This window comes from Lonchura striata, chromosome 2 (assembly GCF_050655825.1).
Source record: "Lonchura striata isolate lonStrDom1 chromosome 2, ASM5065582v1, whole genome shotgun sequence".
NCBI lineage: Eukaryota > Metazoa > Chordata > Aves > Passeriformes > Estrildidae > Lonchura > Lonchura striata.
In genome coordinates, this window is record NC_140704.1 from 123,517,049 (window position 1) to 124,093,764 (window position 576,716).

Consider the following 576,716-nt stretch of genomic DNA (forward strand, 5'->3'; position numbering starts at 1 on the left):
AAACTAGTGGAACAGAGCAGCTTTACATTCCATCCACTTTTGCTAAGGCTGGGAACAGCTGGCTCAAGAGCTTTGTTCATCATCTAATTTGGGGCACTACAAAAAGGAAAACTTCACACAGACACAGGCTTTCCAGACCTCCCTCATAACATGGAATTTTCTCTGTTGTGCCTTCAAACCCTATGTCCTGTATAAAAAGCACACAGGAGATAATTTTTTCCATATTTTCCTTGTTTGTCTCCTATCTATTCTTTCCCAGGCTGTGGCTCTGAGAAATAAGCATTCATAGTAGCAGAGAGAGGGAAAGAGGTTTTCAACGTTCCGATTTTAATACTTCAAACCTGGCATTCTTATGCAGCTATTTTCCATATTTTACCCTATCTATACATTACAGTTCAAGTATGCAAGGAGACATTTAAGAACAAAAAAAGATGACCTCTACAATTAAAGGTAAAATTTTATATCAGCCTATCAGGCTTCTTGTAACTTTAACAAAGACTTTTCTAGTGATTCACTGCTGTTTAAAAAAAAAAAAAAAAAAACCAAAAAAAAAAAACCAAAAAAAACCCACAAAACACCTCTGCTTGCTCTGATGTAAGCAGTTATCTGAGAAAGTCCCAGGTGTATTCATTCCTTGAGATGCTGCACTGAAGTAAGACCTTGATTGTTCTTTTGCTGTTATAGTATCAGGATTTTTGGTCCAAGGGAGAAGTACAGGTCATGAATTAGTGGTCCATGACATTTAAATGCTTATCATTTCTTGCTTCCTTAAGGAGCTGAGATAGTTCAGTGTATTAAATAAACTGGGACTGGGTGGAGTAAGTAGGAACATCTGCATGTCTTATGTTATGACTCCCCTAGCAGTCATCTGTAGTGCTGTATGGTTCCAGAAAGTCTCTCAAGCATATAGATGGTGGTGTTCCAACAAGCTGGAGCTGCTGGCTGCAGCTGATGTTTCAGCAAGTTACTTTATCTGCAGCTGTCTTCATCTGTTGCTAGATTTAGGGAAGAATATCCTTAGATTTTGTATGCTGAAGGAGGAGGGAAAAAAAGTAAAAATACAGAAATCAAAAAAGTAAAGAAGGGATACCAAGAGAAGTCTAAGACTCTGAAGATGCAAGGAAGTTTTAGAAGAGGTTATGAGAATGGTTCCTTTTAAGTACATGGTATGATTATGCTAGTAGGATGAGCTCCTCCAGTTCAGTCACTATGACAAAATGCACTACTGTTGAGGATGGGTTTACATGATCATGCAATCCCAGTAAATAAGCCTAATTCTTACAGAGAAATCCATAGTGATATTATTGATGAACAAAGCACAAATATTTGAAGAAAAATCATGTTATCACCTTTCCTCAGGACTATGAACATCTATTGTTAACTTCAACATCTAATAGTTAACTTCAACTCAATTTCTTTTTTGTGTGTGTATTTTTAGTTTATATGCCATGAAAATACATTGCCTCACAAGAGGAAATAGCTCACAAGTTCCAGCAACCACAATAGCAGCTGTCAATTTGCTCAGTTTATGGTTACTTTCTCAGTAGATTGATCAGATAAAAAGGTTCTAACTGCACAATTCTATTTTATTTGCAAAACTGAACAAAATAATAAAAATATGTTAGAAAGGGTTTGCAAGTTAAATAGCACATCTCAGCATCATTTAGCTGCCATTTCCCCTACTGCCATTCTCATTCTACTCTCTTTTCCTCCCTGGCTCAGCCCAGTTAATGGTGTTTCCCCTCCCTGTTGTCCCTCTGCTTCTTCATTCTCTCAGTTCTATTATAACTGAATAATAGTTCATTCTGAACTGAGCTTTCAAGAACATTCTTGCTAGCTCATAAATGGAAACTGAATAAGTTGGATTTAAATTAAGATCCTTGGGGTTTTATTTGCTTTAATTGATTTGTGGGACAAGGTGATTTGTATGTTCAATTGCATCTTTACTGGAAATGAGCTGTCTTCCTCCTTTCATAATTTAATGCATAATGGAGGGGAAAGAAAGAACATTATGTATTTCTACTTGTCAGGTTGCAGACAGCTGTGAAGGTACATGGCTCATTCAAGAGAAATGCCTTTTACTCAGAAATGTTGAATGCTGATAAAGATCAGAAATTCTGCAAAGAGAAAAGAATCCCTAAGCAACAAGCCCTAAAGCCATAACTGAGATTTAAAAAGAGATTTAGATTTAGGAACGGATATCATTGTGTGTCTTGAAGATGGGGATAGTCATGAGGTAAATTTTACTGGGTTTTCCATTCCCAGTAGTATTCCTAATCATATTGAGTCTAGGAAAATGAAATTTTTCCTCTCTAAGAGCCCGTCACAATTTGAAATCCTGATGTTAGTAAAAGTCACAACTGTGAAGATCTGAGAAATAAGCCTGCTTGGTCCACATTTCTATTTATGAAGCAAGGTTTTCTAAGAAGGAATATTGCATGTTAAACCAGCTGAAATTGCAAGAAAAATGAAAAATTAAGCAAAGTACTGTCACGCTACATAAATTTTACTTTATAATTAAGCACATTTTCTGCAAGTAGATTTTCCTTGCTAGCGAGAGTGAGAGATGATAACTTCCTAGAGGAAAAATTAATTTATAATGGCCAAGATTCACTCAAGATGTTGCTATTATTACTTAGGGTGTTGGTGTTATTATTTATTGCTTTACTTGCATTCAGAACATGAGTTTGTAGTTCATACCTCAAAAGAGAAAAACACTAACTTAAGCACAGCACAGGGCTTTTCTGTCCTAGTTTTTGTCTGATGTACTGGGCTTTTGAACCCAAGTTTCTTTGTTTTTAGCTGTGTTATTACAGTGCAAACCTGGGCATTAGCCCTAGAAGCTGTTTCTCACTTTCTGCTTGTGTTACTCTCTAGCAAAACTGATGTGGGAATTGGATGCCTGAACTATTCTAGAAGTATGAACCCAAGCTGAATGCAATAGCTGTGTCTTTCCTGCTAAACTCAGATGATCACTTTATTTCAAAGGATGACAGCTGTATCCATTAACCTTATGAAAGGTTTCCTAGAGACAACCTGAAGCTACAACATAAGTCATGCATTTGCTCTGTAATGCTCTGGTTCAAAGTGCAAGCAAATAGTTTGGGGTGTGGTATTTTTACTGTTCATAGCAACGTTGTTAATCATTGCTTCTTGCTCTGGACTAGACAAACTGCCAGAAGAGGTTCAGTTCTATTTCACAGTTAATTTCACACTGATATTGCCCAATAGGCACAAAGATCTATTCTGGCAGCTGGATATAGCTGGAGCATAGAGATACTCCAGCCAGGCTTTAGAAAGGGGAAGTTCCCAGCAAGTCAGTTAAGCTAAATCTGCCCCATGAACTTGTCTACAGAACTTCCAAAACTTTTCAGGTCCAATAGAGCATACATCCCTATTCCCAAATCAGGTCTTTCATTCCTAGTGGTAATTGAAAAAAGCCCTGCACCATGATTTTGAAATCAATTGATTCTGTTCTCAGCCAAACCAACTCTAGTCCTTTAAGTTGATGATAACCATTTCCTTAGGAAGCTGTGCTCTGCTCAGTGCTATCTTCCTGCCTCCTTTACCAAGTTCTCCTCTATGGCATGAGCCCTGTCTGAAAACTGAGGAAAATTCAGAGAAACTACTACATTAAGTAGTATTTTAAGCATATAATATTGGATGGGGGAGAGCATGGAATAATGTCATCCTTTTCCTAATTCAGTCAATAGACATAGACTGCAGCAGTGGCTTCAAATTTCTAGCACATGATGCTTCAGCCTGCAAAACCCACAGTTTTTGAGCACTACCTAAGACTAAGAATCTTTAATGACTGCTACAGAGGTTGCTGTGCTGTCTTCCCAAAACTCCTGGTAAAAATAGATGAGGAGTGTTCTCCAAATCTGTATAATTATAATGGAATTGTGTTAGTAGATATGTGTACACGGAACCCAAATCAAATGCAGGAGTACCTCAAAATATTTTTTCTGTAGTTTGTCTCCAGAGGGGTAGATTTTATCCTAATTAAATTTTTCTCAGTGGCAAGTAAAGCACTTAAAAAACCTATTCACCAAGTTATTCACACATAAAAGGACTTTGGAGCCAGAAAGAAGAAAAGCAATTCTAATTACAAATCAAGGGGATTCCATCAACTTCAGAGAAGCTGGAGTGAAAGCCAGGATGAGAGAAGCTGCATGTTGTGGAGGAATTAAGCCCAGGAAAAGGACACTGAGAGGATCCTATCCCATCTGTTGCCCAAAAGTGGTCAGGAGAGGGTGATGAGGTGTTTCTTGTTTTGTCCATGCCTCTGTCTTATTCTGCTTGAAGACTATTGTATTGGCCTGAGTAAAGTTTTGCTGTTTTATGGTTTTTGAAAGTGTACAAAGTCTGTTTGTAGGCCTTGAATAAATGCCTCTTGATAAGGTAGTTGTAAATTAAAACACTAACAAGATAGGAGCTATTAAAAATAACAACTTGAACTGGTGGGTAGTTTCAACAGAGAATTCTAGTGTGAAATTCTTCTCATGAAAATGCTTCATTTGAAGCATACTGAAGCAGTATCAGGATTGAGAAAAAATGTGCTATAATCCAGTTTCTGATAATTGAATGGCTAACCAAAGGATCTTAAATAATCTGTGCTACACAGAAATCACAATGATTGTATAATTTTAATTGTGTGTATGGGGGCTGATTTTCTTAAATGTTCCTAAATGCAAAGATGTGGACTTCCAGAAAGCTATATATGGAATAACCAGAAATTTGAAGTGACTTAGGACAAATGGAAATTTTTTTACTATTCTTCATTTTATTTTCATGTTTATTACTTTCCTTTTGCCCTCCTCCCTCATAAGTTCTTAATCAGTGATTTACCCTTCCTTAGCAATTTTCCTGAGAAAACTTCCAGTAGATGACATACTTTAAAATTTGAAAAAAACTCTGAAGGTCCTTGAACTAGTTTGTTTTGTTCTCATTATTTTTACACATATGCGTCTTTCTTTATGTGGCTGTCACTTAGCAGCATAATTGTTCCAAGCCAGTTTAACAAAGTAAAGCTCCTTTTAGCACATAGATAAAGACACATTTGTATCCTTTCAGTTTTCTCCAGAAAGTTGATGGCACTTGATGGTGGTTGAATATAATAATATCTATCTCTGGGTAGATTTAACATCAAAATAAAGCTAAATAGTGTGAACATCTGATTAACATATGGAAAGATTTTTTAAATAAGGCTTTCTTTTCAAGTGCTGAAAGTTTGACAGTCTTTTATACTGTTTTATGATGCTGTGGTAGCAATTCCATGGTTATAGCTATAATCTGCTTTAAGACTTGATTTTGAAAGCCCAAACTCTTCAGTATATCAGTGTTGAGAAAAAAACAGTATTTAGTATGGCATTTTTCATGTGTGGTCTTCAACGAGAGAGAGCACATATTTATGGGAAACAATCAGATGATACACACAGAAATTAGAAAGTTTGAATAACCAACCATTTCATCTTATGTAAAAGTTTCCAAACCCATCATGAGCACAGAGCACTTTACATGCATGTATAGAATATGAGCTCATATAACAAGGTAGTATGTCACTACTAAAACAAGTATGGGAGAGGATCATACTCCAGTGAAATGTTATGGTTATATTTAGAAAACTTTTAGTGCAGGCTGTACAGTTTTAGGTTTTAGAATTAAATTCCATGTTTTAAGTATAAATGCTCTTGTTTTTAGTCATGCATTGTTGATTCAAGTGAGCAAAACGATTTATAATCTTGGTTTTCCTGAGATGGTCAATTTAATCTGAACTTGGATGATTCTGAAATACTTTTAGATGCTTACTTACTGAATAGCGATGTCCAGTTGCCAAAATAATGGAAAAAATGTATTAAAGATATGACAGAAAAAAGTGTGAAAAGGAATGAAGTAAAGAAAGAAAAAATGTCATGCAATAAAATACTCTATAGGAAATATTTGAAATATGTCTCTAATAAGTCCTCTTTTGTGACAGCTCAATAATCTGTTTCTTATAAGGCTGTTCAGTAACCTTTCTGTTTTCCTGGCTCTCTTTAGCAGAATTTCTGGAATCAGGATTCCACTGCTAATTAAACAGAACAATAACAATATTTCTTTTATCATTTCCCTAACTGGTAGGATTGAGAAAGTCATGTGCATTCACCAGTTATACACATTATTTCCTGTCTGAAGCATGTCTGGCACTGGGCCCACAGCAAACTTTTGCGTGGAGGAGGAGCTCCAGTTTCTCCTGAGTGCAGTCAGTGGCATCTCCCTCTGCTCTGTGACAAACCCTGTGCCTGGTGTCTTTCCTGGTAGCTGCAGCCCAGTTGTAGCTGCCCTTGAGAATACATTTGCCCAGAGGTCAGCGTTGGTGTCATCCTCTACTAGGACACTGGAAAATGTGAGTTTGTGGAACCGGCTCTTGCACACAAGAAAATTTTCCTCAGTCCACTCCTCTATTGGACATGTTCAGATGTTAAGAGCATGTTCTCTTCTTTCACATACCCTACAAATCATTTTTAATCTCAGTGGCAGGTACACTCTGAAGAAACTTTGAGTAAATTTTATACTACATTTGTAGCAATGTAATACTACATAAAAAATAGCTGAGGACAAATAATATTAAGGACTATGCTTTTAATTTTTTAAAGGATACTTGAAAAGGAAGTCCTTTCAGATGACTTGAAAATATTTTTTCACAGTATTCCATATTAAATACTTAAGATGTGTTCTAAGTGGATATATTCAATTGTAATTTGCAAAATGAAAGAGCACATGAGCCAGTCCCAAAACCCATGGGGATATTTTCCTCATTCCAGACAGGGAGCTCATAGGATGCACAAGTTTACACAAGACTGTGGTATGTGCTCCTAAGAAGCTTAGTATTAGGAGCTTCTGGTGGGGCTTGAAAGTTCCAGAGAAAAAATGTATAGATATAATAACATCCATTATTGTATGTAACTCTTGCCTTCACCACAAAGAGGGCTCAGTTAATTGATTAGAAATCTCACACATGAGCCCAGCTTTGGGTAGGAGAGTACAACAGGTTTAAGATTGGAATGTAGGAATAAAGATGGCCAGGATAAAGGGAAATGTGTGAGTGCTAGACAGAGAAGAAAGAGAAGCCAATTCACCTGAAACACACTACAGCTCTCAAGGAGTGCCCAGATTTTCAAGTGCATGTGGGTTCTGCATTTGGGTGGTTTGTGACAAACTTGCTCTTCATATTGAAAAGTTTCCTTTCCCTTTTAATAGTGAATGAAAAGAAACATTTGAGATTCACTTCACCTTGAGTTTTTTTTATTGAAGACTGAGATACAGAGCTCTGATTGTATGCCATCTAGGAGTGTTACAGGGAAAAAGTACTTTTGGGGACTTCTGAATCAAGACCACAGGGATTCACAACAATGTGACTATTTTGAATAAGCATTTTGGGTTAGTTACCACACCACCAAAACTTTCCATTTGAGCTAATATAAAAACCAGAAGCAAAAGTGACAAGGAAGGCATGTTAATGGGGTCTCTGGCCAAGAGAAATGTTTGTTATTACAGGACTGGAGGAATAGAAGGATAACAGCTTCCTGTCTGGCTTGTTACCTAATTATTAGAGTAGAATAGAGGAGCAGGTATACTGGGTTGAGCTTTGCAGCAAAATACCTGGGGGGACATGGGATCTGGTTGGTAATTGGGATGGAGCATAATTTACCAATATTAAAAACATCACAGTAGTAAATTACTATCTGGAGAAAAACAGCCATTCTATTCTTCAAATATCTGCTTCAGGTAAAGTGAAATATGCATCATAGAATAAAGCTTTACTGTATGGTTTATCCAGAGTTAGTCTAGCATCAAATCTATAAGCGGTTCATAACAACTCTATAGGTATTTGTCCTGCTAATTATTGTTTATTTTATTATTTGTAATTTTTCTTCTATTTTTGTAAAAAAAAAAAAAAGGTTTAAGATGTTAAATATCAGGGATTGTTCTGCAAGATTTTTTTTAACTTTATAGGGTATTTAGCATTTAGACTCCCTCTGTACAGAGCAATATCCTTCTTATTTTAGAGCCTTTGGGACAAAATGAATTGCCCTCTGGAATTACCTACATCACTTGAGAACAACTGAGGGGCCCAGATTACTTTTCAGAATAAATAGGAGAGAACTAAAATGCAATTCATCCTGGATAAATCAATACTTGTTCTGTCCCAAGACAACAAATGTAATCTTCAACTCTGTAATAAACTCCACACAGGTGAAACACATGCCAGATTACATCCCCTCTGGATATTGTTGTGAGTCTTATGGTATGCTGAGGTTTTTTTTTTTTTCAGTTATGCTTCAGGGTACCTGCTGTAACTTTTCTACTTTTCTCTATATTGTCTCTTACTGAACTATTATAGCAATTGGTAGTATTTTCCAGTATGTGTTTTATAGCCCAGCAAGGAGGAAGAGGGGAGTTCAGCCAGGGGCAGGGTAGGACCAGACCCTTTGCTTATGACTGACAGAGCAACAGAACAAAGTGCTTTTTCAGATTGTATATGAAAGGATAAAAAATGAAATTATGTTCTTTTCCCTTATCTGCAAGTAAAGTATTAGAAGTGATTGTTTATATTGCAATAGACAGTTAATGAACTGTGTTCATACATTAAATGGAATAATTACTTCAAGAGCAGTTCTTCATATTTTTGTTATATTTTCAGGGTGGTTGGCATAAGATTCATGTGGCACAAAAAACTAATGATGGGCCTCAATTCTGCTTCAGAAACAAAAGAAGACTTAACTTTCTGCTATTTGAAAATTGCTAGGAAGACAGCATTCTTAGAGATGGATTTGGAAGGACTTATTCCTCTATTTGTTTACCATGGAAACTCTATTAACCTGGCAGGTCCTGTGGCAATCCTCCTTTAACCATGATATAAACCTCAGTTTTTCAAAGAGATAAAATTTCTTCCCTATCCCATCATTCTTATTGTTACTTCTGCTTTGTCTTCTTCTGGAATGGTCAATTGCAACTGGTAGCACCAGATTGGTTAGCCAGCTCTCTTCCCTGATTTTCTTGTCATCTTACTTCCTGCCTCATTGCCTTTTATAAAAGGATTAAGTTTCCCCAAATTATTTTTCCTTGCAGGTGGGTTTCAGGACTTGTCAATTTTGGCATACAGCTTTATGTTCTATGCAATCCAGATCAGGAGGGCTTAGTATAAAGTCTCATTCTTTTTCATCATTCTCCATATGCTGTACATTCTCCATTGGCTGTAGCCCAGAATTGCTGCATCACCTCTTCTCCAACCTCATCTACCCCTCTTACCTCTTCAGATTATAATGGTCCCTTTTTTGGATGTGCAGCCACTTGTTTGAAGAATGCCAGGCATTGTGTAGCAAAACCTCAAATGTTCCATAACTTCTGTTTCATTAATGGGTTAAATACGAAAAAGAACCTGGTAGGTTTTTACACAGCCTGTGGGCAAATGATAAGAAAGGCATGTTGTGGCTACACAGAGCCATAAAAAGTCTGTGGTGTGAGGCAAAATGCTGGAAACCTGTCTTCCATTTGGCAAGCACAACCTGCATTCAGTTGTGTTCATACACAAAACACTGAGGAAAAAGATAAAATAAAGAATGTTTTCAGCAGGGATTGTAATTTATTTGCTTAAGCTCATTAATATTTAAACTGTCACCTAAGAATTGCATGTATATTAATGAGCATAGTCCATCCATTGGATTATGCATCCAGAATTCTACAAGGAATGTCTCAAGTCCACATCAAGTTTTCACATATGCTATATTTTCTTTTAGGTGAAAACTATATATCACACATTGCCAGACAACTTCCTGCTAACTAATGATGAGTCTTATTTGTTCAGTCCTCTATCGAGATTAATGTAGAATTGGTGAATTAACTTCAGATGTTCATAATTTGTGAAAGTAGGATGGGGAAAGCTGCAAATAAACAGGACAACATCACACTTGTAGTTGAGTGGTATCTCAGTGTTCTTTCAGCAGTGCCCAAATCTACTGTAAAAATTCAGACGGAAAAAGAATTAATCAGCAAACAAATAATTTCAGAAGTCTGTGTCTGTGTATATGTAATTATGTGTGAGCATGTGTATGTACATCAACATATATGGTTCTGTATCCAGATTATCAGTATGGAAGCTGAATGAGTACTAGATAATATAGAGTGTAATTCATAGTTATTTTGTACTATTTTGATCTTATTCATTAGTTTTCAATCAGGTTTTGAAGAATACATATAAGAAAAATACAGAGATCTTTGTGAAGACTATAGATAACATTATTATGGCAACTATAAAAATTATCTAATTTGATTTTCAAGCTTAGGTGCAGCTCTTGTAAGGTTAAAATCCAACAACAAAGTAAAAATTATGACATTTATTTATTAATTTGATTTTTTTAAAGCTACTATATAGACTGCAATTGTTCTTTTCATGTTGTCTTGCTTCTTTCCTTGCTGCCTCTTATAAAATGACCAAAATATCCCTAAATTTAGATCTGGGGAAGAAAAAAAATATCATGTTCTTTATAAAATGAAATATACTTTTAAAAAATTGTCTTTTTAAGGTTTTATAAAGTTCTCAAATTAACTTAATCATATCTAATCTGTTCAAAGTTTCTAGACTAATTTGAACTATCATTGGAATACCAATTGCATTATTTACCTTCGTTCTTATATAAAACTGCTTGGGAATTTAAGTGAAAACTTCAACAAATGAAAATTTTTTTAGTTATTGGTATGGATCAAGAAATTAAAATTTACTGTCATGGATAATTAGAATTTAACAGAATTTTCAGATCAAATTTGTTATTGCTGCAAAATTGCTGCACTATGAAAGCAACTGTATATCAAATACTTTATACCTTTGGAGTAAGTGAAAACTTAATACTCGATTTAAACTAAACAGGTAATTTCTAGAAGATTTTAAAGAAGAATCATCAATCATCCAGAACTCCAATCAGTCCACTTACTGGAGCTGAAAGAAATCATTAACATGGGCTTTTGTTTTTTTATGCTGCACCCCTGTGCTGAATATAACTTTCACAGCTTTGCAGGCAGTTTCTGGACAATCTCATTTGTTATGGAGTTGTCTGCTGCATAGTTAAAAGGTGCCTGTTTATTTTGGCAGTGCACTTGGTAACTGATTTGCAGGATTTTTAGATTTCAATGTTCTGCTCAGTTATGTAGTCCTGAGCGAAATAAAGGATTTATACTTCAGGCAAAAAACATGCATTACCTTGGACATTGGGAACTTGGGTCACACTGCAACCTCAGGCTCTTGTAGACATACTTTCCTTCATCATCATTATTGATACTGGTATAGTAAATACATTCCTTATACTTGAAAATGTAAATTAGTTTTCTTCCCTCAGAAACAATTTTCTTCTAATAGCATATGTAACTCTTCTGTCCTCAGGAATGAGTAATAATATTGAACATATAGAAAAGTTTAAAGTTAAGGGAGAATATGCTAACACACTTCTCAAAGCCAGCAAATTGTGGCCTTATGTTTGAAGACTCAGAGGCCTGATGAGAGCACCCCTGCAACCACAATGTGTCATCTCCAGGTCCTCCAATGATGCTGCATCCTGATTAGAACTTTAACATTCAAAAGTCACTGACAAGTCTATTAGTGGCAGGAATAAAAAGAAGTTTCCCCCAAATATCTGAAGAACCACTATTAAGAAACTGAATTGGAGGTAAGTGGAGTACACTACATGTGTTCAATGGCTCTGGATTTTTGTGTGATTTTCTAGGGCTGTGAATACTGGAATAGCTGATGCCCAAGAGCAAACCCCAAAGTTTTGGCAGAGTAGCGTTTCATTTAGGTCTAACTTCAGCACCACAGGAACTAGGAATTGTAATGCAGGGACATTTAAACTGCTGTTTAGAAGCCAAGATTCCAGAGAGTAGCTAAACTATGTGAAGTTTATCTAAGATAAGAAGCGGATCAGTGGTTCACACAAAAATTTACAGAACTCTCATCTATTCTGTTTGCTGAACTTTCTCATGCCTCAAACGTGACAGGTAATCATAAGAAAGATCTATCAGGTATCTATAAGAAAGATAACAAAATAAAAACTCAGCAATGCCTTTTGACTTTGACAGGTAGATTGGACCTAATTACTCATAAGAGAAAAGATGATCATAGCTTGAGTGTCCATTGAAGGATCTGTGACACTTCTATACTTGACCACTGAAAATCACTATAAATCTAAAATAATTTTCCCCTCAAAAATTCTAAAAATTCATATCAAAATTGTCCAATATGAAGCATATCTTGTGACCTTAAGGGTCTAGACAGGAATTTAGATTCTTCCTACAGATAAAATTCTGGCCTCATAGGAGACAAAAACACATCTAGTCAAGAATGATAGTTTCAGGAGTTGAGGCAAGTTAAATACAGAACTGAAATACTAAGACAAGGGGCCAGAAACAATCTGTTCAAAGTCTAGAGCCTGGAACAAACTGGACACTTTTCAGACCTTACTGGAACAATGGCATGAAGCACTCATCCAGTATCTATTCAAATGCAGGAAACTAAGGAGATTGTCAAATCTGTAAGATTTCTCATGGTCGTACTCATATTTCCAGTGCTAGGCTTACATGGCCTGTATCATATAAGCTTTGCAGCCTTCAGTGAGGCAATCTGTGAGTGTATGGGGGAGATTAGCACACTCACAGGACATAGCCTTGGTCATTTAGATCAAACAGAACTCAGTTTCACAGGATTCTATTTATATCTTCAAAAACTAATTGGCCAAATAATCCTCTCTTCTTCTTTGTTCAACATTTATATTATATATATAATTCAACAATTATATTTGTAGACTTAAAATTAATAACTTAAACATTATAGAAAATAACTTTAAATTAACTTAAAATTAACTTAAAAATAACTTTAAAATAACTTAAAATTATAGAAAAGTCATTGTGGAATGAATAATCAGTTATATCCATAATTATTTGCCTGTTCAGCATATAGATGTTCAATGTAAACAGAGCTGACTCCCAGATGTTCTAATGCTTGATTGGGATCAACACTTGCATAAAGAACATATGGGTGATAGTAATTTTGGTATGATTTAGGTGATGTTGATAGAAAGAATGAAATGAATACAAAGTTATTCCCTGCAGCATCCTCTCTGTAAGAGCACATCCTCCTTGCGAAAATGCATTTGGACACACTTCTGCTTCTTGAACGTTTGAATCACCAAAAGTGTGTGTAAGAATCCCTTTGTTCAGCCATAGGCTTGCTGACTAACCATCATTCTAGGATGAAATCATAGCAATTATCTTTTATTACATATGCAATCTCTAAAAATACCTTAACCAAACATTCCTTTATAGGCTCCATGATTGGTGAAAAGCACAACAGCCATGTTGTTATCTAATGTTAACAGTGTTTCCAAAATGTGACCAAAGTCCCTCGTTTGGAGTGAAACAATCACCCATAAATGGCTGGATGGAATTAATGCATTTTCTAAGAAGGAGTGATGCTTGTTAAACCAGCCAAACTTAAAAAAAGTATTCCCACTCTACATAAACTTTGCTTTATAATTAAATGGTTGAAGTAATCAAGGGCACTCTTCTTAAATTCTCTTAAACACAAAAGTTTTAAGGACACACAGTGAGCTGAAGAGCTCCTGATAAATTGCTGGCACAAAGCTTGTCCTAGTGGACCAAGTAGCTAAGACCCTAATGTCATTCAATACAATCTTACATCATTGCTAGGGGTAGGGGAAAGGGACTCTCCCTCACTTCCCAGAAGAAAGGTAATCCCTTTTCCAGTTGGGAAAATGTCTGTCGTCTAGTTGGGTTGGGTTTTAAATGTGGATCATTCATTTGTTATTGGTTTTGTTGCTGTTATTGTTAGTTTTCTTGTTTAATTGCTGTTTCCAGTAAATTGTTTAGCTCAACCTAAAATTTTCACCTTTTTGTGCCTCCAATTCTCAGCTCCATCCCTGGAGTGAGAAGGAAAGGTGTGGGGCAGGAGCAAACGAGCATCTGTGGATGGGCGAGTTTCAGAGTGGGACACTAAACTGGGGAGTACCATTCCTAAACCATGACTAAGGTTTACACTAGTGTCCTCACAGGACTGTCAGAGAACCAAAATGCAAAATACCATCTGTTCTTCAGTCATAAAACATGTTAGACCCCTAATATCCATAGTAAAAGTGCAAAGTTTAATCTCTAAAGATTATAAAGAATAAGAAAGAAATATATATTGTGTTACCTTGTAACATTCAGAGATACAATAATTATCACATAAAAACTGGAATAGGCTGAAGGATGACATTATAAAAGAACATATTATAGGCAAGTACTTGAAAGTGTATTTCAAACCACTATTTTAAAATTACCTGTACGTAGGAGCAGAAATAAACCCTTGGAATCAATAGTAATCTTTTAATGTGTTTGTATTTAAATAATAATTTTTATTATGCTTGTTTTTGCTTGATTATTAAAGCAAGGAAAAAATATCCAAAGTTATTATAACTACTTTTCAAAACATGTTTAAACAAATCACTTCTACCAGGCTTATTTAAGGCATACAATACAAAGGTACATACTTTCTGTTCTGTACTAGCAAGGCATCCGATCATAGCCAATTTGCAGCAGTGAAAAGGAGAGCTGAAATTCCAAATTGATTCAAAATCTACATTTTCCTCCCTCTAATTTATTAAATGTTAATTATGTCTTTTTTCTTAGAGAATTTTTTTTTAATTAATTGTGCATGAGAAGAAACAGTTGTTTGGTTTTAATGTTTTTCTTCAATATATTCTAAAATGCCTTAATCATGTTTTTGAAATCATAATCCCTATCTGTTGATTAGGAATGATTTAGCACCATAATGAAATAGTTAGAAAGAGCTCCATAAGGACCACATATGGGAATTTACATCAAAAGGCAAAATATGGAATTCATAATGTATATAAAAATATATGTATTAGATCAAATAGACTCTTTTCCATGAAGCTTTTACTCTACCACTTAGAGTGAATAGATAATATTGAAAGACTCATTAAGTATTTGATCCTTGAGCATCAGAAAGAATATTTTAAGCAGAAGATAAAGGCATTTGACATTCCTACAATGCAGCAGGTATGAAATCATTCCTCATAAAAAAAAGTTTAGTGGTCATCAAACTTAGGAATGCATTAGAAGAAGGGTCTATTTGTTCTATTATCTGTTGTGGGGTTTTTGACATGATTGGTACTTCTGTTTCAGCAAAGAAAAATTACCTGTAGTGTTATCTTGTTGCATTCAGTCTATCAGTGACTCATTGACCTCTACTTCTAATGGCTTAAACCCAGCATAACTGTTGCTTCTTTTGATCAGAGTAGATATAACCAACACCTCAAAAGAGATGGCAGAACCTTGTTAGTCAGCCTCAGAGATTACTGGAGAAATTATACCTGCTAATGGGGATCCTTGTTGTTAAACATAACCTTGAGATTCTATTTTCCTTTTATGAAACTGTTCTAACGGCAATCAACGGTTTCAATAAATATATCATTTTACCTTAAAATCTTTACAGAATTCATGGATCTCATGTACTAGGCATCCAATTCCATTGGGTATGGAGAATCCATGATTCCAGGGAGGACAAGTCAAACTACACTCCAGCACTGAGCTGTGAGTTCCTAAAAATTTCTTTTTCAACTCATACCTGAACACTTACAGGATGCTCATAGCATCCTGTAAGGACTTTGGGGTCTCCATGAACTCCCTTCTGACATTCCTCTTTGCATGGTCCTGTTTCTTTGCACTACTCTTTTACATCTTCAAGAATATTTAGTGTTCCTCTATGACCTCCAGCTTTTTAGCTCTGTTCTGTTCTGTAAGACTCATCTTTTTCTGTTAGACTTGCTTCCCTCTGTCATTACTATATTATATTCCTCATTTTTTTTGTCTTATTTGTTTGCTGAGTCCAGTCTCAGCTGAGCAATAGTTTTTGGTGCAGGAACTTATCAGTGTATCATTTTAATGTATCCACAAATCTTTTGTATTTTTTTCACTGTAATAGATTTGTGGGGATATAAACTTTCTAAACTACCTGCTTTTCATAATTAAAAGATACTTTAAAGGTAGCTTTTGATTATAAATTAAAATTTTAAAGGAATGGAGTTTGTGCAATAGCAGTCCAGACACTTTATTTTCATAGTCATCTGTTCCTTCACATGGCTATGTTGATAAGAATGTGTTTTCGATTTGGTTTTTTATCTTTGCTATTTTATGAGTATTAATAATTCACAATAACTCACTCTTGATATATATCAAATTATTTTACTTTATATTATTTATCACTACAAGTCTGAAAACACAATATCCTCAATAATGAAAGATAGAAGAAGAAAGATAGAATTACAGAGAAGCAGCATTCCATATACTCCTGATTATAAATATATTCAAAGTCCTTTCAAATATGGAAACACTTTTGAGTGAGTCAAAATTGAGTCAAACTCATCCATTTTGAGTGAATAATTGCTTTTGTCACAGATTTTAAGTTCATTGCCTTCATAAAAAAGAGCATTATTCTGAATAATACTGCTGTCTTGGCTTTTAAAACCTCTAAACATAGGCATTTCTTTCTGGAAAAAAAAATGCTTAGCTTCTATATAAACTGCCAGTGAAATCATGTCCACCTTTTAGTTACAGTAGCCTGTATTCACCTAGATATTCTCCAGATTTGTTGTCCCAGTTGAAATGGTAGTACTTCAAGTTTGGAAGGGTTAATTTCTATACCCCATCCCTCTGGGGACACTCCATTAAACTGAGCCAGAAAAAGCATGAAGCTCATTCTTCAATTCAGCAGCTAATCTATATTAGGAAATTAAATGCTTGCAGGCTCTTTTTTCCCAGCCTGGATCGTTGGCACATTCTGGCCATGATCATGTTGTGTAATGCCACTCTGGTAAGGAATGGACCATTGCCAGCTGACGGTACTTCTAGGACTGCATATTCCCAAACTCTATTTGGGAAATATTTTGGTTGGTAAAAGATGATGCAGGTAAAAAGAATAGCAGCAGCCACTCTAGAAATATAATCATTTAGCCTATCAGTACCCTGAGAGTGTTTAATTTTCCTATTTGGATATAGCCATCATGGCTGAAGTTTATGGATACATTGGAACCAACTGCATAAACTCGAGGGAATTGAGCAGAGCTGAGATGACAACCCTTGTGATCAAATCTTTACCACAAATTTAAGTGAGCTCTTTACATGTTAGAATGAAAAACAATGTTTAGTTCAAGCCTAATTGATTAGCTAAAGGGGACTTTTCTAACTACTTTATCTGTATCAGAAGAAAGCAAACCCTCAGAATTTAAGTACATTGCTGTTCTTCTGTGACGTGTCCATCCTCCATTGTCCTCAATCCCAGGTCGCATTTAGGAGAGTCTGTTCCTTCAGTAGGAGTCCTTTCATTCTTCCTGTGGAACCATATTGCTTTCCTTGGAGTCTCTCTTTACATCTCTCATTCATCTGCCTTTCATCTGTATGTCTCTTCAGATACAGTTTTCAAAATCCCAACTGTGGTTTTCTTCCTTATTGCACTTTATAAATGGTTCAGCTGCAGCCATTTCAGAGTTTTGCTATAATGTCATTCAAGGAACGGCACTTTCTTTATGTGACTTTTATCACAACTAACTGTTTATTCAAAATCAGAAAGTAGTACTAGAATGAAAGACAACTCCATCCACAGCATTTGCTGAGTGACAGTTCAGCTTTATACTGGCAGGCAGGGAGGCCCAGAGGAGTGGGTTAACAGAATGCAGTGAGGCTGAGGAGCTAAAGATACTACTATATAAGATTTGGGTATTCATTTTTTTTTTTGATAGTGTTAGTCTGGTCACGTATATTCAGTGGTCATTTGTGGCTGGAACAAATTACTCCTAGTCTTCAGCTTAATTTTATGCAAAACTGTTCAAAATGCACACTCCAAGATGACTCAGTGATGACATATGGGGACAACTGGGACATCAGTTTCGAATACACCTTGTTCAAACTCTACTTCATCCCTAACTTTTTTATTTGTGTCAGGAAGAGATCTGAGGTTATCAGAAGAAATTTTATATGAAGGTTTAGCAAATATTGTTAAAAAATGTAGACAATACTAAAAATCAACCAAAAGGCTGTAATATTTACCAGAATATTTCAAGTGAACAACCACTGTCATATTGAAACACCTTTACATAGCAAGAGGTGGAATAAAAAGAGTGAGAAAGAAAGAGTAAAAACCAAAACAAAACACAAAACAAAACAAAACAAAAAAAACACTAGGCATTGATTAGTAAAAATGCAAAACAGTAAAGAAACATAGAAGTGAACCTCAGGAACTCATACTTAAAGACACACATCTAGTCTGTGCTAAATTACAGATCTGAGACAATAAAGTTTCAATTAATTTTCAATAAACTCTTTCTTAAGGTAACTGAATTTAGATTCATATTAAGACTTTACTGTCTATATATAGCACAGCACACTATAAATAGCACACATAAAGCAACAAAAAAAAGTCATTAGCAGCTGTAGCTCCCTTGATCCACTTAATTAGGAAATATCTGTGGTGCAGTCAGTGGTCTTTTCCATAATTGCTTAATATGGAACAGGATGATATGAAAGCAAAATATGTGTTTGGGAGATTGTAGCTCACCAATTTACCATGCATATGTTTTAAATGCTTCTAAAAAGTACATTTTCATCATAGAAAGAAATAATACATCATGGAAGCCACTAAGTTATAAGATGTCAACTGTTTCCAACTTCAAAAGCCAGACTCTTATCTTGATCAGTGGGTGGTGGAAGTTAATATTTTTTTAAGTGAAAGTTAAGGAATGGGGTACATAGACAAAAGTTGGAATTCATTTAAATAAATAAGAGTTGCTATTTCTTTCTTAGGAATATTCTGCACTTTAGTCTTGTAACACATATGATTTTTAAATCTCCTGAATTGGCAAAGGCCTCTGAGAAAGTGACAAGACTGTAGATTAAGAGCACTCAAAAGTAAATCTGAATTCCTTTTTTTTTTTTTCTGTTGAAACATGAACAGTATTCATTTCTAAATGCACTTTTCTACCATGCATTTTTTATACCTAGTAAAATAAAACTAAATCTATATACTGCTAGTTAGTAATATTCAGTGTCAAAAAAAATTAAAATTTAGTGCATTTTTCTCCCACTTGTAAAAAAGATAAAAGGAAATGGAAGAGAAAACTTATTTATAAAGAAAAAAATGTAGAGAATGAATTTACCTGTGAGTGTCTGGGCTTGGTAGAAAAATGCCATGTCAGAAACAAGTCTTTAAACACTGACTTTGTTCCTCCCAAAACAACAATAGTTGCCACCCTTAGCAAAAGCTGTTGTTTCATTTACGCTTCTGTGTTCTTTAAAAATCTTTACAGAAATTAATTGTGCACTTTTGAGCTAAGATACCTGTAAATCACGGCATGTCAACTTCATGACAACAATCTTTTAGGATTTGAATTAATAATTTTGGTTGCCTGATAATTTCTTTGGTTTTGTACTTTTTTTTTCAGTAGACAAAATACGTAGGTTAAGCAGAGTGGTAACCTTTTAGAAGGGAGGGACTGTGAGAATGAGCTTTTATTGCTCTTGTCTTTCTCTTGTTTTCTTATGGACTGGTCTCAAATATTACCTCCCATCAGTTTTTGATCTGTGGACAAAATAATCTTGATCAAGAGTGTTGTTTCTTTTCTCATTTATTTGTATTCACATGATTCTGTCACTGAACTGTTGAAAAGCCCCCAGAAAAAGTGCAGGATGGTGGCAAGGGGAGGCACTGGGAAGACTGGAGTCAGGAAAGAGGTAAGGAGTCAGTCAACACAGAGCCTGTAAATTTTGAGATAGCTGTCTGACTGGCTTTGTTTTGGGAGTATAGACTTTCTCACTCTTAAGTGACCAAATTATTTTTCTTTTTGTCCGCACTAGACTGTGGAATGATGAGGGCCCCTAGAAGAATAAATTGGAATTTGATGGCTGTGGTAACAGAGGGGCTGAAAAGTCAATGTGGTTGTTAAAACAAGCCTTTCCTCCCATGTGTTGCCATACATGCCAGCATCAAGTGTTCCTGACAGGAGTGAGAAAATAAGTGAGATAAAATCCCAATTGGCTCAGCTTAATTCAGTGATGAAGGTGATGTTGTAAACACCAAGAGAAAGGAGAGAGACCAAATACCAAAGGTGCTATTAGATAAACTCCAAGTATAATACATGGACAACAACATTTAAAAATCTTTTATTTTTTTACTTTCCTCTTTGCTCACGAGGAGCTTTTTTTTTTACCGACATGTTTTGAATTCACAGTCCCCTCAGATTTTTCAAAGGCATTCAGATGGTGTCAGAATTAATGCTTAGAGACTGACAGCTTCTTGTAAATACAATTAAAAGTCACTACAGGATGAGTAAAGTATTGTGAAGTTAACTACTACAGAGTCAGAGGAATTTTGAAAAATTGTATAGGTAAATAACAAAAAGTAATAATTATTGAAGATTTTAATTCAAATTGTCTTAAATAATCCCTCAATTAAGAAGTGTGTCAACTTAAAAAAATGGAGGGTGGCAAAAATTAAAAATATTATTGGGCAGATCTTTCAGCAGTATCTTAGGGCTAGCTCCACCCTCTGCCAAAATCCAGTTTTCGTTATTAAGAACTAAAAAGGACATGAAGAGTTTTCTAATGCAAGTTTTATTCTGTGTTTGTAGAAGACAATACCTGTCCCATAGTCATGGTCCTAAAACTTTTCACAGGCTAAGGGCTTATCTGAGACAAATTTAGACAGTGTAAATATTTTATGAAGGTATTCGTTTGATAGAAAGGCACATTAGTATGTAATAAGGACAGTTTTCAGGCTTCCTCTAATTAGGTATGAGCCTTCAGCACATATGTAAAGAAAAAACCAGAAGAACTTGTGGGCTTTGTTTTACCTTGTGCCTAAGGACAGAGATTTTAAAAAGTCTTCTAAAAAGATAAAAATAAGAAAATAGCCCTCTCTATTGAATATTTTTTGCCCATTATTTATATTTTGTATTAATCCAAGACTTCAGACTCTTCCTTGATCTGCAGCAGGAGTCAAGATGTTACGCTCTTGCTTTGTAAAGAAGAGAGAACAAATGGAAGCAGCAGTAGCTAATCACCTTTTATGGATTCAGCTATACCTTTTATAATCAGCTTTTAGAGACTCAGAAACTTGTCATACTTTGAGCATGTTGCATGGGGCAAGGTCATTCCTTAATAATATTAAAAATCTCATGGAGTCCAGCAGCACTCTGGAAAACTACATTCTTTCCCACTGAGGGGTCCTTTGGGGTTGTCAGTGGTTTTGTTTTCTCCTGCTGTTTCCCTGCAGCATAAAACAGCTTTGAAATTTTTTTTCTAGATTGTAAGTCTTCAGCTATCAGACACTAGGAAGCAGTATTTGGTGCAGAAATGTTTCAAACCTTTTTTTTATTAGGTTTTTGCTTGTGGTTATAAAAATTTTAACTTTTTTATTCCAATGGGCCAGGTGTGGGTTACTAGCTATGTTTCTAAGAGCTTTTGATCAATTTTCAATAAGAACAGTGATGCTGAATATGGAACAGAAGCATGATAGCAGTGGGAATGTAGAAAAGGAAATGATAACTGCAGTGGAAACCAAAAGTCAAGCAACTTAATGTACTCATGTTGGGGGAAATAGATAGTCTCCCTGTAGTACTACAAAAACTCACACATGAAGGTGCAGATCAGGCAGCTTTTAAATAAATCTCTTAAATCAGGAAAGGTAAAACTAAAAAACAGTCAATGTAGTATATATATATACCAAATAGAAAATAAATAATGGCATACATGAATGTTAGTTATGTACAAGACTTTAGAACACTCAAAAAATGTAGAGGTAAATAAAAATGAAATGGAGCATAGATTTACCCAACTCACATTTTACCAAAGCAATATAATGTCTTTTTTAGATGAGTGATTCTTAAAGACAGGGATATGAAAATCAGTCTAACTTCTTAGAAATCCAGTAAATAATTTTATGTGACTTCATGTAAAGAATGTATTTAGTTACAATAGAGACAATTAAATTAAGAGTTGCCAGACTTTTCTGAATCAAAATATCTTTATCAAAAAAATGGAGTGGTTCCACTAGTGACCTTGACACAAAAAAGTAGGCATATGTAATGATTTTTATTAACAAAGATATAAAATGTTATTAATAAAGAGAAGGGCGGGAATATCTTATGAAGGGCTGAATAATTCTAAGTACACAAAAATTCTACACATGTAATGCATACACTAGTACAACAGTGGCAAACTGAGTAGTATTTAATTAAATGCAATTTCTGCTGTTAAGATGAAATGACTGAAACAAATGAGAAGCTGCTTAATCTTGGAGAACTAATTGATCATGAGATGAAAATGTGCTTGTATCATGAAGTATTCTGAAACTAGAAAATTTAATGAAATATTTGTAATCTTATGTGGGAGCTTATGTGGAAATATTTCTAGGAGGTTTGTCATAGTTATGAGAGGCCTTTTAAAAAGGGGGAATTTCAGAAGAGTTTCCCAGTCTGACATGTTTGTGCAGTATAGAGAGAAAAGCTAAGTGAACTGAAGGATGTAGCTGGTATTAAGTTGAGGGGAGAGTAAAATGGCTGGTAATTTATGTAGGATGGAAACCCTTAATCATGAGAAGATTTCTAGCTCAGTCTTATATTATCAGTGGGTGCTAAAGGCATCCCTGTGGTTTCAAGATGGAACTTGGTAAATGTATTAAATAAAATAATATGTGGTTATGTATGTATTATGACTTATTTACTGCCTGGAAAGCGGAATCCACTGTTCACCCATCAGTCCTCTATTAAAAAACTGGCTAAATCATAAGCTCTTTAACTTAAAAAAATCTATTTTCAGCCAAGCCTTCCAACAGTTGAGGGCTACAATCCCATTTATTTTCTGATAAAATTCTCATTTCTAAAATCATAACCGTACTCCAAGGTCTAAGAATTAGAATTCTGGGTTATAACACCCCAAACCCAGTTCTAGATGGCCAGAAGAGCCAAGAGGCTTCAGTCAGGCTGACACCTTATGATGACAAGGAACAGACAACTTATAGGGGTTTTTTATACCTCTCCACAAATCTCTGATGCACACACATTTTGGACACTGGTGTGCCATCCTCTTTCCTCTTCCCCATGTCAAGAAGGAATAGTGTAGCAATAAGTAAATATCTGGGGAAGGATGCCCAGGAATTTGAAAAGGCATCCTCCATGAGGGAAACAATAAATTAGAATAGGACCCTTCAGCCTGGCAAGAGATTAATAAGGAAGAATATTCACACACGTGTGAATAAAATGTGTGTGAAATATAAGAAAAGTTGGTATGTATGCTTCCACCAGTTAAAAAAATGATAATAATATTATATGAAGCTAGAATGGGACAGATTCTTCACACAAATGAAGGTAGCTTGTTTGCCAGTAGCTTGCAATCAAGATATGTCATTCCTTCCCTCAGGATGCTGCCACACCTGGCTCAGAAAATCTCTGAGCTGCCTGCTGCTGGGGGTAAGCCAGTATCCTGGAGAAGCATTGTTAAAGCTTGACTTGATCTTACACTTTTCCAGCCTTTGCTACTGCCAGCATCAGCTGTGCAGGATGGAGTTTTGTTTTGACCTGACACAGTCTCTTTTCAAAATAATTTTGATAAATTCAGGAATTAGTCAAGACAATATTGCTGGACATTTCAACAAGGTCTGGAGCAATGACCAACAAAGAATTCATCCTATCTCCAATATGCTACAATTTTTTTTTAAATCCTTTGCAAACATGTACACTGGTCTTGGCTGCTTCCTCCCTCATCAGAAACAGTTCTAACTCTTGCTTTTCCTATTTCTCAAATCCCACAAAACCAAGTTAGGAGGGAGCTGCACTGCAGCTAATTGGAAGGAAATTAAGGAGGTTCAATTTGTCCTCCTATTTCATTGCAAATAGAATTGTTCCAGTCAGCATCTCACATGCAATGCTGGTGAATACATGTGACAGAGCAGGCTGAGCCTTTAACTACTGATTATTCACAAGAAATGGGAGACTTGGCTTGCATTTCAGAGGGCAGGCTGTGCTTCCAGTTTTTTGTAGGAAGAGAAGAAAATTATGTTTACCTGCAAGATGAACATACTTTATGTGGAGATTGTGAGGAGATAATCAGTGTGAAATCTTATGCCATGATTTTCAGAATAAAGCCACAAAATAAATTAGCAAGGAGAAAGTTGGCTGTACCTTTGCCTTACCCTCTTTAATGACAATACTTTTACTGTTTTCTCAGTATTTTCAAACTGTAGGATTTATTATGCACTCAGGTTTGGTTTTGTTTAATTTTAGCGGTTTTTGACATTACATAAGCAGGAAGTTTTGATCTTTATCTCCTTTTTCTTTTAAACTTTTCTGTCTAGCAAGCAATATAAAACTGTGACTCAGTGTGTTTATGACGTGTCACCTGATAGGTCCAATAAATGTAGTATCAATGTTAGTTGACAATTTTGACTTTGAAGATGGCTATTATCTCCAAGAAGTGGAGATATTTTAAGTTCCTTTGAAAAATTTCAGAGGAAGATGCAAGCTTTACTTACTTAATTTTGTGTTCAAATACCAGATGCAAATTGCTACCCCTTGACTTAAAGTCATAATTTATAATTAATGCAGAACAATTCCTTTTTTTTAGTCATAGCATTTGTTGGTGCCAAGATGTACACCTGTTAGTTTGCTTGATCCTTGGAGCATACTACTTGATTTCTCATGCATGTTTAAAAATTTATCAACTTGAAGACCAAAACTAATCAAGTAACTCCTTTGGTTCCAGTGTACCAATCTTTCATGGCTCTCTGTTATACAAGCAGCTTTATCCAGGACATTTATCCAGCATGGAAACTGGGAGCTACTGTAAAACTCTTCTATCAGTAGTGATGTTTGAAATATGTGCCTTGGTCCCCCGCAGTTAAAGCATTGCAAATTGTCAAATTATATGTGACAGACTGATTGTGATTTGTCTTTTTCATGACAGGAAAAAGTGTTTTCCTAATCCTGGGGGAAAAAAAACCCCAAAACATTCAGCTACACTGAGAGATTATTCGGATCCCATTTAGCTGTTATTTTGTGAAAGGTTCGGGGATTTTTTAACAGGCAAATACAATTTTCTCCCAGGATAGTATTTTATAATTCGTGTTTTTCTTTCCCATATTAATAGTGCTGTATAAATTTCACAAAAATTCTGTGATCGCACAACCTACTGATGACTTGTAGTCATGAAACCATTAGTCTATTCGGCTACAGGAAAATTAAAATATTTTATGCTTATTGCTGGTGTTGTACAAAGAGAAAGTCATTCACTGAGAGCTACACAATATGTCACTTCCTCTGCAAAGGAACAACTGTAGTTGCCTTTGGTGGAAAATACTTGTGGTGTCAACAGTGGATGAAGTCAGGCAGTGCATTCCAGTGTGAACGTACTGAACACCAGGGATGACTCTGCTGGAGTCACACTTGGGTGCTGTAGTTGCATAACTGCCCCAGAAACTTCACTTCTTAGCCAAGATTTTTCTTCACATAATAACTGTGTTATAGCTGACAGAAAATATTCTCCTCTTTTCATCACAGGGTAGGATAGACAACATAGACAACATCTGTTAAAAAAACCCTAAAATAGAGCTGGTGTGAGATATAAAGCTCTTCTAAAAAATAAATGGGAAGAAAGGAACTACCATTTTTCAGAAAAAATTAAGTACTTTATTTTTGTTTATTGGTTAGTTAATGGAAACAATATATAGTGGTACAATGAAAAAAAATATCAAATATTCATTACCCAATGTTGCTGGCACATAGCACAAAAACTAGCAAGTAAGCTGGAACAATCTTAAAAGTAAGTCCTTCAAATTTTTGTTAAAACACTCCTGTGCAGGAGTTAAATAACTAATTGAATTAGTTAAGTCTAGTATTTGTTGATGTCTTAATTAGATAATTATATGTTAAATATTCGCTGTCTATAATCTACATCTATCTGTAACTGAAATTCAGCAATTGTGACTAATTGAACAGTCTGTAATGATTCTGGAGTCCAAACTGACTCAAGCGTAATTTGCAACATGACTATGAATGCAACACTGCATTCACAACTTTTCTGGGCAACGTGTTCCAGTACTTCATCACCCTTAAATTTCTTCCTAATATTTCACCTAAACCTACTTTTGGTTTAAAACTTACCTTTTGTCCTGTCAAACTAAAAATACAGTATGATAATTATACATAACAATTTGGGAATTCAGATCTAGTATTAGCTCTGCTTAGACTATTCTAGGCACAGCTTTTTATATTCATTACCCAGTAATTTGTAATCTGCTCTCCTCAGGTTTCCACTATGGCTTATTTTTTTTTTTTTTAATCTCGTTGTGTCAATGAGCTTCCTTTTACAATTTTGGAAGTCTGAAATCTGCTATTTGTCATATCTCTGATGTCAACATCCTTGATGTGCTCATTAAAGCATTGTAGCATGCAGCATACTGAGCCCCACTTGACTCGAGTCAAATGTGGCATCACATCTCTCTGTGACTGAGAGAGGAGCCTCCTCAAATGAGCCACAGACTGCCAGGCAGCAGTACATCCATAGAACAGAGAGAAGCTTAGAAAACTGGCTGTCGTCTTCCTCATCTTGATATTTGGTCTACCCCTTGGAAGGAGGATTTGATGAGGCAATGTGGAGACAGTTTTGTGAAACCAAACCAGCCCACTGGGGAGGCGCTCTGAGATGCTGATGCATTTCTGACACTGCATCCACTGGTTATCCACAGAGGAATGCTTCACTTGGCTGGGCTCAGCCCAACCACACATAACCAGAACTGCTTTCAGCTGCTGTCATTTGAACCTCTGCTTGTTAAGCCCTTATCAAGGGACAGTGCTAAAAAATAATAGAACTGTTGCTAGAGACATAGCATATTTTACACAGAAAATTCATTTCACCAAGTTTGAAGTGAAACCACTTTAAAATTAAAATGCATATGACCTTTTAATAGTTTCTTCTCAACAGCATTTACAACTGATCCATTATGTAAAAAGTAACTAACTGCACTAAATTCATATTCTCTTACCAGTGCTTGCCCTTCTTGTCAAGAGTGCAGAATGCATCTCTAATAAGATGGTTCAGGTCCTCACCTGCTGTGAAAGGCCTGTCAAGTAGAGACTGAGTTTTACATTAACTAGACTGTTCTCTTTTGGAAAAATACCCCTGATACCTGTTTGGGATGATTTCAAGCGTCCTTCAAGTCACCATTATGGCTCAGAGTGCAGTTTGATTTAGAGAAAGAGTAATACCAAAAGCCTATAAATTTAAAAATATACTTCATGTAAACTCAGGTGAGAGAAGTTCTCAGCTGATAGGGAAAAAAGTCCTCTTCAAATGGAAAATGTTGTTTGTTCTTTTTCAAGGCAGGTGGTAGGCAATGCTCTTGAGGAGATAAAAATGACTTTTATTTCCTTTCCCCATGCAGAAGATCAAAAGAAAAGTAGGCAACTGCCAGACTTAATGAGCCATGCTGAAGGGCTGCATCCTGACAGAATTAATGCATCATTTATAAAGTACTTCGTAGGAAAATGATTTAGTGAATCACGTATGACTTTGATGTCTTGTAAGGCTACTGCATTTTAATATTCATGCAAATAATTTAGCAGTTACAAATGACAAAATCATGCATACCAATAGCTGGAAGAACATGTTGTGGGATCATTGGTGTGGAATGGTTACAGTTAGGAGAGTTGGGATGAATCAGTGCACACTATAAGTTTTGGGACCTGCATATGAGTCCTTGACTTGCACCCAAATAAATGTCACTCAGTGTGGTGGAAAGATATAAATGGTCTCTGGCAGGCTGTATGCTGCCTTTGAATGGTCCTGCTCTGCTCATTCCAGTTGGGACTAAAAGTCTCTGAGTGGAGAGCTGGCAATCCTGCTCTTGCCCAAAGCACAGGGCACTGCAATGCATATCTGCTGTAGAAGGAAATGAAGAACTAAATTATGTCTGTGCTACAGACCTCTGTGAAGGATACTGAGTACTCCCAGATCACCCCTGCATGCAGCTGCACAGGTCCTGTTTCCAAACTCAGTGTTTTCTTCTGTTGATCAGAGGAATGGAGCACCTCTCTCTCCTATGAGGAAAAGCAGAGAGAAATGGGATTGTTCAGCCTGCAAAATAGCAGGCTTCAGAGTGACCTAATTGTGGACTTCCAGTATTTGAAGGGCCCTACAAGAAAAATGGAGAGAGAATTTTTTACAAGATCATGTAGTGCTAGAACAAGGGGGAATGGATTCAAACTGAAAGAGAGTAGATTAGGATTTGATATTAGGGAAAAAGTAGTTTTTACTGTCAGGTTGGTGAGGCATTGGACTAGGTTGTCCTGAGAAGTTGTGGATGTAATTTCCTCTAATTGTATATGGCCAGGTATATGTATATGGATGGAGCTTTGAGTCACCTGGTCTAGTGGAATGGGCCCCGTCCATGGCAGGGGGATAGGAACTAGATGATCTTTAATGTCTCTTCCAATCCAAGCCATTCTATGATTTTATTATAATCTACCAATTTTTATTTTTTTTTAGTAAGGATTCTGCCACCTTTTTTTCAGTAATAAGGTCTGTAGGATACTAAACAGAACAGTACTTTTCAAATTTTTCCTTGAGACACAGGACTCCAAAATACCCAGACTATCCCACAGGTTTCTCAGATCTTGCAGTGGCTCAGATATTTTCCTCTGATTTCTATCCCACTCTAGGTACTCTGGCCTCTAGCTTAAACATCTTCAAACATAGTTTGGCAAGCAAGAAATGAATATAGCCTTATACAAATTCTTAACCCTAGTCACTTTGCTCTGAAAAGGCACAGATAGAGGGCTCTGGAAGAACATGCAAATCCTAAGGCAGAGCTTTGCTTAACCTATTCTTCATCTTTCTGCAGTGAACACCTCAGCCTAGGTGAAGTTCCCGTGTTCCCTTGTCTACCCTGGCAAATTCTTATTAAGCAGCAGCACACCTAAAGTAGCACCTTCTAATGTGGTCTCACTCCTGTGCCTCCTTTTTCCATAAATCCAGCCTAAGGATAAGTAGTTATAACATGCAAATTATATTGTTTGATCCAGCAATTGGGAATACAAGTTCCCAATGTCTCTGTATGGTTTTGCCATTCACTTTAGCTCTAAATCATTCTTTCTGTGCAAAACAACTGTCTGAAGTATTTCACAGCATGTTTCTTTGTCTTCAAATAGACAGGATTCCAGCATATTGCAAAAAGAAGTGGAATTCCTACTTGGAGCCAGAAATATCCTAGCTTATCAGAGAGGAAATTGGGCACTGGGTTTTGTCTGGATTCAAGGTGCATCCCTGACATTTGTTCCTGAACCTGTAACTCTGCCAATATACTCAGTTTTATGTAAAATTTATCTAGAACTAAATGTACTGGCAATCCTGATGTGAGAAGTTCCAAAACTCAGTCTTGGGATTGCTGCATGATTTCACTGCATCAAGAATGGCTTAGGAGGGACTCTTCTCTCATTGCTTTTGCACTTTGCCCTGGGGATAAAAAAGTATTACCTTTCTCCTCCTCCTTCAGTGAATATGGGGATTTATATCTTCCTTGGAATTGTCTAGCTGATGCTGGAGACAGCTTAATGAATATTTTTTCATTTCCTGTGGTCTGCACTACATTCTCTAGGAAAAGGCAGAAAGCTCTCAAACAAAAAACTATAATTTGTTCACTACAAAACCAGAGCAAAATTATTCTTTTGACCCCCTCTGGCAGCCTGCTTTTTACTGATTGTGCCATTTCTATGCCTCTGAAAAAACTGTCCTTTTAACAAGTTAAAAGCTTACTTAGTTTACCTGAACACTCTAATGGAAAGATAAATATGACTTCTCTTTTTCCTCAGTATGTAGCATGAAAATAGACAAGATCATTGGGATTTATGTGGAAAAATGTGGCTGGCTTCTAGTATTGGATTATGAAATGCAATTTAGGATCACTAAGAGCAAACATATATTTTGAAAACCTGATTAAGTACTTATTTTGGAAGGTCAAATATGGCAAGTAATTTTTTAAATTATTTTTAATGGTTCTTTTTAAGTTAAAACTTTTGCCATTTTGGAGGAAATCACATTCAACTCTATTTTGGCAGATAGTAGTGCAGAAAAAGTATTTTTTCATGTCCATAGTTGGTTGAGGAATACCATTATTTAATGGGTTTTAGAGAAAAATAACTGTATTTAGATGAGGGCTTTTCTTATAACTGCATTTCAGCAACATCAGAATTAACATAGTTCATTCAGAATGTCTTCATTATGTAATACGTCCTAGAAGACTGAATAAAGAAATAAAAACATCTTGCTGTATAATACAGAAGTTTAACCTTTTATGATATGACTACATGGAGAAGTATTTTGAGAACTTAATTTCAGGTACTCACTGTTTAGCAATTTATTAAAATCTCTTCACACTTCAGTAAACTTTATGTATTGTGGCTTTCATTCATTTCCTCCCTGACAGGTTGAATGAAAATATAAAATACAGCTCTTGTATATTCATCTTTATTCTCTGTGGTTGTTTTCCCTTAAATGAACAAGTATTATTGGCTTTTATTCAGGCTTATAAGTGAAAAAAATCCCTATAGTACAATTCAGGCAGCACAGGAGGACGTCACATATCTCTGAATACATTTGGAGATAAAGAACTTAAAATTGAGAACTATTTTAAAATCTGCTTCTGTTAACAACCATATCTCTAGACCACACTCATTCATATAATACACCCAATGTATTACCTCTGAGTAGCAAAATTGTTCTTCATTCACAGAAATACATCATAGTATGGCATTTCTCAAACTTCAATTTTTCTATTGCTGAAATTGTTCTTACTTTAAAAAAAGTTCCCTCAAAATAGTAGATAGGTTTATACTGATAAAAGTTGATAAATGAAAATACACATAGCTGAGAAGCACTTTTACATTCTCTGTAAAACGAAACTGTGTTTTTCCATTTCCCTAAAATAGTATATTATTTTGGTTTTGAGTTTTCAGCAGACTGGTGTCTTTCAAACAAAAATTTTACTGATCATTTTTAGAGAGCTTGTTTAATTTTATAGAGTAATTGTTGCATTTGCAATTCTACTCAGTAAATAATGCATGCAATTCACGTTTGTTCTGAGGTGTTAGAAGAGCTCCTGATGATAAAAATATTTCTGTGAGAGCATAAAATTTTAAATCTAGTTTGTCTGGGTTTCACCTAACAAATGGTGGGATGCATCTATTTCTTTGTCACCTTAGCTGATATGTAAGCAGAATGGATACAACCAAATAGAGGTGTACCTGTTCATTCATGAGAAATAAGTTTAATTTTACTCACACCTTTTCTCCAGCTCCTGTTTTGTAAGTCAATGGAAAACATCCAAAGTGAGAATCCTAGAAGATTATCTATCTTCACAAGTTCATTTGTGGTTCTGACATTACTTTTTTAAGGGCAAAATGAAACTTTTCCGATATTATTTAAGCTTTTTACTTAATTACCAAGCAGGTAATCATGTTACCTGACACCAAGAAATGGAGCTGTTTGTGAGGTAAATTACTTTTCCAAATGAAGTAAATACTGGGGAGATTAAGTGCAAAACAGGTGTCATATCTGGGACCAAATTCAGAGACAGTATCACTTGGTGAAAACCGTGCTTCACTAAATGCACAGGCAATGTCTTATACTGATTAAATCTTATCCCCAAAAAGAAGAATTAAGAACATTATGAAGAAGCATAAATTGAAGGGCGCAGGTTTTTTTCCTCATTTACTCTTAAATCTTCTAAAATCTGTTTGCCAAGTAAATTAAGTGTAAAGGCAAACTGAAGTATACACCCAAGATTTTTCCTTATGACTTTCTCACCCAGGATGACTGCAAGAGGCTGCAGCAGACTGAGGCACAGCCACATGGGTGTGTGACCAGACTGGCCTCTGCTTGTAAAGGACCCATGAGGAACAGAGCATGAAGCCAAGCAACTCTGAGGATATCGCTGTTTTTACTAGAGGCAGAGTAGCCTGACAAGACAGATCAAACTGTGGCCATTCGTTACTTCTCTGACATCCTTTTTATCTAGTCGTACATGCATAATTTCAACTTTCCATCTCACGGGCTGGTTTACAGTCTTCTGGGATTCATAAGAAGGTCCTTCAGTGTGCAATCTTATTCTTCCTTATGACCAGGCCCTAATTCCACAGTAACTGTAAGCCATGTTCTTGTTTCACAAAATAGCTTCCTTGAGGAAATTACTTGAACTTTAGGCATTTTATAGCTCCTGTGGATTTTTCTGACCATTTAGAGACATGAAAATATCTGGGCTTCAGATATTTTCTTCTCCTTCATTGCTGGAAGATAGAAACAATGAAAGACAGGAATGGCACACCTTTTCTATCCAGGTAAGTTTTTTGCATTTTGGATGAGACCTTCAGTTTCACTGCAGTGCAGAGAATTGTTACTCCAAGACATTTTGCTGTAAACATACAGGGAAGGACTTGACTGTAAGTTCCATTCCAATGTCATCCCTAAATAAACTGTCAAAAACCTTCTCTTTAGATCACCAGCTAAGGTTATCTGAGAGAATTTCAGCATCTTGGTGGCAGAGTGGGATGAAGTCTGTGTCTCTTTGATGTGCGGCTCTCATGGAATCTTCTGCCACATGAGTCTATATCCTTTTGAGGTAACTTTCTGGGAAACTTGAAGGTCAGTAATTGTTCACAGTCACACAGAGCTGCCTTTTCAAGAAAACACTTGGTTTTAAACTAGAAGGCTTTGTATTTCTATTCTTCAAAGCAGAGTAAACATCAAGTCAAATGTGCATATTTGTCACCTGGTGCTGTTTTCTTCTTTCTCACAAGGCAGTCATCTCACAGCCTCCTTTTGGGAGGCTGGCTTAGTGCTTGTCTCAAAACTCTCCTGGCTTCAGTGTTTCCTCTGCTGCACCTACTGCCAGATCAAGGTCTACTCAAAACTTTCTTCCCTTGTTTTCACTTGCAGTCACGTTAACTCAACATGAGCTGTGCTTTCTGGTGTAGAGAAGAAAATTGTGCTGGTCCATCAGCTCTCAAGCTGTGAGGTTCAGTTGATGGCTGCCCAGCCACAGGGACAGCCATGAGAGTGTGATTACTGCTTGTTCTTTGTGTTGCTTCCTTCTTTTACTATGAATGAAAAAAAAAAAAAAGAAAGCCTTCAATTCAGTTAGATGATCATGTAGAAGCACATGGGGGAAAGCAGAGTTATATTTTGTGTATGTTTTTCTGTGTATAGTTATGTGCATTATATAATATATATTTATAACTGTAAAGATTTACCTTATACAATGCAAATAGTTATGTTCTTTGTGGACCTATTTCTGTCGCAGAAACTACATCATTCCCATAGTGTGCTCCCAGCATAATCCTGCTCTCCAGTTGAGGTGAGAATCAATTAGCCTTTGCTGTCTCCTCTGTCACTTCTTGTGACAATCCTCTTGGGTTACTCTTTAGTATGGATCTATCTACTGCCAATTCTAGCTATCTCAATGCTAAACAGATGTCATTTTTTGCTTTGTAACATGACCACATCTCTCTCACACCAAGTGACAGCATTTCCAATGAACTTCTAAGCAGAAGTTTAGTGATACAGTATCTCTACTGGTAAAGGACAGAAGAGGCTCCGAAGGGATTTTTTGTCTCACTAGGGTTCCAAACCAACAGATTATTTGAATATATATGAAACAGCAAAAAATAAGAATAAAATTAATTCTCTTTCTAGACTGAATTCTTCTCAGAGTATTTTTCACAATTTTGGAGCTGATGCTAACTACTTCAAACTTCTTAATCATTTTAAATACAAGTGTTTGTGGGCATACATTGTGGTCTGTCATTCTAAATATTTATTTATAATTAAGGTGCAGCATAAATCATGGACAAACATGAAAAGTCATTTATCCTAGAGATAAAAAAATTCAAATAGAAATTTCCTTTTAAATTTGGCATACAATTCATGCTTAAGAATAAATGTGATTATGATACAGATATTCTGAGAAAAACAATATATGTAAAATCTATACTGTTGATACTTTTTAAGTAGTCATATTTTATTTTAAATAATTTATTCTTTTGAACCTGAGGTGCAAAAATAACTTTAGATCTAAGAGGCATGAGCATAGTCACAAAAAGGACAATCTAAATAGACATATGTTGCAGTCCTGAAGTAATGTCTTCTATCCTTCCCCATAGTTCCACTTTTATTCAGTATCAAACTGTACACAGACTTTCCTCCACAAGATAGTGAGTACAATGATTGTGTTAAGTAAATGACCACGCAGATTATTGACCAATGATGGTGTAAAAAGGCTTTTGGTAGCTTATGGTGCTGTGGAGTCTTACAGAATTACAGTGATACCAACCAAGGTAGTATCTTCTTGTGTCCCTGCTCCCTTTGGGCAGCTGTGCACACATCTGTATTCCAATCAGATTAAAGTTATTGACCAAATATTGTCTAATAAGAAGGAATTTACTAACTTTATCTCATCAAGTTCTACACAGCCAAGTTTTGAGTGTATTTTATCTTGGAAAGCTTGTTTTGTAATAAACTTGGGGATCATTAGAGTAATAGAATCATATAATATGCTGAGTAGGAAGGGACTCACAAGTACCATCAAGTTGAACTGTCAGCTAATTTTACCAAGCTTTAACATTTTCTCTCACTAGGCCAAAAAAAAATACATTTAAACAGTCTCACTTGGATACTCTAATTCAAATAAATCCAAGATACTGCAATATTTTACTTATACAGAAATTCAAAACCATTTTGAAAAGCAAAAATAAGGAATTGCATGTTTCAATTCCTAGAAAGGAACCATTAATGATACACATACTATAACTAAATAACGTGTAAATCATGGAATATCAATAATTCTATTCCTAAATAGCCAAGGAAGCAATTTCTCTTCAAAGGGAAAATAGGTAACTCAGGTTAGTTGATGTTCTGTATCCAGAGGGAACATCACTGTTGATGTTTTTTGTTCTACACTGTGGCCTAGTGCCATCTCTAAATCAAAATTCATTTATCTTTTTTTTTCAAATAGAAGAGTTTTCTTTCATTTGTTTAGATGAAGCTAGTGATTTTCCTTCCTGACTCTCACTGGCAATCTGTCTGTCCTTATGGAATGCATGAAACACAAGACAGATATATTCTTTTTCCTAACACAGCAAAATTTCTATATAGCAATTCTGTCCATTATCATGAAGCATTTTCATCAAAACATCTAAACAGAGATTTGGTTTTAATTTTGCCTACATTATAATGAATTCTAAGACTTGGGATTTTATAATGCTACCAGATAGAACCTCCAAGGAGAACATCTTGTTTTTCCAGGGCCATCTTTCTTGATGTATTACAACTCCTGTTGATATGAAAAGTACCCTCCCATTCCTATTGAGAACACATTCCTAGCAAAAGATAATTAAGAAAAGCAAACACCTACTTTTAAAATACTTGCCTTTTATGACTACATCAAAAGCTGAATGACTGCTAAAGACTGAAGAAAAAAAAAAATATACTGTTTTCTTAAAGCTGAAGCATTACCAATTCTTTTCAATAACTCAGAAAAAAAAAGGTTCAGGGAACTCTAGCAAGTACCAAATTTCTGAAACTTCAGCAAGTTATTTTAAACAGGTCTCTCAGTTTCCTTCACTTTGCTGAGTATTGGGATATTTGAATCACTTAACTTCTTGAACTGAATTATTTTGTGCACCACAAGCCAGATTTTGCAATATCAACAGCTCATCATGAAACAGAGCCAATGCAGCACCAGGAAATAGCTAAAGCAAGAGAAGAAACAGATTTGTTTAATTTTGCACAAATATTCATTAGAAATCAGTGTTCAAGGTAAAGAAAATCCAGAACACGTATAAAGTTTTCCTAAAAAATGTTTGGATAAAATTAATTTCATATTTGTGAAGTTTTCCACAGACTACTGAAGACTGAGTAACAACTGTTGCCAAAACTTTAATCTCTGTCAGTTTTATGGCCCTTGCCTTATTCCTAAAAGTATTTTTTTCAAAGAAGAGTTTTAGAAGACAGTCAACAGTCAAGCTTTTAAAGTAGCAGGAATCTTTAAGAAAATATTTTTTAATGCTATTTGAGATTATTTTTTTTCTTTCCTTAGAAATACAGTTAACATCCATGCTTAATTTCTTAATGATGAGTACTGAGTGTACATGTATTTGTTGTCTACCTGTGTATCAAATTCTATAAGAACAAATAGTTTTTCCTGAAAAATGCTTTCTGCAAGAGTTAGGGGGAAAAAGTACAATCCAGACAGCTTTCCCATGGCAGAGTTTCACACAATTTCATAATTCTATATAGTCATATTTGTAAGGGTGTATGGATAAGAGACAATTTTCCCATTTGACAGTTTCCAACTATATAAAATCCACTACAAGAGACATGAGAAAGATAACATACATAACATCTATGTGAGGTTCTTTTCACTCTTTTTATCTGTTAGTACCAAGGATTGTCACATTTGGAATATCTAATTATTTAATCTGGGAAAAAAAAGTGATTTGACAATTTCCCACATTTATGGAAATGTCATCTTTGCATGATTTCTCTCACCTTCTGGAGCCTGTTTATTTTATGTGTGTATATCATAACTGCAGTCCATGTACCCCATGGCTAGCACTATATTAAAAGAAGCTTTCTTCAGTTTAAAGTGAAATAAAACCAGAGAGATATGTGCTCTGGAGTAATAAGGAAAACACAAAGATTTAAAAGTACTTAACATTACTTACTGCCGTGTTTGCAAATGTCAAAGACCATTCACAGATGGAGGGGTTTTTCCTGGGTTTAAAGTCTTTATTGTCCACAAGAAAGACAAGAAATTGTTTCATGAAGATGTCAAGGGATACCACAATGGTCATTAATACTGGTGTACTGAATGGGAAAGAGAAAAGGCAGAGTCAGGAATGCTTGTAACGCTGCAATGCAAACATGACCTGCAGCACAGAGCCCAACAGCAACAGGGAATACAGCAGAAACGGGGCCCATGAGTCAACTCCTTTTCTGTCACCATGGTCTCATCCCTTTAAAGTGCCTTTTGGCACTGTCCAGCTGAGAGAAGCCAGAATTTCAACAGTAAAAACACGATCTCAGATATCATAGTCGTAGAAAGAGAAAGAAATGCTAAATGTCTGGTTTCCTAGCCATCAGACTGAGGGCACACCTGCCCCCACCTCTTTTATAGAACTTCCCTAAACACCAGAGATTTTAAAGGAGCAGGGAGATTTACCAACACTTTTTTACACAGTGTTGTAGCGCTAAAGGCAGGCGCAGTCAAGTAGAGTTTAGTTTTTACTGCTAAACATAGGGAATGTTTCAGAAACATAATCTCCAGGGAAGTTGAACAGCCCAAGATTCAACTCCAAAACATCTTCAAGGCCTACTGCTTTTTATGGGAAACAGAAGGTCAGAAAGTCTTTAGACTAAATAAAAGCAGTTACTTCATCAAAGAGTTCTGTTTGATAGATACACTAAAACACAGAACAGCATTATCTAAAGAGTAACAAAGAGGAGTATCAAAAAGGAAGGGGCAGGTGAGCAGGTTTTAGAGTCATAGATCATTTAGATTGGAAAAGACCTTTAAGGTCAAGTCCAACAGTTGCTGTAGTGCTGACAAGTCCACCACTAAACCATATCCATAAGTTCCACATCTAAGCTTCTCCAGGGATGGTGACTCACCCACTTCCATGGGCAGCCTGTTGCATTGCATTGCTTGAAAACCCTTTCTTTGAAGAATTTTTTCTTGATATCCAATCTAAAATTCCTCTGATGTAATTTGAGGCCCTTTTCTCTTGTCCTACTACTTGTTACCTTGGGGAGAGGAGACCAACACCCACCTTACTGCAGCCTGCTTTCAGATGGTTGTAGAGAGCAATAAGGTCTCTCTTGAGTCCTTTTCTCCCAAGCAACACCAGCTCCCTCAGATGCTCCTCATGAGACTTGTACTCCAGACCCTTCCCCAGCTCTGTTGCCCTTCTCTGGACATGTTCCAGCAGCTCAGTGTCCTTGCAGTGAGAGGCCCAGAACTGAGCACAAGATTCAAGGTCAGCCTCACCAGTGCTGAGGACAGGGGGACAATCACTGCCCTGGTCCTGCTGGCCACACTATTCCTGATACAAGCCAGGTGCCATTGTCTGCCTTGGCCAGCTGAGCACATGCTGCTCATGTTCAACTGCTGTCAAACAGCACCCCAGGTCTTTTTCCAATGGGCAACCACTTTCCACTATACAGCCACTCTGCCCCAAATCTGTAGCAGGGCATGGCGTGGTTGTGACCCAAGTCCAGGATTCAGTAGTTCATCTTACTAAACCTCATAAAACTGACCTTGGTCCATCAATACAGGGTGTCCAGACTCATCTGCAGAGCTTCCTGCCCTCCAGCAGACCAATGCTCCCATATATAGGCCATGTCATGACACTCAAGATAATTGGTTCCACATTGTGCTGGTTTTCACCTTCTCTTAAAAACAGAAAGACTTGATAAGTTCAAGTTCTAATGTTAGAAGTCCATTTTGAAGGGATGGATAATCAGTTGCTTGGATGTATACCACCTTTTCATTATCAGAGAAGTATTTCTTGCTGAGACCTTTATATGGGTTACATTGCCCTTTCATTAGCATGGTTTCTCAGTGCCTGACAGTAATACTCTGGGGGACAAAGAGTGGCACCTGCCACATGAGATTTTTATCTTCCTATCCTCTTCCCAAACAGAAATTTCTCAATAAGTGAAATATTTTTCCCTGGTAGGTTTTACTTTGTCATATGTACATGCAGCAAAGTGCTTGTTTTAAATATAGCTAGGTCAAAGAAATTATGATTTCTAGTTCCTGTGGAAGTTCATTTCACAGTCTTGCTCTGAAGATCTCTTGTCTGGTTCAAAGACTCTTATCCTTGAGGAAAATAGTTGAATTGCAATTGAGGGTCATCAACTTGAATGGGAGCCAGCAGCTTTTAATTTAATGACTTAATTAATCCCTGTTCTTCAATTAAAGATCAATCATTTCTTTCCTTTTTTTCCTCCCATTTTTTAACAGAAGATATTCTGTGAGGTTTTTCTCCTTTTTGATAAAAGCATCTGAATGATTTGGTATGATGTGATGAAATTTTACAACTATTAGTCCTGTTCTGCAGAGCTGTTGATCTGCCAGTTCACAGTACTTTTTGTTTTAAAAATGTGACATTTCATTTTGGTTTCCTCTCTACTCTTTAACAGGAGAGAAATATATCTCCTAAACTAAAAAGTTAGAAAGAATTAGGGAAGGAAAGAGTTTCAAGGTTCTGAAAAGATACAGCTGATTACAAGATGAAAAAGATAATTGAGTAAATACTTATACTTTTAATACACATTTGTCATGCGTTTTGCACTGCTTTTTATCCTGAGCATTATTTTTCTTCTACTAGTTTGCTTGTGGCTCCGCTCAAATAAAGTAGATTAACTTTCAGCATGATTTATTGCAATCAGTAAAGATTGATATCATATGCTATTAAGTCACTTGTATAGAGATGTCAAACAATTAATTAATCAAATCACTGAAATCCAAAGTGTAATAACAGAGCAAATATTTTTATTTGAGCCAAAGTACTGCAACTGTGAAGAAATATTGGGACAGAAGGCCATTAGGGTCACCTTTCAGAAAATGAAATTAAAACAAGTCCCAAAAAAAAAAAAAAATTGTTTGACTGAAAAAATACAACTTAATCTAAAGGATTCTGAGTTCACAGCAAAACAGCAAAATGGAAGCAGAATGTGCACAGTTAATTCTCTCCTGAACATTCTAACTTTACCAAAAGCAAAATTCCAGCCTCCTGAATGTATGCAGTACACTGGGTTAGGGAACCTTTATCTAAATGAAGCCATGTTCCTGTATCAGCTCTGCTTCCTTCCTTATCTTGTTCTCAGGTTGGCTAAGAAAGTTAAACACTGCTGTCTTCAGTGTGAGCCCTGTTTAGGAAGAACTTCCACAGTCAAAACACATATGGATCAGGTCTAAATATATTATACAAAACCCCTCACACTATATGTGAAAAGTTAGACAGAAGAATCAGATTTACTTAGAAAAGGCAGAAAACATGGTGAGACTGTGTGATATACCTTAAAATATACTTTGTACAGAACCAAGACCAGCAGGTCAAAAGAGATAATCCTTCCTGTCTTCTACTCCACCGTTCTGAAATCCACCTGGAGTACAATATCCAGATCAGGGACCTCAGCACAGGAAAACATGGACCTGCTCCAGCAAGCCCAGAGAAGGGCCATGAAGATGCTCAGAAGCCTGGAGCACCGCTCCTGTGAAGGCAGGCTGAGGGATCTGAGGGATCAGCCTGGAGAAGAAAAGTGTCTGAGGAAATTTTATAGCACCCTCCAGTACTTAAAGGGGCTACAAGAGAGCTGAAGAGGGATTTTGTACAAGGGCACATAAGTAATAGGACAAGGACTGATGGCTTTAAACTGAAAGGTTTGGGTAGGTTTGGGTTCAATATGGGGAAGAAATTTTTCTCTGTGAGGGTGCTGAGACACAGGAACAGGCTTCCCAGAGAAGCCATGAGTGTTCCATCCCTGGAAATGTTCAAGGCCAGATTGAGTGGATCTCTGAGTAACCTGCTCTAGTGGAAGGTGTCCATGACCAGGGCACAGAGATTGGAAAAAAGTTATCTTTAAAGTCCCTTCTGATCCAAACCATCCTATAATTCTGTGAATCACTCCAGCATTGTACACATCTATAATAACAGATTAGTAGTGCATCTCCTGGATGGACTCCAGTCTTACTTAGAGAAGATGTTCTTATGCCTATTCTAGAGAAAGGAATTATGCATTTCCCTTCCTATATCTCTGAAGACATAACTTTGAACAGTGAAATAGAAATATTTTAACTTGTAAAATTGTTCTAAAAGTCTGCTTTTCTTCCAAATATTTCAGTGATTTATGGATTTATACTAATCACACTCCTTTAAACTTTGTGATATGTAATTTTGCGTAAATGCCAGTATTTTAATCCCACTGTCTATTAAGAGTTTTGGTACTGTTTACTTTAATGTAAGACCTAGGGAAAATTAAGTATCAAAAACTTCATGTTTTCTAGGACTTTAGACTGTGTATATATATGTGTGTGTGTGTGTGTGTGTGCACATATATGCATTTCTATGTATAAAATGGTAGCTGTAGTATTGCTATGGTTGAAATCAGACCAAAAAGAGGCACCTACCCTCATTTCAGTTATATGTAAGAAGTGATACACCTGTCAAAATCCCAAGTCATACAGGCATATTGTCAGTGTGCTCAGGAGAGAAAAGTAATTGGGCAGAGACATTTTCTGGCTGATGTTCTGCATATGTAAGAGAGGAGGAAGATGAGAATAAGAGAGATGAGAGAAAAAAGACAAAAAATCTGCAAGCCACAGTAAATATCTTTACGTTGTGTTTTGAGAGATGTCCAGATAGTGAACATGGAAACATAGCTTTGTGTCTTGCTTCCCTGACAAGATGAGACACCACCTCTTAGGCACAGTTAGAGGTTTATGTGCTGTTGATGTGCTATTAGCTCAGTGTGGGGCACTTTGGGTGCTCTCAGGCACACCTCCATTCTGTATCTGCAGGCTGCCTGCAAGCATTTCTGCAATCACTCGCACTGCTGCCCAGGAGTTGTCTGTATATAGTGAAGGCAAGCAGACCTGGAAATAAGCCATGTTTCTGGCTTCTTCAAGGCTCTACTTTAAGACTCCTATCGACAAAGCCAAAGACTGGTAACATGATCCTGAAAAAACTCCAAACCCCCTACTGAAAGTATTTGTGTCAAATGTTGTTTGCCAGAGATTTGGATTAAATTATGAGCAATTTTCGAAAGTAAAAATATATGGACAAAATAACCTGAAATTAAAGAAAATCTTCCTTAAAGACAAATTGATGTGAAGATAAGAGAAAGAAAAGGTGTGTAAATACCAGTAAGAGTGGCATATGTTTTGAGATACAGTGAACACTTCTTAATGCCATCTCTCAAAACCAGTGAACAGTAATACTGTTTAAATGACATAAATAAAAGCTGTACCTATCTTATAATATTCATATAGTGCAAATCTGTCTACAGCTCTGTGGAAAGAGAGCTGCATCCTCAGCAGAGCTGTGCACCTTCAGAGACATGCAAGGCCTACAGCCAGGCAGGCAAGACATGTCTTGTCTTTCTCCAGAAGACAAAGGGGGATAGCATTTTCTGCCCTGTGATTTTAAGGCATGTAATTAACCTGCTTCTATTTACTGGATACACGAATGCTCCTGGGAGAGTGAACTCTTCTTCTTTGAGGAGTGTAACAAATAAACAAAATGGACTGGCTGTTTAATCAAGTAATTGCCCTAACGATGCCCTCCTAGGCACAAACACTGGTGGATTTGGGAGAGAGCTTGAGTGTTGTTGACTTTTGGTCATGTTACAAAGGCCATTTATTTACTCAGATTTCTCCTCAGAGAAGAGCTAAATGGGCAGAGTTATTTCCTCTAATCACAGAGGACGCTTTTTAACATTCTGGTTAATTTGGTTATATTTTACCACTCTCTAGTTTTTATTTTATTAGCTTTTTTAAAAAAATAATATTTTGGAGATGTATTCCAGCTTACTAATAAAATAAAACAATTTTAAGATGAATGTACATATTTTCCAGGTTTAAGAATTAAATTTATGAATGAAATTAAAAAGAAGTATTAAACTTTAATTCAATTGCCTAATTTCAGATCAATATTGAGTTTGGAGGGCCATATTTATAGGGAATTCACAGACCCAACATAAATCCATGGCCAGTTGTATTGAAAGGCAGAAGTTAAATACTTCCAAAAATATAAAAAAATAAAAAGAACAACTTGCGTTTAATTATTAAATTATTTTCATACTCTATTTCTTTCCAAACTTTGGTCATCCCTGACAATTTTTTAAACAGCTATAATTGTAAAGTAGCAGTCCTCAGCAGATACTCATCAATAGCATTGCTCCAGGAGTATAATAAATCCAGAGAAATTCCTTACACCAGCAGAATAAACAACATGCTCCTACATCTCCTTCAAATCTGAATACAAACTGGTTTTTCATAGCATAGAACTAGAAACTAGTGGAAAGGTTGAGAAAGGACAAACTGATATGGCTAATGTGGGAAGGGGCAGCTTAACAAGACAGCCCCCAAACTGTGCTCCCACAGGAGCTGCAACAGGCTGCTGAATTGTCATCTACATCTGGAAGAAAGGAGATTCAACATCTCCTTCTGCAAAGCCTATTAATCCTCTCACACTTTCTTTCTTTCAAAGGTGTCTTTCTTGTACACCTTTGTCTGCACTTGCTTTCTGTAGTTACAACAAATAGCTCCTAATGAACAAATAATCATACCCACTGATCCTTCCCCAACTCATGAAAGAAACTGCTACTTGACTTTAGATAAGAACAATGAGATGAACAATCATCTTATGCCCAAAATTGCTTCTCCTCAGTCATTGTCATTTTCCTCTCGTTTGGTTGAAGTATGTCACATCTTTTCTTCCTCCATCAGGCTTTAGGACTGTTAATCATGCACACTTTGCATGCTCGAAGTGGGCAGCTGTGACTGGCTGGGGGAAGTGGTCTCTCTGTCAACAAGACCAGAACCTACAACACTACCAGCTTCTTGTCAGTTTTAATAATTTAATTTCTAAGCCCTGGAACGCGGTACTAATGTGTTACCCTGTCATCATTTTTAATCCCATTGCACCTGGTCTGTGCTCACTCTTAAATGCCACTGTAGTGTTTTTCAAATTGTAGCTAGTTGTGTCTCCTCTGGCAAAGTGATGTCTGTAATTTAGAGCTGTGTGACGAATCTGCCTCCCTGGTTTAGCTAATGGTTCATCCAATCAGCCGGACACAGACGCAGCTAGCATGGCAGAGGCAGGAAAATGTGTGGGAGTTTCTTTAATAATGTGGTCATTTATTAATGATACTGCTTGCATTTGGGACTTTTGTAACTCATCAGGGAATCCTACTATTCACAAGTATATAAAAGGGGGATAAAAATATATTTTGTCCTTCAATCCAGACTGAGGACAACTCACAGTAGACTGCCCCAAAACTTGATCTCATCAACATTTTTGTGAGATAATGTGATACAAATTAAAAAAAAAAAACACTCAAACCATCTCCTTGCCATTGTTTGCAACAGTTTAAAGCAAATTTCAAAAAAATGTATAAAAACTTCCTGTAGCTTTTGTAAGTGAAGATTTTTCCTGAGCATACTGACACAAAGTAGTGGTTTGTATTAGGGCAACAGTCACCAGCATAAGGATTGAAGTTATAATTTCTTATGCTTATCTTTGCTGGCTGTCCAGCAGGTCATAAACTGGGAATTTGTCCTGCACGTTTGCTAAGTTTCTGGATGCAGTCCAGTGGCTCTCCTGACATTCCCTCTCTTACTGAAACATGTTGTAATGGCTAAGGTTGTGCATAACCTGCTAATGAGGTCATATAACAGTTGCTCTGTTACTCTCAGTTGTTACAGGAACCACAGTTCATTCTTTCTGGCCTTTTTGTAAGGCATTTTGTGATAGTTTAACAGTGAAGAAACTGTGTCTGACCAAATTTCATGCAGACATGGGAGAGTTGTGAAGAATATACACACTATGTGTAGCAGAAAAACACAATACAGTGTTCTTTGGGCATAGTATCCTTTCTTTCAGGGAGACCACAAGTCTAATTGGTAGTTATTTCATGATCCCTGTTTTCCTTAATTTATTTGTATATCTTTATGTTAGTGTGTGTTGACTGTTCTACTCCAGAAGGAACACTTAAATGAAAATATTGAATTCAAGTATATTAAAGTGCTCACATGAGATGACGTCTTTGTTGGTATTACTGAGGGAGGTGCTAAAGAAATGGGTGATCTTTAATGCTTATAATGGGCACCACTCTAGAGAATCAGAGGATGTACAAGGTTTTATTTTATTTTATTTCACAATTTTTTTCCATAAAGGGGATAGCTAACCACTTTTATAAACCTACTGCCTTGTTCAACAGTTTGGCACAAACTTCAAGGGGCTATTCCAGCTGCATCTGATCGATCCTTGACACAATGAATAGAGATTAAATAGACCTTCTGGTATTATGAGTGTTTGTCTTCTTTTATTCCTACTGGACTACAAAAACTGCCCTTCACACTGGCCAGTTTTCAAACATGAGGATACAAACTGGGGATTAAACTAAGAGGGAAGTGCTTTTTATTTGATCTAAATGGTTTTTTTGCTATACAAGCAGAACACAAAGATCTAGAAAGAAAAATAAACACATTTTCTTAATTTATCTTGCCATGAGAATTCAGTGTATCCAAGAGAAACTTTGTTTACTTCCTTTTCCAAACACATTCCTTTGAAGTCAGAAAAACTAAAGGTATTTGATTTGTGTCCAATATTCTCAGGATCATATGCCCAGTTGCAGTAATCTTTTTTTACATATTTTATTTTAAGATGAGCTAATGAGTCACATTCACTGCACTCATTTATGTTTTATGATGGCATTTCAAAAGTCATGTTGTACAGTTACATACTCAGGCTCACACTTATGCAGAGGCAGTGCAAATTGGCACCACAATTATGTTGCCAGGAAAAGGCACATTTTCAGAGCATACATAAATTTATCTATAGTCAACAAAGTAATACAGTGAGAGGTGTCCACCGAGTTGAGCAAGACACTTGAAAAATACTTTTACACAATGAAAGGAAAATTCTGAAAGGCAGAAGTTCATTTGCACAGGACATAAGGTGAAAAATTGTGCTACTGTCTTAATTAAATCCATTTCAGTACTGGAGATTCAAGATGTCCTGAAGGCAAATTCAGAAATTTGGCTTAATTCTGACAGCTCCCCATGGCAGCTCTGAGACCCGAATAACAGAGAAGGGGCCTGCGGGTATCAGGATATTTCAGACACAAGTGTTCTCCACTCTCTTTACTTCAATAATTGTTCAGCTGCCCATGCCTCCCACATCACTACCCTCTTCTCACAGCAGTCCTAGCTTTCCCTTATTGGCCCATGCATGCTTCCTTCAATGTACTCATGTCTTTCCAGTGTCAGGTCCCCACTGAGTCTACCATGATCTAGTAAACCCATATTTTTGTATCTCCTAAGATTAGTTAAATTGTGTTGGCAGCATTAGAAATTGTACAATGCCAAAATGTCCTTTTTTCACATAGATTTCAATTACCTCTACTCATAGATTAAAGTGAGTGAGAATAGATACAGGGATTTAGTTTTTCATAAGGAGCATTTAGCAAAGATGGCAGAAAGCCTTCTAGACAAGATGAAGAGTTTTTTTGTATTGTTTATTACCAGATTTGCAGGTCCAAGCTAAACCTAGCTTAAACAAAAGGGAGTTCATTCATTAAATTCACAGGTTTAGGATCAGACTCTAAACATAATCTTTTTTTACAGTCTACTAGCCTATTGAATTGGAACAGTACAAAAACCAAATCAACATGAGGCGTTGGTTCAGAGATATATGAATCTAAGATTTAAGAAATCTAGAAAAGTCTAAATGTCTTGTGTTAGCAATATTTTCATCTTTACAATCAAAGCATGGTCAACATTCTTAAAAGTTTAATTTATTCTATGAAAAAGTGTTATGCAGGTCCAATAACTTTTGATGTGTCACAGATAGCAGTAAAACATCTGACATGGATTTTTTGTGAACTTATTGCTCCTTAAAATTACTGTAGACCACTTACCACAAAATGAGAAAATAGGTGCTGTACGATTTACTGTAGAAGGGAAGATAATTAACTCTAATTAATTCATTACATCTCAGATTACTTAATGACATCAAAACCCTACTACTAAAGATAACACTAAAAATTTCCTACTAACTAAAAATTTCCTTTTCATCAAGTTACCAAATATTATTTATCCAATGTTCCTGATGCACTAATTTTTCTCAGATGTTTTCTCTGACTCTGGGGTAAGAACCAGTTTCTGGAGGGTGCCCTGCATTTTTCTGGACAATCAAGTTGTGTGTTAAGAGCTTCAAGACTGGCCTTGGTACACAGCCATTGTGAGGAAATGACAGTGTATACAGTCCAATACTGAGAAATAAAAGTTTCTCAATCACTGATTTATGACTGCTCACACCAGAGTCACTGACAGTTAAAGGAACTAATTACATCTAGCTTAACTGGAAAGTATGATTATTCTTGTTTCGATATTACTAGTGTTGGTTGTTGTTGTCTAGCTGCTATTTATAACACATAATTTTTGGTTTTGTGTTCTGGTAAACTGTATCTTCTTCCTGACAAAACCAGAATGTTTTGTTTCTGAGGCAAGCATTGAGATTAAAAATCGAAACTGAAGGAAAATTCTAAAATAAATTAATTCTTTAACTAAAAAAAAAAAAAAAAAAAAAAGATAAATTACAATATAAACCAGTGAGATAGGATTCAATTATTAAATTTATATTACTTCACTGCAGAAATATACTGGGACAATGTAATAAAACATTTCAGGTTAAACTAATTCATATTTCTTGAAAATAATATAATATAATAACAAAATAATTTTGGCAAAGATTTTGACCCAGTTCTGCAAGGAATCCTTTCTGAATCAGCACAAAATAAGTCATTGAGACCAGAAATTCATTATCCTAAATGACCACAGTTTGAAGGAAAAAGTTAACCTTTACAAGTGGGTCCTTGATAACTTAAATTTATAAAAAGATGCTCCAGTTGTGCCTATTCATAATTGGAAATATAATGCATATCAGATTATATGAAGCTTTTTAATCTATTTTGCTTAAGAATAGACTGTAGGCAGGTGTCAGAAAGGAACATCACAGCTTGGTGTAAGATGCCAGGCTGCAATTTGTGACAATAAGAAATATAAATCAAGGGGGACTGAATCCCAGAAGACACTGACATTGTGGTACTTCTTCATCTCTGCAAATAAAAATCTTTACAAAAGGCCCTTTGACAAACTCCTAATTGTCTGTTGTTTAGTGCAAAGTTCCTTCAAACAGAGATGCTCCCTTCTAAAAGCACACAGAGGCAGCCTGCATTAACAGCCTTTGGGTCAGCTTTGAAACACTTGCATGAAACTGCATGTGGAGTCTTGTACTGTCCCAGTTCCTTGGATAATGCAATATTTCAGCCCCTAAGCCTCTTAAGTTTGCATATTTCGTGAATTGTATATGGAATTTGAGAAAAGTATGAGAAATAGAAACTTTCAGGCAATAAAATCCTATGATTCAAATATTTCTTGAAAACATGTCTCTCTGATCACTTAATTTTTTACTTTAAACTGTGTAAGTACTTTGAAAATTGTTAGTTTTTATGCACTGGGGTAATTTCAAATAAACTTATTTCCTCTATTAATTCTAAAGAAAAACACATTGGCACAAAAATAAAAGTTGCTGACACTTACAAAAAAAAAAAAAGTGAGTAGTTTTTTGAAGTAATGATCAAGTAATTATATGTAAAAGGCTTGTGCTGCCATTTCAGTAATTTTCCATGTTTTACTCTCCAATAGAGCAATTACGATGAGGATGTTTCAGACATTTAGATTGTATTACTGTGTTCACTAGTTACCCTGGAGAAGTGAGCTCTTTGCCTCTTCTCCAAAGTCATCTATCACTAAACCTTAAACACTTGAACATTTTCTAAGGAGATTAGCACTAGAGTCCTAAAGCCCCACTTAAAAAGATGGGAACATTTAAGGTGTGACAGGGAAAATACGGGAAGCATGAATGATCTGAGATTTCCTGATGCTACTAGATTACAAATGACAAAAAGCACAATTTGTAGAAAACTACAGGTAGATTGTCCTTAACTGTCCCTTCTTTGTTAAAATCCAAGACTTTCCTTCCTCATAGTATTTCACTTTAAGTAACGTGCTTGACATGTATCATATCAAATAAGCTCCTTGAGAACTGACATTTTTCTATGCATTTACAAAGCAGCTGTTAAAATTATTTTAATTCCTTGTATTACTTTTAAAATCCAACTTCACTAAGACTGAACACTACAGCAGCACAACCTAACCAACTACTCGCTTTTATCATTGTGAAGTTATGTAGTGATACAAGCTAAAAACCCCATAAAATTAATTTCTACTTGCATTCCTGTAGTGTTGAATTCTAACACCTATCCATCTGCCAAGAAAGCATTCATCTGCAGCTTTAAACAAAGTCCTTCCCAGTTCTCTCTTTGTTTTTGGTGTTTTGTTTTGGCATTTTTTTGTTGTTTTCTTTTCTTTCTTTCTTTTTTTTTTAAATTTATTTTACAGCATTTTGATTAGCAAACAATATCTGGTTCTTCTTCATCATTTACCTCTTCCAGAAAACTTGGGGATAAAAACTACAATTCCTAAAGCAATCAATGAGTCCTAGCAGTCTTTTTGTATTTTATATGTCAAAGATGAAAGAAATGGATCAGATGTTACAACACTGCAAAATTCCACCATGATGTCTCAGGTACTCAAATCCAATAAAATATATTGTTCTTGTGCTAACCCATACTGACTGGCACCCCAAGGGGATTTTTCTTTTACTTCTCCAAGTCTTCTCCAAAACATACAGTGTTGCAGTACACAAAATAACATTTGGATGTTGATTCTTTAACTTCCAGGAATTCTATCTTGGACAATTCGACATTTTCACATTTTTCAGTGCAGATTAAAACATACTTGCGTACACTGTCCTGCTAGATGACAGTCACTTCATGAACATAAAAGTGGTATTTGAAAAGACTGGGTGAGTTACTGGATGCATTTTAGAGGTTTCTTTGGAGAGATGGATCTTGATGAATGTCACCTCTTTTTCTTGTGTGCTTTTCTTTCTGGGTGGGTTTTTGGCTTTTTGGGGTGGCAGTGGGTGTGGGTTGTTTTTGCTTTACAAGACCTTACAACATTTTGTGTTTTTCTTCCAGTCATAACTAATAGTTGAAGCCAGGGGAAAAAATTAGAAAATATGTGGTAATTAATTTCTATCTAAACAGTAGATATGTTAATTTATATTTCCCTCTGGGGGGAAGGTGTGTTTTCACAACCATCACAAATATCATCCTGTGGCCAACTTGCAGTTCCAGAGTTCAAATGATCCAGATTTCATGGGATAATGCAGAAGGTATTTCAGAAAAGCTTAAATTGTTCTTTTATAAATACTTTGCTCTTTTAAATTTTGCTGATTATGTGGGTTTGCTAGCATATAGAAAGCAAACTGAAAAACAAATAAATTTCATGAGAATAGCTTATTGTCTGAATGGTAAATTGTTGAGCTTTCTGTACTTTTTATAAGTCAATCAAAAAGGTTTTCTCTTGTAGAGAATGTATTGCTCATACTCTTTTACTGCTGCCTCACTGATATCAAGCAGAATGGAATTATACAGAGTCATACAAAGTGTTGTTAAGAAGTGAGAGACAAGGATTTATTAGGTAACTATGTATGATAAACAGGAAATTATATGTTTTCATAAATATCTGAGATTTTGTTCCCTGACTGGAACACTTTCTGAAATTTGCTTTCTTGGTTCTCATCCACTCTTGCACCTAGTGATCAGCTGAAACAAACCTTGAACAATATTCCTGCCAAACACTTTTATCTTGTATTTTCCATTCTGTTTGAAAATATTTCTTTGATCTATCATGCTCTAAATTTACAAAAAAATTTCTAACGCTGATTTTCAGATGATAAACATAAATTTTAGTATCCATAAAATTAAATAGATGTCCTTATTATTGTGCAATCAGTCATAGAGCATAAAAATAAACAGGAACTCAAAGTCCACATTTCATTTGAAGTTGTGAACAGTTTCCTATGGGTAATTTTTTGGAAAGAATCTTAATTTTTTGTAAACATCTTGGGCTTGGCTCTGTGCAGCTCATAGAGTTGCACACACACACAAAACTCCCTATACATAGTAGGGTGCAGCTCCTCAGTTTTGTTTTATTTCATTCCATCTGTTATTTCTCACCTGAACAAGAAGGGATAGGAATATCACTTTCTTTTCTTCCTGTTGGTTTATGGATATCCAATATAGTTCTAGTTTAATCCTCTGGACTTCAGCAAAAAACAATACCTAAAAACATCCCACCCCCCACACACTCATTAGTGAGGCATTTAATTTGTTTTATTTAGCAAGGTGTTGACATTCTGATCTTGTGCAAAAAGTTCCACACTGCAGCTGATTTGGGGGAGCAAGAAAAAGAGAAAAAGACTTACTGTTTTTAAAACGATGTCTGAATTATAGGTCAAGCAATGTTTAGTACAATATTTGTCCTTTAGACTGAGGCATGCCAGAAATGGTAGTTTCAAGTTTTGATTAGGAAGGAAGAGAAATAGAGGAGACAAGTAGGAGCAAAGAAGTTTCCTGTGAGCAATGGAAAGACTGTAAAGGAAACAGGCACATTTAAAAGATAGAAGACTCATTGAGATGAAATTACAGCTGGCCAAAGCAACCATCAAAAAAACCAGTTTCCATATCTTAGAACTGTCCATCCCTTTCCCAACACAAGATGTGCTGAGTAATTTCCAGGGAAAAAAGTATTAGAAGTATTTCCTGAATTATAAAATCTAATTCATCTTCCTGTGAGGTGCAACACAAGCAAGGTTTAACAGTGGTCCATTGAGCAAGACTCTTGTTTCTAGCTCTAGCTAATGTCAAATGCTGTCTGAAGCAGAGGACCTTGTGGTAGATAGACAGTACCAAATAACATAATTTTAGGAAAAAAATCTTCTTGTTAACATTACTCTTAAATCTAGTGTCTGTTTCCAATCAGAAGTTTTTTTTTCCTAGTGGGTAGGCTTGTTTTCTTCCCATTCTTCTGCAATTTAGTCAGGAAGCCTTTTGTCTCTATTTCTCTTTTGAATTCTCCCAAGGTTTTAAACTTAATAGTACCTTGTAGTGACAAGCTTTAGTCATTGTCAATTTGACTTCTAGAAATGTAATTGTTTTTACTGGTTTGGAGTTTTCTCTATCTTTCAAATAATAGCCTCTTCTTTCATGGAAATGGGAAGTCTCTTGTTTCTATTTGCCTTCATTTAGCCATTTATTATTATTCTCTTCAACTGAGCCTCTCCTGTTTCTCTCCTTTCTAAATAAAGAAGTCACAGACAGTTTCAATCACTCTTCATGTGGAATGTTTCCTGCACCCATGACATCTCTTATCAGGCACTTCTATTAATAGAAATTAAGGAATTGGAAATTCAAACTTGCACTAGATTTTGTGCTTGGGTTCTTGCTTGTAAAATAAGGCAAAATAATGCTAACTTGATCACATACTTATTACAAATATGTGTGCCAATTCTGTTGTTTGCACTTTCATTGCATATTTTGCCATTTTTGTTTTGAATCCAACAGCATCTGCTGCCTCCATTTCCACGCACAGTCCACCTTTGGGCAGAAGATATACCGTGATAAAAACTCATCTCAGGGTATGAAATTTGTCTTCCCTTTTGTAATTTATTTCTGCCATAGCATCATCAGTATTTGATAGATGACACTGGTTTTGTTTTGCTCTGTCACAAATATCACCTGAGAGGTCTGTACAGTCATTTCTGCTTCTCCTTTCTACCCCTACTGGCAGTGTGCTCAGCAGGGATGTAATCAGGAGATAGCTGTTAGAGGATGCATTTCCAAATGGGATGAGTATGGTCTGCAATTCCTATAAGATTTCCATATCCATATCTCCTATTTCAGTCTTCGTTCATCCTTCTCATGAGCACTTTAAAACAAATGCATTTACCATTAGGCCCTAATATATCACTGTTTATTAAGATTGTACATGACCAACAAAAGAAATAAATCACAGAAATTAGACATAATCTCAATACACAATCCATGACTGAGTGAGCTTTTCTAAAATCCTAAGCAGTTTTTTTTTAACATAGTTGCCTCATGGATCCAGCCAGCAATGCTAACTCAGTACCACCCAGAACATCTCAGCACCGCAAGTTCCTAAGTTCAACTAGCAATTTTCTTCAACACAAGTGACAGGGATGGGATTCTTGCAGCAAAGTAAAGGGGGACATATTTCAAGGCACAGCCATAATTTTAATTTTTTCCCCTGATATCTGACAAGTCATTCAAAATAAAAGGAGGCTGTTGGCAAGACTTCAAAAGGAGGCTTGTGGATGAAGTACTATATGCACTACTTTACCTGGCTAAGCTCTTGGAGACCAACAAAGATAAAACACATAACTTTTGGGTCAGCCAGGAACCTCTTTGCAAAACTACAGATGGAAAGTTGCCTGGTCATTGTAAAGTAACAAGGTATTCAAAGATTACAAAACAGTACATTGCCCTTTCATTGTGGATATTAATTTCTGCAAGACATAAATCAAGTATATGCTTTAGAGATGAGAAATATCATAAACGTGAAGCAGAATGTAACTCTACATGGCTATTTTCTTGGTAAAACTGCTAGTTAACAATTTGCATTTTCTTCAAACTATAATTATCCTAAAGTATTAAAAGGTTCTAGCATAAAAAAGCAAATATTTACATAACAGACAGCAGAACTGGCCAGATTCTTTTCCTCGGTGCAAAATTTTGATATTTGATTGCATTCTAAATTGAACTAAAAAGGCATCTCTGAGTGCTTTGAGCAAAGCTGAGTCACTAATGGACTAAATATGTTCCCAGGGAGGTATGGCGATAAAATATCAACTGGATCTGGTGGAGTATAACCATATCCTATAACCATGAAGAAGGAGGAAAATAATGAAGACTAAAAAAAAAAAAAAATATAGCATTCCAGCTTCAGTAATGGCATAGGATAGGGCATGGAAGAGTTACTGACAGAAGGAACAGTGTTAGAAGAGCACAAAAATCCTCAGGCCTTCATAAGGGCCACATCAAGAAAACCATGAAAATGAAGCTAAAACTTACATTTGCTTGGCATTTCTACCTATGTAGAGAGAACTAGCAAAATAAATCAAAGGAAAATGTTTTGAAGAAGCAAGCAACAGGTAAAGTTGCTGCTAGCTGCTGGCTGCCTTAGGACAGCTGAAGGGAAGCTCTAAGACCAGAGAAGCTGCAGTAGCAATGTGCAGATTCCAACCTATGCATGCATACTGCAAACATATACACACACCTACATGTGTGTGTGTGTGTGTGTGTGCGTGTGCGCGCGCATTGTTTTTTTTCTTTATTGCCTCTTCTGGTCATTCCAATAACATTGCCAGCTTAATAATGAAGAGCATCCTGTTACAAAGTCTGGAAATTCAGCCATCTGTACTTGATTTCTTCTAGATAGTATTTCTGTGAAAGGATGACAAGGCTATAAGAAAATGACAATCTATAAAAGAATAACAAGCTATAAAAGCAGAATTTCTAATCTTGTTTAGAAATTCTGCTGTGTCATACCTGTAATGTGCAAAATCAACCCACAAGTGGATTGCAATGAAGTAACAGATTATTTTCCCATCATAAATTATTTTAACCTGATGCAACAGCAAGCACATTTTAAAATCTGCTTCATTCTTATAAAGAACTTTGTCTTTCATTGTGGTATGGCTACATAGCCTAAACCCACTTGGATAAAACATATTCAGTATTTCCACTAGCATTTTCCCCTGTCAAATGTTCCATAATTACAGTTAAAAGTTAGAATTAAATAAAACTCGTTTTAATCTCATAACCTATTTTATGGCAGGTAGGTAGGGAAAGGGAGTTGAAGAGCACCCTCTTAATAATGAGGCAGGAGAGACTGTCATATATTTGCCATGTCTCTCAAATGCAATAAGTAAGGATTGTGAAATACTGTCTTAAGCTTGTGACCATACTAAATGTGGTCTGTCATATTCAGCAGATTGGCAACAGCATTAAAGTAAATTTAGTAACAAATTGTTGCATTTTTTGACTAGTTACTCTGAGGGAAAAAAAGAAGGCATGGTGAAAAATAACCAAGCAGCACTTTTTATTTTATAACCTTGCTTATAGGGAATTTTAGCACCACATCAATCCAGCAGTTCCATAGCATTATGTGACAGTGTGAGTGTGAGAAGATGGCCAGGCTGGTACTGAAAAATAAAACCACAAGATTTATGGAAGGAAAAGCTGTCATCAGTAGAGATCTGTACATGTCCTTGACTAGTTGCAGAGGATAAAGTGTGTCAAGATATTTTGCATCTTTCCAGCCAGGCAGGTCTGTTTCATTCAGTTATTCCTCAGCTCCTCCTTCTGCCCAGCCCTACTGGCTCCAGTGGCATAGCTGAAATACAAGACGAGTCATCTCCTGGGGACATTGCCTTGGGGGTATTTTACGCTCCCTTAAATAGAGATCAAGCACATGGACTCCGAATTCTTTGCAATGAGAATGGAAAACTCTTCATCTCTTAGTATTTCTTTCAAGGGTGTCTTTTCCAGGATTGAGAGAAGGGAGAGGGTTTCAAAAGCAATGTGGCCTTCTGCCAACAGCAGAGATGTGTTTCAGAGTCACTGGATGACCTGTTATGATACAGGGAAGTATTTGATCAAGCTGACAGGGCTGTACTAGAGCAGATGCCTTGGTTGGTGGACAAGTGTGACAGACAAGAGTTTTTGCACATGTGAGCCAAAGTGGAACTGGAGAGTTACTGTTATTCATCACCAGTCTGTCAATGCTGAGGTGGAAAAAAAGGAGTCATACAAACTATTTTCACCCAACAGTGTGGGATGTCCTCTGGAGTGTTTTTCAAACGGCTCAAAATTCATATAATACTGCCACAATTATATGATTAACTTCTAGCCAAAAACATCCACAGAAAACCTTAAAGATGAAAGTCTGAATTTACATCTTCAGAATGAAAGACTTTCACAGACCAAGGACAGATGCTTTGCACATACGGATGATAATTTATTATGCCTTAATCACCATTATCTTATGTTTACTAGAAAAGTCATATAAATATGTCTGAAAGGCTTTAAAAAATGTTTGTCCTCTAGTTTTAGAAAGTGAGGAAGGTTTAAAATTACTTTGATGAAGCAGGAGATTAAAAAGTCTAAGGGTGGCTTGGATCCTTTGAAATGGCTCCCTTTCTATCCATGCTGAAATTTTTACAAAACATTTCTATGATCACATATTCACGATGGGGATGATTGTTCATGCTGTCAATATCTCTATTGTTCATATTCTAAATATCTCTAGTCTTTTTCTGTGTCCTCTGCCCAAAATTAAGGGGCTCGCTGAAGTACAGCAGTGTTAGACTGACATAGATGTATATGTGAATAAATGTATTTCAGAAAGGTTTAGCTCACTGAAGGACAATGGTCCCTCCAAAATCCTGCAAGTCAGGAAGTAGCTGTAGCTCAGCTTCCCTCTCAAGGTATCAAAGGAAAAATCATATTTGTGGGAGCTGGAGAAGGAGACTATTTCTTTGTTTTACAGCCAGTGTTTGCTGAGGTATATTGGTCCCCAGTTCAGGGAAATTTTTCTGTCTTGTTTTTGCACAGCAATAATTTATTTTGCTGTTATAACAGTCCAACCTTCATAAAAGAGATATTGCTCAGTACTTCTAGTAACAACTCTACTAATGAGCCTGATACAGGCAAAAGTTTTCAGTGAGAGAGTAACGACTGAAACTTTGATCTCCACTGGAGACTCCAAAAACGAACTCCTCAGGTTTCAAATTTACTAGCAGTCTGACACATCACTGCCATAAACACTAGGACAAAGGGAAAATATTTTTTTATATTCTGCATATAGAAGGATATTAATTATGAGTTGTGACTGCCTGCAGAGCAGCTGTGGTTCTTTTAATGAATAGTCTTCCAATGTCTAAAATAAAATTCCAAGACTGGTGGAGATTTGCAATTGGAAAAGCTATATAAGCTATTTATATGAGAAAATCAACTATAAAAAAATACTTGCTAAACGTTTCTGGCTTCTGTATTGCAGCTGTACACTGAACTCCTTAGTCAAATGTATGTCCTCATCACTGGTATAACCTCCCAGAAGTAACTTGGTTTAGAGGTCATTTAGATTAGAGTTCTCTCTCCTGAAGCTGGATAATAAGTTTATCTTTTCTATAAAATTATCCCCAAAAGTATCAACCATGCTGATATTTTCTAAGAGATTCATCAAACATTGGTAGGACTTGTACTTTACCAAGGGACTTTCTAAAGGGATTTTCCTCAGGGTGATAGGAAGTATCAGGACAAAATAGCTTTATAAACCAAATATGTTTAAATATTCTAAAATTTCCCTGAGACTAACCCAACTCATATTAAATGGCATCCTTTTAGGCAAATTGGCATAGCTCTGCAAAATTGCGGCAAGGTGCACCCTGGTGCCTTATCAATGAAAGAGCAAAGCAGCGTGACCTTGGCAGCGCCGCGGCGGCGGGGCCGGGCGGGCCGGGCCGGGCGCTCCGGGCACCCGCCGAGCGCTCAGCGCTCAGCCCGCCCGGCCCCGCCGCGCTCCGGGCACCCGCCGAGCGCTCAGCCCGCCCGGCCCGGCCGCGCTCCGGGCACCGCCGAGCGCTCAGCGCTCAGCCCGCCCGGCCGCGCTCCGGGCACCCGCCGAGCGCTCAGCCCGCCCGGCCCCGCCGCGCTCCGGGCACCCGCCGAGCGCTCAGCCCGCCCGGCCCCGCCGCGCTCCGGGCACCCGCCGAGCGCTCAGCGTTCAGCCCGCCCGGCCCGGCCCAGCTCCGGGCACCCGCCGAGCGCTCAGCGCTCAGCCCGCCCGGCCCCGCCGCGCTCCGGGCACCCGCCGAGCGCTCAGCCGCGCTCCGGGCACCGCCGAGCGCTCAGCCCGCCCGGCCCCGCCGCGCTCCGGGCACCGCCGAGCGCTCAGCCCGCCCGGCCCCGCCGCGCTCCGGGCACCCGCCGAGCGCTCAGCCCGCCCGGCCCCGCCGCTGCCCCGCTCTGCGCCCCCGCTCCCCGCCTCTCTGCCCGACCGCAGCCTCCGCCTCCCGCCCGCCGCCAGGTGAGTCCGCCGCTCCTTCCTCATCCTCCCCGCCGCCCCCGGGATGCGCCCCTCTGCCGCAGCCCCCCGGCTGTTTGCGAGCACCACGGGACCCCGCGCGGAGGGAAGCTGTTAAACGGTTCCTAAGGATTTTCCCACGTAAAATACGCCAGAAAACTCCACAAACAAGCAAATAATAAAACCCCCAATTACGTTAGCTTGTCTTTATTTATTGCCCAGTTGAAAATGAGGTTCAAATGACATGTTATGGAGACAAGACAGGGTTTGGGAAGGACAGTGAGCACTGAGGGACTTTTAAAGAGCTGGAGAAATTCATCTTCATTGTGGAGGAAATTAAACGTTTCTGGTGGTTTGTTGTTTTTGTCTTTTTGTGTTGTAATGGTTTGGGGTTGGGGTTTTTTTTGGTTTGTTTATTTGTTCATTTCCCAGTAAGTCACCAACAGACGTTTTATGAAGTTAGCCACAGCTCAACACTCTGTTGGAAAATATTTTTGTTTCAGAGTGGATAAAGCATCAGGAGTGCAGTAAACATTTTAAACTTAGAACTGCAACAGATACAGTAAATCACATGTTGTTTGCGTGTTGGAGCAGGAATCCCTGGAGCTGCAGCTAGTTCAGTCCCTACAGCAAGTTCACCCTGGGACAGTTCCCAGAGCATTTTTGGCTTTTGCAAGGCACTTTTTATGGTTCATTGTATCTTCCCTATGGCACATAGATCTCAGTAGTGGCTGATTGATAAAGCTGGCCACATTTTAGGCCCCTGACTCATGCCAAATGCAGGAGGTGAGAAAAACTAAGGTGCATGGCTGAGTTCCTTCTGGTGGATGGAAACAACAGATAAATTCAAGTGAGATTCTTTCTGTCCAGATCTAGTTCTGGAGGTGGTTTGCCCTCTCTGATGGTAACACAGGGAGCTAGCACCCTAGCACAGATGCTGCAGTTGTATGTCCTCACTCAGGTGACATCTAGCTCAGCTGTCATCATGCTATGTCCTTGTCTTCCGCAGACCGTGATTACTGATGGTGCACAAAGTTCCTCCTGATCTGACAGCTGTCAAAGAGAGGACACCTGTCAGCTGGAGAGAGTTGTAGCTGTCTCATTTCTAGACAGCAAATAGAATGAAAAGAAATTAAAACCTTCAATTCTGGTCTGGTTTTTCTTTTTATTATTATTATTATTTTTCTTTTTACTTCCCCACTGAGTTAATAATATTGTAGCTGTTACAGAAATATTAGCTGGTTACGGGTGGGATGGGAGGTGGCCCTCAGTCTGTATGGGAGGGATGTGGTCTCATTTAAGATGTGGTTCACAAAATGGAAAAGTTTGTGTAAAGGGAGTTGCCTCTGTTCCGCTCTTTTTTGAACAGGTGCCCACATTACAAACACCACCACAGCCTGCAGTATTAGCAGAGAGGTTAACAAATTGGCTGATCCCAGTTATTCTTTCCAAATATCCTTGTACTCTGAAATGTAACAGTCCAGCTCAGTGAGAGTAAATCAGTAAGATGGTGGCCTGCCTGCACTGCCACATCTTCTGTGTGTAAAAGAGTTTTATTTTTTGCTTCATTTTATGTATTAGAAGCCTTTATTTATGTTAGAAAATTTCTTCTTCCTTAAACTCCTTTCACAGCTTTTTGCATAATTAAGGCATAGAGAGAGGCATGCCATCATCAAGTTTTTAAGGACCTATTCAAGTTTGCCTGTAAATTAAGATTGTGTCACAGCAAGGGGACGGAGGAAGAGAGAACAGTTCTGTGACAAAGCCAATTTCATACGGCCATATCTATGTAAAGCAGAGACTGGCAGGAGTAAGCGCCTCAGAGTCTAAGCTTGTTAGTTAATTAAGTTATTAGCAAACTTTATAAGTAAGCTGTACTCTCAGGAAATGAAATCACTGTAAAAAATAGCATGATAGTAATCTTGCTTCTTTACATATTTTAAGAAACTATAGAAGCTATTTAAACTATAGAAACTATTTAAAGAAACTTTCACTGATGTACACACAGTGCAACTGGAAATTTTCTTCCAGTTTACTTTCAATGTGGGTCTTTTTTGGCATTAATTATAGCCTAGAATTGCTTTCTTCATTAATTTTATTATAGTCGTTGTGCAATTTTATTATTTATATGCATAAGATGATACTAGTTTAAGGGTACTATTCAGTGTTTTAGAAAATGGAAAAAAAAGTATTAATCTAAAACTTTTCCAAACAGCTGATCACAAATATAATATTTTTTGTTTGTTCTGAGTGCATCCTCTGATAATCTAATATATTTACACATGCCATACACATACTGCTTTTCTTGTTTCCTTTCCAGACAAACATGTCGGAAATATGAGGGCCATTTATGAACACATTTTCCTCTCTCCAGCTAAATTCTGTTCCACTTGGTCTAATTCCGAACCTGTTATGGACATTGATAAGACAAAATGCGATCCAGTGATGCTTTGAGGTTGTGATGTCCTTCTTTGTATTTTCTTCAGCAAACACAATCAGTGGTATGGCATAGATGACATTGCAGCTAAAAAGAGATGAGCAAGGGGAGTGGAAGAGCTGCTGGTTCAAAGCCACTTGTATGATATTATCTAAAGAGGAATGAACAGATGGGGATTTTCCAGGTGTGGGTTCTAGGTGCTGTTGCAGGTATCTGCTCTCGTGCTTTTTAGACGGCACCCAGAAACATGCTGGACAGTAATAGTAGTAACAATGGTAGATGTCTTCTCTGTTTTCCTAAAGACCAGGTACCACTCCATTTTCTAGACAGAAATATATTTATCCTCAGATTGAATTACTGCAAATTATTCTGTCACAGTTAGGAGAAGTAAAGCCAAGCAATTAAGTATGGAAGTTAGACCTAGTTCAAATGAACACTCCCATGGCAATATTTCCCTTTCTATTGCTTCCCTAAGCAATACTTTCATTGCTTGTGTACATTTCATAAGTGTTACCAAGTGTGCATGGTATTAAAACTCTCTGGTAAATGGAGACAAGATATTAGACATAAACACGGAGGTCACACAGCTCCGGAAAGAACCACCAGGCACAACTCTAGCTAGAGGAAGGAACCAGCTGATACTGAAACCAACTGCTGCAATCAGTATCTATCTATATATATTTCAAGCATGAGTAGCATTCAGAGTCATGTGAAAGAAGGTGATGTGATATTTTGGAGAAAAGTACACCAAGGGCATATTAAAGGCACTTCAGAGAATTTAATGCAACAATTATTTTCCCTTTTATTTTAAAAATATTTTTCAATTAGGCTTAGATCAGAATAAATCAACATCTTTGACAGCGTCAGGAGAGATTGAATGGACTAGACTTCCAAAATACAGTTCTGGAGGCCAGTAGGTGCCAAGAAGGGACACAAGAAAACATAAAATTATATGACTGCAAAAAAGATGCCAACACACCTAGGGAGGTCATAATTTAAGCTGTCTGGTTTCCAAAAATACACTTTTGAGTAGCACATGGTTTCTTGTTTCAAGACAGGCATCAAAGCAGCAGTCCTGATATATTAGCAGACAGGCAGACTGAGGATGTCAATAAATGCAGCAGTCTTTGATGAGATGCTTTTCTCAAATGTGGCAAGTTGATTAATCTGCTAATTAAAAGTGAATGTATGGAGCGGCAATGATCCCAGTCTTGTCTACCCCGCAGCTCCGCCATTGCTGTCACTGGCAGAGCACCCCGCAGCACACACACTGTTCAAACTGACAGAAGGAGTTTTTCTGGCATAGTTATACCACCTCCCTAAGTGATGTAAGTTGAGCCAATATAAGCTCTCTCCTTCTGGCAAAGTTATGTCCACACCAGGAGTTCTGCAAACATAGCAATATCTGCTGGGGACGTGAATTTTTAACACCGGCAACTGCCATAGCTATGTTGGCAAAACATAATTTGGAACAGGCAGGAAAAAATGCATTTATCACCCCATCCTCAGCCATTTGCAAAGCATTAAAGAGTCCTTAATACATAAATTTCTCTTAATGGTTATACTTTGCAGACAGAAATTCTTATTTCAGTGAGAGGGACTCTATGTTGTTGTATTTATTAAAAATGCACTGCTTCTGCTTCCTAATTCTTAGTGATTTCTATCACTGGGGTGTCTCTTGATGGCATCTAGAGTATTTATAAAATATGAAAATAACTTGATACAGTTTGAGTGTTCTACAGAAGCATAACACTTCCAGACTGAGTCTTCTGTTTGGCTGAAGTCTTGGTCTCCCATCCTCATTCTGGATAGGCTGGAAGTATACAACATGCACAACCATGGCACCTGGCACTGCACCACCAAACTCCATGTGTGTCCTCCTTTTCAGAGTTATGGACAGCATCTGTAGTGGACAAAACATGAAAATTTTTTTCAGAAGAAAGCAATTTTACTGTAAGCAATCTTATCAAAGTAGGTGAAGAAGCAAGTTGTTTATGCAACACAAACCAGAGTGACTTTTGTGCAAAGTTCAGGTAGGCACCTTCAGTCTGGAAAAAATGCAGCTGTCTCCTTGCAATCTCTAATTGTCTCATCACTAGTCGTTCCCAGTTTCCACAGAACACCAGGAGCAGGGGGAGAATTGTGAATGCTTGCATTGGCATTTCCCTTTCTGCTGCATCAAAGGTCACCACCACCTTGCTGGGGGTTACCATCTCTCCCCTGGGCTAGATGAGATGGAGCTGGAAGGATTGTCTAGCCCATGTCAGCCAGAAAGAGATGGGTAAGCAATAATTCACTGTTTAAACAGGCTTTAAGTAAGTTGGCTCATTTTAAGCAGCAATTCTAGCAATAGTTTAGCCAGAAAATCAGGAGTGGGAGGGCGTGCATAACCTCTAGGAAGAGGGTGGTGACAAGTAGCTGGCTGAGGGCTGCATATGAAAACCACTGCTAGTGGCACAGCAGCAGCCAAAGAAGTATGACTATACTGACTGTTAGCACTGCTGGCAGCTTGCTACTGGCTTTATCTGGATGGAAATCATCTAGATTCCTCACTCAAAAAATGCCTATCACTGTAAAAATGGGGAAGGGAGTGGAATTTCTAGTATTCATGGGATATCTTGTATCTATCACACAAAAAAAAAAAAAAAAGAATAAAGGAGAAGGAAAGAAACTTTCATAATCAAAAGGAATAAAGTAAGGGCAAATGTAGGCAGAAGATCAAAAGGCATCTCTGCCAGTGAAATCCATTAGCCTTGAAGTAATCTCCTAAGGGAACTGAAGACATTCCCATTGCTTGAGATATTTAAAACTAGGTTAGACAAAACACTAGGAAGTGTACAATGGAGGACAATCCATAATCAGCAGGGAAAGGGCTTAAATAGTCTTAATAAGCCTTTAACATATATTCTGTGATTTCAGTGCCAAGACTTCACATGTCCCTCTTCTCTGTCTCCTCCCTGCAGCTGCCATAATGGGAGATTATGAAATCACTGTAAATGTGAGCAATTAACTATTGTAATAGAATTTGATAATGCAATGGTGCTGCGTTTTTATTCCTCTTAGTCTCAACTAAGAATCCTTTTACAGTGGATTTAAGCTGACTTTTTAGTAGACCTATTGCAATCTTCCGGTACAGAGATTTAGAGTGGTGATTCTAATTGCTTCGGGTTTCAGGCAGTGATTTTATTTTTAGTTAAATCTATCCATTTTTCCTCCTAAATTTCAAAATTCCTAAGTAGTTAATCTAAAAAATCCCATCTTTTATTTCTATGTTTAGTCACTCACCATTATTATCCCACATCCTTCAGTCTTTTGAGAGCACAGAAGTGCCAAGAGGTTCTTCTTAGTAAATCAACAGGTAAAAGATGTGCTTTGTGGCATAAAGATGAATTAGTATTTATATCTCTGTTCTGTAAGTCACTGTAGAAGTATTCAGATCAACAGTGTATGTTAATATACACTGTCTAAGAAGAATTTATTGCTTCACAAATGCCACTACTTGCTATGATCTCTGAAATTTTTCATGTTTCCTGTTGTGATGGTTTGAGACTGTGTCCTTAGGTCCAGATGACTGCTTGAATCATGTTCACACTGGAACATGGGGTATTTTGTTTAGGATCACCAAGGGAGAGGCCAGCACTGTGGTTTAAAGAGGTCCTACTAGTGGAGACAGCTCAGTGAAATCAAGTTTCATGCTTAAGGTAAAATGAGTTGCAATGACTTTCAATTGGCAACTTTTTAAGTCCTTTTAGTTTACGCTCTGATGAAGAATTGCTTTGTATGTACACATCCAAAAAGTCAAAGTCATATCCCAAATGAATTAAATTTAAATAACATGTGGTTTCTTTGTGTAATTTTGCATGAGCATTATTGCACCCATAAATCAGTGCTAGTCAGTTTTGGTCTTTTACATATTTAACAAATTTCTGTAAGTAATACATGACATTCAACTTGGGTATAAAACTGTCTTCAGACAGCTGGGAATTCATAGCTAGAATAGGAATCTTATGGAAAAAAAAGTTGTTTAAATCAGAAAAATGGTGATTTATAAATGGCTTTGTAGCAGAGAGGTTATTACTGTTCTCTGGAGTTACAGCTGGTAACATCAATGATAGATGTGGCAGTGGGGAAGGAATATGATGATTGAAAAGTAGGCTCCGTTTTCTTTTTCACATCCAAGTGGCACTTACAGCAGCAGATTCTCTTTTGTGTCATCATTTTCAGCGGGATTGAGCAAATGGTTACCTGCAAAACCTTGAAGTGGTACACACATAAATCTAGAAGAAGCCCTGACCATAATTTCAAGATCCAGATTGAATTTTCTCTACATAACATCATTAGGAAGAAAGCTTTGTGCTAGGTAATTGATTTTTTTAATGTCTTGAGAATTAATTTTCACCAGGAAAAATTATGGTAGCTTTTTTACAAGTGAAGTAAACAACTATATTACACTGTGGGAGGTGGACCCTGACATACCTATTCATCTTAAGACAATTCATTCTTCTCAAACCACTTCAATTCTAGCCTAACTTTTGATGACGAAGTATTGCTCAAAGGTTGTGAGGAACTTATTATATGTTACTTGCCAATATTTTATTATTATTGATCTAAAATAGAAAAAAAGGTCAGTGAATTTAGAACAAGGATGAATATGGCTTTTAAGCTGCATCTATAACAATATGATTAGTAGCTATTTTTCCCTTGCACCTTAAAACTCAGCATAGATTGATATATTGGCAGTTGTTTTTAATTTTCCTCATCCTATTCTTTTGACAATGAGAAAAGGAACACGTGGCTTATACGTACTCTAGTAAATTTAAAAGTACCAGCAAATGCTCTATGGCATTGAAAAGCCTGGCATGGAACATTCCACATATACACAATTACATTATTTTCTGAATAATGACCGCCTGCAAACTGGTTTTTTCTGTACTGTGACGGCTCCCAGACTCTGCCCAAACCATGACACCTCCTCACCAGGAAAGATGATGCTGCTCAAAGACCTTTTCCACACCTGAAAACTGCCCTCACTTATATTACTGTTGTGCCATTTCAGTGGTATAATAATTTACTTAGAAGTCAAATACTTTTGTGGTTCAAGTCAGGATCGTTTATAAAATGCCTCATTGTGTTTAAAAAAATGTAGTGGTGATAACTTTAAAAAGTTTTCCAAATAGCTTGTTGAGTATTATTTTAAGTAAATGTAGTTAAACATCTAGCCATTTGACATTGTTGTTGTCAATGTGATAATATTTCAAGCTTAAATCTGTGCTATCTAGGCTAGACTTTTCTCTGAGTTTTAAGACAAAGAATAAAGCAAGAGCAGACACAGCTTGTGTGACTTCTGGAGAAGAGCCCCTAGCATTGGCATAGCTGTATGAATACTTGGGAGTTGCCATAAGTTCAGGTGGCTCCAGGGTACAATGAAGAACCTGTCCAGACATACATTTATTGCAGCTGGATGGTTTTGCTTATAGAGCTGGGATCCCAAAACATCCATCTGGAAAGCATACTGAAAGCTTAAGGAAGCATAAGCAGCGTTCCTGATGATTTTAGGAAAAACTGTCTAAGGAAATTTGGTAAGACTCCAACTCACGTTTACATTTCTTTAACCCCTTTGGCTTAAAATCCTACCTGGTTGACTAAGCCAGAAGGAAAATTAGCTGGGGTACATTCAGACATTTCCCAGCTATTTCATCTGGGTCACTCAACCCCACAGCAAGCCAATGAACTCATCATAAGATAAGAATAAGAGTTAAATAACACTGTAAGTGCAGTTAGAAGTGAGGTAATATGACAGCGAGGTGCTGTCAGCACCCTACACTGCAGGAAACTTTCAGCTTGAAGTCACCTGTGGTGCCCAAATGAGTAATGCTACTTTTGGAATTGTATCCTTCCTGTTGATATGACATAGCCAGCTGCATGAGGATTTTAGTATGATGGGACAGATTAGATCTGTCTTGATAGGGCATCCTGAAAAGGATGGACCCAATCGGAGGGACTGGAAGGGTGCTCTGGGCTTCTTCTATCCTTGTGTCCCTGACTGACCTTTGCTGCGTGGCTGTTCCATTTAAACACAAAGGATATTTTTGTCCTGGCAGTCCTGCAAGTCTTCTCTGGGAGTAAAGAATCAACCCACTACATCTTGTGCTCTGTATTTTTATGAGTGATCATTCTTCAGCCTGCACTCTAATCAGAGTTATCCTCAATAGGATTTATATAGATGCCTCTTTTAAAAATGTGACCTTCAAGTAGAGTAACAATAAAAGACATATGAGAAGATGCTAAACATATTGTTTTATTTTAGCTGTGCTGGCTGTAGAATTAATGGAAATATTTAAAATGTTTTTCTCTCCTGTTAAAAACATAGAGATTTGAATGCCTTAAGAACACAATCCTAATGGGAAAAGTGTTCTTTTCATATAACCTATTATTGGAGTAAGCATAATTTCAAACAAGCAAATTATCAGTTTTATTTTATTTTTGGTAAAAACTCCGTTCATACAAGATAATTGAAGGTATAATTTTAGACTTTTTATATTTTAGCATGATAAAATGTGGTAAAAGATAGGAAAAATAGTCTGATTATTCCATTTACTGGAATAATATTACTTTAAATACAGGTAATGAAACTCTTTGTTTCACTGAAATCAATGGGAAATCAGTGGGAAAATGCCAATGGCTTTTAAACTGAGCTGTGGCTTAGTTCTTCTTTCTGCTCTGCTTGTTTTTTAAATTTGATTTCTAGGATTTACATTTGAGAGGGCTCTTAATATTTTCCAGTTGAGCATGTATACATACAAATTTATACATTTATGTGTGTGTGTTTGTAAAGAAATGGACTTGAAGAGAGTTATCTGTTTGCTTTTTTTGGAGAGAGCCATTACAATGGCAGCATTTGTCAGGGTATACCACAATTATCTCTGATTTCAGCAGTTGGAGACAGATGAGCATTGTAACTCCTGGTAAACAAATACTGAGTTGACAGGACACCTTCCAGGTCAGAAACCATGCTAGATGGCTAAATAATCTAAAAACCCACCTGTGCCATTCAGGAAAAAGACTTGGGGTGTGAAAGGGTGAGGTTTTTGGTAGCATCACACTGGTTTGCCTCCAACCCCACCGAGTTGATAGGAGCACTGCCCATCTTCAGAAGAAGCTTCAGAAGAGCAGGGCTCAGCAGTACTGCTCACAGGAGTCACATCACACCATTTGCTCTTTCTACTTATTCCAAAAAGAAAAAATGTCTTGACCTATGCCTAACTTTGTTGCGCTTAATTTGCCAGCTGGTGAGTGTCACATGTTTAATTTGGGCAATGTAAATAACAATCTCTTCAGTAGCTGAGATTTTCACTGACAACACAGTTGCTGAGCTTAGACAGCTGATTGCTGCTGCTGTAGAGCTAAGTCCTTAAATATTATCAAACTAATACCCTTGTATGGTCACACTGGATACAGATTAGTGAAAGCCATAATCCTATTTAATTTAACACAGTCCCAGGGATTTTCCTCTACAAAGAACTTGGTCACATGCATACTGCATAATTTGCATAGTTCTTAAATATATGGACCCTCTCTAGGAGCAGGGCTGTCTGCTAATTTAATGGCAGTTATTAAATCCCATTGTACTTTGTACCACAATCCAGATGCAGGTATATGCTAGAAAAAGCTCATGGTTCATTAGAATTTGTTATGGCTCTGAGCTATGCCACAGCTGGTTCTCTCAGGTCATCTGTTTCAGCCTCAGAGGAGGGTGTTAACCCTCAGCAAAGGTAATAAGACAAAGGACTGCAATTAATTTTAACCACAGTGCAGCCCAGCCAAGATCCAGCTGTCCAAGGACTCAGACATAAAAACTGACTGTGCTTGTACTGTCACAGATTCTGGGGTTTGTGGTTAAGCAACTCATATCTCAGTCATAGGAAAGGTCTGATTTTTATGTGCTGAGCACAGTTAAGTTAATTTGCCTTCAACAACATGTGATATCTTTGACACTACAGCAGATTAGACTTGGAGAATTAGGGCTACCCTTTTTTGTTTCTGGGATTTTTTTTTTCTTTTCTTTTTTGGTTGTCTTCTTTTTTCTCCCTCCATGCAGAACTATTGTCTGAATGGAAAAAGGAGACACTTTCCCCCTGTCAAGGTCTCTTAGCTAACATCATTGCTTATCACAGGCCAGCTGCAGATTGCTAGGACCGTGTTCTAGCTTGGCAGTCACAGACACACTGCAGACCTCACAGGGCACAGATGGTACAGCTCTGTTGGGTGACCCTGGGCAGAAGTATGAGAGTCTAGAGGAAAGGAGATGTGCTGAAAGCTGTAAGCTATGTGGTCAGCTCTGTGTTCAAACACATATTGAATCCCAGCAGGCTGAAACCACAGGATGCTCTGCCACCTAGTCAGGAGCTTCCTTTCCAAGCACAGCATCAGTCCAGCTAATCTTGCAACTGTCTTAGTTCAATTTTTTTTTTTTTTTCCTGTTACACAATGTTTGCAGCCTTTTATAGGCTTTAGGTATTTATTGTAGGGAAATGATGGTGAAATTTTGATCAACAGATTTCAGGGTAGTCAAGCAGCTCCAGACACAGGGAGCAATCTTCCACCTTTATTTTCCTGGCAATTTCCAAGCATGTTGCGACAAATATGTGGCCTGGCTGATTTCCATGTGAAAGAGTGTCCCTGCTCTCTTTTAGAAGGCTTGGTATATAAAAGCAGCTCAGGCAGAAAAACTTCTTCACCCACTATAGCACCATGCTGGAGGTAGAAGCTTTCCCCTCCGGGAAGCAGAGAGAGTGGTTTGAGCTGATTAGGTTTCCAGATTATTTTCAACAACTTAGGCACCAGCTGAATGGCTGTTGGCTTAAAGAACAGAGTAATTATTAATATTATTACTACTATTAGCATTAGTAATAAAGTAATGCTTCTTCCAAAAGTGCCTAAGGAGCAAGTTGAGCTTAAACTTCACCTTGCTAGGTGCCCCACAGTTTTGGGCTGTCATTCAAGAACACAGTAGATGCTGCTTCAGGGTTCCCACTACTGGATCAAAAGCACCAGAGCCACAGGAGCCAACATGCTGATGCTTTATGAAATAATGCCTTCCCCAGCCATCCACTGTGGTACCAAACCAACTGCAGCCTGTTTACTCAGCACTGGCAGAGTCAGCATAAACCCCAGATCAGGTTCTCCCAAAGCTCAGTTGTGTGACCTCCTCTGGGTCAAAACCACACTGAACATCTACTGCTAGCTTTCATGGAAACATGGTCTCAGAAGACACAGTGATTTTCTTGTGAAGAGCTTGCCAACTACACAGACAACCTCAGAATAGAGGTTTAATGGCAAAGTGAAAGGAATAGAAAGATGGTGTTTGGAGGCGTAGTGAGGGAATGAAAGACTGTGAGGAGAATACACCAATGGAAAGGTGAGGGAGGGTAAGGACACAGAAAAGCAAGGAGAAATAAGAAAACAGATGGATGAAGAAGCTGTTAAAATACCTAGCTGAGAAAGAAGAGACAGAAGAAAGAGACAATACAAAGGGAACTGGAAAGCCTGGGCATAAGTCTGGGAAGTTGCTGTGCTGTGCATTACCCTAGCTGGGTTTCCCCCAATATCTTCCTGGGAGAAAAACCCAAAAGGCATTTGTCTTGCTCACAGGTAGCAGAAACCTCACTGAAACTCAGAAACCAACCTCTACCACATCCAGAGCTATAGTTTCTCCTTTTACCTACTCTTCTTGCTGGTGTTTGCTGTTCTTACAAACACTTCTTTAGTCTGGCAGAGATGAATAAGGCATAAAGGACAGCGGCCGCCTCCAGAGTTTGCTCATCACAAAAGGATAAGCTACTCTGTCTTCTAAAACTGACACCTTATCAGAAAAGCAGAACCTGATGACATTTAGCTCTCATTACAAATATTTACATGTATAGTTGAGATTTGTCAGTTTTACTGCTCTCAGTCATGCATAGCAGAGTTTGCCTTATTTGCAGTATGTTTTCACATGTTGTACATCTTTAATCAGGCTGGAGTGTGGACTGGTTTATTTTTTTTCCATTGATGGCTCCTGCGTGTAGACTAGAGGAATTGTTATAGCTTTGGCTTTTCTAGTGTCACATCCTGAAGCAATTATAGGAAGTAACAATTAATTTTATGCCTTCTAGCTCCTTCAATTTGATTATAAATTTGGATTAGTTACATATGTATTGGCTGCTGCATCAAGATCCAATATTAGACTTCTTTTTTTTCATAATTTCATGTGAAAAGTAGAAGACAGCAATATGTATGCATCTCTAAGATGAAAACTCTTATCATAAGTAAAGTGATCCTAAAATGGTATGGTATTATCTGATATTGAGATTAGTAGGCACCATGATACAGTTCTTTCACTGCAATACTCATCTTTTCTCTGTTCTGGATTTCCCCTCCCCTACCTTCTGTCCTCATCTTCTGTCCCTGAATGGGGACAGTGCTGCCCCACAGTTGTTGAAAACTAGAGCTTCTATGAATGTGTATGTTGCAAAGGCAACGTTTGAATGCCACAGTGCCACCTTGCTTTCTTTAAAACAAGGTGGCACTGTGATATTACTGGGAATGTCTGTGTGGGAAAAGATTAAAACACTGTAGTCTGCATCTTCTAAAGACCAGAATTTCCTGTATACCTTTTCTTATCCTGCTGACCTGCTGATTTTTGTATAACTTCTAATGAGTTTAGGCCTGCTATCCCTGTTTCCAAGAAACAAACAAACAAACAAACAAAAAGCTAGTGGTAGCTTACCTGGCATCTTTTATTCTCTAAAATGTGTATAACCACAAAATGCTGAGGTGATACACATTGCCCAAGGAAAACGTGACTCCTGAATTATCCTGGTGAGCAAGCTGAGTAATTGGCTTGTGAAGAGAAGAGAAGGAGAGAGGGGATCTGGCAAAAAATCCACTGTATGTCTACCACAGTTGAAATATCTTTGATTTATTAAAAAGAAGGAGAAGGTAGCAATCTAATTTAGAAAAGCTTTTTGTAAGATTGTGTAATTGTAAAAATCTGAAGTAAGTAAAGCCAAAGAAAAATGCTTTATTAAGTAAATAATAAGTAATTTATTACGCTTGTTAAAAAACATGCAGAATATTACACTGCAAATAATATCTTCTAAATCTGTGAACTAGTAACAAGATCACTGGTCATAGTCTTTGTTTCCTCTCTGTTTTTGAAAATGCCTCAGTATATAATAATTACTTTATAATAAAGAAGTATCTGATTTACTGGAAACAGTAATGAAATATTAGTTGCTATTAATGTCAGCTGAATGTTCCACAATTTTATTATTTCTGCACACTGAAGTAAACTGTGAAATTCTATTCCTTGAAATATATACAGATTATTTTGTATTATTATCCAAATTTATTTTACAATCTTTCTTCTATTGGAAATGCAACTATACTGCAAAAGTTTGAAAACAAAAGGGATGGGCACATTAAAAATAAACTCAGGAAAAACTACGGTGTTCAGTTGATCTGTCATTGTGAGATATGTATTTATATATACACATATGTATTCCTGTCCTGAAGTTTTACGTGGCTCTATGAAAATTCTTAACCCTTTCTCCTTCCAGTTTTTGAGGAGCTTGTTTTATGTGGTGGCCCTTTACCTTCCCTGAGCTCTGGTGTGAGTTTTCAGAGAAGTGGACCAGAATTTGCAATTCTGTGGGCTTCCTCCCTTCACCTCCCTCCTTCCCACAGGGACTTTCCCATTTTTCTCCTAGAAAGCCTATTTTATTAAATAAATCAAGCTTAGATTCAAAAGCATATCGAACGTGCTCACAGAGCTGGGAGCACTAATTAAGGAGCCCGTGGGGGTGTGGGGCAGCGCTGGAGCTCTCTGAGAGGAGCACAGGATCAGCTCCACATCCCACTCTGCTGAGTGCACCACTGCTGCTGAGGGAGAGCGTGGGGGGAGGAAGGCAAAGGGCTCCCTTCAGCCTCTTCAGCTTGTGCTACAAAGCCTGAGAAAACATCTGGTCTTTACAGATTCGAAAGGAAAAACTTTTACATAAGAATACAAATTGAGAAACATATTTCTTCACAAGCCCTTGAAAATGAGTGTCACCCACGACATATATTATGTCCACCACATACATTATGTCCCTGAACTGAGCTAAATTGAAGCCAGACATATATTTCTCTTTGATGACTCCATCAAGGTATGTTTTAACTCCTCTCCCTAGTTCTTCAGTCTCTCAAAAGATACATGTGTAGATAAGGGAACAGCCTCAAATCCATGCACAGGAACAGCAGCCAAACAAATGGCTTTCAAAAGAAAAATCCAGCTTTGTAGATCTCTCTTCCTGCAAACAATTTCCTTTTCCAGTTATATGTTTCAGTTCCTAAAAAGAAACTTCCCTGGAAGAGGCAGAGGAGACAGGGAAATAAGAGTTCGAGTAATACTACGTATTTTGAAACTGGAGAAATCTGACTCAAAATTTCCAGCCATCCCTCAGGTAAATAGATACAAAGATGCTTTAATTTGCATGTTTGTATGCCCTAGTTAGTAACTCAGACATTTTTGGCGTCTACACATACTTATCAAAAATAAGTTATATTCAACAGGCTTGCTCTGCAGGGAGTTTGAGTAGGGTACAATTGTTTGATAGCATGGTTGGTGTTAATGAGATTACTGTAACTTGAAAAATGCATCTTATTTTCTATTACCTCTTACTGAGTGTCAAAACCAGTCTACAAGCTTATATATATTTAGCAGACACTGTCAGGTCTAAGAACCAAATCTTGTTGTGAACTATATTTTGAAATGCTGGGCCTGGTGAAAATAAGCCAGACATCCTTATTTGAGGTGAAACTTAAACCCTGCTTTCAAAAGGCTTCATCTTTTTTTTTTTTTTTTTTTTTTTTTTTTGAGAGAGATAAATGGCCATAATGGCCCCTTATAAAATCAGGAAGACAGGATGAATCAGGACAAAATGCACTTCCTCACCAATTCCCATCTCCATAGAAACTCCTCATCTCTGCTATGCCTTCTGCCTATACAGATTAGGCAACCCTGTCTTCCAATAACAGACAGTGAATTCTGACGCTTGCATTGTCTAACAGAGGGGTATCTTGAAGAGCAGAAGCTAAGTATAAAAAGAGAATTTTGCCAAGAATTTAGTCTTGCATTTCCCAGCTTTCAAATTCTTCCTGTTGCTTTTAAGGTTCATAAGAAAATGTCTCATGAGAAGCATCAGTATTTGCTGCCAGGGTACCCACAAGTCTGATAACACTTTTCTCAAACTATTTTTGCTTCAAAGGATGTGGTGCCATTAAAAGACTAGTCCACACTACCCAGTATTGCAATTCATATCACTTATGGGGAAGACAGGGAATCATCAGAATCAGACTGTGGGATGCTAATTTAAACATAAAGCTTTATTTTCACATTAATTTAATAGTTTATGCATGAATGGATATGCTTTTCCAGTGGTTCAGATAAGCAGACAAAGAGAATGGTGTTTTAATGAAGTGAAATATATGAGAAAATGTATTCATTGATTATTAGGAAAAGAAGAAGTTATTAAACCTCAGTAGATAAGCATCAGCTCGCAAAGTTCCTTTGTTAATAAGAATAAATTGATAGATTTATAGACTTTAAATTTGGTGAGATCATTTGATTGTCTCATCAGACCTGTAAATCAAAGACACTAAATTTCACAGTATTACCTCTGAGCTGAATAGAGCTAGACAAAACATGTTGGTAAAGCAGTACATGAAACAAAAGATGCAATTCAGCTTCACAGAAGCCTTATAGCTTTGGGTCAAATCTACCTTCATTAAGTTTCAAAAATAAAGAAAACTTCTAAAATTGAAGTGCTGCTTTCCACAGTTTTTCAGCTTTGACTTAGCATACCTATTGTGTGTTGATTTACCTATGAAAATGGCATTTCTCTTTTCCTTGTTCTAGACTTAGTCCATAACACACACATGCACACAAAGAGCAAAATCATATCCCTCTGAAAAACATGAGGATTTCAAACAGCAAAAGTTTCAAAATTTCTGTTGTTTCAAAGGCTGATCACTCCTTTTGTGTGAAAAGCTGAAGTGCATAATTTCTTATATAAATATGTCCAGCTTTAGCATTTAACTTTTATGATATCTTCTTGACTGCTGAAGGACCCTCTATTTTCTTCTTATAACTCTACTGTATTCAAGTGTCTCTCAGTTTTATTTTTAATGGACTAAATCTGTTGAAGTATTTAAGTCTCTCCCAATAAGGTATTTTCTATGGCTTTTGAATTAGTCTGTGACTCTACTTTTAAAAGTGCAATTTTTTTCCAATATATCTTCCTTTCTAATGAATTCATCTTTGCTAGAGAGAAAAATGAAGATGTCACCCATTTTCTCTACATTTATACATCCATGGATTATATTAGCCCTTTTGTCATAACCTTGTAGTGAACACTTATGCTTTACTGCTTACCTACTTTGACACTAAATTATTTCAGAAAGATTGCTTTTCAAGATACTATTCTAACTTGATTTCAGAATGCCATTTTAACAAATGTCCTAGCTTTATATGTCTGCAGTAGCCAAAACTTACAGAAATATTGTCTTTTGAAAGGATTGTTTATGTGTTCTGTCTTCATTAATATATGATAATGTTGGTGTTATGTGCAGATTTGTATTTGCAAGTTATTAATTGAAACAGTAAGAGGATTTAAGTTTCATGCTAACATGACCAGAAACATGCCCATTCAGTGCATATTTTTTATTAATAAATTTTGGGAACAAGGAAGTTACATATTTTGATTTCTTTACCCGTGTGTATTTAATCCCAATACAACTGCTCCTCATCTACATCCTGGTCTCCAACAGTTCTTGTGCCTCCATGAGATGTGTTCCCTAGCCCACACTCTCTGATCCATTGCTCATGTTATCCTCAGGTTCTTGTCTTAGTCACAAGATCTTCATTACATTTTCAACAAAAATTCTTTTACTTCTTTTCTCTTAATGGTTATTTTTTTTTTCTCTTGATGGAGATGCCTTTCTTTGCCTATCATTTACATGGCTGAAAGTACCATGTAGAAATAATTTCTGGGATGAAAGATGAAAAGTTGTGCACTGATCTCATGCTTCACCTATGAAGATTTTCCCCTCAGACCAGAGCACCAGTGCTTGGGCAATTTACACTGTATTGATTCCAAGGAGGAAAAATTACTGTCTGACAGCTACACCACATCCTTTATTAGCATCCAAAGTAGAGCTGGCATTTAGCTAATGAAGCTTAACTATCTCCTTTTGCAGCTGCTGGAAGAAGTAGTCATTTTGGAGGTGCAATTAATATTCAGGGTTATGTCCTTTTGTCACACTTAAACACCTGAAGCACATTGTCCTTGGTGAATCTGGGCCCTTGCCTGAACACCACAAGGGCAGAATTGTAATGATTTCTCTGTCTTCATTTTGTCATTGTTTAAAGTTATTAAAAATATGGAAAGAGAGAGGACTTTAGAGTTTAGAATAAATTAACTGTTATTTTTGCCTTTGTGTAAAGGATTTTCTGCACTTTCATAAAAAGCTAATTATCTATGGTACCTACACCTGTATTAGTCAGAGATATCATTAAACTGGCCCTTGCTATATTCAGTATACTCAAATCAAAAGGCATTTCTAGTTGTTTCCAGCAGCAGCCATAGAACCCTGCTCTGTGCTTACACATCTGATAAGAGTTTCTTTCTGAGTGATCATATAGCATAGGACAATGTGACAAAATTTCTTTCTATGTTGTTTATGAACAGTACATGATAGAAAGTATTACAAGACTAATTGGAGTTATTACAACAGTGTGCTTGGCTCCCTTCTCCCTTCTCTTGACTAATTAGCCTTTTAACATTACAAAATGGCTCTGGCATGAGCTGTCAGAAAGCACTGCTCCAGAGTCACTACTACACATGAAGCTGTCTGCATACATTCATAAGGAATTTGCCACTGCTGTTAGAAATCCTTGTTCTCATTATTTTCTTTTCTTTTGCCTATTTAGGATGTTCTGGGTCACTAGATGTTATCACTTGTACCTTCTCATTCTTTGCTCTGTCTCTCTGCATGCTTAGGGAATTCACGTGAACACCAGCTTCGTTATTTCTCTTGGGTCAGTTGTGGCACTCCTTGCAACCAGGAAAAATCATCACTTCTATATTAAAATACTGAGTTAGATACAGAACCATGAGCCTGCATTAGAAAATAGTATTTTTTCAATTAGTCTCATCACAAACTGCAGCTTAGTGTTTGTTTTTGCATTCCACTCTTTCTCTTAATTCCCTGATTTACTCCATCAAGGAATACTGAGTTCTATTGTTTTAGGAAGTACTCCTAGTAATCAGGGCCCCTTTATCCCTACCATGGTCCTGCATAAATATAGTGCCAGATTATCTCTTGAATAGTTTTTTTAAGAAGTAAAGAACAAACCAAACTGCAAAGTAAGTTGGAAGGAGCTGTTGGCACAGAGCTGGAACTTTCTCCTTCCTGAGAGCAGGGGACAAAATGAGAGAATTGACAGGCTGAGAGAGATGGTGTTGCTCAGTCTGAAGACAGACTGAAAGACATGAGATCCTAGAAAGCCAGAGAGATACTAGAGCATCTTCCTGCACCTAAAGGGATCCTACAAGTAGACTAGACATGGACTTTTCAGAAGGGCATGTAACAGTAGTACACGGGCGAATGGCTTTAAGCTGAAGAGGGCAGGTTTAGATTGGATATTAGCAAGAAAACCTTCCTGTGGGGGTGGTAAAACACTGGAAGAGGTTGCCCAGGGAAGCTGTGGTTACCCTATCCTTTCTCCTTTAGACTGTACTCAATTGATTCTCCATCCTCTCTGGTGTTGCTGGGGAGTGCTCCAAATACATAAGCAGCACCTTGCTCTTGACCTTGTTAAACTTCATGAGGTTCTCACAGGAGCATCTCTCAAGCCTGCCGTGGTCCCTCAAGGAAAAGAATTTTATTGTGCACTGCTGTACCACTCTGTAAAAATTGCACTCTGCTTTCTTTTTTTCCACAAGTGTTCTTTTTCTTGACTTCACCAGTGAAAATTCAAACTGTCTTCTTTCCAATTTACGATGCTTTCAAATGGTTTTTAGCCTCTAGAGAGCATTCAAACAGCAACTGTATATTGGTCTTTCCTCAGCTGATGCTTATCACTGCCCCTTCCTCATAATGCTACGCCTGTGCTCTCCAGGCCAGCTTTTTAACTTAATACCTAGAGGAGGCAGTTACCAGAAGAGTTCCTCTAGGGGAACCTAAACTGCAGTAGCTCAGATGCTTTGCTAAGAAAGCTTTTCTCAGGTATCCTTTCAAGTACTTAAAAAGAAGAAAGATTTGTCTGGAAATTGCATTTTCCCTATTTTTCTTTTAGCTAGCTTCAAATTCTTCTTTGGAGAAAACCATAATTATGAACTCTCAGATACATAAATTATTATTATTTTTCCCAAAAAAACTCATTTAGCATTGAGTCAGTTATGTCTCATTAAATATGTATCTTGAAAACACCTGCAATGCAAAACCAGAATTTGTTCTGAATATTTTTCAAAAATAGTTTTGTTTCTTTCCATGGGCAATTGAAATGGAAATCTTTCTATTGATTGGTCAGGCATTTACAAAATGTGTTAATGATTTTCTTAAGGGACACATTGGTGGCATTGGTTTATAGATGAGGAAAGGAAAAGGTTCATTATTGTGTTTAAATACAAGTGCCAAAAAGATGACTGTTAAAAGTACCAGGGATTGGCTAAACACAGACCCTTCGTGACAACGTTTCTTGTATGGTACTTCTCCCAGAAAGTCAAACTAAATGCTATATGCTCAATGTCCCATGTTTTCATTCACCATGATAACTAGCTAAATGTGACCTTGATTTTTAAATCCATGTGTTACTATCTGTAGTAAAAGAGAACTAAAAATGAAAAATTCCATAGCATTTTTTCTCCCAAAGGAAACATAGGGTTACTTGATTACTTGATTTTTCTTCTTTACTTTCAGAAAATGTGATAGAAAAATTTTGAATATAAGACAGAAAGAAAAGTGGTGCATTTGTGTTTAAGGCAGGAAAACTCAAATTCAATGTTAAGGCATATTTTATTAGGGTAGTTATTAGGATTGGTCAAACACTTTCCATTGGTTCTGTTTTCCCATAGGAAATAGTTTTTTAACAAATTATTTTGTGGCTGCAATATTTGTTTTTAATAAAACTTTCTCCACTCCTTCTTTCTTAAGATTCTCAAGTATTGAGTTAGAATAATTTTTCCAAATCAGGTTCATTGCAATTGCTGCCAAAGATTTTTTTGTCCCATGTGAACCAGGTTTGCACCTAGATGCCGCCTGCTATGGGAAATCATAGGCACCCCTAACATTCAAATTGTCCTTGAAGAGAGGAAAAAGGGTAGAAAATACCTTTGGGATTTGGACTGCAGGTAACCCCAAAAAAAGTTTTTTTTCCTCACTAGCATTTAATTGGAGGAAACCAATGGAGGGGAATTTTAAGCATGTTAAGCAAGGTTGGTAACCTGCCTTTTTTTTCCAGAGAGCCTACCAGTTAAGTCTTTCTTCCAAAACTGGACACCTGAAATCAACATTCTCCTCCTCCAGAGGATTTAAACATGTATGTCCCATATTCTCAAATAATGTCTCAGCCATCAAACATTAGAGATGGGATGTTCTTCAGCTAAGAGTTCTCTAGCTTGCTACAGCAGTGATGTTCTCATATAGGGTATCCTGAGATAAACGCTCCTCAGTTGCCCATATGAAAGAATCCCGTCCTGTATAATAGAAAACAATGCACGTTTCTGACACAAAGTGAAGTGACTCAGGCCAGCCTTGTTTCAAAAGAGGGCTCTGCTATTCTGTTGCCCAAATCCAGCCAATAGTTAAGCCTTTTAAAAATGTAGTTTGAAAGCTCTCAGTTGAAAATTTTTAAGCTTTTGGTAACTCTGTTTCCAAAGAATATTTTTGCACTTCAGTTGGGTATGTAATTGAAATAGACTGTTTGGGACTGTGTAGGCTATCAAATCCATTTAACCATGTCCGTAAGGATTTCCTGTCAGATCCCAGCAACATGGAAAAAGAAGGTGTTGTATTTGAATGAAATGTAAAAAAGGCTTGTACAGCTGAGCAGCAATGAAAATACTAGAAAGAGATAGCAATAGGAATTAAAGAGGGAAAGAAATTGGCTGCAAAATAATACTGCATGAGGAATTGGGATGGGCAGGAGATTTGGACCTAAGGTAACTGGGCCTGCATGGGATGCAGGATAGATAAGATAAGGGAGTAGACAGAGATCTATGTGTACCTCATCACACTATTCCCTGGAGGATAAGAAAAAAAATCACAGTACTTTTGTGTCCCGCTTGTCTGCAGGCAGGACACAGCTCTTGCACACCACATCAGAGCTGCCCATGGTGGATATGCTCTGGCTGGTGCAGACCCCATAGCAGCAAGCAATTTTCCACACCACAAATATATTGGTACTTACTGTGATGGCACTAAGCTTGGGGACGTCCAGCACAGGTTTTGATAGGAAAACAGAAGGGAATTAAATTCTCAAAGTATTTTCTATTTTAAATACCAGCTTGGAAGACTATAATGTTGTAAAGCTAAGCCAAGAATGATGCCAGAAGGCAATTTGCCTGCAAAATTTCTTTTTCTCAGGTACCACCAACTGGCACTTTGGGTACACAAGCCCATCCTCCTCCAGTTCACTGGGCTCATAGGGGCATCCAGGGGAAGTCACACTGAGTGACACCAGCCCTCCACCCCACTGAGGTGTTCAGAATTTCCCTTTGGAGGCAACTTACCTCTCTTCCTTCACTATGCAGGAGTTTGTAAGATAGGTGCTAAGTGTAAAGGCATTCAGATGGTCTTGATTCTACTGTTATCCCACAGGACATCTATCATCTGCACTATACAGAGAACCTACACTTTTTCTGAGATATAATCAAAAGTATTTAGCAAAAACACTGCTGTTTGTGGGACTTCTCAGTTTGATAAGGGCAAGAAGGAAATGGCAAGAAGGGGAAATGAACCTTGTTAAATTTTGGGTTCCTCTAGGACTTGTAACCATTTAATGAAGAAAAGAAGTTTCAGATGGTCACTTATCTTTAGCATGCCTTTCTGGAGAAATGTGGGCAGATTTATAGAGAAAAAAAATACTCCCTCTTGGAGATGCAGTAAACAAAGCAACTCATTCTTCAAACAGATAAAGCTCTTCTTAATGTGGAGGACTCTCAAAAATATCAGGTCCTGCTTCTTTAAATTATATGGCCAAAATCCTTTTGGCCTTTTGACCTAAAGTTCCCCCCTAATGAAAGGATGATAGCACTTTCCTGTTGCAATGTGTCCCTGTCCTCAGAAACATGCTGTAAAAATAAATTCATCATGTTCACAAAACCTTTAGATACAATATTGTGAGTAGAGCCATGAAAATGTTCATGGGGAATTTAATAACTCCATCTTCAGAGCAGGATATGAATTGCGTATAGTAAATAAGGCCTCTGGGCACAAACATTGTGTAGCTGCTCATTGTTTGAACTCTGCCAATCCTAAGAATTGAATGAAAAGAGAGGAATGGTAAAAGAGCTGATTTTACCTTTTCTATTTCCCTTTACTTAGAAAATTTTACTTTTGATACTTCTTGACTTCTGAAAGTTTTCCTTGCCAGCTCTTGCAAACTTTTAAGATATATTTAGCATGCAATTAAAAGATTTTTCTTCAAATCAGCAGGAGGTTTGCTTTGCATGTAGCTCCCAAATTGCTCCTGGCTACATCCATGTTTTGATTCAGATCAGATTCTAGGCAGCTGAAAAGGGTCCATAAATATATTTGTTCTTCGGAGCAGGCCTTTTCACTGCTCCCTCATCTTGATGTAAAGGAACCTCAGCTGACTTCAGTAAGAAAACTTGTGCTAATAAGAAAACTTATTATATTTTTTGGCACTGAAAACGCACTTCCTCATACAACTGACTGCAGAAATCAACATAAATCAAAATTTTGAAGAACCTTGGTTTATTCAAAATAATTTTTTATTTTTGTTTTTAAAGTTTTTATATTCCGTCTGAAGTTTAACTGACAGGTTTTTGCTTGGAGTGTCCTCTTGTCTCTGAGCTATTGTTGCTATTGTCCTGAAAACAGTACTGTTCATGGTGCAAACTCTCACAAGGAATAGACAACCTACTGTTCCTAAAGGATATCCAGAAATGAAAGAAATACACAGAATGATTCTTTTAAAGACAGAACTATAACAAGGTGAAATTTTATTTCATGTCACTTCCTTCTATGTTCTATTTAGACAGAAATCTTTGCAGTCTCCATATATCTGTCAAACAGAAAATACTGATGAATGAGCTTGGGTATAGTATACTTTCACTGGTCTTGTTTGTTTTCCATCTTTTTTTTTTTTTTACATAAGAGTCAAAGATATAGTTTTGCTTGGTCCCTGAAAAGGTCAGAAGCAGTCTGCAGGAATAACTAACTGATATGATGAGGTGAATTATCTGCCTACCAGAAGACAGCCAGCGTGACTGGGACTGAGCCCTGCCCTGGCTGGTGCAGAACAACAGAAAAGTCAGGTTTTACGTGTTCAATTTTGAAAAGATAGCCTCCTGTACAAGTTCTTATCTGGGGTATTCAAGTCAATGATTGCATGTCATGCATCATCACACATGCACCTCTCTACTGAAAATGGAGGAATTTCTGTTAAACCTAAACCCCTTCTTATTATATACTAAACCTACTAAAGCCAAAGAATATCTTCCTCCCAAAATCCCTTTTTCCCAGTTAGCCATTTCAGACATCTTCAGAAATAACCATCTGTAGTACAGATGCTAGAAGTTAAAGATCAAGTGGTAGACTTAATGCTGAATTTCACTTTTATGTTTAGACTTGTATGACCAGGTCTCATTCTCTAGTGGATTTATATGATTCTATTTTCCTTTTAAAAATATATGAGAGAAATGCTCATAGGCCCTTAAATGCAGCAGTATGAATACAACACTATAATTAATGCCCTGGTCTACTCCCTCTTTTTCTTTTTTTTATTTTCAGCGTACAAGTCCTGTGGAGTTTGCAGATTGATTCAATTGCAAAGTTAGATTCCCACTGTGATAGCCGTTTTCAAACCACTGGGCTATTCTGCCTGTCCTGCCAGCCAGGGAACAATGGGTGCTAATTAAAACCCTGCTTAAAAGGTTCCCCTTTACTTCAGCATTGAGGCTTTCAGGGGGCAGACGGGGGAAGGATGCCTTGTTCTGTTTATGCATATGCAAGCACTTAGTGAGCTGGGTGGCTGACTGTGGGTCGAGAAAACACTACAAAAGCCTGGTGCTTATAGGAAAGGGCTGGATTTCAACCTGATAAGGTTAGTTAACAGACTAGACTGAAGAGGGCCCAGCTGTATTTTCTTTCCAAAATTTGAGGCACATTTCAAAATAGAGATCGAGGCTTTTATCATTTGCTTTTACTGAGATACTCAGGTCTCTGTCTTCTTGTATTGGAGTGAGCATTTTTCCTAAAGTATAAGGATAAGGAGTGAGTTTATTTTATTTTTACTAATGAGATTAAATATTTTAAACAACTGGCTTTCAAGCAAACTGCTTGTGCCAAAATGTATATATGGAGTAAAATTTCTTTCTTACATCAAGGGTTTGTTTCTTGAGCCAACTTTTTAATAAAACTTTAAGAGCTCTCATTAGATACTTTTGTTGCTCAGTGGTATAACTGAGTTCTAAGAAGTATATCAACCTCTACCATTTTCAAGGTGGAAAAATGAGAAATGACCTATACCTTAGAGCTTCATTTGTAAATTAATATATAAAACTGCTCAGTTCCAAAATATGGCAGATAAAGAATCAGTTTCATTATGTCAAGCAATTCAATATGCTTTGGTTTTCAGCGAGAGCTGAAAAAGAAAACACAACACTGCAAATAAACTCATCAATAAGCCACACAGGTTTTTGTTTGATGTCATTTGTAACTGACAACTTGATCAATCTTGCATTGAATAGTCCCTTAGAAATACAAGAGTAATAGGAGCAGAATCTGTCTCATTTCTTTTGTTGAATAGCAGTTCACTTGGTGGCATTCACAAACCTGTCCTAGCCTTCTTCAGCTGTTTTTCTTGTATAAAACTATCTCATCCATTGAGGTAGTAGAAAATATTTAAGGGGACAAATTGCATGTCATTGATAGTGAATGGCTGAAATGAAAAATTCACAGATAACCTCATAGTTTGACAGGTATTATTCTAAATCTTCCTGCTTGTTTCAATCTCTATGAAGAATGAGTGCTTGTGAAGAAATCAGGAGTGCCTTTCAAATTAGTCACCCACCAAAAAGACTATTAATTTTTTTTTTTTACTGTCTGCAAACACTGAATAAATTGTTAGCTGTATAGCTATTTTAATTAAAGTCCTGATAAGATATTTCTCATTTTTATCTTTACAGCCATATGCTGTAATAATTAATATTGCTTAATAGAGCTACTTGCATGCTGAAGACTGCTTAAAAGACTAAAGATGTCTAGGATTGGGGCATATGGCCTTTGTTGTGAGCCCCATGCACTGAGGAATAAAGACAGTGAAGCCCAACCTCCTACTCTCACTTTGTCACTCCGTGGCTGTTCACACTGTGATTCCTGCTGTGAGGAGAAGGCAACTGCTTTTTCTTCTAATTTTTCCTTTTTTTTTCCTCTTTATTTTCTTTTTCCTTCTTTTTTTTTTTTTTTTTTTTTTTCTTGGATTGTTGTTGTTTCCCATAGGAGTGGAGAGGGGAATGAGACTTTGGGATAAACCTGTCTCTGCCCTTGCATTTGCCTTTTCCATTTACTCTGCTGGGCATGCAGAGAACAGTGAAGGTTCTGAGCAAAGGGGACAGGACCTGAGTCAGTGTGCCAGCCCAGCCACCCTTCTCATGAGCACAGCGAAATTCATATCAATGGAGAAGCAAGGTGCTTATGACAAAACTGTAGTCCCAAGCCAGATGCACACATTTGTTCACAGATAGGCAGGAGCTTTGCTAAGGTGATGCCCTACACAGATACTCAGTTCGGAAAGAGCTGCCATGCAGTCTCCAAGGTCTGATCCTGTAGCCCACGTACCACTGCCTCACCAGGATGAGGAGATGGGAACCACCTGAAGAGCCTCTCTCTACAACACAAACCTACAGCCAGTGCCAAGCACCAGGTCTGTAAGGGTATTTGAAGACCTCTTGAACAGGCACTTCAGAGGGTGAAGATAATTTTAGGAACACCTCAGCAAGGATGTTACTTCTTTATTCACTGGAGCTTTTTCAGGGATTACTCAACAGTACAAACTGAAATAATCAAATCATAAAAGCTGTTGCCCAGACCCTCACTAACAAAGAGCGTTTTCCCTGGTCACAGGAAAAACGGTGTTGCTGTGGCTACAGGCAAGAATCCAAAAAAGATTAACAAAACCCTGTTAGTGGATAATCCCTGGAAAGGTAGTCTAACACCAGATTTCTCTGTTTTCTGCCAGCATCACCCAATATTACCTAGCTTCCAGCATTGACAGTTAAACCTCAAGGAGTGAAGTTCAGCTAGACAGCTGGCCAGCGTCACACAAGCTTGCTGAATGGAAATGTAAAATCCAGGACTAGGTGCCTTTTGATCTCATCTTCTCAGTTGCTCATCTTCATATCTGCTCCTGCCTGTGCCACCATGGTTGATGCCAGCTCAGGTAAATAGATAAGAATTTTCTAATTTGCCTCAGCCCATCTATGTCCGTTTTCCTAAAGGATCGTACCATCTGTTCCTCAGCTGGATGCTGAGGATAGCCAGGAGCAGGTAAGATTTTCTCAGAACACACTGGTGATTGCTCCTGGGAAACAAAGTCAGGGATTCCTGGGAGACTGACAAACTATGCCCCACTGTGGTAATGGAAAACTGAACACTGCATCTCTTCTGTCCTGTGGCCTTCACAAGGATACTGTGTGAGATGGTAGCAAGAGAAGGGTTTCCACCATTTTCACTCTTGGGCTGTGGGTCCCAGTTGCCAGGGGCATAACTTTGTGTGTTCAAAAGCTGATCTAACTAACACTCCTTCACTGCTCTCTGCCAGGTATGAACAGGCCCAGTGTAAACCTGAGCAATCAACTTCTGGAACCAACCTACAGTTGGAATAAAGTGGGAAGGGAAAAAATATTTCTGATTTTAGGGACACATTTAGTGTGCACATTAAGGCGCTTAGTTTTTTGGGTGTAGATAATTAATCTGATGACCCAGGAACTCACTTCTCAAGACACTTGTAATATATACATTTTTTGATTAAGGAAAAGAAACTATTACCCTTGAATAAATCTAGTCTGATCTAAAGGGGATGCTTGAACTTTTGCTGCATGATTGGCAGGGTATTTTATTAAAATGCTGTGCACAGGCTTTAATATATTGAATTCTCACCTTTTTATAGCATTCTCTAACAAATGTTATTGTGTCTCTGATAAGTACATCTGTTTGAATCAGTAGATTCAAGGCTGGTCACCAAATTCTTTTATTTTCAACAGCTAATTTACACAGCTGCTGAGCTTCAATCTTGAATGAAATACACCGGTTCCATGATTAACATAATTCTGTGTCAATCCATTTCTTCTTATCCCCCATCCTATCCATTGTGACTGAACTTTAATGCCACCTGTGAGACTGGCAGGTGGGTCACATCCAGTCTTGCACAGAACTTGTGCTGTGCAAAGATGAGTTAGGAAGGATCCTGCAGGATCTTTCATCCCAATTTCTCCTGGCTCTGTGTATCAGTGTGAGTGCTGAGAAAGTTCAAGAAGATATGGAGCCTGCAAGAAGGTATAGGCAGCTCTGCAAGAATTTGTACACCAGTTCTGACAATGCACATGCTTTAATGTGTGCTCAGGCATAAGCCTTACCCTGGACTAATGAGCTAAAAACTTGTGATTATTGTAGTGCATGTTCTAACCTAGATATCTCTAATTCAGGCAGGTGTTTAGATAACATGTAATTTAACCCAAGCTTTTTCTCTGATGGAAAAAGAGCTCCTCTTACCAGGACCTAGATTCACTGGATATTATTTGAAATTGGCTTATATATGTCCTGAACATAATCAAAGGCAATCTTACAAGCCTTATTCTGTAGTCCACAAGAAAGATGAACTGCCCCTAGAGTTTCCATACTCTCTCTTCTCAGAGGATCTAAAAGAATTCTTAAGGGTCTATATAGCAATGGAAAGTACTTATCATCATTTCACTTTTGGTTGTCAATTTTTGCCTGTTGCCAGGGTATCTGTAAATATTAGCGGCCAGTGTCTTGGTGGGTGATGGTGATGTGCTATGTTTGTTTCTGTTTCTGATGGCCATTGGAAGCCTATGTCTTAGTGATTTTAAGAACCCAAGAGCAATTCTAATTTATTCTACAGATTGGTGCAATAATTCAGAAGAAAGCTTTTGCACTGGGATAAAAGCTGATATTATTTTGTGGGTTTAAATGCTTTTCTCAAGGTATATGTGGATAAAACTTCCAACAAGAAGTGACAGTATGTGGCTAGATATTGATCAAACAGGTGAATAATTTCAATAAATTTAGGCTTACTACATCAATTATAAGCATTATCCTTTCCGTATGCTATGGACAAAATATATTCAGATACTGTGATACCTAAATGAAATGTGATTTAAATACAGTAAATTAGATCCTATTGGTTAGTAACAAAATGCAGGTGATGTGCACAAAAAAAAAAGCACAGTGAAATTGTGCAGCTTGCTGAGAGTGGAGATTTCACATACCCCTACCTTATTCTGAATTGTATTGTTTCCTGCTCTGGGAAGCCGCAGAAATTGTATCATAGAGTATTTTGATAGTTCAAATGCATTTATACATAATGATGAGACAAGTGCCATGCCTGTAATGTCTGCAGAGGTTTGCATACTGGAAGTTTGCTCAAAAATTACATAAGATTTTACTAAAATATAGAAACCTGCTGTCTCAAACCAGTAGCAAGTGCTCAGTCTGAAACAAAGCTAACCAGAAAATAACAAAAATGCTGCTTTCTGTTCCCTGCTAGTGCCAAGGGCCTTAACACTGTGCACATAGTATATAAATAAACCACTGTGATCAACACCTGAGAGCTTATAAATGTCTGAAATGTATGGTGACAATTTGCAGAACTTCTGCATTGCTCCCTCATGCCCACTTATGAACTATTTGGATAATCTGGAACCTGTTAGGCAGTACCATACACCATTGTTTGCTGGTCTGCTCTAGGCCTGCGCAGTGCAATAGTAAACACTGCTAGGAATGCTTCAGTTTGTACTGGGGAGGGCAGAGACGTGCAGCTCTCCCTCGCTGTTTGCAATGCAAGTGTGCGTGGCAAAATGAGTTGCAACTGGACCACCTTAGCCAGCTGGTAAAACCATGTCTGCTCTCAGCTACCAGTCTTACATCTTAGTGTTCCTCTGTTTTCACCCAGGTTTGCATTATTCTTTATCCTGTGTGTCTCACTGTGTGTGCCTCTGTGCTTTTATCACCGTGCTTTTATCAGCTGTGGAAAACTAGGTCTGGAAACCTGTATGTGTTGGGCTCAGTTCACCTCTACTATAACACTGTGGGTTCAAGAATACTTGGTGGCCAAATTCCCGTGTAGGTCTTTGTGGCAAGCAGATGGAAATTCCACAGAGGTCTCTGGATCTCGTTCAGAACTGGCCTGAATGATTCTTACTCATCATGTGTGACTGATCATTAAAAGGCTTTTAAGTGTTTCCAAGCTGTTCCCCAATTTATCATACGGTTTGGATGCAGAGGAAAAAAATATATGTATTCAAGTTCCAATTGAAGAAAATTAACAACAAATAGAACAGAGAAAGTCCTATTCACGTTCTACACTCCTGTCTTCTTGCTTCTTTCCTGCTCTTTTACACTTCTGTGCTGTTTCACATCCATCTGCCCTTCACATTCCTGCACCCCCGCCCCCCCCCAATCACTAATTCCTATGCTGTCTAAAATGCCTTTGAGTCCTATTTCAGTTCTGGTGTTCAATAGATGTGAGTCCCATTGATTTATGCCAAGACTGAATTTTGTCCCCATAGCATACCAAATTGCTTCTGCACACACAGGGAATGCCAAATCAGTGTACAGACATACTACTTGGTAACTACTTTATTACTCATCTACACTTGGCATGGAATTCATGCCCTCATTTATGACATTGCTGAGTCTGGTTTGTTATATGAATTTGATCCTATACAAAGCTGACTGGCTTAGAGCACTGGCAGTGGATACAACACCCACCCCTTGTAAATTATCAGCTCAAATTCTAATCAAGTCATTAAATCAAACCAACCAAAAGCTCTTTCAGTGCAATGCTGTTATAAAAATGAAGTTGGTCTCCTCCTGGTTCCCAGTACATGTGTATCAACACCACAGTTGACTCTAGCACCCTTGCTGGATACGAAAGCTCCCGAGCCCAGGATTTAAGCAGGCAGGGAGACTGAACTCTTTGTCCTGGCCTCAGGTCATGGCAGGTTGATGAACAAGCAAGTCCTACTTCTGCCTCAGCTATAGCTGCCTTCTATTTTCTGGGACTGACAGCCTGGCACCTTCTACAAACATCTTGTTTTCATTAAAAATATTCTACTCTAGTCTGATTGCATAATATATGTATATTCTCTCTTTTTAAGAGAAGTGTTAGAGCTAACAGGCGTTTGGTTTGAGTAGGAATTGCAGGACTGTGACCCCTCTGGGATCTTTGTCCTAGATTTCAGCCTTGGCAGGTGGAGCATTCTGTAACCAGTTGACATTTAGTGGCAAGTTTGTGAGTCAAATATCTTGTTTTATTTTTTCCTTTTTGGTTTGGATGAGTTTGTATGAGTTTCTAAAGTATTTGGGAAAGGCATGAGTTTTGTGGTGCCACTGCACCTTCATCGAGCCAGAGAAGTTGCTTTCCTCATTGAGAAATCTCACTTCAAAAGAAGTTGCGATGTTTTCTAAATTACTGTTTCAGCTGGCTTTTATTTCCAAATGTCTGCATCACTCAGAAAATCTGAGTTTGTCCTGGTTTGTGGTATTTCTGATTTATTTTCCTTTTTAGAGGGAATCTTTTTTTTTTACATATGTCCAGTTTTTTCACACAAAACATGCGCGTGCACACACACACACACACGCACAAAAAGAAAAGAGAATTTGGAATGACCTCTGTTCTTATTGCAGTTTGAGGAAAGAAAATAAGAATGTAGAAAAATTCTGGATCTCGGCCATTACAATGAAAAACATCTGTTGAAGCCTTTGTAAGCATAAATTTATCTTACCATGGGCATGATTATTGATTAAAATCCACATTCTTTTTTCTAATAAATTTAATTCTTATAATTTTTCTATTAAATTTTTTCCTAATAAATTATTTCAGCTTTATTTTGCTCCTCAATAAAGAAAGGTAGAAACTTGTTGCATGTTAGTGCTTCTGTAAAGCAGAGGTGGCCAAAGTTTATTCTAGGCACAACCTGATGGTGGTCCAGAGTGCTGGATGATCCCACAGTGCTGGCTCCTTTCCTCTCTTTCTCACTGTTAAATTACATAAAATAGTTTCCTACTGTTGTGTTTCCATGTAAGCAACCAAACAAAGTCCTGTGGAGGTATGTGTAACTCTGAAATCTGAGTGGTTTCTCTGACTGAATGTGAAGAGCAGCATGAGGCAAATCCATAAAATTCCTGTTTCAAGAGATCTATCAAATCTAAGGGCTGCAGTGTCTCCAGACTTGCAGGGACAACTAATTATGTCCAAGGTTGTCTGGTTATGAATGAGTATTACACAGTCTTGCTGGGATACGGATCTGTTTTGGGATCTGTGTCAGAGTTAGGACATGCCCATGCCTGAGTCATAGCAGCACACCCGGAGAATCGGAAGAGGCCAGACCTGGATGGGTTCCAGTTCCCCTCCTGGACTGGGCAGGGAGTCCTTGGGAGACTCAGAGGTCTGCTTGCCACAGAGGTGTCTGTGCTCTCTCCCAAAGGAATTTTGGTGAAGAAACATGAAAACACTCTTTCTCACTATATATTCCATCGCACAACTTTCTTCAATGTGAAATTTTTATTTAATTACACTGATAAAACTCCTCCCTGTGATTTATTTTCTGGAACCTCTGCAGGTTTAAGAAGGAAAGTGCTCTGTACATTTCTGTTCAAACTAAAAATATATCTTCTACAGAAAATGTCCATTTCATGCCCTTGTGTGGTTTTATTTAATCTTCCAAACCCATATCTAATCTAAAGGCATAAATCACTTTCCAAGACTCAGTAAATTCAATGGGTGTGTTAGGCTGCCTCAGAAAGTTAGCTAATGAATTGGGTCATGGACTTAGCAATGTTTGAGAGAAATTGTAAATGATGCTTGTTTTTATTGGAGTGAAGTAACATTTAAGCATAGGTAATACACATGATAAACTTGCAACACTAGCAAACTGAAAAACACATGGGACCCATGCGTGTGCCAATTCAAATATAACTTTATTAAATGCACCTGATTTTAAGCTACCTTTTAGTATTCCATTTAGCAGTTTAATGAGAACCAGTTATAACATACTTGGGGTTTTTTTTCTGTGTTCAGAATTCAGCAAGCTACACAGCTAACATGCATATCCATTCAGGCAGGCAGAATCAGAAAAATACAATGAAGGCCTTTACTGTATGTAAATGTAGGACATCAGTGTGACCCTTTAAACCAACACATCCCTTACACACTCTGCAGAGAACATCTGAAGCAGAAGCTATCAGTGTTTCCTTAAGACATTTGAGCAAAAAGACTGTATCATGAATTAAAGAGCTCAAGCTGTTGACTACAAGGAGTCCGGCATTAGCAGAGAATGGTACCGAGCAGTGTCCATTCTTGCACAAACATCTGCAGCCATTGAAATGGCCACTTGCTCCTGAAGGCAGGGGAGCAGTCTATTATGGACATGTTACAGAGTTCTCTTTCAGCTGCTGTTTGCCTGAAGTGCCAGGTGCAAAAGATGTGCTATAAAAGAGAAGAGGGTAATGGTCACATCGATTACAAATTGATAATTGCTCACTCACTATTTCCCTGGTGTTCAGCTGACTGGCTGTTTCAGCAATTATTTTCTTGTTCTTTATTTCTATTAATGGTGTGCCCAATATTGGGGACTTTCCTTCTTTTGTAGCTCTAACCCGCTATTGAAGTCCTGGAAGTGTAATGTATAGCATTAGCTTTAGTGTGTCTGATTAATGTAATCACAAGCTTAGTTCTGGAAGGAATCCACCCTGTAGTTTACATTAGCTGTTAGATGACCTAAAATTCTCCTCTCTCCCCCATCCATGTGCAAAGTACTGCTTACATGTTTTTCCTTTTCTTTTTGTTTATTCTTACAATTTTGCTAAGTCTGGTGAAAGAGCTGACTGCCTGCCATTTTCCACATTCTCAGTAACCTTATAGTTCTGAGTTCTGTTTTCAGATGCACAGGGATGATGAGGGTCACAGAGTAACATACGCCTTTGTTAATTTAGCTGCTGCATCTGTGGCTGCTGATTTATATGGGTTAGAAACTGTTCAGAAAGATAGCCACAAAAGCCTGCAAGCATCTCTTTTTTCTCTTTTCCCCCCTCTTTTTTCTTCTTCTTTCTTTTTTTTTTTTTTTTAATGACAATACTTTATCTTTTTTTCCAGCTGAGATATTATGGGGAGTGACATCCTTTGTATAAATTAATCAAACCATTGATTTTTAAAGATATGAAAATTAAAGCCTTTCAGTTTCTTCACTTAGTATTTATTTTCTCAAGTAAGAAATCTTGGCTTGCATAAGGATTTCAAGATCAAATGCAAGTTGTCTATATTTTATTCGGACTCCAGAAATGTCAATTCTGGATTGGGTTTTGTTTTGTGGTGTTTAAGTTACATAGAATTAAACTCCATGGCAGCATATACAAGATAGTAAAAGAGGGTGAAAGAAACAAAACCTGCATTTCCCTTTCTCTGTGAAGAAAATAGTAAACTATTTGAAGAGGCCAATTATGTAAGTTGAGATCAATATAGCATTAAAAATCACTTAGGATGAAATGCCAGACGATGACAGATTATCATATGAATTAGATCTGTGCTTGCAGGAACAATTATGATGGTACCTGTTAGAAGCTTACTGTTGTTATTTCAGTACAGCAGGTCTCCTCCTATCAATGAACAAAAACTTCAATAATATTGATTGTTTTGAAAATTCTGGCAGATTCTCTACCTGGTAAAGGCATCAGGGAGCTGTGTAACAGATAAAGTGCCCAGTAAAATCTGGGAGTTTGCAGGTGGGGAGCTGTAGATGAAAGTGATCAAATTATTTTTAATAGAATTCTCTAGAATATGAGGCTTCTTAGAGTGATCCACAAAGCTGGTGATATTCATGAGCCCAGATTGGTTTTCTTGATAGCTGCAAGAAGGCTTTGAGTGGCAGCAGCTATGTACTACCATGCAAAGTTTTGAGATAAGGATTAGATTAATCCAGTGAATTGTGATACTATACAAATCTCTGACAGTAACTGAAATCAAAAATTATTTCCTCACAAACAGACTAAGAAGAAATAAAAGGCAAGGGTTCTGGGGTTATTGTTTGTGCTGCTGGAAGTGGGAAATGTAGAAACTCAGGAATATACAGAATGTATGCTCTGGCCTCCATTGCTGCCAATGTATGTTAATTCTTTTATTTCTAACTCAGAACATCTAGGCTAGCAAATCTGGCATAATTAATTGTCTAATTCTGTGTTTCAGTGTCATTTAGTCACAAGCAAAATTTGCTGCATGAAATAATTTGTTATTTTGGATGAGCATTATTAAATCTACTCTGGCTGTGTCAGATAAAGGATGAGACCACTACAAGCAAAGTAAAAGTGGATCCCTTTTCCACTATAAGCCATCTCAAGTACCTGCTGGCTTTGCAGGCAGGCATCTCCCTGCCTTGCTGGGACACTGCTTGCTGTGGCTGAGACGCTGGTACTCACTCCTTCCATTTTAAATTGTTGCTTTCTGATGGCAGCTCCTCACAAGCCTGTGAGAAACCACTTGTCCTTCCACATTCTTTCCATATGGTGCTGTACAGAAATTGCCATGTGTGCTTCCCTGTGAGGAGGAGAGTGTTTACAGGAAACAAGTGTGAATCAAAATAAGTATAAATTTTCTGGTGGTTTTTGCACCCAAGCGCAGAGCCGGTGCACAGTCCTTACCTTGGAGCTGCCAGCGGAGCCTGTGCTGTGGAGCTGGGCTGCATGGCAATGCCACGGCCGGGCCAGCGCTTTGTGCAAGTGCCCTAATTGGGAATGCCGGGTCTCATCCATCCAGCAAAGCGTGCTGAAAGCACAGTAGCCTGCCTGGGCTCAGCACTGTCCTACCCCATTATGGCTCAGAACTGAACTGCAACCACAGCCAGACAGTTTAGGGGACTGCTTGTGGTGCGTACTGTATGTGGCAATAGTTTCAGTTAATGCATAGGATGTTGTTCTGTGTTCTCTCTCTTTCCTGAACTTTTAACCTCATCCCACCTCTACCCATGCTTGAAATGACAGCCACTGAAAAGGGGGGTGGGGGAATGCTTTCCATTCCTTTCTCTGTTTAAATATGCAAATATACAAATATGCTTAAGCTGATCATAGGCTTTGGTACTGCTTTCACTCCCCCTCAGTGACTCCATCTTCCCAGTCAAAGTGGTGGTCCCCATGAGTAAAAGGGAGATTACTTCAAGGTAAGGTACTTTATTTCAGGACAGATGCCAAAAGAATGCAAGAAAGCACTTAGACACTTTTAATGGACAATGGTTTTACTGATGCTCTCAACTTTGAGCTCATATATGGGATATTATGAGCTAAGTCGTCCAAATATATATATTCACATTTCAAAAAAAGCAAACATCTTAGGGAGTATAACACTTTCATGTTGCTGGAGAAGACTATTCACTTTCCAGTTCACTTCTTGCTGGTGTGTAGATGTTAAAAATGAAAACTTAAAAATAATTCTTAACTTTGGCAGTGAGATCAACATCAGTGCATATCTGTCAGTGCTACTCACTTAGCCTGTGGTCCCTCTGCATAACTTGACAGAGGGTCAAAGCCATTCTGACAGCTCCACAATGGAAGAAAGATGTGGTGACAGGCAATGTTGAAGAGCCATAGATGTCAACAGGATCTCCAAATATCCAAAGTCCTTGAAAACCAAAACTCTGAGCTGCAGAAAGGCAGTAAGTTTGTCAAACGTAGGAAAGGCAATCTAGCATGAGATGGGCCCTTTAGACAGAATCAGAGGATACCTGGAGATACTGAGGTGACTAAACATTTATGAATCCTATTTATGGACTGCCAGATACATGGAAAGGACTGAAGTCACTTTGCAGCCAACTATCAAACTTTAACCCATCATATTTTTATAGGGAGTTGTTAAGTTGAAGTAATTTACACTTCTCTAATAAACCCCATTGCAAAAGATTTCTAAACTAATTTTCCTCCCTTTGGAGCTTTGTCCCAAGTATCTGTAAGTATCTAAGGCCATATGTGGTGCATTTCAGATGGAATAAAATTATTTCATTTAGCTCACTACTTTTTATTTTTTTCCCAAAGTAGCTCATAGTTTTCCAAGTAAATAACAAAAAGGACAATCATTTTTATTTTATAATTTGCAAGAGCATGGGCTACTCTGGTTTAGGCTTGGAATGTATTAATAGATGCTAATCTGGTGTAATAGGTGTGATCTGGTGTCTGCATTTTTGATGTCTGTGTAGTTAAATATGCAATCAGGATTTTAGATAACAATGGACTTAGATTTTCTGCCTTAACACAGATGTGATTAATCACTTAACTATGCACTGACTTTACAAATGATATTCAACAATGATGGGGATCATTCAGAATTTTCAGAGTTAAAAATGGGAGGTGCTGGTAGGTTCATCACATGCCTTGTCATGACTTCACATGTCTTGTCATGCTTATGGCTCTGTTAAGTGGTACTGGCAGCTGAAAGAAAAGCAGCTAGAGAGGCTTGGCATGTTGAGGAAACTTAGAAGCAAAGGGTGAGATAATTGCTCTCAGGTGTGCACTGAAAAAACTGGTGTTTTATCTAGATACTATTAGTACTCCATGGAGCCACAGTGAAATACTAATAGCTCTGCAGGGAACATTGAAAAAAAGATGCTGCTGCTTCCTGAATACTCAGGCAGTATCTTCAGTTTGCAGCTCCTTGTTGAAACTGAGACCTTGTCATGGTTAAAGAATTGGAGCAGAAAGTGTGTAAAATCCAGTGAGGACATGATTCCATCCTCATTGCTGCTTCTGATGGTTGACAGACCTGAAGGAAGTGGAGTCAGGCACAACATTCCTTAACACTACCAAGGGGGAAGACCCTGCTTCCCTTTCACAAATCTCCTTCCTTGCCTCCTCTCTGCCACATTCTCCCATCCCTTCAATTTGGCAGCATTTTGGCTGACACAGCTCAGTTTCCCAGGCTGACAAGACAGCAAAAACACAGGCATTTCTCTCCCATTTTTGGTGACCTAAATCTCTCAGATAATGGACTCTGACACAAGGCAAGTGTGGGAGAAAGGTGAGAGATGAAGATGGAAAGAGGAAGAGGGTCAGACTGCAAAGGAAGAGAGCAAAAGAGAACATTTGGGAAGTGATGCCAGCTTGGGACTTGAAACAAGAGCAGGAATGTGTTCTGGAGGCAGGGAAGGTCCACCACATTTGCTCAGCTTCAGTGGCCTGAAAAAAGAGCCTCTTAGGAAATCTGCCACTGTGTTTGGAACATATACTTAAATTATAACTTTTCTTTTTCCTCAAAAAAAGATGAGTAATTTGGATCTGGGACAAAAAAAAAAAGGAAATTTTGGCTTATCCTACAAACAGGATATGGGTGTTTATTTGAGTCAGGGATATTTCTGTTTAAAAGAACGGTATGATGTGTTGCTTCTTGCTATGCTATGGACTAAAGAAGCTATTCCTAAACTCTTTTTGAAGAGACCATATTCTCCTTTTCACCTCTGACTTAAAGATGGTCTCTGAAAGAGACTTCAAGGGAAAACTTATGAATTGCATACAGAAAAATGTCCGTGTCCAGCTGACCCTCCACAAGTGTGATGCAGATGTTTCAAATCACACGTATGTTCCACTAATGCATATTGGATAAGTGCAAAATCCTTATTGCCTAGTCAACAAATCTTAAAAATACATGCTGGTATTTCAGTTGTTACTAAAAATGCTTTACTTCTGTTATTATACCATCAGTGATACACAAAGTAATTGTGTGGTAGTTCTTGCTGGGCCCTGATTTTTAGCTATTGACAAGCCTTACATGCAGAGTTAAAATACTGTGATATCCTATGAGTTAAATTTGACAGCTTAAGGTAAATTAGCCTAAAGATCCTTCTCCACAGATCTAGTAGGTGTAAAATCTGACTCTTGCTAGGTTTGCTTTCCCTACAGAGATATTCAAAGAGCAATAAACTTCTGCTGAACAAGTCTCAGGTCCTGACATACAGTTACTGACCATGTTGCAATCACAGGTGTGTACCTATATGAGAGCTGGAGTTGGTCTTCTCTACTGATAATGGTGAAGTATTTCTTGCAGCAATCAAGTAGACCAGGTTCTGGTGTCTCATTGCTACAGTAAGCACCATCCCCCCTCTTAGCAGCAATTTTAAACTTATTTGGCATTCTGTAGCAGCTGCCAGCTGTAGTGCAGGTGTAGCCTCTGATGGGCCTGTTTAAAGTCCTGCTCTCACTGTCCTAGTAACTTTTCCTGGAGGTAGTTTGCACTGCAGTAGTATCCAAAGCAAGATAACACCCCCAGCATTTATCTGGATGCCTTTCAGATGGCAATATGTTGGGAAACCTGAGTGACACGAGTGTTTCTGTAACATCTCAGCCCTAAAACTGAGTGAAGGGTTGGTGCAGACACAGCCTTGAGAAGTCATCTCTTGCTCTCTGCAACAGATATTAAATGCAATTTAGAGCTTTAGGAAAGCATTAGGAGTGCCTTCTACCTTTTCCCATTCTCCTGATTTTGCCTTTCTGGTTTAGCCAAAGAAAACAACTTGGAGGCAGAAGGAAAGAGGAGTCTGAGCAGCTGTTACTGAGACCATGGTATTTTGCTGATTCAGCAAAGAAAAGAACAAGATACATTTACTTACATTTTATTGTGGTTGAATACCATTTACAGGATTGTAACATTAGGTTGCATGACCAATATATGGAAAAGAAACCACAGCTGAGATGAAGCTTTGAGGTCAGAGACAAGAGAAACTTCTACAACAGTGGGGTGAGAGTACTGCCATGGGAGGTGGTCCTAGCTAAAACTTCTCAGTTGTTCAACAGCCTCACCCCAGTCAGCTGCTCCCTGTCAGCAAGGGCTGGCACTGCTCTTTGCCCACTCCTCACTCCAGTCATGAACCTATAAAGCAGAAACAGTCTTACGGGTTTCAGAGTAATGAATTTTGTGCATTAAGGTAAGCATAATTGCTTCATTAATTCTTGGTACACCTTAAAAAATCTATGCATTCTAGTGGGGACTTGCCAAGGCACAAAAATTCAGCAACAGGAAAGAGTTAAACTCCAGATTTTCACAAACACCTATGGCTCCAAGCCTCATTTGGAAGTGAGTAGGACTGCAGTGCTCTGTTCAAGCACATGTCCATCAGCCAAACTACCAGAAGCAGGGAAGTCAGCATTTGCAAAAAATATGCCTGATTTTTCTGGGACATGGGATTTACATGCTCCTCTGTAAGTTTTCAATTATTTGGAACGTCCAACTACTTCTTTCTGTGAGAAATGTTTTCTGACAAGAACATTGCTGACTCATCCATCAGCAGCTAGCAGTACTTTGTGTGGCTCCTGTTATGATATATGGAATAGCTTATAATACTCCTGTATGCAGTGATCTTTTACTGAGCAGCATGATCCTGGGAAGAGTCACATAATTCCTCTGATCCAAGAACCTAATTCACTTTGACATTAAATCAGAAATCCTAAATGAATATACTGACTAACCTGTATGAATGCTCTGCCAAGGATGGATGGCCACTTGGTCTAATAATACTTCATTAACTGTATGGTAGCAAAACCAACTATAGCTAGATTACTTAAAATTTAAAGGGTCCAGTATTTCCCAGACACTTTTTTTTCCCCTGTGCATGGGTCCTCACTAATTAAGGAAGTCCAGCTTTATAGGTGAAGCAATACCAAAAAAGCACCAATAAAATTTTTAAAGCTCTCTAAAACATTTTAATACCTTATTTCATGTGGCATATACAGAGTTATGATGGTTCATATGGTATAAAGTTTTTTATTAGCGGTCCACTGGGGAGACTGCATAACTCAATCACTCTTTTGCAACTCATTTAATGCACATCACCACAGCATTTGACTAGCATACTTAGCACAAATTGAAGTCAGTAAAATATTTGACTCAGCAGCCCATTACATATTTACACAAAGAGAGAGTTAACTGGAAACTAATTTAGGGAATTAGTGGTTGGTTACAAAACACAGTATAAACAGACCAACTTTTTCTCCAGATAAGGCTACCTTCTTCCCAAAAACCTGTAGGTCTTGCACTGTTTTTCCCAAAAAATGTGTGGTATAAAAATTGCAAAATCAAGTGTCTTGTGCTTTAACATCTTTTTATGAAACAAATGATAAAACTGATATGGGAGGTATAGGATTCATTTTCTCCCTCTCCCTTCTTCTCCTTTTCCCTTTCCCAATGTTTAGAGAGATTCACTTCAAACAGGATAAGCAGGATTGTAAGGTTCTTCTTCCAAAATCCTACTTCTTTCCATGTTTGACAACATCTGACACACCCAAATGTAAGAGCTCAGTCAGCCAGTCTCCAAAGTGCACAGGGATGGTGACACCACACATAGTGCAGTCACTTTTTAGGTGACCATCACTCTTGATTTCCCTACAGCAGTAGCTAGCAGAGCATCAGAGATGGCACCTATCCAAAAGAGAATAGAGACTGGTCATCCTCTGTTATTTTGTATGTCATCAGCATCAGGAGATTAATTGTGTTTTCAACTGAGAATTTCCTTTGAATTACAAAAATGTTGGTTAAAACCCTCCTGTTTATCATAGTACAAACACAGATGGCTATAGTATACCATTTTCTTGTCTTATGATATGGCATACTGACCCTCTATAAAGAACTTGAAGCTTGTTGTGTGAAGCAGTAGAAAAGAGGAAAAAAAGCACTCAGCAGGAGCAGATTAAAGACCCACATACACAAGTGTTTGAGAGACAGGAAATTTAATTTAGATCTTCAGACATTTCAGAGTAAATGTTTGATTCTTCTGTTAAGGTGAAAAGAGTTATTTCAGTCTGTTTCTACTAATATTAACCTGTACTTGTTGCATTTATATAGTATACTTTTCACAGTGACATGTGGCCAAGAAATGAAAATTTCCCTGGTTGACATTAGAACAAACAAATGATCTCCTGGAATTGTTTTCATAGATTTCTGAGAAAAGCCTGCTGGTTACATCATTTACCTGAAATCTTCTACACCAGCTTAAAAAGTGCCATGCAGTGCAACTTGAAGCAGAGATATGAGCAATAGACCAGAGAAATGTTATGACCATTGGGTCTAAAAAACAGTTTTGCTTTGGCTTCAATGTTTAATTATTTATACAAAACAATATTCCAAATAAGAGACTAAACTTGGCAACAAGGAATAAAAATGTTTTATTCCTCTACATCCTTTTGAAAATCTATCTACAACTGGCTGAGGTATATATATATATATATATGTATCAGAACTGCAAAAAATTCCACTGCATGTTGTTCCATCCACATACAGCTCTGACATGTCAGCTGGGTTGATTGTGTACCTTCCCACAACTGCAGGGGAGGTGCAGATCTCCCCTGACATTACTTGATATTTACTAGACTTTAAAAATGATTGTGCATTAATTTAACACATTGTCTGTCACAATCCTGAAGAAGAAGGAATAAACAATCTAATAACTAATACAGAAAGCTGCAGATATTGAATAAGGCAGGAAAAAACATGCAACACAGACAAAATTAATGAATGGGATTGATAAGAGTCAAAAAACACTGGGATAGCTTATAAATAGAAAAGTGTTTTTTAAAGTGCAATAGCTGTGAACTACACTTCACTTAGCTGTGAACATCCCACTGCTAAGAAATAAATAGCTATTGTAGTAGATTCCTCTTCTCTAACCCTTAGTAGCTGCTCTACAAACATAATCTTGTTTATTTATAAACAATTATAAAATTACTGAATTTAGTTATAAAATTACTGATTTTGTTTAAGAGGCAGGGAATCCAGTCTTTTAATAAATGCTATGGACTTTTTCTGAGGAACATCAAGGTCTTGTCAGTTTTTCAATATTCCTTTTTTTTTAAATATGTGTATAAAGCCAGATAGATGGTGCTAAAACTGTTAAAACCCCATAAAATCTCAGACAAATTACTTCAACCAGAATGATGATAATCTGGGAAACTTCAAAATTCTCCCCAACTATATTCTTGTAAATTTGTATGTGACCCATGCCTTATTAAATGATCCTTAATTTGAGAACTTCTAAGTGCCTTTAATACTTGATCATTGAATCTAAATGTTCTTTTAAATTCTTTTAATTTCCTCCTTAAAAAACCATCAAAGTAAAAACGATATTTCAAAGAGCTAATCCTTTATCAGCAGTTAATAGCTCGGTTCTGCTGTGCATACACCAGCAAAATCCTCATTGAAATCAATGTCTAAGTTCAGAGACTTCTTTTTCACTGGATGCCTTTAAAGAAGTATGGAATTTCTGTCCCAGAAAAGATATGGCTCAAATTAAATTTCTGCAGCAGTTAGATTCAGGGCTACAGGCCAGGGATGGGTGGTATATACAACAGGGTAGGTCCATCAAAGACATATGGTCTGGTAAGCTTAAGAAAATCAGGGTAGATATAGAAGAAAATTGGTGGCAAAGCAGGTAGCCTGGGTGCCATCATGGTGATTTAAAAGCAGAGCAAAAATAGCCCTTAAGAGTTACAGCAAACTTCTCATTGTGAAGAAGCAACAGCACGTAATACATGCTCTGCTTTGGCCTGACACCATATGGAAATTCCTAATGAAAGGGGATTGCAACTCCAGCAGGGAAAGTGTTTCCATTTGCTTAGCACAGATTAAGAAGGAATCTCATCCTATGGCCAGCTTTTGGCCCTGAAGATTGACAGGGTCTCATGTCTCTAACTAAAGGTACCAAGAAGTGCCTAGAAAGGGGCAAAATAAATTTGCATGCCATCTTTTATATTTACTAGATAGTGACACTAACACAAATGCCCATGTTATAACATAATATATAATACATATCTTTATTTTTTTGAATCTTGTGTTTATTGCATAACTTTCCCCAAATTATTCCATTTGGAAACCTTGCTTTCATAAAGACCACATCTCACTTTAATTTCTGTAATGATTAAGCTAAAGGACTACTTGGGAAGGTAGTAACCACTTGCAGCAAGATAGATTAATTGGTATCCTAACTGTAACCTTGTGCTCTACAGTAGCAAACTCTGAGGAAACTTGTACATGTTAGCAACAATATCAGCTATGAATTAGTAAAACAGGTACTTCCAAAGCCCCTTTATTAGTTTGTTACATGTTTCTCCTTTTGACTAATATCTATTTGATTGCTTGCCAAAGGTAACTGCGGATAGTGAACAATATGGAACTACTACACTTCTTCCCTCTGAGAAAACACACAAGTCCTACCCCACTCTATGTACAGCTTCCTGAGTTTGAGCATGTGTTTTCAGGCATGGAAATGGCTGTCCTTGCCTTATTAAGTTATACTATTATCTCTGGTACTGACAACAGCAATCAAAAAGTCACATAAACAATGAAAGACTGTGGAAGAAGCCAAAGTTTTGGATATACATATATATATACAGGCAAAGAATAGTTCCTATTAAAAGATTCCATGGTACATTCTATATTTACCAAGACAGGACCTTATTTTTTTTTTTTTTAAGCTTGCATCTGAATGACCCAAACACACTAATCATGGATGCGTGTAATTTTTTTCCCCCTCCTTCTGCTCGATCCTAAATTTAAATCATAATGCTGAACTTGTGACGTCACTCTCAATCATTTCCACATGGCTTCACTTGTAGGATCAAAAAGAAGGTGAAGTTCTCTTGTGTCAGCAAAAAGCTGATTTGGGGGATGGAAGATAATTCAGTGAAATTTCTAGTAATGACAAGAAGACTTCAAAGAAACCTGCAGATAAAGTACTATTCTTTTTCAGTAAATAGTTGCTCTGCCTCAATTTTAACACTATTAATAGAGGTTCAGTTTTAAAAGGGACTCTGCTCCTAAGGAGATCCTGAGTCTTCAGATACTTCAGTTCATTTAGAAAATCTTTCATGGATTTAAAATCAACAGGTGTATTCCAGAAAATAAACCTCAGTGGAAACAGGTTAAGATAACAGCATGGTGGGCAGCCTAGCTTCATATTTCCATTTTCTCTGGTACGTTAGTTTTCTAAAGATGGCATTTTGGCTCTGATCAAATGGAAGGGCAAAGGTTACCGAATGTGAGGCTGTGGCTGCTGGAAGAGAGAACCAGTACAATGGTGGGGGAAAGCAGGCCACCAGCATTAAGCATGGAGAGATGTGGGAAACTCGCAGAAAGGAAGAGGATGTCATTTTCTGAGAAACCAGGAAATGAGCTCTGTGTTCAAGTATTTCTATTTATGGAATAAGAATTGTAAATATCACAGGAGATATTTGATACTGAGACAAGGAAATACGTGTCAGGCCTTTTAGTTTTAAGCCTTTGTCTTTGCATGGGCTGCTTTTGTTCAAGGAAGGAGCAATGAAAAAGGAGGGATTTGGGAAAAAAAGCTTTCTGCTGCAGCATTTCCCAAACTATTTTTCCTGCGCCCCTCTCCCAAGTGAGTTCTACCGTTCATGACCCTTCTCTCCCCTTTCCTCCCCAGCTCATTCAGCATCCAGCATTCAGGATTACAGCCACTCATCTCAGTTTGCAGCCCTGACATTATCTCTCATACCCCCCCTCCTTCTTTCCCAGAGAGAGGGTGAGTCCTAGTTTGGGAACTGCTGTTTCCACTGGATTCCAGTTCCTGGCAACCTATCTGTAAAATACTTTGACCAAAAGGGAGCTGTTCCCCAGAGACTGTGATGCTAATTCTGCTGTGTAGTTATGGTGTGATTTCAGAGCAATCTCCTGGCTGCACACCAGTGGGCTTGTCCCTAAATGAGAACCTCTACAATGCATTTTTTAAGCATATCACCTCACAGCCTTTGAGGTTAGCTGCACAGTTTGGTTTGAAAAGTGTCTCTGTGCTCATTTCTATTCAACTTGGAGCCCAAAAATGTTCTCCCTCTTCTGCCAATAACCTTTATTAATTTAGATAATTTTCCTTTAGGTTTCATTTGTTCTATGTTTTTAAGGCAAAATCAAGCATTACAGAAAAGGAGGATGGGACACACCACTGTTTCTACTGCTAATTTTTAAAATGTAGGCAGAAAGTATGTGACTCTTCTATTCCAGGGTCTTTCCCAGAGCTAACTCTCATTCCCATTGTATTTATATTCACCAGAACCACTGACTTGTTTGCCTGAGTGAGTGGCTGCTCAATTCCTGGAGGCCATTTACTTATCATTTACAAGATGGAGACAACAGCAGTGCTCAGCACTATCTGTTTATCTACCCAAATATGGATTTTAAAGACTCATTACAGTTATTTGACTTTGAAACCTCTCAGCCCTGAATACCAGGTAAATAAAACAAATAGGCCATTTGGTAGAATTCCTGCTATTTTGTTTAAAGGTTTCCAAGACACTCAATCACCTTATCTCTAAAATAGTGTATCCTTCTCCCACTGTTTGTTTATTTTTTTCAAATGTAAAGCATTGCATCTGAAATCCAGGAAGCAATAGTGACATGCTTTGGGGAGAGTGTGGAAGTGAAGGCAAATTATTTGAAGTTATGACCTCTGTAGCAACCTTAGATGTGAGGTACTTGCCTGGCCCATGCTCATGAACCCTGAGGAGGACACACCAGCATGTCAGGCACCCCATTCTTCATGCCACCCTTCTTCTGACACATATTTAACTTCCTTGCCATGTGCCAAAGTTAGGAGAAGTTGCTAGATGTCATCATGGCTCTTGTTATCTGTGGTACCCTGCATGCTTCCTCTTCATGGCAGTAGGCAAATTAGGTTTATATAGGAGATACATTCTTTTGCCTGAAACTAAAGTCACTGGGGATAAGTCTATCATGAACAAAATACATCTCTGTTCCAACCCTATGCACTTGAGAGGTTTTTCTGCCTGTCTTTCCCGCAGTAGCTTTGCTGTGAGTGGTGTCCCCACACTCATCCCATGCCGGCTGCTGCTGTGTGCCAGGGCAGCCATCTCTGCCTGCCAGAGGATGCAAAGCAGCTCCACAGGGACTGTAGGGAACATATCCAGTCCATCCCGGCTCCTGTCAGGCCAGCATTTGTACTTGTGTGAGATGTAGGTGATTGCTAAAATTGTTTCTGAGACTGCTTGTTATATAAAAAAAGACAGTGACAGAATTGTATGGAAATGCAATCTGATGTAAAACCACAGTGCTATTTTACTTTTCAGAAAGGCTTTGTAATGTGTTTGAATTGGCTACCTGGCTATCTTTGGCTGTGACTGCTAATCCTTCAGTATCCTTGAAGGTGTCCTTGATACTCTAAATGAGCTGATATTTTTAGAATATTTCAATTTTTATTATCAGTTATGCAATGGACATATCACTGAGTATTTTTCTGTCAGTGCAATTAAAACGCTTAATCCCCTCAGAGAAAATTACAATGACAGAAACCATGGATAAAAATCAGCTCTAAGTATAAGGAGAGCAAGAAGTCAATAAATTTATCAGGCAACAATTTTTCCAAAAGCTTTGTTCAGTCTCCTAAAACATTGGGACAGTTCTTTTGCAGAGGCAAACTCAATAAGAGTACTGTATGGATACAGAGGATGTGTTCTGCACTTGAAAAACTGGGGTGCCCCAGAAGTGGGGCCCAAGACCAACTCAGAATTTCTAAGGAGCTGAAGGGACTGTGACAGCAAAGCAGTGGTGTGCCCTGGCACTGAGCTGGGAACAGTTGAGAACCAAATCTGTGTGTTTAGCAAGAATCAGAATGGTCCAGATCTCACCCTATGGACAAGAGACAAGGCTTAATTTTGAATGGGAGGCATTCTCTGCAGTGACCCTTGCTTTGCCAAAATGATCCAAATTCATCTCCAATGAAAGAGTCTTCAGAAAACATGGTACATGAAAGGCCTTTCCTGGGACATCTGCAACGTCATTCTGCTTGTGGAAATAAAGAACCTCAGAAAATACAATCTTTACATAAGAAAAAATTATGTGCCCTAATTAACACATCTTGTTCATAAAGAGGTACCTTCTATCAAACAGTATATCAACTTTTTTCTATATTTTTTCAATATGTTCCTGACTTTGCAACAATCAATGTGCAGGGGAACTTATGTGTGTTCATATCTTGATCTAACAACTATTAAAGCTATACTCGTAAAACACTTCTGATTTTGCTAGGTGAGGCTGAAATGTCAGCCTGTTTTTCAAAAGCATCCTTGATACCACTTCCTTTTAATATGCACTGTATGCACATAAATAATGCTTATCAAGAAGACCTTCCAGGGAATTTCTATAATCTAAATAAATGTCTTTGAGATTACTAATATTCAAAATATAAAAAGTACTCTCTTCTTTTAGCTTAAGTTTTTACTCTCTGGAAAGAGAAACTGGAATTTCAGAACTACAAAGGGTTTTCAAGGATATACGGGTGAGATTTCTCCTTGGAAAGGCACAGATAGCTAGTCTCAAATCCAAGGGGCCCATGAAGAGTGTCTGGGTTTCTGGAATGAATTGCTAAGTTGTACGTACAGGTGCTAAGTGTGATTACGTCAAAGTGTAAGTGCAGGAAATGAGATCACCCAAAGGTACCACAGGCACTGCAGTATTAAGAACTGGGTATTGCAACTGTATTTATCTCCAGGTTTTAAATCCCCCCTGTTGAACCCCTTATTAACGATTTTGTTAAAAGCTGTGAAGGAGACCAGGCTGGGGTAGAGGGATACAAAGAATTCAGAGTGAGTTTTCAATTAAAATCCACAGTCTGTTCTGTTTATGATAATCTCTAAATTCTTTTGAAGAATTGATCATTATAACTCTGTCTAATCTGTTTTCAAAACAGATTCTGAAATAGCCATTGTGTCCGCACCTTCTGTTTTTATAACTTATGTACTTTGATATTGTAATTGATCCAAGTGGGTGCAATTAAATCTTTATTTGGAAACTTGCACCAAAGCAAGTCATTCAGTAAAAAAAAAAAAACACCAATGTGCTTTGACTCTAGATTCTCACACATATTTGCACTTACAATCAAAGCTTTTGTTCTGTTAAACTAACAAGGGCTGTTTAGCATAAGAAAGAGTTAACACAGGCTGCCTTACTTTGTGCTAATTTTGGGAATAACAGTTGAATGGAAAAAAATTTGCAGGAAACTATGCTGTCCCGGTAAAAATCACCAATTTTTATTTTAATAAGTAACTCACCACAAGTGGAGAGGTTTAAAAAAGACCTGATGATATGCCAATGATTACTGTCACTCAGTGATAAAATACTTCTCTCGTTTTTCCTAAGAAAGATCACAAGAGAGCAGATCAGATCTCTAGCTCAAAATTGCTTCTAAACTAGGCAGTGAATTCCACTCCACCACTTTCACTTGGGGGGATTTCACATCAGCACAAGTCAGGCAGGGATCAAGATCTGCAATTAGTCGTTTGTTGGCATATCTTTATTTATTAGTTCTGTGACACAGTTATTGATCAGCCATCACATTGCTACTTATAATTCAGGCACTGCTGTCTTAAAACTTAGCTGTGGATTGGATTCTGTGAAAGGAATTTTTGTAGAAGGGTAAGCATGATTTATTTCAGTGAAATGATCTGTCTGCTTGGTCCCACTGCAGGGAGAGGCTGTAAAAGCACAGAGCTTAGTCAGGCTGTCAGCTGCTTCTGGAAAAACAACAGGTTAAAAGTTTTTTTTCATTCACGCAGAGACTCTCAACTAATAGGAAAAATCTTAAATGCAATAAAACATGGTGTGTATATGTACATGCGTATATTTACATTTATATAAAATATAGTTCCTTTTTCTTCTGAGAAAGCTCAGGTAGACCACTTTACCACCTATGAAGCAAAATCATGAAAGCACACAGAGGGTGTAATCAGGTTTAAAAACCCTTACAAGTGGGTATAAAAACCTCTATATTCATTTATCTGGAAAATACCATCTTGGCCTTCTTGAGAGCCAAAGATGATGTCCTCAAAAGGGCACTCTTTGGCAGAATACACCTCCAGCAAAAGCAAGGTTATTTATGGAGCTCCTGTGTCAAGCTACCTTCCTGACAGGAAAGGTCAGCCTCCTTGTGTCTCCAACAAGCATGGCAGAGACTCTAACCTCAGTCTATCATAATTATGAGGAAATCAAGTTCAACTCCACTGAAACTTTTTTATTGTTGATTAGACTGGCCTGAATAGCATCAGGGCTAAAACCTAAAAATAATACTTTTTATCTGAAGATTGCCTCTCGATATAATTCAGCATCTCAGGGACAGGTCTCATATCCTGTAGTAGGACAACTGCACATTAGTAGAACACTTTCTGTCCTTTGTACCATCCGAGAAGAGGTGGCCCTTGTAAAGTTTCTCCAGTTTGACTTGTCCTGAGTTTGTGTGAGTTCTAAAATTTGATTTTAAGATCAACTTAAGCCCATTTAAGATGAGATTGTCTCTGAAGGAAGATGAATCTTATTTTTTCTCTCCCTTGGCTCTGTGCCTTTTCTTGTGTCAGCCCTATAATTTTCATAGCTTTGTGGTCTGATTAAACCTGAGTAAAATTTAGCCACTCAAAAAACCACCAAAGTGGTCAGTTAATGTTTACACAAAGAAGTCAGCAAGAACAAGAAACATGTGAGCAGAGCAAGAGGAAACAATGGATTGTTTCTGCCAGAGGTTTTTGCTGGATGTGAACCTGTCCTTGGAAGCTGTATCACCTGCAGTTGGAGTAGAGCTCATAGCCACCTTAGTGGAGCCATTTGTTGGACTGCACATCAAACAACAGCCCTTACTACAGTTCTTTTGCAAATTCTGATTTTTCAGTGACTCTCTGATAGCATCCAGTTTGAAGAAAATGTTAGAAAGGCCTTGGATTTATTAAAGTGCAGATTAAAAACAAGTTTCGAAACTAGTTGCAAAATGGCATTTCTGTCCTGTTTTTAGAACTATGTGTACAGCCTTGGGAAGAGAATGAGCCAACTATAAAAAATATTCTGAATCCCTTAGGACAGTACAGAAGAAAGAATAGCTCTGCCTTTTACATTAATCTAACCAACCAGGTTCTACCTTCCTACTCATCGATACCAGAATGAGGAGGAAAAATATTTTCCCTCCCTTCAACCGAATATGGAATTCAAATAAAAACAAAGTAAAGCAGCCAGGCAAATAGTACAACTTCCTGCTCCAGTCCCTCTAAAATTCAATTTTACTGACATAAGCTTGGAAAAGATTCAGTGCCCCAAATTACCACTGAGAGTAAATAATAATTACTTTTGTCATGACAGGAGATTTTGGGTAAGTGTCAGCCTAAGGACAGCAGATGAGACTCTCTGTTGGGAGCTTTCCTTTGCTGCTGTGGAAGGTTTTTTGTGGACAGGGAGAGACAAAGGAGACCTGAAGGGGTACTTAGGCCCATGGTGGCATCAGAAGCAGAAAGTGCTTTTCCAGACAGAATTCCATTCTGTCTCTTTCAGTCCTGACCCTTCCCTCTCCCCTGTGTCCCTTGCCCTTTAGTACTCACAGTCTGGGAAGTGCCACAGGACTGTCTAAGGAGAGAGAGGGAATGTGGCTGCTGTACTAAAGGGCAGTGGAGGAGAGTGAAAACGGAAAGCCATGAGGATGAAGAATCAGATCCTCCTGTGTCACAGTTGAAGAGAAAGTACAGAGAGGAGCAAAGAGACCAGCAAAACAGGCAGGAATTTCTCTTCTGACCCACAGCCTTTCGGAAATGCCATGTCCAGAACACTCCGCAGCCCAATGTTGTTTTTTTCCAATTCTGACTTTCATGAAAACCTCCTTTAGGTAGATCAAGGATGGATGTTCCCCTAGGACCTTTTCCTAACCCGTCCAAATCTTTACTCCTTCTTTGAAGACCTCTCAATGCCATGCCAATCATCTTGAATGCCCTCAGCCTCTTTTACTTTCTGAGATTGACTAGTACCTTCTTGTTCTGCAAAGTACTATGCCTTTTTCCTTCCTTCCTCCCCCAAATCCTTCTGCCACTGCTACGATATTGAATTTTGCCTAGCCTTTGGAGAGCACAATTACAGCTAGTCAATACAGTTGAACTATTTGCTGTGCATTGGGACCCTTAGATGGTGACACTTACTCTGCCCAAACTAGTTCTGCCTGGAAAGAAATGGGAACTCTCTTTCCATTACCACTGAACATCCTCAGCAATACCAATACAGGACCTACACCTGCTACTGGGATTTTTATGCATCTTCAATGATTGTTCTGACCTGCAAAGTAATCAAAATATCTTCCAGCAGCTCACAACCCCACATCAGCTCTTCTCTCTTGGGCTTTCTCAATATTACATTTCAGTTTTCAGTCTGCCCTCACTTTTTCAGTTTTCTTTACAATTACAATTAATTTCTTTTTTTTGTTGTTTTTTCACTGACACAGGATGTGAGGCATAGATGTTTCCAGGAGGTGAATTAGAGGTTTTGGCAGTGGAGTGAGGAACATATGGGATTTTGGCACCTACAAAAAGAATGGCAAGTGGGTTGGTGGGATAGGGATGGTAACTTTCCTTCTTTTTTCCTTCTTTTTCCTTTTTTTTAGAGTAACTACATTTGAATTGTTATCTATACATCATGTTTCTAAATATACTGCATTATTATGGCTTTATTTTGCTTTCAATCTATGATATCCCTAATTTAGGCCCAGTAACAAGAATTTAAATATAGAATTATATACACATGTAAATATATATGTGTTTTACATACATATATATTTAATTCTACTAATAAACATTACCTATACACATCTACACATACTTTTTTAGAGATGGGTATTGACATTTAAGTCATTCCCCTGGGCAGGAGAAGGTAATAGTTACACCCAAGACAATTCTAAGAATACTTTTGCTGGAGTCAAGTTTTCTCCATGCAATGAATACTGTTTTATCATTCTTTTGGTGACATAAAACTCTATTATGTCTTTAGTTGTGCTTACCTTAGGTGTTGTGACTATGTCATGATTTATGATCAGGAGGGCCTTGAATGAGATTGCCAGCTGTTATGGCTGCATTGCCCTACCTGTTTATTTGTATGTCCTTACATGAGATGCCAGTTTTTTTGAGGTTAATTGTCTTAGCAGGTGTAACTGTAAAGTTAATTATATGTGAGGCAAGGTAAGCATATTAGCTTCTTTTCTCAGTGAGACTGAAAGGTCCCTGCTACTATACAAAAATTTCTGTACACAGAGGTATAGCTGGTCCTGCAATGTGTCTGCTCTTTCTGTCCCCAAATATTTTCATCATTGTGTCTGAGATCACAAAAGGGTTAAATGAAATGTTTTCCTAAATTGTTATGGGATTTGCTGATACTTTGTTGTTATAAAACTAAAAGGGCTACAGGGGCTGTTGCTTCCTTGACTCTCTAGGAAAAAAATGAATCTGTATGTTAAACTGTGTGTATTCCCACGCTCTGTCCAGAAGAACATCATGAACATAGTTGGTTTTTTTTAGGCAAGCGGTACCTTGATTATGTGCAATAGTAGAAGCATGCTCAAAGGGGAAGGAGTAATATTAAACATTCACAATTACACTTTTCCTGATTTTGGTGAGTTTAACATGGAGTCATCAAAATCCTTCATTCTTTGTTATTGCAATTTTTTCAGGCTGAAAGATTTGAGTAGGAGCAAAGATGATAATTATGTAAGAGGGAGGGACTTAAAGATGTCCACTGGTCATCACTTTACTAATGCTTAACATTAAAAGCTATGAGACATTCTGGCTTCTAAATTTTTGGCATTTTTTCAATTTTTGTTAAGTATTGGATGGTTTACCTCAAATTTCTTTCAGTAATGAAATTGAACTCTGTCCAAAAATGTGAAGTCAGCACAAGTTCTGAGAGCATGTTGCTCTCTGAGTTCTCACACTTTTAAAGCCTTATAGATTCCATATATATTCTCTCCTTGATGTGCTCCCTACTGCTGAGAATGGGATCACCTACCTTGTGCAGACTGGTTAAATCTGTTGATTTTCCTGCCTATATTTGCCCCTATTTTCCAGCTGTCTGGTGTGTTGAGCTCTTCCCAGACGCAATGATCACTTGTTTACTGCACTGGAGTTGAAACTCTTGTCCAGCTGGCAGCTGAGAAGGGAAGAACCACAGCTTCTTGGTGCATTAAGTAGTCATATTAGGCTCTAGCTTGGAAAAACTTTTGCTGGCTTTGTTTTCTTTTTCCCTAACAATGACATGACAAATATGCTGCGTTTTCATTTGCTGAGTTCTTTTGGTCTTCTTTATTTAATTCTGGGATACTAAAAAAAAAAAAAAAGCACCTATGACAAATTTAATCAGCTCTTCTGCTAGGCTAAGACATGTGCCTTTTTATTGCAGTGATCTCGTTTGGTAGTAAATTGCTATGCAACCACTAATGAGGGAGTTACCTTAGAAGAAATGGTAACCAAAAAGAATCAGTGTTTTGAGAGTGGGTGTAAGTGAAGAAACACGAATTCGAGACTGACAATTATTTCAGCTATTAATCTTCTTCTGGAGGCAAGTGATAGTGATGACAACAACCTGACAAATTGTAAAGCCCTGTGATGAATTGAGTCAATTATGATCTTTTGTCTGTCTCACCTGCACTCTATCCTCTGTTCTGGTTACCCCTCAGGGGAACTGTTTTTAGTATTGTAGTCCTAAAACAGGTTGTAGCTGGGTATAACTTCCATACCATCTGATTCCATTGCAGGGAAAATGGAGCAGGGCAGAAGAGCTTCCTTAAAAAATTGAAGTCTATATCCTTCCATCCCACAAGAGCTATGCACAGGCAGGTAATCCTGATTCTGGAACTATGCCCTTAATGCATTTCTAAAGCAATCCTTTTGTAGCTAGCACATGTATGGTTTCATACTAAGAGAGTACATGTATAGGCCTATGCACATTTCCTCAGAAAATATGGGAATTGTTCTGGGATGCCTGGATTAACATCCACACTTTTAGGGTACAGAATTCTGCATGTGTGCTATATGTAACTCACCAAATTTCTCAATATTTTTTGTACATTAAGCCTATTGTGTTTTTACACAGAATAATCACTGTTAGAATATTTTTTTTCAGGTGAATAGGTTTGAGCAGGGGCAGTGAGAAGAAAGCTATCCAGCAGGCATTTGGTTGCATGTCCTCAAAGTTATTTATTTCTTCTTCCTCTGGCCAAGTTTTTGATCTTTAGCTATACCACTTAAATGTCTCCATGTTTGGTAGAAGAGTTCTGAGAGCCCCTGAAGCAATTTAGATGACTGTAGTGAAGGGATGCCTGACTCCTGAGTCTTGCACAGCACTGGGGTCTCTGCATGGAGGAAACGCTTCTAAAAGACCATGTGTTTCTGAAATTTAGGTGACTCCAGGTTAAGAAATAGTTGAGTGGACTTTTGAACAAAATATAGTTTAGGATTTAGCTCAAAAATTTTACATGAGCCTATGTCTGACTTTGGAATGCCCACATATGGAGAAAACAAAAATTAAATGCTGGCATACAGCAGCTGCTGTATATTCAATACTTTTGATCAGACCTTTTTTACTAAGACTCCTGAACATGGATTTATGAGCCAATCTCTAAAAATCTTGGCTGAAGTTCTTAAAAGGAATTTATCTCTCTTATACTACCCACCATGAGGCCCCAAAATTGCCAAATTCTTTAAGAAAGAAAAAGCAGCTGTGCCACACTAAGTCATAGATATACTAAGGCTTGGCACCCTCCAGTAGTGGAAAATAGTGGATGGTTGGGGCAAAGCGTAAGAATAGTAGAAGCACAGAATATTTGTCCAGGATCCACTCCAGGTGATTCAGGGATTCCCTGTACCAGAAGCTATATATTTGTATTTAATTGCAGTAATTTTTTTCTCCATGAACTTGTCCAAACACTTGAATATATGTCATTTTATCCTCGCTGCATCCTGCAGCAAGTGGCTCCAAGGTTTCACTGTGCTCCACATCAACATATCTTCCTGTGCTTCTTGGAACCTGCTGTTTGCTGGGATCTTTAGAAAGACACATTGGGTTTTAATTATTTAGCTTTTCTTTGCAGTTCAGGATTTCAAAGGCTTTTTTATTACATCTCATTTTCTACGCGATATCATTGAAACTCAACAGGAGCATGAGCGTGCTATTCATGCATGAGCATGCATTTCAAGATATCATTAACAGTAAACTTTTCTGTAGATTTATAGCCATGTTCTAGAACCTCTTCTGTTCCTATATAAACTCTTCAAAAATAATTGAATCCGGGGTAGACATAAAATGATTCAAGGAAATAAAAAGTCATCTTCCATTCATACTGGCAGGAAAGATAGACTGAGGTTGCTGCAGGAATAATGAAAAATCCCCTTTAATTATTTTTGAGAGCTGAAAATGCCAGAGTTGAGAATTACATGAGATTCCTGAGCAGAGGTGCATGTGTGTGATTATGTGGATATGTTCCACACTGGCACACAAAATTGCCAAGGCCATATGTGCTGGAGAAAAGGTGGTGAGTTAAAATCTAGGCAACACAGAGAGAACCTCAGTGCCCTGCCTTAAAGCTGCTGTTGGCTACCATGGAAACCAATTGGAACCACTATGTGAGGGACATGTTATCTGTGGGAACAAAACAGGAGTGACTATTTCTCAATATTAAAATTACCTACAATTAATCTTGCATATTAGGATGTCCTGAGTTATTTGCATAAAGCATTATTCACTTTGTTACCAGCCTTATGTGAGTGGGGGCAGCCTGACCTTAGCAAGAGTTCAAGGATTTGACAGTCAACTTGAGAACCTGTTTTATGATGCATAATTTTAACAGCATCTTGGGTATGGCTCTTCAGTGCAGCTTTCATTTCAGCCTTAAAACCTAAACTCTTTGCAGATGGCAGTGTGCATAGAGGAGAAGTGGTGGTAAAGTCTGTTATAAGCTGTCATAGCAAACTAAATCTGGCTATAGTCACACAAGTAGCAGTTAAATTATCCCGCAACATCAGCAGTAGCTTTTAAGTGAAAACATGATCACGCGTGATGTTTGAAGGCTATTAGTAACACTAGTAATAGAGATGAAAATTTGTATTTCAAGTCATGGCAGAGTCTTTGAAGAGAAATGTGGGGTGTGTGTCTCTGTATACAAAACACTAAATTAGGGGACATTTTAAACATGTCAATTTTACAATATTGTGACTTGATAGGCATCAGCAGAGGCATCCCTGGCTTACACAGGCATAAAAACCAACAGATCTGGGCCTGTGCATCACACAAATGCTCAGTAACTTGTTTATGTATATTTATACTCAGATATAATAAACAACATTGAATAAGCATATACCACATCAAAACATAAAATAATCGTATGCACATAACTGTCATTCATGTTGGTTAGAGATTGAACCCTGCTGAATTTGCCTCTCATCTGACCAATAAAACAGAGCATCTGTGAGATAGGCTGCATTTTAGAAAATGAGTCAGTACACAAGATGATGCAGCAGAATTTGACGGGCTTTTTTGATATTGCACACCTTTGATCACTATAGATTTTTAATGCAGTTACTGTACAATACTGGTAAGAAGTACAGCTACAGAAAATGCAGATGAGCTCAATAAAGTCTCCAGGGCTTTTTAAGGATGTAAGGTTATCCAGCCTGTTTACAGATCACAGTCTGCTAGAATGAAACAAAATCAAACCGAACCCTTGCCCTGAAGATATAATTGACAACATTAAGAATCTTACAATACCTCAGGGACAGTAGTTGCATCTCTACTTCACCACATATTATTGCTGAAAGTATTATTCAGCTGTTTATTTATCTGGAATTTGCAGATTAGGGAGTAGTGTTTTAGTGGATACCAAACAACTGTGATAGCAGATTCAGAGTAATAGGCTGAAACAGACACTGTATCATCACTTTGGGGAAGAATTTAGACAAATACAGTTGTGACTAGATTTTCTTCTTTTTCCTTTCTTTTCCAGGTCAGCTTTGCTAACAGCTATCTGGGCTCAGACCCCAGCTCTTGAATCTCACATTTTATTAAGTATTCACTTTGCCACTAGTCTTTCAGAAACAGCCTCATGTAAGGTATTAAAGAAGGAGTAAGCCAAATCAACATTTCAAGACTCTCATATGGCTTTCATATATCTGGGCAGAGTGTGTCTTTTCACAATTGCAAACCTTTCTTCAGGTTGGATGTTAACACTTTCAGAGTAACTTTTAATGCCAAAACAACGTCCTTCCCTTTCAGTTCAAAGAAAACAACATCTGTCATAATGTGAAATGTAGATTTAATACAAGTGTCAAGTCAGGCACTTGGTAATGAGGTAAAAACCCTTGAGATTTTAAGTCTCTCTTCCACGCTATCCTATTACAGGGAGGGGAAAGGAAAGAACTGTTTCTCTGGCACTTAGCAGCTTTTCTGTGTCCCTTATCTATCTTTCCCGGACATCTTCTGTAAATTAGTGGCTTTTTCCTGGCAGTGTCCCTGAGAGGAAGGAAGGTGTGATAATATTTGCTTTGTGGCAGAAGGCAACTGAGGTACAGACTAGACACAGTCCAGACTTGCCGCGGCACTGCCCGGAGCCCCCCAGCCCCGACTGGGGCGCTGACGGGTCCCGGGGGAAGGGCAGCGCTCCCGAAACTGCGGCCGCATCCCGCAGGACACTGCGGGGCGGCGCGGCGGTGGCGGAAGCGGGTGGGAAGGGGGGAAGCAACAGGCTGGTGGCAGCTTCCCGGCCGGGGGCGGCAGCCGGGGCCGCGGAGCGGGGCCGGAGCTGTCACAGCAGCGCCGCGGGCGCGGAGCGGCCGCTGCACAGCCGGGGCGGGCGGGCAGCGTGCGCCGCCGAGCCGCCGGGAGAGCAGGGGCGGCCGGCCCGCGCCCCGGGAAGCGCGGGCTCGGGGGAAGGACTCGCAGATGTCTGAGTGCAGAAGCAGAAATATTTGCTCTTCGGATATCCCCTCTTCTCCCCGCCTCGGCCCCCACCCCGGTTTTCCTCTAGCCTCTCTCCACCGTTCTCCCAGGAAGGCTGGAAGCAGCCACGGGGTAACCGCGGCACGGTAAGGAGTCGGGATTTTGGGATGCAGATGTCACATCGCCGTGCAAACGACTCCCGCAGTAGCACTTTATCAGGATTTCAAACGGCACCATTTATCTCTTTTAGAATAGCGTCTCTCGGAGGAGATTGCCCTCAAAAGACCCGCCACAAAACATTTTAGTGTTGCTCTTGTGCTTCTGTGCATCCCACTGCGAAGGGGTCCCAGTGGTCCCTTGGGAATACAAGGAGTTGTGAGAAGTTACACAACTGGCCACCAGACTAATCCACTCCCTCTACCTTCCCGCGAGTACCTCCCCCTTCTGCTCTTTTTTTCAATAGCAGCCCTTTCTCAAAATCTCAGGTTACTTTGCTAAAGAGTTCTCAGCCTTATAGTTTCTGCCCTTGTCTCTGCCTCCAGCTCCTTAAGAGCCACCCAACCCCAGCGATTGGATTGGGCAGCCCGTCTTGACACACCACTGTGCTGAGTGCTTGAGGACGTGTTTCAACAGATGGTTGGGGTTAGTGTGTGTCATCACACTCGAGTGGGGATTAGGGGAGAGAGGCAGCCTTGCTGGAGCTGTGTGGTCTTCCCCAAGTGTGAGCTGCAAGCAAAAGAAGAAATACCTAGCTCTGGGGAAGAAACGGGAAGAGTCGTTTCCAGCAGTTCAGAGGGAAAAATAAAACCGCACATTTTGTTCAGGTAAAGTAAAAGGTACCTCATGCCTCTCTCAATCTCTCTCTCTCTCTCTCTGTCTCTCTCTCTCTTTTTTTTTTTTTTTCTTCACGGTTTTCAGAGGAATGCTAGCGCAGCACACTTGTCAAAGCCAGTTGCTGCTGCCTTATCAATGCTGCTATTGTACGGCTGACAGATAACAGCGAGCACAGCCTGATGCTTGGCTGTCTTCACAGAGCTAACACTCTTAACGCCGCTAAGGTCACGCTTTCCGAGGTGTAGATTGGGAAATCTCCCCTGGAGCGGTGTATCCCAGCCCTGCGGGAGCCTCCTCCGCTGCCCCCGCAGGCACCGCTCTCCGCTGGGCGCACACGTGTGTGTGTGCCCGGAGCGGCGCGGGGACGCGGCGGGGGCGCGGGCGGCGCTGGCTCTGCGAGCGCCGCCGTGCTCCATCCAGCACAGCCGTGGAAACGGCGTGGTCGGGCGGGAGGGAGAAGGGACCGCGGCAGAGCATTTCCTAGGTTTTGAGCAGGATGCTTCAGCAGCGCGCAGCCTGCCTGGGGCTCAGCTGGGAGGCAAACCAGACTGTTTTGAAAGTGCGTTTGAGATGTCTGTAAAGTTTGAAGACTCATTTTAGAGACCTGCCTGGGCTCCTGAAAATCGGCATCGAGACGGTTTGGCTTACACATGGGCATAAAGTTAAGAGAAAATCAGGAAAGCAGGGAAAGTCAGGGTACAAAGTAATGGTGCTCTTGCAGCTGCAGCAGAGCAGATGGATGTAATTCATTTGCAGATCTGTTTGTGAAAGTTTTACAAGTCATTGAAAACGAAGTAGCATCACTATAATGGATCATTAAAGACGCGCTATATTTATCGATTCTAAACTAGCGATTTGAAGTGTTAATTAGAAGTAGGCAAAAATTTATGTTTAGGAAGGAAGAGGGGCAGAAATATAATTAGAAATTAGTTATGGAAGTACTCTGCTATAATTTTCATTTAATTCCGCTATTAAGTTCATTGATGTCTGGAGCGTGGGAAGCCCAGCAAATGAACTAAATCAGAAATGTTATCGCTAATTACAGTATGTTAGCTTATCAGAAAAGATGTTTTCATTGTTTAATTCTAAATTATCTACATAGAGAAATTAGAGGATGGATTATTTTTCCTTTTATTTGGTTTGGAGTTGTTTAGTTTAAAATTTGCTGTATATATACATATATATATATATATATATATATATGCTGTTTTCCTGTGCAGAGTAAAAAAATAATTTGATTATTTGCTTCTTTTGCACCTTAACAGTTCCTCACAGTAACTGTCACATACCTCTGGTGCTTATGAATTATTGGCCTCCTACTTGTGAAAGAAATCTAACACTGTCCTCACCACTTACAGGTGAGATGTTCTATATATAATACTGTATATAGTGTGCTCTGAAATAAGATCTGTTTAGTAGGCTGAGCAAGGGGATTTATAGCTGGTGCTTTGTGATTTTGGTATTCAACTGTGTAATGATGCCCGTAAACCCATGTTTCATTTTGCACATATATTTTTGCCTCAAACCAACTATTATGTTTGCTTTTTTGCCTTGAACAGACTATTTGGCCTCTTTACAGGCTGTTCTCAGCTTGTATTTTCAAGCACACTCTTAAGTATGAATGTGTCCTCAGAAGTCATCCACAGCAATTTGAAACAGAGAATTAGCTAAATCCCAAAAATCACTGTACAACCAGACCAAGATTTATGTGAATAAATTTGACCATTTTGGGTTTTTCTCTCAGTCTACACTTTCTCATTGTAAAAAGTGATGGAAACTTTTACAAGCTTAAAATGAAAAACAAAACCAAAGGAAAACCTCATTATAACTCCACATATAAGTCTTGTATATTGGATTTCTCCTCTTTCTCCCAGTATGTCCTGTGAGAAGCTCAATACGCCAGCTTCAGCACACAGAGGTTCAGACTTCCAGCAAAGCTGAGGTGCAGCACTGCAAGCTGCAGAGCCTGATGCTGTCACTGCCTAACTGAAACCTTTCCATCTTTGTGGGTATCACTGGATCACAGATCAGCTGACCTACAAGAAACCATATTTTTTGAAGAAAGTGCATAACTAATTACACATGCCCAACTTGTTATTGTTTTACTAGGGAAAAAAAAAAACAAGCTAGTTTCTCTAGCACTGCCAGAAAATTTTGTTGAGAAACTAAGAACAGCAAATCATGTTTTTCCTTCCTTCATAATGATGGGGCTGTTTAAAAGACAATGCCCACGGGGCAGTCCAGCTTCTTGTCAAAATGTAATCTACTGTTCCAGATGGTAAACATTCAAAGACATATTTATGGTGACTTCTACATACCTTCCTTTGACATTGGCTTTTTTTTTTCCTGAGAGCACTTGTGCTGGGTACTCACATGAAGTTCCCATTAGCATCCTAGCAGCTGTAAAAGTGTTCAGAGCTCACAAAGATGTTCCTCACAGTGAGATAAAAATAATCTTATAAAAAGATCTGAGACAGTAAAAGTTCCATGATATGCTCAAGGTAAAAAATTCCAGAGGTACAAAAAAAATCCATAAACTGCTGCATGAAAGCTGTAACACATTTTTGTTGCGGCTAATTCATCTTTGCTTGATATGGAATGCTGAACATACCAGGCATGTCTGTACTATCAACTCTGTTTCTGATGTGAGGCAACTTGCACTGCACAAAAGCTGGTGCATTTCTTTTTCCCCCAGCTAATGAAAATTAGGTGGGATACTTATTGTCTTCACAGAGTTTTCAAAGTGTCACCCTGTTTTTTTGGTTTTGGTTTTGGTTTTTTTTCTCTCAGTGCTCTGAGCAGTTAGGTAGAGCACATGAAAATGTTTTACAGCCAGAATGTATTCTGCCTTGAATTGTCTTAATTATGTGTCATTTTATTGCTTGTCAGGGGCTTCCTCTTCTTAGCACTTTAAACTTGAGGTGGGTGAGCTCATTACGTCACAATATACAACTTCAGTTTTTGCTTCTTGGCACGTCTCCTTGGCCTTTCATTGATTTTTGTTTCTATTTCAGAGGGAAAAAAAATATGATTGGTGTAATTTACATTGAAAAAACCCCCTTGGTGAATTTCCAAATGGCATGTAAATGCACCTTCAAAAAGTAGGTTAAATTAGACATTGTTAGGGAAAAAAATGCATGTAGAAATCCAGAAGTATCCTAGAGATTACAAGTAACAGTGTGAAAATTATTTTAACCACTTTTATTCCAGTCAGGAACTGATAAAATCAGTTTATTTAAAATGTTGTGATGCTGGTGACAGTGCTCCTAAATGTCATGAAATGACATGAATGAAATGAAAGCCATTATAAGACCCACACTGAGTGGATGTTAAACAGCTAAGGAAAAGAATATTCTGAAATATTTGCAAATTCTGTTCTGGCTATAAACACTTTACTGCAGACTATTTTGACAGTTTTCAGGTTTTTTATCTAGCTTTGTTTAACTTACATCCTGCACTTGATAACATATATATGTATATGTATATGTATATATATATATATATATATATGTATATATTGATATATGACTGAATGTTCATGCAGGATCAGGAGTTTGAGCCTTGTGTAATGTCAGGGCCCATTCTCACACTGATGAGGCAGGACACTTTGTTGCAGATGTCATGGGAGTCATGGGTTCCATGATTTCCTTAGCTTTAGAAAGAGCTTTGGGGGATTTGTGTTTGAGTGGGAAGGCAGACTGATGTGATAACAATTGAGAAAGCTCCTTTCTGAGTGCCTTGTGAGCTGCAGTGTTCAACAGAGAACGAGGGTCCCGTGACAACTCTGCGGTGACATAGAAAGAATCCAATTAGTGGCCACTCCTGTTGTTGATACAAGATCTCTCCTAAAACATTTCCACCATTACCACCCCCACTGTAATCCCATCCACGACACTGATAATGGGATCAAGAGTGTCTTTTCAGAATGCCTGTTTAAATTTTAACTGCCATCTTTGGAGATTTTGAAGATATTAAATCAGAAGACACTGAATAACACAGCTCTCAAGAGAGCTTTGTGACACCATAAGACCCAGTCGTCTTCCTCATACTACAACTTCCTAATGCCTCCATCACAGGTAGAGCTGCATCAAGTGGGCTACAGGTGAAGTAGGAGGGGCTGTATGTACATAGTGAATATTCCATTGAGTTGTGTCTGTCCTTGCACTGCAGTTACCTGTAGACTTTGTCCCTGAGCAGTTACATGTGTAAAAAACAGCAGTCGAAGGCAGTGGGAGGGGGTACAGTCCCCTGTGCTGTGCCCTAGCAGTGGCAGCAAGTCATCCTGCTTCTCCCTTTAACAAGCCTGAAGTCATTGCTCTGCCTTTCCAGCTGAATCAGCAGCATAATATTCTCTCCTGCCCCCCTCAAATTTTTTTTTTGTCTTTCACTTGCTCCAACGCTAATTCATCATTTCCATATCATCAGAGTGCAGTAACTCCATTGTTATTCTTACCAAGAGGGGCAAGTTCAATGCTGTCATGTGCTTGGAGAGGACGCTGTAAAGTGGAAAGGCTCAAGGCTCTAAGCAGTGCCACCTCAGAATGCAGCACAGTAATTATTAAATTAATAGCCAAACCAGACTCTTTTTTAGCTGAATTATTTTAGCACATTTCAGTTATGTCAGTAGACTGCTTTTGAGGACCCCTGCAAGATCTTTGTTTAACATTGCTTGTTCATACTCAAAAGCTGTTAACTCATGACAGTAATTCCATTTTAATTTCATGTGTCTTAAGAATTTTATTTTCTGAGGAAACTAATACTTGTTTCATCCTATGGTTTATGCAGATTTAGTGTCAGTGATTTTCCCAGAACTTTAGTACCCACTTTCAGAATCTGCTGAAAAGGTTGGTGAGCCTTTGTTACTGTGTGCTCTATTAATCCTGGAGTTCTGAACCTTCCCAGTCATAACCACCATCAGTGGTTTGGCTACACTGAAACATTTTTTGTAAAGGTTGACCTTTACACTCAAAATTTTATAATTATTTCCTTTTTTATATAATTACTTCTTTTGCAGCAAAAATTAACTTACAATTAAATATAAGCTTGCATTATAGTATTTATATCTGCAAATTTGGTAGTATTGCTGGAATATATACTGGAAGATTTCTAGATGTGGTACTGTGCTGTAGAATTCCAGGCTGTAGATCAGTATTAGACTATCCATAGAACACTTCATGAAGTTTCTATATAGAAGCAAAAGACTAGAAAGTCCATGATGTTGTATTCAAAAAAAAAAAAAAAAAAAAAATCCTATGCTGGTTTGAATGTAATTGTGGCACTGCATGCTGCCATTTCTCTGTGATGTGACTCTAACCCATCTTAGCAAGGAGAGGAGCTGCTTGACAGCAGCTGTATTTTTGTGGTGCTTCACAGGAGGTGAACTCTGTTTGGAAAGCCCACAGAGAAGATGGGGAAGCTTTTGGCACTAGAGTTCTGGAGAATAAATGTAACAGGGAGCTGAACACAGGGGATTGTTTTTCTCAAAAGCATCTATTAAAACTGAATAGTGGTCTGTTCCAGTATTGTAATTGCAATGTGCCAAGATGTTCGTTATTCTACCATGTGCACTGTTTTGTCTGTTTTCACTTAAAAACAAAAAAATATGTTGCCAAGCCTGTAAATGCCTGCAAAACTGCCAACTCTCCTGACTTTTATCAGTAGTCTGAAGATATTTAGCCTTTTTTTGTAAAGCTTCAAGTGTAAGAGTCAAGATATAACGTGAGAAGTTCAGATCTCTGGTTTCTGATTTTTAAACCTAATCCTCCTGGTTACTGAGACAGCTGGCTTGCATGCAGCTCCAGAAACATGAAGGAAACTAACAGAAATCCAAAATCTGCCTATGTAAATGCACACAGGCTGTGTGAACAAGGTGGGTTTGTGCATGTCATGCCTGGCAATTAAAGCAACCCAACTTTTTTTCATGAGGTTTACTGTAATCAGCTCCCCCTGAAATTTCTGATCGGTTGTCTGATAACTCCCATTTTGTTAAAGAGGTTTTATTGCAACAGAGGGTGAGGTTTCTTGTCTCCTCTCAGACAGCAGAATAGCTTGCTGCCCTGGAGAAACCCATCCTTGATCTTCCATCCTCTGCCTGCAGCAGTGTTCTTCCTCGTGCCAGGCTCTTGGCTCACCTCCTGGAGTGCTGAATGAACTCATCAGGGCACTCTGATGGCTGATGGGACACTCTGTTGGCTGCCTGCCTACTGCGTTGGTTCATCTCAGCAAGTGGACAGAGGGTCCACAAAGAACAGTGAAAGTGGTTGGAGCTGGTGGCTTGGGGTGAGGAGGGGAAACATGGCCAACAGTGAGCTGTAAGATATTCAGGTACCTGGTGACACTTTCTCAACCCACACACTGGGGCACTGTGTGTGTCTACAGTAGAAGTGTGGTAACAGATGTGTGTGACTGTGCCAGCATCACCATGAGCATGAGGCTAAATGTGCACTTTTAATGAAAGCTTATCCCTTTTTATTTAGAGAATCACTGCAGTGTCACTCAGGATATAGAAAGTCCTCCATTACCACTTCTGACTCTAATCCAACAACTAGGCTTTGAAGAGAAGCTAGTAAGTGGTGTGGAGACAAAAGAGGAAAGAAACAATAGTGCCTGCTCATGTGCTGCTTTAAAAAGGTGAATGAGATTGTGAGGGTGGGATCCAGCCTGTGTAGCCAAGGCGCCCCTTGGGTCTTAAATACTTATGTAGCAGCTACCTAAAGGTGTCTTCTCTCTCTGATCAATGAAGAGAGTCCCCCTGAAGACCTCCAGGCACTGCAGTTAGGAAAGCAGGATTTCCTTTTGTAAATCTTCAAAGGCACCTGCCTCTTTCCATATGTAGGGATGAAGCTCGATTGCTTTGCAAAGATTGCTAAAGAGGTTAACCTGGAAGAACTAGATATCATCTTGAGTTTCTTGATCAGCCCATAGATGAGCAATGCCATGGATAAACATTGTATTTGAACAGCTGGGATGTAATTCCTACACAGGTCTTTAAGGTGTTTCCTATACTTTCCACTGAAGAATGTATGAAGCAGGTCTTTCATTTGAACCCTGGAGCTATGATCCACTTGAAGAGACTAGGATACTTAGATTAATGTAGTTTTGGTGCTAACTGTAGAAATAGAACTCTGTACTCCTCCAAAGTGTCACCTGTTTTATTGCTGGGTTATGCTGAGCAAAAAATGTAGATGTAAATTATACAGGTTACAGCAAAAGGTTTTAAAAATCACTCAGTGTTGTTAATTAAGGAATGTTTCAAAGGCCAGTGTGGTAGATAAATCTTATGGGAATCAGAGATGGTGGTGGTGGTGCCCACAAGGAGCAAAATCACAATGACGAATAATGGATGATCTTAGAGGAATAGGATGTTGAACAAAGAATGGAAGAAAGAGGGTAAAGTAAAATATTCAGGACCCATGTTTCTGGATCTACCTATGCTAAATCTTTTGAGGATTATTTCCCTGTGACTTGACTGCCTAGGAGTATGCCAGTCACAAATTAGAGAACAGTAGTGCAATAATAAACTGAACATCCTGTAAAGAACCAGCAAAGGATGTCTTTTAACTATCACTTTATTTTTCCATGAAGACTGCAAAAATGCTAAGAATAATAGATTTTAGAATAATATTAGGGTTTTGGTAACTTTGTGACAATAAAGAATTCTGCATTAATCCAATCTTTGTAGAAATATTGAGCAAAGGTTCCTTTGATGTCATTCCCCGCTATTTTATTTTAGCTATAACATGTGAAATCTTGAATGTGTGTTTAGTAAAGCACATGTGAATTTAACTTGTTATCTGTTATACATCTAGGGCAAATTTATGAACTGAGACTGTAACACTATCTGCTTGGCCACCAGGAGGTGGTAGGATTTAGGGAGACAACTACCATAGTTAGACCAATAAAAATGTTCTGAAGTAAACACAAGTAACTGTCAGGAATTCCAGTAGTTTCTTTTATTTCTATAACAGTAAGACATTGGTATTTTTTTATCCCACTGTAAACTTCCTTCCATTGCCAATATATAGGCTTACAGAGGAAGGCTTCCTGAGCTCTACTGCTCTGCAATTCAACTCCTAAGTGAAAAAAGCCACTGAATTTGGGTTTTGTTTTCCTTCTGCTTGGTATGGAGCATTCCTCTAAAACAGAGATCCTCTGAAGTGAGGAAGGACAAAAAGAAGAGACTTTGAGGTATGAATAGTCAGAAATCACCAGAGTCCTCAAAAGAATACAGTTCAACATAGGTAGATGTGCAGCTATAGAGAGGTATTGAAATAAGTACACCATTTTTTCACATTTTCCCCATCCTTTGCAGCTCACGTCCCATTTTGTCTTTTAATAAATTGCTCTGCAAACATCTCCTCTTCATAAATTTTGCACAATTTTGCACATCATCTATTTGTAAAGTGTTTGAGATGTTATAAACCATGTCTCAAGAAATAGGTCTGTGTTGCAGTTATTTGTTTTGGTCTTGAGTACCATGGATATCTATAGCACAAAGACAACCTCTATCAAATCCTGTGAAACCTTTAGAGAGGATAATAGTTGCCAACGTGCAAAGTGGTCTGCAAAATCCAGATAAAACAAGGACATGGCTAAGTATATCTGACGTATGTGCTGTCTTGGACAAGTGACATTGTGAAATTCTATCTTGATGTTGTGTGTTTTGATGACCCTGTCTATCTTGTATGTAAGGATGGAGAATTTACTGCTCTTTCTGGTAGCTGCAGAGCATTTGCAGTGTAAGAATATCATGTGTACTTTGTGTATTCCTCCTTTTATATGCTGTGTAAGAATCCTTAGCTGTTGTTAAGAATTCCAGAGGGTTATTAGAGAGGATCAGTTGCTGAGGAGTTTGAATCTGTGTTGAGGGAGTTCTGCAATGATATTCATATGCCTATCACACTGCTGTTGGGTGCTGGTTCAAGGCTGCTTTGAATAAAGCTGTTTCCTACATACTGTGTACAGTTTAATGAAGTCATCAATATGGGCATCAGCAGCTCAAGTTCAGATGAGTGATGCTGCTGCTGTGACCTGTCTGCTTCACTCCTCTGATGGAGATTACTCATGTACACACCTTGGAAACCCCAGGGCAACATACAGTGCAGAGCAAATTTTCATTTCCTACAGGAATTATTTGCCCTTCAGTCACAGACCATTCCGATAACAACAGTAATTAACCATTCTGTATTTGCTGCAGGATCACAGCTCAGTATGAAGCCCGAACTGTGACACTAGTGCTGCCATGACAGTGGAAGAGGGACACAGACATGTGGAGTACCAGAGTGTTGAATCTGGTAGCTATTTGAACTATTCACTAGTTTGTTTTAGTCTCCAGCCACTAGTGACTGCCAGAGTTGCTATTTCCCTGCCTACAGTAGAAGAATATGCTGGCCTTTTCAGTTCAGAATTGATCTTAGTAATGCATGTATTTATGAGTCTGGGTTTTTGAAGTCATACCCAACTGTCAAAAAATTCATCTCTAAAAAAAGTGTTGCAGTTATTTTGGATGAGAGCCTAACACAGGGAGATAGAGCAGGTTTCCTAGAATGCCTCACCCATCTCTTCCAGACACCTTGCTGAGTCACATCTGGTATGAAAAGAGGAGTCCATGTCTCAGTCCTTATCTTCAAATCTCTGTGTGGGCCACTCTCATTGTTTGAAGAAGCTTTTTGCCCCACTTCATGAATTGTCAACATATACAGTTATAGGAAAAATGATACTGAACAATGAAGGATGAAAATTGAGGTGGGCAAGAAAGCACCCTGCTGACACTATAGGGCAAGAGACATCACATATTAGACTGAGAGACTAGGAAACTTCTAAAATAGATGGAGTAGGAGTCTGAATCATGACAGATGGATATCCCAAAGGAAGGTAGACTAGATTTGGTGAGTGGAGAAAGGAATGAAAATATATTATTTTTCTCTCTCAGTAGCATTTCTGAGTGCTTGTTACACATATCTCTTGATCCATTCATGTATCTGTCTGCTCAAAGTTATACTTATCTGTTCTTCCAGGAGAAATCCTGAGTGTGACATTTACCATATATTATATTCTGTTGCCCAGAAACCATAGTTGTGTTATGGACATGAGGAGGTGAGAGTGTCAAAGCAGAGCTATTTTGTTTTCTAAGCAGCTTGGAAATTACATACCTGTAGACATTAATTTTCATCTCTTTTGTAGTGCTTGAAGAAAATATTTTCTTCCTTAGAAGCTTCATATAAAAAAAAAATTCACTTTGGTAAAGCCACATATGCCTTGGTAACTGTTCAGCTTAGAGTACCTGTACATGGAAGTACACAGGGTGGATGATTACCTTGCATACCACCGTTTAAACAATTTGCTAAGGCTAAAGGTATTATTCTCTTTTCTCTTTCTTATGCATCCTTCATACTTTTCCCTGTTTTGTGTACAGTACACAAATTATTTTCTATTTACACTTTTCTCTTTTGACAAAAGATGCTTTAGATCTTGTCTCCAATGCTGTCAGGAAACTGCTTTAAATGAAAGTGTGGAGTGATGTGGAATAGTTTTAATGAAGACCAAAAGAATGTGAATTTCATCTTTTTCATAGGAAGTTTTGTTCTGTTCCATCCTGTGCCCTGCTTAAATACATTGGCCTTTTTTGACCTTTTTCTTGATGAAGGTTAAGTGGGAAATATCTTGGCTGAAGCCTTTCCAGCTTAACCAGAAAGACTTTTCACAGTTCATGTTTACTTTCCCTGTTATGGTCATTCATCTTTTCTGAATGAAAATTGTTACCCTGGATTTTCAGAGGGAAATTAATAGCTTGTAACATTGATGATGAAGTGTCAAGCATTCTTCTTTCATGTCTCCAGCTCTATTTTGCTAGTGATGATTTTGTCAGTTCTCTTGCTAGAGATTACCAAATCTGGGGAAAAAAATCTGTTTGGTTAATGGTTGCCTTCCAAGCATCTTCTTTATTGTCATTAAGAACAAATGAACAGAATTGCTGCATTTGCAATTTATTGAGTGCATTGCTTCTGCAAAAATCTAGAAATATTGCTATGTTTTCATTTCTGTCTGGGCATCATTTCTACTACTGCCACACACAGAGTGAGACAGAATGCTTTTGGCTAGATAGGGGGTCTCAGTCCATGGTGTGCTCACTCCAAAAGTATTTTTCAGTCATCTTGTAAAAAAGTTTCAGAGACAGCAGGAACCATGTCCTCAGAGCATGCTGCTTTAATGGAAAGGCAGTCGTGTTATTCAGGTACCCACTCTTGAGAGGAGAAAAGCTTGGTCTGAAGCTCTCTTCTGCTCTCAGTCTCAGTAGTAACCATCGCTGAATTTTGAAGTTTGGGATGTCTCCATTTGTTATACCACATCGAATTGTGTTCCATGGAGCTTTGTTACAAGACACAGAATAATGTGCAGTAATAGTGGTAGGTACTGTGTAGTGCAGGGAAAGAACCGGCCAATCTTCACACTGAAATTTCTTTTTGGTTTAGTTCTCAATGTAAGTTTTACCCTCACAAAGCTCAATTGTGTGAGTAGCACTGTGTTCATCCATAAATATTCTGAATGGAGATGGTCAAGTCAATTCTTTATCCCTCTGTCAAGAATAAGGAACATCAACCTTTCCTGTGAAGACACTCTCAACCAGGCCCTTCACAAATATATCAAATATTTCATATACTCACACACTGGAACATTCAGTCTGGAAAGGACTCGGGAGGTCTCAGGTGGTGCTAAAACTAGACTATAAGATCAGGGCCTGTTGTTCAGGACTTTATTCAGGTGCATCTTGAAAATCCCTTGAAGATATTAAGTGCACAGTGTCTTGGGCAACTTGTTCTGCTATCTGACTTTGTTTCAGAGAAGAAGTTTGATTTATATCCAGTCTGACTTGTTTCAGCTTATGCCCCTTATCTCTTGTATTCCTGCCATGCACTGCTGACTCCTGACAGAGCCTGACACTCTCCCTTTATAACCTAATTACAGGCACTGGGCAGCTGCTCTGAAGACCCTCGCCATGTCCAGCTAATCTCCAGGAGGAACAACCCCAGGTTCTCATTGCAGGGCAAATGCTCCATCCCTAAAACATCTTGCTAGACCTCCACTGGTCTTGCTGCAGTTCATCACAGCTAGTTTTGTACTGTAGGTCCAAAAACTGAGCATAAGTGCCACTTAATGAGCTCTGAGCAGAGGGACTTCATGTATGTCCTTGCTGATTTCCATTAGGATCCTGATGGCCTATTGTTCCAGCCCACCTAGGTCCTTCTGTCAGTCCTGTCTTGAGGAGATCCATTGCTACCTCCAATTCAGTGTCATTATGTAACTTAATAACTGTTACTTGCTTCAAACACTTGCCCTCAACTTGTTTTCAATATCTTACTTTAAATTAAATTTTATACTCAATTTTCATCCTGACTTCTCAGTTCCTTTGAGTAAACTGGATATTTATAAAAAGCAGTATATAAAGCAATTACTTCCAGCTTATAGTTTGCCTATGATATGTGCAGTTGTTCTTAGCTCACATTTAAATAGATCTTCCAGTCACAGTGAACTGCAGGAGAAATATTTCTCAAAATACATTCAAATGAGAAGATGCTCTTCCTGTGTTTGGCTAGGTCTGTCACATAAGGTATTCTTCAAATAGTATCTCAAATTCAGTTGTTTACTGTGCAGTCCAACTAAATAGTGTTGAGGACTACTACTTAAAACATATAAACTAAAACTATGCAAGATTTTTTACTTTGAGTTTAGCTTTTATTTTCAGCATGGATTTTTATTGCCTTCAACAGAAGTTTAGGAAGACTTTGAATTAACTTTTTGAGTCCTAAAATAAATGCATTTCAAACAACAGCATCCCACAGCCTGGAACTGTTATTAACATTGACATTAGTGGTATTATTTCCCCTGAATATCTTGCTGCTTTACAGCAATGCTGCATTTCCTCATCTTCATGTTGCTGGAACTACTTCCCATAATTTATTGTCGATTCTCCATAGTGGTGCTTCTTATATGTCTCTATAACTTTAGAACTGACAATTATAACAATCTAATTTTAGTCCAATATACATATATCCTATTGATGGATGTATTGTCCTTATGAAGTTATTTTAAAATTCTGTTTGTAGCCAGATAAAGAATTTACCACTAGAATTGAAATTTATCAACTTAAAACATGCAAAGTCTAAAGCCACCCTAGTTTAGAGAATATTTTGTGTTAATTTTAGCCTGATTTCTACCTGAGTTTGCTCATACCTGCCCCCTTCAAAAGCCTCCTGCTCTCTGAGCTTAGCTACTTTGTGACTAGCAGTGAACATTCAATTCATTCAATGCCAGGCATTTAATTAGGAACACTACTAACCTCTGGTAGTATTCTAGGAAACACAAGTTTAATTTCTCCTGTTACAGGTATAAGAAAAAATATCTGAACCACTTTTTTATTAAGAATTTTGTTTGGCATGTAAGAGAAGATCAGCTGTTGACTCATCCATTATGCAAGTGATGTGACCACCTGCACCAGTCATCCAAGTCTTGAACATCTACACATGAATACAGGTTTTCTGAAGCTCAGTCCACACCTGAGCAATCTTTGTCAGAGTTTCACAGTATGAGGAAAGTGAAAGGAAACTCCATGGTTTTGTATAGGGTTGTGGTAAGGGAGAATACTTATTTATGAGACTTTTTTATAAGGTTTAGCATTAAAAATACTCAAAACAACCTAAACTTGAGCAACACTTACATCCTAAAACCTGGCTTTTTTCTCTATGCTTTTCCATGATCCATTCCTTTGTAATTGGTCATAGGTAACCATAATGTAATAGCAGTCATCACCACAAATCAGTAAGTGTCTCTGAAACTCACAGCTTGTCTAGAGTGGCATTTATTGACATTTTGGAGCAGTGCAAACTCGCTTTTGATGTTTTGAAACTGGCTCAGCATTCCTCAAATGTGACAGTGGAGCCCCACAGGCATGTGGTAAAGGTACTCCCTGTAGCAAAGAGATCTGTGACCACTCTCATCTGAAGGCTGTTTCTAATTTTTTTACCAGTATTCTTTGCACCACAAGATCTTGACCCTACAAGGGTTGAGCTCCTCCTATAAATTCCTGAAGAGAATAAGTTGTCTATTCCTGAGCAGGATAATTTAGACATACAAATTCTGACAAGGCAAAAGTGTCCTCCTTCTCACCAGCCTGCTAGATCTACTCTTTGCTCAGCAAGATGATGGGTCTGAAATACTGTCTTAAGATTTCTCACTTGTAGCTTGGAGCCTCAACACAGATCTTTATTCTGCACTGATCCTTGATTTCTGATGCCTCAGGGAGATTTTGGAATCTGTCCTCCTGGCTCTTGCTCCTGTAATCTCCTGAAAATTAGAAGTCCTGTTGCAAACAAAGATGAATGTCCTCCATAGAATCTCCTCAGCTACTCTGTATCTTGATGCACATTGAAGTATTTTTAAATGGTATTTTATATGCCAAGATATGAACAAGAAGCACTGGGGAGCTCTCCCATCAGGATAGACCTCCTATTCTGCTGATTTAGAGGGTTAGTAAATTTGTCCAAAGATAGGACTATAGAAAATGGAATAATTGGAAGAACTAATTTATTCATTTAATAGCATATAAAATTGTACATCAGGGCCTTGAGTTTCACTGGTGAATTGATATTGTATGCCATGATATTAAGGGGAGAAATGCTGATACCAATTTTCTCACTGTAGATTTCAGGAAAATATAACAATATACAATAGAAGAGATGGATGAAAGAAAGTAGACATGAATTTTTAAGATCTAAAATAGCTTTCATAACCAAGAGTTTTCACAGTCCTTTATATCGCTGGAAAAATTCAAAAGATACATAGATGCTAAAAAAACCCTTCTCCTTGGAAGAGGAGACAATGTGGCTGAAGCTTGACTATAATCAAATTTAGATTTTGTGAGTAGGATGTGGAAAAAATGGTCTTAGTAAGAACTAGTTCCACCATCATGTTTTAATAAGGAAAGTGAATGTTTTTTTCTGTGGGCACGTGTGTGGGAGGCAAAACAACAGAAGTAAATCCCTGTATCTCTAGCATTAGAATACTTAATGTAGCTTTCACTGTTTTGGACATACTTTTCTTCAGGATTTTTCCATTTTTAAGTTCAATATAAGGACATAAAAATAAACAAATTGCACAGACACAAGAGAGGCAGTGCAAGCTATACTTCTCAGCCAATCCATGAGTTTTTTGCCTCCATCTTTAATCCACCTTTGTTAATATAGCAACATAAGATTTCAACAAGAGTGTTTTTTTTTTTTTCCTGAAGAGCAACATTTGCTATCACTCTTTATTATGTAATGTATTGAGAACGCAAAATGTCTGGATAAACTGATAAGTCACCTTTTTGACTTATAAAAATATATTCACACTGATTACTACAGCAGTGTTGCTTAAGGCTAATTGTATAATAGATACAAATTCATCCCATAATTCTTTTAATCTCGGCAAATATATTGCAAATGTTTAGTGTCTATTGCGGCAACATAAAGCAAAAGTCATAATTAACCCAAACAAAACAAATCAAAGGAGACAAACACAAAACAAAGGAGAGTTTTCAAGTGTGTTTCCAATTTCAGAAAAAAAAAAACCCTCATAGATTTTTCTTTTTTTTCTTTTTTCACATCTTGAATCAGACATCAGCAAATGTGTTTGTATGTGTGCATTTTCCCCAAAGCACTTAGAAGAATGTCATGTGAGAATTATCTTTTCCATTCACAGTCATGCTGCTATTTGGTCACATTTCAATCCACTGAAAGAAAAAAAGAAGGTGGGGGGAATTGAAAGCCCAAAAGAACCGCTTAAATTATTTCAAACTTCAATGGTGCTGCAGCCCTTAACAGAAGGCAGAGCTCAGTTGTGTCCATGGAACGGTTCCACATTTCTTAAAAAAAAAGCTAATAAAAATTTTAAAAAGCACAGACATTAACAAGCTAACACAAAAGATTTATCACTTACATTTATTTTCTTTTCTATCTGTTTCTAGTAAACTTCTGCATTCCCAAATAACAGAGGCAAATTTCCAGCAAGTAAACTTCTTTCTCTCCTTCCTCACCTTCATGTTTCATTTTCCTCAATTGCTCCTTAAATTTTTTAATTAAGCTCATCTTGCTTTTTGATCAATGGATTGTAGTGACATTGTTCTTTACGTTCAGAAGGCGACAAAGAGTTGTAAAATTTCAAGTCACACTGACTTTGTTATTATAAGTACCGAAATACAGGAAAACCTGTTTTATTATAAGACTCCTGAGATATTTTTCTGTCTGAAACAACCTTGTCAGTAGGTTGTGTTTCTTGCTAAACAAAAAGCTGTATTTTGCTGCTGAATAATCTGCCAGAACAGTAAGGCAGAGGAATATGTTCGTATTTTATCAACCAAGAAAGTACACATATAATTGAGAGGTCATTAACGCTCAAGTCACATCTAAGAAATTCCCGTTTCATGTATTTTGAGTGTTAGTTAATATTTTAAGTCTATTTTGTGGCTGCCATGTCTTTCAAACACCCAACTAAGATGGACATCCCTTCAAATACAAATTAATACTTTTCTCCCTTCATGATTCCATACTAGAAACATGGGAATGCTTTACATCCTGAAAAATTATAGTGGTTGTATAGAAGACTATGTCAAGGAGATTCTGTTGCCTTTCTGGTGTTTCTAAGATGGCACATATCTTTTGCCCGTTTCCTTAGTTATTGATGCTCTTGGAATGATGGTAACAGGAATATCCATCCCCAGAGTCTTTATTTATATTCAGAATTAGTACACTTGCCAAATAAAACCAATCATAGATGCATAGAATCATAGAATGGTTTGGGTTAGAAGGGACCTTATAGATTGTCTAGTTCCAAACTCTGCCACGTGCAGAGGCACCTTCCACAAGACTAGGCTGCCCAAGGCCCATCCAACCTGGCATTAAACACTTCCAGGGATGGGGCATCCACAGCTTCTTTGGCAACCTCTTCCAGGGCTTCACCACCCTCACACTACAGAATTTCTTTCTAATATCTTATCTAAACCTACTCTCTCAGTTTGAAGCCATTACTCCTTGTCCGGCCCCTACATGGCCTTGTAAAATGTTCCTTGCCAGATTTTGGTAGGGCCCTCTTTGGTACTGAATGGCTTCTCTAAGGTCCTTTTAGAACCTTCTCTTCTGCAGGCTGAACAACCCCAGCTCTTCTCCTCTGAAGACAGGCTTCAGAGGAGAGGTGTTCCAGACCTCTAACCTTGGTGGCCATTCCCTGGGTGTATTCCAACAGTTCAACATGCTTCTTGTGTTGGGGGTCCAAGACTTGATGGACCACTCCAGGTGGGGTCTCATGAGAGAGTAGAGGGGAAGTAGAGGGGAAGAATCACTACCTCTGACCTGCTGGACACATTTCTTTTGATGCAGCCCAGGACACAGGCTTTCTGGCCTTCAGGCACATATTGCTGGATCATGTTGAGCTTCTTGTCAGCCAACACCCCCAATTCCTTCTACCCAGGCTGCACTCAACTCATTCTCTGCCCAGCTTGTGCTTGTGCACAGGACTAACTCAATGGAGATGCAGCCCTCCGTACCTGGCCTCATTGAACTTCATGATTTTTTCATGGACCCACATCTCAAGCCTGTCATGGTCCCACTGGGTGGCATCCCCACTTCCAGGGTGTCAACTGCACCACACAGCTTGGTGTGTTAGGCAAGCTGTGCCAGTCTCCATACAAAACCCTGAGCACTTTTCACTGCTCTTCTCTTGGACATTGAGCCACTGACCCCAACCTTTTGAGTGTGACCACCCAGGCAATTCTTTATCCAACAAGTTTTCAGTCTATCAAATCCACACATTTCCAGTTCATAGACAAGGAGACATTGTCAAATGTTTTACACAAATTCAGGTAGATGACATCGGTTGCTCTTCCAATGCCATAACCCCTCTGGTTATATCAAGGAAGAAAAATCACAAGTTCTATATAAAGTAATAAAGTTATATTGAATTTCGTATTTTTCTATTATTGTCGAGTGTTTACTATATTTCTATTGCCTACTATGTTGACTTTATTGTATTTCTGCTTTAGTACTCTTAATGTTCAAACTTTTGGCTTTGCTTTCTACATTTATGTTATAAAGCAGAATTTTCCCCTTTGTTCTTTTGAAGTTAAGAATTATGCCTAGTTTGTCACCAACTAGCTAGCAATACACTGGGAAGCAGACTTGAATCCTGTATCAGCATTTTTTCACAGTGTAGCAAAATAGATTCCTGCATCAGGCTAGCATCTTTTTCAAACATTCAACTGCTACTGTTATTTTTAGTTGTATCTACTAAAATAATGAAAAAATAAATTATTGAAGTAATTTGTTTCAGGAGAAAAAGTATTTATGTAGCTTAATTTTATTTCATTTGAGTGTGTTGCTCATGACTGCTAAAAGCAGTATTTGCTCTCAAAAAGGTGACCTCAAGTAGTTTTCTTCTGTACCTTCTTACCAAGAAATGGGCGTCAGGGGTCATTTAATAACTGATGCTGAATTGCTCCTTGTATATCCAGTATATTGGTAGCAAGCCATCTTCAGCTGCAAGTGATCAAAAATGCTTATAAATTAGTCTGAGATAATCCTACTGAGTTATGACTATCTAAAAGCATATGAGATTAGTTATAACTGTGCTGTTTGGAATACAGAAATAGATGTATTGATCTTCGTAGGCTGATCCTTTTTTTTTTTAAATAGATGTTTCCATTGTGATGGCAGTAGTGCTGAATGAGTGCTGAAGTCATTAAGGTTCATAAGTTGCTGACATTTGGTGCCTTTTAAATACTCTATCTTCTCAATCTATTATGAGCAATGCTAGATGGCCAAATAACAGTGCCAGACAGTGTGAGAATTCTGTGTACACTGAAGATCCCTTATATGTCAATAGTGGAGTGCAGTTCTGAGTAATACTAAGTTATATCCTTATCCAGAAATACCTCCTACTGCCTACTGAAGTCAATGAGAAAGACAAAGCCAGAAGAAAATTCAATGCTTGCATAAATTGTGGTTCCTCAGGCTGCTTTGCAATCATTGTTGTTGGTAGTCCAGCAAAAAATAATATTGGGCACCTGGATTTGGATTCTGCTGTCCATTTATTGGCAATTGTGAAGTCTGCCACCAAAATATTTTCCAGGGCATTCTGTTTTCAGTGAGTTACATCTGCAATCATGTTGCTCTTCTAACTTATATATAGAATATTTATACATATGGAAATGCACACAGAAATCACCAAATTGTCCACTGAAATAAAGTTGTTTCTGAGTGAAATGGGAAACTGCTGCATGAGGTCATTGTACGTCATAGGTTTGATGAAGAAAGGAACATGTCTTGGGCTGAGTCTGTAGGAAGAGGTAGGTGTGGTATTTTCCTGTTTTCTGAAAGACCTCCCTTCTGGCATGAAACTGAGTGTATAAATTTAGGTCTGTCTGAGATGAAATGAATCACACACAACACTCCCAGCAGTCCCTCAGGTCTTCCTTGGAGGCTTTGTGACAGTGTTTCTTTTGTCAAATTAAATAAGATGACTGCAGCCCCAGGAGATTGTTACCACCATGTATTACCACTTCTGGAATGATTTGGAAAACTTTTTATCACCAATATGTCTCAGGTATGGGAAAAGTCCTGCACACAGTAAACTCTCCTATGTTTTATGGCTTATCTATGTTATACAGGGAGATTTATTTCAGTGTCACATATGCATTTACATTCCCCCAAATTCCCAAACAATATGCCATCTGGCAGTATCTAAACTCCTGCTGCTCAAAGGCAGAAGCAATAAATAATCATTTTATGTATTACAGTGTGCTGTAAGCCTTTCTCATCATGGGATGCCACGTTTCCATCTGTACCGCAGTTTGGAAATGCATTGTGACAAAGTTACTGGCTGTATTAAGAATTTATACTAAGAATTTTGGTAGTAAATGATGCACAGAAACCCAAGGAATAAAAATAAGAAAATAAAAATTAAAATTCTAATGCAATTTCTTTAAACACAGGAGTATTTAAAGCAAAAAATTAATCCTTTTTCCATAAAATCAAATTATGATATAACCTCCTCTCAAAAGTTAAGTCATAACAAACTCTTTTGTACACCTACAGGAAAACATTGTAATTTCATATGTTCATGAATGTGGAAAACAGGGATCTGGAAACTTTGACAATGGTAGTTACCATCTCCATATGTAGTTTTCTGCTCTGTATGGACTTGATCACACCTCCTTAGGTAAATGGAAGGATTCTTGTTGATTCCAGTGTTGTTTGACTTCAGTATGTCATTCAAGGGCTTATTTCATCATTACTCTGTTTCATCATCTGATATTATTCTTTTGTATGTATAGATAAAGAGATTCCTAAAGCCAGTGTTTCACCCCAGATGGTGCAATTAGGTAATTCTTGATTTTGTCTTATCATGTCCTTGAAATTAATATCTTCTGTTTGCAGTGAGCAAAAAAAAAAAAGTATATTTAGAAAATCATCTCTCTCTCAGTGATAGAGGAAGATATTTTTACAAATGAAAAAAAGATATTTTCTTGTCCACATGCAGTCAGCTTACTGACTGTGAACATGAATGATGTAAAGATGTTTTTTTAAACATCTTCTTTCTGTTTAACTTGGTATTCTAGCCATTGTTTTCTTCATTAGCTTAGTAATCTTAATAATTTGTTTTATTTTCTTTGCTATTACATTCTTGGCCATTAGAAAGCCCTTCCCTTCCAAAAAATTCTTTGCCCAATTTGTTTCCCATAACAACAACAATAATAGGGAAAAAATACTCATTTTAATAGCAATTTAAGGGCCAAAATTCATCCTTTGGTACTTCAACGCAGTCATCCTTTCTGTGGGATTTGCACTCAGATTACTAAAGCTAAACATCTGGCCTGATGCATCACAGCCCACCTCTCCCATGTAGCTACAACAAGCAACAGTTACAAAACAGAGTAAGACATCATTAACGTTTTAAAACTGAAGGAATAATATGCTTAATCATCTTGAAGTATTTGCATGCCTATCCTTCCTTCACATCCCCTTGTACTTTAGCCGATGGCTGATATTTCCTCACACCATGAGGCTTGGTCTAGCTAACACAGAAAGTGGAAAAAACATGTCTTTTTTGACTTCTTGGCCTTTCATTATATCACAGATTTTGCTGTGAGAAAAAAGAACTGGTTGAACGCCTGTTCATTCAACCAGCTCCTGTGGGAAGGGGCCTGATGCACTCACCCATCCCTAGTGCTGGTCACCAAAGAGTTATGGCACTCAGAAGGTTGGCAGAGCATTGCTGGCTCCTCTGATGTGGTCAAAGGAGAGCTTGTGTGGCCACTGGGACAGACAAGCTGTGTTGAGGGTCATCGACTGTGAGAGTGCCTTTTTTTAATTCCTAACCTCTTGCTCCAAGCAATATACATGCCCAAGGGTGCTGAGGGTATCTGGAGAGAAAGCCAAGTCTTCATTAGTTGCCCATAACTTCATATGACATCAACGGTGAGCAAAAAGGTTCAATAGTAGCTAGTGATAATATCAAAGAAACCCTTCAGTCTAATTATCCGAGCAATTACTACCCTGCTAAAAAATTGGAACCCAAACAACAAAAATAATTCATTACTAAAAGCTGGACAAACTAATCTTTCAAATAAAGAGATACAAAGCCACATATTATGTAAAACAATAATAATATTAATTTTCACTTCTGTAGTTCTTTCATACCTGTGTATTTTTTAAACACTAAGAGTGTTCAGCACGGATTATGAGCTTAAATTTTCAAGGTGAAATTGCAGAAGACCTACTGGTTTTCAAAGCCACTACCAAACTGAAAATCTAACATCACATTTGTTTGTATTTTGATTTATTAGGAAGCAGGCTTAACTGAACTTACTGGCTGGAATCTAGATAAGTCTTGCTGGATTTCTGCTTTGCACCTGCAGAAGCAGTTTTAGAGAGCTGTTGCCTTCTGTAGATACTGTATGCTGCCTGCATAATCTTATCAAGAAAATAATTAAATAAGAAAAATAATTGTTTATAAAAGCAAAAAATTGCAGTACCAATGTATTTTGCTGTAACTGCTCCTTGCTGAAATTTGAAACCATGGTCCTAGTGAAGTTTATGGGACAGCTCAAAAAACATTCATGTATGCAATGTTTTTCTTACTGTGCTGGGATTTACTCCTAGAAGTAAAGTGATAGGTATAGTGATTTTTTTGTTGTTTTTTTTTTTTCCTTCCAAAATATTATTAAGTTTATGGCTTAGAAATGGCTATAATTTCTATTGGTTTATTTATTGCAGAAAAAAAAAATACTGAACTGGGAGTGGAAAAATAATGACAATATTTCTTTCTTGCATAAGAAAAAGGTAAGATTTAGAGGACCATAATACTGCAGGTACTTATTTATGGCATACTAATAACTATGAGGTAATTTGTTAAGTTCCCAAATACTGGCAGCTTTTGATTTAAACTTATTCAGACCTTCACAATCCTGGCTGCCTAAAAACTGATGATTTAAAATTCACAATCCTTTCCAATTAACCGAGACAATGAGTCTACTGTTTATGCCACTGTATTAACCTGTTCTGCATTAGAAAAGAAAAGGTTACATTTCATTTTGTAGCAGCATATTAGCCTTGTATGTATTTCAGGTTCCTCAGTTTTGATTTATACTATCTCCAGTTTGGGTTTATTGAAGGGAGAGGTCATTCTTTCATCCTTTCTTTTTTTTCCTCCCACTCCATTCCCTGGGAGCTATAAATGCCCCAGTTATCCTGGGATTTTTTTTTTTTTTTTGTCCCAGGTACCCAGCTGTGACTGAAATAATGCTCCCCATCTGTGTTCATTGTTTGCATTGATGGTGTCTGTGCAAGTCACCAGAGCTTTCCTAATAAGGTTCAGTTTGACCTTTCAGAAGTTCTAAAATGAAGAATCTAACTGCGCTCACCAGCCTCAAAAGAGATAGACTTCTCTGCCACTGCCCTTACAAACAGCTGTAAAAAACAGTAAAGAACCAAAACCAAAGTCAGCCCTCTAGGTTGTTCAAGAGTGCTCAAGCACTGGACAACCAGGGGCTGGCTGCTCTTCCCAGAATGGTGGTGCACCAGATGGAGAGAGATCCTGGAGAAGGGGAGCAGACAGACTGACAAAGAGACTTCACAACAGAGGATGAGAAAGTCTACAAAGATGCCCTTTTAACTGACAGGCTGATTTTTAGGCAGGGAAGCACTGTCTGGTGGTTTCAGTGCCCATGTGTTCAAGGCAAGGGCTTCAAGCTGCACATGCTGACTTCTGATGTGGTGATCCCCTGGTTCTCCTCCTTTTTCTGAGAGCACTGGAACTGGTGTGACAACACAGGGAGCCAAGTGAAAGGGCTGAACCATCTAAGAAATAATCTTGTTTGCTAGTTTGCTCTAATGACTTTGGCAGGTTATGGTTAGTATTTGGACAGATTTGTTCTCTCACCTGGCTCCCCTCAGCCCAGAAGCATTTGTGCTGACCTATCCAGGGGAGACTCGCTGCCAGGATGGTGGGGGAAGGTGGTGTCTCTTCTGTCAGAAGCTTGTGCTGAGTTGAGGCTGAAACTATGGCTCACGTCAACAAAATATTTCCTGTGTTCATGAAAACAAATGAAGCAAAGCTCTTTTTTTCTGTCAGGGAAACCTTCTGACTGAATTTGCCTTTGATATCTGGAGTCTTAATGAACCTTGGTTCAGAAGCAAGAAAGTTGATATTTACCAGTTGGTTTTTATCAAAGGAAGAAAAAGAGCAAGGAATTCAGATAAACAAAGCAGATACTGGTAGCTACCTCTCAATGCCTAAAGACAAAATGGAATAGTTTGTGCTAATTTATATATGATTTCAGTATTATCTAATTTTAGTAAAGGACAGCTGAAAAATTATGAATTAGACAAGTATCTCCAAAACAGAAGTTTCAATTAAAATATTACAAATATTGTCAGAAAATATCCTGTCAAGTTATAGAACTGAGTGCTGGACATCTAGATATTTGAACTGTTCATTAGAATCTGGGTATATTAAGGCTCTCAGTTTCAATTACTTTAACTATAGCAACATGCTGACTTGCAAGCAAGGTAATTATATGTGGATAAACTTGATTCTACAGAGTGATACAGCTAAGTAAATAGGAATTCATAAGTTAAAGTTTACAAACAAATTCTAAACCCGGTATGAACAGAGATTGTGTTACAACTGTGTGGTTCTTAGTAGTTATAAGTATTAATGTGTTCTCCCCTTTTTGCAGGTTTTGCCCATAATAAATTCACTGAGCAAGACATACGGACTTCTATCCAATGCTATGAAAGTTAACCAAGGCACATTAACTTCAGGAAATTTTCAAAGGTAAAAAATATGTGTATTCAGTAATTAATTAAACCAAATAAGCCATCAGCTTATGCTACATAGTTTAAGTATTATGTCAGGTCAATAATTAAGCTGTAGTAAATCTGGAAGTTCTATTCTGCCAAACTTTAAAGGCTCAAGACTAACCCAAGGACCCTTCACATTTTAGTAACCCAGTGAATGATTACACAGATAGCTTTTCAATCCAACGTTTGCTACTATTAACTTTATTTTTTAAGACATCCAGGAATTCTATGTTCTGTGGTTATTTAATAATATCCTGTGAAAAACTGTATGCCTGTCTTGAATTTATGAAAAGGAATATTTAATAGGCTTCAGTTATGTCAAGATAAAAGTGCAGTTTTCCTGTAGGAAAAGATATACATTAAGCAAAAATAATGATTTGGAATTTTCCCTTGTTTATGTGAACATGACAATTATGAAAACTTGAACCTAATATCACTGTATGCAGCTGGTCATGGTAAAGAAAAAGTATTTTGCAAGCTGTCTTATGCGACTCTGCCAAAGCAATTCCAAAATATCTGTGGTAGTACTGTGCTTTCAAGGTCTGGCTGACTTTTAGGTGGAACTCTTACCAAGTTGTGTGGTGACCTCGTGATGTGGGAATTATGGCAATAGACTCGGTATCAAATCATACATCTCAGCATAGCAAATAAAAATATAAAGCCACATGATGGAACACAGAGCAGGAAGTTTGAAATGCTCTGAGATTCATTTTTTCCCCTCAGCGATATTATTTTCTGTCACCTCATTTACATAAAATATTTCTGGTTAAACAATTTACAAATTCATGTGATTTAATAGCAGGTATATGTGTGGCAGAGGTAAATTTGGACTTAAAATTAAGACATTGCTAGCAGTGAAAGACAGCTGGTATACATCAAGTTTATTTCACATGCAAGTCTTTGTATGGGATTTTCTTGGAACCAGTAACTTTCTGACATGTTAGCTCATAGTTTATTTTAATTACAAAATATCTAAATTTCCAGATCTTCAGATAATGTTTCATAATTACTAGAATTAACATAAGATTATTCAATCTGCTTTATTTTCCCTCCAGATGTGTGGCTGCATAATGGTCCCATATAAAGCAGATATTATTTTCTTGCATGCAGCATATCAGAATATCCAGGCTTTCCTATACCAGTGATCTAGTAATTAACTTACTTTCCAATTTAATTTTCTCTCCCAGCTTTATCTAAATTTTACTATGTTTACCTATAGGTTTATCTATAATTTTCCTATGTTGCTCTGAAAGAGGTTAACCAGACTAAGGCCAAGAAAATACTACAGATTTCCACAGAAGTTGAAGTTATGAATAATATGATATAGATGAGTGCTCTTGATTTTGATGGAGAGAATGGATCGGATTATTATTTCCATACCTTTCAGTCCTACTCAATGAAATGACAAGTGATCATTTTGGTCATGTTCCCAGTCTACCAAAGGCAGGAAGCCCAAATAATCTTAAGAAGGATGTTATATTGGAAGAATTCCAAGCCATTTTTGCTGATCCAAAGGTTAATTTTTTTTTGAAGCTTGAACATTTTTTTGTCTAACATGAAATTTCAGTGATTCACTCTTCATTGACTACATTATCTGCTGTTCTAGAGAAATTTTACAAGTTTATAAGCATACCTTTTCTCTACAGATTTAGGACCATAATGTCTTATACTATGTACCTATAACTGTGAATGTACATAAATATAATACATATTTATCAGTATTAGGAATGCCTTTAGAATATTTATTATTAAATAAAGTGTAATCACTTGCACCCTGGATAAAATAGTTGGAAAGTTCCAAGAAAAATGTAAAGTCAACTTTTTGACCTGAAGCTTAAAAATCATGTCTCTTATGTAAATAATCTATTAATGACACACTCAGTGCAAAGAATTTTCTGGCACATTATCCACTGACATTCCAGGATCCAACTTCAGTTAAGTTGAATTCTACTGAACCCTGGGGGTCAGTTTTTTTAGAAATGCAGTTTCATTGCTGCCTGCACATGTATCCCAGTTCCAGCTCCAAATGTATACATAGGATTCCCAGTTTATTTTTGGGAAGTGAAAGAGCTTGAAATACCCATTTCAGTCCATCTGAAATGAGCATGATCCTGAAATGAGAGCTGGAGAAACTTGCATGTTACAGGACTTAAGAAAGTGAGTATGTATGAGGTCAAGAGAACAGGGCTGACCAGCAGTGTCTCCAAGAGAAACCTGGGTAGATGGTCAGATGGGTCTCACAGAATAATTCAGAAAAATCTCAAGTCAGCAGTTTGCTAGGAGAGGTTAGGAAGCTGAGGAACAGACACAGAGTATTAGAGCATGTAATATTTTCTTGCAGTTCAGTGCATCACCCTTCATTTTACTGTGTTTGCACTACGGGCCCATCAACAAGGTATTGCTGAGAGTCCTGTTTGCAGATGTACAGCAGAGCTCCTGCCTTTTTGTAGAGTTCCTTTTTCTGTGCTGTGATACTTCATTGTTATTATTTGTCTACACAGAATGCAGCCAAGTTGGGCTGAATCTGTAATAAGCTTTTCTCTAGCTAGAATCTTGTCAATTGTTCTTCTTGTTTAGAGGCTTTTTCTTTCTCTCCTGCTAAAAGGTCACAAGGAAATACCCACCAAAAATAGGGAGATTCTTTAGGAAAAGTCCTCTAACCCATACAGAGAAGTGCATCTCTGTATTGCGTGCCTATACAAGTTCAGACATGCACCCACAGAAAGATTATCTGCCGACAAGCCTGACAAGAAGCTAGTCACTTCTGCATACCCCCTGCGTGATCTCTATCATCAGTGACTTCAGTTCTCTGAGTAGCATATTCCACTTTTGCCAACAAAACTGACTCTTTTTCCTCTCATATTGCCAAGTTTCTCAGTTAGGAAAAGTGTATTATGTAGAAGGGGATTATTAGCTGAAAGATAAGGTGGGGTGGGGGTATAAATGATTTCTAACTACAATAGTTATAGCTGGAAAAATGAGATATTAGAAAAATACACAAATTTGCCCCTTCTTTTCCTCTCCATTTTGTGACTTTCTTGCCTACATCATATTTCTGATCTGACCTGGTAAACAAGACCCTTTTCCATTTCCATTCTTTCCCATCACACTCTCACACATAAGCCTTTCCCATGTTTCTCTATATACACTGTTGATTAAGATCTAGAGGGAGTTTTTTTACAGACTGTCAATACAGTAGAAAGTCTGTGATCTCAGAGTTTTCCCTTTAGAAGCTGTGAAAATGAAGATTCTTGGCTTCGTTTTTAGTATATCTGTAACCTACCACATGTCACTTAACTTGTTTGCCTTTGTGGCTGCTCATCCCTATTAAATTAGTTCACACCAGTAGAGCTGCAAAGAGAAAGGATGAGGTTTTTCTCCTTCGTTTCCTCCTGCTACTTAGTGGGAAGGGGTTCTCAGCTGCCGATTATGTTGCTTCACTGGTTTTCTTACTGGCGTGTTTCTCTGCACCACATGCCTTAATGAGGAACAGGCGGTCAGCAGTTTGGTGGGCAGTGTGCTCAGAGTGTGCTCGGGAAAAGAGACAAGGGCAAGAGTAAAAGAGATCCAAATAGCTTCCTTTCCAACCTGCACCAAAATGAAGGCAGGAACTTTTTTTCTAAGTTTACTCTTAGGATTTCAAGTTCAGCTGTCAAATTGCTAGTCTCTGGAAGTATTTATAAGCCTTTTCTAACATTCAGGTGGCAGGGTTTTTTTTTTCCTGTAAGAGCCAAGTCACTTCCTTCCTGTCCAGTATCAGTCATTACTTGCTGAAGAAATATAACCATGCAAGGACACCAAAATAAAACATGCATAGGCCGATAAAATACTTCCAGTATTTCATGTAAGAAATGTTTTTAAGGTGGATTTTGTAGAAGAATTGTATGTGTCATTATTTCCCCTACCTCCTCCCAAATATTTCCCATCAAATGAACATTTAAGAATTGTGATTTTTTTTTTTAAACCATACACTTCTACACTTCATGCCAGTAATTTGATTCAAAATTATCTCAACATTTTTCTTGCAAAAATGCAAAGTTGCCCTATAAAATAATTCGGGTTCTAATTATTATAGAATAATAGCCATAGAATGATTTGTATTGGAAGACACCTTAAAGATCCTCATGGAGAAGAATTTCTTCCTAATATCTAACCTAAATTGATCCTTTTGTCTTTTAAAGACATTCCCCCTTGTCCTATCCCTACATAGCCTTGTAAAATGTCCCCCTCCTGCTCTTCAGTACTAAAAGGCCCTAAGGCCTCTCTGGAGCATTTTCTTCTCCAGGTTGAAGAATCCCAACTGTTTTAGCCTGTCTTCAGAGGAGAGGTGCTCCAGCCTTCTCATCATCTTAATGGCTCTCCTGTGGACATGCTTCAACAATTCCATGTCCTTCTTGTGTTGAAAACCCCAAGAGCTGGATGCAGCGCTCCAGGTGGGGGTCTCACAAGACTGGAGTAGAGGGGTGAAATCACTTCCGTCGACATGCTGGCGGCCACTCTCTTTTTGATGTAGCCCAGGGCACAGTTGGCTTTCTGGGATGAAAGTGCACATTGCTGGGTTATGCTGAACTTGTCAACCAACACACCAAGTCTTTACCTCAGGGCTGCTCTCAGTCCTTTCTCTGCCCAGTCCATGCTTGTCCTTGATCCACATGCAGGACCTTGCACTTGGCCTTGTTTATCTTTATGAGGTGCATGTGGGAACAAGATCACAGATATAGTCTGGGAAAGGAAGAAAAGAATGCTAGAAAGGAAACTCTTTTGTGACTTTACATATTAAGCGAAAAATGTCAGAAGAAAACTGTTAAAGCAAAACCATGTGAACAGGGAGAACTGCCTAATGTCACATAAGTGGTGAGATAAAGCAATAGTAAAACTGTAAATGCTTTTTGAGTGAGGTATATGGGTATATGGGTAACATTTTTTTCACAGAGGACTTTTTTGGACATCCAGAAAAAAAACTATGTATCTGCAACTGCTTAAATCTACTTGCAGTGAGAAAAGTATTTGGACATGTGTTTATGTATGTGCTATTGACATAGCAATGAAGCAGCTTACTGACTCAGGGCCAAGAAACACTAATGGTAAAACTTTCCAGCATTTGTAGTTGCCTTGATGTTTTACATAAGACATCATTTCTTATTGTCACCTCAATTTGTAATCATTTTCCCTATTGCCTCCTTACTTCTGGGGAAGAATTCAACCATGTTTCACACTTTATTCCTCATGTGGAAGAAAAATTCATGGGTTTCCAGCCAGTTTTGTGGTTCCTAATATATAGGAGTATGTACAGAGGAGAGAGGTGTATGTATGAGACTCTCTATGAAAGATATCCCCTTCTCAGCTTCTTTGGTGCTACATTGCAGTGAGAAAACTGGTGCCCTAGTTAGTTGGATAAGCTAGTATTTAGAGTAATCTAGTCCCACCTTCTTGCTCTGGCAAGACTTCCTGTGTGACAGTGCTACAGCCAATGCCACAGGGAAAACATTGCTTCACCACCTCACAGAACAGATACATTCAAGATTGTGAAGTGCTTGGGTAATGCAGTGGGATGCTCATAAATGCCCCAGAGAAATCCCAGGCTTCATGGCTCGACAGCTACATATCACACAGGGAGAATATTTATCTCCAGGAACTGATCCTGGAAGGTGCAAGCCACAACAGTTCCCATTGAAGGTGTTCTCAGACCCCTCAGTGCTCAGAGATTCTATGGCATTTTGAAATTCTGTGACATGTGAGTTAAGATGACTAAGGCAATAAAATATAAACACTGATTAACAAAGCAGGTCTTTATACCCATTAAATTTATATTTATAAATAGCCAAAGACATGACTGAGTGACAATGTTCAACCATGCAACAAACTGAAAGCAAATAAAGATATGATGACACAGTAATTGTAACTGAAATGAAAACATTCTTTACCAGCATTTTTAGATTCTTATAGACACATTAACTTTTTCTTTTAGGTAGCAGGCCTTCCCCACTTCATAGTTTAAATGGTACCCGATTAAACCATCATGTACACTGTGTGTTCCTGAATATTTAAAACTCTGCGTAACTATTGAAATAATCCAGAATAAGACAAAAAAAGAAAACAGTTTTTCTGTGAAAACTTAAACTTTGTATTTCATTTGTGATTTAGATAAATTCATAACTATCCCCATGGCCATGATGCCATGGAAGGGGTGAAATGTGCTTGCACAGTCCAATGCTAAAGTACACTTAAAAGTCCAGAAGAATTATATTCTCTCATGTTCAGAACATCGTGGATGTATTTTATGCCTCAAAGCACTCATCGGGATCATGATGAATTTTTAACCATATAAAAGAAGATATGCATTTTAAGAATATTTTGGGGTGGAAGTGGTGATTTTTATTTTTCTTTCTATCTATTTCTAACTGCTGTTGTACCAACTTCAGAATGCATTATCTGATTCTCAGATGCATGGCAATTTTCTGCTGAGTCTGTTGAGAAAAGTCTCTGTTGAAACTTTTCTTCCCATCTGAATATTGTATCTCATACACAAATAGGCCGGGTATTAAAATAAAAAGAGGTTAAGGTGAAGCATGATGCTGAAATACGGGATTAACAAAGATCTAACTATTCACTCAAAAGCTATTAACTAGAATAGACAAAACAGCAATACTAATAGGTGGAGAAATTGTGGTAAGAGAGAGCTGAGGGGATCTGTCTCATTCCAGGAATATATGAATGGTAGAACAGCTCTACTGTTCTACTGACTTCTAAAAAATTTGTGTGATATTCATGAATGTGCAACTCTGTCATATGACTAGTGTCATAAAAGTTCCACGTCTTCCGTGGTTCATGGTGGTTACAGTGATCCTGTTAAAGCTATCAGCTTCTTCAAGCAAGTTTACAAATATAATTTCTATCTTAGAAATCACTGTTACTAAAGGTAGATGGGCTACATTAGATACATTTGAGTAGAAAAAGTTTTCTGCCTCCAAGTTTTAGATGTCCTATGTAGACTTATTTATTAGACTATCACCATTATAACAGCTAAACGAGACATCTGTCTTTGGAAGACATCTCTTCTGGTTCTGCTCTTGCATTAGTCCTATATCTGTTATTCACCAAGCAAACATTGCTGAATAAGAAAGCATCACTTTTTAAGTTGAATTTTCAGTGTAGGGTAATGCTAAATGTGCATTCTTGATCTGCATATTGAATAGCGGCAAAGTAGTTTTATTTGCATTTTAAAATGCAAACTTGAAATGCGTGCACTTTCTGTCTAAAAACAGCATTAGAGATTTTTAGCTCTGAAGTTTCACTGTCTGGATTTTCTTGGTTGGTCGATTGGCTGAGTTGTTTTTTTTTTTTTTTTTTTTTTTTTTTTGTAGACAGGTCCTTTCTGTAAGTATAAATAAAGTAAAACATTTTCATGTTGCATTGTTACTTCACTATATGAAGAAAACAAGGGATCATTTCACCCTTCATTGAAATGCAGCCATTTCAATGATGTATAATTTTATGGATGCTAGCAAACTAAACAAGGGATTAATGTAAACAAACTAAACAAGGGACTAAAGTAGAATAATGTATGCTGCTAAAACTGCAGAGAAAACTAAAAAAACTGTTTCGATAAAGGGAGATGTTTGACTTGCTTCAAGCTATAAAAGAAAATTTGTGATTCTCCTAAGTCCACAATCCCTAGATTAATGTTAGTGTCAAATTGACTCTGTGTTAAGCTCATTTGATGTACCTCTGGGCTATAAGATGTTACTTTGCCAGCAGCAAAGGTCACATGTTTTTAGGTACTGACAGTGCAAGTAATGACAAGTTTCTGTGTTTGGGTGGATCAGGGTCTTTTTAGCTTTCATTCAGTGAATTTGGCAAAGTGTAGCCTCTGCCCAAGAGGGCCCTGTGCCTTTGAGCATGCAGCTGAGGGAATTGTCAAACCTCCAGCTCGAAATCTATAGCTTCATTTAGCTCAGACCTCCCAAAGGAATGTTTATGCCCTTAGCTAAATAGCAAACAATTTTTACATGGGTGGAAAATTTTTTCTTCTTCAGAAAAAGAGAAAGAATCATTTATATATTTAGCCCTAAGAATATTTTTTTAAAATATGTTTAGGTATGGTAGATCAAACTAGACTTACAGTTATGAAAAACAACAGCTTTTGTGAAACTTTGCAAGCACTGGTCTTAAGGAAGGAAGCCTGTTCAAATAGCTAAAACTCAGGAGCAGAGCTGAAGTGCTGCTTTCCTGGCTCCTTCCTGGGTTGTTGAGTGACAAAATAAGTCGTGTAACAATACCAAGATTTACACAACGTTGTGAGTCATCTCTAACAGGTAATCAGAAAATACATTAAGCCACTCAGATGGGAGCCTGAAACTTCCCAAACAATCACAGAGTACACATGACTTCTCCTGTGCATTGGAGTGATGAAGAGTGCTTTGAGAAAAGTTTTGTTCTCTAAGGCAAAAGGCAATAAAGGGAGTTTAGGTCAGAATGCTCTGGGAACAGAATTTGCTAAGTATTATCTGACACCTACAATCTGTTGGGTAGGTTTCTTTCCTCCCAGCATGAGATCTGAGTAAGGGGAAATGATAACAGCTTATAGTGGATGACAAGGGGATGGATACCCCAGACAGCTGTCTCTTGCACAAACACAGACACAGTCAGTCTTCTCTGAGAAACAGATGCTTGAAACCTGAAGTCATGCCCTCAGTCTCAGTGCTTGCTCTTAGGCTCTTCCTAATTATTCTGAAATTTTTGTTTGATAAGAAGCAGAAATGTGTCAAGAATGCCAGCAACCCATCACCACGTCAAGAGATCTAACCTGCAGAACTAAGGCACCCCACCCCACACCCCGCTCCCCAGCATATGGATCTTACATGATCCAGCTTCCTAGAAGAGCTGTATTTAAACTCTTGTCACCATTGCCTGGTGACTGAGGAACACTCCTGGGACTGGAGCTGGAGCTCCAGATGTCTTCATGATGAGGAACCCTTGAAATTGAGACTTCCAGTTTCTGATGGATCCCCAACATCCCATGAATTTTCCATGAATAGTATGTGCCTCACAAATTGGAGTCCTTTGGAGAATTATGCCTGTTTTGCATCTCCCAAGCAGCTTTAGCTAAAAGGCAGGATCTCAAGCAATTAGTGCAACACAGACAGGGTGACAACTGAGTAGACCCAGAAGCCCAGCATTAGGTCTCCAAAGAACTTGAGGTATCTTAAGCTGTGCAGCACGATAGGTATGGATTATTTTAATTGCTCTTGTGATGTTAAGCCCCCAAGTTTCTCTGAAAGGGCACTGACGTGATTTGTTGTGTACTTGCTGAAAAGCACAGTGGTTCATGCTATAGTGACCCAAGTACTGACAGAGATTGTTAATTTGTTTGTATATGTGTCACAGTTCCTAGAAGTGCCTATGCAAGGATTTAACTGAACCTGATTAGCTTAATCAGCTCAGATCTGTATATGGACATGCCTTTTTCACTTCTGTGTTATTTGTTTCACTGCCTCCTTTCTCTTTTTCCTTTAGTCACATTTTTTCTTAATGAAGTTTACATAACTTTAAAGTCCATAAACTTTTCTCTGAGTCTTTTCCTTTTTATTCTCTTCTTAGTTGCATTTTTAACTCTGTAGGAAGTTGTAAAAGGCGTAAAACTGGCAAAAAGAAATATAAGTAGCAAAAAGATGAGACTGAATACAACCTGAAAATGCAATATAGTTTGCCCTCAAGCTTTTAATAGCAAATTTGGGATCTGGACATCTCCCTGAGCCTTCTAGCACAGCTGAGCAGAGAAAGGGGAAAGGACCACCATCGAGTATGTTGATGCATTAGGCTTCAGAAAAAAGCAAAAAAAATATTAGAGGACAAAACTGGCCATGCTTTCCTTCACAGTAGCATTGGGTACTCAGGCATAACTTCCCTAAAGCATAAGGAAAAGCAGTAAATAAATATTTTTAGTACTGCAAGTGTAATCTTATGTCAGTGTCACTCCTCCAAAGGCAACAGCATTTTATTTGCTTGTATTGAGGGTTGCAATTTTTGCTTATGAATACAAGCCTGTATTTTTCATATGAACTGCAGATTGCAAAACATTAATATGTTTTCTCTCCTTTTATGAGAAAATAAGTGTACTAAGTTTTAAATGCATGCATAAGAAAATAATGTGTATGTGCACCTGTAAGTAGCTATCAGTGAAGACATAGGTGTCACTTCTAGCCTTGTGACAATCACTGCTTCCCCAGACACAAGCTGGGAAATTATGAAAATGTATTAATCTGTCCTCAGTGTGGCTATTTAATCTTCTTCCTCTTATTCTGTCACTTTTGTACTTGTGTAATAATTGTATCTTTGCATACAACTTGAAGGAGCATCACCAGGGAGATTTTTTTTTATGTATGTATGGTAGGTTGATTATATCCTAAAACTTTCAATTTTTCACTTTTCAATATCTTTTCTGTAAAAAGGGTAAGGCAATAGCTCACATAAGGGCACTAATTATCTCATCTACTGGGTTGGATCAAGACACCTAGACACTAGGATGTGAATATCTGGACTCCCAGTATAGGCAATAGCATTTGAGTCAATACAGCCAGTGGAGCTTGGAGAGCTGCACCTGGACAGTGAAATAATTTCCAGGTTCCCCTAACTGTACAGGCTAGATTGTCCTCTGACTGTCATAAGAACTTAAACTCCTACCAACATTTTGATAATTAAATCTTGATGTCTGTGGTGCAGAGGTGAATCCTATCCTGTGAAATCATTTAAGAAGATGCAGATGTATGTGTGAAGTAGACAGTGATTGAATTTAAACTGTTGTGATCGTAACATGAATAAATTCCTATTCTGTTATGTAGCCATCGGGTGTAATTAAAATCCAGTGTATGGTTAACTTATTTACCTATCACAGGAGAGATATATATGTTGTATTCGTAAGGCAAGTAACTCTAGATTATTTTTTCATATTTAATATATTCAGGGTGGTCAGTAAACATTTAGTAATGCTAACTCCCATTAAGCATTACATAAGTCAATTACACTTACTCATTTCCAATGAAAATATTAAAACCAGAAGTCAGAGAGCTAGTCCTGTAGAATTTGAACAATTCCAAATAATGATTAGTACCACACTTGTTTAGCGCTAAGTAGGATGGAGGCCTCAGGGCTGTGTTCATACCACGAGAGAGGCTGATCCCAAGACCCATGGAGCACTGCCAAGTGGTCAAAACAGACCTGAAGTGATTCATAAATTTTCATGCTTGATTCCATGCACAGAGGTGAATCTGACTCTCTGACCTTCCTTTAAGTAACAAGATTCATTCTTGTTTTTCTGTGCAAAACAAGTTGCTGACAGCCTAGGAATAAAGAAGGGTTTTAATTTCTTTTCAGCTCAGAGCTCTTAAATTTTTCTGTCCCAGCACTGCCTCACTAGGTGTGTTGGTTGTGCACCCATTCAGAAGCAGGATACAGTCAGCACTTAATTATCCATGTGTTGCAGATTATTCATGCCACAGGTATCAGCTGAAGCAGAGAGATGCATGAATGTTTTTAAAGTCCTTCCAGGAGCATCTCAAGTCTATAATTGGTACAGCAGCTTTTGAGTTACACAGAACTGAAGATCATAAGCCCATATAAATCTTATCTGGCTCCACAGTAAGCCAGCTCCCTGGGAAACACAGAGGCTTGTGGTGTCAACCTGTATCCAGCTGGAGTTTATTAATTTTGGCTCAATGCTGCTCTGCCAAACCCATAGTGGAGCTGGCTTTGGTGGCAATCCATCTGACAGGTGACAAAGGGTGGAGGGAGTGAATCAGCTGCTTCTGAGCCATGGTCCATTTTTCTAGAAGAAGAGTTTGCAATTTATTAGAGGAGGCACTGTGCTTAGCACTGAGCACTGTACTAAGACAGTTTGGTCCTGTTTTAAAAATATTTTTTTAAATTTTTTTAAATTATTTTATTTTATTTTAATATTTTAATTTCAACTAGCATGTATTTTTGGTGTGACTGGAAGAGTTGCATGGACTTGTGTTCAATCATAAAAGTAAATTCTAGATAGCTGTAGATTGAGGGGATTTTAGTTCTTATTTTCATAGGATAGAGGTTTCTAGGCTGCCAAAAAGTAATCAATTTTAAAGATGTCTATTCATCTTTAAAATGTGCTTCACATCAAGAGACTTCATTGCATCAATCCTACGCTGACACTGACCTGAACTGCTCTTGAAAGCCTATGGAATAGCACTACAGCACTAATTTTTCAATTTCTCCAAACTTTTAACACTCATTCATATGTAGTTTCTTTACAGGACAGTGAGACACATATGTTTTAGAGTAAACTTGAAAGCCTAGCCTCAGACTTTGTAAAGTCTTAGAGGTTTATGGTGGCTGTGAAATTTGTTAAGTTTAAAGCATGATGCTTCCACATCTGATGGAGGCACTTCCAACAAAGTTATTCCTAGAGGCCCTTGGTTTTATTTTGTCAAGAGCAGAGAATTCTGATCAATAAACTTTTGGATAATTCAATAAGATTCTTTATGACTTTTATTTCTGTATTTTTACTTTTCCCTTCAAAGGTCCTATTTCAAGCAGCAGAGGTCCTAAAACTGTAATGTCATCTTGTGTATAAATAACACCAGAAACCTCAAACATTCTGTTAGACAATGGAAAAGAAAATACATGGACAAGACAGAGACATAACTAGAGAAAATGTAACAAGAAAAATATCTTAATTGTGCTGAAGAAAACATTTCTATGGCCTGTAAATAGTTTTGATTTCTATAGCAATCATCAATAACTTTCTAAAAAGATTAATTAATTGAGTCTCACAATTTGAAAGGTGAATAAGAGTTATATTGGGATGGTTCTGTTTTTCACTGGAGTATAGTCTGATCCACTTGTGATTGATATTTGACAAAATACAATGCTGTTGACCCAGATGGTAACAATCACATACAGAAAGTATTTCTAGATCATAACTGTAGTGAAGATTTTGATGCAAACTTCCTAGCATTTAATGTAAGCAGTGGCAGAACTAAGACACCACTTAACCTGAGAAGGGAATTACTGTCAGTATTGTCTGTTAAATGCATTGGGACCTGCCATAAATACAGGTAGTTCCAACCATGCTTTGCTAATTGCCTGGGTAAGTCCCTCAATCTTCTCTTATCAAAATAAGGACCAAAGACACACCATGTGGAACAGATTCTGAAAGCTCTGTGAAGCCAGCAAAATATGTTCCCTCTGACCCCAGAGAAAACTTCACATTTGGTAAGACTTCAGTTTGATTGTATTTCTTTGAGCCTTTCTGCTACAAGGTTTAATAATTTGAATTATGTCAATAATTGCCCAAGTTTGCCTACATGAGCTAAGTCATTTAAGAAATTACTTAGGAAAGTAATGAATTTGATGAGAGTATAAGTTAAACTAATTAATCATCAGTTAGTCACAGTCTTGTCTCTAGACAAGCAACAGTCTTGCAATATGCAGTAACTGGGGAAAACAAGTAAAAATACTGTATTTCACATGAGCTTTTATTTCACTGTGATTGTGGTAGTGTATAGACACACTATAACATGATTAAAATGCAAAACCCAATGTACTTTGTCCTTACAGTGTCCTTACTGTTTGCCCTTACAGTGATGTAATCCAGATACTGTATTCTTCAATTTAATTTCCTCAGCCTGTTGGAAAAAGAAAGCCTCTTTCATGAGAACACATCTTTTCCTAAAGCTTCAGAAGTTTTAAATGTATGTATGTAACTAACAAACTAATCTGTCTTCATGTTACCCCTGTTGTAGAACTGTAGAATTCTGATAATTCAGAAAACAGAGTGTTTTCTGTACAATGTTCAGAATCATCTCTTTATAGACAAAATTCAGTGCTTATCACAGCATCTAGAACAGCTTTGGTTAGCAAATCCTTTCTGTCTGTAAGTCTCCTGGAGCTAAATGTTCTGCAGTAGCTTCAGAGCCTCAGTGTGTTTCTAACACCACATAGCTACCTGTGATACAGTGCTGCAGCTGAGCTTTGATGGGACAAGGGTTTTTATCCAAGAGGAATCATGTCTCTGCTTTAACAGCAGAAACTTTTTTAAAAGGCCTTTGTGGTTTCAGCTGTCATTTTCAACTTTAAGGATCTAACTTAAGGGCAGTTTAGCATATTTAGCATTCGCTTGACAGACCCTTGGTGTGTTCCTTATCTCTATCCAGTGGTTTCCTTTCAGCTCACCTGAGTGAACTTTCAGTCCACTGGATTGAAACTTTCAGCTGCTTCTGCAGCTTCTTTTTACTCTGTCAAATCTGTCTGAACTGTACCAAACTGAGCAGAACTAAAAACAGAGCAATAACTAGGAATTAAGAAGCTAATACTAGTGTGACCAAATGTACTAATCATGAAACAAAACAATAAAATTTCACTGCTTCAATAAAAGCTTGCTTGCTATACTATATGAATTCCTTTATTTTACATGCTGAGTGGAAGATGCAAGAAATGTGTCTTTCTTATGGGATGATTTAGTTCATTCATACCATAGCCATAGGCAAAATTCCTCAGCACACTATATTTTGCTCTGAAAATATTCGTGTTCTGAAGTCTAGTTCAAATGTTTAGTCACTTAGATATTTGAACAAACCAAATGTTTAACATTTCATGTCAATTTTTAACAAAGTCCATTTTATATACAAAAAACAGTTCCTAGCTAAATCTTGAGTTTACTTTTGCCAACTGCAGTGCCAACCTCACTGAATCCTTAAATACCTGAGGACCAGGTGCAGTAATACAAAAGCACAGTAAAAACAAATTACTATATTCACCTTAAGTATATTAATTGTAGAGGAAGCCCTGCGTTAGCAAGGTGTCCAAAGAATTTAAGGCAATTATGTGATGTGAAGCTGTAGTGCAATACCATTATTCCCAGCCTTGCCAGCACACAGTTGGACAGCAGTTTTCTTTTGTCTGGAGAATAAACAATTATTCTGCCTGTTTCCCACTTCTGCCCTACCAAAATGAGTAAAAGGACAGGATCCTCACCAAAACAGTTTAACGAAAAGGGAACGCTCTCATGCAGGAGGTACATACCAGCTCATATCTTGATAAGATGGCTGCAAAGCAGAGAAGGGCTGAAATTTCAGAATCATATCATTCTGTGGCTTCTTTTGTGACATCCCACTTTCTTAGATGGGAAATTACTTTTATTTTAAAGTAAAGACACATGGAATTAAAACTTTTTACTTCTATCCAAGTGAAAACCACGCTTCAGAATCATACAGCTGGTTTGGCCTGGGACATGGGAGTGTTCCTTCTGATTCTCTGTCATTAATGGAGGCACTGAGGAGCATGGATTAAATTTTTTATTTAAACCAACTACTTAATTACATTAAAAAAGTAAGTTGGATAAAATTATTCAGATTTTCTTGACAATATCTTAAAAACAATTCCCTGCACAGCTTCACATATAAAGTAGAAAAGACTTACCTAAAGTGACTTGACCACAGGATTTGTACCAAGAATCAGAGGCAGAAAAAGTAGTCAGAAAGAAATGATACTTCAAACAAAGTGGAGCAATATTTCCTGACATTTTTGTTGATTGATTTTTTTTAGAATTTATTTTTATTATTTTTTAAGCACTGAATGATACTTTGTTTTAGTGGAGGTAAGTTGCCCAAGCTAGCAGGCTACATGACAGTGAAGTCATGTTTTGATTAGCATCGAGACTCCTGCTGACCTAAATCAATTCACTGTGCAAACAAATGAGAGTCCAAAAAAGTAATACTCAGAATTAATGATGTTTGGTTATCCATTCTCCAGTGAGGTTTAAAACACAGATGAATGTGGTGCCCTTCCCATTGTGTGTCATCAGATCCATCTTCCACGGTCCTAAAGAAAGCATATTTTTAGCACTGCTAGCTCATTCTCCTTTATCAGACATCTCAATTTTTGGCATCATATGATTCTAGGAAAACTTATCTCTAATTTGAAAGAAAGAAATAAACACATTTTAGTACCTAGGATTGCCAAAAATAGTTTCAAAATGCACAATCTTAGGGGCTAGGAAGCCAAAAATAACATGAACACAGAATTTATTAATTTTTAAAAGAGTATTATTTTGAAAATAGTTTCTTGATTTATCTTGGGCATTTGACTGACATATTTATTTAACACTTGCTGTTGGCAGGAGTAAAATCTTCATTTCTTGGTGGTTCTTCTGATTACTGCTGTGCAGTAAAGTGAACATCTCTGTCATTTTCATCCAGATGGACCATTTTCTTTCTTTAGTGCTGCTGTTGCTATTGAAGTAAGCAAAAGTGTTGCAAATAATTTCAGAACAGATCTTAACAAAAATATATTTTGGGAAATCTAAGCAGAGTCTTTCAGACCATGTCAGACTGGACCTCTTCTGCAGCATGGTTAAATCATCATTGTTATTATTTTATTCCCTCTGTATAAATATGACATCAGTATAAAAATCTTTTTGATGTCTAGGATAGTGTATGGCATCACAGGAAAACTAAAGAGGTCTTCTAAGCTGATTAAATAAAACCAACAAGAGTCACAGGAGGGAAAGGAGGAGGGAAAACGCTTGCCTGACCTAAGATGTTTGCAAAAGCTGCAGCAATTCTCCACCAGTTAAGGATTGAAGTTTCCCTGGTGGACTGATGACCTTTGATGTGATAATTGCTGGTTTTCCTGAAACTCCCAAAAGAGAACATGTATAGTAGGGTTAGAATAAAAAGGGATAAATATTAATGAAGCATTGCATTTTCATTCAAAAACAGCAGGAGCCAAGCAGTTAAACGCTCCTTTTCATCCCATGAAACAGGATATAAACTAAGATCCCTATAATATTTGCCACACAACTTACAAACCCTAATCTCTGAGTAGTTTTACAGTGTCATGTATCTCTGTGGGTATGAGCTTATTCTGTTGTTGAAAAGTTCATTAATTATCTTAGATTTTTCTTCTTTTGAAATTGTAATGTAAATTAAAGTTTAATTTTTTGAAGTATTAAGTTTTTGCCTCCAATGTAACACATACATAAGTGTTAGGGTATTAATTTTTCATTATGGTGACCTTAGAAATTTTATTCTTCAGGTGAGGCTGGAGAAAGTGCCCCTAGGATAGGAAAATGGTGAAAGTATTATCCTTTCCTTGTTGTGGTTCACATGAAAGTTTTTATCCTTTACCTGCATCCAAGTTGATCCTAAGTTACTACTTTTCAGCATCCACTTGCACACAATTCACTGTCATGTGATTGATCACAGAAAATAAGAGGGATATGTGCTATAATTAGTATGCAGTTTGCTTGCTATCTCACAAGCTGGGTGAAAAAAAATATTTGCAGAATAAAAAGTGACACTATAAGCCCATTGCTTACCACAAGAACTTTTTTGAGTTGTTTGGGAGTTTCCTTGGGTTTTTGTTTGGGTTTGGTTTGCTTCTTTGGTGTTTTTTTTTCTTCTCTTTTTTTTTTGTTTTTTTCTGTTTTTTTTTGTAATAGAGACAGAGAGTTTTATTTATCTGGTGAAGCTACTTTCCTCTGCAGCTAGCTGTTGCTTTAGTTAGCAGGTGAAAATTACTTAAGAGTTTGTCAAAAGGCTTACAATCTCTATTTAGATTTAATTTACATGTCTGTAATGGCTTGGAAAAGATTGAGTATTAGCCTGTCCTCTAGCATGTCAGTCATATTATGCTGTTATCTTGAAGTATTTTAAAGACAAATAAAATTGAGATTTTCAGACTGATTAGGTGGTGTGACTGCAAAGGCATTTTTGCATTGAAGAAATGTCTTTGTTATAGCAGCCATCATATCTGACCTGCTCCCTAGGTCAATAAAGATGAAGGGCTCTTGGTCTGCTGCAGAAGAAACTCATTGTGGCTCATGACTGGCCCTGCTTTCACATGCATACACTTACTGCCAGCCTAGCAACATGCACCTTCTCTCCAAATGATTAATATAGCATCAAATGAGACATACTGTTTCACTGGAAAACATCCTTGTGAGGCTGGCTGAAATGGGAGGTTAAATATCAAAGGGCTAACACAAAGAAAGGGACTGATCAAACAACTAGACTATTCTGTGATTTACATGGGTTATTTTGCTGATGATTAGGTAAAGAAAAGCCTGCTGAGATGAAGAGTAAGCAATTACATATTGAGGAAACTCTCATACTTATTACCTTATTAGTAGTATTCATAGACTGAGAGACCCTCCACAGGGTGATCCCCAGCTAATTCCTTATCGACAAGGGCTTTGATGTGCATACATTATGTGGTTTTCTTGGAGGAAAAGGCAGGAATTATTCATTGAATACATAACCATCTAGCATCCGAAGAAAATTGCAGAATTGAGGAACCCTTTGTAAATAAAGAAGGCTGCATGTTAACTAATACGTGTATCCCATCTTCAGCTGTCAATGTAATTTCCTAGGTTAATAAAAAGAATAAGAAAAGTAATAAGAATCATAACCACTGATTAGTTCAAGACAGAATAATTCCTAAATTGTGAGGGAGACACTACACTGTCAGCACAGATGACAACATCAGTAATAGTTGTCTGTGGAACTAGAGAAAACTTTGATCACTTGATCCCAAAAGTTTCCTTTTACTGAACTTTTGGTGTGTTACATGCACAGATAAGACTTGGAAAAATTATACTTGACAAACTTTTTCACTAGAATGGCCATACCTGGTTCTTTCCATGTGAGATACTGCTTTCTCTCTGGTAAGGAGCCCTGCCTCTATGCTGATGGTCATTTCAAACTCCTTTCCTGCTCCAGGGCAAGGGAAAGATGATTGAGAAAAATTAGGTTCAGATGTGAGTTGATATTGTTAGATAGACTCAAATACAATGGTGAGAAAGAAGAGGATGTCCTACTGCCTGTGCCAGTAATGAACCAAAAACCCCAACAGATGGTAACTACTGTTCAAATGCTGGGAAGCATTTCTCATAAAGGTACAAGCCTGTTGTGAGGACTTTGTGGCAGCTTGGAGTCTACCTGTGAATAAAGCAGCTAAGTAATACCAATAACCTGGCTATGGGATCAGCAATTCATCTGGCCTAACTGTGCTAACTTACAGTTGTTCAAGATGTGCTGCATTTGCTGCAACAGGTGATGCTCTTATTTAACATCATGTAACCACCAAGATAGCCCACAACACTGCAGGAAGCATATTTTGGTCCTCACTGTTACTTTCATTACTGAAGTCTGAATGCCCTATAGATCATGCAATTTAAAACCACTTTGTCTTCAAAGAGAGTGTTGAGGATTTAAGCGTAGAAGGATGGCTGCATAGTTCTATATGGCAGAGAACCACATCACAGCTGAAGACTGCAAAATGAAAATTTCATATTAATAGATAGGTAAATATCAGTAAATCTTTTCAAGTCCCCTTATTTAGCTCCTAAGGTAATGCACACTTTACATTACTGAAGATCATGATTTGAGCCCTGACAGTTCCTAAGCACCATGGAGCTGCTTGCTCACTTACACCCATCAGAATGGGGGAGAGAATAGGAACAGTAAAATTGAGAAAACCTGTGTTTTGAGATAAAGAGAGTTAATGACTCTGTAAAGAAGGATAATAATACTACTAACACTCATACTAATAGAATTAGAATACACAAAACAAGTGATGGACAATTAATTGCTCACCGCTTGGTGACCAGTATCCAGCCAGTTACCAAGCAGCAGCTTCCAGCCAGCTTTCCCCCCAGTTTATATACTGAGCATGATGCCGTGTGTTATAGAATATCCCTTGGATCAGCTGGGGTCAGCTGTCCAGGCTGTGTCCCCTCCCAACTTCTTGTGCCCCTCCAGCCTTCTCACTGTCATCAGCATGAGAAGCTGAAAAGCCCTTGACTTCGTACAAACATTACTTGGCACCAACTGAAAACATGCAGTGCGCTATCAACATTGTTCTGGTACTAATCCCAAGACATGACACTATGCCAGCTACTAGGAAGAAAACTATCCCAGAAGAAACCAGGACACACAGTCTGTCTCACATTACTGCTGTACAGATCAGTAAGTGAAATTATGGTTTTACTTTGAACATTGACTCTAGTATGGCATTGTAAGGTTATAATTTCTCTTAATTTCTGCATAGTGTGTGCTCATTTTACAAGTAAAGAGATTAATTAAGTGTAAGACAGTATTAGCTTAAATGCAAGGTTGATGAATGTGAGTTGTGGAATATATCAGCAAGAAGTCTTACCTGAATGATCATGAAGGATCCAAGTTCATGGTCCTGTCTAGCTTGACATGTCATCATCCAAAATAAATTAATGAATGGTGTTGGTTTAGAAAGCGCTGTCTGGTATAACATCCTCAGTCATAATATCATTGGGTTTTAAGTCAGGCCTTGTACTTATGAGTCCTGTAATTTAATATTATAGGGATGTATGAGCTGCATTATATCTTTCATTAAGAGTAAAGATGGCCAGAGGATCACAGTTTAGCTTTCAAGGATTCTTTTTATTTTTTCATTTCACAGTGCAATGGAAACAAAAGACTTCCAGTGTTTTGGTTTTTTTTTCTTTCTATAGCATGAAATTGTGTTGAAATTTATTTTCAGATTGAAAAGTAAAGGTTTTCCATCTGAGTCTCACACTTCAGAGTAAGCAAAAAGCTTAGTCCGAAGTCAGAGTACTCAAGCTGATCCTTCTTCATTTTAGTTTCAGTGCTACTGTGTTAATACCAGTGATAATCAATTAACTAATTCTTTGCATGGTAAATCATGAACTTTTATGAAGTTTCTTACATAACTTTTATGAACATTATGTAAGAAAACATTAAAAAATACTGGAAGTGTTATATTCCATGTATCATTTACAGACACAGAGAATGACAGATTAAAAATTTGTCCAAAAGTCCTATTCAACAGGATATTTCCATAACAGATGGCATGAGGAGTAGTTTTTCAAGCCTAAGGCAGGTATTAGATGCTAACTTGTGACATTCATCACACAGTCTAGGAGATCCATCTGATTCACACTAGTCAATCAGCTGCCTTGGTTTTAAGCAATTTCATGCTAAAAAGAAAATGTATTAGCAATAGCTCTTTGCTATTTGGTTACAGCTATTTGCTTCCTAAAATTGCCTTCCCACTGTGTCCTCACCTGTAAGCTAAAACCTCTATAATTTTGCATAGTTGCTGAACCGAATGTTAAACCATAGAAGATATGGTAATTTATAATAAATAGGCTCCTCTTTATCATGCTGGTAAAGGTGATTTGTGACATTCTACTGTATCACAGGTCTTGGTTGTTGTTGTTTACACTGCTGCACACACATTAGCTGATTCTGTGGTTTTACCTGTCACAATTTCCTGGTGAAATACAACTTTTAGGGAAACTTTCCTGAAGTTACAGACACCAGTTTTGATTCTCATTCAGCCATATAGGTCCTTGTTCAGGCACTTACAACTGATCCTGTTGCTGGCTGTGTGTGTCACAGCCATGAGGCACTGCTGGTCCCTGCCCACCCTCCAGCACCTTCAGCTCCCTGCCTATGCCCAGGACTCCTTTTCAGCCCTCCAGGGCTTCCTACATCTGCCCACAGTACAGGACTCTGTTCCAGCCCTGAAATGGAGTCCTGTAGGCTCCTAGACTCCTCCCAGGCATTTCCCAGCATGGCCTGTGCCTGTCCTCATGCCCAGGGAGCTGGGGCTGCCGCTGTGCCATCTTCACACCCCACTGTTGGCTGTGGGCTAGGGTGGGACAGGCTGCCAAAATCCTGCCCAGCTGCTCCTGGCCATGACCCACAGGGCCCATGCAGTATCCTGAAAATGTGCTCATAGGTGTTGTTGGAAACACAGGAGGATTTCATTTGCACATACATAAAAATTGCATTAGCAGGTGTAGAAAACAGATGCCAACGCTCAGACATTTTGTCATATCTCTTTCCTGGCTCTACCCTGTGAAAAGTGGAATATGTAACTCAATATTGTAATAAAGGCCTATTTTGGTAAGGAAAATCAAGCGAGGAAATGTGCAAGAGTTTAACAAATCATTGCAGTGTTAACATAAATGCCTCTGACAGGTCAACAGAACTTTTTAAATGTAGGAGATAATGGAAACATAAGCTGGTGCCATACGATACTTTAGCACAATGCATTTTTCATTTCAGATTCTTTCTCCTTCTTCATACCCTGAAATGTTTGATATATTTTTGACCAAATTTAAACATGTCTATAATCTGACCATATTATACCAGGCTGGGGAAAAGATAAGTTTCTAGGAGCTTTCAACAGGGGACAAAGTGTGGATTATGCTTTGTGCTCTGTGGGTGCTGTCACCCACATCCTCAAAGTTGGGAGGGGATTTAGGGTGTGTTTTGTGTTCAAAACCACCTTGATTTTAAAGGAGGTGAGAAGAGCCACGAATATTATAAAAACACTTTATAAACTTGAATAAAAGAACAAATACATGAAGATGCTGTATTATTAGGGCATCATCTTTCCTGCAATGTGGAATTCTTTTGTGGTGCCTCTCTGCATACCACCACCACCACCACAGTAAGTGGTTTCCCAAACAGTGTTGATTTTCTTTATGTGCAAATTGCCATCTCCAGATATGCATCAGGACACTAAACACTAATTACGGCATGGTTTCAGTCCTGAAATTTTTCTGTGTTTATGTTCAGTTCTGAATTCTTCTGCCACAAAGGAAAATGTTTTTGCAGCAAACAGTGGGGATTATGCCATGGCTTCCATGTAGACTTTTTCTGAAGCTTCTGCTCAATAGGCGTTATTTGCTCTTCACTGCAAGCCATGGAAAGCACCTTTAATTTTGGATGGAATTTATTTGGAGTCTGTATAAATATAAGAAACCTGTGATCCTGAGTCTCAGACTATCTACTGGTAGGATCTTATGATCAGAGCTTGCCTCCATGAGTAACCTGTACTTTTGGGAAGATTCTATGAGAACAAATGCAAATTAATAACTTCATTTCTAGGGTAGAAAAACTCTGGGAAACACATTAAATATTGTGTGGTTAACAGATCATAATGACATCTCACAAAAAATAGTACATTTTTGATAGATTTTAAGAAAAAATATAAAAATTATTTGTTAAATTTAATGCATGCAGAGCTTGTTATGATTTTACTCCTTTTTTAGGAGACTTCCTATAAAACTGCTTTATTATAGTTACAAATTTTACATAGAAATTTCTTAAATTAAATCTAGAAATAAACATATCTTGCAAATGCAATGCAATAGAGACTTTGGGAAATTGTCATGATTCACCATCTGCAGCCCTGTGTTTAGTGTTTTGCAGTCTTCCAAGAAATGAATAAGCAGTCCAAATGATATTTTAAGGAACAATTGGAACTTGTTGACAGTGTTAAAAATTGAAATTTCATATTTTAAAGCAATATCTGTTTCACATAGTGAGACAGAAAATGTAGCATTTAAGCTGCCTTCATTTAGACTTTAAAATCAGTCATGGGACACAAGGGGTCCCTCTGGAAAACTATTCATTTAACTCAATAAATTACTCATTTTTGCTTGTTTATTTTAAAGGACAACATATACAGGAATGTATTCATGGCAGATGAATTAGCTCCTGTATTATGAGTGTGCAGTGTGGTTAGTATGAAACATTTACACCACCCAGCTCATCAGAAACAAGTGAGATCATTTGTTTCATTCCAACTGTGCTCTTTGCGTTTACATGGGGCCTGGGTATTTCAAATCTCTCTTTTCTCATACATAAAGTTGTACTTTCTTTCCAAGTCCCAACTGCTTTAATTTTTTATTAAGAAGAGAAAAAACCCCAAAAGTATTTTTAAATCAGGTTTCATTTCTGTTGAAGAAATGACCACTGAAATAACTGGAAGACTTCCCCATTTCAAAGGACAAGGATAAAATCTGAAATTCTGGCTAGTTCTTTTGACTGAGAAACCAAATTTAGCCTTCAGCATTTAAGAATTCTAAATAGGGGGACAAATCTCAGTAATTTCTTATAAACTGTGTACAGTGATGAAATGGGTGGAACAGAAGGCCAATAGAAAGGGTCTCAGACTTGTGGGCAATGACAGACGCAGATGTTGTTCTTTGATGCTACTATATCCTAAATTCTAGGATTGTCTGAAATAGTCTGTCCAGCTCTAGGTTGCATTATGGGAATGTGTAAACTGGAGAGTATCTGTTGGCAGATAGCCATCAAGATGCTGGGGTGCTGCAGTTCTTGTCCCAAATGAAGGAGTTAGAGGAGAAGGGTTGTTTGGCCTGGAGAAGGAGCAGCTCTGGAGGGTCTAACTAGACAGACGTCACTGATAAGAGAGAGCCTCATTCTTAACAGTCATCCATGGTAGGAGGACAGGGCAAGAAGGCAACGGACATAACTTGAAATATAAGACATTCAGACTGGGTCTAAAGAAAAACAAATTTCACTTTCAGAACAGCTGAGCAGTGGAATAGGGCCTCAGAGTATCTGGGCAGTGTCCACCCTTGGGGTTTTCAAACATGACCTGGTAAAGCCCTGAGCAGCCTGATCTGACCTCACAGCTGAGCCTGCTAAGGACAGAGAAGCGGATTCTCTATTGGTCTAAACATTCCTGAATTAGGTCATTGACCGTTTATGAGACACCTTTCATGTAAGAACAGTTTATCTGAATGTAGGGAAAAAAAACCCAACCATCCAGTAAAGCAAACATTGATGTTTGATAATCACTGTAAAATGAGATGCCTCTCAAATTCCTTCCTACACAAAATGAAGAAAAACGCTATGGTCCTGATCTTTGCCTTTCTAACTCCTCTCAATTTTCTGGGGCCAACTTCCTATACATCCTAATCCTTGATATTCCTGATCCATGTTGCATTATTCAGAAGCTTCTGCCTAATGATTACCAATTTCCATTCCGTCTTCCCTTCTCTCTGCATAATGCACAGTCCAGTGTAGCAACATAAGATGGACTGCCTGCTCCACCACTCCTAGAAAATATAATTCAGTATGTGCTGAGCACCTGAGTAGAATCTGGGCTCATGAGCAGGCTTACAATTAATCATATATAAAGATATACAGTTATCTATATTTATAAAAAATAAAGATGATATAAAATCATGCCTCTTCATTGCTAAATAGAAACTTTGCTTAATAAGAAGGGCATTGGAAACAAAAAAATGTTTGCCTCAATATAGTCAGCTTCATCTTCCATGCTTTAGACTCTTCTCTCATCTACAGAAGCCAGTACGGTGAAATTGAAATACCTGTATGTGTACTTGAAAGATGAAGAAAGTGTTTCCCCAAGCGTTTTCACTAGGAAAATGAAGGTGCATTTATATGTGCTATCCCTTCAAAATGTTTTCTGAGATAAAGTTGTTCACAGAATAATTTCAGGAAGTCATTCCTGAGTTTTTTAGATCTCAGACTGAAGAGCATTTTCAAACAGCCCTTTGAGAATGGTTTTTCAGAATTCAAGTTGGAATAATTGGTGTTCCTCAGACAAAAAAGCTGTATATGGTATATTCTGTCCTTGAATCGGGAAATGTGACTCTAATTTCAGGCTTTTTTGACATGACTTTTCAGATGAAAGCCAATATTATGATGCTTTGTACATTTTGGCCTTTCTTCATGTACTATTGATGCTTAGATGTTTTCTGAAATAAAGATACCATAGATCTTAAAATATTGTTGCACCAGGAATGAAGAGCCTGCAGGAAGTTGTTTTAAGGAGCTGAGCAGTCCTGTTGAATACAAGGCTTATTTCATTTGCACAGCAGGACATATATCAGAGGTTAACTAAGTCTTAGACACCTGGTTTGGCAGTAAAAGCCGTCAGTTGTACTCCTTGCTCATATTTGCTGCCATTCCTGTACTAAACTGAGTTTTCCCATGGTGAATCAGTTACAGGTCACTCTGCAAATCTCCCTGAGCAGACTCAGGTGTGTTCTTGAGTGGGGATGGTGGAACAGAGAGGTGAGGGGAGGCGAGGGGACTGGGAGGATCTCTGTGATAGCAGACACTAGTCCCCCATGCTCCTGGTAGCTGGGGTTCTACCTTGTGTACCACCAGAAAATGGAGCTTGGGAACTCCAAGGGCTTCCTGATTACAAAGGAGATTAATAGTAAGGTTGAGATTAAAAGTAAGGGTGATGTTGTTCCAAGCAGTGCCTCAAGTCAATGCATCTTCCTTGCTGACTAGTCTTTATGGAACAGGATATGAAGCATGGTTTGTTTTTGGTTTTTTGTTTTTGTAACAAATTGTTATGTTTGGTCTGTCTGTTTACTATTAATAGTAGGCTGGTTTTTCTATACTACAGGTTTGTCAGGGAGGAGTTTATTTGAAAAACACATTTCTTGGCCTGTCAAGGAGATTTTACATGTATATCAGTGAAGGCAGAATTTATACTGTGCCAGGACTGGAAAAACTGCTTGACAAGAAGTAGCATAGTAGGAGAGATCTTGCTTTAAAAACAGAACTCAGGACCTGAGGCATTGGTGCATATCTTAGCAGGCCAATTATGTTCAGTTTGAACTTATTGAAAGTAAAACTCATTAGAATATAATGGGATTATATTTAAAAATTTTATTAGGCTAGGAGTCCAGACCTGAAAGTGAAAGAAAAAGTCAACAGACACCACATACAACGTGTAGTGGACCTAGGTACACAAGAACATGTTCACTGTATTTAAGCACACAAAGTTCTGGCACTAAAAATAAATTTACTTTCTGCACTGTAGTATAATAAAAGAAGTTTTCCAAAAGCACTTAGAACTGCCTGACTCCCCTGGCTATCCAGGGCACCTGTCTAAAGTCCTACAGTTTTCTGAGTAGTCCATCTTCTGTCAATACAACTAAAAATGTATTTGAGCTCCTCTCCTAGAAATACAGGTGACATATTCTGTTTCCATACGCGCACTTGTGTAGATTCATACAGGCAATTCCTCCCCCTTCAATCCTTACATCAACTCCTCTGATGCCCATGAGCTGTTGCTGCTTCCCCTGGGCAGCCAGCAAGGAGAGTGGCCAGGGCAGCCATGGGTTAGGCTCATCTTCCTCTCAAGACCACCCACCCCCATGGCAGCACCACCTACCCTATCACCTCCCTGTGACAGCAGACATTTGGGGGCAAGTAAACACATCTAGAAAGAGAACTTTTTAAATTAAGGGTTTTCTCTCCAGAGGGGATGTGGAAAGCTATGGTCTTGCACAGTTTCTAAAGCCAGTAAACTTAAAAACAGGGATTTAAAGACACATGCAAATGTGTTGCTGTTGTTCACTAAGGAAAAATACCACGCTCCAGCACGGTGTGGATGAATGGAGGCAGAGATCTCTGAGGTTTGCTCTTGGGGAAAGAGGTTTATTGGGGGTGCAGGAGGGTCCTGCCTCGTGCTCCCAGACGCAGCACGTGGCCGGGCCTGAGAGCGTGGGGGAGAGGAGAGACAAAAGGATGCTCTAGGAGAGGGGAAGCTCCAAGGGAGGGGATGAGGTTCCAGGAGGGGAGGAAGTTCCAAGAGGGGGGAAGAGGTTCCAAGAGACCGCGTGGCCCCTCAAAGCCTCCTTATCAGGGGCTCCTAGGTGGGTTGGGATGAGGCATATCCAATGGGGTTACAGACTCTGATGTTTTAGGGGAGGGTACAGAGGTGTGGGATGAGCCATACATCTTGTGGGGGATGGGATGGAACAGCCCATTTCACCCCAGGACTCATCCGAAGGCAGGGGTGTCATCCGGCCAACTGGGAGAACTGTTCTCATCCTAGCTGTATTATTTATGAACAATCATATTTATCTATCATCTGCAACAGTTCACCTCTGTGATATGATCTCCCGTTGCAAGGCTACTTACTGAATTGTCAGTGTGTTATTGTGTAGTATATTTTCATAATGCCCCACACTGCTAAAGTGGCAAGTGAGGCATTATGCTATTCATAGCAAAAATATGTGGATTTAAAATAGTATTTTAAAATTACCTGAGATTCCCTCATATACAAAATTTAGTTTTTATATTTGAAAAATATTTGGAGTCTTTTAGTAATTATATTACCTTCTAGCTGGAAAGCTACTTCCTTTAAAGATGAAAAAAATCTGATATCAGAAGACTGCTTGGAGCCTAGCATGCATCTAATTATCTCGCTCAGTCTTAATTATTTAGCAAGTGCTAATAAACTGCACGTATCATGACACTCATGTGTAATAAGCATATAAATTTAATTTATTTTTTTCCCTCTCTTTGAAGACTAACAGACATGGAATTCAATGACAAGGCAATGGCATTATAGCCTCCAATATAACATGAGGTTTTAATAAGCCTCCTGTTTGCTGCACACATGTGCTTAAGACTGCCTGGAAACCAAATCAGTAGAAAAAAGGGATTACTTTAGATTACTTTGAAATGTGCATTGTTTGAAATGGCCTCTGGTGACCAGCTTTCATGAATGGCTGATTTTACTTGTGGGGCACATCATCTGGCTCAATTATACCACGCTCTTTTGTATGACAAGTGCACTCCTTGGCTGTGTTGAAATATGAAAATCTAAAACAAAGTAAATCAGATAGTGAGAAATAAATTTAGATAACATCACATGATTAGAAGTTCGTAACTTAAGAGTGGGCATTCTTCTTAAAAAAAATATGTGGGAATTTTGTTTTGAAACTTCCACAGATTTGAAGTTAATATAAAAAACATTAATTTTTATTTTCTTTAATGTTTTGTTCAGCTGTATTAGCAGCATCAAAATGAAATACATGTTTTTCTTTTCTCAGATAATTTTGCCTTCTCTTGTATATTTTTAAAATGTTATTGTAGTTTGTTGTTTCACCCAATCAGAAGAAATGTTGGAAACTTCTACCTACTAAGAATATCCCCTAACTTGTACAAAGTCATAAAAGTGGGTTAGCAAGCCTGCATTACACTTTCAAGTCACTGCAAGCTTTTTCCTTTCCTGTCAGTAACTGTTTGCGAAATTACAATGTAAAAACGTAATATAAGGTTATGATTCTCCCTACCTGCAATTACTTTAAATTATAGTTACTTTAAATTAATCTAGCCTGAGGCACTGAGGATCCATCCATTAGAATACACAGATTACATTTGAAAGGGGAGAAGATATCTGATTAGCTAAGTGTGTTGGAAATCCAATAGATAATGATTAGATTAGACCCAGATAGGAACTACATTCTTTGTGTTCACTGTAAATCCTGTACTTTACAACCTAGATTAGGGGATTAACCTTTAAAACAAAGTGGTAAATCTTGCTTTTTCCTGACTTCTGCTGTACTGTAAATGTGTTTCCCATGGCTGCAGGCTTAATATTCCCACAGGAAACTGACCTGCAGATTTACGCAGCATGCTTGGTAGTCTGAGATTGTAGTGTTTGCCTTTAAATATGAGATAGAAGAGTAAGATGTGAGAAGAGCTTTAACATTGCTAAACTTAAAACAGTCATCTGTCAACAGCTTTTTCCACTGAAGTGCTTCACTGTATTAGTGAAAGTGAGAGTTGCTGTTGTGGTTGTAGGGTGTTACAACCCTCTAGTTGTCAAGGCAATATGATTTAAGGGAGAGATTTAAGACCTATGAACTACTGGGTTGCTCGGTGCAGTGAACATCTCACCTCCCTGACCTTTTATTATGTAGTTTCGATCTGTCTGCACAATCTTCATGCAATTACTAATCTTATGAAGTTGCTAAATTTGTTGAGTCTCAAACCATACACTTGTTATGATTCACAATATAGACCATGTGAGACTTGGAGAGGTCCATCCACCCTGTGACACAAACATCAAGGATTCACAGAATCTGTATGTGTGTGGCTCGGGAAGCCCCTTTCACCTTCTTTCACCCTGGAGTTTCCATGTATGCAAAGTGTTCTCAAAAACAGCAGCAATGTCAGGTGGACTCATCTCAATTTAAAGCATACAATGGTAGTTATAATAGTAGTTGTAAACCCTGAATCTGACATTTGTAGGGTCATGATGGATGAAGCCACCTCCAGTTTACATGATGCCACTGACAGTGGTTTCTGGCACTACAGGCAGACTGGCAGGTTTTTGAAATTATGCTGAGCTGGTGCCCAGCAAAGTGACCAATCTCCAAGGTCACATTGGAAATTAAAAAACACTGACAAGAGCAGAATCCCAACTCTGAATCAAGAGAGCTTTTCTATTTGTCCTTTTCCTTTCTCTTTTTCTTATTGAAAGTCAGATTTTAAGGAAACAGAGAATGCTGGGATCATATTCCTGTAAAAAAAGCTCATTAAAGCCAAAACTGTCAAGTCAGCAGGTCAGAGGTAACATACATAGGAAGATGCTCTTCTGCTTGACGTGAGCAAATCTAGTTTTCTTGTGGTGATTGATATCCAAGGATTTGTTTCTTTGAGAGGTTTTATCCATTTATTTATCAGAGAAACCTATAAGAAAAAAATTATCCAAGATTATAATTTACATAAAGCAAACTATGCAACTGAACACTTGCAATGACAAGGTCTTCTGCTTCTTTTCTATGTATTTAATATATTTTTGTGCAATTTCCTTACACTTGTCAGAGAATTTTAAAAATGTCCTAAGTTGCAACACATTTGTTTGTGAACTATATCTTAATTACATACAACTATGTCAGTTTATGGAGGCGGAGAAATCTAATTGCAGAGATCAAATCTGTAGGATGGTGGATAGTAAAGAAGAGCACAACACAAAAAGGTGCTGCATTAGAAGTTTATTGATTTAAGAACCCTGTGATACCTTACATTCTCAATTCACTGGACATATTTACTAGTAATATCTGGGAAACAGAAGCCAGAATTCTCATCCTCATGTTTGCTGATGGTACAAAACTGGGGGTAATGACTGATACACCTGTGTGCTGCCATGGCAGGAGGTTTGGACTTGATGATTTCCAGAGTTCCCTACCAACCCTAATAATTCTGTGATTCTTAAGCTCTGCAGTTACAGTGTCATTATTTCTAGTATTATTATTTTATTACTACTGTTTCCTTTATTCTCTGATCCATTCTTGTTTCAAAGGAAAGGCCACTAGGACAGTGGGCCTTAATCTGTGACTTTGGATAATATAATGCCTCAATGTTCATGCTCAAAAGAAAACAATGCAGAGATGACAAAGTTTTTTGCCCTTTGTTACCCCTTGGTTGTGAATTACTTATATGGGGCATTGGATAGCACATAGTACTGGAGATGTCCAGTATCATTACTCCTCTCCCCACATCTGAAAATGTGTTTATATAAGACAAATTCCCTGTGCAATGATATGTGGAAAACACATTTTTAGATTATTAAATATGAATAAGTTCCTATATCTTTAAAATTTATAATGGCATATTCATGTGCATACTCAGTACTCTGTTTCATAAACAAAGTGCATGACTCTGGACAGTTTTTATTGGCCAAACACAAAATGGCATTTTAAATTAATCAAGTGAAAATGTGGACATAAGAACAAAGTGGCAAATGCTCCTTTTTTGAATACTGTTCCAAACTAAGCACTTTCAGTCAATGCCATGAAAAATCTTGAACAGTTCTGGATGAAAATGAGTAACAAGTCTACAGACTTTCAAAAGATACTGTTCTGCCTTTTGTTTTTCTGCTAAATCACTGAAAGATACTCTCTTATGAGACCTTGAAATAAAGTCCTCATAGCTTTTTATGCCACACCACACAAAGTGGCACTGTAGCCTTTCTTTGCAGTGCTCTGCCAGTGTAAATCAAGTTTCATGGATAATTAATTCTCCATGCCAATAAAACCCTGAACTGCATGTTATAATACTAACTGCATAGAAACAACTAAAGATGCAAGTTTTCAGATTTTATTCCTTGAAAAGTGATAGCAAACTATGTATTTCTGCCTCTGTGGAAAAAAAAAATAGTTTCCTTGGATTCTTCTGGTTTCATTAATTTACTAACTAAAATTTGGTTATGATAGGTATCTTCTATAAGAAAAATATACTCTAAAATTCCCATATAGAAGTTAGATCAGCACTTGTTTATTTGGCTAGAAAAAAGTATTTTGCAGTACCATCTTGATTTCCTAACACAAAAAAATTACTATTTGCTTCCCCATGTGACTTTGAAAAGTTCTTTTTTAGAATTTCTCCTATTTTTGTCTGTTTCTTAAGACAAATTGCAGTATCTGCAGGGGCACTTATATGCTACCAGCCAGTATCCAACACAAATATTTCAGCCTTGTCTTCCCTATTAACCTTGTATTTTGACAGTTTTCTTTACTTCATTTCCTTCTAGGACCGGGAAACAGTCTGTAAAAAGACAAGTTGTCAAAGATCACCTTTTAATAAAGATTTGCCATATGCAAAACTGAAAGATGAGCAATAAAACATGGCATTGCTGTACTCTTGTATAAGAACCATTCAATGAAACTTGAATAATTAATTTTATATGTATAAATCTGTCCTGGTATTTTCCTTTATCCATCAAGAATAAAAATGTTAAGAGTGGGAAGAGAATGTTTCATACTCTTATTTCTAGCAAAGACCTAAGGTGCCTCAAACATGCTAGAGGAAAGGGATTTTTTTTAAATACTAATACGGAGCAGACAGGTTGAAATGAAGAATACTTGTTAATGGCCATTTGGATTAGTGTAAATTTTATTAGCACTGAGGTGTAATTGTCAGGAACTTGCAGTTTCGTGTGGTGGGGGATTATTTAAACACATTGGTGCCAATGTTTGCTCAGCACAGTCAGGATGACTGCACTTTCGGGTCAACATTGTCTGAAAAAGTTTGCTGTACAACAGAGGTAAGAAACTAAACATTGAGTTTCACTTCCTATAGCCTTTTGTGCTTTGTTATGTGAGTCAAAGTTTTGCTATTTAAAGATCAGACATCTAGAGACATTGTATTTCTGCTTTTACACCAAGAGCATGTATCTGGTGTCTGTCAGAAGAAAGCTGACTTCTCTGGTCACCCTGGTCTTCGGGGCTCTTGTCCGATTTTATGTGACTTAAGAACATATACATGAAAATGGAACTATTTTTAAAAGTCCATCCAGGCTAATTACAGACTTCCAGTGACTTATCTGAATATTGTGTAGTCACTGAAATAGCATTTGCTTTTCGATGGCGATCCCCTGTATTGACTTTGCAGTGCTGTAATGTTAGCAGAAGGCTGGAGTGTTGGTTGGTGCAGAGACAATGAAAGACAAGATTTCTCTGCCACGGATGCTTGGATTTTCCTTTTAAAGACGTTCACACTCTTCTGGTGTAATTACAGCCTGCCAGAGTGAGGAGCATGAAACTGTTTAGCTTGCGAAGCTTAAAATAAAAGGTGTATGTGGAAACAAGAACACGATCCTTTTTCTAGCAGTCCAGCACCAAGTCCCATCCCCTCCCTCTGCTGTGGCTTCTTCCCCTGAAATTTAGAGCATCTCCTTATTAACGCATTTTTAGGTGAGTGATTGGAGGCCCCTTTTGTCTTCTGTGTTGCTCTCATTATTTCTGTTTATTAATCTGTTTGTGGCTCATGTTGCATGTCTGAAGTCTCAGGTGTGGGTGCACAGATCTCGTGATTTATGCTCCAGTCTAATTATATAAGGCACACCCCAGTTCCCATGCAGTTTTCCCCTTGGGCAAACTTCTTGATTGTTCTTGGGCTTGGGTGGTTTTGTGAGTTTTTTTAATTGACCGATATCACCGTGCTTTTATCCACAGTCTCAGAATAAAACCAGAAGAAATCTATGCAGCAGGTCAATACCCTGGAGGGAACAGGCATGACTCCGTGGTTTCTTTCCCACCCCCTTCCTTTTTGCCCCTAGATATTCCCTCCCTTCCCTTGTATTACAGACAGGTTTCGCAGAGCTTCAGTCAGTAATGCCAAAAATGTTAAAGTGTAAGTGGCTACCCCTTCCTCTCCAGACCAATCAGTCATTTTCAGTCACTGGTTTAAATGTGCCGCAGCAAAGCCAAGCCTCTGTGCTTGCAGCAGGTCTTACAAAAGCAAGGCTGTTTGACTGACAGGCACGGAGAGGGGGCTCTGATAAGGCACTGAGACAAGTCTGGAAGCGGAGTGTCAAGGACGAGGCTGTGGCAGAGGTACTGTGCATTATGGATGAGGCGCTCAGCTCTTCGCTGATTGATTGAGGGATGGTTGTGCTCTTTCACAACGCTGGGTAAGATCATATGGACCGTCATTTAATATGAGCTTTCTTGTCAGTGGGAAGATGACTTTTCACACAGTGATCCCATGCAGTTTGTAAATGACATCCATGCTCTCCCCTCTGCTTTTTAAGGGATTAGTCTCTCATGCAGGTGGGTTAACCCAAAACGGTGTTAGTGCTTGCCAGGTGTCATATGCTGGAATTAATGCTTGTTCTCAGAATCTCACTATAAATCTGACTATGAATATTGGAAAAGCACCTGTGTCTGATGATATGAGATACATGCCCTTTATCTCTAGCAGCCAAGATGCCATCCAACCCCTGCATAGGTATGGTATTAAATTAGGTAGGGGAGCTATGGAGAATGCAATTTTTTCACTCTTTTCTTTCAGGACAGAGAAAGAAGCTGTAACAAACAGTTCTGGAGACTTTGAAGCACAGCCACAGTACTGAGGGCTCTGACTCACAAGACTTCTGCTTTCTTCTTCTCACAGGGCTCCTCCTACAGATGTTCTGAACACGTCTGCATCCCGGCAATTTTTTACTGTGCCCAGGTACTGAATGTAAGGAGCCAAGCTTCATAAAAAGAAGCGTGGGGTGTAGGAGAAGGAGCACTGTGAGGAATTTACCAGAAGTCATGTCTATACAAAATGCAGGCATGACTTCAAGCAAAAATTACTTGAGAGAGCATAGTTGCAGAATGACCAAGTTTATTCTTAGAAAATGACAGAATAAAGCTCTCATTCAACAATATGGCTTATAATCATGTTAAATGGTATGTGTCAGGCTTGACTTCCCTAAGTGCCATCCTTTCAATGCATGACTGGAAGTTTATTTATTGCTTGAACAGAATCTCTTTTCCTCCTTTTACAGTCTTGAAAACTAGAGTTCAGGGACTTCTGGATCAGTCTTTTCATTGAAATACTGGAACTACTATGAAGCCTTCTTGGTTTGCACTCATGTTGGCAGTGCTCAGTACTGAAATGCTAACAAGTCACTGTTCCACCATCAAGTCCCCAAGGTTCAGAGGACGTGTGCAGCAGGAGCGAAAAAATATCAGGCCAAATATCATCCTTGTACTCACAGATGATCAAGATGTGGAACTAGGTGAGAAATAATTGTTGTTTGCTACTACATTTTTTCATGTGTCTTTCAGTAGTTTATGTCAAGCCAAAAGAACTTTAGATTCAGGGAAGTTGCTGGTCCTGGAATAGTAACAGAATGTGGGACAAGTTTGGAAAATGAATTAACAGTATTATTTAATGGCATTCACCACATTTAATTACAGACTTTAGGAAATACATGATTAGCAAAATCCACCATGGGAAATTTTAATCAGCACAACAAAATGATTTAATAATGTATGCAAGGACGTACATGTAAAAAACTTGCATCAAAAATCTTTTCTCACTCTATGACTTTTTGTAGCATTTAGAAATAGGAGGCTTGTGAGGCCAGCATTTCCCTCAATACGTATAGGTGTCTGTATCTCCACATATTTGTCACAGGGATGTATGTCATCTGACATACTTATCCACACAGACAAACTGGTCTAGTTACAGGATTTAGTAATCTTAATATTTACCTGAATTACTGAAGTGTTTAAAATCCATCTGCTTTAAGAACTATGCTGTATGTATAAAAGCATGGTAGTTTTGCGTTCACAAGTATAGTAAATATCTGAGCACATACCAGTTAGAAGTGATTTTCGCATATTTTTCTTAGGGTGGAAAAAGTTAAAACACTTAGATGATGTTCCAGGAGGCCTTTGAATGTTTTCCATTAAGTAAGTTAGAAAGATATTAATGGTAGTTATGCATATAACTGATTTTTTGGTTCACTGCCCAAAATGAAAAATCAAGGAGAGAAAAAGGATCATTTTAGGTTACCCCCAAGCAAATATTTTGGGTTGTGAGATCAAAAAGGTGAAAAAATGGCAAATTAAGTTGAAATGAAATCTTACATTCTTAGCTTTTTTTTATGAGAGACATATTTTTAATGGAAGTATAGTGAATTTCTAGACAAAATGCCATATGACATTGAAAAATAAATGCTTCATTCAAGAAAACTTCATTTGTTCTAAAATCGCATACTTTCAGACAGAAGATTGCAGACAAAATATGGTCTGTATCTAAATGCAGTTCTTTGGTTGCTAGCATTTTTGTATTTGCCATGATGCAATAATAATTCCACAGTTCTTCAGGGTTCTGAAAAGATAATTAATAAACTATATTTCATGACTGAGGATTGGCACTTTTATGCAGCGGAGCTCCAAACACAGGCCTTTAGATCTGAGTGATTCTTATCTTTTTTCTTTTTCACTCTTTCAAATCTCTGCTCTGTTTAGCCATGCTGCATAATGAATAGCTGTTCCCAGTGCTATTTTTGGTCTAAAATACAGGTCTTACAATGGGAGTACATTTCTTCTTGATGGAGTCTTTCTGAAAAAATTTGTTAAAAGGGTCAAGTCAAGTCTTCCTTTCCGTGGTCTGAAAGAGCTACTCTCTCCAGGGCACTCAGGGCACTGGGGAAGGTAGGTCAGCAGACACACATCTCTGAACACAGTGTTACCAACTTGCTGTCCTCAGTCTTGCAAGAAGGTTTGCGAGCAGTGAAAAAGGAGGAAGGATGTGGCGAGTCACTTTGTTCATACTGTGGAGCTCTTCTCTTTGAAAGCTACTCTGAATGTTCACAGGGCACTCTGGCTCCTATTAGCAGGCAGCTGAGCAATAGCCTGGGTGTGTGTGCATTCCCACTGCCTTGAATGAACACACAGGTTTCCCCTTTTCATAGATCATTTCACAGGAAACAGCATTCAGCCCAAAGATTTACTGTGCTGCATTATTCGCACTTCTGCTAATAAATCATTCTGCTTATTTGAAAAATAAAGCCAAACTGTTTTCCATGTGTGAATTTTCCTCTTGCTCTTCATTGATTCCTGAGAAATGTCTTAAATTTCTCAAAAGTCAGTGGGAAGTAACACTTTCTGCCACAAACAGAATAAAACTTAGGCATTGGTATCCAAAAATTACAAGACTGAAAGTTGCTGAACATGGATTATTTGCTATTGTATTCCCAGCATGAACATTTCTAAAAGCTATTCTAAATGAATTCTTTAACATAAAAGCATATAAGGTGCATTATAGACTTCAATAAGGAAGAATTTGTCTCCAGAGCTTGTATAATCATTGAACAAAAATATTCATCTGACTGAGTGCAACTGATATATAGAGGAGTCATCCAAATTAAATTTGCAAGAGGCAGGGCATTTGCATTTAGTTAGTGCTCAAGCCATAGGGGTATGCACATCTTCCTATTGATCTGCACCATCCCCCTGAGTTTTGCATTCTGAGTGCAAAGAAATTCAGCAGAGTTGTGTCTCATTCGCTCTATTAGATAAAACCAACAAATTGACCCACAGTTTGTGGGGATCAGCTAAATCAGCTAGTGGATTTCAGCTTAAGCTGTGTGAAGTAGCCTGGCCCACAGCTCTTGAAGTAATTCAGCAAATACTTGGGCTCAAATGGTATTTTACTTCTTAAATCATGCCACTGTGCGCTGTCTTTCCCCTACCAAGATCCTGAGGGTAGAGGACTCACTGCCCAATGAATGCATCTTGCTCAAGGCAAAGCTCCCAGAACCCAGAACTTCTTCCCTCTTGCAGACAGCATGCTGTGGTGCTTCAGGCCAGTGGCCCCAGCTCCCACTGGGGTCAGGTCCATATTCTCTTCTGTCCAACATTTTGTTTGCCTTTTGATCTCTTCCCCTGTCCTCCCAATTCTCTATTATTTGCACACATTAGTACCTCAGTATATGACACCCCAATCTCACTATAAAAAATATCTTGCATAATGTCACATAGAAGTAAAAACTATTGAGTATGTTGGTAATTACAGTGGTTTTAACCCTTTTTTACAGCCTAATGCACCATCGAGTGAAATCTACATAAACCAGCTACTGCATAGAGCACTGGGTGAAGAGATCATAGCATCATCTACATGCATCAAAGGCATAATTTGCCTGGTGTGCTTTCCATCTTCCCTAGAACTAGTGCACTAAAAAACATAACCCAAAAAAATGGGGATATGTGCTGATCTGAAAAAGTCCATTACCTTCCTGGGCCCTTGCATACACCCCTATAAAGACAGGGTGGATCCTAGACATCCCTTTGTAGAGATGCCCACCCCATAGCAATTTTAAAGACTTGGTACTTTGGTTACCAAACATATTTCTTGAAGTATGAGAATAGACTGAGAAGTGACACTGAACTTCTTGTCTGACAAAACTCACTAACTTCTGTGTCCAAAGTGGCCATTCCCAGTTATCTGGTTGCCCTCAGGTGCTCCCCAGCCCGTCATGTAGAGCGCGAGTGTCCTGCTGACAGACAGCGCCTGAGCACGTGTGCCCTGAAGACTGTGGGCCAGATGGTAAAAAACACAAGCTGTGAGGAGACTCACAGACAGCAAAGGATTATAACTTATATCAGCAACTTTTATCTCCTGCTTGTGTTTTGTTTTCCAAATGAGGACGTCTCACCTGCTTTGAAGTGCCTGTTCCAGAATTTCCAGAGGGGCTTAATCTATTATCAGTGTCAGTAAGTGCATACCTGGAGGGAAAACTTAGTCATAAACAGCAGGTTTGCAAGAGCAGAGGGCTGACCAGCTGGAGGAATGAGGAAGCACTCTAACAGCTACTCATTTATAATACATGGAGGCAGGAAAGTGAAGATGAGCTCTGCTGCAGTTACTGTGCATTAGGGTGCCTGAATAGCCCACTTTCTATCAGAGCACCTCAAAGCACTTTACAGCCAAGTTCTCAGGAAAAAAATGTGACCTTTCAAAAATGGGAAAGCTCTGGTGAAATCAGAACAGAACAAAACAAAGCAAAAACTAAAAAGTCAGCCTAAGGTCCAAGATAAAAGCATGTAGAATGAGGATGATCTCTCATTTGTCTTTTACTTAACAATTCAGTTAAATGCTCCTACTCATGTAAATGGAGACCTTTTGTGTTCAGGGACCTCTCAGTTACTCTTCTTCTTTCTTGTATCCCTAGCACATGGGATTCAGGAAAGCACAAATGCAGGTGTTCTGCATTTAGAAAATAAGGGCAATGAAAATTGAGTCCAAAGTGATGGTGACTTTCATACACAGTATTAAATGTATCCTTAAGGACAGAGACCCTGGCATTTTAAATGAAATGCAGAAGAACCTACTGCCTCTTCCCTTTTTTTAACAATATTTTTGCACAAAAGTCTTCATATTCAGCACTGACTCATTAGCCTAAAACCAAAACAGAGTATGCTTAACTTTAACTAGTAAGATAATTTTTAAGATTTTACTGCTAACATCTAAAGTTGAGTCTCCTTAGGAGTTTTATGGTTTTACAGGCAGGTTTGCAATTGTTTTAGAACATTTTTAGTTTAATTTTCAGTCAACATAAACAAAACCATCAAGAAAAATTGTTGCATCAGAAGAATCAACAGATTTAAATGTAAAGGACAGTCAGACGCAAAAAAAAAAAAAAAAAATATAATTCCAGAAACTCTTTTTTATCACCAACATTGTGCAAGTACTACAATTCACAGATTTGTTTCCTAGGCACATACTGACATATCTACAATTCACCCCCACCCTTCAATATCTGCTCTGTTGGATAACATAAAGAACAAACTTTGACAGCTGTCAGCAAATACTGACAGGCTCTATCCAAGGCTGCTCAGCCTTTTTGCAATCAGAAATCTGCAAGCCCTGCCTGTCTCACCTTGCAGTTCATGAAGATGCTTTGAAGGATGCAAAAAATGTCTTTGTTCTTTCAACAGTATCAATGCAATTTCTTGAGAAAGGTGCTGCATTTTGCCTTTTTTTTTGCAAACTGATTTGAGCACAGTGCTTTAGTATCAGAACCAGACATGCTGATCTTGTGTCCACAGAAACTTTCCTTTAGAATAATTGCTACTGAATTCTCTCCTTCCTTCTTCTGTCTCTCACTCCCTCCTTTACTCCCTTCCTCTCTCTATTCTCTCTTTCTTGTGTTATCTGATAAAATGGAAAGAGTATTAACATTTTAATTGATAATCTCAGTATTTTACATATTTTACTGGCATATTGACATACTCAGTCTGTGTAGCATACTGCTTTTCTACAGCTGCATTTGAAGAACTATTGACCTATAAATTTGATACAGCTTTGACACTGTTTCTAGATTAGTCCATATTTTAACTTTGTTTTGAAGTCTGAGGGAAAATAAAATCATCTTTCTGGAATCCTTAAAAGTATTTTTGTTGGTATAGTAAAAATGTGATCTTTTCTCCTAAAATTACCAAAGCTACAGAGTCAAGCACACTGATGTTCAGAGGCAAGATAATCACTGACACTTTACTTTTAACAGCAAAATAACAGCCAATATATTCAAACTATCTTTTACGGCACAGTGGTGATCAGTACCTCTTATTGCAGGTTCTTTGCAAGTGATGAATAAAACCAGGAGGATTATGGAGAATGGAGGAGCCTCTTTCATCAATGCCTTTGTAACTACCCCCATGTGCTGCCCATCTCGTTCCTCGATGCTGACTGGGAAGTATGTGCACAACCACAACATTTACACCAACAACGAAAACTGCTCTTCTCCCTCATGGCAGGCTACTCATGAGCCTCGTACCTTTGCAGTGTATCTCAATAACACTGGGTACAGAACAGGTAAGAGATGAAGCACAGCTCTTGGTTTAAAGTGAAAATGACATATTCAGCAATTGCTCTTAAGTCACTGCTTGAAATGAAACTACTCTTGGCTGTGATGGAGTTCATTACCTTCCTAGGAGATGCTGTAGTGTTGTGTATTTGATTTAGCATGAGAATGATCTCGATAGCAGAACAAAGCTTTTAGTTTCTGCTAAGTAGTGCATATACTAAGTCAAAAGCTTTTAGTGTCTCATGCTGAGAAGAAAGAAAGCTGGAAGGGCACAAAAATTTGGGAGGAGACACAGCTGGAACAACTGATCTAAACCAACCAGTGGGATATTCCATAGCATAAGGCATCATGTTCAGTACACAAACTGGAGAAAAGCTTGCCAGAGGATGCTGCTTAGAAACTGGTTGGATGAGAAACTTGGTAAATGAGTGATGAACAGTTCTATTTTGTATTACCTGGGGGTTTGGGAGTTTTTTGTGGTGTTTATTTCTCTCTCCCTTTTTGTTGTTTCCCAAAATATTATTATTACTATTACTATTGCTATTGCTATTGCTATTGCTATTGCTATTGCTATTAGTATTACATCTATTTAAATTGTTAAACTGTTCTTTTCTCGAGCCATGAATTTTACCTTCTTTCTTGTTCTCCTCCCCATCCCACTGTGGCAGGGGGTGAGGAGTGAGAAAGCAACTTACTGGTACTTAGTTGCTGACTGGGGTTAAACCACAGCAGAAGCAACTGTTGTCCCAAACTTGCTGTGCAGGGCAGAGGTTGAATATTATGGAGAGTAGGGCAGTACTGCCTGCTGGTCCACATCTGCAGTAACAGCCAGGTAAAGAAACCCACTGGTAGTGAAGCAGCATATTTTCACATTTGCATGTCCCAGGTGGGAAATAAGCTGCTGGGCAGTTACACCTACAGTGAAAGAGGTGCATTTTAGTGGCATTGTGGGTCTGAACTGGCAGGTCCAGGCGTGATTATGGTCAGTATTGCGTCCTGTTTGTGGACAGCTGTTAGCAGTTATGGAAGAAGATGTCAGGGCCAGGCTGGGAACTGGTGCCAAGGACCTCACAGGAGTGGAGGGACTGTCATGGGAGCAAAACAAGGTGAATAGTATAATTTAAACTTTGCTGTGGGGTGATATTTCATTTGCATTTTCTGAAAAGGAATAGAAACATGCCTTTAAGAAGGATTGTTCTACTGTGCACCAATAAGATTTGATAGTTTTCTTGTAAATTCCTGGTGGTTTTCTGTAGTCAGGAGATCCCTTTCCTGTCTACAAAGAACTCTTCTTATTCCTCTCGTCTGTGCTTCAGCTTGATGTAAAACTCAATTCATTTCTCCATCACCTATCCCCAAAAATTGAATCTGTAGACACATTAGGCTCCAGCCTGACTTCCCTTCCTCAAGGTACCAGAGTTGTGCGAGGTTGTCAGAGTGCAATTTGTCCAGAAGTGTCATTCAGCTACACAGACTCCCCTTTACAGAGCAAGGAGGCACAGATCTCCTGCCAACTGCCTTCCTTACAATGTAACTGGCAGCAAAGAAACTTGTTTCTATCCGCAGCTCAGGCACAAAAAGGGATTGCTTTCAAAACACAGAGCTGGCAAATGTCTCCGTGCTGTCTGCTAGTCTTAAATATCTTAAAGCTACTACCTCCAATGCCTCAAGTTTATCTCCCTCTGTGCTATCTTTTGTTCACCACAGACAGTTCTCTCTTTTTTCTGTCTCTCTGCATCTCTAGTTCTGGAGAACTTCTGCTTCTTGTATTGAAAACAAAACCAGACATATCTTTAACTTTTTTGGGCTCTGACATATGAGCTGAATAGTACTTCAGTCACTATGAAGCTGGTCTCAATGAAGTTGCCATCTGAGTACAGCATTGCTAAGCCTGAGTAGGGGTCAGCATCAAGGCTTTGGAGGAAAAAAGGAAGGAAGAGTGAATTGACCAACACTGTTAGAAAAGGTGCTGAATTTGACCTAAAATATAAGCTTTATCTCATGACTTACATCTCAGAAATCCTTTCTGCTTGATGTATGGCTGCTTCATGTGGGACCTGGCTTTAGTGCTCTTAAAAAATCAGCATCCTATTGGTTTGTCATCTATGTTTTGCACAACTAAATGCTTCACACATAAGCAGAACAGCTTCTGTCACTAGTCTTTTTTGCCCCTCTGAGGGTAAACACAGCTTAGAGCATACCTTCTGCACTGCCTTGTGTTATGAAGACATGTGGAGATGCTTACTAAATGCAGACTTGACCCTATTACATAGAAAGGAAAAAGGGGTCAAAAGGAAAGGAACAGGAAAAAAGTACTTTTTCAAAGGCAGGCAAACAGAACATCAGTCCTAAAACTGTCAGGATAGGTGAGTTTTAACAAAGGGCAGAAAAGAGTAGAAAATGGAAACAAATGGAAATACCTGCATGAATCTCCAATTCTGACTGAGGTACCTTGTTCAATCCTACAATACTATGGCTGCAAAGATTTATCTTTTTACTCCTTGTAAGATAACCCTATCTTCTAATTAAGCCACAATTATTTTTTGAGGTGGTAGCTTAATTAACAGCAGATCTTATAATACATTTCTCAAGGATAGTGTTGCCTTATTAAAAAGTCACCAAAAGTCTGCTAGCCAAGTGATAATCGACATTTCACAGCTAGAAAGTTTAGTAAAATTATAATCACTCAAAAATACCTGGGAGACAAGAATAATTGGGAGTGAAAATGAGGAAACTGTGGAGAGAGGTTGCAGATGTTATAGATACTTACCCTGTGCATTTCTACATGTTTTGACAGTAAATCAGTAACCTCCTCAATGGGAAACTGAGACACATAAAGAGAAGTGAATGACCCAGGCCAGTCACAGTTTAGTGGCAGTCCTGATAAGACACCTGACCAGAGAGCTTCAGTCTGGATGAGACGATGTACAGTACCTCCAGTCTGGTAGAATTTATGCATTTTTTGCATAGGATCAAATTAATACATGTCAATGGCAATATACGGGGGGAGGGGGGGGGGGGGGGAAAGTGTTTCTATAATGCCCTCACTTCTGTTTGCTCCATTTCTCAATATCTATAAAGCATCCATTGTCTAAACGTGCAGCAGCCTTTACTAAGGCCCCTCTATTGCAATTGATCACATGTGGGCAGACTGTTATGAGGGGAGTTGTGCTGAAGCCATGAGGACTCCACACAAGCACAGCAGGCCCTTTAAAGTGAGGTCTGAAACGTGCTCTAATAAACTGTGATTATAATTAGAGCCCACTGGGGAAACCTGGCAAAGGACAGAATGTTTTTTTCTTTCCTTTTTCTGTTTTATTCTTCTACTCTGATGTGATCTAAGGGCAAGGTTGCATTTCATGGAAACATCCCTTTTTGAAGTTTGTATGTCAGTGCTAAATCATAGGCAGACACTGTGCTGGACACTAGCAAGGCAGGCAGCATACAGAAAAAATACTGGGCAGTAGCAGGGCAGACAATATTCAGAAATAACAGTGACAAACTGAAATCACTTTTGCTTCTAATTATAATTTTCCAAAACTATTAAGGATGTTTCAATGTTTACAGTTTACCTTATTCACAAGCTGTATATCAATGCAGCAATGAACCAATTGCACAGCTTCTTGATTGTCCACAAAACTGGTAATATTAAATTTGAATTTGTAGGACATAGCAGGGAAGGCACACAGTAAAGAGGTAGAAAGAGAAAACAAAGCAGCTCTGGAGAGTTTCAGTGATGACATTTGTTTTAATTACATAGGATCCAGGCAGCCACACTAGAGAGGAGAAAGAGTCCCTCACTTTCAAATTTTTTGAAATTAAGAGAAATGCTTGAGAAGTTTTCTTTCATCTCATAGTTTTTTTATGTCAATAGATATTCCTTCAGATATTTAGATTTAGAAGTTTAATTCATAAATTTACTAACTGCAGGAGTTAGAGATTTTGCTTTGTACTTTCCAAAGTATTGGCTGGTCATTTGCTGTTCTTTCAGTCTCATAATTTCTTCATCTCCTACTGCTCTGTTCCAGTCCTACAGCACATAGTCTTGCCTCTCAGATGTGCCCTTTGCTGTTGCTAGTTCCCCCTGTCATTCACCTACACAAACACAAAGGAAAATCCCAGAAGTGAAACTTTGGCTTCATTAGTAGGAAAGGGGAATTGTGCTACATTTTAATATTTGAGCAGCACCCAAGGATAATCTTGGTATTTTAGAAGACAAACCATCACATAAGAACAGCCAACATTCAGAAGATATAAATAAAATAAACACTTTATTTTTGAGTAGTGGGTCATACCTTACATACTGCAGGATTTTACATTTTTACCAGCTGAAGTTTCATCCCTTTGCACGTATGAAAAGAAGTATAAGTTTTAAATTCTTATCCTGACTTAACACACCTACGCACTCTAAACCCTCTCTGCTTAATGTTACCTTGTAGAATTACTACTCTCTAATCCTCTCTCCTCTTAGCCCTTCACAGCCAGTGTAATTGTGCAGGAGGGAGCAGGACTCTGCCTTGGCTCAGCAGCTGCTGACAGTCTCACAGCACCATGCCAAACTTCATGGAATCCCACCTGAAAGAACAAGGACCACCAAATTAGGCAATTATTTGCTTGTACTTTTTGGAATTGTTTTTGGGAAGATGTATTTCCCAGTATTTTATTTCTTGCTCAGATGTATCAACTGATTAGAATAACACTCAAGATTCATGCATGGGAGTGTTCTGATGCCATTTGTGGGACAAAAATGGTAACATGCAAAGTTAAGCAGCTCAAATGTTAATTCCTGAATTCCTTCATTTGTAAGATTCCAAACTCAAGAAGTGACACCAAGATGCCCCTATGTGGCATGTTTTGACATTAGTCACAGACTTCTGTGCAGTGATGAGCAGAAATGGTCACTTAGTTGACAACTGGCTAATGTGTTCAACAGCACATATCAGTGTGCCCATTGACATCTGTCACTTATGGGTACATTTCTTCGTGTAATGAACAAGGAACTGATAAAGCACTGAGATGACAGGAAGCTGAAAGTTAAGGAGTATTTAAACTGTGCACCATTCCCTTCTGACACACAGGGACATGTTAATCTTTCATAAAGAGAGCAAAAGCTATGCCTCCTGAAGGTGTAGGCAGACAATAAATTTCCTCTGGAGGCAAAGCCAGTATGTTTCCTGTTCACAGTCTTGCAGTACAAATCACTGCCAGCACTTGCTATTTTTAATCTGCATCATTTCAGTGACCTAATTTGTATCCTACCTCATGCACCCTTTCAAAGCAGAGAGGGTGGCACAATATGATACAGAGGTGGGAATGAGCGAGCAGAGAATAAATCCTGGTTTTCAGATTATTTCTAAAGTGAAAAGAAGGAAAGAGAGAACTCTGAGTTTTCAGGCTCTTTCTTAATTGGTATGAAATATTCTGGGAAGCATCAAACATAATTTAATCTGCAAATATTTTAAATAATTAAAAATATGTCTAGGTTTTCAGAATAATTTGCACTTTCTGTCTATGAAAAAATGTATAAATGAAAGTGCAATGTGGTGAATGTATGCACATAGTCCACAGAAAGTGAAATGTAGAAGAAGAAAAAGGCCAAAAGAATAACATGCAGGATTTTCTAGTTCTATGGTATCATGTGAAGTGAAACTTTTTTGGTTTCTGTCCAGGACTTCATCAAATACCACAGTATATCTGCCTACTTATGCTTAAAGCAGAATTCTATGCTATCAAATATCACACAGAAAACCATACACTAAAAGACTTTTAACAAGTTTATATATTCAAGTGCTTAATTTAGGAAAATCTGGGTAGAACATTTTCTATGCAACCATTTCATCTCTTGTTCACATGGCCAAATTATAGTCCTTGACTACATAACAGCATACCACTTTATGGAGGATGATATTTCCTCCATTTGAAAAGATAGACTAGTTCTATCAAAGGACACAGTGCTGGCCTCCACATCAGCAAGGATCAGGGTTTCATATTCCATCTTCCCCATGCCACTGCTCACTTGCTGAGAAACTAAGCAAAGTGGGGTTTTATAACATACATAGGGCTGGGCACGCTGCTGTACGTTTCTAGATGTCTTATGAAAGGCAGGAGCCAGTAAGACTCAAGAGTCCTTTCAGACATTACTGTGTCCTCCACTCTGACCAAAAGGACTTCTGACTCCCTCCATCCTACCCACCTTAGGCAGTGCAGTGTCCACTCCTCAGTTTTCTTGCCCTGCAAGACATCACTTTGGCCTCTGCTCTGAGCTTTGTCCCTATGCTTCTCTGTCCTCAAGTCATTCCCTCCCTCCCTCTCTCCCTCTCTTCCTCCCTCCTCTCTCAAGTCCAGTCAGTTCTTGACAGACATGTCCTGTTCCCACTGCTTACCATTAACGATCTCCTTTTCCAGCCTGATCAGCAAATCTGTTTCTCCCACCCGGCTTGTCAATCAGCTTCTTTCTCCTTTCTGCACTCATTGTCCCAGTTCTTGGTTGACATTCCCAGTCCTGGGGCCCCAAGCCCCCACTGCTTCTTCCCCCGCCCCATTCCTTTGCTGGATTTCCTGCCATTCCCCAGACTGCTTGTCCTTATCGGGTCACCTCCTGCCCTCTGCATTTCAATCAACTTTCTCCCTCCTACTGACACCATTCACAGGTGGACAGGGAATAAATGTCCTGAGGTGTCCAGATCTCCAGCACATGCAAATTACAGGGTTTTATTCAAAGGATTCTAATAGATGCCTCCTTGGCAGAGAGACCATCATGTCTTTCACAGAGCTCCTGCTCTCAGTGCAGAGCATGTAAGTACTATCAAATGAAATCTTACATAATTTTTTTCAGATGTTAAGCCTAATTTCTTTTCCATTGCTGTGGTTCTCAAAGATGGCTACTGTTTGGGCTAAAAAGTTTCAAAAAATTCAGCCTGAGGCAGACATCCAGTGTGGAAAATTTAAGTCCAAGTATAAGAGAGTTAGAAGCAGCTGAAAACAGGGTCTTATAATGAGAAGTGTCAGACAACATCAATATTGGAAAGTGCTACCAGCTTGGCCCATAATACAGGCTTTGTTAAAGACATCACGCAGGCTAACAATTGCTATATCAAGTTATAGGCTAATGCCTTTTGCAACTGCAAAAAGTTACAAAATCCTTGATGATCTTTTTGGTTGCAGTGGTAAACCTGGCAGCAACTGGGAAAGACCCACAAAGCTGGAGAAAAAGTAAAAAACCTGGGGTTTTCTACCATGTTTGAGTTACAAGACTGGGAACCGTGTAATCTGAATTATATTCTTGGCAATGCCACAGGCTTCCTGCATGACTTGGGTGTAGCTGAGGTTAACCTCTTAGTGCCTCAGTTTCCTCATCATATTTTTTGGGACAATGCTTATTTCATTTCCTAGGCAGTGCTGGCATACTGAGCTGGCTTTCTACACTCCAGTGATGTGATACACTAATCCTCTGCAATTTTTCAACAAAGAGGAAAAATCAAACTTCCAGGGTTTGAATCTATGGCTGGCATAATGGGAAGAAAGCAAGGAGGAATTTACTGGAATGATTCAGAAGCTGAAATTATATTGGGTTCTGTCCACAGAAGCATAGAATCACTGTGTTTGAGTCCTGAAATGTCATATAAACAGTGCCTTGCAACTCCTGTAAATGGTTTCCTGACTTTGTTAAAGGAAGTGGCTGTCTACTTAAAGCTCTTGTCTGGGTTACAGTGACTAAACCTTTTTGCAGTGTGGGTTTTTAAAGGTTTGCATTTGTTTTAACTTGGAAACATTCCCATAAGTCTCAACAAATAACAAGGGTGTAGAACATGATATATGTCCTTTGATCCATGGAAGTGCAGAGATGTCTCACTAGTAGATGTAGCCCAGCTCACCTGTGCACTAATCCACTAATGCTGACAGGAGTCAGAGGACTAACTCTATTGTGTAACACTGTAAACATTAGTCATAATTGCTAGAAAAAAGTGCTAGAAAAAGAAGTCCTGGGAATTATGAGAATTTGAATCACAGTCAGCTGTAAGTATTAGAGAGCTCCTGGATAAAATTATATTTGTCTTGCACCCTTTGCAACCCTCTGAATTTCTCAGTCCCGTACAGAAATCATTAGCTAACTGTAAAAGGGAAAACAAAACTGTCTTAAGGCATCTGTTCATGTCAGGTACCAGACATATATATTCTTCAGCCCCTCCAGAGACACACAGATGTCTGTAAAACTGTCCACCATGCCATGTGTTGTTGTTTACATAAACATAATTGAACATACTAATACAGAATACAATTATTCTGATATTCAAAGCTACACTACATGTGATTAGAAAATAACAATGTGTCCTGGGAATAGTTAGCAAAACTGCCAGAATGCAGATAAAAATTGTCTTATTAAAATGCAAAAGTAAGCATTTATCTTTGCTGCTATCCCTATGGGGGCCATTACACATAATAATGAAAAGATGTCCCTTGAAATGGCATTACTTTTTAATGAGGCTTTTACCCACTGAGTCATAATCTCCATTTTACTAATTGCAAGCAGAAATGGCTTCCTAAACCCTTCCTAAATCTAAACTGCTGAGTACAAGCGGCTTCTGAAGCTGAGGCTTCCCAGTCAGTTCTCAGACTTGGGCAATTCAGCAAGTGTTGGGCTACAGCTAAGTTGAAGATGGGGGTTGACTCTACAAGCCAAGCATATGAAGACCCAGCAAAAACATCTGCACATCACAATGTCAGTTCCTGGGCAGTTCTTAGACATACTCCATAGTGCTTTACTTGTTAACAATCCTCTGGTTAAACAAAAAACAACTAGGATACCCATGGTGATTACTTAGTGATTGTAATTAGTCCCAGGGACACTCCTGTGCTTTCCTTTTACACTGGCACTTTTCTTCATTCAGAGCCTGAAGGGCCAGACACTTAACTGCTGGTACTGGGCCCCAGTTCTGACTCACTGGCCCTGTCCTATTCTCAGTAGTACTCAAAATACCACATGGTGCAAAGACTGAACGCTTCTGTTTCAGTAAAAGCCTGGCTTTTCCCTTCATCTGTCTAATTACTCATATCCTCTTGAGCTTATGACCAATAAACCATTTTTGGTTAAAGCATTTTGGCAAATATGATCCATTGTCACAGCCACCGTTTCTTCTAGTATTCAGGTCTTTGCTACACATTTGACATGGGAATTGCTTTACACAGCAACATGGAGAAACATCTATTTCTGCAAACTGTCACTCAGGGAGCTGCTTAAAATTTGACAGCACTGAGATTATTTTTATGATAAAATACTGAATCATTGCAAACACAAAGGTGAATGGTTCAGGCTGTCAGTCTGAGGTCTCATAATATGAACTGAAATATGGGGTTCAGTGGGCCAAAAGGTATCCCGCAAAACATTATTAAAGTTAGAAAATTAAGTAATTTAAAGCAAGGAAACTCCAAGATTAATTGGCCCTCCCCAGCTCCAAGCTATCCTTTATTTTCAAATTCAGTTTATCTATTCTCATCCTTATGCCCCAGGTCATTTCATCTCTTCATTTTATGCTGGTGGCTTTCTCTCAGGTAATGAATATCAAAAAAGAGTCAGGAGTAAGGGAAACTGATGGCTTTTTGTTTTAATGCCAAAAATTAAATTTGGGGAACGTTCTCAAATCCATAAAGGAGCACTCCATTGTGATGTTAAAGTGAGAAGGTGGAGTAATCATCTGTGTGCTACAGTTTTTCTGAGCTTGGTCATTTTGAGACAGATTTTCATAGTCACCTCTGTTGTTTATAAAGGTCCTACATCAAATCCTACATCAAGACACTAGAACTTCTTATAGAAAAGTTTGACAATTATTTTTAAATGAGTGAACCCATTTCTTTTTCCCAGTCTTTTTCTTGGAAATTACTGAACTGTTTGGCTAAAAGGTTCCATACAGCCTGAGTCAGATAGCATGGAAACTATCACCACTAATGATTAAAGTCTGGCAAGACTGTAAATAGCAGAGTCCAGGTCTCCAAGTGAGTCAATTTTATAATACATGGGGAGTTCAAACCATCCTATATGATAAATTGTTATAGCTTCCATTTCACAATTTGAAAACCTCTATTTGTGACAGACAGGTTGGTAATAGAGCCCTTTACTCATGAGCACAGGACACAAAGGTTCCCCAAAATCGTACAGCAGCTGCTGGTAGACCTGGGATGGCACTCAGAAGGGCTGACCTCAGATTTCCCCTGTAACCACAGACTGCCCTTAGTTTTGCTCGGCTCTCTCTGTTACATCACTTTCCCATATTTTTCTTCACTGTTGTCTCTCTCTGTCTTCTCTTCCCCTTCTCCTTTTTCCTTGGTTTCCCTTCTCACTGAATTTCACCCTTTACCCATATACTTTCCAATGATATCTGGCTGAGAGTTTAAACCAGTTTGGCTGCCTTAGATGAGAGGTATGGTTTCCAGTCCAGGAGACAACAGTGCTGGGCACGCATTCCCTGCCCACTGTCACTCTCTTCACCTCACAGTTCTTGATTTCTGGTAGGCCTCAGGATAAAAAAGGAGACAGGTTGGATTGCTTTCTTGGTGGCTGTGGGAAGAAGAGCTGGAAGCCCCGTCTAATGTCTGTAGGACTTGTTTATATGTCACATTCCACGTGGTATAGGAAAGTAACATTATATATATGACTGTAATCTCTGGTTACATTTGGCATTTGGCAGTTCCCTGATTGAATTGCATCATATTTATATTGCCTCAGACAAGTCTTAATTATTAACATTTTGATTTTTCCACCAGTTTTCCCAAGATGTTCACCATGCCCACATCAATCAGATCTGAATTATTTGAGCCTTCCACAAATGTGCTTTTTTTGGTTAGATTGCATGTGTCTAGGTTGCATGTGAGGCTTTCCAATGTGACTTCATTTCCTAGTAGGAAACAAGCACAGGGATTCAAGGTATGTCCCACTGCCCAGCTGAGGGACAGCATCTCTGGGCAGCAGCTCTTTGCAGACAAGCCTGACTGCTGAGTTGGGGCTGGCAGCAAGGACAGGGCTGGGCACTGTGAGGGGTGCAGGGACAGCTATAAAGAGCTCTGTCCCTGGAAAGGGAGAGGTCTCTGTTATTCCCTCCTCTGCCATGGTGTCTGATTTTGTGAGCACCAGGAGTACCTGTGTGCATACTGCTTGGGGACACAAGCAGCAGAACTGCTGGCACAGGTGGCCCTCCAGGGGCTTGTAAACCTCAAGAAAATTAGAAAGGGAAACAGTGAAGATACTGAGACACCCCAGTAGGTCACTGGGACTGAATTGGAGGTAATCAATCCCAAAAAACCCACATGGCAAACCTGATCAGGTGTCTTGTCACTGCAGTTCCCAGGCAGTGGAAAAGCAGAATGGACCCATCCAAACTGACTATTTGATCCAGGTCACAGAACATACACAAGCAGCTAAAGACCTCCCATACCCCTCTCTCCCTAGAAGCAACGTGGCTGCATTTGCCAGGGTCCTATGCCAGTATTAATGCTCCCTTCCAAGGGCAGCTGGCTGGCTTTTGGTGTCTGTGTATCTTTGCCACAGGCAATTCACAACTCCCAAAGAGCTGGGAGCCCACTGCATTGTGAGATTGCTTTTCTTCCCACTTCTTTGCAGATGAATTGGCAGGAGCACCTATAAACCTACAGCAAAGGCTGAAATTTTCAGTCTGAGTGGGTTCTGACTTGTAACCTTGAGGTAATGGGAAAACATAAATGGAGTTTGGCAAGCCAGGTAGAGGATTTTGACCTCCAAGTCTTTGCCTCTTTGTAGGTTTTGCCTTGGAGATGATGTGGCAACAAAGCAGGGTGGGGATCCCTTCTTGCTCTACCTGAACATGTCCTAGTGGGATAGAGATCTGTACTTCCCAGACCTTTTATCAAACCAGCAAATGTAGCCAGGATAGCAAGCCTGAACTTTCAAAAAGTCAGAAGCCAAGCTCTGAAACATCACAGGACTTGCTTAAAACCACAAGGTGTTTCTCAGATGTTTCCTCTGGGCACTGAGCTTTTATTTCATATTCAAGTGGAAACCAAGAGGAGTATATTCTTTCTAAAAGAAACCCTGAAAGTATTTCACATGAACACTGGATTCCAAAAGATTAAGAATAAAACATAAAGTCACGAAGGCTTTCAACTCTCATAAAAGTCTGGAAATAACTTATTTTAATCTCAAAACCCTCTAAGTTATAAAAGGAAGATTTTTGGTAAAGCAACTCTGACTCATTCTAACACATTTTCTCTTCATTCATATGTTCTTTTGACTCAGGCTAAAAGACTTGGATTGCAAAGCCTCATACGTGTGTGTGTGTTCTTTTTTTTTTACTTCACAGCTTTTTTTGGGAAATACCTCAATGAATACAATGGCAGCTACATCCCTCCTGGGTGGAGAGAGTGGGTTGGATTAGTGAAGAACTCTCGCTTCTATAATTACACCATTTCTCGCAATGGTAACAAAGAGAAACACGGATTTGATTATGCAAAGGTATTTTCCAGACACATAAATGTCACATGATTAATCCATACAAAAATAACTTTCAGATAATTAATTAACAAGATAATTAATTAAGTAAACAACTACAACCATGAAATTGAGATGTCATTTTCAGATCAATTTCCACATAAGAATATTAATCACTCAACAGAATAATGTTCCCAAGGCTCTTCAGTGGAGCCTGGTGATACCTCCCTCCTTCCTCTCCTCCCTCCCTCTCCCTGACAGAATGTAAAGTTTTGGTGTCAGAAGCAAAGAGTAAATAAAAGCCTTTCCCGAAAAGAATTGTGCCCCTTGCGCTACTGAACTTTAAAGTTTGCTGAGTGTTTTCAGTTATTACCCACAGAAGAGCCTTGGTTAATGTTGTTTTCCATTATGGAGTGCACACCAAAGAAAGGCTGTGTGCCTGTGGTGTCACACTCCGGATATGAGTATAAGAGTAGATAAGGGCAAGAACACGGCCGCTGGAAAAGTTCAGAGCTTGTTTGTGCTTTTGAAAAACTGTGGAAAATATGCCAAGGTGACCTGCCCACTGCCATGAAGTTTCTTGGAAAGGCTTAGGAGGGGAGATCTCAGACAGTTCAGCCTGCAGAAAGCAATCTGGAATTTCCTCAAATTGTAGCTCAAGGAAGATGATACAGATGTTGCAGCTGTGGTTTCTGACCCATGTAATGAGTTTTTATTGGAAGCTAGTGACGCCTGTTTCTGATTTTCCCATCCATAGAAATTACATTATACTGATTATATATTTATACAGAGTATAAAAAAAAAGGAAATATAGAATACTGGTTAGTTATACATTCTTTACACACCCTGTGTATGTAGCTAGAATAAACTGGGAAACAGGAGGGGAGTAGATGCTTTGGGAGAGCAGTCATACAGGCATTTCACTCAGGCCACAAACCCAGAAATTATCACAGCCCTGGTGCCTCACACTCGTTATCCATTTTGGAAATGAAAGGATCACTCACTGTCTCATCCATATGCTTGCAGGATTTGTAGCAGCCAGGGCTACTGTGCATGTTCCAAGTGTGCTGCAGGAAAGGGGAAGGGGCAGGGGACAGGGAGCGGGTGACCAAGGAGGTCACAGCTGGATGGCTTGTCCTAGCACTGACATGTGACACAGACCTTGTCCCTCAGGCTCTGCTTTTGCAGCTGTTCAGGGCCTTGAATCCACAACATAAGATTAGTCATGCCTGGAAGTGCTTGAAATTACAAACATTGTCTCAGCACTTTCTCAATGAAGCTCGAGCTAGACCTCCAGGCCAACAGTGAATACTCCAAGGTGGCAGGTGGTTTAATTTAAGTTTTCATCTATTTTTCTTAGTTCCATTTCCTCCCTTTTCCTTGTAGGCTTCCATTTGCCACCTTAGCTGTGGGTTAAGCCAGTTTATTAGCGAGTCACAACCTTAATCTCAGCAGCTGCACTACTTAAAGTTGCACAATTAAATGAACAGAGCCCTCAGGAATTCAACTGCTCTCTGCATTCTCATTTGCAATTTCTTTGATTAAGATTTTTTGCAATCTGTTGCCTGTTGTAGCTGTCTTACACTTTGTACATATGCAAAAGTATAGTCTGAACAAGGAGTGTGCGACAAAGGTTTATGTAAACATAAAACCAGATTAAGATTCAATGTTATTTGGGAGCTATTACCTTGTGAGGTGTTTCATCAATGAAATTTAAGAAACATATCTTTGTCAGTACAGTCTGACATTTTAAATGTTACTTAGCATTATATTACCAAATCTGATTATCAAATTTACTTAATACTTGCTGTTGTATCTGATTTGCAAAATACTGTCTCATTTTATGTGGCATTGCCTGCTTAAGAAAATAATTACTGCTCAGTCTCCCCTATGCTCCCTCAAATCATACATCTCTTTGATGGTATGCTTTTACTTCCTGACCTGAGCTTTAATGAGGACTTGAAAAATAACATAATAACATGATAGTGTGTGATCTAATTAATCATGCACTTTGTAACTTTTGCTTTGTGTTAATCATATGTTCCAGGACTACTTCACAGACCTAATCACTAATGAGAGCATTAATTACTTCAGAATGTCTAAGAGGATATATCCCCATAGGCCCATAATGATGGTCATCAGCCACGCTGCACCCCATGGCCCCGAGGATTCTGCACCGCAATTCTCAGAGCTCTACCCCAACGCTTCACAGCACATGTAAGTGAAACTCACACACTGCCGGACCCGCTCCTTGTATCTGCTTCTGCGCAGGATTTGTTTATGGAGACGTTGCAGGAGCAGGGAATTCAAATATAAGACACTCATGTAAGCAGAGAATGTTTGCTTGTTTCTTTTGCTGTGCTTGTTCCTTTTGCGGGGGAGAGTGACAGCTCTGACCATTATTAAAGCAGAGAGAAGCTCTTTTCCTCCTGGGAAGTTGTGAGAGATTAAAAGGTCAGTATTTGGCTTTGTAAGGGCAGCTTCTTACAATACCCTTAAAATATGTAGACACAGGTCAGGATCTGTTGGAAAGATATTACTTCCTTCGTTTCCCTCTAAGATATGCGCTTCCTGGGCTCTAACTAACTGAACGCATTGAGAGTAAAAACACCCTTTTGAAGCTTTTGAGAGCATCAGATTTGTTTATAGACTAGATGCTGGCAGATTCCCAAAATAGCCTATTGGTCTGCACTTTTAAATAACATGCCTAATCTTTTCTGGTGATTAAGCTATAACAAAAAACCCCAACTCTTCATTTTGTTTCTAGAAGAAAAAGCCATTTCAGGTAAAAATCTGTGGAGAGTCTACATCTGTGGATTCCTCATCTTGCTTCCTACCTTGAAAATTCTGGGTCCTTTTCATTATAGTGAGAGGCTATGGAAGATTTCCATTGCACTTGTGACTCCCATGGGTTTGTAGACCAGTCTTTCCATTTGTTCTGAAACAATGTATTTGCACATCTTTAGAAAACAATAGAACAAAAACAACTAAAAAAAAGTAAAACCAAAATCTTAATAAAGTATTTCATCTGGATTGTACATTTATCTGTCCTCTCAAAATGAGGATAAATCAATTTCATTAGACAATGGAAAAGCTACTTGGTCTAAAAATTTTGGACACTCTGCAGTAGTACACACACCAGTATGGTTTTTCAACTTACATCAAATACTTTAAAATTTCTAGGAGTAGTAGTTACTGCATAAACTGCCTGCATAAACTGATCACTGGTTGGAGCCAGAAAGAGATTTGCTGTTCATGGCACATGATTACATTTTTGTTGTTTCGCATCTTTTATCCTCTTACGGGCTGCTACTTTCTAGATATGCCAGTTTCCCTGACCGTATAATCTTATATTCTCCATGATCTGACATTCCTAAGACCAAACTTTGCAAGTAACGCAAACCAGTCAGCAATATTTTGTAGTTACTAAAATATTCAGAGTAGTTTCTACCCATATAGGGAACTAATGAAGTTGAGATTTTAGTTGGTAAATAAGGTAGACACAAATACATTAAACCTGTCATATTGGGTTGTATGCAAAAACATTCTCAGGCCTGAATTATGTGCTCCAGCAGAAAGTAGCAGGGAACAATGGTAGAGTGAGGGGGAAGTAAAACCACATATTTTTTTGCCTGTTCTTCTAGCTTCTGAAAATCACGAGTTTAGGTGAACATCCATGTCAGGGTGTCCCATTCTCTTTGCATTGGTTTAATCTCTTTTTGAATTCTGGTAGCAGCCCCACCATCCTGCAGCAGCAAGTTCTACAGTGTCACTTTGTGCACTGGGGACAAAGGGCTACTTTTTCTTTCCTTCTAAACCTGCAGCTTGGTTATGCCACCTGTGTCCCCTGCTTCCCATTCTGTGAAGAATAATGAATAGTCACTATATCAAATTGAAAGGATTTCTCCCATGTCTCCTTTCAATTGCTGCTTTTCATTACCAGAGAGTTATATCTATTTGTTCTCACTCCATTCAACAGATTGTCTCCCATTTAGTGGCAGAGACTGCCTGGCCTCAGGCAAGCCATCCTGCCTGCTGGGGGACTATCCATCATGCAGAAGGGCAGGATCCAAACTGCTTCCTCTTAGCTGTGGGGACGGTGTCTGGGAGAAAAGCACTGAATCATTGTATCTCACCCTAGCTCTCCCCAGGCCAAAGAAACTCATTTGAGGCTCCTTGCTCCCCTCTGACAAGTGCTTGTAGGAACTTGCTTTGGTTTTTCATGCTCTTGACACTTTCTGCTGCTTGATGTTTTCAGCCTGCTTGTTTTCTAGCTTGTCCTGGTACGGCAAAAGGCTTTAGTTAGTCTCCAAATTTTTAGCTGTGTCTCTACCTTATATACAGGTTACATGTTACCTGCAAAAGTTAAGCAAAATCCTAGCTACAATTAATTTTTATTTGTGTGGACTCCTGGGGTCTAAATACCTTGCTCTGCTAGGCTACTTGTGAGAGCACTCAGCTGTGCTTCTTCTTTTCTTCTGGTGTTGTTGATTTCTTGGCAAGCTTCTTGTAAAGAGTTTTTTCTCCAATGACCTTAAGAGATCCTTGCTGGCTTGTTTTGTGTTTCTTATTGCACTGACTGACTGCATGTGTTAAAGTTCAGTCTGCAGGCTGAGAAATGAGACAAATTGAAGATAAACTGCTAATTTGGGTTTGGGTGACTGAAGATTCCAACTGATTTCTCTATCAAAAATATGAGCAACGTGCTCTGAAAGATATGAGAAGTTCAGTTCTCATAGAAATATTCTGCGTTCCCTATGAAAACAGAACAAGAACAATAAAATCCCTCCTGCCAAGGTTTGTGTAATTTGAACATTTAACCCTTAGGTTTTCTTCCTTGGTGGTCAAGCACCATTTGAATCTCTTTCGTTCTGACCTTGGGTGACAGCCATCTGACCTTGGATTTTGTTTTTAAAAATGTAGTTGCTGTATCATGTTACTGTAACGCCTACCTCCAACAAAGAAGGGAAGCCAGGTCAAAAGCTGCTTGCTGGCTTAACAAACTGAGATGGAAGGTTATACCTACAAACTAAGGATTAAGATAGCCTGTCAACCACATGTAAGAAGTTTTGCTTAAGAGAACAGTAGCTGAAGCAGACCCTTAAATTACATGATGTCTCTTTGCTGGTAAAGTGCCTGCTAAAGATTTAAATGCTGCCTCTATAAATTAAAACAAAACCAAACAACATAAAAAAACAGACCAAAAGTTTGTTTAGAAGAAGTTTTCCACTGGAACATATAAAAAAGGGAGTGGCTATGGCAGGAAATACTCCAGTTCAGGGAGAGCTCTGCCCTCAAGTGTGGGCGTCTATTGGTCCCATTTCCTTGCTTATCACCATGGCAAAAATAAAATTAAATTAATGCAGCAGCAAAGACCCTAAGATTCATGCAAAATACATCAAAGACAAAAAGAAAATTGAGAATTACATGCCATCATTATGTTACAGTCCTGTCCTCTTCAATACAAACAGGCTCTGCAGTGGAATGGAAAGTCTTACAAAGACAACAACAGTAATGATGTGTACACTGTTTACTTATGAAGTGATTCCTGTTAATTCTTATTAACTCCAGATTAAAATGAAACACAAACTATATCATATGGGAAGCAGCAGACTCTTTATCGTTTTTAAGCATCCATTCTCCCCTCCCACTCTCCCGCTTCTTCTCTCCATAATGTATGTCCTATTTCTGACATCTAAAAATATTTCTGAAGGTTTATCCTGGCTGCTATCACCATAATGAGTGAAATATTTTCGAAAAATAAATCATACTAATGCATGTACTCTAACTATCCCCAGACATAATTTCTGAGAAAGAAAATGGAACTAGAGAAGATGTACTAGATGAAAGCAATACATAGATTTTTGCTGTGGTAATGAACATCATCTGTTAGGGAGCAGGGTTGTTAGACCTTCGGAAATGTTGTTAAATATGAAAATATGTTACAGGACAATCTTGTTTCACCAGACATATGAGCAGGTAAGCTTTGACTAAAAGGATACTCTGATGAAAGCCTGAATTATCTGTTATGCTCAGGGCCTCTGACTCTTTTAACTTCCCTTTACCTTCCAGTGTGAACCAGTCTTAGGGGAACTGTGAATCCTTATAAACAGACCTAGGCTGTTTATAAGCTGTGAAGTAAACAAACACTAGAAGCAAAAATCTACAGGAGGCAGGTTTACAGAAGAATGTAAAAAATGGAAATCTGAACCACTGCTGGCTGGGCTGAGTTAAAATACTTGGGCTGGCAGGAGGACTCACAGCCAGATTTTATGACTACCTGGAGGCAATCCTATTGCCAAGCTAGAAACATTAGGAGGAGCAGATAGAAATGGAATCTGATCTATCTTGGAATAGATCAGAAAACTTCACAAGCTAAGAAAAGGTAGGTGATATGAAAGGCAGAAGTTTATATTTCCATTTAAAGATCATATGAAAGGTGCTGATATGCCAGGTGTGTAGGTCTGAAGTAGTGTAGCATGAAAAGAAATGTTGTAGCTCTGCATCCCCAGAGCAGTCTTCAGTGTGAGTTTGGGGTGTGAGCTGGCTCCATCTGGAATCACTGAGGCCAAGTCTCAAACATGTGCCAGTAGCAATAGCACTTCTTGTAATGTGGGCACAGGGCCATTAGAGTGGGATCATGCATTTGCATCAGTAATAAACCTTGACATGGCAGTATGCAGTGTCACTGCTGGCCCAAGGCTTGCTTGGACTCCTGACTTAGAGAGAAGTGATCACAATCATCACACCCATCATTGTGAGTATGATTTTAAAGGCAAGACAAGAAGAAATGGTGTGAATAGAAATGTAAGTAATATTCTAGTTGCACAATTAACTTCTGCAGGAACAACAAATAATGGTTCCTAAGTGGAAAAGGTGTTAACAGGCAACAACTGTCTCTCTTCTTTATTCTAAAATATAGCAGTTGTGTTCACTTCAGGAGTGAAACTTTCATACCCCACATACCCAGATCTATAAATATCACTGGGTTTTAAAGAGTCCCCTTTTAAAAGGCAGAAAAAGCAGACCCAGAGTGGTGAAATTCAACTTCACATTAATAATAACCATGGCCACTGGCTGTGGTTTTGTTTTTTGGGTTTTTTACTCTGAATTTTGCCCAGAACCTAGGCTTCCTGCTTTCCAAGAACAGTATCTAAACCTGGAAGTCTATTTTCCCTGGAAACAAAGAATTTGCTTCCTTTGTTTATTTTCACTTGAAGAAACATGACCACTTATGCTGTGTTTGCTAATCATATTTCAAAGAATAATAGAGGTGCTAATTCTGTACAGAAACTGTTCATTTTTCTCAATCAGTTTTACCAAAGGTATTATTTTAAAATATTGTTGACTTTTATTTTTATGAAATGAAAATATTCTTGGGGTATCTAAGAATAGTGTATTATTTTCACTAACTGGAGAACTCACAATCCAAATAGAGAATTAGCCAACACTTTTGGGACAAAACCCCCTGCGAACTTTATAGAATTATTCAAACCCAACATCTTTAGTCAGTATTTTTGTGAACATAATTTATTTTGTTCAGTAGAAACAGGAGGAAATTACAAGGTTGTAATTACAGGCAAACACAGATTTTTACTATGAGCAATTGAACAAATGTTTGGAAACATACTTGTTTCTCTCCATATTATCCCATCTCTCTATCCCATTATCCCAATATATATGTTAGAGACATATATATTTAGATTAATTTTTTAGAAAACAAATGTTAATTTAAAGTTGTATGAAATTCTTGAAGCTCTTAAAACATTCTGTACTCTCCCAATGCTTTCTTAACTGTAAAATATATTTTTGTAATAATGATTTGCAAAACATCTGTATTCCATTTATTTCATTGAATATGACAATTCAGTTACTAGTAGAAGCTAATGTAATTTGTTTCTGAATTGTTTTTTTGGGGTCCCCATTTTAATAGATCATCAAATACAAGCATCCATTTTTTGGGTTGTTAGGTATTTTTATTTTTTCTTGCCTAACTTAAAATTGTTGTGATACCTTAAGAGCCAAATAAGATGCATTCTTAATTTAGAATTTCAAATTTAAATATATGAATATAGTAAATATGTTGTCAGAAAGAGTAACTGAGGCCTTTTGATTACAGCAGTGACTGCTAATACTACTCCTTTTCTCTCTACCTAAGTATCTACTTGAACTGATGTTTATGGACAAATAAACTATAGATTTTGTGGATAAACTTTTTTTAAAAATGCACTAATGCTTACAAATCTTTATTCCTTCCATGGTCTATAAATCTCTTGATTATCACTTTAAATTTCTCTCTTAACTCATTCACATAGGTGACTGACCACAAAATCTCAGGGTGAAATGTTCTCATTATGAGTATGTCTTTATAGGAAAGTGTCTGTGCTCAGCATTTGTTATTGCTACATAACTGTTGGATTTTTTTTGTTAGTTTAACTGAGGGTGTCAATTTAAAATTTTATTCATCTAAGACCTTCCTGTGCCAGAATAGACCTGTTAGGGAGTACCAAGTGGTCTCCGTGTATTAAATTCTTCACAGTATGTGTTGGACAAATAAAAAAGTGAGCAATGGAGCAATCTAGATTTGCCCTAGGTAGTACATTCTACAAGAATGACAAGTACTACTGTAGCAACTTGCCAGACTTAGAGGCCATGGACAGCCTGAAAATAATGGGCTACCTGGCACTGTCTGCTAATCATTGGTCAGCTAATGTACTCAACATAAAATGGACTCCACAACTGAGAGGAGGCCATGGAAGATACGGCACACATCTTCAACTTCAAACTTCCAGTGACTAGAGAAATCTAGGAAATGTAGATGTCAGTGATACTTTATAGCAGCACTTGTAAATACAGAGCAAAATTGTTCCCAAAATTGGAAGAATAGAAACAGAGACACACCATACCATAATGACCTTCAAGGACTTATAAGAGCTGAACATTTAAGTGGTATCTCCAGCTGCTTCAAGAAAAAACGTTATGATAAAAAATTATCGCTGACCAGGAAGAAATCTGTCTACATGGAAAAATTTTCAAAAGTCAGAAATATTCTCCCTAAGATTTATGTCTGCAGTGTTTGGTTGGTTGGTTACATTTATACCAAAAAAAAAGAAAAGGCAGATAGATTTGAGGGCAATGTCAGAACTTGGGCCTGGCAGCCAGTGCCATTCTGGTGGATTTCTGAAAGGCCCAGCAAACAGGGGTGCACAGGGAACATGTACAAGCTGTGGGGTTTTGGAATTCCTTTCTGTCTCTTCCTTAGTACTCTTTCTCCAACATTATGGACCCCTGTTTCACATTTATCCATCAGCCAGTGACACTGGATATTTCACAGAAGGTTCCTGTTCTTTGAATTGCCTGGGAGGAAAATTCTGCTCTCTCTCTGCCTGCTGCATTTCTCACCCAGAAAATTCAAAATGCATTTGGAAAGTGTCTGCAAAAGGTTTTAACTGTCCTGCTAAATCGTTGAGTGCTGCTTTTAAAAACTATCCATTATGTGGAGGAGGCTGCTCACAATAGCCTGGGAACATAAGAGCTGAGCCTGCTTCAGCAGCTGGCTCTCCTTCCTGGCACAGCAGCAGGCTGTCACCGCGCTGCCGGCGGAGCCAGCTCACAGCCACCTCATCCCTCTGTGCTGGGGCACACAGGACCCCTCTGAAAAAAACTCCAGTGTTTTACTAGGAAATGCTGATTAATCAAAATGAACTCTTTCATGGGAAAACATCTTGTCTGACAAACTTCCAAGGAAACAGAGAAAAAATTGCACTGAAAGTATCCTTCTTTTCTGTCTGATAACTGATAAATGGTAGGTGACAGAATTCCTAAGACTTGCTTCTTCAAGGGCCTCCCTCTGCTAGGACTGCTGGCTAGCCAGCAACACAGAGGCCCATGCTCCTGACATAAATCTTATTGATATTATGACAGTATTAATTTTAAAAATCAGACTTCAACCATGGGAAATTACAAAAACTTTGACTTTTCAACATGAAATAAAAGATTTTTCAACAGAAAAGGAATTCTAGTTTATGCTTGTCTTTGCTCAGTAGGGAGTTAACCTTTTCATACTTTGTAATCTCTATCAAAGTCCTGTGATACTGTTGTATCACTTCTCTTTTCCCTTGAGACTAATAATTAAGTAGGTTAGTCAAAACTTGCTGTGTGTGTTAAACACATACTTCTCAAATTCTACCTAACTTCTCAAATAATGCTCTCCAGTTAGAATGTGGATTCCATAAATTTATTGAAGTTGCCTATCAGTTTACTATGTTATCCTTTCAGCTGATTTTCTGTCCTCAGAGTATGCAGTTAAAGGTTATACATATCTGATATAAAAATCAGCTGCTTCCACCATTCTGGGATTACATACAACCATGTAAAGAAAAATGAAATCTAAGTGAAGGACTGGTCAAAGGTATCACTCTAAGTTATATAGTATTCTGATATTGTTCATTTTAAGAAAAGACAACTACACATAGACATTTCAGCAGGAAAAATGTACCTTTTGTTAAAGTACATGTTATAATTTTCAGTACCTAAACAGTAAATTGATATTGAATTGCATTTTTCTTGTAAACCAAAAAGATAATAAAAATAATCAAATTAATCTAATCACCCAACAGTATTTTTTTTCCCTTTCTCTTTATGTTTAATTTTCAAATGCAATGCTGCTGTTCATGTATCGTGTACTGCAATGTAGTAGAAACAGGGGAAAAAAACCAAAGAACTTAATGAAAATGACGAAGCCTAGATTCCTTCTTTCTAGAGAAGGGAACTGCTTATACGTAGGTAAAACCATTATGGGAAATGGATATTGCTTGGTTTCACTTCACCTTGTAGTTGTCATGTATGCTAGGCATAAAAATAAGAATGATTGAGAGCTTTTGTAACATGTTTCTCTGTAGAGAAAATTTACTTGACACATTTTTTGCCACACATTTTCTTCCAAGGTGATATCTCTGAGAAAATATTCTTATTTCTTATAGGATGTCTTTCAGAAAATACACTGGCTGTAGATGGAACACCACTCTTAAATATTTCTTCCGGTGTTTGTGCAAACTCCTAAAGCATCATTCTTCGCTTTAGATAGGACTCTGTGTCATACTTCTTCTTAGTACTAGTATCAATAGCAGTGTTAGCTCAGTTTTGTTGTCATGGTTCATTTTATGCTTGTAATGCACTGCCCTTTGCACTCACATTGAAAATGACACCTCAACAGTATTGAGTGTAGAACAAACTGTAACACAGTGGTGTTCTTTATACTGACTACTAAATTTCTTTATCCCACTGGAAAATACCTTTCATTGACTTTTATTTAAAGGTAATTTCTCTACGGGAAGTACCAGGTAAATATACCTTAACATTAAGTAAGCAGTCCTTTTTCTGACTTCCTTAATTTTTTCTTGTCTATATGGGATGCACCATTCAGATAAGCCTTTTTAATGATTGCAGGTTTGTTTGAGAAATAGATTTTGGCAAATCCCAAATATTAAAGTGGAATTTGTAGTGGTCTTTGAGTCTGAAAGAAAGCTTGGAAAGCAAGTAGTTAAAGTATTTTGAGGAGGTGATACATGACCCAGTGAATCTTGGAAGCCAGTGAAGTGATGTTTGTTGATATTTGTCAGATACCACATGGAATTTTTGATTTAACTGTTTGTTGTCTATTTCTGTGTTGGAGGAGTTCCCACCTGCCTCTGATGCCTGTCATGCTACACAACTTTTCAGATCCATTTTTTTTTTCCTGCAGCACTCCCAGCTATAACTATGCACCAAACATGGATAAGCACTGGATTATGCAGTACACGGGGCCCATGCTGCCAATCCACATGGAGTTCACCAACGTCTTGCAGCGCAAAAGACTTCAGACCCTGATGTCAGTTGATGACTCTATGGAAAGAGTGAGTGCAAGAAACTGCTGTGAATACAATCTTATAAGCTGGTAACAAAATTAAATTAATTAATTCTTTTTTTACCTTCACTAACCACATTCTGGGGTAAGCCATTATACTATGAGGAATTAATCCACTTTTTCCTGGTGGAATTGAATTCTGATTCTCTGCAACACGAGGCCAGGCTCCTGGCTTTCCTCTTTCAATTGCTGGGTCAAAAAAATAGTGGGCTTTTTTAAAGGGAAAAGTCACTGGGCCTAGTATAAATCCTGGTATTAACAGAAGATGCATCACCTGTGTGTACACACGGATAGACACAGGTGCACACACGACAACTTCTATTCATTTCACACACTCCATTCACAGTTTGTCCTTCCATTGAAATCTGGGAACTGGCAAATCACAGCAACTCAGGTGTCAGTCTACAAGTGTTTGCAGAAGTTGGGCAATGCAGTGTACTGCTAATTATAGGTAACATGATACATGAGCTATTAGGTTTACTATGTATGACTTTTTGTTCCAAAATCAAGCACCATGACCAAAGATCTTCCCCTAGAGAGATTTCTTTAAACTTTAATAAAAATTTACAGCTTTTTCCCAAGCCCACAACTGTAAGGAATGAGAAAGATGTAGACTAGCACAGTAAATCAAATCTTAGTACCTTTTCCCCTAAAGCTGTAGCAGACATTTTTCACAAGCTGTGTTTGAGTACACAATGAATTTTGGACATACTAGGGCAACTACCCCATCTTTACCATATTCATTCTAATTTTCTGGAATTGTTTAATTGTCCCCCCTGTCAAATGTGAAATTGAACTAGTATGTTGGTTTTTTTCACAGCACAGTAAAGGCTAGATGTACAAATGCCAGTCTCCAGAATCTGTGTCATCAATGTCATTGATGCCCTGTTTGGTCCTGTGTATTTAAGGGTTATAAATGATGGTTATACACAACTCTGCACAAAACACGTTTTGCTGCACTTAACTCGGAGTTCTTTCTGTGCTGGGTTACAGTTACACCAAATGCTTGCAGAGATGGGAGAACTGGAGAATACCTACATTATTTACACTGCTGACCATGGATACCATATTGGGCAGTTCGGACTGGTGAAGGGGAAGTCAATGCCGTATGACTTTGATATTCGAGTTCCTTTCTTTATTCGTGGTCCAAGTGTGGAGCCGGGATCAGTGTACGTTCCCTTATGTCTCTAGCACAGCTGTTGAGCCTAATGTAAAACATTTCTGAGAGCATGTAATTATCACTCTGTCTAGTTTCATTTCATAAGGGATGTCCTATTATTGCAGAGCAATGAGTCTCATAAACAGGCAATTTTTTCATTTTGCATATTATGAATAAGTTATAATGCAGATGAGAAAACTGCGTAATGCATAGTCCTATAGGGTTAGACTTGGGTTTTGGTTTTAAAAACAATGTGCTCATCTTTACTGCTCATTCTGTCTTTTAGCATCATGCCCTCATTGTCAGTGAGATAAGAGCAGTGTTGCTGCTGCACCTCCTTGTTTCATTGTGCTTAACTTTTTCTTTGTGATGTCAGTCTGCAGTACTGGCCTATCGTTCTGAATTGTAGACTTCAAAGGGGGTTTTCTAAACTTAGCACTTCTGTAGAGCTTTACATCTTCAAAGGCCTGATAAGCATTAATTATCATTCTATTTCCAAGAGAATGTGAAGACTTACACATTGAACACATGGCAACTATGACCTTTCCTGTTGATTTGCAGTGTGCCTCAGATAGTTCTGAATATTGATCTTGCTCCAACAATTCTGGATATAGCAGGCCTTGACACACCTCCAGATATGGATGGCAAATCTGTCCTAAAGCTTCTGGACTTGGAGAGACCAGGAAACAGGTGGGTCCCATGATCCTTTTTTAGCCAGTTCAGAAGCAAACACCTTAGTAAATCAACAGCTGAGTGGAAAAACAGATTCTGTGAAAATGAGTTGTGTCATGGCAACAACCACAGCTTTCCCATTTCAAGAGTCTCTTAAGTAGTAGATCTATAAAATTGTGTGTATATGTAAGTGGAGAGTTATTTTTTTCATAAATAATTTGTTAACACTTACAGTGGTGTACTTCAGTGCCAGCAGTAAATGTCATTATTTTACTTTCAGGTTTCGAACAAACAAGAAGACCAAAATTTGGCGTGACACGTTTCTAGTGGAAAGAGGGTAATTATTAGGGGTGAGAGAGTTTTGGGAGAGCCTGCCTGCTGGGAACACTCCCTTGTACATGCTTTCCTTTCTGCTTCCTCCTCTTCCTTTTTATGGTTAGACAAGCAGTAAATTTTGCAAGCAAACTGACAGGCATGACTTTTTTCCTAGTTTCCCACCACTGCCTTTGCAATCTACTGTGCTCCCAAATCCCTTTCTCTGAAGAAATTTGAAAGCATGTTTTCCTGGTGATTCTCCTAGCCTCTTTCCTTAACATTGTGCTTGGGCCCACTTTTGTCATTAACCAAATAATTTTCTTTCCAAATCTCGGTTTCAAATCCAGCTGTGTAGAATCCTCTTATCATCTGATTTTTTATTTTCCATCATGTATTAGAAGCATTCTTCATTTTTGTTCTAGCTAAGACTTATGTGTAATTGAGATTCATGACTATAACTGCTCTTCTCTTTACTGATAACTCCTTAAACCCTCTTACCTTGCCAGTTGTTGCCGTGAAAATTTTCTCTGGGTAAAAACTTCACAGCATTTTCATTTTGGCACTTTATGACTCTACAGATTATTAAAACCTTTTCTGATGTATTACAAACAGTGTATGAAAGACACATCATAATATGTAAAATACAGCCGAGCTTGTGCTGAGTATGAAAGTCCTGTTGTGTCTTCAGCTGTGTTTTCCAGCCAAGAAAGTATTGCTTCAAAGAGTTTTGCTTTTTGTAAAAACCTACATTTATGTATGAATGGTGCTGAACTGTACCAGTTAGACATATTTTAGCAGCACTTATTTGTCTTCTGGCAATTTTCAGCCAGTCATCTGAGGATTTTTTTCAGTATGTGACCTACATCGAAAGTCAGTAACAGAAATGTGGTGATTTTTTTTCCCTGAGAAGACATTAAACCTTCAAGTAGCTTCACTGTTCAAGTTAAATTCATCGTTAGGGCTTAGAACAAGGTAACTAAAGCATTCCACTTTTTTTTTTTTTTAAATAAGCAAATTTCTACGCAAGAAGGAGGAACCCAACAAAAACACTCAGCAGTCTAATCAACTACCAAAGTACGAGAGAGTAAAAGAATTATGCCAACAAGCAAGATACCAGACAGCCTGTGAACAGCCAGGACAGGTAAGCCACAAGTAACTGCAGTTTTCGAAGTGTCACAGGGAAATACACATTTTACACTATAGGTCAAAAGAATTTGAAGAATATGGCTTTTAGAAGGTAACTAAAATATCACTGTTGTTAATATCTTCAAAGCAAAAGAAAACCAGGCAAATTTCTCTAAGCTGTGGTCAAATTCAAGGTGGTGAGGACCTGGTCCTTCATTTGCTGTCTTAGTACAGAGTTTATCATAAATCTCCCATGCTCAAACATAACATAAAATGACTACTTTTTCTTTGATCATGTGCATTGATAAATATGCACAATAGTTCAGTGATAATTGTTAATAAGGGAGAGAATCTTTGTAGCTGTGAAAGCTTGTATTCACTGGGGTAGTTCAGAATTACCAAAGCGATCTGGTTAGTCCTAAATTTACACATGAATTCATTTGCTGGGATGAAACTGAACAGCACACTTAGTAATAATTATCCTTTAATATTTATCAAAATACTTTAAATAGAAGGGTTCCCTTGCCCAGAAATACTCCCAATTTCAGGTCACTGTAAGGATTCAGGCAGTGATACCCATACCCAAGCATTACTTTTACTTCTTGCAGCCTTAATGATTTCAGTGTAACGCCTGACTTTGATACAAAGGTCTAATTGCCTGCTCATAAAACCAGAAATTACTGCAACCCTGACTATTATGCTTACACCTGCATCTCTGAAGTGCACATGCAGGAAGAGAACTAAATTAAGAAAAGCGTTTGTGACTCCAAATTCTCGTCAATCCATCCTGAATTAATGCAATACCTATGGTAACATACGAAGATGGATTTACTGGGGAGATGTGTGAGCGAGCTGAACCCTTCTCACTGACACCACCTCCAACCACCCTGGGGCACATGCTGGGGGCCGCAGACAGTGGCTTGTGCCTGCCTTGCCGTCCTTGTAGTCCATCCCCATCCCCACACACCTCCCCGGAGAAGTGTGAGGTGATTTCTCCCAGGCAGCGCTTGCGCTCTCGCCTCAGCTGTTTGCTCAGAGCACTGCAGGCAGCCGTGGGCTGGCGCTGGGATCTCGGGCGGCTCTTTGGAGCGCGGGCACAAAGCCCTCTCTGTGCTGCGCTCCGCTCCGCTGCCACCCATGGTGCCGAGCCCCGGGCAGGTCGTGATCTGCACGGCCAGCCCGAGAGCTCCCCTAGAGAAATGCTCCCTCCCTGCCTTTCCCCTTCTCCTGTAGAGTGTAGGGTTGCAGTAATTCTCAGTTAATCACAGATTGGACTGGATTAATGTTTTGGCTGTCACATCCTTGGTCAGGTCCTCTGTCACGGCTCTTACCTCACACATGCTCCTTAAATGCAGCCACTCTTGAAGGGATATACACAATATCACAGTCTCACCCAAGGGCAAAGTTTTCAGGAGTTCAAGCACTGCCATTGTAAACAGAGATTAAGTTTGAAATACGAATGCTTTATAAAAACTAAAGGAGATCAATGAAGTAATTTAGACTGTTAGACACTAAGATGTTTCATTTTAAAGTAGCAAAATATTTTCTTCGAAATTATTCCTTATATTTATTACCTCTTATGCCAAAATCCAGGTTTGGAATAATTACATTTTCACATATGAATAGAAAAGGTTAAGTGTCCTGACCAGATACGACACCTGAAGCAGTAAGAAACCCTGGCCACAGTCCTGCTCTCAGCCCAGGGCAGTAGGCCATCCCATATTGGTGAATCCAGTTTGATCAAAGGGTGAAAGAAGAAGAGCCGCAGGGAGGCTACAAGAGCAATAGTGTTTGATAGTGGGTCTCCCAGCTACAAACTGTCATCAAGGTCTTTTTGATGCTGAAGATATGTTGGCTGCACAGAACCCAGCAGCCATCCCTCACAGCTGGATGAAGGACAGGGCTGAACTGACCTCTTTGAGACCAATATTCAGACACAACTGTTGGCGTGTACACATTATTTTCTTTAAAAAATAGATCAAGGCTGTCCCTGATAATTCAAACATCTTGAAGGCTTCCTGCAGGGATGCTGAATTGAAATATGCCTATGGAAAACTTCTGTTAGGCAGAGCATCATGAGGGGTGGATCATCCTCTGGGGTCATTCAGCCCGTGTGACACAAACGCATTCCTCCCACTCCATCCACCCTCATGCCAGCCTTAGGAAACAAGGCCAGTTTCTCTCTCAAGGACAGACTACCTGTGGTGCTCACAGGAAAGCCAACATAGAATAAGTAAGGTGTGAATTTCAAGACCAGTGCTGAACTTCAATGAGGCATTGCAATGTGAAATAAGTTTCTGCAGGATTTTTTCCATGCAGAGAAGTTCTAAAAAATAAAAAAGTTAGTAGGTCAAATAAATGCACCTTAGTCCAAATGGGTTCCAATGTGAATTTCTGAGCCATCATAGTTTAATACAAGGTTCCTGCAGCAGATTTGCTCTAGTCATTTTGCACCTCTTAGAAAAGAGAAAATATTGCTGTGCATGAATTAACTTTGTTTTATCTTTTGAGATTTGTATAGTCGATTTCAATTACATAGGCGCATATATAGAAATAAAATCTTCATTTAAATTATGGTCGTTTATAATACTTCCTACATTTACTCTACTCAGTTGCAGTTAACATCAATTAAATTAAAATTACTTTCACAGAATGAGTAATTGCTGACAGATTCTAAAATAGTGAAATTACTGGTCTGTGGGAAGCTGCTGCTAAATGTTTGAAACTAGGAATAAGCATGTAGGGAATTAATACCCCATTAAAAGCTTGCTCTTAGTTTAAATTTACTCTAGTCAATACATAGTTTATTTGAAAGGGAGAACACAAGGAAGCTGAAAAAGAAAAAAAATCTTTTTTCCTGAGGTGCGATCCTGAGATCTGCTAGTTCCAAAATCTCCAAGGCTGTGGTACTCAGGGAAATACTTGTTTCAGCTTATTTTCTCCTTAAAATAAAGGAAAATAAAGGAACCTAGCATAATATTTTTTAAATTAAAACTGTCAAAATTCTTATTTTTTAATCCCCAATGTGTATCTGAAAATAGATAAACCTCAAAAACAGAGGGATTTGAAGAGAAAATACTAAACACCTGTAAAATATAAATAGAAAATACCTTCACTGTTAGGTTTTAGTGTATTTAAATTTCCTAGCACCATTGACATGTTGTATCACTTTCATTGTAGATCACATTGTAGATCACTGTCCCCTTGCTGTTTTTTCCTAATCCCCTTTATGGGAGGACAGTTTCCAAGCATTCACCCACCTCGCTGAGAACGTCTCAGAAGTGAGATGTGTATGGGATGTGTTCACTCCTGACTTATGTTCCAGCAGTCATTGACACAGGTCAGCAGTGAGCCCATGCCAAGGAGAGGAGCTCCTGCTGAGCTACACTAGCAGGAACACTGCTAAGAGGTCGTGGGAAGGGAGCGCTCACCTCTCCCTGGTGCCTGTGGGCTGCACCTGGAATGCTGTATCCGGGTTGGGATCTCCATGAGCAGCAGGACTTCAGTGCGCTGGAGCAAGTCCAGGGGAGGACCCCAGTTGGGGTGGAAGTACTGAGAAGGGGCAGAGGTTTGTTTAGCCGGGGGAAGAGAAGGCAAAGGAAGAAGCTAATTGTTTCCTTTGATTAACTGATGGCCAATTAGAGAGAAGACAGACCAAGGTATGTCTTGGAGGTTCACAGCAAAAGGGCTATTAGTAAGAGACAAGTGGCAGCAAGGGAAATTGTAAAGAGGTGCATGGAAAAAAGTGTTACCATAAACATGATTAAGAACTGGAGCCCAAAGAGGCTGTGGAAAGTCCACTCTAGGATACATCCAAACCTAATAATGTTGCTGCTTTGAGGAGGAGGATGAACTAAATGACCTCCAGATGTTCCTTCAGTACATGCTCTTAATTTCTTGCTTGCTTAGTATCTGGCCTTGAGGATTTAATGTTTTCTTCTTCATCCTCAACTTCATAACTTGGGATGTGCTGTTAATTTTATGAATTTTTAAGTGAATTATGGGTTACCTGCCCATGTTATATTTGGGTATAGACCAGATTTCAGCCCCTGCCCTGCCCCAGCTGTTGATCTGAACTCACCCAAGGCACAGACAGTCCCATCAGATCAATCATATTCACTCCCCTGGAAAAGAGAGCAGGAGCTGGTGGGGCTCCCTGTTCAACTTGGGGCTTAGAGAAGGGGAGACATTTCCTTTGTGTTTCCTCCACATCTCCACATGAGAGAATGCTCAAGAAATTATGATGGGAACGGGAGGTTTCTTTCATAGTTTGTATGCCAAATTTGTCACCAGTTTACATGGTGTAACTTATTGAGGTCACCTGATTGAGCCCAGTGGGTTTAGCAGTGGATACTGATGGGTTTTAACACTTAAAGGGTTTGCAGGGTATTTTTACATTTCACTGATGTATATTTACCCTCTCAGTAATAAGCTACACCATACAGAAATATTGATTCATCTTCAGTGTTCATCTGCAGCGTTCATCTGCAGCATAACCCTGCTTTTGTTTTAAAATGGGAAAGAGTTGGTGTCAGCTTGTAATAAAGCTTTGTTAATTTTCCAACAGAGCAGAAAAAATAACATGTGAATAAATGTTTCTCTGGATTAATACAACCTTATCGTGACACAAATCTCTTCTCAGTTTTCCACTGGAATAACCTGAGACAAGAATATATGTTAGTTCAGGAGGTTTAGAGGCAAGCTGCTCTTAAATCCTCCAGCAGGTTATTTTTCTTGAACTCATTCCATCTTCTCACTCATGAAATTCTTCTGGATACTTAGCAAATATCAAATAAAACCATGTTAACTGTGTTTTCATTTATACTTTTTCTTTCTATCTTCCCTTACCTAAACGTGTAATTAAGGAGTTGAGTTAATTCATAAGTATTTATTCTTTTTCTCTCCAGTCTGAGTCATAGGAATTTTCCTAAGGCATAATTTTGACTTCTGGGACTTAACACTCTTTCCCAGATCACAGTTACCTTATGAGGTCTGGTGACTGATAGGCTGGATGTCTCCAGTGTGCTGCTCAATCCATTATTTATAATCAGTATCAAATCCATAGCCAAATATGCATTTTCATCCTCTTAGAAAAATTACACAAACCACAATCTTTTTTTTTTTAATTTTCCCAATAGGATAAAAAAAACAAACAAACTACTCTCCCCAAATGAGGACTGTGAAGCACTGTGTTTAAAATTTCAGCTCTTAGATTGGATGACTCAGCAGTGAAACCCAGACATGGGTCTGTTTATTTTATGAGCATACATCTCCTACCATCTGCTTGACACTACCTGCCAGTTTGTGAACAGCAAAGGTCTGAAACTTTTAAAGATCCGTGGCCTTGTGCCAGCTCCAATGAGCACTGACAGTGGGCAGAGCAGAAAAATGCATCGTGCTGCCCGTGTTGGTATGACATGAGCTCACACTGTCCTAGACAGGTATAATGTTGTAGCTGCACCTTCCCTGTGCTCTCTTTTCATGTCTCAGCTTTAGGGATGCAAAATATTGAGTTTCCTCCTGAGGAACTGTATCCCAAAACTACCCTGAGGAAATAATGTTTCATTTAGAGAAAATGCCTGAAGACTGTACAGTGAGATTTTAGTTAGATTAGGTCTCAGTGCATTTTACAGTGATCTGAGGCTTTATGGGTAGTCACTGGAGACATGTTGCTGAATCCAAAAATCAGTTTTGTGGTAAATGTGCAAGATTCTTCTGGGTCTGATCCAAAAAGCATGTTTTGTAGCCTGTACTCCTATTCCTCACATATTTTTCACCCTCTAAAAACCTAGCATAAGAATTTAATTTTATTATTGATATTCATATTCATCAAATTATCATATCAGCATTCAGTCAAAAGAATGTCTATTTGCCATGCTGAAAGAACACTTGCCATCAATCAGCTCACAGATAATATTGTAAAGGAAATTAGAATGGGGCTTATTAGGTGTAGTCTGGTTTGGCTCGAGTATCTATGTTCTCATAAAATAAATATCACAGACCATACATTTGTATAGGTCGACTTTATGACCAGCTGCAGAGTATGAATAAAAACACACACGCTGGTAAAGCTGGCCAGAAGTGTCAGAGGGCTGGCCAGCCACTGACAGCCAGAGCCTGAGCACCCACTAAACCCCAAAATTATGCTATGGCATATTAACACCAGTCATGGATTCTCCAGATTCCAGAACAATCTCCTGATACTTGCAGGAGTCAAAAAGCACTTGGTGATCAACCTGTTTTACCAGAGCACTGATTCAAAGCTGTCTCTTCTTTGCTATCTCCCCACTGATACCATCTTTTCTCAGTAATAATTCAGTGGAGGCATCCTATGCACAGGCTTATCTGGAAGTACATGTGTTTGGGACCGGTTATGTGCCTAAAACTAAGTGCATACTTCAATGCTTTTGTGAACAGCTCTTGTAGCTATTCCTCACTTTAGACCCTGTGGAATCATCTTTCACAGCTGACAGAAACATGCCTGCAATTTAGTTGCTCAAGAATTCGTAGGAATTGCCAGAATTATGATACTTCTAGTTAAAATACCACTCTGTTTATGAGTTGAAATAAAATATGAAGATAAGTTCCTTTATCTGTAAAAATAATCTTTCAAGGCATGGTATTTCATTTTTCAGCCTAAATAGTTCACATTTCAGCCTAAATATTTAAGTTTTTATCAAACACAGAGCAGCTCTTCCCAGATTTGACAATTCTTTAAATTCAAGCAATTCTTAATTGGAGGTATGAAGTCTATTCTGGATAAAATCCAGAGATATTCCAGGAAGATTACTGGATCCACTGATTTCATCTCTTTCAATGCACAACTGTGTTCAACCTTTTCACTGTCATCTTGCTGGTGTTCTCTAACAGAAAGACTTTTTTGGTGGAGTGGCACAGTTTATAACAAAGCAAAATCTTTATACCTTTATTAATGTAACTGTATATACCAAAAATGTCTAGACAGAAAACACAGTTTATGCAATAATTATTTTTAACACTTTCTGTAGTACTCCTTTGAGGTTCTCTTTTTGCAGAGTTTCCATTTTAAAGTATCCAGTGAAATAGAATATAAGCTAAGTCCTCTGCAAGTTAAATGTATATGACACAATAGTAACAGATTATTATTGCTATTGCTATTTATAGCTAAAGGATTAAATTTATCCTTTTCATTAGCTCCTATTTGTTTGCACTTGATAGTGGATGTTTATTGGATAACAACAGAAGTCTCTCCATGTTGAGCTGTAACTGCAGGCAAGTTAATAGATTTGGTAGAAAATGCTATGTAGGAAAAATATTTGCTGTCTTGACCTAGGTGCGTACATTTCTGGAGCTGACAATGCAGTTCATGCATATTTTATTGCTAGAGAACAGCTATAACTGTGACACTTAAAATCAATCTTGTCTATACAGCAAGAATGCAAAATTTTGTAGTCTGTAAAATTCCTGGGCAATTTTCTTTTTCTTCCTTTTCATAAGCTTGTGATGTAGCTCAAAATTCCTAATTTTATATAGCTATTTCTGTTATCTAGTGATTAATACCTTCATTCCTTTTTTCCTCCAGTTCTGTCCCTGTGCATTTATCTGAAAGTATTTCTAAATTCTGTCATACATTTCTGCCCATGAGTTCTTGTAGGACAAACTTCTTCCCTATCTGTTGAACCACTGACCACTGCATTTTTAGTAACACTTCTCAGGGGCTAAGGCCGTATATAAATAACTTTGAATATATTCATGTTGTCAGACTCTGGAGCATGATCCAATAAAAAGTGGTTCACTTAAAAGAGCGTGGGGCAAAACTTGGGATCTGCCATTACAGGCAGTATCTACTCAGCTCTAAAATGGAGGATGAGATTTTTTTTTTCCACAAAAATGCAGCAATTCCAAATTCCCTGAGTGAACCTGGCAAACCATCCCTGTTAAACAGCTGCACTTATCTGCAATGTTGAAGTACTGCTGAGATGAAACAACCCAGATTAGTATTTCCAGGGGCATTTAGGAGCCCTGGTCATGACCAGGGTTCAGTTCTGCTCTGTGGGAATGTGCAGAGGACATGACCTTAACCAGCAAACATTTCTCAGTATTCAGGTCCAGTTCAGCAGAAATGAACTCTGTACTGTTTACCATAGACAACTAATTGCAGGGCACTTTTCAATATGTTGTGTGACATGGCCTCTTCTAATGGCCCAGAGAAAGCAAATGCAAGACAGCTCTGACTGCAGCAGCACAGCCCTGAACCAGACTCCTTTTCCAGCATTATCACATCAAGTCCCCTTGCACTCCCCCATATCTGGTTACTGCTAATGAAGGAAAATGGTGCACACATACTCAGCCTGTAATGGTATTTCCATCCATACTGTTTTCAAATTTAGAGAGTACCTTTCAAAACAGGAAGAAAAGGGAAATGAGATCTTGAGGATATGTTTAAAGTCATGAAGTCTTCATTTTTCAGGCCTTATCTTAACATTCCCTAGGCTGAGCAATAATACTCAAAGTCAGTCATACATTACAAAAATGAAAAAGCACCTGTAAAAATATTGCTGCTATGTTATATTTCTGGTTGCGTGTTGTTTGGGGTTTCGTAACTTTGTGATAAAATCTGACAAGGTATTTAACACTGACGTGTCTACTGCAAATACTAGGTGTTTACATTTCATAGAAACCTTTAGCTTGCCTACTGTTGGGACACATTTCATGACTTGTCTAATTCATTTCCCCTCTATATAAGGGAGCAGCAACTGTCTCAAAACTGTGACAGTCTATTAACTGCACAAAGCTGATTGGAAGTCCTGCCTAAGCAGCTATTTTGTAATGTGGAGCACATCATAATGATTCATTCTGAATGTATAGTTTTATGCCTTAATTATAATCAGTAATGAAATAGACTTAATTTTAAGTCTGTGGCACAACTGATTAATACCAGGAAATTGAGATCCCAGGTAGTTATGAAGTCAATTGGTGTTGTCTTCCTTATGTAGCTGCAAGTCACAACTGGAGCTATGCCAGGTAGCAAGGCAAAGCAAAGCCACCAAGGACAAACCATCCCTTTTAACCAGCCCATGTTCTACCCTTTGTCTTTGAACTATCTTTATGAGGACAGACCTCTATCCCCAGAAGAAAGTGCATCATGCTAGTGCCATTATCCAAGGAAAAGCTCCTGCTGCAGTAGCGTTGCCTTGCTTGCCTCAACACTGAGGAACAGGCACAGGTACTTACATTTTTAAACTTCAGGTTTGGCAGAGATTAAAGCAGCTTGACATCTGAAGGATAGGATAGGATAGGATAGGATAGGATAGGATAGGATAGGATAGGATAGGATAGGATAGGATAGGATAGGATAGGATAGGATAGGATAGGATAGGATAGGATAGGATAGGATAGGATAGGATAGGTGTAGTGGTTTAACCCCAGCCAGCAACTAAGCCCACACAGCCTCACTCTCTCCCTCACCAGTGGGATCAAAGAGACAATCAGAAGAGTAAAAGCTAGAAAACTCATGGGTTGAGATAAAGTTTGATAGGGAAAGGGAGTGCACACAAGCAAAGTAAGAGGGAATTAATTCACCCTTCCCAAGGACAGGACAGGCTCCATCATATGTAAAAATTATCTGGGAAGAAAACCTTCCCTTCTTCCTTCTTCTTCCCTAACTTTATGTACAGAGTATGATGTCATATGGTCTGGAATATCCCTTTGGTCAGTCAACTTTTCCAGATATGTCTCCTCCCAGCCCCCCAGCCACATCCAGTTCCTTCACCAGTGTGGCAGCAGAAAAAGCAGAAAGGCCTTGGCTCTGTGTAAGCCCTGCTCAGTAATAACAAAAACATCTATATATTATCAACCCTGTGTTCAGCACAAATCCAAAACAGCCCCATACCAGCCACTGTGAAGAAAATTAACTCTACCTCAGCTTAAATCAGCACAATAGGATGGGATCAAGCTATTTCTGTTGGGAGGGACCTACAACAATCATTGAGTCCAACTGCCTGACCACTTCCATGGCTTGTCCAAATGCCTTTTGAACATTGATAGGCTTGGGGCAACAACCCCATCTCCAGGAAGCCTGTACAGTGTTTGACCACTCTCTTAGTAAAGAAATGCATCCTAATGTCCAATCTGAACCTCCCCTGGCACAACTTTGAACCATTCCCACATGTCCTATCACCGGATCCACATTGCCCTCTCTGCTTTCCCTCCTCAGAGAGCTGTGAAGAGCAATGGCATTGCCCCTCAGCCTGTTTCTTTCAAACACAACAAACTCAAAGTCCTTAGTTGCTCAGTCCTTTCACACTTTTATCTCTCCTAAGCTCCTTTGCAATTTGCTGATGGGGGTAGGGAAGGCACTGGGAAGAGCTGGCAGCCAGCACACACAAACTCAGCCAAGGCTCCAAGTGCATATACAGAACAAACCCTTCTTGGCTTAGGGTGGCTGTAAACTACCAAAGCTCCTCCCAGCGGGCTAAATTCCATCAGCTCTCAGGTGTGGGGTTTCAGGCCTCCACTGGTGTGGAAGCATTAAAGATCCTTTCTCACCTTTGTTTTCCCTCTGAACCTAAATTGAGGAGGAATGTGAACTGAAGGCAGGGAGCTGAGGTGAGAGGGAAATAGTGGCTGGGGGGTAGGTGATGAAATGAGATGAAAGAAGGAAAAGATGAGTCAATTACAAGGAAAAAGGCTGACACAGATGAAGTTTCACAACATGACTGAAACAATATAACAGCTTGTTACAGCCAAATGTCAGGGGCTTATTTTTTTTTCTACTGTTAGTTTTGAGTTTTTAATTCTGAGTTAGTTGTCTTTTCTCCTACCGAGGGGAGAATAAATCAGTGCAGGGTCCCTAAATCAGCAGGCAGCCAGAAGCAAGGACTATCCTATATTCCTATGGCAACAGTGGATTGTTAGATTGTCTTAGGTATCTTGTGAAATATCACTGTAAGAAAGAACATAAACCTAGGAAAAATAAGAAAACATGGACAAATTAAAATTTGATGAAGCTTGTGTATATGCTAATGGGGTTATTTAATTGATGGAGAAATGGTAATCCAGAAACCAAAAATTATAGTCCTGAACCTCAAAGAATAGTTTGGTTTTCAAAGTGGGAAAGAAGGTAGAAAAGAGGGAAAGGGGCCGGGCATTCAGTCAGAATCTTCTTCTATGTGCATTAATAGATCTAAAAATGAGCAGAAGGACCGTTACGACTTAACTGTATAAGGGATGCTCAGTGTCTGATTACACTGGCATGGGCAGAGTTTCAGGAAATTTAGATTGAAAATTCCATCTTAGAACTATAAAGCATCTTTATAATGACACTTTTTAAACTAAAATTTTAAAAAGGAAAATAAAAGAGGAAATGAATCACATTTAATCCCTGTTTTAAATAGGGAACTATTATTGACTTGCACTAGACAGAGAGTGTCTTGTTTCAGGGTTAGTCATAATACTGTTAAAAGTGATCTAAAAGGTTATTGAAGCCACTCCTACAACTTCTTGCTATGATTAATGCAAAGAGACAAAGAGAATACTTATTCTACTTTAAAATGCTGCTTTTGAGACTCCTTAAAAGCTTGTGCCATATGTTTATAACTGTAACACGTACCCAATAAGGACAGGAAATATAGTGATGCAGTCAGCTCTTATCCTATAACAACCATCTCTTACTGCAGAAGGAAGAGAGCATATGCTATGGCAGAATAAAGTCTGCAAAGTTTAACAGCTCTTGGACACCTTTTCTTGTAGAAAGTTACATTGTCACTTACAGATGTACCTTTACACTGAAAGTCTGGGTACAATTGTAATTTCTCTGCCAGTTATTAGACTTGTTCAAATTAATGTCCTTTTACACACATGACTTACTGTTCTGAGATCAGTCATGCCAATCTACAGGAGGATCTCAGCATGGAGTCCATCTTTAATTCAGCCCACATGTTAGGCCAGAGAGTGCACTCATGGTGCTGTGGTTCAGACTCACATCAGCTCATTCCTCAGTTTATCAGGCCAGAAAATCTACCTGAGGCTCAGTTTTCTTTCTCCATTCTTCAGTCAGCATGACAGCATCCCCAAAACAGTCCAGAGCAGCCATTAGTTAATGGAGCTTACTGAAATGTGCATGTTCTAATATTAGTGTCCATTTCAAAAATTAAGTTGGCAACCCCATTAGGACCAGCATCCATCTGTCTTGTTGTTACTAATGAGGCAAGAGAAAGCTACTTATGCTATTCAGTCATGGGAACCAAAAAAAGGACACAGTACTGAGAAACATTACTGAAACTGCAGCTAAAACGTTCCAGTTACCAGTAGCATTACTGAGTTTTGTTCTTTGCAATATCCAGCCAAGCTTAGTGCTTTGTACACAAACTCTGGTCATTGTGGCTTAAGATGCAAAAGTGAACAAAACTCACTAAGTAATAGTAATTTATGGTTGCAGTAAAATTATAAATAAACATAGCTATTTCTAGTTCTACCTATTGTTATTCAGACTACCACTGACTTAAAATCTTCACAGACTTCTTATTTTGTGTAGTGTATTGTGAGTGCCATGTATGGCAAGCTTTGGGTGTGCGTAAAGGGGCTCTGATTTCTCGGCATCTATCCATTTTTTGTTTTTAAATAACATTTAGGTTTTTTAAAACAAACTGATGTGGAAAGGAAATTAAAGTCCCAGTTGCTTTTTAATTTGAAATGTGAAGGTGATGGGATCCACTGGAAAAATCCACCTGGAATCTTCCATCTGGTCCAGTGATGTTGATAATTAAGTCAGACAGATATTGTGCAGACAAACTGGAAAAAAAAATCTGTTTCCTTTCATTCTCCCACACTTGCTCTGATATTCAGCACACATACAATGCTTTTTACAGGTACTCCTTCCAGAGCTTTTCCTCCCAAGTCTCATACAAATCTCATTACTTTAAATCCAAAGGAGTTTATCCAAGATAATTTCTTGTTTACTGTCCCTAAGGTTCTTCCCCTTGCTTGAACCTGCTGGCTGAAGGGAATGGTTTATGTATTTTTCTATAGATTACATCCACAATTTGTTCTTTTCATTTCAAAACACTCTACAATTGAACCAGTTCTTCCTCATCCATTGATTGAGGATTTTTTTTTTTCCCTGAATCATGCTAGAAAATCTAAGCCACAGAACGGAATATATTCTTTTTTCAAAGAAGACAAAGAGTGGGTGAAAACTACCTTGCCACTACTCCTTGACTCAGTAAACTAGGACTTTTTACTTGCTCTTTTCAGGGATGTGTGTAGTCTAGATTCTCTTGATTTATGTATATGTGTTTGGTTTTTGTTGGTTTGGTTTGATTTTTTGTTTGTTTTTGTTTGATTTTTGTTTGGTTTTGTTTTTGGTTTTTTTTTTTGCTTGGATTGTATCATTTATACAGATTTGAGGTGATTTCATTCTAACTTATGTTTTCCTAGCATGAGAAAGACATTGTGGAGAATGTGACTGCATTTTTGCCCTAAAGTATTTCCCTTCCCAGTTTGCTATTTAAGGGACTGCTTAAATTTAAAAATAAATTTACTTGTCTCCTTTTACTGTCTACCTGAAAGCAACAGAGGTTTGGAAGGCTGCTGGGAAATCATCTTCATGTCTCTCTCTCACAGAAGTGGCAGTGCACAGAGGATGCTTCTGGCAAACTTCGAATTCACAAGTGCAAGGTGTCGAGCGACATCCTCGCCATCAGAAAGAGAACGCGCAGCCTCCACTCCCGGGGCTACAGCGGCAAAGACAAAGACTGCAACTGTGGAGACACTGATTACCGGAACAGCAGGACTCAAAGGAAAAATCAAAGACAATTCCTGAGAAACCCTAATGTGCAAAGTAGGTGTCACTTGATCTCTTGGACTCTGAGGCAGAGAGCAGGGGGAAATGGCTAGCAGAGCATTTTCCTACCAGTATGTTCTTGCTTTCACCTTCGTGTCTAATGAAGATGTCCAGAATTGGTAGTCATATTCTGCATAATTGCCTCTGTAATAAGTACCTAAAGCGGCCTAAAGCTGGAGAGGGACTTTTTACAAGGCCATTTGGTGATAGGACAAGGGGAAATCACCTTAAACTTGGACAGAATAGGTTTGGGTTAAATATTTGGAAGAAATTCAGTATTGTAAGGGTTGTCCAGAGAAGTTGCGGATGCCCCATCCCTGGATGTGTTCAAGGCCAGGTTAGGTGGAACATTGAGCAACCTGTCCTAGTGGCAACTGTTCCTTCCCATGGCAGGGGTGCCGGAACTGGGTATTCTTTTAGGTCCTTTCCAATGCAAAGCGTTCTGTGATTCTAACAGCAGCAGCAACGATACTTATCCTTTGGATCGGGGTGAGGAGCAGCTTTAGGCTGCTTCAGGCGCGGCGGTGATGCTCTGGTGCCGCCTCTCGCACAGCTCACACACGACAGCCCGGCGGCCTCCGCGGTGATTCGGGGCCGCTACTTGCCAAGGTGGCCGGGGCAAGCGTTTTGTTGCGTGTCTAAGGCTGAATTCACTCGCTGTCTGGTGATGCCCCGCACACATCTGCTCCCCGGGGCGCTGCGGGGCTGCTCTCGGACTGAAGCTCTGCTCAGCTCTCGCTTCCCTTCTCCCTGCGCCGCGCGTCCGTAGCGGGATCCCCGCAGGGACAGTGAGATCACAGTGTCCTCTAGTGGAGCGTGGGCTGAAGGATTGTACAAGAAGGTTTTAGGACTGTAGCACTTCCTTTCTTCTAATGATTTCTACAAAAGAAGCCTGTTTCAAGAGGCTATTCTTTTAAATGGAGCACGGTTTTTCTTCGTTCTGCCCAGCAATGCAAGTGATTTTAGGATTTGGTGAAGAGCAGGCTGTGTTCTCCTGCTCTCTAACTAGAATAAAAAACTGGGGAATTAAGTAAAGATGGGTCTTCAAGCAAGATGTTAGTGAAATTGCATGAGAAACACAACGGTTAGAAGGTGCTGCACAGATGTCTATGAACTATGAAAATAATGTCAGTATCATTCAAAATATTTCCTGATTCAAAGCCCCCCCACACTGGGGATGTGAACAAGAATTCCTGGTATTCTTTATACATTCAACCACAATATTGTCTGTCTTAAGTTTTCTCACTGTTTGGCCTAAATACTGTCTTGATCTAATTTCTTCCATTTGTTTAGTGTGACCTAAGGAGCCTCATAGTGCATACAGACAGAGCTCTGCTGAAAAAGTCTACATGCCACAGACTGCCAGGGTGATTCTCAAACTGGGGAATGTTCCCTCAAGTGATATTTTTGTGGGAAGATACCTTCTGTGTACCTTGGAAATATGTGCTGTCAAGTCAGTCACCAGCAAGGACTGAAAGGGCTTGTGACTGGAGCAAGTTACTTGGGGAAAGTAAAATATGGAAAACATCTGAAGGAGGCATTGGAAAATGTTGCTTTGTTATGATTTAACTCTTTACAACGTTCTTATGTCTCTTCCCTTCTCTGCCTCCTCCAAATCAGCCTTAACACTCCTCTGAGTAGAGCAGGCAAAGACTCATAATGATGAAATATTTTAAAGGGAATTACTAATTCAGGTTTGTCTTCAGATGACACATACATGAGATGCCTATATATTCCAATGTCATCAGAGGCTGTCAAATGCATCTTACCCTATGAATCTATATAATTTTATTAAAGAGTAATATGGTTACAGACTAGAATGATACTTTAAAACTAAAAACATTTAGGATGGGGTGGTTTGAATGAAAAGTTCAGTGAGGCTCACTATCTTCTCCTTTAAAAGATTCTTGGCAGGAAAAATTCAGCCTGAGTCTCTCAAAGACACAAAAACTTCACTAGAACTTATGCTGCCTGCCAAAGGCAGTACTTCTTACAGCTGCTGTTTTCTACTGGATAAAGTATTGTTAGATGACATGGGTGTGCAAAGGAAATGCCCTATAACTGACTTTTTACAAGCTTAATTTTGTATGTCTAGAGCTCTCTGTGTGTGGCTTTGCAAGGCATCGATGGTAGACAGAGTATGCTTTGGTGTGGTATTGACTGTCAGTTTTATCATCTTGGTTTGGGTTAAGTGCATTTAGCAAAAGAAGTAAAAAGTGTAAATAATGTCTTTCAGACTGAGACCAAACAGAGATTCTCTTGTACATTAAATTTAAGACCCCTTAAAAGAGTTAATTGTCTTAGTCTTAGTTATATGCACAGTAACTAAAAGAGGCGTAACCCTACTAAGCTCAGAGCTTTCAAGAGGTAAAAGTGGCACAATTAATCTCACTGTAGCTCTGCAATGCAGCAACTCTTTGGTGGTTTATGACTTGCACATGTAAATACAGATGAAATATATGTCAAAGTGTATGTACATATATACATGTAGATACATACAGATATTGATATCTGATGGATTCTTACCCTCTAAATTCTTACCTTTAAAAAGGAAAAGCTATTAACCTTTTAAAAATTACTTTTTTACTCTAAAGTATACCTTAATATGTCACATGCCAATTTACAGGTGATGACCTTGTTTCACAGTACTGAATGATTTCATTTTCTGAAGTGGTTTCTAATCCTGTATTCTCTGATATTTTTTAGTGTCTCTTTCTAGATAAGGTCAGACTAACATGAAATGAAAACATCAAAGCAACCAAAATTTCATGTTACTCATGGAAATGAGCAGCCCAGCCTGCACAATGTATCAAAAAAACATTAAATAAGTTTCTGTAAAGTCACAGAAAAAATCAACTGGTTTTATTGAACAGCGTTCTTCTCTTTGGAATATGTTTTGTGTTCATAGCATGGACAATGTATATACATATAGATACATACATATATATATATATATATATATATATATATATATATATATATATATATATATTTGACTGTGAATGTTTCTTCTGGTTCAGAATACAAACCTCGATTTGTTCACACTCGCCAAACCCGGTCCTTGTCTGTGGAATTTGAAGGTGAGATATATGACATAAATCTGGAAGAAGAAGAGCTGCAGGTGTTGAGGACCAGAAGTATCACCAAGCGTCACAATGCTGGAAGTGAGGGGGAAGGAGAGGAAACTGCTCGTGCTGCTCGGGACACAATGGTCGCTGATGGCACTGATGCTATCGGTCAACCCAGCTCTGTCAGAGTCACACACAAGTATGATTGCTTTCCCTATATGGTATTTCTGTTTCCTAAAACCAAATCTTCATATTCTAACTGTACTCTTTCTCCCTCTGTACAATATTTAGGGACTTGAAACTGACATCATAGATTTTAGATACACCTGAGTTGTATTTTTTAGAAGTGGAATAATTTATATTTAGTATGTGTATTTTAAATGGAGGCCTCTAGGTTCTGTTGATAGGGAGGAGTAGGCATCTCCAGAGGGAAATTCATCCTTGGTATCAAAATATGCATCTTATGATGGATTAATCACCCTGTTAAGCTATGCTTATGATGTTTATTATAAGGTCTAGACTATCAGTTTAGCATAGAGGCCTAAAAACAGAATAGGATAGCATTGGAAGAGATAAGCATCTACATCTTTTTTCTGTTAATCTTCTCAAAAACTAAAAGAAAGGCTCTGATGAAGGAGAACCCAAGAAAAGTTCTGTCTATAAAATTGTATTTCTCTAATTAAGGACTTTCTATTTGTCAGCATGGCAACTTTGAAAGCCCAGTCTGCACTCTGCTGGATTTTCTGTCCCAGTCCACTGCCTCAGTCTTTCTTGTGCTTTTTTTTTTCCTCTTGGCAGGGATGTTTTTCCAAACACAGTTGCGAATATTTTTGTCATTGCACTGTTTTTAACTCAAGTTCTGTGTAGACTTTTTGTTTAATGACGTTTGAACTCTTTCCACTAACTTTGGTTCTTCTTGGTCTTTACTGATTATATTGATCTTCAGTCCTCTGACTGTATGTTCTCTTCTTGAATGTTTTGCATGCTGGGAAGATGAGCCACATTCATGTGGCAAGAAGAATATATTTCTCAGCAGCTGATGGTTAAATAAACAATGGCACATTTGATTAACAAGGGGCTTTAAATTCTGAGCAGATTTTTACTTCAGTTTCAATTTCATTTCTGATTGAATAAGAATGTATTGCATTTTTTGCTTAGCAGGCACAGACCATCTGTTATGGATGACAAGTTTTCCAGAGAAAACAGATAAAAGCAATTGTTACTATTAAGTCAACAGAGGAAGACCTTGTAGAGTTTTTATTTATTTATTGCCAGAATAGTAAAAAAAAATTTATTAGGAATGTTGGAAGAAAGACAAAAAATGTGCGGTTAACTGGGAAACGAGTGACCTTCATTTTCCTATTTCTTAAACTCACATCTACAGATGTTTCATTCTTCCAAATGACACAATTCACTGTGAGAGGGAGCTGTACCAGTCTGCCAGAGCCTGGAAGGATCACAAGGCTTACATTGATAAGGAGGTAAGAGGTACTTTAAAATTTCAGTGAAGTCTTTACACTGATGACTTTTCAAAGAATAATTCTGACTCAGAAATATTCTCTTTGCAGATTGAAGCTCTCCAAGACAAAATTAAGAATTTGAGGGAAGTTAGAGGACACCTAAAAAGAAGAAAACCAGATGAATGTGATTGTAGTAAACAGAGGTAAGAGAGGTGGCACTAAATACTGAATGCTACTCTGATTTCTAAGACTTACACATTTTCCAGGGATTTTGAGACTGAAAATAAAAACCCAAAGCTTTATTGATATTTATAACCATAGTAGGCCTCTATTTTAGTTAGATATGAGTAGAAGCTACTGTGAACCACAAGAAGATAAATTTTAACATTTTAAGATTACATATGTTTGTATTCTACTAACATGTTTGAATCCAGCTGTAGTTCTGCTATAACCAATTGTAGGGTCACAGATATAAGTTCCTTAAATTAAGTGAAAATTTAAGTCTGTATAGTTCCTTAAGAAAATTCCAACAATAGTATATTTCTGTTTTGGTTTTGTGTTGAAAACAGTTTTGTGACTTAATAATTCCTAATTTTTTTCCCTGTAGCTATTACAACAAAGAGAAGGGAGTAAAGGCCCAAGACAAACTCAAGAGCCATCTTCATCCCTTCAAGTAAGCTGTTATTAACACTCACTCTCACAGCTCACTTTTTGGTGACTGGATAAATGTAGTTTTGGGCATTTGGGGAGTTTTTTTTTATTTGGCTTTTGTTGCGTTTTTTGTGGAGGGAGGTAAGGGGAAGAAAAGGTCACATGTAATAAGCTATCACATGAAGCATTCAGTAGTTTTGGACCAACTTGTGAAAGCTTATGGATAATATTTCTCCAACCTATTGATATAAAAAGGATGAAAATAGTATTGTCAGAAACTGATCAATATCTTTTTAAGGAGATCCAGTAAAACCTAAATGCAGCAGTGCATCCTTTCTCATGCTTGCTGAAGGGAACACCTTATCTCAACAGCTGGGGAAGCTGAGCTAGAAGGTCCTGTTCTCATCCTTTCACCTTTATAAAACCCAGAAAGATGTAAAAACTGCTAGTGCTATTGTTAACCAAACAGAGACTGTTCTTAGTCAGCCATGCCCAACTTCTTCTCTGAACAGAGAAGCAGCACAGGAGGTGGATGGCAAACTGCAGCTGTTCAAAGAGAACCGGAGAAGGAAGAAGGAGCGGAAGGGGAAAAGGCGCCAGAAGAAAGGAGATGAGTGTAGCCTTCCCGGGCTGACATGTTTTACTCATGACAATAACCACTGGCAAACAGCACCGTTCTGGAACTGTGAGTCTTGTGTCAAAATGCAGATGTGATCTGCATTATTCTCTGCTGTATTACTGGCTTTCCACTTCATGCAATCAGGGCATTTTTCTGAACTTCAATGCTGTCAAAAACTTCAGTACATAAAAGGTCTACTTTCATTTTAACATTTTCATTTCAAAGTATATCATAAACAACGTATTGTGAACAAAATGCAGATACTATCCTTGATGAATTCTGCCCTTTATATATGCTAAAATATTTTCAAAATCACTACTCAGTAGCACTTGTGTATATGAACAAAATATTAGAGGTAAAGGATATTTTAAGTCTCTTTAAACTTCAGGGTATATAGATTATTATCCCATTGAAACATACTTAAACTTTTCTTTGTATTCAGCATTAAAAAATGGTATTTTTCTCACCTGTGATGATGGAGAAAGAAAAGTGACTGAAAACTTTATTTTCAGAAATTTCAAGATCAGGCGGTGATTAAGTTACAACATATTTGACTTTAAGCTAAAAATTTGCTAAGAACAACTTTGTATTTGGAGAAAGAAATTGTCTCCTAGTAATAATCTGCTCTGATTTTCTAGGACTTCTGCTAATACGTACTTTACATTTTAAAATGTTCCTAAAGTAGTCATATGTATGGTTTTTGTTTTAAAGACAACATTTACATTAGTTAATTTCTTTTTAACTGTGGAGTAACAAAAAGTTATGAGAAGAGTTCTCATATTGCTGTGCATTCTGGCAATGCTCAAGCAACAATCATGGGGTAAAAAAATATCCTTTTGACACAGTTCACAATTTAAAGAAGATGTATTAATGTATTGTAATACTATTACTATTTTTATTAAGTCTGTTCAAAACATTGACATTGTTCACAGCTAGTCACAATACCCAAATCTAAATAATCTAAATAAATCCAAATAAAAACCTAAGGCAATGCTAATATTTTATTACTGTGATTAGAGGTACTAGTAGGAGAAACAAGCATATTATTTTTGACTGAAAACTAATACCTTGTTTCTCTAATTACAGTGGGCTCTTTCTGTGCTTGCACAAGCTCCAACAACAACACTTACTGGTGTTTGCGGACAGTTAATGACACCCACAATTTTCTGTTTTGTGAGTTTGCAACTGGCTTCTTGGAATATTTTGATATGAACACTGATCCCTATCAGGTAAACACCTTTCCCTTTTACAAAATGTCATTCACCAAACTCCTCCAGAGTTTTCTTAATTTTTGTTGACAATCGCAATTTCCCTTGGTTCCTCTCTTTCTCAGCTGACCAATACAGTTCACACAGTGGAAAGAGGAATTTTGAATCAATTACACATCCAGCTTATGGAACTGAGAAGTTGTCAAGGTTACAAGCAGTGCAATCCAAGGCCAAAGGGACTTGAAACAGGTACAAAATAAATAGTAGTGTTTATTTCCATTTTTTTAACATTGTTTTCACCTACTTAAGCTCTAATTTTATCCATGAAGTGTCACTCCCCTAAGTATTGCTCTGAACAATTTGGAATGATCCATATACACCAATCATGCACATCTGCATGGCCAGGAGGATACTTCGCAAGTCTGCACGGGTTATTCTTGACAGATATTGAGGGCAAAACCCATCACTTGACAGAAATGCTGCAGAAGGGATATCATTATTGGAGCTAATCAATAACAGCTGCATGCAGATCTTCACAGCCATAACTCTTTCTCTCTTGCAGGGTTTATTTCATTAGTTTTTGCCTCCCAGTATCAGGTGAGGTATTAAATCCTGTGTTTATTTCAAATGCTGTCTGCCTATGTCAACAACTTCAGGTTCCTTACCACAAGATTTAACATTGCAAACTTCTAATCACAAGTAGTCACCTTCATTTTTTAAGAAAGAAACATCTCTTTACAAGAGTCTCTGACTAAAACAAAACTGGTATTTTTTACTTCAAGTCTCTGAAATTGCACTTAACTTTGGTTGATTGAACATTGTGATTTATTATTTTTTCACAGGAATGCTCCATTCTGCATAATTTGTGATGTTGCCTCTTTGTATCTCTTTCTACATCTACAAATGTTTCTCTTTTTTACAATATCTAATTGTTTTGGGGTTTTATTATTTTTTTAAAACCTGTGGGTTTTCAGTTCTTTTATGTAAAACTTCCAGGAAATCTTTATTGGACTGCAGCTCTGTCTTTATTTAACACAGTACATTTCTTTTTAGGAGTTAGATGCTGTGCATGGAAAACTACATTTTGAATGGTTTTACAAGTTCTAAACACTAACAAAAGTTACTCTTGTATTTTCCTATATCAGGAAATAAAGATGGAGGAAGCTATGATCCACACAGGTATCCACACTTTTTTATTCTCCTCAGCAGCTTCTTTCCAAATAATTGCATGACTCCAGTCCATTTCAACTAATGTCTGTATCCTGCCATGTTGCACACAATGTAGCTTTTGATGCATGCATTTTCTAACTACCCTACACTGAACTTGGCCATTGTTTTTTAGATCTACCATTCTGCATTTAACGTAGCTAATTGTCATAGCAAGACTTCATACAGTTCATATTTCATGCCTGTACTCCTTAGATGTTTGCCCAAGGAAAATTTTACAGGAAGAATCACCTCTTTTGGGTTGCTCTTGTGTTATCATGTTGATTTTGGATGGGTTGGAGGTGTTTTTCTGGTTTTATTTAATAGGTCTTCACAGCTGCTTTTTAAATGTAAACTAAGTATACTTAGAAGGCTTTCTGAAGTACAAAGAACCTAGTCAAACCTATGGAAGCAAAGCAAAATCTTCTCACTGGCTTTTAGAAATGTTGGCAGATACCACTTTAAGCAAAAGCAGTGCTTAATAAGAGCAGCCTGTGCTCAGAAGCCAGCAGGAGAGTGTTCAATTCAAGTATGGCAGAAAGATGAAGCTTCTTTGGGCTGGGACCAGATCAGACAAGCATAAAATAAAATTTGCTAAAAAGGTTGTATTATTTGAACTGAGGAAAGGCACCAGGTGAGGTTTTTTTAAACCTAACACTTGAACATGAGGCATACATGACAGACATCTCTTTGAAAGTATATTTTTCTGTTTAAAAATATACTTACTGTACCTACATGTTTATCATTCAGAGCTCTGTGTCTCCTGGTGGAGAAACCAGACAAACATAAAGCAAAACCTGAAGAGAAGGAAAAAACTCCATATCTTAACAGTACTGCCCTTGCTATTCATTGAGCAGTACTTGTTCTCAGGGTGCAAAACAGATTAACATCTGTGGAGTGTCATATTTAGACTGGACTCCTTTTCACAGTTTATCAGTTTTATACATTTTCACCTCTATACACTTTGGAGGAGTAGCTGCTGATAGGCATTGCTTACTTGAAAAGTAAACAAGGGAGTCCAAATGGTATACAAGTCTACATAAAACCTTTTTCACAGAGTCTTCTGGAAAGAACCTTTTCATTACTTTCTAGCAGTCAGAGAAAAATTAAGCTAATGTATTTCAATGTATAGATCTGCAATTTAAACAGCTAAATTTTCTTTTGCAGACAGTTTTGTATTTTCACACCTGAGTAATTTTGGGATCTAGGAAAATTATAAACTTTTGTTTGGTTTATATCCCACTGTTTGCATTGCTCAAATGCAAACTGGTGAGAACTGGTTGCTACAATGATAAAAAGCAATCCCTGTAATTATGCTTTTAAGTCTTTCATTAGAAGCAATCCTTGTAAGTAAGCATTCCTCATTTTAACTCCAGATCTAACAGAAATAACATTTTTGAATTGTAGGATTACATGAAATAGTAGAGCACACAGGAGTAATCTTTAAATTATATCCTCCTACAGTGTTTATCAACAAAAACATTTTAACTTCTGATAACAAAGAACATACCGTAAACATTTTGCTACTGTGATAAATAGCAGTATAATATAACATAAGCAATATTGTTCTGTGTCATGACACTGCAGACACCCAGTTTCTCAATTTATACATTCAACATTTTGGTTCAAGCCCCAACATGGTAGGATGTTTTTCTTTTCTTAAACAAAACAAAACAAAAATTAACAAATTCCATTTATCAGGAGTCATTACAATGGTCTAGTAGAGGATCCTTTTGTTGCTGCCTGGAGAGAACAAATAGAATAACAATGGAAAGTCATCTGAACTGCTCCTTAGGCTTCCTTCAGATCATGTTGATTCTCGACTCACTTGTTTTCAGTTGAAAATGCCCTAAGTTAGTGAAGCACTGCCTGTGCTGCAGTAAAGCACTGGGCCAACAGGCCCATGTGGGAATAGCCAGAATGATGCTGTTTGCTTTGCACAAAGGGACAGAGAGCTTCAGCAGGGAAGATCTGGTGCCACTTCTATCCTGCGACCCACAGAGTGTGGCTCTGCAGATAAGGCTGATCACAGGATGTGTGAACTGCACATTCCTCTCTCCTCTCCTACTTGTCTGAAGTTTTTCAAAGCCACCAAGGATATGATTTTACCACCTGTCTTTAGTCTCAAAGGAGACATATTCAAATCTCTTATTAGGTTTGAGATAAACCAGGCAAAGATGGCATGCCAGGGTAGGATAAATGGAGAGTAAATCTCAACTAAAGGTTGATCTACAAATGAACAAACAACAAAAAAGGAGTAAATTTTGCTTTGAACAGCTAGCAACATTTTTTTCTCTTTTGGATCTATGTCATAGCTGAGAAATTCCAAAATGTTGATCAAGGAAAGTACTGCCATGCTGTTTCTCAAATGCAACTCATTTGCACTTTCCCATTTCATACTTACTTGTAACAAAATTTCTTACAGGGGAAAAACCTCTTCTTTCCTCTCCTCTTCTCTCTGTTTGCTTTAATTTCAGTGGGAGACTTTTCATGCTTACTGCAAGTTGTGGAATTAAACTGTGAAGTATTTTGCTCAGTCAACCAAAATAGCTCTAGGACCTTGAGACTTTGCTTCCCTGTTTGTTTAACATATATGAATATAAGCTATCTCTGTCTTCAAACAAGCTATTTTCCTCTGTGTGACACAAAGATTGTGGAACAATTCCCAGTGCCTTCTTAGCTGTGAAACTTCTCTGAGACTGCAGAAACAGTGCCACATTTAGAGAGCAAAAAATAGATCCAGAGTAAAGGACAATGTAGCCCTGACTCAGACTTTCAGCTATTTTGTAGAAACACTGCAAACTCCTTGCTGATCTTATTCCTGTGCAGCACAGCCCCCCTGCCCTACTGCTGAGCTTCCTCAGAAACCCTGTTCTTCTTCACTGGTTCCCAGGCATCCCCACTGCCCAACCTGCCACCCAGCTCAAGCCTCTGTTCCCCTGCTGGGGATGGGCAGTAGAGGCTCTCCTGGCCCCAAATGCAGCTTTATGGGTTCTGCTTTGCCCCCCAGTCCCCTGGTCTGTTCCTAAACCTGTTACCAGTCAAAACAGCATCACTCCTGTTCCAGTTCCTGCCATAACATAACAACCCACGTGACTGTCCCTGCAACAGTTTGTTTTCCTATACAGGCTCTGACTTGGCAAAGAAAAAATAAAACTAAAACTCTACCAATAAAAATAATAATAGACAAAATTAAATATTGTTTCATCTGCAAGTGGTTAATATCTTCAAGGATTTAGTGACTAAATTCCTTGCAAAAGTAGCCCCCTGCCATGATGTTTTCTAGGGCCATTTATGCCTCTAGGCACCAGAAGAGTAAATCTTCTTTCTTGAAATCTCTGTGGTATTTAATTATCTTTTGTTTCAGGAAACAAATTATTCATAATGTGACTTACAAAGATGGCTCTCATGTGGCCATGCCATCACTTCATTTCTCTTGTCTGCTTCAGGAAAGAAAGAAGATGCTCTGTCATCGCTGTTCTACCAAATCCAAAAAGCTTTTGTTTCTTCCTGGATCAGGAAGACTGTTAAATGTTTGCCAAAAAAAAAAAATTCTAGAATTTGATATTTAAAAAATAAAATACTTAAATTTATGTTGCAAAATATTTCCAATTAAGAGCAAAGGCTCAGGTGTTTTCATATAAGGAAAGTGGTCTCTTTTGGTGGAGCAGAGTAAGGCCCACATTATAAGAAAATATCAAGGATTTTTTCTGACCATAATGGCATTTTTCTGACTTTCCATATGATGGACTAGATGTTGGAGAAATTCTTTTACTGTGAAATCCCAAGCTAGTAAGAAGCAAAGAATGTAATCTATGATATCTTCTGTTCTATTTGAATAAAAAGAATGGGCAACTTAAAATACAAACAAATTAATTGAGATGATACCAAGAACCATCTGTGGGAATGTAGGACTCAATATAGATAAGGATTTGAGCTAAGTTCACATGATTGGAATGTAGCCACTTGAACTTCTAAAGTAATTGCTACTAGCCTACCTGCCTGTACAATTTTCATGAAGAGAATAAATCAGTAAGTTAATTACTAAAGATTGGCTGCAACATCATTTGTAAGGGCAAAATTGTCACTTTCCCTGACAAACATTTGCATTGCTTGATTCGCCTTCCCTTGTAGACCACCTTGTTGATAAAATCTTTCCAGTGAATTGTCTGCCCAGTGAATTAAGAAAAATGGTGCTGTACAGTGTTACTTTTCAGTACAAAACAGGCTTCACATCACAAGGAATAATCTGTGTCACTATAGTTACTGTAGCAAATTTTAAAATATTTTGGAAATGGGTTTCTTTTGTGTCTTTCATTTTCTGGCTGTGATCAATTAAAAAATGCAGCTCTGTTGTTGTTATAGACCCATATCTATACCCTTTATTCAGACTTATTATTTGAGAAGGCTGCTATATGTTTTCCTTGAAAGCTTTTTAAAAAAACCTTAGGAAGATTCTCTGTGTATATTTTAACACTATTTTACACAGTGGTGCTGTCCTATAAATTAATTCACACCAGTTTTTTACAGCTTTCATTTCCCCTAATTGCTCCATGTAAAATAAATGAATATTTACTAAATAGATTTGGCTAACATTTACTAAACAAAATGTGTCTAGTTAGTTTGTAGACCATATTTTTAAGCTATCCAGAAACAAAATTCATGTGGGCATTGGAGTTCAGGTCACCAATGGTTTCAGAGTTAGTCCCCTCTTTTATACTTAACCATTGTTTGATTATTGCATGTTATGCTGGAGTGCTCAAGAAAGGCAAATGGATTATTTGTGTATTGAAACATTTTTCCTGCCTTGAAATATCAGAGGAAGGACTTATCTCTGAATGTCATCACAAAGCCCCATTAGATCAGATTTTGTTCTTTTTTTATTCAGCCCAGGGATGTAGCAGGAGACAGGGAGCTCTTGGTCTGTGTTTAGCAGGGCTGTGAGCATACCCAAGGCCAGAACCATTCATCTGATGACAGAAGAGGTGGAGTGTCTTACACTTTGAGCTGCCTGCTTTATGAACAGTGATGCTTTCAAGCCAATTGAAGTAGAAACACACATGGAAGCTTTGCTTGCACCTTTAATAGTGTTCACCAGTAGGCTTTATTCTTTCTCTCAACAGAGGACACTTATGGGATGGATGGGAAGGCTAAGCTGCCCTTTTTCACTGGCGACATTGACTGGCAAGGACTGGAAGACTTGTACAGTGTGAATGAAAGTGTATATGAATACAGACACAACTTTAGACTTAGTCTGGCTGACTGGACTAATTACTTGAAGGATGTAGATAGAATGTTTGCACTGCTGAACAGTTACTACCAGCAAAATAAACCAGACAAGGATAACACTGGTCAAAGCAACGGGGACGGGCACGAATCATCCACACCATTCACCTTGGTGGAAATGACTTCTGCTGAGGAGTCCAGCGGCCTGATTGCAGAAGAGCTGCAGCTTATTGTGCCAACAGACTTTGCAGCCCTTGCTTTGAGCACGGTGAATTTAAGTCAGGAGAGGAAACTTGAATTAAACAATGATATTCCTGAGAAAAGTAGTTTGAATGATGCACACTGGAGAAATAGTCATCCAGCTGAAAAATGGATGGAGGATAAAGAATCAGACCGTTTTGATATGGATTTCAGTGGAAACGGTTTGATAGAGATGGAGTCCCGGCATAGCTTCATGCTACAGCCCATCAGCATTCCTCAAAAAGACACTCATCAGGATAGTGACACTGTGGAAGATATATTTGAAGACCAAATGTATCTTCCCATGAGGTCTGATGAACCCTTTGTTCATCAGACCATAAACATATCCATTAGGGATTCAACTGTCAGTACCCAGGAAGAAGGAACTTTCTTAAAAAAAGCCAAACAGAGTCTTGCAGGAGAAAGCTCACAAATCCTAAATACAGAAGGCAGTGCCTCAGCTCCACTCTCCTTGGATTAGATCAAGTTGTAAACCATGAAATAAGTTCTCCTTTTTCTTATTAGCAAACTAATAAAGGTAATCAAGACAACTGACATTCCATGTTTATTGTAGATATATTTTGCAGCTAAATTGAGCCCAGTTTAGCATTTGTGCATTTTTTTTTTTTAATTCACATGCACATACTTTCATTGTAATTCTCCACACTGGGAAGAAAGATTTCCAGTTTTTCTTTTTCATTAAAAGAAACAGTGTTAACTTTCAAATGCAGTAGCACATTCTCTTAAAGTTAAAAATTATTCCTTCCAAAAGAATGTTCAAGTCACTTTCTCTATTTCCAAATGGTCCCGCCATGACTGAGTGTTTCAGTTCACCCAGTATACCTGCATAATATCTTTTTCATCAATTATTTTAACCACTGCAATTATTAATGCCATGCTTTCAAGTAAAATGCACTTTTAAAATCTGTATGCCATACCATTTATGCTTCTAATAACTTACAGGTTCTTAGTTTGCTCATTGTCTTGTGGAATTATGAGACCAATAAATAGACTGACATGAAAGAGGTAAACACCATGGATTGTGGAAGCAGACTCTTCAAATGTTATCTTAGCAAATATTGCATGATTTTTTTACTTTATTAAATTTAATCTCAGAAAGGTATGGCTAATAATTGTTAACTGTAGAAGGATTTGTTTAAATTGGATTGTTTCCTTATATGTTGATATTGTCAGTATTAAAATGCCATTAATTTTTCTGACTTTTTTTTTTTTCTGATACTGGTAGAAAGGTTTACATCAGTACATAAATGTTTTTGTTGCCCCACCTGATGTTTATTATTCTGAGCAATACCTTGAAAACATTATTATAATTTTGAGTCTTAAATTTCTTTTCTGTTTTGAAAAGGCATTAAAGGGAATGATAAAATCATGTTAGGTTTCCATTATTTTAGACACAAAAAGCACATGAGAGTAAAAAATAGTACTTTAGTAATCATTTTTGTTGTTGTATTCTAAATTTTCTCTTGAACTTTACCAAACATTAAATCATATGAAGTATAATACAAAAATTACTTCAAAAATCTGAATTAGTCAAAACTTAATTATTTAAAATTTATAAAAAAGCAAGGGAAAAGATTATCACAACAGCAACAAAAGAGAATTACCTCAAACAGACGTAATTCCATAATGTCCAACTCACAGGTGTGTTTCCTACCTGTTACATTTTATTTAGTGTAGTGAATATTTTTTTGCTATTGCAAGCACTGCAGGTTAAACTTACATTCATTACATTGTATTTTAAGTTGAAACTTTTTAAAAAGGAGATTCTTTTAGTAGGATTTTAATAATTTTAAGAAGCAGTCTTTTTGATGGACTCTGTAAATATGTTAAAATTACTAGTTCTTTATCTGATGTATGTGTCATGGGCTGATTGATAGAAACAAATATTTATGGTCATGAATGATGCTATTTGTACATAGGTTTCAAGTTACTAGGATACAAACTGTGTTTTTAAATCTTGTATAATATTTCTGTGATACTTTTATAGTACAATTCTGGCTTCGGGAAAGTCTAGAAGCAATATTTCTTGAAATAAAAAGTGTTTTACTTTACCTGCTTCAGAGAAGTCCACATGATCCACTTTTCCTCCTGAATAAGGTTCATTTCAAAAATATGTTAACAGTTGTTTTAAGAACCCATCTACATTAAAAGCGACAGTAACAAAATAACACACAACATTCTTTTAGGTATAAATTATTCCTGGAAATGTGTATATTTTTTGTTTAAGACATGCTGTGATTTTTATTTTTTTAAATTCCAAATTCATCCGGTCCTTTTTTCCTTGAACTCCATGCACCGAGCTGCACAACCAGCAGTTCCCAGAAGTCATGAAATGTTTCATGGAGCCATGTCTTGCTTTGCTGCTTTCTCTCCTCCCTGCACAGCTCTCCCTGTGACAGCACAGTACTGCAAACCAGACATGCAGCACTTAATAAGAGTGAACCACAGATCCCTAGTCAGGACTTGTGTCTCCTTGTACAAGAGTCAGCACAAAAAGGAACTTAGCTTTCAAGGGATACTCTCTCTTACATGAACTCTATGTTTGTTCAATGGCCTGTGACTAAGAGTACTTTCATATCTAAATTCAGCCTCTGAATCTGGACTTCTTGAACTCTTTCTTTTACATGGTCCTGGGACTCTGATGCTCCTGCAGACATGAAGTTACAGGTGATGTTTGCATGGATCAGGAAAGTGGATGAATCCACGTGTTCAAAAAGCAGTCACTGCAGTGTCAGGTAGAGCCCTGGGAGAAGTCTGCCCTGGAAGCACAGCAGCAAGCACAGGATGTATCTCAAAGCAGGGTGCAGAGCAGGCTGAGCCAATGAGTTTGGGAGGACTTGAAGGACAAAGGCAAATTGAAGCAAGGTCCCACATAACCACCTCTTGTACTTTTGTGCAGGGAATTATCCAGCGCCAACAATGTGCCCTACATTCTTTGGAAGTACAGTTCTTTGAAAGAACCAAGCAAGGTGCTTTCTCTCTTAATGCTGGGCAGAGATAGAGAAGGGAATGGTGCAACAGTGTGGTCCATAGATTCATCCCACTTGTCCTTCCTCCTTACCTGAGAGCTTAAAGTATTCATTGAGGAAATGGAAAAGAGTTTGAAAGTTGTTTACCTTCCCTCTTCTAGGACAGTAGTCTGTTATCTAAACTATCAGCTAAACACTGCCCTACCTTCTAAACCAGGTGAGAGCCTTTTTTACAGGTTTCTTATAGGAGTGTGGAGGAAAGAAACTATAAGAACACTGATTTTGTAAGCAAGAAGTACAGACAGCAATGAGCTCTGATCCTTGCTGTCTTGGAAACACGCGCCAAATATAAAACTAAACCAAGTTAAAGAGGCCAAAATCTCTCATATCTCTAAATATGCATCCTAAGCAGTGTGTTACTGTCCCAATTTGTTTTGTATTTCTTTCTGCACAGTACTTCTTGTCCCATAGCTAAGGTAGTCAAGTTAATGAGCAGTGCATGGTGTGACCGTCAGGAAGCTTTTACTGGCAGTTGCAGGCTCAGAAATGATGCAAGTGCCTAAATCTAGCAAGTGCTCCTCAAATAGGGGAGGGCCAAGAGGATGACCTTTAAAGCTTTTTTGATCTGCAGAGCAGTAGACATGTGTCTATTCTGAAAGGCAGGACATAGGTCATGACTTTTTGAAGGGCTCCTGGAGATAGAAGAGTTTCAAAATTTGCACATCTTTGGGAGATAGCATCTGGATTTAAGGTAAGGCAGCTGTATTGACCTCACATCCTTGGACAGTGTGAGATACTTTCTGAGACTGCCTAGCAACTGAAAGCACTGCAAAAGAGCAAAGATGTGTAGTGCTTCAGTTCCAGAACTAGACATGGAATCACAGAGTGGCTTGGGTCAGAAGCAGTCTTAAAAATCATCTGGTTCCAACCCTCACCATGGGCAGGGACTGACTTAGAGCTATTAGCAGTAGGTGAATCCTGTTGTTATTGAGGTAAATGCACACTAGCAGCTTTGTAAAAAAAGCAAAGAAACAAACAGCGATGCGCTGCTCAGCTAACTTCATCCACTTCCCTCGCTTTAACACCTCTGGTCCTGGACACTGGTAATGTGCAGGGGAATCTGAAAGGTGATTTTTTTTTTTTTTGTGTAGTTATACGTATTGGAAATTAAAATATGCAAGCCTTACTTTGAAATCAAAGAGGATCTGGACCCAATCAACACACGTGATATGCTATTTTTTATTTCCAAGTATCAAGTATTCAAGAGTTTGTTTTGTAAACACATGTTTACAACAGATGCTGACAGTAGGTTTCATTAAATCATGGGTTATATAACTTTAAAATTACTCTAAGCTCTGATGAGAAATAAATATAAATTTAAAAAAAAAACAAAACCAAAAACATATAGGAGTAAAGTATGCAAAAATACCCAGCATAAACCAATTCTCTTTTTACCACAGCACAGCACCCACACACTCATACCATCAGACATACTCTACAAATTTCCTTAATACTCTACACATTTGCTTAATAATGAGGTTTTAAAAACTAAACAGTTACAGGCAGCGTGCCCACTCCACGCTCCTACAATACTACCCAGACTGTTGCTGTTCTGCACAAATCATTTGGTAGAGGTATGCACTGCAGCTATGGGCAAACTTCCATGTGCTCAGCTGGTGAAAAGAGCAGGTCTTCTTCCAGGAAAGCCTCCACTCAACTGTGGATCTCACTGACATAAAATTTTCTTCTTTTTTTACTGAAACTCAGGTTTGGATAATTTTGTATATATTTTTTTGTTTTGGTTGGAAATTTCCTTCCAGGTTTTCAAATATGGAGTTTGCTACAGAGGCAAATTTTCTGGCCTGACGGTCAGAAGTGTGATTAGTGCTTATTAGTGCTTTCAGTGCTATTTGGAATAGAGACACCTGCCCTGCATGAGCAGCCCAGGCAAAACAAGACAAAAAAAATGATGGTTCAGAATTCAAAAGGGAAATTTTGTCTTCAAGATTTTAAAACCAAATGCCCCTTTGGAAAATCATAGCTCACTTTGGAGTCAACCAGATTTGGCCTTTTTCCATTCCTAGAGATAGAATTTGCTCTTATTCTACCCCTCTCTTTCTTGTATTCCATGAAAGAACATTCAGATTTCAATCCTCATTTTCATTCAAAGGCTTGCTAATATTGCTTGGTTAAGGGTTCCAGAATTTAGCCCAGTGTTTCTTATCATTACTACAGAATTTATTTTTAGCCCCTGCTTAAGCAAAGCAACTAAATCAAGTAACATGCTACAGCAGGCTGAATACATTCTACACACACGAGACTTCTGTGGTCTGTGTAGCTTTTACTTTACCTAATAGTGCTGGGCCAGATCCTACACAGACTCCTGAAATTACTTACCCACAGGAGAGCTAGGTAGGAATTGGCTCACCATAAATTACAAACACTGTCAGAGCAGTCCAGACTTTAAGAACAGAAACACATGCAGTTGCATCATTGACATGCCTTGAATATGTCATTTAAGTCATAGTGAATATATAATAAAATACTTCTGTACCTATTAGCACCACAGTGTTGTTTAGTCTATTGTCCAGAGATTATCAAGGTGTCTCACCCTTCCTCAAGGTGAACATTTGGATGCTTTTTGTAGCCCTTCATTAATTCCACAGCTTTTCACCTATTCTATATAATGAACAAAACACTGTTGGAGGATAACATTGTGACAACTGGTTTGATAATGAAAAAAAATTTTAAAATACAATACACACAATCGATAATGCAATAATTAGAAGAGTAAAATAGGAACTGGATGAATAAGCATCTATTCTGTAACACTTGAAGTCAAGAAAACTTTGGAGCTGCATTGAAATTACAAAGATACCTCTGTGTTTAACGGGCTGTATTAACAAAAAAGAGAGCTGAGCTGAAGGACTGGAGGGGTGACTGCTAAAATTACTAACTGTAGTTATTAACTGCAGTTTAATGCAATGAATACAGCCACAGGACATGGGTAGTGTTAACTTTCCTCCTTAATTTACGCAATAAATTATGAGGAAAATATAATAAAAATTTCCTTCCTGAGGATCAGGTAGGCTTTCAAACCTTTGTCCACAAAGTAGGATGTATTAGTGATATTCAGTGTAAAGGAGACTAATCATATGAACCTGGCCATATCCTGTCCTCTCACTGAAGGCTCCACATCTCTACTCTTGACAATGTTTACATGTGATCTTTTTGAATTGTTATTTGTCAAACAAGATGTTAAAAGGAAAAAAGAAGAAAGCTCTAATTCCCTACCAAAGACTAAATCTACCACCATGATGTTGACTGCCTATTTTCTAAGCACTCTGAAGTGATGAAAATGTGCAAAGAATCAAGTCCAGTATGTGAAGAACCTGAAATTGATTGCAGGTTTAATCTATTAATAGCAAACACTGTCCATAGCAATGATGATGCAGGTTGCAGTCCTGGTAAATCTCTATTACCAGGTGTTTTAAGCCCCTGGAAAGCAACCACAGCTGGATGGCTTCAGATTCTGAAGCATGCAGCATGGCATCTCCTAAGCCATTATAAAAAACACATTATTGAGAAAACAGAAAAAGATAAACTTGTTAAGGGAGATTTTTTTTTTTTGTCTTTGATCTCCAAAAACAGTAGTAACAACCAGTGAATAGAGTATAAAAGCTAAACAAATTTGATATTCCCTACTTCACACATACTTGCTAAAGCACCAGCTTGTTAACTTCCAACACGAGGTATGGTCTAGTTCTTCAGCCTCAACATTGGACTAGTGAGGCCAAGAATCTGTCTCCAAAATAGCAGTAAGACACTTTGAACCTATTTCTCATCAATTTTATGTCAATATAACACAATGAAGAGCTGTGGTATCACACGCACACTTAAGTGTAGTAAGGCAGCAATTATTCAGGCATTTTGGGGGAAAACCTGCAAGAGCAGTGCAGAAGGTGCTGACCCCTGTCCCAAACATGCTCTCTGAAGTTCCACTGAGCAGGCAATGCTCTGCTCCATTTGTGCAGGATACTGACACTTTGTCATCTGCACTTCTAGGTTCAAATTCTGTGAAAGGGCACAATTTGAGTCTAAAGCATTACCTGAGCAACTTCATTGGCTCTAAGGTCAGATGGATGCCTTTATTTAATCTAACATGTAACACATAGGTTTTCAGACAGAAATTCATTAAATAAGTGAATGGCAGGAAGAGCGAGAATGAATCTTAGCCCATTCCCACAAAATATTTTGAATTTGAATTCTATTTGAAAATAACAGCCTTCCTCCATTGCTGGATATGTAAGTAGCCACACCTGAATGCTACAGGAGAATACTCAAGTGCTACTTTGTGCTATTCTGGTTACAATTATCATTGAATCCATGGGGGAAATGCTCAGTATAGAAATATTCTTTGGATAAAGGAATTTCTTTTTGAATGCAGACAGGATTCAGTCCCATACTTGCATATGTGCATTATTTTCAAGTTCATTACTTAAATATATACATTTACCTACATATTTAAATGTTCTGCTGGATTAGAGCCATAATGAATGAATAGCTAATACTACAAATTAATAATCAATACTAAAAAAAAACCATATTTTTGAAAACACTATTAATTTAGGACCTTTCAAATGTACATTTCTAATACTTAGTAGTGCCTCCACTTACATACAGTAAGTTCTGAAGAACTGCATGTTACAACATGCACTTTTAGAGATACATAGGCTGGCCAAAGAACTGAAAGATTCTGAATAAATAGAAATTGCACAATAATATTCAAAGGTTCTTGCAGCTGCTCACACTGTACTGAAAGGCTATAAAATGTCATTGGTTCTAATTTATATCATATTTTATCCAATATGCTCAAGGGGAAAAAGGGGGACCAAAACCAGGGGGCTTTTGACTAAAACTGGAAACAAGGACAGTCCCACTCTCCAGATCACTCCAGTCCTGCAAAGATCTACAAATTATCTCCTGAGGGTGCTGAATTCATAAGCACCTACGGCCATGGCTGCATCCATTCTGAAGTTTTCTCCTTTTTGAGGAAACAAGGGTGAATGGGAGGCTAAGCAGGGACAATTAACCTGTTCACTCAAGTCCATGTATTTGGGCTACTCTTCCTCCCATGTTCCTCACTCTAAATCAGGAATAAGTGGTGGAAGAGGGATTTAGAGTCTGTCCCTATGATGGCATGGTGGCACTTTGACCATCACCAGATGTTTCTCCATATTACCTCTGGCTGGTAAGTGCAGGCAGGTGACTTGGATTTGCTATCAATAGCAGCCTGTGGTGAGCAGGACACCTGCTTCACCTTTTCTTGTATTCACTGCCAGCAAACCTTTTGTGTTCAAGGACAGAGAGTCAAGGTGGTAAAAATTAAAACTTAATGGAATTTTATGTTCTATGGTGAGAAGATCTCACAGTAGGAAGACAGCTTGGGCCCCTTCACCACATGACAGGCAATATTCTTTTTTAGTTCCTGTGAAGTTGGTTTAGCACCATGCATCGACCACGACTACTGCTAGGTGCTCTCAATGTCTGGAGATGCTGCTTCCTCCAGCAGTGACAGCCTCAGAACAGTGTTTGGTCAGCAGGTCTCAGTCCACATACTGGTAAATGACAATGCTGGAATTGACATTTCTAGGATGTGAATGTGTTTCCCCTGCATACCTTTATTGGCTTAGTTTAGATTGTTATAGATTACTCACGAGAAACCCTCCTTCAGGAATCAATCAAAAACTAGCCAGTGTTTGGGTTTTCTTTCTTTCAGAGGATGCTGGCTTAATTGATTATATAGAAATATATTTGTATTGCCAAAATTATCTATATCCAAAACCAGGGAAAAAAATGTTTGAAAAGTAAGGAATTACATTTTGTTTTGCATATAACACTTAAAGAAAAATTTAAATTTATTTTCCAATTAAAAATTAAAATCGAGAGCATGTAAAAAAGGCTTTTTCAGTATTTCTGAAGTTAATATCTTTCTTTCTACATTCCACTTCTTCAATCATTTAGGAAATATGAATGCTCTTGGAAGTCAAAGGGACAGGATATCCTAAAAAAATAGATGGTTTCTACTGCAACAAGCTCTAAAATCCCTTCGAAGCTCAGAAACAGCAGCAGCTGCAGAAGTGTCACTTTTATCACTCTCATTCTTTGGCATCAGTGCCATTAGTTCCTGACAATCCTAATCTGCTCTTCCTTGGTTTTTGTATGGAACTGAAGCACACAAGGCATGAAATATAAGAGATTGGGACAGATTATTAAATCTTCAGTCTTTTAAAATTCCCTAAATGCTCTGTTCCTGAGGTATTTGAAAAGATTGTCATTCTTCACTTCTCCCTTGTGATGATTAAAATGGGGAAGTGATGAAAATAGACAAGGGCTGGGCTGCAATTACACTTTGTCATACTACTTTGCCAATTTTCACCACAGTAGAAAATTCTTGGTGCAACAAGCATTTGAAACTGAAGCAAAAGGAAACATTTTTATCATCTATTCTGATCTCCTATAGCAAATATACACACACACACACACACACACAAATATATATATATATGTATGTATATTCCAAACACCTTTAAGCCAAGGAAATTAATTTTCAGGACAAGAAGTGTAAAAGCCAATTATCTCAGGAAGTGCTAACTGAGAACACGCTGCTGTATCTGGTGGCTGCATGAAAAGAAAAGACATTCTCAAGCTTAACCCAAAAAAGGCTGTTAATATGGACAGAATAGTAGGAAGAGGTCAAAACAATACTTCTCTATGTTTGGGGTAGAAGAATTGGACTTTTCAGACAAGAAGAGTAAGAATTGTTACAAACTACATAAGTGGACTGACACATTCTGAAATAAGCAGCCCCGTGGGTAGTCCCATGTGCTGGTCAAGAAGATCCAGGTGATGACAAAAGACAGTTGGCAAAGGCAGACAGGGAAATCTACACTTCCCTGGACAATTTAATGGATGCCACAGAGAGTACTGCCTTTATTTTGAAGGACTTGGTTCCATATAATGTTTAATCAATATACATGTTCTAAATTGAAAAATTAAATCAGGAATACCTGTTCAAAAATATGTAGATCTGCTCTTTCCTATTAATTTTCATACAAGTTCTCTACTCAGCAAAATCCAAACCAGACTATCACTAAGTCCTCTTAAAAGACTGCTTTTTCATTTCCTACACTTCTAAGACTTCCCCTGCAGGGCACAATACAGCCTTGACTTCTCAGTGTCCAACTGACAATTTCTGCCTTTGAGACATCATTAGTACCTCATGAGCATGGCACTACAAAGCCTCCAGAACAAGAAATGAAATGCCAAGCACATTTGATTAGAAAGTTTAAGCATCTCCCAGGCAGAGAACACACTACAGTAATTTGGAATAAACAAAGGCCACATCACATCCTGTGAGTCCACACTTGCCGATAATTTCTATTCTTAGCTCTTCACCCGGAGGGCCAAAGGAGAGACAAACTCACTCTCTGCCTTCACAGGAGCTTTCAGTGAAGCTGAGAAAAGGAAAGGCAGACATGTGTGGGACACACCACACAGCCAGGACCTCCTAGCCTGTCCCTCCAGCCTGCCCAGCACCGACCGGGCACTGGAGAGGCAGAAGGGTGGCAGAAAGCAGAGGGTCTGAGCTGGGTGGCAGAAAGCAGAGGGTCTGAGCTGGGTGGTAGAAAGCAGAGGGTCTGAGCCAGCCTCCCATCCCAGCTGCCCTGGGTGTCGGGGTGCTCCGTGCCTCGGCAGTGCCAGGAGTGCAGGGAGAGCCTCCGAGCTGGCACCATGGTGGGCAGGCTGCTTGCAGCCCCTAGAGGGGCTCCTCTGCTCACTCCTGCAGCCTGAACTCTGCTGCTGGCTGCGAGGGACCCGCCAGGTCCCAGACACCAGATGAGGCCATTACCTCTCCCTCGAGACTTTGCCACTGAAGCTGAGATACACTGGCATGCAAGTCTGAAGGACAGCCAAACTTCCTATCCAGCTATAAGCAGCTGTTTTCTTCTTCAAGAAAATATGGATTTGGTGCTAATAACAGCCACCCAAATAACATTGCAGAAATGTGCACATATCTGATCTGGTATGTGTGTATGATTCCTACATCTTAATGTTACTATAAACCAATACTGAAGTTTTTTACTTCAAGCATTACAGTATCCTACATACTTTGTGAAGAATGACTACATCCCATCAGATGAAAACTAATGCACATTTTGATAGAATAAAGATGTTACAACTCAATATTTGCAAACATTACCTGATGCATAACTCTTGTATGGCTTGACATGTTATTAACAGTACTTTAAACCTTATGTTATTTTTTAATTTAATGATTACACCTGAAAATAGCCCCTCTGAAATTCAGTTGCAGTAATGTCTTTAAAAGCAAGCTTTAAATTTAATTTGCTGCACATACAATTATCCAAATAAGTTGCATAGTTTAAATAAGTTCAGTTGTGCTTTGTAGCAGAACTCACAGTAATCACTCATCTCTTAAAAATACAATTTGTGGATATGAAGTTGACAATACATTTACTCATTTTTGTGAGTCTAGACATCAACAATATGAGTTTTTGTCACTCTTCCACTGACTTCTGCTGTTTGTAACATCTCAACTTTACAATTATATTAGATCAGAGCATGGACATTTAATGGACACATCTGAAATAATTACAAACACAATTTTTAAAACTCCATTGTCAGGAGGGGAGAAATAAGAACTTGGGTTGGTTTGAGGTATCCAGCCCTCAGGAACATATTATGGTTGTTTGCATCAAGCTTTGTTGGTTTTATCACGTGTTACATTTAGATTAAAAATAGAAGGCACAGGTGTTTTACAAGGCGCCGTAACTAAGTCAACCAACAAAACTAAATATTACATTACCAAGCCATGGGTCTATATCTCAACAGTGACTTCTTTCAATGCATTTTCATTTGAGGAATTTATTGCTTCTGAAAAAGGGCCAGGGTAGGTCTGTGCTAAGCAGTTCATTCCTTGTGCCACATTGATGTCTCCTTGGGAACTGAAGGTAGGGCAGGATCTAGTTCGTGCATAGTTTTGTTGGGGTCCAGCTTGTCCAACCATCTCACTCACAGTGTTCACCGGCGAAGCCCTCCAACTCTGTCTCTGCAGTTGTTCTTCTTTACACTTTATGGAATACCAGGCCAGGAAAATAAAAAAGAATCCCACGAACTTGAGAGCAGCTGCCAACCCAAAGTAGACAAAACGAAACGAGGTGACATCGTATTCCCAACAAGATCCTTGTACACCACAATCCTGTTGCCAAAGCATGCACGTGGTGTCAATAACAGCCCCAAAATAAATTGGAGTGGGAATGTAAGCTGAAACAAAAATAGCAAGAGAAATAATACGTGTTAGCATATTGTGGAAAACTTCTAAAGAAACTACATGCCCCAGCCAAAGAGTGTAGGTTGAATATTTTTGAGATTTCTACACTGCTGTTCTCACAAGAAATGTAAAACATGGAAAACTGGCCAGCCAATCTTCCCACCAATACTATTTACCCCACACATGAAACCTACCACAAATAGGAGAGAATTGAAAGAAGGCAATGCAGCAGCACCTTACAACAGATACTACTATCTGCTTTCCCCAAACAGCTCTTCTTGAACTACGTGTCCCCGACAAAAAAAAATCCAATTTTGTTCTCAGGTAGTTAGAAGGGGAAATACATTACCTCCATAGCATTACCTGCTGAAAATCCTTTGCCCATGAGATGGGAAAGGTGCTGGTTTTAGATTAAGGTGAAAAAGCACTGAAGATCACAAAGTATTTTTGAAGATAGATTTAAGGGGTAAGACCATTGAGATAACAAATTTCCTTTTGCATAGAACTTCCCAAGAAACAGACTACCTTCTAAGGCAGCAAAAAATGCAGCCAGTCCAAGGAATGCTCCTGCTTTCTCCAGAAATACATCTTTAAGATGAGATTGAAACATCCTTCCTCAAACAAAACTTGAAGATGCAGCTTTATGGGCTTCTCTTGTTCTCTTAGAATAGAACTTGCTTGCTCTAGTCATGTATTTCATATTAACTGAACACCTGGAGTGTTCTTTATGGGCAGGATTTTAGAAATTCAAGAGTTTGAAAGAGAATACTTTGAAAAATAAAGACTTTTAATATCTATCCATTTTTGCTTTGAAACACTTGAAAGACATTAAATAATATTAGAAGACATTAAGACATTAAATAACAAATGCTTATTTTAAAATTAGAAAAACTATTTTTATTGCTGAAAGCAACAGAATTCTGTTCTTTGAAAGCTAAAAAATCCTGGTAAAATAGTATTTAGTAGCTATTAATTTTTAAATACAATTTGAAGCTATAATAATTTATCTTTTTGCAAAACAATGTTGTTCTAGAAAGTCAGTAACCTAAAAAAGTAAATTAACCACATTTTCAGAAGTTATTAATTTTAGATTACTAATACAGTTAGCCAAGCAATTAATTGCATATTTATGGCATTTTAATACTTTTATGGTGCTTTAAGCTGAACATGGCCTTTATGGAAATGCTGAGCTACTGTAAGACTTACCAAGAGTTCTTAATAAAACAAACTGCATTCCTAGTGCAAAGGGTCGCTCCCCGTCTTCCACGGACCTAGCAGGTGAACAGAAAACTCCAGTGAAGGAACAGGCATAACCCATAATCATCCTGGTATGTTCTGGCTCTGCCTCATGGCTTTTTTCACAGCTATAGAAAATCTTTGTCCAAATTTCTTGTCTTTAGCTTCTACTATCATTAACTCCTACTGTTAGGAAAAAATACAGCCGGCTCCTCCTGGACCCGTTTAATCAAAATCTCAGTCATGCCTTTTGAACCTTTCTTTACTTGCATAAGGCCTGAAGAATTTGATCCAAACACATTAAATAAATTTAGAGAATCCATACCAAATGTTTATATGGCTTCTTATGATACCTTTCTATTATTTTATTTGTCTTAATTTATTTTTTCTTAATATTTTTGAGGCAAATTAGAATTAATAGATAACTAAATTGTTGAAGGCTGGACTCAATTTCTGAATTTAACAAATCTTTGTATAGCATAAGCATTTTGGAACTACTTTAAGAAGAATACCAGTACAAACATCAAACAGTCTCTTTAAATACCTTTTCAATTCAAGTAATACAAGATTCCTCCCAGCAGTTTCAAAGGAAAAATGTCAAGCTTACAAAGGCGAAATACAAAGGAACAAAATTTCACACTGCAACCACAATTTTCATAAATGACGAATTATCTACTGATTTTAAAATATTTTTAATTCTTAATCTAAAGGTCTTAAGATAGCCTCTAATTACATTAATGACCATAAAAACACACAAAAATTCTACAGTCAAAGGGATGCATCTGTAAAATCCAGTTTTCAAGTCAAGACATTGAGAAATTGGAGAACCAACTTGTGCCACAGACCTTTGACCAATGCACAAAGCACAATATGTGGTTTGGGACAGCAGGTGTCACTGTCCATGTGTGTGGGCCCCCATTTTATGTACTGAACATTACAAAATCCTGTTGGAGATGTCCCTAGTGTACCTCACTATTGTGAAGTTCACTGCAATATTGATCTTTATTTGCCTTTGCTAATTGCAATGCAAAGGCAATTTTTTAATTATTACTATTATTTTACATGTGGGAAATCCAGAGACAGAAGGAATAAAGCCAGAAGTCTCTGAATTATAAAAGTGCTGTGCACACAATAGTTGAGGTGAGGCTGACCAGCTGGAATTCTGATCTGCCCAGCCCCGAGTGCCTGGCTTCAATGTCCCAACAGTGACCTTTACACCCATTCTGTGGATTTTTTGAAAACCAAACTGGAAGGCAAAATTCCTCAGTGTGACACAGCACAATCCTCCCTGTGCCAGCAGCGGGCTCCTGCAGAAACCTTAGCCACTTGAGCTGAGAAAATGACAGCAAGAGAGTGCCTGTCCTTGGAGGGGGTGAGACAAAGATTCCTGCCAGAGGGTTTCTCAGCTGTGCTCACAACTGAGCCTAAGGATGCCAAAGTTAAGTCGCAACCTGCCTCATGTTTTCCAAAGTTCCATGACCTATTACAAAGATTTGCCATTATTATTATTATTTTTAGAGGGGCCTAAGTTTGTCCCAGAATGTCAGGGTAAAGTTGTAAAGACAACACTACCAGAAGGAAATCCTACTTGCTGGGACCCTTCTCACAGAAATAAAAGGTACATGACTGATGTTAAAAAAAGCTCAATTTGAAGACAGATTTTACACAAAACCATGACAAAAGGCGTTTCTATGTTAGCAATTAATGCAGCTAAACAACTAGTGTTGAGACCAGACATGAACACCGCAAGCATTTCAAGCATTTGTAGGGATTTATTTCAAGTCAGCTCTAACCTGGTCTCATGGACAGGATGTCCATTTGCATCTGGATCATTTTGTGTGTGTTTCTCACAAGTACCTCACACACTGGAAGAGGCTCCCTAGAGGTGGCTGTGCCTCCTGCCTGTCAATGCCCTCACTAACAGGTTTTCTGCTCAGTCCTGCAGTGGTCAGGCAGCTGGATTGGATGACTAGCAAGAGTATTTACCAGAGCATGTAAGGACAGGACAAGGGGCAGTGGCTTCAAACTGAAAGAGAGCAGGTTTAGACTAGATATTAGGAGAAAATTTTTCACTGTGAGGGCAGTGAGGCTGTGTAACAGATTGCTCAGAGAAGTGGTGGATGCCCCATCCCTGGAAGAGTTCAAGTTCAGGCTGGATGGAGCTCCGAGCAATCTGGTCTAGGAAAGATGTCCCTGTCCATGACAGTGGGTTGGAACTAGGAAATTTTTTATGTCCCTTCAAGTCCCTCCAGATTTTATGATTCTGTGCTCATTGTAGGTCCCTTCCAACTGAACTATTTTGTTCTCTCTTTTATTTTCCAACTCATCTTCATCTGAAAAGAACTTTCTTCTTAAACTCTGAGCTCTTTAGCTTCAGATCCCAAACCAAACAGACATTTTAAACCATTCTTTGTCCTCCTGCTACTAGCAGAACCAATGCTTATGGGTATGCTTTGTAAATTCTAGTAAATAATTATATAATTTTCCTCTGATTTCTCCTTCTCTTTAAATTGCAGCAACATAGATTAAACAAATACAAAATTATTTTAGCAGTAGACCATATTATATTTTTTCAGCTCACTTTTCTTTAAAAATCAGCAAAACAATTCTTACAGGAACTACATTTTACATGGACAAAGATGTTACAGGAAATAATTATGTTTATCAAACTAGACGGCAGAGATGGGAAAAGCCAATCCAGAAATACGATTTTTTTTTTCAAATTGACAAATAAATGCTACTGCCTTTTTCCCACAAAGGATCTCTATTCCTATAGTAGTGGCAATAACACCATTACTACAGTACAAGTTCAAAATTCTTGGGAAGATAAAAAAGGAAAACTCAAAACCAGGCATGTGGCTGGAATGAGCTATTTTAAGAATGAGAAAAGGATCATTTTAAATTTTTAATATTTAATTTTTTCATTTGCATTTGAAAATCCAAACCCACTGCTCTAAGAAGGTTGAAAACTTTCCAAAAGCAATCATTTTCTTCCATGAAGCTTTGCTTGTTTTCTCCTTATAGCACCTGGAATTTACCACACACTTCATGTTTCTTCAAGTGGATTTAGAATATTACATATTTTAAATACAAACAGATTTCACCCTATCCCTGTCAGCACTTTCCCTTTTTAAGGCTACACAAGGATTCTATTCACTTTTTAAGGCTACACAAGCTTCACAGGCACTGGTGATAGCGGGCATGGCAAAAATACTTACGAAACCTCACGGAGTTCTCACCTGAGTGTCACTATGACTGCTGATGGCTGGGCACATGCTGTTATAAGGGTTACAATGAAGAGGAATATGAGGAATGGGATGAGCGTGTTGCAGGTTCGGTCGCACTTCCCGGACACAGCGTAGCCGTTCTCGTTCAGGTAGGTTTTGACAATCACCAGCCGGAGCTGACTGCGCTGGCCCACTGTCGGCGGAGTGATCACCTGGCGACTCTGCACACAGGCACATTCTGTGTAATTTCTGACCTAGGAAAAAAAAAATAACATTTCCATCTGAAAAATATGTGTAAGAAAGACATTGCAAAGAGATATCATACAACAGTCCTGTGGTACTTCTCAGAGAATCTTCTGCCTTGAGCACCATTACCACAAGCACAAGCAAAGTTATATCTCCAAGTAATTTTAAAGTTGGCCGGGACTCTCTGTGATGAGGTTGCCTTTCCATTGCTTTATTTAGTCTGAGTTTATTTTAAAAAATCTGGAAAGAATTTGGGAAATATTGACAAAACAATTCAATCACTTCTGACAGGGAGACTGGAGAAAAATATTGTTTCTATTGTACTACAAAAAATGTGAGGAAACACTCTTCAGGCAGCAGTGAAAATGCCAGATTCTGAAATTCAGCAAGCTGCTGACTTTCATATTCAGGCAGTGTCTTCTGCCATGTTAATGGAAAGCGACCCAGATCTGGCCACTGAGCAACAAGCTGCACTTCACACTTGAAGCTAAGGACTCTCCACCTGATGTGGGTGTAGGTTTGGCAAGGAGCAAAAACAGAGAATAATAAAGGGAAAGCAAAGACTAAAAGAGTGAGACTGGAGGACTCACTGAGAGATGACTGAATGGACAAAGAGAATTAAATTAAGATGAAGAGACTGAATAAAGAAGTAGCATTTCACAGGCAAACAGGACTGTGATTTGAACAAGGGGAGGAAGACCTAGATCAGAAATAGCCTTCTTTCACCTTTATGCTACTTCTGTTTTCATCTGATGTATGGCAAAGGGGTGCAGTAGATCAGTATATTCCAGTGCTACAGCAGAAACTGGCCAGGACATATGTGATGTTACAGGAACAAGCTTTCTGTTTCAATTTTCATCAAACCTTGGACCACACAGGCACAGAAGTTACAAAATCATCTTAAGATAAGAATTTAAGCACTTAGACACCAAGACATATCCAAATCATGGCAGTTTGTCAATTTTGATGTGTACCTTTATATGCATCCATGCCATCATGTAGCCTCACACTTTTTTCCCCATGGTATTTAGCTGAATATCTTAATAGTGTATCTATTTATCCAATATTTTACCTCCTATTTTCAAAATGTGACTTCAGGTATTTTCTTTTCCTCAGACTAGGAATATTCTACTACAAAGACGGAAGGACTTATATGTCATTTGGATTTTCTGTAACTCACTATTTTAGCTTAACTCTTTCAAAAATGAGTCATTTATCTTCAAAACAGTTATGAGGTATTGATGTTATCTTTATTTTGTAATTAAGTAACTGAAATGGATCAAAGTTTTCACTAACATGGGTGACTAATTTGAGACAACTGGAATCCTTTTTTCAGAACATTTTCCATTATACCCAACTAAATATATTCTAAATGTAAATTTTCATGCCTTCAAATACAGATCTAGGCAGCCCATCTACAAGTGAAACTTGTGTTTGTTGCTCATGTTCATCATCCAGAATATGAAGAATACAAGACTAATGAACAACAGGGAGAAGTTCTGCTTAACTGACTTGCCCAACATCACTTAGAAACAAAGCCAATGACAGATGCTGGTTTCCCAAGGCAGCATTCCACTCTAACATCACATGAGTACCTGATTTCTTTCTACAGTACCTCACCCTAAACTCTTTATTGCTTCCAAATGCAAATGTCAAATAGGAATCCTACAGAAATTAGACCTCTTTACCACACACTCTTTATTCATCAACAGTGAAACTAAGTCTGTGTGTTAAATGAGACAGACATAGCATGACAGAACTATTAAGAGTATAGGAATAGATAAATGTATAAATATATATAAAACAGGTATGAACTGTACACTGGTATCCTTTCCTCTTAGTTTGAACTTTGAAATGGTTTATTTTGAAAACACTCTATGTTACGAACTTAAATCCAAATATTACACGTTAGGAACATTTTGTGTGTTATACAGTGGCACGAACTTACATTTTTTTGTTTCTAAAAGCACCATACAAAAAGGATTATTTAATCCAAAAAAGTTCATTTTCCAAGCAATGTCAGCCCTATTCTATTCACCATTAGATACTGAGTTAAAACTTCAGGCCATGAAGCATCTTTTCTTAAACCATAAGGTGCAATAGCATGTTTCAAAATCTGTAGAGTACACACTCCTAGAATATTTCCCTACTAAATAAATTAATAGTGCCAGTTCAATATCAGATAAAATGCAACAAAGATGAAGCCTGTCTCAGTCCAGGAAAGCACAAATTAGATTATATAGATAGGCTTTTCCAATCAGTCAAAACAATTTTCTACTAAAAAACAGCAAGATAGTCAAAAAAAAAAAAAAAAAAAAAAAAAAAAAAAAAAAGGAAACTAAAAAAGGGAAAGAGTGGCATCTATATATGAACATGACCATTATCCAGGTGACCTGAGAAAACACAGTGCTGGACCTAACATCCTCCTGCTTCACAGGCTCCTGCTTCACAACTGCAAATTAGGAGACTGATACTTTTTAATTAAGCTTTCTGGAAAGCACAATCAAGCCCTAAGAAAATCAATGTTTACATTACTTCTTTTCTGTCTTAATTATCCTTTTTTAAAGGACAGTTCTGTAACAGAAGAATTTAAGAGTTCATTTTTTAAAGAAAATAATATGACCATAATTCTCTGTTGATACTAAAGTCAGATTCTACTTTTCAGCTGTCTTCTTGTGACTAGTCCTGGAAACTGCCAAATTTCTATGGTTTGGTTTTACCAGCAGGATGTCTTTCTCCAGTTCAGCATAACTAGAATGCTGGGTTGTAACAAGCAATGTATTTTCAAGAAAGAAAGTGGATTATTAACATCTTTTTAAGTTCTTGCTACTTGAGCTTGATGACAACCTTGATTTAGCATCAAGGTTTAGAAAAAGGCCATGGGACTGGTCAAACTGTTTTACAAGAGCAGAACACATGGGCAGATTTTACCTAGCCAGGCAAACCACAGACCTATCAGTGCACTGGTGCAGGTGCAGGAGATACTTGGGCAAAATGATGAGTTTCAAACATGAGTTTAAAACACTTCCAACTACCTGTTAAGTTCTTCCTTCAGTTCAGAGAGGGAGTCACAAAAAAACCCAAACTGCTCTAAAAGGTAAGACTAAGCTTGAAGAAAGAGAGTTTGATATGGCTGCCTATGTTGGCAGTGTTAGATGACACTGACCCAAGGTACTCCCTCCAAGCGCTGTAGGAACAGCAGGCATGCAGGTCACTGCCACCAAGGTCTTTGGGGTCTGTATGGGAAACACCAGCCCTTCCTATCCCATGGCATTTGCACTCACTCAACTGGAGGATTCACTTAGTACAAATGAACTTGTGCCTCAAACTGGTATATAACTAAAGGAAGTGGGGTAGCACCATGCAGTAACAGCATTGCCAGTCTTTCAAATCATGGAAAGGCTCAGAGATGGACAAGTCACCTCCAGAAAACTTCTCTGAAGCTCAGAGAAGGGATGCTTGAGCAAGGAACAGAGAAGTCTCCCATCTGCACTGGTCCCAGGGGGCTACTCATGGGTTTTGTGTGGATGGTGGGTGAAGCACTTACCCCTGTGCTGTGGTTTCCACCACTGATGCAGCCAGCTAGGCAAGGGTTAAAATATGTTATTCCATCTGATCCACAGACAGGCTCGTACTCATGAATCTTACATCCACAGTTAACATTACAGCTTCCAGTCAGATTCCTGTGGGCCATGGCAAGAGTGGGACTGAAGAAAGGAAAAAGAACATGCTAGTAGAGCACACACAGATACCCATATTCTTCTGTACAGAGGCAGCAAACATCCTACTCATTAACTCTGGGACTGAGAGTTGATGATTAGACAAAACTGTGTTACCTCTAGGTTATATATATATATGACTTAAGCATATAGAAATAAAAATATAGAAGAACACCCAGGTAATCCTTGCCATCAACTAAAAATACAATAAAAGAAATAATACCAAAGTTTAAAATTTGTATCATATTTGGCTAGGTGTATTTTTCCTGGGTTTTTTTTCCCTCTATGAATTAAGACACCACTATTTTATATGTTTATTCTAAGTTGCAGTAATTTCTTGTTGATTACTAATGAAAGATTCAGCAACAAGATGTGAGGATTCTGTGAATTAATGTGAACTAATGGGCATCTTCTCCTACATACCAACAGCTGTTCAGAAAACAATGCTTGTATGACTTATGTATTACAAATATGTGAAATTTACAGGAAGCTCTAGATCTGGAAGACTGCTGTGCTTTTACTAAATGTCCATAAATCAATCACCACTCTGCTTCTCTATACCATTCCCCAAAATGTGGCCAAAGCCTAAATCCTTTATGGATTTGGACATATTTTAAATGCTTCTTGACCATCCTTGAGTGAGGACTGCTTAACAACTGTACCTACACGGCTCCCCTAAAACTACACAAATCTATGCCTGGTCTTTGAGTGCTCTGGCCAAAATGCAAATAGCTTACTTCACTTCAGTAGTCCTTGAGAATTGGTAACCATACTAATGTCTGAGAATTACACTGGAATGCACAACAACTCCACACTGGGCACTACACTGTAATACTGAATTAACTGCTCTGTCTTGTTTGTTCTGTCATTCTCTCAGTACTGCTCAATGGCTACTGCTGTTTAAAACAACCTCAAGTACCTCTGCTCTTGAGCAGATCAGTAGATATCCAGGGAATTTCAGCACCTCCTCAGCCAGGCAGGAGCTGAACGGAATCTGGATTGGGTTTGTGGCTGCATCCTCGAGATCCTGTACACATGCTCACAGACTGCCATGGCTGCAGAGCCTCACAAGGGCTGCTGCTACCTTGTCTTTATGGCTGTGATGTGGGCAAGGCCAGTGTGAAGATAAACAACTAGCAGCAGACTTACTGCACCCCAGCTACCCCAGGGACCACAAGGAATATTCTTCTGTTCCCATCTACCCCTGGCTAGACCAGAGGCTTGGCTCGGGAGCCTTTCTGCACACAGCGACTGGCACCGATGCCGTGTGTCACCTCACCTCCTGTCGGCAGTGGCACGCAGTAGCATGACTGCTGCTCAGAGCATTCCATGTGACTGGTTTTCTTGTATTTATACACCACTATTTGCTTTTGCTGAATAAGCTTGTCTTCCCATCTCTGCACTTCTGCAGACAATTAAATATTACTAAGTAGCTTTCAAATGTTTATTGACTATCTACTGATCACACAAATCAGATTCACAAATTTAGCTCTTGGATATACTTTACACTTTATGGTCTAGTTGGATGGTAACCAAAGCCTTTCTGAAAGTTTTGTTTCTTGCTCCATAAACAAACAAGGTACACTTTTAGAAACAAGTTGCAGCTTGAGCAGGAAGTGAAATACCTGGGACTGGTAGCGGTTCTATCACCTTCTCAGCTACCAGCTGAAATTTGTCATATTATATCCTGCTGGATTTCAGTAAGCAGTATGCAGCAACATATCATATAGCAATGGGCAGATTGTTCCAGTAATCTCTTAACAGAACTTTTTCTCCAATGGAAAAAACTCCAAATCATCAAAACATTCCTCGGGAACATACAAATTTCAGCAGCAAAGTGACAAAAGCTTTTCACACCAACAGAATAGGCAGCATTTTTAGAAGCATTTAGGTAGCATTTTTATGAAATCCTAGTTAGCCTGCTGAGCTGGATGTCCCAGATGGGACAATACTTGGCGTAAGAAGAGCCTTCACTATCTGCCTGGGAGACCCTTGTACCGTGTTCCTGTTGACAACAGGGCTTTGCCACACTGCACAGGACCAGGTCCAGGGACAGCCCAGACTGCCAGGAGAAGCACAGCTCTGGTTCCACTCTCCAGCCTCTCTCACCCTGCAGCACAAATTCTTCTGATCTCTTAACCCTCCACCACCTAAAAACCCTTCTCAGGAGCAGATAGGTAGGGTTCCACAGGAGAACCCATTCCCTGTCTCACTCTGCTTCCATAGCTAACTTCAGCTATGTAAGCTTCAGCTGCTCTGCTGAACATTACCATGACACAGAGGTTAGGAATCAGCTTAAAAATAAGGTGAATTAAATCAGGCATGCAAGAAATGAGAAATATGAAACTGGAAATTGAACTGAGACCACTGTGATAATTTAATCTCAAGCACATTTTTTTGTTTGTCCTGGAAGATTACTTAAATTTAGAGATACACAAAACAAATATGCTCAAATTAATAACAAGTTACTGCAAGCTGTCTCTCCAGCTTTCACCACCTTTTGTCCTCAGCATATCACTGTAAGGCTTATTTGGGGAATTTCTTTTTGTTGCTTAGAGCAAATACCTTGCACACAGAGAGGTATGGGTTTTGTTATCCTTTAAAGAACATGCAATACACAAAATCATCTATTAACTGCATTCCCAGAAGTTCATTATCAAACAGTTGTAAGAGGCTCATGCTTTCATCTTCATTACCTTCACTCATCACTCATTGTTCACTCCTCTTTCAGTGGTGGGAAATGAAGGATGAAGGAGGTTCAGATGCTGGGGTCATGAAATCTCTACTAACATGTGTCTGTGTAATCTCATTTTCATCACATGTGATCAACCATACAACACATACCACAACAGATTTCTTGAACACTTCTTTCAGGAATGAATAATTTTTTCCTGAAGGTATACGTATTTCTGGAAGTAAGCTGAACCAAAGCACTCTACTAATCCTGACTTCTGACACTGGGAGGCTGCCTACTCTCCACAAAGGAAAACTAAGTATTTATCCCTGAATTACAGCACAGCACATCACAGATTTACCTCCATCAGCCATTAAGAGTAGGTTCTTAGGGAAATTTCACCCAAGCTAGTACATCCTGCTCATGAACTGATCTGTGGGAAAAGCAGCCTAGTCTCAATGCAGCAGCTGCTGTAGAAACATGGGATGTCTGAGAAAGAGCTGCTCTGCTTGCTTCAGCAGGTGCAGATACTGCCAACTTGCAACACTGCTGCACCTGAGCAGACAAGGACACCAGTCATGCACAAGGCACACAAACAGAAACCAACCCCTAATGACAGCATTTCCTGAACTATTCTTTCAATTACAAACAATGATGCTGCTCCTTCCATTAATAAGATTCAACTGCAAGTTCACTAAACATGTGCTTTGACAAAATCCAGAATCCCTTCTGCCAAACTGCATTTCTTCACTTCTCAGGGAGACTGTTCTATGTCTCCATGTCACAATGCTACAAAAGCTGTTAAAAGGAAGACCTTTATTAGATGTGACTAACAATGTAAAGGACTCTAGTTTCTAACATTTTTTCTAAGTCATGTTTTTCTCTCCAACTTTTACTTGAGGGAAGGCTTGTGGTACAGGAGTGAGTAAAAGGAAAATATAAAATGAGATTTATTGCCTGAATTTTTTGAGCTGTAACCTGCTATTTCACATACTCAGACTTGGACCAAAACATCACTGTACTGGCAGTCAATGAACATATATTGGGAAAAAAAAGTAGACCCTCTTCCCACAAGGTTACAATTTAAATGAAATGCAGTTTAAAAAAAAAGGAAGTCAAACTATATTTTGTAACATCTAAACAAATTATTGATTTTGTACATGGTTTTATTGATATCACTGTAGTAACCAACAAAACCAAGAAAATACAAAGGGAAGGAGATAACCTCACCACATAGTTTCTATAATATTAATACTGGGCTATATGATAAAAAGGATTATCTTAATTTGATAGCAGTATTTTTGGATTGGTATTGAAGGACATTCTGGATGGCAGAGATCTGCAGTCTCCTTGTTGGCAAGCAGCTGGAATTGCAGCAATGATGCAATTTTTGTGTAGCTGTCAAACAAGGGACCCTCTCACTGTGTTAGCTGGATTCCTTCTTTGTTGTCATTGTTCTGATCCAATTAGTCACTGCTTTCAAGTTAAGGGATACCACTGATTGCACTGAAATAGATACAAGAATAACAGAAACATACACAGATGATACAAGAGGAAGAATGTAAATATTTTTTATGTGAAATACCTCAGCAAGCCAATTGCACACTTTAAGTAAACTTTACTTGCACCGAAACAACACAAAGCAATCAAAGAGTCTGTGTTGATTCATTACATATCAGAAATGTGAGAGATGAAACTGAACTAATCCAGGAATCTGACACTATGAGTAAGCTCACCATGGAGGCTGTTTTAGCTGCCTTATACAACAACATATTGAAAGTTCATGAAGATGATGGAAGGTCTGGAGCATGTATCATCTGAGAAAAAGCTGAGAGAGCTAAGACTGCTCAGCCTGGAAAAGGCTCAGGGGCATTTCATCAATGCCTGTAAATATGTGAAGAGATGATGCAAAGGAGACAGAGCCAGGCTCTTTTCAGTGGTGCCCAGTGGCAATGGGTACACAGTGAAACACAGGAGGTTCCCTACAAACACCAGGAAACAGTTTTCACTGTGAAGGTGACTGGGTGGTGACACAAGTTGTCCAGGGTGGCTGTGGAGCTTCCCTCCTTAGAAATACTTAAAAGCCATCTGGACTCTTGTCCAGACCATCCACTCATTCAGGACTTTGCACCTGGATGCTGTTATGGTGCAAGAGAAGGGATGCCATATTGTGGTTTGACATAAGGCTCCTTACACTGCAATTCAAACATCAAACACACCCTCAGAACAAGGCTGGGGCATGGAGCAATAGATTCTAAAATGCTGAGATGAATAATACAGAGGTGCCCTTGATCTTCCGGAGAACAGAAATGCTGATGACATGCCAGCAACAGCAAAACTGCTTGTGCCCAACATAAAACAGTGGAAAATCCTTTCCAATATATTCTAATCTGTGCATGCCTCCAGGTCCCATTCACTTCTTTGCAGCTGGTACAGTTAGAAAAATACTGAGTTATGAAACATACTGAATTATGAAATGTCACTGCCTACTTTTCTGAGCACTGGTATGCGCATAACTTCTGTGTTAACTGAAATCTAGTTCACCCCTCTCCTTTGTAGTGGCTTAGGGCTCAGTTCACTAAAGAAAAAACTGCAAGCTTATATGTTTAAAAAATAAACAGTAGAAATGAACATATTTGTCCAGAAATTATCCTGCAGGGTATGTCTACACTGCCCAATACATCTGAGATCTCTGGGTTGGTGCCAGTGCGGGAGATATCAGACCTGGCATTGCTATGTTAGGGCAGAGTATCATGCAATACATTTATCCCAAACCAGGCAGCTCTGCTGCTTCCCCTATCCAGTCTTGTAATGGAACTGGCTTTGACATCCCTATGTTGCACTATAGTTGAAGTAGGGAATGAATGATGTGTTTTATTAAATTCAAAATATAAGCATGCTTTTTTAATTCCATGGCCAACAACATTCTTTGATGGCTGAGTTAAAGAGTTGCCTACTAAGTAAATTATTTGAAACGATCAAATGATTGATCATGAGAATTAAAAGAATGCTTACCATATCAGCTATTCAAGATTAATTTATGTGTAGTGCTGCTTTTTTACTATCATTTTGATAATAAATGTGGACTTTGTCTTTGCATTAAAAAAATCCAGCTGAACTATGCTTGGTAACATGCTGGTAATTCTCAATTTCTGATGACATTACAGTCAATAGGATTTTTGTACTGATTTCAAAGAGTTTATATATAACAACAAGTTGTTAGAATTTTGCAATCACTATTTCTCACCTCTTTTCTCAATAAGAACAATTACATGAATGTGGAAAGAAGTAATGTACTGCAGATTTGCACAACAGCTGTGAATTGATGGCTATTTCAATTGATGTTATGTATTTACTGCAAATGTTATTGCTTACTAAAAAAAAAATTAGATACTCTAACAAATCCAGCATGAAGACTGTGAGTTACATGACAATAGTACACCCTGTCTTCAGTTTAGAAAAAGATTTAAAACAAGTGGGACTTGCCAAACAGAAAAGTATGGGCTTCTCATTAGTCAGGCAGGGACATTCTGACTTGCCACACAGATCGATTCATTCCTATCTGAAGTTTATGTTTTAATTCCTATTAATTTTCATCCTCTACACCCACAGGCTGTCACAAACATTAACAGCAGGTGGACAATCAAAGCATTCCACCCCTCCCCATCCCTCTTCTCTCCTTCTTCAGCCCACTAAGCTCAGATGAGGTTATATGACCATGCCACTTTCTTCTGCTGACAGCCCCTCAGCAGCAAGCTTTAACTCTAGGTCTTAGGAATACAAAGGAGTAACAGCTTTTCATCAGCTCTTGATTTTTCAGCTGCTGGTTTTCTTTGCTCAAGCATTAAGGTTTGACAGTAGCATAGTAACACCCAGCAACAAGAAATGCAAAACATTCTCTGTGTAAACAGTGCCTATTTTCTTCCTCCCTTGCTTCCCATTTTACCTCTTTGTTTTTCACTTGCTATCCCTCTGCCCCATAGTATTTTTTTCTCCACTTCATCATCTCTTTTCCTGCTCCACACTCTACATTGTCTTCAAAATATTAGGAGTGCAGAGCTGAGCCCTAAAAGCAAATATGGATCTGATACCCAGCATCTGGTCATAATTAAGGCAGACATGCCTCAGATGTAAAAGCAAAGGGAAAAACATTGCTTCAGACAGGTTCACTCTCTCCAAACACTTACTCTGTTCCTGTGTTTAACCTACATGAAGAATGCAATTTTGAGGAACATCTCATGCAAAAAGTAAGAAAGAAAATAAAGCTCATGATCAGGCTTCTACGGAATCCCTTTCCAGTGAAAATGTCTCAAGTTTTACCACACTGTCTTCCCTCCAAATATCTTTTTTCTTTTTTTCATGCCCTTCCATGCATTTCTTAATGCCACAGACTAAATTCCTCACTCTCAAGTCCTTCCTACATCCACATCTTCTTCCTCATTGCAGTCCTCTTCAGTCTCTATAAAACTTTAGGGAATATGGTCTAGTTGATGATGATATGGTCTTGATGATGATCCAGCAAGCACTGGAGGGCATTCACACAACTAGTAAGGAGTTCAGAAGCAGTGCACACCACTAATGTCAACAGCACACACCCAAGTAATTCCTCTCAAATAGGGACTATAGACCTAAAATACTATTAAGGTGATAATTAATAAACCCATTTAGAAATAATCTTCATAATCCACTTCGTTTTTTCACAACTGTCATGAGCAGAAAACATTTTGAAACACTAAGCAAATTCTAAGTAAACTACAGAGGACACTATTCTTATTCTGCTGCATCACTGAAGGCCATTCTAATACATTTTCTCACCCCTCAAAAAGGTGATTTACTACATAAACTGCATCATAAACTAGATGTAAAAAAACAAGGGACACAAATTAATAGCATGTGTTTATATCACAATACTCACTAAATTCTCATTTGAACCTGCGGCTTCCTCAGTACATCAGCTATCAGTATTTTTAACATTTCTAGATCAGGCTTATTGGAAAAAGCTGGTTTTGCCAGAGATAATCATGCAAGACACTTACCCAGTTGTGTAAGGTATATTTATTCCCCCTAGATTTATGCTTTCACATCCAACAATGAAGAGTGTTGAAAAGCACAGCAGAGACACACCACTGCAGATCATAGCCAACTTTGCAGACTCTCTTGCACCGAGTTTCAACTTTTTTATAATGTAGCCACCTAGGACAATACCAACACCAGCACTTGGGACAATAATCACACCTGCCAGGAAGAAGTTCAAACAACATTAAAACAGGACCTAAAGAAATGGCAGAAAACATAAATATTGGTTTCATTCCGTAATTAGATGACTGCAAATACTGCACTAAGATCTCCATTGTCTGATTCTCCACTAGCAAACTGAGTCAGACTTTTCAAACCTCTGGAATGTTGTCAAAGAATTTATAAAAGCCTCCTTATCATATTAACAGTGGCCGAAGCACTATAAGAGAACTATTGTACTTGCAAGCAGAAACATTGTTTTGTATTTACTTTAGAATGGGGAGAAAGGCTACATATAAGCCCAATTCTCCCACTGAAATTGGATGAGGAAATCCAGATTTGGACACAAATCTCCCTCCTCCCATTCTCATGTGTAATTCCAGCAAAGCACAAGTGCCAATCTCAAGCAGGACCCCAGAACCCTGCCACCCTGGGAGTGCACACCCAAGCCTGGCTGCAAATTCTGCCTTCTGGACTCAAGCTGAATAGCACTTTCCCAGGCAACCTGCATCAGGACAAGAGGAAATGGCCTCAAGCTGGGCCAGGGGAGGTTCAGGAGGTGGGCATTAGAAAGAGTGGTTAACCATTGGCATCGGCTGCTCAGGGAGGTGGTGGAGTCACCATCCCTGGAGGTGCTCAAGAAATGACCAGAAGTGGCACTTGGTGCTGATTTATTGACATGATGGTATTTGGTCAAAGGTTGGAGTTGATGATCTTGGAGGTCTTTTCCAACCTTGAGTCTATGATTCCATGGCTCCTACCTCAGCATTCCAATTCATCTCTCCACAGATATGTGGAGTGCAAACTGATCAAACACAATTTAAAAAATTAAGATAATACAATTAGGGTAAGTGTAAGACACAAAGACATGCCTATGAAACTTCTGCTGCTGCAGTTCAGCAACATATGACCAGGACTTCTCAGGTCCTGAGGTGGTGGTAAATTCAGCAAATGTCTTGCACTGTTCTTCCCTTGTCTATTGCTTCTCACTGACATGTAAGAAGGTCATTAATTAAAGGCTTTGCCAATAAAGATACATTCCATATAAACATGGAATTTGAACTACTTTTGGCAGCTGCATCTACAGAGATGCTAAACTTTATGATCCAAATTGCTAGAGATGTTGGTCTCTTACAAGAAGCTAGTAAAATAATCACTTGCAAATACTTTAACAACTATTGCAAAGCATACTCATTCTCTGCTAGTATGTGAAAGGGACATTTATCAAAATGTTGAGATTGTAAAAGCAAAAAAGAGGGGAAAACAGCTGACATCTTAATTATCCTGCCATCACCAATGACATTATAGAATAAAATATCATTTCAGGGGGAAGATTCTAAACAAGAAGTCTTCACAGAATCAAAACCAGTCTTTTTTCCAAGAGCAGAAATTAAATGTAGAAGCTGCTCCAGTTCAAGACAAGAAATTTGGCGCACAGTGTTTTTAGATGATGACAAATGCCAGGCTTGTTTTAAAACTGAAGGAAATTGAGGCTTAATTAAAGAATTGCTGCTTAGAAGACAAAAAGTTGCCAGTAAAATCTTTCCATGAAGAGATTCAGGAAGTACATGTACTTAGCTGGCAATGTGCATATTAAGCATAGATGTATAATGTAAATAACATATAAATTATCCTTTTACTAACCAGAACATTGTGAACTTGTCATATCTTACTTTATTAGCCAGTAGCAATCTAATACAGAATTTCCAAGTTTCCCTTTCCCATCCTTTCTACAAAAAATATTTATAAAATTAACAACTGTTGACTTCAGTGCTAAGTTTAAGAGCTGGGATTGTGGAAGCAGCAATCACTTGTCCTTGTTGCACATCCAGCCTGATATATTTCACCTTCTTCTTTGGGATCATTTTAATAGTCTTTATCAAGTAATTTACAACAGAGGAAACAACAGATGTTAATAACTTCACACTTCAGGAAGATCACACTAGTTTCACCTCTGTTAATGTACTGCCTGTTGAGTCTTTCTCCTGGCAAGAATATTTCTGGTTTATCTTGAGAATGAAGTAAGTTATGGTGCAGCCATCCCATCAAAACTCATTACAGTAAAACTCCTGCATGTGTAGCTACCCTAAGCTTCAAAAAGCACCACAGTCCCATGAGTCAGTGTTTCCTCCTTATATGCAGAACACAGGGATTTCATGCCCTGAAGAATATCTCATCCCAGAAACTCTCAAATAGAAAGCACCACAGGGTGCTTCTTTGACTTTTCTCCTCCCCACTCTAGAAATTCCTTGCATTTCTTCCAACCACTTCAAGTGACAAATTCTTCCCATGTGAGGTCTATGTGCCTTCCTTCTTCCTTCTGCTACTTTTTGCCCTTTTTTGACAGATGCTCCTGGGCAGCTTCATCCCATATTTCACCTGTGTCCCCACAATTCACTCCACTCCATCATTCCTAGGGCACAGTGTCTGGAAATATGAGGGAAGAAAGAACTGCCCAGCAATTAGCAGTTATTCTGCATGAGAAGCACTATGGAGAATTTAAAAAGATCATTATAAAGACAAATGTCTTTGACGCAGCTAGAAGAGAAGGAAACTCATCTGCATGACACAGGCCCTGACTGCACAATATTTTGGCCTCTAGTAGCCACGTTCTCATCTCTCTCAGTCAAAGTGTGAAGCTTAAAATTTTGTGGTCTGTAGCTCTGTTAAAAGTTGGACATGGCTGTACATTGGTAAAGCAGGGGTCTCCTGAAATGACAAGTAGGAGAGAATTTGGGGAGTTCTGACTAGACTAGATTGTTGTCTCAGTGTAAAGGAGGAGAAAACCACTACCCTGGAGGAGAGAGATAAGTGAAGGATGGGACAGATAAACAACTTTTCACTAAGGAGAAAAAAATATAAAGATATTTTAAAGATCAAATAGGAAGCAAAATTCACAGGAAATAAGAACAGTGTTAAGAGACCTGTTAAAGCACACAACTTGCAGTCATGTCTATGTTTTTTCTAGGTTGCTTTTGTTGATTTTTTCCCCCTTGGAGCTCATCAACAAATGAGAAAACATCTGCCTAGGCCTATGCAAAAACAAAAAAAAAATCCAGCCCTTTAACAATATAAATGGGTTCCCATCTTACTAAATACATATCACAAACATCAAAAAATAGTCTGCATATCTAACCAAATGCAGAAAGCTGGATCCAATCACCTGTTTGAACAAACATGCTTTGGTTCACTCCTAATTAACTCATTGTATTAGCCAAAGCCAACCTTGCAAGGTAACACTATGTGGCAATGCCTTACCAGTGTAGATGCTGGCATTGGAAGCTGGGATGCCAAACTGTGACTCGATGAACTTGGGAATGAAGGTAATAAAAGCTGTGACAATGGCACTCTCAGCTGTGTATGACAAACTCACAAAAAGGAATGTCATGTTGCTCAAGATCCTGACAGCTGCTCTTGGAAGCTCTATAAAATGACAAAAATGACAAACAAATGTTATAAACACTGAGTGAGAAACAAAAGCAAACTGAAACAGAACCAACTGATTTTCTTTGAGACACTGGCAATAATGGCTTGCTAGCAGCTGGTACATTTGCTAGACAGAAGGGAGAGTGCATACTTGGGATTGCAACCCTTGCTCCTTGTTCTGACCCCATCTCACTGCCTCACTCAGGGCCACAGTCCCACTTGGCACAAACACAACTGAGGTGTGTATTCAAAAACCATCTGAAAGAACAGATAGTAACAACACAACAGAAAGAAAAACAGCAATAAAATGTAGAAATTTTGGAACTACTCTGATATCTTGAAATTTTTTGTGAGATAACACATACCACACTGCTGAACTGACAGTACTGAGATTTGCACTCCATAGGAGGAAAAAAGATCCTACACTCCCCCTGTTATTCTCTGCTTCAAGGACCATGCTTGGAAAGCTGGGGTAATAATAATATTCTAATTTGAAAGGGGAACCAAAATATTTTTAGTTAAACATTTTTATACATTATTTAAAAGCATTTACAATTATGCAAAGCATAATGAAAAAATTACATCAATGATATCACAGAATCTCAACATACATTACATACAACTCAATAGTCTCAGAAGGGATAAAGCAATCAATTAAAAATGAGAGTACATCATTAACTTAAATTGAAAAAGTATTCATAGATGTTGCAATTATTCTCAAATCAAATATCAAACCCCCGTGAAATTCAGCACTGTAGTTAAATTAAACATTTACATACTTTTAATTTAGTCCTGCAGTGATGTCAAATTATCATCACCCTATTCAGCACTTAATTTTTTTCAGATAAGATGCCGTGATTTTAAACACGTCTTCTTTTCCTTGGGGCTTCTTTACACCAGATCAAATTTTTTTCAAGTGTTGTATCTACTATAGTTCAGATTTTTTTCATTTGCTTTTCACTTGGTACTGAAATAGAATAGTGCTTGAATCAAAGCCAGTTGAATTCAATGACAAGAGCACCCATTAGAAATACATGTTGAGCAGGAACAACTGAGAATTCTACTGATGTTAAAAGATGTCAAGACAAAAATCTGTCTCACTTTCTCCACTGACTCCAGTAGGTTATCTGTATAAAACCAAACATAATTTCATTTGTCATGTCAAAACCTGTCAAACTGCAAATTAGCACTTAAGCTGTCTGACTGCATCCAGTATTAGCTTATGCCAGTTGTCAAAATTTATACTGAATTCATTATGACTACTAGGTTTATAATTTTAATACAGTCAAATGCTCTCCTGCTACATCTATGAAGAAACTTATATTAAATGTTAAATACAAAGATTGGTGGAAATAACTAATGAATAAATTATATTAAGAAGCAATCATGTATTTTAATGTTTTTACCACCTACAGATTTTAAAAATAAAAAAAAGGTGGTACTGTTTGCAATAGAAACAACAGGAGCAAACAGTTATGACCATGTTGATGATGCTGTGAGAAAGGAGTCAGGAAGCAGAAAGAAGGATTGGTACTGCTGGATGGAAACTGAGCTACTTAGTGGCAGCTGCTCACCTGAGTTTAAAATGTGGGAGAAAATAAGGTATCATCACAGAAAGATAATTTTATTAGGATGATGAACTGAGTGTTCTTTGTAGAAATTTATTGGGAGTTCTTGTCCGAGAGCTGAACTCAAGGTCTTTGCTAAACTGATTATTTTAAAGAGTCTCGTCCAGACATCATAATACGTGGTATAGTTTGCCCTTCCTGGTAAAAACTGAGCTTCAGGAAAATGTCTGCTTTAGAATTTTCAGTCAACTAGAGAATTAATTTGGCAAAGAACTGCAGAGCTAATGAACATTTTGCTCCGGTGTTTGTATGTAGAATTGTATTTCTGTTGACTCCTACTTACATCTCATCTGAGCACTCAGGCTAAAGGTCATATTCATTTCAAAACTAATTAGTATTTTGAAATGGGATTTTTCCTGTTAAGTAGATAAAACTTAATGTCTTGGAATAAGCACAAGTTCTCTTATACTCATGTGAGGGGCTCTTCAGAGAACAGCTTTGCTGATTACTATAAATTTTGGCATGAAATAAAGAGTTTATTTCTGCATGCCACATTAATGCATGCCACCTGGATCACTTAAGAGTTGATCTTCATGGTTTATAAACAGCAATTGTCTGGCATACAAAGGGAAGTTGCTATATAGTAAGAAACTTGGAAATAAAAACACACATTCAGAGTTAGACTTTCCCTGATTCCCTCCCATGATCACTATCAAACCTTGTGTTGGCAGCACTTATGCTACACTTCTGAATCTAAAAACCTATACTAAAAAAGTACTATTAAGTAAATCATTATCTTTCAACCACAATAACTGTAGCAAAAAGCAAGAACGCTAAAAACTTTAAGGATCCTGTAGACTACATAATCAATCACGCTCTTAAAACATCTCTATGTCAAATTATTTTTGTGTGGCTAGGTTTTGATTTCAAGGCCATTATTAAATCTGTCAGGTTAGATTTTTTGGAAAGACATCTTCAAAAGACATTGCATATTTTTGCAAATTTGCATCAGAAACAAACCTACAGAAATTGCAATTTCCCTCATTCTGTTATCTAAACTAAAAAACCTCTATCAATGACACTCCTAGAACTAAATCAATATTTTAGCATGGCTGCAAACATGTTTGTATTTCTGTGCAGTAACTCAAATTTTAACATACCATCTTTTTTTTCTTTTTCCCCCAATAACTAGTATATAACTAAGAGTAAATTGAAACCTTCCTTGCTGGACTGGTTTACTAGACTACTGGCAATTTTCTTCCTTTCATGGTCTTTGACAGTATTTTTTCTTGGGTCAGTATTCATTTTTCTTTCACTCGTGTGGTGGACCATTGCTTGATTCATGGCAAGGGAAAAGCAGAAGAAAAATCTGCAAGTAATACAAGTATTCACAAATATTTCTCTAAGCAAAGCACTATAAACAGAATTTCAATAAAAACTCAGTTATGACTTCACCTCCTTTTTCAACATTTAATATAGTTTCTTTTATCCCTGTTCCTGCACACCCAGCCCAGGGCAATGCAATGAATACAATCAGGTGAATAAATCATTCCAGTCTACAGCAGTGTCATTCTGCAGTCCATCAGAAACTTGTCAGGGTGAGGCAAACACTGGCCAGAAGCCCTCCCCTCTGCTAGTGCTCCCAGTCTAGACAGCACTACCCAAGCCTGCAGCTTTGGAGAGGGCTGGCTCTGCACCCAGGTCTCAGGGGCAGCTTCCACTCTTGTGCACTACAAAGCAGGGCCAAGATTTGAGACAGAACCTCTGGTTTGTTTATCAGAATGGAAACTAGCAAAATGACACACAACTATGTCAAATATATCCTGAATGGAGCTAATCGCTAACCTCCAGAACAGTATTTTGCCAGTTCGTTATCTACTCACACACCATTTAAACAACTTCATTCAATTCTCAGGACAGGCCTTAAGAACCTGGCTGGTGGCTGGATCATTGAACAGTCCCTAATAGCCCATCAAGAGAGGAAGGGTTCAGAGCCAGTTTGATATGATTATTATTTATTTTAATTTGATTTAGAGCAGGTCCTCAAGACCCCAGTTAGTACTGCTCATCACTACATGGAGCTATGCCAATCTTTTCTATTTTGAGCTCTTCAGGACAGCCTAAGAAAGGCCAAGAGGGAATTGCCTTGCTCAAGTGTCATTGCAGGATCTCCTGCATGCCATGGTCTGCTGAACTCTCTGACATTCACAGTGCCCACCAAGTGCCCCTACACACAGCCCTCTGTCTCCTCCTCCTCTTCTGATGCCTGTCAACTGATCTTCAGGTAGCACAGAAACTCCACTCCAGTTCCTTGGCAAAGCACTTCAGTGGGCTTTTCCTGCAACCACAGGCCCCTCAGGAGTTTTATTTCTCTCTGCTGATGCCCTGACAAACATTATTATCCTGTCTCTGCCCCTCACAGGAACTGACCCAGAAAGGCATAGGACAGCTGGTAGATGTGACAAGCCAGACAGGAATATTCTACATTTAAGAAAGGGCTGTACATAGGGACAAAACAAAAAAACTCCAAAGGCTACAAAATACATGTAATTAATTAATTAATTATTTGATTCAGATTAGATCAGCCTTTTATAAGTAATATATACATTTGCTTTCTTTACACTGCTCCTTTATGCAATTGCACAGTAAGTTTCATTATAGTGGTAAGTGAAAGGGACTGCAGATACAATTTGCATGGTACAAAACCCTAAGGGTATGTAGGTAATAAATGAAAACAGTAGTTTTGTCTGCTCTGATTCATGTATTATCTGCACATATGGAATTGAATCCTGGTTTATTCACTATAAAACTCCTCTAGCTCACGTAATCTACACTACCTCTATTTTTCCCAATAAACTACATCCAATTTTCTTCCTCCTGTGACCTACTTAACTCTTTTATTTAGTACTTTTGACACCTGACTCAGAAGCATTCTTCAGCTCACATTTTCTACTTGAAACATAAGTAAGAAAAGACTGAATTCCAAGCCCTTGCAACTTGAAACAAGTGAAAAAGCAAAGTTGTATCTGTATTTTTATCTGATTTCAGCTCTGCCATGGGCCAAAATAAAGCTCAGATCACTGAAGTTTGAGGCTACTTGTGGATGGAGCCAGTTTTGGTTTCTTTCTTCAGCTTATACTGGCAGTCAGTGCAGAAAAAAAGACTCATGACTTTTTGATACCTTTTCATTCACCTAGAGAATTAATTAGGAAATTAGAACAAGTTACAACAAGACAAAAATCATTTTGCCAGGCTTCCCAGGTAAGATGACCTTATTTTGGAAGAAGAAAACAGTTACTGTCCTTACCAAAGCTGCATAAATTTCAGAGATTTGATGGATGGCACTGACCTCTGTCATGGCAGACTATGACATCATTGATATTTATTAGTATAGAACAGAAGATATGACCTATTAAATCAACAGTCTCCTGTCTACTGCCTAAGTGGAGTTTCTGCCCACAGTGCTATAAAAAGATGAAGCACTGAAATTCGAAGTATAAAATGTTCACTGCATCTCAGAAAAAGCAATGCTGAATGATTTAGACACATATGATCCCTTTTTCCTTCCCATTATAAACAAAATTACCTCAGCTGAGAAGCTTGAGGCATGATCTTATTTCATAAAGCCACTTAAACTGGAAAAATAATTAAATGATAGTGCATTCCTGCTGCAGGCCTTCTTTGCTAGAGTAACTGACACTGAATGGGAAAGCTATTATCAGCTTATAGAAAAATACTTTTTCTGCTTATCTGAACTAGCTTGCTATCTTTCTGGCATGTTTCTTTTCCCTGTTCCACATGGGGAAGTTTCTCCTCTAAAGAAAACTAAAAGTTTTGTGCAGTAAAAGTTCTAGTTTGGCAGCTCCATTAATATATTCATATAGAATTTTATAAAATGTATGTTATACATCTAGGCAGATACATACCAAAGAAACAATAAGACATACAGAAGTTTTTATTTTTGTAAAAAACAGTCCTAGAAAACATTCTCCCAAACAATTACTTGTTTTTTCTGTACCTGCTGTGCCTGTAGGGACAACATGACCTGGAAGGTGAAATTATGTATCAGAGAACCTGCATCAGCAAACCCACCGAGATGCAGTTCATCTGTACACCTGTATCTTCACCAGGCACACCTAAGGGTGAAGCAGTCCCTCTCTGGACATTGCCTGCAATCATTAGGAACGAGTCCAGCAAAGACTAGACTCCCTCAATTCCCTGTGTTACTGGGAAAATCTTGACAGGGCTACCCCTGAATTACTTCCACTAAACAGAGGCCAGATAAAACCCACAACTAGTTGTGTGGATTGATGAGAAAATGGACTCACAAATAGAGTCTAGAGACTAGAGTCTTTAAAGGAGGAAGGAACACGTTTTTTTTGCTTCTCCATCACATTTTCAACCACTTTGCCAAAAGGGAAAACATGATCTGAAAGATCTAGTATTTGAGGTTCACTTTGCTTGCCTTGTACCTTAAGAAGCTGATTTGTAAGCTAATAAAAATCACACCAAGAAAGTTCTGGTATCCTCTTTTTTCTTTACTTCTGTAGAAATTAACAGTAACTTCAGGTACCCTGAGAGAACCGGTGTAAATATAATACAGAGCAAATCAGTATGTAGATGTGCAAACATAACTTTAAATTACACTGGGTTTAGCCTAAAAACAGCTGATTTTGATATGCCTATGCCTTATCACTCACTCAGCATAAAGAGTGATCATAAATGTTTCATTAGAAAGTCTGCCAATCATTATAGCCTGGACTTATATCCATGTAAAGAGTAACACTAATGTCTATTCAAACAAGCATTTAGAAGATTGAGTTCAAATTATGTCTGATGGTACAATAGATATTTCATAGCTTCTCCTAGTTCCAGCTGCATTTATCAGGCTACCATGGAATGGCACAACCAGCATTTGCATCATAGAATCCAAGGAGGACACAACAGCACTAACAACACAATGGCAATGAGGCACATTCACTCTTGTCCTATACTATTCAATTTTATGCTACTGTTGAGTCTGTATTGTCAATTTGAATTTTATATGCTTCACATTAATCAATTTGCAGCAACACTGCTCTTCTTCCCCAGACAACTTGACAATGATTATTACTTACTGTTAGATTTTACAGTAATGGCTACTCCTTGAAAAAAATTAAAATCTCTACGACTTGTCAATCTTTTGATCTCTTCACATTTCAATATTAGCACAGGTTTTATTTGTCTTAGCCTTCAGAAAATAGTTTGCAGTACAAAACAGACAGGAAAGGAATATGAAATAAATAATCTTTCTCTATGAACTTACCCAAATACATGAATGTATTTGAACTCACATACCAGAATTCCTTCTACTTGTTTCAATTACACTGTGGAAGAGCACTTTATTCCACAAAGTTCAGCTTACAAAGCAAGTGTGACAATTACAAATTCTAAGATGCATAAATACATGTGGGAAGTGTCCTGTAACTATAGGAAATAGCCTACCTGTTTGTTACAGGTGCACAAACACTGACAATTCAAGAAAAAGAATGTCTTACAATCATTGCTGCACCCTGTCATTTTAGAGGATAAGCATCTATTAAAATCTCAATAGCAAAAAATAATAGCAAATATATGGTGTCAAAACTGCCTTCAATTACACCCATACAATCCTGGATGACCCTGCACACAAAATCTAAAGCATTTACAAATTAAAAACAAACTTTACCTTTAACATTCTCTCCAAATCCCATAGAGGCAGAAACTGAACTGTCTGTTTCTGTTTTGCTACTTGTTTTCTCTTTCATCACATCATCATCACTTGAAACGTCATCAGAATTAATCTTCTTTTTCTTTTTTTTATGTCGAGGAGGGAGCTTTTTCGGAAAGGTAAACATGGGAAATATCACAAGGAGCATAGCAATAGCACAAAGGAGAAATCCACTCCACCTAATGCCAGGAAAACAGGAATGGAAACAAAAGTAAACACATTACATGTAACAAAAAAACCAAAGTTACTGTTAGAGGGTGCACTGGCTGGAAAGACACATTTGCAAAATATGAAAAACTGGCACTGAGAGTACAGAATTGGAGTGGGGGACAACCTTCACTGCACTAAATACCTTAATCAGAAGATGTTTCTGTTGGCTTATTTACTGAAAGAAAGTAACTTTTAAAAAGCAAGACATATACCTTCGTCTACAATTGCTTTAAAACTATGTCTTCCTAATTTTAATAATCAATACTTGTTACCTTATTTTGATGAAAATAAACTACAAACTTTAACAAAAAGCTCAAATGCTATTTCTACTACCATAACACAGAGAAATAAAAGAGATTCTCCTCTCACATCTACTGTCACTTCTTCTAAACTTAGTTCTGTTATTTCTATTCAAATATATTTGAATATTTATCCAGAACCCACCAAATTTTATTAGTGTCAGCTTTAAGTTACCAAAAATTTTCAGTTTTGGTAATTTTTCAATACTGAGTGATGAGAATTAGATTTCACTTTGACTTAGCCTTTCACAGATAATTCCCAGTAAAGCAATATAGTATTTCTATGGAGAACATAGAAAAAGCTATCCATGTCATGAGAAGATAAAATATCCTGATAGATACATCAGGGCTAAATCTGTTCTGCTTTCCACTGCCTACCTCTCACTGCCCTGACTGTCCAATCCTCTCCTCTCACAACTGAAGAGTTCCCAAAGCTTAAATGTAAACAACTGATGGGCTACAATTCATGCCAAGGTTTATGCTCAAAACTCTGTTCTGTGACTGCAACCTGAAATAGCCTTCACAAAGAATTTCTTCTTCTCTCCCTCTGTCTTTTAAATATGGGATATAAAAACAACCCTGAAATGATCCCTTGTCTCTCACGGATGACCTGGGACATACCCACAGAAGGGACAATGTGTGGGATACAGAGCAGAGCTCTCCAGCTGCATACAGTTGTCCTCCCTGCAGCCAAAAAAGCTTCATGGGCTTCACCTCAGCACCACAGATGGGCAAAAGGGCTGCACTAAAAGGTTCTGTAGAGTTAACTCGAGTCAGCAGCCAGAACACTGATAGCAGAGTGTCAGATAACATCATTTCTCCTCTAATAGTGAAAGACTAAGGGAAACATAACCTCACATAGCTGGTTCTATAAAGAAGGACAACCTCAGAATCCATCCACAAACTTCTTACATACTGGAAGTGCAGTTTTCACTACAGACTCATCTCGTTGTACCAGGTTTATATGGCAAGGTTTTGGTAGCACGGTGGGGACTGCAGGGGTGCTTCTCTGAGAAGATGCCATGAACTGTCCCATGTTTGACAGAGACAGCTCCAGACAATTTTAAAATAGATCCACACTACCCAGTGCTGAGCCTATCAGAATGATTGTGGCACCTTGGTGTTCACTTACTTAAGAAAGTGAAAAAACCACACAGCAACTGTGTAAGTGAAACAGCCCTGCAGACCCAAGGTGAGAGAAGAAGGGGAGAAGGAGCTCCAAGTGTAGAGATTCACCTGTAGGACAACATGGTATTCACCTCCAGACTGTGGGGAATCCACACTGGAGCAGGCTCAAGCAGGAATTGTGGCCTGTGGAGAAGAGCCCTGACTCAAGCTGGTTTTCAGGCAGGACATGTCACCCACGGGGGATGTTTCAGGCTGGAATATTCTGTTCCTGGAGGACTGCACCCCACAGAAAGGACCTGTGCTGGACCAGTTAATAAAAGACTGTCTGAAGCAGAGAAGGGGCAACAGAGACAAGGTGTTACAAACTGACCACAACCCCCCTTCCACAGCCCACTGCATCACTCCAGCAGAGGATGTAGAAGAGTCAGGAGCGAAGCTGAGCTTTGGGAGAAGGAAGGAGTGGGTTGGAAGTGCTTGTAGGTTTCTTTTTCATTCTTTCTATCCCACTCTGTTATTAATTGGTGATAAATTGATTTCCCTGCATCAAGTCTACTTGGCCCATGATAGTAACTAGTGAGGGTTTTCCCTGTCCTTATCTCGATCTATGAGCTTTCCATCGTATTTTTCCCCTGTTCTGCTGAGGAAGAGGAGTGAGACAGTTTGGTGGGCACCTGGCAGCCAGCCAAAGCCAACCCACCACAAAAATCTACGCTGGTATTTGGAAGTTTCAGTGAAGTCAATCATGTTACTATAACAGCCAACCACAATGACAGCTTTTTCATCTCAAATCAAATTTCTAGAATCACGGCGAGTTGACCTGGCCGGATGCCAGGTGCCCACCAAAGCCATTCTCATCACTTCCCACCCTCAGCAGGACAGGGAAGAGAAATGTAATGAAAAGCTCCCATTAGCTGCAGGGGAATCTCTGCTCTGGCACAAGGAGCATCTCCACCTCCTCCTCCTTCTTCAATGACATTGGAGTCTGCAGAGCTGTTTCTACCACATAGTCTCATTCTACTCTCTTCTGACTGCTGCTGGTGTTGCACATATCTTTTTGTCTCCCTCTTCTTAAATCTGCTATCCCAAAGATACCACTGATGGTGTCATCCTTGGCCAGCCTCCTCTTGGAGGCAGCTGACATGGCCTCTCTCAGGCAGAGGTGAAGCTTCTGGCAGCCTCTCACAGAAGCCACCCCTGTAGCCCTCCCACTACCAAAACCTTGCCATACAAACCCAATAAAAGAACAATTTTTATACATTTTTGTACTACTTTACAATACTAATGATATATTTGTTCAAATTTTAAAACATTTTAAATTCTGAGTAGATAGGATTTCTTGCACAAGAAACAAAAAGCATTTGGTCTCATATTTGTAATGCAAAGATATTGCAAATTTTATTTTTTAATGAAGACAAATTCATACACAATGCTTTGCATGGTAAATGATTACACACAGGCAAAAAAACAAATAAACAGCCATGTGTATAACACTGTTTTTATTAGAAGCTTACAGGAAGCTTTTGCAAGGCAAATATAAGTGACTGAAAGTTTTGACTAATTTTGATATTATGTAAACAGAAAATCCTCCATTCATTTTAGCTGATAACATACATGGATTAGAAAGCAGACTTTTAGGAGGATTAGTCAGCACTGTCAGACAGAATAAATCCATAGTCTGTATAAAAATGTAGCAACATCCCTTTCAGGATCTCAAAGGCAGAAGCTGCAAAGGCACTGATCAAAGAATGAATCTGTGGCAATAATATGCAGAAATCTGCAGCCACCCACTCAGGAGGAAACAGCAAAGGAGACAGGGCCTGTAATGTAGTACCATATGAAATTCAAATCTAAAGGGACCGTTATGACAGCATACCAAATGCTGGAGATGTCACAAATGCAGCACTGGATGCAATTATCTCACCATCTACAACTTCCTGGAGAAATATCAAAGAATTGGAAAACAGACAAAATACTGTATCAAAAATAGTAAGGACACCTACAATGGGAAATTGGGAGGTCAGAACAAGAGCTTAATTTATTTAAGTAATTTAATTAATTTTAAAAACCCTTGATTTTCGGTCTTCTGAAGCCAAAGAAAATATGCAGAAGAATACCTCAAAGGCATCCGCACAAGCCCTAGGACCTCAAATAAAGCAATTAAAGCTACGGAAAGACCAGACAATGCTGAAGGAATTCCTTTAAACTTCTTGTGTGGAATGTTGATGAAAGACTATATAGCAAGATCCAAGTATTAAACAGATTTTGAACTAGGAAAACACTCAGAAAAGCATCAGCAAAAGAAAATTTGTTTCAAAGCACCTGACAGACTGCCAAGGGCTACTCACAACTAATGAGGTTCCTATACAGCACATTAACAGTTCTCAAAGACAACAACATGATGAATGATTTCTAACAGATATCCCTACAGTGACCACATCTGAATAAAAAACAATTTCAAACATTTGATGGGCTGGCATAGACAGCTGGCTTATAATTTAGCACAGAGCACCTACAGAAACCCCAGGTGTGCAAAGCCCAGGAGCAGAAATCCAAGTCCTGTGAAACTCACAGAATAATCAGATCAGACATAACCCTGAAAAACAACCATTTACTTTACCATGTTGCATGAGAGATAAACCAAATTACATGTCCTGCAATATACCTCCTAGAAAAGAACAGCTTAAGGAAAAAAAATAGGCTATACTGCTTTTATTTTAGCCATATATCATAGCTGCTGTACTCGCTATTTTGTCTGCAAGCACTGCCTCCTCTAACAATGGAAATTGTTAAATTGAGTCCCACGATAAATTACATTAGGAACCTTACAGCTATAATAAAGAAAAGATAGGAATCAAAGACACTAATTCACTTCAAAGGAAACAAGACTCAGAAATCTCACATATGACTTCCCATTAAGTTATCTCAATTGAACCATACTTTTAAAGTGTGTCAGCTAAAGTAAGTGTTAGGCTATTCTAACATTTCAAATTGCTAGATTGCATAAATAAAAATAAACTTGACTACACAGCACTTCCCTGCAAGGACAAAATGTCACAATCCCAGAAAATACATTTCAGTGGAATGAAAGTCTACACTTCCAGAATTCTCTGCAACCAGGCAGTTAGTGAGTATCAAGGAACAAAGGTTAACCCTCACACCAAGGAGTCTTGCTTTTTTAAAATAGCTTCAGAAAGAGAAAAGAGAATGAGACACAAATGCTATGAAAGGCAATAAACTTTTATGAGAGGCCAGCAAATAATCAGAGACCTGATAGCAGTTGCTACTCCTCAGAAATTTAAGAGAAAAAGAACTGACATGATCCAAAATTAAAGAAATAAAAAGACCCGGAATACACTTCAAGGAAAGCCAGACCCTATAGATTAAATCAGCAAGATAAAAAAAAAAGAAAACTTTGAATGACTTTTACTGACTTTCTTGCTTTGATTATTTTACTTTTGCTGAAGCTGCTTGAGCTAAAACTCAGTTATATCAGTGGTTGTATTATAGATTAAGTTTATTCCACATTCATACAGCCCCCATATTCATACAGCCTCACTGATTTCAATTAATAAATATATTTATGGGTCTGTTTGCAATTTCTGTCAAAAAGTACTGATCAGATGCTGATTACCAGCTCTGACATGTCATTAAAAACACATGAAGTGTAATAATTTTACAAAGAATGTATAATATTTTCCTTTTATTCCAAATCTTTTATACTAGAATAGTCTGAATTCTGACATTGCTGCACACTCACAGATCTTTCAGTGAGATAAGTCAGTAAATAAATTGGAGCAGAGAGTTTTTAACCCCAAGGTCACACTCAGCACTCAGCTTTGCCTTTCTCTTGCTGAAAATTCAACAAAACGGTGCAGCAATGCTCTTGGACTCAGAAAGACCAATAAAGCAGGACTAAATCTTTAAAGGTTTAAAAAAACTCCAAAGAGAGAATTTTTCATATCAAACTGTCAGGAAAGATCACTGTAGAATAAACAGAAACAGATACAGACTGACTGCAATGGCGCAGTGACAAGCACTTACCCAGGGCGTGAGAACTGACACTGCACCTTACACCTACAAAGCAGAGGTCTCTTTCTGGGATAATGAACTTCAGGGTTTTTTCTGGGATTACATGAAAACTTCAAGGCAGATTTATGATTTATCTGAGAAAAGGTAGTGAAAGCCTCCTCAAGACCTGATTTCTCAAAGACACATTCCCAAGGAGGCCACATCTCAAAGGCTGCCTGAAGACATCAGCTAACAATTACAGCTGCTAAATCTCAACGCTGATGAAAGCCTACTCCTTACTAGAGAATAATGTGATGGTTTACAGTATCTGCTGGCTAAACACAAGCCATCACCCTGAGAAACAAAGACTGGAAAGGGCATGTTCTGACCCCATCCTATCTCCTTCACCAGGAATCAGATCAGCAAAGTCAAGTGTTTCTCATCTGGGCAGCAGAGTTCAGTTCTGAGCAGCAGAGATCATCCATGCCTTCCTGCAAGACCAATATCCTGCCTTGCCATCCCATGTGCCAGTCACTGTGGTCAGGGACAGCCCTGAACAGCCAAACATAGGGGAATTTCCATGCACTGTTCCTGTGCACTCCTGTGGCAGACTTGTCCTCTCTGTCAGAGGCTAGTGTGTAGCAATCAACAGAAACATCATCTTCCTCAGCCTCCTTCTGCAACCTTAAACAAGTCCTCAAGCTCCCAATCTGTCTTCATTCCCTACAGGCAACTGAGAGAAAACTTTTGAAAAATGTTTGATCCTTACCAGTTTCCAATGAATCGGGGATCGCTCTGGTCAATATACACAGTTGTCCTAGGATCAACATAGAAACCTATAAGAAGTCCGCCTAATAAGTATCCAGCTGCAGGTCCAAGTGCTCCCATTACGTACATGATGGCTGAGGAAATAAAAGGTCAGAGACACAGATCAATAAAATTAATGTTTCACTATTTATTTACATGTGAAATCACAAAATAAATGATGTTTTTTTAAACAAGAAGTTCTGCACCCTAAAACTTGAAGCAACGTTTTCTGCAACCAAGGCAGCAACTTCTGCCTAAGTAACATATTACTAAGAAGATTACTGCTTTCTGTACATTTTCAATCAAATTATGCAAGTATACACTATTTTGGTATTCTGGATGGAAAGCATACATGACTTGCACAAAATTTTTCCTGTTTGGTAACATTTCCTTAAAATCAAATCAAAATTATTTAGCATATACATTTTTTAAAGAGTCTGATTAATGGTAGGGAAAGAGAAAAGCAAAGAATAAAATTTGTAACCAAGTGATGTACATTCTAGAGAATGCACATTCTAAATTAGAATGTACGACATTCTAATTTAGTTACCATCAGTCTAATACTGTGTATAAAAGAATGGTCCATTTTAAGAAATCAAATATTCCTCTTTCAGAAATTGACAAACTTGGGTTCACAAAAGGAAAAGTGCTATTTAACTAACTTGTTATCTTTCATGGTAAGGTCATCCACCCAGTGGATTTGAGAAGTTGTGAACACGATTTTTCTGGATTTGAGTAATCCTTTTGATACTGTCCCTCACAGCATCCTTCAGGACAATTTGTCCAGCTGTGGGATGAGTGGCAGCAGGCTGTGCTGGGTGAAGGGCAGAGCTCAAAGGGGGCCACTGGTCACCAGTGGTGTTCCCCAGGGGTCAATTCTAGGGCCAGTTCTGGTCAATACATTTACCAACAACCTGCAGGCAGGAGCTGAAACCACCATTGGCACGTTTGCTGATGATCACAAACTGGGAGGTGCTGCTGACTCCTTAGAAGGACAAAAGGCTCTGCAGAGGGATCTACACAGACTGGAACACTGGACAGTGATTGATGGCATGAAGTTTAACAAATCAAAATACCAGATTCTGCAGCTGGGACAGACTAACATCAAGCAAAAGTATAAACTGGGAGAGGAGTGGCTGGAGAGCCTCTCTGCACAAATGGATCTGGGGCTGCTGGCTGGCAGCAGGCACAGCAAGAATCAGCAGCGTGCCCTGGAAGCCAAAGGACAAACCCCATCCTGGGGTGCATCAAATACAGAATCACCAGCTGCTCAAGAAAGGTGGTTATCCCACTGTGTAGAGCACTGCTGCAGCCTCACCTGGAGCACTGTAGGCAGTTCTGGGCACCACAATTTAAGAAGGGTGTGAGGGTCCTTCAGTGGGTCCAGATAGGGCAACAAAGCTGGTGAGAGGGCTGAAGGCATGACCTGTGAGGGGCAGCTAAGGACTTGAGGCTTCCCTAGTTTGGAGAAAAGGAGACCTAGGGGCAACCTCATTGCTCTACAGCTCCCTGAGGAGGGGATCGTTACTCGCTGGGTTTTTCTCTCTGGTATCCAGTGACAGGACAGATGGCAATGGTTCAAAGCTTCACCAGAGGAGGTTTACATTACATCTTAGGAAGCATTTCCTTATGGAGAGGGAGGTCAAACACCCATTAAGGTTTCCTAGGGAGATGCCAGACTTATCTGTGTTTAAGAGGCATTTGGACAATGCCCTTAGTAACAGGGTTTAGTTTCTGATCAGCCCTGAAGCAGTCAGGCATTTGGATGAAATGATCCTTGTAGCTCCCTTCCAACTGAAATGTTCTGTTCTATTCCACTCCACTCCACTCCATTCCATTCCCCTACAGTATCTCTTTCCTCCCTTAATACACCCTGCAGCACCCATTCCTTTTAAGACGTTTCTGCATTGCTTCCCATATGGTCTGGATGTCAGTATAAAAGGCAAGGGGGTAGAAGGGTTGGTCTCTGCTGTCTGTCCATGTATCTTGTACCACCAAACCCAGGTTCCAGCACAGCAACACCTGCTCAGCTGCTGCAGATCCTCTAGCAGCACATGACAGAACTGATTATCTAATTCTCTGTAATTCTCTATGTCCAGATAGTTACTGGACCAGTCCCTCTCCACAACAGAATATGCAGACTCCATTCTTTTTGGTCCCATCCTCAATCAGACATGCTGAATCCTAGACTCACAAGTAAAAATAGAACTTTATTGCAGTGAAAAAAAATCACAGGAGCCACCACAAAAAAGTAAAATTGCCGATACTAAAACATGCTGCCAGACCACAAATTGATTGCAGTTTTATCACTTTTAAGCGTTGTCTTTTTTTTTTCTTTGTAAACACATTTTGGTTTTTATGAAACTGCAATTTTAAATAAATAGATTTTGCTGAAGTCTTTTTGATATAATGGTTTTCAGAATTCTGTTCACTATTTAAATTTATTCCAGCCATGTTCCCTACTGATTGATTGTAAACAATTCTCTGTATGCTTAAAATGCTCCATTAGACATTGAAACTCTGCTCCTTAGCAGCAAGTGGTTAGATAAATCCCGCAGTAACTTTTATTTGCAAAAATTCACATCATGAGAAGGAAAAAAGAAACCAACAAACAAAAAACTATCTCCACATTCCTGCAACCAATAATAAATTTTGTTCTACACGTTTGCTTAGAAAATTGTTTCAGACAACTACAGCAGACTCAGATCTCTAAAATCTTTAGAGAGGAAACACAAAGGGAGTAAAAGACTGACCTAATCCATTCACTTGGGTATTCAGAAAAAATACTTATGCTGCATTAATTCAGCTTTAGTCCCACCACTGAAAGCAGCAAAATGCAGCAACTGCTTGTGTTTCAAATCACTACCCAAACAGTGCATTTTGTACACCTGGAAACTTCAGAAGGTTTTCCTTGTAAGCAGAAACATTGCACAATAAAGATAAAAGTAACATTGTACACTGTTCTGCTTTAGAGGAAGAAATCTTGTTGACAATTTCAGGAGTATTTTAAAATTACTATATGCTGTTCAGGCTTCAAGATGTATTTGTTTTTAATATAACTTCCAAACAAAATGTCATTTTCTGAGTCTTTCAGAAAACACAGAGCCTCCATGCTCCAGGTCAATGGCAGCAAGTAAGTTTGTAAAATTGCCATTTTAAGATACACTGCAGCATCTTTTTCAACATCTAATAATGGTCACTATCAGAAACTGGACACCAAGTGCAAGAAACTGATTTAGACTTATAAATGGGAGTAAACAGATGTATGGCAAGCATAACATTTAAGCATTTCAAAATCACATACTTGAAAGAATATGCCCCAAACTTTCAAATCTTGCTGTGGAAGTGAAGGGCAAACCAGCTCCATAAGTCACCCTGGCAGGCTACTCAAGGGTCCTGGACCCTTAAAATTCTGGTCACAGCTCTCATAGCTATTTTCAGGAATAAAGACATTTTTGATTCCCAAGTAGGCCACCAGGATTACTAGATGATACAGAAAGGAAACTAAACTGGAAACAGATTCAATAAGGGTGTCATCAAAATTTTTCCTGCTTCACAAATAAAAAATCCTATGGAAAACAGTTTCAGAACATTTTCCACTCAAAACACTAGAAGGTCTCCAGCTTTTGGATGAAAAAGGTTCAAAAACATGTAGATGATGGATAAGCACCTTCCTTTCAGCCTTCTGCCAAGGATTTCAACTAACTCTTTTTGGTCCTCCCTCTTTAGGCCATGATCAGGGATCTTGATCTAGGGAGTTGCACAGATGTAACAGCCATGACCTTTCAAATGGAAGGAACAAATATTTTTATCACAGGACATGCTGGAGTACTGTGATGTTGAGGCAGGGTACACAATATCCAGGTAATTTTTTTAATTGCACCTAAGGAAATCCAGCTTCTGTCTTATAACCTCATAGCCATAAGCTTGCCTGGTGCTTAGATTTGCAAGCTGCCTCACTAACTAACTTCTAACTCACAAAAAACTATGCTGCAAAATAGCAGTAGCATGTCCTTTCCCATGATAAAATAGGTGGTGTACATTCCACGAGTTAAAAGCTCTACTCCCAACCATAAATCATCTTCAACAGATAGCAAAAGGAAACTATTGTTAATATAGACATATTGACTACAACATCAGTCTGAATCTCTTCTGATTGGGTTGCCAATGCAGGATTGCACCGCTCTGAGTTCCTGCATTAGCCATGCATGTTCAGTGTTGACAAGTCATATTACAATTCTGTGGGAACACTGGTCTCTCTAGGAAAGCCCATCTGCAGGTCACCCACACCTACCAACTTCACAGAACCACAGAATATTCTGAAGGCCACCCACATTCCTGAGGGAATGGCCTGCACAGGGATCAAATCCACAACCTTGGCATTAACACTACCATGCTCTAACCAACTGAGCTGATCTCAGAGTGACTTAGAACTATTCATGACATTCAACACAACCAGCTTAGACTGGACCCGGCAAAAGCTTTTCCCCAGAAGTCTGTTGTAGCTTACTGCTGCTGCTGTCATGTAGGATCCTAAGTCTTCAGAGAAAAGCACAGGTTGGTTTACTAAAATTACATGGTCTTTGTGGATTCTTTAAAGTCGCCCTCTTCTATAAAGACCTTAGTGCTGCAGTTAAGAGTTTTCATTACGAAGCATATCTCCTCCTCTCGCTGTATTTTCTCTTCAGCGACGAGGGACAGCCTTTCCCAGCCCTCCCAAGCCTGCTCTTCAGATCATAGCTCTATCTCTGACACAGACCATAGATAAGTAAAAATATCCTGGTTCAGAGAGAGTTAGTTAAGTGCCCATTTTCACCCAAGATATCTAGACATGGCAACTTTAATTCCTTGAAGCTTTGTACTGGAGGAGCTTCACTGCCTCACTGTGTCCTCAGCATGGCACATCTCAGGCTCTACACCATACTAGCACGGTGGTGTAGTTTCAAAACTGCAGCTGCTGCCAGGCTCAGCCATAAACTGCCAGCACAGCTAAGATGCTGGATGGGAGAGAAAAGGAGAGTCAGAGAATAGCCTACTTACATAACAAATTTACCTAAGCATGTGAAATAAGATTAAACGGTGTCATTCTTAACCACAGAAAAGTTATCCTGGGACATATTACAGTGAATGTTGCCATTCTGACAACGTTTGACAAAATTATAATATTGTCTATTGCTTTCCTCATAGAGAATCTTCTTCAACAAGAGAAAGCTTTACATATAGCCTATTGCAGCACAATCTTTGTGACTACAGTAAGATGAGCTGAATCCTCTACAGGTCTGAAAAAATTTTGTTGCCAAATAATTTTTTTAAAATCTACATACACTACCAAATTTAATGAGGCAGAGGTTATTTTATATTGTGAATGCCCTTTTCCTCTTTTAATCACACCAAAAGACATCTTCAGTAGGCTCTGTATATGGGAGTATATAACATATGTCTCTGTGGAACCCTCAAATGCTTATGTGAACCCTCTGACTGTGCCTCTTTATATGAGTCATGCTAGCTGTGCCCAGATGAACAGAAGCAACACATTGGTGAGCTACAACAAGTTAGCTTCTGGGTTCTAAAAGCACACTTTGCTTTAAAAAGTAAAAACAAAGGCATATATTACTCAGTCCCTGTCATCTCCTCTGTGTGCACACACATGTCACCACACAGAGTTTACCACTGGAGGAGGAGGAACATTTCTGAAAGACCCCATTGTCCAAATCTTGGCAGCACATCACCATAGTACAACTGTTCATTTCATACATGTGTAAGACAAGTAGAATTTGACCTTTATTCTTTTTTAAATGGAAGTTTAGAATTTGCAAAATCCTGCAAAAGCTACAGGATTCATTCTGAAGATATTTTTTTATATGCATACAAGTATGTATATGAATGTTTGCTACTGTCAGAATAGTAGAGCAATTTTAATAGATTTTGTAGGATACTTTCTAGGGATATAGAATCATAATCCTTTTATATCTGTAGATTTCAATTTTTTACTCCAAAATCTTAACTGTCATTACCATGAGGATATTGAGTGGAAACAGAGATACAAAAGATAAAATCAATCCCCTAGAGTTGTGAAGTAGACTAATAAATCCAGAAGTGTAATTTACTTAATTGAAGCAATAACTCAGAGTCCTACTGGCTGAACAATACTCTCATGAAAGAACAGCAAAAATAATAATAAAAACAGCACCAAAAGAAAACATTCATGTAAATTTGCAAGGAAAGCAGTCTGTTTGAAGATTACATGTTTACAATCTGAGGACAGAGCTTTAACCAAAATGCAGGATGAACTTTATATAATCTTGAATATTTATGTGCCAAGAAATTTAAAGGGCTATAGGTTAAAAGAATAGTTGCAGGTGAAGCACCACCATGCTATAGCATAGCATTCTCTCCAGTGCTAGCAGCAGACATTTCCTTGGACAGCTGTACTGTGCTGTCACTGGAGAATGAGCAGCACTGTTATTTCTCTAGGGTACAGGGCAGGTTTTGATTTCTACACAGAGCAAAGCCGATAGAGGTTTCAAAGGGGAACAGGTCGAGCTCTCCCTTGTTCCTCTTGTGTCACAGCACTGTGATGAGATAGCAAGGATCAAGCATAAAGGAGATTTCAAAGAAACACTGCTCTGATTTATAAAGGTGTATTTACCTCATTCTGTCTAATTTCATCACACAGAAGCTACCCCAAAAAACATAAGATACATTGCAGCATCTTTAACCACTCTTTTAAGCCTGAGGACACAAAACTGAGTTGTGAGCAGAAGCCAGGCAGACTTTTCAAAAGCTTTGAAGTCAGGAAACTGGTTCACTTCCTTCTTTTCATCACAAACGCACAATCAAACATATCTATACATGCTTTAGGATTTTTTCTTTATTGTGGTTATTTGCTCAGGAAAAAATAATGCTTTGAGCATTACTGCAGTTCAGATAATAATGTCCAGTTCACATCTCCAAATAACTTCCTTTCAAAACGTATTAGTGTTACATGACTTTAATAGTCTCTCAGATCCAGTGTTCCACTTAAAACAATAAACAGAGCAACAAAACTACTTCAGTAACCTCTCTTGATCTTTGTATAGAATATATTTGTCACTATTTTAACAAGCAGATTCCACAGACCTGGAAGACAAATTTATAGAGAACCATAATTAAAGCATAATTTTACATGCCTGCCAAGGAAAAGAAAATGAATAGTCCAGCTTAACACACCATTAAACAATACTGGAAGTTAAATTAAATAAAATATGATGATGGTATTCCATAAGCACACACAACTAACTTCAAGCATATGGATAGGCCCATGTGAATTGTTTGCCTGACCAAAGATATACACATCTATATCAGATGTGTATATCTGATATACATATCAGATATATATCTGATATATGATCAGAACCTAAATTGAAAACAAAGATGTTCTGATATTCTTCTCAAGAAGTCAAAGGCATTGGTAACCTAAGTAGACGTTTGGGTTTTTTTTTAAATAGAAACATCAACAACTGCTTAAATAAATGAGTAACAGTCATCTTTCTTAAAATTCCCAATTTTTTTTCCATATGTAGGAAATTTTGATATGGAAAAGTACTGTTATTGAATTTTAGGTCTCAGACAGATGCACACACTATTTGTGCTGAACAGAGTCAGAATGTCGGAAGAGCTGCAACAGAAGGCAAATCTCTGCTCTTGGCTGTTACTTTCTGGAAATCAGCTCTCAAAAACACTCCATATCTTCAAGTTTTTAAAGTTTATGTTGGCATGTTGAGTTATTAACACAAGGTAACATATCCCAAGAAGTTGACTAGGCATGAATTCTTAAAGTGTAAGTTTTCAAAAGAGCATGCTTCTTAAAAATGTCTCCTTTTGTGAACAGTAAGGCAACTAGACAGACACATTGACCATTTGTGTTAACACCTACTGAGCGACTGCTTGGTCCTTTCTGAATTCTTGGTCTGTCAGCATCCCAAAGTTCTGACTACTCCAAAGAATGAAACAATGAAATGTCATAGAAGTAGTGTCCATTTCCATACAGCAAATTATCTACTGAATATAATTATTATTAACTACATCACAAGCAAGCTACTACTCCAAATTATTTTTAAAATGTTTAACTACTAATTGTTTAGATAATTTCACTGTATTATTTCCCAAATACAGTTAATTAAAACATTGGGAGCTAAATCCGCAGTTGTGAATTTAACATTCACATTAAGAGTATTCTTGAAGCCACTGTGACTTCTCTCTTGAAGCAGGCAGGATTTGGCACTTCTGCAGTAATACTCAGTGGTGCTTCTACTCAAAGGACACTGAAGTTGTTTGCTATCTTTAAGATACTAAAGCAGCCTCTTGACTCATTGGCATTCTTTCCATAAGGTCATATCAAATGGGAATATCTGATTTCTGCCTTTTAATTGCTTGGCTTTGGGGGTTTTTAATGGTTTGACAGTTGAGGTTTCATATAGACATTTCATTTTCTCTAGGGATTATCCCCAGGCACATGCTTAATAGAATCTGTTGATCTCAGCTTCTTAAAGCATATTTTCATGTCTTTAGCATTACTTCTAACTGCACTCGAGTGGCCAGGGTTGTTCACCCCTTTTCTTCAAATATCAAACTGTGAAAAATATCAAACTGTGAAAGCTGAGATTTGGTCTTCAAGTGGACCTCAACAGGCAGATCCCAAATAAGAAAATGGGAAAAAAGAGATCAAATTTAAAATCACAGCTGGAAAGGTCCATAGCTACAAGATTGCAGAACCTAGCCCAGAAGAGTACTTCAAAGTTTTTGTATTATGATTTATTTTTAATTTGTTTTACATCATGTTCAGGTAGTCTAAGAGCACAAGCCAACAGGATTATATTACTCAAGTTTTCTCATCTCTCTGAGCTGGGAGAATACACCCACTCTAAGAGGAAAAGCAGAGAAGAGCCCAGTGAAATTTATCAGGCACAGAACCAGATGTTAAGAGCATGCCATCACAAACCATCAGAAGAACCAGGAATAAGTATCAATTCCTTAGCAAAATCTATATACACTAAATACCCAATGTCTATGGATGTGGGCTTTCATTGTGCACAAACCAGCTAATGACACACAAATACCTGTTTTTCAGAGGCAGGTTTGACATGCATTCTTTTATACTTCATCATTATTCAAAGACAGGTCCTTTGTGCCTAGAAAAGAAAATGTGAGGAAGGGGTGGAAATAGACCAAATATCTACTGAAAGGGAAGGTGAGGTGCTGATACTAACACATATATATTTATAGATATTTGTTTTGGTTTGTCCCACCAGCAAGACAACAGAACGAAGAAGTAAAGGGGTAAATTACTTCAATCATATTCCCTCAGAATTTATTTCCTTTCAAAAATTGGTTTCTGCCTGGGAGGCATAGGTTAATTATTGAAAATGTTGGTGATCATTTTTCCCTTCACTACCTCTCACTAATAGACTGCAAAGAAGGGCAATCCACACATCATTTCTTCTTATTTTCTTTGTAATTCCACTTACATTTTCATCTTTCAACCGAAACAACAGTAATTACACTTCATTACTCATATCTAACGCAAAATCTGCCTGTAAGCAAAAGCCCATTATTCCAGCAATTTGCAGATGACCCTGTGAGTTTTAACATCTATTGTATTGCTAAAAAATTATTTTGCTACATTCAGAAAGGCTGAAAGCTGCAACAGCTTCAATAAAAATATATTAAACAACAATTGGCAAAGTGAATTGCAGAGCTGTATAGTCATATTTGAAACAATAGTGAAAATATTATTACAGGTCAAACAGTCTGAAAAACATTTCCATCCATGTGTAACTGTTATAAATAGAGGAGACTGTTTATTTTAGCTAAAGGACAACACCGCTATTTTATGAAAACCTCCAAAGCTTCAAAATATGGTCTTTATCTTCATAGGAACAACAATGTTTAGGCACCTTCATGAAGCTGAAAATATAGTGAAATGTTTGATTCTGGAAATAAAACTTGAGCTTTGGGTTCTGGGAAAGGATCTCTCCTCTGTTTTCCAGAGGGATTGTAAGATAGACAGGAGAGCTTATTCAACTCCATGTTCTGCTTGGGGACAAAGTGTTTCTTGCTGTAGCACCCACCAAACTCAATCTCTTCATCCCAGCTATGGAAAAATATCATCAAGCAGCACCCCAGCAAATTCTTCCTTCCCCATGGTAAAGGAGCTAATGGGTGCCCCACCAGGGAGAAACAAATCGTCCTCAAACAACCCTAACGCTCCTGATGCAGCCCCATGAAATAGGATACAGCAGCACCAAGCTGCTGCTGCAGATCCCTGAAAAGATCCTCCTAAATCTGATAATGGGACATGAATTGTTAGAGATACTCAAGAAAATCAGAGAAAATGAAATGGAGATTACAGAGAGTCATGGAAAAAAAGAGGTAAATAGTGTTTTGTAAGAAATCAACAGGCAGGAAATTAATTTATATTTTTGTTTTGTTTTTGTACAGAAAATCACCACAGACACCATTTGTTAGTAATGAACTGATTCTATAAATAAATATGATTTGATAAATATATTTCCTTAGACCATTTTAGTCAAGTCCTGAAAGAAACAAAATGTATGCCTCTTGAGGAAAGGTAGATATTGACAAGCAAAACCCATAATAAAATAAAAATTGCAAAAATATTTTAGTTTGACATTTTAAGTAAAGTGTTTTACATGGTTTGCTTTGGTTTGGTTTTGTCTCTGAGTCAAGCAAAAAAGATTATTTTTTTAAATGCTAATCTGTAGTCCTACATAAAGATCAAAATAATTCAATGTAAGTTAAACATTTCAAAATTATCAAAACCAAAAAATTTTCTCTACATAAAAAAGCCTAAATCACTATACCTCTGTAATAAAGATTTAATTGTATCAGCATTTGTCAGAGCAAGACCATCACAACATTTTTATCAGTGTTATTAAAAGGCATAGTTTAAACATCATGTGTAGCTTTAAAAAATCACTCTAACAAAAGGTTCTCCTATCACAAATGGCAATATCATAGCTACATTTGTCTTTCTTTTTAAGATATAAATTGTCATTGTGATTTACAGCTCCATTTGCAGCTCATTCCCAGTTCCAATAAGATATGTTAATAAAATACAGAAGTATTACTAACTTGCAGTGTTGGCATTTCCAAGAGAAAACTATTTATATTACAGGGATCTTTCCAAGATTATTTCAAAACACCATATATGGCTGACTTACAAAATCTGAAACATTTCTAATCAGCTAAAGTTACTTTCACTAATTAGGTAATTTAATTATTCAGCTGACATATTTTAGAGAAAAATGCCAATATCCTTTTATTTAGTCTGCAATTTTTTTAAAAAAAGATTGTTCATTTTGGCTTTTTCTTTCTTCTGTGAGTAGAATTAGACATGACAGCTTTGTTTTTCAACTACATAGATTAACAGATTATTAAGCATAGTTTTATTCTTCAATAGTAAAAGATGCTTTCACAGACATAAAAATGTGGTGGCTAGAGGCTACACAGAAATTACTTTCTGACAACTTTAGACACACTTTCATGGCAGCAATTTTTTTAACAAAATAGTTTATAATATTCCTAGGGACATGGTAGATTAACTGTGAGTGCTTTGTTTTAAGCTATATGGTTTTATATAAATAGAGCTCTGGATAGGGATAACACTGTAATGAAGTCTGATTGAACACAGATGTCAGAGTAAATGAGCATAACAGTCCTTTCTGGCCCAATAAAGCATGAAATTATCCCACCAGTTCTGTTTTTGTCTCTAACACAGTAGATTTTGCAGCCCCCATCCTTTCCAAAGAAGGATGCCAAAAGACAAGAAGCCTCTTCATCTTCCCTCCTGGCTATGATGCCTTGAGACATCTCCAAAGGCCTTACCCTGGCAAGGGAAGGGCCAGAGCTGGGTCTGCACTTTGCCATTTCACAGGTGTATCAGCTGAGCATTTAGCAGAGATTGTCCCAGCATGGGTGGTGGCATCAGTACTGGCTGCAGCAGCCAAGGAACCTCGAGGCTGTCCTGAGCCACCCCTGGGCATCCCCTCTGCCACGGTGACTCTGAGAGCACCAAAGAGCAAGGACACCCCAGAAAAACTGACCTGGCAGACACTGCTCAGGCGGGCTCAGGAAATAACCTATCAAGTAACAATGAAAATCAAATGTATTTCCTGACGCAGATTTTTCTCACTCAAGCAACTCAGTGACCTTTCTTTCTAGTATCTTTGTCCATTTGCATCCATTCTCATAGGGAATATGTTTTCAGTTATTTACACTAAGAAGATTTAATTGGAAGATTACACTTATGCACACAATCTGCAAACTATCACAGCTTTCAATCAATTTATAACAAAAAAACAATTTGTTGAAACTCTTATCTTATGTTGGCAAAGAAAATTCAATTTGTGCCCTAAATCCCACTGAAATCCACTGAAAGTTAGGTCCTTTGACTTCCTTAGTCTCCTTGGGAAATTTTAACCTCAGTTATTAAATTATTCTGACAGAGAGAGAGGAGAGATTGACAGGAAGATCCTCAAGGAATGATACTGGAGTTGCCTGGAATAACCATGATTTCAAGTGTTACCAGTGGTCTCTGCTGCTGTCAGAGCTTTTCCAAGTCCAATGAAAATTGATCTGGCATCTTCTCACTCTTTGGGAGTTTTCTGCAACATGTGACAGAAGAGACATGTCTTCACACACTGTTGGATCCTTAACTACAGCTCAGATTCATACTGATGAATTTGCCAACATAACAAGTGGGAGTCCACAGCCCATAGACAAAGAATAAAAACGTCCATCAGTAAAACCTGAAACACCTAGTACTCTTCCAAAAAGCAAATATAAAGAATGTACTACATTTCTAAACTGCATGTTATACCTAACTGCAATTGTTATCCACTGCAGTGATCATTTTAAGAAATTGTCACGTGATTAATTTATGCCAGTGCAGATAGAGTTTCAACAGAGCACTCGCAAATATTTATTAAACATATTCATTTGAAAGTCAGTGCAAGCCTTCATTTGTCTCTTGTAAAATGTCTGGTTGTCATTGTAGAAGAGACACAATGTAAAAGTTAAAAGAATCAAATGCAACACTAGCAAGAAGGCTCTTAAATTTACAATCAGTTTAAATCACACTTGCTTCTAACAAACTCTGTAAATAAAAACACAATCTACAATAAAAAATTGCCTCCAGAACAAACATCTATCACATTGCCTTGAAGTAAAACTGTTGTATCTACTATTTATATATGCTAACAAAACATACTTGGATCCATATGATCCATATCCATACACAGATAATTGTATCTGACACATGCCTATCTCTAATGCACATTGCAAGTCTCTAATAAATTTTTTAAAAATCCCAAGATTATACATCTACTTCTGCCATCAGTGTTGACACTATATTCATACCACAAATGGCTCAGACAAAACAAAACAAGTTTAAAAAAGGGTCTTTGCAGAACTTTTGACAAACACAGACCTTCATCACTTGTAGCCTCTTACGCAGGTGAAATTCTTCAGCTGCTTTTATTAAATATATCATGTTAACACTCATACACAGAATACAGGGCTCAAAACACTGAAAACATGGCACAGTAAATTCAGCTTTGAGATTTCTCAGATAATTTCCTTTTTCACCAAGCAGTTCACCTGCTGCATACTTAAGGTCACCCCATTTTATACCTGAGTAACGTGTCCTTGCCTAGAGGCCAATTCTAACCCCCAAAACTGTACAAACCCTTCTCAAACACATTATGGCTGCTCCATTTGTGCTCCCAAACACCATAGCTACTTTGCTCATCACTTTGTAAGAGCTTTGTGGAGATTTTCTGAGCCAGAGACACACTTAGAGAACCAAGGCTCTTGCTGGTTCAAGCGCATTTAAATCACCATCTGCTAACTCATAAAATAAACCACTCAGGCAAATGTTTCTTCCAGAACACACAAATGATGGTAACACAGCATTATGCTTTTCAAACACTAAAACTGTTGGGAAAAGATAAGCAGCTGAAAGATCAAAACAGTGCAGTGACAACACCAGCAGAATCAGACACTTGTTCCCAGCTAACACAGCTGACTAATCAAACTGAAATGCTACTTCTCAGTTTTACACCTGTGAAACTGTGTAGGTAACTCTTAACAGCATGCATCTCCTTTTCCAGTGGAGGAACAATTCAGAAGTACCACCCCAGGCTTTTCTCTTCAGGATATTTAGCACACGGCTGATGGACATTGCCTTCCCTAGCCATGTTTTGTGAATGCGTCCATTCATTTCTGTTGTACCTTTACAAATGTCCATAGAGAAAATGACACAGTAATTTCATTTGTTTCCATAAAATCACAGAAAATATGTAATGTTTCAATTATAGAACTGACTCAGAAGATGCAATAAAAAACTATTTGCATAGTTTTAAAATAAAAGAAAGAGTAAAAAGCTTAGATCACACCATGTTCTCTTTTACACTGACAGGATACAGGAAAAAAAAAAACCACAGAAATCAATGAAATGTCTTCAGATTGTCACAGGAAGAAACAAAATTAGAAAACAGCCTTCTCATCCTTATTTCGCAGTTTCAGGAATATCCTGAACTCTCAGATGGAAAATAGGAGCACTGATTAGTGGAATAGTAATTAACTATTTAGCACAGCTTTTCAGTAAGCTCACCTGAGTCATATGTTTACAGTACATATACTGTTTACTCAGTACATATACTATTTCCTGTTACTACTTTATTCCATTCGAAAGAAAAGAAAAAATAGGCAGCTTTCATTTCTATAGAGATCTTCTTCAAGGAAAAAAAAAAAATTTGCAACAATTCTAAATTATTTTAGCTATTACTGTTAACTGGTTTGTCTAATTTCCTTTCCAAAGTCTTCCACTGGCATGGCACAACTGTACAGCTTCCCAGAGGTCCTCAGCCCAAGATGTCATCACTCAATTAATACAACCTCAGGTATCTGTGACGAGGGAAGAGGTAAAGGAATCAAGTCTTAAAGAACGGAGATATTCCCCCTCCTGCATTTATAATAAATAAAATAAAATCCATCTAAAAGCACACACATGTGTGTGACAGTAACAGATATTGACTGTGACAGTGGAGATATTGATCTTTGCAGAGACTCGTCAGCTTTATTTCTCAGGGGAAGGAAAAGCCAGGCTTGCAAACAAGCCCTTCCTCACTGGTGGGGTTCAACACTGGTTTCCCTTAGCACTGATATGTGGTGGTATCCTGCCTCGTGGCTTCACAGAGCTTTTTCAGCTAACATTTCTGCACTATCATCCTCTTCCATTTATTGCAATTTCTAAGAAATAGAATGCATCACTTTGTCTTCCTATTCTATTCATCCCTAAATAAAAATTATTTGACCTTTCATTGTAAGAATAATGTATTTGGAAACAGAATAAATACCTTATTGGATTGTAACATCCATCTCCCTATGTGCTACTCAGGGAAAGAACAGCACTTAATCTCAAAGGCTATTCTACCCTATTTTTTTTAGATCAGATTCATCGTTGCAGTATCCAAAAGCAGATTACAAACACTTCAGCATGAATATAATTTCTCCTGGTTTAAAGAAAAGAAAATTAAATGTTTGAGGCAAGGTAGAACAAGGTGAGTTTGGCAGCATCCTGGGGAGATGTCTGCTTGTCTGTTCAAAATGCAGGAAGAGAAACTCCTACTGCAAAGGAAAGAAAGGGAGCATGTCTATTATCAGGGGTACCAATCCCTATTACATTTTCTTCATTTATCACTTAATCATTCATTTTCAATAGTTAACACTCTGTAAGACCAAATGGCTTTTATATTTGGCTTCTATCCTACACAAGCACCACATTTATGAATAATGTATTACAATTCATTACAACATAACCCTGAAAATTTGTATTTACAAGTGTGTAAGAAGCTTATCAATGCATAATGTAACTGTTAGCTACAGTGTGGGAGTTTCAAACAGTCACAATAATAGCGAGAAAAAAAACCTCTAGAGAAAATATTCCACTGAAAAATGTGCAATGAGGAAGACACTGCTACAAATATGACATTGAAGAAAAAGCCTCCCTTCCACCTCTCATTTCAAGTAAGTGGCTGACTAAAAGAATGGAAGTTTCAGGTAGTTGTTAAAAACAAGATGTTTGTGGCAGCTGCCTCCTCTGTGGCTCAGATGCTGGTAGGAATGACCCCCACATGTGCAGGCTGCTGCCTGGGTGATTCCATGAGCCACCCGCTCCCGGCTGCCCTGGCTGTCCCACTCCAGCCCAAGAATGCCAGGACACACCAACAAGCTGCAGACCTGGCACGAACCTGCCCTGGCAGCTGTGTCAGAGCAGCTGGAGGTGTGCTCAGTGCCAGTCACAAAACCCTCAAAGCAGCAGCAGGCACCCACAGCACAGGGTCAGAGACGGCCAGGCAGCACATCACACCAAAACACATCTGCTGCTGACAAAAGCTAAGGGACAGCCCTCAGGGAAAGCAGCCTCCAGATCCAATTCAAGTTAACTAACCAAACTAGCACTGCAATGCTCAGCTAAGGTTGGACTCCATGATCTTAAAGGTCCTTCTTTTCCAATCTAAATGATTCCATGATTCTATGTACCATGTAAACTATTACCTCAGCAGTAACAATGTTCAGCTAGAAAGTCCCAGAAGATTAAGGAGACAAAAAGCTATGCACTTAAAAATCCATCAAAATGGGAAAATCCAAGCATTTCAGTTCAGCTTTCTTATTGTTACATTATCAAAAGCTGTGACCCTCATCCAGTACTTTTATTTATTCCTCTGAGATAGTATAGATTAATTATCTTGTTATGCAAGTGTTGGGCAATACAGTAATGTGGAATGAGAACACTTTAATCACAAAAAAACTACACTAACAGACAATTAGTGTGATAAAACACTATATTAACTGCAATGTGATATCAAAGTTTGCTTCCAAAATGGAATAATAAAGCTGTTTATACAGATAACCGTTAAAATAAGAGGTGACACAGGGATATTTAAACACAGGCAACATCTAACCAAAACTAAAGTTTGTAGATTACAACTCAAACTGGATTACATTGGTGCTCCTGCACAAAGAATAAATCATCAGAGAGATCATCCTTTTATTAACACACACTGCTGAAACCTATCAGGGAAATATTTATAAATATAAAAACACATAAGCCTGAAGCCACAGAGCTGGTATTCTCATGAGGAGCAAATGGAAAAAGTAATCCTCTCCAGAATACTGGAGTCTAGGTATGTCTTGAACGATGTACTAGAAGAAAACAGAAGCAAGAGTTACATAGAGAAATGACCTTCAACCAAATGGGATTTTATTTGTATTTTCCACCCAAGAATGAATGGAAGTTAAAATTAATAAAAACTGAGAATTAAATAGCAAATTGCATCTCAAAATGTCAAGCTACGCAAATAAGTATACACTGGTGGCTAAACACTTTTCCATCAAAAGTAATTTTGCCATCAAACTCAGATTAATAGAAATTATACTTGCCCAAAACTGTGTCCACAATGGGAAAAAAAAAAAGTTTATTGCTCTCTAATTGGTTTGGTGACTTGAAAAATATTTAATAAATGACATGTCTTTTCCATTGTTTCAGATTACTTAAGCAAATATAGTACAAAAATACCAAAAGGCCTTGTTATTTGTTTAAAAATGAAAAAGCTTTACATATCAGACCCTGCTCCCACGCAGTATCAGATGTACTTCACTACCTTCAGGGGGAATGTGTCACAGTTGTAATTTACTAACTTACCTGGAAAGCTTAACTAAATCTAATGTTCATTAGATACCAGGTTTGAGAACCACAAGAGGAGGCAGCAGCAAGCTGTTGGTCCTTGTAAGCACAAAAGCATTAGAATTAATTAAACGCCTCCAGACCTCCCTTTCTGCCCTGTGCTTGCTGTCGAGCTAATTGCTTCTCTCCTCCAGCACAACTTATCTGTCTGCCCTGGTGCAGAGCAGCCAACTTCATGTCTTCTAAATGGGATGAACAGCCTGCAGGCAGTAACTCTGATTGCTTCAGATCTTTTCAGAGCTCCTTGTAAGACAATTGAAATGTTTTATGCAGACAAAATGATCTTCAAATTTTTCTTCATCTGAAGTTTTCACATTAGGAAATGAGTTGAATTATAAAACTCAAAATCTCTGTGGCCTTTTTAAAGCAAGAGCATCAATTAGAAAAATGAATAGGAAAGTCTTGATAGCAGTTGACATCACATTGTAAAACAACATATGCAGGACTTAGAAGAAAGACTTACTTAATATAAAGATTAAGAAGTACTAAAAAATCTAGGAGATATGAATAACAATTATGTTTATCAAAAAAAAATCTCGGAACTGGTGGCACTGACTTGTACTCTATTATTACTTACTTGACAATCCCACGTAAAAGGATTACTGTCTATTTTGGCACGATGTGTAACAAGAATATACAGCACATCACCAAGGGGCTGTGTAACACCCACACATATTCAAGTCAAATCTCCCACATCAGAAAACCACCAGCTATCAGTTCCCTAAGCTCCACACCATTTTGCTATTCAAGGAAATTATGGGAAAAAAGAAAAAAAAAAAGAAGTATTTTTAACAGGTGTGCAACATAGACTAAATTATGGGTAGAATTCTTGTATCATTCTTTGTCCCCTTGCACATAAAAATAACCACGTTGCTCCTCACACTCTCTATCCTGATTCAACAGAAAAGCAGCAGTGAGCAGTCCTAAGACCATCCAGCAATTGTGACACAATACAAGGGTTACATCAACCCTTCTTCTCTAATGCTATGCTACTAATTCTCTTAATATCTTCAAAGACACCATGAAAACTGTGACAAATCTAGCACTAGAATACTCACTTAGCCTCACAGCTGTATTTTGGAGAAATCCTAATGCTCAGACCACAAAATAATTGATCTGAGCATCCTATTAAAATAGACAAGGGAAATGTACAACATTCCTGATATACTCCATCATTTTTTACTGTCAGGCACAATCCAAACAAAAAGCAGCTGGCTCATAGTGTAGAATACCTACCTGCTAATATAAACCTTACAGCTATCAAACTCTTCTACCACAAGCACTCATCAGTCCTCTCACTGTCTCTACCAGTTAAATCTACTCTTCCTAGAGGAACATGGTCAACCTTGGTCTAGCAGTTAGTAAAAGATTTCAGTATGCCAGCTTGGGCAGATCATGTTATTTCTCACATATCCTGAAACTGCAACACATGATAGATCCCTTCCTCAGTTTCTGTAATGCTCAAGGTATTTATACACACACAATATAAATCTGACAATAAAAACATGGCGTTTTCTTGAAAGCGTGGCACTGCATCAGACACATGGTAAGCTCTTATTTCAGTAGGATTTAAATTTGGAATGTGGGGATGCAAGGGATGATGAAGAGGGGAATAAGCATAAAAGGAAGTTAATTATAGATCTATCCCATGATACACGCCTCTCTGTCACCTCATCCAAATACTTAAAATTTTTTATTATTAGTTACAGAAAGGAGTAATAGCTACTCTAATGACAGTGTAGGAACTCTTAAAATTATGTTAGTTCATACACTACTGTTTTTCTCTGGTTAATTGAATCTCTTACCCTTAGAGAAGATGAGAAGGCATATGTCTACCCAAGGCTTCTGACTCACCAGGCTTAAAAGCTCTTCTCAGGCTCTTTCCCATTAGCTGGCCTGGCCAATATTAGTCCATCAGTTTTGCCTCATTTCTTATAGAAGGCTGATCTTCTTTTAATTATCACAAATGCACAGGGGCAGTAGCCTTAACCACTCCTTTTATTTTCCGTTTCAAGGCCACATGCTTCCCTTTTGTTGTCTGTCCTACCTGCTTGTGAGTGTCCAAAGCTAGTGCAATTAACCACAAACTCAGTAAGAACAATAAATGACCCCATCTAAGCAAAAATCAGCTGCTAACAAGCACCAAGACAAGAAGCAAAAGCTAATGAGGAGAGGTCTTTTTTTGTACTTCTCCATAGGGTGAGTCACAGAGGTACTCCTAAAAGCAGAGGGCACTCTGAGTATTGCTCATCTTCCTCCTCCCAGAGGCTCTGGGGAAGCCATGGATAGGAGTAAACACACAGATACTATTGCCTACTTTGCTTCTGCAGTCAAAGAAATTCATACCAGACAGCTCTATCCTTTATAATTATATTATTATTATAATTATAATCACAATATCATTAAACTGTTCAGTCACTGAGGTCAATGACTATATACAACTTCTATGTATCAAAACAGTGCAATAGCTACTTAGGAACTATAATTTAGAATACAGCTCTTCCTTCAAGCATCAATTCAGTCCTCAGCTATGCTTTTGAAAAATTTTTTACAGTATGGCATTTTATTACAACAATGTAGTGCTGAGTTCAGAGTCTTTTTACTCTCATTGTGTAACGAGACTAATATTCCTCAAGTAACAAACTAACAAACTGTGGTAACAAACTAACAGTGAATTGTTTCAGATGACCCCAAAATCCCACTTCTTTCCCTTTTCCTTTCTATTAGCGGAAGAAACAGTTTTTTTAAAATTCTTATTTTAGGCCAATTATATAACTTACCAGATAAATGCCTACATTGATATGCATCAGCACTACTATTCTGCAGACTCAAAAACTTCATGTGCTATTTTCTCCTGTGACTGTAAAAATTCCCTGGGGATATACCTTCACTATTTCTGTCACTAGACAGCTGTATTAAATCAAGTTGATATACACTGCCCATCATATTTACAACAATTACAGACTCTCTTATTATGTAACAGGTTTTTTTTACATTTTTTAAACAGGAGGATTATTACTGAAGCTATTTGCACCCTAGAAGGTTACACTCATCATTAAATCTCTTTTTCCCCTCACTGGGACGAATTAAAAAGCAGAAACATAAATTTAGATTAAAAACTCACAAAATGAAAAACTATTTTGCTACTACTTTTTAAACTCCTGCTACTGAAATGGCAGGCACCAATGAATGGCATGGAGAGGCACTTTGGGCAAAAGTGGAAAATGCTGCTCTGTGAGAAAGAAAAGCATGGCAGAAGGAAAGCTCCTCTGTTCTCTGCATTGCCAAAACTCACCAGCCTTGTTATGGACCTTCCTGTACTCCACAGACACTTAAAACAGCATCTTCAGCCCTTCCCATGGGCTCCAGGTACTGTCCCTGGCAGGTGCCTCCTGACAGTCCATTCTGGCCTGCAACACACAGAAGAGGCACTAACACCCCATGCTGCTAACACTCAGCCTCCTCTTCTCCTTCACTTTTCCTGGGGCTTTTTCAGCTGAAAGTTCCCACCTAACCGGCATATACAGGTTATTCTGCTCATGAATTTCACATGGGTTTGACCTCTGAGCCTATGAGCTGACTCCTTTGGAATCTTTGATGGAAAAGATAGTGCTTTCAATTGTTACACAAAGCAAAATCTACTGAGTTAACAGCCCAGCTGAATACAGCAATTTCTCTTCAAGTACAAGGAGAGCTTAACACACAGCAATGTCAGGTAACATCTTCCAGAGTATTTCCTTTAGATATTTGTAGATGCAAGTGAGGCTTGCTTGACACATTCTGTTTAAGTAATCACAGGTTAGCAGCCACCACAGCAGAGCTTACAGCTATTTCCCTGTCTACTCTGGATTATCTACAAAAATACATTACTTGAAATTACTTCTGGGGAGGTCAGGTATTCAGATTTTAATTGAATCAGTGAATGAAAAAAGGAGAAGCAGGAACGAAGGTGTGATTGAAAGCACTTGACTTCAGAAGCACACCAGCACCTTTCAGTGCCTACATGACATCTGAAGTCAATAGCTGTGAAGAAACCCAGGACAAACACTGGAGTAAACTACAACTTAAGTATAAAATAGCAAATCACAAGGTATCAGAAGATATACTCGGCTAATATATGCATTATCTGAAATATTCTGACTCTAGAGGATAGCTTAATTAATACAGAAAGAAAATGGTACTATCACAGGGGAACCCTGCCAGGATTTCATCTTTGTCACTTCAAAGAAGTCGACTGAAAACGGGTAAATATGGAAAGGTGCCCCTAATTTAGAAAAGCTTGCTAAATTCAAAAAATGGAAGAGCTGGTAGCTGATTTCAGAGAAGTGGATTTTAAGAAAATCACTACTGAGACACTCTTGAGGATTTCATTCTAATCCAGTAAACATCAAAGATAAAAGGTGCAGAGGGCAACAACCAGATTGAGGTCCTACTGTGCATGGTGCAATGTAAGCAAAGTGTTAACGTCAATATAAGCAGGGAAAGAAGTGGAAGCACTAAAAAAATATCCTGGGAAGCTGATGAAAAGGAAGCAAGCTGCTGAAAAGAAACCTGTACTAAAAATGGGGAAAAGAATCAAAGATGCATGCAATTAGTGGACCTGCAGTACTGCTTTGCAAGCACATGTACCTGCTTGTTCAAACTACAAGGAAAAATATAAAGTTTTTTTTTCTGACTGCATCACCTTCAAACTCACCACAAAATGTAACTCATACCACAGCATGGTGTTTTTTACTGGTGTAATTTGTCTTTGCTGCCAAGTAAGCTGTTTACTTACATGAGAGTTAATATTTTCTGATTAGATTATCAGGTCTAATGGCAGCATAAAATAACACTCCAGTTTCTGTCTGCACTTCCTGATTTCTCAGGTAAGAACAAATTCCTTGTGGCAGAAAACAAGAGAAGTTAAAAGTCCCAAGTTCGTTAGCTCTCTCGTTAATGCTGTCAGTGTCTAAATTTCTGGCCTTGTGACAGCACAACAGATGCCCAAACTGCTCAGTAGCAGAGCAGGACAGAGCCCATACATCTCTCCACTGTTCACTGCCGAGCAGTGATGTATTTGTTCCCATCACAGGAAATGTCCTATTTTTTTCTGGGCACTTGGAAGGATTTGGCTGACTCGGGTGAAATCAACCTGCATGCACACTGCAGAGCTGTCTCTGTCATAAATTTGCTAGCTCCAGCCCATGTGCCCAGCTGAGTTGTCCAACTGAGTTGAGGTAAAAGGACCACAGTGTTTGAGTAAAAGCATGGATGCCAGCAATCAGAAAGCCAACAGTTTGCTCTCTCTTCCCACTGTGCCATTTCAGAGCTTCCCCATTACAGCCCCAGTAAGTCCCAGCACCCCTGTAGCTGCTGAGGGGGTTGCAGAGACACCCTTGGAGTTGTGAGCTGAAATTCTGACAGCTCTGGTGACAATTCACAGGAAGACAGGCGACCAGGTTGCCCGGCCCTCAGAGTTCATGTGACACTGCCCCATCCATCAGCAGCCAAATCAGAGCTAGTGCTTACTTTGACGTTTCAGTCAAGAGGGGCAAAAACTTCCAGAGGGAACCAGCTGAAATAGGTGCTATTTTCACATGGTGGCTTCTCAACTGTTTTCAAAATAAATACAAAAGGCGAGTAAAAACAACAAAAAAGGAAAACTGAGTTCATTCTTCACAAGAAACAATGGATTTTATAAGTGCTATCAGGGTAAAAAATACTCCATAGATTAAAACAAGAGCATAAAAGTTTAACATGACTGAGTTAGTTTTCTGTTCTTTTAAAAAACATGGATAAATTCCATTCATCTACTTTAAAAACCTGAATTTTCGGATGCTGGCCTTCAGGATGAAACAGAAGGCTTATTTTTAAAATTGCCTGTATTTCTTGCACAACTAAGACAGAAACCCATATGTCTCTGAATGACAGTACAGAGAAATCCAGCCTCCTCTCTTTTGACTGCATAAGCACTTTCACAGCAATTAAGACCTCCCTGGTGAGGCAGCCACTGAATGAGAGTTAAGGGAAAATGGATGAAACACAAAGCACCTCTAATCCACCTGCAACAGGAGTAGTCACAGTGACCTTTTACAAACAGTTGAGGTATCCAGCAGACAGCTAAGGTTTCCAGACCCCAGGTAATCAGACACTAGATCCCAAGCCTTCAGTTCCTGGCAAAAGCTACAAACAAGCTGTTACTTAAAGGCCACTTTCATGTCTAGGTTTCCAAGCTGCTCCGGGACCACGGCAGGTGGAGACACTTGTCTGCACAAACCAGCCCTGCAGCAGAGCTTGAGAGAGAAGGGAGCTGCTCTCCAAGAAAACGCTGTTCCCAAGCTCAAGAGGGTGAAAAGGGCACTGTCAACCTCGGAAACAAAATGCTAACCTTTTGATAAATGCTCAGCAAGGGAAACAACTGGGCCTGGGAATTCAGTGAGTTTCAGAACCCTGGATCCAACCCAGTTTTTGTCCTTTAGTACAAAGAGAATCAGGGAAGCATGTGCCTAAGTCTCTTCTTGCTCCTAAGAAGGACAAAGTGCATTTTGCCAGTTACTGGAAGTGATGCTTTGTCAATACAGCTGCTTGTGAACAATACCACAGCTCATGGCAAGGACACAACTGGAGAGATGCAGAAAGCATCCCTAAGGGACACAACACTGGCAGAGCAAGTGAAGATATATCACTCACGACATTAAATCCTGCAGGCAGAGAACTTCAGAGCAATGGCTGTCCCCACTCTTCACTGAACTCACTGTTATGTACACATTACTTAAAAGGACAAAAAAATCAGCTTAATTAAATGCTTAAGAAAACGATATCTAGGATTACAGTATGAAAAAGAAGCATCAGTCCATCAATGAAATAGGAAACTAAAGTGAAGAAGAAAAGTAAAATCTATCTATTTCCTCAGTTATAGTAATGAACAACAAAACTGCACAGTGCTACTGTAAGCAATTATTAGGAACTGTGCCAGCTGCCTGATCAGCATTTTAACAAAAAAAAGGGATGCTACTGTGTGCCAGAGAAGCATAATACTGCATCCTCTGAGTGTTATATCAACTGTGGGAGAAAGCAGTATAATCCATATACCCAAAAAGAGCTGCAGTCACTCACCTGCATCCCAAGATGCTCCCTACCCCCAGCCAAGAGCACAGTGAGTTCAGCCTTCTGCTAGCGCTGCCCAGCTGAGTGTGCAAACAAAACAAGTGTTTCACACACACATTTCATGGAATCACAGGATACACTGAGTTGGAAGGGACCCACAGGGGGTCATTAAGTCCAACTCATAGCCCTGCACAGCACCATCCCCAAGAGTCACACCATGTGCCCAAGAGCACTGTCCAAACACTTCTTGAACTCTTTCAGGCTGGACCTGTGACCACTTCCCTGGGGAGCCTTTTCCAGTGCCCAACCACACTCTGGGTCTGAGAGAAGAACCTTTTTTTTTAATATCCAACCTAAACCTCCCCTGACACAGTATCAGGCCATCTCCTCAGGTCCTGTCACTGTCACCACTGAGAAAAGATCAGTGTCTGCCCCTTCTCTTCCCCTCACAAGGAAGTTGTAACTGCAATGATGTCTCCCCTCAGCCTCTCCTTCTCCAGGCTTAACAGACACACTGACCTCAGCCACTTCTCACACAGCTTCCCCTCAAGGCCCTTCACCATTTTCATTACCTTCCTTTGGATGCTCTCTAATAGTTTAACATCTTTTTTATATTATGGTACCCAGCACTGCACACAGTGTTCAAGGTGAAGCCGCCCCACTGCAGAGCAGGGACAAACCCCTCCCTTGCCTGGATGTGCCCGATGCATCCCAGGTTTGCACAAAAAAAAAAACGACTGCTGATGGATCAAGTCTTAGTGCTTGCCTCTGCATAAAACAAGAGGTAGCCTTCTCTGAGTTAAAGTAAAATCATTTATTTGAGAAATAAGTTCTGCACACTTCCCCTTTACAAGTAAAATAGAGCAAGCAATAAAAAATACTAGTGAACACACCATTTTGCCTCAAGTTTTGATTCAAAAAATCTTCCTTCTCACAGGCATGCTGTAAAAATAAACGCACGATTTCTGTAGAGTTCACCAGCTATAGGGATCAATGCTGAGAAAACCCTGTAGGAAACTAGCCTTTTGGGTTAGCAGGAAGCATATTACAAAAGTAAACCAAAAGTGGTCATAAACTGAATGGTGAGAATAAAATTAAATGCTGGTCAACTGTTTCCCTATTTCTAGATGGTTCCCTCTGCTCAGCTAGCAAGTCTCAGCTAGAAACTGTCTCAGAAAACCTCAATGACCTTGTAGCATCCACATAAAGGACCTAATACCCCCAATGGGCTCCAGTTTCTGTCTTCCACAGACATCCATAAGCCCAGAAGCAGCCAAATCAAAATGGCACAAAAATCCAGTGCTTCCTGTGCCAACATCCAAGCAACAGCACGCTACAGAGACCTAACTTGTTTGGCAGCTGGGCTATAGCCTAGGACCCAGCAGGCAGAGGTGGTGGGTTTCTGATATGAAACTACCCCTCCTGCCATCTCAAGTGGGATGTGGATATCAATTATCATACATACATTTATAAAGATTTTGGGGAAGTCTGTAACAAAGACATGAAGGGTACATATACAGAATATCCACCTGTAAAACACGGGTAAGGAGATGTTTTCCAGACAGAATACTGTCACAGTGAAATGGTTTATTTTATGCTAGAATAGCAACCCACAAACAATCCTCATGAAAACAAAGCAGGATTCCAAAATACTTTTGAAACTTGTCTAAATTTTTTTCCAGGTTATGAAATGACTTTACTTCCCTGGCTTTCAGCCATTATCTGTACCAAGACCATTTGCATAGGTTTATCCAATTTTTCAGCCATTATCCCATAAAACCTTTATCTTTGCATTTTGCAATTACAGTTTGTTCCAAAAGCTAGGGACAGTCTGCATAAAATTAAACTGAGACACTTTTCTCATATCATATCCTAGCCAGCCTACAGTATTCAGGAAACTGAAATAAAACATCCTTAGCACAATGACCAATTTGTTCACTAGTCATTTTGTGGGGGTACTGGTAAAAGCCATTCCTGAATGCTAGAATATTTTCATTAGTGCAATATTTCTGTAAAACCTAATACTGCCTCTCTATGTGTGAATTTTTAGGGTAAGTTCATTTTTTATAACAATATCCACTTGCAAAAGAAAAATATTTAGAAATTTTCAGCCACTATTAAAACTTCTAAGTACCAGACTTAATTTTAAAGAGCTGCTTTTTAAAATCCTGATATAATACAAGGCAAACTCACATTCAAGACAAACTGTTGGATCCCTACAAAAAAAAGCCCACAATGTTTAGAAAAAGCACAGTGCTTTAAGTGCTAGAATTTGACAAGTAGCAGAAACACCAGCAAGAATACAAAACAAGACTCAGGAAGTCAAATTCAACTTCAAACTGAATTGCAATTAATTTAATTGGATAAATACTTAAAAGAAGAACCTATGCACATCAGGCAGCTGACAACAAACATCACGGTACAGCTGAGCATAAAAGGGAGAGACTCTGGAGAAGATAATGACCATTTAGTGACTGCCCAGTTTATACACAGTGTGCAACTTCCCTTTTGGATTATCTGTGATTAAGGGAACCAGTTCTTACATTTCCTAGGCACCTGTTACAGCCATTACTTGTTTTCAAGCCTGATGTCACACATTCCTCAAAGTTAGCATCAGGGCACCAAAGTATTGTCAAGTTTAAGGGGTGGGAGGACCCGGAGGTGACACTGCTTCACACGGAAGAAACATCCCACACAAGAGCTCACACGCTGCTATGCGGGCAGCCCAAATACACATCCCTGCTTGGCACCTTTGTCCTACTAAAAATGACACAGCACCTTGTAAACTGGCATTGTGCCATTCTGACAGATGGACTTAAGTGTAGGCAGCCAAGAGACTATGTATAAGCATCAAATATGTTTTTTGAGAGGAGGACCTCCAGCCAGGAATGTTAAAACAGCTGTCCACATTGAGCTTGCATGCCTACACTTAAGAGGATATGCTACTGCCACTTGAGCCCTGAGCTGGATTAACTTGGAAAAAAAATAAGATAGCTTCCACAGCCACATAAGGTGAGTTTTTGCAGAATCAGGATTAGTGATACTCAAGGGGGGCTTTACTGACCTACTATTAGTGGGCACACTTGCACAGTCAAAAGCTCATCAATTGTGAAGCTCAGGGAACCTTTTATCACTTGCACACTTATATATATTTATTTTCCTTTGGAAGAAAAACATAGGATGCAATACCACCATGATTATGAACAAACATGTTAGTGACCTTCCATCCTATGTTAGAGGATACTTTTTTATGAATTAGCTGTCCTCACTCAAACACAAGTATCTGTGTGACTAGGACATGTTTCCCCAGGCTTTCATGTCTGCTTAAAACCTCAACTGCCATGGCCTGCTCCAAGACGTTTTGTTAGCTCATGCCTACACACAGACATACAATTTACATTTTGACATCACTTGCATAGTTTTCCCCAGTAAAAGAAACACACCACCTAGAGAACCAGGCATTGCATAACACAGGATGTAAGGTGGCAGGCCTGCAGAGCCATGCCCAGGCCACTTCTATCCTATCCCTGCACCTGGCTGGGCTGTCTGCTGCCTCTCCTCAAGGACATGCAACATTCCAAATACCATTGAGAAGATCCAACAAAAACATGTTTGCTCACATCAACGTGCCAAGCAGTGCTCTTTCTCCCGCAAAAACTCAAATTTTACTCCTGCCCCTCAAAAAGGCACTGGTCTATATCTGAAGTGAGGCAAATATTTTAACATTAACAAGTTAAATGCTTCCTCAGAACCCCACACTATTTAAAAAAGATAATACCAAGATTTCCAACAGCAGACAACATTGCTTCTAGCCCTCAGTGGCTTCAAGACTGAATGGAGGTGATAGTACATTTTATTCCATATTTAAACACACTCTGTGTTCATTTTAATTCTTCCTGTGGTCACAATCAAATCACAGGCATAAATTTTTCACATACACTGTAGCTGGGTGTATGTATCTTTGTTCTCTTGAATCACTAAAAATGAACTTCAACTCTACAAGGGTCCTCCCAGTATAGATCAAAGCTGCCTTAAGTGCCTTAAGTGTCTGGCAGGCAGAGTCACATGGAGTCTACTCAGCTGCCAGTGCCTTTTACCTTTGTTAACTTCACTGCAATTAAAATTACCTGAGTCATTTCATTACTATTTCCTGTGCTAGAAGCACATCAGTGGTAGGCATAATTTTTCCTGCACAGTGAGGATTTCCCCCCATTGACCTTGCCTTCCCCTTTGCTGAAGAAAGATTTCTACCTCTCTCACCGTTCACCTCTTTTACCCTTCATTCCTCATCTACAGCATTTCCTTGTCTTTTTCTGTTTTTGAGGACTGTGTGAGATCACCTACTTGCAAAAGTTCCAAAGCACAATTTAGCAACCTCAGTAACGAGATGCTTTGTTTTTTCATGCTGCCAATAAAGTCAATGCTAAGTTAATCTTCATTTCCATACCACTTAACCTTTCTCAGACAGGAGAAGAGAGGGAAAAAACACTTTGTCAAATACTTCATCATGCAGATTTGCAGTGCAGTGAATACCTCTCCCTCCTTCCAAAAACCTGCAGTGCCCCAGGCTTTTTCAAGACACTGCACGCAGACTCTGCATGGCTTTAAAACGGTTCAGGGAACAGTCAAATTGCCAAGAACAGGTCAAAAGGAATGAAAACATTGATCCAGATGACCACTTTTGCTCAGTAAAGTAGTTACACACACACACTCCACAAGTGTATAACTTCCATAATGTGTGTTTTACACGCAATTATTATCTCCGTGGCTAAGTAAAGCCAAATAAAATTGAACTGCAGATGGTAATGCTAAGTATCCAAAACCCCTTCACAGCTCTCTCAGCCCCCTAAGTGCCTCTGCTTATGTGAAAAGAATCTAAAGGGGTACATGAGGTTCACTTCTTACAGAAGCATGTAAGGCGCTAATGCAAAGCCAGGGGACAGTTAACCTTCTTGCACATTACACGAAATATCACGACCAAACTCCAATGAAGTTTAGTACCCAGTTATCTGAGATGCCCCTTCTTCCCACCGTCCCACAACTATCAAGAAGACTTGTCCGTAGCTGCTGAAAAATGTATGCCAAATTGGACTCTCATTTTGTTGTGCACCTTGAACTGCCATAACCCAAATCAACTCTGAAGGTTTCACATGCTGATTTATCAATGGGTTTTTAACTCTGAGATGCCTGATGATGTATCAATGCCAGTCAAAATTCATTACTAGTTCAAGGCAAATGATAGAAAAGTAAAACAAAGCATGCCAAAATTCTCTTGAAGTGCTTATTAAGCATTAACATTATAGAGGCTTTAGGCTAAAGGTACAGCAACCAGAACAACTTTCTCTGCTGCTCTATTACGCGTGCAAGAGGGTGTGTGTGAGTACAACTGCTTTAAGCCACGCTGCGTTAGCTTCACGCGTTACTACTGTTCACCATATCACAAAACATTTTAAAACAGGAGAATGGCAGTTCTACTTCAAAAGGTCATTTGAAAAGGAAAACTTAGCACAGATGTTGTTCAGCCGGACTAAGGCAGAAGTACCTGTAACTGGCCCCTCTGAGAGACCTGGGATTTAGCAAAGTACCCAGGTACTTTAAGTTGCCTTACCTAGGTAAAGCGAGGCGTTTTCTTTCTTGACATTGTCATCTAAGTAGGTTGGTCCCAAGGTATAGATGGGTGTCGAGCCCATGCCAATGAGGATTTGGGCACAAATGAATAAAGCTACATAGAGAGAGTGGTCTTTTCCACCGGTGTCCTTGAAGCAGGCCGACGAGTCCCACTGCTCTTTGGCAGTGCCATTGCCAGCCACGCACAAGCCCTCGTTACTAACGGAGGAGTTCAGTTCCTGGATCTGGTACGGCGGAGAGATGAAGTGAGGTAAGGAGAAGAGCGCAGCGCCCAGGGCGATGAAAAGCCCCCCTACGGCCAGCCAGAGCGGCCTCCGCCCGCGACCCCCGAAGTAGCTGATGAAGACCACCACCACCAGGCTCCCGATGTCGAAGCAGCTGACCAGCAGCCCCGACTCCGAGCTCTTGAGGCTGTATCTCCGCTCGATGGTGGTGATGACGCTGCTCAAGTAGCCGGAGACCATGAGGGACTGGATGAAGGTCAGGAAGCACATGCACACCAGGAAGAAGCGCGAGTCCGCCAGCACTGCCCGCAGGCACGCTCTGCCCGGGGGTCCCGCCAGCAGCAGCGCCGGCGGCGGCGGCGGCAGCAGGAGCGGGGGGCCCAGGGATACCCCTCGGCCGGACGCCGCCGGCTGGCCGCCCTCCGTCTTCCAGGGGAAGCTGCCGCTGGCGGCGGCGGGGGGCCGGGCAGCCTCGGCGGCGGCAGAGGCGCCCTCGCCCCGCTCGGCCTCGGGAGCCGGTCCCGCGGAGGGGCTCGGCCGGCCGCCGCGCCCCCCGGCCGCCAGGGGGGAGCCGAGCGCGGGCAGACTGCGGCACCGCGGCGCCTCCGCCCGGCCCCCCGCCGCCGCCGGCCGCTCCGCCTCGGGGAGCCGCTGCTCCGGGGTCCCCGCCGAGGCCATGCTGGGTCCGGCAGCGTGCTCAGAGGAGCCCGGCCGGCTCCATCGCTGCCGTGCGTCGAGCGCGCTGAGGGGCCCGGCGAGAGCGCAGCATAGCGAGGAGGGGAGGAGGGAGGGGAGGGGGGTGGCCCTAGCCGCGGCCGCCGGCCGCCCCGCCGCACGTGTCAGCCAAACTCCTTTGTGGCTCCATCCACCCTCAGTCTCGCTCGAGGGGCCGCCCGCCCGCCGGGGCGCCCGCGCTGCCGGCGGCTCCCGCTGCCCGTCGCCGCATGCCCGCGGCGCCGCGATCAGCAGCCGCCCGCCGGGGCTCCGCGGACAGCCTGCCCGCCGCGGGGCAGCGCCGCCCGCTCCGCCGCCCTCATCCTCCTCTGTCCTCGCCGCCGACGCCGGTGACGGAGCTCCGGGGGGTTGCTGCCGATCTGCGGGGCGGAGAACAAGCACGGGAGGTCAGCGGCGCCAGCCCCTGCGGCCCCGTCCCTCCCCGCCCGACCCCGAGGTGTGCTCTGAGCTCCGGGGAGTGCCTCTGTCCCCGTCCCCGCGGGGGCTGGACCACGGCAGCGCCTCGGGGACCGCGCGTCCTTGGGGACGGCACATGGATTTACATAAGAGCTGGGGCGGCCTCGGCCAGAGCGCGACCCTTTTATTTGGCGCCGGATGCGACAGCCAAAGGTCGCCGTGCCAAGCCTTTTATTTTCCAGCCTAAAAATAAATGCACTGAAATAAATACTCCGCTACAACTCGGCGGCCCAGGGAGCGGCGGCAGGCGGAGGGAAGGGGAACAAAGCAGGAGCCGGGCAGCGGCGGCGGGCACCCCGGGACCCAGCAACCCGGGGCCGACCCCGCCGCCCCAGCTCGCTCGGGTGCCCCCGGGACCGCCCGGTGCAGAGCGGTGCCCAGACATCCCTACCCCGGCAGCGGAACACGCCTTTTGCCTCCTTTGTCCGCTTTCGTCTCCCCGCCGCCTCCCGCTCGCTGCGGCCCCGCGGAGGGGTGGGCGGGGGAGGAACGGCACCCGGGCAACCGCGCCCCGGCAGCGGATCTCCCCCGCCCCCAGAGGGCGGCCAGCGGGCAGGGCGGCGGAGCCGGCGGGCGCACCGGGCTGTCCCCCCGGCCGCTGCGAAGGAAAACGACGGGGCTACTCACCGAGCGTGCGGCGCCGGGGGCGGCCGGCCCGGGCCCTGCGCCCCCGCCCCGCCTGTCACCCTACGCCGGGGTCCCCCTCGGCCGCCTCCGCCTCCCCTGGCGCCGGAGCGCAGGCGCGCCCGCAGCCGCCGCCGGGCCGGGCGATGCCGCCGGGCGCTCCGTGCCCTCCGAGCTGCCCTGCCGGCCCGCGGCTACCCGGCTACACCCCGCCAGAGGGGCCGGAGCCCCCGCGGGACGGGGAGCGCGGCGGCGGGGCACGCCTTGGGGTCTGCCCGGTCGGTGCCCTTGCTCACCCACGGAGCTGCTGAGGGCTGCGACTCGGCGCTCGTGGCTGAGAAAGTCCGCGGAGCGCCACGGTTGGCAGCCGGCAGCCCCGGGCGGCGTTTAGGATGCTTAGGATGGAGTTGCATCGTCTTGTATAAAAGGTGGAAATATTCGGAAGACAGAACCGAATCGTCTGCTAAAAAGTGAGAAGAACCAAGGAATGATTTTTGAAATTTTTATTTTAAGGAAAATAGATCACCTTATGATCCTTTTTGTCCCAGATTTTTTCTCCAATGCAAACCCAAATGCTCCAATGCTTCCCAAACTGGGAAGCACATGCGAAATCTGGGAAAAGTAGTTTGGAGATTAGTCCTCATAGGGTTTTCTCCTAATCTCCTTTTTTAGGTTTATGTAGTGTCTTGAATTGCAGTGGTTTGCTTTGCTCTCAAGTCCCTGTATTTAAAGCCCTAGTAGCAGGATAAGGCTAAATAGTCCTGCAAATTATTGTATTTGTTGTGGCATAATAGAGTGTGAACTATTAAGATATTTGTCTTTTCCATAAAGTAATGTGAAGGAATACACCAAAGAAGCATAACACCATACACATTTCTGAATAGTTAGTGCTTTTCTGGAAGGATGGAAGATTTACAATTGATTTGTTTCTCCTCCTTTAAAAAATATTTAAGACTGATTAATCACTTTTTTTTTTTTTTTTTTTTTTTACTTATTGTCTGGATCAATAAGATAGTTTCATATTATAGTTGCAAAAGATACCATCTTCAAGTTTTATGAAGCTGTTATCCAGAGATATTTTGATACGTCTTTGTACTCAACACTCCAACTGCCCAAACTCAACACAGCCAAAACAATATCCTTTTTTTTGTTGTTGTTGGTTGGTTTTCAACCACATTTTTCCTGTTGAGAAGGTGTCCCCAGTTTAGTGCTTGTTTAGGCCTTAGTTTTATTATTGCCTTTGACTCAGTTAGGTTTTCAAGGATTCTTTAAAAACACATACTAATGATTCTTTCTTGCTACCTAAGGTCCTTACAAAATTTATTTCATTATCCCACAGCTAGTTGTTATCCCTGCAGCTTCTCTCTCCCGCCTCTTCCACTGTCAGCTTCCCATGGCCACAGTTTCTGTCACTGCAGCTCTGGCACTCACTTCCTTGCACAGTAAGCTGAATAAACTCACTGAGGCAGCAGAAAACCAATCCAAGGGGGAAAAAAAGTGTTTTGCTGGTTTTATGAGCTGAATCACTTCACCAAGGATGAGAGCACAAGAACTTGGAAAAAAAAGGTATAAATGGGAAAAAAGAAGTCCATGAAGATAGCGGGAAGAGATAACCCATTTCAATAAGAACAAGCTCTTAATTCAACTACATCTTCTAACTCAGCCATCCCTGAGGATATACATGTAATTCACCTGCTAGGCAGTATCCCTTCCTTTTGCACTTGAACTAGTACATGAACCAGTAACTGCAGTTTGTGAGTCTGATGCATCTGGCATCAGATGTATATGGCACCTCAGTGCTAGGTTCTGTCCTTGGTTCATAACAACCCCATGTGGCTCCACAGGCTTGGGGAAGAGTGGCTGGAAAACTCCTGGAAGAAAAGGATCTGGGGGTGCTGGTTGACAGCAGCTGAACATAAGCCAGTGTGTGCCCAGATGGCCAAGCAGGACCATGGCATCCTGGCTTGTATCAGCAATAGTGTGATCAGCCCTGGTCAGGCTGCATCTTGAGTTCTGTGTTCAGTTTTGGGCCCTTCACTGCAAGAATGACATTGAGGTGCTGGAGAGTGTCCAGAGAAGGGCAAGAGAGCTGGGGAAGGGTCTGGAGCACAGGACTCATGAGGAGCATCTGAGACAGTTGTGATTGTTCAGCCTGGAGGAAAGGAGTCTGAGGGGAGACCTTATCACTCTCTACAACTACATGAAAGAAGGTTGTATCCAGGTGGGGGTCATTCTCTTCTCCCCAATAACAAGTGATAGGATGAGAAAAAATGGTGTCAAGTTGCATCAGGGGAGATTTAGATTGGATATTACAAGAAAAGTCGTCACCAAAAGGATTGTGAGGTATTGAAAAAGACTGCTCAGGGAAGTGGGGGACTCACCATTCTCAGAGGTATTTAAAAGACGTGTAGATATGGCACTTTGGAACATGGTTTCGTGGTGAACTTGGCAGTGCTCAGTAACAGTTAGACTCAATGATCTTAAAAGTCTTTTCCAACTTAACAATCCCGTAATTTTTACATCAGCTTTGGGATCTTGTTCTATGACTAAGATTCCTAGCCACTGTTGTGTAAAATCAGCAATACCTTTAGTGAGATTGCAGAATAACAATAAATACACAAAAGTGTTCTCCAATCCTGTGGGGAAATAAAGGAGCACAGCATTCCCAGTTTCACAGCATTTGCAAACATTTTCAGGTACAGTTTCAATTCTTTCTACAGTGGCAAACCTGTCAGGAGAGAAACTTGTTCATAGGACTATGTGAAGATGTTTGTTTTGGGAAGTTATTCCACCAGACTACAGGTTCTAAAATGTTTGACTTCCCTGCTTACTTTGGGGTCTGAATACTTAAATAATGGGTTGGCAGTTGGGTATGAGCATCCAGCACTAAGTAATGAAAGGGAAATCAGTATTACTCTCTTCATTTGGCAAGTTGATTACAAAAGGTGCAACAATAGTACCCAAATTCACAATACAATACAATGTACAAAACTTATCATGCAAAATTTCTCCTCTTTGTGCTTTACCATAGTGAATTTAAAATACACAATGTCTCTCAAGCACAAAGCAATCAATTGGTATTACAGACCAGCCTTTTTATTTCTAGTTCCCATAGTTCCCATATGTTCCTCAACAGAGTTCCCATTTTGCTAGATTAAGGTCATGGGCTGACATCCTATTTTGATTTATCTGTGTTAATGAAAGACATAGGACTAGTGAAAGGCAGGCCCTGCATCCTGAGAGTTCCTAAGCTTTCAGCTGACAACCTCCTTTTATTGTAGGCTGCCCTGCTGTAGTAGCAAGCATTCACACAGCACTCTCCGCTGCTGTTCTCTGAGGGACAGGACCTTAAGTCCCAGCTTGGTCTCATGAGCTGATCAGTTCCGAAAGAGGGTACCAGAGCTACCAAGGCACCATCTTTTTAAGGTCACACTTTAGTTGCTGGCAGTTTTGAGGCTTTACATGTTTAGTGTTTCAGGAAGCTGATGATGCCCAAGAGTTACCTCAACCTAGTCTATCTCAGGCCACAAAGAGGGAAAAACTCAGCTGAAGGGTGGCATGAGTTGATGGTTCTGCTTTTCCTTCAGTATTTCAGATTTCCAGCCAGGTTTTCTACTTGATGAAATGTCACAAATACAATAAATCAACACACTTGCCTTTCTTCCTCTTTTCCTTCATGCTGCTACCACTTTTGGGCAATGTCTTCTCTTCATTCCCAGCCCAATATTAGTAAAAGAATAAGCAAAACAGCATGTGCATTAGGAGGCTAAGGACTTTAGATTGTCCTGGAGCATTAGCATTGGGAAGCATAAAGCAAAAGGACAAGAAGTGTCGCTCCTCAGGGACCCTCACCAAGCTAGCATCCTAATGAACTCCCGAGGGCAGCTCACTGCTGGGAGAGAATAGCTCATTATTTTTATTTCAGATGTTAGAGAGAGCACTTGTAACAGCAGATCCTGTACTAAAGAGCTCATTTAGTACAAGAAATGAGCTTAACCACAATCAGATACTGTTGGGAGACATCCGCATTAACGTTTGTTGGTCTCCAGAGAAGAACTAGCTGTAGTCTCATGAACGAAATAAAAAAACCATGAATGCCAGGGAGGTGCAAAGTGATAGGGAAAAGGAAAGGAGGAAAATCTCAGAAATAATGGTTGAACTTAGAGGTGACAACCATCAGTATTAACACTGTACGTGTCACAGAAGAAAGGATTATGTTTTCTCACTGACCTTATCATCTGCCTCTGCCATGCACTCCCATGCAGGCAGCAGCCCCAAGAGGCACAGTGGGGCCAGGGCAGTGGGAGCAACGGATGCAGTTGGCCATCCAGGGATCATCAGGCATGGAGAGGTGGTGAAGTGGCTTACGTCAGGGTGGGGCCCAGTCAGAAGCAGCAGGTGATAAGGACACCTGGGAAGGAAAGGCTCTGACATGCATTGAATCCAGCACCATGCCAATAACATGGACTCTCCTTTGAGGGCCTAGCAGCAAGGTAACCCATGCCACCTGTATTAGTCATAGCGATGGTTTTATAGGGCTTACTGTTTTATTTTAGAAGATGTCCAGTCTCAAGAAGTTACAGTGAATCTGCTTGAGATAATTTTAGCAGCTGTGTTCAAAATTAGACTTTCCTTCTCAAGCGAAAGACCAATGTGTGTCTAAAAAAGCTAGGCAAGCATCTTAAAAGTGGGACTGACTCAGTTATTTATATCTCTCTCCTACACAAACACACAGAGAAAACCTCTTCTTTTGAAAAATAAAGTGAAATATAATAGGTGTCAGGCTTTATACATAAGGAGTGTAAAGAATATAATAAAATTTTAATAATATAAAGCATAAAAGAAATGAGAAGAAGCTAAAACATATTTTCTTTTTATACATACCATTAACTTGAGATCATATTGATAAATGCTAAGTAACAAAATAGGAGGCAGGGGCAAGAAGATGCTCTAAGTTCCAATCTTGCCACATGTCAGACTGTGCTAGGAATTGTCTGGTGGGTCAGAGGTAAGGGGGGTGATGCAGGAAGTTTTCAGAGTCAGCACAGAACCTTCATCTGGACAGTATCTTAGGTCTGAGGAAAGCAGTGAGGGCATCCATTGAAGGAGAGGAGCCAGCCTTTTCCTCCCCTCTGGAGCCAGTCAGGCTGCAACCCCTCACTCAAGCCCCACAGGCTCTGGGCAGCTTTGAGCCACCACTCATTCTGCAGCACAGTCTGCACTCTAGCCCCAAGCAAGATATATCTAAAGGCAGATAATCCAGCAGCTAATCATCAAAGGTATCTTTTTTTCCAAGTTATTTACAAGCAAGACACACCAGATCATTGAACACATACTTTATTTGGAATGTATACAGGGCCATAGTAGCCTAGGAGCAATAAGGTGAGAGATGATATATACAAAGACACATTTGGTGCCTGTAATTGTTTCTAAGCCCTATACTTCTGGGTTTAAGCCTTTTTTTTCCTACTGCCTTACTTACTTTCCTACTTGTAAAATCAGTCATTAAGGAGGCATGAAATACTCAGACAATTTACATGGGAGAGGAAGAAGGGAGCTGTACTGTGCCTTTCGATGTGATTTCACTCTTTGTGTTCACACCTTTTCCCTGAACATCCCAGTCCCTCTACTACATCCTGCTTTTAAAATGATATAAACATTCATCTGACACTGTGAAAGCATTGTTTGAACCCAGGATCAAAGCCATGAGCAAAGACTAAACCAGACTTCCCTCTCACTCATTCACAAAGATCTCATTTCTCAGCATCTGCTGCTTTATTCCAATGTCACCTTTCAGCAGTCCTTTGGCAATAGTTCTGTATTTATTTATAAGCTAGTGCACTTATGTTTGGCTAATATATGCATTATGACATTAACCAACTTTAAACATTATTCTTCTCTCTAAACTTGTATGCTTTTACATGTGCTAGTTTTAAATGTTAAGTGACAAAATCAAAATACTTGGAATCAAACTGCTTGAATTCTTTGCTCATATGCACATTCAAAATTCCATATTAGATTAGAACATTTGCTCATTGTTTTTTTCCCCCCACCTGATCATTAGTTTCTCTCAGGGGAAACACACTGGCAACATCACAAAATAGAAGTGCCACAATAGAAGAAACATGGAAGAATGCCAGTGAGTAAAAATATCCTCCCCAAAAGCTAGTACACAGGAACATAAATATATCTGGGAGCTTCTGGGTCATCATTCCCCAAGGCCAGTCACCAGGACAGGCTTTTAGTGGGGCACAGTGTAGCCTGACCACAAACATCAGTAACTTCAAATGTAGGGGGTTTAGTAGAAAGTACGAAAAAAACCACTAAATCTATATTGCACCATTAAACAGCAAACAAGAAAAAAACTTGTTTCATTGCCAGCTTCTTAGTAAATCTACTGTGTGTCTAGAGGTAGACACATCAAAGACATTTTCCTGACCCCTGTCCAAATTGGTGCTTCAGGGTGCCACCCAGCAAGTCACCTTGAATAAGAATCAGCAACGTGCCTGTTAGGATCAGCACTTCTGCCTTCACACAAAGAGAAGGAGCATTTGTCCAGATAAAGTACATGCCATTCAGAATCGATATCTTTAAATAAAATAATGAGAAAGTTTAATTAGAGAGTAGCAATAAAGTAATTGAACATTGATGAATATAGAGAAAGGCAGCACAAAATAAGAGTAACACAAGAAGGAGTGATGAGGATAGACTCTCATGAAACACTAGCATCTAAAATGTGATTTAATAAAATCAGTTTGGTAAATCTGAGAATATTAAAAATCTTCTTCAATTGGAAGAACAGAAGCTAGCTCCTTGCTGTTTCAGTAGACCTGAAAAGGGAGAAAACTTATGAAATGAAGAGAATTATACTCTGGGATATAAGACTTCTCCTACCTACCTCTGGAATGGTAAAGCCGTTTCAAAGCCCTTAGGCACTTACTGCAACCCCACACTTGAACCAAATTTTCTACCTAGAATTTGAAAACCAGAAAGGAATGTAGCAAGCTATTTACAATTACCCAGTCTGAAGCAATACAGTGTGTAAAAGGAGTTACAAAAGCTAGCCAGAAAAGCAGCTGGTAAATAGGTACCAATGTTCAAAACAAATTCAGGCCAGATATGAGAGCAGGGTTTTGTTGGGTTTTAGAAGAATAATTTGCCCAGTAAGCTATATTTTATAGCCTTAGGGTCCCTATACAAATAAAACAAGCTGATCTTTTAGACGAATGCATGCAAAATTATTTGAATTATCTGAAGTTATTTGAATTATCTGAAGTTATTTGTTTATTATTATAAGGCTGAAAAAAAGAACTGAAGGAAATACTTTAAGAGGAACCATATGCTGAAGCATTATTCACCTTTTATCCTCAAAATCATGTTTTTAATGTGGGCAGGCTCATTTCAACAAGCAGTAGTTACTGAAGCTGCTGACCCAATAAAGATTTTAGGCATGGCAGTCACGGAGGCTTATTTATGAAATCCCGCAGTAACTTTAAACAATTGCAGCCTCCCATTCCAAGTTAAAGACTACCCTACTATTGTCCTGAGTTCTGACCTGTGTAGCCCAAATTGTCTTCTGAGTTAAAGGAAAAAGTGATTCCTTGTGGCTCAGGAAAATACTTTTGGGTTTGTTCTACCCATAGGGCTGAGATCAGCCACTTAGCTGTCACTGAGCATAAACACAGACTTTAATCCAGTGTTCATTGCTTGGGCAGGGACTGGGGAACCTTGTTGCACTGGAGCTGAAGTGAGAGGCAGCACAACAGAGATGTGGTGACTTGATCTGATGGGTCCTGCACACCACGGGGACTGGCATCTTTAGCGTTGCACACAAGGGACATGTGCTGGGCTGAAAGGATACCTTCTCAAAGAGGGAAAAGCAAGCTAGCCCCACTGTTTCTCCAGTGAATCTCCTGCCCCCAGTGTCATACTGCAGATTCCACTGCGTACTCCAGACGTGATCCTGCTCTCTCTGTCATTGCTGTCAAGAAGAGAAAGGTGATTGTTCCAGTGCTTCTTTAAATGATAATTACCTTTTCATTACCTTTAAACCTAAGTCACCAGCCTGTGCAGTTCTTCAGCTTAGGGTCACAGACACTTGTAAAATATTTATTGTCATGACATTTTGGGGAAGACCTATTCTAATTTTAGCTCTAGCTAGCAAGTTAAATCCTAGCAGGAAACTGGGAAATACCATCTGGAGTAGTGAGGCATTGCCAGATCTCAGAACTTCTGCAAATACAGTTTCCATGCAACTGTGAAGAGAGGAGGCTTTATCTTCTCCCTTTCTCCACTCACCCCAGCTGGAAATATAATCCTGGCTGGATACTAAGTACATGTTATTTTCTCTCTTTTATCTGTGGCCAAGATTACAACTTGCAAAAAAGTTAGGGACCAAGAAGTATATGAAGGTTTTTGACCCAAGTTTGCCTCTGAGCCCAAGTCCTCTCAGCCAAATCAAGGCACTACAGCCTTGCTTTCACCCAGATGGCCATTCTTTCATTTTCCTACTTGCAAAAAAGTGTTTTGTATTACTTTTTATGTTATTGTGAGATGTCTGTAGGGACCATTAAGACCTGGGTGTTGTTCATCGCTCAAGGACACCCTGCAGAGTGTGATCACAAGGCTCTCATGATAGACTTGATGTCATATAGGACATCTCTGGGACTGCTGCTGCCACTGTCAGCAGGAGCAAACATTGAGGTTTTTGCCTTTACTAGTCCTCAGAAACCCTTTGGTGCCACAAGGACAGAGCTTGTGTTTGTACAAGAAATGCTGAAGTCTGTTCACTTTCAATATACAACATTACCTGCTGTGAATGAAATTAAATTATTTTTCTTATAAAATGGCTATATAAAATTAATCATAAATAGTTTTAAAATAAAATCCTGCCTATAATGTAGCTCATAAGCCAGATTCTCACTCGGATGTTTTTAGTTTGTCATGGTTGCCCCTGCAGCTATTACTGCTGGATGTGAAATGTCAGAAAATGGGCTTCATATTCATCACCAAAAGGAACAGTTGCTCCCAGCATAAGGACAAGAGAGAATAAGTAAAGCTTCAAAGGCAGTTTTAGCAGGTTTCTTAATATATTAAAAATATTGGCAGGAAAAAATACTCCCCAAAATGAAAGAGAATACTAGTAAAAACTATTATTATTTACATCCACATATGCATCTACACAGGCATACAGACTACTCTCATACTAGTAACAAATAAAAGGAAATAGACTAAAAAAAACTGCAAGAAAGTGTGTGGATTCAATGGACCTGTATAAAATTTCTGGAGATGGCAATACAAGCTTCTCTCTCCTCATATGGTACCCAGTGCTAGCTCTTGTACTTGCACTGTGCAAGCAGAAATTCCCACTGATGTGTTGATTTGTGTTCTGTGAATTAGATGTGGGCAGTGGTGAATTCAACAAGGGCTTTTTTTAGGTGCTAGCTACACCCTAGAGGTGACATGCTGTCCAAAGTCAAATGGTCCCACAAGATTCAGTGGTAAAATTTCCTTTGCCATGCACCTATTCTCCAGGTTATTGCTGCCTTTAACCCATTATATTGTCTTTTGAGAAACAAAGAACAGGTGTGCATCTGAAACCTCTTTATGTAATGTCTTTGACTCTTATCTATGTGTTCCTGTAGGACCCTGTTAGGAGGGTTCCTCTTCTCAGAAGTTTGACCATTCTTTCCTTGGCCTTGGATCAGCAATTACATTTCAACAATAAGCATTTCATTCAAACAGGAAGAGAAATATGGCTCCTAGAGGGATGATTTGATAGCAAAAATAAAAAAAAAAATATTTGTCATTTTCAATTGTTTAAAGATGGTAGAAGTTTGAATGCTATGCAGGAATTGTAGACTAAGAAATCACATTGTTCAGCAATCCTTGAGAAGATTAAATCTGTAAATTTAGCAGTATTTTGAAGTGTTTAGTATTGTTTAAACATGTATGATAGAAAAATTCTGTCTCTACACATAGCTATTTATACTCAGCTGCCTCAGGGGAGACCTTTTCCCTGTTGTGCCTTCAGAGAGAATTAAAACTGAGTCCCCAGGAGCAAATTATTTCCTCAGAGTGCTGCTCTCTCAAGCTTATTTACAATTTGTCTTGTCTTCCTGCATATTTCTGACTTTTCTACCTAGTCTTCATAAAAAGATGCCCATAGAAGAGGTGTTGAGGAAACATCCCTGTCTGACTATCCAGGAGCCACACTGGCACCACCTAAACTGGAACTACAGCCCCTTCATAGCTACACATCCCAACATCCCACACTCACGGAGCCAGATCAGGTTTCCTCACCATCTCTATCCCAGGTTTCCTACAGCAGAATTTCAGACATCTCAATCCTTAAAAGAATGTAATTGTGGTGAAATAACAAAATAACAGCACGAAATGGGTGCCTCCAAGAAGGGACCTGGAAGAAGGGAAACCCTGGGCTTTTATTCCAGCCCAGTCTATGTGCTCAGTAGTCTGGAGGTCATCACTCCTGCTGTGTCTCTGAGTGTCCCTCACCTGGCTGAGCCACAGGTCCATGAGCCCTTTGTTTTGCAAAGGGTGAGAAGTTCATGGGCTCTTTTCTGGGCTTCCACCACCCAGAGTTCAACCTGCAGCTGCACACCAAGCTACCTGCAACAAACATCTTCCTCAACACAGGGGACCCCTTGCACCCATGCAAGAGGAGTCCCCAGCTTTCAGATGCTCCTTCTTGGAAGACCAATAACAATTTTGGAACAGAGGACATGATCATATGCCCATTGTTCACAATCTAAATAACAATGCGCAGCATCAGCTTCCAAATGTCAAGGTCATTTGTGATATTTCTATTTTGAGTAAAATGGTTCCTTACAGTTTCCATGGTTTCACCTGAAATTCGTACTGAGCCTCATTGTTAAGAACCTTGAAACCCAACCATTCTAATAAGAAAAAAGAGATCCTCTTCTATAGCTAGTCAGTTTGACTTTTAAATGTAAAGCAGTCTGTATTTACCCTGGATAGGTTTATGGATCTTTACACTGCATTTGTGAACAAACAAGATGTTCGGATTATCCAGTTTGCCCTTCTTTTGGCATATTGCACAATAATGCATTTAATTATTTCTACAGCATAGATTTTTTTTCTACAGGCAAAAGATTGGCTTTATTGTTTACTTCACATAAGGAAATATCAGCTTTATTAAAATAAACTATTGAGAAAACATTATAGGTTGCAGTCAATCAAAATGCAAAAGAAACACAACATGCTTTAGAGATAAATTTTAAAAGTGTAGCATTGCTTCAGATTTTATTCTGTATATCACATTCATCTGTGGAAATAGTAACAGCTATTAGAAATGCCAAATTTTACAGGACAAGATAGTAATTTTTCTATTATTGTTGTTACTTAATAAGCATTAATCAGAAACAGAATGCTGGAAGGAGATTGAAGAATGACACAGATAAATAAGGCAAGGAATAATTTAATGAATTTTAAAACCTCAAAATGCAAAATTAAAACTGTGGATACTAAAAGAGACAGAAGATTTCCATATTAAGTCCTCCAGTACTGTTCTTGTTGAGTTGCCAGGTTCAGAATAGTCCTCGTTGCAATATTACTGGCATAAACACTGTGTTCTGTCACCAAAATGGGGTGATGCATTACAGTGATGTAGCTCCACTGGTAGAGATAGGATTGGAGCAGACACTGCATAGCAAGAAAGTCCATTATCTTATTAAATGGACACCTCTGCAGCCCAATTTTAAGTAGAACATGGAACCATGTCATTATTTAAATCTGTCCTTTCTTCTTTTCTTCCTTTCTTTCTTCTGAAGCCTATCTATTAGTAGACTGTCATCAGCTGAAGCTTTCATAATTCACATTACATCAGTCTGTGGTATTTTTCTCATTTGCTACTCATTTGTTACTCTTTTTACAGCTGTAGAAGACACAGAAAATGTACGGACATAGAGGAAAATTGCCATTTTATCTCTGATAAATTGCATTTTCATGTTGTGAAAAGTCTGTTCATTTTCCCCTTATCAGGCCAAGAGATTTTTAAAAGCAGTAAATGGGATCCAACTCACCCAACTGCAGTGTCTTAGATGTGGCCATTCATGTTGAGTTCATGGACTAGACTCTATATTCAGCAATACAGAGAGAATTCAGTGGTTGACCTCTAGATATCTTTTGTTCTTTACTTAATATATATACAGCAAATAGTTTGTGAAAATGCTTAGGATATCTGCACACTGACATAGCTCTGAACAGTTTTGCTTAGTATCAATTTTATGCAAAATTATAGAATTTTATACAGAATTAGGCGTCAGAATTTCATAAAAACTAAAATGTGTGAGGACTTAAGACTTCAGCTACGTATTATTTAAAGAGGTTTTGTATATTTCTAGATCCTCTGGTGTTATTTCTCAGTGGGATTTTATAGTCCTTATGGTTTTAATTATTAGAGAGGAAGAAAAAAAAGAACATAAAAACTTCATCTACCTTGTATATTTTCCTACTCTTATTTCATTTGAAATCCTGAAGAAATCTGTAAAAAACTAGAATAATTAGCATACAGCTTGCTTGCGTCCTCCATTCTTCCTATCCATCCCTATTGCCTTCCTCATACATCCATCCAAAAAGGTCTGTCCCACTGCTCTGCAAGCTATGCCAGAAGTCACCTTGTAGGTGTGCAGAAGGATGCCCAGCTCCTAGAGTGTGTGGTCTCTGCACCACAAGGGAATGGATGCAGACCACAGAAGGATGAGTTGTTCCTGTAGGCCTCACTTCAGTATGATGGCATAGTTCTGTGCTCTCCTGATCTTGTTCAGCCAAACCAGCTGGCCTGAATCTGCCTTTTATAGCAAAACTAAATTGGTCAAGCAGAGCTCGAGGCATCATGATGTAACAAAGCATTGCATCTGATACAACAAATATGTTAATAATCAGTTTGGTTTTGTTTTGTTTTTTTAATGCAGAGTGAACTTATAAACATGCAAGATCTGTCATATCCTTTTTTATACCTCAAAACACAAGAGAAATGCTTGTGTTAGAAAGCATTCCCAGCACTGAGACACTTCAAGTTCCTTCATAGTTTTAATACCTAGGGGTGAAAAACACTGTCTATAAGGCTCTAAAGGAACAGAAATTACTGCAGGCTAAAACATCCTAGCACACCCAAATAAAAGCATAAGATGTTACAACCAGTAAAGACTATGAGAACAATATGAATGTTTCACAGACTGATCTATCTTAGGCAAGCTTACACTTGGGGCAAGGTGCTTTGAAAACTTTTCATTTTTTTGGTTTTTTCCCCAGCTTTCTTTTTTCCTTCACCTACAGAAAACCTCCTTCAGCTCTTTTTTAAAGCTCAGAATATGAATATGTACATCAGTATTGGAACTGCACAACTTTTGCTTGTTTTGCAAAAGGCCACATGTTGAGTTCTGTTGATCAGAATTGCCAGCCCTGGGAGAAAGAGAAATTTTCTACAGTCACCTGGCTATCTTGCCTTCAAAACAAAATCTGTGTGTTCAATAGTTTCAGTCAAGAATTTACAAGGAAAGCTTCAAAGCCCTTTAGACAGAGAAGAATTTCAAGTATCTCTTAGCAGTATAGATCCCTTACTCTTCTCTGGAAGACCATACGGTTGGTACTGTGCTGCCAATTCAGTGAGTGATAAGAAAGCACAGATTTTTAATCAGCTGTGTTAAAACTCAAGCAATGTTCTGTTTCTGCTTTTAGCATTAAAGAATGTAAATATTTTTGAATGGATTTTACATGAATAACATGAAACTACTGTTTTTAAAAGCTGATGCATTTTAGTGTCTAAAGCATAGAATCACAGAATTATTTGGGTTGGAAGGGACCTAAAAGATCATCTGGTTCTAATCCACAGTGATAGCATCTACATATTACCTAAGTTTAGAATTCCTTCTAGTCACTGAAGATGAACTTTTTAACTCATTTCCCAAATGTAGATACCGAGTGCCATTGGAGATGTCACAAGACACCCGGGAGCACTGCACAAAGGTGACAGATGTTGCACACATTGCAGAGGAGACCCATGACTTCCCAAGCTTCAGCAGGACATCAGGCAGAACACTCAAAGGCCATTAGGCAAACTCAGGAGGGTTTGGAGTTCCTCATGCAGGCTGCTGTTGGCGTGACTTGAAGAGCTCAGAGCAGCGGGCAGTCTGTCAGCTGCCTCGGGTAGTTTTCCATTGAGTGTAACAAAGTTCAGACAGTTTGTTCCCACATAGTTACCTGCATCTGCGTACCTAAATCTTAATGTTGTGACCTGCTGCTGAGTCTCACCACAGATATGCAAGCAAGAACACAAAGCTGTTGGGATTTGTAGAGAGATAAGTAAAATGTGCTGTGCATCACATAATACTGATGTTCTAGGGAACAGCAATTTCCAGAATTAAACAATACCTGGAATAAGTTGATGGATAAGGTCCCTCTCCAGAAAATAATTTACTATCAAGCTTGCAAGAAGCTTTGTCTTTATTCAATGAAGCATTGCAGCACACTCTGGGAATTTAGGATGTGCTTAATAGGCCTGCTAGTTCAGGACTCTAGACCCACATGCATACACATATTGTAGACTAAATCTTGTGCTTGTACACAAGATTTAGTGTAGAATCTTTTCAACCCCTGCCCACTGTGCATAACCTTGGAAATGGGGAAAAAATTCAAGTCAAATAAGTGGATTTCTGAGCACAACCATAAGATAACTAGAAAATCACATCCTTATCATGTTCAAGCACTCATGGTAGCTGCCAGTTTGCTGACATACAGCAGCTGATGAAATTTCCTTTGCCTGAGCATCACAGGGGTTTGCTTTCAGTTGTATGGCTTTAGTTCTGCAGTACTCATGCAATTCAGAAACATGCTTTTGAGTAAGGATTATTTGAAGTGGAACTCAGTTTTAGGAAGCTTGCAGGACATAATTGATTGGCAAAAGAGATAGGAAACATCTCTTACCAAGAGATATTTTGTAGGTTTTGAAGGCTACAAAATCAGCTTTTACAAAAATATATATTATGGATATAAAAAACATTTGACTTCTATAGTCAATGGGAACTTTGTAACAAAAATGTTCATTTATTCTTAGTTCACCCAGGATGTCACTGCTGTGAACTTAAATAAAACTCAGATCTCTTCACTCCCAGGACTGAACTGAAAGATTACAAAAATAAATGGTCATATTCTCATGGAACAAACCAGTTTCTAGTATGAAATATATGGTAAAGAAGAAAATACAAGTAATTTAACCTAATTTTCAAAAATAAACTAGTCTTATAATCTAACTTACTTATGGCTTCTTATCAGAGCTGGAAAGATCCATGTCTTGAGTAGGTTCTCTAGATCTGTCTGAGCTCTTAGACCTGATTTACTTTTTCAGGATCTGTGTAATTGGCTTAAAATTGATAGAAGAAGAGGGAATGAGACACATGGGAGGACACATGATAGATACACATGACACTGGCAAACATCATGTAGCAATATTTTATTTTATTTTATTTTATTTTATTTTATTTTATTTTATTTTATTTTATTTTATTTTATTTTATTTTATTTTATTTTATTTTATTTTATTTTATTGTCTGTTCCACAGTAAAACATCTTAACAAAAATATCCATCCTCCCAAACCAAAAACATGTTTTGCTTTTAAACTTACTTTTTAAACCAAAGCCAAGCTTTGCTTTATTTTGTCTCCACCAATGTTCTTTCTACCTTGAACTGAACTGCCAAATGCATTTTCAATACATAAATTATCCAAAAGCTTTGCTGATAATTCTGCTGAAATAACAGGATGATGCTGATCTGCTCACCTTGTCACTATACTCCACAGACAGCTTTTGCCCAACTTCTCATTAAAATACTGTTTTTTTAATTTACCTGTTACAGTGAAATATCTGGTTGCTTCTCAGATATAATTATTATCTTAAGCCATGAACTCCGTAAACATAAGAACCATCCATACAATTTCACAATACATAATTATGTTAAATAAGTAAAAACACTGTTAATACAACTCCAAAATACATTCTCAATTGAAGTGCAGAAGTCCAAAAGCACCTGGTGAAAGGCAAAGCTAGGACTCAAACGCTGGTACTATCCACTGAGCTTCAAATACCTAAAGGCACCATGTTACTTGTGATGTGTGGTCTACTCTGTTTCATTAAATCCTGCTCCTGTAGCTGTGGCTCTGGCATTTTCAAGACAAATCCGTCATCAGTGTTATAAAATTGGGTTAAATTGGCTGACAGTCTGATCCGAACTAATCCTACAGAAACGTTAACAAGTCCCAAAAGCAGTTGCTATTAGTAGCTGATCTGTTTGAAGAAAGATGGACAAAGTATGATGAAGAGGTTAAAAATAAGTTCAACAATCTGCATGCTTGGCCATGCAGCTTTCTGTTATCTAACATGCTCACCCCTGAAGAAATCTCTGATTTAATTAGAAGTACCAATCTGGGATTCGTGCACTTACATAACAAATCACCTTGGGAAAGAATTTTAAAAAAAGGACCTTTCCACCAGGAATACTATCCTCAAATATTAATTATTTATGCTTGTAATAATTACAGCATGGAACTGCACAACTAGCCAGCTCATAGTTTTGCATATGCTGAATTACAATAGTTGCAGACAATTAAGGCTAGAACCTGAGTGATAATGATCATGCTGCAGAAATATTATGTGTTTCCTCTATCTTTCGTTATTCACTGCTTTAATGAAATTCCTTCTGTTTTCTAAAATATATACTGGCCATTGTATCTTTATTCTTATTTCTTGTGGGATGATCTGCCATCTAGCCAGAAATCTGAAACTGGTTTAGCTTCTATTTTTAAATCTCTGTATTTGAATTAGGTTTTCTTGGTTTATTCGGTTTGTTGCCTTTTTTTTTTTTTTTTTTAACTCACATCTGCCACTTAAAAAAAAAATAAAAAGAAAAAGATAAATGAAAATGCCACAGTTCAGTTCTGTGGATTTATCTCAAATCCTGGCAGGTTAGCTTGACTCGTTTTTGCAGAACACACAGGACATTTGGGATTAAAGTTACTCCTTGTAACTGTGTCATTAGCATTGTAGCAGTGTGCGGGCACTGATTATGTTCTCTCTGCCTCTCCTCCACACCTCTAATCTCAGAGCTGACCCGATTTATATCACTAGCTTTACATGGGCCTGTACATATTGAAATCCAGGAAAGGGAAAAGGGCTCAGACTCCCTGAAAATAAACTCAGCTGGCAAAGAGATTAACCCATTTATAAATGCATTTTGCCTGTTGCTGAGTGTGCAGAGTTACATCCATTTAAGGAACATAGGCCTGAACCCAGATACTAACACTGCTTGGAAAGGGAGAAGAAAGAAATAGATTAAGTGGTATTTTAAATGGATCTGTTGCCAGCACACCAATTCAAATGATTTTGGGAATTTTGGGAGGGAGGGAAGGGAGGAGACAGAACAGTGAATTTGAAATCAACACCTCAGAGAAATCATCTGCAGTGGCTGGGGTGAAAGAAAATATTCTTTTCCTTTTCAAGTGCCACTCATCATTGGTATCTTTGGAAAACCTGATGTCTTCTTAAAAGCATTCCCAAGTAGGTGAAAGCAGTCATCAATGGCAGAGGTTTTATGTAATCCCACATATACAGTGAGGAAAGCAATGTACAGATGAGCATAAACATGAGACACAGTGGCCCTCAGTCCTTTGTCAAAGGATTCCCAGAAAACTACTTAGCTGACACAGAAAATTACTAGTCTACCTCACAAGTGTCCTTGTCCCCTTCTGAGCACAAGGAGTCTTCCTCATTTGATGATCCCAGTTCTAAATCCAGGTTCTTCTGAGATTCAAAACACCAAACACTGTTATTCTTATGAAGACCATTTCCCACCCTTCTGTAAACCTCTTCTGCTGAAGCATCAATTACACAGGACAAAGTTTCAAAGCAGTGCTTTGAGAATTACATTCACACATAGTACCAGGAAGCAGTGAGACATGCACGGTATTCCCTGGGCAGTTTATGCCAGATGTGAGTGGATGAGATGTGCAGATGCCAGATGTGTGTATGTGATCTTTTTGCACATGGGGAGACCTTAATGAGTGGGGATCCATGGCTGGACAGGCAAAGCACCCGTGGATCTCAGTTGGGCTTCTGGAGTTTCAGCTCATTCACTCACACCTCTGACTCTGCTTCCCTCTTCTGATTGAAGGCAAGTCCAGAACATTTAAACAAGTCCAGAATATCTAAACTGTATTTTAGGCACTATGTAATATCATCCCAAGGAGCACACCTGGCTGTGGGGCTTCAACACTCTGCTTGATAAGCCAAGGTGCATCTTCAAAGATTGTAAGTGAGAGCAGGGATGAGAGCTTGTGGATGAGAGCAGCTCTTTCTGTGGGCCCTGAGACCAAGGCAGTAGCTGTGCCTGGAGCAAGCACACTTATTTGGTGATTTCTTACAGTGACAGGGCTGTACAGGTCATTGCACCAAAAATACTGGGATTATTCTCATTTTTTACCTAAAAATATCTAGCAATAAAATCTTAAATTCACAATATTCCAAAGCAGCAGAATGATTTTTCCAAGAGGCAATTCAGATAACCCCTAATATAGATACTTAGAATAATTTCCATCACTTCTAAGTAAGATCTAAAGCAGAATAAAATCAGTGTAGAGTTACGAAAAATTGAGTATGACCAAAACTCTTATCAAAATCAACTCTTCTGAGACTGTGGGAGGAGTCATCCTGCTCTTGTCAGCCAGAAAAATGTCATGATTGTATTGCTGTCAAATCTTTCTTTAAGTTAAGAGTGTCAAGTTTATTTTTGCACCTGTTACTATTGCATGCCTGATGTGTTTTAAATATATGCAAAATTCCATCTCAAGAGAAATTTTGATTTTGAAAGGAAGAAAAATGTAAGATAAATGTTATAAAAAGAATAAGCAAAAAAAAATAATTGAGTAGGAAACAAGATAACAATCTCATTTAGATCCTTTGTAATGTGTCCATAGCCAAGGGGTTTTTTCAGACACTTCCTTCATATAAAAACATAAATATTCAATAAATATAAATAGTATATTGTCTCTGAAGGGTAATAGAAGAGACACACAAGACAGCATAATGATCAGTTCAGAAATCTATTCTACATTTAAGTGGATTTAAGGTTGAAAGTACTTGTCAATAATTCAAAGGTAAAATACATTAAGAGACTACTGTAATTATCCAAAGCTCAGGCAATATAATCTGGGAAACTGAGAATCAGGGAACTGATTATAGAACATCCAGCCATGCAATCATCAGGATTTTGTGGTTACTGTGTAGTATTATGACTGAGCAGAGTTAAGGATAGTTGCCTGCCTCTGTTGTGCCTGCTTTGTCTACATGTATGTTGATTATTCTTGGTGTAAAGTAGATATACATTTAAATGTAGTTGTTTGATACAGAGACCCTGGTGCCTCTACTAAGAAGCAGTCAGCCCCTCCAGTGATTGTCAGAATACGAATAAGGTTATTTTCCTATCCATGCAAACAAACATACTTCAGTGAATTAGAGCAAGAAAGATTAAATTAAGAGACAACCCACGGTCTCTGACAGCTGTGTCTCCTTTCCCTCACACAGCCCAGAACAGGACATCTTGTATCTTTGAAAATAGCCTAGAAGAAAGCATTCTGTGTGTAAAATCACAGAAAACAGACTGAAAGGGATCTAGGGAGTCCTGCCTGACATGTTGCTACATCCTAACCCCGTGCAACAACTCCTTCAGTAGGTCACTGTCATAGATAGCAGCAAAATTAAATTACTCTTTCTTAATGCTTTACCTTCTTAGCTATGGCTATTTAGGAAAAAATACCCACTAAATATAAACAAATGAAGTTCTCTTGGGAAAGTGCTGCAACTACAAATGACATAATCAAATTAAATAAAGCCTGTGTTATGGGCATTAGTCATCCATTCTGCAAGTGTCCAGTTAGTTCAAAATGACAGAGAATGCCTTTGGCTCACTTTGGCATTAGAAAAGAATCATGGTTCCACTTCTGACTTGTTTTCTTAGTCAGATGGTCTACATACACTCAAACAAATTAGAACAGCTGAAAAAAAAAGGCAAAATAATAAACATCTTTTTGCTTTCTTCACCACCACTCACTGTGCATCTCAAATTTGGGCTAATTAATTCTTACAATTCGTGTTTTCTTCCTGGAGATTGTGCTGCCAGATCAGATCAAAACAAAGAAATAAAAAACCTGCACCTGGAATGCAGCCTCGTTCAAACAACACTGACACAGATTGTCCCTGCTCAGTGCCACAACAGCTGTGTTCCTTATGCAGAGCACACAGCTGATGGCTAAACAGAAACAGGAGTGGCACGAACAGAAAACCATCCATTCTGTTTAGTCTGTGGCTGTGTGTTACCAGCGGCAGAAGAATATTCTGGATGATTCCCTCCCTGCTCTCTTCACCAAGGACCTTTCAATGACTCCTTTGAAGCAGGGTGTCACATTAATGGATGCTCTCAGCTCTATCTGCCTTCCAGCTGCTGGCTGCTTGCTGCAGAGCTCGTCTCTGACATCTGCCAAGGGAAGGTTCCCTCCATTCTACTGGCCTGGTACCTGACCTCACCAGTCTCCAAATCATCCCAGAAGCCTGACAAAGAGTGCTTCCACTTCGCCACTCTCTCTGCCCTAGGCTAGGTGGTAGGAAGTTTAGGACAGGCCAGCTCAGCTGTAGATTTGTTATTCTTATCATGTCTGTTGCTTAACTTTGAGAACTCTTCTCTTCTTGAGAACTCTTATTGCTTGATGCTCTCACTCCATTAAACTACTGGGCTGAGGGCTGGGCTGCAAAACTAAATGCTGAGTTATAAAGAGATCAAGTGATCAAATGGATTATTAATTTCTTATAATCCATGGGCTTCATCTCTCACCCTTGACAAGCCACAGACACAATAGTGAAAAGGTCCCTGGCCAGCATTTCCTTGATTTTGGTAATTTATTTTGTATTCCTCCTAACTTAGGAACACAATGAGTTCAAAGAAGCATGAAAGTAATCTCACTATTCTCCTGGTCCTTAGGGGATAGGAGAACATCCTAGCTTCATATGTATCTTCTTCTGTTCTTGCTATTCTGTTCACAGAGTTTGTTGTGTGTTAATGGGAATGGAAATGGAGCAATTTTTTTTCTCCTGGATCAGCCAGTCTGAGTAATGCTTAACTTCTAATTTAAGTGCTGGGAATGGATTCTTGATACTTCATTGTGCTTGAATTAGTTCATTAGCCAGAGTTCTTTATTTTGTTATAGAACACCAAAAAACGTGTAAGGTTTTCCTGAGCTTCACCCACTGGGCTTTTACATCCCAGTGCCATTCCACTTTGAGTCTCAGAAAAATGACAAGCAGGATAGTGGAAACTATCTCCGTTGTAAAACCTCTTGAACAAAAATGAAAGTTGAACCATTTTTGTAAGTAATTAGGCTGGGTAGAAAAGAGTCATTGTAGCCCCTTCTATTACAACTGTGTGGCATGGTTTATGCAAAGTTCTGGGCAGAGTACCACAGCTGAGCACCTCCACAGATCACTGCTGAGGCTGAATCCCGTCCTGTCTGTATGGATGTTACACACTTGTACTGACAGCATCGACATAGAAACCTTCTATCTAAGGCTGACCAACAAACTCTCTTAAAAGACCCATGTGGAAGCACTTATGAATTTACATAAAACATATTTGTATGGGACTTCCCACTTCATTCAGAACAAAAAATTTAAAAAATTTACAAAATCCATTGTCACTGGCAATAAAATATCTTGATGCAGAAAAATATTCAAAAAGAAAGTGAGTGTATGGAACAAGATGTAAGTTACCTTAAGGATAAACTTGGGTGGTTGGCTTCAAAGATGGGTTCATTTGATTCAAAGACTGATGGCTGATTTGGAAGACATCCAGCAAAGCTGCCTGCCAATTTAACCTCCCAGAAGACACAGCTTGATGAACATTACAGGCAGGAAGTCAGGAGAGTGTAGTACAGCTTCGCTCCTGAGCACCTATTACAGCTGCAGTCACAGTGCAGGGCAGCCTGAGGCTGTTCCTCCCACCAAAACAGGGGTTCAGGGACTAGGCAGGAATAGCAGAATTTGAGCTGAGTCTGACTGCTGCCCCTCAGGGGTAACAATGTCATTGGGAGACACAGCAGAATTTACTCTATGCTCAAAGCAGTGACAATCTTTCCATTAAATTTAGTATATTGATTGCAGGTGGTGATCAAAATTATACCTCAGATATACTCCTTAGAGTTTGACTCTATAGCGGTACAAACTTGACTGATAGTATAGGAGTTCTGTCAATCAATTAAGCTATAAATATGGCCTTTCAACTATCAGTGCCCAAATATTGAGTAAACTGAGAAATTCTATTAATACACAGTAATAACATTCAGAAACACCTGGATGAGTCCAGTGCAGCCAGTTTTGTCCTCTGTAACCTCTCTTCAGTTCTGCCACATATCATTTTCAAAGTTGACCCCATGCCCCTGGCTCTTGCTGCACTTGTTTAATCCCACAGTTTTATCTCCAGAAACAAAGAAAAAGAGTTAAGAAGCGATCCCCTCTAATGTAACCATTAAGGGTGTTAGCCATACATTGTTTGTTGGGCAATGCATTTCACCAATGCCACAGAGATGCTGCTAGAAAATCAACAGAGCTGGTGCTATTAGCTGTTCTCCTTTCCAAGAACGTCATTTGAGATAAGCTGTTCCTTCAGCAGCCAGAAAGTGTTCAGTAGCTGTGAATCCTCTTTGTGCTTGGCTGCAGGTATATTACAAGAGCTCACAAGACTGATTCAGTGAGTGATATCCTCAGGGATGATGCCTTCCAGAAGATATTCACTTAAGCTGTGATGCTAAAGGACGCAAATAAGCCTGCTCTAAAGACACAGTGGAACAAAGTAGACAAGAATTCAAAGCTAAAAATAAGACATACAACTGGGAAGTTTCAAACTGGGAATTTTCTCTGTAACTATCCTGATAATAGATCCAAAGTCCATTGGCAAGAAGCTACACATGTAAAGTCAACCCACCTGCAGCTCTAAGACAGGTTTGATTGATTAAATCTGCCCTCTTTTCTGTCTGTGATTAAACCCTGAGAAAATAGGATTTACTTGCTGTGGCCACAAGACCTCATGTGCTGCGAGGCCCATGTTTGCCTCCCTTGCTTTCTGTTTTGCATCCCTGCTCTGCCAGTCACTTATTGAACTTTTCCTCATGCAGACTCCAGTTCCATATCTGCAGATACTCAGCCAGTGCTTCTCTCTAACAGACCCTGGGCCCAAGGAGTCATGGATCCATTTGTGGGGGAGGTGGGGACTTTTTCTGAGATGTGTTCATTTTAATCCCCTTTATCTCCGCTATAAGAAAGCAACTGTTCTGCATTTTTAACTGCTAATATAGGAATCTACCATTTCTATGCCAGTGAAAGTTGTTCCTCAGGCATCTGAACAGTGTTAGTCCTAATGTTTTCCCAGGTCATTAAGCAGCCTGTTGTGGTGCTCTGTTGTGTTTCATAAACCATGCAACACAGGTTGTCTAACCATAATGGATAAAGCAGGCTGAAATGTGGCATATTAATAGATCTGCTACAAGCCCAAAATTCGTAAGTCTGTCCTGCGTGATATGATGCTGCCTAGAGGTGCTCAAACCAGATTTGGTATCAAATGTCATCTAGATCCATAGCTAAACTTTTTACCTGTGCTTTTCTATCCTAGTTCCCAGATGACAAATAGTACCTAAATTGCTTCCCAAATAATACATGAGGAGGAAACAGATTCAGGACGTATTTGTTGAAGCTTGGGGAGGCCAGCATGGTACAACACTTACACAGTCAATGCTCCTAGCACAGACTCCCTAAGGATCACCTGTACAAATAAGATGGTGAAGGATCCAGACCTTTGGGCCAGATCCAACATTACCAGTTCTAACAGAAAACTCCTACTCATCTCAATGGATTCTAAATTAAGCCCTCAGGCCCTGAAAGGCAGCTACTCAGAAAATTATGCTAGGTCATGGCTAGAGACCAGGCGCTGCAGTCTCAGGGATTACTGAATATTTTATCATTCAGTTATTAAAAAACGTGTATCAGACATCTATCAGGTTGGGCATCCATAACCCTGGCTGCTTCTGGGGAATTGAGGGAGGATATTAGCAGAAGAGCTATTTCAGGACTGCAGGAGCCTGCCTCCAATAAGCCAATAATTTTGTGCAGCGAGAGACTTTGCTGGATATTCTTGTCTCTTCAGTAGGTGTGGGGCTGACTCATGTTCTGCTGCATTAAATAGCCATAGCAGACAACTCAGGAGTGAGCTGCCCTGTGCATGTCCCTGCCCTCCTGGAGGCAGACCAGGGCAAGGCCAGGGCAGACACCTGAGAATAACCACCTCCTCCCAGCTTGTGTGCACATGGGGTCAAAGCCTTCGGGGTGTGCAGCAGAAGGAAAAAGCTTCTGGAAGGAGAATGGCTGCAGGGAGCTGTGCACAGGGAGGACAGGTTTTAACAGGCATCTCAGGGTGCAGCTGTGATTTCACCAGTCAGTTCATCCAAACTGCATCAAGCTGTTCCCAGCACAACCTTAGAGGCATTGCCATTGAAGAGCAGCTGGATAACAATCTACTTGAAAAGTGGCATCAACAATAGCAGAGTTACTTAGGTTTTCTTCAATACAATATGTAAACCAGAGAAAGTGTTAATTACTTTTTAATGATTACTAAATCCTACTATGATATGAAATGCCAGTCACTTTGCTGTTTCTTAGATTCTTGAGGAAAATAGCAATGCCTAATTGATTAATTCTAGTTCTAACCTAGCTGATCCAAGATGCATAGCAAAGGAGCTGTGATAAATGAAGTCTGTATTAAAAAAAAAATATACTGTTTTAGTCCTTGTGCCTCATATCAATGTTTTCTAAGACAATGAAAGATTTCACAAGTAGATGCATGTATTCAAAGAAAGAGCTGAAAGTACTCCAGACAAGTAAAGCACTTTTCTCAGTCTGACTCACTGAAAATAAAAATTTTTGAGATAAATCTCAAAAGATCTACTATGAACTCCACCTTGAAGTGGTCGGTAGGGAAACCCCATGTTCCTGAGAAAAATTATTTAGATTGTAATATGCCAGTCTGCAATGTTCACTATATCAAAAGTGGCAGTGACAGTGTTAAACAAACTTTAATACCTGGTAATATTTGTCTGTCCTCTGATTTCCACTTCTTCACTTCTGTTTGCAGTTACTGCAAACACTGATACTTCAGAAATTGTGGCTAGAAGGAGTGGATCAGACTGAGAAGCACCATACCAAGAGAAGCAGACATAATTTTCTTCAAGTAGTGCTACAAAAGAAAGGAACATGGCCCAGTATCTTTATTATAAGTAGTAGTAATGCTATGTACTCTGGGTCAAATGTATCACCACAGCATTGCAGCCATCCTTACAACAGCATTGTACTTTCTGCCTGAAACACAAGGGGCAGAGAAAGCAAATGGGGTCGGATTCTCCTGCCAAGTGCTCTGCTTTGAAGCACACTTTGGTTCACATAGTTCCAGACCTATGAGGGATGGGTGCTGTTATCAACAAAAGAAAGTGTTCAGACAAGCTGCAGGGTGCTACTGCAGTTAGTGGCCCTGTTGCACTCCCATGTCACAGGGCAAAATAACCTGAACAGAAGCAGTGGCACTCACCTGTCTCTAGATACTGGTGTGCACGTGGATGGGGAAAAAATGTGCTTCCTGTGCACTTATCAAACAAAACTGTCCTGCACTGCCACCAGACTCCACGCCACCTTCAGATAAGGGACACCCTGGATATGCTGCCGAGTATGGCTAGGGTGCACCCAGGACAGTGGTCCTCTGCCACACAGCACAGAGGGAGATGAGAGCCTCTCTAAGAGACACCCAACACATAAGAAGAGGCCTGTCCCACCCCAGCAAGGGCAGGCAAACCAAAACCAGGATTCTGAGACCCCTAGAGGAGAGAGTGCTGTGGGTACCCAAGGGCTGGTTTCACACCCACTGAACCAGGGTGAGACGTGATACAGCCAGGGCTGCATGGTGTCGTGTCACAGTAACTAAACCTCTGGGTACCAGAGTGTTCATCTTAATTAAACTGTTTTAACGGTCAGACACTCCAGTTCCTATGTGCAATGCCCGGATGTCAGAGCTCATCCTGTAGGATCAATCCCTTAATGACCTCGCTGAGCGCCAGTGCTGCCCTCACTCAAGCTGCCCAGCGGCTCAGGCTGGGCGAGGCAGGCAGCTCGTCCATCTGGACACCATCTGCCTCTCAGGAGCACCGAGTCTGCTGAGGCCACCCCCTGCAAGCTGTGGTGTGGAGAACGAACACAGGCAAAGAAAATCTTTCTGCAACCCCTGCTAGGACACCACAGATTTTGTCCTAAATCTCTACCGTAACAGGTGGTTATGCTGACCCAGGACACGCGCAGAGTCTTACCTCCTGTTTGTAATGATAAAAGGAGCTCTGCATTTTTTGTGTGGCTCAGTGTGTGCATCTCTTCTGGATGAGAGGCTGGTGTCTGCCTCGCAGCTGACAGACAGAAAGGAGATTTGATTATTTGTCAGATGGAAAAAGCAACGGTGATCCTCTCTTGCAGTCTCTGGAGAGGTGAAGAGGGAGTGTCTGCTCTTAATTATAGCCTTCAGACTGGATCATGTCCTGAGAAGCTGAGAGCAGGATGATACATATACATATACATATACATATACATATACATATACATATACATATACACATACACACACACACACACACACACACACACACACACACACATACACATACACATACACATAGATACATATACATACACACACACACACACACACATACACATACATACACATACACATACGTATGCTTATACGTATACTTATGCATATACATATACTTGTAAGTCACTCTATAAGTGACTCTGTGCTGGCATTTGTGGAGACCAAAAAAAAACCCAAACTCAACTGAAAAAAAAAAAAAACAAAACCAAAAAAAAACCCTAACATGGCAACACTACTTTATTCACTGTAACCTATATTATTTCACTATGCATCAAATGTGCAGGAGCATTGTAGGAAGGATTTCCAGATAAACACGTCTCTCTCAGATGGCATATTGTAACTAATTGCTGCAATGCCTCCCAGCATGTCTTACACAGGTAGAGAATCCTGACTACCCTGCACAACACAAGTGTCAATCTGATCCAGAGATGCCAAGAGAAAAAAATCAGAAATTAATGCATTTAGGAAGTCTGGGTATTTTCAGATGGTTGCATTAAGGAAAATGAAATGTTTTCAAAGGATATTTTTAAAGCTTGTTTTCATTAAAAATAAAAACCTCTGTGATCTTTTGAAAGACAGTGGTAGTGTGGTAGACATAACTGGTCAATAATTTGAATGGCAAAACAAAGTCTTTGTAAATGATATGAATCATTTAAATTATTATTAAAAAACAGCATTGCAACCACACTTGCTACTTCTGGAAATATTAATGAAGAAGGAACTTAAATTGCAGTTAACTGTTTGCTGGATTACAGTCAGGAACCTGGTACTCCTGCCACAGGAATTGATCGAACTTCTGTCTATATTTTCTGCAAGCTTTGCAATCCCTGCAAGAAGGGTCTGAGCCCCACAGTCACTCCCTGACTTTCTTGGACAATCTAAAAGAGGAGCTCAGCTAATTCAATCCCTTTATAAGCCAGGGCTGCAGCCTAAGACGCTTTGTGAGCTTTGTCAGTCAGACAAAGAAACAGACATTTGGGGAAGGCGGTTCATCTAGGGACTCTGTTTAAGGCAGGATGACACATCTTGTGAGGACGTTTACCTGCTGCTGATTGTGGGACCTAGATGCTCCTCCTCACTTTTAAGGGAAGAGGTGAACTAACTAAGATGAGAACCTTCCCTTCATAACCTTGCAAAATGGAAGGAATCACAGGCACAAAGAGCAGCAGTGCCCAGCTGGTCAAGTCATACTTCAGTACCTTCTGCCTTGCTCTGGTTTCTCCTGCCAGCCCTGGGGTAAGCCCAAAAACTGAGTCACCAGTGGTGTTATTCCATGTTGCCTGCAGAGCCTGCTCCCCTATGGTTCTGGTTGTCTAGTCTGACCTCTGATCTTTGTGTAAGGGCAATTGTTTTGACAGTCCCACACTGAAATACAGTTACCTTGCACCAGGAGCACTGAGGACAGCTGATTTACTAGTTCCCTTGCCTAAGTCAACATTTAAATTATTTTTCTGATGTTAAAAATTTTTGGTATCTTTTTCTTAGGGAGCTAATTTTCTTAGAATTTGGATCTTACATGTGAAAAACTTTAAATGTCGAAAGTATGGGTGCTGAGAGTTCTCATCTTCCACTGTACCTAATTTTTTCACTTATGGGTTCCTCATGTGAGTAAAGAGTACATCCTTCCTATGTTCAGACTTCCCTAGACAGCACCTGTCTTCATAACATCTGAGATTACTACCTGGCCAAAAACTTCTAGGGAAGCTTGAGGGAAACATGAATACACACACTCATATGATTATATAATTGCTAAAGCTTTGTTCGGTCTATTGTAGAACAGAGGGGAAGGTAATTTCATGAGGAATAAATGAATTTTTGTCTCAACAGAAAAAATATGAAATGTTGCTCTATTCTATTTATTTATGAGACCTTTGCTTAAAAGTCTCAAAAATGTAAATCATCTGACATGATGATTTTGTGAATTCAAATACATGTTTTTAAGAATGAAAGGGAAATATTTGAATAGTCCAACTCCAGCTCTAGTTTATATCCTACTTTTTTGTCTGAATTTCTCTTTTAGATTGAATGCACAAGCAAATCCACTCCAAGTAAAAAGGCTATATTCTACACAATTATTCTATATTTGGTCTTAGTCAAATGCCACTGTGGCACAACAGTGACACAGAAACACCTAGGATTTGATATCCAGATTTACAGCAGAGCAGATTTATGTTCATGACCAGAGACAGCAAGTCAGAAAAGAGATCTTGAACATGCCCCAAGGAGTTATGTCTCTTGACAGTGTATTGATTGCTGATATACTCTATCTGATCTCAGAACTGAATGTATAGATCTGCCTCACAATTCTCATTCTTTGCCTGCTCATAAATATGTCCAGAACCCATCTATGTTTTCATATTGAATATATTACATATGACTGGTCAAATTATTCAGTATAACTGTTGTTCATACATAAAGTTTACAGCTAAATTGGAAAATATTTTATTCATAATAAAACTTTCCCCTCCCTGTACTCAACTGGTGGGTGATTTTCATGATTCTGATCTATAAACAAGTCTTAATTGCTGTGACAGCTCTTTTCTATCAACATGTTATATTATCATGCCATTATTTCATTTGTTTGAAATCTTTACTTTGCTGGGCTTCAGAAACATGAACACTTCTGCATGTTTGAATGTTCACTGTTGAGCAGAGCAGAATAAGAAGAGAACAATGCCAGATTTCTGCTCTATTTTAGAAAGAGCTGGTGTCCTTTTATCCCCTCTTCCTGTTGGCTGATAAGAAAAAGTTATGACCCTCTTTAAAAAGATGGGAAAGTTGATTGCATTGCATTAAATATACCTTTCCTACCCCAGCTGCAGTTGTACCTGCAGCTAAATACTTGAACAATCTGTCCTGCTTTGACTAAGAAACTAAAGACATGAAAAGACATGTTGATGAAATCAGCAGCTGCTCTAATTGGGACTGTTTCTCTGCAGTTACTGATTTCCTTGAAAGATGTGTAAATCATGGTGTTTTCACTTACACCATTCAGGAATGTATGAGATACAATTACAATATTTTTCCATTTATTAGATCTAGAGTGTTGGGCATCTGGTGCAGAAGTCTGAAATGTGGGGGTGTGAGCTGCTAAGTGTTATCTTCACAGCCTTCCACGAAGTAGTAACAGTGCTCTCAGCAAACCATTTGGTTTGCTCTCTGTTACCTGGAATGCTGGAATGTTTGTTGCATACAATTCACCTGGAAGGACTGCCCTTGGAACATGGTATTTGCAGGGAGGATGTCACAAACACCAGCAAACAGAAATAGTTACTCAAGAAATTGCTTCCAAATTAATTTCTCTGACTTACCAAAAAAAAAAAAAGCATCTTCTTTAGGAGAGATGTTGGAAATAACTCATCAACGGAGATTTTAGAGTAACAATTCAAAATCATAATAGCTACATTTTGCTCTGGTCTTTGAAGAAAATGAACATTTTTTTCCTCTAGATCGGCTGTCTTCTGTTAACCATGCCAGTGGGTCAACCCAAGTTTCTATTGAAATCATACAAAGCTATCCTTGGAGTCACACCATGCTGATCAGCTGGAGAGAAAAAAATCTTCAGCTGTTTCTGGGAAGAGAGAGGGTTAGACTCCTAATGTTCACCAAGAGAGAAAAAGAATATATAGAGATATGCAGTGACCGTATTTCACCTGCATAGAAAGTAGACCATCTGTGAATAATGAATTCCACATTCAGCAATAGTTACTTGGAAGCACTCAGATTTTGGGACTTTATTGGAATAGATACTGCAAGTAAAACAGTTTACATTAGACTAAACAGGCCAGCTAAAGCTGAGTTATTTTTTAAAGATGAACATTCCAAGTGTGTGGTATGTTAAGTTCCTTAATTAGAGACCCTATACCTGATTTATGAAAAAAATATAGATATTGATCTAGTACCAATATCCAATTGTGATGGACAAAAACTCTCTAACAGTTTAAAGTTAGAAAGTGTATGTTTATTCGACGCTGGGCAGCATGTAGGATAGCTCCTAAATACAAATCTCACCTTCCAGGTGATTACAGAGTCCTTTTATCCATACAAGCATTGAATACCCAAAATACAAATACATATTCATAATTTTGGTACATCCCATTCCTCACTTTGTATGCTAATCATTTCAAAAGCTATTAAGCATGTGTAGTTTGTTCCTTGAAATGGCTCGGTGGTCCCTTTCATGGGGAGGGGTCCCAAAATGCAGAAGTAAATGAAGTCTTCATCATTCTGACCTTTCTACCTTTTCAATTCAAATATGACAAATGAACTCTTGGTAGAACTCCCATTCCTTGTCTTCAATTGGTTTCAGAACAGAGGAGGCCCACAATTGTCTTATGATCCTAAAAGCTATTTGTCAGTTTCTATATTCTTCATTATAAACCCAGCTAACTAAACATTGTGTTGACAAGCAATTAATTATTAGTTAACTACTAACTCTTAACTTCATCAAGGCCTACTCATTTATTTTAATTAACTCTAGTAAGGCTTATTTCTAACTAAAATCTTAGCTCCTCTAAAATCTCTAAATTCCTTAAAATTTATGTTTCACACCCTTTACAATAAATTGCCATATAACCAGTTCAAACAGAGCTGCCAGGCTCACATCCATCTCCAAAACAGTATGGTTACAACAAATGTGCCATGGTGTCAGGATAAAATGAAACTCCTGAAGAATCAAGGTATTACATATCCAGAAGCCTTTTGACTCTGAGAGAAAGCTCACACAATAACAGAGTAGCTGAGGTGGGAAGGGATCTCTGCAGACAATCTGGTCCAAACCACCTGCTCATGCAGAACCATCTGCAGTGACTTGCTCAGGATCATCTCCAGATACCTTTGCTTTTCTCCAAGGATGGGGACTCCACAACTTCTCTGATCAGTCTGAGCCAGTGCTGGCTCATGCTCACACTGAAAAGTGTTTCCTTGAGGGAACCTCCTGTGTTTCAGTGCGTGCCCATTGTCTCTGATCCCTGGGTACCAGTAAAAACAGCCTGGCTCTCTCTTCTTTGCTCCTTCCCATCAGATATTTATATACATTGATGAGATCCTCTGAGCCTTCTCTTCCCCAGACTGGACGGTCCCAGCTATCTCAGTCTTTCTTACAGGGGAGATGGTCCAGTCCTTAAATCTCTTTAGCTGTCCTTCACTGGACTCTCTTCAGTATCTCCATGCCTCTCCTGTGCTGAGAAAGGCCTTGGTAACAGCAGGGCTCTAGCCCACTCCGAGAGTCAGGAACCTCAGCAGCTCCTTCAGCATCTTGCTGGCACTGCCTGTCTGACTGCAGTAATGGAAGAAATCCTAGCCCCTCACTAGGAGAGGACTTCCTTTTTCAGCTCATTGCAGAATGGCTCCAGTTCAAAGGAAACATTCATTGTATACCTCAGTTCTGTTTCCAAGCTGTCCTCTGCTGCTGTAGGGATAAAAATTAGCCTTTTGTAGCCAAACATTTGAATTATCCTATATATTCCAAAAGTTACACACAAATCAGAAATTCATCTATTCATCTTCATTCTTCCAAGCTGGCATGTTCTACAGCATGCAATTCTATTTCCATATAATATTTCCCCATTTTAAAAAAATTTAAAAAAATTAGGGATGAGGGATAATTTATTTATAAGTATAATGAGCTCCACTGCACTTCAGGAATAGCCTCTGTGTAGGTTGTGCATGTTAAATGTAATCATAGTCTTGAAAAAGGAGAGTGCATTCAGCATCCAGCAGTCCAGGAATAGAGGACAGGCAAGGGACAGGGACAAAATGAACTAGAGTGCAAATTACTAGCCTGGGAATTTTAATAATGTAGATGATATTTTCCCAGCTTTAATGCAAGTCTCAACATTTAATTTTAGTCATAAAGACCCCATTTAAAAAAAAGCAAATATGCAATATTATGAGCTTATTTTCTTCTTTTGAAAGTACAAGACCTTTTTTCCATTTAAAGTTTAAGATAATATTAGTATTAGTATTAGTATTAGTATTAGTATTAGTATTAGTATTAGTATTAGTGTTAGTGTTAGTGTTATTATAGGATAGTACCTTTGAAAATTCACTCAAAGAGCAGAAGACAAAGGAAGGAAAAAACCTTCTCAGTGTGTGTCACTGCGCTGATTTTTTGGCTCTTAACTTAGACTTCCCCGCAGTTGCCGTATGTCCAGCAACATTAATTTGTGATTATTTGCAACACCTGCTTGCATTCGTGCCTGGGAAAAGCCTCTCGTTACCTAAACCCTGGATTGGCGAGGCTGAGAAAATCAGTGCCCCAGCTGAAGAGGCGCCAGTGCTTGGTGCTTCCAGCCGCGGGGAGATGGACGGGGAAGGGACCGCAGTGTCTCATGCACGCAGCGCCGCGACACGAGGGACACGGAGCTGTGGCTGCTGCCCTGCCCTGCCCAGCTGTGCCAGCCCTGCCCAGCTGTGCCAGCCCTGCCCCGCTGTGCCAGCCCTGCCCCGCCGTGCCGCCCTGCCCAGCCGTGCCAGCCCTGCCCAGATGTGCCGCCCTGCCCAGATGTGCCAGCCCTGCCCAGATGTGCCAGCCCTGCCCAGCCGTGCCGCCCTGCCCAGATGTGCCGCCCTGCCCAGATGTGCCGCCCTGCCCAGGCTGGGTGACCGCGGGTGGCGCTCGGAGCGGCCCCGGCCGAGCCTCCTGCGCTTCCCGCCCGGGCCGGGTTCGGCCGCGCTCCTGAAGCGGAACCAAAAAAAGCCATTTCCATCTTTGGCCAGGAGAGAGCAATATAGCGTCACTAAAGCGCCCAGAGGCCGCGCTGGTCCTGGTGATAGCGAGGGAGAGCGAGCCGCAGAATCACAGAGTGCAGAATCCTAGAGCGGTCACTGTTGGAAGGGACCTCTAAAGACCAACTAGTCCAACCCCCCTGCAATAAGCAGGGATGTTCTCAACTCAGAGCGCTGAGAGCCCTATCCAAGCTGACCTCGAATGGTGCCAGGGATGGAGCATCTCCAGGCAACCTCTGCCAGTGTTTCACCACCTTCATTGTAAAGAATTTCTTCCTTCTATCTAGTAAAAAATCTACCCTCTTTCAGTTTAAGATGTTTACCCATTGTCCTATTCCAACAGGCTCTGATAAAAAGTCTGTCCCCATCTTTCTCATAAGTCCCTTTAGATTTAGAAAAGTAGCAATGAGATCTCCCTGGAGTCTTCTCCAGGCTGAGCGACCCCAACTGTCTCAGCCTGTCTTCATAGGACAGGTGCTCCATAATCTTTTATACCAATATAATACACCTTTTCTACTTCTTTTTGCACCTCTCTTGCATTTCACTGCTTTATAAGGTTCAGGAGCAGGTCTCCTGAGACCCCTACTCATCATAACATCCTTCAGCCTCCCAACCCCAAGCGACCTGAGGGCGTGAAACTCAGCGATTTATCTTCAGCAAGCAGAGGATATTGTAAAGCATATGTGAAAATACACTTGAAGAAAGGCAAAAACAAGCAAAAAAACTTTTCAAAGTTCAGTAAAGGAAGAGCAGTGTTCCCTGTAGAGGAGTTCAGCTCTCACACTGCTGCACTGGCAGCGCAGACCTACATGTGTGTGAGAGGCAGTGATCACAGACATGACCACAGCTGGCTCATCAATCCTTTCATCCCCCACCTCTGTTTTCTGCCTCTGGCTTTCTGCCTCCATTTCCAACTATCTGTCCTGCTTGCTTTCCTATCACAGATTTGTGCACACTCGGGGTGTCTCTATGTTCCCCTCTGCACCCAGTTTAAGGACTTTCAGCAGTGTCACTTCCTGCTTCAGCACTTTCCCTGTGAACTTGAAACCTGTGGACACCTGTTTCCTGATGCTTCTGCTTCCCTGCTTCAAAATTTTAGGGCAAATGTCTCTCTTACTGACCCTGAGGAACAGTCTCTGAGCCACTGCGGGGGGGATCCTCTTAAAGGTTTTTCTCAAACCCTTTGGGTGTTATTAATGCACCATTTTGTGAGAACTTTGGTAGCTCAGAAAATCTCCATCCACTGGAATTAGGTGAGTTAAGTAATTTCTATTCATGTTCTCAGTGCTTTTCCACTGCAGTGAGGGCCAAGGGGAGGTCTGCTTTGTGGATCCAGTGGTCAGGAAAGCAGACAAATAGCACAGATGAGCACACACTTCACAACTAAATGTTTCTTTGGAAGCACCTCATATTCAAACAATTTTTACCAAATCTGGGGTAAGTTTCCTGGCAGACTGTGCCAGCATTTTGATCTAGCACTCACTCACCACAGATTATCAAGATTACCCCAGGGCAGAGCAGACAGCATCCTTTGAACAATTTACTGGTTTCCATCTAATATTTTTTCATATCAAAAAGTCAAATCTTACACAATTTCCTACAACAATGTTGCTTGATGACTAACTGTAAGCAAAACACCATGCCTAGATTCTTCTAACGTTTTTTTCATGTGACCTTTAATTGTTTTGAATAACAAGAAACCAAGTAACCTACTCCTGCAGAAACACTGTACACCATTAACAACTGTGGCTTGAGTGATTTGCACCTTGTGTGCTTCAAAGAGTTGACAAGAGTTTTATAAACACTAAGTAATAAAGTACATCAGCTCTACTTGTTAGTATAACCAAGGAAAAAAGAAGGCTCGGCTGACATACCACAGAAATCCATCTCCCCCTTAGAAATTAAAAGGTATTTTACTCAGTCCAAACACATGTAGCTTGACCTAGATGCTTCTGTGAATAGCTCGCTGGTCCTTCAACTACTTAAACCAAGAATCTGTTCACTTTCATCCCATCAGAGTGATCAAAGAAGCCATTGTGGGATTGTAGCTTGCACAGAGGAGAGCTGCCTATTGTGTCACCAGCTGCCCCAGCATCTCAGCAAACACACGGAGTCTAACTAGGATCAGCTTAGCTAATCCAAGGGCTCTCACGAGATCACAGCACAGGCAATAAGGCTGCTGTCCAGAGCTCGGGAGAGTGGTATCAGCATTCCTTGACCATGGTACTTATCAGGGAAAAATGCTTCAGAGTTTAAACTGCAGGCAAAGTCAGGTCACACCGTGATCAGCTGCTCCACTGTCTGTCCAATTTTCCTGGAATTGCCTTCATAGGTACAGCAAAATTGCTTTATTGGTGTATAAAGAAGGACTCAGCCAGCGTGAGCTAGTTATGGACTACACTAATAGAAAACATGGCATATCCTTGGCAAGGTCTGCACTACCAGAAAATTCAAAGTCATGTCAACAAAGCCTAGTCTTGCCACCTACATATAAGGAGGGCATGAAATCTCTCATAGGAATTTGACACCATTCTCACGACAGCACATCTGGAGCAAACAGTCTAGAAGGAGAGAGCCTCTGGAAACGGTGCTGTCTCCTGGGCTGGAAATACTTGTGGAAGGTTGAAGAGTCTGCTGGTCATTCTGGCAGACCACCATCTTATACATTTCACCATTTTCCATGTACCAAGAGTTGCAGTTTCCTGAATTGTGCTGTTACACGGATGTATAAGAAGGTTCAGTCTGTTGGTGGGAGGAAAAAAATGCTCCCTAGTCACAGCTAGCAAGTTGTTTTCTTATTTATTTTATACTTCCATTTTTCTTAAGAGCAGGAAGTATAATACAGCTGCAGTGTCTTTCCTTCTGACAGTCCTCTCACTTCTAGTGATGTCTGAACTTCTTGATCAATTGTCCTTATAAACTGAAAGACATAAAGGCCTCAAAGACATTATGTTGATGCAGTTTGCCCAATAAGTGCAGTGTGGCTGGAGAGAAAAGAGCCCAAACCTTCCCACAGAGAAAAGGCAGCACCCAGCAGCTCCTGCCCAGGCAAAGGCCCTGCTCTCACCCAGCAATCATGGCTTCAGTCAGCAACAGCGTGGGAGCTGGACAGTGCTGGATGTGGAAGATTGGACAACTCACATCACTCTTCCAACTGGAAAGCAAGCTTGGAGTTATTTATAAAATTCACTATCCTTGGATACACTGTCCTTTTTGCCTTGGACTGATACTGTTTACACATTTTTATTGGTTTCTTGCATTTTGCTATCCTTATCCTGACATCCAGCACCTGAAATCTACTTAACTATGGTTTTTATTTCCTAGTGCAATAAACCTCTATTAAATTTACTGAAATCATGAAAGTTAAGTTTCCCTAAAATATCTCAGCTCCATTTTTTTTACTACTTTGAGGATGGTTTGTGCTTTTATATGTATAATGAGCTAGCCAGCCATATTAACTTGGACTAGTATGATTCAGTGTGCATTTTCAGGACTCTGAAAGACAAAGCTAACATTTTGTATACAATGTAAATTACTCCTGACCACTGCGGTTGCTCTTCTTGTTGGAGACACCTACATTTTCCTATCTATAAATTTAGAAGCAGAAAATCATTATTTTTCCTCAAATAGTTCAATGATTTTGAGTGACCCAAACCAAACAACATAAAAACCAGAATTCTGGCCATGGCTCACTGGAGTGCATAGGCCCTTGTCTTGCCATGAAAGTGTGGCAATAGGGAGCTCTGTGACTCCCTCTTCTGTACATCGTGATTGCTCCTTAAAGTGTTAAGGTGAATACTTGAGGGTCCTACTATAATTATAACTTCTTTGCACCTGAGACAGGGAAGATATCATTGGCATCTCTGTTTGGGGTGTAGTTGGAAGCAAAGTGGTTGACTAATAGTAGAATTATACTATAAAACTTAAAGGACAAAAAAAAAAGGCAAGAAAAAAATTAAGTAGTCCTCTGCAAAGCTGAGATAATATTGCAACTTGTGCAATCATAGGATGAAATCTTCAAATCCAACTGGATAAAATCAATTAAAGCTAAATCCTTGGTTTTTCCTTTTTTTAAATTTTTTGCATATGTATTAATACAAGTTGCTGGTTTCTCATGGCATAATAACTATGTCAGCTTATAAATTATTTCACAGACTGAAAAACATTTATTTATAAGAGGTACTGGTGTAGTGGTTTGTGGGAGCCAGGAAAGTGCTATTTCTGATCACACAGAGCCATTGACCAACGTCTGTGGTCAGATAACTTGACTTCTTCCCTCAGTCATCCCAGCTGGAAAGTGTGTTAAATGCATTGCCCCTGGAAAATGGCAGTCATGCATTAATGTGTGTTTTACTGCATATAGGATACTGCACTTCTCCTTCCTCTTCAGCTTGTAGTTTCTGGTTTCCTTAAGTGTTATGCAGAATCCTGTGCAAGTAATGTTTTACATTTCCTAAACCTTTTATATCCTTGAAGTTTAAGAAATTAGATAGCACTAGCTCTCCTCTCTTGGATTTCTAAAGACATTTCAGGCTTGCCTTTTATCTAAATCATTTTATGGCTCGTTAATTGAATAGATAATGTTTCTCAGCAAAGTCTGAAGGGTCATTTAGCATTTTCAGCATGACACAGTGTATTTTCAGCCAGGGATGATTTTTTTTTTTTTTACAGTTTCAACACCAACAAGTGAGCCAGCCTTTGATATCAACTGTTCTTGATACATGTAAATCTTTGTGCTGAAGTTTAAGCAGAAGAAATAGTATTTTGGTTGAAATGGCATGTCATCTGAAAAGGCAAGGGAGACATTAACTACTGCTTGTAACAAGACAGGATAAAATCCCTCAGAGGTCTAGCCTTAATTCTCATAGAATTCAGAGAAAGCTGTTAGGTAGTAAAATGGGTGTTTTCAAAGAAAAATCTAGTTATAGTACACATGTCAACTCCAAGTCCGTTTTGTAAGTCAGTTTAATCTCTGTTAAAGACCTGTGTTAATGTTGCCCTATGGCACAGTCATAGAAAGTCAAACAGGTAAGTCCAACTTCTTACAGCTATTGACATTCTGAACATTGGGCAGTATCCAAACAGTCAGCCCAAGTTATGTTTAGGCTACTGAGCCATTAAGTTGATGCACATAGCAAGGAAATGGGAATGTGCATCCTCCTTGGTGTTCTTCAGCCACTGCCAAGTGGGACCCAGTCCTGCAAGGCTTTGCAAACATGTTAAGCTGTACATACACCTTTTCCAGACAGACAAGGACAGGAAGATGAAATCTCATTGATCAACGAGTTAGATATTTTATGTCTGGAGTCTGTGAGACTTCTTGGCTTTTGGGAAAATAAAAGGAAACCACTAATCTTAGTGGTTCAAAAAAATCAGCTAGTCTACATCGTACCTTTGGTTAATCATAGAATTATAGAAAGGTTTGGTTTGGAAGGGACCTTAAAGGTCATCTAGTTCCAGTCCTCCACCATGGGCAGAGACACCTCCCATGAGATAAGGTTGCTTAAATAATTATACTTTCTAAATTTAATGAGAATAATTACACTCCATAATACTGCTTTTGTAGATAGTCCTTGCTCCTGAGTTGTCATAATTTGTGGTGGATCTTTAATTTTTAGTTATTTAGTAGCTACTTTTGTGGAGGTTACTTTTTATTGAGGTTGAACTGGGGAGGGAGAAGGAAAGCTGGTCATTGATATAAATGTATGCTCATATATGTATATATACATGAATATAAAAACCTATAACTAATAATTAGCAGCTACTTTAAATCTTCAGTGGCCACATTCAACAGCTACAACCTAAGAACATGGCAGATTATGGTCCATTATATAATTTTATGTCATGATAACTTCAGTGTGTGCTTTGAAAGCCTCTGAGCTCTCTTGGTGAGTAGCAAGTGACTGCACTTCATCTCTAGAATTAGTCCCTATTGATGCAATTCAGGTGGAAGAGATCATAACTGGGTACTCACCTCTTACTCCTCCTTATGGTACAGTTGCTCCAGGGACTACTTATGAATTCACACTCAGTGTTTATTAAGGGGATCACTCAGAGCTTGCAACTTCTATTTCAGTTCCTGCCATAACACAAAGTAACAACAGGGCAAAAGAGGGAAGAAGCATCATAACATGTAATGTCATTTTCTCTTTCATGACTGCAGGTGCTAACATAGGGTTGAGATTCTCTGTGAAATGAGAACAATAGATCATGAAGTTGTGCCAAGAGGTGTCAGGGGTACCAAAAAAAATTCTGTACACTTATGATCTTGTAGAGAGAATGAGTGCACTCAGAACTAATAATCTTTTAAAGTAATCTCTGATCTCCAAATTACTGGAGGCCCTGAAATATTTTTTTTTTAAAGGGTGTCCCCTGCACATGTCTTTTTTGATAAGCACCAATGTAAAAAGAGAACCTCAAAGGAGCATTTGCCCCACATGGTCAGAAATCCTTAGGGTAGTAAAAGTACCCAGAAGGGTTGTGTGAATAAGGCCTTAATGTGTGTAGTACCTTTTACTCTGAAAATATTGCTTGCCTCTCAAGGGACAGGAAAGACTAATATTTTTTTCAATACTAGTGATATGACTGTGTGCTCAGGTTGGAAAATGAGCAGTCCATTCTCAAACCAGAAGCCTACCAAAATATATGTCAATATCACCTCCAACCATGACAGACAAAAAATAAGAAATTATAGAAGGACAATTTGGGTTGTTGTAGCCAACAACTGCCTGAGCACAGCATAGGGCAGATTCTTTAGGAATGAGTGTTTCTGATTCCATATGAGTTAATGACATCTGATTTCATGTGGGATTTAATGCCCAGGCAATAAAGGAACTTGGCATCTGACACAAAGTAAGTTAGTATCTATGCTAGTCCTTCTAGAAATGTGATTACAGCAATGTAACTATTGAAAGAATTGAAAGACTGAATATGTCTTAGCTTTGTAAAGCTACCAAATAGTGCATTTTAAATGTTTCTAACAAAAAGCTTCATCTATAATACAGTTTAATAGAAGAAGAAGCAATAGTAACAAAGGTATCACACAGACTACACAAAGTGCTGCCGTGTGAGCAGGCATGACTTCCTGAACAAGGGCTGTGGCCCAGTACCAACAGATAGATCCTTCCTGGGGAGAACAGAAATAGTCAAAGGAAGGGGAATGGGAGAAGGAGGGTAAAAAAGAGCATGCATGGACTACACCCATTTTACAAGCAGTAGAAAAAAAGATGCATCTTACTCATATTGCATGATTCAGGCAGTAGAAGGAATCACAAAAGCAGACAAAGTATGGGTCACTAAGCCTCCAGAGATATATGGATGTGCATATTTTCAACAATGTGTATATTTTTACCTCATTCAGCTCATTGGCTCTTTGTTCTAATCCTCTTTCTTTCACTCCCTCATTTGCTATCCCTCTGCTTTGCTCCCTCCAAGCCACTGTACCTAACAATGCTGGCTGTCATCCCACAGATAACTGTGAGGTCTCATGATTTCCTTTTTCTCCCTGTGCACTTATCTCATCCATTTGCATTGAAAGGTCTCTGGGACAGGAGACACTCAAGCATTGTGTTTTCCCAATACCTTTAGGCCAACTCTGGTTCCTGTGCTAATCTACTCACTAGAAGAAGACACAGTATCTTAACCGATAGCACATTTAAAATAGATTATAGCCACTCACTGCTGAGTTTGAGACCAAAGCAACACAGTATACCTACTTCTCTCTGTTGTTGTTGTTGTTTTGGTTGGTTGGTTTTGTTTTCTGGGGTTTTTTTTTTGTTTGTTTGTTTTTTGCAATGTGCATAGAGGACTAAAGTTCTTTAAGGGAAACATTTCTACTGTGAAATGAAACTCCTCTGTTTTTGATCAGGAGCATTAGTAATGTGTCCATGCATATTTTTTCAAAAATCAAGATGATTTCTTGGTAGTGGAGTAAAGGCTTGCAACCCCACATCAAATATTTTGATGGGGAAAAGGCTATTAAATATTTTGATGGGAAAAAAGTCAGAATGAAACTCCTCAGAACTTGGAGGGAGCTTGTGACCTCCTGGTGAGCACCCAGTAAGGTCCTGCTCTCAGTGGAAGCAGGGAGATTTTACTGTAAGTAGGTAGAATTAAATTAGAGATCAGCAGTAGATAAATTAGATGGGAGCAACACAATCTGAGATAAGTGATTAAAGAAGTAAACCCATTCCATTAAAAATGCAAAACTAAAAAATATGAGCTCAAATATACTTCCTTTCTATGGATAAGTCTGTACTTCAATCAGAATTGTGTCTTCCGCTGCATGCATAGACCTTCACCTTTGAACTAGCCAGTGCAGATATCCATGGAGTCCAGCAGGAGCCACCAAATACCCAGGACAACCTTTACACCAGTGGTCTAAGCTAACACAACACTGAGTTCTTCCAAGCTAAGGCTGTCATCTCTAGCTCAGGGAATTGACAAACCATGGTGTTGTCCTGGAGATTTTTCAGGTTCTTCCACACTGGAACTCCTGCGCCTGAAGGTAAAGGATGACAGCAGAAGAAATGGATAGTGAGAGCAGTTGCACAATGTATATGAAACTGTAAATGCAGTTATACTGCCATTTTCTCCGGAGGCAAAAAGGTCTTGTGAAGTTTCTGATTCTTATTTTTTTGCCACTCTTGACTTCACACAATTTGCTTCCAGTGCTGCAGGTTAGAGCCCGCCATAGTGTACCACAGCAGCTGTGTGGGGCAATGCTGTGAACAAAATCACCATGAGGAGGAATTCCCAAATTATACAGGGCAGGAGCCTCCCAAACTGACTTTGACAGGAAGTAGAGCTCATGTACAAAGAAAGCAGAGTATCTGTAACCTGTGTATAATTTCTCCTAGCAGAATTGTTTCATTTGTATGAGTGGATTTAAAATCAGCTTTTGTCTTATTGTGGGAGCCAGGGTAGGAATCCTTGATCCCTAAATTAGACCACTGCTGTAGATGAACTTGAACTTCTGTAATCTTATATCTGGAGTAAGCTTGCAAGTTCAGACTTGCCTGTCTTATTTTCCTAAATTTGAGGATAGTAATGCAAACATCCACCGGAGAGCAGGGCATCAGGAAAAAACAATTAAGACCTTGTGAAGTGCAGCATTCTACCGCAGGACTTTGCAACTTTTGATTCATCAGAAAAAGTTTAAATAAACAAGATTTCTGTATATTCTCACCCCTCGTCTATATTTAAAATACAGTCCTATCTTTTATAATTGTATTTCTGCATTAATGTTAGATGATTACTGTTTTGTTCGGATATTATAATTGTTATATCTTCCATCTCTTGGAAGTGATAGATTGCAAAAACCTGTGGGACAAAAAATTTGTCTCACTGATATTTGTATAAGAATACTGGATAAAACTGGGCTGTACACAAGCTTTATGATTAAATAATTTCTGTTATGTCCTTATTTGAATTTCGGTATTTACTTAACAAAAGGTTTCACTGGGGCTTTTCAGTCCTTATTTACATAGATCCATCAAAGATGGCATAGTTAGACACAGGATGTAGTTGAAAATAGACAATAGCACAGCAGGGTTAAGGTATTGGGCTGCAGCTAAAGTGTTTTGTTAGGAAGATCTGATAAGTGCTTAGACTTTTTGCTAAAATAAAGACCCTAACAACAGTGGGAATTCAACAGGATAATCACACTTAATGCAGACTGTTTAGAGCAATTAGAGGTGATTGGCAGTGTCTTAAAGCCCTTAAACAGAAACAACATATAAAAAGAACTGACCTCAATTGGATTTCAGTTCGCTGCCAGTTTCAATCTACTGTATTATATCTATCGTTAATGCACATAAGGGAAAGGAATTTTTTTATTGATACTGTAAAGTATCGGTACTGAGACTTCCTCTGCCATGGAGATAGCAAAACGCTCCACGTGCTATGCAGCCCGATCAGTAGAGGGTGTAAATAAAGAGTTCGTACTTGCCAAGGGATAAATCTCTCCTCCCTGATGTCCATGGGCTGTTTATCAATGAACGGATCAGGAATGCCGCGGGGAAGGCAGGCAGACAGTGACAGATGATCCAAAGGCAGAATGGACTGCAAAGTGTGTTTTTAATGCAAAACCAGAGTTTGCAAAAACTCATTCACAAAACAACAGTGTATTTGTGCTTATAAATAACACACAGACATTTAATCTGAAGTGGGTGCGATACTCTGAAATCTCTGCAAACATACTGAAGTCACTGAAATGAGGCTGACTTTTCACTTCCCAATGATTTAACTCATAACTCTAAGTGGAACTAGCTCATGTAATGAATCACCAAAGCAGTTACTACACACAGTGGCTGCATCCTCAGGAAAAAACTTGCTAAGGCATGGCACCACTGGCATTGCCAAATGTTGAATAGTAGGCTGGCCTTGGTAGAAGATGTGTTTGAAATTAAAAAGACCCACTTATCCGGAGAGAGGATATGGCCAGAAAAACAAAACATCTGGCTGGGGCAATTTAAATTATGTGGGCCCAGGTAAGAATTGCCGTGTGTTCAGCTGAAATACACAGCTAGAATAGTCATGTGCTCCTATGTTGCTGTAGTGCAGATGTTTGGTATCTTAAAATTTAAAACCTGCATTTAGGAGGTAGCAGCTTTTTAAAACATTCTGTCCTGGTAACTTTTGAATGCCAAATGCCATCCAAGTTTTTCATAAGTTTTTTATATTTTTATTATTTATAGTCATACAGTGATTGTGTGCATAAAATATCTTATGTTCATCTAACCTAATCTGTTCTGAAAATATTTGTATTACTATATTGCCACCATTGTAGCAATATATCTGTAATTAGGATGTTGGAGTGGCTGTGGAGTGATGTGCTGAGGGAACAACTATTCCATCATGACAGTCACCCCAGCCAGTACTTTTTGGCTGAAATCCACAGCTGGGTACACTGCTTTAGCAACAGAATTTATGCAGTGTAATTTGTGTATTTTCACAAGTGCAAAATAATGACCCAAGGGAGCAATAATCCTCTGCCAGTTTGAATAAACAGTGAGATTAGTATAGATCAAGAGTCTTTCTCTGGACAAAATCTACAGAAAATGAAGATTTGCTCATGTGCTTTGCATTATGACAGACAGCAAAGAAAGATGCTGTTTTCTCTTTCTTAATCAGAGCCTTAGGTTTAATCAGTCGTCACAGTAATCCCATCTACACAAGGCTGGGAATTGCTTGGTCTAGCCACCCTAGAGATAAAGCCTTCCTTTAAGTCTGACCCACTCACCTGGACCCCCTCCACAGCCAGTGGAGACAGAATAGGCACCTTCACAGAGATATTCCTCCCACTCCAAGATGTACAAACCAGGTGGGACAAGAGGACGTGCACAGTGACTACCTGCAGGAAGAACATACACAATTAACTCATTGCAAGTACTTAGCTTGCAGTGATTAAAGTTTAGGTGAATGTTTGCACAGGGTGTCTAGCACAGTCAGATACAGAGACAGATCCCTCATCCTGCACCTATAGATAATAAAAAGCTTTTCTTCTGCTTTCAGATCCACTAGGAGCAGAGTTTTCTCTTGCAGTCATACCCAAAGCTACCTGCAACCATGTGTATTTCCTGAGCCATTTGCTTGTTTCACTTCGTTCCTTACTGGTTATAAGCCAGATGTTTGAAATCTCTGTTTGTGTACACATTTTACTCATAATAGAACAGGTAATAAACATTTCATATGGTTTCTACATTAGGATAAATAATGTTCCATTATTTTATTACATAAAAGAGGGGGGGAAAGCAAAATTAAAATTAATCTCCCAAAGGCAAGCTCTCAAAAATAGAGAAACATTATAATTTGATTGCTTGGCTAGTAGCAAAATTTTGAAGTTTTTTCTTTATGAACAACTTCAAGTTTTGTTTCCATTTTAATACATTAACTGGAGGCACAAGCTTATGGCTACTTAGAATGTTAGTTAATTAAAACAACGTTAAATTACCATCCTTTCCCTTGCCATGGGGAGCAAGCAGCCAGAGGATAATGAGTTTTATTAACTCTCATAATGTCAGCGTTGATTGCATCCAAATATTGGATCCATTATTTGTCAGTCCCCAAAGAACCACCTAGAGAAGCAAATGGGTCAAGGAGTAATTGATTTGGTGCAAGGTTCTCTCTTTCCAGTGCAGTTTTGCTACTGTGCCAAGGAGAAGAAAGTCAAGGTGCTTTGAGGCTGGGCTATTTCTACTCAGCACCAATTACCCTCCTTTTGCCTTGCTCCTTCAGTTGATGTTGTATGGTCAGCGACATCACTGCAACCTTTCAACGGCTGTCAAATATCTTTACAAAATGTACTGGTCTCAACTGGCAGCCACTGAGGAATTTTCTAGCCAAACTTTTAGATTTCTTGTTTTGCTTTGTTTCTTAAACCTCATGCTAATTTGTGGAGTTTGAGTCATTACCTGGGAATGTACCCCCCTCCAGGAAATTCTCACCAGGAAAGGACTCTCTAGCACAGAAATTTGGAGAGACATCTGCAGCCCAGACTAAGGAATAGGACACTTGAGTGGGATGTTGAAGACCTATTCTTCCTCTGTCCCAGCTTTGCACTAGCCCTGGGCTACTGCAAGAGGAAGGGAATATTCTTAATCTCCTCCAAGGGCTTTCCCCTTTGAATAAATAATCTGTTTGTTGCTGGGTGATACAAACTGTGTTATTTCATAATACAAATAGATGTCAAACATCTGGTTGCTATCCATGTGGCTTCCTAGCAGATTTTTTCACAAATTTTCTTTTATCTGATCCATCAGGGACATTTTCTCGGCTCCATGTTTATGGATGAATAATAAGACTACAAAAATTTCTGCTCTCTAAATTTTTTTCTGTAGGGAATCCAAGAATTACCAATACCAGCACAAAGAAAGCAGAGCATGACCAGGAATGAAGGGGCAAAACTGGTTTTTTTTTGGTAGCAAGTAACCCTTAAATTCACATCATATGCATTAAATAATCATATCATCTTGTCATCTCTCTTGATGATATTTCCTACCCTTTAAACTGTCCATAAAAAATCCATAAAGTGGATTTTAGATCATGTTTAAAGGAAACTTGAGAAGCAAAGTACATCATGATACTAAAAATAAGCAGTGAAACATATGAATATAAGTATATATAGATATACATATACATTTTTAAATTATGCACAAAATTCTTCAGAATATGTTAAAATGGGAAACCCTGGAAAATAGAGCATTTTGCACTGTGTTTCAACAAAATTGAAGTTTCAGTTTGTGGAGTTGGGGCGGGAGCGCGGCATCAGTTCCTGCAGCCTCTGTTTTTCAAGAAAGATGTGTTTTAGTGGTACATCCTCCCATGATACTAAGAACTGAACAAAAAGTTTATGACGTTCCCAAGGTATCCTCAATGCAACATTTTAGGAACTCATTTCCAAATATCATTCTTGCCATTTCCACAAACAGCTATAGGTGAAGGCTGGCAATGTGAATGGAACGTGCTCTGTGCTAGCTTGGAAATCCAGCTTGTTCGGTTCCTGGGTCTGATAGAGTAAATCCCCAGCAGCAATGGTAAAGTAAAGGGACCCAGTAACAACTGGCACAAACACCCACGGCTCCACATCACTGGAAGGGAAGTGATGTGACCATATAAGATATCCCCCTCTTTTCCACCCATTCCTTTCCTACTCAGTGTTACACTGCTCCCTCAGCTGATCTAATGTGGCTGCTCATGGGCACATCATCTGCATGGCACTGAAGAACTGACCAGAATTTTTAAACATTAAGCAAATTTAAAATTGCTTTAAAAACTAGTGAAAAAGCATCCATAAGCTAGCACTGTGACTTATATCAGCAGCAGGAATACTATAAAAGGAAAGACAAAGGGGTTTAATGCAGTCAGTGTTGTGCTTGCCCATCCTCAAGAGGGTCAGCAAAACTTCCACTTAATACAAGCCAACCTCTCTTACAAATAGGAGATACTGCTGGATATTAACATTCAAAGCCATCTGCAACTTGGAAAGTTGCACTCCTCCAGAGTGGCCTTGGGTTTTTTTTTCTTTTTTTCTTTTTTTTTTTAATGGATAGAGAAGCAGGTTAAAGGGTCTGAAGATAAATAATAAATGAGTGACAGCTTAAGATTACAATTAGGCCAACATTAATAAGTATCAATTCTAAAACATAAAGGATTTATCTTCAGAAGTGACCAGCACATTATATATGTCCTGCTACATCTTAATGGATAAACTCAGTTAGTATTATAGTTGAATACAAAACAGGAAAATGGTTTTACAGAGGAAAAGTCTGAACACTTTTTTTCCCTTTATTTTTCCCTTGCACTGCCTTGGCAACAGCCTTAGTCATTCCCACAGGGGAAAAAGACAAATGAGTGTAATGTCCATCCTCTGTTACCCAATACTAACCTTCAAAAAGGGATCTTTCAGACATAACTAGCTTTGCCCTGCACAGCATTCTCAACCCTGAGGGGATCCCCTTTCCCTAGTACTTTAAAATTTGCTAACTATAAGACCTGTTCTAAATACTAAATGTTCCAGACAGACTGGTAGGTCTTCTCAATGCTGTTGAAACAATCTGTAGCAAATGACATTCCAAAGCAAAAATAGTGAGTTAAATGAAATCTTATTTTGTTTATTTATTAGCTTGTTTCCCTTCTTCTCATCTATTCTTACTGTTTATTTCATCAAAATACTGAATGGCAAAACATCCCTCTGATAAGTCTGGCTCCTACTGAGCATATTAGCTTATCTGTCCCTTCATCCCATCTTTTACAAAATTGAGTGCTGTGACAAATCACAGCATTTCAAATAGTTTTAAGTTTCTCAGCTTGAAGTGATGTACTGTTAACCTTTCTTTAAAAACCCAGTTCTTGGCGATGAGATAATGGCAATGTACAAATTTGTTACATTATATCAACATACAACAAATAATGACTGGTAGGAAACAGAACTTTAACACATTATAATAACAATGAAGATATAAATCCCATAGTTAGTCAAGACCGACTTTATGCCTTGTTCAGCCAACAGCAGTGGAAGTTTAACTTCTAACTTGGAGAAGGTGAGCCTAGTAGAGATTTTCATTGTACTTACTCCAAAAAAATCAGTTCCATGGTCCTGCCACAGCCCTGGTTTACTGCAAGTCAGTAAGTGATCCTTCAAACCTACACTCTGAGTGTAGGGGACATGAGCTCAATTTTTTAACGTTGGTGTTGGGAAGAATGACCCATGACCAGCAAGGTACAACATTGCAACATTTACCTGAGCATCTAGGAGCACAAGTACCTTCTTTTACTGATGGACAATAGCACTGCTTAAGTAATATAGATCTTCTTTTACCTAACACATAGCCAGGGAGTTGCTCTCTAGACACTAAGGTGTGTTTTGCCTAAAGGATTTAGAATAAAGAGACCAAATAAGAGACAATATCATGGTTCCCTTAAGGAAAAGTAATGCGAGGAGTAATTAGATGCTTTAACAAACTTTCAATAATTTAGGATATTACAATTTTACTTATTAAAGAAAATGAAGTTTCTGTATGAGACTGCAAAGTCTATATCAGCCCTGGAATATAATACTAACAGTAATGCTAATACTTGTACTAAGATTAAAAATAGCTACTCTCCTGAAAGTCATTCAAGCAACCACTGTTACTGCAGTTATTGTTTCTGCTGCTTGAAGCAATGGAAGAGACAATCGAGGAGCTAATACACTTCTTTAAGTGAAAACCTTCTTGTCAAGGACCCAGGATAAAGCTGTTATGCTACTGGCACCTCCAGAGAAATATCAGGTGGTATCAGCTCAGGTAACTAAAATATCTCTGACAAAAGATTAAATTGATTATGTCCTCATTTCACAAACAAGAGGGATATTCACCCAGCTCTCAGTGACTCAGTGAAAGATTTCAGTTTCTACTCTGTTAGAAGCCCAGTGATTCTAAAAAGCAAATTAATATTGATGATAACAGACCTATTTTCTTCCATATTTAAGTATAAAAGTCTTTCCAAAGCAATAAATTATTACTTCATTAGTAACTTCTCTATTAAAACTGGGTATGGTCTTTCACAAATCACTTAGACAATAGCTCTCTCTATGAGGGAAACTGGGAGGAAGAAGCAAATACCATCATTAAACTAGGCATGAACAGGAAAAAAAACATTCACCCCATGCTATGAGCACTGGATATTTCCAAAGGAACAAAGAAAGAAGTAACTGGTTATAATTTTGAAGGGCTAACTCTCAAACTACTTTTGCAATGAATGATTGACATGGTCTAATGTCCCTGTTCATTTGCAGGGGGCGTGGAACTAGATGACCTTTAAAGGTCCCTTCCAACACAAACCATTCTATGATTCTACTAGAAGTCTGCTTGATGTCAAATATCTCTACTTCTCACTGCTCCAAGTTTCCCATTCTTTTAGCTTACACCACTGAACTCTGTCTGCCTGAGACAGAAGGCTGCAGCAATTATTGGTGTGACTGTGATAAACTCAGCATTAATGATGTGCGATGGTGTCAGTGCTTGTGTTCATGTATCAGCTGCCTATAGACCCTGCACACTTCCAACAATAGCAATCATGTTCCTGATTGATGCATTTGCTTTTTAGGCCTTTAAATCAATTCAAACTGCAAACACCTATTGGTCATCTTTAACTATAAACCTGGATAATGCAAATCTTGCAGGTGTTCTCAGAATTTAATGTTTCCTCATATGCTGGTTTTCTTTTCTCCAAATGCCTGAGCAATGGTTTTACATTAGGACATATATCTTTCATACCAGGCAGAATGAACATATGGGCATTACTTACTCTCTATAATGAAATTGATTGAAATTGGTTGAATTGGTTGAAATTCAAAACACCTTCATTCTGCCTCCAGTCTTTGTCCTACTGAAATTCTCATTAAATTGGTTGGAGTTTTCCCCCAGATAAACACGTGAAAATGCATGCAGAGGGAGTTTGACCCTACTTGAGAGGTTGTTTGGATGAAGATTATGTAGGTTTGGGTTGCTCATCAATTGGTGAAATAACTGGATTATTCAGGGACTGCTAATGTTTGTTGAGGTTTTCAGTTCTGTATTACTGCTGTCTAGAATATAACTCGCGGTGGCACCAGATGCCAGCTGTTCAGTGACCCATGGAAGATGGGCCAGCAGTAGGTGTCAAGTCCTTGGGAACCTGACATCCAAGCAGGACAGGTGAGTGGTTATGTGGCCAAACCTATCAGAGTCCTGATGAATTAATCCTGAGTGTGAACTCCACAGTTATGGCTTTGTAAAGCCAGGAGGGCACAAAGGAATTGCAACATTTTATTTCCCAGTGCTGGTGGAAACCTGTGCTGTTAATTGCCCTCTCATTTACAGCTGATAAATAGCTACTTTGTTGCTGTGGAGACACAGATATGGGGACACTGGCCCTTGGTGATGTGAAATTTGATGAAGTGAAATTTGGTTAATTTTAAAGCCAGTCACATAAACCTTGGGATTACCTCCCGGTAGCAACTGTGGTCTGAAGTATATTATTCTCTTTATTTAAAAATGAAATTGTTAAGGAACAACTTTAAAAAGCAGTAAAAAGAACCCTGCCCACATTTATTGCTCTGGTGGGTTTTTGAGGGCAGTAGTAAAAGTTGCTTCAAAAACGACTTGATAAATTCACACTAGAAATATTCTTTCAAGGACTGTGTTAACAAAAAAACTGAATGCAAACTCACCTCATGAAATCCTTAAAATGCAGGTGGCAGGAAACTTGAAGAAGTATCAGAAGTAGTAGTTTGCTATGTCTGTTTTCCTATTTTTCACTAGTGATAATCCAGAGATATAATTTCTTTTACCTTAGATATCAACCAGTACTAATATTAATTTATTAGTTCGCAAAAAAGATGAAAATTATATTGTTCTGCTTATATGTGAAGGAAACTTCAATTATTTCTGGATGTCACATTTGTTTGAACTTTTAAAAATATAGGCTTTTCTTCCTTTTCTTTTTTTGTACCATTGAAGTCTATCAAGGATATATTAATATATTTCCTATATTCCCACCAAAATATTAGCCAGTAGACTTCGTAAATTTCTTACAGCCTTTTTCAAAATATTGACCAGCAGAGATGATGCTATTTTCTACAGACTTCCTCCAAAGTGTTAGTCAGCAATGTATATAAAGATATCTTCATTTATAGTCATATTTTCCAATATGCATCTCTCTAAAACCACTGTTTCTCTGTGGTTCTTACTGTGGTTTTCCAAGGCAAATAGGATTAGAACTGCATTTAAATGTACACCTGTAGAACAGAAGGAAGTCTTTAAAAGGAGTATCCTCTACAGACAGACATTAAAGATAACTGAATTCTTTTTTGTTTCTGTAACATTTTATTCCTAATATCAGTGATTTTACATTAACAGACTTATTTTATTTTAAAGGCCTGTGCTCCTGACTGTCAACTGCTTATCAAAACACAAATCCAAAACTTGACACATGCACCACAGCTCTACCATTTTTCCGTTTCAAATCCATCTAAAAACATAGGAAAATTACCTGAATGCTTTTCCTTAATACATAAAATACTCACTGCAGGCTGAATTTATAAATCAGTATTATTTAAACACATGGATTTAATCTCCTACTACAGAAGTAGGTTCAGTCTGATTTCATCTCTCTCCAAAGCTGAAAATAAAATAGACAAAAAAAACCCTAACATTTGAATCCCACATGTCAGGCCCTAATTATTAAACACATATATATATATATATATTCACATATATATATAGCTACACAAGCAGAACTTAATTTATTAAACTGTTTTATTCCAAAATACATATTTAAAGGTCATTACTTCATTATTGAAGCATACTTAGTCTATCTATAGTTACTATCTGGCTAATCTTAATTATTTGTCTATGCTATAAATGGTTTACTACAGTGTTTTGAGGGTTTTTGGTTTTTGTTTCTTTGGTGTTTTTTTGCTAGGCACTTGTAAATCAAAGTCCCCTCAGGTAAGAACATAGGATAAGAATGTCAGCTCATGAAAATTCATCTATTCCCTTGTTACACTCAATTCTTTAGTGTCAGTTTCTTTAAATACTTATCTGAATTTTCCTACCTGAATTTTAAATACGTATCCTGAATTTTCCTGTTATTTTATTTATTTTTATATCAAAAGATTCAAAATGTGAATATTTTAGTTTAGAAAAGAGAATAAACTAATCATAAGTTACAGAAATATTTTTTCTGAAATTTCCAGTAAAATAATACATAAATTGTCACTGGATGTTAGTGACCTGCTACTTCATCTCACTGTGGCAAGTTGTCACAAAACATTAGACTCATCAGTGGCTATAAATGTGCTATTTTTATGCCATTAGTAGTTATTTCTTGTATGGCCTTTAAAAAAAACCCAGACCTTTGCCTGAATTATTGTTAATGTGAGATGAGCTGCAAAATACAACCAGAAAGGCTACAAAACCTGCTTCTTTATGAAATCACTAAGGTTTTCTGTGGTGCTTAAATTACTTTCAGCAAAGCAATTCAGTAAAGAAAGTTTGAGATCTGGCCTTCTATAGCAAGCACTCAATAGACCACAAAATAATGCTTTTACAATAATCGATTTTGCCTTAACAGACCTTTTTTTTTTTTTTTTTTTTTTGTAAAAATAGGTTTATAAACTATCTTGCTTCATTCTACATCCAGCAACCTTGAGATAACAGTGCCAGACAGTAAGAGATTTTAAGGTAGGCCTTCATATTGTAAAAAGCCCCAGCTTCTACAAGCAAACATAGATTTCTTGGCAATTAGACTAGTTGGACTAAATTTTTCTCTGACATGATTTATAAATTCATCCAACTTAATTTGCTGATAGGAAGCTGAGCACTGTACCCAGGTCATTTGGTCTGATTTATATCAGAAAAGTGTGCAAAAGAAAATGGAGCTTCTCTATCTTGCTCTTGTCCTCTCCTAGATTCCTGTTACTATATAACAGGCATTCTTTTCCTTTAATTACCTTCTTCACGGCTTGAGAGCTTTGATGACTTGATTAAGCTTTGCAGTGCAGTTCCAGTCCCTACCCTTCTGATTAATTAGACCAAACCTTATTAACTTCCTAATTCCAATCAATAATGCACTGATGCTGAACTGTGGAAGGGCAAAGTAAGGATAGCAATTTTGTCTGAAGACACAGAGCCATGTACAGTCTGTTCTTTTACTTCTTCATAGCTGCAAAATTAAAACAACCCATCAGGAACTCATTTGCTCAGGGAGGCATTTTGTCACCACCTGTCTTACCTCAACCATGTCAGCACTCAAACTTACACTGATGGAGGCCCATTGGTGGCACCTTTGTGCTGGGCTGCCTTCTTCCAAGTATTTAGCTGTTTCTTGTGCAAAATGGTACCTACTGTCTTGGAGTTACAGTTTCCTGCACAAAATGCTAATGGCACTGGGAAGGCATGGCTGACCCATGCTCCCTCCTGTACAACCTTCCCTGAACCTGTCCAGAAGTGAGGAGAGCCAGCAGGGGCTTTCACTGTATTTTGTGGATGCCAGTGGGTATACTTCAGTGCTGAAGGATTATTTCAGCAGCAGCCAGCACGGTCAAACAGCACACAAATAAGACAAATAAGGCAGTGCAAGTGTAACAGTGGGTGGCTGAAATAGAGCCAGGACGTGGTGATGGCACTTCTGTGGCTCTCAGCTCCTCTGTCCTGAACTCTGTCATTGGTGCTGGAGGTCTGAACGCTTACAAAAGGAAGTCAGGATTCTTATTTTTTCTTCTCGGGATGATCTGAATGTGCAAGCAGAGAATTTTGCATGGTTGGGGCAGGCAACTCCATTTCTCAGGCTGCCACTTTCCCACTCAGTGATTGACCAGTGCCACCATTTCACATATTTTTAGTACAATATGTTAGACCTAACTTGCACAGCCCGTAGCTGCTGTGTCTTTTTTAAAAATTATTATAATTTTCTTGCAGCAGCATTGACAGTGAAAATGGGATCCAAAAGACTCCAAAAGTCTATTCAGCTAAGGTTTCACATGAAAGAAGTTCTACCCGTTATTATGAAAAACACTGCTCTTGTCTGTGTTATTTGGCTTGGTCTAGCTTTCTTCCAACTATTGGGTTGGGGTTGGGGGTGAATATTATAGAATCAGAGGATATCCTGAGTTGGGAGGGACCCACAGCAATCTCTGAGTCCAACTCCTGTATCTACCTAGGACAATCCAAAGAAACACACCTTGGTTCTGAAAGCAAAGAAGTACAAGAAAAAGTAGGGGAAAAGTATGACAAAAAGACCTCTCTAAAATTCTTACATCGGTAGTAGATAGTCCTGGCAATAGCAAAGACAGTAAAAGGTATAGGTCACATAACACTTCTCAGCAATGCACAACTGGTTTGCATTCAGGATAAGAATCAGTGATTGATGGTGGATGCTAACTATCCACCATTTATTCTCCACATAGCAACACACAGGTTTCCAGACCAAAGACATCTGAATAACAAACCTTTAAAGCACTGTATGGTGATAAGAATGTCTGCAAGAGGGGAGCTGGACAGGTAGGATGTGTGGGAGGACCCAAGGGCTTCTCATTAAATGCCATTGTTATTCTTGTTTTCACTGGGTTTTCATTTTCTGATCACATAAGCAGCTCTTTTGTTCTCATTAATGTTTGCCTTTCTAAACAATCCATAGTAACAAGTACCTCCATTATGCTTTCCACAGGCCACTGACAACAAACCACAATTCTCTGTACAATACATTTTCTTGGAGGTAGTGGGTATCAAGGACTCTTAATAGTGCTAGGATCAATTGTTCAGCTCTATAGTGCTGGAGTGTCTCCTGAGCCTCTCAGTGCCTGCTTTTGTGTACAGTATCACTGATGGGGAGTGACACATCTTTCTTAGGGATCCTTTCCATTAGAGAGCCTGCTTCCAGGCAAATCCAGTTGTGGAGCATTTTTAAAACAAAACATGGGTAGAAGTGGGCTTTTATCACATTTGTCCATGTGATTGGTAAGAAATTAGACACTTTTCTTTCTACTCAGTAAGAAACTCTAGAAAAGCACTTTCATTCCTGAACTGTTACTATTTCTCTGAACTTTTGAGTATAAATACATGGCATCTCACTATCTCACTCTCAATTTCCTAAAGCAGAATTTAAGGAAAAAATTTTAAATTCCTTCATCTCTGCATTGCCTATGTTTACATGAGCCGCTAGTTTTTGGGGACAGTGGCTTCAAACCTTTAGTTTCTTAAGGGTATGAAATAATATTTTTCATGTGTCTGTGCTGAGTTAACCCAGAGTAGTAATTATGCAAGGGTTACAGTGAAACAAAGCAGTACATGAGTTTCCCTCCCATGATAGCAATAGGTATGCTGCAGGTAGATCTGGTTTTGAACAACTCCAGTCATAACTATGTAAAATCCTTCTGCATGTGTGCTACTGAGTTTTGAGCCCAGCATTATGCTGGGAGTGCCAAGTAAGCCACGAAGGTTTCATTTTTACTGATTGTGTCATTTACTGAAGAAGCAGGATTGGTGTTTTTACTTGCATTAACAGCCCTCCAAATCCAATCCTGCAAATCCCTGATTCCTATTTTCTCCTGAGATATTAGGAGAAACCAAGCTGTAGCTGAGGTCAGCAACTGATAGATATGGGACTGCTCATTTGTTAGAATTTGGAGTCACGTTGTCCCAGAAGAAACTTATGAAGAGCTTAACATCCTAGCCTTGGTGGCTAAACACCAGGAGTCAGGAAGATGCATCTGCATGAAAGAGGCTGTACAGCCACACTATGCCTCCACTCCCTACCTGCAAGCCAGAAAGGAGCAGCATGCTGATAAATCCCAACAGAGTTTGGCAACTCCAAGAGGTGAACAACATAACGTGGCTTCACTAGCAGGTGGCTCTGCACAGCTAGAGAAGGTGTGAGGTACTTACACTGTGGCAGAATTAAGGTGAAAGTAGAATTCCACATTAGCCCAAACGAAAAACACTTCCTCCAAGCTGCTAAATTACACGAACACGTGAGTCAAAGCATAAAAAATTTGAGTCACTTTTCTAACTGGCAGCTGAGATTTGCAGGGGAATCTCATGCCCAGCCATTGCCAGCAGAAGATCCCAAGGGTCTGCCAGGCTGGATGCACTACCCAGCCTGGCTGCTGTCCCAGGGCTGGCACAGGACAGGGGCAGGCATACTTCACTGGTCAAGATAAGCATTTAAGCAGCTTCCAGTAATCCCTTCATTCATTAAACTACACTAAGCAGATTTGCCTGGTCTTCAAAATGAAATCAAACACGTGAAGAAAGGAAAGTGCACCTAAACTGATGGTACAAAGTCAGCATGGGCACTTGGCACCAGGGGCCGCCTGCCTGGGGCAAACACAGATGCACGAGGCTGGCTGCAGCAGTCAGTGCATCCATGCTGGAACAGGTCATGTAGGCTTAATGAACATCCCCTCTTCCCTGTCACCAAGGGGAGTTGGGAAGCAATGTGACTGCAGGGGTCTTGGCACTCACAGCTTATAGGGAGGTGTACTTTTGGCTTGTGTTTCTCAGGGCCAGTCAAGAAATTCAGGCAGCTAAGGCTGAACACCTATTGAGATTCTAACCCACCTTGCCAGATTATTCCCACCGTCCCAACTCCCTTGTGTTCCCTAAAACATGTTCCTCCTCTCCTCTCCTCTCCTCTCCTCTCCTCTCCTCTCCTCTCCTCTCCTCTCCTCTCCTCTCCTCTCCTCTCCTCTCCTCTCCTCTCCTCTCCTCTCCTCTCCTCTCCTCTCCTCTCCTCTCCTCTCCTCTCCTCTCCTCTCCTCTCCTCTCCTCTCCTCTCCTCTCCTCTCCTCTCCTCTCCTCTCCTCTCCTCTCCTCTCCTCTCCTCTCCTCTCCTCTCCTCTCCTCTCCTCTCCTCATTTCCTACTTCCATTACCTCCTTGACATTTACCAAGGAAGTAATACTCTGATAAGATGCCTAAAAAATACAGCCTTGTTTTTACAAATATTCAGACACCTTCTGCTTGTCCTTGTTTGCCATTACCTGTTCTCCTGTTGTTCCAGCTGCCCCTCACCCCACTCATAAACGTGCAGGCCAGATAAGTATCACAGGCCACAGACAGCAATCCTGATGGCAGACAGCATTGAAAGAACAATCAGCTCCTGCTGCCAAGCCCTTACATACATCACCAGCACAACTGGCCACAGCAAGAGAGGAAACACAGGTTTGGTGAGGCACACAGAGACTGATTTTCCTTCCCCAGAGTCACTCAGTGAGAAGCTGTTTCATCACTTCCTTCCCTTCTGTGCAGACACCAATTTGCATGGATGCTGGTTTTGTGCAGATACTGCCACCTGCCTGGTGACCCCCACTTCTGACATGGGGACATATCTGTCTTATGGGATCCATGCCCCCAGGGACAGTAGCTTGAGCGTATTTCTCAACATTGTCTGGATAAATGCTCTTGACACCAGGAATTGCATTTTCTGATCTTGTATGCATTTCCCTGCAATGCAACCAGACCTGCTGGGTCTGGTAGAAAAGTCTTAGATCATGTGGAACATTTCCATCTAATGTACTGGGGAAGGACCAGCCCAGAAGAGGGCTTCCAGGGCAGCCCACTGTGTGCATGGTACAAGCCACAGCCCAGACCTGCCTTAGCTGGCACTCCTAGACTGTACAACAGCCTAAGTAATACCAGTAGTAATTACTTAGAAGATATTCAGTAAAATTACATTTGTTTTCACAATACTATTATCACAAGCTATATAACCCATTCCAATCCATGTCACCTTGTTTCAATAGTAACTACTGAATATTCTTTCCTTGTGTTCCTTGGGATTGCAACAACAGGCTAGTTAAAATCTGCAGACCTATAATACTAAAGATCCTCCTCAAATTATGCATTTTCATATCAGGGAGTTAGATACCTGCCAAAGCATTCCTAGCTTAAAGGGAGTGAATCTGCTCATTAAGTGTGGGAGCTCCATGTTTTAGTAAATTGTTTTTCTTTCTTCAGCTGTGCCTAAGAGAGAAAAAACAGGAACACAACAAAGTGAAGAAAACCATGGGGAATATCTGATTTTATATAAAAGAAAGGGGGGAAAAAAGTATTTTATTATTTTTCCTTGTATTCTATCTCTCAAACAAGTGGAAATGTTATTCTAAAATACATATAATGAATGAGATAAAAAAAGCAACAGGAAGCATGGTATCACCCCAAAAACAAATCAGATATTTCAGGTTGGATCCATCTCACTCAGCATATATTTTAACAAATGGATTGCAGTGTAGAAAGCATAGTGAAATTCATCCCAGGAGTCTGAGCTATAGCTTTCATTCTAGGACATTAATGGAAGATTTTTAACCAGGCTGAGTTTACTGAAACAAAAACATCTCAAGGTCACACTTCTTAGGATGAGATATGTTCAATAAAATCACTGAAAAGGGCACATATGTTCCATGCAGATATACTTACAGATGTCACTCATATATGTTCTCTACCTTTTGAAACCTGAGGTGTAATGGGAGTATATTTATGTTAAAAGGCATTTTAAAAAATCAAGAAATCAATTTCTGGTAAGAAGCCTTCATATGAGGAAATGTTTTTTCCACCTCTTTGGGTCCCTTTCTTATTTTCTTTTTTTTTTTTTTCCCTGGCTTACAGACATTGTGGCAAAGTACAGCAGGGGCTTTGTAACAGTTTATTGATGAGGAGTGGCCAAGGACATCTGTGGTCTAGAAAACCCACTACCAATGCAAAACAAAACCCTCAACCTCAAAACCATGAAGTGAATTTTAAAAAGACCACAAAAAGCTCCAGCTTTCTCCTCCTGGGATTCCCCATGGGTATTATTTGAAAAGCAGATTTTTTTTTTTTTTTTTTTCTGTTGGGATTTCCTATATCAGTGAGAAATCAGTTGATCCTCTGGAGCCTGGAAGTATTCATCTTGTTCCTTAGATCAAAGATGCCATGACCAGAGAGAAGAAGCAAAATTGTTTAAGTGCCATACCTGGAGCACTATACTTCTTCAAAAGAAGCAGAGTAAAATTTTTCAGATGTGTAGATGATGGTCTCTCAGTTCTGTGCTGATCCATGAAAATTCCAAAGCAAATTTCACAGACATTGGGAAGTCCTGACATGGAGAACCAGTTCTAAAATTTAAACCTCAAAGTTGTGTTTTTATCCAAAAGAAATCCTCACTGTCTGACAAATGTTGGACATAAAGAGACAGTTTTCTTGACTTGCTGATAGAAAAAAGTCACAAACTGAAAAGGTCAATTAAACTGATAAAAATTAATTAAAATCAGAATGGCAGTATGAACTCTGGCTACAACAGCTTAAAAGGCACTGGTATCACAGTTTTATTAGACTTTAATTTATATTTCATTAGAAATACAAAATGACTGAAAATTAATGTGTTAATTTTACCTTTAGTGCTGTCAATTCACATATATAAAGCTATTTATTAAAAGCTATCAATGTACCTATTTAACAAAGTAAATCCTGTGTACTGCAAAACATGAAGGAAAGTGTGATGGCTCATTTCATTTCAGGTTTCACTTCAACTTCAGGCATGTGATTTATTACCCTGTTATTGCAAGTTTAGGCTTTTAAATCAAGTAACACAAAATCTTGTGTATTTTGTGCAGCTCTGGTGAACTGCAAACCTGAAAAATATGACATTTTTCTTACGGCTTATACATTTTGACTGTCTGAACTTCAACATGCCTTTCTAAATACACACACACACACACACACACGTTAACACAGAGCTAAATTCTGCAATATGATACATCCTGATTTCTGTGGCTGAAGTGGAGAAAACACTTTTAATTCAAGAAAATGATTTTGCAGTGGAAGTCGATCAATTATCTCTCCAGGGCCCTGAGAGTGAGGTGATAAGTAGAGCAACTGCTGAATATTATTGGGAAAATAAAAGATGCAACAGACAATAAGAATTCCAACAAAAATATTAGGGCTTGGTGCTGTTTTGAGATTTTTTTTTAAATTTTTTAAGGACTTGCTAATAAAGGAGTAAATTCTAAGCATCATAATTGACACAGCAGACAGAAGGGTTTTAATCAAGCAATCCATACATCTGACTTTCTTCTAAAAATTGTGTCTTGGTTCCTTTCCCATATATGTGCTAATTACAATCGTGAAAGTTTAAGTAGCTACAAAGTTGTGTCAATTTGTTCACTGTTTAAAATAACAAAAGGGCTTCATCTCCAAGGAGGAAATGTGTGCAAAAGAAAATTCAGCAATGCAGCAGAAGGAAATTCCAAGTATACCTAAAATCCTATAAAAAATAACTTCATTAAAGAGGAGCAGACATGCAATTGAAAGCAAGCTGATTAGGATATTCAGGGCGTCTACTAGAGCACCAGCTGCAGTGGGCTTAGATGCCCTACACTGATGAATTCCATTTGAAGGAGACATATTAGCTAAGCAATTATTAGACAGGTTTTTGAGCATGGTTACAGAGGAATATATACAGTGTTCCAGCAAAGGGCATCATCAGGCATGTGAGTGCCTGCTCTGCCCATGGAAAGTCAAAAGGAATGGAATAAACGGGATTAAGAAGGTATTTGCAGCAGGACAAAGACAAGGACCTGTTAAGCACTAACACACCAAAATGTTCAAGAGGAGCACTTTAATTGCTTTGGACTGAGTCAATGAAGAAATAGTAAACAGTGGCTACAAATGTGTTAATCTCTCCATACGAAGATGCGATTAAGAATAGCTCACTTGCACTGGTGACACTGCTCCTTTCTTGCTCTTTCCCCACACACCCCCCGTACGCTGTAGAAGAGCGCATAAAGCAGAGGCTGGTCCCCAGCAGGCTGAGGAGATGGCAGCGCTGCTGTGGCTCCCTTCGAGGCCACGCCCGGAGGCTGTTTCCCTTGGAGGATATGTCAAGATGGGAGAGGGAAGCAAGGCTGGCTGTGGGAAGTGCATGTTTGTATCTCCCTTCTGTACAGTAATTATTTTTGAGGTCCATTAACATGGATTTGGGCTCTACTTTGGGCATCAGCCTCTGCAGTGCAAAGAAAAGAATTCAACTGCTCCGCAGCTCCCTTTATCCCCCCCGCCATGTGGAAAATAAGAACTATTATCCTCATCTCTCTTTACACAAGCCTATGAAGATCTAAGGACAAAAAAGTGTGAATTGGCATCACACTGGCACATTAAAATATAACTACGCCAGTTTTCCCGAGTTTCTGCCGGAGACAATCGGCCCTGCTCCCACTTTAAGTGTCTTGGGAACGCCCTCTGTCAGCAGAGAAACCACTGAGTAACAGAAGGTCAGCAGCACAGCTCCAGTACTTTCCTCTGCTGCAGGCTTCCACCTTGTCCTGGCTGCTGTAACAGCGCCTTGGAGAAAGTGGCACTCAGAAATCAGCAAGGAAGAGGTTTGGAAGAGACCAACCTGGCCCAGAGCCTGCTCTACACAGCTGGTGCAGCCTAGACCAGCTCAGCTGAGCCAAAAACTCCAGGGCTGGGGTCATTGTGTTGTAAAGGAGCCATTGTAGCGAAAGCAATAGGGGCGTTTTAAAATACCACTACATGACAATTCCAGTGTCAGAACAGAGCAAGTCAAAGAAGGCAGTTCCTCATAGCAGGTTAAACTCCTGAGGGTGGAGATAATCTCACAGCAGGAAGGGAGGAAAGTGCTATGCTTGCCTGGGCCAAGATGCTTTCACACTCCTCATTGCCAGCTTTAGGCTACAGAGGGGCCATTATCAGAATCATTGTCATTATTATCCTAAAATCTGCTGCCCGACATTCAGGCATCTATCAGGAAAAGACCCAAGGCCCTATTAGTGCAGGCAATAAGCCCCCAGGAGGAGGGGAGGAAACTCATTCCTAGAGAAATTAGCAGTTGCTGCTGGCTACATTCCTATCAGCTTTGTTAATTCTGAAGTGACATTCATTGGTAAATCTGATTTTACCACGTTCTCCCATCAATCAGTAGGACAAGTCTCCTAACAGAGGGTTTTTTTATTTTCACACACAATAATTTGCCTCACAGACACATGATGTAATGATCCTGGGGGAAGCTGATCATCAATACTCTGTATCTATATGAAAACCATGTTCCCACCACCATCACTGTGTCCTGACTGTGTCTGTGATATCTGCCTTTCTGCTCCCAAGCTGCAGTTGAGGAAGTCAGAATTTTCCTAAAAAAATTATTAATCAATTGTGAAAGAATGCCACTCACTCCCCAAGTGATGCTTCCAAAGAACATGATGTTAAATCCTTTACCTGGAAATGCTTCCATTGCAAATGCAATGGAGATTTGAAGACAGTGTCCCACAAAGCCTGGTGTTTTCCTGATACAAAAGAAAGTGTTAGAAAAATCGTGAGTTTTCATCCCATACCTCAGCAGGTCAAGTCCTGCTGAAATTCCAGTTCTTCAAGCTGATTCAGAAATATTTTGTCCTGTTTTAGATGGCTGGTCACAAAAGACACTATCGATAGATTCTGATAGATTTGCAATTCTAAGTTAATATTTTACCACCAACTGCATAAAATACAAAATGAATTAACAAATAGACTGCATACACATGGTATTTCTTTTGGGAAATTAAATATTTGATTGTGATAGAATCTTTAAAGATCTGGGTATTAAAAACCCAATAAACTTCTTGATATACTTCCATCTAAGTGAATGGGAACAGGTAAAAGCCTGCATTAGTCTTTTAGCTGTTTGGGGGTGGGGAGGGGAGGAAGGAACCTCTCAATTTCTTGCAGATTTATGTAAAATAGTCCAAACTCATGAAACTGTGTGTGAAGAGCACAGTCTTTAAGGTGATGAATAGTACTAAAAGACCTCCTTACCACTCTGAAGGTAGTTAACTGACCTGACTGCCTCGAGCTTTGACACCTTTAACCGGCATGTTTATCAAGGGAAAGATGGGTTGAATTTGTAAAATATTTGTCCTCCTTCTGGGGCCATACAGGAACCCACTAAACCGTGTAATTGCTTGATTTTCTTCTACTCCATACCCTGCAAGAGATGACAAACAGCGAACAGAAAAGAGACTCTGATGCTGAAGGAAAGTATGTTTTAACTGTCTGATGGGCTGCTGCGTGCCTCCCTCCCATGGGGACGGCTGTAACAGCGGGTTCAAAGCTCTTCCTACAGCCCCCGGGGACCGCTGTGCGTGCAGCTGAGTCCTGCTGGGCACTGCCCGGCGACGGGATGCGCCCAAAAGCAAGAGGAGATGGGCAAGTGGCCATGTGGGGCTGTGCATGCAGAAGGGTTGAGCAGAGGCAGAGCTGCTGCTCTGTTCTCAGCAATGCCTGCTGAGCCCACCACAGTGCCCGGGCTCTCCCGGGGGTCCCCCAGCCACCACAGAGCTGAGCTAAGCCAAGGCACCTCCGATTAAACTATGGCAGGTTAAACTTCTGCTGAGTTTCTAATGACTGTAAAAACTCCCCTTTGGCCTTGGGTGCTATAACTATTTATGAGGCTGACCTTTAATTACTCTCTCACGTAGAAATCTTTGATAATATGTCTTTGAAAGCTTGACAAATACGGACCTACACAGCACAGATCAATACCAATATAGTAACATAGTAAAGCAGCTTCCACAAAAGCAGATGCTGAAAGGTATTACCAGCAAAGTTGCTTCAAAGGACTTATCACTTCAGCTGGGCACTGTTGGCTCTTTCCTATTACTGAAGAGTTTAGGGAATGTAAAAAACAAACATGCAAGGGATGCCAAATATTAACATGGCATAAAGACTGGAAAGGGTACGAAGCATTATCCCACTGGGCCCAAGGGAACCGCAGCTGTCGGCAGCAACAGGACAAGAGTGACTGCCATCTGCCGTTGCTGTAAAGTTTGCTGCTCATCGCCTTTCAGGGCTGGAAAAAAATGGATAGTGTTTAGTACCTAGTTTGAATGCCACAGAGCTTCTTGAAAAGCAGCCCCTTAGCAAATCCACTCTCTTCATGAATGCCACCCAAAGTAATAATGAAACAGAGAGTGGAGTTATTAATTCTATAATCAGTTTACTTGAATATTCAGTGCTGCTTGACTTTCCAAGTTTTAACAGACATTGTACACATGCATGAGCATATCTAGGTACACATATGCACATATATGTGTGTGTATATGTACACACAAATAAAAGCAAAAAGTCAGTATTATTCTGTTAAGAATGGTGAATACACTTGGCAGATGCCTACACAGTGTAAAGGGGGTTATCAGTACAATCCTACAGTTATATAAAACAGAAACTCATAGTCTAGAATACTTCATTTTTATTTTAACCCACCTAATAAGTATAACTTATTATTATAATATAAGTTTAATACTTCATGCCATAAGTACTATGGAAATAAGTGGAGGTTCTCCTATGACAATGATTAAAATACAGAATATGCATCATCTTTGACCATCACAATAAATTACAGGGAACTTGCCATTGTTCTTACCTAATGGAAGTTTGCTGCTGGATGATTCCCAAAGACATAGATTGAAGAAAATGCAAAGATAAAATTTTAAAAGTTTTATAATAGTTTTTATTTCCTCATCACTTCTAGAAAAATAATGAATTCATCTATCAGACAGAAGCAGTTAAAGGAAAGCGTCACAGACCAAAAAATTGTACAGATTTTGGGAGAGGTTTTAAATGCTAAGAACCACCTTAGTTTTCCTTCTCTTCTGAATTTCTGCAAAATTAAATTGTTTTCTCTTATTCAGAAGAAGAACTGTTGTCCTTTAGCTCTCCTACAGAACTTTTTTTTGTCATAACAACATCCTGGCCAAAACAGCTCCCAGGAGACAAAAGTAATGAAAGCCATAAAGGAAGAAGGTTTTTGTCATGCCAGGCCCTACTTCTCATGTCTTACACATACAAAACCATCAGCAACTAAACTGGGATAGACAGACTATCTGAATAGATTTGGCCAGTTACTCCAACTAGTTTAAAAAATCCAATATGTAGAAACAAACTATGTTGACACTGTGATAGTAGTGCTACATCAGCATAGAAACAGAAAAGGAATTTAAAAGCCTTAAATTCAGGGACGTTCCCCATGAGGAGGAAAGATCAGACTGATTTTCTCTGAGCTTTCCTCCCTGTCTGTAGATCTGGCATTTGAACTCTCTCTTTGATGGAAAGAAACTCAAAAAAGCAATCTACCTGAAGGAGTCCTTCTCCATCCCTCATTTCTCTAATCTCCAAAACATAAGGCTGAGGACACCCTTGGGAAGGGGCCTGGGGGTGGGGTGTGGGGGGATGAGTAAAGAACACAGATGCTTGAGCAAATAACCAAATGTCACTTATCCAGGAATTTTCCCTTTTGACGGCACGTTTTTTTCATGCTGGATTTTGTTTTGTGTGCAGTATATTAACTGTGTGTGATCTCTCCAGCTGTGAAACTAAGAGGAAGAAGCCTTAGAAGAGGCATGGGTTAATTAGAAGCCTATTGTGATAAATTTAGTAATATCCATACAAGGTTTCATACTACTCTTGACTGGAGGTCCACCAAAGTTGAGAGGAAAAAACCTCCTTTTGACTGGTAAGCTTCTGAATCAGCCTTGTTACAGTGCGTGGAGCAAAGACTCCCAGCAGGGTTTGGGCCCTGCTGCCTTCAGAGCCATGGTGTGAAGCCTTCTTTTGCTGCCAGCATAAGGAAAGAAGCTTTCAAGAAGGCAGCTCCAGACACACCAGAAAAGTAAAATCCTGCCCTCCAGGGGCTGGACTGTCTCTCTTCCAGCACTGCACATGGCTCATGGAAGGAAATGTCCCCAGTCCCTCCAGCATCCTTCAGCACTGCCATCTCCAGCACTTCCTGCTCCAGTCTTGCCCATCCTCAGTATCAGCAAGAGCAGGATGCTGCCAGCCCACATTCCCTCTCTGGGTACAGCCATACATCAAGCCCTGGGTAGGGGGAGCTCAAGAATAAGAGCACATATGGGGCTTTTCACATCCCTAAAAAAAAAAAAAAAAAAAAAAAAAAAAAAAAAAATTGAAAACCAAATCCAGTTTTCATTAAGAGTGCATTGGTGAAACTGATACTACAGAAATACACATTCCTGTGTGCTGCCTTCCTGCTCCATAATGGCTCTTGCATTAGGGACTGGGGGCAGGGGGCTACTGTTATCCATTTACTTTAGTAAATATTGCTATTGAATGAAACCTTTAATGGGGTGTTTATGCTCCCGCTCCACTAAGAGCTCCAAGCTTGTGGCAGAGTAGTCTTTCCCTCCACCTTGACAGCTATCAGAGAATCAATACAGGTAATCCCTCAGCTGGCCTCAGCCCCGCTGCTGCGGGTCTGGCCTGGCCACTGCACTGGGGTCACTTGTGGGAAAGCAAAACTTCTCCAGGGAGTGATTTTTCACAACACCCCCACCTCTGCACTGACCCTCTGCACTCCAGAGGGAATGCCACCAACCCCACTTTGATTTAGACAGAGGATGGACTTATTCTTACTCTCTAGAAAGCTTGATTTCACTTCAGGGGTTATCTGTGAATTGCACTTTTTGGCCGCTATAATCCAAGTTATCATCTCTTTCTCTTTCCTTCATTCCAGGTGGGTGCTTTCTCTGCTGCTGCATTTCTGTTCATGACTAAGGTATCTCCTACTGGCTTTGCTCAAGTTCCTGCAGACAAAGTGGAAGGATTGCATTTTCTCACTGCTACTTGGCAGGCTGATAACACTGCAGTTTACAGGACAGTGTGGCATTCTCACAATAAGGTATTCAAAAGTGCTCTCTATGCTACTACATTGCTGGGCTAGCCAGAGGTTAGTCCTGTGACAAAGATTAGTCCTGTGACTTTAAGTCTGGTTTGCCACTGCTGCAGTGGTGTAAAGCTGGGATTTCAGGACAGCCCCTACAGCAAAGCTGCTGCAGAGCGACTGGCTGGGGATGGAGACAGAATAGAGACCCTCAAGCCCCACTGCAGGAGAGGCAGAGGTGCTGTCACTCTCCTCTGGTGCTGCTGCACAGCCCCAGCTGTCAACACCCAAGCCCAGGAACCTCCGAGGGGATGGCTTTTCAGAAAAGGCACTCACTGGTGGAGATGAAGCCTCCTTGAAGCTTAAGTCAAACACCATAAAAGCACAGACTGAAAGTCTGGACAAGTTTCACCTAAGGTTGAAAAAGAACAAAAGAGGGCAAAAACAGAGCCTCACACCTCTCATGTGCCTGAGGCCCTGCACTAGGTGTCTTCGAGAGAGATAGAAGGGGGAAAGTGCAAGGGCATGTGTATCAGGAGAGAAAGGGAATGGTGATGGTGACTGTGTCTGTAGGGCTAAAACAAACACCAGCACTTGCTGCAAAGGCCTGTAGGAGACAGGGGACCCAAGGAATGGCTTTCTTCAGAAGGGGACAGCCAGTCAGGGCTCCTCTGGTGAATGATCTCTCTTGTTTAATGGACAGTTTGGCACTGACCAGTATTTGTTTGTGACATTATCTTCAATTCACCAACTTCCTTGCTGCTTTTCACCTTTCTTCAGTGCTTAACCCTGTTCTCCACAGTGAGCAGCAGGACAGGGACTGGGACAGCAGGGGCTGGGGACCAGGTGTTTGAAGAACAGGGATATGCAGAAGATGCTAGAGGCAGCAGATGTCTGTGGCCAGGCCTTTTGTTCTCTCACACTTGCAAGCCTGAGCTCTGGGACCACCTTTTTTTTTATCTCCCCATTGTCATGTACTCCGGAGTTAGCCTCACACTGTCTCTCTCCCTGCACCCCTCTGTTCCAACAAAACAGTTGATTGCCCTCATACTCTGGTTTCTATTTAGATCACTTTCTATTAACATTTAAAAAACCCTGACAGAGTTAATGCAGAACACTTAAAACCAGCTAGTGTCTTACAGGACTGATTAGTCCCAGGGACTTTGTCTTGCTGCTCCCCTTGGGAGGACTGTTTTTAATCCTAGTTAAGGGAAGAAGAGCCAGGGTGCATGCATGTCCTTTGCCTTACTGAAAGCAGTGACAATGTGACCCCAGACAGGGACATCACTCCACAGCCAGTTTAAGCAAAACTGAGAGAGAAACACGGGTACCTATTGCACATAGCGTATTACTGTAGTTACTGTCATGGAAAACAATACTTCTGTCCTATATTTGCAGGTGCCAAGAAATGGAAGAGATGGATTTAGTACAGCATGCAAAGCCACAGCCCAGCCCCCTGAGAACTGCAGTGATGTCCTTTCTGCTGCCTCGGCTCAGAAACAGCTGCAGGAGCATGGAGCACCACGGTGCCTGCTCAGCACAGACCTGACAGCCAGGTATGCCCAGCACAAGGACCGAGCCTTTAGAGTCTTAGAAAAGATTCTGCTGAACTTGCAGAAAAGTTCATGCACGTGCACTTGCAGCCTCCTTCATGCACATGTCCCTCTGTGCCATGCAGTCATTCCGGGAACCCCACAGATAGAAAAGTGCAGCATGCACACAAGCTCCCTCAATCTCCCCCCTTAGCTGTGTGTATAAATATCCAAAACCTCACGGCTGGCTGAGCTGCACATTCACTCAGCTGCTGAAAGCACGGCCACAAAAAGTGTAAATGAATGTGCAAATTGTAGGGGAGGAAAACCTCAGCTCACAAGACACACACAGGGTGCAGGCACACTACAGGAGGATTCCCTAATCTCTCCTAACCCCCATCTGGCAAGAACAGCAATCTGTTTGCTCTGACAATCAGTGCATTTTTGTTTCAGAAAACTAAAATCTGCATGGTTTTGTGGGTGGCTCAGCTTGACCTCCCTCCTGATAAATTTCTCCCCACCCTGCTGTGAAGTGTGCAGAGCCAAGTGCCATCCTCACAGTCCCCAGCACAGCTGGGACTTGCTATTCAAAAGGGAGAGGATGATTCTATAGAATAGTTAAATGCGACAAGGTAGTTTAATTCCTTTTTTAGTGCTCAATCTGGATCCATCATCTTGCTTGCAAGTGGGAATGAACTCAATCCAGAACTGAAAGGCCTCAGCTTTCATGAACTGTTGGGGTACTTAAGACCAAATCCATTAAGACACTGCATGCCTTTGACTTCTTGCGCAGTCAGCTGCTCCCCAGCAGGACAAAGACTAGAATTCACAATAAGAGACTTACAAATGACAAAGTAAACACCCTTCATCCATTTGCTAGTACCTCAAATACCCAACTCTGCATCTAGCAGAAAACATTAGTGTACACGGCAGCCTCCAACGATTTATTTTTATTATGCAAGATTAATAATAGGAAAGGTGGGTGCTAATGTCTTTAGAAACAACTCGATGGGCTAGGGTCTTTAGGACAAACGGCTGTTAATGTCTTTGAAATGGGTCTTAATGTCTCTACCAACCTCAAGCTGAAAGTTTGTTACAAAGCCCAGACAGTTTGACTATAGCCTAAACTCCTGAACTTAACGGCAATAGAAAAATGGGTAAACAAAGTCTGTTGCAAAACCTAGATAGTTTTAAATTCTGAACTGTGGGAGAAAAAGACAGATGTTCAAGGCAGTTTGGGAAATCTGTACCTCAGCCAGTGGGGAAAGGAAGAGGGCAACATGGGGCAAGGAGCCGAGGATAAAAGGAGGCTAAGTTTCCAAAACTCCAATGGGCTTTCCCTCCCTTCATTCAATAAAGTTGCAGGACTCCTCTGTCTCCTTTGTGGACACTGGCTTTTCATAGCGTGGTTTTGTGCACAATAATTAGCATCAAAATTTGCATATATGGTTTTAATGTGCAAGACAGCCAGTACCTTCAATAAAAAGTACAACTCTTCAAATATAACATACTCCTTTACAGACAACACATCAAAGACTATAGAAAGGTGCAAATAATTTAGCACAAGACATTTGGGGTTTCTTCAAGAAGAAGAAAATGCACACAAGAGCACTACAGAGGCACCATTTAAACATACAACCTTCATTCAGAGCAAAAAAAAAAAGGAGGTTACCTGCACGGGAAGCTAACCAGGCATTTCACAGTATTTCAAAGCCATTCCTAGTCATAACATTTTCTTCATTAGTAGGCAGTTTATTTCACCAAATCCTGATTTTTTTTTAAAGGGACTGAACTAACAAAGGCTTTGCACACATAATTCTTGTTTCTGTCGGCCAGGATTTTGTATGTTTGTATCTATCCTCCTAGACAGCAGGCAGCTGGAAGGAAGGTTCAGTTCTACCTGTTTCCCAGCATTGTTTGTACATAAGTTCTGTGTTAATTTTCTGCTCATGAGTGAATTTTAAGGGCCAGGGATTCAGCCCTCAAGATGTAAAAAATTTCGTCTGCTCTATTATAGTAATATTTGGTATTAAAATAAGAAAAAAAACCAGAGCCTACCCTAAAACCTACATGAATAAACATATAATGCAAATGGATTTATTTCACATACTGCCTAGTGCTGGACATCAATATTTTGTTTATTGGTAAGTTATTTAATAAATAACTAAAAAATATTTTCACCATGAAAACAATGAGAACAAAGCAACTGAAGGTACAAAAAAAACCTTATGAAAATTAGTGCAAATCAGTATATTTAAGGATACAGTATCTGCACAATATAATTAAATGTACAAGTAAAATTTTCTATTTTTATGCTATAAATAAAGAGAACGTTTAAGTTGGTACAAAATAAAAACTTTACTTTCTTCTACTTTATGTACAAAATTCTTGTTAATCCTAGCTGATCTAGGATACTTTGAAGAGAATTTTATCATCCCAGTAATACCGAACTATCTGTGTTTATCACCTAGCTCCAAAAAGGTGGCTCAGCTTGACCTCCCTTGATGCAACCTACAGTCCCACTGGCACTGTGAGCCCTCTCACATGCACAGCCTCCTGCCAGGCCTGGTGGTCACTCAGTGGTAACTAAAACTTCTATACCAATTACTGCACTCCCTATCCTCAGCAGTCCTTCAGCGCAGGCTCTTTGTTAAGCCTCCTTGTTAAGATTTCACAATGATATGCAATGCAACTTTTTTAAGAATTGGAAATGTCTCACTGACCACACTCCTGCCTTGCCTGTGTGGTCAGTGAAACATGGAGGATGACACCTTCCAGTCCTCCCATGGAAGCAAGGCCTTTTCTGCAGACTGGGGAAGGAATTTCATGTGCAGAGTTTTAGGCACTGAGGAGTAGTCCTGATATCATTTTGCAGTAATACAACATAAAGCCAAGAGGAAACAGTCGAGCCCACCCTTCATATCAGGGTTCACTGAAAATATTCACCTGGCCAGGACCAGACAGGTTCAGGGAAATTCAGAAAGAAGAGCCCACTGCTGGGATTGTGCTTGCCCTGGCCTGCTCAGAGTCTACAATGAAACACCTCTGTAAGACCACTGGACTGCTCATTATCCACCCAATGGCTTACTGATGCTTAGGAATATCACCATGTTTGGTCTTCCAAAATCTTGAGAAGACAAAACCAACCCCCACTATCTCTGCTAGCTGGGATATCAGGCCTGCATATATCTTACCACACCCCACTTCTCTCCCTCTGGGCTAACCAGCATCCAGCACCCTCTGGAAGAGTTGCTCTCACAGTCCTGGAGCTCTTAAGTCTCCCAGCAGCTGAATGACTTAAAATAGCTCTTTGTTGCTCCATCAGCCAGTATCTATGAGAAAGTTCACTTTTAAATAGAGCATCACTAAAAGACAGGTTAAGGGTAAGTAGACCACATACCTGTGGTCATCTCTCCAAACAACACGAACAGGTTAAATCAGCTTTAAGAAATGCACCTGATAAAAACATACCAAACATAAGCTTTGATACAGACTGTACGAGGCAGTCCACAGGCATTGGAGATGCAGAAAAACTCCTCACAGTGATATTTGTGTAGAAAGGGGTTTGGGGAGGTAGAATTCCCTCCTGCCTGAAGACATTAGAGTATGGGAGGAGAAGGAGAGTGGCATCAGGGTATACCCTGTTCCCTGTGCTCAGTCATGTGCCCCGGGGTCAGAGACCAGACCTACCCCAAGAGCCACTGCAGGCGTCACCTCCTGCGCTGTGCACAACTAGATACACACAGCCCAAAACACACATGAGCTGGTCCAGGACACGTCCGTGGGGTTCCCGCCTAATGAGCGGCATGAATCTTCATGTGGAAGCTGCAATCCTCCTGCTCGGGGAAGTGCTGGCCGCACACGGAGCACGCGCAGCCCTTGTCCTTGCTGTGCGTGCGCCGCACGTGGCTGTCGTGGGCCGCGTGCGAGGCGAAGGCTTTGCCGCAGTGCTTGCACTTGAAGGGCTTCTCCCCCGAGTGCTGGCGGATGTGAGTGCGCAGGATGCTGGATGCTGTGAATGCCTGAAAGGGCAGGGATCATCGGAGAGGAGATGGAATCGCAGGTAATTTGCTTTCACACGTGCAATCCCCACCTTCAGCTAACCCAGACCCCCATCAGAAGCAAGTTACCCTGAAAATTAAGTCCTGAAATAGCTCACGTTTCCACTCCTCAGGTAAGTGGAAAAAAATAATGAAAACTCCCAGCAAGGAGGAATCAGAAGGTAACAGCTATTGCTATACAGATGTGGCTAAGTCCATGGAGAAAGATTTCTGAGCAAAGACACCAGTAAATATCTTCTATATGTCAGAGGGAATAAGTCAATACTAGCCTAATTAGCTTTGCAGCTCCTTTATGTGTGGGAAACATAATGCAGGCTTTTCTTCCACTTTTTGTTTTCACAAGTTCATTTTCCCTGCTCCATCATACCCTTCTCTTTCTGCAGGCAGAGTTTCTAGCCTGTTCCCCCACCACTTTTGAGTAGGAAAGTCATAAAGACTTCTTCATTAGGGGATAAAACTCACTAATTAAAATTTGAACAGGAATGCTGTAAACTTGCCTATGTTTCCCCATTTTTTCTTTTCCAAAGAGAGGCAATTTCAGGTCCTTTAGTATTTGCAGACCACATAAAATAAATACTCTCTAGTAATTTTTCACAGCAAACAATAAATCTTAGATACCGTTTCACTGGGAACCTTAGAGCACAAAAAGATCACAGACTCCTATACATAAATCCTTGGAGGTGTATATCAAGGGCAAAAATATGTATTGGGGAGAGAATAGTGATGTTGACCCAGCACTGTTCCTTTAATCTCACAATGCTCTGAAATAAGTGACCACTGATTTCCAGCAAAGGAGCTGGAAAAGCAAAGCCACTGTTAGAGGGAGAAGAGGAAAAGAAAAATTGTAATTGCATAGGAGGAGCCAGTGAGGATTTATTAAAACAGACTCTGGTTTTCCAGCCTGAGAGATTATGGCTATGTCCTAGGATAGCTGCATCCTGCAGCCTGAGGACTAATAGTTTAATCTCATCCAATCCACAACAGTCCAACTAGAATGGGCTGGGGACTGGTCAAATGTCCTTAGAGATATCTTTATAGAGCAACCTGTAAAGCTCTGCCACCTCCTCTTGTGATTTGAAGATTAAGGATTGTTTCATCCTAATCTCTGTTCAGCATGATCACGGGGAGACAAAAAAAAATAAAATAGCCAAAAGGAGTTTACTCTAAGATTCTTTACAGCAGGACACCTCAGCTTTGTGTTAGTCCAGCCAGTCATAAACAAAACTTCTCTCTACAAAATCAGGAGCAGCTGATGGGGCTCCTGCATTGCATGGACACTCCACAGCACCTACCAATATTCATCCTGTGCATCCACAAGCTGTCTGCTGCAAGAGCTGTCAGCACTTTCACAGGGAGAGCTCACCTGAATCATCCCTGCTGTGATGGGCAGTAACAGCAGGGCACATCTCTGATCAGGGCTGTGTGGTTCTCCTTGTGTTCTTTTTAAAGTGAAACCACCATGCCTGTCTGCCCATCAACAGCCCTGATATTTCAAGGTAAGCATGCACAAATTCATACTGTGCAGGTTAAGTTTATAGACCAAATCTGTTTATTTCACTACAGAAGCAGTGCCAATAACACCAAAAATTACCTATCTGATGAAAAAGTGGGATATTGGATCTAGCTGCATGCTTTGAAATGTTCTCAAGCTTCCCTAAAAGCAGTGATCTGCAGATCACTGAGCTGGGATGAACCACAAATTCCATGACCATATTTCTTCAGCCTCATCCAGCCCTGTCACCTTACCTCAAAACTGCCCAGAACATACACCCACTCATCTAGCTAACAGTTAAATACAAAGCATTTTCTTGAGAGAAAACAAAGAAACAAAGCACAGCAGAGGGAGGGATGGGGCAGGGCTTTGCCTTACCTTGTTGCAGTAGACACATTTGTAGGGGCGCTCCCCAGAGTGAACCCTCATGTGTTTGTTTAGGCTTGAGGACTGAGAAAAGCTCTTCCCGCACACAGAGCACTGGGGGGGGAAAGAATAAAGTTAAAAGGAAGCATGTAACTGCATAGTTAATAGCAAAAATTAAGGATGTGGATGACGTGCACATTTCTTACATATAATCTAGATATACGCATATATTTATGTATTCATGTATAAACACAATAGTAATTTTAAGCTACAATAAATTAAAATACCCAGAAGTTTAGTCTGGTTTTAAGAACAGCTTTACCTGCAAATGTACATATATATATATATAATAAATCCATGCAAAATTTAAATCATTTGCATTAAAATTGTTTCAATAAATAATTTTTATTTTACAGAACAGATAATGTTGATTTTCAGTAAAAAAAAAAAATTCTGTAAAATCTTTAAAAAATAAATATATAAATCAAGTCCAGTTTTAATTTTTCCCTAAAAGACAAACTACCTAAAGAATAAAATAATTTGAAATTTACCAAAGAAAGGAAAAGAAAAAGGAATCATATGGTATTTAATAGAATATTTTTTAATCTGTTACTAATTCCATGCAGATATTCTGACATTGTAATAGTGCCATTTTAGTTATAAAATATTTTTTTCCTCAAAAAAATACACATTGTAGGATGATCTATAAAATATGGAGAATTTTGAGGACTAATTTAACTGTGCCATTTCAAGCACTAGAACTTGCCTCTCCCAAGCTTCTAGAAAAAGCCTGATTTTCCATTCCCACTGCTGCTAGAGAAAATTAGTGCTAGAAAAGCAAGGTGTTTGGTGCAGATGAGTAAAGCATTTTAAAGATTTGCTTTCATCAATTGAAAATCTGCTTCACACTGAATGTGAATGTAAAACTTTTAAGCTCTGTTTGGTCCAACAGACACAGACAAAGCTGTGGTGGGTTCTGAAGGATGGGGTGTGGGAAACACACATCAGACATCTCTCCCCTGATCCTGGACAAGCCAAGAACCTTTAAGCACAAGTTAACGCACACACTGTGTACGAAAAGAAGCGGCACTTATATGCAATCATCCAAAAAGCCCAGGAGAAAATTTCTTTTTAAACTCTCACTGTGGCAGTGGGGTTTATCTTCCCAACCTAAATCCATTAAATTTCTTTAACCAAACTGTGCTGCACATGACAAGCTCTCCCTGAGTAGTCCCACCAGGAAACTGCCAGGGAAACTGGAAGAGGAGGAAGGTCATCAGCATCTTATCTGGACCAAAAAAAGACTTAATATTAAGTACCCTCAGAAGAGCCAATGCCTGCGGAGAGGCTCGGGAGCAGGCTCACCTTGTGAGGTCTGTGCTTTTCGTGAACGTGGAGAATATGGATCCTCAGCCTGTCTCTTTTTTCAAAGGATCGGTCACAAAGGTGACAAGGAAATTTGCGGTCCCCCTGGTCCACGCAGCGGGTGTACTTGAGGTGTTTGTCCCGGTAGTACTTGTAGGCAAAAACTTTGCCGCAGCGCTCACACTTGAAGCTCTCCCCGGCCTCTGTACAGCAGAAGGGAAAGTGCCACCCCTCCGTTACACCACGGCAAAAGGGACTCAGAGATTAGATCTGTATCCTTGCCAGAGCCGGGACCCCTACGGGGAATTTTAACTCTGACTGATGCTGGCAATATCATTAACAAAAAATATGTGTGCTGCGTCTCCTGAGCGTTCCCAGTGCTTCCCTTGCCTTTTTAAAGGAGGGGAACAAACTAGAACACACAGTCCACTAAAATTACTCTGTTTAGCTACTAACTTCACCAAAAACAGGATTTCATCCTTGCATATCCATAAATAGCAAGAAATCATGTGAAAAAACAACTCAGAGTCCCACATAGAAACTTCTCCCCAAACGGAATCATTGTGAGATATTTTTTATCAATAATTGTCCGCAAATTTTATCTACCATCCCAAAACGAAAAATAATTTTGCACACCTTTTCTATTGTTTTCAAATAGCTATCGAACAAAATAGCATATTTATTTGACTTTTTTTTTTTAAATTTCAATTCATTTTTTACCACTGAATTTAGAAAAAACACCAGAAAATTTTCAGGCGTTTATACATCTTTTTCTGTCTTTAATAAAAGCACCTTTAGCTTAAGCCTTAAGATGAAAGTAACAATTCAGCATCTGTCTGAATTAGACACTTCAAGAGAAGAGGTACAAAATTTTCCATGCCAAATTTTCATGCGAATTTGCTTCTGTCCCTTTCTGTTGCACCCTGCCGACTCATTCCTTCCCAGCTTTTCCCGCACTGGCACATACCTGTTTTCCCCATACATAAGTTTTGATTATAAGAACATCATACTTTCTATACATTACAGGTAGAACTACCCTCCCTCTCCCCTCACCCTTGCATAAGTGCACTTGACATTTCTTTTGCAAGCAATATTGACATTACGGGATCGGAACGACTTCAGCCTGCCTCATTTACTGAGAGCGTTAATTATACGAAAGTCAGGTACGCAATCCTAAAATGAAACAGGACCAAAGCCGGAATAACCCCGAAAACCCCATCTCCTCCCAAAACGAGACCCTGAACAAAGGCGCTGCGGGGCCGAGGCAAGTTCAGCATAGGACCACCAGATGTTTTACAATCGTCAGACCAAACAACGCTTTAAACTCCCCGAGGAACCGCGGACTGGGAGCGGACTGACGGCGGAAGAAAGGGGAACCTCTTGCTCCGCGCTGCCGACAGCCCTCGGTGCAGCCCCCCGGATTCCCGGCGCCGAGGGGAAGCTGCTGCTTCGGGGTGCAGGATGCCGCAGGGAGGGGCGGCCGGGCAGATCCGAAGGATCACCGCCTCACCGCAGGGTCTAGGAAGCTTTTAAAGTAAAACAGCCGGACAAAGGTGGTGCCTTTACCTCCCCTCGCGTGACTCTAATCCAGGCCAGGCACACGTCCGTGGGAATAAAGGGGCAGTGTCGCTCAAGGGGTTGCCGGCAGGCTCACCTTCGGGGTGCTGCGGGGGTTTCTTCCCCTCTGCCATGCCCTTCAAGCTGATGGGGATGCCCAGAAATTGCACGTAGCAATCGCCGTACCACACCAACAGCTCTTGGTTCGGGAAAATTTCCTTGCAGGTCTCGTAGAAGATTTGTCCCTGGCACTGGATAGCCGTCAAATTCTGCTCCTCGGGGAACCTAGCACAGTTCACCAGGGACATCCAGTTGCCAGTGGAGCCCTTCCCGTCGATAAAGTGGCTCAGACCACCGTATTCAAAGATCTGGAGAGCAGAGAAAAAAGGATCAGGTTTGACCTTCCGCACACGTCCCGCTTTCAGCAGTCCTACCACCCACACCGGGCCGAGCCCCTCTTGCAGGCTACAATAGAGGGGACGCCGAAAACCTCGCCCCGGCCCCGCGCTGGGGGTGCGGGGTGAGCCCGACGGTGCCGCCGCTACCTCCCACATCAGCGAGTTGTCGTCGTAAGTCTTGATCTCGCTCGTGTTGACCACTTTGCCTTGGAAAGGGCCGAAGCGGACTCCTTTCGGGATGGGGTCCGTACAGAAGACTCCGAGCTGAGACACGTCCCCGTAGGCCACCCGCAGCACGGAGAGCCCTGCGGGTGACAGGGGGCTGAGCGCGGCGCGGCGGGGCGGGCACAGCGCGGCCGCTCCGGACACTTACCTTCGGGCAGCTGCAGCGAGTCCCGGTCGAGCAGCGGGGCGGCGGAGTCCGCAGCGCCTGCAGAAGAGGAACCCCTTCTTCAGCATGGCACCAGCCCTGCAGGAGCGGGTCCTGCCTCCCCGACAAAGGCCGCAGCCCGAACTACCCCCGGCTGTTTCCAGGTGTGGGCTCGTAACGCAAGAAAACCACCGGGAAAATAAGTCCGACGTGCCTCCGGCGATGTACCTTGAGCCAGGCTGCCTGCACCCCTTTTGGGACTGTCCCCGAACCCTCCCGCACACCTGGCTGCAAGGAGCGAGCTGCCGCCCAGGGTCACCCTGTGCCCCTCTCGCCTCCGCCAAATACCCCCTTACCCGAGTTGGCGGGGGACACCCGGAGCCCCGAGATGGCGTGGAGATTCCCGGTGGGCTGGCTGCCCCGGAGTGCCCCGTACAGCACCGCGTTGAGCTCCTCCTCGGTGAAGTGGTACCTGTGGCTGTGCCCCGCCGCCCCGTCTGCCCCCGGGCTGCGGGCAGCCCTGTGCGGGGGGCTCGGGTAGGGAGGCGAGAGCGACTTCGGGGCCCCCGTCGCGAGGGCCGAGCCCTCACTGGGAGGGAAGGGGGACGGCAGCCTGGTGTAGACGGGCAAAGGAAGGCTGGGGAAAGGGCCGGTGGGCAATGGGGGCGGCTCGCTCACAAAAGCGGGGACCCTGCTGAAAGTGAAGGGAGGCAGAGGCGACGAGGTGGAAACCAGCCCGCCCAGGGGTTTCAGGGGCTGGAAGAAGTCGGGGGCCGTCTCGAAGTAATGGGCGGGTGGGAGGAAAGAGGGGTAGTAGGAGGCGAGGCCGGCGGGGCTCATGCCGAACGAGTCTCCGCCGTCTCCGGGGACCGACTCGCCAGCCAGGGACAGAGCCATGTCGGGAAGAGCCGGGCCGGGAAGCGGGGGGCAGACACCTGTGTGCTGCCGGTGCGGGGTCCCTCTGCGGGGCGGGACGGAGGCACGGGAGCGGCCCTGCGCCGTCGGGGCGAGCGGCCGGCCCCTCCCGACCCCCCGCGGCTATATCGGCCCGAGCAGCGGGGCGGGGAGGGTGGGCGCGGGCGGTGGCGGCCGCCCGGGGTCACACGGCCCCGGGGGTGGGCGGGGGTGTTGCCCCGACCGGCACGGCTACCCCGGGGCGGAGCCGCGGCTACTCACGGAGCGGCGGCAGCCCCTCCCCACGGGTGGTAGGGGAGGGAGGGGGGGGGGGGGTGAGTGGGTGGTCCGGGCTCCCGGACCCACCTTCCCCACCGCCGGCTCTGCCCTCCGCCCCTCCGAGCCCCGGGCCGGCCGCGGCTCGTGGCTCCTGCCTCTCCCCAGAGCAGGCGGCCGGCGTGCGGGAGCGCTGCTGCTCCCCACGGGCCGCCTGCTGCCAGAGGGGAGGGCTCCACATGGCTCCCACACAGTGTGTTCGGGGGTTGCAGGGATGTGGTTTGAATATGGAAAGTCAGAAAACACCCCTGGAACTCCAGTGACCTGGACAGACGGGAGCGGCGCAGTCTTGCTCACTGCAGGCTTCACGGGCACAGCTGAGGTGCTTTTACTCTAGCCTGGGGCTTCCTGTCAGGTGCTTAGCAGAACATTGTGCTCCTGCCGGGGTTTGCACGGCTCCATGACCACGCCTATGCTAACCTGCCCTGGATGGGACCGAAGGAAGACACCTGACCCTTGCCTCCTGCAGAGGTGCTGGGTGATCCCCCTGTCTGTGGTTTCATCGCGGGTTTTTAGAGGGTTTTCTCCTGCTTTCCTTCCATGTGGATGCATGACAAAATGGCATTGAAAAGAGGGCTTGGAAGGGGCTGGAGGATCCTAGGGGCCCAGGTGTTCATTTTGCAGAGTGTCATCCCTGCTGGTGCAGAAAGATGGAGAAATCTTCAGCCTTTGTATGGACAAAACCCTATACAGCATGTGTTACTGCAGAGCTGCCTGTTGAGCTCATTCCAGCCTGGGTGACATTGCACATGGAGGGAAGGGACCCGATGGGCTCTGCTGCACTGTAGAGAGCTTGGGGACTTGCACCCGGGGGGCTCTCTCAGAGACAGGCAGCATAGGGCTTCTGGGGCACAGCAGAGCATGAGCCAAACTGTACACAGACACAGCTGGAGTAGGGAACTCAGCCAGGCTTAGCTCCTGGAATTTTAAATGCCATTTCAGTGGTTATATTTGGTGTGCTATAGAAATTAATTAGCGTAGCTCCATGTGATCCTGTGTAATATATTGTCTTCATCCCAAAGAAGGGATGTGTTAGGAAGCACTTGAAACAACCCCAGACAGAGAAACTTCAGCTCCAGACACAGTCACTCCCTGCACTTGACCAGAGGTGAAGCTATCCTTTCAAACCTGATTTCTTATCTGGCCTGAATTAGGTGCTCTGAAATAGAGAGCTTGAGAAAGAATCACTGGCTGCCCGGGGCAATGAGGTTGTTTGGCCCTCATTCCTTTGGGCACTGCAACTCCTACTTACCACAAGCTTTCATTTACAATCTCCCTTTATTTTTTCACTCAGGACATAAACACTAAGACAACAAACACAGGCACACAACCCCACTGGAGAGAGTCACAGATCTGATCCAGTCTCCCTCCAAGATCCCTTCCACATATCTCTGTCCAAAGTTGAGCAGAAACATTTCTGTAGTCTGCATTAAATGCATTGGGCAAATTCTTCTACCTACACCCATCCTCCATCTCCTACCTACCCATCCTCTACCCAGCTATCCCAACCCCTGCAAGACAAAAGTACTGAATACACCGGGGAAGCTAATATGCACAAGTTGGAATGCACCCTTCTAAAATTTGCTTGAGATAGTCTCTTAGCTTAAATGGCCTGATTTTTCAGTTGTCATTTCAGTTTTAGTTTTTTTTTTTTTTTTCTAATTATCTCTGCTTTGTGCCAAACCTCTGTTATTTGTAAAACAGAATTGATGTTATAGTGCTTTAGGAAACAGTTTCAGCAGGCATTTCAACACAACTTTATTGATGCATCAGTAGCATAAAAGTAGTACCAGCATTAATCGGATTTACAGGAGCAAGTCTTTGAGCTCTGCACAGAAAAGTTTGAGCTATATTTAGAATTTAAATGTTGCCAGTGAATCTGAAATCTTTTGATGATTCTGTATCCAGGTATCACAGCACAGGAAGAGGGAGAGGGACTAGGGGAGACATGCTCACAGTAGAGATTCAGGAGAAATGGAAGTCAAATAAGTAAAACATGAAATTCTAAAAATCTTACCATTAATTAAATTGTAGACATGACCAGGAACAAAAGTTTTCCTTTTTCTAGAAGCCTGATAACACAGAGTCCAGGAGAAAAAAAGGGCTTGAAGCACTGTTGCCACTATACTGCAGATTAATCATTAGATGCTTTAACATCCTCTAAGAAGTTAAAGGCATTTAGTGCATTAAAAAAGCCATGACCTCAGGGAGAGATGTGCGGGAAGCAGAAGGGCAGCCTTGCAGATGCACCCCCAACAGTCCAGTCAGTACTGTGGACAGCCCCAGCCTAGAGGGCCTCCCTTCCCTGATTTTATGTCTTATTACAAAGTAATCAGAGAAGTCCATCAGCCTCCCTTCCCTGCTGCAGGATTTAGAGAGAGTAGGGATGCATATTAAAGACAGGCACCAAGGGACATCCCTGCAGGTGGCTAGCATAGCATTCAGTCACTTCTCAGTTTGGACACGAGTGAGTTCTTCATCAATCTTACATCCACTCTACATCTCTCTTACTCCAGGTTTAAAGCCTGCCTCCTACACATTCCCAAACACTCAAGTTACACCTGTGAGCTTCCGTGTGATCCCCCAAAAACCACAGGGCCACAGCACTTCCTGATGCTCATCTTCCCACATGTGGCCTCCCTGTGCCCCAGCACCTACACCAATACCCAGCTGCAGCATGGAAATGGGAATCCCAGCGATGGCACCAGATGCTGTCATGGAAATAACCTGAATTGCAATTTAGATGAGGTCACAGCATGAACAGTTTATTGCCATGGCAATAGAAGAGGACAGGTAGCAGAAGAGCAACTGAATCTGCTGGTGGACTATTAAAAAAAGGGGGAAAACAAAATTAAGGTGATTCAACTTCCTTTTTCTTGTACTAGTTGTATCTTTAGATACAGCAGCATTTTAATGATGTTACCATTTGCTCTGTGACTTTGCAAAAGTAATTAGCTGTTCTTAACGCATTCCAAGTACACTGAGATTAGACAATTAACTGAAAAATACATGCACAAGAAAGAGGTGATGAGGCCAGTCTAAAATTTGGATCAAACCAATCTTGCCATAGAGATGCAATCCTCTTCCCTTTGTTGGAGTGGGCAGCTGAGTGAACACAAGCAAATATCTGGAATATTTGTTGTTCTTGTGTTTTAAAGACACTTCACCAACAGTTTGCAGAGAGTTGAGTAAGTTATTCATCAGGATCACTGCAGGACCTTCCAGCATCCTGAGTAGTTGTAGAATGAAGTGATAAAGTGAAGTATAGCAATTGGAGAGTTTTCCCATGTTTCCTCCTGTCTTCTCAGGAATATCTCCTAGGGAGAAATTCCTGGGCACATCACAGAAGTTGAAGCAGTTTCACCTCCCCAGCAGCTGTATGGGAGAGTGTCTGTTTCCCCAGTCTTTGCTACCTTCTTCATTCTTAAATGAAGTCCCAGTGAGTGGCAGTTGAGTAGTTTACAGCATATTCAGTAGGAACTGACACATTCCAAGCAAAGTTCCTGCTGCTGTGTGAATGAGCTTTACCTCTGGCTGTCTGGTGGAAGGAGGGTCTGAATGCTCTCTCAGCTCCTTTTTCTGCACAGAGCCCCCCTTTCATCCTGGAATGTTTCTGCCTTTAGTGCCTAATTTCAGGGGAGGTGAGGCAAACACAACTTGGATGGCATTCAAACTGTCACTTGGCCTGTCCCCTGCACCCAAACTGTTGTTGTTCTTAAAGCCAGAATCTTTTAATGATCCACAGAAGGATTCCAGATCCTTGGGAAGAAGTAACAAAACATTCCCATTGGAGCAGGAATTATCCGAGCATGCTTGTGTTACAGTGGCCTCTTGTGCTCCTGACAATCACACTGGCTGGCTCTGAGTTTTCCTGCCCACCTTCCCTCATGAACGAGAATGATGGCAGCATTTGTCTCATGACAGCAGCCATGGTTTGAAGGTTCACCCAGCAGCAAAGCTGAGCACAAATGCCAGACACACAAGGATGCTGATATGTTCAATCACACAGATTACCATGAACAAGGTGCTACTCTTCAACTGCACCCACTCGTGGTACCCATGTAAGATGTAAACACAGCTAAGTTTCCACCTCTTCTTTAACTGGTAGAGCTCTATGTTCAGTGATGAAAGCACATAATGCCCTCCCTCTCGAGGCTCACAAATACTGGTTCACGGGTGGCCTTGCTCTGGGCACTGCCCTTCTGCCTGCCCAGTTTCCCTGCCCACAGTCCCAGCTCTCACAAAGCTTTTCAGGTCTCTTACTTGCTGGCTTGTGCAGATGGGTGCACCAAACATGAGCACTCACACAATTATCCCTTGTGCACTCCACCACATTCTGGTCATACTCCAGGGTACAGTGTACAGGTTTTTTTTTGTACCCCAGTGTACAGATTTCACCCTTTCAGGCAGAATGTTCTGTTTCAGCCACCATCAAATGTTTCTCTAACTGTCCTTTAAGATCCTTTACTTGATCTTAATTTTTTTTTTCTCCTGAGGGTCTCTCAAGCTTCTGATTTGAGATTTGGTTTTTCTTTTGCCGTCCTCCACATACAAATTGAAAAATACAAGCAACTGAAACTGGGGAATCACAGCCTCTGGACTCCAAGATTAGTTAAACCCTGTAATGCAATCGAGTGTGGTTTTTTCATCCCCAAGGTAAGTATAGAGAATGAGAGACTGAAGAGAAGAAACAAGATATACAAGGGCTTCCTCCTGGTCACAACATCTGGCTTAAACCCACCACGCTGGCTGAGGCCGCAGTCATTAGCAGCAGTAACAAAGGAGGCTCAGACTGGAACCTAAGAAGGGTTAATGAGGTCCATCACAGCACCCAAATCCTTAACTCTTGGTGTGGTTTCTTCTTCAGCTGAGAGATGTCCCAAGAACCTGTCCTGAAGTGGTGAAGAGCTCAATGCCCAGCTCTCAAGGACCACTGTTCATAAAAGTTCACTTACATTGTAATTCCATCTTGGACCTATCCTGACCTACATCTCCTAAGGACTTCATCAAATTGTCAGTTCTTTTAGCTGACTTAAGGATAGGACCTCTTACTGTGGCTCTGGGCTGACCTATGTTAAAAGCTGGAATTCAGCTGAAGTGCCAGGAGGGATTTCCAAAAGGTTAATTATCTGACTTTTCAAAAAAGGTTAATTACACAAGTAATTATATATATATATATATACACATATATATATATATATACACACACACCCACATATATATATATATACTTACTACATGCACATGGCCAACAGAATCACTCAAGGCTGCTCTGAGTTCTGCTTTCTTCACAACAAGAACTAATCCATTAGGAAGGTTTCACTGTGATCACCATTCCAGGAGACAAGGTGTGAGTTTGGTCAAAAGGCCCACTCGGGCTGTACTTGCCATCTCTATCTCCACATTTCAGTCCAAGAACCAAGGAAGAGGCCTGACATCACTGGTTGCTCTCTGCCCTTGCCATAGCCACAGCCCAAGCACCCATGACACGTAGCCCTGTCTGCAAGACTCAATGCACAGTTTACCATGAGAAGGGCCTTCAAAAGACAGAGTCACTCTTTCTTTGGTCATGATAATGGATTAGAAGAACTTGTCCATATGTCACATGCACTGTCTCTGTCAGCAAAGCCTGATCTAGAAAGTAAAATGCAGCATTTCTCTTCCATAAAGCCAGTTACATCAGAGGTCATAATTAGCTTGTCATATTTTGATGCCAGGAGTCTTAGCTAAAACTTTTGTATCTTCTTTTCAATATTCATTTCACAGCGACAACATAAGATCATTCTTTACATTGTACATTGTGGAATGCTACAAGCATTCTTGTAGCTCCTTTTTTTGTTTTTAATTGACAAATCAAAACCTTTTTAACTGTCTTAAATTCACCATTTGGCATAGGAAGGAGAACAAGCCCGTAACTCTTCTCATCTCCACATTTGAGGTCTGCCTCTGCTGACACTGTCATGAAAGATGCCCATTTCATCTTGACTGATAAAAAAGGTACTCATAATGAACTGTTCTCATATTAAGCCATGTGATATACATTTTCAGTCAATATAGCCCTGAAAAGATGAAATGACTTGCAAGTAACAACTAGCTGGAATATAAATTCATTACCAATGCCTGCTGCCTTTTTAAAACCTAGCAATCCATCTGTCCTCCAGTGCTTTAGTGCTACATTTTATACCCTCCTATGAACAAATGAAGACACAACAGAAACCTGTTGAAATCTCTAAAGCCATGTAAAACCCGAAGGCATTAAAATTTATTAAATGATGCAATAACAACAGAATTCTTTATTTACAATAGCATTATTTAACATCAAATAAGCAAATAGCATCAGCAAAGCAATATTAACTTGCATAAATGTATTTAAAATTTCTCTGAATATATCTACTTTTGCATAAACTGCTAACACTAGAAATACAAACATCAATGCAGGTGAACAAAGTGATGTTCAGAGTCAACTCCATTTTGAAAATAAATCACAACCTGAAACACTGTAAGCTTTCTCCTGAAGAACCATAGTTTATATATTGCTTAATTTTACCCTTGTATAATCTTTTCATATACACACATCTCAGATGCAACTTCATGATGAACTGTACAAATAAAACCCACAAATGACATAAAGGGAAAGAAATTAAATGACAGTAAATGTTTGAAGAAATGTGTCCATCATCTCTATTGAACATAAAGATTAAGTGATGATGCACTTATTCCAAAATTGTACACAATTCACTATACAAATATAATACATCAGACAGCTATGTAGGAATATACAAGACTTAAAAACAGATCTAAGGCATTATGCTAGATTTTAGCATTTTGAGGTTCTTGCACATAGCTTTTACCTGTAGTAAGAAACTTAAAAGATTTTGTTTTAGTCTACAAAGAAACACCAGGGAGAAAATTCTAATTAAAATCAAAGCCACTACAGTAAATTTTCTTTTGTGCAGAGAATGCTTTGCTCTTAGGCAGCATACTACCATACAAATACTAGAAAACTTTTAAATTCACACCAACAATTAATGGCTTAAGTTGCATTTCAAAACTGATTGTGTATCTTTGGGTTCTGCAAGTGGAGCTGTGCCACCCATTTCATCTGTTAAGCCCATATGAATTCTGCTTTTAAACAAAGATTAAAAAATGTATTGTATAAACTGCAAAAACATTGCTTTTAATTAATACAGGCCCAAAGGGATACTGGTGTGGGACAATATTTTAAGGATTGAGTAAAATTAATTCCTTGTAGCAAAACAGCTCACTTCACTTTTTAAACTCACCACATTACATGAACACTTAAACGGGTCGTACGACCATGTATATATGCTTATTTTTCACATTATGCGCCTTTCACATTTAATAATGTAAATAGAACACTGATTAATTGTTCTCTTAAAACAAAATCCAAGTACTTTCTCTGACAACTTTACTGTATACAGGATGAAAAATACTGATAATGAAGGGAATTGATTTGGCTTTTTTGTTTCTATAGTGATCAATATGATCAGAAGATTCCTTCACTCACTTTTCTCTTTCATTACTTAGAAGACGACAAAAGTCACAATGAACCCAAATGGTGCCAAAGTGATAGGTACAATCTCCTTTCTTTCAAAATGGCAATGGATGATGAAGTATCATAATCACTACAGATAAGGGTTTACAGGTCTGTTCTGAAATGGGACAAACTGAAACTAATTTTTTTTCCACTGTGAAAAAGAATAATCTATCTGCAGAGGTTATGGTTAAGAACCAAAAAAGAATGGAATAGCAATAAAATGATTTTAAAATTCATTTACGCTTTGTGGTGCATGAAATTAATTACTTTAAATTTATACATTTCTTATATAAGTAATTTTTTGTCAGATACATAATGCAAGTTCAAGATCAATGTTGTAGTAATGAGGCTGTGGAGGGTACGGCTGGTGGTTATTTTTGTTTCCCATCAGCAGGTCAAAGGATGGCTCAGCTGACTAAACATTCTGCTTCAGTTCGGCAACAGAATGGTGACAGCTGAAAAAGTGTTGCTTCTCCAAAACGGCAGCACTGTCTTCTTTAGAGACAAACACAGAAACAGCCTTTGTCATATTTTCCTCAGCCTTAACATAGAATAGCTGCTATTTTATTTGAACCCCCACCTGAATACCGAAACAAATTAAATGACAACAAGACAAACCTTTCAATCCCAAAAGGCAGGGCGGATGAGCGTGTATAAATGCATTTCATTTTACATTACATCAAAAAATTTGCGTTCAGGTTAGAAAGTTTGTGGATTAGTGTCCTGGTTCCGGCCAGGATAGGATAAACTTTTGCAGTAGCCAGGAGAGGGCATGGCTAGGACCCAGAGGTTATTCTGTAACACCTCACATCATTGCGGGGTTGGGAAGGGAGTCTCGAGAAGGGCTCTCTTCTGGATCACGCAGTGGCGGAGGGAGCATCCGGCAGGTCCCGGGTTTCCATGAGAATAGTTTGTCTCTTTCTTGTACCTCTGTCACTAGTATTGTAGTTGTAACTGTTTTCTTATCTCATTGCTGTTTGCAGTACATTGTTCTTATGTCAACCCATGATTATTTACCTTTTGTGCCTCCAATTTCCCTCTCCAGCCCTCCACAGGGAAAGATGGAGGGGGAGCGAGCGGGCTCATGATTTGGAGAGTCTCAGCGGGAGCACTAAATTAGGGAATACCATTCCTAAACAATTAGGAATCAGCAGAAAAAAAACAGGTCAAACTCATCAATTTCTTAATATACCAAGTCCTCAGAAACTGATGTCAGTATAGTAAAAGATTATTCAAACCACAGTGGGCAAGGAAAAAAACCAACACGCCTTAACAGTGGCCTGCTTAGTAACAGTTTTTCTAAGATTTGTTACGAAAGGATATAAACATACAAAAATCAAGAACTGGTTCCTACAGTGGCTGCATATAATATAGGTTAATTAAATGGTATTATGAGCAGAATCACAAGGCTTAGAAAATGAGAAGTCTCAAGCCTACAAATTAGGTCTAATCAAGGCATTGTGATCCTTTACAAAACACTTTTCCAGGAGACACACACGGCTAAGAAGATATCTAATTTAATACTGAAGTACCTCATTTGGAATCAATTTCACAACATGTATATCTCACAAAAATTATACAAGTTAAACACTTAAGTTTTCAACTTAAATTATTGCTTGTTTACATATAAACTGGATTTTATGTACCTTACAAAAAGTCTTCGTAGTTCACACCGCTTTAAAATAATCAGAAACATGATAGTGGTGAAGTCTGTAGTGATATCTGCTATAGGTATTACAGGAATTATTATCTTCCCAGCTAAGGGATGGGAACCAGAATTATCATGCTTTAAAGCAGGTATCTTTGATATTATGCACCAATTCTGCCACTACCATAATCATTACATGCATTACCATTGAACTTTGCTGTTCGGCATCCAGTAACTGGCTGTGCAGATTGCCGGAAACACACCTAAGGAATTAACAGAGTAACCTGTTTTTAAATTCTATTAGAAAGAGTAAGATGACAGAGGTCAGGAGAGCCAGGTTAAAAAAAAAAAAACAGATTTGCTGATTGTTAGGAATTTAATTAAATGAGAATGCAACCAACTTGTATGTTTGGATTAATGACTTGCATCATAAACACTACCACAAAACCCAACCAAATCACCCCTTATAAACAGCCCTCTCACAAGGTAATTTTCCTCTCTTTTACAACTTTAACCCCATTCAAAATTGGTCTGTATAGTTTTCTGCATCAGTTGATCTTCTCTGACTTGCTGTCAGTAGAACATGCTTGTTGGAGGTCTCTAAATGTACCAGACGTTGCTTCTACACCCTCCTCCATGCCTCCTCTCCGCCCCAAAATGCAGGCCTTAGTCTAAAACACCAGTTTTCAGACAGAACTGAATCCTTTGCACCAGACTGTGTAAGCCAGGGAAAACAAAGCAAAAAAACCCAAGGTCTAGAACTAAACAGAAACAGAACAAGAGCATGGTTGTTTTTCCTTAAATACATACATTTAAATACATTCAATCTGACATGGTTTATGAAAATTGCCTGTCAACATTTACTTTGCAGGAGAGATCTAAGTTGCACTAAGGTGAATGCAGTGAACAGACTGAGCAATGTCTGTACGCTAGCTTCAGACTGTCAAAGAAGAGGCTGCTCTTCAGCAACGACCCCCGGCTCCCCTCGGGAAGGCAGGGCTGAGTCCTGTTGGCAGCAGGCAGCCGCTGGGGCTGACAGCTCCACGGGGACACGACAAACAGACACAGCTCTTCAAACTGGTAAGGGTTTGGGGCCATAAGCCCAGTCAGCTGAAGAAAGGAGCAACCAAACCACCCTCAGGGTCAGCAATATTTCTGCAAAAGAAGAGAAATGGGGGAAAAACAAATTAATTCTTCCTGTTGGGATAGAGAGGATGGACAGGTCAATGAGATCTGGGATGCTAGAGTGCAACATCCACTGTCAACCGTGCATCACTCTAATGCTTTACACCTGAAATTTAATTGCAATTTATAAAGCTAAACTATTCTTTGTGTACAACTGACCAGCAACTTAGTTCCTTTGATATCAGTGAGGGTTTAATTTCACTGCATTCTTAGGTCCTTAATTCATTCCAATTATCCCTGATGTTATAATAACTCAAGATCATCCGCCTCTTGTAAACTCCAGCTGAAGGCATGGCAATAGGGTTTAAAAGAAGTCTCATTCTCAGAATATGTGCAAAAATCTCTCTCAGTACTGCATCACTGTCAAAGAAAACAACTGCCCTGGCTAACTTTCCCTTCCAAGACTCATAATGAAAAAGGGAATAAAGAAGTAAAGCCAGCTTCAGCTGCGGATCCCTAGAGATGTTTTTTACCTCATACTTAATACCCTTGTGATGTCTTTACACAAATATAGTACAAACTGGTTTCAGCTGAGTTGATTATCTTCTTTCTTATTCACAAAAACATCAGGATGTGGTTTTCACAGTTGCTTTAAGACTACTCCTTCCAATGGCTGCAATCTATGCCTTTCTGTCTTCCTCTCCCTGTAAATGCCTGTTCCCATGGGGTGCTGTGGTCAGTCAGGTCAGAGAGTCAATCCAGCCAAACCCATTTTCCTCCTCCCCTGGGGTTGCTTTTCACTCGCATCCTGTGGTTCTGGCTGTGGAGCAGCTCTTTGCTCACAGCTTCCTGTCACGAATGAGGAAGGCCCTGTTTGCTCAGGGACAGTGCTGGTGGGTAGGCAGCTTTCTGCCAGTCTGCTGCTAGGCTGCCTTCTGGAAGCTGCCTACACTGTGCTTTGGACCTTACTACACCTTCCTCTGCATTCACACAAGGCCTAGAAATGCAGCTTTACTGACAAATGAAGTCAGTGTCAAGAATTATCCTGTAAAAGCAGGAAAGCAAGGTCCTACATGTTTTGTACATCTCCTATTCCCAGTTTAGCTGGTGCAGCTGGAGCTATTTGAGTGTGACCAGCCATGGGCAGCACTGAGCCCTGATTGTGGCTCCTTCCTTCATCACAGCACAGAGACACCACACTCACATCCCTCATGCCCTGACTAATATGGACAAACTAAACTTTGACTCCTCTTTCTAACATGCTGAGAGGCAGTTCAGGGATCCTGTTAGTGGTTTTTGAAGTGGAAACAAAAGTGCAAATCCAAAGATTTCCTTATTTTCAGGGTGCACATTTAGGAAACAGTATCTCCAGAGAAATACTAAATAAACTCTCCCACTATACCAGCGACTTGAAAAAAATTATGCAATGCAGAAGTTGCACATTAATTACATAGCTTAAACTTTCTTAAAAAAAAAAAACAACAAAGCTTTGTAGGAGTAGTTTATGGCTCAGCTGCATGAAAAAAGCAGTTTAACCTTTGTTACGGATCAAAGTTCAGTGAAAGGTATTTATAGAGCATATAAACTCCATTTTCATTGACAGTCAGAGGTACATTAGTAGAATAAATGCAAAATCATTAAGTGCAGTCTGATGTACCTTTTCAAAATAATTTAAGAGATTTGAAGAAGTTGTTTTCTTCAGGTGCAACAAAGCTTCTCTTATGCATCGCTACTGTCCCCTCTCATTATCGTGGCACTGACTCTATTATTATAATTTTACACCCTAGAGATTCCCTGCCAAGAGCCATGCCGCTAACATTTTTCCACCTGCACCCTGACTTCTCTCCACCATCTCTTGTACCTAAAAAGGCCTAAAAGAGAGCTGGAGAAGGACTTTTTACAATGGCATATAGTGTCAGGACAGTGGTCAATGGCTTTAACTGAAAGAGTGTAAGTTAAGATTAGATATAAGAAGAAATTCATTACTATGAATGTGATGAGGCACTGGAAGGTTGCCCAGACAAGTTGTGGATGACTCATCCCTGGAAGTATTCAATGTTGGATGGGGCTTTGAGCAAGCTGGTCTAATGGCAGGGGGTTGGAACTATAATGCCTTGGTATGTAACAACTTCTGCTAGACCAGAATACACTGCTTCTTTTTATTAATCAAAGTGACCATGAAATGGCTGCAGAAGAGACTCTTTATGTACATATCCCTCACTCTTGGAGACAGACACTTGCATGTTTGTATGAGCAAGATGAAGATGTGAGAAGAATTGGTGTCCAGGAAGTTTTAAATACATATAAATACAAAAAGGACAGGGATACAATAAAATATATGTATTACTTCTGCCTCAGTACTTTCACGTTCTTAATTTTCACTCATGTTATTAACTTTTCAGACAGATGTTCCCAATTTCCCCAATTTCTTTAACAGCAGGGAACTTCACCGTGCCCCGGCCCGGGAGGCCGCCGCTAGGTGGCGCCTCCCCCGCGTCGCTCAGCCGCCCTCTGTCTGTCTGTCTGTCTGTCCGTCCTTCCTTTCGTCTCTGTGTCTATAGAGCAACCTTCCCTCACACTGATTACTATTATCCAGGGCACTTGTAACTTGGTAAGTAAAAAGGGACTGTACCCGCTCCAGCCATAGTATATTCACAGTTCTGCTGTGCCTAAACCCCATTTCTTACCCGTGCTGCATCTCCGTCCTGCTTTATCATATCCATTCCAGGCAGCTGGTTTGCAAAGAGATTGCCTCCCCTCATAGCAGGATCATTAACCTATTGGTAACAAGATATTATTAAGGATAATGAATTAAAAAATATCTTGGGAGGAGGGCTGGGAATTAAAGAAGGAGCTTTACACTACTTGCATGTACCAACATCCACTCCTGAGACGATGCTTGTCAGGGAAGTGACTGTATAGCTAGGCACTCCTCTTGCACAGCATGTATTTGACTTATATTATTCTGCTTCACAGTCAACAGCAAAGATTTCATTCCTGATACTATGACCCTTATGCATATTTTACAAAGCAGGTTCCACAAATTATGTCAGCGTTATCTGAAGAGGAAATCCCTGCTATCAAAGTTCTGAAAGCAGAAACATGTAACTACCTTCCTAACTTCATGTGGCTTTGCTGCTTGCAAACCACCACACACTTTTTTCAAAGCCCGATGAGATAACACGTAGGCTAAATTATACCAGCTACTGACATAGTTTTAACAATACTCTTCTGTTTGTAAGCAATGGGAGAAAGGTAACATTAAATGGGAAAATGTGCAGTGGCATGCTTTTCTTAGGAATGGTCTCCACAATTTTCTGAACACAGTCACAGGAAAGTATTGAAGCTGTATGTTTCTGCACAAGCAAAAAGTCTGTCATGCTTAGTTGTGTAATTTGCCAAATTTACAGCATTGCTTTCTCAGGATTCATCTTACCATGCAGGAACAAGAGAGGAGAGAGCCAACAAAATCTGTTTGGCACCAGGGATAATATACCTGCTTCTCACCAGGCATAGCTGCTATTATTAGGTAGTAAGATCTTACTTCCAAAACTATCCAATAGTAATAATGCTGAGTTTTTTTCAAAAGCTAGAACACATTTGCAGAGAGTAACAGTGAATCACTGTTAGTCTCACTGCGGTTAGAAAGAGACAAGCATGTGAAGTTCAAATTATGTATTGTGGAACAAAAAGTGACACTTAACAAGTAAACAAAAGTGTAGGTGACAATATAAGAAAACCCCAAAGAATGAATAAAATGGCAACAGTCAGCAGAATTACAGAAAATACAGTCATTTTGAAAACCACCAGTTACAATAAAAAGTTTAGCAGAGTCTAGGTCAATTGCTAAATAAAGATGTCACTTAAAACACTATGCCTTGAAAACAGGAAAAAAAAAAGTGTCAATTTTAGTATTTAAGTATACATTTTTAGTTACTTGTGTTTCTCAAGAAAGAAAATGCAAAACAGTACAGCACATTCCTGAAGACGAAAAAGTACTGTCCTGTGGCCCAGAAATGGCCCCTCAGCTGTCAGCTGGCCACCTCTGACCTAGACCAAGCATAAAACATTTCTTGCAGATGACACAATGCTGGGGTGGTAAATCAGGAGGAAAACAGGTTACTATCACAGAATGAGCCACAGCACTTTGCTTTAACAGACTCAATCTAAGAAATGCAGTTTTATGGAGACAGGAGGGAGGCAATACTTCTGGGAACAAAGAATGCAGGTTTAATCTATGTAGAATGTGTTGAGGAGAATTTGGGTGACCATCATAAGGGTTTCAGTGTGACACTGTCACCAAAAGAACCAAGGCAACCCCTACAGTGGAAGAGAAATTACAAGCAGAACTTGACTCTACACAGTTTTGGTGCAGTCACCATTAAATTATTGTCTCTGGTTAATCAATTCATGTTTCTAGGAGGAGATTATAACAACAGAGTTTAAAGCAGATCCAAAAAAGGGACTGATAGGTTGAAACCTGAATGTTGAGATGGATAAAGAACCTCAACCTATTTAGTTTACTGGAAGTTAGATAAATGTTATCTTGAAACAAGATCTTGTAGTCTAACAGGAAGGAAAAGCAGTGTGACAGCTGTGCCAGGTGAAACAGTAGCCTGCATGGAAATCTTTGAAATAAAACCAGATCTCTTTCTACAATGCAGTTTGTCAGTTCAGGTTCCTAGGAAAAATTGTGTAGCATGGGTATGCTGAGAAATCAGATCAGGTCATAACCTTTAAATCCCCTTTCTTTTCTTTTTTGGTTTTACTATTGTTTTACTACAGTAAATGTGTACAACTCTATTAACTCGGTAACTAATAACAAAGAAAGTCTGCTATAATTTGGCTTAGCAACAGGGAATATCAGAGGAAGTGACAGGTTTGGGAGTATCAAAATTACTTTGGGTGACCAGTATGTAGCAGCTGTAAAAGACAAATGTGATCTGCAGCTATATCTGTCAGAGTATTCCAAGAGAAATGGGGAAGAACTAGTGTCATGCACATGGCTCTAGTGCTTAGGAAATACTGATTCAAACTATAACAGCTGCAGGAAAGCAAACGGAGTTTAAAGCCTAAGAGACTGAAAAAACATGGCTTGTTTGGCTTACAAGTTTTGGTTTACACAAAACCCAAAACTAAACAAAAAAAAAATCTACCCAAACTAACAAAAAAAATGTTGATAGAATCTTTCTAAAATACAGGAGAAGAAAAGAGCTATTTAAGCTGAAGGACAACATTGGAAAATTGTTATCAAATTTAGGCTGGAAAAAAGTCATACATTAACAAGCCATCAACATAACCAAATTCAAACTAGAACATTATGGTATCAGAAAAAAGTTATAGCAAGAGATGTCCATAGCAGATGTTACCTGAAGACATCAGAGGTACCCTCCTGCCAATATTTCTAAGGAAAGTCCATCATTTCAAGCCTATATTTTTGAACAAGCTGTGTTTTGAACAAGCTGAAGGTCAGCTTTGAAATGAACATATTTATTAACTAACCTTAATTAATTATATTATATAATTAACTAACCTGTTAATTAAAAGGATTTGTTTTTCAAACACTTAATGTATTGAGAGAGTTTAATTGCAGGTTGACAAACAGAAATGTTATCTTTTCTTATTTCAGATATCCTAAGTAGCAGTATCAAATGAGTATGTAAATATCCTCTCAGCAGAAAAGAACAGGTTACTTACCTATTGATTCAGTAACCTATTTTATATGCACCACATTACAAAAAATGTGCATTTAGTGCTTGTAAAGTTGCCACATGGATAACTCTGAAAGCTGATTTAATATTTATTGCTTGGGATTACAAATACTGTGGCAGTTGAAGCATCTTTTAAACCTTGCCTACATGGGCAGCTTTCACTCTTCTCTCTAGGAAGCAGCTGCCTGCCATCCAATTCTAGCCTCCACTGCCAGGAAAATCAGCAACTGCAACTGTGCTACAGACACTTACCTACTGAGAACAGGAGCTACCATCAGCATGTGCTTCCCGTGGAAATCAAGGAGCTAGCTACAGTGCTCTCTCTACCTCACTGACCACCTTGGCTTCAAGTGCAGAGCTAAAACCAAAGCCCTTTTAACATCATCATTTCTCAATACAACTAGTAAGAGAACCATAATGCAGTGGACCTAAAAATCTACTGGAAGTAAAAGCAAATCCTCCAGCTTGTCATCTCTCAACCTTAGATTCTCACCTGCTCAGGACCCATGGAGGACAACCCTGATGTAGGCACAGAGGTCGCTGAGGTCATGCTGATCTGCCCTGTCATCTGGTTCATGTTGTTCATACCACTTGTGTTGGTTGCCATGGATACACTGATGTTCATGTTATTGTTGTACATGCTGGTGCTTGCTTGCTGCCCAAAATGTGGTGGGGACTGTTGTGAAAACATGCTACAGCAAGGAATGGAAAAAGCAATGCGTCAGACTTAGAATGCTGAAGCCACTAAGAAACTTTTAAAATTGTATCTTAAGCTAGAATTTGTATATACTGTCATTTATTCCAACTTCAAAGGAAAAACTGCATTAATGTATAAGGAGTAGATTTTCAAAATTTAAGGTCCCATGTCTGTGTACAAAAATACATGCCTTTGTGTGTGAAACTATGGCAGAGTACAAATCTGTTATGCACATGCAAGAACAGCCAATTAGCTGCCTAAAGGAGCTTTGTATGTATTTTAAAGTAATCTTTGGAAAGAGAGGAAAACACCTTTAACCTCCAGTGTTAGTACAGTGCAGGACTGCTGAGCTGAAATTGTAGACAGGGTAATAAACTTTCTTTTGCAAAATAGGCTATTTGCATATATGAATACCAGATTTGCACATACAGTTATGGCAAGTGGGCTCACAAATACAAACATGCAATTGTGCAGAAATTTATTTACTAGGTCTTAGCATCAGGTTTTGAAAATGTGGCACTATAAGAAACAACGTAAAATCCAAGATAATTACCACCTATGCTTCTTTAAGGGCATTTCTGAACAACTTACGGGGGAGTAACTGTGGGAAACCTCACCCTAGACTTTATTCACTCCAAATGCTTTCTGGACAGTATCTTCCTTCCCATTATGCTGAAAGTTATATGACAGACTTCTTTACATTTCCTAAAATATGTTTACACACACTGTTTATACATCAATCTTTTCTAGTCTGAGCATAATCCAACAGCCAAAGAAGGAATTATTACTGACAATGTGTCTGTTTAGAGGATGTGCATTAGACTGAAATACTGTAAGGGCTACTGTGTCCCAGTATCAGTGGCTGACTTCCCACTCCCTGTGAAGCACTGCTCCCACAGCTGAGGAAATCTTTCAGGGTTAATACTCAATGCACTTGGGTACTGTGTTAGGCTGTTGCTGTGCACTCTGAGACCTGGTGGAGCGCAATGGCATTCTGGGCACAGAACCAAACCCAGAAAATCCCACCATTCTCTTGCTTCCAATTCCATGTCTTTTCAGGCCACCTCACCCCGTTTTTAAGTTGTTATCTGGTTGGCTGAAACAGTACACAACAGATCATTGTGAATACTCACTGGCTTGTGTAAGCACATTTGACATGTCTCTGCTGTAGAGCTGCAGTTTAGCAAAGCCAACCATTGGACTTATGGAGCTGCCCCTGCTGCCATTTTTGGCAGAAGCCATGACAGTGGCAACTATGCCTCCTGCAGATGTTTCAGGAAGAACATGAGGATGAGGCATGCACAAGGATGAGGATAAGAGATAAATCAGCTGCTTTAGGGGGAACTTTACTTGGATTAGCCTCATCAATAAAATATTAGTGTTTTGTGTTTATTAAATCTTTGTCAAGAAAAAGATTTGCTGCTGTGCTAGGGACAGTAAACCTGAGAACTTCAGGATGACAAAAGAACGGTGCTAGAGACAGCTGTGTGCACCCCAGTGCCAAGTGATACAGGCTGTACCTGACAGCTACTCCCATTTTCCAAGGAAAAGCTCAGATCACTGCCATCTGGAGCTCATTGCTGCCTAGTGATAGTGTTCAACATCCAACCCATTCGATTTGGACAGATTGATTATTAGAGCTACACCCACTGGGGCAGGGGCCTTGGCTGTAAAGGTGACTGCATGGGTGAGGTATTGCTGCAATGCTGTCAGCGAATGACAGCTGATCCCCAACATGTGCAAACACTAATGGGCTGAACCTGGTTACACTCCAGCATTTAAAGTGGGAGGTGGTAATCCATTCACTGCAATTCCAGAACAGTAGAATGCACAGGCTCTGGTTTAGCTGATCCAGCCATGTCAAAAGCAGTGTGGGATGAAAATCATATGCAGAAGAAATGCATCTACACAAACATTAGGCTGGAGTTCACCATGCAGCACAGGTGCTTCTTAAGGGCACACAGTGTTTGATCAGTTATAACAAACAAAACAATGCATTGTGTGGATGCAGGTCTTTTAGCTATGCACTCACTTTGCCTTGTATGAAGACAAATTAAACCAATTTGTCAAGCCAAATTGAAAATAAATCTCTTTTTGGATAGATAGTTAGCAACAAACAAAGAGCAAACAGTTACATAAAATGAACCCAAAAATACATGTAGACTATAAGTGACCCCATTACTCTGTATGTTCATTTAGGTTTTCTTCTGGATTTACCTGTTACCACCCATATTCCCTTGTGCCCACCCATTCATCTCCGTAGAGGACTGATAGGCAGGATTAGCCTGAGACTGCTGAATCATGGGGCTTTGAGTGTGAGCCAGCCTTGGTGACATCAGTGGACTCTGAGGAGTGGTGGCCCCTGTGAAGCCTGGATCAGGCTGCTGACTAATACCTGAAAAAGAAAATGAGAAATTTACCCACTGTACATTCAGAGTTAAAACAAAGCAAGAGCTCATACCTGCAAATGTGTCTTTAACCAGTCTTATAAACTGGTAAGAGTAGGTATCAAATTTAGATTGGATGGACATAATTTGTTATGTCAATAGAACTTTCACATAACATATTATTTAATACAATTATAACATAACTTACACAGTAGGTATAAATAAAGAAACTGTGTAACAATAACTGTATGAAGGTAACTGCCCAGAACAAAGTGGTTTGTAGCTTTGTAAAACAAAGAAAGGAAACAGTATTAATTATATTATACATTGAGTTAGGGATAGGAAATGGAATGCCTTAGCTAAAACTGATTTATATTACTTAAATTTAAGAGGTTTTTGTTTAGCTCACTCAAAATTCAGAGTCCATCAAGCAAATACATACACATATATGTATTTGTGTGTGTGTGCACATATTTATCTGCAGAAATCTATATATAAACAAACACACACACTGCACTTCTGCTGCTGCTCAAAGAAAGAGCAGTGCTTGGAGAGTAACTGGTAGTAGAGCTAGGAAAGTGGAACCTCCAAGGGGTCCAAAATTGCCATGTTTTTCACTGTTCCCAGGACACCAGGCAAGAGCCTGTGGACCACTAGGGGGAACATGGGGGAGGTAAGGACTGACAAAATGCACAGAGAGGAAGTAGAGCCAGTACCGTAGTTTGGAGGAAATGGAAACTGCTGAGCATTTGCCTGCGGGATGCGCGGGTTGCTCATGGTTGCCGGGATGCCACCGGTGGCCACCATGCTGGGAGTCATGCTCAAGCCTTGCCCTCGCATCATCAGCGTCCGCTGCTGCACCTGCTGCTGCTGCTGCTGCATCTGCCGCTGCCGCAGGTGCTGGCTCAGGATCTCCCGCTGCCTCTGCGCCAGCATCTGCGCGTTGATGGGGCCCTGAGGGAAAACCACCGCCACCCATCCATCAATAACCTTTCCAAGGCAACCCAGCCAGCAGAGGCATCTCCACTAGAGCAATCTCAAATTCCAGCTTTTTTCCCCCTCATCACACAACTAACAGAAATACAAACCAGAAGAGGATAATCTTGCTAATGCTTCTGCTGGGAAAGACCTCCAACACTGCAAGAGTCAGTAACTGAAATAATACCAGTGTTTAAGGCTTCAGTGATTTGTATTTGCAGTGATTTGCATTTGCAAATGGAGCAGCTCTTTAAAAACACACATCTTTAGGAAATGAGAAGCATGGTTAAAAATGCAGTTATATCAAATCTATTAAACAATCATCCATCCCATGTAAAAATGGGAATGACTCTCAGAAGTGAAACAGCAAAATACTCCCTATCACACAGATTACAGTATTTGTATTGATAGTGTACTTGCCACATAGCATTACTATTGCATTATACTGGGGCAAGAAAGCAAAAAAGGAAGTGACTTTGTTTTTTAAAAGGTATTATTTTTCTCACCTGTGTTGGCACTCCAGTTCTCAAAGACAGATTCATATTGGAGACGCTGCTGATCTGATTTATCAGTGGCTGCCGATTCTAAAGAGAAACAAAACCAAACCACCCCAACACCAAAACCCAGAAGTTTTTAGAAGGAAAAGGAAAAAAAGAAGTGCTGCATACAGAGTCATACAGATATACTTCCCTGATCAGCTGGTCTGTAGACCTAGTTCTACATTATCCATGCAGTGACTAATTTTCCTCCTCAAATCCTACTCCCATTCACAGAATACTGTTTCTTAAAGAGATAATACAGCATAAAAATAACATCCCAGGCACTACGCTGTTTATACAAAACATGCTCCCTTCATAGTTCATACTCTTTTTCACTTTGGGACTGGACTGTTGAGGTTTACCCCAAATTAGACCTTATCCTGATGACTGAAGGCAGAAATGATCTTTCCTCCTTAAATACAATAAGTATTGATATCCCACTGATAGTACTACAAACCTCTATATTTAAAAACAAAACAAGAAACAAGAACTTAATTCTCAGATGCAGACCAAGGCCACGGGGAAAAAAAAGGATGCAGGATACAGGCAACAGGCAGCAATAAAAGCAGTTAGATTGGCAGAATAGTCAAGGTAACAGCAAATAGAAAAATATGTATATAACAAAAAGCACCAATGTAACCTTACTCAAAGACAGTGAGATCTAGGCTTAAATACTGGTCCCGTTCTTGTATCGTATTATACAAAGAACAATGTGAAAAGAAAAAAAGAAGATCAAAAAAGAGAATGTGCAAAGCACTATCCTGCCAAAACTCATTGTGGCTCCTGTTAAATTTTAGCTTAGAAGTGGAAGGCAGCAAGAGCCGCTCCATTTGGAGCAAGCTGACCGCATGTGCCACCTGGGAGAGCTGGGCACAGGAAGGGCTGTACCTGCTGCGCCTGGAGCCGGTGCTGCAGCTGCAGCCGCAGCTGGTTGGGCTGGTTCTGCACGATGCCGGCGGGCCGCAGGCCGGGCCGGGGCTGCATGCGCAGGGCGGTGTACCCCGGGCGCTGCCCCATGGCGTGGAAGCTCGGGTCCTGCATGGGCGCGTAGCTGCCCTGCGCCATCTGCGCCTGCGCCGCGTACTGCTGCGAGAACACCGGAGCCTTCTGCTCCATCAGCATGCTGGACTCCTGGCTCGGGAAGGTCTCGGGGTCGACAGCTTGGCTCTGCGGAAACACACCAACAACAGAACAGTTGGTGGGACACGGCTTTCCAGAGAATTACACGGGACTAATACAGACAGCCTGAGAAAACAACCTTCTAGGATGGGAATGTTTTGAAACAGAAAATTACATTCGCTTTCTTTACCTCAATTTAAAACTTAAAAATAAGCTGAACTGTATATTTAACTATCAAAATATACTCATGGAGACAAATTTCTCCTCTCTCTTTTCCTTTGTTTTGTTGTTTTTTTCTCTAAATAAAACTCCATTATCTTTCTTGTGTTCTTTACACAGACATTGCATTACTCTTCTAATGAATAAAAACCCGAAATGACAAATGCTAGATCAAAATCTGTAAACAAAGTGATGCTACTATATTTTTGCCATTCAATCTGAGATAAATTCAAAGGTATCACAAATGAATAAGTAGATTTTTATCAGTATCTTTAAACAAAATAACGACTTCAAATAAAGATGCCTGAAACTATTACAGAAGCTAATGTGAACAGAGTGCCTAATTCGTTCAGGGCACTTTTGCACTAACTGATTATCCATTAGCATAAATAAACGAACACAATTCTGAACTCCATTTTAGATACTCCCCTAGTATTTGCTCTAGCCAGAATAATTTTATAGCTTATTCCACACTGACCTTGAAAATGAAGTTAATCTAAATTTCAGTGCCCTCATGAAAGTCTTTAAGCTGCTGTAAAATGTTCGAAGGCTATTTTAAAAAACACATTTTTAAAATGAAGCAGTCCTCTTATCTGCAAGATCCTTTAACTGTTTCCACTGAATTATTAATTAAATAGAAACATATTTACTGCTTCATTTGAAATAAATCATTATTCATATTTTTTGGTGGTGGCATTCCAAAACCTCTATAATATTGCATGGAAGTTTCATTGGGCAAAACTGAAGTTCACCAATAAATTGTATCTGCAGCTCTACACCTCACTGACTTCTGTTTTGTACCAAACAGGCTTGGAGATAGCTTTCTCATGTTCAAAGCAGAATTTCACTGGTCCTATTTCATATCTAAAATGCAGAGCTGGTTCACAATTAATGCTCAAGGTGCTGATGAGTGCTGGGGAATGAAATGGGTATTGCAGGTTCCTCTAACAACATTAAGGCATTGTACAAACATATATTGATTTTGTAAATAAAATTCTGATGCCAGAAATGTCAAGAACTAACTTCTACTTGAAATACTTTTATTTTTACTACATTTTTTTGTATAAGACTCAAACAGGGAAGAACAACGTGGAAGTCAACAAAAATAACTGGAGAAGAATGGATGAAAGAGTGTAGCAAGCATGTTCAAAATTTAGACAAAAAAATTACAGTTTAAGTGCTTGAAATCTAATCAGCTGCCTCAGATAAATCTCATCCCTTAACACACATTAATCTACTAAGGAAAAAACCATGGGTGAATTTACTCATCTCAGGTTTGCTAATCCAAAACCCTGTTGCCCCCACCACACTAAGCTCTTGACCCTGTTCCTCTGCTCCTAGGTCTTCATGCTCTTATTTTCCTCTTTCCTATATTCTGTTGCTGGCCATGATCTTACCTTTTGTCCCCCTACAGCTGTTTCTCTGACTACCAATTTTTTGTTTTGGTCAGTTTAGTTGCATAAAGCAGGTCAGAAGGGTATCTAGCTGAGGGTGGCAGCGGAGAGGGAGACTAAACCAGGGACTGAGGGAAAGTTTTCAGGTGACACTGAGCCATTAAATGGACTTCCACCATCCTAGCTTGTAAGAAGTGTTTTCAATTTTTACAATTTCACCATGACAACATATTTTATAAAAGCAATATCTGATACATGCAAAATACCACGTTCAGTATACCTGGCTCACTAGTTCAGGTATTCCTAGAGCACGATCAATTTCTTCTAAACCATCAAAATTCCTTAATGCCATGTAAAGCTGATCCAGAAGAGCACCCTCATCACTTGGTGACTCTGATGAAGGATGATTACACAAGAGATCATCTGGTGAGCTGCCAAACGGTTGCCTGTCAAAACATGAACACAGGGCTGGTAAACAGCTGCTGGAAAACATGAAATAATATCAGACGATTAGTACTCACACTGAATTAACAAGTAGAGACAGAAATCGTTCTAATCACTGCCAATTTTGGTTAAAAAGTTATTCTGGATGGAAGTTATGCTACCCAAAGACTAACGCCTGTCAAGACCCTACAAGCGTGGTGTATCTAACAAGCAAGAAAGCCCAATAAAGGTAGCCCAAGTGCTGACTGCATATTACAGGGTCAACAGAGGAACTGAGAAGTCAGTATAGAATACAGAAGACAGAAGGCTAAATAACTTTAAAAATTTTTAAAACTAGTTGTAGCTTTTTTAAACTATAACTGTAACTATTTTTAAAACTAGTTGCAACTATTTTTAAAACTAGTTGTAACTTTGAATGTCTCATGTCAGATCAAGTATACTACCACAAGTAGTACTCATTTCCACAGACTCTCCCCTCAATTGGTTTTCTATCAGGCTAAACAAGCCAAAGAGGTCACTAACAGGTCCATGTCTGATCTTGCACAAGCTGAACATCTGGAAGAGCTGGGCAGAAGCATGAGGGAGCAGGGAGAAAAGGACATTCCCCTTTTTGCTTGCAGCAAAACACTCCATCAGCTCACCCCAAATGCACATTTGGGTATCAGTTTATGCACTTTGTTATGTGCCTTGGAAGAACATCAGCAAGAATTTGGGTACTGTCAAGCAGCATGTGGTAACTCTATAAATCCTGCTTACCTCACCCCTGAATTTGTATGCGAAGCACACTTGCAGCTACAATGGCAGAATAAAGGTTTGCTATAAACCCAAAGGACAAAATTTCCTGAGAAACAAACTAAATCTGAAATAACACCTTATCTACAGCCAAATGACATGTTTTTGTTCTGCAGTTCACACACTTGCCCTGCTTCATGCATGCCACCACAAAACTGCAACAGAAAAGAAAAAGAGCAGAGCATTCTACAGGCAAAAGGCAGCTACAATATGCACATCGTGGAAGAATCCCATCCCAGATAATTACTCAGAGACAACAAAAGCTGTCACCCATGGAGGGAGGAAGAGCACTATATGTGAACCCTTTTTACATGTCTCTTTAGAAAAAACAAAGAAACATGTTTGTGTATTTAGTTTCCATAATGAGATATATGGTTGCCATGGAAGTCTAATTTCTATGTCAAAGCTAAGTGGGAGAGAGCTGCATCGTCAGGCTGCACACTGAATGAACTCAAAGGATGGCAGGCAGGAAAACGAATAAAAATATATTCTTTTTAATTGGATCCCAGACAGTTAAAAAAAATAGGAAGGATATACAATACACCTTTAAAACATTGCAAAGCATTAATCAAACTCATATATAGAGAAATTTACCTAACTCTCATAGATGAAATTATAAATCAGCAAAGAGGAAAGAGAAAAAAAATCCTTTGATTCAAACTGCTTACAAACTCTAAAGATAACTTCTAAGAAGGGATCCATTATATGGAAAAACAATTGATGAGGCTAGCAAAAAATCTTCTCTGAAATTGCAAATGAGTGAATACACATGATAAAGAAAATCAAACATTTGTCAAATTCTGTATATTAAAAAATGACAATAACTTACAATTTCTCAATTTCTTTTATATACCCCATTGACAATTTTAATTTTTAATTTAAGAATTATTTTTACTCATGTAATATATGGCAACCATCATAGTATAAGAATAGCAATCTTGGAGATTAATAAAGCAAGAAATGGCAGCATCAACCAATTAATTGTCTCTGGTTGGGGTGTAAATGATCTAAATACTGTTACTTTCAGATGCAATGCAATGAGAGTTTTTTCCACCATCTTCAGCTATAAGGAAATTCATCAGATATAAGGAAATTATGACAAATGCAAAGGTAAAAAAATGGAAGAATGAACTGTCTGGCTTGCTGACTAGACATGACCCTGTATTTTCTTTTAAGAAATGTAGTTTTTAAAGTGAATAATTCAGTTATACAAACAGTGCATTTTGCATATGGATATGCTAACTGAGGGAAACACTAGGAAACATCTCATAAAGCATAGAATATAAGAAAGTAAATGCCACATATATTTATGGATAATATTTTCAGGCATCCTAATGGAAACTAGGAGAATGTAGTCAGAAGATTAACATTTTTTTCAAACATACTTTTTTTCCAAATGTATCTACTTAATTTTCTTTTCAGTGATCCCTTGACTTACTACTTACACCAACATTTTGCATATATGGAATGTCTAAGAATCGCAAAATGCAACATTTTGCATTCCTTAGACATTCCATATATGTGAAGTCTCTCTAAAGTAAGCTGCAAACCTTTTGGAGAAGACATGGCTCTTTTTTAAGACATGTAAGCTGCTTACAACAGTTGTGTCACCATTTAAAAGTCTTGATAATGAATGAAGTTATTAATACATTACATATGAGTTAATGAGTTGTGACCAAACTGCAGTTCTGATTACCTGAGGAGGAGCTAACTTCAGGGAAGAGGCAGCTTTCCTTTCACTTCATCTTTCCTTCCTCCTCTTTTACAGAATTTAGGTCAATTAAAAAAACCCAAACAAAACATAATTAACCATGTCCATCACTTAAAATGCTACCCTGCTGCAGGAAGGGACAGATACGACTACACAGTCATAGCTAGTATTACTGGCACTCTTCCACATTTAGTGTTAAGTGTAATTGTTAACAATAAGAACAGCAAAATCGGACAGAATCATGCCTACGTTAATGCTCCAGAGGTGAAAAATGGTGCAACTATACCTCAAGTGCTGGCAGCATTCACTGTGATACAGAACTCTCAATTCACTCAAGACATTACACAGCAAAGAGAGCATTTATAAATATAACTGAAACACACATACATATCACGAGCACAAAATAATACAAAATTTAAATTGATGTACATTTGGTGAATGTTTTATGTAGAACTTAAGTTTCCATGAGGTGTGTAAATTACAGGCCTGCAAAATCTCTGTGATCTGATGTGACACCAAGACTCACCTGTTCTGATTACCAAAAGTTGCCTGTTCTATAGGCAAGATGCTGTCTGGCCATGGTGCAGTCTGATTTGGAGGTGCCTGCTGCTGGCTATACTGAGGTCCTCCTATGTTCATTTCCAATTCAGATGGCCCTAATGAAGAAAAAATAACCATGCAACTTTTCTGAAGAGAAGCTACTTGCATATTTGTTCTTTCAACTGAGTTATGGTAAAAGCAAACAAAAGCATTAAGACTTCAACATTACACTTAAAAGCATCATTATTCTTTTGCTAAAATTTCCTTTTAAATTTTGAGAAAACATGAGTATTCTGATAGTTCAGAATTATAAAATAGCAGATACAACACTGTAGATGCAAAAATGAGTAAGACAAGTGTAAGAAAAAGACTGCACATAGAGTCAGTATTATAATGCACTTGCTTTATAGGTGACCAGGAACAATTATCATTCCACAGCATTTGGTTTAAAAAAACTCCACAGTTTTTAGTGAACCAAGGCAACTTCATGTCCTCTTTCTTGGCCACACAACTGTGGAGCTACAGAGTAGCAGGAGCTGTCCATCTCAAAACGTGTTAAAATTTAGCATTTTAGACACCTTCTTTCCCATGTTCACAGGAAAATTTCACTGTGATATGGCTCTTATTGAATCTATAAATGAACTGAGGATTTCTTACTTTCTTTTTTTTTCTCCTGCTTTGTCTTTAACAATCCAGCATGCGCCAAAAGGAACAGCTCCACATGGACTTACCCATATTCATGACCTGAGATGGAAGCATCTGCCTTGGGCCAGGCTGGTTGCTGGGTCTCAAGGGGATGCTGGCCGTGGGGTTGCGGATCATGCCTGCTTGCACCGGCCGGTTCATGGTGCCAGCCGTAGGCGCGCAGGTCACCCTCACCGCGGGAGCCTGGCTGCCCCACTCTCCAGATGCCATGGCAGGCCGAGGGGCATTGCCACCAATCATTCCTGCACAAAAGCCGAACACACTCAGGTACCAGCGCATGATCAGAACAGCCTTAACACTACTGCTGCTGAGGAAGCTGCATTTTCAGCAATACCAATGCAGTAGTTTCACTCAAAGCACACTGTACCACAACTACCCATCCAGATGTGCAAAGCTATGGAATAATGCCTTATGCTACTTAGTCAAGGGACTGGAGACTGTGATACATCTTACAAGAGGAAGACTCTTTTATCATTTCCGAAATGCTGCTCAGGGTAAGTGTTCCCACATGTAGTCTGCAACAGGTGCTGAGGGTGTGTGGATAGCCTTAACTTCCTTCCTCAGGAAATGAATCACGTTTGCTGATGTGTGCCAGTGCTTTACTTTCCAAGTGCTAAGTGAGCATGGGGACTTGAGTAACAACATGTTAACACTAAACACACTTACAAATTAGAAGGATTGAGTATCAATTTGTGTTCTGCAAACATCTTTTGGCCACTTCTTTCACTTGGAACCCAGAGCCTTCAGAGCTTCAAGGCTCACCCAGGTAATCTCAGACTGATACACAGTGCAGGGAAATTACTCACAGGAACTTTCCGATAGATGTTCATTACCGTTATTATAGGGGAAGTCCTCCCACATCTACTGTAAACAACTGATACGCTTTATTTACACTTGGAATATATCAAATACTACACTCTGACAGTAGCCAAAAAGCCTCAAGCAAAACCCAACACAAAAACCCCCAAGCTGCAAAGACAGCAGACACAGTATTTATGCATTTCAATTTTATATGAATCAAGACACTAGATAAAACACTGACTTCAGGTTGGACTACTGGTTCAGATTGGTCTTTCCAGTTGCATTATAAAACATCCCTAAATGAATGCTAAAAGCCACATTAACAATTATTACTTATCAGTTCAAATATTTGGTGACATACAACCAGAAAAAACCCTCTGAAGAGGGTCTTTGTTTCAGCTGCTGTGAAAAATTTGCTTTAGTGTTACATCCCCAGGTTCAGTCCATTTGTGTACATATTTTATCAGCTGAAAGATGTGCTGTGCTAGAGCAAGGCAAGGACACAATAATATTCTCAAACTTGTATACATAAGATGACTAAAATCCTCTAATATGTATACAGAACATGAAAGTAAGAGGACACCTGAAAGCATACAAGTTGATCTCTAAACTGCTTAAATAAAATCTTTCGGCTTTTGGCTGCATGTCTCTTTTAATACCGATGCCAACTAAATATACAAATTTGACACCAGTTAGCCAGCTGAGGGGATTTACAATGCCCATTTATTTACTCAGAGCTTGTACAGTGGTTGCTGCACACTTACACAATCTCAGATTATGCACTAGTTGAAATAAATCCATCAGCCAGACTTTTCTTGTCAAACAGGCTATATGTTTGTTCATTATTAGGTGAACGTGTTGTTAGTTGCAACATCTGATGGTTCCCAAAAAGAAGATAAGGCTATTAAATAAAGAATAATTGAGGGCAAAGCCAATGTCACAAGGGCAACACTATTGCCCATGATTTCATTTTGAAAGACCCATCTCTATAGGTAGGTAAAAAGCAGTGTATAAAAGGCAGGACTAAAACTATGCAGACACAGAAATTCAAAATAAATATGCCAAGACATAACATCCCACAAAACACAATTACTTCCAGACTTCATGGAGAGTAATAATCTGCACTGGTATTAACTCCAATGTTAAACTGCACATGCTATAGCTTGTTACTCGAGTATATTTGGAAAAAAAAAGGAAAATCATCTTACCTGCGCTGCTGTTGCCTAAAGTTCCTTGACTTCCTATCATCCCTTCATTCCTGCCCATCAGTCCCGGCTGAGGTATCACTGAGTAGGGGCTACTCGTTCTTATGGGTGGGAAAGTTCCTGCACCTGTTGGGTTCTGCAGTGTTATATCAAGTGGCAAATTCTGGTTTGGTAATAACCTGCCCAGTTGCCCTGCTCGTGGGTTATTAAAAGCTAGACAGGAGGATCAAAGAAAAAAGCAAAATTACAAGAATGGAAACTTCACTAGGTTAAAAAAAAAAAAAAAAAAAAAAAAGGAAAAGAAGAAAAGAACTTAGACACAATTAATGCTCTTGGTTTCAACTATTTAACGTTGCATAATTTACTCACTCCATATCTGTCTGAGAAACATCCCTTCTTGACATTTAAATATAAATTTCAAAATGGAACATTCTGACACTAAACACAAACCAGATATGACGTATATTTAAAAAAAACCTTTAAATTATGCAGTTTAACTGACAGAAGAGCCACTACAGCAAAATACACCACAATGTGTTATGCATACTACTGCCAATTAATCTTATACCTAGTAGGACTGTAATTGCATGCAGATGCCATCCTGAGGCAGATTGTTAAGAATTATTTCAGTTTGGAAAGTTTTCCAGCATAAGCTGTACCCCTCAAGAAGTTTTCAAGATTAAGGACAGACTGACTCTATACTGGATCCCACAGCCCCATTTCAACATGTCCCTCTTAATTTTTTGTCACTAATGAAAAAAAATACTTTTGTGATTCAGCAACAAAAAACAACAGTCCAGAAACAGAGCTGTGCCACCATAATATTCTGCTAAAAAAAGAACCCTCCTTGATAGCTACTGCCACCTTTATTAACTACTTTCTTCTGGGTTGTGCTTTTAATATCGGCCTCTGCAAATAAAACAGCAGACTGCCTCAGCAAAGTGAGTTCCAGACTGTGACTGGCAAGCATCTGGCTCAGCTGGTCTTTGGGCAATGTTCCAATGCATGAAAGCATCCTGTGTGCTCAACTAGTTTTCAAACATGAATCAAACACTGACCTTGTAGCTTTGATTCAATTTCCAATCATACCCATAAAATACATGCAAGTAAATTAAACATTTTTGTGAAAATATTATTTGCAATACTTTCCGATAGCTTCCCCTAGAAGAGGCTCTGATGTGAACAGCATCCTTACAGTGACTTCTGCATTTTTGTGTTCATCACATTACAGAGAAGTTAAATTAATACTTTCTTATTTTAGATTGAAGTAGTACTACTTTTGAATCTGAAAATTTAGATAAGGCTTAATAAGTTTGTTAAAACACACAGAAATATCTCACAACAGAGGTCTCTGACTTATTTTATAAAATCAGACGACAGGAACTCATTGTACTTTCTTTTAATGTAAGTTCTCTGCCAGGTGTATTTGCTCATGTGTGTGTACAGAAAATATATCACATCACATCACATACACCTAATTCCTACCCATGAAATTTACGTTTTATCTTGTCTCCTGATAACTAAGCAAACAAAACTTACTTATGAAGCAAAAATTACTTTCTCAAGATTAGAAGCACCATGAAATCTAAGGACTGAAGCAAAATTAAACTTCAGTGACAGTTTCAGAACAGTTTGCTCCAGAAGTTTGACACATCACATAGATAAATGAGTTATTTTATGTGCAGCTTTGCCAGCACCAACTAATGCTACAAAAAGGAATCCTGGAAATGTGGCACAAAATAACAATACAGTTGATGAGCTGTGACGGTGGTTAGATCACATCCACCTCCTGCTTATTCTACTCTTTGTCAGGATGGGACTGAAGGAGGCTCCCTATCCCCCATGTAACAGACTCCAGCAATCTGGCAGATCTAGCAGCCTTACTATTTTTCAACAGACAAAAATGTTTGTGTATTGAAAATAAATGTAATTCATTAAAACCTGTAAAATTAAAGTTGGTTATTTCATCAGAAAAAACAACCATAAAAAAACCCAAATCTCTTTTGGAATTGTGTATGATTTGACATTCATTCTACATTGCTTTTTTGTGAGCACATGAGAGGCCCCTAACTTTTTCTGTGGACCTGTTTTCTGTATGGTCTTCTACTGTACACAGGGCACAAGTTCCTAGGGGAATCAGGTACAGACACAAGACTGAGCCAGGGGGAAATATTTTAGGGTTTTAACTGAGATGGGAAACAGGATGCTGCTTTTACCATGAAGCCACTCTCATTTACAGTCATACTGTAACTCTACTGCCAGTAGCTTTGAAAGCAGATTTAAAGCTATGCTACCCCTAGAAAGCCAAAAGGCTGGAAGGAACAATCAGATCTTGCTTCAGGAAGAATATGCTGAAGACTTCATATGCACAGAGATTCCCTTCTGACTTCTGAGGTGCTGCTGTTAGTACTTCTATACTCACAAAAGCAAATACATAAAACCCAAGTATCCTTTTCTGAGTAACATGAATAACAAGTGATAATTTAAGAATCTGAAGTGGCCTGAATATGAATTTACGCACTAATATTTATTCATAGAATATTAATATTTATCTAAACATTTCTAAGTAATTTGAGTGAATTTGAAAGTAGTACAGTGTTAGTTTATTATTATCAGAATGGCTAAAAATATTATCTAAACTCTATGTTTTATAAGAAAAAAACCTAGAACTCATCTAACAAAGTAAATAGATGTGGCCATCCTAGCCAACAGAAGCAAAAAATGAAGCAGCGTTTTTTTATGCTATTTTATTCAATCTTAGTACTTGGTAAGACTCCTGTCTTGCTTGCTTTCCATTATATTATGATGGCAAACCAACATTTCAATGCTGATTTGTAAGCTGATTAATAAGGTTAAGGAAAGCCATCAGCTGGAAGTGACTCATCTAAAAGCCACAATCTCAAATTAAAGTTGGGCATTCTTAATCTTCTGTCCTTCTATTAATCTTGTGGTTTTACAAGAAGACTCTCCTTCATGCTTAGAAAAGCTTTGCTGCAAGAGCTGCCAGAAAAGAATGCCCTGCATCGCAAGAGAATGCACGTGCTCTCCATGCCAAAACCCTGACAACCGCAGCGTCACCTGTCAGCGCAGGAGGGGATGTTTGATTTGAGGGTACCCTGACACGTCCCCGGGGACACAGACCTGCAGGGTGTGTGAGCCAGACACAGCTCCGGTGTGCTTGGAGCTGGGATGACCGCAGATGGCGCTCTGCCACCGCACAACACCAGCCCAGAGCTGGAGCTGCCCAGCTCCTCCCTGGCTGACCTGGGGGCACCAGGACCCTGCACTGGGGGGGTTCCCGAGCTCGCTGTGGAGGGCGGGGTGCACTCACTGCTCTGTGAAATCCTCATTGCTGGTTTCTGGGTGGCCACCGCTGCGCCGGGGCTGCTGTCACTGGTGAGCTGCATGAGGTCATTGATGATGGCTTGCTTGTCGACCGAGCCTGCTGGCACGCCTGGGCGGCTATCTGGGAAAAGCTGTGGTAACTGGCTGTTCTGCAGGTCATCCAAAATCTCTTCCAAGTTATCCAACTCGCTGCCTGGCTGCAACAAAGAACACACAAACCCACAGTACAGCTTGCTGATGGCCAAGCCAGGCACCCCCCAGGGTCACAGCCACAGCGGCCGCCTATGTGTCTGGCAACAGCCCTGATGGGGAGGCAGCTCACAAACCTTTGGAAGGGAACTATGCAGGCTTCCAGGGCTCCTCTGCCTTGCTTTTGGGGAGCCCAGTGTGCCACTGGCACTCTTCAAAACCCCGCATTGGGACATATCATTCCATACCTTGGGCAACAGGGGGATTCCTCCCTGTGCGCTCTGTGATCAGTGCTGACAGCAGGACTAACAGGAGAGCCAGGAGTGCTGAAGATGGGGGTTTATGTAGATATAACCAATATTTCTTTCAGCACAGTTGTATTTCTAGTCTCTTTATGACTTGATTAAAAGCATACAATTGGAAAGTTACTTTATGGCTATATCAATTCCCCATACACCTTTTCTTTGTTACATTCAAAACCTGAACACTGAATAACTCTACATAAGTTAACTGGCAAGATATATACACAGGATTGAGAATTTATTTTACTCCCAACTTCCCAAACCATTGAAAATAACTTCTCTAGAGTATGACAAGAGAAAACCCCATATGAATTTACATTTAAATGCAGTGCAAAATTAATGAAATAAAGATGGAAAAAAAATTAAATTCACCTTACACTAACATAGTTACTGACCTGCTTGTTTTATTTGATATATTGCTTTTCACTGGTATTCTCTTTTGTAAGCTTCTCTAAAACCTCTCAGAATTGAAATAATTTTCTGACTGAAATGTGGAAATTATTGCAAGTCTATTCTCCAATCCTAAACCCTTGATTAGGGTAAAACTTGGGTAATAATTAAGAACAGGATGTCTGGTCTCACTTTACTACCATCTTGAACAGTAAATAAATCGTAACAGTATTTATAACAAATATCTACTCAAAATCAGTGTCTTTGTTAGGAAATATGCAATGACAGAGGAGAGGCAGGGTGAGCAGCTACCCGTGAAGGATGGGGAACTGAGAAATAACATCACAAATGTGCAGAACTGAAATACAATTCTTCCTGGGCTTTTTTTTTTTTTTGTCCTTCCCCACATCCTGAGCTTCTTACTGATAGCAAACTTAGGCCACATATCACAGGATACTGTAGAAATACCTGAGATGGCTTTAAAATACCTACTGAGGTTCTCACAGGCTAGGTAGGAAGCATCCTGTCTGTACAGAACTCCTGCCACCACATCGGGAAGTCAAGCTATTTGATTCAAAGGTAGCTAAAATGAAATGCCCCAAGGTTACACTGCTCTGTGCTTTTTTTGCCTTTTTTTTTTTTTTTTTTTTTTTTGGGTGACTGACTGCAAATAATCATGGTATTATTTTTTATTCTTTCTACATCATGTCCTAGTCAGATAAATTGCAGTATATGGTGCAAAAGAGGAGGGAATTCACTCCATTAAAAGGCAGCACATGGGTGATCTAGGGGCTGGTGTTATTGGCAAAATAGTAGGAAATCAGAGAATCAGAGGACTGGAAGAAATTTAAAGCCTCCAGGCAAAATCAGTGTATGCAATTCCCTATGGAAGTTCATACAGTTGCTTGTTAAAGACATCCACAGACAGAAAATCCACAGCTTCCCTGGGGATTGGCTTCAGCACTCTGCCATCCTTACTACTCTTGTATTTTTTTTTCTCAGTCTCAATGCAAAATCTCTCACACAGAGATTAAGACTCTTCCTTCCAATCCTATTTTGAATCTGGAGAACATACTGTTTTACATTTTCTTTTTCTAACTTTTTCTCTATTTGAAAACATGTGCCCTTTTGTGTTTTAAGCTGAAGTGAATAAACAATCTCAACTCATGAACTTTCTTCAGGAAATAACCTGTTTTCTCAGCCACTCATTCTTTTTGCTCCTCTGGATTGCTTTCAGTTGATCCACACATTTTCTGAAGCCATCTCCAAGACAGGACTTAAAATGAAGCCTTATAGCTGCTGGGTAAAAGCAGAAAATTTCCTCTACACATAGTATGCTTTGATGGCATATTCCAGAAAAGCATGTGATTCTTTTAATTACATGACATTTACTGACTCTCACTCATCTTGTCATCACTATGATCCCTAGAACAGCTCTGAAAAACTCCTATTTAGTCACTTCTCCCCTCATAAAAAAAAAAAAAACAAAACCAAAAAAAAACCAAAAAACCAAACCCCTGAGACATTATTAAGTAATGATAATAAAGAGCATTTATTCAGCCTGAATGTTCTAACATTTTGTCTCTGTATTTCTTTGTTGCAGCTGAACCTGAATAGTGTCCTCCAGTGTGTTTGCAGACATTCAAGTGCCACACTCAACTTTACCAATCTCTATCGTCACATCAGGTCATTTATGTTAACTAAAACACTGAGCAGCTCTAGATGCTGCACGAGTCCTACAGCATCTCCATTTTGACAGTGAATCCTTCAATAACCAAGTGTGTGGAGGGATTTCCAAACAGCTTCCTCATTACTCACAGCAGTTTTATCTTGACCATGCACCTCTACCCTGCCATATGGAAAAGGGCCTTACTCAAATCTAAACACCTTGACACACTATTTCTCTTATGCCAACAATTCTGCTACCCTCTTGCTGAAGGAAAACTGTTTGGCTGGTCCAAGATTACCTGTTCTTGACAAATCCCTCTGATGACTCACTGCTTTCCAGGCAATTACAAGCAGCTGGGTGGACCCAGCACATCAGTAGAAAAGGCTGAGCCAGAAGGAATCAAATGTGATTACACGAAGCCTAAATCACTGCAAGGACAGGTGATAAGCACATTCAAAAAGGCGCTCCAAGAGACAGCCATGAGTGATGTTTATAGGAGCTGCAGTTTGAGCGATGTGAGATCTGGTACAAGAAGACCGCAAGAGCCAGGAGAAGAGACTGATATAGAGCATCATAAATTATACAAGGATGATTCAGTACTCTTTGGGGGAATTAAGACATATGGCCTTCATTACATGTATCTGAGACAACAGCGAAGGGAAGTTTAATATGTTGCAGAGGGGTTTTTTTGGTAGGTTTTATAGGGGATTTTGTGTCATCTTTTCTTTTAGCATTCTGGCTACTGCAATTCTTTGTTCAAACACTATATATATATATATAGAAAAAGCAACCTCAAAACCAACCTAAAAAAACACCAATGAAGAACAGATTGATCCAAATGTGTCAGAAAACTGATCTCCCAAAGATGCTTTTAATTCCTCTCAGAAGTGGCAAATAAAGGCCAAATAAAACAGATGTATTACAACAACCCAAATACATAACCTTCTCCTTTTTTTGCTTAATAATCAATATTAAATATTTCATCTTTATATTTTTATAAGGGTTCTCAACTGCTACAAAAGCTCCAAGATATTTGGAACTAACACCAAGCTATGATGTTAGCCTAAGTCTTTCCAGACTCATTCTCAAATGGCACCATATGTGCAGAAACTAGCATTAAAATATTTACTTGGTTAGATTCATAGGATTTTTCTTTTATTTATAGTCTATATTTATTTTGTTAATGGCCTAAATTGAATTTTATGTAAATAGAAGGCACCCTGAGCTCCCTGTGAAGCAATTATTTGTCAGGAATTAAGAAAAAAAAAAAAAAAAGAGCACCTGATAAAGTGCTAAGCATCATAAGAAAGTTCTTATGTGGGTATTTTCACTATGTCTAAGTAATGAAATTACAACAATCTCTGTAGAACTTGGGCACTAAGTTCCAGAAAGTGTAAGACAAATAATTCTCAGGGATATTTTTACATTTGAAAAAGTACTTATTTTATACTGTCATATAGAGAAATACAGATTAAACTTAAGAGCTTACAGAATTTTTTCAGCTGTACTGAAAGGCAGCTGCACCTCAACATGAAGTTTGGTTTACAAAAGTTGCTGTTTCAAAACCTAGCTTCCATGGATTGTGAAGGACTGGATAAGATACTCAAGTCTCCAGAAAGGTCCTTCCTGCCATAGGCAATGCCCATGGCTTGCACTGTGGCCCTGTATTCTAAGGACTTGCAACAGGATGTCTTTTGGTGGGGACACAACTTGAAACTAAACCTGACTTGCATAAATTTGAAGTTTAGCTCATCAACCTCAGAAGTACGGGCAAAGCATTTGACCATAATAGGCAAATGAAATCAAATCCTTGCTCCAAACTGGCAATAAATTAAAGGATTATGAAAAGAAGGGAAAAGGAAATGAGAAGTGGAACCAGTACAGTATTTTTCTCCCTGGTAACTGCAATAAACATAAAATTGGCTAGAAATCCTATTAAATTATCAAGCTATTCTATGACTAACATTTGAAAGCAGAACTCTAATTGAAAGACATTCAGAAAATGGAATCCCCATTCTAAGGTTTTAATAGAATTTCAAGAAGAAAACAAATGTTCCTCATGAACTTAATGGATTCTGGACTATTAAACCAGAAATAGGTTTTTTAAAGATGAGTGACGTGTAGAGAAAATATGTTAGTATTGGGAAGATACTGGTTTCCACATAAAGCATGAGCACAGCAGAGTTGATAAAGTATGTGAGGGACACCAGAGCAGTTTCTGAGTTTTAGGACAAAAATGTACATACTTGAGATGATTCCTGGAACAGCATTTGTGCAGACTGTTGTATTGCAAAGTCCCTGTCAAAAAGGCTGTCTTTATGGTCTACTGAACAAAAAAGAGGAGAGTACACTTGTGGAGATTAGGATTTTGTTCTACGCTCCCCCAAGTGATTTCTCAGAGAACGAGCTACTTTAGCAAGGTAATATCTAACATTGTTCATGATGTTTCTCTAATGTTCTCCTGTACTTTCACTCTCCTTCCCCTCCAAGCTGCCAGTCAGTGCTTGCCACATCTGACCACCTCCTGATCACTACAGGGGCTGCTCCTGGCAGTGGACAGTCTGGGAGAGCAGGAGAAGGCAGGTTTACTGTTGAGAGACACTCTCTTCCCTTTCTAACAGTGGTGAACCATATGAGAACTTGTGGTGCTTGACAGCAGCAGCCCTACTATGGTTGGTGCTGTAGGAAAAACCCCGCTGAGTGTCCCCAGCAGGTCCCTCTTTTGTCCCCTCCCCTACAGCTGCCGTAACTGGAACAGCAACCAGCCTAATAAAGCCTGATAACCATCATCCCACCAAGGAAGGGAAAAAAGTACGGCAGGGCTGGAGATATTCTCTGCCATTTGAGAAAGGCTTCCTGTCAGTTGCTGCTCTCTGCAGAAGGGTATGTTTAAACACACTACCTAGAAGACTGCTATTTTTAGTACAGTGGTGCACTTCAAAGCATTTCCTGCTCAGAAAGTCACACCAAAAGTAAAAGGAGGAAACCCAATGGCTCTGTTGCCTCCCAACACACTCTACTCCCTTGTAGAGGCCATCCCACTGCTGCTCTGCTGCAGTTTCCAGAGAAACAGCACACTCCAGTGACTAATTACTTAAAAATACAACATTCCTCAGGGAGGAGAAGTTTTAAATAAACCTGTAAAATAGGTAACACAAGCACATGGCTAATTTTTACATATGGGAGGAAGAAGGAGGGGGAAGGATGAAGGAGGATGGAAGAATTTAGCTCAAGAATCTGTGTTCTAGTCTTGTACTAAATAGTTCCAGCTTTGATCTAAATTTAGGCAATGAGCACTTCCTGTGGGAGACCATCATCCAAAGCTGAAGAGTTTTGATGCTAAATATTTTTAGTGATTTTATAATTGGGGTAAAGCGGTTATATGTTTAAAGGCCTGGCCTTTAGATAGTTAAACACTTACATTATTCTATATTTCTCACCATTTCCTCTCCTACTCCATCCTGGACTTCTGTTTATTCAGCTTCAGGTTTCGTTGCATTTTAAGTGGGTTTTAAAGTTTTGTTTACAACCAACAAGACCAACAAAAGCCCTTCTGTCATTATCCAGTAGTCTTCCATCACAGTGACAAGACTGGCTGCTCCATACCTTGGAGCTGAGGAAGCCCTTACCACTTTATCACAACTCTGCACTGCTTTGTGGTTTTCTGAACAAACCCAGCTCCTGGACCTTTCTGTACCTCTGGCTCTCTCTCTCTCCTGAGAGACAAATTCTGTCTTCAAATTTTAAGAAAAGGCAATACATCCACAGCCCGCACTTCAACCCCCTCAAATAGCTCCCCAGCCTCAGAAACATAAAACCTAAAAATAAAAACTGAATAGACTATTCACTTTGTGAAGTTCAATCTTCAGGAGACCTGATTTTCAACTGCTTGAGGTAGGCAATGCTCGTAGACACTGAAGTCTCTTTCTTGAAAGTTGGTTTTACAGTTAGTCTCATGTTTACATTTAGGGTGAAACTTGCCTATGGAAAAGTAAAGCAGCTAGTTTAAACTGTTCACCTGTCCTACCACTTGTCAATGGGAACACCAGTAAAGAACAGCTTACCTCATCTGTTTTAGACACTCATTAGGATAAGATAAAAAAAAAATCCTGAAGTATTTTTATGTGTTTCCATCAGCAATAAAAGGAGTTTGTAGGACTACCTTGGACTAGACAACAAAATTCTAGAGGGGCAGAACCTGTTCTCTAAGAGTTGGTTCGTAAGCTAAACTGTTTCTTGTGTACTGCACAGAGATCATGAAAGAGAAAATTTTAATTATTTTAGAAATTTAATTATTGGGGAACAAACCATCTGAAGGCCATGATTTTGATCTATGAATGAAGGGCATAGATTTTTTTGTGATTACCAAATTTTACATTCTTATCCAGTCCATAATTTGGAGAACTGAAAATCTCTGCTTTCAATCTAGTACTGACTTTAATGTGTAGGATCTGAACTAGGAACTGAAATCTATTAGACATTTGAAAAATACACCATTCTTGCCAGTTTAGCTATGAATTTCTTGGTATGTGTATTTTTCTAGCCTAATGAAATATAAGTTCTCACAGAGAATCTACACACTACCCTTACAGACACAACAAAATACAGGCCTCTATTGAAAACTAAATTAACATCCAGGCTTGAGGATAAATCGGTGCAAATTTCAGTGAGGAGAAATTAATACAATTTGGCTTGGTTTCCCCTAAAGTGCAGGAAGGATTGAAAAACCACCATTGCTCCTACATGGTGGCAATAATTGTCAAATTTTATTGAAACAAAAGCAGCAAAGTACCTTAGAAGTTGCCTGGATAACTGAGATTTTAACAATGCTGCATCTACACTGGAGCAGCACGTTTGGCCTCTATGTTTTGTGGTTATAACCACTGTTGAAAGAACTGTCTACTAGTTATAGACTGCCAAAAGGGCAAATTAAAAAAATAATAATCCAGTGTTGTGTCTTAGTGCTAAGAAAATGTCATCTATCCCTCCTCAGCCTCACAATACAATATAGAAAATATAAACAAGAATGTCTTTATACACACATAATAAAAAGATACAATAGGTTTTAAAAAATAAACAAGCTCAAACCTAGTCTGCACATTAGAAAATATACAAAATTTTTAAAATTAAGGATATGGCTGTGAATGAGACACAGGAACACTTGCACTGTATGTGATCTGATCATGATTTACAAACTAAGGCTTCACACACAGGGCTGCCTAGGGATTAATGACCAACTGGGAGATTTGATAGTGTAGGACAAATCTAAGGATCATTAACTCCAGCTAGTTATAACCTTCTCTGAAAATGCTTTATACTAAAATTGATATTGTAATTACCCGTTTTATAAATAATATAAACAGTAATACTGTATTATCAGATTGCTTTCATTGTGTCCCTTTTCCTTGCAAAGATCTGAAAACTGGAGCACTCCGGGTGATGTGGACCTGGTGCTTTTGGAAAGTGAATTCTGCATGAAAGCCAGTGACATAACACTTCTTAGCATAGGTCCCAACAATACACAATTTATTATTGTGTTGGGTAGCACAGCAACAAATGATCTTGCACAGAAAGCAAAGAAATTCTGAATGCAAAATTCAATGCAGATAACCTTGCACGAGGAGACATGATCCCTGCACTGAACTATTAATCTTTCACAGAAATTTGAGGCTGAATATAAAGAATTTTTAAGACAACAAGAATACCCCATCAAATCCTCCAAATTGGCACAGAAGTCTATTGGCTTTGATTTTAATTTGCAGGTCAAGCATAGCATGAAGACCAGTAATGCAAAGTTGTTATCAGTCCTTTCAAACAATTTCTGTTCTTGAGCATGAACCTGTTTTCCATGGGAAGAGTGTAGCTGCTATGCTGGGCTAGGTCAAGGACCCATTCAGCAAGCACAACAGCAGTTCAACCTCAGCCTGTGGGAAAAGCTGTCAATTAGGTAGCACTAACCAAGAGTCACGAGTTACTTTCTCTTTGCCTGACTACCATCTGGGAAAGGCACACTGCATTATCCATCTCCTCCCAGGCAGACCCTGTGCTTTTACACAGTATGACCATCACAACCTAGTAACACCCACTGGGAAACTGAGTGAAGAGTGAATTTCAGAAGACAGGTAACAGCCTCCTGAAATGCCAGGATGCTACTCTTAGTGGAAGTCACATGGCAGGAATGCAGGCCTGGAACAAGTCATTCACACATAATGCAAAAATTAACTTACCTGTTCATTAGGCTCAAAGCTTATATCTTCTTTTTCCGTTCTCATAGCTATTAACTTTGTGCTACCGGAAGGGTCTGTCTTACTGTCCAACCGCTCCAGTTTTGGGGGTATGTCTGGTAAACCAATATCTTTAGTATCATCTTTATCTAGCAAGTAGCGAAGTAGTGCATTATTATTCTTCTTAGGACTCGCTGGCTCCTGTTTAACAGTCACCTCTGAACCAGGAGCTGTGCTACTGGACTCCTGGTTCAGTTCTTTGCCTGTGGCCTCTGCTGTGAGCTTGGCCAAATCTACAGGAGAACTACTGTCCTGCAATAGTCTGTGCAAAATTTTATGCTTCTCCTTGAGCGAGGTTCCGTGTGCTGAACCAGACCCAGGCAACCCTCCCGTGGAGTCCTTGCTAATGTCTCCCATGGTACTGGACAAAGGTGAAGGCTCCATCTGATCTGATTTGGTGGTCAGCAATTGTAAGAGCTTTGTCTGGCTTTTTCCGTCGTGCAGTTTATTCTGTCCATCAGGTCTTTCGCCACTGACAACTGGCGGCATGTTGCTATCGCTGTTGTCTTTCTGTTCTCCTGAATGGCAGCTGCTCTCTGCTTGTCCAGTTGTACCTTCTGATTGCTCCCCATATATTCCAAAGCAGTCTTTAGAGTCCAGGCTTCCCATCTTGCTTAGCTGGGGAGGATTCATATTCACAGGGGAATTTTGTAAATTTCCCATTTTTAGGTCAGGTGAAGCCAAGGACGATCCTAGAGAAACGCCGTGGCCCTCGCTGAGGGCCTGAAGTGCGTTCAGGGAACTGTTGGTGTAGTTATGGCTATTTCCTGTGCTGCTGCAGACTCCCACAGGTGAATGTAAGCTTCCTGCAGGGGAGAACTGACTGGGTGGGATGCGAGGACTTCCTGCCACTCCAGGGCTCACGCGATGCCTTGGGGAAAGCATAGAGTTTGGCTGCCCTGGGTTCATGCCGGGGCTGCTTTGTGAGGGGCTATTCATTTTTAGTGCATAGTTACTACCCTGAGGAGTGGATGCTTGTATGCTTGACACATGGTTCAGTCCCCCTGAACCACCAAACCTGCCTGCTGGCATGCCCACTTGCTCCTTTGGGCCATTTATGGCAAAATTTATATTGCTACTGATGGTCATATCCTGACCTGGGTTCCCACTGCACATGGCCTGATGGGCAGGGCTGCTGGAACTAATTGGGTTCAGTATCTTCCCCATTCCTTGTCCAGTCAAATCCTGATTCATTCCGCAGACATTCTGCTCCCTATGTGGCAAGAGGAAGAAAAACAGCCTGTTAGCTAAATGACAGCGGCCAACTTGCAATTGCATTACGGAAAAAGAAGCAAAACCCCAAACCTCACTTTAAAATAACACAAAACCCCTACAATCAAAAACAAATCAACAATTTGACAAAAGTGATATGCAACTCTCAACAGGGCTGCACATTAAGTGTATGGTTTTTCAGTACCTCATTAGAAAACAATGAAAGAGAGAAAAAACAAAATTAAACCTCATTTAAATGACAGCCATTAGAAATGCTGATAGGTTGCAATTTCACACTCCCTTTAATGTATCTCTCCTCTACAATTTGGCAAGAGCTAACTTCTAGAACTGAAACAAACCTCATCTGAAACATATGACCCAACAAATACATGTTTTACAAGACAGCTGTGGACAGCTGTTTGCTGGAGTTTTGAATTTTTCTAAGTTAGCCCCACCACAAGGCTAGAGTGGGCTATTTGCCCACCAAGTTCATACTGAAAAGAAAGTTGAAAAAGTCACATTTTTACACTGCCAGATTATTTCAATACTGCTCCAAAACAGCCTGTGAGCCAAGGGAACTACTGGATACTTGTTCAAAATGAGAACAGTCTGTTAGCAATCCAGTCCTGCACAGGCATTTAGGAAAAGGGGAGAAGAAAAACAACAAACCATACACACAGGAGCTGAAACTTGTATTTTAGAGATAGAAGCCGCAAGACAGAAGAAACAGAAGAGAGAGACACACACACACACAGAGAAAAAGCTCTTCTGAGAGCACCTGAAGGTCATTTTTCTTTTCCTCAGTAGATTTTAATTAGTTTATGGGAGGATGTAATACACTTTTTACTCTGTGCTAAAACTTAAATTAGGAAAATCGGATATATTCCCAAATGCTAAAAGCTACAAAAGAGACAGAGTCAAGTAGGTTAGCAAGGAAAAAAATGAGATTCTGAAAAAAAAAATCAAATCAACTCTGGACTTCCAAAATCAAATACAAATGGAACATTCCTAATATGCATTCTCCATGAGACAAAAACCATTCCTATTTGCACAGTGTAAGTAAGTGCAGATAAGCCTTGAGTTTTGCTAAAGCATGAGCAGTGAAATAATTGAAGAATACAGAGTAGTGAATCTTCTTATTCTGTACTGGTTACCTTAGGTGCAAAGGCGAAAAGCATTAACTATAAAAAAGGGGTATTTTTAAAACTTTATTAGAAATACAGTAGTACCAGCACTCTGCTAAAAAAAGTGCAAGAAAATTTATGAGTACCATTTAAAAATTATTAGTGCTTGCTTCTTAAAATTTAATATTTGGTACTTAATAAAATATTAGGTCAATTCAGCAACCCAAAGAAAACAAATTGCAGACAGCTTTTGGTCAGATCAATCTACAATTTCTATAATATGGTTTCAGTTATAATTATGTTTAGCACTGGTTTTTTTCTCTCAAGAAAAATTATACAGAGGATTAGGAATAAAGCCAGGAACAAAATCTGATACAAATACACCAGGACATGCAATGACTTAATAAAAATTGTATGTTGAAATTCTGATGTCAGTGATTACTCAACCCTAACTTTAGCGTATTATTTGCTGTACTTTTTGAAAAAAACCCCAAACTAACAGTTGTGACACTTCTTAGGATTGAACATATGAGAGCCACTAAGCCAAGCACCAGAAAAGACAAGGCATAAAGGGAATAAAAAAATTAAATAACACTTTAAGTGCAGTCCTAGTAATCATAACATGTTCTTTTAAGAAGAACCAGAACCAATAGCAAAATGTGAACTACAAGAATTCTAAGTTTTCTAGATTTAGTTACAGTGGGAAAGTTTCTTGTATCCACTATGCAAAATACAGGAAATTAAAACACTGAAAGTAAGAACACGGCATTGAAAATCCAGCATGCCATTTTTAAATTCTGAAATAATCTTACAGTCTTTTCCTGCTGCAAGCATTGATTTCAAAATCTTACTTTGTTTCCGTGATATCAGTTCTGGGTTAACTGAAATCCATCAGCCTTAAATAATCTATTTGCTTTGGCGACCTTGTAATTTGCATGACTCTTAGCAGAGTGTGGATGTAAGGAAGTGGCCAGGATTACCTGTGAAGCATATGCAAGGAGATTACAAGCTGAGGTTCACTGGTCGTCTGAGAACGGATGAGCTTGCTCTTCGTTTGGGCAGAGACGATGGTGCCATCCGACAGGGAAAAGCGATAAACAGGGCTGAAGGCCAGCCCCTGCCTCAGCACTGCAGGCAAGCACAACAACACAGGTAAACTAATGAGAAACTGCAGGGCAGGTAGCTCAGCTGCTCAGCATCTGATGCTCAGCACCGATACGCAGATGCAGTGCTAATTAAACAAAACAAAAAGAGCATTTTGAAAAGATATAGATGTGATACATACAAAAAAAAAAAAAAGAAAAAAAGGGATCTCACATGCTGTAGGGTGATCAAATAAAAATCTGTAAGGAGTGACAGCAATAATAGGAAGATACTCTGAAATAGAATGTATTTCAGGAGCAGACAGGAAGTTCTTGATGTCCATTTCACTTTTCATCAAATGTGTGTCTAATTCCTTTTGTTCCTCAAACACTTTTTCATTTTACCACCTACACCTTGATGATTTAATACAAATGTCCTTATTTTTTAGATCATCTATTTCCATTAGCCTGTATATTCTTCTCTTTATTGCCTGTCTAAATTGTCTTGCAACAGTTACTCTCACTACTTCTTTAATTTAAAAAATGCATAAACTCTTACATGAGAACAATTAGAAATGAGAATTGAAAAGAGAAATTATTACTTGTAAAAGAACAAATACAAAAAAGAAATATATGTAGCTAAAAAAAGTTACCTAAATCAAAATTAGGGCTCTGCTACCCCTTCTCTGTGTTGACTGCATTTCAGGTTTGGGGTTTACTTCACTGTACACATTCTGCAGCCCTTTAAGTTTTTAATGTAAATCTGAACTTCAACAAATTCAGTTCTTTCAATTCTATATACCCCTGTGACAATTCTTTAATGAAAAATTAAAACATGCTGTGGAAAAGCAAATCTCCCAAACATTTATTCTACTGTTCACTCTCTGCCATCAATGAAACAAGTATGGTCACTTATAATTTCTAGTCCAAAAGCAATCACATTAGGATTGCAGACATCAGAGAAGTAAAATACTTCAAAAATTTTCATATAATCATTTAGGGAAAAAATAGGAATTAAGCACTACAAATACATTTAAATTCTTGTTTTTTCATACATCTATATTTTGTGTGGGTTTTTTTCTCCCTTTTTTATTTTTTTAAAAATTATTAATATCATGTGATCGTCATTTCATTGCTAGTCTTTTAATATTTCCTGTTGTAATGAAATGACGTGGTTTTCCAAGTGTGGCTTTTATTTTTCTGGTCTACAGAGCTGCCACATTTTCAGCCTTGCAAGACTGGTTACGATTGCTTTCCTTCCCTGTCCCCCACTGTTATATATTGTTCTGCAAGGTTGCAAAGTATTATCTAGACAGTGAGAAAACAGGAAGCACAATTTAAACAACCAGAAGGGGTTTTTCAGAGTAAAAATGTAACAAAAAACAAAAACCTACAACAGTGAAACAATGCAAAACAAAATTTCACTGTTAGGTATGTCATTGTTTCAGTTTAACCTTTGGGCACCAGAAGGTCCAACACTCTTAACTTCAGCATATACCCCATCAGGAAATTCCAGTACTCAATGCCAACAGGATACAAGTGAAATCTCTACTTAAATCATTTTCCAAACTAATTCTTTAAGCAAACAAGAATGTTTCCATATTCCTCTTGAGGAAATGCTATTTTTCTGACTGTGGCCAATAAAAACTTACCATATATTCTGCATTTTACACTGAGAAATATTTTTAAAACATGTTTTTTATTGTATATCAAGCTAATGCTGTATTTTTTTCACATTGTAATGCTGGATTACATGTAGGAGATCGTAACTTTCCTTGCTTCCATTCTCAAACCACAGTGACTTGAAAACTGCAAGCACAAAGATGCTACAGCCCACAATTTGACTTGTTTTTCTTCTCCATTCTGCAGGGCAGGGAAGCGAAATATTTCAGCCATTATTCCTCTTCAGTGCTGCATCATTTGTAGGAAAGTAATTCCAGAGGTTTTTCCTCCTCTTACCACTCACTCTTTTCAGTTTGACAAGAAGAAAAGAGCCCTCTCATTTATTAATTCTACAATTTACATGATGACCCTAAGCCACAACTGCAAAATGATACAGTGTAAACTCCAAAACACTTATATTTTCACCACTTCATAGGAAGCTTAAGAGAGGACTCATTTAAACCATAGGACCCAGTGTACCAGCTGCTAATTTGGTCAGGAATAACTTCAAGAAGACTGAAATAAAGTGTTAGGATGCAACAACACATACTCCTAAATCATCTCTGGTACAAATGGGTCCTTACCTGCAGCTGCTCTCTGAACTCCTGGTGTTAACTTTAACTGCATATTGCCTTCTTCAGTTCTGTCTGAAACCACAGCACAAGGCTGTGAACTTTTAGCAATTCTATTGTTTATACCCCAAAACCTGTAATCTAAAATAACACAGCTTTTCTGTGACCCCACATTTCTAAAACACCACCTGAAGATTTCAGGAAAGCAGAACATATTAAAGAACATTTAACTAATGCCTCATGATTAAAGCTCTTTTTTGTTGGTGTGTATTTGATGGAATAATTTGATATTCCAGTTACAGTTTAGTATCCAAGATGACATGTCTTTGTTTAATGACCATGGTAAGTATTTGTTATAAGCCAGCTGTAAATCCTGTTTTTTAAACATGAACCCAAAGAATGATGCTTCTGTACTGGAAATGTTCCAGCTATTCCCAGTTGGTTTTGAAATTATTTTCCCATGGACTAGATAAGGTTATTTGCTTTTATTAATTTGGGTATACTGTAAGTATAAGGGTTTTATGAAAAATCCTCATCCAGTCACTACCACAGAAACCTTATGGGGACCATTCTGAAGTGCAGTACTTTCCTATTTTTTACCTGCCATAATCTTGATTGAGTAGAAGTGCTTGTGGTATATCCTAAAACAGTTACCAGCTAGATACAGTGCAACAATGTAGGTTTCCAAATAGCATGAGAGGTGCAGCTCTGGGAATTTACACTTAGTGTTTCTCACAGGAAATGTGACAGCAAAAGTAAATTTTTGTTGAGAAAGGGAATACAGGTAATGAACAGCAATATGTGAGTTGAGGTTTTGAAGAATAATGGTCAGTGAACATTTTGGTGGATGACGTGCAAGGGGGTCTTTCCTTCCAAAATAATTTTGACATTTTGAAGATTTAAAACACACTCCAGGATAGCAAGTTCTAATGAAAAGGCTGAAACAACCAGTGATAAAGCTGAAGACCTCCTAGAGAGCCATCAGAATGTGTTAAGTAAAACAGCTTGGGAAAGGGACTATCAGTAGCTGGTGGTTGTTCCCTCAAAGCATAACAAAGAGAGCACAAGCAAGAGATACAAATGGCAAACAGGTTGAATATATAAAGTGATAAAAGTATGAAACCTAACCTTCCTGGTGATGCCTCTTGGCAAAAGATATTTCTCCCTCATGCTGCGAATGAAACCTCTGAATGCATCTTCTCACCAAATCCTCCCAGCCAGGTTTCATAGCTGCTCGCATGGTACTTGTGTCCAATGAAGTTATTTTGCCTGATATTAGATACATTAGAAAGTATTTGTTACAGCAACTTCTCCAGCGAGGAAAAGTAAATAAAATTTAAAACTTCTACTCTTATTTCACAATACCTTGAAGATCCTGGCGTGTAGTAAAGCTCTCTGACGAAGGAAGAAGTGGTCTTTCCTTCATTGGAGCTCTTCTTGCAACACAAATCAAGCAAGACTGCAAATCTTAGAGAAAAATGTTACTTCATTTTATTTTTATGGTAAGGGAAGACTTTTGCTTCAACAAAGACTTCAGAAATATTTTTTTAAAGTTCCTTAAATGTATTTGGACCAAAAAATAGATTTTGTACCAGTAAACACAGACAAAACTCAGTGGGTTTGTATCTTCATTACTTCCTAAACATTAAATGAAACAGGAAAGGTGTGTTTGTTTTCTTTCAGAAGAAAAATTAACAAGGACTGTACCACAATCCATAAGTACTGGCACATGTTTATGAATCTACCTGTAGTAGCTCAACCACTCAGGAAGTAAGTAATAAAAGAGAATATACTGCACACACAAAGAGCACATTTCTTCAACACTCACCACTTTGTACTTTCTAAGACAAATTTCTTTAACTTGCCTCAAATGCTTGCTGTTCCTGAGAACTCACCTTCACAATAACCATTTTTCCTTACCTGAATACTTACAAAATAATCTGAGGAAATTTACCTGCTGAAGTAGTAAATGGTAAAGGAAATGGTGAACCACGATTGTCTTCAAATTCTAAGAATTCAAAAAACTGCCCTTTGAAACCTTCTCCTCGTCAGCTACATTTTTCTTACAATTTCAGCAATATAAAACTAGGGTATCTCCCTTTGAGGTAAACAGAATTTCTCTCAGTTCGATTAACAAATAGGTGCGTGCAAGTATATACTCTCATAGCCAAGAAAAAAGTACAGGTAAATAAAAAAGCTCCTTAATTATTATATTAACTACAGTTAAATTAAAAAAAAAAAAAAACAAAACCAAAATCTAAGAATTTTTCCAATTTTCAGACTTAGAGGTCACTTTATCAACTGCTCTGAAATTGCATTTACATAAACTAGAAAGGGTAATTACCTTCACCGTCCTCCTTGAAAGAATTTGGTTGAGAAACAGCAAAGCACTGCATAGTTTCATATTTCTGATGTGCTTCCTGGTTATCGTGGCCTTCCTCAGAATCAGCCAGAGGTTTTACCAGCATCCGACAATTGAAGGTATGGCTATTACGCCTAGGAGTGTCACCAGACCAAGATCCCCCATTCACTGAGCAAAAGCAAAATCAGATAGTGAGACAAATCTGGTACCAGGCCTTTCTGCTGCTTATCCACAGGAGATTAATCAAGATGTTTTACAAACTGGCTGGGAAACAAGCTCATATAACAACAACAACAATTTAATTTTAATATTAAAGCCCAAACCAGCACATAACTAGGTCATTTATAAAATTAACAGAGTTTAAGAGCACTGCTAATTTGTTCAGCTATTATGTTTTTTTTTCAAGTGACTTAAAATGACATAGTAGGAAAGCAGAATAAAAGTCTAAATATTGGTAAAAGTTATACATCACAGCAAAAGCCTACTGGGTAGATCAAGTTGATTTATGAGACTGAAAAAAATAAGGCTTATATATACTTATAAAAACAGGAAGCAATACAATAAGAAATATATTGAAACACACAGTCACAGCTACAAAGGGTTGAAATTGCCTGGGTGGAGCTATGGATAAAGCTAAAGCCTAACACAGTGCTTAAGACAAGTAAAAAAAGAAACAAAATCCGGAGATACACAAATATATGTACTGGACATCAGTCAGAGCAAATCATTGTTATACCACATTAGGAAAAGGCAGGGTCATATTTAAAATATTCTTCACTTGTTCTCTTCAGTCATAAAATGCAATAAATGCAGTAATATATTGACTTCAGCCATTTACATTTTTGCTTCTTCAGAGTATACAAGTACAGTAATAAAATGCTAAAGTGAATTGAGTAATATTTTTAAACTGCTGTGAGTAAATGAGGAACCCAATATTGACTTTCTCTTTCTTTTCATCTCCTCCAAAACTCAATTGCATTAAAACTAATATTAATATGAATCCAAAAATGGCTGAAACTAACAAAAACAGTTTTTGAAAGTTAAAAGTAACTATTGTTGAGAACAAAAACATTGAAATAAAAATTCTAACATAAGGAGGTTTCTGATTTTTCTTTTATATTTCTCCTTTTCTGGACCATTTTTCGAACAAGCAGCCTAGACAGAGAGTTCACATAGCTAATGCTGACTTTTAGGGATTCATTCTGGAGATCCATTAAAAAATATCAGCTAACATGAATTACTAAGAGCAATTTTAACAAAGAAGAATTTAAAAAGAGTGGAAGATGCTTTTGATAATAATATTAATCATTCATAGTCTATATATACATTAAAAATAAATAATATTTATGATGAAACTGTAAGTAGTGTCAGGACATTAAGTTATTGAAATGCTGACTTACAAAACCAAAGTTAAATAACTAATGGTATGATATCAGGAAAGGTTATATACCTAAAGATTTTGGCAGCAGGATTTTGACAAATTCATTGTGGTCCCCTACATGCAGGATGCTGTATATGCTTGTGTTCATCAGCTCTTCTTGGTTGTACCTCAGGTACTGTGTCACATTCTCAGAAACAAACACAACATTACCTTCTGGGTTCACTACAAAGAAGAACCCATCTAGGGCCTAAAGAGGGAAAACCAGAAAACCAGAGAGAGAGAGAGAGAAAAACACAATAGCAAACAATCAGATTAACAAAATACACTGAAAATAAATATTCCATTCAGAAGACATAACTGAATCTTTCCTCATCCATCCCAGTTCTTACATTATTGTCTGTAGGAGCAAAGGACACATTTCAGATTGAGCTTCTATCTCACTTATATGACACCAGTGTAAAAGCACAGAAAGGTACACACCTTGCAAAACAATGAAACCCACAATCTGCAAGCATGATTGCAGATGGGAGAAATATATCATCCCTCTAATTTTATGTCAAATGAGCAGATAAAGGGGGGATACAGTTAAACTTAAAAGCACCAAAGCTTTTTGTCTAAGTATTCAATTAACAATCTACACAGACTTCTGCACCTTTGCCTGATTTATTTACCTCTCTAAGGACTGGCAGGAAATCACTAGAAGAGTTGTTAAGTTATTCTATCTCCAGGGACAGAAATAAATTAAAAAAACAGGCCACCCACAATTCATTGTGGGTCAAAACCAAGTGGATCCATACTAAATCTGAACACAGCTCACCGCAAAACAGTCTGAATAAGGAGGAGCTGCCACAGCAAGCACAAGGTAATTTTGATTTGACCCAACTTGTGTACTGTACAACTCATCTGTTGGTCTTAGCAGGCAGTTTTGCCCACTGGTTACAGAGAGATGTTTAAAATATCACACATTACTGGGCAGTTAGCAAATCCAGACAATAAAAGAGAAGGCTAATGATGAACTTTACTTCTGCCTTCAGCCACCTAGCAGAAGGCTAAGGAGAAGACAGAACCTGACTCTAGGTTAGAGGTTCACAAGGGAAGATTCAGATGCAACAGACACAGGCTTCAATTCAGAAAATTTTATGGAGATACAAGAAAAAAAAATCCACCATGAAGGTGGTCAGATATGGGAAGAGGTTGCAAAACCACCTTACAGAGATATTCACATCTTGGCTGGACTTGGATCTGGGCCATCTGCTGTACTCAGACCAGCTTGCAGTGGGAGGTAGGAACACACAACCTCCAGAGGTTCTTCCCAAACTTAAGTTAGATAATGATTCTGCACCAGGGGAAGATCAGTGAAAGCACAATGCAAGCAGAGCAGCTGAACCAATGGCTGACAAACACTTTCTTTGTTCTATTTTAAAATTAAAACATAATAAAACCCACAAATAAATGTATATGCGTATACTTTCCCTGACTGCCTCTAAATTAAGATAAACTAGGTCTTTATTTTCTCCTGTTGGCACAAATTCTAATCTCTGTCATTGTTTTTTATCATTGCCTTCTTTTTGTTTCCAATAATTCTTGGTTCCTCCTGTTGATTCGCTTTCTTTGTGAGCTCCATCCTTTATATGTACTTTCTTAACATTCGCTACATTTCCTACACAGTAGTATTTATTTTAACTAACAAGGATTTACCAATTAGTTAATAAATTGAGGCTCTAGTATAATTTTCAGCATAATAATTTATAGTATAATGATCAGTATCTCTGCTTTGGATTAGTGTCTTAGGCTGCATTTTGCCACCATTTAAAGCCAGTGTGAGCATAGCCTGTTTGATTTGGTACTTCCTACATCACAACAGCAACCTGTACTGTGTGAGGCTATGAAGAGTTGGAGCAGAGAGCTGAACTGGCTGAAAATTAATCAAAGAAAGAAAGATGCTAGCCACATCAGTCTCCAGCTGGCCAACCATAGAAGCCACAGTATTTAGAGCTGGCAGAAGAGTGTGGGTTTGGCTGAAGCATCCTGCTTGGCAGCTGTCAACACATTAATTCAGAGGGGCTGCAGAACCAAAGCTACCATAGATGTTTATTGGAGTCCTAAGGAGAAAACTTTCCAAGGTGGAGAGAGCAAACAAGAGATTACGAGAGTTACTGGCATCCCACAATAATCTTCAGTTTTCCCTACTGCTTCCTAGAGTGGCAACTTGTTTGGCAAAGGAGTGCTCTCTGTGCTGCTCCCTCACAGCTGCTTCTTGAATTGATCACAGACGTGGCCATCAGGGCTTAGAGTAACAAAGGGCCTTATATTTCAGTCTCTCATTTCTATTCTCTTAAGAAAATAATCTTGAAGGTAAGCAGCAGCATGCTTTTGAGAAGTTAGTGCACCAAGACACTTGAATATTTTAGAAGCCTCCACTTTTGCAGTAATTTCTTACTTCTGTTCCCAGATTTGAGCCACCACAATCAAAAACTTTTCTTCAGAGCTATTGGGAAAATGGGTGAATGAATAATGGACAGTATGATGGAAGAGAAGAAAACAGATATTTTAGATTTATATATTGGAACAGAAAATACATTTGTGTTGAGATGTTGTCATCTCTCTCTTGACTATATTTCCACACTTCCTTCACATATACTTTATGCTTTAAGCAAGAAATATGTTAAAATATTCCTCAGAGGCAGCTGCCTGATGAATTGTACTCACTGTCTTCAGCTGGAAGCACTAATTATTTTGAGGATTCTTCAGTTTTATTCTTTAATAAAAACATACAATTACATTTCTAAACTAAATCAACTAATAAACTGCTCATCAGCATTGCAATTTTTATTATTATTTGGCAGAGAAAAGGTAGGGTTTTTTTTTAAGAGGTTGTATAAAAGGGTTCTGTAAAGATTAAATAACTGAATTGCATTTCCTTAAGGTGATAAAGACACAAAGAAAGTATCTGTACTCTTTCCACAGCAAATATAGAACAACTTTCAGTCCTTTTTAACTTTCCTGGTGCAAAAGGACCATGGCTCATTAATTTCCACAATGTTTCATTGTTCATATGCAAAGGAAAAAGAAACTAAATTAAATGGAACAACAGAATAAATGTGTGATTTTAGATGCCATGTTTGCTGCAGTAGCCAATCACATAAGATAAGCCAGGAAAAATATAATCTTATTCTTATTTTCCTTGTGATTAAAACAGGTCCTTACAATTAAATTAATAGAAAATTAAAGATAAATTTTAACATAGCAGTGTAACAGATGAATGCATAACCTTGTTTAATAGCAAAAACAACAACATTCAATTCAGTATGCATAATAAATATTAAATTAAATAAATTAATTTCTTACCCCTGCTTTTCAAAGAACAATGCCTCCAACGTGTCTAATCTTGTTTTGCAGTGTGAATTTGGAGCTTTTATTTCATGCACAGAATAGAAAACTATGTCTTCATTTGACCAATTGTGAAAAATAAAGCAGATACTTAAAACTGTTATACAGGCATCCAGAAATGACAGAATAATTATGCTTCTGCCAAAGCTGGTTCCTTTACCTTGATTCAGAGTTTGTGTTTTATGTTACCTAAAGTTACATTTATTCTTCCCTACAGATAAAGTCCACAGTCAGAACAGGATGGGAATAAACAGTCTTCAAGTGAGTTTAAGCAGATAAAACAGTAGTACATGTAACATAAGGACCCCTGGTAACCTACGTACCCAACATAACTGCTAACACACATTTGGAAGCTAGGTTTGAATCATACAACCTTTTGGGGTATCAAAATAACAGCTAAAATCAGACAGAAATATTAACTGAACAAACTGAAATACACATCTTGAAAACCTCTCCTAGATTACTTTCATATTTTAGAGGGAAGAGTCCTGCTTCAAGCGCTGAAATGATAAAATACTAAAGCAGTATAGCAATGACATGCAATTTTAGAGCAATATTATTCATCTGTATACTACAGTATATAGAAGTCAATGGCTAAGTGCAACAGGTCTTCCACAGCTGTTGTGGTTCAGAAAAATAAAACATGCACAAGCAGACACCCAAGACTTGCTATCAGCTGAAGCCCCTCAAGCTGTCTTTGTTACAAAGAAGCAGAACTCTCAGTGCCTCTCCCTGCTTCAAGTTAAAGAGTTTCATCACTGAATGCAAGAGAAATAAATACGCTGCTTGTTCTTTAATGACATAATCCCAAGTATCCACGATGGCTTGTCTCTCTTGATCATTCCTTTACAGTGACCTCTGACTACACCTTTTCATTTCATTCATCCTAGGAGGAGCAGAACTGCCCTAAATACAGGGATTTTGTGCTCTTTACCTCAAGCATCATTGGTCCAAGTGCATCCTTGTCGATGACACTCTGACCTGTAGACGATACATCTGCTTTTTGCACTTCATCTTCATTAGCTGCTGCTGCTTTTTCTGCAAGAGAAAATAGCGTATGTTAAGTGACAGCAGACTGATCTCACACCAAGAGCCCACAGAGTATTGAGAAGGGCTGCTGTGAAATGCTTACAGTGCAACAGTTCTGAAAATGAGATTAGACAGTCTCCCATAATGATTCAACGGAAGCATAGCTAGCCTATTTGCTTCTCAGCTTTCAGGGCTTATGACACAAATGAAATAATTTCTCATGTTTCTCTGCTAGACATTTCACCAAACTACAGAGCCTAACCCTGGGCAAGGACAAGGGCTCTTTATGAAGGTGCAGTGGGCAAAAACTAGGATCAAGGTGTAGTCAGACTGATCTAAAAGAGGACGCAAAGCTTACAGCTGCAGAGCTTTTCCATGACCGCTATATTTAGAAGGAAAAACATAAGTCCACAATCTACGGTTTCAGTACTGAGAAACAGCGGCCTCAGTTCTGCTCCCATGCCTCCACCCATATTCTTACTATCACGTAATTTTCATACCGCCTTGTTTACCAATATATTATTAGAACTACATAAAATTTCAAGTGCTGCATTTGAAAATTACAGGCAAGAAAATAATGATTTCAGGTTCCTGCAACATAATGCCATACGTTAAAATGTGTTGTATACAGCATTGCAGGTTATACCCAACTCCACATGTAAGGGATATTCACAGAACTTTCAAACCTAGAACGTTTATAATTCCTATCAAGTAATTAATTCTATTAATTTTTCTATTTCAATAATTATATTTTTGTTTAAGGATTAATTAATAAAATAAATACAGCTACTATGTAAAATATATATTCTAATGCACATTGTAGATTAATGAAACTAGTTACTTTTTGTTGTTAGTTCTATACTCAAAACATTATTTTACTATTTTTCAAGCAGCAGTTATGTAAAAGCTAGAGCCATCCTGCAATCTAGAATATTAAAAAAAAATTAGAAATTTCTTATTTTTTAGTATGACACAATAGATTATTTTACTAAACATTAAAGCACACTGAAATTATAACAAGAATTTATGTCTTCATAGAAGAACATTCATTGCAGGAATTACTGAAAGTACCATGTGCAGATGGAACAAAGGGCCTTTGGAAAATCACTGAAAGTGAAAATTAAAGCATCAGTCATGCAAATTAAAATGTATCCAAGTTTACAGTATTTTCCACTATCTGTAGAGCTGCAATAGTGCAAATAAAGTTATTCTGAATTTCCTTGGGATAGGTTTTAAGGTCAGTGTGAATATGTGCTGCTCAGACATAGAGTAAAGAAGCTGCTTTTGTGAAGCCCTGGGTGTTCTCCTGTCAGCGATCACCCACTGGCAATAAGGTTTTGGTCATTTGAGCTGTCTCATCCTAGATTTCTATGGTTTCTTGCTTTCATGAAAAGACTCACAAAAGATTTAGCTGTCTTCTTAGGTGTTATACACTATATAACACCACTGTGAATAAAGATTTAGCAAATTGCTCTCAAGATGGAGTTGCAGCAAACGGACTAATTTTAAATCACTCTGATTAGCATAATATGATAGAAATAAATTCACTAGAAATAACTATTAACATTTCCTCTGCCACTTGAACTCACGAGGCCATAAAATTAGTATCTCTGGTCTAGACTAGGGGTGGGATTTTATTTTTTTCCTTATCTTTCTTGTTTTGGCAAAAAGCAGAAATTAGATGTAACAGAAAAACAATTGAACAATCCTTCCCATGCTACAACACAGTGGAGTTGGCACCATATGATATACGAAACTGAAAACATGTTCTAAAAATTCTAAAAGAACTCTAAAAATAGAGTTGAGCTTTTAATAAAGCCAGTGATGATATCTGTTTCCCATCTGTTCCTGCTAACATAAAGTGATCTCTTATTTTCACACTGCAAAATATTAGAATGGACAGGGATATCAGCTTCTTGCTCTTATTTGACCACTGCTCCAGCCATTGATACCATCTTAATTATGGGAGAACATGGGATTATTCTCTATGAGCCAGAAATGGAGGGGCTGCGGATATGATCCCACGAAAGCGTGAAAGCACATTAATTACAGTTTCCTCATGTCACCAGTTTACAGATTACTTTTACTGATTATTTTTTGCATAATATGAAATATTTGCTGCTGATTTTTTCATTCTTATAAACATGGATTTTATACATTGATAAAAATTGTTTTGTTTATACAAAGAAAAAGAGGACATTTAAAATTGTTATAATAGTAATCAACACAGAAGCTGCAATACCAGGTCAATCCAAGGATCTTTCAAACCTCACATTCAGTTCCTGAGAGTCTCTGCTTTCCTCTCCACTTCTCTCTTTTCTCCATTTTGATTGTTTGACCCCTGACTGCTTCTGCTTCATCACCAGCTGTCCCTCACAACCATTTGACTTCTTAATTTTCTTTTCCCTTTTACACCCTTTTCCTCAGAGAGCCCAACATCTTTGTAGAATCAATAAACTCAGTGCTTTCTCAAGGAAAAAGTGTAATGAACGGAGAAAATATGAAAATTCTATTTATACTCGAATGTTACTACCCTCTTTTCCCAGAGATGGTGACAATGTACTACTCATTAACTACTACTACTCCATGTTCACTACTCATGAACTTTGGCTAGGCACTCTGAAAAGCAGTATAAATCACAAGTGCTCCAAAATTATGGACTTCCTAATTGGATCTGTAGCTTACTTGGGTAAAAATTCAAGTATCTGGAGAGCTTAGAAGAGGCTACACCTCCAGGCCAAAAGCCACACTTAAATTTAAGTGGCATTGTATAGGACACCTAGGCCTCAGACAGCCTCTGAGTAGGACCAGCTGTAATTCACGTCACTTTTGTAAACTGCACCTACTAATAACGTTCAACTATGCAATAAATTATCCATTTTTGACTGAATTACAAAGCCCCTCGTGTAGACTTTATCAGCACATACAAGACAACTAAGTGTGAATCCTGTCAGCAGTGTCATCCTGACAGTCAGTCATGGGGAATGTCTTGAAATGCAAATCTCTCCATCAGCAATACAGCACATAGGGCTAATTGACAACAAAAATTTGTTACAGAAAGGCTGGAAAAAAAACAGTGATTGATACATGAATTTCTAATGCTGACAAAATAATGCATTATCACAAATCAGTATTCTTTGTTTTTTTAACAGTTCCAGCTTCTGGTGTTAAGTAATGGTGCAAAAATGTAAAGTTTACTTTCCCTTTTTTACTTCTTTCTTTTTTAAGTTCATGGGAGCCCAACAAAGAAATCAAAAGCACAGAGAGTTTATAATTGCTACACTAGATTAATGATCTTTAAATGTCATGGCTTAGGAAAATAGCTGTAAAGGCCCAACCTTGCAAAGCCTCTCAGAGCCCTGTTTTTCCAGCCTCATGAGAATCATTAGTGTTACCCTCTGACTAACCACAGACACTAGATTTTGCCACTGCAGCCACACGGAGAGGGGAGCTGGTTCCCTGACCTCACAGCTTCCAGTGATGTCTCCTGCCAGGATGGTTCTGCCCCTGTTAAATGTTAGCCAAGTGTTACTGGGTATCCTACAGGCACGGTGGCCAAAGGGCAGCACAGGAAGAGTGTGGACAGGGAAATTCAGCCTTCTGCTGGAAGTGAGCAGGATGGAAAGGCAATTCCCATGGCTTCATCTCCATACAGGGAATTCTGCACTGGAGAAGGTGCATTGAATTAGAAACTGGTCCCATCCTTATGAATATAGCTACCAGGGATCAAGCATATTTTATCTGAATTACAGTAGTATAAACTTGATGCACATTAAATAATTATTAGCTCTGCTCAATTAAGAGTTTAGCCTAGAGAGAGAAAAAAAATTAAATAAAATACAAGTACCCCTGAGAGAGATACTACAAAGAATATATACATCCAATTATGTAGTATTTTAGTGATGTGTGTAATTTAGACTTTAAACTGTGGGTATGTTTACAATTGCATAAGCAGTATTATACTAAAATACATATTAATATTTTCAATTGGGCATCTTCCTAGTGATCATAAACTGTATTTACTTTTCTACATTTAACATACAGAATAAAGAAGGGGAAAAAAGCCCTCTAAATATTTTCTGACAAATTTATGAGTGGGAAGCCTCAAGCTTTATTCAAAGCTCATTCCAGATTCTGAAAGCAAACCTTTGTGAAATCACATTAGTTTAACAGAAATTCATAAGTCAGAGAAATAGAAGCCAAAAGCAATAGTTGGAAGTCTCCTGCTACATTTTAGCTTAGCAAGCCCTCTTGTTTTTCCATCCTCCCAACTAAAGCTATGTCAGTTCTCTCTGCATTTCTGACAGCAGACTCAGAAGTGTTACTGACGGGCATCACCTTCTCTTGGTTGTGTTTCAAACCCTACTTTCCTACAGGTGGGCAGGCAGGACCAGCTGAACCACTCAAAAAGCTCCCTTTGTCTGTATCCAAGCTCTGCTCCAACTTCCTTAAGGAAACCTGCTACAGAAATATTTCCCCCTTCGTGCTCTCTGTGAAACCAAAATGCATTTTTGAATTAAAAGAGGAAAACTTAGCCTCTGCAGAAATTTCAAAAAGATGAAGCATAACTTGAAAGAGAAAATTTGCATCAACACAGATTTAGCCTGTTTTTCACTGGAGCAACATTTAAGGTTCTTCACAGAACAAGAAGAGCACAAAAGAGATGCTGGTGAAATGGTGGGCAGGGAAGAACCCATGCTCTAAAAGCCACCAAAGAAAAAGGTCAAGCAAAAAAAAAAAACAACCTGGTAACAGACAAATTCAAGTTTATTATCTGAGACTGTTTAAAACAGGCTTCCCAGATGCCTGTGTCTTTGTAATTTTCTGGAATCACTATTGAAATGCCACACATCTCAAATCACATACTCTTTTGTACAATAGGTAAAAAAAATATAAACAAAGAGATTTGCAATAAGTGACACCAGAAAGCTCAGCTCTGCACTCTTCAAAAAATCCCATACAAATCAAGATCCTTATAACAGTAACAGGAACATCACTTGAAAGTGAATGTAAATACTATACAAAGTTTAAACATGCAATTTAATTTTACACTGGAACTACCTTGAAAACAACTTGAAAACAACTTATCTTCTCCAGTCTTGGTATGTATTAGCTAATTATTCTTGTCTTGACTAATTCATGTATCTACGTTTGCCCTGCATGATCCTTCTGAATTGCTGTGCAAAAAAACCATCCAAATGATCAAGAAAAATGCAGAAGTATCTAATTGTCCAAAGATAAGGGTAGATACAGTACCAAAAACTAATGCTAACATATAATAGAACGTACACTTAGCAAAGGCTATATTTTGGTAATGTATTTGGTAATGTGAGTAGTTTTGGATTACTACACGTGATGAAGTAAAGCAGTGAAGAACGTGCAAGTTATTTTGATGCTTGGTTAACCACAGGGAAAGCAGCTCTGCCTTGTAGCTGTGTAATTCAAAGCACTACAATCCACGGCTCACTTGAAACTTGATATCCCCATGCACGTCCTTACCCAGTTCCCATTGCCTCAATACAAGTTGTTTTTATTTCGTGAAAGCAAGCAATTTTTCAAAACACCAGAGCCTAAGAAACAGCAACTATTTCAGCAATCAATTTTAACACCAGCTTATCCCATCCTTGTGAATAAAGTTAGCTACTATTTTAGGGAAGTGATTATATAGTGAGGTTGTTCTTTCATCACACAGCACACATCTGTCCAGAGCAAAGAAGCTCTTAGACTCTTGAATACATATTTTCCCCCAGAAACTATAGATCAAGTCTTACAGGAAAAACTATGCGACATCTCAGGAAGGTTTCAGGAGGTAAAACAAGGGAGAATTATGCATCTGCACTGAACTAAAATTAGAAAAGCTGCCATATGGCTCTGTGAAGCCAGCAGCACGTTCTTATTCATTAGGAAGCATTCTGCTAACATAAAAACACAAGGCCTTCCTGTGCTCTCCAAATGTGTTTATCTTTTCAACATTAATGCATGATATATCATCAGGCTGCTGAAATCTCCTGCAGTGCATATTAAAAAAGCACAGCTGCACTTTTTCTCAGCACGTTTATTCACTGCGAGCACAGCTTTGCCCACCTCCCTGACACAGCCCGGCTCCCCTCCGGTTGGAAAGAGCTGCACTCCCACTGCACGCTCACCTGCCCAACTCATCTCCCGTGCTCTGTTCTGCTCATCACATCCACATGGCTTAGCTTCATATTTACTACTGCTGGTGGAAGCACACTTAAATGGTAAATGACCCTAGGGCTTGAGCTAAAAGCCCTTGGAAAGCTGTAAGTGAAATTACTCGCTCAGGAGTAACAGTACTTACAACATTGCGGTTTCTTTTTTCCAGTGCAAGCTGCTCTAACTGGTGCAGCTGCTCTCCTATCCCACACATACCTGCCCCACCTTCCAATGGCAAAGAAGCATCACTAAGGCACTAACTCTAGGGAAAGCTTCATATTCTCACAAAACCATCAAATATAGGTAAACATTTGTGCAGCTTTACAAGCTTTGAGTGAAGTCCCACTCTTAGAAAATTCAGTAACAGTAGCCAGCATATAAAATTTTCATGGACACTGAAAGGAAAACTGAAGCACTGAAAACCCATGATGGATTTAGGAATAGCATCAAATGGAAGTAATAACACCTAAAATTAATACTAGTTTTGTCTCTTAATAATTTTAACATTATGCCATCATTCTTTTCTTGTACAAATCAGCATTTTTGTCACTCAATACACCTTCTGTAAGAAGTACTGCCTGAGAAATAATTGCCCCCAGCTCAGTTAAACTGGAACAAGGACAAAAATAATGAAATTCAACTTACCAAGGATAATATTTAACTGCTTGAGAGAAAGAAGCCTATTATCTCTGTATTTATTTTTTGCTAAATAATTTAATAAGTCTTTTACTACCTTTTCCTTGGTTTCTTCCTCCCTCTCATTTTGCTGTCTTTGCTTTCACCAACATCTATGACCTCTTATCCTTCTCATTGTTACAAAACTCAATAATCTGCTTCTTGGAAGTGAGGAAAAAGACAGGGGCAGCAGTGGAAGTGCCCACTCCTTCCTGCCCTGGCCCGAGGATCCAGTTGTCTCCAAGTCCCATGAGTTGGAGTACTGCAGTGCTGCATTCCTGGCACATGGCAGCACTCAGAGCAGCAAGGCAGAATACACATAAATAAATACAAATCCATAAATACACTTAAATAACGTATACGAAGATTGCTAACTCTTGGATATAACAGTAACAGCTAAGAGTGATGTTATTCACAGAAACAGCATTATTTACAGAGCTTCATACCTACTATCTGCAGATTTATCTACTTAATGCTGGGGAAGAGATTATTCTTACCTGTTATTACCCTCGAAGGTCCCTAGTCTCTGGTAAGTTAAGGACTGGGGACTGAAGTAAAACCCAGAGTTACAACCTTCTCTCTGCTGCTGCTCAAGCAAAGACTAAAGCGTCCTATCCAGGACCCCAATTCCTCAATGGCTTGATCCATCCCCAGCACACAATAAAAATATAAAACAATGCAGCAGTTAAAATAAATTCTTTGGTGGTATTATTTCTAGTATTTTTATTTATCAGTAAAGACACAGAAGGACAACTGCTATATTACCCTTCAAGTGAAATCTAAACTAAGACTGAAAGGAACCCTGAATCCAGAAACTAGTTTTCACCCCATGCCTCATTTAAATTTGTGGTGATGTGTCAACTACCACATTGTGAGTGGAAAGCTGTTTTTCATCTCTGGAACATGAAATAACGCTTCCACTGTGACCATCACCTGTTGAATCCCTGGACATGCTGCAACATTAACCTTTTCCAGTAAGTTTTCAGAAAGGTGAAAAGGAATACAACTGGGTATTTTACTCCTGCAAAATTTTTAGACCTGTCTTATTATTAAAATATTTGAGTATATTCAACATATGCTTTTATATGAAATAAAATGTTTTGCTTAACTTCCAGTCAGAGAAATTAAATGTAGATGTATATATTCCTGTGTTTTAAAGATACTATCTTTTCCCCAAAAAGACCACTAACATTATCTTTCTAGTGTATAGTGACTGATTAGGGAAATAGCTAAATAAATTAATCATCAAAGGTGCCTGGCCCAGGAAATTTCCTTCTCAAATGGCCAAAATCCAGGATGATGCTGATAATTTATAATTTTCACTGATTTTAAAATGCATTTTTAAATGCAGTAGTTTGGGGCTCTGTTTTTGCATTTACATTTCCTAAGAATGTCTAGTAACCAGTATAATCACAAATATCTGATTGATTGCAGTGTCATTTACAATATTTAATAAACGCCTAAAATGCAGTACTCAAACAATAAAGGAGTACACGTGTTAGGTTAAGTACATTGGCTGTCAGTGCCTTACCCCAAAATACCCTCAATTTAATCAGTCACTTATTATTCTGTGCTAGAATCAGATAAGCAGATTCAAATATATGTATCTGTAGCTGTATACACAAACACATCCAGGAAACGGTTTTGCATCTGTTGCTATTTACATGATTTCAAAACACTCACGTAAACTACTCAACTGTGCATGATAACAAATGCTGCACAGCCATCAGCACTGACTTAAAATCTGTTACATTAATATGGCTGCATTTCAAAAGAAAGAGCCAAGCTAACTGACCTCTGCACCGAAATATTAGATACAAATATTTGGCATCACTTCATTTAACAAAGTAATTATTTTCTTTGGTATGTGCTGAATTAGGACAGAAAATTTTACTGTATTTCTTGGCATTTGCAATTTTGTAAGTGTTAGATATTTACCAAATGAGTAACCTCATCTTATTTTGATAATTCATCTCTCAAAACAGTATTAATATGAATGTCTAAATGGTGGGAGTCCAATGTTCTTTAACACTTTGGCTGAGCTAATGTTTTCAAAGACAAGAAACATGGCAGAATCTGATAATTTTGTTCAAAACAGGGCTCCACCATGGTCTCAGAAAGAATATATTGCTTTTACAAATGTTAACAGCCCTCTAATTGGTTCTCTGACATGTTAAAACACCAGCCAGATTTTGAAAATCAAGATATAACGGTTAACACTCTTTAGACTAAAATCTGCAGATGCAGTTGCCAAGCTAATTAAACTTCTGGGTTTCCAAAACTTAGGCCAAAATAACATGCTAGAGAGGAGTATTAATCTAGCCAGACTCTATTTCTTGAAGCCTAACTCTTCTGTACTCAACCAGCTGTTAAAAGGAAACAGATGACTCCCTTTCTTCGAATGCCACATCGCCATGATTACAAAATATCTGTCTTATTTTAGGATGCTGATAATAAATCTTTGTGACACACCAGATCATCCACAACAACAGGCAAAGATCTTTCTGCTTTTATAAATTGCCATTGACAACTGCGTAAGTTTTAAAGAGACTGAATGCGGTCCACAAAAACGAAATATGATGGATCATGGGCTCCCCAGGAAAGAAGTTTCCATAATAAAATGTAGGCCAAAATGGAGCACAGATAATTGAAGACAGCTAAGGAAGAACAGAAACAGCTTTAATTTAATGTGTCCATGTTAACATGGATTACAGGGCTCCTACTGTTTCTAATAGTCCAGATTACGGTAGATAAATCTTTTGCAAAAAAGCTCTAAATCATTAAGGACAAGTAAAGTTTTCTTCTGTAACAGCCCAGTGTTCAGAAATAGAAGCTTGGGCCCCTCTCCTTACTTGTCTAACCCACCATCACAGGCCTCAGCCAAATTTTCAAGGCAATTTAGAAACAGAAACTTTCCTATTACTGAAAGGAAAGCAGATGGAAAAACAAAACCTTCTTAGAAGAAACTGTTTATTTCTGCATGTTAGTTATTTAAAGAGATTTTTTTAAATCCAAGTCCTTTAGAAAATTGTGTTTTAAGATAAATTTCATGTATTTCAACAGTGGCTACATTACTTCAATTACATGATGAATACAGCATTTCTGTGAGAAGAAAGGTAATGATTATTAACCTGAATTGCTTAAAATATTCTCTAAAATTAAGAGATCTTTTTTCATTAACCTAGAAAAATCTTGCCTTATCATGTTGCTATCATTTACATCCAAAGTCACTTTTAACCTCAATTGTATTAATTTATTCTGTCACATATTAATTAGTAGACGTTTTAAAACATCTGCTAATAGCACTGATAGTTACAAATGGGCTCCCTTCAACAGACTGAACCATACTTAAAGCTTAATTAATTAGGCCCTCCCATTTCTGTTTCTCTAACTCAGATTCATGAAGCAGGGAAGTCTGAAATATGTCAGTATAATCCATAAACAGAAAAATGATTAAACACTAATGGTATTGTTTCCTCTCTTTTCTCAATGAGCTTTATCAGTTCTCTTCTGAGGAGAAACTTGGAGCTGTTTTAACAGTTCCCCAAAAGTTCTCCATGGGCAACTATGAGCTCAGTGGAAAGGACGCTCCATGTTGTGCCAGTGGGTGCTGCCTAGCCAGCTCTGTAGTCTTGCTGCTCTTCCCAGCCCCAAACTCCTGACATGGCACAGGCTGAGAGTAAGGGGCCCTTGCTGGGCAGTCATCACCCTGAAAATACTGAACACATATAGCTTTAACCAGGAACTGTTGAAGATTATGGTCTGCCTCCAGCCGTGTCCCTCCCTGGCAGGAAGGCCAGTAATGCAGGCTTGCAGCCAAGCCTGAGCATTACATCAGAAGTGATAATCCACAACATTTTCCTCCAGTCTCCAATTTACTTATTTGCCTGCAAGAAGGAATATGGGCGCCTGCTCCTCATTTTACATTTTACCCGTTAGAACACCAACAGGTGAGACCTTTTACATAACAGCTATTAATTCCACAGCATTATGTGCTCATCTCCGCCTAAACACTTAAGAATACTGGGGCCAAAGTCCTTATTAAATAAACCAACCAACTAACCCAACAAAAATCCCCACAAAAAACAATAGAAGAAACCATACCCCTTCCTTTGGAAAGCATTTAAGCTGTTGAGATAAAGGATATATGTTCCTTGTCTGAGCTTCCAAGAAAGAACAAGTGGCAATACCCATGACCATCACATAGCTCAGGGAAAGGAAGAGTATTCTTGCACCATAATTCACAATGACCCTGAGAAAGCCAATATCCTCCCTCAGTTATATTTAATAAAAGTTTTACAGACTGGCTTCTCTGCCTGTATCGCTGATATAAAAAGGTAATGGGAAAAAAGCTTACTGGGCATTTTTACATTTTAGATTGCCAACTGCAAACACATAATTATATTTTGAACATTAACTACAGTGGCCTGACAATCTGTACTGAAATGTTCACTTAAAATCAGCACCTCTTGCAGATAGACAGATGGTGGCTCAACTTTCAAGCTCAATAGTAATCACAATAATCCTTGATTTTTATCAGTGTAACAGTCAGTGATTCATTAGTAACTTTTGTCACATTCCCTAAACTATTTGATGATTTCTTACTGCAGCAACTAAAAGTAAAAACATTATCAGAGGAATGATAGTGAATGGAATAAAACTGTCACAGGTTTGGTGTTGCTGGTCATAAAATTATGGCTAAGGCCACCCCAAAGGCAAGAGACAGCAGGACTGGGGAAAGTGTGAAAAAAACCAACCAACCAACCAACCAAACAAACAAAACAAAAAAAAAACCCACAGGACAATTGCTGTAAAGAAAACCATGCAGACTTAAAAAATATAACTCTTCAAAAAACAGAGGGAAATTTGAAAATACAAAGAAAATCCATTTGATAAAAAATGCCATTTTTGACAATTAGTGACAAGGAGCATTGCATTCAGAGGAGTCAGTGGGGCTATTAAGAAACAACTAAAGACAGAAAAAAAAACCCAAACATTCAAATCTTTTCTTCAACCCAAGACAGTGAAAGAACCAAGACAGGAAGAATTTTTAAAAAATACCTTGATGTTTTTTCCACCAAACATCAAAATAAACAAACCAAGAAAAATCTAAATTAGGGTCCCTATGAATTTTCCAATCTATATTTAGAAATTATGACCTTGATATCTTTTCCTCCCTTTTTTTTTTTAGATTTCCAAGTAGATTAAATGCTATATTTAAACACTTCCTCTCCACTGCTGAATACAGGTTCACACCTAATTTGTCTCTGGAAGTAATCTCCCTCAGAAGAATCATGGGAATTGCAGGTTGTTCCAAGTCTTTCTAGGAAATTGTGTCTCAGGAGAAGAAGTACCAGTATAAGGCTAGTGCTCTTCATTATTACGTATCTTAAGACGACAAGGGACCATTCTAACTGCCTAGCCAGCTCTCTGTCACACATCCCAAAATATTTCACCAGCTCCTGCATCATGACAAGAACTTTCACTGAATAATTTGAAGAACATTCAGACTTCTTTGGGAGGGCTGAGAGAACTTACCAATTCCTTCATTAAGTTGCTCCCAATTTCAGTTAACTTCCATTAACAATCTGCCCCTTCTGCATGAGTTGGTCACAAACTCCAGCTGTATCCTGCCTTTGTGTGCTGGAGTCCTCTGTGGCAGGCACACTGTGGAGCTCCACTCTGGTTCATGCCAGTGAGCAAAGCAAGGTGCACATGAATTTCTGCTCTGAGACGACTTGGGCCTCAGTGAAGGGATGTACGACACAGCTGCTTCATCCAAAGAAGCATGTGGATACTCATTCAGATAACATGGACATATCTGAAGCACCTCCAGTTATGGAGCATCTACTTAATGGATTTCTGATTTATGGAGTTATCCACTTTAGCAGAATTTAAATTTATGTACTTTTCTGTCTCCCCTTTCTGATATTTGCTCTGATCTTGTGCAAGTTAAAGAAGGGGAGTATGTGTGTATTTAAGTGTGCAGGAAATATATTAAGAGTACCCCTTGTCTTGTAAAATACACAGAGATGTGCCAACACCCCATAATGATGAAAGGAAACAGAAATCATGTAGGTATTGACTGTCTAGTCATTTGTCTGATGGCATTCACTATGAGCTCAACAATGTTCATGACAGAGCAAGCAACTGATCACTTGCCATGTGTGGGAATCCAGGGCTTCCCTCTGGCTGCCTTGGAAGGCCTGGGACCCTGGAAGGGGGTCAGGAACCCCCCTGTAGAGATCCCCAAGAGACACTGTCTCTGATCTCTGTCCATGGAAAAGTTTTCAATCTTACAGGATGAATTACAAACTCTGAGTGTTTGATATGAGTAATAATTAGTGTGGCATGGGTGCAAAAATAAAGTTTTAGGTTTCTAGATTAGGGGTTCAAAGGGGACAAGATGGAGGAAATTGGGTGTGTCCTGTCCTTTTTCTCCTTCTTCATGCCCTCCACGTTTCACTGTAGCGTTGGCATTTTTCTATTGGTTCAGGCTGGGAACACACTGTTCAACGTAGATGATAGATTATTGTACATTATTGTAAATATAGCACACATAGTTTCTGGTATATAATGTTTGTAACATCCCACTGAAGGCAGAGCCCCACATGCTGCCCTGCAGGACAGACCTGTGGCAGGGCAGCAGAACATGTTAGAGATAAGCAAGAATAAACAACCTTGAAAACCAGCACAGACGAATTATGACTTCTTCTTTGGCAACAGGGCAGAAAGACAGAGACTTTTTGCAATTTCAGAATCATCAATACCACAGATTCCGATACCATGTCACCCTTCAATCTTCTGTCTGTGATTTTCCCCCAGTTGCCCAATGAAGCTGAAAGATGAAGTAGTAATATCAGTCTTACTGTTTTTCATATCCTTGCTGATTTCACATTCAAGGACCCCTATTTCCAACCAACTGTCCATACACAGAATGTTTTACAGCAATAACAAAATGCATGACTTAGAACAGATGCAATTATTTTGGTTCTAGTTTGAACACAGAGAAGCCTTTGATCAATGCTTCTTCAATGTGCTGTAAATCCCTGGGTTTTCAGGATTCAAACATGGTATGAAAGGCACTGTACCCTATTGTGAGTAAATATTATATTATTGCTTTTCAAGCTGCAATCTTTAAAAAGAAAAGATAAAAGCTGTGTAACAAAAGCTAGATTCCTTAAAATAGATGATCTTTTTTTGACTGAAGTATCATCACTATTCACGGTGAATTAATTTGCTATTCCATAAATTAAGCTGCAGACAGAGAGCCAAGGTAACATGAAGCCTCCTTCATTTACTTGCTTTATGTGCTGCTGAGATTAAGACGTTGCATTCACTAACCTAAAGCACACAGCAAGATTTGGTGTTCTACAGTCAGCACCTTTTACACTGCAAACCATCCAGCAACAAGGGACTAAAACCACTATCATTAGAACTCAAATCAGAAGGCTACAATTGCTCTAACACTTAAGCTCAGCATTTATTTCTTTGCATCTAAACTCAGCCTTTGTTTCTGACCACACCTCTAAAGACAGAACAGCTGATGAGAAACACTATACTCAAAAGCTTGGTCCATATTGTGGAGGGATGGATGTCAGCCTATATTTCTGATTTTATTTTTCCCTCAAATAAAAATGCTAAATGAATTTATTATATTTACAGTTCATAAAAGATTACATGATAAACTGCAAAAAAGAAAACCATGAACAAACCTGAAAAGTTTTAAAGTTTAAAGTGCTCAGTGACAATTTAAATGCAGCCTGAGAACAATACACTCACCAAGGAGGCAGCCTCCAAAACCCAAAATTTCAAGAAGAGATGTCTCCATCTCTCTTAGGCAAGACATTTTTACTACAATCCAAGTAGTACATAGGCCATAATATGATCATTACATATTAGAATAACTAAACCAAATCTTTAAAGAAGATATTCCTGTAAAGAACAAAGAGGGAACACTTGACAATATCCCCTAAGAAGGTTAAATATAGAAGAAGCAGCTCAGTCCCTTATAATATTCCCCAGCACTGGTGTTACAGATCACAATCTCTTACAGCACAATCATCTCTGCAGCTATATAATACAAAGTAAACAGCCATATTCTGCTACTTTTAAACGTTTTTTTTTCTTTTGTACATTTAGAATTTATAAAAGAAAACCAAAGAAAAGTGAAATATGTCCCCCCCAAAATAAGTAGGATGTAAAACAAACAAGAAAGTTTTCCCGTAGCACTCGCCAGTAATGACTATTTCTACATGACAAGGACCAGTACCTCCACAGCTAGGAGTAACATTCAGTTTCTCTTAAATTTTGACCCATAACTTGAAGTCAAAGCTTAGATTTTTGGTCTAAAACTTCAAGCAAATTATCTCTGGCATGGAAGTAATCCATCACTGACTAAGCTGAAGCCCCTGGTCAAGAGCAATGTCTTGTTACATGAAACCATCATGTGAAACCCTGCAATGCCCAACAACATCAGGACAGCTGTGGGCACTGGCCCTTACCTCCATCATGGTTGGTGCACTTGGACCTGTGTGGGAGTGGGGCCCCAGCAAGGACCCAGGGTGAGACAGATCCTCTCTAACAGGCCACTCAAAAACACTGCTCAGGATCACCACACAACTGCAGAAATGCTACTGTCACAGTTAGGGAGGAAATGGAAAGTCATGAGCAGGAGGAGGGCAGGGATGGTGAAACCAGGGCTTTTCAACAGCTGATTTATTTTCCACAGGTTACTTTGCAGCCTGAACACTTGGTCATTTTTATCTGTCTTCTTGAAGCAAGAGAATCATAGAATCACAGATTGGCTTGAGTTGGAAGAGAGCTTTAAAGATCACTTAGTCCACCCCTCCTGCCATGAGCAGGGACATCTTTCACCAGACCAAGCCGCTCAAAGCCCCATCCCATCTGGATCTGAGCACTTCCTTGGATGGTGTGTCCACAACTTCTCTGGGAAACCTGCTCCAATGCCTCATTACCCTCACAATAAAGAACTTCTTCCATGGAAGAAGGCTGTAAGGAAGAAGTCCAATCTAATTCTATCCTCTTTCTGCTCAAAACCACTGCCTTGTGTTCTGGCACTACAGGCCTCAGTAAGAAGTCTCTCTCTGTCTTTCTTGTAAGCCTTCTTTACATATTGAGAGGCTGCAATAAGGCCTCCCCAGAGCCTTCTCCACTCCATGCTGAACAACCCCCCCCCCTCTCTTATCCCAGTGTGGACACAGTTATATGTCATAAAGCATCTTCAGCTACTTATTCAGTAAGTAATATTAATTACATTATAACACTGCCTCCACAGGAGAATATTAGTATCATTAAAATGCCTTAACTTATATGTAGATAAGGTCTAAGCTAAGTATTCTGCATGATACACAACTCCAGTAAAATAAGCAAACACCAGGAATCTTCCCATTGCTGGGTCTGCTGGCCAGTGACTACTTTTGACCAGATGCAGAAAAGAAACTGATTGTCTGCATTACCTAAAATCACTTTAAATTCTTCAGTGAATCAGTAGCTCTCTGGAGTCATGCAAGTAGTAAAGTCAACATAAACTGTGTATTTAGCCAGAAAGCCTTACAATGTATAGAGGAAGATCAAAGACACTGTCAATGTATCAGTCTTAGTTGTAGGCAGGGGAGACAACAAAGCAAATTCAGTAATAGTTGTTGTTTTGGGTTTTTTTGCTTTTGTTGTTTTTTTTTTGTTTGTTTTGTTTTGTTTTTTTTTTTTGTAAATGCTCTGTATAAATTCCTTGACTTCAAGCACGAAATTCTGTGATGCTTAATTCCGTCGTAAAATCCTATCAGACTGAAAATACAGTATATACAAATAGCGATAGCCATGTAGAATTCCTTCAAAAAGATTCAAAAATTATTATAAAATTTAAATAACTCATCTTAAATATGATTAATATAAAATGTAATTACAGTAAAATTGACCCAGTAAAGCATTTGCAAAACAAAAACCAACAAACAAAACACAAGTCTGCATATGCTCTCTTGCCTTAATATTCTGATTTTACAAGATATTTATGCACATAACTTTGAACCTTTAAGTAGTTCCACTGACTTAACAGAGATTACTCATCTGCTTAAAGTTAGGCAGTTGCTTAAATACCTTGTGAAATATGAGTCTAAATTCAGATCTGATAAATTCAAAGTAGCAGCAGCCAAAGCAACACCTCATTACAGCGTTAAGACCATGCTGCTTTCTTTTAGCAAGTGATTTTACTTGCATGCTGGTGCTGGAGGCTACAATACACTATCTGCTGGAGTGCCCCTGTGATTACACAGTACTGCTACAAGGAAGCAAAAACTGGTTTTGCTATCAAATGTGAAACCAGAAAAAAGATAAATATGATTAACAACAAGCCTTCTTTTAAAGTTCATACAGGTTTCCATGCATGTCTCTCTTCATCAAGTACTTCTCCCTCTCCCAACACTATTTTGCTTTCACATGGCAATTCATTCTGTCCAAGGCCTGTCTTTTAACACTATTCTGAAAACAAGACCTGTTTCACAACTCAGAAGTGTACATTAACAGCTAGACTAGTAATTACCACCAAATATTCCTTCTCTGAACCACTGAAAAGCTGATCTACAGAACACAAAACCTCTTCAGAAACTAGTGACACATGAAAACTGGACTCTGCAGGAAAATGGAAGTGACACAGAATCATATTTGAGGATACTTTACCACAGTAAATTATATCCCACTGTATGTGAATCTAAATAAGACAGGTGGATGCCATCTTTAAAAAAAAGGTTACAGAAGACAGAAAGGCTTGGAGAATAGAAGGGGAGAAATAAGAGATGGAGAACTGGAGTTTAATAAAAGGAATCAGGGGACTTGAAAAAAAAAACAAACAACCCCCTGTTTTGCACTTTTATCAGGACACATTCCTCAGCACTCCAACCAAAGAGGTCAGAGGAGACTTTCTGCAGAAACTGCTGAAGAAGCTTAAGGTGATCTTCAGTATCCTCTGTACCTACTGCATTGCTGATATTCAGACAGAAGCACAACTAGATAATAAAGAAAAAAGCACAACTAGATAATAAAGAAAAAAAGCACAACTAGATAATGAAGAAAAGGAAGTTTAAAAGTCTAAAGCAGGATTTGTTCAAACAGTGAAATGAGACAAATAGTCTCTGCTTTAAAAGACGACTTATTTACCTGCTGAGACTGGGGCCAGCATAACAGATAAAAGGAGCTGCAAACTAAGGGCAAGGGTTTAATTTTTATACCCAAAAGAAGAAAACAAACAAGCAAACAAACTAAACCAAAAGAAAACAAAAAAACCACCACAAAACCCTGAAATAAAACCCAGCAAAAGAGAGACAAAGCAATCAAAAAATAAGGACAAAAACCCCACTACCATAATGAGGGGAGGAGTCAGGCTGGTGACAAGAGCAAAGGAAAATGATTACTCTTGGAATAAAATTAAATGAAATTGATGTGAAACAGTTCAACTAATGGTCTACTAAGGAAGAAGAAAATTCAGATTACTTTTGTTTACTGTCAGAGTTGTTGTCTTCAGATATGAGAAAACATTTTCAGCAGTACTTATATGACATAAGTTAGTATCTTAAGTGCTGAAGTTGCTTCTTAAAATAAGACAGGATCCTAAAATCAATCAGACACTATTTCACTAAGCATATTTCCTAAGCACAATCAAATGGCTTTATAGTTCCTTGGACATCTGGCATATAAAGGAATGTTTGTTCCCAATGGTCTTTAACTTGCCTAACACAAGCTTTTTAAATTAAGCATGTGTAAATCAGAACTTACTTGCCTGCACACATTATGAACGTATCTGCAACATATATGGCCATTACGCTTTCCAAGAAACTTAACACAGACTGCAAACTACAGGAGAGCTTACACTTTAATGACCATGTAACGCAACAGTTCCAAATTATTTTTATGTTATAAATAAAAAACTGAATTAATGTTCTCCAAAGTACTTGAAACACAACTCTCAAATCCCCAATAGAGATACCCACATAAGATTTACAAGAATACAACTTCAGTTTCATCTTCACGCTATAATCACAATTTTTCATCTCCTCTGGACATTCACAAAATCTCCATCCATCAAAAATAAGATAAAAGTCCTCAGCAGAAAATTAAGCTTTTGTAAAATAACTTGTCATCACTTTCCCAAGTACTAAAACCATTTCAAAACCCAGATTAAAACTTCATGTAATGGTTACATCTTCCAAATATCTTGAATTCTTTTAATGAATTTAGCTTTACACATGCATTTATAACTTGCCTTCAAATTGTAATAAACAGAATCTCTAACATACCACAACTTAGGAATCTTTGAAGTATATACTGTGAGAAACGATATAAAGATAACAGATAAAGTATTCCAAGTATATATTTGCATATAAAATAGATCAGGGTAACATTATACTAGATTATATAGTATTATTAAAGATCTATTAATTTTTCAGTTACCAGCCCAGCTAGCTTGACATGGGAAACAAATATCTGCATTTCATCCTTCCTTGTTCTCACTCCTAGAACCTAGAATAAAGTTTCCCTGACAAATCTCAATAGAAGCTATAAAACTTGTTGCTCTTAGTGGCTTTACAAGTTATTTATAACTGACTGTGCTTTTGTAAGCAACTAGACCTTCATGTGCAATTAGAATTTTTAGTATTTATTTCAAAGAAACAATCTCTTTACTAAAAGTTCTAAATAATAAAACTGTAAATTAAGTTATCACTAATTTAATCTAATCTGCTTTGGAAGAAATGCAGAGCAGACCCACTGTGTGATCACTAAGACATCTTAATTTGTCCGTGTCAGTGCAGAATTACTGAAGAGCTTCAAGATGTTAATTTAGTTTTGTCCTACAAGTATTCTGCATAACACTAGAAGTCAACAAAACAACTGTAAGAAAACATTATTTTTAACCTTAAGTCTCATGGCACTTCATGCAAGTATGGCATTATTTTAATGACTTTTGTTTTAGAAATAGATAATGCAAGTTTTGATACTTGTCGAGTGTTATAACAGGTCTTTACAGTGGAAGACCAATCAGGAAGATTCGGAACAACCCAAAAGTTAGTACATTTAAATTATGAGCATATCTAAGTGCAGGATTCCCAATGCAAGGTGGTAAACTACCTATAAAACATGAGAGAGCAATAGTAATAGCCTCACTAGGTTTCCAAACTGTTTACATTGTTTATGTCAGGTTTTTTGTGGTACTCAACAGACATACAGGTAATTGTACTGTTTATGCAATTTAGACTTTTAGTATATGTGAGATATTTTTGTTAATGAAAACTTTATCAGCTCAAAGGAATAATTTCAAATATTCTGATCTTTCCTCTGAGATGCTACTAATGACCACCTTGAAGGTCTTAGTGTTTTGCAGTGCCCCTTAGAGACTTAAAGTCAGTCTGTACAAGCTGTGAGTTTTATGTGGATACCCAGTTACCAGAACACCTAATTGACCTCAACTGAAGAGCCTTGTGTAACAAATCAACATTAAAAAGAGCAATTTAGTGTCTTTATTGCTCAAGGTTTGCAAACTACTTCTACTTGTTGAAATAAACAGTGCTCATAGCAGTTTAGTCTGTCTTTAGGACTGCATATTCAGTCGTTTCTGCAGTAAGACTTTATGAACTAAAAGAACTAACTGCATGTTTGGCACAATTCTGACCCTTAATGACTTCAATAGTTGACATATAACCTGGTCTGATGAGTGTGAATATTTCATAACAATATGAAAACTACTGTTGTGATATTGGTCCTAACAATAAAACTCTGATTTGACAAAGTTACCATGAGTTAGAGCCAGATTTTCAAACTAGATTTTCTAGAATTGCTAACAGAATTACCAAAGTGGATGAACAGATTTTCCTCTATGCACCCACTTCACAGAAAAACACAGGTTTTTTGCCCTTTTCCTTTTCTTAGGTAAAGATAAGGAGTATGTGTTGCTTGGTGATGGCAAAAAAAATCAATTTGAGAAAAGGATGAAGAAAATAAGGGAAAAAGAATATCTCAAAAGTAAGGTGCAAAACAATGATGGACACTGTGTCAGGTTAACAAGTATACTTCTAATAAGGGGCATGGCAACATCACTAGAATATCCACTTTAAAATTCACAGCAACCTAACAGCAAAAAGAGGAGAACAAGCTGAGAAATAGGAACGCTCCCTAAGATTAATCAGAATTTTGGAGGCAACTGACACCATCTGACTATTTCCACTTTCCATTTAGTTTTGAATAGACTGATGGCTAAAACTGTAGATCTACTTATATATGTAGACAAATATATATCTAAATTATGAAACATGCTGTCTTCACTTTTATAATTTTACACACACAGCATGGAAAAGGAAAAATTATTTTCCCACAGAAAAGTGAAAAAGTGAAAGATGTTTAAAGTGTTTGAAAATCAAAGGAATCACTCTAAACACAATTCATGAAGAGATATCAATCTTCTATATTAAAAGAAAAATTATATGCACCCACTTTAAGAATTTGAATCTGCCCCAAACACCTGCAGTATGCCTGCCTAGACAGACCTGTACCACAAAACCCACTTCCAAAAAATTTAAAGTTTCTAAAAGACTTGGGTTTTCTCTTTGAATAGGAAATATATCAAAAGAAAAGAAATACAAAACTAATCTTCTAGACAAAGAACAGGAAGAAAACTGTCACGTTCTGTGGTTTACATTTATAACAGGACCCTATCTAGAGATTAGAATAGTTTCAAATCTATTGTAGTTGAGGATATGATGTCATCATTTAAAGGACGCAGATAATTTAGTCCACAATATCTATTCATACCAACAAAAGAAAGCAAAACGAGTATGCAGAACACTTACATACTCCACTCTCCTGGACTATTTCTCTTTTGCATGGATTCATCATCCATGTAAGAGTATGTGGTTTTTTTTTTCCACAAAGCCATCTGTTAGTTTAACTTTTGTGAAAGCATAAGTGATTTCAATTCCATTAGATACACACATCAGACTGATCGATTTTCTCTATCTCGAAACAATTTTCAGTGAAGCTTGTTTTAAAATACTGAATATTATACTTAAGACACTCTATTCACATGACTGTACATCATTATTCATTACTGATTAATGAAAAACATGGGAATTTGCTAAAGAAAAGCTGAAGAGACTATCAGGTCAGCCAAAAATAATATAGCAATCAAGATAAAATATTCGAAATCAAATAATTCGTCTTCTTACCTTGTTCTTTTATCTGACGAATTTGCTTCACAGTTTCTTTCAAGATTGCACATTTGTCAGGTTTAAAGTTAAAGTTGTCAATGTCATTAAAATTTGCAAAAATCAATTCTGCAAGCTCTTCAATGTATTTATTCTCTTGCTCACGATTGCGTTTCTCAGTGCTTCTTTTAGGGCTGAAAGAGGAGTTTATAAAAATTCTGTCTTTAATGTCAGTTTACTTGCCTTTTGGTCAGCTCAAAGATGATTTTAAAAGGTTTGACAGTAGTTTTACAAAAACACCTTTCTCACTACCAAAATATAACTTACAAGTTTCTCACACAGAAAAGGTTTCCTCTGGAACAAGGAAAGGAGCATTAGAAAAGATGTTACTTATTTTTTTCCAGCAGTCATGTTTTTCTTTCAAAAGAGGATTGGGATTAGAAATTGAAAACACAAGATTATTTTGGGGGATGGGGTGGGGCAGGATTTGAATATTTACAAGTATCCCTCCCACATGGCATTGAGAATCCAAAGAGTATTATATAGTGATTGTGTATGAGAAAATAAAACAGCTTAAATAGCTACACTGAACAATCCATACCCCCTGCCTCCTTGTGAATTTATGGCAATCTTAAGAAATTATGAATGAGTGGTTATGCTTTAAAATGCATTTGTGTTGGTAACAGAACTGCTCTAAAACTGGAAAATATTTTTCAAGACCTAGATTATAATGTACAACAGAGGTGGTAAAAATAATCTCAGATTAACAAAATGAGTGACTGAAGACTTCTTGCAGTGAATGCCAAAAACCATTTTTACATCTCTCCTAAATTGTCACCAAAATACTGCATTTTGGCACAACACTGGATTAAAAAATAAACAAACAAATAACAATAAAAGAGAATAGTTCTCATCCCCACCCCAAACCCTCAACAACACAGAATTACTGCAATAAAGTAGTTTGGCACTGACTTCATTTTGCAAGAATGTTGTTTGTCATCTTCTAACTGAAAAACAGAAGCACATGTAACCTTTTTTTTAACTCATTCTCTCAATATTTCCAGAAGTAAATGGTCTAACCTGGGTCCAACCTGATCGGGATCCTTGCGCTTTCTTGACTCTGCTCTGGATGGGTCAGAGGTATTTTCTCCCATCCCACTCATCTTGAACACATATCAGCAACTAGAAGGAAGAAAGTGCAAGAAAGGGTTATGGTGGAAAAGTCTTGTGTTTTCAGTTCATATTTACAAGTTTCTCATTCCATGCTCAACTATGATTTTACTTGGCAAATCTATCATTCTAAATAGAGATTGTTTGAAAGATAGCAATAAAAATACTGTGTTTATGACCCTACAAATGCTATACAAAACTCCTTGAGAAGAAAATTTGTAGTGGGTAAGTAATGCATTATCATCTCTTTGATTATTACCAGTTATGTAAGAACAGTTAAGTGTATTTTGTGCCTGGGTTGCTGAATTTTCATGGCAAATTTGCAAGGTTGAATGATGAAAGACAAAGGAGACACCATGGTGCCATGCAAAAAGAAAAACACAACATGAAATAAAATACGTGTCCCAGCTACGTGAAAAGGTAACACATGCAGCTTTAGTTAAAAATCAGAAGTTAATGCCTGCAAAAGTACATGTACAAAACTGTAGCAACAGAGCATCTGTCTGTGGCGCCTCGCGACGCTCCGAGCAGTTGCACACTGGGCAGGAAGGGAAGAGAGGTGCGACCGTCCCCCTGCGAGCTCTGCGATCCCAGTTATCTGATGGTTCGGCGCAGGGACAGATGGAGGCAACACAGGGTTTGGGGTGCTCCAGAGTGGGTTTACTAGGTGGAGAAAATGGAGCCCCAAGACAAGCTTGGAAGGGTAAGCAGAAGATTTTATACAGAAACTCAGGAGGAGGGGTGTAGGAACAATAACCAATGAGGGTAGAACTGGGGAGGGGTCTAAGGCAGGACTAAAAAAATATCATAAACCTATAAAGGGAAATACGGGAGTGGAATAACACAAAGTAAGAAATAGGGTGTCAAGTGCAACTAAATGGACAGGGAACACTCTGGAAGAAGGGGAAGGAACCAGAAGGAGTGACAGGGAATGTTCTAAGGAAAGGGGCAGGGAAAGGGAGGATTGACAACTTGGAGGGGAGGAGGTTAGGGAAGAGGGAAATGAAGGAACATTGAACAAACATCAATTTAAGGCAAAAACACACCACCACATCCGTCAGCACTAGAAATTGCTGAGGAACTGATAAATATTTTGTACATATAATCTACCTCACAAGGAGAATAACTGGTCAAGCTAATGTAGAAAAAGAACACAAGCTTATAATTTGTGCAATAAACAGCCTGTGGAAATCCTACCCTGCTCCCAGCTGTTGGTTTCCCTATGCTCTCTAGAAGGACTCGAAACTCGCCTGCGTCCGATTACATATTTCTCATCAAGTACCAATATTCTGGAGGCAGAAATCACCAAAGTACATAGGGAGATGATGTAAACAATCAAAAATTCATGGAAGATGGGGCAGCCCCAGCTCAGCATCTGCCTAGTTGCTGCCAGTTTTGTGAGGATGATGGCAAAGATTTCAGAGAGCTCCTGTAGTGTTTGGGATTAGCAGGAAAATAAGCATGAGGGGTATGAAGGAGGTGAGTGTATCCAAGAGGTGACTCACACCATACTAAAATAAGAGCTGGAGCCTGTAATTGTAGGACCACTTCATTTTGGCATAAAGTGGAAATCAGGTATCAAAACAAGGGAGTTCACCACCTCCTTCATGCCCTTCATTTCTGTCCCACCATCTCCTTTCCCTCTGCTGGCCTGGTCAACCATGCACTGAACCTAATAAGGGAATTGCCAGGGGTTAAAGACACATTCCTCTTCCCTTTTTTGTTTTGACATTTTTAAATATCTAGCTGCTAGCCTGTTTGTTGGTAATCAGATGTAGAAATCTTGGTTTTTCCAATGAGCCAACTGAGTGAAGATATTTCAGATATTGGCAGGAAGAGCTGAAAGACTAAGGTCTGAGCAGTTAATGCTGAGAAAGGTTACTCACTGTAACCTGAGCAAGCGAACAATGAGTTGGAGCCATCTCCGATTCAGAACTGACCACCACCTAACATTTCCCTATATTAAAAGAAAATAAAAATTTATTTTTACTGAAAGTATTTTTTTCACTGAATATTCTAAGTTTGAAGGGACCCACATGGATCACTGAGTCCAACTCTTAAGTGAATGGCCCATACCGGGACCAAACCCACAACCTTTGTATTACTGACTCCATGCTCTGACCAACTGAGCTGATCTCAGTACTTTTTTAACCAGTTTGAGCAGAGAGTGGAGTAATTTGCCTTCTTCTAGATACTGCTCAAGTTTCATAAGAAAGACTGTATCATGCCTGTAATATATAGCTTCCGTCTGGTCTTTGACATGAATGGCACCAGATTGTAGATAGCTGGATTATCTTTTTCTCTACTGAGTCTGTACAAGCACACTCGTGTCTGCGTACACACTGGTATTATTTTGAGAAGATCCCACTGTAAGCGGAGCAAGAAGGTTCCGTGGCAGAGCAGACACAACTCTCCAAGGGAAGATGCACCATCACAAGGTCCACCATTCTGTCCTGGCTGCAGAGGCCCCAGTGATCTCAGCAGGGCAGTGGCAGTCACACCAACGCCAGCCACCCTGCAGAGCATGAGACATCAATTGAAGTCTCCAGTTGGTCTGACACCCTGCTGCTGACACCCTGGCCCTGAGCCCAGCTGCTCCCCTATAGCTGTCTGTCCTCACTGACTTCTAGCCCCAGCAGACACACACGTCTGAATTTATCCAAGCACAGCAGTAGCAATACACACTCATAGATGAGGAGCTAAGCACTTCTTTGAAACAATGCAATTTGAGGAAAGTGCAAGATACTATTAAGGAAACTGACAATATTTAAACAGAAGCTTTGCCAGTGGAGAACTGGAACTGTCCTTGCAGCTCTGTTTCAATGACTGAATTGTTCACTGACCAAGGTGAGAAAAAATCGTCAGCATGATGAAAGCTGTACATTCTCAAGATCTGACCTCTGATCCAGACTCAGATGGCGAGTTGTTCTTCTAAAGTTTAGAAGAACAATTAGGCTGGGGAGTCCCTTCATTTCTTATGCTTTCCAAGTAATACCTAAGAAATGTAAATCAGCTATTTTTCTTGAGAAAAGCAAGCATAACAATTCATAAATAATGTCAAACCCTCAACTGTCATCTTCTCACTCCCCTTCCCTCCCAAGCAGTAAGAAGGTAAGCATTTACGGTGGACACCACCCTCCAAAACTCCTTCCTCCTCAAGAAAGCACACAGAAACTTACTGACAACTTTCCTACCTACTCTATCAGACCTACCTCAAAGTTTTATTTTTATGGGTACCGAAGTTTCACCAGTAGCTCCATCAACACATAAATCAATTCTTCTTGCATTCACACTAATGCTATTCTGTAGGAATCCCACGAGGTCCACAGTATCAGCCTTTGGAGGACATATTAAAACTCATCTCCCACCATAAACTCTAAACTTTATCCTTCTGAATTAAGGTGAACAAAAGCAGTATCATAATTACAAAACTAGCACCTTCTTCTCTCCTTATTAAACATAGCAAATAGTACTAAACAAGTAATTTATGTATTTATTTTATTTTGTTTGCACTTACAGGCTATTACATCCTTTTCTCAGCAGCATTATCAGTTTATTCTTAGAATGAGTTACCCATGTCTTTCTCACTCATCATAATTTATTTCTGGAAATCTACCACCTACTACCATGTTTGCTTTCTGTTCTCCTTTATGTTTTAATTCAAAATCTTGTTCTATACCTCTGAGATTTTTTATAGGCCATTTTCTTGTCTTGTAGGTGACTGTGCTCCAGAGCAGACTGTAAAATCCTCTAGATAGGTGTCTTGGAAACTGGAGAGCTAGACAGATGATACTGAAGCAATCTAAAAAATCTCAAAGGCTAAAATGAAAGTCACTCATTGTATCTAGCACATAGTACTAAAATCAAAAAGATGTGCCCCCAAACCCTAGGTATTTAGGGTCTGACTGGGATATCTAAGAGGTCAGAGATTCTTCTGCAATTCAGAAACTAAAATCTATTCCCTAGTTCACAGAAATGAGGAAGAATCAAGTTTTAGAAGGTGTGGATAGACTCCTGTGTAACATTATCTTACCAACTAAAACAGCCAGAACCTGAGCGACGGAGATAGAGTTTCCTCTCCAGAGAGAGCTCCCATCCTGTATTTCCCAGCAGGCAGGATGGCCTCCTGGGTTTGGCTAGGCTACCTGCCTGCCAAAGCTGGATGTTTATGAAGCATAGAGGGCAAGACTGATTAACTCTTGCAGTGTACAGTTTTTAGGGGTGTGGTCTGTACCACTAAACTCACGAGTAAATAGTTCTAACACTGGAGACACAGGGATTGAGGTTTAACTCCTTTAGGCTGAGGAGGGTAGCAAAGCTCCATCTCCCATTTCTCAGCAATGACTCTAATGAGTCAAAAAGGCAAGCACTCTTCCAGATTCATCTTGTCTCTTAAAAATAAAGCAGCTGTTTCACATATTTTACCATGAGCTAATTCACAATCAAGACCAATGCATACCACTAGATGAAAAACTTGAGAAATTTTGGGTACCTCTACCAACTGCATGTGGCACAATCAAGAAACTAAAACCACTTTTTTTTCTAAGAGAGTCCTCCTGGGCACATAAAGTACCAAGAAGCAGGGTTCTGGGAAATCTCCAAGCAAGAAACAGAAAATGTAATAAAATTTTATTTAATTGATAGATGGAATTTAGACATGGAAATAAACATCTCTAGGTTGAAGCAGCTAAAATGCATATTATATGTTTTGGTTTCTGCCTTAACTTCCTCAATACATACTAGTTTATCTGAATCAAAATGTTTTGGTTATTAATTATTACCAATAGTTTTATACTACACAAACATTCATAACATTATATCATTCAATATTTTAACAGGAGAGCTTAAGATTTCAGATATTCCTAGGTTCCTGAACTACTCATAGAACTTCTCAGCTCAGAAAACACAGAAGTCCCACATTTGAAGTCTAATTTTTTCCAGGAAACATGACAATTCAAAGCTAAAGACACTATGAGCAGAATGACAAGTCAGAGACTGAAAGTTTTACTCCAGTAAACTTCCCATTAAGAGAACTACCTTAGATTACAAAGCAGCATTTATCCTACTCCACTGATCTTTTTATACATCTCTACAGGAATTTTCAGAAAGATAAAGAAATTAAACCATTCGATCCATTCAATGCTTTAGAAGTAGTAGAAATGTAGTATCTATCAGCTCTATCATATAAAAATACAACAATCAAGAAAATGATGGTAAGGGTTATTTAGCAAGGTACATAAAAATGATTAACCAAATTAGGAATTGGTAAAAACAAAACCAGCAGTAATCACTGCTTTGAGAAGAGAGAGATAAAAACATGCTTGATAGTGAAAAATATAGCATCATGATATGTTGGATACTGAACTAAGAAAGTTTTATTTCAAAAGAAAGTGTCTTACAAAGTGAATTTTGAATGCATGTCTTGCAGAATGAATTTTCATGCAAGACCAGGCACTCTCTTTTTTATTGTGTAAGTTGAGAGCCTAATTGCACTCCAAAATACAAACATAATATCCCACAGTGGAATTGGTATTTTGCCTTCAGTGGTGGTACCATATTCTTGTATTCTAAATTATGGTTTTTTTCCATGTGTCCTACCCCAACAAAACACCAAAACTACAACAATAACTAAGAGCTGAACTTCTGATGCTGACTAAGATACTACTCAAGCTTTAATTCCACTGGGCATAAATGAGCAATAGAGCAATGGAAATATAAATATACTCACTGTAGCAGCTTCCTACAAGGAAGGAGATAATTAGAGAATCAGATATATTATTACTAAAAATATCCAAAGAACTAATTTTACACTCCTACTGATGACCTGTACCAACAGGACATGTAAGGTAACTTGATACTTTTTTCCTATTTATATTTAAGATCAGAAGTGCATTTTCCTTCTCTTTCCATTTCACTACCAGTGGCCAAAGCATGACAAATGTAAACAAAACAAAACAAACCAACAAACAAACAAAAACAAACAAAAAACCAAACAAACAACAAACAACACAAAACAAAAACACCCACTGGCTAATTATTCAATTATTCTGATAGATAAATGTAAATCACAAACACTGAAAAATGAAATTTAAAAAATATTAGGATAGCACATATTAGTAACTACATTCATTGACACCTAACCAGTTTCTACCAGATGTGGGAGACTGAAACAACACAGCCTGAAATATGCTTAAATTCTTTTTTATTTTCTTTTTTGTTGTTGTTGTTTTGTTTTTGTTGTTATCAGTAATAAAACAATAGTTCCCGCTCTTGTCGTGACGGCACATCCTCCTTTACATCCTCCACCAGCAACTGCTAAAGTTGGAGTACACAGAGAGGCTTAACCTAATTATAAAGCAATAGTAAACATCCATCTTTCAAATGGGAAAGAAAAGCAGAGGCACCATGAAGTGGGAGACAGGAAAATATCCACTACAAATCAATTGTGTGAATTTTTACAGCTCTTCAATTCCTCAAATGTCACAGAGGAACATGGCATGCAGAGCAAGCCTTCCAACACTGATCCTCAGCACCAGTGAATTCAGTTAATCATCCAGAGTCAATGTAGAAGAAGATAATGTGCATTTTATCTCTTATCAGAGCAGGCCATCTTCCAAACAAGGCCTGTTAAACTGTCAGATTTATTATAAGCCTAACAAATGCAGTTAAAGAATAAGTGAGGATTACACCTTCAAAGCTGCTATTTCAACCTGAAAAGTAGCAAACAAAAGGTAAAGTACCATATAGTGGACAATCAGGTACAGGTACTATACTACCACCCCTCCAGCCCACCAAGAGGTGAAACTAGTGAACATACAACTGATTCATATTGAAGAGATTTACTGAAGTCAGTGTTTTACTGAGTAACAAACAGAAAAATACTGTTTAGCGACTAAAACTATACTTCCATTAAGTCAGTGAAAAGTTTGGCAAAAAAATTTTCTCTAACAGCTAATTTGAAAAAAACAGCTTATAATTCGGTGGTTGTTTACTCAGACATACAGCCATTATAGTTCATCCTTTTTTCCTGTGAAGTTGCCATGACTAGAAAGCTTTCTATCTCAGTTTCAAAATTAGAAATATGCTCTGTGTGACATTAATTCTGGTAGAAGCCAGAGGAAAGTTGGAAGTCACATGCAAATTCTGATTCTTCACATTTTTTCCTGCTTATGAACTCTTTTTTTCGCTGGATTCATTTCAGAACTGGAAAATATTTAATATTGATACATACTGCAATCTGCAACCTTTTCAGCGAAGGCAACACTTGCAAGTCACTTTCCCAGGCCTCCAAAGGAAACTGCTGTCAGAGGCAGGATAAGATACTAGATCAGAGGGGGGGGCACTGGAGCCTAAAGCCAACCTTGGCTTGGTCAGCCCAGCAGCTCAGGGGGAGCTGTAACTCCCGGCACTCTCCAGGGCGCCCAGGGGCTCGGCCTTCGCGCACGCAAACTCGCTCAGCACAGGAGTTTCCACAAATCCAGACAGACGTGAATAAGGGTTTGAAAATTAACAAAATAACCAAGAGGTAAAAATCAAGGGAAATACAAGGAACAAGAAAAGAAAGGTAAGAAATATATTAAATCATCGTCCTGAATCCCTGGTATAAGTAAGCCACATGCTCTACAACCAACTTATGTCTTCCTGTCCTTCACCACTAAACACTTGGAACCCCAAAAACAATGGCAATCTGACGAAATAAACAAGATGTCCAATACCTTGGCTGGTGATGGCAACTTCAGATTAAAAACATAAAACTAAATTATTTAAGGTTATGCTTCTTTCTCAAAACAGCACTACCACCTTTACTATAGGTAAAACTGTCAAAAACCTTAGCCACGCTACAACAGTCACACAATATAAAGCAAAAAGGGAAAACAGAGATTCTAAAAGGAAGGTGATAGCAGCAAACTGAAAGACTCTAGTCACCTTTAAAGGATTTGTACTAAAATCTGACATGCACCTGTAGCCTCTTCTATCTTTTCTATTCTTTCTATTTTAAAGACAGTCTATTACAGGTAACATAAACACAAGATTTATGGTAGTATTTAGCAAACTCTATTCTTCAACTCTGCAAACTGGAACTAAGAAAAGAAACATAATTTACTTGGAATTGAGTCCATGTATAAAAACTGAAAACTGGATCCAACACCTACTACTCACATTTTTAAGCTGAAGGCTCCTTCCTCAATCTTTTCCCTCACTCTTGTGTAATGGCTTTAGAGTGGTGTATTAGACAGTAAGAAGACGACATATTCCATTTGCAGCCTGAAAGCCAATAATGCTCATGAATTTTTTACCTGACAGACACTTCAAGATGCCACAGGGAAGATCATCTAATAAACACATTAGGCTGCAAATGGGCGGTAGCAGCTCTTTAACACATGCTGCAACAATCAAATAAATGGCTAACATTAATGTTCAGTGTTACAGACTGGGATTTAATATGACTTTCTGTAAAATCCACCTACGTCTTGACGGAGAAAGAGGTTTTTCTTAGCTACTCAAGCCCACAGGTTTAAGAAACCCTCAATTCTGCTTGAGACTTTGCCAAAACCCCTCCAGACTGACCCCAGCTCTGTAGGCTGGCTCCTACCTTCTGTATTCCCATAGGCTAAGGCTCTTAACAGAGCCACTCACTCAGCTGCTTATGGATTAGGCTACGTCAGCACCTCTAATATGCCCAGGAATAGCAAAACCAGGCTCTAATAAAACAACAGTGAAAAAGTATCAGAAGAAGGAAGTACCTTTTTCTTTTTTTCCCTTAATATACAACAGGTTTGCTTAATTTCTACTTTTAAAGAGGAAAGGATCTGTTTGCATCAAAACATCATCAAAGAGGAGACAGGTGTTACTACTTAAAAAAACCTTCAAGACTCTATATTGTAATTTCAGGTCTGGGGTTCTATTTCTCTAGTTATCAAGAATTGTTTGTGATTTTTAATACTCAAGAACAAAAAAATGCAGGTTAATATCACAAAAACTTCCCCTTAAACACCAAATTAAATAACAAAATGCAAGGCCAGAATATCTGTATCTATCTATATCTATAGATATCTATATATCACTCTTACATCCTTTTGTTTGTATTAGGTAGCTAGCTAAGTTAAAAGACCAAACAAACCAAAAGTTATTATAAATCAATTTAGCCTTACATGATGCATTTAATAAATACTAACCCTGCAAGCATTTTCACTGGAAAAGGAGTCCAAGTTCCTACATAAGTTGTTTATTTAATCTAGATTTTTCTCTTGCAGTTCACAATTATTAACAATTTATGAGACTGATTTTGAAGCCTATTATTCATATCTGCTGTGATTTAAAATAAAACTTTGTGAATAGCACAGGTAATAAATGAAGCAAATCCAGCAACACAGAAAAGGATAATATTATGGGAACATTTGTATTTAAACAGCTTTCATTTCCAGTTGATGATACTTCTGGAACAGTGAGTTAAGCATATTTTGACTCCTACTGAATCTTCTCTGCCAATCTCAGTTTCCAAACTGTTATTTGTCCACTTAAACTCACACACCAACTTCCTTCCCAGAAACCACCAAAGAGCAAGGAGAAAATCAGACTCAAGAGACAGGAAAAATGGAACAACTCTCAAAAGCATAAGACACTGTGGAAAAACTCAAATCCACGACCATTTTCTAATCTCGTAACTGACACAAATGTACACATTACTTACAACACCAGAAAGCTTATACAGTTTGGTGTGATTTTCAAGATGCCTGTCTTAGCAATGAGAAAAATATGACCAATCACATAAACAAAGGCATTTACACGTGTCTGTAATGTGGGCTTGCCTACATTAGGATTTCACTGCAGTTAACTGCCTGTCAAACACCAGTCTCTTTGCACTAGATAAAACATATTCCATTGATAAAAAGCTCAGGAAACATGGTTTTGTATAGGTAAAAAGTAGAGGGCAATCCAGACAGAAACACAGCATGTTTCCACACAAGGTGTATACAGTATATAGCATTTAGAGTTACAGGATATACACACAGAGATAAAACCTATCATATCTGAATTTGAGTTCTTTCATTTACCAATCTGAGTTTCAAAGACTTCACACAGCTAAAGAGGTGCTGGTCCTTCTGGTCACTAGGACAAGCTCAGCGTGTCTGCACACTCAGGTGCAATGTGATGTGCAACCTTCAGTCTTAAGCAAAAAATGCCTATATTGCACGCCACCTTCCATATCTCTAACCTGGGCATCAAAATAATGTTCCTTCAGCCCCAGAGTAGATACTGTTACTGAAAGCACATAATCTTACTGAAACTTTTCTTGCACTTCAGTAACTCCAACTCTATATGTCTTCTCTAGCACCTCGGCAAAAATTGAACTCATGTTTTCAATTTTCACATTCCTACTGTACCAAGAGGGTTTATCTTTCTTTTCTACTTAACCACCCATTACTAGGAAGCATGTTGAAATTTCAGAACATTACATAGAATGCCAAGTACTTAATTAAAACTCTGAGCTGGAGAAAGTGTACCTAAATATTATCTATAATATTTCTACATATTTTGATATTCTTATCATGGTGAAAGAATAATCCACTGCACACATATGTACAAGATACATACTCCACACTTCCTTCTATAATACTGAGATGCTTTCACAAGCATACATTTAACAGTGTATAATAATAAATTTTCAAATTAAGAATCAAGAATTCATCCTGCTTTGTTCCTGAAGGTTGCAAGTTAACAATAGTCTGAAGTCAGACATATACTCAAGTTAAACAAATGGTATTTGAGCTCCACAAATGGCCACAGTCTTGGCAACTTTAACAACTGTCTATGCGGTGAATTGAACTTCACTTTGATGTCCTCTGTGCCCCTCAGAAGTTCAGAATGCTGCACCACTTCTTTAAATTGTATACCAAATTATCCTGTTCAGTACAGTGCCCAAGGTTACAGTTTACCCATCCTCTCTGCCTCTGCAATGTATTTAGAGTGTCTGTCCTGGAAAACACTCAGTGTCCTCCTCAGCCTATGATGGCTTGCTGGAACCCTGGTCCCAGAGGGTGCTGCCTAGCAGCAAGGATGTGGTTCCGGATGTTATGGGAGAGACCAGATGGGGAGCCTGGCCTCTAGTCCCATCCCGTATTTGTATGAACAGGTAGATTCCCTCAGCAGGTGCTTCCTGCTGATACTGGTATACATACCAGTGTCATCCATTCACACTGGAGCAGCAGAATAAGAGTTGGGAAGTAGAAAAGGCTTTCTTCTTATTAAAGTTTGAGGAGCAACCAATTTAATACATGCTTTTTGAGAGACTACAGCTATATGCATGAAAGATTATCTTTGTATCACCTCCCAACATGCAGAATTACAGTTTTGTACTTAAATATATGCTAGATGGACATTAGATTTTTGGCAAAGCTACTGTGAGTGCTAACTATACACATTGTTACTAAGCTCAATAATTAAAGCCACCAAATTATGCCAGAGTCATATATGAGTGTCTTGCTAACACTTACAAAGTATTATTAACTTGATGTTCTTAATACATCCAGGAGTCCAAAAACTGGTCTGTGAACATGAGTAACAGTTACTAACAACTTCAAATGTCATGTCTGTCTTCATTTTATTTGCTTTAGTAAAACAATGCAACCAGCAATAACAGAAGAAAAATTTCACTGTCATTTTAAAGCACTTAAAAGCATTAAACTCATAAAAATGTTGTTGCTTTACTTAGTCAAATGCCAAGAAATAAAATCTGATGAACACCAGTTTTGTAGCCATGTGTGTCTATATGTATACACACACATACATATGAATCCAGGCAGTAACCAAATAAAATATTCACAGAAGTGGCTACATGAGTCAACCGAAAGAAACATTTCATTTGTGACTACTCTGTCATGGAAACTTATAGCAGGTGTCTTGGAAGAAGGTACAAGGCAGCCATAGATGATCCTTCCCCCAGATCTGCCCTCTGTCTCTGACAATCAGTGGTACAATTAGCTGTAGTGATGCCCAATTCCATCTTAAATCCATATATACCTTTGGCTTCCACAATGCTTACAGGCAATGCCCTACGAGCTTTACAACAGCTCTCTATAAGCTCCCCAAAGCAGAAATGGCACTGTAAAAAAAAGGAACAGTTCTATGGGGATGCTATGACTCAACTGAAATAAATCAGAATTTTATCACTGACTTCACTAAAGCTTCAATTCTCCTGCTAGTCTACTATAAGAAGATATCAAAGTGTAATTTCTCTCTTTTGTAGGTCATAAATCACCCCATGGGCCTGAAAAAGCTATGCTTGTATCCTGTGGCCCAAAGAAAACAAGGTTACTCTACTATTAAAGCTGAATGCTAATTAGGAACCATTTTATTCTCTTTGTAAGAATAAAGTAGAATTCATTTTTGTTAATAATGAAAGTTTAACATTTTGTTAATAATGAAGTTTCTGGTAAAGAATCAAAAGTGCTAAGAAAGAATCAATGTCTACTCCAAGTATTTTTAATTTTGGATTGTAATGGAATATAATTACTGAAGAGAGGAACACCCACTATATTCATAGAAGGAGCTGACCAGAAGTCTGCAATACACAGCCCAAAAGCAAAAAATAACACACATTTATAACTACTTGGACTGATTACCTGGCAAAACTTCAGGAAAAGGACCAAAAATAATTGTATTCCAAGCAGTTCTAAGAGAAGTTTCTTCAGTGAGAATCTGGTGTTGCTCAATCACAACAGCCTATGCTATCAGGAATGGAAAATCACAGCAGTACAGCATCCTGATGAAGTTTGTTTAGGGACAGGGTGCATAGGAGAAAATTAAATGGAAGCAGCAAAGAGGATATTCAGGTATAACACACACTGCAAATTCAATGCATTTATCATAAACTTTTGGGTTGTGTCTTCATTCACAATTTTTGTCCAATTCCTGCACTGTTCCTTGTGCTCTGTATCCTCACCACCCAGCCAGCCCTCCCCAGGGCCCCACTGTGCCCTTCAGCTATCAGGGCAACCACGCAGGGATCGTCCCTGGGTACTGAGACCAGCCCACTTCTGGAAGACCAAGCTTTCACATCTTACACCTCACCTCCAGAGACCAAACTTTTACCTGTTAATCATAATTTTTAGTCCAATTCAGGCATCCTTCTAGGCTTGCCACAGATGAACGTAAGCAGCAAGAGAAGCTAAGGAGGAATGCAGGCAGTAAAATGACTCCATCGGGATTTCCTCACAAGTACAGTGATTATCAACTTACAAACACCCTTCTCATTTACTCAGCTCCAACAGCTTGGCTTGTAGATCAGTCCTCAGTCCTTAACTCAGCTTTCTTACTATAATTATGGGGCTATTATGTATTAACGTGCTAACAAACTTATTCTATTTAATAAATTAGATTCTGAGAATCAAGGTTGTTTTCATACCTTCCCTCATTATTTTCTATAACTAGCCTAAATAAATAAATAAAATGTCTTTATAAAATCTAACCAGACACTTGACTTCCCAACAACATTTATTATTAAAAATTGTTCTAAGAACTCTGGAGTAAAAAAACCCAAACACATTTCAAAGTATGCCTCTAGTTCACACTTTCCAAGGAGGGTATTTTTCTTACAACATTGGTATATTTTGCAATGCAGTCACCTTCCCTCCTTCCTTGTACAAGAAATTTCCCTTACAGATATGACAACAAAACAGGAAAAAAAAAATTAGAGAGCAACACCTTTTGAACATTACCAGTGTAAACCTGCTGACTATAGAAGTATACAAAATTCTGAAAAGTGGGCAAACAAAATTATTCTTGTCAAAGATAGTGATACAATAATTCTGTAAGAAACCACTTACGAAAGAAAACATCCCAACTTGAGTTTTGTGAGAACACAAAGCCACCTGAAGAACACAGTCTGCACAAAAGGTTGATTTTGTTCCAATTTTCCCCCCTTACTACATCCTAAAAGGCATCAGGGAAATCAAAATGACTGTACCAGCAGCAAAAATTTATTTTTCTACAAAACACAGGTGCCAACAGATCAGAAAGCACTACTCAGTCCCCACTATCATGTTAGATCTCCTGTAATGAAATAAAGGAAGAAAACACAAGAAGCAGAGAGGAAGTTTCATTGTTCTTGTGGCTTCGACATTTGGTGCCGTGAACGTGACAGGCTCTCAAGCCTCCACGCCACGGCACCGCCTGCCCCAGGCCTCTGTACCAAAATGTTACTATGCTGCAATTAAAATAATCAAACCAAGACAAAAGAGAACAAGCAAATAAATAGCGCAAACTTGTTTACGTTTCTGGCTCTGCCCTCACAGTATGAAATAAAGTCTCTTCAAACATCAACTACATTAATTTAAAAAACAATAATATTTTCCTTTCTCCCTCCTATCTCAAAGTAGCATGAGTTTTTCAAAGTTCTAAATAAAATAAACTAAGGCATTTCCTGTATGCATTTAGTTAATTATTAAACCGATTCTATGCATGATAGTCACCACCACTATTTCAGTATGAATCTGGGAAAACACACTTTTAGCAAACTGCCAGTGCACTGCAGTAATGACTGATCATATGCATCCTCTCAACCCTGCCTTTAACTTTCTAAAGAAATTACAACCAGCACTCCTATACAAATCTAAACACTTAATTTTAGTTTATTTTTTTGTGGTCCAGGATTAGTACTACTGCTGTGATTTAAGGAGAAATGCTGGGCTTAATGCTGTGTACAAGAGGAAAATAAAGTCAACAAGCCTGCAATAACTTCCCAAGCAGGGGAAACAGCATACTGCCTTCACTTTACTACAAGTAACTACCAATAACCTTTTTGAGGGGGATTATTAGTTAGTTAATCTGCAATATTAAATGCTGTCCTCCCAAGGTTAAAAGAAAGGTAAATACTGCTGAGATATTTAATGACATCATCATGCATAACCATGAGATAAATACGAGGTCTGAAGATTAACTGAATGTCATTCTGTTTACAAGAGCATGTACTTGTAAAGAAAACTATTAAGATTATAGAGAAAGTTACATAACAACTACCAATATTTCAGTGTGTTTTGTCTACTCAAGCTCTTGGTCAGAAAAAGAAAGCTTTACTGCAAAAATAAAGCTGACATACTTTGTACTTTTCTCATGTGCATATAAATTACTGAATATTGAATAGTAATTACTGCAATGAAAAAGAAACTCTCAGGCTCCACCTCCTCTTGACACTGGGAAAATATAGATGGGTTTGTGCATTATTCTGGATGCCAGAAAACTTGCTTACAAAAATATTTCCTGTGCACTAAGATATATTTAGCCTTATAAACCCGTAAAACTGTCACAGGCAACCACAAGTACACCTGTAGCCATTAAAACGGGGGAGGGGAACAACAGAAACTGCAGACTCGGATTTACATTATTTCTTTGCAATTGTTAATTAGGAACATTATCTTTAAACTCTCTTTCTCAAACAGAAATTGGCTGTTCCTCCCACACTCCCAAACCAACATCTGCTAGCCCCCCTGCACCCCCAACATCCAGACACCTATGATGCACACAGGAGCACACATACGTGCAAAGAGAAAGCACTAACAATGAAGTCACAGCACTTCAGAAACACACCTTGTCGTCTTCCAGCCCTTGCAGATGAAGGCAGATCTTATTAGTTTTTCTGCATCTTCAGATCAAGATGTAGATAAATCCCCCACTCATCACACTGGGTTTTTTGAGTAAAAATAGGAGGGGAGGGAAAAAAAAAAAAAAAAAAAAGAAGAAAAAAGAAATAAAAAATAAAAAGAAAAAAAAATCCAGACGATTACCAGTAAATTTACAGCTTTAAAAATATCAGCTCTCTATTATCCCAAACCTGTGTTATGTCTTGATGTAAACCAAAGCACATGCTGAGTGAGGACGTGCGCACACAGCAGCTTATCATCTCTGTCATCTGCTTCTAATGACAGCTGACAAACTGGCCACGCTAATCCTTCCCTAACTGCTGATCAGAGAGATCCCCCTTTGACAATCCAGCATGGTGGAGTACTCGAAAATTCCTCCTGCTTCTGTTCTGTTGCTGCTCTAAAAAGCAGTTTCCTTTTCATTGAGATAATAGCCTTTTCTGCAGTCACGTGGCACCCGGGCTACATTAGCAGCGCTTGATGATAACAGAGTTACTCCCCTCCCTCCCTTCTGCTGATTTTAAGTGTACGACTCCTGGAGAAACCCAAACCTGGCACACTTGAAATCATTTTGCATCTTCCTCTGTCGAAGAGCAAATTGTGCTGTCGATGTGGAAGAGGAATATAAGGGCTCTCTCTCCTTCTTGCTCCAAAACTAATTAGTGAATATATTTTTAAGCAGTGCCTTTGTTGGGGCATACACATTGGTCATAAACATGTCATATGAGACTAAACCGAATATTAAACATGCTTAATACTGAGTATCTGGCACAACAGAATTATTATTTTTCCCCTAGAGTACTTTAATTTTTTGCCTGTAATTTTAGTTCTGTTGCAATAAATATTCTTCTCTCAGCAACAACCTATGGTTCAAATCCCCCCAGCACCCAACTCTCCTGTAAATACAAAAAAGCACAAATAACAAATGAGCCACACTACAGACTCTAGTGTCAGTGCTTCTATATATTAAGTGGCATCATTTATCTTGCTTTAACTCAGTACCACAACAAATATCTTAAGCATTTTTTTAAACACACTGTCGAGTGAGGAAATCTACTTAAGCTTTAGCTTCAGATTTTCCTCCTGACTGACAAACCCCAGGCAGGTTTGCACCTCACTACCCAGTTTTATAAAAGGCAAAGTACACAGACAAGCATATTGTTCTGTCCTGCCTTCACTGAAGTAGTTCACAGACTACAGAACAAGCCTTTCCTCTTCTGCACTAGCACCATTTCCCTACTACCTCAGCACACAGCATAAACATCCCCAATTTATTCCTCCAGCTCTGTCCTCCTCTCACAACACTGGGCCAGTGCAGCTGGGCACAGACCAGCATAGCCTTACCCAGACATTTCATTGTTGGGATTTGCAAACTATTTAAGAAAGCTGTGGATGAAGCACTGTAAAATAATTGTCAAGCCCACAGAACCACTTCTGCAGCTTTGTACCTGCTCTTTTCCTATATGATCAAGAAACAGAATTATCTCCTTTCGTTTTAGGGCAGATATTAGGAAAAATGGTTCTTCCCCCGAAGGGTGGCTGGCCACAGGCTCCTCAATGAAGTGGTCACAGCACTGAGCCTGGCAGAGTTCAAGGAGTGTTGGACAATGCTCTTGGGCACAGGGTGTGACTTAGGGATGGTGCTGTGCAGGGCCAGGAGTTGGACTTGATGATTCTTGTGGGTCCTTCCCTGTAATTCCTTCTATTTCCACCTTATCCCATTACACTACTTCATTCTCCTTAAAGACAGCACTGATCATTAACTTACGGTTTCTCCAGGAAACTGGAAAACAGTTTTAGATACTGTGGCCATACTCACAGGAAAATAAAATGGAAATTGTGAAGAAATAGTGGCTGTCCTGTACATATGATTTTTGCCAGTGCTGCCCCAACACCCCTTCTGTTTACTCCTCTCCCTAAGGACAGTTCTACTCAGGAAAGCAGCCCTGCCCAAGGCTCTGGGGAAACCTGCTCCAACACTGATGAACATTATGAGCTCAGGCCCAACCTTCCTGCAGCAGAGCGGCTGGAAGTGAAATGGGAATGAGGCCCCTTCTGGAGCAGCATGAATCCTATTTTCTACTCTTCTCTTTTCCATGCTACAGAGGGAATCTGTGAGAAAGATCCTCAGCCCAGGAAGAAATAATCTGGTCCCATAAGGAGAAGACATACAGCAGAAAAACATATTCACAATAAATTGAGGGGGGTTATTATTTTCAGGCCCTTCTCAGTATGTCCCTCCTTCTCAAAGCACTACATTGCATAGAGTGAGCAAAATAAACATTATTTGGAGTTACACACAACTTTTACCTCAATAGAACAGGAACTGCTTTGCAATCTTAATTTTATCTCATTTGCATTTTCCATATTTATTCCTTATCTAAAGAAGATGCATAAAGCATACTGGTCAAATTGGAAAATTATACTAATGGGACAAAACCTGAAGATTAGGCAGAGCATCTCTGATATTCAAGAAAATATATTAACAGACAATCACCAGAAAGAAAATGAGCTTTCACAAGATTGCACACACACACACAGTGTGTGTGAAGTACGAACCTAAGGAAAACAAAAAGTGGGAGCATCCCAGTCAGATACCATAGCTAGAACTGATATTTACAGGAATCATAAAATGAGAAATTTAAAGTCAAAACAATATGGTGAGCACAAACACAATAATCACAGTTCTAAAGAAAGAATTATGTGTAAGTAAAAAGGAGGTAACAGAAAAGAGTCATTGTAGCAATAAAATAGGAGTTGAAGGCTGAAAAAGCAGTGAAAGAACACAGATGTTGTTAAAAAGATTGCTTAGTGAAGAACCGTATACAGATAAAGCTAACGGAGAAGCGGGAACATACCACTGCACTGTACAGACTAATTATAGACAAAAGGGGAAAGGAGAAATGAGTGAAAAAATACTCCTGACAAAAAACACTGCTCTGAATGGGAACAAGGGAACATGCAACAGCAAAGAAGGAAAGGCTCTTTGACTATACCAGGCAGTGAATACATACTTCCAATGAAACTACAGAGTTGCTGCTACCTTTTAAATAGTTTCACAGGAATCACACACTCAACTTGGCGATGAACAGGTGACATTCAAAACTAGCTCTAGCATTAGAGACTTTTTTATGTTAGGATAAGACACAGACCTTATACAGCAGAAGAGGTTCACCTAAGTTTTCTCTAGGAAATTTATCTCATTAATACTTCATTTTCTTTGTCCAGCTGCAGGTGACTTTGAAGTAGAAATGGGGAAGATGCAGCTTCACGAAAACATTTACAATTTATGTTCAAATAACTGAAACTGATAAACAGACCACTTTCCTCATTGCATGCATTTCACAATTTTTAAAGTTTCTTTTCTTTTTCTTCCTTTCTTTTTCTAGAGAAAGAATGCATCTGGCAGGCAGGACATATCACAACAATCAGGTGTTCTTTGCCCTTCTAATATACCCACACCTGAGACAAGGACTCGTAAAGCCATCTCAAAACACCTTTTCAGTCTTTTTAATTCCAATTAATAAATTATTATTAGGATCCAATTCCACCCTCACAATCCCTTCAATCCTATCAGTTTGGAGCATCCAGAGGGGCACCCTAATTGACAGGTATAGTAACAGCCCTAATTAGCAAAATAGCAAGACATTTCAAACTGTATTTGTAAGAGTTTGCAAAGCTGACTCACCAGGCTTTATTCAAGGCATGAGGCCACTGACTTTTAGGAAAGCTGACTGGGCAGCATTAAGTCTCACTCCTTGTGAGAAAGAATGGAAAGGTACTGTACTAGCTTAGAGAACAACCAGAAACTGTTAGGACTGACTGCTATGATGCACTATAAGGATATTACTGCTCAGATAAAGAACTGAAACAGTATAGTGATTTACATGTGTTACATTTCAATAAATGTAGACACAAACATACAGTTCTTAAATATTAGGTATTTTTTTCAAACTCCTCTAACTGAATCTTACACAAAAACATTGGTTTTTCAAGTCAAAACTGAAAACCTGTTGACTTAAATGTTAATGACATGGACATTTCATCAATTTAGAACTCCTAATTGAAAACTCCTAATTGAAAACTAGGATTACACCTCTTAACAGCTGATGAAAAATGAATAGAATACTGTAGATAATCTAGTTTTTTCTGACCTTTGCATCTTCTCTCGAAGGGCACAGAAATCCTATCACTGGAATTTGTAGCATCTGGCATTGCTCAGTCTCTGTATTAGCAGTACATGCACCCACAGTGCTAAGAACCTTTTGATTTCTGTCCATATGAGGGCAATGAAAAGACACTCCCTCCCATCTCAACCTTAGATATTACTGTTGACTTCTCTCTTCATTTAATAAGCTGTTCATGCTTCTTGAAGACAGCTCATCAAGGCTCTCATAACTTTCATAAACATCCACTCAGAGCATTCCACGTGCAAGTATCTGCAACATCTAACTGGAGAATTCAGTACTGAGATGTGTGCCATATATGGCAATTAAGTTCTGTATGGGCATGTTCACTGAGAATTGTGTTCTTTTTTTTAAGACAAGTTTGATGACTATGGTTAATTGAAATTTTTGAGTAATAGTTCAAGAGGATTTCTTTTATCTTTTTTTTTTTTTAATGTCTAGTGTTTCACTCCTTTGCCTTTAATTAAGAAGGGATACAAGATAAGAAAAATGGGTTCTTTCAGTGCAATCTGGAAATGGTCAGCTCCTGGCTCAGTTCTTTTACCTCCTGCACACCAAAAAAAGTTGTTCTCCCCTGCTCAGAGCCTCTGAAGCAGAGTGCTTGCCAGTGCTCCTTACAGGTTATAGACAGAAAGGTGCTCTCTGATGGAAATGGGCCTCAACCCACAGAGAAAGTTCAAGAGCATGAGTTTCTTCCATCCATGCTGAGAGTACATGAGAGGAACTTAGCAAAGGAAGTTTAGCAAGCAAAGAAAAGCAGAACTAGAATGCAAATACTAGAGCATAGAAAAAAATGTTATATTAACACACTATGTTACATAAATGTATTAACAGCTAGTGCTAGCATGTGTTTTTAACAGAATGTAGCTAGTTATGAAGAGTCAGGGATTTTTTATAAAGAAATTATTTTACACTCTACAAAATATGACTGCCAGTAAATATATTTTTTAAATTAGCTTAAAAAACAGAAGTACTTTGAAGGATTTTTAATAGTAAAAGGTTCCCAAAATCTGCAGACTGAGTGCTGGCAAGATTCAATGGCTGAGATTTGAATTAGATGAAAGTTTTAACTAGATAAAAGTCAGACAAGAATACATTTAATAGCAAAACAAAACCATACTAATTAATCCAAGGATAAGGTAGTTCTTCTTTCATGTAGTTTTACCTATAAATAAAAGATTTCTAAATTACATTATATGACTCAATCAAGGTAGAAGATTAAAGATAAAATAATTTGGTGAAATTTCAAGGTTTCTGATAACCAGGCAGGGCAGAACAGTGTAACACTCCAGCTGGCCATAACTGCAACAGGGTATGAACTCAGCAGTATTTGATACATTGCCTGTGTTTCCGTTGAAACAGAAACTTGCTGTTGTGTTTAATGCAACTGGAACCTCTAACTTTTAGATCAGGATACAGCAAATTATTCTGCCATACCTGGTGATGAACACTCAGGTCTCTGCAGCTAGATCTCCTTTTCAAGAGAAGACTAACATTTCCCAGGAAGTCACAAAAATCTCATGTCTCCTGAACGTTCAGCTGTCTTCTAACTGCTAGTGGCTTGCAGACATTGCCTTGCATGTGAAAAGCCAGCTCCCACAAAAAGCAAGCAGGAAATGCACAGACACTGTATCTTGCAGATCCTGAGGTTCTGGGCTTTCACATCCAAGAGACCTCAATGAAGAAAGGAGATGCTACTGATTATGACTACTGTCACTTGGGAGAAACTTGAACACAGGGACAGCTGCTTTTTACAAATTTGAGAAGCAATAATAAGCTAATTTAACATTGCATCATCCACTCTCATCAGTTCTAACAAGGACCTGAAGCAGCACTTTGTGATGCTGAGCGGTGAACGGCAACAATGAACAGCAAACATTGATGACTGACCCCTTGCCTTAAGCACTCAGCATGTGGTACACAGAAAAACAGTCATGCTCCAAATTTTGGCATTATTAAACATCCAAAATATCAGTGGATGAGATGGGGTACAGAAAAGAAGCTGAAGAAAGTTAGATTTTCTATGAATAGATTTCAAGCAGTAATTTCCATAGCATTAGACAGAACCACAAAACTTAACTGAGCCCAAGCATAAATACTCCTGAGAAAGACAAGAACTGGCTCTTTTTGATGAGAAAACCAAAAGCCATAGACTGCAGCCTATCAACCAAAAAGTGAAAGGAAAAGCAGGACCAATTGAAATTAATTTGACTTAAAATAAAATAATGAAATACTCTGCTATGAAATAAATATCAACTTCAGGACAATTGCTCTATGCTAGTTTTTATAATGACGTAGATGTGACAAAATTGGCATTTAACTTTAGTACTGTGTAAATTCAGAAACTACAAATCCCACTTGTGAGAATAGAAGAGGAAAAAACCCCACAACCTTTGTGACAATCCAACAGCAATGACTGAATGTAGAGTATTAAGGAATATTTAACATAATGACAGTTATGTGTTCAACAGAAACCAGACTTGCTCACTTTTCACACCAAAGTGCAGGTTTGCTATAAGCAGCAGTAATAACAAATGACACCATTCAAGCATCTAAGACAATACTCATTTCATTTAAGCAAAGAAGCAATAAAATTTAGGTATGTAGGTAAATATCTACAGTAGAAACAAGACAATTCTTACAAAGACTTAATTCTGAGCAGAAATGCTACACAATCTTAACTAACCCCCAGTGTGGTTAGCACTGAATATTTAAGTCTATGCTAAGAGGAAACATGTCAGAACTTGGGTCTACTGCTAACTCTTATAAAGTTCAACATACTGAATTCCAAAACAGGAATCTGGTTACAACTTTACTTTGTACTAGGTTTTTCCTAAAATCAACTGCAAAGTCAGTTCATCTATAAGACTGAGGAGAAAAGATCAGAAGCAGAATACTGCTTTATCATTTTAATCTGAAATATTTAGAACATATAGCAAATCCTGTCCCATCCTGAGGACTCCTATACACATTTACACCATATTTTACATCAGTATGAAAAAGTCAAATGCAATATTTGAAAATAGATAGCAGACACATTACAACTGCTATCAACTGCAAACAGCAGACCTGACAGATCTTCCCTCAATGTAAAATTAGTGACCCATACCATGTTTATACACAGTACATTTTCCACAAAAGCAATCTCAAAAGTATTACTTTAATGAACATATCAACAATACTGGCAGTGCATTTCATTTTCTCAAAGGCTGCATTTGAGCATGTTGTATTGAAACCAAAGAAGATACAAGGATTGAGAATGAGGAGAAAAGTCAAGTTTGGAATGGCTATTTCATTGCTCTCCTTTTGTCAAAGAGATTCCCATCTTTATCTTTCAAACACATGGTTGTCATGACTCATCTTGAAAAAGCAGTACTTGACAGTTCACAGGACTACTTCTTTAAATCATTAGCAAATAACCTTTAATATGAGACTTACAAGTAATATAGATTTTTATAAATTGCCAGTCTCAAGTTCTTAAGAACCTATATTTTCTAAGCTCCAAGTTAATAATGTAATAATATATAATATTGTTTAAGCCATTTGTCTTGCCATTTGAAGCAAATATCCTTTGAAAAGAAATCAGCCAAGTTTAAATTAACTGTCCTTTCTGCTGTGCAATTTCTTCCCCAAAACTAAACAGAAAATAGGAAGGCATGTAACGTATCAAGACAAAAGAGCTCAAAGAAAACATTTTGTTGGCAATTTTAACAGCAGTATGGCAAAGACAGAAACAATTTTAAATAATCTGGACATAAAGTCATATTTTGCCTTCAAAAGTCAGAAATGCAATCACATCTCGGGGTTCTGTGGTCAAGATGACCCCGAGATCATAAAAAGTCTTTTCCTCCCAGCCCCGCAGCCAAAGAAGAAGTCCAGATGTGTCGGTTTTGCTTCTCAAGGTTGTTTATTTTCTCTTATCTAAAACGTTCTTTCTCTGACCTGCTAAGCTCTGTCTAGCAAGTCAGATCGTGGCATTCTGTTTGCTCTTTAGGGTGGTGTTTACATTTTATACTATGAACTACATGTACTTTTTTTACGATTAATTCCCAATACCTATCACCTATGTTAGACAGTGTGTCTCTACTCTAAACCAATAAAAAGTGTCACCATCACAGTGAAAGATGGAGGGCAAGAAGGAGAAGACAAGACACACCCAAATTCCTCCATCTTGCCTCATTGAACCCCATTCTAAAAAATCCCAAAATTCTATTTTTTCACCCTGTGTTACATTAACTAAAACTCTTGTGACTTGTAAATCTTCACACAAAATTGGCAGTTTTTTCCACAGCCTAGAATCAAAGCCACAGGTGTTTTTGATTTTGTGCCAAGGTCTCCAAGCACCCTGCCAGAGTCTCAACACAGCCAGGGCAGCCAGAAGGATGTCCTGGGTTCCCACAATCACAATCCAGTCAAAGCAACTGTGAGAGAACTGATGTGCTTTATTTCCAAATTACACCTCCACCTGAGAAGCAGGATGCCCCAACAGGGCCACCTTAAACTCCAAGTACATGGCCACTACCATTGTCCAAAGGCAATCCAGCCTTACTTGCTAAGCAATTTTTCAAGACCATCTTTTGACTTTGTTTTGTGATGTGCATTTTTACCAGCTGCTTTGCAGATGACACTGCAGTGGTAATTTTGAATGATAAAGCCATGTAGAGTCCTGGACATGGGAAGGCTGATTTTCTCTTTATTGTATATGTGACCAGGAGGTCAAGTGAGGTGATTCTCCCATTCTACTCTGCTCTCATAACACCCCACCTGGAGTCCTCCATCCAGCTCTGTGGCCTCCAATACAGGAAGAACAGAGATCTGATGGAGTGAGCCCAGAGGAGGGCCACAAAAGATGATCAGAAGGTTGGAGCACCTCTCCTATAAAAACACAAAGAGTTGAGGTTATCCAACCTGGAAAAGTCTTCAGGAAGCCTTACAGAACCTTCCAGTACCTAAAGGGGACTTACTGGAAACCTCTGGAGGGACTCTTTACAAGGGCATGTAGTGACAGCACAAGAGGAAATGGTTTTAACCTGAAAGAGGGTAAGTACAAATTAGATGTTGGGAAGAAATTCTTTACTATGAGAGTGACAAGATGCTGGAACAGACTGCTCAGAGAGGTTGTGGATGCCCCATCCCTGGAAGTATCCAAGGACAGGTTGGATGGAGCTTTGAGCAACCTAGTCTAGTTGAAGGCCTCCCTGTCCATGCAGGGGAGGTGAAACAGGATGATCTGTAAAGTCACTTTCAACCAAAATTATTCCATGATTCTGTGATGCTATGGGAGTTGTGGGGGTTGGATACTATTGTTTTGGAATAGCTACACAGACACTCTGATAACCATATTTTTGAAAATGCTTCTAACTTAACTCAGCAGAGCCAAGGTTCAGGGACAATCACTCTACTCCCAGAAGAGAGCCTGACAGGAGTGGATACAATGAAATTTAAGTGAACTGAGGCCATGAATTAACACTAAAGGGAGCTTTGTTCTCAAACCGGTGCGATTCTCTTGATAAGCATGTTTAACACTGCATTTGCTTGCCAATGTTACTGTTCAAGAAACTTAAGGTGCTAGCAGGCTGCTGAAGGATTTTTTTTCCCCTTGAAAGTCTTTTGGAAAAAAAAATCTCACATTTTTCAGCGTGCAAGGAAGGGGGTGCAAGGTACAGTGATGACCATCCAGAAATGTAAGCCCTTCCAGATCAAGAAGATACCTACAGTAAAATAAATTTTACAAACAATGTTGAAAACCAATTAAAAAAAAGGCTAATCCATGTCCCTATCAGCTAAGAGATGCAATTTCTTAAACTACCTACTGCTTGGAGACTTTGGATTTAATGCAATTCTGAATATACTGGCTGTCAATGCTACATAAATGCACATACAGTAGGCACTGTGGGGCACATGTGAGAACACTTTTTGAGAGGAGCAACAGTGGAGAGCCCCCAGTGGAAGCAACGAATGATATGTTGAAAATTAAGTAACAGGGCCAATTAAAATACCTCAACTTTAGAAAACCAGGCAATATGAGACTACAGCTCCTGTCTGCAGTGCTGTTCTTCTCTACAAAAGTGTATTTAAAAAAAAAAATCCTGTGGTTTCAATATAATTTTATGACTTGAAATATTTCATAATACAAGGATTAAAGACAGCAAAGGAAATATTGAGCTGAGTATCCCCTACTTAACACTGACACTAACATTTGTATTTGCAATGAAGATCACTGAGACGGATAAGGAGAAAGAACTGACAAAGTTCCCATTTATGGTTCAGGTTCTTAGCAAGTTTCCATGACACAGAATTCCTGCAATTTCTAATACATCACACTTAATATCTGTGCTATACATAAAATAGATTAGTAACTTTTATAAACATATAGCCTGTAGTACCTCAGTGTTCTTAAAAGTCAGAGTGGGGGGTAGATAAGAAAAACCAGACTAACCAAGACATCAGATTCTACAGCTGTGAGGAGGGCTAGATAAAAGTATCCAGTAAATACAAATACCATGCAAAACAATGCCTAAAGTGTAATGGAAGAGAACCAATAAGGAAGGCAATATAAAGGGAAATACTTCCAAGCAGATGGCTCCTTTTAACTAGACACTTCACTAAGGTTTAAAAGTACAGTCTTCTAAACAAAATGTATTGATATGTAGAAGTAAATTTTTTAAAAACAATTTTCTGAAAAAGCACTGGGAATAGCACTGCTTCCCTTCACCATCACAACCTGTTTTCTAGTAACATCTTCCCAATCCTTCTAACTGGACATGACTGCAGTTGTAGACATGCCCTTTATCCAAAAGTGCAGTAGAGAACCAAACATATCCAGGAGTCTGTTATCTCCAAGAGAAGTTCTAAAACATGTGCAAGAACCCTCTGACCTCTATTGTCAGCACTGGAAAGTCTGTGCCTATCCCAAATAGTTAAAAGCTCATTTGGATTTAGCTGGATACAAATTTGACCTAATATTTGGACTTGAATTAAAGGCCAAGCATTTGAGATTTATGCTACTGTCACAGATCTCATTTCTAGGTAATTTAAGTGTGCTCCACTGAAGACCATTCCTTGTACTTTTTCAGGGGCCAAAACTGCTACAGAGAAATCAAATTATTAAAGTAACATATGTCAGCAAGAACATGCACAGCAGCTCTACAAACCCTGTGCTAGCTGCCTACTGTTTTCCAAGCACAGTTGAGAATGTTCACATTGAAGTGCAAAGGGCTGTTCTTGCAACAAGCCTATTCTTGCTTTCTGCATGCTTTGTATCTCTACCTATTCAAGACAAGTTATGTATACACACACGTAACATATGCCTAAATTAGTAACATATATAACGTAAATAGGAAGCAGAGAACACAACTCTTTCAATGACAAGTAGGACCTACAACAAATCCTAGGAAACATAATAAAAGAAAAATCAGTTTCTTAGAAAGCACACTGCTGGCATGTCAATTAGAAAACAAAGGGCTGGCTACAAGCACTAGCAGTTTTCTCTTACCCTGTAGTAACTTTATCATGATTTTGATGCCATGAAACTCTTACTTGCTTAGTCCAAAACCCAGTATTTGCCTCACCTATGACTATTCTTTTTGGTCTTATATTCTTTTTTTTTTTATGTTTATTATTTTGAAAACTACATTTGCACTTCTCAGACAAAGCTGGGTATTAACAGTTGAAACTAATTCCTTGGAGAAATATTATCACATACTTATACACATAAAATTATATTAGATTTCATACAATGAACATTTTTTCAGGTAGAGCTATGAAGGTATGACTTTTATTCTCGGGAGGCAAAGGAACAGACAAGACATCCATAACCTTACAGTCTGCATGCTGTGCATGTCATGTAGCAATAAATAATTCATATTTTGACCTTATGGGATACCTTTTACTCATGGATTTCAAAGAGCTTTTGCAAAGATGGATATATGCTTTATTATCGGAAGTTTATAGATCTCAGGATGAAGAGAGACATAAAATTACCTATTCAAGGTCATTTAGCAAGCCAGGTGTATTTAAATAGGTAGTATCAGGCATTCTACCTTTTTGGTTCAGGTTGCAACTTACAGGGACACCACAAGAACAGCCAGATATTGCCTTAAACTTCAATTAAACCTGCAAGAAAGTATGATGGATGTGATCTCTGTAAAAATACAGAAAATCTAAACATATTCCTGAGTGAGAAAGGAGAAAAAATTACTAACTCTAGGTATGTGGTAGCAGGTGGGTACAGGAATTCTCCAGAATAATCTTATGCAAGCATTCTGGAAAGGGCACTAGATTCACAGGCGGAGCTGTCAGGATCTGCTAAAGAGGGATGAAAACAAAGCTGTCTTCCTCCACAATGAGATTTTCTTGGAGACCATATCAGTTATCAGAATGAACCTGAAGAAAGTAGAAGCAGTTCTACAATAAAAATTATATAGCGAGGTGAACAGTAGAAAATAATACATTTTAGGAAGACTGATTCTATTTTCAGCAACTTTCCCATAAGATACACTACCAGCATTTAAGGTATGTAAACCAGAACTAACCACATTAACTATTCTAATAAATACTCTTTTATTTTCATTTGCTAAAAAAGTAGCACTTCCCCTGATGTTAATAATTAACTCCTGAAAAATATTTTAAATAAAAAATAAATTTACAAAAAGCTTTGTATAGAAAACAACTCCAAAATTATATATGAGAACATCTGTGAGAATGTAGCACTGGGAAGACAGTTTGTTAGTTAACACCACAGCAATAATGCTTTGGATTAAATACTTAAGTTTTGCAATTCTCTGAACTGCCTTACCTAACATTAAGTACAGGGCTCCATTCATGGCCTTCACTGTAAAGATTGTGTGCAAGTGCTTTCTTGAAGTAAGCTTGGAATATTTCTTACCTTTCAGGATGGAGTCCTCATGTTGTCTCAGACTGCTAAGAACTTAGAAGCATATAACATGCATAAATTATCTGTTTAGCTGCCCTCTGAAGTGCAGCAGTAGCAGGACCCAAGGTCCTTATGTATTAGCCAAGAAAGATAACAAAGATATAAGCCTTGGGTTGTTTCTTTGTATTGCTCATGTTTGCTTCCTTCTCCCCAAAGAAAGAAGGTACTATAATCTGCCACAGAGGGAGCTTACTCTGTTCTAATAACATGATGCTTAAACAAACCAAAGATACACATTTTACACAGGGAAAAAATTATCACCACTGTTATCACTACTGGCTTATAACAATTGGTAGCAAACCACTATTTTATAAAAGGTCAGCATTTCAAAGGTAGATTTAACTAACAACACCACTGAAATGTTTCCTTTACACAGAATTAGGTGTCAAAAAGAAAAAAAGAAATAATGAAAACACACACTTTGTATATACACCAAAATGAGGTAAACCCAAAACCTAGTGACTGGCAAATCAAACTACCATCAAGGAGAGAAAAAAACCTATTCTGACTTGTCTATACAATCAGAATGAAATGGAGTTTACAGACATCCAGCATAAACTAAGAAAAGACAGATTTGCCAGAATTTTCCTGGGATTAATTAAAGTGGAATTATTTAAATCCTTCTCTCCTTTCCAGGCCTCTCCAAGTTGAATTTAGTCCATTTAGGTAACAAATTCAAAGTAGACAGGAAGGCATGTGCTATTGTCAAATCAGAAAAGCAATCTGGTTTAGAGAATTTTTTAAGCTTTCAAAATACAAAACCATTCAGAAGACCAAACAAAATACATTCCTCAATTCCTTTGTGCAAGTGGAGTCCTTCAGACAGACAACAAAATGTGCCCCTCATGAATAATTTCCTGCACAAGATTTACATGAAACCCTCAAAAGTCTTGATGTTCATGCCCAACTGCAAAACATATTTGATGCAGCAGAGAGATAAGCAATGCTTGTTGCTGGAGCTCAGTCTCTGATTCTCCTACCCTACAGCTGGTGTGTAAACAGGAGTATCAGCATTGAGGACTGGGATAAACACAAGCCTTGGTGCAAAAGGTGAGGGACCATTACCACACTCTGCACATGTTTCATCACAGTCTGCCCCGTACCTTCTCCGTACTTAAGCTCCTTACCTTTTTTTCACTGCTACTTTCACCACCTGTGCTTAGGCAGAAGTCATTATAAGCTTGTTAGCTGTAAGTGGTCACGTCCACAAACATGGGGAAGGGTTGGTGCTTGGTGCCAATCAGCTTTCACAGCTTTTAATCTGCACCCTACCAGTGATCCCACTGTCCTAAGGATTGACTATCAGGAGGTCAAAACTGTTCCCTGAGCCAAGAGAGGCACAAATGTCATGTTCCTGGTTCCCTCTCTTATGCTGAAAGCATGTATCACCCTAACTCCCATATCTTACAGAAAATGAACGTGTCCAGTTACTTCTTTGATTTTGAAAGTATTTGTTATGTCACCAGACATTGTGCAAAGCCAGAGATCTTCACAGCTTAGGCAAGGAGAAGAGAAAATCTCCGAAGATCTGCAGAGCTCCCCACGCCTTTACAAACCAAGAGTATCAAATTCAACACTTTCTTGTAAGAAATATCTCACCTTGATTTTGATACTTTGTGTGGGGAAAAAAAAAATAGATCTGAATCTGAGCCCTGTCTACATTTTCACTAGCAACTTAAATGTATCAAGAAAAAACATTCTTTTAGCTAGGTCTGTATGGGCAAATCACGGCTTTTATGCTCCAATTACACAGCCAGCACTTAGTTTGGTGAGCAGCACCAAAACAGCTGTGTTATACTGTACACTATGACTATATTCTGTGTATTAGTTTATTTGTAATGATTATATAATGGTTTATTGACAACTTAAAAACTTCTCAATATCCAAAATATTCTTGTGACAATAGTTCAGTTACAGAAACCTAAATATTACTGGTATGGTGGTGATGATGCCCTCCTGCCACACTGATTTCAAGCCCAAGTTAAACCAGGTAAGCACCAACTCAGGTGAGCAATACCTCGATAAAGGACAACAAGGAAAGGTTCCACCAGGTTTGGAAAGTTGTCTTCTGGAGGCAGAAAACCCCCACCATTTTACTTGAAACTGTATGCAAGGTGAGGTCTAAGAAACGACAGCTTTTGTCACTTACTCTTTCACAGCACATACAAAGGAAAACTAAATTAGATATTTAGATAACACTAAAAGGAAACTGAGTTTACCCTTATTGCACACAGACGTTTCACCTACTTACCAAAGGGTAGATAAGAACTTTTTGTGCCACTCATAATGGAAACCTTCGTACTCAGCTTTGAGCAATACTAGAAGAGTAATTTTAACTATTTTATTTCCAGCAATGGTTAGGAAATACAAGCATCTATCTTATAATGTGGCAAGAAATGATGACCAGAATTAAAAGAAGAATATGCAGGCATTATAAACCACAGGTCACTGATACAGGTTTAATACACCCCCCCCAGTTTGGTTGATGTGTTAATAGGTTTTGTATTTTAAAGCAGCATACAGGGTATTCATCAGGTAACTATAATTGTTCAGGATATTTCAGGAACTGGAATACAAAACTAGTTATTTACATAATAGCTGTGAAAAGTGCACATCCTTCAATTAGATTTCTATTTTAATCAGTGAAACTGTGGGAATAATTCCACAATATTTCAATATTTCAATAATAACATTTCAGTAATAATGCTTCAATACCTTTTTATACTTCAGAAAGAAGTAAATTTGAAACCCACTTCTTTAATTAATTTCCCTTTCTATTTCATGTATTAAGAATAATTTTTTCTATGGAATTGTTTTTGGATTTGTATTTCTCAACTACAACAAATTCAGAATACCTCTATGAAGCTGCTACTTATGAGACAGAAAGCTGACCACAACAGCCCCTAGTTTCAGGTGGAATAGCTGTCATGCAAAAAAGCCTTAATTCATTAAAGTGATAACACAACAACCACCTAACACTGAAAAATTATGCTACTACCTTTAGATTACAATTACTCAATGAGGCTCTAATGAGGTCTGTGGGGTAACCCTGCCAACCCACTATCTCTGGGAGAGGCCACGACAGCGTCCCCAGCCCAGCCTCCACAGGGAGCACAGGGCAGCCCTTGTGGCTGCGAGCCCACTCTGAAGAGCTGGGACATAACAGGTCCAGGCAAATTTTGAGTGCAACTCAAACCTGGCAATCTGAAAGCTGCTCATCTGTAAAAGAGGGGAATGCACCAGTGGAATTTTTAACTGACCTACAGTTTGTTTTGGTGTGGGTTTTTTTGTGTGTGAGGAGGGTTACAAAACTGTAGAAGGAATTAATCTGTGACAGTGGGTGCTGTTTGACATTTGAGGAGAGTAGTTTTCATTTCACTGCATTTTAACAACCAGAAAAGTTTCAAAATGTTGTGTGACCAGATTCAAACTCATGTAGTAGCAGTCACTGAGCTGTTTAAGTGCCTTAAAGCTTGCAGCAGCAGCTCTTTGCTGCAGGTACAGGCATGGCTAAAATGAACACAATTCATCTCCAAAAAGAAATGGAATTACACCCAGCAGTCTATGTACAGTGCAAGCTCCAGCATGATTTAAAAGAAAAAAAAAGCAAATCCAACCAACCACGCTTTATCAGTATTTTAAAATTCTCCCTTCCTCCAAAGAGCATTTTCCAGTATCTTATTTAGCTTACTACCATATGTTTGCAATTTCTACTCTCCGTAGAAGTCATTCTGAAAAACCAAAGGAAAATTTTTTGTGAACCACAAATATAATAAAATAACCCCCTCCATGAAATGGTCTAAAAAGCTTGGATTGCTTCTGCTCCACCTCTCCACATCTGGCACTCGCATCAGATTACAGGCCAGAAGGCAACGCAAAAAGACAGAAAGGGAGATAGTGGCTGGATCACAGCTAGAAGGAAGCATGCCTTCTCTAACTCACTCTTTTCCCAAATGCCAATACGTCAAAGCCTGATAGGAGAAACAATTGTGGGAGAAGTTTGCACACGTACATACACCAGATACACAAACATTGAACAGGCAGTGAATTACACAAAATATGCTCACATAACTTCAGAACTATCAGTCTGTGCCAAAAGTGCAACTGGGCTTCTGATTTTGTAACTGACAAAATTTACAGGAAATGGGCAATCATTGGTTTCTAATTCACAACACTTTCACTTCTTCTAATTTGCCATGTATTTCACAGGCACAATAAAACCAAAAGACACTGAATAATCTAAACGCCACAGTCTTGTTAAATAAGCAGTTTACTGACTGGACTTTTTGAAGTCTAAATTTTGCAAACTTAACTGGTTTAAAACTCAACCAGGAAGATGGATGAATCTACACAAGAATCCAAGGAGTTGATTGAAATCTACACAAGAATCTAAGGAGCTGATTGAAAGTGTTGTTTCCTAGAGCTCTCTCTGGAACCACATTCTCCTCATCCCTTCAAGCCTGCATCAGCAGCACAACAGCATAAAAACTTTCACTGAGTCTTTCAAGCTTAGAAATAAATCAACTGCAGTCTGAATTATCGAAATTATTTAGATGGTTCAAATGATTTTTTTGTTCCAAATGGACTCGGCACTCTAGTAGGGAACTCATAGAGTCAAACACAAGCAACAAAAGTGGAATTCTTCTTGCTAAACTAATTGATGGCCCTACAAAAACAAAATGCAACTGCATATTCAAAACTTTCAAAGACGTACTGTATTAGAGCTGCAGAGCGCCATCCCCTCAGTGCCTGCTGTAATATGATCATAATTGCTGTGAAAGGGCGAGAGACTGACTATACGTTAAATCCTGCCATCTGTAGGTGCTTTACACAGTTCCATTTGCTGCTGCCGGGTCAAAAGTTTACCCTATTTTCGCTTGTTCATAACCAATCACACAAGCCTCTGCTATGCATAATCTTTGACCTACTCTCAAAGCAATTTTTGTATTATATAGTCATATGATTACACTGAAAAAACCCACACATTTTATTAAGAATACAGTTCTTGTTGGTTAGCTTTATAATTATTATTATTTCCATATTCAGTAAGCGTACTGTACCGACCTTGTTCTTCCCAGTTAACTCCCTTGGAGCACAATCACAGACCCATGAATTCTCCAACATTTCTGGCTAGTTGCAGTCCAGAACCACATGCAAAACAGAGCTGGAAAGCATTCACAGTATCTGTCATTTTAGAAATAAGGGGAAAGAACTGCTCGATCTGTACTAATAGGGAGAGAAGACGCTTTGTAAACATTTAAATTAATGTTCATAGTAAAAATAAAAAATGTTTCTGAAAATTAGGACAGCCATAAGAATATCCCTATATATTTACCTTAAGAACTAAATATGCAAAAATATACTTCATGGAAGCATTTATCCTACTGATATTATTATTATTAAATATTAAGGGAACAAGTAGTTTCATGAACAACAGAATTAATTAAGCCTCATCTCCCGCAGATTTATACATCCTGGTTGATTGACTTTGGTGTCTAGAAAGGTGAAAGCTTTGAAGGAAGCTTTTCCCACAGCTGGGACATTTGTTTAAAGCTTCTCTTTTCCCATCACTAGGATTCCCAGACAACTAACAAGATTATTTCATGCTGCAACCTTTCCCTCTCTCAGGGCACCTTTAGGTGGTTCCACCTATACTCAGCTACTTATCTTCACAAAACCTGCAGGATCTGAATTTCAAGCCCTCCACTGTGCCAAAAAAATGTGATCAAAATCAGCAGTAGGTTCAAAAGATAATGCGGAGAATTGAAGGGATGTGTGTGCATGGCGTGACCTCATGAGCCTTGTTTCTGTAGAAAAAGAGGTCAAAAATAAAGGACAATATTCAACCTTCTTGCTATTTCACATAAAGCTAACTTAGAAGGACCCAACTAAACAGCTGGCTATACTAATAGATCACCTAAAAGTAACCCCACAACATTTAAATCCATATTGCATATTTTGCTAGACAGTTTTTAAAGAAAAGCAGACACACAGGCCCCATTTAATTTCTAATAGGAGATCAAACCAGATACTTTTCCACATATATGTATTTTACTGTAATCTATGAATTGTGATAGATTTGTGATGTTTAAAATTATTTTTAATCTAGCATTTATACAATTGTGTTCAGTCTTCAAGAATATAAACACAAGTCAGCACTTGCATGAATAGTTACATTGCTCCATTTCACATTTGACTTTTAGTTGCTAAACCCTTCATAAATGTAACAAGAGAATATAAAACCAGCCATTGCCACTGTGATCAGTGAAGTAATATAAACTAGAGAATAATCAATCAAGTAACAGCATTAAGCCATTTCCAAGCAGGTAATAAAATATGTTCACATGCAAAATTCTAATAGTTATGAAATCAAATAATTTACCAAGAGACAGAATAAAAAATTACCCCAAATAAATAAATCAAGATGTAGATTTTAAAGGCCAACACCAGTCTACCAGCTCACCTCTTTGGTACAGCAAAGACCATACAGAGGACTTAGCAGCTCTTACAGCAAAGATCAAGACCTTATATGTGCAAAACACATCTCCTTAGAATGCTATATATGAAGTCATATATTATTTCCATAAACTGCTCAGTCTAAGTCAATGAGATGCTTGGAAAAGAGAAAAAGCTAGTCAAAATGTTTCATTTTCACAGAGAAATAAATAAAACCCAAATTAAAACAGAAGTCAATATTTTAAAGCTGTGTGCCCATGTACACATAGCCTTCTCTCATCTGTTAACAGGACTGCTATCACCTATGATCCAGGGCAGGAACAAGTGAATAGTCTCTCGCCCAGAGGAAAGCAAGATGGATGCTGTTACAGGAAACCTACTCCACTCAGTTTATCAGCAGCAAAATGAACAGAGGAAAAAGCCCAGTATAAAAGAAGAAACAAAGAAAAGGCAACAGGACTGACTCCTAAGAACACAAAGGAGAAGGCTGAAGGCACCCAGAGGTATCTAAAACATGTCTCAACACAGGGAAATTTTTCACCTTGGCAGAACAGTCTGATCTAGAGCAGAGCTCAAACAACTGGAGCAACAACTTATCAGGAGATAAAAAGACTAAAGAAGTAAAGTTGAGAATTCAGGAAACCTGACTCAAACCCCAAGATGATCCAGTAGCATGGAAATGCTATAAAACCACTCAGTGTTTTAAATAAGTTTGTGCATCTCTTCTGATTTTCTTACAATACAAAACGTGATTTTAGAAAGTTTGCAATTGAGCATGAATTTATATTACTCTTTATATTACTGGGGCAATTTGGAGAATTTGACACTGGTCTTGGTAATATGGTTAGTTCACTCATATGGGCCCCATTCTTGATAAGGAGAAACAATCTGTCCCCAGCAAAGAGATCTTTCATGCCAGAGTCAGAAACTTTACAGGAACCTGATGAGGCTCCAGTGAATTGACAAGTACCAGGATTTTATACAGGTCCAGAGAGCAATGACATGAGGGATCTGTGATGCAGAATTTTTTCCTTCAGTTTTATTTAAGAACAACAATTCTGCTATACAATTAGAGAGAATTAGGTCAATTGCAGTAACTCCTTACAACCACATATATTTCTGTTTGACTGTATTGGAACTAAGTGAGCTAGATTATTTCTATAAATACACATACACAAAAGTAACAAAAAAAGTTCTTCTACCATCAGCTGACTGAATTATAGTAACTTGAGTCCTTAAAGATAACACCCAACTTGGACATGATTTTTTCTATTATTTTATTTTTACCTGAACCATTTTCATTAGTACAAGAGCCTAATGATTTCCTAGGCATGAAAATTCTTAAAACAATTAATTTAAAAAAAAAGTTTAAAAAATCATAAATCATATAAAAATCAAAATCTTAATTTAGTATTTAACCGTATGATCATAAAAACATACAACCAAGTGTGGAGACAATTGTTAGAAGCATTTCCTTTGGATGACATGCATAGATTAAAAAGGTATTCAGTGCTCTCATGTAATGGATATGCATATTATCTCGGGATAATAAAAATTTTATAGACTAGCACTGCATGACAATGAAGAGTACACATACAATTTTATTAACATTATTATTGTCTTATATATATACAGAGCTTCCCATCTTCCCATCTTCTTTTTGGGTTTAATAGTTACAGTCTCAAATTAATCTTGTAGTTCTTCTAAAAGGCAATATAAAACTGTAATATCAAAATCCACTAAAAAAATAGTATTTGACTTCTCAAATGGCAATTAGAAGTTTGAATCTGAATTACTTCATATGCAAATAAGGTGCTTTTAATATGGCAGAGGAGCTTGTAGTTGATAAGGGCATTTTAAACGAAGTGTTTTAAAGGATGTGGTTTTCTATTAAAAGAGGTCATCCATTACAAGGAGTTGGCAATTCTGTTTCAGTGGTTGGCTGTAGAACCTCCCACCAGCTAATTCTCGCAGACTTCACTTCCTAGTCCTTGAGGTAGTCACCAACCTGGCCAGCCCGCACATGCCGCAAGTAGCCATCCTAGAAATAATATCAAGATATTATCATGGAAATAAAGCCAGACCACAGGAGGAAGGGAGGCTCCTTCACTCCCTCAGAGCCAGCCCTCTAAACTGGATTGTGGCAGCGAAGCTGTTCTCCAACTCCTTTGGTAAAAAGCAGAGCAGATGGAAATTTCCTGTAGGCTGATCTTGGCCCAGAGACCACTGTTTGGATGATACTCCTCCACGAATAAGAGCAATCCATTCATTGCAACAAGCTGACTGGCCCTACTGTCTTTTACAACACAGCTCAGTCCAATCCCTTCAGTCAGTGATAAAGCACAGCGCAATGTGAGCACATTTCATCGCCTGTGCCCGGGTAGGAACTAAGCCATGAAGGAAAATATGGCCATGTCACGCTAAGCAAAGAAACACATGAGTAACTCTGGCAAGCAGCTAAGATAAGACATTTCTGAATGACTAAAGGTAATGTTTTATTGATGTTATGATAAATTATTACCTACGGACACAGAATAAGCAGACACAGCAGCACAAGCTGTGCAACCATACTCTTCAGAGTGGCAGCTGAATGTTCTTCTCTTAACAACATTGGAAGATAACAGTAGAAAGAAATCTTTACACAATAAAAAAATGTTATAAACCTGTTGTGTCCTGGAAGTTTCCAAATTTTATTTAGAATGAAATAAACACTTCAATGTATGTAACCACCATGGATTTTTTACAAGACTCAAAGGAGTTCTCACTTTTTTGGTCTTTCCTCGTCTGTCCATCATAGCTAAAACACTATGGAGCTCAAAGCAGAACTCTGTCCTGACTTCTGTTCCCTTTGCAATACCCTCTTTGCTATGCACAGGCTGCTAAGACTGCTTTTCCAAACTCCACTCAAACATGAGTCAAGGAGCTGGTCATTAATGTAGCTTTTCTGGTTGTTCCTGTTACAACCAGATGGATCTACCAGCTTTTCCCGAAGAAATTAAAACATTGGAACAGGATGAAATAGTCCCTTTAAGGCCTAAAGACAAAAGGTGGTCACTGTGAATTTATGATATTCTACTATTTATCTGACAGTTGAAGAGGAAAGCCAGGAAAGGGAAGGGAAATGTTCTATATTATGTTGAGAACAGAGGAATTGCTGTTGAGCTCTGCCTAAAGGTTTATCACAGGGCTTTGCAAAATGCAGTGCTCTCTATCACATGAAGAAAAGGCACACTCAATCACCATATGGAGCCAGTGCTTCCCTGCAGAAAATCTCCTGGGTGAGCAAACTTTACCTGGAAAAGGCTCCTCAATGGTCCTTTCCAGCAAGTAGAGTACATGGGGAATATTCAGTAGGTATTTGCTGCTCAAGTGCATTATATCAGCAGAGACAGAGAGTGTACAGGCCTTGTCTGGATGAAAAGTTAGGGCTCTCTTCAAAGGCTCTCCAAGCAGCCTAAAGCATATTTAAACCAACCCGAGAGTGTACGGGACCAGAAGAGGAACTCTTTCTTATCCTTTTGTACTCAAGCTTTTCTGTCACACTAAGTGCATGGAGTAGAGTCAAAGGCAGGATGGCTGAATAAACTCAGAAAAAAGCTGTCCAAAAAAGCTGAGCAATCAGCCCTCAAAAAATTAATGATAAAAGACTTTGAATAAAGCCAATTTGTAATGGAATGTAAGAAGGGAAGTCCCTAAAGAGAAAAACTGTCTACCAGCTCTGCAGCAGGTTTTGCTGCCCCATGCAGTTTACCATGGCAAGATGCCAAGTTGGCAAGTCTCGCTCTTCTCCAAGGAGCCTGGCAGAGATCCAGCCACACTCACAGGTCTCGTTACTGCTGCCAAGCTCGAGGGGCAACTGAAGACCCTCTTCTGTGAATCTGCAGATCTGGTTATGACTGGGGACATTTGTGTTTCAAAATGTTCTTAACCAAGTCAAGTTCCCTCTGTGTTTATACAGTGACTGAACAGGCGAAACAGAATACTTAACCCAGCTACAGAAATGAGCCACAGATTGTTAATTATATGGCTATTTGCACTTTGACTGGAAGAGGAAGTAAGCTGGTTATAACTACTTTGGGCTTTACTCCTGCAACTGCATTGAAACCACATTTATGACAGCTGAAACTATGCAATTTATATAAATGTAGGCGCTTCCTGTTTTTGAAACAAGTCGTGGTCTGCTTGCCCTTACCTCACAGTAACATCACTGGAACCAGAATGTATTAAATGTGCTCAGTGTTACTGACTTTATTATCTTAATTTGCTAATTATTTTAAAATGTGTAGATAAAATACATATTTTGGAGTACTGCTGCCAAGCATATCTATTCCTAGGACCTAGCTGTGCCCTTTAGGCATTAGGAAACACATGTTTTTCACATGTGAGACTGAAATGCCCAGCTACCACCAGGGCATGCTCAGTCCCTGGTGACGTGGTCATAGTCACTCTCAGATAAGGAGGCAGGTGTGTCACACTCCAGTGGTAGGCAGGCTGCACCTGAACTACACATGCAGGCAGACCTAACTTTTTCCATTCAATATGCAGTATTTAAAGTAATTTGTAATAGCAGCAATAATGAAAACCTTATTACTTTGCACAGTGTAGTATTCATTCTTCATTCTGGCTAGTGTATGTTCAATTTTATAGACAGTGTGTGTGAGGAGTAACCATAGCCTTACTAGCATGAATTGAAGACAATCACAATTTGACTAGAAAATAATTTTGCAAATATTATTTAACAAACCTAATAGGAAGGAGCATGTTTCCTGTCCTTTTCCCTCATTTTGCTTATTTATGTTAACTGAACTCACAAACCAAACTTCTTGAATGAGTACAATTACGTAAATCAGCACACTTGCTTTTCCAGTACAGTCATTTTCCTACAAGATTACAGAAGGAAGACTGATGCTACTATTCAAGCAGAAAGCAAACGGATATCCAGTAATTCCTGATGATAAAACCTCATATTTCAGACCATTAGATCCCACTCTTTGGGCTTTAAGAACTCTCTAGCTTCACAGTGCTAACAGAGTAAACAATTACAGAACTCTTAGTCTCACACTGTCAGAAAATTAAATAAGAATTCAGTTTCAAAATCTTTGTGTAAAAACCTTCAACTGGAAGAAACACTAAAGCTAAAATTTCAAAATTGCACCTGATTGATTTATTTCTCTCTACTTTAAAAGTAAACACAATATACAGGCAAGCAGGCATTTCTTAAAAACACTTCCCATGGTTGCCTTCTCAACCAAGGCATGGTTTTGAAAGCAATTTACAACTACAAGAGCTGGGTCCTGCCATCCCTCTCTTCCAGGCCATCTTCAGCACAGACATTGTCCAACTCTGCAGTTATAAAGGTCAAGAGCCAGCCAAGTGACTCAACCAAGAATTCATCGAGCTGTCCTCTGGTTTGACTCCCTGAGCCAGCTCAGCCCAGAGCTGTGGCTGCAGTGGCACTGGCACAAGGGAGAGGGGTAACACCTCAGCCCAGAGGGTCCAAATCGCACTTCTGGAAGCTGTCAGACCAATGCTAGCTGCCATGATGTCACATTTGTGGCATCTCCACAAAAACCGGCTGCATGTTCAGTCCCTAACCTCCAAACAAGAGAGGACACATAAAAATCCAATTCATGATGTCCACACAGAGCTGCCCAGACTGAAGAGACTCACTGAGCTACAAAGTCTCTTCTCATCTTCTGACTTTTTTTCTGACTGAAGCCCACTGTTTCTACAAAGAAATGCTCAAGTCTAGATCTTCAAAAACTTATTTCCCAAAGTAATGTGAGCATTTCTAATAAGGAGAAGAAAAAAAGAACTTAATGAAGGCAACCCAGATTAGCTAAATGACACATCATAGTGGAACAATTCTGCTGTTAAAGACCATGCAGATGTTATGATGGAGGCAAAGAAAGCCTTTCTTTAGCTACAGCACAGCTGCTGCATACAACTTCAAAAAGACTTGGCACAGGATTTCAGCCACAAAACTTTCCCCTCACTTCATTTCATGAACGTCATCTGCAGCCACAGTGAGCCGTACCAAGGACAAAACCAACACATGGGGAGTTCGCAACACCTTATCGGCAGAGGGGCAGCTTTTTGCACCAGCAGTACTCACATGCACATTCAGAAAACTTGTATACACATCTCCATTCCTCCTCAGCCCAGCAATCCCTCAAAAGTAATGATATCCCACACTGCTGTCCTCCTATTTATATCTCCATTATCTCCTAAATCTAAGAAGATTAACAAACTATATAATTAACAAATATTACCGCTTAAAAACCAGCTGTAATAAACAGATCATTTCCTTTACTTTTTAAGTAACATTAGAAAGTATTATCAACTTCCAATCACATCCCTCGTGCACTAAGCTACTCTAGACACCCTGACCACAAAGCTGAAAATATCATAGCTTACAATTAGACTGGATGCACATGGTTAATGCCAGTCTTGCATTTTCCATGTAATATACGTAGCACAACGAAAGTGTATATTCACTGTCTAAATTCAAAGTCCAGCTTTCCCCTTTAAATAAGTCGAAGTATTACAGCCAGTGATAGGTAGTAAATAGGAAGAACTTGCATTGATTTTATAATACTTAATTGTAAAGCACACAGAACTTAACTTGATCTGCATTACATTTGTGATTTGCTTTCAGTGATGATAGTGTCAAGAGATATACCTGAAAGCTTTAAGATGCATGTATGTATATGAGATAAAATCAAAACATTTCTTTTCTGACATAGGGGAACAAAATCTTGGGAAAACTGTTTTTAATTTCTCCCTTTTTTCTTCTCTTATTATTCATACAATGTCAGCTTGTTGATTGTAAGACACTCTTAGGCATCTAGCATGTGAAGCCATAAACTGCTTTGTCACCTTCAATATTTTTCCCATGTCTGCAAATCTAAAAAGGATCAGTCCAAATAAGAACACAGCAATAGAAGCAACTAAAACTCTATTAAAATTTAAACTTTGTAAGTAAAACAGACTAGGGAAAATGCAGAAATAAAGAAATAGAAATGCATTGGAAGAGGATTTTTTTTAAAACCTGCTCAACTACTTCACTACCAAGAACTTGATACAAAGCTGGAAGCCTACAACTTTAAAGACTACTAGTAATATTGATTAAAAACAGTGAAGAAAACTCATTAAGCTAAAGGTGAAGCTTGAAATACTAGAAATATTAACCACAGTATTACTGTATTCATAAAAATAAAACATTTTGACATGATCTTTAATAATATTTTAAAAAAAGTAAAGAATATGGGCTCTAACCCCCTGACTCTACTGATCTTATAAAACACCATCTACTTTTCAGAATTAGCAACAGGCTCATGAAATTGAACCAATTTGTTCAACAGATGTTTCAGTTGACTCAAGAGAAATTTTACTTTTCTATTGTAGAAATAGAGTGAGCTGAGTAAAATTCCACTCTTATTAACAGCATTTGAAGTATATTAGCTCATCATTAGTTGCCATTCCCACTCCTTCTTTCTTTGACATAACAGAAAACATTTTCCACACCGGATTAGACGTGACACTGAAATAAAGTAGGCACATTGATAAAAACAAGTCACCCTCCTTCTCTCCCCCTACCCCTGTTTTATGGACACGCAGGAGTGGCAGAGTTTCTGTTTTCCTTGGCGCTCCTGTCTCACATTAGCCGATAATCTCCCCGGTGTGGCTGTGCCAGCGCGCTGCCCTGCAGGCCCACAACACCCCTGCTCTTCCAGTCCCGTGCTTTCCTCCTGCGGGCTCTGCCAGTGAGATCCTTTCGTAATGTGTGCTATTGCATCAGTCTAATTGCAACATAACTCTCAACACTCCAGATAAAGCAAATAATTTCATTTTTAACTTCTGCTCATAAAATACAGATTGTTTCCCCGCCACCCCCACCACTTTTTTTTTGTTTATTTTCAAAGATTTAAAGAAAGACTTGCACAGCAGCAGTCAAACAAAAATGCCTCATGTTTTCTTAGAAAGCAGCACTTAGAAATGTTGCTCAACACCTAAAGCATTAGTGCAGCCTTTCACAGAGCCATATGTAGCAGATCCCCTGTGAGCAGATTGGAAGAGGAATCTTGCTCTGTGTATTTAATATAATATTCAGCCATTATCAAACCTTCATGGTTTTTTATTCTTTCTCTTCCCTGCAATAGAGAGAAATAGCTTATCTGGCAAACACACTCACTATGTTTCTAGGCACTGAAAACATGCTCGTGGTTAATTCATAAAACCTGATTTAATGTTAGGTATTTTGCATTCAGGTTAGGTAAGTTGAAACAATATTTAGCTTAACCATGCATTGGCCAAAAAATTCTCTGTTATCTACTGATTACAACTGCATTGTAACTAGCTGTGGACATCACAGTGGAAAAATACAAACCCCATGCCTGAGGAAATGCAGATGAAATTCTGACTCCAAGCCATTTTGATAGTGGGCATTACAAACACTACTTGGTATCTGATACAATAACCAGGCACAAGAGTCATGTGCCTGCAATGAATGAATTTACATGTAATTTTAACTTTATGTACATATATTATCTCAATTGACAGCACCAAAAAATGCTGTGCTTCTTGCACCCCAAATCATCTTGCATGATACGAATGTCTACACTAAAACTAATCTGGATGCAAGCACTCATTGGAGGAAATATCAGAAGCTAAGTCTCAGAAAACCTAAACTTTGCCTTTGTTTCCTTTTGTGGCATGGTACATGTCACAGTTATGTCATACCATTTCCACAGCACCTCTGCGCCATTCAAAAACTCACAAAATTACCACTAATCAAAACAATAATCTGTTTAACTCTTGGCATTTGGGGTATGGTCCTATACCTGATTTACTGCACACTACTCAAACTTCTTTTTGGACGACAGAACAAGTGATTTCTTTGTGAATTCAATGGTGCAGCTGAGTGCTCCATCAACATAATGGTTAGTCCTAACCTTACTCTGTTACTCCTAACTTACAATAACTGTGTTATTCCTAGCTTCCTAACTAAAGCAGTGACAGCTTTAAGGTCAAAGTGATTCTCCAGTTCTGAAGACAAATTTGTCTCCAGTTTGGCATAATTCAGGCCTAATTTTTTCACAGCACTTGGCATTATGTTGTGGTTTATATAGCACCTTCAAACCTCAGCCCCCACTGCCTCACCCCCAGCCACCAGTGGTCTGTACTTTTCCAAGTAAGATCTGAAGACCTCAAGTCATACACAAGAAAGCAAGACACACAGTGAGCAAAGACGTAAGAAAAGCTAGGATCAAGCAGCTTACCTAGCATCACCTAGGAAGTCTGCAGCACAGCCAGGAAGGGAGTCCCGCACGCCAGGGCAGCATGCAGCTGCACAGAGCACCAGATTGGCTCCTGCCTTCTGCAATCCCCTGCCTCGTCCACCACGCACGTCCTGACTTCTGCTGGAAGTGAGGTGGGGTACTCCAGAGAACAGCCTTCTCCAATGCATCAACCAGATTCATTCCCAGAGCAAGTCCATCCTGTGCATGGACCAGAGTGAGAGCCCTGCAAGGGAAAAAAAACCCAGTACATCAGCATGTGACTTAATACCATCAAATTGAGGGGCTTCCTCACAAGGTGCCAGACAAAAGACATTTCCAAAGATAAGCTCAGTTTTGACAATCCTTGACTTGGACACCGCCACACTGGAAAAATGTTTGCATTCACCACTTCTAGAAATAAGAAACTGAGGCATCAGACATTGTCACACTGGCATCCATAAAAAAAGAGCAGTTGGTTTGAAATCTTCAGACGTACCATGCAGCTTTTGTGGGAAGGTAGTATCAGGTTGGCTGCAAATGTGAAATTATTTTCTGCATGGAAATTAGTCATAGGTGATGACTGAAAACATTATTGAGGAGCTTCTACTGAAATCAGAGTGTTTAATTAATATTCAAGATCTCTGGGCCTTCCAGAACAAACTTCTCTGCCTGTTTTCCTCAAGCCATATCCTCTGGCCCATGTTGATTTAAGCCTGGTCCTTCTTCATTCCTACCTTCAGCACCCCTGCCAAGTCTCTCCTTATCCTGCTCCCCAAGGATTTTTATCTCTCCCAGCTCAGCCACTTCCAGGCTTGGCTAGCAGTGCCACACTCTCCCCTTGACTCCCCGTTCTTCCTTCATTCCCCCAATATTAACTCTCACTCCCACACCACGTCTGCCTCCTTTGTTCACAGTCTATGGCATTTTGGGGCCAGGACCACCACACTAGGGTCCCATCCATGTCAATGTCCCATGGGTTTGCTTCTGACTCTCAGGCACTGGGGTACAAATCCAGCTTTCCTCCCCTCTTCCAGGCACACAGCTTTCAGATGCCCAAGACACCATGTGAGCTCTGTCATTTCTTTAAAAAGTTAAAGTTTGTTTCGATCTGAGAATTTTGCACTGCTGAGAAAGGCAAAGCTGTGACTTGTCATGGGTTCTTCTTCCCCAGTGCCCTTCACCAGCACTTCCCACACTCTAACTCTGAGCCTCTTTCAAAGGGAGGGACATGGAGCATTTCCAAAAAAAGACTAGGTTTTTTTTTTGTTTTGCTTGTTTGTGGTTTTTTTAAAAATCTACAATGAGAAACAACTTTTTCCACACATGCTCACAGAGAGCTATATTATTTTGGCAGCAAAAAAAACCCAAAAATTAAGCTGGCAGCAACTACCTAGCCCCAAAGGCTAACATTTTGTAAAGTTATAAAAAACTCCAAGGAACACCCTATACTGGGAAGAACCAGGCAGCCTTCCTTACTGCAAATTCTGGCACTCTCCTTTCAGCTCTTAACAGCTTAACTCATTTAGTTCACTCCAACAAGACTGTGCAAATCTTACCACCTGAGTGGTCAAACTCAGAAGTAGCAGCAGCTGTGGGTGGACAGTGCTGGAGTGAACCCCATGCCATGCACGCTGCCTCTGCCCTCACCAGCAGTTTTGTTGCATTCCTACAAGCAACGTATCGACAGCATCATCGGACAGCACGCAGCGCAGCTGGCATTTCTTCAGATGTTTTCATCCTGTAAGTACCAATGACTGCCTCAAAAGCTATAGCTGCTCAAAACGTACTTCTAGGCCACGAAGACCTGAAGTAAAATGGGTTAGCTTCATTCCTGATTAAGGTCACACAAAGCTAATAGAGCTAATTTAAGCAAAACCATTTTATTTTACATTTGCAGTAAATCAAGAACAGCCCTGTAAAAGTTACAAAAGGGAAGGATAACTTCATACAGTACTATTGCTTGTGATCGCCTGTCCCTGTCAGGAGTGGAAATAGCCTTCTTAAATGAAATATTGGGAAGCTTCTTCTTTCCTTTTCTCTATTTAGCTATTTAGTTATTTATCTCAGCATGAAAAACAAATGTAGCATGCTGTCAAGTAATATACAAAGGAAAGCATATATATACATATAAAAGAGAAAGGAAAACCTCTCAAAACAGATAACATTCTTTTAGAGCAAAGTCCAATTTACAGATCTTTATACTGAGCCCGTAAGAGCAAACAGGGCAATAATTTCCCGATGACTCTTGTAAATATTCTGTACAAATAAGGTCCAGAAGAGGAGACCAGGAAAAGAAAAACATTCAGTAATTATGATATGGATTAAACGCAATATGACATTTATTTTTCAATAAGAAATAATTATTTCTAAGGGATTACTAGCCATTCCTGCAAGATCATATTTAGTCTAGAGACATTTGATGCAGCTAATTTTTAACAAGATGGCAAAAGAAGTATGAGACCCACATGCATACTCCTAGAACAATTATGTTAATTCTTTTGAAAATTATCTGAGAAGCTTCAACCTCAATATGTAAAAGAAAATGAGCATTAAAAGCTCACTACCATTCTCCAAAATCACTAATAAATAATTTTATCATATTTTGAATTCAATTTAGCAATGAAACTGCCTATCAAGCATCCATATTAGCTATATGTACTTTTTTAAAGTCAGAATAATTATCTGATCACTAGATACAGTTAAGATGAAAAATATAATTACGTTGAATGAAACTTCAGTACTTCAATGTACAATCATGGAAACTACACAAAACTTCTTGCTTAAAAAACAAGAGCAGAATTTCATGCACTATTTCATTTGGCAGAGTATAACACATTTGCTGTCAGCAAAGGACTTTTTTCAGTGAAGAAAAAAGAAAGTTTCTGAATTCAAACAGCATTGCCCAAGTGATTAGAAGTATCAGCCACTGCTAGTTGTCTCTCAGCTGTAAGCAACCACGATGGATTTTGTTCCTACGGACCACTGTACGAACTGAACTGTATTCCTAACAACTCTTCTGAAACCCAGCAGACCTCCAAAAAAAGTTATGTGTTTGTTTAACATAAACTAACCTAATTATTTTGTCATCAAAATCAATATTTATGGGCTAAAACACTACTTCAAGTAGGAAAGCTTTAATGTAAAACAAATCATAAAACACTGATAATGGATATGCTTGAAAAGGCTCTAGGATTGCATGTATTTATATAAGATTTGTGAATGTATAAACACTTGGTTATATATGTCAAGAAAAAGGTGAGGCTCAGTGCAGTGAACTACACATCTGAAGACTTAGCTTCTTTAGAACACTGGATTCCTACAAGGACTTAAGACAGCTGGCTGAAGTATATCAAATATCTTCCTTAACAGCAAAGCCTCGTCCAAGTCCATAAATTCATTGTTTCTGTTTATTATATATTTTTAAAGTAGTTTCCAGCATTTCTGAAATGCAAATTATTCCCCGAAAACCTTCAACAGCTTTTTATTGCTAATACAATTACCACAAAGCCACACTACAGTACAAACATGTGCTTGCTATGTTCAACAACACTGGCATCATTTGGTGAAGGATTCTTCTCTATATGAATAAAACAAATTCTCTTATAAATTCTGTTATGGATGCTGTTCTTTAAACCACCATAAGGAAAATAATTTTCTACAATAGTAGAACTTTCAATCATCAAAAATCCCCACATCATGATTCCTTTTTAATCTCAAGAAATTTCTCAAAGAATTCTATAATCCTACACAACTATCAAATCCTATATACTAGCACCAACACAAAAACTTCTTCCTGCATTGATCAACATGTATAGTGTAGTTTATTCTTTCATTTCAATCTGTTCAAGTAACGTGACACAATAAGTTCAGTATAAAACATTATGGTTCTTATGCAAATTAACAGACTCCCAACATTAAGGTTACTGCTCCACAATACATTGCACACAGCTGCTCACAGCTTGCCTTCACACAGAAAAGTAGATTAAAATGGAATCATGAACTTCTACCTATATTCCATTGATTTTACTGACTTGGGGCACATTATTAAAAAAAAGTGTTAGTTACCAATACTGACAACAGCACCTACAGCTTCCAACTGCTGCGGCACTGCATCCCTTAGTTTTGTGTCTCACTGTCATATAAAACAAAGCCCTTGCCTTGGCACCCTGATTAGAGGAAAAAGGGATGGAATTTCTAGCACTGTTTAGTTCCATACCACCCACGTCATGGCAGGGAACATGGTTCCAGCAGGAGGAAGCTGAGGCTGGAAGCAGAATCCAGGGAAGGCGTGCGCAGCTCTCAGGGTCAGCTCGGCAGGACTTGTCCCTCTCTGCTGCTGGCAGTCCCTCCCCAGTTCCTCTGAACTGCAGCATTTCTGGTTTGGTGCTGAAATACAGCACCAGCGAGGCGCAGAAAAAAGAAAATGGAGCCACAGCCACGGCGGCCAGGGCAGCCACTGGAGCTGCTGCTGGAGCCCAAAATGCAGCCAGAACCACTGAGCGTCCCGGCGCATTCCTGCAGTCAGGCCAAGAGGAAGGGTCCCTAAGTTGTTCCAAGGCCATGTCAGATCCCACCAGGTTTAGTCTGGCCTTCCACTGTTTTCCAGCTGGGGGGAAGTTAGGCTGGGAGCATCCCTGACACACCCACTTTGTTTTCCCATCCACCACATGTCTCAGCATGGGGCCAGTTGCCACTCTGCCTTTGACTGGGAAACCACATGGGGTTCTGTTTTCAGGAAGTGTTTTGGTTTGTCCAGTGGTAAATACTCTTTCGTGGGTAAAACACGCACTTTATTACATTCCTTTATCAACATTGCTGTGGTTATTGCAATTTTCCAGTAAATTGTGATTCCATTTTATAATCTCTCCTAGTGTTTCCTCCACTACCAGAAGTGAGGGAGGGAAAGGGGGCGACTTGAGTGGCTTTAATTTTCCCACTGGGTTTTAAACTAGCACACTCAGAAGCCAAGTCAAGCACAATGAGCACCCTCCAAGCACAACTCCAACCCTCTACTGTTAACCCCAGCCACCATTGAGAGTTCAAGGTAATTCAGTTTCAGTCAAATATTCTTCAGGTCAAATGACCTTTCTTTAGCAAGTATTGAGGGAAACACCAGATGCAAAGAGTCAACATATCATAACTTTGTGGACATCAGCTCATGTCCCCCACAGACTTTTTCCCGGGATCCACAGCAATTTCCAACACCTTAAGCACTGTTCTGACTGACTAAAGCTTGGTTATGTCACGAGCACTTCTTTGAGACCAACATTTAAGCTCACCTCATTTCTTGTACTCTACATGAGAATTTGTTTTCCTTAGTCTATGAACAACAGTGCCAAAATAGCTAGAAAGCAAATAGTAAAGAGGTATATAGCAGTATGTAATCCATATGGTGTCTACTAAAATAAATCTACTTAGAGTCTGATGTTTTCAAAACAATACACCTGAATCTCAGATTTATGACTATCAGAAGTCATATACTTACGCGTGATTTAACTTATTTTTAAAATAAAGCAGAGTTATAAACCCAAAACTGAATACCAGCACATATACAAGGATATCTTGCTTAGAAAGCTAACAAAAAGTCCTCAGAACAAATGCATATATTGTAGTATTTTCAGCCCACTGAGGTGGCTCTTAGGATGTATCTCAAAGTGAAGATGACTCCTGGCACACATCTGGGTTTGGTACTGTACCAAAGCAAACTTTTTAAAGTTATCTCCCACTTATTACTGTGGCTTGCAACAGAAATAAACCATGACCCTTTATTTTTGCGAGCAAACCCCCATTTTTGCTACAAGGCTTTATGACTATTATAAACGTATGCTTTAGTTTTCACCAAGGTAATTCAAAACCTCATGATATAATTCATACATTTTGCAGAGACACAGGAAAGTTCTCCATAGAGCAGAGAATAAAATATAGGAGAACTGAGAAATAATATTGCTCCTAGATACATAAAAATGCATGTTACGCATACGTTCCTTCCCAAAATAATGAACATTAAACTCTATTAAACTCTATTATACTGTTTGTGCCAAATTTGCAAAATTCTTTTAATAAAATGGCCTTTTCCACAATACCTTGCTATGCCAACAGCTTAGCTCCAGAAATTGTAGATTTTGAGCCTCAAATCCATGACGAGAAGGAGCAGAGAATATTTTCGAAAGATACTGTGTGAGGAAATGTGCTTGACAGCTCTGATTTAATTCATTTCTCCTCTACTGTCTGGGCTACATTTATAAAACTTAATAATCTCCTTTTTGGTATATCTTTGGAACCTACAAATCGTTCCTCTCATGGAAGCCACCCCAAACATCATCACATTATTCTGGAAAGAAATGCTCATAGTGTGTTGTCACACCAGAGTACTGAGCCAACCTTACAGTTCACTATTATAAAGTTCCCTGCATTCATCCTATGCTGCTCAATTTATCCTGCTATGACAAACTGTCTCAGTCACTTGTTGATGCTTCTCCCCTTTCCATACATAGATTAACTCTTGCTAGCCCAAAGACTAGGAATCAGGCACATTCACCGCCAGGTAAGTACATCTGATTAAGCTCAATCAACCTCCTAAAATCTGATGACGATTGCCATTTCCTGTCTCTTTCCAACTGGGGTTGAAGAATCCTGAATACTCCAAACAGCAGTTTCCAAGCTGTAATGCATGGCTGATAGCCTCATTAACTCCTCTATAATTAATCCAGCAAAACTATATCATACACCAGCATTATAAATGTCTAAATTTCACACAAAGTGATAGCAGTAGCCAGTAAGAAAATTCAGTCATGGGAAAGCATCCTCAAAAACTCAGGGAAGCACTTAGCAACAAAACTTGCCTGTCTCAGGTCCTTGCACAAGAACTGAAGAAAGCCCCCAGTACATCAATCTGCCCCACTTGTAATCCATGGTTTCAGTGGCACTTCCCTCACCTTCAGCCAGTGTGGTGGATACACTGCAAACTGCATAGTGCAGAAGTTACAGAAGTTTTTCAGCAAAGAGGGAAGAAAAATCATCACTAACTTCAGTATTTTGGTTCAAATTGTGCTGACTGATTTATTTTTTTTATATATTTCTTGCTAAGCTTGTTTTTTTCCCCTCCCTTTAAGCCAAGTCACCATCAACTCACTATGAAACCTGTGGAAAGAGACAGCTTCCCTATCACAATCTCCTGAAATGTGAAATTATTTTAATACTTACCTCCAGTGACAGTTACAACACAGAAACAGATAATTATTATATATTAATCTTACACATTCCCGAGTCATAAAAGAACATACAGCATTTAAATACACATTCCACATGAGAGAAATCTACTCAATTTACTAAGAATAATACTATGCATATACCATTAATAGATTATATTAGTATAAAAATATAAGCCAAATATATATATATATATAATATAAAACACAACGTATACATTCCATTTCTAATCTCTAAAAAAAACTGTCCCAAAAATGCTACTCAATTCTTCTAAAAATCAAACCACTTCCAGTGTTATGACTAAATTTGGTGACTCATCTTCTTTGATTCCAGGATTTTTCTGCAGATATCCCCTGAAATAAGGAAACGGCTTTTGTGTCTCCTGAACACAAATGAAGTTAAGTTGCATCTCTTGAAAGAGAGAGAATATTTTAATTGTTTCAAATGTTCATTAAGTGCAAGTGGGATCAAGTGGAAAAGCTGCTATACCTACAGCGTAGTGCAACTACAATCCCCAGCTTTCACCAAGTAATGTTCTCATGCAAGGTAGGATGCAAAGAAATTCCGACTACACATAAATTAAAGGAGGTAAAGAGAGCTTCACACTTTGCTGCAACGATCAGTCACGCTCACTGCACCTATTCAGAGCACCCTGAACACCCCCATGCCAAACTTCTGTCCTCCTCTATTTCACAGATTATTGACCCACCTTATCCACTCCTTGAGTCACATGAGCACCACTCCTCCCTTCAGCCCCTTTTCTGGAAGTAAAGGACCATTAATATGACTGCTACCTGACTGGTTTCTAACCAGGCAGGCCAGTTTTACTGCTACCTTAATGACTGCAAATGAGACAACTGCATTTTCCAGTTTTCTGAGCAGCCACTGCAGCAGGGGACATGTGGAAACACTGGTGCACACGCCTGTCCATGGCCCTGCAGACTCCCAGCTATTGCATCACACTGGTGGCTGAAACCCCTTTGCATGCACAGGGCAGCTGAGCATGCAAACCAACCACCTTTAGATGCAAATGATTTTTTTTTTTCTCCTTTAGAAAGTGGCCAGCTGTCATGCCTAACTCTGTTTCTGCTCTTGTATGACAGCAGGACAGATTCCCATTTCTATCAACAACTGCAAAAGGTTTTGTAAACCATCCTTCAGTAACACCAGGGCTTCCGCCTCACATTTCTTCTACTTCCTCTTTCACCCCACTCTCCATACCCCTCAAATCCTCATTCCCATCTATCTTCCTCCTGGTTATGAGACAGGACTATCAGTGCCAACTTTCTGAGCTGCACTAGGAGGATGGGTAGAGGCAGTTTGGGATATTACACTGGAAGGTGTTAATGGCCACCATCAAATGGTTCTTTCATCTCCAGGCAATTGCAGAGCTGGGCCTGCTAACCAGATGCAAGGGGCTCCCTCTTCCCCTCATGTCTTCCTTCTGCATCCCAGACAAACAGAAGTGCCATCAACTTGAGTCCAAGGCCCTATAAACCAATTAGAGGTTTATTTTGAACTTAAAAAGAAGAAAAGGACTGTTTTGCCTTTATAGATGTCAGAAGGAGTTTGCAAACCAACAGTGCAACTCTGAAAGAGACTCGTTAACAACTCCTGTCTGCCTAAGAGGTGGTTGAAAATATGCAGTTTGATTGCCGAAGTTTAATGACATTTGAAGTTCTCAGAAATTCTTATCACAATCATATGTATAAAAAAGGATTTTTAAAAGCTTCAAAAACTAGATGAAAAGCATGTAAGATTGGTTAGGTGATCTCTACTAATTAGTACTGCTTTTTTTATACAGGGCAAGAAAATGACAATTTTTTTCCTAAACTGGCAGTGAACAGCCAATTCAATAAGCTGAGTTTTTGTTTTCTGTGACAGGGCAGTGGAAAAATCTCTTTCATTTATTAGGTCTGCAGAGACCAAAACTGGCTGGGTGTCAAACCTGCTTTGTAAAAGCCCAGATCCATTCAGCCATGTGTAGATCCCATAATTCTTTATGACCTGTTCTCAGTATCAGCTTCACAAAAGATGAAACTTTCATGTCTTCCAGCGAGTGTTAGTGCAACCCTTTATAAAATGAAGCAAGAACTTGAACTGACAGTTCAACACAGAAAGGAAAAAATCCCACCCTAATGGCAGTGCCAAATTAAATTAGTTTTAATTTTTTTTTCTAGATGAGCTTTGCGTAAAGATATAAAATGAGGTTCCCTATAATGGTGGATAAGCAAGCTGTATAAATATGTAAATTTTAATAGTTCATTGCTCCATGCCTCACTGCATGCACCTATGCTTAAGTGACAGTTTCATCACCTCACTAGTGATTGCAGAGTATCCAGAATTTGTCATGTGGATAGACAGGGCAAGGCCTTAAGCTGAAAGGTCTGATGGCAAACTGAGATAGTAAAACAAACTTTTTTTTCTTAGGAGGATCGGGCTTTCAAGATAGAAGAAAACTAGGAGAGTGGAATGACTGACTTGCTTTTAACTACAAGAACTAGATGGCTTTGATAAACTGAATAAAATATGCCGTCCTCTTAAAAACTACTTGTCACATGAAATCAGGTGCACACTATATTATATCTAGGAAAAAATATTAAACTTCAATTTTCAGTAAACACACAGAGCAGAACATTCTTACATTTTTTATAGTAAAAGCTTATGAATAACAGCACCCATAACACTTTATAATCTCAGACTGTGAAATTGAAATAACTAATTAATCCTTTTATTCAAGTGAAATATTCTTGGCTATGCTAAGATTTCTCTGTATCTGTCTATACTGACAGCATTTGCTTGAATTGTCCCATTGTTTTGGCAATGCATTTTTTTACCTATTGCATTCTTTAAAGTAAAAAGAACTACAAACTAACTCACAAATGTTTCCCACATAATTAAGTACTGTGAATAATCATTTTACCATTAAACCAAGGAATTCTTGTGAAACATGCAATGTGCTTCACATATGCTAGAAGTCTAGTGTTCTCATTCCATACTCAGTTTGTAATTTTGCATCTGACACATATGTAACATTAGTAGTCTTAACAACACCTTTCCATGCAAGCTACACGTATTTATCAAGACAGATAAAGATGCACACATGCACATGATTTTCTTCAAAGTTTAATAAAATCTGCAGGGTCTTTAGGTCACTGGAAAATACGCATGATTTTTATCACCACCACATAAACAGCCTTCTTTAATAGTCTCCTCTCTTCAGTATGCAGTCTGCAGATCACAGGAGCACACAGACTCTGAACTTAAGTTTCGTTTTCCCAAGAGCACAGGGAATGTTACAAAGCACCATTTCTCCTACAGGGAAGGGAATTTGGGCTCCTCACACACAGGTTTGCCACAATTCAAACTTCAGCCATAATCTGCTGATGGTTTTAGGGTAAGGAGTAAAAATTTTAGAAGTAAACAAATGCAGCATTCATGAATAGAACATAGAAACAATTCAGAACTGTTTTAGGAATACGATGCTCAAATATGGCTCATTTAACGTTTTAGAAATCTGCTGCAAAACATTAAAACTCTAACCTAATCTTTGTTCCTCGTTTGAAGCAGAACAGCTTTGTGTTGCCTCTAAAAATAGGGAGGGAGCAGTGGAGGATGGGAAGGGGACTGAATAAGAGGATAAGTGGGAGCAAGAACTGATACACCACACTGGCAGTAATTTATAAAAGACTAGTCACCAGTATTCTTAATACTATGGCTTTCCCAACAAAGTCAAGCACTTTCTCAATTACCAAATAAAAAAGGTCATCCTGTACTTTTTATTTTGTACATGCACATGCAAAGGAAAAAAGGAAAAGTTTTGTTTCATCTATTACCAAAACCATCATTCTGCAGTCAACACTTTTAATGAAATACAGGCCAAAGGATTAGTCAGAACAGATTAATGGAAAACAAAGGAAATCTGTATGAAAATACAGATAACTAAACTACATAACTAAATCCAAAAGAGAATCCTGCTTAAGTACCTCCAAATATTATCCTACAAGGGTCCCTGCAAGGGCTTCCACTCACCCCAGCTCCACAGCAATTAGCAGCAACTGTAGTAGCCACTGCCCTGAAGATGAGCAAGTATACTAATATCATCATTAAAGCCTTGAATTAAGTATTCTAAGTATCAAATGTGTCAGCAATATAGTCCATGTATGTTAGAAGTCTTAAGAAAATTCTTTTTTTTTTCAGAAAAGGAGCAGTCAGGGATTTGGCAGGGAAGGCTATGGGTGATGGTACAGGGAAGGCAGTTGCTTCTGAGCTGTTGACCAGCTGGAAAGACAAGTTATTTCAAAGCTACAGGGTCACAAACAAGATAAGAAAGTCAAGTAATTGTGTCTGTCACCGGAAGACTTGTGATGAGCCAGAGGATGGGCATGAGCATGGAGCATCACCAACACAGCACTGCAGGCCTGGTCTTGGAGAGGCAAAAGCAGCACAACCCCACACTTTCCATGGCTTAACATTAGATCCATCTTAGCTGGAGCTTTATGTGAGTAAACATGACTCCAGGAGTTTTTTTCAGAGAGTTATTTTTAAATACCTGACCATATGAGCTTCCTTGGAAGAGGAAAAAAGGGGAGGCAAAACTAAACAGTCATTACACATATATTTAAATATAACATTAAAAAAACCACAAAATATTTAAACTTACTAGAAATGTTCACTTTCATTTTAATTTTAAACTTGGCAGTGGACCTGGACCAGAAAAAGGTTATATTCTAACTGAGATGAAGCAGCGTGGATTTTCTAAAACCAGTCTTTAAAATATATAAGAGGGGGGAAAAAAAACCCCAAGCTTATCCAGAATCTCTCACTTAGAAAGTGGCAATTTGAGCTTTGAGCAATTTGGTTTTGAGCTCTTACTCAGACATGTGCTAAAATCACTCAGAGCTAGAAGAGCTGAAGTAGGGAAGGAAATAGAAGTAAATGCACAACAGGAGAATGTGGCTGTAGAGAGCTCAGTTAACAATCCCCGTATCAACACATTAGGTCAGGAGGTTTGACGAGGAGTTTCCCCAAGAAGCATTTGCACTAATGCCAAAAAGGCACTTGAAAGTCTTTATCTACTTCTGTTTTAAAATATGGATCTAAACACATTGGGATCTATGTAAATCATCTCCAAAGATGCAGTGAGATGCTCATGGTCACAAGCAATAAGTATTATCAAGAGAAAAGGCTGAGACCAAGAAAGAAAACAATTACATCTAATGGCATATTTTGGAAATACTAATACTGTTTCACTGCTGGAAATCTAAAAACCGTATTTTTCCAGCAGTACTTGTTAATATATTTAGACTCAAATTCTGTAACAATACCTAAAATTACAAAGCAAACAACTGCTTGAAAACATGCTTTCAGTACACAGAGAGAAGTATCTGTTGATCAGTCAACCCCAAATCAACTGTCCCCTTCTGTTTACTTGGGATACTTTTACCTGGCACTAGCAATAATGCATGCAAGAATTTGCATAGTTCTTCCACAGTTGTGGTTAATTATCCATTACTGAAGTCCTAAGCACAATTATTTGGCAAACAAAATGTTAAGGCAATCAAATAGCAGAATTTGACAATGGAACAGTAAAATTTAAATACTAAAATTACATTACCTTATGTCCATATATGACAGTAATTAATAGCCATGCACATTACCTTTCAAGATTACATAATTGCTTTCTCCCTAATATTTCCTTAGTTTTCTAAGTTTGGACTTCTATGTAATTAGCAGAAACTGGGTTTGTTTGTTGTTTTTTTTTTTTTATTTCAAGAAAAGTACACTCACTCCACATCTCAGAGTGGAAAACACAGATAGCTAAGCCATTTCTCAAGTAATAAATTCCCCAAAAAAAACCCCTCAAGCCATTCCCCCTTCCCCTTAACCCACCAACAGAAGAAAAATACCATAAACAACCAACCCCAACCCATAAGTATTGATACTGGTCAATACTTATGGGTTTACTCATTTTAATATTTGGATATTCAATACATTTTCATTTACTATATGTACGTTTGCATTTCTGGAACAACAAAGCTTCTCTTCACATGGCAAAGCACCATCTGCTTCAGAACAGTTTCCTTTCTGCTACATACACCCCATATACTTGAGATGATCTGATAAATTACTTCTGGTTTAGCACAATTACTGCAGCTAATGAAGTTTGTGGTTGTTTATAGAGAGACCAGGAAGAGCTACATCAGCTTTAAACCAAAAACTGTGATGCTGTATGACTCTTTCCTACAGTGGCCATTTAAAATGTCCATTTCATTATGAAACGAATTTCTTTTATGAGCTTCTAGAGTTTCTCTCAAAGTACACAACTTTAAAAAAAATATTTAAAAAACCACAAAAAAACACCCAGAAAGAGCATGAGCACTCACACCACATGTTTCACTAATCATCCACAGAGACAGAACAAACCTCTCTATTACATACACATTTGAGTACCAGCAAGTTCTGCATTTACTTGTATTTGCAACATCCCTACATGTCCCAGAACCCTTCATTCTAACGAGTGTTTAGGTTAATGGTTGGAGTCAATCCTCTTTGAGGTCCTTCTCAACCTAAATGACTCCTATGATCTAAGGCAATGCATTTTGGGTTCCCTCATCTCAAAGAGCTGATGAAAGGCTAAAGGCAATAAACTGAAAGGGGAATGAAATGAGACATGTAATATTTACAAGAGAAGATCTGGAGTTCCAACCATAAATTAGCTTTCTTCAAATTTTATTCCTTGGTATTTATAAGCAGTTACAAGATAATAGTTAAATTGGCATGAGTGCAGCTGAGTATCAGCAGGAGACTAAAGCCATTAAAACTATCTCCAGACACCAAGTGGAAGTAAGTGATCCTTGGACTACTTCTTTCTGATATTACCTTTGTATCTTGAAGAAGCAGTGCTGCTTTTCCATCTATATAAACCTTTTCAATGTTCAACAGAGTTAAGTTATAAAACTGAAAGAGGAAAAAGAAAAAAAAAACCAAAAAAACCCCAAAAAAACCACACACCAAAAAAAAAAAAACAAAAACAAAAAACACTAACTCACAAAATCACTTCATCCCATCAAAACCAGGACCTAACTGAGCTTGCCTGAGGAAATCAGTTTCCTCACATGGATGAACTACAATGCATCTAACCACACAAATTCCAACTGTGCTGCCCTCTGCACTCTACCACAGTCCTCAGTGCATTCAGTGTTTTGTCGTACTTCCATTGCCCATTGCATGACTGCACGCACCACTTGGTGCAGCATTCAGAAATGTTCGGTGTCAAGTATTATTTTCATAAAGGAACTTTCTATGAAGTTCACAAGTAAGCTGACCTGCTTACTTACAGTATCATTTGTGTTTAGGATCAGCATTCTGCTTTCAACATGAGCAACAAGCAATATCTAAATGGAGGTGATTATTATGGAAACTTAGGCCTTTCTTTTCCACAGTACTTAGGAAATACATTCATTTAAATATTCAAACCACGTAATCTCCTGACTCAAAGTACAGCTTCTCCTTGAGAAGACTGAGCACTCAGCATTTCTGCAAATCAGACCGAAGCTGAGCACATGTAATCAAGATGAATACTCGGTGCTGACCTCCAAAAAAAGCTGAACGACATGCGAGCGTCACATGGGAAGCTGGTGGCAGAGCCCAGTGCAGAATTCTGTTCTTTACAGCTGCCTCAGTCAGAAGAGTATTTTTTGACTGCAATCCTTGCCCAATTCAGCTTTAGGCAGACACTTATCACAAAAACTTGGTGAAGATGGAAGCAACTGAAAATCAGATTTCATATTCATATTGAGATCTGTCAGCATATCCAACAATTTGGCTTTAAATATCACTTTCTCCAACTTTTGCTGCTTTTGTCAGCTTTAGAGGCCACAATTTTTATGCATTAAATTTTATTTTATATATATGCATGTCTCTACATATTTATATATCTTATATAAAAACAGGTTTCTATGTTTTATATATGTCTATAAAAGACTAGCCAAAATGTTATTAAAATATTAATCAATCAGACTTTGGGATGGGGGGATAAGGGACCCAGTTCTATAATTTATGCAAATTAAGTGCGAAAGAATGAAGTACTAATTTTGAAGGCAAAAAGGTCATTTGATGAAAAATTTCTCAAGTAAATGTGAAATACATTAAAAACACACTGCTAATGCAACTCTGCTTTTTTGGCATCATATTTCTTGCTGAACTGCTCATTCATGAACTACTAGCATGAGCATGAATACAAATGCAATGTTTAAATTTCACAGCCCTAATTCAAGATGTCTGTGAACTAAAAAAAATAAACTATTTCAAAAAGTCAGACATTTGTCATGCTGGGGTACTCAGGGTTTCACATGATAAAATTTTACACCTTTCCTTTTGGATTCCCTTCGAAGGACACTCGCACTATTTATGTGTGCAGTAGCAAACACCTGATCCTATTACAGAGAACAGATCAGCAAACCAGAAGATCTGTTGTGATCTATTGCTCTCTCTCTGTGTATGTACTTCACTGAGCAGAATGACTGGAAGAAACATGGGCAAAAAGTACTCAGTAAATTTATTTTTTTTAAGCTGGAGTTAAGGATCTTGCTTGAGGAGAAGAAAGTCCTGATTCCTACTCCTTGGTCCCAGGTCTATTTCTATTTTGGTTTTCTGGATCAAAATAACAAACAAAGAATATTTTTAAAAATTCTTAAGGAAACATTGTACTGCCCTTATACAGCTACTGGGAGGAGGACAGACTGGACAGCAACTCTCATTTCATCACCTGAACTATACCTGAGCTCTCTTTCTGGAACATATTGTATCTTAGCATATAACATGAAAGCTACTTATCATTCCTCCCCCCAGAAAATCAGATATGATCTTGTCAAATAAACTATATTGGTTAGTTTTAATTATATTGCTGTGGTTTAGTTCCAGGTTAATCAAAGCCTTGGTCAGCCTTTACAAGATTTTATCTAAGACTGGAGTTAGTCTGTTAGGTCTAGAATAAGTAACGTCCTGCCCAAAACAATATTAAACTTCTTCTCAGTATAAATTTCTAAGTAGATATTCTTCTCATTATATCTAATTTTCGACATGTAACAAGTTTAGTTGTGAGGGGCTGCTCCATAAAGAAGAAAAATCTATATTATCAGCCCAGATAACTCTAAGCTCACGAAGTTATGGACAAATTTGGCAAACTAATGCAGTATGTTCAACTACTTTGCTGTTTCATGTCCTGCTGAGCCAGAACAGGAAAGGCAAGTGTTTCATCATCAGCTCAAGAGCTCAAAACATGTGAGTATTAATTTTTTTAAAAAAACAAAACCACAAGAGAAATACACTTTTTATTTTCTGTGTTGTTAATTGCAAAGCTACAGTTTTCTCCTTGGGTTGCTTTGCTTTCTCTTTTGTGACTTTCTACTGTCACAAGCTTCTGATTTAGATCCAGCTTCTCCTCCCATCCTGCCTTGCTTTGACTTGTTTCACATCATTCCCACATGCCTTAATCCTCTTCATAATATTCATTGTTTTCAATCAGTTTTTAATCAGTTTTTTTTTAAGTGTTGGTGTCTCATTGAGACTTTTTAAAATAATTTATTTTTCAAATCACATGGTTTATTGTTTGTGTATTTCACACTTTTTGTAATGTAAAATACACAAATACACACAAATTTATGTGCACCTAGTTTTAGCGAGGTACTTTTTGTTCACCCCCAACTAGTCCAGAGTTGATCATGCCTTGAAACTTGAAGCTTTTCTTTCTTTTTTTTTTTTTTTTTGGTTGTGTGCTCAGTCATCCTTTTTATTTTAAACAATGGGATGCAATGCCTTTTTTTTCAAAGTATGGTGCACAACATCTTCCACAAGGACATTGCCATCTCCATATTTAAAATGCCCAAAATAATGGTACTACCAGAGGTAAACTTATTATGCATTCCTTAGTTTGTAATCTCCCATGGTATCCTCCTTTTCTCCCCTCCTTCATCTCTTAGGAGGGTCAACCACTCTCATCTACACTGTGATTTTAGCATATCTTCATCTTACACTCTGTTATAAACATTTAGAATTATCTCCTAAAGGGTTATCTGAAAAATCACAACTAATTAATGACACAATTTCTAACAAAGTCAGATGCACTCAATAGTCTGTGTCAGTTTTCCTATCATAAATCTGCATATGAAGTGGGAAATTTATATTGTTCACTTTCCCAACGGAGTGAACACTTTTCTACAAAACCTAATCAGTGTACACATATTTTTATTCTTTGCTGTATATTTATAACCTTGATCAGATGTCAATATGCTGGAAACAGCAGTCTAAAAAGTCCACAATGATTTCCCAAGAGACTTTTAAACTTTATTCTTGGCTCATTTTCATCTAGCTGCCTCTTGGGGAAGTAAGTTCGCTTCCTTCACCACCATCTTAATTTCATTGGAATGGAAAGTAAACTGAATGGAACCAGGAAGATTCCAACCACAAAGAAAAAGAAATCTACTTCAAATGAGAAGCAGAAAGTGGCAGAACCTATGGACTACAAGTGTTTTGCAGCAAAAGTTAATCACAGCTGAACTCAAATTAGCATAGCTGCAGAATTACCATCTGCATACCAGCACGCATGACACGACAACTTCATCACTTTGCTCAAATTGAAGTCCAACATCACTGAAGTCCTCCTAAATTATTTTATTTCCAAAGACATGTTAAATCCCTAAATTATGTCAACACTGATTGCAGAACATGATCACAATTCCATTTAAAAAGTGGCTGGCTTATTTTACTGATGACATCACTTAGGAAGGAAGGTTCTTTGTACTAGAATGGCTGGCACCCTGTATCTCAGCTTTCTAACTCCAGTTTATCTTACCCACCTAAGTATTGTCCATCATTATTTCTTGTGTGCAAGAAGATCTGCCATTCGCTAAAAGGGCATTATTAAATTAGTATCACAATCTGTCTCTGACCCTTAACTTAAAAAAAAATCAGAATATCAACTTCATTTTCCTTATTAATGAAGTGAATGAAACAGTAAGGCAAGACAATGCAATAGTCTCAGCCCATGGATATATAAACAAGCCATACAGATCTCTTTCATTAGTTAAGCAGAGGTAAGAAATAACAAAAAACTAAGTTATGACCTCAAAGTAGAAAAAGACTGATTTGAAGAAGATATTATAGTAGTTCTAAGATGTTTTATACATTTTACATTTTATCAAAACTTTAACAAAATCATAAAATTACAGAATCACAAAATCATTGCAGTTGCAAAAGATCTTGAAGATCATCCTGTCCAACTGTTAACCTCACACTGCCATATTCACCACTAAACTATGTCCCCAAGCACCACAGCCACATGCTTTTTGAACACTTCCAGGGATGATGATTCCACCACTTACTTCCCTGGGAGGCCTGTTCAAATGCCTGACCACCCTTTCGGTGAAGCAATTTTTCCTTATATCCAATCTAAACCTCCCCTGACACAGCTTGAGGCCATTTCCTCTTGCCCTGTCCTTTGTTACCTGGGAAAAAAGACCTAGTCCCATGTCACTACACTCTCAGGTAGTTGTAGAATGTGTAGGAGGCTCTCTTGAGTCTCCTTTTCTGAGAAGGTTGAACAATTCCAGCTCCCTCGGCTGCTCCTAGTAACTTCTGTGCTCCAGACCCTCACCAGTTCCACTGCCCTTCTCTGGACTCTCTCCAGCACCTCAAAGTCTTTCTCGTCCTGAAGGCCCCAGAACTGAAGACAGGATTTGAGGTGTGGCCCTACCAGTGTTGAGTACAGGGGGACAATCACTGCCCGAGATCACTGCTGGTCACACTATTGCTGACACCGGCCACGTGCCGTTGGCCTTCTTGGCCACCTGGGCACAAGTTGGCTCATGTTCAGCTGCTGTCAATCAGCACCCCCAGGTCCTTTTCCATCAGACAGCTCTCCAGCCACTCTGCCCCAAGCCTGTGGTGCTGCATAAGGTTGTTATGACCCCCCAAAAAATCGTACTAAAATAAATAAATACTGGTTTATCACTTTTGCATTTCTGACTGATGTAAGAAATGCTTTAAATTAAAACCTTTCCAAGATAGTGACAATGTCAGAAACAGATACCATCTAAGATTTGCCAGAAAGGCTTCATCACATCACACAATAAATGAGTTTCTGATTTAATAGGAAAAACAACACATTTGCAGGCAAAGAAAATTCCACTTCTTCACAAGTATCTAAACAAACAGATAACATTACAAATAGGAAGCAGAAGTCTTATGGGAAAAAGCAAACAATCTCCTCATCATAAAATGCCCTTTGCTAAGCACTTTTCCATACATTAGAAAAGTTACAAGCCTTCTGATGCCATTATGCAACTCTTATGCACATATACATGTTGATTTTCATATACAGCAGAGTGTGTTAACATATAATCAATTACCTAAGTGGTATAAAGACTCAAAGTAAACTCTTCCATGTGTTCCCAGAAAGAGAAAATAATGGCATCAAGTGTCTTTGCAAAACAACAGAGATACAAAAGATATAGCTTCATATGCCATCTGTAACTGTGATGCCAGACTGATGTTTCCCAGAGACCCAATCTTTTTTCTACAACTGCATCTAAAAATTTTTTCCACTACTCTAAATCGAAAGAAAACCCCTCTGATCTGACACCTTGGGACAAGTTAATTGAAAAGTTTTATTAGCAAAAAACTTAAACTGCTTATATGAAGGACTACACCCAAACAATAGATGCTTCAACCACCCTATAGAACGAGTTTTCATTAACAAATAAATAAATTTGAAAGCATTTTCGGAATTAACTTTTCTTCTTAATCAGTTCTAGTCCATCATCTCAAGACTAAGCTTGGACTAATGACAATGCAATGAATCTTGAATGCACCTTTGAAATCTAAACTAGAATTATTGGTTAATTTAACATGCAGACAATTAATTGCTGACTCCCACGGCCACCTTTTTAAACATGGATTATTTAAGCTAAAGCTTTTGGTAAAATAATATACGCTTCCTTAAGAGTCACTCTACAAGCGCTATGACTAACAAAGCTTACTTTCCTACAGATTTGTGCCATGTGGTTGGTTGACCTTGTAAAGCTCTTCCTGTGCCTGAGACATGGATGAAATCACCCTAACCTATGCCAGCTCTTTTGGATCTCACACTTTTTCCTTCTCAGTTCAGCCACTAATAATGTCTCTCTCCTCTTGACTAAGTTTTCTGTTGTTATAAAAGTATTTTAAAGGTTTTTATTCCTCCTCCCTTTAAGATATTTACCAATATTTCTGAAAAGGGCTAATAATTCAAAACTAACAAGTGATGATACCCTGAGACAGTCAGACACTGTAATCATAATTGCTTTTACTGCAAAGACAAGTTTAAACATTGAACTTCTAGGGTTTCAGCGATCACCTTTCAAAGAGAAGGGTATCTTAGTAGGTTGGATATCAAGAAGAATTTCTTCATGTAAAGGGTTGTTAAACATTGGTGGTGGGGTCACCATCCTTGGAGATGCTCAAGAAACAACTTAGCGTGGCACTAAGAGACAAGGTGGTGGTCAGTCAAGGATTGGACTCTATGATCTCAGAAGTCTTTTCAACTTCTGATACATAGGGAAAGAACAGCATGTTTTCTCTCCTTTGTGCTGTACTGCATACAGAAGAGAAGTTGCAGTGAATCACAGAAAGCCTGAATATCTGGAAGCACACAGCTAAGACACTACTTTGCCTGGAAATTCAGTGATACCAAATCTCCTATTGGTTTTGACCTAACTAGCCCCTTGCTAAAACTTTAAAACAAAGAAATTGTTCTTCAAAAAGTGCTAAAACTCACAAGTTAATGCTTAAGCTTCCCCCTAGGCTTTAACTCCATTAACCAGCAGTGCTAATTAGACCGAGCTAGGCAAATCCATCAGGAACACACCTTTAAAGCCTGGACTAGACAAGACTGAACACTAATATAAATTGAGTGGATAAATTTATTAGCATAACCACCTAGCAAATATCCCACCAGGCTTGTAAGCGTTAATGTCTATAAAGTGCAATAATATAAACAGATTAAATGTTTATTGTAACAAAAAGTAGTGGTGATACATTGTGCTAAGTGAATGCACACAAGCTAAACACAATATAAGCTTTGCCTTTAACTGGACACAGGCTATCATCTTTCAGCATCACTTAAACAATAAAGGTCTAGCTTTAATATCTCTATGATTTGATGGTATTATCTCTACGATGAAACCTTCAGCAAGTCATTATCTGTAACTGCATTTGGTTCTCAACAAATGGTGACAATTCTGCAGTGGAGCTAAGGCCCATGTAGCCAGCACAAAGGCAGTGCTGGTAAATAGTACTGCACCCACAGCACCCTGCATACACTGTAAGATGGCCTAACATTTCACCAAGGGATCATCTATGCTATGCGGCTACCACAGATTAAGGCAATCCACGTAAAAGGTAAGACTATGTGCAGAAAACTGAGGTTTAAGTGACAAACAACTTGCACCAACTGCACCAACATGACTTCCCCTTCTCCACATTAAGCAAGACTTTAATTCTAACTCAGAAGAAAGGGCAGGTCATTATTCCTTGGACATTTCAGCAACACCTGGATGAATAGTTATGGACTGGGGCCCAGTGGTGTCATGCAAGCAGAAACCTGTATTCTCCTCTTCCTACAGTTTTAGGTGCAAAACTCACAGAACCACAGGATATAACAGCACCCACAGAATACAGACTACTTTGGAGTTGAATACAAGGAGGAATTATTCATTTAGTATTTCTAATTCTAAAAAAACATTATATCGAATAATTCCAGATTATTTTCTGCACAAGTTCTCCAGCTTTTTGCAGTTGTGCAGTTTTATTTGAGGTTACCACACAACTGGGAAATCTTGCTGCCTGAAACATCGAACAGATTAAAATGCTGTGGTTTTTCTAGAACTATACTATTGGAAACGATCCTTACATTCAAACCCCTCTAAAGATGTTAAGCATGTGCCAAGCTGCCTATTTTAGGCTCATCTTCCATCCAGCTCCTTTATAAGGGCAAAGTTTTCCAAGTGTGAAACAATCCAAAGCACTGGTTATATATTTTAAATGTCATGCTAAAATCCTAATTAAATTACTGGACAATTATTCAATTATTTCCCCTTAACTGTTGCAAAATAATGTAGATTTCAGTCTCCCTCGACCCACACTACCGCCTTTCAGAGTTTAAATTCAGAACTAAATGCAATGACCACAGTACAAAGTTTAACAATGCATACTTTAATAGTTTTCTATTTTTTCATCATCCAACAAGTAGTCTAAATAGACAACAGATTTTATAGGAGGAGAATTTTCAGTGGACTATAGAAAACAATGTCCTAATAGTTCTTAACTGAATTTTAGAAAAACAAGTATATATAAAAATTCTCCTGTAAACTTACTTCAGTATGGCACAGAAAATAAACAGAAAATACACAGCAGTATCATAACAAAACAAAAAGTATTTCTACAGACTGGCTTTCTCTTATGCAAGTTAAGGCCAGATACCAATTGTATGCATGTGGCTTCCAGTGAATGACGTAACCAACAGCAGAATTCCAGTCTTATCAGAGACCTGAATGCTTTCCCAAAGACAATGTACTCAGTTTTTCTTACTACTGAATCTTTCTTGCCTTTTCAAGTCATGAAACCTTGGCTCCAACCTGATAAATGCCCAGATTTGATAGAATTTGAAAACAGACAGATTTCCTAACATGTTGGATGTTTGGCTATAATATCATGATTCTTATTCATGAAGCAAAACAATAAAACAAAATTTAATAGAAATGCAAAACAAAATTGAAAACAAAAACTTTAAAAGGCACTGTAGTCACCATTCCTTTACATTTAATAGCATTCTAGAATACTTCAGAGCTGTTAGATATGCAGCTCCCATTCATCTGGCAGAAGGCACTTATTTCTAAGTTATAGTCTGAAGTCTAGCAGAGTTTTGGGGTTGGGACAAAGGGAGCACTGGTATTTTGGTTTGGTTTTTAATATATTGGTCTACAAATAAAAACCAAACAAACACAACACCACCAGCCTCCAAAAAACAAAGTAAAGATCCTAAAACAAAAACAATTTTCCATCCCTGACTACAGCTGAAACAGTCCATCCTCACAGCCTCCTGTTCAACATTCAGTAACTGTGGTTGTAGCTAAAAAATGCTTTAAGTCAACTGAAAATAAGAGAAGCATTCTGTTGTATTTTTAATTTTGCTGTATCTTTATGGCCAATCTTTGCTTGCAGCCTTTGCAAGTCAACTGTTTCAAGCAGATGGGAAACAAAAATAGTATTCAAAATAGAGGCAGAAAAATTGTTTTTAAGGCAGTGAAATGAAGAAAGCATTACTCTACTGAATCTCAATTATGCTAGAGAGCACTCTCCTAAGATCCTATGAAACACAACTAAAAGACTTAAACTTGAATAAACAAATACAGGCTAGAAGTATAGGTATCTTGCCATTTTACAGGACAATTACTGGAATATTAGATTTCCAATCTACCTCAAAATCCAACTCATATTGTAATTCACCCTCTTTTTAAGCCCTTATCTGTGATGAATTCACTCTTTCAACATTTGTAGCTTTCTTGCCAAATAGTAACAGTACATAAGTGTACTTAACTCTTTAATATACTACTATTATGTGCAAAATATTCTATATTTAATAGAACAAAAAAAATTTGAGTGAGGATACTGGGAGTTTCACTCCCTCTGCAAAGAATGTAACTAGGAAAACTGTAAAACCTAGGGGTTTTTTAATCATTCTGCAGAACTGGGATAGAGGGCAGGAAAGGCAATACTAAAAAAATTACATATAGGCAATACTAAAAAAATTCCAGATCTTTTTCATATTAAACGTTTATTTGAAAGGTCATTTTAGAACCACTATATAATTCCTCAAACTAGTAAACCTGCAGAAAACAACATTTTGCCACCTATCCCAAAAGTGGACAACAATACCCACATTTCTGTGTCTTCTTGCTTCTTTGTAGGACAGTTCCCTATTTCCATTCAGGAAAGCCAGAAAGAATAAGCATTACAAAGCAATGTCGCTGCTTCACTCCTTGACACATTCTCTTTATATTTCAGTCTTCATGGAAATCAAAATCACCGTGCTTTCTCAATAAATTCATTATGCTAAAACAAGACTTTCTTGTGAAGAAATGAGGAACACACAAGAGATGTACCTCAGAACAGTCTGTACACACACCTTAATGACAATAATCTCTTCAAGAAATCTTGAAAACCTATGCAGTTTAATCTTTCTATTTACATTTTTGCATCAAAGGACACAGCTCAGAACACTGAAGTGTACAACAATTATCTAAGAGTGAACATTGGGAGCCAGGAATTAAACTGCAATATCTCTCATGCAAACAATTATATCATGTTCTAGACTAAACTTGTTTCCACAGAAATGAACTAGCCCCCTTATGATCATATTTGAGGGGCTGGTCCTTAATGTAGCTAGATACAACATGTCAGTACATAATAAAGATTTCAAGGGTTGAAATACTTAGCAAAGAGACTAGAAATTCAGGAGACTAAATCAGGCTCTCAACCCAAGCAGCAACATCAAGAGATACTAGGGGTTGTATTTCCACAGAAAATGTTTTCTTCAGACATGAAACAAGTAACCTTAGGACATTTCATTAACATCCAGCATACTACAGCTATATTTGATTTAGGAAGCTGTGTCAACACGACTTCAGTGAAGTTATCTTGCTTTTCAATAAACACAGTCAAAATGAAATTTCTCACAAGGATTCTAATATTTCAGTTACATTAATTGCAAATTCATAAATCTTTTTCTAGTCTCCAATGCCAATTCTGCCCCACCCACACTCCATGGAGAACTTAGATAAACAAGCCAAACAGGCAAGAAAGTCTCACACATTTGAGCCTGATGTTCATTAAATGCACTTTATGCAAACATTCAGTTATGTAAACATTTATGAATAAATTCTTTATATTTAAATTAAAAATGGAAATACAAGGCTGTATGACACAAGGGTTGTTTTAATTAGTGCAAAGAAATTAATTTTTGTTAAATGTCAGCCCATTTAAACAACCAGAGCCTATATTTGGTGTTTGGGGGAGGGGGGGGAAAGCTCTATGACAGTATTGCTGAGAGAAGCAAGATGCCCATACCAAACACACTAAGAGATGTGGAGATGTCTCACTGCAAAAGAAAGTTTTAGTTTTAGCAGTATCTTGGCATGGATGGAAGTGAATTAGCATTACATCAAGCAAGTGAATTCATCTGCAAAGCAAAACCTACAGACACATAGTTTGTATTAGCAATGATACATACCAAGCTGTTCCAGCAAGACCTTGCCACTTAGAACAGAATATTTTTGTGCTCCAGCCACACAGACCCCAGAGACTCAACCCACATTTCCTGATTTCTACAACAAAGAGTGTCATTAGCTACCAGCATCATCAGGAATGCAGTACTACAGTAACCATACTTAAAGAAACCTTTCATCTAGTTTGGGAAAAACAAAAGTATGGTGAGACTGGTATGACAAGTTAATCAACTTTTAAGCTATTAACCTTAGCTTCAAACAAGACAGCTCAACTAGTAAGCACATAGTCCTACACATACAGAACCTGCGCTCAACTCAAGTTAATACAAGTATTAAATGTTCAGTATAGTCTGATTATTCTAATTCTCTACTTCCTTTTGATTTCATTTGATTCATCTATCAGGTAATGCATAATTTCATAAGATTTAGCTGCTAAATAAAAGTCTCAAATGAGGTTTTCTTTGCTACAAAACTCCAGCACTGGATTCTATTAAGAGTAGAGATTCAAGAGTTATTTTACTAATATGCTGCTCCTCAAAAATATCTGTACTATTAGGTTGGAGTTATGACTTTTCTGGGTTTATCTTTTTCTGCAAGTTGCGTTTAACTGTTCATTTTAGTAAAGGACTAAAATATTCTTTTATACTCAGGCACAGTTGAGTCTCATAATTCCTAGTAATCTTATGACTTTTAATTCCTTACATTCTTGTATGTAATTTTACAATGCCACAGCCAGTCTAGCTGCAATTGGAGCCAAGACCTCACTATTCTGACCCTGTGACTATGCCTCTAATTGTTACATCTTTTGCCATCTTAGTATGTTTTATTAAAACAACACTACTGCATATATTTTTACTTTAGCTTGTCCCTATAATAGCCTATTTCATCAAGTACATAATGCAAACAGTGTGCACAGATGAGGAACATATCAATACAAATAAAAAGAAGTCCCTTAGGTTTCTCATGTAAAACACAGAAAAACTATACTATATTTTTGGAAAAAATGGGGGGGGGGGGGGGGGGGGGAGGGGTGTGAGAACCAACATGTAGCTGCTGAAGAATATGTAATTCCTGCTTCACCTGATCAGAGAACATAAGATGGGGTATTCATAAAATGTCTTCCAGCAACCCCACCTTGCCTGGAACAAACCTCTGTTTCCAACTCCGTTCAGACTCTCCTTCCGTACCCAGGCAGGCTGTAGCACTGCCATTGATTTCTTGACTACATGTGTGCATGGAGCTTCTAGAGATCACAGGTTAAGTAGTAGAGATAATCCTGTTGCAGTTATCTGTAATTTCTTCACATAAATGTTGATTATATTGGCCAGGCCGGTGGAATAAAACCACTTGCTGTTCTACAGCATGACTGCGGAGCCCTGCGTGCAGCTCAGCTACAAAAGTGCAACAGAGATGGTATTCCTGGCACAGAACTCTATTTTCCTTAACCTGCAATTCCTTCTGTATTTTGTTTACCAGTGGCGTTACATGAACGGTTGTATCAGTAAAAAACTGCAACCTTCAGGTACCTTATGTTTTAAAAAGCTTTTTTTTTTTTAGTTCCTAAGTTAATTACAATCATCTGTGTATGTGCTTATTTAATGTCAGAGAAATATAAAGGAAAAAAATATGTGAAGGACAACTGAAGTATCTTGATTAATCTAAGTCTTGATTAATTTGAAATTTTTAATATATTTCTAAATGAAAACTGTAGAACTCCTCATATTTCAGAAGCATTCTTCTTGTCATCAGCTTGCTTTTCATTAACTGTTTGATTCTCAAATCTCTAAACTGCCACTCCAGAAGTCAAGCTACAATTAGTTACTGAAGGTGCTTGCTAGATGAGATTAAGAGAGTTCCAGTTGCATCCTGATTAAATCTACACACACCAGACAAATTAACTTGGTAATAAAAGTCATCAAATATATTTGCCTTTTACAATTTGAACAAAACTTTTGGTTTCTAGCATGGATACAGGGAAGCAAGACATTTCAAATTGTGACATGACTGCCAGTTTCAGCTTTTTGACCAGTGCCCTCTTGAAAAAGAGAAGAATATTCCAGATGGCTGAGAAGTTTAATGAAAATCAGGAGCTGTTAACTCAGACATCCTTAAACTCCCTCTTTTTTCTTTTTAAGCAAGTTTCTTGGTCATTCACAAAGACCCTATTCAGAATTAAAGCCTCTGTCTTACAAGGTTTACTGAAGAAGCTGATGACACTGCAAGGGTTTCCTACTACTCTCAAGGCTGCTGTTTGCAAGGTTACAATTTCTGTAGATTTGGGAAAAGCTATTATCTTCTAGTACAGATCACAATAATTCTTTGTCCAACAGTTGAGTAAATAATACACATATACCATCTAGCAACCAAAAAAATTATTATTTCTAAAAACTTCAGAAACCATGATAGGCAAAACCCTGTAATTTCAATCTTTGCTTTTAAAAGAAAAAAGTTTCTAGTAATTTCAGGACATTTGTTTGTCAAAGTTGAATTTGGCCCAGTGTGAGCCAGGCCACCGAGATGAAAATGCCAGGCATACCCAAAGGCATCAAATCACAGCATCTTTTCAACACAGTCTCAATGTCAAACAGCAATAATGAAAAAAAGAAATAAAACAAAGCCCTACTGAGGTCAATGGGACATGTCAAATAACACTGCTATGTACTTTCTAATGAGACTTGTTAGCAACTCTTACAGTTCAACTGCCTAACTACTTTCATCATAAAAGATCTTGAAAGCTTTTCAAGCAGAAGTGCCTACACCTCAGTGGTTTACAGTATACCTTTGATATTCAGTAGAGGAAATCCCCATGGGCTACATAACTGTTTTCATTTTGTCCCATGAAATTCTGTTCACTTCTGGATAATGTATATGCTGGTAAAGTCCAAATTTTTCTCCTTTCTTGCATTCCTGCAAATTTTTTGGCAGCATACCATAGTCATAACCAGCAGTAACAAAGCAGGGCTCATTTCACCACCAAAGCAGCAATGTAAATGTCAGAATAATTTTAAATGGTCAGCAGAAAACTCTTTCCTCCTGCATCCTCTCAAAGAAGACCTTCCAAAAGACACCACAAGGATCAGATGATCCCTTACCTCCAACCATGATACAGTGGTTCTAAAACAAAGACAGAATTAGCACACAGCTAAAGCAGCTGATACCCCACAAGCTGGTAACAAAGAGAATAATTTCCTTCAGTCTTAGATGAGGGAAAATAATGTATGATCAATCATGACCAGGATTTTTCTTGCCCATCCAAACACTTAAAACCCAAAGTGAACCACCCAGCATATCAAAGACTGATGGCAGATGATTTTGTAGATTAGCTGAAGACAATTTTGTAGTTCAGTTGAAAACTTTAAGGCATCACTGCTCCAATTCAAAATTAAAACCTTATTGCTTCCCACTTATTAAACCTCAGAATGTTCCTGCATATATTATTACAGAATGTAAATTGGGTTATACACTCAAGACTTTGAAACATGGGAAATGTTAGCTTGACAGTCATCAGTGCTGCTTTGGATAGTCTACTGTGTCATGCAAACATATTATGATTAAGTTTTTTACCTATGTAATATCATTCCTTCATTAACTTTATCTTTTTTACTGTTAGGAAAAACAACATGCTGAGAAAGGCAAATGAGTACAGCAACCAAATATAAGTAGAACAGGACCCTCCCTCCCACTGAATAGCAACTTCCAGATGACAAAATTATTCTCATTCACATATTCTAAATTCATAGCCATAGGAAAATCTCTTCTGCCAAAATATATTTCTTCCTCACGATACCGAGTACTTTTTTTCAGTATTAAAGGTTTAGCCTAAGGAACCTTGAACTCTGAATTTCCTTTTTTTTTTCTCCCCCTCCCTTCCTGCTTCAGGACAGGAAGTTTATGCTGCAAGAGAGTTCACAAATGATGGTACCACCAGAGTAGGATGCTCTGCCTCAAATGGAAGCACATAGCTTCACCACACTTTAAGGACCATTGCTAACTTGCTAACTTTATTTAGTGCCCCTCATTCTGGGACTGGGGGGATAAAAAACAAATCAGTTGACAACTGTCATGCTCTTAATTTCCCCATATCTATTAACTTCTGTCCTATCATTTCTGGTCACAGGACAGACACAGAGCTCTTCCCACTGAGTCAAGTAAGAGGGAATCAGCCACAGCCCTCATCCAGAGCTGCAGGTTTCAACTGATCTTACTCCAGGAAAGTTCAGGGCTGCAGTTGTTATTCAAATTATTGTTGTAATTTCAAAGACAGGCCAGTGCTGTCTGAAATCTTCTTCTTGTTGTTTCAACTTGCATGGAGCTATGCCTACTGTCCCATCCTCCTCCCCAAATTGAAGAAACTAAACCAGAGACACAGTGACACTGGAAACACGGAATGGCTGAGGTTAGAAGGGGTCTCTGGAGATCATCTAGCCCAACCCAGTGCTCAAAGCAGGATCAGCTACAACAGGCTGCAAAGGACATGGCTGAAATGGGCCTTAAGTATCTCCAAGGATGGAGATTCCAAAACTTCTAAATGCAACAACCAAAGTCTAAGTAAGTTTTTCATGCCCTGCTATAGTTTGACCTATGTAAGACTCATCCAACTTTGGGATTGTACATGCCTTAAAGACACCCGAAAGAAACATACTTTTCTGAGCACAGTCACCAAACTCTCCAAGAAAAACTTCCCAATTCTATATTCATATAATCTACAGGCGACAGCTCAGTGGTTTTGTATGGTGTGAATTAAGTGTTCAAAGAAACGCTTACAGTTTTTAAAGAAAGACTTCCCAGAGTAAATAATCTTTAAATATTAAAATTCCTGAAGAGATACCAAAGTAAAGGAAGAAATCCACTAAGAGGGAAAAGTAGCATATTTTTAATACTACAGAGACTAGAGAGACATGGAGGGTAAAATCACATTGGAGGAAGATTTCAGACCTGTATCAGATACCAAGCAGTCTTAGAAGAAGAAAACATCTTTACAAGATGTACCAGCCTATCAAACATTAACATCACTAAAAGAGTCATACTTTTATTCACTCCAAGATGAAGGATGAAGACCTGACTCCAAGGTATGTAATCCTCCAGGTATGTAATCCTTAACAATCCCACAGAACTGATGTAATTTTGAAACAAGAGGTGTGCCTGCTTAGAGAAACCCTCATGAATTCTCTTATCCCCTTGTTTAGCCAGCTCTGTGCAGCAAGTAATGCGGAGCCACACCTGGGCATCTTTGATCTTTCCTGCTTCAGAGAGAAGAATAACCACTAGCCCAGATAGATGGATAAAGTGGGTCAGAATAGTTCTTCATGACATGAAGTTTCTTTCCGTCAACAGATCACCTGTCTCCTGGAGCTGGTTCCTGCAGCCACAACACGTGACAGAAGCAACTTTGCAGCAGGATTTTGGTACTGAGAAAGCACCTCAGGTCACACCAGAACTTCATCAACTTTTCCACTAAGAATCATTTTAGACAGGTGTTGAAGACTTCTCAGAAAGCCTCACAGAATTCCCACAAGTCTCCATTGAGAGTTTAGAAATGAGGAGGGGTGGAATGCTAGGAAACAGGCCCTGCCTTCTGCATAACTGCCATCCAAGAGGCATTTCAAAGACCAAATACTTTGGTTTTAACCACCCTGCTTCTTTAGGGCTGCCCCTAGGCCATCAACAAGACAGGACCTGCCTGCTTTCCTGATAATGAAATAAAAAACGCAGGTGTAGTCACAGAGAGGACCCTCCACCACACACTTTAGCAGACTAGCACTCACTAGGCACAGGAAAGACATACAGCCAAAGCAGATGGGTGCCTAGAAAAGGGGAGTCTGTAGGGCAAAATTTACAGACATTCTTGGGCTAAGAAGCTACTGACTGCTCTCCTACACAGACCTTGTACCAAGAAACAAAAATCTAAGCAAACAATTTATTACTTACATCATAGCAAAACACAAAGAGCTTAACTAGAACTTCCCATTAAAAGCAACTCCTAACTACCTTCAGGTAAAGAGGAGAATACAGCCATATGTGACATGGGCACAGCTGACACTGCTGTACCTTTGCTGCAGGGCAAAGCACACACACCAGCCCTGGGCAGCTGTGCACATCTGGTATCCTGCATGAACAGCTACTCTGGGCAATCTGGGCATACACCCAGCATACCAGGTTTCAACTCAAACATGAACACAATGAAATAATTACATAACAAGAAACTGCCTTTAAAAATCAAAGCCAAAAGCTACTAGATTCAAGAGGTCTGCTAATGTCACAGAAATAGCACAACAGTTAGACTAAAAAAATGCTGCTATTTTCAAGTATTTCTAACCACACACAGAATGACTAGACCTTCAAGACCATTGAGTCCAACCCATTCCCTGACACCTCAACTAAACCATGGGACCAAGTGCCTCATCCAGTCTTTTTTTAAACACATCCAGGATGATGACTCCACTACCTCCTCAGGCAGACTTTTCGAGTACTTTATCACTCCTTTTGTAAAAAACTTTTTCCTAATATCCAGCCTATATTTCCCTTGGCGCAGCTTAAGACTGTGTCCTTTGGTTCCGTCAGTTGCTTCCTGGAGAAAGAGAACAACCCCCACCTGACTACAGTCACCTTTCAGGGAGTTGTAGAGAGTGATAAGGTCACCCCTGAGTCTCCTTTTCTCCAGGCTAAACACCCCCACCTCCCTCAGTGGTTCCTCACAGGGTTTGTGTTCCAAGCCCCTCACCACCCTCATTACTTCCTCTGGATGTGCTCAAGCATCTCAACATCCTTCCCAAACTGAGGGACCAGAACTGGACACAGCACTCGAGGTGTGGCCTCGCCAGTGCTGAGTACAGGGGGAGAATGACCTCCCTGCTCCTGCTGGCCACACTATTCCTGATACAGGCCAAGATGTCCTTGGCCTTCTTGGCCACCAGGGAACACTGCTGGCTCATGTTCAGTCAGCTGTCAACCCCCAGGTCCTTTTCTGCCTGGGCCCTGTCCAGCCTATAATGTTGCAGGGGGTTATTGTGGCCAAAATGCAGGACTTGGCATTTGGACTTGTTAAACTCCATCCTATTGGACTCTGCCCACCCATACAACCATTCCATGTCTCTCTCCAGAGCCATCCTACCTTCCAACAGATCGACACACACTCCCAACTCAGTGTCATTCACAAATTTACTGAGAGACTCTATGCCATCCTCCATGCCATCAATAAAAATATCAAACAGAACTGGCCCCAGCACAGACCCCTGAGGAACACCACTGGTGACTGGCCACCAACTGGATGCAGCACCATTCACCACCACTCTCTGAATTATATGTAAGAAACTATGAATCAAAGCCTAAAAGCTTTACTACACAAGCAACTCAGACTTCATTCTATAACTTTTCAGTCTGAACATAAAAATAAATTTAACCATTTTAACCTTTTTCTGTTACTATCTGCAGTTCTGCAATTGCACTTCGATAATCTTCAAGTCAGTATGTCCACAGTAATCAGTTACAAAAGCTGGACTTGCTCACACGTCGTAAGTGCTGAATCCAGGAAAAAAAATTAGCACACCTAACTTCCACCTCAGAAGATGACCCTATTTAATAAGGTACATGTTATTCTCATATGTTATGTAAATGTTTTCTTAAAAAAAAAATTTGTTTAATTGCTGCTTTGAAAATCTGGGCCCATGAAAAGTCCATATGTAGAAATGTATATATTCTCATTTTTAAGTGATTCCACATGTACAGTTACTCAAGTGTAAAAACCTACACATCTTCCAATAAAGCAGACCAAACACTAAAAAGCTGGAAAAATGCTGTAACATTAGATTTATCTAAGAAAAAAATCATGACAGTCAGTGTTTGCTTTTTATAATATTAGCACTACTAAAATGCATGTTCATGCGGTGGCCAAAAGAATTATACAATAGGCTTAGAAGTAAATATTGAAAAGCAGCAGGTTTCCAAACAGTGATCCAAAAGGCCATGGTTGGCACATGGTTCTATTTAGGGCATTTTCCCTGTAAGTATCCATTAGAAATGCCTGGTGGTCTTGAATATACTGAAGGAGGAGAGCTGTTTCATTGCTAAAAAGTTCTGGAATATCCTGGCTCAATTTGAGTTAAAAAAAAAATAAAAACACACAAAAAAGCCCCAATATCTTTCAGAAGTCAAATAGTTAACCTTTTCTTTCATACATATTCAACAACTATTAGAGGTTTTATAGAAACAGTACCTAAATAAAAACTAGTTACTAAATAATGCTTTTAAATATATCCAAACTATTTTGGCAAATTAGTGTCTTTGGAGCGGTGTTCCTTTTTTATAGTCTGAAAGGTAGAGGCTGTTCATCCTAATCAAGTATATAACCCCTTTTAAATCTGAATAGCAAATAAAAACTCTCACGAGTTTTTCAAGACCTGAAGGCCCTCTCATTAATTTGCTTTCTAAGCCAATTGAAAGAGGTTTTTTGAACATCACACAGACAATGTTTTGTTTAAATAACTGCTTATGAAACAACATTCTATTCAATATTTAAATTCATAGTTTAAACAACTTACTGAAACTCTACAACAGAATTCACTATCCTTGGCAAACAAATCAGAAGCATTACTTTATTCCTTAAATAGCCCTAAAAATCCACACCAATGAGTAACAGATTTGTCAGAACTCAACTATCTTTCATTTACCTTTATATTATATGTAAGCACAGGAAGCAAGCAGGAAGTTATTCCTTAACTTGAGCCAGTCCTTAGCTTGAGCCCAAGCACAGGAACAATTTCTGCCCACCTAAATCAGTATGGTAACACCTATCTTTGTGCTAAGCTGGAACACCAGCATTTCAGGTAGACACACAATGCTGATTTCAAAGCAGCATGGATCTAGATATACTCCAGAGTATGTAGTGGACCTTAACTTTATGCATGGCTGACAAATAAACCCATGTTAAAGGGTCTGTTCATCTTCAGAAGCAGTACAACAAAAATACAACACGCTCCACTGGTGTTCAATATTCAAAACCTACCAGTGGTTAAAGACAACCTGTGAGTGTTGCAAAGACACTCACAGAGCCATAAGGGGAGAAAAGGAAGGTGCTCCAAAAGTCTCACCCACCTCCAGATGGACTTAAGACATTTCAAATTGCTAACAATTTCACTATCATTATTGCTATTAAACTTCCTGTGGCCTCAGAACTACTACATCCTGGCAATACTATATGGCTCCAGAACTGAGCTTTTAGTCTCCCTGATACCTACTGCATTTACCTTTTAGTTTGTCCACCTGATAAAAAGCCAATGCACTTTGCCAAGACACACATCTCAGACAAGCAGTTAATACGCATGTGTTTCAGACTGTATTTTTAACTGATTAGTCAGATTTACATAGTACTGTCAAATCTGATTTTTCTTCCTAACTCACCAACATATTAAGCTATCCTCTTCTGCTTTTTACAATGTATAAAATCATTGTACCAACCATCCATTATGATGAACTCTTACACTAAAGAAGGGGCAATATCTTTGCATATGTTCACAATCTACCCAGAAACAAAACCACAAAGTAAAAACTAGTTTTTTCCTTAAGTTTCAGAAAGTGTTTATTTAAGGTTAAATTGTTATTTTCTTCCTGTAATAGCAACTTTTTCAAAGTTAGTTAAAATGTTTGCTGTTACAACCTCTACAGGTTGCTAAACACTTTCTGGGTACAAAGTCACAAGTTCTGTGGAATGCTGCTCTGTGTACTCTGCCTCTGCCTGCTCAACTTCCCTAGGTAACACACGCACCATACAAACACCAGTTATAAGTGAGGAGTTAAAGGTCTGTGCTGTTAAATTTTGTTATCTACAGAACACACAGCAGGTTCCACTTGACCACTCATAGTATCATCTTCTGGGTTTCTTACGATCGCAAGTGCCATGTCAGTGCATCCCTTCCGTGCAGTCAAAAAGGTTTAAAAGATAATCCAGTAATTCAAGTAATCACAGGATTTCTACACAATTTAATAAAAAAACAGAACAAGGTTTCCCTACTCTACAATTGAGTGAAAAGGCATGTCAGCACTCCCTCAGTTTCAGAATTCATTACTTTTTGGAAAAAAAAGATACAGATTTTTTTTCCCCCTAAGTGTAATTCCAAATAGTATTATTCCAAAAAAACACTGTGCTTCCATTAATGCATGGTATTAGTAGACAAAACTGTAGGGCAGCATGTTAGTTTTTATCCCTTGTCACACAAATGCAACACATCTCAGTTCTTGAAACAAGTATCCTTGTGAACTAGGATTTCAAATAAACATCTTGAAACATTCAGGTTCAACTAATACAATGTATGTTAAAATTTAAGACTGAGATTAATGCCTGAACATTCCCTCAAAATTTAAAACTGTGCTTGGTAATACTTGGAAAAGCCGCAAAGGGGAGAACATGAAGCCTCCTGTCAAATGAGCCCTTTTCCAGGGCAACATATCCCATGTCTGATGAATCCTGAAATGTACAAAGGGGCAACCAAGCAAAGATTGCTAAACACCCTAATGATCAATACCTTTGCACAACCTGGAGAACTAAGCACAGGACTGGCTGCTGCAGCCCTTCAGTTTATGCTCCTGCAGAAACAAACATGTATCTTCCTGGTTTCTTACATGAACAAATTGATGCACAGTTATAATTACTCAAGTTCTGTAAAATTCCCTGAAGAGTTCTCTATGTCCCAGTAAAGCATGAAAGTGTGTCAAGGAACAAACTACTACTGCCTCCATTTTTAGGAACCTTGGTAGGAAAAAAAAAAAAAGGCAGAAATTACTAATCCAAAATAATTTAAATGCTCACACAAAGCCAGACAGCAAAATAGAGGTATCAGAAATCTAAACAACCTCAGCAACTGCTCCAACTGTCAAAATTAGCATTCTTATTAAAAATATGGCATGATTTTGGTTTGCTTCTCTAAAACATATAAGAGTCCTCTAAACAACTAACTCCACAAAGCAAACTTTAAATACAGACTATTCTCAGATTTTTTTTCCTTCTGGCTTAAGACAACTGATAAGAGCTTTTATGAAATACCATGTACAAATATCATGAGAGAATAGCTATGCAAACAGATTTTAAGAACATTTCTCCTTGTAGTCCCTCAGAACACAAAGAATCACAAATTACTATAATTGGGACTAGAAAGGCCTTGCATATATATTAGAGGTGCCATCAGAATTCATTCCTTCAACTACACTTCAAAAAAGGATCAAGCATATCCTCATGATGAGCAGATGTGTTCAAAATGCCATCATTAGGAACAAACACTACCATATCTACAACTTATATTCAAAGAAAACTCTTCCTATTACATAAAACTTAAAATCCACAGTTCTACAGCCAAGTTGAATAGTACCCTGACCTCTCAAATCTAGATGTCTCATTAAGGTTTTTTACAAGCACATACAAAAAAAAAAAATCAGGAATTAAAAACAAAAGGCAGGGGGAAGGGATGAAATGAATTTTAAGCAAGAGCAAGACATGAATCCAGTTTTTATGTGAAAACAAGGTAATAGAGTTCCGAAGTGCTTCTGACAGTAAGCAGAAAATGTTAGCCATCCCAAGAGTTAGAATATATACCTGGTTTGCCTGAGGCCTTTCCCTCTCTATATGGTTGATTTCTGACCAAAAGTTAATTTAAAATAAGCTAGTCATATCTACCAAAAGTACAAAAACATATAACAACTACAAGTTAAACTCAAAACAGGTAAATTTCTATTGATCTACAGAAGTAAATGTTCTTTTCAACCCTGTAAAGAAATTAAATGTTCTAATCAGTAAGCAAAGGTAGATTGCTCTCAAAGCTGTGTGTACTCAAACACACAAATAGAAGAAAGGCGATGCAGTAAAACCTGTTCCAACATGCTATACATTAGAAATCTAACACTCATATTTCATAGGAGCCAAAGTAAATGAAAATGCAATGAAAAGCAAGCTAAGAACAACGTAGAACCAGAAAGTACAAAGCTTCCACATATTACAGTGTTCACTGAAACACATTTTCATAGTTTAAAAAGGGCAAAAAGAGAAAAACCCATATGATCTATTCTTAATTCTATTTTGAACACATGCACATACATGTCCCTCAGAAGCATCCTTGGATCTTAAATTAAACATACTTTCCCCACAGTTCATTAAATTTGCCCTATCAGACAAAAATGCTTGTCTAAAGATAGGTAACTAAACCAAGCACCCATAATTCAGCAGAAAAAATGTTTAAACGTGGACTGAAGAGTACTAGTCGTTTACCATGAGGATTTGAACTTTATATATGGCAGTCTTCTGAAATTACAAAGCTGAAGAACAATAGCTCAAAGAAACACTCCAGCAAAAAGTAATTTCAAATACAACCAAATGCACAGAAAAACTACTTGTCCTTTTGTGTATAGGCCATTCAAAGATGGCTTTCCTATCACAATTCTTTTGGGCTATTTGTGGGATGACAGGTAATTATTTTAATACAACTTTTCAGAGCAAGATGGACATAATGTGCAGTTAAGACAGGCAAATGAAGGTTTCAGTCAGTCAGTGATGCCTGCACTGACACTCTCCAAAACACTCCTGATGTAGAAGCCTCTTTCACAAGAATTCTCACTAATTTACAACAGGAAAGGAATCATCCCTAAGTAGCTAGGCTGAGATTTTACTCTGCAATTGGTTTTATTACATTCCTGGTGACAAAAGCTGTTGACATTAAGGCTGAATAGTCGAATTTGCGCTAGAAGAAAAACTACCTTGAATATCGCTTTCAAGGGGTTTTTTCACTCCTGACAGCACTTAAGTAGCCCAAGAATTTTGTCTAAAATTTAAGAAGTTTTTACCAAACACAATTGAGGAAAGAAGTCTTATACTCTGTCGTACAAAGACTGTTTAACTTGCTTTTCAGTGACATACTTTGTCATTGCCTTTGAAATCATCCACCATTTCTTCTTTAGCTTTACAGTTCCTAGGAAATGCATAAACTCCATGCCCAAATGTTTCAGGACTCATTTTCCCCAAAGGCCATTCCTCAACAGGACGAGCTCGCACATGTGGCCAACTGCTATATTAAGGAACAGGATTAGTATCTGAAAACCGATCAACATCCACATCACCGCTGGATAGAATAATTGAAATTACTGCAGCATCGTTCATCGACAGGCCCGCAGTCAGTTCCGAGCATCACTGGCGTGGTGCACCAGAACAAGAACGGGGCTTTAAAAACTCAGTTGTTTTCCTAACAGGGTTGTCACTGCTGTAAGACGTGACTTGGAAAGCTTATGAGGTGCAACTGAGTACTTACTCAGCTGGAAGTAATAGAGTGATACTTTCACAAGAGCCTTTAAAAACCAAGTGTGCAAGTGATGTAACACCAGTAGACAGAAAAAGGACAGGAAAACAGCATGTAGAGGAGAGGAATAAAAGGCATTTATGTGAAAAGTAGAATTGTTACTCTAAGGGTTTTTTCTCTTAGATCTTTTGCCTAATAATAACAGTGCATATTTCAGTAACATCCATTTGTGTATTACACTTGGGAGAGCACTAAACACTCATTTAATTTGTAGAACAGCACTAGATGCAATAGCCCAATCTTTCTGCTTCTGCCAGAGTTTATAACAATTTGTTTACTTGGTTATTGGAATCACAAGAGGCTGGACTTTTAACTTCTCCTATTGACCAAATCCTGAGATATACAGAAAGGATATAAACACATAATTCACATAATTATGTTGAAACAATGCCATACTAAAACAAACAGAAATTCATGAGTACTGAAATCACTGTTTCAGCTTGCAGTTTAGGAGATCTGGAAACAGAAATCTCACTTGCACATGGAAAATAAATGTCAGTCTTAATTTAAAATTTCATGGTTATTATTGATATAAACAGTACAACAGAAGTTTACGTACTGTGAGATATCTTAGAAAATATCTTGTATCTTAGAATAAAACATGTCCTTAAAGTATGGTTATAAAAATATCCATCATAGTATCTGTAGTCAAATATACAAATTAATATATTTACAATGGAACTAACATGCCATAACAATATCTTTGCCAGAAACATTTGTCACTTGGGTAGAATAAACAAGTACCTTAACTTTTTAAAGCCTTTCTGCAGTTAAAAATTCTCATTTATCTCCTTGACAGTGTTATATTAAATTGCACAAAAGTTCTGCATTTAGGAAAGGGAGATGAGAGAAGATTTTTATATTACTACAATTCTGAATGGTGTTCAAATGTATGCAGATAACATTACCAGTTTTGCTGGCACAAATTAGATTGTATTCATTTTTATGGTTTCTGTTACCAAAAGGAAACAAAGGAAGACAGCACTCAATTTTGGTTTCTTAAATGCAGAAAAATGAGAAGTATCATAAGTACAATTCAAATTATGCTTATTTGGAAAGCTGAGGAAAAGTATTTTTCAAAAGGGGAGGTGTTAACATTTCAAACCATTATTTGAAAGTTCTTAAAGGAATTGAGAGAAGCAAGGGCAGGATTACAGCAACAACATTAGGTGCAAACAGAGTCTTGGAATGTACAGTGGAGCAAAACAAGTGTGTGTATGTGGGTGGGACATTATGTAAAAGGAAATAAATAAATGAGTCAACAATTACATTTATTGTTTTAAAAATACCCACTCAATTTTATTCCATCATTTTAAGCAGACTTCAGTGGATAACCTTACCATCTTATTCCTGTAACCACAAGTCTTTTTCCCACCATTTTGTTTTCTCCAGAATCAAATCTCATTTGGAAGAGGATCATAAATGTATTAGGGCAAAAGCAATGGCATCCAGTTGCTGTTCCTTTTTGCTTATCTTGCCACCACATAGGAGTGAGGAAAAGGGGTCACTGCTGCAACTACAGAGAGCTCAACTTCAGGTTAGCAGCATTCATTTCCTAACACACAGAGGTCATCAAAGAACTAACTTACCAAAACCTTTTCCTTTGCAAGTACATTCTCAAAACAGACCTGTTAGAATAAGATTCATGATAAATCTTTGAGTGAGACTAAGGATCACGTTGAGACAATGCAATGAACAGTCCTGGTGCTTACTACAGGTAAAACCATAATCTGATTTGGGCAAATTGGCAATCTTACAACTTGAGCTCCTGTCACCACAGGAAAATGCCACAGTAGTGGCTGTTCCTTATTTCAGAATCTCCCTTTCATCAACACAGTCTGTAAAACTGTCCAACACCATAATCTCATATGTAACAAGCATTTATCAGATGTTTTGCTCTCTTTGAGATAAGGAAAATAAAAATCTGACTTGACTTAATTCTACCCTACTTCACTGCTGACACTTGTTAAAGCATTAAATAATATTTCTTACCCTCCACTACCATTTCCTAAGATATTCTTCTGAAAAGAGGCTGAGAGCTGGTGTCAGTCTATAGCATGAGCTATGGGATCACCAAAGGACTCCACTACATTCAGTTCCTACTAAGGAGGCACTTCCCAGACACATTAGGAAACAAGATGGCAAAAGGTACTTCACCTGTTTGTCAAGGATTCATAAACTGCCATATAATAACAGAATCTAGCTTAATCAGTGAAAAAATTTTAAATTTAAATTTTTTTACACTTGATTGTGGATAACAGGACTCTGTTCCTTAAAACAGTATCACATGAGTTTTTCAAGGGCCACCAAAAGGTGATAAAAATAAAAACGGAGTGTCAAGTTCTTCAGGTGGTCAAAAGCTTCTCTCCCAGAACAAGGTACTTTCTATCCTTTTTCCTAAAGTCTGAAGTATGATTGAACCTTTTTAGGTCATGTTTTCAGTAAGCTTTTACTTTCTGCACAGCAATTTAAATTACAAGTACATTTTGTGGTAAAATTTTAATCTAGTAAAATATAAATGTGCACAAAAGTAAAACAATTAAGCTTCATCTGCAAAATATATTAAAACTGCCAATATAAAGCGCATACATTAAAAATTAAGCTTGTAGAAATATATAATGAAAGACATCTGGCACAAATGTCAGCCTTCACATGCTTGTTTTGTCAGCTGTCAAATCATGGTAATATACGATGGTAAAAGGCACACTGACAGCAACATTCCTGGTATTTTAAAGAACAATCATAAAATGCATGCATCTGCATTGCTACCAAACTAATTGAACAGGGCTGGTGGTCCACAGAAAAATATTCAAGCTTAATGCTTCTGAATCTCAAATGAAACTCTCTCCCAAATTATTTATTTTCCACACAAGGCTTTTTGAAAGAGTTACCTGGAGTTATTGCATGAGTTATTACTCATGCAAGCTTTTACAGCTATTGTAGGTAAATACTGTTCCTAAGCAGCAAATGACATAGGGTCAAGGAATGCGTGCCATTCATTATATACTTACCTTTGTCAATAAGAAAGGTATTTTAAAAACATATGCAAGAGGGAAAAAAAATTCTTCCCAATAATTCCCTGCTTGACTCCATCTTGAAGAGTTAATTATTTTGGCATATCTTGCTGATTTAAAAAACCAATGATTTTCATCTACATCAAACACAAGTTCCAGTTACACTTTGTACTTGAGCACATGAAGCATTAAACCCTCAGTATGTGGTCAAATTACCATCTTCTTATAGTCCATACAGACTAACAAGAAGTTGGAAGGAAAATTAAAATACTATATTGATATAGGTTTTGACCTTAATTTGTTTCTTTCTAAAATAATGATTGAGAGCAATCATTTGTACCATTGGACAAAAAGGAAAGTTATCCAAGATTATGCTACCTAGCTGAAGATTTTATATATCATTATAGTCATCATCTCCTGGAAATCAAAGGAGAAGTAATAAGAAAGAGTTAGTCATAAAGACTTCAACCTAGTTTCCTGTTAAATATATAATCATGTTGCAACAAAAACACATTACTTTTAAATAACCATTCCTTAAAAAGTGTGCCTGAATTTTTTTATGTCGTAGTCAGGAAGCTAAATCAGGTCTGCATTTATTCACATACTAGGCACACTGTAGCATTTTATTTAAATACTGAGGAAGGTGAATGAAGAAGTTTTCATTAGAAACTACAGTTCAGTTGCTGTGATTATTTTAATTTGCAAAGTTAACTTCTGCCTTGATGTTATGAAGTAGAAAAGTTTTAGTCTCTCTGAAAATTACTTTCAAGGCAGAAGAGGAGACAGGTGAGACTTAAGGGATAAAACTATGACTCTTGGCTTTCAAAGACACTGCAGCAGGCACAGGACTTGGTGAGTCACAGTGGAAGTGATGGGCTTTCCTAACCCCACTAGGAAAATTTTATTAGGTGTCATTTTATAATATAAGTCTTCCATCCACTGAAATTCAGAAATAATGAAGCCTAGGCTAAAACTGGCTTTTTAGCCAGTTCAGAAATAATGAAGCCTAGGCTAAGTACAGCTGGCCTCACCAGGAGTATCAGACCTGATCAAGGGCATCTTTTACCACACAGAAATGTGATGCACATGAAACTGGCCAGTAACAGCTTGAGTTTGTGACACCTGCCTCTACCATGTTACCATGCAAAGGACTTTTCCCCTCAATCATTTTACTGAGTAACACTTAGTATAGACTAACTGCATAAATCTCACTGCTTTCACTCATCCAAACAGCAACTAAGCACATAACAAAAGTTCTCATAGTGGTGTAAGACTACAATCACTTGTGGCAAAAGATATATACATACATACACCTCAGTCTTTTCAGTAAGTTTTTGTTACCACCAAGACTATTAAAATGAAGCTTTCCACATGAGCAGTAGCTCAGTGAAATATTACTGCCACTTCAAATGCTTTCTGTATAATATCAAATACCACCAAGGTATTTAATCAGATTGATTATCTGAGGCTGAAACAAACAACTTGCAGCACTGACTGTCAAAATCATTATGCTAGATGTGGGGAAGGACAAATGAAGGCCTGTACTGATCCACTGCCAGAGAACACCGTACATTTTCTTTCTGTCCCTACCTTGAAAATCAAGAGACGGTGAAAAAAGGAAAAGGATGTTAAGACATGACATTATGGATAATTCAAAGATGAAAAACAAGACTACAGCTATCAGTAGGAACTTCTATTTTGTACAATGAAACTATCTATAACATGCATATTTAATTTCTCAGTATATGGAGTTTTTCACACTTTTCTATAAAGAAAGGGAGGTGTACATTTTAAATACCCATAGACATTACAGAAGATTATATTAATACTGTATATATTTTTTTCAACAGATTTGAAGCACATAAAACAGTGTCTTCCTATAACTTATGCTCTGATTGTTAATATAAGAAATCTTAAACCTCATAATCCCTCTGCTGCACAGAAAGGTGTTTCAATCCCAAGGTGATAAGCAGAGAGTAAGGAGCATGGAAATTTAGCATGACAAAGATGCACTTGACTGACATTGTGCCCTCAGTCATTCCTAATTTTGCTCTCCCATTATGATTTTCTGATGCCACACGAGGGCTGCCAACAGGTAAGGACCTTTTTTCACTAACAGGATGACGGTCATATACCTGATGATGTAATTTCTTATGCCTTGCAGAAGCACAGCTCCTTTAGGGCAGTGGAAGAGCAAACTCACACATATTATCCCACAAGCGCACAAAAACATGTTTTATCTCAGTCGTGATCACATGGGTTTCACTTCCCTCAGAAACTAGACTAAAAAAGGACAAAGGTAGGGAATATAAAACTATCAGATTCATTTATTTTCACACCTTTTTATCTCTCTCCTGCTCACTTCTTCAGTAATTTTTAGTAAGCTTTCCCCATTACATTGTACTGATCATCAAAGAGAAGCTTGGGAAACATTCTGGCATCCATGTAATTCTTGTAAAAACACTAGGAAGTATAATCCTCTCAAAACAAGGATCCTAGGGAACTAGGGAAGCATTATTTTGGCTTTTTACCAACCATTTCACAGTAAAGGTAATTAGTAAGTTACATACCATTAGAAGCAACACCAGCACAAATCCAGCTTCCCTCACTGCTTGCTCTCTCTTCTAATGATGCCAAGATTGTGACAGGCTTACTTAACATGGTTATTGTTTTCAGTTTCAAACTCTTATACTTAATTAAGTTTGAGCTCTAGATGATCTATCTTAAGCAGCCAAACAAACCAAAAATACTCCAACTCCATTCCCTCACCTTTTCCCCCCCTTGCTATAGCAACAATGCATCAGAAACACTTCAGAAGAATTACACTTGTGTTGTATGGCTAGGATTTGGCAAGTGCATGCAATAAGCTACTTTTGAAATAAATTACATGGCATAACATATGTTTCAGTAACAGTAAACACCCAGATTCTGGTCAGTCTTTTAATATCAAAAGAACAATATGTATCAGGAGCAAAAGTCTGTGACAGAAGTAATCTTAAAAACAACTAGATGAGTAATAAGTTGCATTTCATGCATATTTGGTACAGTATTCCATCACCTAACAAACTGGAAGAGCTGCCTCTCCGTCTCTTACACAAAAAGCTACTGTGTTTTGGGATCAAAAAGCATCAGACATTTGCAAATGCTTGAAAAGTTTTCTATAATATATAATCACACACATACACCCCCATCCTAAAGGGAATTTCATTATTTCCATTCAAATGCTGAAAAGATTCAGAAGCACTGAAAAGATTGAGACACTGATCAGAATCTCAATGCTCCCTTCAAGAGCCAACAGGAAATAATAACTAATGAAAAACTCCAAATATTATTAATACAGGAAAATATGTCCAGCTTTGACAACCAAAGCAGTCATGGAATAAACACTTCCATCTTCAGTAGCTGCTAAAATAAACACTCTTTTACAGGCTTTGACAGAGAACAGAATTCATTTCCCCTTTACAGCTGCAGTGTTTCAAAGTCAGTTAAACATCAATGTGACAGCCTTACTTGTGAGAGCTCAGACATTTACTGTATTATCTTAGCTGGACATGAGCAGAAAGCAGAGACTGTGAAGGCAGAGAAGGCAGGGGGGAGAGAGGGAAATCAAGATTGTTTTTCTTAAACACCTTATGAAGTGTTCATCTTAGTTTTTGCCAGAGTGTTATTTTTCTTGTTCATTTATGCTGTATTTAAAGACCCAGCTAATACAAACACAGCACAGATCTGGAAGGCAAAAAGTTCACTAGGATGGAGCTTGTTTGCACAGATACTACTGAGCCACCAACTTCTCACTCTGTCATAGTGTGCTTCTACAAATGAAACCCAGTTGACTGAGCTACTATCAATGCTTAAAAATAATCTATCCTATTTGCTGCTAGTCATCACCCTACTGATTTTCTCACTAATATCTAGAAGACACAGTTTAGTCTCTCACCTTAATTTCTGCTATTGACTTTCCTGTACAACCCCTACCTCACAAGACCATTGTGAACCTCAACATATATTAATTTCACACAGAGAAACAAGCATGCTAAGTACTTAATAGTAAGCATCTAGGAATATTGGCCAGATGTCAAACCAACCCTAACAATGGCACAGGCCACTTAACTGAGGATCATGAACAAAGATTAGACACTAAATAACTGTAGTAGCCATTTGCAAAATGAGGTTCTGTGGAAAGCTGGCTGCTCACATGATTATGGTCCTGTCTACTTCCAGGTGTTCAATTACATTAAACAAAATTAAAAATATATCAATACATGTTCTTACTACTGGTTTCACATGAAAGCAGTTGTTGCCATTGGGAGAAATGCTGTGATCACAAAGAGAAAATGTCTTATGAAATACTTAAACAAATGGTTTACTGAGTGACTAATTTTTTCATGACAAATTACACCTACAATACTGAAAAGTTTTCCATTTGGATTGTGAACATATTTATCACTTCTCTGTGCATGCTATAAGCAAGCTTGAAAAAAATAAAAATCTGTATTTCTTCTTTTATTCTTAGCGGTGTTTTGTACATAAATACTAAAGAAAAGGCACATCTGAAATACACCTTAAACTACAGATCTACTGTTAAAAATAAAATGCAGAGAAAACAGTAGATAGAAAAAACTAAACACTGTCACATGAAACAATCTGTGTAAGTTATGTTATTACATGGTATTCTTCTTTGCTTCTTTGAGCCAAGTTGTAATTTCAAAGCAAGCCTGAGGATTTGTGACCATTTCATTTGGCAAAAAATGTAACCTTATATTCAGGAAATCTCCAAATCTCAGTTAAGCAGAGTTTGAGCCACCTTTCACCTTCTGAAGGGTCACTTCACAGTTAAGGGGAAGAGAAATCAAGATTGACTTCATCTGTCAATAATAAAATCACTCTTCTTCACTCTTCATAGGAGCCCAAATTTGAGGATTTCTATTTCACAGTAATACTTTGAAGTTTCTATCTGGCCATTGACTGACTCCCAATACTCCCCTAAGACACTTTGGTTAATATTTTATGCCCTAGAAAAAAAAAAGAGAAGCAAATAAAACCCTCCCTAGCAAAAGCTTTTTTACCTGTGCTGCTCTATGCCACCCTCTTCCCCAAAAGCTCGAATGAGTGACCTCCAGGGAATGCTGCCTGAGCCAGACTCAGGAGATGAGTTGGCCCACAACTCTGCCTACCACAGAGATGGTGTTTTGATTTAACCCTTTGCCTGCTAAATCCTAACTGTCTGGAGAGCTGCAGAGGTTTTTTTTGGTGCTGTGCTGCTGCACTCTCCTCACTCCAGCACCACTATTTTTAGTAACCAGCAAATGGGTGGCTGTAGGACCTCTCCTATCACCAGAAAGCAATCCAGCTTGAAGTGGACAAGCAGCCCAGCTCATGCATGCTAGCAATTCTTCAGATAGAGGCTCGCAAGCCCAGTTCTGCCTTCTTCTGCTGCACCTAGCACTTCATTACATCAATTTTAAAGCAGAAGAGGTCTTTTTATCTTTGGTAAACAAATTTTTGATTGAAACACTGTAAAACAAAAGTGCATCCTTTCTCTCTTTATAAACCTTACTGCATTATTTTACTTGCATATATGCCAGCTCTTAGAGTACGAAATAATTTTCATATCTTAAAAAAATTCCTTTCCTCTACATGTGTACAAAAACTGATGACTATGCTGTTTTACCTAGTATCTCCTCCCAAAATTGCAAATCCTCAGATTTGGTTAAGACTTTAATTTCCATATAAATTACCAACATCAGAAACATCATACAAGACATTGAAATACAATTTTAAATTTATTTCAAATTGATGCATATCAAACTACACCATCATAAATATAGCTTCATTAATTTAAAAAAGGAACAAAAAATTCTCAGAAGCAACAGGAAGTAAATTCTGTTAAATATGCAATTTGAACTATGTATAGACCCAGTTATTCAAATCAGAAATTTTAAGTGAAATACAGGCACGTGATGTGTGGCAGATTGGCAATGGAAAAGTTCTGCAGGACAGGCTACACTCAGAACAGTGCTGGAGCTGAGCCCACGACTCATGTCAAAACTGATGTCAAAAAGTCTTGTGAATTTTCTCAGTATAAGCAATGCACACTGCACAGCTTGTCTCCATCCAATAATCCTCACCATTAAAAATGACGCATTATGCTAAGCTTTTCACTGTCTTAATTTATGACATCACAAACTAGAGATGTTTTTTAAAAATTCAATTTGACTTGTAAGACAAAGAAATACACAATCTGCTGGAATATGACTAGTTTTGTTATATGACTTTTAAAGGTGATGTAACATGTAATGTAACAGCAACATGCATCAAATTTCTAGTATAAAATAGTGAGAAGTAAAATGTTAAAGTGAATTAATTTTTAACTGAAATTCCCCTGCTTTTACTCCCCCAAATTCAAGTTACTAAATAACTGCCAAATACTTCCTTCATGTATGACACAGCATAAAACAGCTGAATACTTGTATTTCAGTAATTTGCAAATTAATTTTAAATGCTGTGGCAGGATAAACTTTTTATACATGCATAAACTTGCAAAATATACAAGCTGCTTCTTTATCTTCTTATAAAAAGCAGAACTCCCTTCAGTTCCAGTCACGTGAATTTAATTTCATAATCAATTTTATTATGAAAAAAATGAAGATACTTCCTGTTGGGGCACAAAACATTTATGCAAATAGAAGAAACACAAAATTTCTCCATGCATAAATAACACTGAAGACAAAGTCCATAGTAAAACCCTAACTGCAACTCCCCCCCATTTAAAGAATACATTTCCCCCTTATCCGTCAATTATATTAATCTCCAATTAGAAAGCTGATAGTGAGTAAAAAAAAAAAAAAAAAAAAAAAAACAACGAAACACCAAAAAGTCCCAAACCCCCCACAAAAAAAAAAAAAAAAACAAAAAAAAAAAACCACCCTAATCACCACCCTGCAATTTCAACCTTGAATTAGATCTTAAAATTAAGCCCCATTCATACAAGGCCTTAGTCATCAGGTCACAATCCTAATTTAAAACAACAATTTTTCCCTTTTGGTTCCACTATAAGGTGATAGCTAGCACCTCTAGTAATTTAAAGACATCCCATTTTCCTTGAGGTTAACCAGACAGCAAATCAAATAATCCCACAGAGGATTCAGAGAAGGCTTGACCCATTATTGAAGTGTTAAATTAGAATTTCAAAGAGTAACTCCATAGTCACCCTTCACAGGGATAATTTTTAATTCTTCTCCTGTGAAATGTGAAGTTAAGTCAATACTTGGTGTTTTATCTCATAACAAAAGCAGACAAAAATACTGCTAACTCAAAACAATCTAGGTTGATTCTTGTTTAATAAAACAGCAAAAGGCCACTGCTTCAATGTTTTAATAGGCAAGTTCTCTCTAGCATTTTTTTTACAATTTCAGTATTAATTCACGTTGGTAGAGAGAAGCAGGAATTTTATTTACATTTTATGAAATTAAATGCATAAATATATTTATTTTCTTAGCACAAACCACAAATGCCAATTAATCTGAATTTTGCATATGGAGAAAATAATGAGGATTGACCCCATTTTACATCTAAGAAAATGAGGAACTTAAGCTCAAGTGATTTGTTTAGTACACTTCTAGCAAACCTAGCACTGAAGAATAAGTCCCTGGCTCTCTAGCACAAGGTCCATCCCTGCTGTTACCTATGCAAGTCCATTCCTTTGGGTATAATTAGAGGGTAATTTCAATCACATGCAGGGGTAAATATTCCAAGTCCCCAAATACTAAAAAACATTCCTGCCACCTTATGTAAACTACTGGTGGAATTTAAAATTTAAAAAAAAAATTCTCAACAATATGTTCAATTTTTGTAGCTGCCCCTAAGCCAGCCTAAATAAATCATTTTAGCTGCATGTTCAACACAACAGCAAAAGCTTAACACAGCAAGGGCCACAGAACTTATCACCAGCATGGCATAAGAGTAGTTGGTATAACCTGGTATCCTAAACAAACCAACAAGACAGAACTAAAAACTGATGCTGCAACCAGTACAACTTACAAGATAGAAATAAAACACACACAAAAACCCCATACATTTCTAATCATTAAAATATGCAATAGAAATTCTCATGTTGTTGCAGATATGCACCCTCACAGAAAACCATGTTACATTAATTTATTCTCCTCCTCAAGACATAGTCTGTGTAAGAAAATACCAGTTCCCTTTTACCGACTTCCTTCCTTGCCAGTGGTAAGCAAAATCATTTAAAAACCAATAAAACACAATGTTGTCTTTACATTCAGCTAATGTAAGTGAAATATTAGCAGAAGCAGGTTTGACCTAATATTGGATTTTACATTTTCATCTTTCCTGTACTGCCAGTTAGCTCAAACTTTCTGCAAGAAATCTTATTTCCCTTCTCAGAATCTCATCTCTTAAAAAAAGTCCCTACTCCCCTGAGGAAATTCTAAGGGCAGGGTCACAGTCATCCTTTCTCAGCTTCCGCAATACAACTTGAGTAGAAATTATTTACACAAGTGTAACAGAACTGAGTACAGCTCATTTATGAAGAAGTTACCACTATGCTTATACAGCAATATTTCCACAAAATCAGAACAGTAATAAGTCTCCAAATCATGTCAATAGCAAAAGAAGTTAAAGCATATGGCCCTTCCCACCATAACACAAAGTACTCCCTAGTGGGTTTAAATTTTTGAGTTCAATTCTACAACTGCTGGCCACTTCATACATAGTCCACATTTTTACTTCTTAATTGCTCTGAGATGCCTAAATAGGTCTCATTTTGATCTTTTCAGGTTTTCAAAACTCATCCATTTTACACAAGAAAATACCTCACACTGACCTTAGCAATAGATTTGGAAAGCAAAGATGGTATATGCAGTAGCAACCATGTGAAACTTTAATTGTATTACATCTTTATAGTCAAATGCATCCATTTAATTATAGAAAATCATACATCTGATACGAGGAGCAGAGCTGTGCCTATGATGAATTTTTTATTTCAGCCGTTGTACAGGAAAAACGCATATTTTAAAACTGTTACAAGTTGTGCAAATAGTCAATTCACCAGGAAAAAATGCCCTTGTTTCAGATAGCTTACTTCATGTCGAAGTAGGGTAAGCTATTCAAAGCATTAAGAATATCCACAAGGGGATGTAATTGCTAAATATATCTGTGAATGTATACCTTAGCTTCCTTTGCAGTACCTTCTCTGAGAAGAAAACCTTATGGGTAGTAGGTAAATAAATTACATCTATAAAGTAGGCATGAGAAGAAACTATTCTCCTACTGTAGGACACATGAAGCAGACAGGATGCTCACCTCCAAAGTAGGAAAATCAGTTTTCTGACAAATTATTTACACACCAGTGGTATTCCTCAGGCAGCAAAGCTCTGCTCAGAGACACTGAGCAGCCCAGAGAAAGCAGCCATCTCCTGAGAGGAAGGAGACCCAAAAGTAAGTCTCTGCTCTGAATCAGGAGCAGTGCAATTCCCTCCTCCATCTTGCTGTGCACCCACATCCCGGTGCTCAGAGGGTGGAGGCCTGCTGCTATCCACCCTGCAGCCTCTCCCTGCCTCAGCAAAGATGGGTGCAGCCCCAGTGCCAGCCCTGCTGGTGCGTTTGCAGGCGCAGCTCCTGCACTCCTCCCGGGTGAAGTGGGTGACACTCTCGGCCACAGCTGTAAAACGCTGGCCACCTGCCCATCCCCAGCTTGGCACAATGGGGAGAGGCAGGGCCACCCTGGTCCCGGGGGCAGCCAGGGAGTGAGACCAGAGGCCAGGAAGCAGGGAGCCATCTGACCCATCAGCTGTCCCCCTACCCAGAGCACAGGCTGTGCCACTGAGATGGTGGCCCTGCATGAGCCCTCTCCTTGCACTCCTTACACCTCCCACTCAGAGTGTACCCAGAGCCACGCAGGTGGCTTTCCTCTGGCTCAAAGACAGTTGAGTCTTGATGTAACTCTAGCCTTGAAATCCAAAACTTTATGTCAGAATTTCCTAAGTGAGCCATTACAGCATTTCTGATTAGCAGGGACTTTTACCACCTTCCTCAATGAAGCTACTTAGGAAATTCCAGCCAACTAATTAACAGCTTTACGCTAGTCAAAAATAAATCGTTTGTAAGCAATTCCTCCTCAAAATACACATATACAAGTAAGTTCAACTCTCTAGAAAGAGTCTCACAATCATGGATCAAATTGTCCTGACAAAACATGGGACTATCCCAAAGCTTTACAAGATTGTATCAGAAGACCACAAAACAGTTTTCCTGGAAGCTGAGGGCTGAAGGAAATAGCTCAGAAACCAAAGTGATGAAGCAAATAAGGGGACGAATAAGTAAGATGCAACTTTGATAACTACTGTTACTGGAATCCAGTTCAGCAGCACAGGCTGCTAGGGTTTTTTTCCCCTTTAAGTGCCCACAGTACCTAAAACAGGACCAGATCACCATATGCATGGTTCCATGCCTGTATTCAAAAAGAAATGGTGAAACGTGTGTGCTATATACAAAGCACATTTGGCACTAACCAACTAAGGCTGAAAATTAATAGAACAAATCCATTTAGGTTGTGGCACATATCCTGTGGTGTACAGTAGTGGTGGTAGCATGGTTGGGGTGTGACAGAGGTGGAATAGCAGGTGATATCTCATAGAAGATAACCTGGTTTGGGGTGTTTTGGGTTTGGGGCATTTTTGGCTTCTGTAGGTTTGTATTGAGAATGTTTTAAGTGTGGCAACAATCATATTATACAATTTGACTCAATGGTATTGGTTCCTCAAATATTTCAATGTTGATGCAGTGGGTTAACCATAGTCAGATGCCAGACAACCACCAAAGACCTCTCTCTTACTGCTTTCTGCAGATGGACAGGGGAAAGAAAGTATGACAACAGGTTCATGAGTTGAGAAACCCACACACCAAACACCATCACAGGCAAAACAGGTTAGAATCAGAGTTTTTAACTGAACTTATTGCTAATAAAATCAGAGAAGGATAATGAGAAGTAAAATAAAACCTTAAAAACACCTTCCCCTCCCCCCTCCTTCCTTCCCAGCTCTGCCTTCTCCACCATCAGTGCAGGAAGAGACAGAATGGGGGTTGTGGCCAGGTCGTCACCTATTGTCTCTGCCACTACTTAGGGACAAGAGTCCTTCCCCTGCTCCTAACATGGGGTTCCTCCCATGGGAGACAGTTCTCCACTAACTCCTCTAAAGTGAGTCCATCTCGGGAGCAACAGTTCTCTACAAACTGCTGCAATCTGAGTCCATCCCATGGGCAACAAACTGCTGTAGTTTAGGTCACTCTTCCATGGGGTGCAGTCTTTCAAGGACAGGCTGCTCCCCTCTGGGTCCTCCACAGGAACACAAGTCCTACCAAAAAACTGCTGTAGCATGGGGTCCCCTCTCCATAGGATTGCAGGACTCTGCCAGGACCCTGCTCCAGCATGGACCTCCCACAGGGTCACAGTCTCTTCTCGGGCACCCACCTGTTCTGGTGTGAGGCTCCTCCACAGGCTGCAGTCAGATCTCTGCATCCCCATGGATCTCCATGGGCTGCAGGGGCAGAGCTGCTTCACCATGGTCATCACCATGGACTGCAGAGGAATCCCAGCTCCGGTGCCTGGAGAACCTCCTGCTCCTCCTGACCTTGGTGTCTGCACACACACTTGTTCCTCTCACACATTCCCACCCTGCTCTTCTCTGCTCACAATTACAACTGAGCAAGGACATTTTTTTCTTCTTCTTAAGTGTTATCTCAGAGGTGCTTCCCCTGTTCCTAACTGGCCCAGCCTTGACCAGCAGCAGGTCTGTCTTTGGCACACCAGGGGTTACCAACCTAAGTGCCAGAAATTCGCCCAGCATACTCACTGCTGGACAAGGAGGAAGCATCTCAAAGAATCTACCCGTTACCAAAGCTTGGCCATACAGACCCAATACAGCTGATCAAGAGCCTAGAACTTGGATATTGACAAAAGAGCAAGCTCATGAGGAAGGAAAGACTAAAATAAGAGTCAGGGACAAGGAACATTTTAAACATTACTAGTCGTGCATCAAGCTCCATGTACCATTAGCTGAAGATAAACCCTGTTTCACCCCAGGATACATTCTGGAAGTTACATACTGTAACTCGAGACACAAAAAGTTTTACATGAGTCTGTTCAGCAGGACTAAGCAATAAAAACACAGCTAACCAGGATCTGTGAAGAGAAGCCAAGCAAAAAACCACAACTGAAAACTGAAAGGCCATAAAAATTAACCCAAGTGAAATTTCATGTGTTGGCCACCCACTGTTAGAGAAATGTTGATGGTTTTATCCCATTTTAAAATACTATTATAAACTGTGTCACCACACAGTAGTTTCAAGCCCACAATCTGAAGAAAGAAATGTAGGGGACATCGCACTCTTTTAAAGCAGTAAAATAGGTACCTAGAGATTGAAGGACAAATGAATCCAAGGCAAAAAGGGATCTTCAATTCTATGTGTTACTCATAAGGATAATGTTTTAAAGTTTAAGTGAGAACATTCAAATATAAGCTAAGAAAAACATGGTGAAAAAATGTGAATAGAAACATTTTAATTCCTCCTGACACTACTACAGCTTCCCTCAAGGAGAAACCAAATTGCAATACCTACTATAAAAATAATTCTTTTTTCAATTCTAATTTTAAATATTCCTAGTTTGCCTATTGTTGTCATTTTGAAAGATACAGAGTCTGGTGCACAGAGAATGCTGTAGTTTATTGATTTGGGATTACTGAAGGAAGAAAAGTACTGATAATGAAAAAAAGGCAAAAATCTGGACCATAAAAACAGATGCTGGAATAGGAGAAAAGAGCATATTTTTGATTTATCATGGCCACAGTTGCAAATAAAGTTTCAGCAACACATTTACACACATACTGTAACAAATACTGTGTACAGAAGAGTGCCAGTACCCTTTTTTGGTTGCGGTGAGATGACTAGAGGAGGTTTCTGTAACATATTTGAATAGTTAAAGCCCTGCACAATGATGCTGTAATACTCACCAATATTTCTCCAATCATTTTCAGCGTACTGAACTTCTGTGACTTATCTAACAAGGACCTTTCATCTGAATTTTTCAACATCCAAAGTTTATTTTAAAAAGAAAACCTGTAATTTCTTGGCAGTGCAGTTAATATAAAAGAAAATTAATGAGAGAGAAACACATTGTACAAGACTTTATATTATAATAATCTACAAATTTCCTTACCATCACAGCAGATAAGTCTTCTGAGCCTAACATCCCCACATTGTGGTATTGGAAAAATTCACCCACTTTAATGTACACAAATATCCATGAACCTCAAAGTATTGTACTATAATGCTGTCAAATCAACAGACTACTGGAATTTAATTTCCAGAAAGCCAAGGCAAAATCTACTGGCCTTCATCTAAAATACCAGTGCCATTTCCAAGCCCTCTATTTAATTAATACTATTTACTGTCAAGAGCCAAGCCGTGTAAATATTTCACTCTTTCCAATTCAGGGACTGAAGACAGGCCCAGAGGAAAATCTGCCCAAGTAAATGCATCTCATCTTCTTTGATGATGCAAGTGCTCAGTTGTCCTGTTCTTGACCCCTCTGGAATTCTGAGACTCCAATACTGGTGATACAATGTCATCAATCTATATATAAAATATACATTGATTTTCCACAGATGATAATGACAGCTATTGCTTCTGCTAATGCTAATACAGTATAACTTTGTCCATCTAAAAAGGTTCCTATCAAGGTAAGAAATGAAAAATCTTAGCAAAGTCCATTACAAAGTCAAAACCAATATTTAAAAAGTGAATAAAATCAAGTTAGCAATCCCATTTCCTAAATATTTTTTATTTATCTCACTGAAACTGCAATGTTCAAAATAATCTTCCAGGATATAACTATTTACAAAAGGCAAGCTTCAATCAATTGAATGAGCATTTTCAACAATCCTGGATATATATTAAGTTTGGTTGCATCAATGCAGTAAAAAGTTCACTGACAGAGCACTCCATTTAAATCCGTTTACAGTAGGTAATGAGTTTTACATATATAAGAATAGTTTAATCCAGCTTTACAATGAATTTGAACATTGTGGCCTCAAAACTACAAAAGTACTTTAAAAGTATTTCCATTACTAACAAATCTAGTTCTGCTAGTTGCAAGCATAACATTTCTCTCTACAGCACTCTAGATTTTCATAAAATTTAAAGGAAAGAAATGCAATATACTACATTTGTGTAAATTTCAACTTTTCCACAAAATAATGTTTTTCGTAAACTTCTAGTTCCAATTTTAGGGGAAAAAAGCTTTTAGGGGGCAATTGTATAAATCTCAATAGATGCTCATTTCCTAATACTTCAGTGCTCATCGCACCACCCACACAGAGCTTCACTCTCAGATTAGGAGTATCATTTTAACGCTGATTACGTTAAATTCACCATAATCAAGCATCCACTTTTACAAGCATCTTCATAGGCAATTCACATTAACTAATATCACTACTGAACAGCAGTGACTGAACACAGAATAATCTTATCACATTTCATGCAAGACACAACTCCCCAGTTTTGAAGTCTAGCAATGAAAACACATTCCTTTTATTTATCACAAACCAATTCAACATAGATTAAGCATCCTTCACAGAGAAGACCAGATTCATTAAAGATTACACATACCATTATTTTATTTCAACTATGTCAGAAATACAGCTTCTGTGGGAATTAGGGTGTTCTGAACTGACTCCAGGGCTCTAGGTAAGCATCATTGCAGCCCTGCTTTGCAAGATCACAGAAGCCAGCTCTGCCTTATTCAGGTTTGGTACCTGAATTCTATTGTAAGTTCCTCATTTGCATCCTTAAATTAATACCCAAGGCTCTTAAAATTTGTTTCAATATAAGGCAGTTTTATTTTCAGTATTGCACTTTATTTTCTGACAGCATTCCCTTTACACAAACATGTATTAAGAGAACACAGTCAAAAATAAGACATTTGTCAGAATTTTCTGTATCTACTACAGCTGTAAACAACAAGCACTATAACTCAGAATAAAAAGACACACAAATATTTTCTATCACACTTGACACTAACTACAACACAAACGACAATGAAATCACTACAAAGTTAGATGGAAACAGATTCTCCAGATCAAGAGTGACAGAAAACTGAGATTTCTCTAATCTATGTTCTTTTTGCTGAGAACTATTCCTTACAAAGCAAACCACTTCATGAAAAAAGGAGAGAGAGATAAAAAATGCTTTCTGACTGGTAACTTTTAGACTGGAAATTAAAACAGATTTTGTATCTGTTTGGCTTTTTTGTAAATGTATACTTATCATCATTCTAATTGCATCCCCTTTTTTGTGAGCACACAGCAGCTGCTAACCACTACCTAAACTAACATGAAAAATAGGCCAAATAAGTCTTAACTAGTAGGTTCATTTTCCAAAAAAACTTCATAGAATGGTAGACAAGCTGAATGTGCACAATTTCAGTCAGAGTCATGGTGCAGTCTCACAACATACAGTCGAAACCAACATCCATAATTGCACAAGAAACACTAATCAAAAGCCAAGGCCTAGATTTCTTAAATGACACTCCAATGGATGTATCCTTCTAACACTAGTATAATTTCAGATGGGTATACTGATTAAAATAAACAGCTACAGCTCTTTGATCTTGCAACAGACAAGGCGAACATGCAAATATGTCAAATAATAA

At 38.8% G+C, this 576,716-nt stretch overlaps 4 protein-coding genes across 26 annotated transcripts in view; 1 reads left to right on the forward strand and 3 right to left on the reverse strand.

The window, feature by feature from the left end:
- Positions 1–57,862: 57,862 nt before the first annotated feature.
- SULF1 (sulfatase 1) lies at positions 57,863–239,876 on the forward strand. Of its 19 annotated transcripts, XM_085573872.1 has the most exons (24): positions 116,896–117,539; positions 118,815–118,907; positions 139,851–139,916; positions 141,815–141,912; positions 176,477–176,536; positions 176,856–177,089; positions 182,438–182,677; positions 194,996–195,147; positions 197,171–197,340; positions 206,867–207,017; positions 208,022–208,197; positions 208,749–208,877; positions 209,140–209,196; positions 210,186–210,315; positions 223,902–224,118; positions 227,142–227,388; positions 228,574–228,670; positions 228,758–228,852; positions 229,257–229,322; positions 229,813–229,985; positions 231,006–231,148; positions 231,253–231,376; positions 232,273–232,306; positions 237,457–239,876. In XM_085573872.1, the coding sequence occupies exons 6-24, from the start codon at positions 176,918–176,920 to the stop codon at positions 237,485–237,487; spliced, it is 2,604 nt and encodes an 867-aa protein (XP_085429998.1). In that variant the 5' UTR covers positions 116,896–117,539; positions 118,815–118,907; positions 139,851–139,916; positions 141,815–141,912; positions 176,477–176,536; positions 176,856–176,917; the 3' UTR covers positions 237,488–239,876. The 19 variants fall into 19 exon arrangements, with proteins under 19 accessions (XP_085429987.1, XP_085429996.1, XP_085429984.1 ...); XM_085573858.1 differs by lacking the exons at positions 139,851–139,916; positions 232,273–232,306 and adding an exon at positions 116,654–116,861 and having other exon boundaries at positions 117,258–117,539; XM_085573860.1 differs by lacking the exon at positions 232,273–232,306 and having other exon boundaries at positions 116,892–117,539.
- A 2,134-nt stretch (positions 239,877–242,010) lies between these two features.
- Positions 242,011–315,119, reverse strand: SLCO5A1 (solute carrier organic anion transporter family member 5A1). The gene is made up of 9 exons (XM_031503737.3): positions 314,183–315,119; positions 283,639–283,771; positions 277,183–277,403; positions 269,740–269,904; positions 266,283–266,481; positions 258,401–258,560; positions 254,620–254,861; positions 251,351–251,415; positions 242,011–250,137 (listed from the first exon to the last, which is right to left on the reverse strand). Exons 1-9 carry the CDS (start codon positions 315,102–315,104, stop codon positions 249,692–249,694), a joined length of 2,553 nt encoding a protein of 850 aa, XP_031359597.3. The 5' UTR covers positions 315,105–315,119; the 3' UTR covers positions 242,011–249,691.
- A 68,556-nt stretch (positions 315,120–383,675) lies between these two features.
- Positions 383,676–395,657, reverse strand: PRDM14 (PR/SET domain 14). The gene is made up of 7 exons (XM_085572216.1): positions 394,948–395,657; positions 394,595–394,651; positions 394,369–394,526; positions 393,921–394,191; positions 392,267–392,469; positions 390,914–391,015; positions 383,676–389,004 (listed from the first exon to the last, which is right to left on the reverse strand). The coding sequence occupies exons 1-7, from the start codon at positions 395,486–395,488 to the stop codon at positions 388,777–388,779; spliced, it is 1,560 nt and encodes a 519-aa protein (XP_085428342.1). The 5' UTR covers positions 395,489–395,657; the 3' UTR covers positions 383,676–388,776.
- Positions 395,658–402,041: 6,384 nt separating this feature from the next.
- NCOA2 (nuclear receptor coactivator 2) overlaps positions 402,042–576,716 on the reverse strand; it is a 186,551-nt gene continuing 11,876 nt past the window's right edge. For 3 of the 5 annotated variants that reach the window (XM_085572213.1, XM_021543382.4, XM_021543379.4), the window contains 22 exons: positions 519,110–519,353; positions 474,523–474,624; positions 473,464–473,636; positions 451,293–451,396; positions 447,038–447,215; positions 445,570–445,755; positions 444,591–444,692; positions 444,354–444,494; positions 440,890–441,037; positions 437,517–438,786; positions 428,726–428,936; positions 425,398–425,607; positions 423,415–423,630; positions 422,670–422,799; positions 419,477–419,642; positions 417,353–417,631; positions 416,432–416,509; positions 415,664–415,901; positions 414,778–414,955; positions 412,357–412,555; positions 408,840–408,929; positions 402,042–406,182 (listed from right to left, as the gene is read on the reverse strand). In XM_085572213.1, coding sequence (XP_085428339.1) covers positions 406,171–406,182; positions 408,840–408,929; positions 412,357–412,555; positions 414,778–414,955; positions 415,664–415,901; positions 416,432–416,509; positions 417,353–417,631; positions 419,477–419,642; positions 422,670–422,799; positions 423,415–423,630; positions 425,398–425,607; positions 428,726–428,936; positions 437,517–438,786; positions 440,890–441,037; positions 444,354–444,494; positions 444,591–444,692; positions 445,570–445,755; positions 447,038–447,215; positions 451,293–451,396; positions 473,464–473,636; positions 474,523–474,605 — 4,392 coding nt within the window. In that variant the 5' untranslated portion in view covers positions 474,606–474,624; positions 519,110–519,353 and the 3' untranslated portion in view covers positions 402,042–406,170. Of the gene's footprint in view, positions 406,183–408,839; positions 408,930–412,356; positions 412,556–414,777; positions 414,956–415,663; positions 416,510–417,352; positions 417,632–419,476; positions 419,643–422,669; positions 422,800–423,414; positions 423,631–425,397; positions 425,608–428,725; positions 428,937–437,516; positions 438,787–440,889; positions 441,038–444,353; positions 444,495–444,590; positions 444,693–445,569; positions 445,756–447,037; positions 447,216–451,292; positions 451,397–473,463; positions 473,637–474,522; positions 474,625–490,197; positions 492,780–519,109; positions 519,354–576,716 lie in introns of those variants that run through there. The other 2 variants (XM_085572214.1, XM_085572215.1) reach the window with 2 other exon arrangements.

Excerpts from the sequence above, each read along its gene's own strand:
- SULF1 (XM_085573861.1), top strand. The coding sequence starts at position 176,918 with ATGAAGCCTTCTTGGTTTGCACTCATGTTGGCAGTGCTCAGTACTGAA. Across the intron at positions 182,678-194,995 it reads TAACACTGGGTACAGAACAG|CTTTTTTTGGGAAATACCTC; the intron begins GTAAGAGATGAA and ends TTTACTTCACAG. Across the intron at positions 228,853-229,256 it reads TGTGATTGTAGTAAACAGAG|CTATTACAACAAAGAGAAGG; the intron begins GTAAGAGAGGTG and ends TTTTCCCTGTAG.
- SLCO5A1 (XM_031503737.3), bottom strand. The coding sequence starts at position 315,104 with ATGGCCTCGGCGGGGACCCCGGAGCAGCGGCTCCCCGAGGCGGAGCGG. Across the intron at positions 283,772-314,182 it reads AAACGCCTCGCTTTACCTAG|CCATCATGTACGTAATGGGA; the intron begins GTAAGGCAACTT and ends TTATTTCCTCAG. Across the intron at positions 251,416-254,619 it reads GCAGTCATAGTGACACTCAG|GTCCGTGGAAGACGGGGAGC; the intron begins GTGAGAACTCCG and ends TTCACCTGCTAG.
- PRDM14 (XM_085572216.1), bottom strand. The coding sequence starts at position 395,488 with ATGGCTCTGTCCCTGGCTGGCGAGTCGGTCCCCGGAGACGGCGGAGAC. Across the intron at positions 392,470-393,920 it reads ACCCCCGCAGCACCCCGAAG|AGGCCGGGGAGAGCTTCAAG; the intron begins GTGAGCCTGCCG and ends TCTGCTGTACAG. Across the intron at positions 389,005-390,913 it reads AATGTGTCTACTGCAACAAG|GCATTCACAGCATCCAGCAT; the intron begins GTAAGGCAAAGC and ends CTGCCCTTTCAG.